Source organism: Hemitrygon akajei, chromosome 8 (genome assembly GCF_048418815.1).
Source record: "Hemitrygon akajei chromosome 8, sHemAka1.3, whole genome shotgun sequence".
Lineage (NCBI taxonomy): Eukaryota > Metazoa > Chordata > Chondrichthyes > Myliobatiformes > Dasyatidae > Hemitrygon > Hemitrygon akajei.
In genome coordinates, this window is record NC_133131.1 from 68,956,955 (window position 1) to 69,501,789 (window position 544,835).

Consider the following 544,835-nt stretch of genomic DNA (forward strand, 5'->3'; position numbering starts at 1 on the left):
AATCCCTCCCGATTCTCCCATTGATTCCCCAATCTCATCAAATCCCCAATCCCTACCCATCCCCCATTCATTCCACAATCCCTCCCAATTTCCCCATTCATTCCCCAATCTCATCAAATCCCCAATCAATCCCCATTCCCCCATTCATTCCCCAATCGCTCCCCATTCCCCCATTCATTCCCCAATCTCATCAAATCCCCACTCCCCCATATCCCCATTCATTCCCCAAACTCATCAAATCCCCAATCCCTCCCCATTCTCCCATTAATTCCCCAATCTCATCAAATCCCCAATATTTCCGCATTCCCCCATTCATTCCCCAATCCCTCCCCATTCCCCCATTCATTCCGCAATCTCTTCAAATCCCCACTCCCCCACTTCCCCATTCATTCCCCAATCTCATCAAATCCCCAATCCCTCACCATTCTCCCATTAATTCCCCCAATCTCATCAAATCCCCAATCCCTCCCCATTCCCCCATTCATTCCCCAATCCCACCCCCATTCCCCCATTCATTCCCCAATCTCATTAAATCCCCACTCCCCCATTTCCCCATTCATTCCCCAATCTCATCAAATCCCCAATCCCTCCCCATTCTCCCATTAATTCCCCAATCTCATCAAATCCCCAATCCCTCCCCATTCCCCCATTCATTCCCCAATCCCACCCCATTCCCCCATTCATTCCCCAATCTCATCAAATCCCCAATCCCTCCCCATTCCCCCATTCATTCCCAAATCTCATCAAATCCCCAATCCATCCCAATCCCCCATTGATTCACCAATCTCGTCAAATCCCCAATCCCTCCCCATTCCCCCATTCATTCCCCAATCTCATGAAATCCCCACTCCCCCATTGCCCCATTCATTCCCCAATCTCATTAAATCCCCACTCCCCCATTTACTCATTCATTCCCCAAACTCATCAAATCCCCCAATCCCTCCCCATTCTCCCATAAATTCCCCAATCTCATCAAATCCCCAATCCCTCCGCATTCCCCCATTCATTCCCCAATCCCTCCCCATTCCCCCATTCATTCCCCAATCTCATCAAATCCCCACTCCCCCCATTTCCACATTCATTCCCCAATCTCATCAAATCCCCAATCCCTCCCCATTCCCCCATTCATTCCCCAATCCCACCCCATTCCCCCATTCATTCCCCAATCTCATCAAATCCCCACTCCCCCATTTCCCCATTCATTCCCCAATCTCATCAAATCCCCAATCCCTCCCCATTTCCGCATTCATTCCCAAATCTCATCAAATCCCCAATCCATCCCCATCCCCCATTGATTCACCAATCTCGTCAAATCCCCAATCCCTCCAAATTCCCCCTTTAATTCCCCAATCTCATCAAATCCCCAATCAATCCCCATTCCCCCATTCATTCCCCAATCGCTCCCCATTCCCCCATTCATTCCCCAATCTCATCAAATCCCCAACCCCTCCCCATCCCCCTATTCATTCCCGAATCCCTCCACATTCTCCCATTGATTCCCCAATCTCATCAAATCCCCAAACCCTCCCCATCCCCCATTTGTTCCACAATCCCTCCCAATTTCCCCATTCATTCCCCAATCTCATCAAATCCCCAATCAATCCCCATTCCCCCATTCATTCCCCAATCGCTCCCCATTCCCCCATTCATTCCCCAATCTCATCAAATCCCCACTCCCCCATATCCCCATTCATTCCCCAAACTCATCAAATCCCCAATCCCTCCCCATTCTCCCATTAATTCCCCAATCTCATCAAATCCCCAATCCCTCCCCATTCCCCCATTCATTCCCCAATCCCACCCCAATCCCCCATTCATTCCCCAATCTCATCAAATCGCCACTCCCCCATTTCCCCATTCATTCCCCAATCTCATCAAATCCCCAATCCCTCCCCATTCCCCCATTCATTCCCAAATGTCATCAAATCCCCAATCCATCCCAATCCCCCATTGATTCACCAATCTCGTCAAATCCCCAATCCCTCCACATTCCCCCTTTCATTCCCCAATCTCATCAAATCCCCAATCCCTCCCCATTCCCCCATTCATTCCCCAATCTCATCAAATCCCCACTCCCCCATTTCCACATTCATTCCCCAATCTCATCAAATCCCCAATCCCTCCCCATTCTCCCATTAATTCCCCAATCTCATCAAATCCCCAATCCCTCCCCATTCCCCCATTCATTCCCCAATCCCACCCCATTCCCCCCATTCATTCCCCAATCTCATCAAATACCCACTCCCCCATTTCCCCATTCATTCCCCAATCTCATCAAATCCCCAATCCCTCCCCATTCTCCCATTAATTCCCCAATCTCATCAAATCCGCAATCCCTCCCCATTCCCCCATTCATTCCCAAATCTCATCAAATCCCCAATCCCTACCCATTCCCCCTTTCATTCCCCAATCTCATCAAATCCCCAATCCCTCCCCATTCCCCCATTCATTCCCCAATCCCTCCCCATTCCTCCATTGATTTCCCAATCTCATCAAATCCCCAATCCCTCCCCATCCCCCATTCATTCCATAATCCCTCCCCATTCCCCCATACATTCCCCAATCCCTCCGCATTCCCGCATTCATTCCCCAATCTCATCAAATCCCCACTCCCCCCATGTCCCCATTTATTCCCCAATCTCATCAAATCCCCAATCCCTCCACATTCTCCCATTAATTCCCCAAACTCAATAAATCCCCAATCCCTCCCCAGTCCCGCATTCATTCCGCAAACTCATCAAATCCCCACTCCCCCATTTCCCCATTCATTCCCCAATCTCATCAAATCCCATCCCTCCCCATTTTCCCATTCATTCCCCAATCTCATCAAATACCCAATCACTCCCAATTCCCCCATTCATTCTACATTCTCATCAAATCCCCAGTCCCTCCCCATCGCTGCATTCATTCCCCAATCCCTCCCCATTTCCCCATTCGTTCCCCAATCTCATCAAATCACCAACCCCTCCCCATTCCCCCATTCATTCCCGAATCCCTCCCCATCCCCCATTCATTCCCCAATCACTCCCAATTTCCCCATTCATTCCCCAATCTCATCAAATCCCTAATCCTTCCCCATTCCCCCATTCATACCACAATCCCTCCCCATTCCCCCATTCATTCCCCAATCTCATCAAATACCCACTCCCCCATTTCCCCATTCATTCCCCAATCTCATCAAATCCCCAATCCTTCCCCATTCTCCCAATAATTCCCCAATCTCATCAAATCCGCAATCCCTCCCCATTCCCCTATTCATTCCCCAATCTCATCAAATACCCACTCCCCCATTTCCCCATTCATTCCCCAATCTCATCAAATCCCCATTCGCTCCCCATTTTCCCTTTCATTCCCCAATCTCATCAATTCCCCAATCCCTCCACACCCCCCATTCATTCCACAATCTCATCAAATCCATAATCCCACCCCATCCCCCAATTCATTCCCCAATCCCTCCCCATTTTCTCATTCATTCCAAATCTCATCAAATCCCCAATCCTTCCCCATTCCCCATTCATACCCTAATCCCTCCCCATCCCCCATTCATTCCGCAATCTCATCAAATCCCCAAACCCTCTCCAATACCGCATTCATTCCCCAATCCCTCCCCAATCAACCATTCATTCCCCAATCTCATCAATTCCCTGATCCCTCCCCATCCCCCATTCATTCCCAAATCTCATCAAATCCCCAATTCCTCCCCATTCCCCCATTCATTCCGCAATCCCTCCCCATTCCCCCATTCATTCCCCAATCTAATCAAATCCCCACTCCCCCCATTGCCCCATACATTCCCCAACCTCATCAAATCCCCAATCCCTCCCCATTCCCCCATTCATTCCCCAATCCCTCCCCATTCCCCCATTGATTCCCCAATCTCATCAAATCCCCAAACCCTCCCCATCCCCCATTCATTCCCCAATCCCTCCCCCATTCCCCCATTCATTCCCCAATATCATCAAATCCCCAATCCTTCCCCATTCCCCCATTCATTCCCCCAATCCCTCTGCATTCCCCCCATTCATTCCCCAATCTCATCAAATCCCCAATCCCTCCCCATTCTCCCATTAATTACCCAATCTCATCAAATCCCCAATCCCTCCCCATTCCCCCATTAATTCTCCAATCTCATCAAATCCCCACTCCCCCATTTCCCCATTCATTACCCAAACTCATCAAATCCCCAATCCCTCCCCATTCTCCCATAAATTCCCCCAATCTCATCAAATCCCAAATTCCTCCCCCATTCCCCCATTGATTCCCCAATCCCTCCCCATTCCCCCATTCATTCCCCCAATCTCATCAAATCCCCACTCCCTCATTTCCATATTCATTCCCCAATCTCATCAAATCCCCAATCCCTCCCCATTCTCCCATTAATTCCCCAATCAATCAAATCCCCAATACCTCCCCATTCCCCCATTCATTCCCCAATCACACTCCATTCCCCCATTCATTCCCCAATCTCATCAAATCCCCACTCCCCCATTTTCCCATTCATTCCCCAATCTCATCAAATCCCCAATCCCTCCCCATTCTCCCATTAATTCCCCAATCTCATCAAATCCCCAATTCCTCCCCATTCCCCCATTGATTCCCCATCCCTCCCCATTCCCCCATTCATTCCCCAATCTCATCAAATCCCCAGTCCCACATTTCCCCAATTCATTCCCCAATCCCTCCCCATTTTCTCATTCATTCCAAATCTCATCAAATCCCCAATCCTTCCCCATTCCCCCATTCATACCCTAATCCCTCCCCATCCCCCATTCATTCCACAATCTCATCAAATCCCCAAACCCTCTCCAATACCGCATTCATTCCCCAATCCCTCCCCAATCAACCATTCATTCCCCAATCTCATCAATTCCCTGATCCCATCCCCATCCCCCATTCATTCCCAAATCTCATCAAATCCCCAATTCCTCCCCATTCCCCCATTCATTCCCCAATCCCTCCCCATTCCCCCATTCATTCCCCCAATCTAATCAAATCCCCACTCCCCCATTGCCCCATACATTCCCCAATCTCATCAAAATCCCCAATCCCTCCCCATTCCCCCATTCATTCCCCAATCCCTCCCCATTCCCCCATTGATTCCCCAATCTCATCAAATCCCCAAACCCTCCCCATCCCCCATTCATTCCCCAATCCCTCCCCATTCCCCCATTCATTCCCCAATATCATCAAATCCCCAATCCTTCCCCATTCCCCCATTCATTCCCCAATCCCTCTGCATTCCCCCATTCATTCCCCAATCTCATCAAATCCCCCACTCCCACATTTCCCCATTTATTCCCCAATCTCAACAAATCCCCAATCCCTCCCCATTCTCCCATTAATTACCCAATCTCATCAAATCCCCAATCCCTCCCCATTCCCCCATTAATTCTCCAATCTCATCAAATCCCCACTCCCCCATTTCCCATTCATTACCCAAACTCATCAAATCCCCAATCCCTCCCCATTCTCCCATAAATTCCCCAATCTCATCAAATCCCCAATTCCTCCCCATTCCCCCATTGATTCCCCAATCCCCTCCCCATTCCCCCTTTCATTCCCCAATCTCATCAAATCCCCACTCCCTCATTTCCATATTCATTCCCCAATCTCATCAAATCCCCAATCCCTCCCCATTCTCCCATAAATTCCCCAATCAATCAAATCCCCAATACCTCCCCATTCCCCCCATTCATTCCCCAATCACACTCCATTCCCCCCATTCATTCCCCAATCTCATCAAATCCCCACTCCCCCATTTTCCCATTCATTCCCCAATCTCATCAAATCCCCAATCCCTCCCCATTCTCCCATTAATTCCCCAATCTCATCAAATCCCCAATTCCTCCCCATTCCCCCATAGATTCCCCAATCCCTCCCCATTCCCCCATTCATTCCCCAATCTCATCAAATCCCCAGTCCCACATTTCCCCATTCATTCCCCAATCTCATCAAATTCCCAATCCCTCCCCCATTCCCCCATTGATTCCCCAATCTCATCAAATCCCCAATCCCTCCCCAACCCCATTCATTCCCTAATCCCTCCCCATTCCCCCATTCATTCCCAAATCTCATCAAATACCCAATCCTTCCACATTCCCCCATTCATTCCCCAATCCCTCCGCATTCCCGCATTCATTCCCCAATCTCATCAAATCCCCACTCCCCCCATTTCCCCCATTTATTCCCCAATCTCATCAAATCCCCAATCCCTCCCCATTCTCCCCATTAATTCCCGAATCTCATCAAATCCCCAATCCCTCCCCATTCCCCCATTCATTCCGCAAACTCATCAAATCCCCACTCCCCCATTTCCCCATTCATTCCCCAATCTCATCAAATCCCCAATCACTCCCCATTTTCCCATTCATTCCCCAATCTCATCAAATCCCCAATCACTCCCCATTCCCCCATTCATTCTACATTCTCATCAAATCCCCAGTCCCTCCCCATCGCCGCATTCATTCCCCCAATCCCTCCCCATTTCCCCATTCGTTCCCCAATCTCATCAAATCACCAACCCCTCCCCATTTCCCCATTCATTCCCGAATCCCTCCCCATTCTCCCATTGATTCCCTAATCTCATCAAATCCCCAATCGTTCCCCATTCCCCCATTCATACCACAATCCTCCCCATTCCCCCATTCATTCCCCAATCCCTCCGTATTCCCCCATTCATTCCCCAATCTCATCAAATACCCACTCCCCCATTTCCCCCATTCATTCCCCAATCTCATCAAATCCGCAATCCCTCCCCATTCCCCTATTCCTTCCCCAATCTCATCAACACCAGCACACCCCCATTTCCCCATTCATTCCCCAATCTCATCAAATCCCCAATCGCTCCCCATTTTCCCTTTCATTCCCCAATCTCATCAATTTCCCAATCCCTCCACATCCCCCATTCATTCCACAATCTCATCAAATCCCCAATCCCACCCCATCCCCCAATTCATTCCCCAATCCCTCCCCATTTTCTCATTCATTCCAAATCTCATCAAATCCCCAATCCTTCCGCATTCCCCCATTCATACCCTAATCCCTCCCCATCCCCCCATTCATTCCCCAATCTTATCAAATCCCCAAACCCTCTCCAATACCCCATTCATTCCCCAATCCCTCCCTATTCAACCATTCATTCCCCAATCTCATCAATTCCCTGATCCCTCCCCATCCCCCATTCATTCCCCAATCTCATCAAATCCCCAATCCTTCCCCATTCTCCGATTAATTCCCCAATCTCATCAAATCCCCAATCCCTCCCCATTCCCCCATTCATTCCCCAATCCCTCCACATTCCCCCATTCATTCCCCAATCTCATCAAATCCCACTCACCCCATTTCCCCATTCATTCCCCAATCTCATCAAATCCCCAATCCCTCCCAATTCTCCCATTAATTCCCCAATCTCTTCAAATCCCCAATCCCTCCCCATTCCCCCATTCATTCCCCAATCCCTCCCCATTCCCCCATTCATTCCCCAATCTCATCAAATCCCCACTCCCCCAATTTCCCCATTCATTCCCCAATCTCATCAAAATCACCAATCCCTCCCCATTTTCCCATCATTCCCCAATCTCATCAAATCCCCAATCCCTCCCCATTCCCCCATTCTTCTACATTCTCATCAAATCCCCAGTCCCTCCCCATCGCCGCATTCATTCCCCAATCCCTCCCCATTTCCCCATTCGTTCCCCAATCTCATCAAATCACCAACCCCTCCCCATTCCCCCATTCATTCCCGAATCCCTCCCCATTCTCCCATTGATTCGCCAATCTCATCAAATCCCCAATCCCTCCCCATCCCCCATTCATTCCCCAATCACTCCCAATTTCCCCATTCATTCCCCAATCTCATCAAATCCCCAATCCTTCCCCATTCCCCCATTCATACCACAATCCCTCCCCATTCCCCCATTCATTCCCCAATCCCTCCGCATTCCCCCCATTCATTCCCCCAATCTCATCAAATCCCCAATCCCTCCCCATTCCTCCCAATAATTCCCCAATCTCATCAAATCCGCAATTCCTCCCCATTCCCCTATTCATTCCCCAATCGCATCAAATCCGCACTCCCCCATTTCCCCATTCATTCCCCAATCTCATCAAATCCCCAATCGCTCCCCATTTTCCCTTTCATTCCCCAATCTCATCAATTCCCCAATCCCTCCACATCCCCCATTCATTCCACAATCTCATCAAATCCCCAATCCCACCCCATCCCCCCATTCATACCCTAATCTCATCAAATCCCCCAAACCGTCTCCAATACCCCATTCATTCCCCAATCCCTCCCATTCAACCATTCATTCCCCAATCTCATCAATTCCCTGATCCCTCCCCCATCCCCCATTCATTCCCCAATCTCATAAAATCCACAATCCCTCCCCATTCCCCCCATTCATTCCCCAATCTCATCAATTCCCCAATTCCTCCCCATCCCCCCATTCATTCCCCCAGTCCCTGCCCATTCCCACATTCATTCGCAAATCTCATCAATCCCCAATCCATCCCCATCCCCCATTGATTCCCCAAACCCTCCCCATTTCCCCATTCATTCCCCAATCTCATCAATCCCAACCCCTCCCCATCCCCCCATTCATTCCCGTATCCCTCCCCATTTTCCCATTGATTCCCCAATCTCATCAAATCCCCAATCCCTCCCCCATCCCCCATTCATTCCCCAATCTCATCAAATCCCCAGTACCTCCCCATCGCCGCATTCATTCCCCAATCCCTCCCCATTTCCCCATTCGTTCCCCAATCTCATCAAATCACCAACCCCCTCCCCATTCCCCCATTCATTCCCGAATCCCTCCCCATTCTCCCATTGATTCGCCAATCTCATCAAATCCCCAATCCCTCCCCATCCCCCATTCATTCCCCAATCACTCCCAATTTCCCCATTCATTCCCCAATCTCATCAAATCCCCAATCCTTCCCCATTCCCCCATTCATACCACAATCCCTCCCCATTCCCCCATTCATTTCCCAATCCCTCCGCATTCCCCCATTCATTCCCCAATCTCATCAAATCCCCAATCCCTCCCCATTCTCCCAATAATTCCCCAATCTCATCAAATCCGCAATCCCTCCCCATTCCCCTATTCATTCCCCAATCTCATCAAATCCGCACTCCCCCATTTCCCCATTCATTCCCCAATCTCATCAAATCCCCAATCGCTCCCCATTTTCCCTTTCATTCCCCAATCTCATCAATTCCCCAATCCCTCCACATCCCCCATTCATTCCACAATCTCATCAAATCCCCAATCCCACCCCATCCCCCCATTCATACCCTAATCTCATCAAATCCCCAAACCCTCTCCAATACCCCATTCATTCCCCCAATCCCTCCCCATTCAACCATTCATTCCCCAATCTCATCAATTCCCCGATCCCTCCCCATCCCCCATTCATTCCCCAATCTCATAAAATCCCCAATCCCTCCCCATTCCCCCATTCATTCCCCAATCTCATCAATTCCCCAATTCCTCCCCATCCCCCATCATTCCCCCAATCCCATCCCATCCCCCATTCAATCTCAATCTCATCAAATCCCCAATCCTTCGCCATTCTCCATTCATTCCCCAATTCCTCCCCATTCATTCCCTAATCCCTCCACAGTCACCCATTCATCCCCAATCTCATCAAATCTCCAATCCCTCCCCATTCCCCCATTCATTCCCCATTCTCAACAAATCCCCAGTCCCTCCCCATCGCCGCATTCAATCCCAATCCCTCCCCATTCTCCCCATTCATTCCCCAAACTCATCAAATCCCAACTCCCCCTTTTCCCCATTCATTCCCCAATCTCATCAAATCCCCAATCCCTCCCCATTCTCCCCATTAATTCCCCAATCTCATCAAATCCCCAATCCCTCCCCATTCTCCCATTAATTCCCCAATCTCATCAAATCCCCACTCCCCCCATTTTCCCATTCATTCCCCAATCTCATCAAATTCCCAATTCCTCCCCATTCTCCCATTAATTCCCCAATCTCATCAAATCCCCAATCACTCCCCATTCCCCCATTCATTCCCAAATCTCATCGAATCCCCAATCCATCCCCACCCCCCATTGATTCCCGAATCTCATCAAATCCCCAATCCCTCCCCATTCCCCCTTTCACTCACCAATCTCATCAATCCCCAATCCCTCCCCATTCCCCCCATTCATTCCCCAATCCCTCCCCATTCCCCCATTCATTCCCCAATCGCTCCCCATTTCCCCATTCATTTCCCAATCTCATCAAATCCCCACTCCCCCATTTCCCCATTCATTCCCCAAACTCATCAAATCCCCAATCCCTCCCCATTCTCCCATTAATTCCCCCAATCTCATCAATTCCCCAATCCCTCCGCATTCCGCCATTCATACCCAATCCCTCCCCATTCCCCCATTCATTCCTCAATCTCATCAATCCCCACTCCCCCATTTCCACATTCATTCCCCAATCTCATCTAATGCCCAATCCCTCCCCATTCTCCCATTAATTCCCCATCTCATCAAATCCCCAATCCCTCCCCATTCCCCCATTCATTCCCCAATCCCTTCCCCCATTCCCCCATTCATTCCCCAATCACCTCAAACCCCAAAACCTCCCCATCCCCCCATTCATTCCCCAATCCCTCCCCACCCCCCATTGATTCCCCAATCTCATCAAATCCCCCATCCCTCCCCCATTCCCCCTTTCACTCACCAATCTCCTCAAATCCCCAATCCCTCCCCATTCCCCCCATTCATTCCCCAATCCTCCCCATTCCCCCATTCATTCCCCAATCTCATCAAACCCCACTCCCCCCATTTCCCCATTCATTCCCCAATCTCATCAAATCCCAATCCCTCCCCATTCTCCCATTAATTCCCCAATCACATCAAATCCCCAATCCCTCCCCATTCCCCCAATCATTCCCCAATCCTCCCCATCCCCATAATTCCCCAATCTCATCAAAACCCCAATCCCTCTCCATTCTCCCCATTAATTCCCCAATCTCATCAATCCCCAATCCCTCCCCATTCCCCCATTCATTCCCCAATACCTACCAATTTCCCCCATTCATTCCCCAATCTCATCAAATCCCCACTCCACCATTTCCCATTATTCCCCAATCTCATCAAATCCCCAATCCCTCCCCATTCCCCCATTCATTCCCAATCTCATCAAATCCCCAATACCTCCCCATTCTCCCATTAATTCCCCAATCTCTTCAAATCCCCAATCCCTCCCTATTCCCCCATTCATTCCCCAATCACTCCCCATTCCCCCATCATTCCCCAATCTCATCAAATCCCCCACTCCCCCATTTCCCCATTCAGTCCCCAATCTCATCAAATCCCCAATCACTCCCCATTTCTCGTCTTTCCCAATCTCATCAATCCCCAATCCCTCCCCATTCCCCCATTCATTCCCCATTCTCATCAAATCCCCAGTCCCTCCCCATCGCTGCATTCATTCCCAATCCCTCCCCATTTCCCCATTCGTTCCCCAATCTCATCAAATCCCCAACCCCTCCCCATCCCCCATCATTCCCGAATAACTCCCCATTCTCCCATGATTCCGCAATCTCATCAAATCCCCAATCCCTCCCCCATCCCCCCATTCATTCCACAATCCCTCCCAATTTCCCCATTCATTCCCAATCCATCAAATCCCCAATCCTTCTCCATTCCCCCATTCATTCCCCAATCGCTCCCCATTTCCCATTCATTCCCAATCTCATCAAATCCCCACTCCCCCCATTTCCCCCATTCATTCCCCAACTCATCAAATCCCCAATCCCTCCCCATTCTCCCATTAATTCCCCAGTCTCATCAAATCCCCAATCCCTCCCCATTCCCCCCATTCATTCCCCAATCGCTCCCCATTTCCCCATTCATTTCCCAATCTCATCAAATCCCCACTCCCCCCATTTCCCCATTCATTCCCCAAACCATCAATCCCCAATCCCTCCCCATTCTCCCCATAATTCCCCAATCTCATCAATTCCCCAATCCCTCCGCATTCCGCCATTCATTACCCAATCCCTCCCCATTCCCCCATTCATTCCTCAATCTCATCAAATCCCCACTCCCCCATTTCCACATTCATTCCCCAATCTCATCTAATGCCAACCCTCCCCATTCTCCCATTAATTCCCCAATCTCATCAAATCCCCATCCCCCCATTCCCCCATTCATTCCCCAATCCTTCCCCATTCCCCCATTCATTCCCCAATCTCCTCAAATCCCCAATACCTCCCCATTCCCCCCATTCATTCCCCAATCCCTCCCACCCCCCATTGATTCCCCAATCTCATCAAATCCCCAATCCCTCCCCATTCCCCCTTTCCACTCACCAATCTCCTCAAATCCCCAATCCCTCCCCATTCCCCCCATTCATTCCCCAATCCCTCCCCATTCCCCCATTCATTCCCCAATCTCATCAAACCCCACTCCCCCATTTCCCCATTCATTCCCCAATCTCACAAATCCCAATCCCTCCCCATTCTCCCATTAATCTCCCCCCAATCTCATCAAATCCCCAATCCCTCCCCATTCCCCCAATCATTCCCCAATCCCCTCCCCATTCCCCCATTAATTCCCCATCTCATCAAATCCCCAATCCCTCTCCATTCTCCCATTAATTCCCCCAATCTCATCAAATCCCCAATCCCTCCCCATTCCCCCATTCATTCCCCAATACCTACCAATTTCCCCATTCATTCCCCAATCTCATCAATCCCCACTCCAACCATTTCCCCATTAATTCCCCAATCTCATCAAATCCCCAATCCCTCCCCATTCCCCCCCATTCATTCCCCAATCTCATCAAATCCCCAATACCTCCCCCATTCCTCCATTAATTCCCCCAATCTCTTCAAATCCCCAATCCCTCCCTATTCCCCCATTCATTCCCCAATCACTCCCCATTCCCCCATTCATTCCCCAATCTCATCAAATCCCCACTCCCCCATTTCCCCCATTCAGTCCCCCAATCTCATCAAATCCCCAATCACTCCCCATTTTCTCGTTCTTTCCCCAATCTCATCAAATCCCCAATCCCTCCCCATTCCCCCATTCATTCCCCATTCTCATCAAATCCCCAGTCCCTCCCCATCGCTGCATTCATTCCCCAATCCCTCCCCATTTCCCCATTCGTTCCCCAATCTCATCAAATCCCCAACCCCTCCCCATCCCCCATTCATTCCCGAATAACTCCCCATTCTCCCATTGATTCCGCAATCTCATCAAATCCCCAATCCCTCCCCATCCCCCATTCATTCCACAATCCCTCCCAATTTCCCCATTCATTTCCCAATCTCATCAAATCCCCAATCCTTCTCCATTCCCCCATTCATTCCCCAATCGCTCCCCATTTCCCCATTCATTTCCCAATCTCATCAAATCCCCACTCCCCCATTTCCCCATTCATTCCCCAAACTCATCAAATCCCCAATCCCTCCCCATTCTCCCATTAATTCCCCAATCTCATCAAATCCCCAATCCCTCCGCATTCCCCCATTCATTCCCCAATCCCTCCCCATTCCCCCTTTCACTCACCAATCTCATCAAATCCCCAATCCCTCCCCATTCCCCCCATTCATTCCCCAATCCCTCCGCATTCCCCCATTCATTACCCAATCCCTCCCCATTCCCCCATTCATTCCTCAATCTCATCAAATCCCCACTCCACCATTTCCACATTCATTCCCCAATCTCATCAAATGCCCAATCCCTCCCCATTCTCCCATTAATTCCCCAATCTCATCAAATCCCCAATCCCTCCCCATTCCCCCATTCATTCCCCAATCCTTCCCCATTCCCCCATTCATTCCCCAATCTCCTCAAATCCCCAATACCTCCCCATTCCCCCCATTCATTCCCCAATCCCTCCCCACCCCCCATTGATTCCCCAATCTCATCAAATCCCCAATCCCTCCCCATTCCCCCTTTCACTCACCATTCTCCTCAAATCCCCAATCCCTCCCCATTCCCCCCCATTTCATTCCCCAATCCCTCCCCATTCCCCCATTCATTCCCCAATCTCATCAAACCCCACTCCCCCATTTCCCCATTCATTCCCCAATCTCATCAAATCCCCAATCCCTCCCCATTCTCCCATTAATTCCCCAATCTCATCAAATCCCCAATCCCTCCCCATTCCCGCAATCATTCCCCAATCCCTCCCCATTCCCCCATTAATTCCCCAATCTCATCAAATCCCCAATCCCTCCCCATTCTCCCATTAATTCCCCAATCTCATCAAATCCCCAATCCCTCCCCATTCCCCCATTCATTCCCCAATACCTACCAATTTCCCCATTCATTCCCCAATCTCATCAAATCCCCACTCCACCATTTCCCCATTAATTCCCCAATCTCATCAAATCCCCAATCCCTCCCCATTCCCCCATTCATTCCCCAATCTCATCAAATCCCCAATACCTCCCCATTCTCCCATTAATTCCCCAATCTCTTCAAATCCCCAATCCCACCCCCATTCCCCCATTCATTCCCCAATCACTCCCCATTCCCCCATTCATTCCCCAATCTCATCAAATCCCCACTCCCCCATTTCCCCATTCAGTCCCCAATCTCATCAAATCCCCAATCACTCCCCATTTTCTCGTTCTTTCCCCAATCTCATCAAATCCCCAACCACTCCCCATCCCCCCATTCATTCCCGAATAACTCCCCATTCTCCCATTGATTCCGCAATCTCATCAAATCCCCAATCCCTCCCCATCCCCCATTCATTCCACAATCCCTCCCAATTTCCCCATTCATTTCCCAATCTCATCAAATCCCCAATCCTTCTCCATTCCCCCATTCATTCCCCAATCGCTCCCCATTTCCCCATTCATTTCCCAATCTCATCAAATCCCCACTCCCCCATTTCCCCATTCATTCCCCAAACTCATCAAATCCCCAATCCCTCCCCATTCTCCCATTAATTCCCCAATCTCATCAAATCCCCAATCCCTCCCCATTCCCCCATTCATTCCCCAATCCCACCCCATTCCCCCATTCATTCCCCAATCTCATCAAATCCCCACTCCCACATTTCCCCATTCATTCCCCAATCTCATCAAATCCACCATCCTTCCCCATTCTCCCATTTATTCCCCAATCTCATCAAATCACCAATCCCTCCCCATTCCCCCATTCATTCACCAATCCCTCCCCATTCCCCCATTCATTCCCCAATCTCATCAAATCCCCAATCCCTCCCCATTCTCCCATTAATTCCCCAGTCTCATCAAATCCCCAATCCCTCCCCATTCCCCCATTCATTCCCCGATCCCTCCACATTCCCCCATTGATTCCCCAATCTCATCAAATCCCCAATCCCTCCCCATCCCCCATTCATTCCCCAATCCCTCCCCATTCCCTCATTCATTCCCCAATCTCATCAAATCCCCAATCCTTCCCCATTCCCCCATTCATTCCCCAATCCCTCCGCATTCCCCCATTCATTCCCCAATCTCATCAAATCCCCACTCCCCCATTTCCCCATTTATTCCCCAATCTCATCAAATTCCCAATCCCTCACCATTCTCCCATTAATTCCCAATCTCATCAAATCCCCAATCCCCTCCCCATTCCCCCATTCATTCCCCAATCTCATCAAATCCCCACTCCCCAATTTCCCATTCATTCCCCAAACTAATCAAATCCGCAATCTCTCCCCATTCTCCTATAAATTCCCCAATCTCATCAATTCCCCAATCCCCCCGCATTCCCCCCATTCATTCCGCAATCCCTCCCCATTCCCTCATTCATTCCCCAATCTATTCAAATCCCCCACTCCCCCATTTCCCCATTCATTCCCCAATTTCATCAAATCCCCAATCCCTCCCCATTCTCCCATTAATCCCCAATCTCATCAAATCCCCAATCCCTCCCCATTCACCCATTCATTCCCCAATCCCTCCCCATCTCCCCATTCATTCCCCAATCTCATCAAGTCCCCAATCCCTCCCCATTCATTCCCAAATCTCATCAAATCAACAACCACTTCCCATCCCCCATTCATTCCCCAATCCCTCCCAATCCCCCCCATTCATTCCCCGAATCCCTCCCCATTCCCCCATTCCCAAATCTCATCAAATCACCAATCCCCTCCCCATTCGCCCATTCATTCACCAATCTCATCAAATCCCCAATCCCTCCCCATTCCCCATTCATTCCCCAATCTCATCAAATCCCCAATCCCTCCCCATCCCCCATTTATTCCACAATCTCATCAAGTCCCCGGTCCCTCCCCGCCCCCCCCATTCATTCCCCAATCCCTCCCCATTCCCACATTCATTCCCGAATCTCATCAAATCCCCAATCCATCCACCTCCCCCCATTGTTTCCCCAGTCCCTCCCCATTTCCCCATTCATCCCCAATTTCATCAAATCCCCAATTCCTCCACATCCCCCATTCATTCCACAATCTCATCAAATCCCCAATCCCTCTCCATTCCCCCTTTCACTCACCAATCTCCTCAAATCCCCAATCCCTCCCCATTCCCCCCATTCATTCCCCAATCCCTCCCCATTCCCCCATTCATTCCCCAATCTCATCAAACCCCACTCCCCCATTTCCCCATTCATTCCCCAATCTCATCAAATCCCCAATCCCTCCCCATTCTCCCATTAATTCCCCAATCTCATCAAATCCCCAATCCCTCCCCATTCCCCCAATCATTCCCCAATCCCTCCCCATTCCCCCATTAATTCCCCAATCTCATCAAATCCCCAATCCCTCCCCATTCTCCCCATTAATTCCCCAATCTCATCAAATCCCCAATCCCTCCACATTCCCCCATTCATTCCCCAATCCCTCCCCATTCCCCCATTCATTCCCCAATCTCATCAAATCCCCAATACCTCCCCATTCTCCCATTAATTCCCCAATCTCTTCAAATCCCCAATCCCTCCCCATTCCCCCATTCATTCCCCAATCACTCCCCATTCCCCCATTCATTCCCCAATCTCTTCAAATCCCCACTCCCCCATTTCCCCATTCAGTCCCCAATCTCATCAAATCCCCAATCACTCCCCATTTTCTCGTTCTTTCCCCAATCTCATCAAATCCCCCAATCCCTCCCCATTCCCCCATTCATTCCCCATTCTCATCAAATCCCCAGTCCCTCCCCATCGCTGCATTCATTCCCCAATCCCTCCCCATTTCCCCATTCGTTCCCCAATCTCATCAAATCCCCAACCCCTCCCCATCCCCCCATTCATTCCCGAATAACTCCCCATCTCCCATTGATTCCGCAATCTCATCAAATCCCCAATCCCTCCCCATCCCCCATTCATTCCACAATCCCTCCCAATTTCCCCATTCATTTCCAATCTCATCAAATCCCCAATCCTTCTCCATTCCCCCATTCATTCCCCAATCGCTCCCCATTTCCCCATTCATTTCCCAATCTCATCAAATCCCCCACTCCCCCATTTCCCCATTCATTCCCCAAACTCATCAAATCCCCAATCCCTCCCCCATTCTCCCATTAATTCCCCAATCTCATCAAATCCCCAATCCCTCCGCATTCCCCCCATTCATCCCCAATCCCTCCCCATTCCCCCATTCATTCCTCAATCCATCAAATCCCCACTCCCCCCATTTCCCCATTCATCCCCAATCTCATCAAATCCCCAACCCCTCCCCCATTCTCCAATTAATTCCCCATCTCATCAAATCCCCAACCCTCCCCATTCCCCCATTCATTCCCCAATCCCACCCCATTCCCCCATTCATTCCCCAATCTCATCAAATCCCCACTCCCACATTTCCCCATTCATTCCCCAATCTCATCAAATCCACCATCCTTCCCCATTCTCCCATTTATTCCCCAATCTCATCAAATCACCAATCCCTCCCCATTCCCCCATTCATTCACCAATCCCTCCCCATTCCCCCATTCATTCCCCAATCTCATCAAATCCCCATCCCTCCCCATTCTCCCATTAATTCCCAGTCTCATCAAATCCCCCAATCCCTCCCCATTCCCCCATTCATTCCCCGATCCCCACATTCTCCATTGATTCCCCAATCTCATCAAATCCCCAATCCCTCCCCATCCCCCATTCATTCCCCAATCCCTCCCCCATCCCTCATTCATTCCCCAATCTCATCAAATCCCCAATCCTTCCCCATTCCCCCATTCATTTCCCCAATCCCTCGCATTCCCCCATTCATTCCCCCCAATCTCATCAAATCCCCACTCCCCCATTTCCCAATTATACCCCAATCTCATCAAATTCCCCAATCCCTCACCATTCTCCCATTAATTCCCCAATCACCATCAAATCCCCAATCCCACCCCATTCCCCCATTCATTCCCCCAATCTCATCAAATCCCCACTCCCCAATTTCCCAATTCATTCCCCAAACTAATCAAATCCGCAATCTCTCCCCATTCTCCTATAAATTCCCCCAATCTCATCAATTCCCCAATCCCCCCGCATTCCCCCCCATTCATTCCCCAATCCCTCCCCATTCCCTCATTCATTCCCCAATCTATTCAAATCCCCACCTCCCCCATTTCCCCATTCATTCCCCAATTTCATCAAATCCCCAATCCCTCCCCATTCTCCCATTAATTCCCCAATCTCATCAAATCCCCCAATCCCTCCCATTCCCCCATTCATTCCCCAATCCCTCCCCATCTCCCCATTCATTCCCCAATCTCATCAAATCCCAATCCCTCCCCATTCATTCCAATCTCATCAAATCAACAACCACTTCCCATCCCCCATTCATTCCCCAATCCCTCCCCATCCCCCCATTCATTCCCGAATCCCTCCCCATTCCCCCATTCCCAAATCTCATCAAATCACCAATCCCTCCCCATTCCCCCATTCATTCCCCAATCTCATCAAATCCCCAATCCCTCCCCATCCCCCATTTACTCCACAATCTCATCAAGTCCCCCGGTCCCTCCCCGCCACCCCCATTCATTCCCCAATCCATCCCCATCCCCCCATTGTTTCCCAGTCCCTCCCCATTTCCCCATTCATTCCCCAATTTCATCAAATCCCCATTCCTCCACATCCCCCATTCATTCCACAATCTCATCAATCCCCAATCCCACCCCATCCCCCCATTCATTCCCCAATCCTTCCCCATTTTCCCATTCATTCCCAATCTCATCAAATCCCCAATCCTTCTCCATTCCCCCATTCATTCCCTAATCCCTCCCCATCCCCCATTCATTCCCCAATCTCATCAAATCCCCAATCCCTCCCCATTCCCTTATTCATTCCCCATTCTCATCAAATCCGCAGTCCCTCCCCATTCCCCCATTCATTCCCAATCCCTCCCCATTTCCCCATTCATTCCCCAATCTCATCAAATCCCCAATCCTTCACCATTGCAGCATTCATTCCCCAATCCCTCCCCATTCCCCCATTCATTCCCCAATCTCATCAATTCCCCAATCCCTCCCCATCCCCCATTCATTCCCCAATCTCATCAAATCCCCAATCCATCCCCATCCCCCATTGATTCCCCAATCCCTCCCCATTTCCCCTTTCATTCCCCAATTTCATCAAATCCCCAATCCCTCCCCATCCCCCATTTATTCCACAATCTCATCAAATCTCCAATCCCACCCCAACCCCCCATTCATTCCCCAATCTCATCAAATCCCCAATCCCTCCCCATCCCCGCATTCATTCCCCAATACCTCCACATTTCCCCATTCGTTCCCCAATCTCATCAAATCCCCAACCCCTCCCCATCCCCCAATTCATTCCCGAATCCCTCCCCATCCCCCATTCCCAAATCTCATCAAATCACCAATCCCTCCCCATTCTCCCATTCATTCCCCAATCTCATCAAATCCCCAATCCCTCCCCATTCCCCCATTCATTCCCCAATCTCATCAATTCCCCAATTCCTCCCCATCCCCCATTCATTCCCCCAATCCCTGCCCATTCCCACATTCATTCGCAAATCTCATCAAATCCCCAATCCATCCCCATCCCCCATTGATTCCCCAAACCCTCCCCATTTCCCCATTCATTCCCCAATCTCATCAAATCCCCAATCCCACCCCATCCCCCATTCAATCCCCAATCTCATCAAATCCCCAATCCTTCGCCATTCTCCCATTCATTCCCCAATCCCTCCCCATTTTCCCATTCATTCCCAATCTCATCGAATCCCCAATCTTTCCCCATTCCCCCATTCATTCCCTAATCCCTCCACAGTCACCCATTCATTCCCCAATCTCATCAAATCTCCAATCCCTCCCCATTCCCCCATTCATTCCCCATTCTCAACAAATCCCCAGTCCCTCCCCATCGCCGCATTCAATCCCCAATCCCTCCCCATTCTCCCATTCATTCCCCAAACTCATCAAATCCCAACTCCCCCATTTCCCCATTCATTCCCCAATCTCATCAAATCCCCAATCCCTCCCCATTCTCCCATTAATTCCCCAATCTCATCAAATTCCCAATCCCTCCCCATTCTCCCATTAATTCCCCAATCTCATCAAATCCCCACTCCCCCATTTTCCCATTCATTCCCCAATCTCATCAAATTCCCAATTCCTCCCCATTCGCCCATTAATTCCCCAATCTCATCAAATCCCCAATCACTCCCCATTCCCCCATTCATTCCCAAATCTCATCGAATCCCCAATCCATCCCCACCCCCCATTGATTCCCGAATCTCATCAAATCCCCAATCCCTCCCCATTCCCCCTTTCACTCACCAATCTCATCAAATCCCCAATCCCTCCCCATTCCCCCCATTCATTCCCCAATCCCTCCCCATTCCCCCATTCATTCCCCAATCGCTCCCCATTTCCCCATTCATTTCCCAATCTCATCAAATCCCCACTCCCCCATTTCCCCATTCATTCCCCAAACTCATCAAATCCCCAATCCCTCCCCATTCTCCCAATTAATTCCCCAATCTCATCAATTCCCCAATCCCTCCGCATTCCCCCATTCATTACCCAATCCCTCCCCATTCCCCCATTCATTCCTCAATCTCATCAAATCCCCACTCCCCCATTTCCACATTCATTCCCCCAATCCTTCCCCATTCCCCCATTCATTCCCCAATCTCCTCAAATCCCCAATACCTCCCCATTCCCCCCATTCATTCCCCAATCCCTCCCCACCCCCCATTGATTCCCCAATCTCATCAAATCCCCAATCCCTCCCCATTCCCCCTTTCACTCACCAATCTCCTCAAATCCCCAATCCCTCCCCATTCCCCCCATTCATTCCCCAATCCCTCCCCATTCCCCCATTCATTCCCCAATCTCATCAAATCCCCACTCCCCCATTTCCCCATTCATTCCCCAATCTTATCAAATCCCCAATCCCTCCCCATTCTCCCATTAATTCCCCAATCTCATCAAATCCCCAATCCCTCCCCATTCCCCCAATCATTCCCCAATCCCTCCCCATTCCCCCATTGATTCCCCAATCTCATCAAATCCCCAATCCCTCCCCATTCTCCCATTAATTCCCCAATCTCATCAAATCCCCAATCCCTCCCCATTCCCCCATTCATTCCCCAATACCTACCAATTTCCCCATTCATTCCCCAATCTCATCAAATCCCCACTCCACCATTTCCCCATTAATTCCCCAATCTCATCAAATCCCCAATCCCTCCCCATTCCCCCATTCATTCCCCAATCTCATCAAATCCCCAATACCTCCCCATTCTCCCATTAATTCCCCAATCTCTTCAAATCCCCAATCCCTCCCCATTCCCCCATTCATTCCCCAATCACTCCCCATTCCCCCATTCATTCCCCAATCTCATCAAATCCCCACTCCCCCATTTCCCCATTCAGTCCCCAATCTCATCAAATCCCCAATCACTCCCCATTTTCCTCGTTCTTTCCCCAATCTCATCAAATCCCCAATCCCTCCCCATTCCTCCATTCATTCCCCATTCTCATCAAATCCCCAGTCCCTCCCCATCGCTGCATTCATTCCCCAATCCCTCCCCATTTCCCCATTCGTTCCCCAATCTCATCAAATCCCCAACCCCTCCCCATCCCCCCATTCATTCCCGAATAACTCCCCATTCTCCCATTGATTCCGCAATCTCATCAAATCCCCAATCCCTCCCCATCCCCCATTCATTCCACAATCCCTCCCCATTCCCCCATTGATTCCCCAATCTCATCAAATCCCCAATCCCTCCCCATTCTCCCATTAATTCCCCAATCTCATCAAATCCCCAATCCCTCCCCATTCCCCCATTCATTCCCCAATACCTACCAATTTCCCCATTCATTCCCCAATCTCATCAAATCCCCACTCCACCATTTCCCCATTAATTCCCCAATCTCATCAAATCCCCAATCCCTCCCCATTCCCCCATTCATTCCCCAATCTCATCAAATCCCCAATACCTCCCCATTCTCCCATTAATTCCCCAATCTCTTCAAATCCCCAATCCCTCCCCATTCCCCCATTCATTCCCCAATCACTCCCCATTCCCCCATTCATTCCCCAATCTCATCAAATCCCCACTCCCCCATTTCCCCATTCAGTCCCCAATCTCATCAAATCCCCAATCACTCCCCATTTTCTCGTTCTTTCCCCAATCTCATCAAATCCCCAATCCCTCCCCATTCCTCCATTCATTCCCCATTCTCATCAAATCCCCAGTCCCTCCCCATCGCTGCATTCATTCCCCAATCCCTCCCCATTTCCCCATTCGTTCCCCAATCTCATCAAATCCCCAACCCCTCCCCATCCCCCCATTCATTCCCGAATAACTCCCCATTCTCCCATTGATTCCGCAATCTCATCAAATCCCCAATCCCTCCCCATCCCCCATTCATTCCACAATCCCTCCCAATTTCCCCATTCATTTCCCAATCTCATCAAATCCCCAATCCTTCTCCATTCCCCCATTCATTCCCCAATCGCTCCCCATTTCCCCATTCATTTCCCAATCTCATCAAATCCCCACTCCCCCATTTCCCCATTCATTCCCCAAACTCATCAAATCCCCAATCCCTCCCCATTCTCCCATTAATTCCCCAATCTCATCAAATCCCCAATCCCTCCGCATTCCCCCATTCATTCCCCAATCCCTCCCCATTCCCCCATTCATTCCTCAATCTCATCAAATCCCCACTCCCCCATTTCCCCATTCATTCCCCAATCTCATCAAATCCCCAATCCCTCCCCATTCCCCCATTCATTCCCCAATCCCACCCCATTCCCCCATTCATTCCCCAATCTCATCAAATCCCCACTCCCACATTTCCCCATTCATTCCCCAATCTCATCAAATCCACCATCCTTCCCCATTCTCCCATTTATTCCCCAATCTCATCAAATCACCAATCCCTCCCCATTCCCCCATTCATTCACCAATCCCTCCCCATTCCCCCATTCATTCCCCAATCTCATCAAATCCCCAATCCCTCCCCATTCTCCCATTAATTCCCCAGTCTCATCAAATCCCCAATCCCTCCCCATTCCCCCATTCATTCCCCGATCCCTCCACATTCCCCCATTGATTCCCCAATCTCATCAAATCCCCAATCCCTCCCCATTCCCCCATTCATTCCCCAATCCCTCCGCATTCCCCCATTCATTCCCCAATCTCATCAAATCCCCACTCCCCCATTTCCCCATTTATTCCCCAATCTCATCAAATTCCCAATCCCTCACCATTCTCCCATTAATTCCCCAATCTCATCAAATCCCCAATCCCTCCCCATTCCCCCATTCATTCCCCAATCTCATCAAATCCCCACTCCCCAATTTCCCAATTCATTCCCCAAACTAATCAAATCCCCAATCCCTCCCCATTCCCCCATTCATTCCCCAATCCCTCCCCATCTCCCCATTCATTCCCCAATCTCATCAAATCCCCAATCCCTCCCCATTCATTCCCAAATCTCATCAAATCAACAACCACTTCCCATCCCCCATTCATTCCCCAATCCCTCCCCATCCCCCCATTCATTCCCGAATCCCTCCCCATTCCCCCATTCCCAAATCTCATCAAATCACCAATCCCTCCCCATTCGCCCATTCATTCACCAATCTCATCAAATCCCCAATCCCTCCCCATTCCCCCATTCATTCCCCAATCTCATCAAATCCCCAATCCCTCCCCATGCCCCATTCATTTACCAATCTCATCAAATCCCCAATCCCTCCCCATCCCCCATTTATTCCACAATCTCATCAAGTCCCCGGTCCCTCCCCGCCCCCCCATTCATTCCCCAATCCCTCCCCATTCCCACATTCATTCCCGAATCTCATCAAATCCCCAATCCATCCCCATCCCCCCATTGTTTCCCAGTCCCTCCCCATTTCCCCATTCATTCCCCAATTTCATCAAATCCCCAATTCCTCCACATCCCCCATTCATTCCACAATCTCATCAATTCCCCAATCCCCCCGCATTCCCCCATTCATTCCCCAATCCCTCCCCATTCCCTCATTCATTCCCCAATCCGTCCCCATTCATTCCCCAATCCCTCCCCATTTCCCCATTCATTTCCCAATCTCATCAAATCCCCATTCCTTCCACATTCCCCCATTCATTCCCCAATCCCTCCCCATCCCCCATTCATTCCCCAATCCCTCCCAATTTCCCCGTTCATTCGCCAATCTCATCAAATCCCCAATCCTTCCCAATTCCCCCATTCATTCCCCAATCTAATCAAATCCCCAATTCTTCCCCATTCCCCCATTCATTCCCCAATCCCTCCCCATTCTCCCATTCATTCCCCAATCCCTCCCCATTCTCCCATTCATTCCCCAATCTAATCAAATCCCCAATTCTTCCCCATTCCCCCATTCATTCCGCAATCCCTCCCCATTCCCCCATTCATTCCCCAATCCCTCCCCATTCCCCCATTCATTCCCCAATCCCTCCCCATTTCCCCATTCATTCCCCAATCTCATCAACTCCCCAATCCTTCCCCATTCCCCCATTCATTCTCCAATCCCTCCCCATTCCCCCATTCATTCCCCAATTTCATCAAATCCCTAATCCCTCCCTATTTCCCCATTCATCTCACAATCTCATCAATTCCCCAATCCCTCCTCATCCCCCATTCATTCCCCAATGTCATCAAATCCCCAATCCCTCCCCATCCCCGCATTCATTCCGCAATCCCTCCCCATTTCCCCATTCATCTCCCAATGTCATCAAATCCCCAATGCTTCCTCTTTCTCCCATTCATTCCCCAATCCCTCCCTATTCCCCCATTCATTCCCCAATCTCATCAAATCCCCAACCCCTGTCCTACTGCAATATCCCCATTCCCCTTTACATTTGCTCATTGACACAGTTGGGCCAATTCAGAGCCACCAACCCCCTTATCTTTGAAACATCAGAGGGAAGGACATCGCTGTTGTGCCCAGCACAATATTTCCAGCACAGGCGACTTGGGTTTATTTCCCCCTGCTGTTCATAAGGAGTGTGTACCTTCTCCCCGTGTTTCCTCTGGGCTCTCCAGTTTCCTCCCACCGTCCAAAGGCCTACTGTTTGGGACTGTTGTTGGCCACTGTAAACTGTCCTGTGATTAGGCCAGGGTTAAATTAGGAGTTGCTGTCTCAAAGTGCCACTGTCTCTCAATCAATAAAATCACATAAAAAAGTCAGGAACCCATGGTGCTGTAGGAAGAACGTGGAGCCTCCACACAAACAGCATCAGAAGTGAGGGTTGAACCCAGGTCACCAGTCATACCATCAGCACCGGTCTGTCAGCCAAAGTGCCTCAAATTTGCGGTAAAATTTGAAGACACAACCAAATTACGCAGAGAAACATTCTACACACACATTGTAGTAATTCCACTTAGGTGCTGTTAATTGTGCGATAAATATGGACCAATACACAGGGAAGAATAGTCCAGTCCTTCTTTGAATGGGACCAATGGATATAGTCACACTGGTCTGAGATTATAGTTAGGGTTTGGGCTCACTTCCAATCAGGAATCCCCTTGATAAGACAATGGGGTGTCAAATGGATAACATGCTGAAGTCTCATAGTAAACTAGCTAAAGAAAGGGAACTGACCTAGCCACATCTTTATATTTAACTCCAGAACTGAGGGTGGAGGGGTGGGGATGCTTTTTGAGGTTGTTGAGAGTTGTTAAATCCACATACCAATTGCATGACACATTGAATTGCAAGTACATATAATTTGTTCTGAACTGTTCTGTACCTTAAAGTGGTAAGGATGTGGTTTTCCGCACAGCACGCTTTGCATTTGAAAGTGATGCGATTGAGGCAATGAACCAGTTCCCCTTGAGCTACGGTTAGGAACATTGTGTGAGACTGGCGGGCCGCTGTCACGTATCTGTGAGCAGACAGCGAAGGAGCAGCGTTGGCAGAGAATGGGGAAGAAGCTGCTTTGCTACTTCATAAGTAAAACCCCATCGATGCATTGAGCACTAGGGAGGGAGTGGCCACAAACCAAGCCAAGCTGGGCTGGAAGAACTATGTTGCCTGGGATAGACCTGTGTGTGTGGCTGTGAGAATCTGAGCCAGGAGCCAGGCACAGTGGCACAGCTGGGAGAACTCAAGCTAAATTGAACTGAACTTAACTAAAGATAAAATTCCTAGATTTTTTCAATGACTCTGTGGTTTTGTGTTGTATAGTCTGTGTCCTTTACTCATTTTTTGCTGTTGGGTGATTTATTCTCTTTTTTTTTGTATGTTTGATGCATTCTTCAAATGGGTTCCATGGTGTTTCTGGCTGTCTGTGGGAAGATGAATGTCAGGGTTACATACCGCATACAATCTTCGATGCACACAGTTCCAGCGATTTGGGTTCAAATCCTGACTGTCTGTGTGAAGTTTATGTGCTCTTCCTCTGATTCCACACTTGTCTCCCAGGTGCGCTTGCTTCCACCCACACCCCAGTTGTGCAGGTTGGTGGGTTAACTGGCCACAGTAAGTGGGTGAGCAGTAGAAACTGCAAAGAGATTATGGGAATGTGGGGAGAATAACCCAGATTAATGTAGGATTAGCGTAAGTAAGCACTTGATGGTCAGCAGAGACTTGGTGTGCCAGAGGGATCGTTTTCATACTCTAAGACAGGGATTCCCAACCTGGGCTCCCACAACCCCTTGGTTAATGGTATGGGTTCATGACATAACAAAAGGTTGGTAACCCTAAGACATCCTAGTAAAATCAAAGGAGTGTTGAAATGTAAAAATTAAGCATCTTAGTCTGTAGCTAGAAAGCTGTCAGAAACAGCAGTTTTGATTATAAACCTATCACTTGTTGAGTGACGAAAGCTGCCCAAGGTGCTGGGTTAGTTCTTCAACTTTAAGCGCCGGTGCCAAGCAATCTTTTGTGTCCAACTGAGAGAACAGTCTGTATGTCAACAATTCTGACACTGAAGAGTCCTTTAGTGCTGTACTGGTGTCAGATTAGACTCATCTGAACTATTCTCATTTACATTTACTTTGCTGCAATTGACAATCGACCTCCTAGCCCAGAGGGAGGAACAATGAGCACAGCTTAACATGTTAGCTGTTTCCAGCCACCAACAAGTCCAAAACTTATAAAAAAAACTGCAAGTGTAAGTGCTACACCTGTCCCTACACCTCCTCTCTTACCACCATTCAGGGCCCCAAACAGACCTTCCAGGTGAGGCAGCACTTCACTTGTGAGTCTGTTGGGGTCATCTATTGCATCCGGTGCTCCCGGTGCAGCCTCCTCTATATCGGTGAGACCCGACGCAGATTGGGGGACTGCTTTGTCGAGCACCTACGCTCCGTCCGCCACAACAGACAGGATCTCCCGGTTGCCACTCACTTCAACTCTCCTTCACATTCCCATTCGGATATGTCCATACATGGCCTCTTCTACTGTCATGATGAGGCCAAACTCCGGTTGGAGGAGCAACACCTCATATACCGTCTGAGTAGTCTCCAACCCCTTGGTATGAACATCGAATTCTCCAACTTCCGGTAATTTCCTCCCTCTCCCTTCCCCCATCCCACTTTCACTCTGCCTCCTCTTCTGGCTGCCTATCACCTCTCTCATGATTTTGCCTTCTTCTACTACCCACAGTGCTTTCCCCTTAGATTCCTTCTTCACCTCTCCTGCCTATCCCCCTCCCTTCTTCCCCTCCCCCACCCCTTGATCTTTCCTCTGGTTGGTTTTTCACCTGGCACATTCCACCCTCCCCCCACCTTTATAGGGGCCCTGCCCCCTCCTTCTTCAGTCCTGACGAAGGGTCTTGACCCAAAATGTTGACTGCTCGTTTCAACGGATGCTGACCGACCTGCTGAGTTCCTTCAGCTTGTTTGTACGTGTTGATTTGACCACAGCATCTGCAGTGTACTTTGTGTTTAGTCCAAAGCTTAATACTGCTGAAGCATGCACAACTGTAGAGTTTGGTTCTGAAAGGCTATAACTGATGCAGGTTATGATTGTGCTGTATGTCATAATGTGCACTGGGAATAACTGAACCCAGCTCTGGAGGAACAACAGACTCCCATGTAGAGACAGACATTCCAACAGAACATTGAAGGCTCAACCGAGCAACACTGTGAGATGAATCATTCTCAAAACAAGGACCCTGCAATAAGTGCTAATCGGGAGTCCACTTTAAATAACAGCAGTACACAGAAAACCCGTGCCAGTCAAAATAAACTTGACAAGATGAAGCAGAAAGCACAAGCACTTAACGACTCTAGTTAAGACAACAATTAACAAGCACAGGTACTCTAAAGACCTCGAGCCCAAAGTTCTGCGCTTGCTGCACAGGCCCACAGGGCTCATGACATTGTATGGCAAATTAACTTAACTTATTGCCTGTTTTGCCCCGGGCGTTTAGGGCAGCAATGAAGGTCCTCTATCTCAGGGATTCCATCATCATGTCAGTAGTTCAGTTTTCACTACTGTCAGCCATGCAAGTCCTGGGTGAAGACTCAGAAATACAGTAACACTCAGATGTAGAAGGATTCTTTACCAGGTAGACTTGTTATCCCTGAGCTGAACCTCTGAACCTAGAGGACTGGTGGACATTTCTGACATTCTTTTAGTCCGGCCGCTATCCCCTGACCTGTTTGGCGTGGGTGACCTACCAAGAGCCAAAGCAGAAAGAACTTACTCCAGCCAACCTGGCTGTCCAGGTCACTGAGGTATGCAAGCCTCCAAACTACCACAAGGTTGTGGTCCTCTTGGAAGACATTATATGACAGTGATCAGGATTATTTGCCAATACTTTTTAGTTTGGATTGTGATTCCCTCATTTCATGACATATGCCGGTGATATTAAAGTGGATTCTGATTTTAATTCTGATGTACATTTCACCAGATCAGTGTAGAGATGAAATTCCTCTCTTTCTAATATGCTTGGTCTGTGTATAAATTGCCTATGTAGATCTATGTAAGTAAAAGTAAGCCTTTTATTTTTTGAGTATTTGAGATGAATGGATAATATGATGAATTAGTTGAGACAGCCATTAATGAGTGACCACAGCAAAGTGTAATATCTTTAACATTTGTAGCTAGTTGATTTAAAATTGAAACCTGGGATTAGAAAAAGGAAACTCAGCATATTAAAGGAATTTAGAATAAAAATATGGTATCATTAAAGGTGACCAATCAGTTTTTAGTCCCAGTGGGAAAGAAAATTGAATTCTCACCTATTCTGGTTTACATGTAACCACAGCAAATCCTTTACCTACTCTCTGAAATAGCCTCCTGCCCAGGGAAAATCACTGAAGGATGATAAATGCTGTTCTTGATTCAAGCAAAATCAACTAATGGGATAAGAATGATAATCTAGAATTACAATATCACTTTACTGGAGCCTAAAATGGGTAGGGGGGGAGGAATCTTGAAATTAAATACATGAAAAAGTCTCTTTGCTTGCAGTAGTTTGTGTAAACAGTTCTCTCTGTACATATTATTTGACAAAAATGTGAAACATTAGTGAACATAATACAATGAATGCTAACTCCTTATCCAAATTCTGATGAACTGCACATTGATATAAAAGGGGTCAGATTAGGTAATATGATTCTATGTCAATAATAGTGAGTCAGCCATAAACTGTATGGACAGAAGCCACTCTTCCCTTTCCTGAAATCTGTTTACATCATCTTCCTGTTTGGTGTTTATCTCTTTGTGCCAATGTGGAAATGGTATAAGAACAATAAGAAACTGTGTTTAAAAGTTCTGCTGGCAATTCTTGCATTATATTTTCCTTTGGATTTTTTTCTGTGTGCTCTTCTGGGTGAAAGACACTTTTGTCTGGGAAGATGAAGTTGGGCATTCCTCAACATCAGGACATTCCAAGCACTTTAGAACCAGTGAAGTTTTTTCTGATTTGAAAGCATAAAATGTTGAAAATAGCAGAGAAAGAAGTGAATGGGAGCAATTCGGGAGTGGGGGCATAGACAAAAGAATGTAGAAGTTACAAACTGAAGAGCAGGAAGACGTGCATGGAGAAAGGCTCAGTTTGCTTCCTAATTTTCCTTTTCCTTCCTCTGTAAGTGAAGGATGTGCCCAGCCTGACCTGCTGGGCACACCTTCCTTCCCTGGTTTCTGCAGCTCCCATGCTCTTTTGTCTGTTTCTTTTTTAATTGTCTTTGTTCTCGCTCGCTAACTGCTCTCATTTGTTCAGTGATCAGATAAACTTGCTTACAGCGTATTCCCATTGGCCACCCCCAGTTTCACCCTCTCTCTCCCACCCTCCCTGCAAATGGATGTGATTCTATTCTCTCCTTCCCAGTTCTGACAAAATCCTCAGACCTGAAACATAACCTGTTTTTCTTCCCCCGATGCAGCCTGACCTGATGGGTGCTTTTAGATCTCCAGCATCAGCAGTTATTTTTGATTGTCAAGTAGTTTTGAAGATCTGTTCTATTTACCACAGAGAGAAAAAAAACCAGAAGCCAAATTTGCATAGAACAAGATTTCGACAAATGTCAATAAGATAATGATGAAATAACTACTTGTGGGTGTTGGTTGAGGGTAAAGCACTGGCCCCTGGGCTATGTTCCCTCTAAACTGCACATGTGTGCATGCACACATGTTTTTCAACCAGCACACAAAGGAAATTAATGTGCGCACAAAAGGTTAGTTACCTAAAATAATCTAGTAATTAATAATTGTACTTATTGAAAATAATCTTTTGGCTAAATGTTTCTGTTAACTAGTTAGTCAGTTTTTCAAATACCACAATGCACGGTCACTAATTTACGTCACTTCACTTTTCCTGTTCTGGTTTGTACAGCTGCATCATGGCGGCAGCCATCTTTGGCAGATAGTGTTCATATCGTAAAGTTTACAAAGATCCGTTTCAAATCCTGTAGATAGCTTACTAAGTTTTTATTGAAAAAATATTGATTCTCTATGTTGAATTCAAAAGAAGCGAAGGGCGTGAAGTGCAAAAGAACTGCAAATTTGTTCAAAGTTGAATGGCTTAACAAAATAGTAGAAACTGCTACACCGAAAGCTCATGAGGTCATGAACGTTCAGCTACGAGCAATATTTATGTATGATTCGGAAAATGGAGTTATCTGTCTGTATTGTTGAGATGAGAAAGTTGCTGGAGAATTTGCTAGTGGAAAGAAGTGGGATGATATTTGGAAACTTGACTTTTTGAAGCGTCATTTGGCAAGTAAATCGCATTTGGACGGTGTACAAAATGAATCAACTCAAAAACAAGCTGAGAAACCTCACCACACTCACCACTCTCTACGTAAAAAACTTACCCCTGACATCTCTGTACCTTCTTCCAAGCTCCTTAAAACTGTGCCCTCTCGTGCTAGCCATTTCAGACCTGGGAAAAAACCTCTGACTACCCACAAGATCAATGCCTCTGATCATATTATACACCTCTATCAGGTCACCTCTCATCCCCTGTTGCTCCAAGGAGAAAAGGTCGAGTTCACTCAACCTATTCTCATAAGGCATGCTCCCCAATCCAGGCAACATCCTTGTAAATCTCCTCTGCACCCTTTCTATGGCTTCCACATCCTTCCTGTAGTGAGGCAACCAGAACCGAGCACAGTACTCCAAGTGGGGTCTGACCAGGGTCCTATATAGCTGCAACATTACCTCTCGGCTCTTAAACTCAATCCCAGGATTGATGAAGACCAATACACCGTATGCCTTCTTAACCACAGAGTCAACTGCATAGCAGCTTTGAGAACCTTCACAGTTCTGAATTAAATCTGATCATTCCTTCGAGATCAAGGAATGAACAAGAAGAAAGAATAAGAAGAAAGTTCTGTTTCCTTTCCTCTTTTCCATCCTTAGCTTACACCTGGACTCGATCAATGTTGATGATCGCAATTCACATCCTGGGTGGGTTAAACAAGTGCATGCATTTTCTTATCCGCCAGAGAGTTCTTTAAGCAGTGTGTATTCTTGCAATTCATACAAACATGTTTTGCTCATAGACAGTCCCAAAACACTCTTGTTTTTTTGTTTAAATTCTGCTTTCCACAGTGGAATAATTACAATGGCAGATTTCACAGGGCTGTGTCAGCATTCTGCAGTTCTTATTGAAACTGACGGAGTATGGATCTTGTGACCTTTCTTCAATGTGCTCTTTGCTCTGTAGTTCCCCGTATCATTATCCAGACAGGGTGACCTCCAAAAGCCTAGTGGGGCACTTGACATCTCATCTTCAGGGACATAATGTACTTAAATTATGTAAGACCTGAACCCAGAACCCTTGGACACTGAGCGTATGACAGTTGAGCCACTGATACCACTGAAAAATACCAAAGGTCTCCCCCTCAGAATCCCAGCCTCAATGTTCCTCCAAGCCTCAGAATGATAGGAAAGGAAGTTTGATGAAAGAAGAGCTAAGATATGAAGTTGGACCTGGAATTGGTTTACTATTGCCGATACAGTGAAAAGCCTACCTTGTGTTCTGTGCATGCTCACCCCTGCCACACAGGAGTGACAAACATGCCACTCCTGCAGTTGTCTTTCCCAATGTCTTGACTGTCTTAGACCGTTTGCAGGTAACTAAATGAGTATTCAGATGAAAGCTGACAGCACAGCTGGACTACCCTGTTGGGTTTAGCTTTAACTCGAGGACTGCTCTCACCAAGAAAGGAAATCAATAAACATTTGTAAAAATTAAGTTAATGCTTCACATTTGTAATGTGTTACCAAATGGGGAACTTACTCAACATTCCACACTGCGACCAACTCAATAACTCCGCACTTTGCTTTGCCAGCAAAGGAAGTATCATGTGAAAGGTCTTCAATTTGACTGAAGAGGTTATTGCACAAATTGGACATAATGTACCGAGAACCATCCTGATTCCGGAGGCGATGGCAATGCTTGCCCTACGTTCTGAAATGGTTCTGAAATTCATTCTCGGCTCAGTTGCACTTTGTTCTCTACATTGTAACCCGCATTGGAATCTCTTTTCATTGACTTCAATGAAACTCATCTTCAAGCATGGAGTGAAACACACTAATGCTGCCGTATTGCTTGTTCAGTGCTTCTGCTCTGAGGATGATTTTCTAGAGACAGTCCTCCTTCAGAGTTTTTTTTAAAGCAAGGCAGCTCTGTTCTCTGTAGTAATTCTTCAACCACGTGTCCCCTTTAATGCAGTAAGCTGTTCCATCACACTTTGCAGAAATGTTACCAGAACAAAACTTGACGCAGTGTCACATAAACACAAGAGATTCTGCAGATTCTGGAAATCCAGAGTAGCACACAATAAATGCTGGAGGAACTCAGCAGGTCAGGCAGCGTCCAAGGAAGGGAATAAACTGTCAACGTTTTGGGTTGAGACCCTTCTTCAGAACTGGAAAGGAAAGGGGAAGATGCCAGATTAAAAAGATGATAGGAAGGGAAAGAGGACTAGCTAGAAGGTGGTCAGTGAAGCCAGGTAAAGGGCTGAAGAAGAAGCAATCTGATAGGAGAGGTGAGTGGACCATGGGAGAAACAGGAGGAGGGGTACCAGAGAGAAGTGATAGGCTGGCAAAGAGAACAGGTAAGAGGACAGAATAGGGAATAGAAGAGGGAAGGGGGAGGGAAAAGAAGTTTTTACTGGAAGGAGAAATTGATGTTCATACCATCAGGTTGGAGGCTACCCAGAGGGAATATGAGGTGTTACTCCTCCACCTTGAGAATGGCCTCGTCATGGCAAAAGAGAAGGCCGTGGACCAACATGTCAAATTGGGAATGAGGGTAGTCACTGGGAATTTCCATTTTTGGCAGATGGGAGGTGCTCAACAAAGAAGCCCCTCCCATTTATGCTGGGTGACACAGTTTGGATAGAAAGGCCAGTGAGATAGTTTGGAGGAGGATGGAGAAGTAAGAGGTAGTCCTGATTAGGGAATCAAATTCACAGAGGAAAATTTCAAGAGCAGGTGAGTTGAGAAATACCAGCAGTTCACTTTTGCCAATTTCTGGAGTGATACAGGCTGGTAGTGTGAAAATGTAGATGGAATTCAGTGTGCAAACAAGTATCATACCAAGGATGGAGATGATGTTGTTCAGAGCCAGTCATTTGCCATGGAGATGGAGAGGGTTTTGGAGCTTGGAGACTCGTAGCTTAAGGCATGGCCACCGAGGATCAAACCATTAAAATCAGAAAAATTCTTCAGGATTCTGATAGAATGAGTGCATATGTACGGGAGGGTTAAAGGGTTGGAGGAGATTCCATAGGCATGGAGGTGAGTAACATAGATAAGGTCTTCAAAACTAAGGGTTTGATTAACCAAGTTGGTGAGGGTCTGAGAGAACTGGTGAATGAGACTTGGTGCAAAGTTGGCAGAGACAAGACTGCCTTCGATTTCACGGAGGGGACAATGATGAAACCAGAACAACACGTTGTATTGGAACAGTCCACCTATGGAATTGATGTGTGGGAGAAGGTTTCAGCCGTGGGTGTGTTGAGACGGCCCTGATCTTTCTGCTGAATGAAAACAGTATCCCTTTGTTTACTTTGTCTAGATACTTTATGATGTAGAATAATTCTACAAAAACAAGTGGCCTTCTGGCTGTCAGGAATGTAAACCCAGCTTCAAAAACACTCGTCCTTCTGGCTGTAAGAAGTATAAAGACAACTTCCTTCAAATGACGAAAATCAAACTGACAATCTGGTGCCACTGGAATTCTGATAGGGCCAAACTAGCAGATTGTCCAAACTATTGAAGTAACAAACACACTTTTCTTACATTTTACAAAGTAGTGTCACACATGGTCCTGTGATCCTGCTGAGTTTAAGGAGAATGAAAAACATATGACGCTCTATATCCCAGCTCACAGTCATGAGGAGAACATGCAAACTCCTTATAGACAGGACCAGGGGTCAGAATCAAACCTGGACTCTGGAGCAATGGGGTATCGGTGCTCTGTCATTGTGCAACTGCTCCACTTCACTCTTTCCTGCAATGAATATTACCTAACGTGTCCATCCTCTCTGCCAGTGTATCTATCTACTTAGCTTTTAAAACTATCTTTTTTGCTTGCCCCACTTCCATCTTTTGTGTCATATGTAAATTATGAAATAGTATTTTGTATATTCAAAATACAAGGAGCTTAAAGAATAGAGGGCTATGCAGTAGGGAAGTTCCAGGGAGTTTCTAAAGTAGATTATATGGTCGGCACAACATGGAGGGCGGAAGGGCCTGTAATGTGCTGTAGATTTCTATGTTCTGTATAAGTTCAGAAAAGCAACAAACCAAAACGCTGAGCTGCATGGACCCATAATGAAACACGTTGGCATTCCTTGGAGCACTGGGTATTGAAGTGGGTCTAGAGTTGCTCTTTCACCCCTGGTATCTGGGCTCCAACCTGCTCGGAACCTCCTATAAACATTCTGTACGATTGAAATGAATGCGGGTGATCTCGCAGGTGTGGCAATTGGTGCAAAGCAGGACAAATGACTGGTATAGTGAACGGAGCAGTGGGTTCTGCTCATTTGGGATTCAGGCTGAAGAGTAATGGTAGGATTGAGTAAAGGAAACTTTGGTCTTCTTTCCAGGCTGAGGAAGGCTTAATTCTGTCATTTGGTACCCAAAATTATGCCCATGACGTCCACCACCCTCTACTCACTACCAAGACTGCTAATGCTTGAAGAATTTACATTCTTAAAAGGCCTCATAAAATCTCTCTACTATTCACTTTGACGTTAAAAAGATTCCATTTTTATAAAACAGTTGAAAAGTATTTGTGCACTGGATCAGTTGAGAAAACCCAGCTGTGCTTTCGTCTATCCCACAGAGGAGGTTATGAGTTAGTGAACCACTCTCTGGATTCTAGCTGAGGTTGGAACCAATGTTTTGTCTTCTCTCAAAGCTGTCAATAATTTTCATATTTTTCAACCATCTCTGACATTTCAGAGATAATTTAAAACATTGTAAAAATTGAAATAACTAAAAACCTCAAATGGTTAAGAATAAAAGTTACTTAGAAATGAATGAAAATATGAAACCAAAGTAAAATGAATTGCTTTCTTTTGTCTCCTAAATGAATGTTTTGATGCCCTGGACTAAAATTACAGAGGCTCTGTACAAGAAGGGACAGAGCCGACTGTACTTCCCGAGGAGGATCCGGTCATTCAGTCCTATGCTGCAGATGCTCTACAACTCAGTGATGGCCAGCATTCTATTCTATTCTGCAGTCTGCTGGGGCAGCAGGACGAGAGCAGCTGACGCCAAGAAGGTCGATAAGCTCGTCAGGAAGGCTGGTTCTGCTTTGGGGGTGGAACCACAATCCCTGGTGGTTGTGTCTGAGGGGAGGATGCTGGAGAAACTACAGAGCGTTAAGGACAATCCGTCTCACCCCCTCCATGACATACTGGACAGAGGGGCACGTTTAGTAACAGACTGATTCCACAGAGGTGCTCCACTGAACGCCAGCAGGTTCATTGATTTTGTGACTAATTCATGATTACCATGGCTAGGGTTGGGATAGGGCATGGTGCAAGACTTCTATAAACTGGCAGACTAAATTTCCTGCCCAGTTCTCATTGGGATTTTCTATGGCATCTCCAAAACCCAACCGAAGAATTGGAATGGATGACATTTTTTTGGATGCATTATTTACAGCGGAATGGTAATTATAGAGTCATAGAGCCCTCCAGTACAGAAACAGACCCTTTGGCCCATCTAGTTATTCTGCTATCCCATTGACCAGCACGTGGACCATACCCTTCCCATACATGTACTTAACCAAACTTCTCTTAAATATTACAGTCAAATCTGCACCCACCACTTCCACCGGCAGCTTGTTCCACACTCACACCACCCTCTGAGTGAAGAAACTCCCTTCAGGTTCCCCTTAAACCTTTCATCTTTCTCCCATAACCACCAACCTCTAAGTTCTAGTCTCACCTAACCTCAGTGGAAAAAGCCTGCTCACCCTATCTATACCCCTCATAATTTTGTGCACCTTTATCACATCTCCCTTTATTCTCCTGCGCTCTGGGGAATAAAGCTGCAACCTGTTCAACCCTTCACTATAACTCAGCGAGAAGAGCCACTAATTCATAGCACCAGTGACCCAGGTTCAACCCAGAATCAGGCCATTTGGCCCATCAAATCTGCTCTGCTATTCCATCATGAGTGATTTATTATTCTTCTCAACCCCATTCTCCTGCCTTCTCTCCATAACCTCTGACACTCTGACTAACTAAGAATCTATCAACCTCTACTTTATATACACCCAATGGCTTGGCCTCTACAGCCATCTGAGGCAATGAATTCCACAGATTCGCCATCCTCTGGCCAAAGGAATTCCTTCTCATCCCTGTTCTAGCTTGTACTCGGGTACTTGTGCCCTCGGGTCTAGACTCCACCATTAGAGGAAACATCTTCCCCACATTTACTCTGCCTAGACCTTTCAATGTTCAATAGGTTTCAATGAAATCCTCCCTCATTCTTCTAAACTCCAGCGAGTACAGGCCCAGAGCCATCAGATGCTTCCTATATGTTAACACTTTCATTCCCGGGATCATTCTCGTGAACTTCCTCTGGACCCTCTCCAATGCCAGCACATATTTTCTTAGATAAAGGGCCCGTAATTGTTCACAATACTCCAAGTATGTCTGACCAATGGCTTAGCATTACATCCTTGCTTTTAGATTCCAGTGCTCTCAAATTGAATGCTAACATTGTATTTGCTGTCCGTACGAGGACTCAACCTGTAAATTAACCACACTCCCCGTGAGAATGTGGGGTAGCTAAAAAATATAGAGTTTGCGTAAATGGATGATTGATGGTCAAGGTGAATTCAGTGGACCTCTCTCAATTATCCTTCATTTCATAGATGTCCAACAGATGACAGGTACGTTTATTAAATCTGAATGCAGAAGCAAATTGAGTTAAAAGATTGCATCTGAGCTCAGATCAACTCCTGAGTGTCTCAGTATCTTTCTTTCATTCTCATAGTCAGAAACTGGATAATAGGAAGTTATTAAAACCAACAAAGTATTTCATTAAATGAAAGAACTCTGAGAGAGACAAGTAGCATTTTTTTTACTTCTATTCCAGGCAGACAGCTGCACATTATACAGTGCTTCTACTGATCTGAGATGAATTCAGTATTCATTGAAGGCTGAAAAAAAAATCCCCAAGTACTTCAACAAAAATTTGACAGACTTTCATACAAGGTGACGTTAGTACAGGTGATTAACATTTAAACTAAGAGCAATGTTTTAAAACTGTCTCAAAGAAGGCAGCAACAGGGTGGAGAGGTTGAGGGAATTCCCGAGTTTAAACCTCTCCCAGCTGAGGCACAGTTACCAATGCTAAGGCGAAGGGAGTGCAGAGATCTCACATTCTAAACAGTGTTCTGGTTCTCCCCTGAGGTGTGAATACACCCTTTATCCCCTTCGCCTACAATTCTACACGTTCTTGTGCTGCTGTCTGGTTACAGCCCTCTGAGGTTAGCATTTCATCAATGCTAGTTCGGGTTGGGACTAAGCCAGGAGTGTTCAGAACAAAATGGGTGCTAAGAACAACAAGGCACAAGAACTAGAGGAAAACACCCTCCCATGACGTTTGAGAATTTTTAAACATTACAGCATGTTCTTGGATTACTACTGTCCTGCTCACCAGAATAACTAAACCTAGGGTACAGAGTAAAATGCTTTCTGAAGGAGCTCATTAGCATTCGTTTCACAACAGTTGGTTTCAAGGACCATCTTGAGAATGCTCAAGAAAATCTTTGCCCAAAACTGGGCAGTCTAGTTTCTGTGTCTGTGCCACAATGCCAGGCTCCTTGCAAGTGGAGGCTTTTTCCGTGCGTGTCCAACAACAGATTCCAAAGTGCTTTCATGCCAGAGGTTTGTCGTGTGGATGAAGAGAAAGATTCAAGAATGCGCTTGTAGTCTCCTTGAAAAAAATCCAACAACGCCACTGAGAGTCACTGGCCCATGATAGTTGGTAGTGGAGAAGAAGCATTCAAGCTGGCAGGGAGGCCCTCGAGTCCATTTGTGAGGAGACGCAGCAATGTAAATGGTGGAGGGAGCAAACAAGCTCCAACACTATTCATCCATCTTGTCTCACCACAGACATTGAAGAACTAACGAGGACGCACGTCATCTTTTACTTCAAAGGATGTCCCCAAGTAGAGGAGAAGAAAGTTAGAACCCTGTCACCTGAATTGATGCTCTCAATTGCAGCATCGTGAAGGACATAAACATTTTCCCAGGGTCAAGGAGTCTAAATTAAGACCATAAGATATAGCAGCAGAATTAGGCCATTTGACGCATCGAATCTGCAACACCATTTCATCATGGCTGATCCAATTTCCCTCTCAGCCCCAATCTCCTGCCTTCTCCCCGTATCTCTTCATGCCCTGACCAGTCAAGAATCTATCAACCTCTGCCTTAAATATACATAAAGACTTGGTCTCCACAGCTGCCTGTGGCAATGAGTTCCACAGATTTACCAGCCTCTTGGATAAAGAAATCCCTCCTCATCACTGTTCTAAAAGGTCACCCCTCTATTCTGAGACTGTGTCTTCTGGTCTGGGACTCTCTCACCATAGGAAACATCCTCTCCACATCCACTGCATCAGCCTTTCACCATTCAATAGGTTTCAATAAGATCACACCTCATTCTTCTGAATTCTAGTGTATACAGGCCCAGAGCCAATCAACGCTCTTCATATGACAAGCCATTCAATCCTGGAGTCATTTCCGTGAACCTCCTTTGAACCCTCTCCAGTTTCAGCACATCCTTTCTAAAATAAACCTGCTCACAATACTCCAAGTGAGGCCTCACCAGTGCTTTATAAAGTCTCAGCATCATGTCCTTGCTTTTATATTCTAGTCCCCTTGAAATGAATGCTAACATTGCATTTACCTTCCTCACCACAGACTCATCCTGCAAATTAACCTTTAGGGAATCCTGCACAAGGGCTCTCAAGTCCCTTTCCTCCTCAGTTTTTGCATTTCCTCTCCATTTAGAAAATAATCAACCATTTCATTTCTTCTACTAAAATGCATGACCCTACACTTCCTGACACTGTATTCCATCTCTCATTTCTTTACCCATTCTCCTAATCTTTTTAAGTCCTTCTATAGCCTCCCTACATCATCAAAACTACCTGCCCCTCCACCTATTTTCATATCATCTGCAAACATTGCAACACAGCCATCAATTCCATCATCCAAATCATTGACATATAACATAAAAAGAATTGGTCCCAACGCAGACCCCTATGGAACCTCTCTAGTTACTGGCAGCCAACCAGAAAAGGCTCCCATTAAAGGGCACGGGTTTAAGCTGAGAGAAGAGAGTTTAAAAGGGATATTAAAGGGACAATGTTTTCACAGAGAGGAAGGAGCTGCCAGAGGAAGTGGTAGTAGTAGGTACAATAATAACATTTAAAATATATCAGGGGTGATTGATAAGTTTATGGCCTAAGATAGAAGGAGTCAATTTTAGAAAACCTAGCACATCTATTTTTCAATATAGTCCCTCCTACATGTACACACTTAGTCCAGCGGTCGTGGGGCATACGGATCCCTTCTTTGTAGAAGTGGTCCACGGCAGGGGTGATTGATAAGTTTGTGGCCTAAGGTAGAAGGAGATGAGTTATACAGGTCTCGTTACCTGCACGTGCAGTTCAACTGTTTGAGTAAAAATGCAGAAAGTTTGAAGTTAATAACTCATTTCCTTCTACCTTAGGCCATGAACTTATCAATCACCCCATGCTGTGGGCTACTCCCGGAGGTCCAAGACGCCGACTTCCACAAAGAAGGGATCTGTATGCTCCATGACCGCTGGACTAAGTGTGTAAATGTAGGAGGGGACTATGTTGAAAAATAAATGTGCTAGGTTTTCTAGAGTTGACTCCTTCTACCTTGGGCCTCGAACTTATCAATCACGCCTCGTACTTAGGCAGGTGCATGGGTAGGAAAGACTTTGCATCATATTTATCAGATGTACATAGGACCATAGAGTGGTGCGGCATTTCCATTAAACCAACACAAGCTGGGGATGTGCTGGGGGGTAGGCCCACTGGTGTCACCACACACTCTGGTGCTAACATAGCATCAGCAGAACAGCACAGGCAACAACAACCACCACCACAACCAAACAAAATCACAACAGCTAGACCAACCCCTTTCACTCCCCCCCCCACTCCAATCCATCCGCCGCTCACGTACACAGACAGGCCTTCAACCCTAGAAAGGGCTTCCTCCTGGCCTCCGACCACCAGTTCTTGGCTCTGGGCTCTCAGGCTCGCTGGCAATGGGCCTCTCTGGCCTGAAGCCACGGACACGCAGACATCAGGCCTCTGACTTCCAGATGCGTTGACCCAGGGGCTTTGGCGCTTTGGGCCTCAGCCCCAGGACTCGCCGTTCATGGGACTCTGAACTCTGGGCCTTGGCCTCTGGACTTGTATAGACCTCCAACTTGGGGTGGTGGGGTTACTGGCCGTTGAGCCTGGCACACTCCTCATACTATGCCAAAACCATCCCCATGAAGCTAAACAACAACCAGGTCTGAGCCACGACTTTGACTGACGTTGCAGAGGGATATGGGCTTCTAAACATGGGGAAAAGGGACTGGCTCAAGAAGATAACAGGTAGAATGGACAATTTAGGCAGAAGAGCTTGTTTCTATGCTGTACTGTCCAATCATAGAGGCCAGGACGAGCAGATCTGCAATTGGTTCTTCGACCCAACCGTGCAACCCAGCACTCTCTGCCCATTCACTTCCTCGAAAGCTACCCAAGTAGGTGGCCTGAAAAGAGCCTCTTGGGGTGTTGGCAGGCCACTGTAATTCATTGGGAACCAACTCTGAGGACAAATTGGCCCTTCCTGCCACCGCTGGCTGAGAAACACAGGCCTCATGATGGTGTCAGTTGCAGCAGTATACTCTGACACATCCCACAATCTGAGAGTGAGTCAGTAGGCAAACAAGCCATCCAGGCCGCCACTTCTACACCTAACAGCACGTGGCCCACAGCCTCTTAGGTGATATAAGTGCTTGTTTCAACAACCCAGCTTTTAGTGCTCTCAAAGAATGACACCCCGCTGCATTATCACACATTGAGAATCCAACGCAAATTGTGATCAGTATATTGATACTTTGGTATGCACTGAATTCATGTGATTCAATCTTGGATCGTGCTGCTGAGCGATCCAGATCTTTGTTACGTGGTCCAGCCACACGATTGGGACCTAATGCACTCACTGACTGATGCACCATCAATAACTCTCCGAGACGTGAGGCGAGATATTGGCTTTTATTGACTGGAAGAAAGAACAAGCAGCAAATGACCACCATGCTACATCCGGGAGACTGAGAGGCAGGGCTCAGGCCCCAATCGCCTTTATACCGGGGTCTGTGGGAGGAGCCACGGTCAGTGGGAGGAGCCACAGGAGCAGTCAGCAGGGGGGGTGTGTCCAGACAGGTATATGTAGTTCACCACATTCACCCCCCCTTTGTTTTAAAAGAGAGTCCCCATGGGGCGAAGTTTCTGACAAGTACATTTACAGGTTAAGTCTATCAGGTGGTCGAATCTGTCGCTGCGATCTACGTAGCACCGGCTGTGATTGCACAGATGCCGGAGGTGGTGATTGCACAGGTGCCGGTGGTGGTGATTGCACAGATGCCGGAGGTGGTGATTTCACAGGTGCTGGAGGTGGTGATTGCACAGGTGCCGGTGGTGGTGATTGCACAGGTGCCGGTGGTGGTGATTGCACAGATGCCGGAGGTGGTGATTTCACAGGTGCCGGAGGTGGTGATTGCACAGGTGCCGGTGGTGGTGATTGCACAGGTGCCGGTGGTGGTGATTGCACAGGTGCTGGAGGTGGTGATTGCACAGATGCCGGTGGTGGTGATTGCACAGATGCCGGTGGTGGTGATTGCACAGGTGCCGGTGGTGGGGATTGCACAGATGCCGGAGGTGGTGATTGCACAGGTGCCGGTGGTGGTGATTGCACAGGTGCCGGTGGTGATGATTGCACAGATGCCGGTGGTGGTGATTGCACAGGTGCCGGTGGTGGTGATTTCACAGGTGCCGGAGGTGGTGATTGCACAGGTGCTGGTGGTGGTGATTGCACAGGTGCCGGTGGTGGTGATTGCACAGGTGCCGGTGGTGGTGATTGCACAGGTGCTGGAGGTGGTGATTGCACAGATGCCGGTGGTGGTGATTGCACAGATGCCGGTGGTGGTGATTGCACAGGTGCCGGTGGTGGGGATTGCACAGATGCCGGAGGTGGTGATTGCACAGGTGCCGGTGGTGATGATTGCACAGGTGCCGGTGGTGGTGATTGCACAGATGCCGGAGGTGGTGATTGCACAGGTGCCGGTGGTGATGATTGCACAGATGCCGGAGGTGGTGATTGCACAGATGCCGGAGGTGGTGATTGCACAGGTGCCGGTGGTGATGATTGCACAGGTGCCGGTGGTGGTGATTGCACAGGTGCCGGTGGTGGTGATTGCACAGGTGCCGGTGGTGATTGCACAGGTGCCGGTGGTGATTGCACAGATGCCGGTGGTGGTGATTGCACAGGTGCCGGTGGTGATTGCACAGGTGCCGGTGGTGGTGATTGCACAGGTGCCGGTGGTGATTGCACAGGCGCCGGTGGTGGTGATTGCACAGGTGCCGGTGGTGATTGCACAGATGCCGGTGGTGGTGATTGCACAGGTGCCGGTGGTGATTGCACAGGTGCTAGTGGTGGTGATTGCACAGATGCCGGTGGTGGTGATTGCACAGGTGCCGGTGGTGGTGATTGCACAGGTGCCGGTGGTGATTGCACAGGTGCCGGTGGTGGTGATTGCACCGATGCCGGTGGTGATTGCACAGGTGCCGGTGGTGGTGATTGCACTGATGCCGGTGGTGGTGATTGCACAGGCGCCGGTGGTGATGATTGCACAGATGCCGGAGGTGGTGATTGCACAGATGCCGGAGGTGGTGATTGCACAGGTGCCGGTGGTGATGATTGCACAGATGCCGGAGGTGGTGATTGCACAGGTGCCGGTGGTGATGATTGCACAGATGCCGGAGGTGGTGATTGCACAGATGCCGGAGGTGGTGATTGCACAGGTCCCGGTGGTGATGATTGCACAGGTGCCGGTGGTGGTGATTGCACAGGTGCCGGTGGTGGTGATTGCACAGGTGCCGGTGGTGATTGCACAGGTGCCGGTGGTGGTGATTGCACAGGCGCCGGTGGTGGTGATTGCACAGGTGCCGGTGGTGATTGCACAGATGCCGGTGGTGGTGATTGCACAGGTGCCGGTGGTGATTGCACAGGTGCTGGTGGTGGTGATTGCACAGATGCCGGTGGTGGTGATTGCACAGGTGCCGGTGGTGGTGATTGCACAGGTGCCGGTGGTGATTGCACAGTTGCCGGTGGTGGTGATTGCACCGATGCCGGTGGTGATTGCACAGGTGCCGGTGGTGGTGATTGCACAGATGCCGGTGGTGGTGATTGCACAGGTGCCGGTGGTGATTGCACAGGTGCCAGTGGTGATTGCACAGATGCTGGTGGTGGTGATTGCACAGATGCCGGTGGTGGTGATTGCACAGGTGCCGGTGGTGATTGCACAGATGCCGGTGGTGGTGATTGCACAGGTGCCGGTGGTGGTGATTGCACAGGTGCCGGTGGTGATTGCACAGATGCCGGTGGTGGTGATTGCACAGGTGCCGGTGGTGGTGATTGCACAGGTGCCGGTGGTGATTGCACAGGTGCCGGTGGTGGTGATTGCACAGATGCCGGTGGTGATGATTGCACAGGTGTCGGTGGTGGTGATTGCACAGGTGCCGGTGGTGGTGATTGCACAGATGCCGGTGGTGGTGATTGCACAGGTGCCGGTGGTGGTGATTGCACAGGTGCCGGTGGTTGTGATTGCACAGATGCCGGTGGTGATGATTGCACAGGTGCCGGTGGTGGTGATTGCACAGATGCCGGTGGTGATGATTGCACAGGTGCCGGAGGTGGTGATTGCACAGGTGCCGGTGGTGGTGATTGCACAGGTGCCGGTGGTGGTGATTGTACAGATGCCGGTGGTGATTGCACAGATGCCGGAGGTGGTGATTGCACAGATGCCGGTGGTTGTGATTGCACAGGTGCCGGTGGTTGTGATTGCACCGATGCCGGTGGTGGTGATTGCACAGATGCCGGTGGTGATTGCACAGATGCCGGAGGTGGTGATTGCACAGATGCCGGTGGTGGTGATTGCACAGGTGCCGGTGGTGGTGATTACACCGATGCCGGTGGTGGTGATTGCACAGGTGCCGGTGGTGATGATTGCACAGGTGCCGGTGGTGGTGATTGCACAGATGCCGGTGGTTGTGATTGCACAGGTGCCGGTGGTTGTGATTGCACCGATGCCGGTGGTGGTGATTGCACAGATGCCGGTGGTGATTGCACAGATGCCGGAGGTGGTGATTGCACAGATGCCGGTGGTGGTGATTGCACAGGTGCCGGTGGTGGTGATTACACCGATGCCGGTGGTGGTGATTGCACAGGTGCCGGTGGTTGTGATTGCACAGGTGCCGGTGGTTGTGATTGCACCGATGCCGGTGGTGGTGATTGCACAGATGCCGGTGGTGATTGCACAGATGCCGGAGGTGGTGATTGCACAGATGCCGGTGGTGGTGATTGCACAGGTGCCGGTGGTGGTGATTACACCGATGCCGGTGGTGGTGATTGCACAGGTGCCGGTGGTGATGATTGCACAGGTGCCGGTGGTGATGATTGCACAGATGCCGGTGGTGGTGATTGCACAGGTGCCGGTGGTGATGATTGCACAGGTGCCGGTGGTGGTGATTGCACAGGTGCCGGTGGTGATTGCACAGGTGCCGGTGGTGGGGATTGCACAGATGCCGGAGGTGGTGATTGCACAGGTGCCGGTGGTGGTGATTGCACAGGTGCCGGTGGTTGTGATTGCACAGATGCCAGTGGTGGTGATTGCACAGGTGCCGGTGGTGGGGATTGCACAGATGCCGGTGGTGGTGATTGCACAGGTGCCGGTGGTTGTGATTGCACAGATGCCGGTGGTGATGATTGCACAGATGCCGGTGGTGGTGATTGCACAGGTGCTGGAGGTGGTGATTGCACAGGTGCCGGTGGTTGTGATTGCACAGATGCCGGTGGTGATGATTGCACAGGTGCCGGTGGTGGTGATTGCACAGATGCCGGTGGTGGTGATTGCACAGATGCCGGAGGTGGTGATTGCACAGATGCCAGTGGTGGTGATTGCACAGGTGCCGGTGGTTGTGATTGCACAGATGCCGGTGGTGATGATTGCACAGGTGCCGGTGGTGATGATTGCACAGGTGCCGGTGGTGGTGATTGCACCGATGCCGGTGGTGGTGATTGCACAGGTGCCGGTGGTGATGATTGCACAGGTGCCGGAGGTGGTGATTGCACCGATGCCGGTGGTGGTGATTGCACAGATGCCGGTGGTGATGATTGCACAGGTGCCGGTGATGATTGCACAGGTGCCGGTGGTGGGGATTGCACAGATGCCGGAGGTGGTGATTGCACAGATGTCGGAGGTGGTGATTGCACAGGTGCCGGTGGTGGGGATTGCACAGATGCCGGTGGTGGTGATTGCACAGATGCCGGTGGTGGGGATTGCACAGATGCCGGAGGTGATGATTGCACAGGTGCCGGTGGTGATGATTGCACAGGTGCCGGTGGTGATGATTGCACAGGTGCCGGTGGTGGGGATTGCACAGGTGCCGGTGGTGGTGATTGCACCGATGCCGGTGGTGGTGATTGCACAGGTGCCGGTGGTGATGATTGCACAGGTGCCGGTGGTGATGATTGCACAGGTGCCGGTGGTGGGGATTGCACAGATGCCGGAGGTGGTGATTGCACAGATGTCGGAGGTGGTGATTGCACAGGTGCCGGTGGTGGTGATTGCACAGGTGCCGGTGGTTGTGATTGCACAGATGCCGGTGGTGATGATTGCACAGGTGCCGGTGGTGGTGATTGCACAGATGCCGGTGGTGATGATTGCACAGGTGCCGGAGGTGGTGATTGCACAGGTGCCGGTGGTGGTGATTGCACAGGTGCCGGTGGTGGTGATTGCACAGATGCCGGTGGTGATTGCACAGATGCCGGAGGTGGTGATTGCACAGATGCCGGTGGTGGTGATTGCACAGGTGCCGGTGGTTGTGATTGCACCGATGCCGGTGGTGGTGATTGCACAGATGCCGGTGGTGATTGCACAGATGCCGGAGGTGGTGATTGCAAAGATGCCGGTGGTGGTGATTGCACAGGTGCCGGTGGTGGTGATTACACCGATGCCGGTGGTGGTGATTGCACAGGTGCCGGTGGTGATGATTGCACAGGTGCCGGTGGTGGTGATTGCACAGGTGCCGGTGGTGATGATTGCACAGGTGCCGGTGGTGGTGATTGCACAGGTGCCGGTGGTGATTGCACAGGTGCCGGTGGTGGGGATTGCACAGATGCCGGAGGTGGTGATTGCACAGGTGCCGGTGGTGGTGATTGCACAGGTGCCGGTGGTTGTGATTGCACAGATGCCGGTGGTGGTGATTGCACAGGTGCCGGTGGTGGGGATTGCACAGATGCCGGTGGTGGTGATTGCACAGGTGCCGGTGGTTGTGATTGCACAGATGCCGGTGGTGATGATTGCACAGGTGCCGGTGGTGGTGATTGCACAGATGCCGGTGGTGGTGATTGCACAGGTGCTGGAGGTGGTGATTGCACAGGTGCCGGTGGTTGTGATTGCACAGATGCCGGTGGTGATGATTGCACAGGTGCCGGTGGTGGTGATTGCACAGATGCCGGTGGTGGTGATTGCACAGATGCCGGAGGTGGTGATTGCACAGATGCCAGTGGTGGTGATTGCACAGGTGCCGGTGGTTGTGATTGCACAGATGCCGGTGGTGATGATTGCACAGGTGCCGGTGGTGATGATTGCACAGGTGCCGGTGGTGGTGATTGCACCGATGCCGGTGGTGGTGATTGCACAGGTGCCGGTGGTGATGATTGCACAGGTGCCGGAGGTGGTGATTGCACCGATGCCGGTGGTGGTGATTGCACAGATGCCGGTGGTGATGATTGCACAGGTGCCGGTGATGATTGCACAGGTGCCGGTGGTGGGGATTGCACAGATGCCGGAGGTGGTGATTGCACAGATGTCGGAGGTGGTGATTGCACAGGTGCCGGTGGTGGGAATTGCACAGATGCCGGTGGTGGTGATTGCACAGATGCCGGTGGTGGGGATTGCACAGATGCCGGAGGTGATGATTGCACAGGTGCCGGTGGTGATGATTGCACAGGTGCCGGTGGTGATGATTGCACAGGTGCCGGTGGTGGGGATTGCACAGGTGCCGGTGGTGGTGATTGCACCGATGCCGGTGGTGGTGATTGCACAGGTGCCGGTGGTGATGATTGCACAGGTGCCGGTGGTGATGATTGCACAGGTGCCGGTGGTGGTGATTGCACCGATGCCAGTGGTGGTGATTGCACAGGTGCTGGTGGTGGTGATTGCACCGATGCCGGTGGTGATTGCACAGATGCCGGTGGTGGTGATTGCACAGGTGCCGGTGGTGATGATTGCACAGATGCCGGAGGTGGTGATTGCACCGATGCCGGTGGTGGTGATTGCACAGGTGCTGGTGGTGGTGATTGCACCGATGCCGGTGGTGATGATTGCACAGGTGCCGGTGGTGGTGATTGCACAGGTGCCGGTGGTGATTGCACCGGAGACGGTGGTGGTGATTGCACAGGTGCCGGTGGTGGGGATTGCACAGATGCCGGAGGTGGTGATTGCACAGGTGCCGGTGGTGGTGATTGCACAGATGCCGGTGGTGGGGATTGCACAGATGCCGGTGGTGGTGATTGCACAGATGCCGGTGGTGGGGATTGCACAGATGCCGGTGGTGGTGATTGCACAGATGCCGGTGGTGGGGATTGCACAGATGCCGGTGGTGGGGATTGCACAGATGCCGGTGGTGGTGATTGCACAGATGCCGGTGGTGGGGATTGCACAGATGCCGGAGGTGATGATTGCACAGGTGCCGGTGGTGATGATTGCACAGGTGCCGGTGGTGATGATTGCACAGGTGCCGGTGGTGGGGATTGCACAGGTGCCGGTGGTGGTGATTGCACCGGAGACGGAGGTTGTGCTGGTTCCGGCCTAACTGGAGGTGTCAGCCCACTAGGCATCAGTGATCCCTCATGCGTGTGCGAGGTGCCCGGTATAGGAGTGTCATGAGGAGCTGTGTAGGGCTTGGTGTGCGCGGTGTCACCTCGGGTACAGGGTTCATAGTTACCGTGGAGTGTTCGGGGTAGTGGTCTGCTGCTCCTGCGGGCGCCAGGTCGCGGACGGAGACCGTGTCCTCCCGCCCATCAGGTAAGACCACGTAGGCATACGGGGGTTCGCATGTAGAAGGTGAACCCTCTCGACCAGCGGGGAGTATTTATTGCTCCTCACATGTTTCCGGAGCAGCACTGGCCCCGGGGACGTCAGCCAAACTGGTAGGGTGGTCCCAGTGACAGACTTCCTGGGAAAAGAGAATAGGTGCTCGTGAGGTGTGGCATTGGTGGACGTACATAACAGGGAGCGGATAGAGTGGAGTGCCTCAGGGAGGACCTCCTGCCATCGAGAGACCGGCAACCCTTTTGACTTAAGGGCTAAAAGTGTGGCCTTCCACACTGTGGCATTCTCCCTCTCCACCTGTCCATTCCCCCGGGGATTATAACTCGTGGTCCGACTAGTAGCAATGCCCTAGCTAGCAGGTACCGGCGCAGCTCGTCACTCATAAAGGAGGACCCTCTATCACTGTGGATATAGCAGGGATATCCGAACAGAGTGAAGAGCTGGCGCAGGGCTTTTATGATGGATGTGGCAGTGGTGTCGGGGCAAGGGATGGCAAAGGGGAACCGCGAGTACTCGTCGATAATGTTGAGAAAGTAGACATTGCGGTCGGTGGAGGGAAGGGGCCCTTAAAGTCAACACTCAGTCGCTCAAAGGGGCGGGTGGCCTTGATAAGTTGTGCCTTTTCAGGACGGTAGAAGTGCGGTTTGCACTCAGCGCAGACTTGGCAGTCCCTGGTCATCGTCCTGATGTCCTCAAGGGAGTACGGCAGGTTCCGGGCTTTCACGAAATGGTAAATTCGGGTGACCCCCGGGTGGCAAAGATGTGCATGGAGGGTGTATAGCTGGTCGAGCTGTGCGCTGACACACGCTCCCCGGGATAAGCCATCAGGGGGCTCATTGAGCCTTCCAGGCCGGTACAGGATATCATAGTTGTAGGTGGAGAGTTTTATTCTCCACCGCAAAATTTTATCATTTTTGATTTTGCCCCGCTGTTGGTTGCTGAACATGAACACAACTGAGCGCTGGTCGGTCAGCAAGGTGAACCTTTTGCTGGCGAGATAGTGCCTCCAGTGCCTAATAGCTTCCACTATGGCCTGGGCTTCTTTCTCCACCGCGGAGTGCCGAATTTCAGAGCCTTGAAGGGTACGAGAAAAGAATGCTACTGGTCTGCCTTCCTGATTGAGGGTAGCGGCAAGCACGAAATCGGAGGCGTCACTCTCTACTTGGAAGGGAATGGTCTCATCCACCGCATGCATCGTTGCTTTGGCAGTGTCCCCTTTAATGTAGCTGAAGGCCGCGCAGGCCTCGACAGAGAGGGGAAAAGTGGTAGACTTGACCGGGGGCGGGCCTTGTCTGCGTAATGGGGGACTCATTGGGCGTAATAGGAAAAAAAACCCAGGCACCGTCTGAGGGCTTTGAGAGTGGTGGGAAGAGGGAGTTCTAACAGGGGGCGCATACGGTCCAGATCAGGGCCAATGACCCCATTTTCCACAACATACCCAAGGATAGTGAGTCGGGTGGTTCCGAACACACACTTGTCCCTGTTATAAATAAGGTTCAGGGCTTTGGCCACTTGGAAAAATCGTTGGAGGTTGGCATCGTGATCCGACCAGTCGTGACCACAGATGGTGATATTTTCCAGATAGGGAAATGTGGCCTTCAGTTGGCACTGGTCCACCATCCGATCCATTTCCCTCTGGAAGACAGAGACACCATTTGTGACACCGAAGGGGACGCACAGGAAGTGATAGAGCCTGCCGCCCGCCTCGAAGGCAGTGTAGGGGCGGTCCTCTGGGTGGATGGGGAGCTGGTGATAAGCGGATTTCAGATCTATGGTCGAGTACACCTTGTACTGAGCTATCTGATTGACCATATCCGCGATGCGGGATAGGGGGTACGCATCAAGCTGCGTGAATCTATTGATGGTCTGGCTATAGTCCACGACCATCCTATTTTTCTGCCCGGTCTGAACAACAACCATCTGGGCCCTCCAAGGACTTGTGCTTGGCTCGATGATCCCCTCCCTGAGCAGCCGCTGCACCTCTGACTGAATGAAGGCCCTATCCCCCGCGCTGCACCTCCTGCTTTTAGTTGCCACAGGTTTACAGTCGGGGGTCAGGTTGGCGAACAGCGGTGGGGGAGGGATCTTGAAGGTGGAGAGGCTGCAAGTGGTGTCAGTAGCACAGCTGTCGGCATGGTGCTGGGTCGGATGTGTGGGTGAGTGTGTGTGTGTGGTCAGTAGCAGGGTATATGATGAAGCCCCACAAAACTGAGGATTCCTGACAGTGAGTGGTAGGAGGGGCCCGTCATATGCCATAGTCACACTTTCGAGGTGGCTCTGGAAGTCCAGCCCCAATAGCACAGGTTCGCACAGTTGAGGCGTGACCAGTAGTGCAAAATTCCGATATTCTGTGCCCTGCACCACCAATGTCGCTACACAACCCACCCTGATGTCTGTGGAATGCGACCCAGAAGCCATGGTGACTGTCTGGCTTACTGGCCGTGTCACGAGTCCGCAGCGTTGCACCGTGTCCAGGTGAATAAAACTCTCAGTGCTGCCCGTGTCAAACAGGCAGCTAGTCCTGTGCCCCTGCACCAGGATGTCCATCATTGACCTTGCAAGCTGGTGTGGGGCGCTTTGGTCGAGGGTTACGGAGTCCAGAGTTGAATTGCCGTCTTGGTGCCCGGTAAGCACCCATGGGTCGGAGGTGGGGCGAGGTGGCACCGACAAAGATGGCCGCCCCCATCCGGGCAGGCAAGATGGCGGCGACCGAGATGGTGGCCCCCATGCCTCACATGCAGCGCTGCCCGACACCGCTCATGGTTCAGACTTACAGACCTTAGCAAAATGGCCCTTCTTCCCGCAGCTGGAGCAGGTCGCTTCTCGGGCCGGGCAGCGTTTTCGGGGGTGCTTTTCGAGTCCACAGAAGTAACACTGCGCGGACTTGCGACTGGCAGCAGCTGTGGTCGGTTTCGGGGAGTTCGTGGACTCGTGACTGGCAGCGGCGGCGGTGAATTTGCTCGCGGGTGGCAGGGTCTGAGTTGTCCACGGGACCGGCGGGGGATCGCGCGGCTGGACAGCGTCAGCGTTGTGCAGAGCAGCCTCCAGCGTGTCAGCCGTCTCGATTGCCGAGCGTAAGGTAAGATCGGCATTTTCCAGCAGCCGCTGGCGCACGTACACTGACCTGATCCCCGTAACGAAGGCGTCCCGTACCAGGAGCTCCGAATGCTGCTCCGACATCAGTCCTCTGCAGTCACAAGTTCGCACGAGTGTCTGTAGGGCTCGGAAAAACTGCCTGCTCGACTCATCGGGTCGCTGCCGCCGCGTCGCTAAGCGATGTCTTGCGTAGACGGTGTTCACCGGCCGCAGATACTGCCTTTTGAGGGTGTCCAGTGCCCCTTCATAGGTTGGCAGGTCCCTGATAAGTGAGTAAACTTTCGGGGTGACCCTCGAGAGGAGAATTCTGTGCATAATAGCGGGCTCAGTCACACGAACCTCCTCCAAGTATGATTGGAAGCATGCAAGCCAGAGTTCAAAGGCAAGAGCTGCTTCTGAGTTTTGAGGGTCCAAGTCTAATTTTTCCGGACGTAAAATACTTTCCATGTTTTAAAACTTCCAGTCAATAAAATTGATGCACCATCAATAACTCTCGGAGGCGCGAGGCGAGATATTGGCTTTTATTGACTGGAAGAAAGAACAAGCAGCAATTGACCACCATGCTACATCCTGGAGAATGAGGCCGGGCTCAGGCCCCAATCACCTTTATACTGGGGTCTGTGGGAGGGGCCACAGGAGCAGTCAGCGGGGGGGGGGGGGGGGCGTGTCCAGACAGGTATATGTAGTTCACCACACTGACAAAGCAGAACCACTAAGTTATTATCAGAGCCGCCTGCAGAATGGCAAAAGATAAAAATAGATAAGAGATTGCATGTGAGGCTCTGTGCTGAATGAATGGGTTCCAGTGGGTGGGCAAAGGGGAGCTGAAGGGAGTTCCTTTACTTGAATTAGGCTGAGAACAACGTCCTGCCAAAGTTACTGACTAGAACAGTAAAAAGAGCAAAACGATAGGGCTTGAAATTGCCTGGTCCATCTTTCTCTGTTCTGGCAAATCTTGTGGATTGGTATGTTTTGAATCTGTAGTTTAGATCTGAACTGATTGATTAATTCTAACTAATATCTAAATAAAATTTAAAATTAACCACAATCTGTGCTAATCTGTAACCAATTTACCTACCACTGCAATTTTAGTGATCATAAGATCACTATAAGCAGCACTGGGGCCTCACAGGGGACGGTATTGGCTCCCTTCCTGTTTACCCTGTATACCTCTGATTTCAGATACAACACTGAGTCGTGTCATCTGCAGAAATTCTCTGACGACTCAGCAGTAGTTGGGTTTATAAAGGGAGGACGGGAGGATGAATACAGGGCACTGTTGGAGGACTTTGTCAAGTGGTGCAGGCTGAATCATCTGCAGCTCATCATCAGTAAGACAAAGGAGATGGTGATGGACTTTAGGAAGACTAAGCCTGCACTGCTCCCTGTTCCCTGATGGTGAGGACGTGGATGTGGTGAGAACCTACAAGTACCCGGGGGTGCACCTGGATGACAGACTTGAGTGGGGCGCCAACACAGAGACTGTGTACAAAAAGGGCCAGAGTCACCACTACTTCCTGAGGAGACTGAGGTCCTTTGGAGTGTGCAGGCCTCTCCTTCACATGTTCTACCAGTCTGTTGTCACCAGTACAATCTTCTATGCGGTGGTGGGCTGGGGCAATGGCATCAACACGGGTGATGCTGACAGGCTCAGTAAACTGATTAGGAAGGCTGACTCTGTTATCGGAGTCAAACTGGACACACTGGAGGCTGTGGCAGAACAGAGGACCCAACAAAAAATCCTGGAAATTCTGGACAATGTTTCTCACCCTCTGCATGCCACTTTTGCTGAACAGAGGAGCACTTTCAGTAATAGACTGAGACAACTATGTTGCACCAAAGAGCGCTATATGAGGTCATTCTTACCCTTGGCCATAATGAGTGAACCTATAGTCAGGGAAGTGATGGCCACCTCCTGTTAGACTGTTTGAGGTGACTTATTTTTCATTCTTTCTTATTCTCTTCTAATATTTGTATATTTGTGTATCTGTGCACTTGTAATGCTACTGAGGCACTGTAATTGCCTTTGGGATTGGTAAAGTACCTATCTATCTATCATAAAACATAGGAGCAGAATCAAGTCTCCTCTGCAATTCAACCTTGGCTGATTTATTTTCCCTCTCAACTTTATTCTCCTGCCTCCTCCCCATAACATTTGATGCCCTTTCTAATCAAAAACCTATCAACCTCTGCTTCAGGTATACCCAGTGATTTGGCCTCCACAGCTGTCTGTGGCAATGAATTCCTCAGATTCATCACCTTCTGGCTGAAGAAATTCCTGCTCATCTCTGTTTTAAAGGGATGTCCTTTCTGAGGCCGTCCCCTGCTCTAGACTCTCCCACTATTGGAAAAGCCCTCTTAATACCCATTCTACCTAGACATAACAATATTTGGCAGTTTTCAATGAGATACCCCATTCATTCTTCTAAATCCCAGCTAGTGCGGGTCCAGAGATATCAAAAGCTCCTCATTCATTAGCCTTTTCAATCTTCTGATCATTCTCTTAAACCTTTCCTGGACCCTTTCCATTGCCAGCACATCTTTTCTTAGATAATGGGGTCCAAAACCACTCACAATATTGCAAATGCTGCCTGACAAGGCCTCAGCATTACATCCTTGCTTTTGTATTCTAGTCCTTTCAAAATGAATACTAACATTGCATTTGCTTTCCTTACAACCAACTCAGCCTGCAAGTTAACATCTAGGGATTCCTGCATGAGGACTCCCAAAGCCACATGCACCTCCAAATTCTGCATTTGTTCCCCATTTAGAAAATAGCCCATGTCTTAGTTCCTTCTACCAAAGTGCATGACCATACAATACACGATACTGTATTCCACCTGCCGCTTGTTTGTCCATTGTCCCAATCTTTCCAAGTACTTCTGCAGACTCCCTGATTCCTCAACACTACCTGCCCCTATCTCTGTATCACCTGCAAACTTGGTCACAAAGCCATAAATTCCTTCATCCAGATCATTAACACGCACTATGAAAAGTAGCAGACAATGCTGACCCCTGCGGAACACCACCAACTGTACAACTACACCAACCCCAACCGCAAAACACCCCCTTTATTCCCACTCTTTACCTCCTGCCAGTCAGCCAACCTTCTATCTACGCTGGCATCTTTCCTGTAGTACCATTTTGTCAAAGGCCTTCTGAAAATCCAGTTAAACAACATCCACTGACTTGTCTCTTTTCTATCCTGCCTGTTGCTCCCTCAAAGAATTCCAACAGATTGGTCAGGTAAGATCTCTCCTTAAAGAAACCATGCTGACCTTTTTTTAAATTCTGTGTGTCCAAATACTTTGAAACCTCATCCTTAAAACTGGGCTCTAACATCTTGCCAACTGTTGAAGCCAGACTAACTGGCCTATAAGTTCCTGTCTTTTGCCTCTTAAAGAGTACAGTGTCATTTCCAATTTTCCTTCCAGAATCTTATGATTCTTGACAGATCATTACTAATGCCTCCACAATCTCTTCTACTACCTCTTTCAGAACCCCGGGGTGTAGTCCATCTGACTTTTCAGCTTCCCGAGTACACTCACCTTCCCCTGCCCACGACAGTCTTGGCATTCTGCTAGTGTCTTCTACAGTGAAGACTGAAGCAAATATTTGTTGTTTGTCTGCCACTTCTTTGTCCCATCCCAACAATACTGCCTCTCCACCACCATTTTCCAGCAGTTTGATGTCGACTCTTACCTCTCTTTTACTTTATATCTCTGAATAAAACTTTTGGTATCCTCTTTTACATTATTGGTTAGCTTACCTTCATATTTCATCTTTTCTCTCCTTATTGCTTTTTAGTTGTCTTCTGTTCATTTTTAAGTTTCCCAATACTCTAACTTCCACCTAATTTTTGCTATATTGTATGTCTTCTCTTATACTTTCACACTGTCCTCGATTTTACTTGTTAACCACAGCTGCCTCATTCTCCTTTTAGAATTCTCCATCTTCGATATTAACCCATTCTGTGTCTTCTGAATTAGCCCCAGAAACTCAAGCCATTGCTGCTCTTCCATCATCCCTGTTAATGCCCCTTTCCAATCAACTTTGGGCAGCTCCTCTCTCATACCTCTGTAACTCCACTCTAATACTGATACATTGGATTTTAGCTTCTCTCTCTCAAGCTGCAGTGTGAATTCTATCTTATTATGATCAATACCTCCTAACAGTTCCTGTACCTTAATCAGAATCAGAATCAGGTTTATTATCACCAGCATGTGTTGTGAAATTTGTTAACTTAGCAGCAGCAGTTCAATGCAATACATAATATAGAATAATAATAATAATAAGTAAATCAATTACAGTATATGTATATTAAATAGATTAAAAATCATGCAAAAACAGAAATAATATATATTTAAAAAGTGAGGTAGTGTTCATGGGTTCAATGTCCATTTAGGAATCGGATGGTAGAGGGGAAGAAGCTGTTCCTGAATCACTGAGTGTATGCCTTCAGGCTTCTGTACCTCCTACCTGACAGTAACACTGAGAAAAGGGCTTTCCCTGTGTGCTGGGGGTCCTTAATAATGGACACTGCCTTTCTGAGACACCACTCCTTGAAAATGTCCTGGGTACTTTGTAGACTAGTACCCAAGATGGAGCTGACTAAATTTACACCCTTTGCAGCTTCTTTCGGTCCTGTGCAGTAGCCCCTCCATACCAGACAGTGACGCAGCCTGTCAGAATGCTCTCCATGGTACACCTATAGATGTTTTTGAGTGTATTTGTTGACGTACAAAATCTTTTCAATCTCCTAATGAAGTATAGACCCTGTCTTGCCTTAAGCATCCTAATCAAATCTAGTTCTTTACACAAGTAGCTCCAAACAACCATCTCGTAGACATTCCATAAATTCCTTCCCTTAGAATCCAGCACCAACTCGATTTTCCCAATCTACCTGCATATTGAAATCCCCCATGACTATTGTAACATTGCCCTTTTGACATGCATTTTCCAACCCCCATTGCAGTTTGTACCCCATGTCATGGCCTCTGTTCAGAGGCCTATATACAACTCTCATCAGGGTACCTACTCACAAGGATTCTACATCTGATGATCCCATGCAACTTCTTTTTAAGGATTTGATTTCATTTTTTACCTGCAGTGCCACTCTATCCCTCTGGCCAGCTGCCTGTCCTCTTGATACGATGTGTTTCCTTGGATCTTAAGCTCCCTGCTGTGATTTTCTTTCAACCATGACTACAGTGCCAACAATGTCACACCTGTCAATCTCCAACTGCACTGCAAAGCCATCTAACTTCTATCATATAGTGCGTGTATTCAAATATAACACCTTCTGTCCTGTATTCACCATCCTTCTTTTCAATTTTGTCTCCAGGTTGCCTGAAATTCAATTCTTATCCCTTTCTAACTACTTTTATCATTGCCATCAGTGCTTTCTACAGGGGCATGATTGAGAGCATCCTGACTAGCTGCATCGCAGCCTGGTATGGGAACTGTACCTGCCTTAATGGCTTCCTTCACCAGGCAGTCCCCATCTTCCCTATATTTCCACAGTTTATGGACGTATCACCAGGTTCCTGAAGAAACACTGGATTACTACCATCCACAACATGTAAGGTAGCTCAAGTCACAGCTTCTGTGGACCAGAGATGACATGGCACTCAGGACAGCTGGTGTTTACAGGGTTCTCTGTGAATGTGGAGCAGCCTATATTGGCCAGACGGGATGCACAGCGGAAACCTGCATCTTGGAGCACAGGAGGTGTATCCATTTGGTTACCTGGAGGAATTGGTGGTAGCAGATCCTTGCTTTTGCAATAGCCATAGGATTGACATCGACGGCACAAACCTACTGTACCGCACCAGTGGCTTTGGGACCATCTGGTGAAGGAAACCATTGAGATAGAACGAGAGGAAAAGACTTTTAACAAAGACAGAGGTCTCGCTCTTATTAAGAACTGGAATTCAATTGTAAACAAGGTGGGAGAGCAGAAGCCCGACTGGATTAGGACTAACCAGTCAGGAGGGACAGACTACAGGGGTATAAATACCACTAGACTAGACATGCCCAGACATCATCCGCGATGAAGATGGCAGAGCTTGTCATCGAAACCGATACCTGTACCCAGGAAGAGTTTGTTTATTTGTTGGTTGATTGAGATGCAGTGCAGAGCAGAATAGGCCCTTCTGGCCCTTTGAGCAGTGCCACATAGCAATCTCCTAATTTAATCCCAGCTTAATCACGGGACAATTTACCATGACCAATTAACCTACCAATCGGTATGTCTTTGGACTGTGGGAGGAAACCGGAGCAATTGGATGAAACCCACATGGGCACATGGAGAACATACAAAGTCCTTACAGGCAGTGGTGGGAATTTAACCCCGGGTTGCCTGTACTGTAAAGCATGCTAACTACTACCTTGCCGCCCACTTACAAAATATATGTATTCCTTCCGAGGGTAATAAGTAACATGAAATATAGTCCAGCCATAGAAGTTAAACACTGAATTAGATCAAAGGAAAATAATATTTCCAAAAAGGCGGTAAATCATAAGGATCGCAGGGGTCTGCAGAGGGCTGTAGACTCAGCCAGCTCCACCATGGACACAACCCTCTCCACCAGAGGACATCTTCAAGAGGCAATGCCTCAAGAAGGTAACACCCTCACTATCTGAGACAGGCCCTCTTCTTGTTCCTATTATCAAGGAGGAGGTCAGGACACTGAAAGCCCCACTCAGCAATTCAGAAATATTTTCTTCCCCTTAACCATCATATTTCTGAAAGGTCCATGAACATAATTCCTTTATGTTGCACCATTTACTTACACTCCGTGGCCACTTTATTAGGTACCTCTTGTAAAGTAGCCACTGAATGTATGTTCCTGGTCTTCTGATGCTGTAGTCCAAGTTGTACATTCAGAGATTCTCTTCTACACACACACTTCTGTAACAAGTGTTTAAGTGTCTTCCTGTCAGCACGAGAGCCAGTCTGGCATTCTATTCTGTCCTCTCTCATTAACAAGGTATCTTCACCCGCTAGATGTTTTTTTTTTGCCCCATTCTCTGTAAACTCTAGAGACTGTTGTGTGTGAAAATCCCAGGGGAACAGATGTTTCTGAGATACTCAAACCACCCCGTCTGGCACCAACAATCATTCCACCATCAAAGTCACTTAGATCACATTTCTTCCCCATTGTGATGCTTGGTCTGAACAACAACTGAACCCTTTGAATGCTGAAATCTATTATTCAGCAAGTGATAACCAAGTACTTGGAAAATAATAATAAGGTTGAACTGAGTCAACATAGAAATTTGGAAAGGAAATCACATTTGACAAATCTATGTGTTTTTGAGACTGTAACCAGCAGAATGGAGAATGATTAAAGAGTGAATTTGGTCTAATTAGACTTCACTGAGATGCCACACAATGATACAGAGAATGCGGTTTTGAAGGTAGTATACTGGTCTGTATAGTAACGGACAGATTCAAAGAGGAGTAATAAGCAGGCCACTATCGTGTTGACTAACGGGTTGCTGCAGTAATCGGTCATTCACAGCCTCTCTGAAGAATTTTGTTGAGAAGATGAAGTGACAGACTGCACATCCAAGTTTGATGCTGTTACAAAGCCAAGAGGAAGTGTGGGATATGAGAAGGACGCAGAAATGCTTCAGGGGATTTAGCCAGGTTTGGTGAATGGGAAAAGACATGGGAATTAAATATAATTTGGAATATTGAGTCCGGTTTTGGTTGCACTTGCTATCAGATTGAGTTGTGGAGACATTTTGAGCAGGTTCAGACTTCTTTCATCAGAGCAAAGGGGAATGAGGGTGAACTGAGAGAGACGTGTATAATCATGAGGGTCATAGATATGGTCAACATGGTCCTTCTTCCATGGCTCCCAGACTTGGGGTATCAAAAACCATTCAGTATAGGTGGGAAGAAATGTAATGGGAATCTGCAGGCCAACTTTTTCACACAGAGGCTGGTGCATATGTGGAATGAGCTGCCAGAGGAAGTGGATGATTCAGGTGCATGAACAGCATTCAAAAGTGCTTGAACAGGTTTAGAGGGATATTAGCCAAAAATGGTCTATGGCTCCTGACGGCTCAGCAGCTGTGTCCTGCAGCCGCAGGGCTCCTGAGCAAGTTGCAGTTGCCTCTGGGCTGAACTGGCGACGTGGCTGTGGAGCCACCTTCAGGGACTCTGCACTTTGTGTTCTGGCTATCACTGGCTTACTTTTTATATTGCTTGCACGATTTGTTCTTTCTTCGCACATTAGGTTTTTTTTGTCTTTGCTGTGTCAGGTTTTTCTTGAATTCTATTGCATTCCTTTGCTTTGTGGAAGATGAATCTTGAGGTTGTATATGGAGTACACACAGTATTTTGATGATAAATATAGTTTGAACTTTGAAATGGGACTAGCATTGATGGGAATCTTGGTCAGCATGGACACCTGGTTCCGTGCTAAATGACCCCATGATATGTGGAAAAATGTGAGGCTGTCCACATTCCTAGAAAACGTAGAAGTGCTGAGCACATTCTAAATGACAGGAGACTGAAAGGTCTGGTGTTCAGGGGCAGGGTGGGGGGGGGGGATTGTGAATCCAGATATCCTTGTATACAACTCACTAAAAAATAACAACGAGATCCTGAATGCAGTTAGGAAGACAAGCATTCACTGCAAGTGGAGCTGAATATTGGAGATATCTTTCCCCAGCTATGTAACACCCTGGTGAAACATCTACAATATTGTGTGTAACTGTAGGAAGAGCAGGGTTGATTATAAGGGGAAGCTATATGATAGGGTATCTGTGCACATGAGGTGAGAGAAATTAAGATGGAAGAATGCATTTTTCTGCATAAATACCAGCTCTGGAGATATCAGATAGCATTGCAGTCACCGGACCTGTAATCCAGAAGCATGGACTGATAAATCACTGTTGGTGTTGGAAATCTAAAATTTTAAAAAATGTAGAACGCTGGAAATATTCAGCAGGTCAGGCCGCATCTGTTGGAGGAGAAACAGAGCTTCAGGACAAAGGGAATTTGCCAGAATTGGGAAGCAGACAAAAATTCTTGTTAAGCTGCAGGGTGGATGAGGGAGAGGGGGAGCCACTGACGGGGAAGAGCAGTGGTGAACTTGAGGAGAAGCTATACACAAGACCATCTGGTCAATGCATGGATGGGAGCAGTTGGAAAATGAGGACATGGCAGAAGAGCGTAGACAAAGGAATGTAGGAGAGCAAAACACAGAGTAGGAGGACATGCCTGGCAGATCAGGATGGGTGTGGTCCCCTCCCAGAGATAAAAAAGAGTACAATAACACATTGACTACAGAAAGCTGCAGTGTGCCCAGGTTCCACAATGTTGAAGTGTTGTATTGGGCACGTTAAGACAGTGCAGGAGCCCAGACCAGTAGGTCAGAGTGGCACTAGGATGGAGAATTAAAGCGGCAGGCAACGGGAAGCTTGGAGTAGTCCCACCATACTGAATGCATGGCTTCCACAAAGTAGTCAGCCGATCAGTGTTTGGTTTCTCCAGTGTAAAGGTCTTCTCTCCATAGTCATCCTTGTTTTATGCTATTAAAGATATCTACCCCACTCACCAGCTTCTCCTTCCCAGCTCTGAGGAAAGGTCTCCCATTTGAAGCCTTGATCTTAGTCTTTCTCCTCCCCAAAGTGGCTTGAGCTGTTGAGTAATTCCTGCATCTTCACTTCAACTGGCACTAATGATCCAGCGGCAAGACTCTAATCTCACCACAGCAGCCGTGGAATTTGCAATAATTTAATAATTAGGAATTTCAAAAAGAAGGGCTAGTCTTAGCAACAATAACCTCAAAACTACTGGATTATTGTAAAATCTATCTAGTTCGCTAATATTATTCAGGAAAGCAATTTGTCTTCCTGATCTGCAAATTCTCATTAACAATTAGCAGTTGTCATCACATGTGACAACACCATCATTATGTGCTATGTTGTATTGATATGGGTGATCATGGTCTTTCCATGACCATGAATGGCAAATTTTCCTACAGATGTGGTTTGCCATTGCCTTCTTCTGGACAATGTCTTTACAAGATGGGTGACCCCAACCATTATCAATACTCTTCAGAGATTGTCTGCCTGGTGTCAGTGGTCACATAACCAGGACTTGTGATCTGCACCAGCTGCTCCTGTGTTTTCTCATGACCCCAACAGGGGGCTAAGCCGGTGCTACACCTAGTCCAAGGGTGACCTGCAGGCCAGCAGAGGGAAGGAACACCTTACACCTCCTTTGGTAGAGAAGTATCTCCACCCGTCCGCCCAGCATGTAACATCAAAGCTATCAAAGTGCGGCTTACTCTTAAATGTCCCATGAAACATTCTAAGGGTAATGCAGTTCATGGGCCATCAATCTTACTGACAGATGTCCCAATTAGGAACTACCTAGCCCCAGCCCCAGACATTTTGTACTAAACAGAATGCTTCAGTTCTGTGAATTTATTTTAAGTTGGGTGACATTTCAGATCTCTACACCTATATATAGAAAATAATTCTGAAAACAGTTTCCTCGCATTTGCATAACACAAACTTTGCATTAACAAGTGTCCACAGCCTTATGGGTGCAGGACAAGGAAACTATCGGCGGGATCTTGGCTAACTATACTGAATAGTATACTATACTATACTATACTAACTATGGGGGACTCTACTGAATGATGCCTGGTGGAGCTCATTTACTTCTTATCTGTCCCTCCTGAGTTCTGCATCACCTATCAAGAAAAGGCCCCACACTCACATTGAAACTTTCAGGGTCAACAGAGTGGATGCAATGTGCATGTTTTCCCTTGGCCGAGGAGCCTTGCACCTGGGGCATAGTTTCAGAATAACAGGAAGGTAATTTAAGATTTAACTGAGAATTTTGCTTTATTCTGAGACACACTATTGTGGAAAGCTCCGCAGGCTCAGTCACTGACAGGCCTCAACAGGTTTCCAGATATTTGGGGAATTAAGGGAGAGTGCAAAGGTGCGATGAATGGAGCTAAGATGGAAGAACAGCCAAGGTCTTAAAGAAGGGTCAGAAATAAAAGCTAGCAGCTCTCTGAATTATCCGCTCTGGTTTCCTGAACCTGACACAATGATCAATGAATTATTGTCCCTCTTTAAATAACTCCTTTCACCAACTTCACCCGACCTTCCCAACACCTGGAAACTTCTTCGAAACTATCCCTTGCTCACAACATCTGTTTTTTTACAGGTTAACGTTTCATTCATCCCTACCTCCTTAAACATTAGAACCTTCAGCCTTAATATTCATCTCGAAGTTCGACAGCTTGTCACCTCTCCCCCTTCTTTCAAAAATAACAGATTTAATTGGGATTTGACCTAAGTTCTTCTGCAAAGTCTGTTTCTCCCTTGTAGATCGCTGCCTCTGCAGGTTGTATGTGAAATACCAAGGCCAGTAATCTCTATACTGTATTACTGAGTCTGTTCATCGTCTCATTGTGTTGAATTGCATTGTAGAGTGAGGAAGTGTGACTTTGCATTTCAGGGTAACACCTATCTACCATCATACTCCTTCGGTTGTGCTCCTCAGCCACAGGGAGAAAGACACAGAGAATTCCACTCTGCAATATTGGGATCTGGTGGCTTTTCCAGAGTACAACCAATATCCATTCCCTACTAAAGTATTTCCCATACAGGTCTACATCTCCCTTCCCAGTTCAACACAGAGTGTGTTTGATCCCCTTGTCATTGGAAGATACTTTATTTTGCAAAACCTTTACCAACCCTTGTTTTCACCACTTAATAAGTTGAATTGTTCTATGTAATTTTAGTAATCAGATTAAAGTTTTATCTTTTAAGATAAATATAGTTTTCCTTCTTGTAAACTATACATCCCATAGGCCAAGTTGCACTTCATCCTCAAACTGGCAGGCAAGTGATAGCCCCAGACAAACACATATGTTTCGAAAAGTAACCTGCTCCAAATGACAAGCCTCAACAAATACCTTGTATAAACTTTGTAATAACTTGTGCTGATCACTGCTCACTTAATACAGGTGAACTGCAAATACATATTAACAATTGACGGATAATGTAGGTAATAAAAAGTGTTGAATAATGTAAGTGATCATGACCATGTTTATTCTTGGCAAACTTTTCTACAGAAGTGGTTTGCCATTGCCTTCTTCTGGGCAGTGTCTTTACAAAAGGGATGATCCCAGTCATTATCAATACTCTTCAGAGATTGTCTGCCTGGCGTCAGTGGTCACATAACCAGGACTTGTGATCCCCAGCAGCTGCTCATACGACCATCCACCACCTGCTCCCATGACTTCATGTGACCCTGATCAAGGGGCTAAATTGGTGCTGCACCTTGCCCAAGGTCGACCTGCAAGCAAAATAGAGGGAAGGAGCAATTTACACTTCTTTTGGTAGAGAGACATATCTCAAATTCAAGTTTAATTATTGTTCAACCATACATGAATACAGTGTTCCTCTGGGGCCAAGGTGCTAAACATACACTGCACATTCAAGATGCAGTTATGCAAAAAAACACCCCCCTTACACCACATGGAAGTAAAAATGTTGTGGATGCTGGAGTTCTGAAAATGTTGGACATACCTGGCAAATCAGGCAGCATCTGTGGAAAGTGAAATAGTTAATGTTCTTCCAGGAGTACGAAGTAAAAGGAGTTTGGATTTAGAGAACGAGAGAAGAGAGGACATAACTAAAGGAAAAGTGGTTGATAGAGAAGAGATGAGCAGATTAAATTACAAATGATACAGAGTTTCAGGGAACTTGGTAAATTGGTTTATTATTGTCAGATGTATTGAAGCACAGTGAAATCCCTTACTTTTCATGTCACCTGTACAGATCATTCCATAACGTCAGTACAGCAAGGAAAGACAAAGGAAAAGCAAAGCAGAAGGCAGGCTGCAGTGTTACAAAGAAGGTTCACCAGATTGATTCCTGGGATGGCAGGACTTTCATATGAAGAAAGACTGGATCAACTAGGCTTATACTCACTGGAATTTAGAAGATTGGGGGGGATCTTATTGAAACGTATAAAATTCTAAAGGGATTGGACAGGCTAGATGCAGGAAGATTGTTTCTGATGTTGGGGAAGTCCAGAACGAGGGGTCACAGTTTAAGGATAAAGGGGAAGCCTTTTAGGACCGAGATGAGGAAAAACTTCTTCCCACAGAGAGTGATGAATCTGTGGAATTCTCTGCCACAGGAAACAGATGAGGCCAGTTCATTGGCTATATTTAAGAGGAAGTTAGATATGGCCCTTGTGGTTAAAGGGATCAGAGGGTATGGAGAGAAAGCAGGTACAGGGTTCTGAGTTGGATGATCAGCCATGATCATACTGAATGGCGGTGCAGGCTCGAAGGGCCGAATGGCCTACTCCTGCACCTATTTTCTATGTTTCTATATTACAGTTACGGAACAGTGCAGTGTCAGCAGACTGTCAGACCAACAGCTCAGCTTCTCATACAAGAAGTTTATTTGCTAGGCTTCTATATGTGGGACAGAAGCCGTCATTGAGCCTGGTGGTATGTGCTTTCTAGTTTTTATATTTTCAGGGGGGGGAGGCGAGAGAGTTGTAACCGAGCACATAAACGAAACAAGACACATCAAGAGGAGGTAAAAATTACAACGACAAGATCAGATAAAGTCTGAAAATAATGCAATAGTCAACACTGTTTCTCTGGAGGTGGGGGAGAATATAATAATTGACTAATGATCTTTCTCTGAAATACAGTCGGCAGCAGGCAATGTGGGGCTTCACTCTGCCTTGTGTTCAATAAGATCATGGCTGAGCAGCATTGCCTTCACTCACTGATCATGTATCTCTCAATTTCCTCAATGGCTGAGAGCCCAGCTTCAGATTTCACCTTTAGTGACCAAAATGAAATTGCTGAAGCAAGGAGTCGCCGCTGGAGGATGTGGAAGGCGGAAGCTGGCAGTGTTGATGAGCATCTCCATTTCAGGCTGAGATGCCCAACGTGCTAGAAGAGGAGGCGAGGAAGTGGAACTGAAGCTGTGCAAATCCCATTGAGAGCTTAGTGAGGATCCATACCGATTCTCATCCAAACAGCTTCTACTCTGAAGAAGTAAGCGCAGTCAAAGAAACAATTGTTCAATGTGTGAATGTTTAGCCTGGCAATGGAATGTTTTATTGCAGATATCTAGTACATGCCAAAGTTTGCTCAAGTGTAATTGAAGGATTGAATGTTGAATCCAGAATATTGAACCCAGAAGACCTTAGGTAAATGATTATTTGATGTTCCTTGACCTCACACCAAATACCATAGTAATTGTGTAGAAGGTGTTCCCTGGTTGGAGATTAATTGTATTTGTCTGTTACTTGGCAACCTATAAACTTTTGTCTAATTGGCCTGAATGCATATTGAATAGTTAATTCATAAAGTAATTGCACATTGTGTAATCATTATGTAACATCTCTGCCTCTGAGGGAAAGTAGTTGGATTAATGACACTGCCCTGAGGACCTAGTTCTGCCTTGGGAGTGAGATGATTGACTTCTGTAATATGTAGAATGAATGATTCCAAGAAGGGGAATGTTTCCTTCTTGATGTTTGATAACCTCAATTCTACCAGGGTCAAATACTGCTTAAGCAGACACCTACGGCCCACCATTGGAATTCAGCTCTATGGCTCATATTCCAACTACGATTTTTGGAACCAAGTGTGACTGACAAAACTAATCACACAGTGGCTTATTGATGAGAAAATGCAGTTTGACCTTCCATCACTGCAGATAATCAGTAGTAGACTGATTCGGCAGGTCTGGCTGGATTTTTCCGCCTGCTGTTGACAGGACATACCTAGGCAATTTTCCACATTGTCAGAAGATGCCTAGTTGTTAGTGTACCAGAATAAATTAACTGGAGGTGCAGACAGTTCTGAAGCAAAAGTTTTCAGAATTACAGCTGCTCATTACCTTTTCTGGATCCAGTGTGTCAGCCATTTGTTCATATCAGATGCAGTGAATCAAGCTGGCTGAAGCCCAGCTTCTGAGTTGGTTTGCACCTCAGGAGGGAGTGGGAGGAAACTGCTTAGCCCTCCAGAATGAAACTGGTTGGTCCTTGCTTGCTTGACTTCACTATCATGAAGTATGGGTCTGTTCTTGGAGCCTAGTCCTCCTGTCCTCTTGTCAGCTACTTAATTGTTCTTCACCATTCAGAACTGGGACGTGGAAAAACTGCAGAGCTTCCAACTGCTCTGTTGGTTGTGGGATTGTCTAATTCCGTCTGTCAAACACTTTTTTTTCTGCTCAACGTGAACATAGTTCTGTACTACAGCTTGGGTAAACTGACATCTCAGTTCAGGAGACACAAGAGGCAGCAGATGCTGGAATCTAGATCATAAAACCAAGCACTGGAGGAATTCAGTAGGTCAAATAACATCTGTAGGGGGAAGTGTGTGGTCAATGTTTTGGGTCGAGATACTTCAACAGAATCGCAATCAGGTTTATTATAACTGAAATGTGTCATGAAATGTAAAATATAAAAATTACTCTGTTAGAAAAATAAATGAATTCTGCAAAAGATCTTGGATTGATGATGGTGGGGAAGAAGCTGTTCCTTAAAAATTAAAATCAATGTTAAAATATCAAAGTATATACTGTCTGCCACTATATACGACCCTGAGATTCATTTTCTTACGGCATACTCAGTAATTCCAAGAAACATAGCAGAATCAATGACAGAGAGGTCAGACAAACAACCGATGACAGAGAGGACAGGCAAACAACCGATGACACAGCACAGACAAACAACCGATGACAGACAGGACAGGCAAACAACCGATGACAGACAGGACAGGCAAACAACCGATGACACAGTACAGACAGGACAGGCAAACAACCGATGACAGACAGCACAGACAAACAACTGATGACAGACAGGACAGGCAAACAACCGATGACAGACAGGACAGGCAAACAACCGACGACAGACAGGACAGGCAAACAACCGATGACAGACAGGACAGGCAAACAACCGATGACACAGTACAGACAGGACAGGCAAACAACCGATGACAGACAGCACAGACAAACAACCGATGACAGACAGGACAGACAAATAACCGATGACAGACAGGACAGGCAAACAACCGATGACAGACAGGACAGGCAAACAACCGATGACAGACAGGACAGGCAAACAACCGACGACAGACAGGACAGGCAAACAACCGATGACACAGTACAGAAAGGACAGGCAAACAACCGATGACAGACAGCACAGACAAACAACCGATGACAGACAGGACAGACAAACAACCGATGACAGACAGGACAGGCAAACAACCGATGACAGACAGGACAGGCAAACAACCGAAGACAGACAGGACAGGCAAACAACCGATGACACAGTACAGACAGGACAGGCAAACAACCGATGACAGACAGCACAGACAAACAACCGATGACAGACAGGACAGGCAAACAACCGATGACAGACAGCACAGACAAACAACCAACGACAGACAGGACAGGCAAACAACCGACGACAGACAGGACAGGCAAACAACCGATGACAGACAGGACAGACAAACAACCGATGACAGACAGGACAGACAAACAACCGATGACAGACAGCACAGACAAACAACCGATGACAGACAGGACAGACAAACAACCGATGACAGACAGCACAGACAAACTACCAATGACAGACAGGACAGGCAAACAACCGATGACAGACAGGGCAGACAAACAACCGATGACAGACAGCACAGACAAACTACCGATGACAGACAGCACAGACAAACAACTGATGACAGACAGCACAGACAAACAACTGATGTGCAGAGGAAAACAAACCATTGTGCAAATGCAAAAAAAAAAATGCGATTCTGTGGACGCAAGAAAGAAACTTGAATGGTAGTTTGCCTCCCAGGTGCCAGGGTCCGGGATGTTTCAGACTGTGTCCAAGATATCCTGTGGTGGGAGGGACAACAGCCAGAGGTTGTGGTACATATTGGTACCAATGACATAGGTAGGAAAAGGGAAGAGGTCCTGAAAAAAGACTACAGGGAGTTAGGAAGGAATTTGAGAAGCAGGACCACAAAGGTAGTAATCTTGGGATTACTGCCTGGGCCATGTGACAGTGAGAATAGGAATAGAATGAGGTGGAGGATAAATGCGTGGCTGAAGGATTGGAGCAGGGGGCAGGGATTCATATTTCTGGATCACTGGGACCTCTTTTGGGGCAGGTGTGACCTGTACAAAAAGGAAAGGTTGCACTTGAATCTTAGGGGGACCAACATCCTGGTGGGGAGGTTTGATAAGGCTACTGGGGAGAGTTTTAACTAGAATTGTTGGGGTTTGGAACCAAACTGAAGAGACTGGGGAAGAGGAGGTTGGCTCACAAATAGAGAAAGCTTGGAGACAGTGTGTGAGGGAGGATAGGCAGGTGATAGAGAAGGGATGTGCTCAGACTGAAGGTTTGAGATGTGTCTATTTTAACACAAGGAGTGTTGTGCACAAAGCGGATGAGCTTAGAGCGTGGATCAGCACTTGGAGCTATGATGTTGTGGCCATTACAGAGACCTGGATGGCTCAGGGACAGGAATGGTTACTTCAGGTGCCAGGTTTTAGATGTTTCGGAAAGGACAGGGAGGGAGGGAGGCAAAAGAGGTGGGAACGTGGCACTGTTGATAAGAGGTAGTGTCACAGATGCAGAAAAGGTGGACACCATGGAGGGATTGTCTATGGAGTCTCTGTGGGTGTAGATTAGGAACAGGAAGGGGTCAATAACTTTACTGGGTGTTCTTTATAGGCTACCCAATAGTAACAGGGATATTGAGGAGCAGATAGCGAAACAGATCCTAGAGAGGCGTAATAATAAGTGTTGTCATGATGGGAGATTTTAATTTCCCAGATATCGATTGGCATCTCCCTAGAGCAAGGGGTTTAGATGGGGTGGAGTTTGTTAGGTGTGTTCAGGAAGGTTTCTTGACACAATATGTAGATAAGCCTAGAGGAGAAGCTGTACTTGATTTGGTATTGGGAAATGAACCTGGTCAGGTATCAGATCTCTCAGTGGGAGAGCATTTTGCAGATAGTGATCACAATTCTATCTCCTTTACAATAGCATTGGAGAGAGATAGGAACAGTCAAGTTAGAAAAATGTTTAATTTAAGTAAGGGGAATTATGAAGCTATCAGACAGGAACTTGGAAGCTTAAATTGGAAACAGATGTTCTCAGGGAAAAGTATGGACGAAATGTGGCAAATGTTCAGGGGATATTTGTGTGGAATTCTTCTCAGGTACGTTCCAATGAGACAGGGAAGTTACGGTAGGGTACAGGAACGGTGGTGTACAAAGGCTGTAATAAATCTAGTCAAGAGGAAAAGAAAAGCTTACAAAAGGTTCAGAGAGCTAGGTAATGTTAGAGATCTAGAAGAGTATAAAGCTAACTGGATGGAGCTTAAGAAAGAAATTGGGAGAGCCAGAAGGGGCCATGAGAAGGCCTTGACAGGATTAAGGAAAACCCTAAGGCATTCTACAAGAATGTGAAGAGCAAGAGGATAGGACGTGAGAGAATAGGACCAATCAAGTGTGACAGCAGAAAAAGTGTGTATGGAACCGGAGGAGATAGCAGAGGTACTAAATGAGTACTTTGCTTCAGTGTGCACTATGGAAAAGGATCTTGATGATAGTAGTGATGACTTGCAGCAGACTAAAGAGCCTGAGCATGTAGATTTTAAGAAAGAGGAAATGCTGGAGCTTTTGGAAAGCATCAAGTTGGATAAGTCACCAGGACCAGATGAGATGTACCCCAGGCTACTGTGAGAGGCAAGGGACGAGATTGCTGAGCCTCTGGCAATGATCTTTGCATCATCAATGGGGACGGGAGAGGTTCCAGAGGATTGGAGGATTGTGGATGTTGTTCCTTTATTCAAGAATGGGAGTAGAGATAGCCCAGGAAATTATAGACCAGTGAGTCTTACTTCAGTGGTTGCTAAGTTGATGGAGAAGACCCTGAGAGGCAGGATTTATGGACATTTGGAGAGGTATAATATGATTAGGAATAGTCAGCATTGCTTTGTCAAGGGCAGGTCGTGCCTTATGAGCTTGATAGAATTTTCTGAGGATGTGACTAGACCCAGTGAAGAAGGAAGAACAGTAGATGTAGTGTATATGGATTTCAGCAAGGCATTTGATAAGGTACCCCATGCAAGGCTTATTGAGAAAGCAAAGGGGCATGGGATCCAAGGTACATTGCTTTGTGGATCCAGAACTGGCTTGCCCGCAGAAGGCAAAGAGTGGTTGTAGATGGGTCATATTCTGCATGGAGATCAGTGACCACTGGTATGCCTCAGGGATCTGTTCTGGGACCCTTACCCTTCGTGATTTTTTATAAATGACCTGGATGAGGAAGTGGAGTGACGGGTTAGTAAGTTTGCTGATGACACAAAGGTTGGGGGGTGTTGTGGATAGTGTGGAAGGCTGTCAGAGGTTACAGTGGGACATCGATAGATGCAAAACTGGGCTGAGAAGTGGCAGATGGAGTTCAACACAGAAAAGTGTTAAGTGGTTCATTTTGGTAGGTCAAATATGATGGCAGAATATAGTATTAATGGTAAGACTCTTGGCAGTGTGGAGGATCAGAGGGATCTTAGGTTCTAAGTCCATAGGACGTTCAAAGCTGTTGCACAAGTTGACTCTGTGGTTAAGAAGGCGTATGGTGTATTGGCCTTCATCAACCCTGAGATTAAGTTTAGGAGCAGAGATATACAGGATCCTGGTCAGAACCCACTTGGAGTACTGTGCTCAGTTCTGGTCGCCTCACTACAGGAAGGATGTGGAAGCCATAGAAAGGGTGAAGAGGAGATTTACAAGGATGTTGCCTGGATTGGGGAGCATGCCTTATGAGAATAGGTTGAGTGAACTTGGCCTTTTCTCCTTGGAGCAATGGAGGATGAGAGGTGACCTGACAGAGGTGTATAAGATGATGAGAGGCTTTTCCCAGGGCTGAAGTGGCTGCCACAAGAGGACGAAGGTTTAAAGGTGCTGGGGAGTAGGTACAGAGATGTCAGGGATAAGTTTTTTACTGAGAGAGTGGTGAATGCGTGGAATGGGCTGCCGGCAAAGGTGGTGGAGGCTGATTTGATAGGGTATTTTAAGAGACTTTTGGATAGGTACATGGAGCTTAGAAAAATAGAGGGCTATGGGTAAGCCTAGTAATTTCTAAGGTAGGGACATGTTCGGCACAACTTTGTGGGCCGAAGGGCCTGTATTATGCTGTAGGTTTTCTATGTTTCTATGTAAAAAACAAATAAGCAATAAATATTGAGAACTTGAGATGTAGAGTTCTTGAAAGTGAATCCACAGGTTGTGGGAACAGTTCAGTGATGGGTTAAGTGAAGTTGTGATGTTATCCTCACTGGTTGAAGAGCCAGGTGGTTGAGGGGTAATAACTGTGCTGAATCTGGTGATGTGGGACCTGATGCTCTTGCACCTTCTTTCTGATGGTGGTAGTGAGAAGGGGTCATGGCCTGGATGGTGGGGGTCCTTGATGATGAATGCTGCTGCTTTCCCGTGAAAGTGCTTTGTGTTGATATGGTCAATGGTTTGGAGGGCTTTACCCGTGCTGGACTGGACTGTAGGATTTTCTGTTGAAGGGCATTGGTGTTTCCATACCAGGCTGTGTTGCAACCAGTCAATATACTCTCCAGCACACATCTGTACAATCTTGTCAAAGTTTTAGATGTCATGTCAAATCTTTGCAAACTTCTAAGGAAATAGAGGCACTGCCATGCTTTCTCTGTAATTGCACTTACATGCTGGGCCCAGGATAGGTCGTCTGAAATGATATCACAGAGGAATTTAAAGTTGCTGACCCTCTCTCATCTCCTGTATCTCCTCCCAATGAGAAGGAGGCATGACTCAGTCAGAGAGGGTCCTTGGAGGAGACAGCTAGTTTAAGGAGGTGAAATGAAGGGGTCATGAAAGACCTGGCAGGTGAAAGTTGGACACTGGTGAGAAGAGGTGACAGGTAGAAGGAGCAGCAGAGACTGGGAGGTGACTGGTGCTGGCGGCATATGACAGAATCTGAAAGAAAAACAGAGCTGGGAACCAAGGATGATCACCTGTGCTGACAACAATGGCAGAATGGAGGACACGTCCTCATGTTGGAGATTACAATGGAGCAGCTTGAAAATATAAGGGCAGTATTGTTTCCAAGTACAGTGCTCCTATTACTTGAGTCGATTTCTCTGCACTTGCCCCTCCACCCAAGCTGGGCGGAAGGAGAGACTGTTTCTGAGTGTGTGGGTAGATGGGAGTGTGTGTCAGCCTGTCTCCGACGGTGAGGTGACCTGCGAGTGTGTGAGGCTGTGAGTTTCTCTCCGAGCTCCCTGACTAACGTGCTGAAAGTGTTCTGGCAAGTGTCACACCACGCAGTTGTTTTTGACACCACTTCCTGTCAGCCTCCAGGGACGATGACGTGTGGAGACCTCTGGTTCCCCTTGCCATACAATGCCTCCCTTTTGAAGTGAAACCATTGTCCTGACTCCGAGGCCAAAGTCAGACAAATGGGCCCTCCGCCCTTTCTCTGAGTCATAATCCTGTTCCCCTCACCTAGAGACCTGGACCATTATAAGTGTGCAGTCCTAATGCTCATGTACCTGCATCAACTACGCAGCCCCTTTTACACAGCAGATAAAAACACCACTGTTTCTCTATAATTATGAAATGATTACCTTGTCTTTGGGATGCCTGGCCAGTGCATGTTAGAAGCTTTCCAACTGATAACTTCATATTTTCCTTTATCCTTAACCTTAACAGTTTATATTTCTAAGAACCACTGCAGACAGAGTATTGGAATGAAACTATTGTGTTTCCTTTCTGAGCAATCCCATGCAGCTGTCAGTTGTTAACCCTTGAAAAGCTTTCCCCAGCATTTAAAACAAACAGGCTAAAAGCCTAACATGGGCAAAACGAAGCAGTTTTGTCAAGTCATCACCCCTACATTCCACCCCCAATAAATTGACATTTTGGGACGAAAAGATTGATCAAGAATATGAAACATTGACTATTCTTTTCTTCCAGCCGATGCTGCTTGACTTGTTGAGTTCTTCTAACGGATTGCTGCAATAAATGAATTTATTTCCTCAAGGATCATTAATATCAAACACGGACTTAGTCTCATTCTTTGATCTATGGATTGTAAACACACAACTACATTTGTTTCGTCATTTGCTACGACTTGTCCCATTTCCAGAAAGGAAAAATGCACTTATGATTCAACATTGGCAAAACAGCAATTCTATCCACACTTACAACACAGAAAAGTACAGCACATGGAAAGGTCCTTAAGCCGACCATATACAGTATATTCCAGAATCAGAATCAGACTTTAATCGCCAAGTACCTATGCACATACAAGGAATTTACTTCCGGCAGATGTTGTCTCTCTGCTCATAACAATAATAATGATAAATATAAATGAAAATATAGATTATACATACAGGTAGTGCAATCCAAGTAATAGTTAGCTGACAGTTAACTGTTCAGCAATGTGACCGCAGTAGGGAAAAAACTTCTCCAGTGCCTATTAAACTAATCCTATCTGCCTGCACGTATCCTGCATTTCTCCATTCCCTGCCTGTTCATGTGTCTGTCTAAATGCTTTGCTATCATATCTGCTTTCACCACGTCCCCTAGAAGTGCTGTCCGGGCAGCTGCTGCCCTCTGTGGAAAAACCTTGCCTCGTAAGTGTCCTTTAAACTTTCCACCCCTCACCTTCAACCACAGCCTTCTAGTATTTGACATTTCCATCCTAGGAAAAAGTCTCGATCTACTTTATCAATGCCTCGCATCATTTTATATACTTCTATCAGGATGCTCTCGGCTTCAGGCATTTGAGAGAAAACAATCCAAATCTATCCAACCTCTGCTTATAACTAGTGCCCTTCAATCTGGGTAGCATCCTAGTGAACTTCTGCAGCCGCTCCAAAGCCTCCCTCATATCCTTTCCACAGTGTGGTGATCAGAACTGTAGACAATACTCCAAATGCGACTTAACGAGAGCTGCAACACGACTTCCAAGTTGATCAACTCAATGCCCTGGCTGATGACAGGAAGGCTTCTTCTTATGCCTCCTTCATGACTTGACCCACTTCTGTTGTCAGCGAGTCCGATGTCGCTCACTGTACTTGGACTCATAAAACGCAGCAGCTAGCACTTAATGGTGAGTTGTCCTTCTCTTCATTGGCACACTTCATCCTATTCCAACCTCCTCCTTTCCCATTATCGTACTCCTCATTCTGTCATCAAATAGTGTTTTGGACAGAGGCAAGATCTGGTGCAGGCACAGATCTATGTCTCTCTAGCCTTTATCGGGAGGAAATGCTCATATCAACTGTTTAGGTACAGGGCAGGAGTATTGGATCAGCCTGACTTGAATTACCTAGAGCTAGTACAGGCTGATGGGCCGAATAGAAGTGCTGCAACTCTTCTGCATTCTCTATCCTCCATCTGAGACTAGAAACTCTTATTCTTTGCTTCTGACAAAATAAAATATTCCTCCTTCCAAAACATGTACTTCCCTCATACTGAGTCCATTTCACATGTTCTAGAATCGCGTTTGATCTGATGTTAAACAAAGTTCCCTTTTCTGTCTATTGCCAAGACCACTTCAGCCTGCATCCATAACATTGTCTGTCTTCTCTGACTTTATCCCCACTGACACCAGATCACTATTGTGGCATGTTTGTCCTCACCTGCAGTCACCCATACCCTCAAGGACATATGCCTTTCACCCCAAAGCGGACCAAATCATAGTTCCCAAATGCAGATTGGTAATTCTAATTATAATTTTACTCCATATTCCAAGGAATCCTGAATTCCCTTCCACATTCTCAGGTTTCTACATGCTTTTTCCCCTTGTCTCTGCCTAGAGTGTTTCTCCTGTGGCAACACACACAAAATGCTGGAGGAACTCAGCAGGTCAGGCAGCATCTGTGGAAATGGATGAACAGCCGATGTTTTGGGCCGACCCTTCATCAGGACTGCAGAGAAAAGGGGGAAGATGCTGGAGTAAGAGGGCGGGCGAGGGGAAGGAGGACAAGCTAGGTGGCCGGTGGAAATGAATGAACAGTTGAAGTTTCAGGCTGAGACCCTTCTTCAGCATCTGAAGAGTCCTCCAGCGTTTTGTGTGCATGGCTCCAAAGCTTTCATTTCTCTTCTTTGCAGACCTCCCAGTTTTGTCCCATTCTCCCTTCACCCCACTGCCCCTAGCTTCCTATCACCGGTCTTCACCCAACTCCCACCTCTGGTTCCACCCACCCACAAGCCCCCACCTTCCTACCCAGCTCCCCCTCCCCTTCTCCAATTCTAGTTCCATCCACCGCTTGTCTCAAGTAGTTCCCATTGTCCATCACCTTTACTTATCGGACTCCATCATTGGAGCAGTCCTTTGTGTTCCTGCTTAACTTTCCTACCTGCCTCCACGCTCCCAACCCCCAGCTCGCTCCATTTGCCTCAATTGTTCTTGTCTACTTCCATTATCACCATCTCCCAACACTACCCTGTTCCTCTCCCTTCCCTGTCATCTTTTACCCTTCCTCAGTCCAGCCATAACCTGGGGTTTCCGTCCCACCACTCGCCTTCCCCTCTTTATACTGGCCGTCTCCCCTCTCCGCTCTCAATCCTAGTCACAGGGTTCCTGCCCCACCGACACTTCAGAGGGTGGTGTATGTGTGGAACGAGCTGCCAGCAGAAGTGGTTCCATTGTAACAGAAGTGTCGATAGGTGCGTGGATGGAAGGGGTACGGAGAGATATGGTACGGATACAAGAAGATGGGACGAGCCGGAAGATCAGATCAACATGGACTAGATGGGCCTTAGAGCCTGACTCTGTTCTGCAAGACTCAGTAACTCCTTTCCGTCACAAGTTGCTGCTCAGCCTGCTGAGTTCCCGATAGTTGGGCGTTCCAGGTTCCAGCATCCTGTGTTTGCTTGCCCCCTCTCGCCTCTGTCTCTCACTTCCACCCTTCCTGCTCTCCTGGTTGACTCCATCTGCCTCAACCTAAGTCAGGACGGACATAGGGCTTGTCCAGGCTGACCAAGTGCCCGCCCAAATTAGTCCCATTTGCCCACGTGTGGCCCGTATCCCTCCAAAGCTGCCTTCCCCATACACTTATACGTCGTCAGTAGACCCATTTTCTGCAGGACTTATCTCACCCCTCGGCCTATCTTCAGTCCTCATTCCACTCTCAATCCTGATACAGGAGTTTCTCGCAGATAGTTCCTCCTTCCCCCTCCCCCCCACCCACCCCACGCCGCCTCTCGCTGCCCGGCCGACTATGTTGCCCCAGCAGTTGTTACCCCATTCTCTCATTGTCTACATGAACGCAGCCCTCTTTCTAACAGCCTCTTCCCTGGGTTCTGCCCCCCACCGGCCCCTTACCCAGTGCCCGCTGCACAGACCGTCCTGCTCGGATATCGTAACCCTTAACACTCGCCCCCTGATACGTCACACACCGATCGTCCAATTAGAAACCCCGCCTTCTCAGCGCTGTCTCTTCGAATTCAGCAGCTGTAGCAGGAATAGGCCGCTTTCATTCGCGCTAGGAATACTGGGACGGCGTCTGTTCCATATCTTTCGGAGCGCAGTGAAAGGCGGGTGAGAAGAGAATAGGAGGTTTGTGAGGGAAACAGAATATCCAGGAAGAGAAGTCGGAGAAAACAGGAAAGAAAGAGCTCTGGAAGCATCAAGCGAGCAGTTTGACCTGCGAGGGTGATTGGGTGAAGTGGTGCTGCTAGGAGATTTAACGATAATATTTGATCTTGCACGTCTATTCAGAGCCGACCCGCGACGTTAAAGTTACGGTGTATTCAAGGAAAGTTGAGGGCGTCAACGGGAGAATCAACGGGTAAGCGAAAGTGAAGAGAGAAAAGGAAACAATATCTTATGGTGGAGAAAGGTCAAAAGTCGACCGTGGATCTCCGCTGTGAAATGACCACTGGTCAGGGGCGCAGATCACCGGCGAAGGAAGGCGAGATTACAGAACTGGAGCCGGGGGTAGAGGATCTGACACCCAACCGAGACAGAGGGGTGCTGAAGGTAACGTGCACTGCACTTCAATTTGTCCTCCAACAGACGCACAAACACATATTTGGACTGTTGGTAAATGTTTGACCCCCACTTAAATGATAACATTTAGTAATCGGACCGAGCTCACCCACAAAATACATACTTTTCTCGTAATAGAACATGAGTTTGCGAAGACGGTCTCTCATTCGCCCGGGAAATTTCCATGAATGTAGCACTGATATTTCTCCCCCAAATGTTTATACCGTTTGGTATTTTGCGCGCTTCGGTACATTGGGAAAGCATTTGTGCAGAATTCCCTGTACAGTACTTGACTGGTCATGTGTTTACGTTGTACATAATTTACATGTTAACTTACAGGAGTCTTCACGTCAAAATGCGGATAAAATGGAATTCTCGCAACGCGTTTTAAATGATAATTTTCAGATGAATTGATAGGCGTCCCTGTTTAGTTCTGTGTGGGTCACCCACACGCGAAGATCCCGTCACTAACCATCGCCGCGAACTTGCACCGTGTTGTTGTTTTTGCAGCGTAACACGTGCATGTTGGTCGGCTAACTCTATCGCCAGCTACCACCGGTGTTTGGAACCGTCTCCGGAGCGCTTTCGTTCATTTTCCGGCGAGCCCTCTGCCGCCGCTCCCACTCAGTGGCTGCTCTCTGCCCGACTTCAGAAGAGACCGGACCAGAGGTCAGGTCTCGTCAGTGGAGACTCTGCAATAAGCTCTTCAAACGCACCACAACGAATAAAAGTTTCAGTTTAAGGTTGCTTGACAACTGCCCTCACAGAGGCACCTGGGCACACATTCTGACTTTAAATCTTGTTGCTGGATTTGCTCTCAGGAGGCGACAATGATTTTAAATCAGAAAGGCATATGACGCTCGCGGATAAACCGCCATTCTCTGTCGGGATCAAGCTCAGACTGCCTCACTCGTACAAGTCATTTTAATCAGTTTGAACCGCAGGCACGGCGGATTGCCGCAGGGCCAGAGATCATTCCGGCGAGGGTGTGATTGCCGACGTTCCTAGAGCAGGGCGAAGCTCAGTCAGTCCAGTAGCACCAGTTACTGGTGTTATCCCCGAAAGATTCTCCGTGGCCGGGTCGTCACTGCAGCCGCTCTTGCTTCTTGTAACTATAGGCATCCGTTAGTCTCGGGAGACCATGGATTTGCACCTTGGAAAGTTTCCGGGGCGCAGGCCAGGGTTGTATGGGAGACCGGCAGTTGTCCAAGGGAAGGGCAAGGGCCGATACAGCTTGGCACCGGTGTTGTCGCAGAGCAATGTGTGGTTAAGTGCCTTGCTCAAGGACACAACTCATCGCCTTAGCTGCGGCTCGAACTAGCGACCTTCCGACTAACGCCTTAACCACTTGGCCATTCTTGTAACTGGATCACAGTTATTGCCGCCGACTTACAGGGGTCCACAGACCCCCTCGGTTAATGGTAGGAGACGATGGCATACAAAGGCTGGGATGATGTTCAGTTTGTTGTTTTGCAGTACAGTGCCAGACATAAGATTACCATAAATGACAAAATAAATAGTACCAAAAAAAATAAGGTGGTGTGCATGGACCATTCGAAAATCTGCTGGTGGGGGGTAAGGAGCCTCTGAGTGTGGTTCTTCAGGCTCCTGTACCTTCTCCCTGGTGGGAGTAGCCAGCAAGGAGCATGATCCATGCTCATTGGTGATGGATGCCATCTTATTGAGGCACCGCCTCTTGACAATGGCTGTCTCTGTGATGGAGCTGGCTGTATCTATAATCCCCTGCGTCCTCTTGCGATCCTGGGCAGTGGATATGCCGCACCGGGCTGTGATGCAACCAGTCAGGTACTGTCCGCCATATCAATATCTATAGGAATTTGCAAGAGCGTTTGGTGAAGTATCAAATCTCCTCCAACTCCTCATGAAGTAAAGCTCCTGGCAAACTTCCTTGGCGTTCTGTCAACGTGTTTGCACCAGATAGGTCCTCCGTGATGCTGATGTCCGGGAGCCTTTCTGCAGCTGACTCCCTGCTGTGGGTCCTATAACACTGGTACCGTGAAAGAAAACAGATTGGAACCCAGTACCCTGCCAGGGCAGACCAAATAAATCTGTTCAGTATGGCATCTGGCTTGTGAGGTACTGCGTTTGTCAATGCAGGGTTACGTGCCCCAACCAGGTGGACACTTTGGTTCCCAGCTTCTGATTGGGCTGTCCCTTAGGATGTCATTCGAACTTAGTGCTTGACCTTTTTATCCGGGCCAACAGCTGAAAGAAGTTTCCCTTACAGTATGTCACAGCCTGATCTAGCTGAGGATGTCCCAAAGCACATTACATGCCGTACAGGATTGCAGTCACTCGTGGGAATCCTGTTTGTTAACTGCGCATGAGGATCAGAATCTTTCTACGGTCACATTTCCGAATGGTCCATGAACCCTACCTCATTATTCCTTTTCTAATGCACTATTTACTTATTCTGTGATTTATAGTAATTTTATGTCTTGGTTCTGCACTGCTGCTGAAAGACAACAAATTTCATGTCAGCTGACACTGGACAACAAAGATTTTGCTTCCTGAATACTTTTAGGTGTATCTTATGAATTTTTGACTACTGATCATGAAAATCACCATGAAATTTCCCTAACACACACCATTCTTAATAAACTTATGCTTATTATTTCAATTCATAATTCAAGTCAATTAAAATGTTACCTACAATGTAAGCTGGAAAGTTTCCTATCTTGTCCAGGCATGTTTGGGCGTGCTTAGGTAGTGCGGCTGCTACATGGCAGGACAGGTTTTAGTAATAATTATTGGGTTCAGGACTGTAAGGGTGGAATTTGCTATCACCAGCCACAAAAATTTCTATGAAGGATTTTGATATTTGAGACAGATTTTTCCCAGAATAACTGATGCCAAGGTTAAGGAAAGTATTTTTGTTGGTCCACAAATCAAACAGGTCATCAATGACAGGCAATTTGAAGAATGTCTAGTGGGACCGGAGAAAAACACATGGAAGGCATTCAAGGAAGTTGTTGAAATTTTTCTCGGCATCTACAGAGCACCAAACTACATGCAGCTGGTTGAAAGCAAGCTTCAAGCATATAAAACCATGAAATCCAACATATCACTAAAGATTCATTTTCTGCATTCCCATTTAGACTTCTTCCCTGCAAATCTTGGTGCTGTTAGTGACGAGCACAATGAAAGGTTTCACCAGGACATTGCGATCATGGAGAAAAGATACCAGGGCAACTGGAATCCATCAACGCTGGCAAATTATTGTTGGGCTCTTAAGCGAGAAGCCTCAGACACTGAGTACAAATGAAAATCATTAACAAAATATTTTTAACTTAGTTGAACTATTGCAAAACTTCAGCACCATTATGCAATTAAACACATTCAATGGAAGTTAATTTGTTGTTTCTCCAAATTCCTACATGATACAAGTATTCTGAAATTATATTTATGTTCATCTTCAAGCAGTCTATCATAAACAAAAAAAATTCTGAGGAAGCAACACTTCTGAAAATATTTGTTGTCCTGTGTTGTAAACCTGATTCTGATTAATAGGGGATTGTCCTCTAGCTCCCTATTGACGCACTGTTGGGTCCTCCATCAAATCATCATAATCATTACGTGCTGTGTTGTATGACGTGGGCGATCATGGTCTTTCCAAAACCATGATTATTCTTGGTAAATTTTTCTACAGAACTGATTTGTCATTACCTTCTTCTGGGCGGTGTCTTCACAAGATGGGTGACTCCAGCCATTTTCAATACTCTTCGGAGATCATCTGCCCGGCGTCAATGGTCGCATAACCTGGATTTGTGATATGTTCCAGTTGCTCATACGACCATCCATCACCTGTTTCCATGGCTTCACATGACCCTGACTGGGGGCTAAGCAGGTGCCTTGCCGTGTCCAAGTGTGGCCTGCCGGCTAGCAGAGGGAAGGAGCGCTTATGCCTCCTTTGGTAAGGACATACCTCCGCCCTGCCACTCCATGTAATACCTTGTTCAGAACGTACATAGCTCTGAAAGTGCAGCAGACCCCGTTATCACCCCTGAGGTATTAGTTTGTACTTGCGTCTATGTAGTGAAGCAAGACAAGCAGGTTTGGAGATGGGGGTGCTACCAAAGGAGACAATGAATGTTTCAGAACAGATTTCACAACAAGCAGCTGCAATACTTGCAGTACAAGAATGTGTGTCTACTCTGCTAGAGAAATAACTTCCTGTTGGCAGTTTAATTTCGGGATATGCTTTGTTCCTGTTGTACATTTCAGATTGAATAGGCAGTTACCAACATTTGTGGCAAGAGAAAAGAAACTTGTGGAGGAACTCAGCAGGTCAGTCAGCATCTATGGAGGGGGGTGGAGAGTGGATGAAGGGTCTTAAAGCTGCTGACCCTCTGACTTCCTCCAGTGTTTTTAAACATTTTTTGCTGCAGATTCCATCTGGGGTCACAAATGTCTTGACTCTTCTACTAATTTGTGGGTTGTTTGGAAATTGCCTTAGAGTTCTAAAACATGGGGGAAGGCCCTTCAGCCCACTGCATCATGCTGGCCCATCAGTCACCCAGTACACTAATTGCATTTCATTCTCCTACATTCCCCTCAACTATCCCACCCCGTTCCCCATTCAGATTCTATAACTCACCTACACATTTGGGGGAGGGGCGCGAGGCAACTTTGTGGCCAATTAACACACTGAATAGCACACCTTCGTAATACATGCAGAAATTAGGACACCTGGGGTAGTTCTATGGAGAATGCACAAATTCCATAACTTCAGCTCCAGATTTAAACTGAGTCACTGGATCTGTGGGACAGCAGCTCTCTACCTGCATTAAATTCCTTCTGCCCTCTTTCCACCCAGATTTCTTGACTTCCAGTAAGATTAAAAGCCCTCCAGAGTTACCCATTGCCTCAGTCACTAAAGCAACTTTGTATCTAGTTTCCAAAACACTTTGAATCCCATGTGGTCTAACTTTTCAAACAGCCTATCATACAGTTCCCTGTCAAAAGCCTTGTTAAATTCCATGTAAACCACATCTATACCACGGTCTTTAGTAATTTTCTTCATAAACTCCTCAAAAAACTCAGATTTGTGAGGCAGGATTTCCTATGCACAAAACCATACTTGTTATCCCTAATCAGTCCCTGCCTTTCTATGTGATCATGGCACCATGTCCAGAAGGCTTTAAGATACTGAGACAGAAGATGAGGTGAATTCCACATGCCTCATTGGAATAGTGTAGGAGTACAAGGACACAGAAGACAAACAGACATAAAAAAAACTTTAAAATACGCAGGTCTATCCCATCAGCGAGTTGCTCGTTGGTGGAGAAACTGAAGGAGCTGGACTTGGTGTGGACCATGTTGCCACCAGAGTCGGAGAGGAGGCAATGGTGCGCGAAGGTGGTGTGCAGTCTAACAGTGAGTGATCATCTTAGTCACTGCTCTTGTGATCGCAAGATCCTGCTGGACATTGTTGGTGTGGAATGCTGCAAGTCCAATTCATTAATTTATTGGTGAGTGGCGGGGGAGCTGTGTGGCCTTGGTTGTAGCGAAGACTAGACCTCAAAGCAGGGTGTTACCTGTTTGCAACTGCCCAGGGGGAGGTGTTGGAGTGGGGTGTGCTATTGAAGTACTGGAGGTGGTGTGGCATGGTGTCTGTGCTGGAATAAGTGCTCCCCCTGTGTTCACTCAACAGAAGACAAGGCACATTGTGTCTGACTGCAGCTTGCTGCAGCATTCATGGCCTCAGGGACTTGGACTATATATTTTTTGTGTGACCGTAATTTACCGCTATCTTACATGTGCAATATGAGCCTTGTGCTGTTTGTGGCTGTTGACACTGTGTTCTACTCCTTGACCCCAGAGTAACGCTGTTTCAGTTGGCTGCATTCATGGGAGCTTGTGACAATTAAAGTTGATCTTGAACTTGAATTTAATTTGGAGTAAAATTTTGAACTAATCTGGACACGAGGTTACCAGGTTATCTTTGTGTTAGTTATCTAAAAGTAAGTGGAATGGTCACATTAAATGCACAGTTGACACAAGAATTAATGTTATTTAACGATTCCAATGTTGGTGATACAAATCAAATGGGCACTACTTGGAAAATTCATCACCTGTTTGTGTTCACAACTTTTACAATAAAGGAGTATTGCCTGATTTTGATATGTTGTAATCAACTATATATAGCAAGTTATAATGAAAGGGAAATGTTCTAGAAAAACACAACAGGGCAGAAGAACACGGAAGTGAAGAAATCAAAAGTTGTTATTTGCCAAGCGAACAGCAACCCAGATAACTTAGATTTCTCTCCATCTCTGACCAGTTTGGTGTGATCTCCATCTTGTCACGCTCCTCTTTCCGATATTTCTCCTTTGCAAATTTGCAAGTAAAGGACCATTAATCAGAAAAAAGAACGCAGAACTCTACAGCACAGGAACTGCCCTTCAACACTAATTGTCTGTCCTGAGCACGATGTCAGTTAAGAATAATCCCACTTGTATGGTTTAAGTCTGTCAGATGGCAGCCTACATGCCTCTGTTTGTATCTACTGCAACTGCTTCTCTTGCAGCAGTACCTCCTCTCTATTTTCAGTGGGAAGTTTATGCAAAATGATTATTTTAAATATAAACAAATCCAGGAACAGAAGGTACAAGGAGTACATGCAGACCTTTCAGTCTGTCCTGCTCTGCAGTTAGGCCAAGGTTTGAATCCATCACCCATCTGAGAACCATGTTTCTTGATGCCTTCATCAAATATTGAAAAAGTTTTCAGGCAGACAATTTTGGGGAGTAGTACCTTTCCTACCATTCTTCGTGTGGAACTGTCTCTGCTCGCAATCCTGAATACCTGTCAGCTATTTGTCTTGATAAAGCTACTTAATAGCTTTAAAGAGTGAAAATTGTATAGTTTGGATTAAAGCAGAATAGAGGAAAGGTATGACATTGGCTGCAAAACAGCCAGGACTTTTCATGTGAAGGGAGTTTGTAGGCATGGGAACCACTTCTTTGGATCGTTAGTCTTTACATTTTAGATTAATGGTCTTTGTTACTTGAGCTTTCAAAACAGGCACGTCTCAGAACTCTGATAATTCCAGTTCCCCTATTTTTTTCCCAGTGCCATATCATGACACCATTTTGCATGTCACAGTTGCCAATGAGATACTGGAATACATAGAAGGAGAGTGAGTTTAAAAGAAGTGAGCAGGATTAGTCAGCACAATTTTGCACACCACAGTTCCAGAGGAGACATTGGATTGCTTAAGGGAGAGAGAGTTTAAAAGAAGGTTTCAAAGGTACAATTTAATGTCAGAGAAAAGTATACAATATGCCTCCTGAAGTGGTTTTTCTTCGCAACCATCCGTGAGAACAGAGGAGTGCCCCAAAGAATGAACGACAGTTGAATGTTAGAACCCCAAAGTCTCCCCCAACTCCCCTCCCTCCTGCGTGTAAGCGGCAACAAGCAGCGATTCCCCCTCTTGCCCCCACCAGCAAGCGAAAAGTATCAGCACCTGCCACCGAGCACTCAAGCGTACAGCAAAGACACAAACTTGCAGAATTGCAAAGACTACTTGTTCACCCGGTATTCGACATACCACAGGCTCTGTCTCGCTCCCTAATAAGAGAGAAAGAGGTGCCTCCATTTCACAGCGAGAGGGGAGACATAACAAACAACTCTCTGGTTTACAATGTTGTGTCACTTTTTCCGAGCTCTGTGCCCAAAGATCTCAGGTCTCTGGGCACACAGCCAAAGATCGTCCGACTCCCACAACACACCAGTCTGTTGGGACACCAACCCTTGATCCACCCGTCTCCAGAGCCCTGAGATCCTAGACCTTCAAAGACAAGCTGGGCTCTTAGGCTGCACCCTCGGCGTGCTGAGTAACGGCCAGTCGTGAAAACCTGAGAGCAGGTCCCATTCCCGCAAAGAACCGAAGTCAGCGTGTAACTCCAGGTCAGGGTCTTCAAAAGAACCCTGAAAGGGAAAAATAGAGACATTAGAGATAGAAATAGAGCTGTTTCTGAAGATGCAAGCAAAGGAGTCGCCGTTTAGGGCCATCTTTTTTTTTATATTGCGTTTTCAAGTAATTACAGAAATAAAAGTATATGAAAAAAATTTAAGTATTACCCATCCCCCCTCCCCCCTAACATCCCTATAGAAAAAAAAGAAGAAAGAAAGAAAGGAAAAAAAAGAAAGAGTGCCTGGATATTGGAAGATCCCCACATGCTCCATGGAGTTCGTAATAACTTTAGTATATATATTTATTTCTTTCCCCAAATAACCAATTATTTCATCTTCGGAGCACCTATATATTTAATCCTGTCTTTTGTAAATAAGGGCGCCAAATTTTCAAAAATGTTTCATATTTATCTCTTAAATTATAAGTAATTTTTTCAAGTGGAATACAGCCATAAATTTCTTTCTTCCAACGATCTATACTTAAATATGTATCCGATTTCCAAGTAACTGCAATAGCCTTTTTGGTTACTGCCAGTGCAATTTTTATGAATTCTTTCTGATATTTATTCAATTTGGGTTTCGGTTTTATCCCTTCAATATCGCCTAGTAAAAATAATATTGGATTCGGTGGAAGTTGTGTTTCGATAATTTGTTCCAATAAAACTCTTAAATTTGTCCAAAAAGGTTGAATTTTAGAACAAGACCAAGTAGAATGTAAAAAAGTACCAATTTCTTGGTTACATCGGAAACACTGATCAGATAAATTTGGGTTTAATTTATTTATTTTTTGTGGTGTAATATATAATTGATGTAAAAAATTGTATTGCACTAATCTTAACCGGACATTTATTGTATTTGTCATACTATCAAGACATAGTCTTGACCAATTTGTTTCTTCAATTTTAATATTCAAGTCACTTTCCAATTTTTGTCTTGACTTATGGGCTCCTTGTTTAATTGCCTGTTTTTGAATCAAGTTATACATACAAGAGATACATTTTTTAATCTTTCCTTTTTGAATTAAAGTTTCTATTTCATTAGATTTCGGCAATAACATTGTTTGACCTAATTTTTCTCTTAAATAAGCCCTTAGTTGGAAGTAACAAAAAAGAGTGTTGTTTGATACTTTATATTTATTCTTTAATTGATCAAGTGACATTAATATACCTCCTTCAAAACAATCTCCTATATATCTAATCCCTTTTTGAAACCATGTTTAGGGCCATCTAAAACGAGCAGAGGCAGCAGTTGACACATTTTACACACCGCCATTCCTGATGAGACATTCGATTGCACATAATTAGTCATTTGGCAAGGTCTAGTAAGTGGGGTTTGAGTGGCCGTTGTGGGAGCGGTCACTGTGTGAGTGGGCCAATGTTAGTGTGGGGAGTTGAGGCTTTGGCGAGGAAAGGGATAGACTGTAGGTGGACTTTTCTTGTTATTTATTCTTTCTTGCTTTCTTATTGCACATTTAGAGCAGTGGGGGTGCTGGACAGGATAGTGGAATGCTCCTCTTGTGGATGTGAGGAAACAGGATGTCCCCGGTGACTGCACCTGCAGGAAGTTCATCTATCTGCAGCTTCTAACAGACTGTGGTAATGCTTTAGAGCTGGCAATGGATGAACACTGGATCATTCAGGAGGCTGAGGGGCTGATAGACAGAGCATGCAAGGAGGTAGTTACACTCAAGGTGCAGGACACAGGTAATTGGGTGACCATTAGGATGGGGAAAGAGGATGCCAGTGCAGAATACCCCTGTGGCTGTTCCCCTCAGCAACAGCGCTACCACTTTGGATATTGTTGGGGGGGAGATGACCTAGAAGAGGAAATCCACAGCAGTCAGGTCTCTGCCACTAAGTCTAGCTCCATGGTTCAGAAGGGAAGAGGGGAGAAAAGGAAAACAGACAAGCAGTTTGGTGGACGAGAGTGAGGTTCCTGAATGGTATGTTGCCTCCTGAGTGCCAGGGTCAGGGAATCTTGGACAGGGTCCACAGCATTCTTAATTGGGAGGGTGAGCAGCCAAAGGTCATAGCCCAAGTAGGTACGTTTGGCATTAGGAGTGACGAGGTCCCACAGAGTGAGTTCAGGGAGTTGGGTGCTAAAGCACAGGACCTCTCGGGTTCTGATCTCAGGGCTGCTACTTGTGCCATGTGCTAGTGAGCCCTCAAATAGGAAAATCATACAGTTTAACACGTGGCTAGGGAGTTGGTGCAGAAGGGAGGGCTGCTGGTTTTTCAATCATTGGGCTCTCTTCCAGGGAAGGTGGGACCTGTACAGAAGAGATATTTGGATCTGAATTGGAGGGGGACTACTATTTGAGCGGGAAGGTTTGCTAGTGCTGCATGGGTCATTTAAACTAGAGTTGCAAAGGGATAGGAACAAGAGTGCCAAAACGGATAGTGGAGAGGTTGTGGAGAAAGATGTTGTAATAACCTCAGACAAAGTCAGGAATCAAAAAGTTGAGCATGGTGGGACTAACGTCTTGAGCTGTGTACTTTTCAATGCAAGGAGTATCGCAGGAAAGGCAGATGATCATGGATCGGGATGTGGATCAACACCTGGAGTTATAACATTGTAGCTATTAGTGAGCCTTGATTGCAGGAGAGTCAGGTCCAGCAGCTCAATATTCTGGGGTTCCGTTGTTTTAGACGTAATAGAACGGGAGGGATTAGGTCCCATTACTTCTCAGGGAAATTGTCAGAGCATTGCTCAGTAGGACAGACTGGAGAGCTTGTCTAGTGAGGCTTTACAGATAGAACTGAGGAATAAGAAAGATACGTCCACGTTAATGAGATTATACTATAGACCACCCAACAGTCTGTGGGACTTAGAGGTGCAAATCTGTAGATAGATCACAGACTGTTGCAAGAAACATAAGGTTGTGATAGCAGGTGATTTTAAATTTCCTCATATTGACTGGAAATGCCATAGTGTAAAAGGACTGGATAAGGTAGGGTTTGACAAATGTGTTCAGAAAAGTTTTATTAATCAGTACATAGAAGTCCCAACTAGAGAGAGTGCAATACTAGATCTCTTATTATGGAAGGAGACAGGGCAGGTGACAGAAGATTAGCTCCTGGTAGGAGAACACCATAATGAGATCGTAATGCCATTAATTTCGATGTAATTATGGGTAAGGATAGGTCTGGTCCTCAGGTTGTGATTCTAAATTGGAGAAAGGCCAATTTTGATGGTTTCGGGAAGGACCTGGCCAGTGTGGGTTGGACAGATCGTTTTCTGGCAAAGCTGCACCTGGTAAGTGGGAGGCCTTCACAAGTGAAATTTTGGGAATACAGAGTTTGTATGTTCCTGTCAGAATAAAAGACAAGTATAACAGTTTTATGGAACCTTGGTTTTCAAGAGATTTTGATGCCTTGGTTAAGAAACAGAAGGAGGAGCATAGAAGTATACGGTAGGTACGAATTAGCAAATGAGGTACTTGCAGAGAATAGGCAATGTAAGAGAACACCGCAGAGGGAAATCGGGAGAGCTAAAAGGAGTCTTGAAGTTGCCCTAGCAGACAAGGTGAAGGAGAATCGTTAAGAGCAAAATGATTTCAAGGGACAAAGTTTGTCCTCTGGGAGATCAGAGTGGTAATCTATGCCGGGAGTCGAAAGAGATGGGAGAGATGTTAAATGGGATTTTTGCATCTGTATTTACTCAGTAGACAGATGTCAGTGTTATTAAAGCTGATTCTGATTCCGATGGTAGTTGAATAAATTGAGAAAGTCATTTTTACAAAGGCACAATTCTTGTACTTAAGGTACAAGAACAGTGCGTGAAGACAAATATCTGTTTAAGGCTTAGTAAATCAATGAATGGATCTCAGCAGGAGGAGCATGTCATGGAGTTATACAGCATGGGAACAGGCCCTTCAGCCCCTCAGAAATGCTGCCCAAATTGTTTTCTTGTGGTAGTCCCATTTTCCCTAGGTTTATAGCTGCCTATTTCTGTGTATCAGAAACAATTAAATAACAATGTTCAACAGAGGATTTCATAAATACTTAAAAAGGGTAGAAGGTAAAGGATTGAAGAGAAAGAGCAAGGGAAAGGGATTAATTGGATCAATATCAAGGTGTACGTGGACGTGAAGAGTATGGTGAATAGCTTTCTATTCATCGTAATTATGTTGTTTTAAGATTTTGCCCTCTTGTCTGGGGAAATAGAATCTCCACAGCAATGTGTCAGAGATTAGGCTGTGCTGAGTTGTAATACCCAACTGGATAGAGGAGATCCTGTTGGGTAATTCTCCACACAAGAGGCTGTGGATGTCCAGTGCATCTTTACATTCACAGGTGATGTCAGAATTGTATTGTACTTGTAGGGAATCAGCAAGGAAATGGACTTGAGTACAAGATCAGCGATGGTTCATTGAAGGGTGAAGAGAATTGAGGGGGTGATGTGGTTTTTTGTTTTTGTAATAACATTTCATGGAGTTATTGGCCAGTGCTCACTTCTATGGAGCATCTGCCCAATGGAGGATATGTGTGAAGCAGTTTGCCAATGGAAGGCACCATGGAAGTAGTTGATCACTGGTGCACTCTCATGCAGTATTTCAAACAAAATAGGTGGCCATTTGTCCTATCAAGTCAGCTGCAACATAACTTTCTGACCCTTGAGCTCAATGCCCTGCCTAATAAAGCAAGCATGCCATATGACCTCTTTGCAGTCCTATCAAATTGTGCAGCCATTTCTGGAGAGATCTTAAAGATCTTAAGTAACTTGTCTTGATCAGATGACGTTTGGGCAACTGTGATAAATGTCATCTCCATTTCACAAATTGTATATTGAGAGTGAGTGTAGAAAAGTTTTATAATAACTTAACCAGTGTAAGAACTGACTGGGCTTTTTTGTGTCTGTTTGAAAAGATCTCTTATAGAGGTCTTAAGGAATAAAGATGCAGAGGATGTTTTCACATAGAAAGCGTGGAGCAGAAAGAGGGTACACATAAAGGGAACTTGAGACAGATTTCTTCACATAGAAAATATGAAACTGCTGAAACAGATGATGTTTATGCAGTTAATGGGGAGGATTGATACATGCCAGAGTTTTGGGAACTGCAGGATATTAGCACAGACAGCAAAAAAGAGTTTGAGTGTGTATTATGACAAATAAATACCAGTCTGGAGCAGTGGGTAGATTGGAATCTTACTTGATTATTTCTGTGATATTACATTTAAAACCCAGCTGAGAAGCTGTTTGCCTCCCAAATCCTGCAGTAAGCAGAATAACTTGTGGTTTCCTGTGTGCACACTGCACTGTCCGTTGCCTGTTCACTATATATCTTCCAGTTGGGGCTGCTGTCTGCCCAGAGTAAAGCTGTACCCTGGCAGTTGCTATTGGCCATTACCAGTACATGACCTGCTGAGCTGGACAGCTGGGGGCAAAGGTTTCCCCAGCTGCCTTGCTTGTAGAAAAATGCTTTCAAGTAGAAGATGAAGCTGTTAGAATGTACTTTATTATTGTCATACGTGGATAAAGACTTTCTTATTTTAGTTATCTTACTTAGAGATACAGCCATTCCAGCTCTCTGAGCCACACTGGCCAGCAACCCTGATTTAACCCCAGCCCCATCATGGGACAGTTTACAATGACCACTAACCTCTCAGGAAAGCCTCGTACTGTGGGAGGAAACCAGAGCACTGGGTGAAAGCTCACGCAGAGAGGAGGTACAGAGGATGCTGGGATCAAGCTCTGAACTCTAACACCCCAAGCTGCAACAGCGACGTGCTAACTGCAACGCTACCATGGTTTGCATACCATCCAGACAGATCATTTCATTGTCATTGAGGTAGCGCAGGGCGTGGGGAACAGAATGCTGAATGAAATACTAAAGCACAGGGAATGTGCAGTGCAGGTCAACAATAAGGTGCAAGATCGTAAACGGAGGTCAGTTGTCCACCTCATTATACCGAGAGTCTGTTTAATAGTCCGCTAGCAGCAGGATGGAAGCTGACTTTAGGCCTTCTGGCACATGCTTTGCCCAGAGGGCACTGGAAAAGAGAGGATGTTTAAGGTGATTTCCATCTTTATGTTGGCTGTTTTACTGAGGCAGGGAAGGCTGGTTGCCATAATCTGCTGAGCTACCTGCAGTTCTTTGGAGTCATAGAGTCATAGAAAAGTACAGCACAGAAACAGGTCCTTCGGCCCATCTGGTCCATGCTGAACCATAGTTCCAATGCCCTGTGCTGGGGTCATAGCCCACCATACCCCTATCATCCATGTACCTATCCAGACTTTGCTTAAATGTTGAAATTGAGCTGCACTGGCAGATCATTCCACATTCTCACCACCCTCTGAGTAAAGAAATTTATTGTCGGGTCCCCCTTAATCTTTTCAACTCTCACCCTTAACTTATGAACTCTAGTTGTAGTCCTACCTAACCTCAGTAGAAAAAATCTGCTTGCATTTATCCTATCTATACACCTCATATCTTTGTTTACCTCCAATAAATCTCCCCTCAATCTTCTATGTTTCAAGGAATAAAGTCCTAACCTATTCAATCTTTCCTTATAATTCAGGTTCTCCAGACCTGGTAATGTCCTTGTAACATTTTCTCTATATTCTTTCACCTTATTGACATCTTTCCTGTAGGAAGGTGACCATAACTGCAGACAATACTCCAAATTAGGCCTCACCAACATCTTATACAACTTCAACATAACATCCCAAATCCAGTACTCAGTACTTAGATTTATGAAGGCCTATGTGCCAAAAGCTTTCTTTATGACCCTATCTACTTGTAACTCTACTTTCATTGAATTATGGACCTGTATTCCCAGATCCTCAGTGCCCTACCATTCACTGTGTAAGACCTATCCTGGTTGGTTCTACCAAAATGCAACACCTCACACCTGACTGCATTAAATTCCATCAACCCATTTTTCCTGCTGGTTCAGATCCCACTGCAAGTTCTGATAGTGTCCTTACTGTCCACTGTACCCCCAATCTTACTGTCATCCACAAACTTGCTGATCCAGTTAACCACATTATCATCCAGATCATTGATATAGATGACAAACAACAATGGATCCAGCACTAGTCCCGGCTGGACTCCACTAGTCACAGGCATCCAGTCAGAGAGGCAACCATCTACTACCACTCTCTGGCTTCTCCCTCAAAGCCATTGTCTAATCCAATTTACAAACTCAACTTGAATGCCAAGCAACTGTACCTTCCTGACCAACCTCCCATGCAGGACCTTGTCAAATGCTTTGTTAAAATCAACACAGACAACAGCCACTGCCTTGCTTTCAGCAATTTTCCTGGTATCTTCCTCAAAAAACTCTATAAGATTGGTTAGACACAATCCAACATGCACAAAACCATGCTGACCATCTCTAATCAGTCAATGTCTATCTAAATACAGTAGTCATATATCCAGCCCTTTTAGAACACCTTTCAGTAACTTTTCCCATTACTGATGTCAGGCTCACTGGCCTGTAATTTCCTGGTTTATTTTAAACAGCGGAACAATATTGGCTATCCTCCAGTCTCTCACCCATATTTAAGGATGATTTAAATACTCTGCTACAGCCCTTGCAATTTCTGCACTTGTCTCCCGCAGGGTCTGAGGGAACACCTTATCAGTCCCTGAGGGTTTATCCACCTGAGTTGCCTCAGGGCAGCAAACACCTCCTCCTGTGTAGGGTCCACCACCTTCCTGCTGCATTGCCTCACTTCTATAGACTCTGTGTCCATCTCCTGAGTAAATTCAGATACAAAAACATCCGTTTAAGATTTTCCCCCATCTCTTTTGGCCCCACACACGGATTACCATCCTGATCTTCCAGAGGACCAGTTTTGTCCCTTGCAATCCTTTTGCTCTTAATGTATCTGTAGAATTGCTTAGGATTCTCCTTCACCTTGTCTGCTAAGGCAACCTCATGCCCTCCTGATTTCTTTCTTAAGTGTCCTCTGCATTTTTGTACTCCATAAGCACCTCATGTGTTCCTATCCACCTATACCTACTGTGCGCCTCCTTATTTTTTCTTAACCAGGACCTCAATATCTCTTGTAAACCAAGGTTCTCTAAACCTATTATCTGACAGGACCATATAAACTCTGTACTCTCAAAATTTCACTTTTGAACGCCTCCCACTTACCAAGTGCACATTTGTTGGAAAACAACCTGTCACAATCCACACTTGCCATTTCATTTCTGATACCATCAAAATTGACCTTTCTCCAGTTTAGTATCTCAGCCTGTGGACCAGACCTATCTTTTTCCATATTTATTTTGAATCTAATGGCATTATGATCACCAGATGCAAGGTGTTCCCCTGCACAAACTTCTGTCACCTACCCTGTCTCATTTCCTAATAACAGGTCCAGTATTGCACGCTCTCTCATTGGGACTTCTATGTACTGCTGAAGTAAACTTTCCTGAATACATTTGACAAGCTCTATCTCATCTAGTCCTTTAAAATTATGGGAGTCCAAGTCAATAAGGGGAAAGTTAAAACCTCCTACTATAACAGCCTTGGCTTCTTGCCACAGTCTGTTCTCTCTACAAATTTGCTCCTTCTAAATCCTGTGGACTGTTGGGTTGTCTGTAATATTGCCCCATTAAAGTGGTCATATCTTTCTTATTTCTCAGTTCAATCCGTAACATCCTACAAGATGAATTTCCCAATCTGTCCTGACTGAGCACTGCCGTGACATTTTCCCTGACTAGTAACACCACCCTTCCTCCTTTAATCCCTCCCTCTCTGTCACGTCTAAAACAACGGGAGCCCGGAATACTGAACTGCCAGTCCTGCCTCTCTGCAACCATCTCACTAATGGCTACAATATCTTAATTCCAGGTTTTGTTCCATGCCCTGAGCTCATCTGCCTTCCCTGCAGTACGTCTTGCATTGAAATATCGGCAGCTCAGGACATTAATTGCATCATGCTCAACCTTTTGATTCTTGACTTTGTCTGATGTCTTACCAACATCCTGTCTCCACAACCTCTCCACTATCTGTTCTGGTACTCTTGCTCCCATCCTCCAGCAACCCCAGTTTAACCCCCTCCCTCCCAATCCCCTGTGCAGCACTAGCAAGCCTTCCCTCTAGGATATTAGATCCCTGCAGCTCCGTACAAATCGTCCCTTCTGTGCGGGTGTCACCTCCCCTGGAAGAGAGCCCAATGATCCAAAAATCTAATGCCCTCCTTGCCACACCAAGTCCCAAACCACATGTTAAACTGCATGATCTTCCTAGTTCTGGTCTCATTAGCACGTGGCACGGGTAGCAATCCTGTGATCTCAACCCTGGAGGTTCTGCCCTTTAACTCAGCACCTAAATCCCCAAACTTACTTAGCAGAACCTCATCACTCTTCTTAACTATGTCATTGGTACCTACGTGGACAACGACCTCTGGTTTTCACCCTCCTGCTTCAGAATGCTGAGGACTCAATCTGAGCCGTTCAGGACCCTGGTACCCAAGAGGCACGATACCATGAGGGAATCTCGTTCAGATCCTTTCTGTTCTCCTAATTAATGAATCCCCTATCACTACAGCTCACCTCTTCTTCCTCCTTCCCTTCTGCGTCACAGAGCCAGAGAGCTGGTCATGGGCAGAGAGTTGCACCAGTCATTCTGCTGGGTCTTTTCTAAATGTACTATTACAATAACGTAAAAGTTACGTCACTGGACAAGTACCCATGACCTGGATAAAGAACCCGCAGAAGAGTCTTGCAGAAAGCAATATTGAAATTTGGAATTAGTTTTAAAAAATTGGAAATAGAATAAACGCAAATGTGAATCAGGGCCCATGAAAGTGAGAAGTTGATGTAGATCCCCTCAAATACATTAACAAATGTCCTTTATTGACAGGAGCTGAATGCACATTGTCCTAGGTAGTTAATGGACAAAAAGCATTTGCAACCTTTCCGCATTAATTTCTAATGGACAAGAGTGAGGCAGTGTGAGTACTGAAAACTAATTCCTATCCTAACTGATGAAAAGGGTAATCCTCATCTTGCCTTTCCTTTGTGACCCTGATTACCCCTTGCACATAAATCAGATCAAATAGAGCACACAGTGCCAGTCTGAAACCCCACTGTGTTCCTTTATAATAAACAGTTTTGTTACCCTAGGACACTCCAATAGTTAGCCATTACTGAATCAGGTGAACATCAAGGATTATTACCTTCTGAGACATCTCTGCTGCAGTTTGTGGACAACGCAAAAAAAAATGAGAGCACCCTTTAGCAGGAAACTTACTCCCATCTCTTCTCAAGGAAGTGTCTCTTAATAGGGCCAATCTTCACTCAGCCCATAGCCATCTATCTAAAGTGCTTATTAAAAGGGCACTTCTCTCTTCTGTTGGTGAGAAGAGTGATTAAGCAACAAAGTATTTGCTGATAGGAATTCTGAAATACTGGTCTATTTTCAATAGTGATCCTATGCTTGTTAACCAGGGACAAACAGGAAGCTTACACCATTGTCATATATTAACATTTAAAACAGTATTTATGGCTCAGCGGTAAGGCACTTAGAATATAGAATGTTACAGTACACTTCATGCCCTTTGGCCCACAATGTTGTGCCATACTTTTAACCAAGACCAAGGAGATGGTGGTGGACTTTAGGAGATCTAGGCCTCATATGGAGCCAGTGATCATTAATGGAGAATGTGTGGAGCAGGTTAAGACCTACAAGTATCTGGGAGTACAGTTAGACGAGAAGCTAGACTGGACTGCCAACACAGATGCCTTGTGCAGGAAGGCACAGAGTCGACTGTACTTCCTTAGAAGGTTGGCGTCATTCAATGTCTGTAGTGAGATGCTGAAGATGTTCTATAGGTCAGTTGTGGAGAGCGCCCTCTTCTTCGTGGTGGCGTGTTGGGGAGGAAGCATTAAGAAGAGGGACGCCTCACGTCTTAATAAGCTGGTAAGGAAGGCGGGCTCTGTCGTGGGCAAAGTACTGGAGAGTTTAACATCGGTAGCTGAGCGAAGGGCGCTGAGTAGGCTATGGTCAATATTGTATGTAATTAGTTTTGCTACAACAAGTGTATGGGACATTGGAAAAAAAGTTGAATTTCCCCATGGGGATGAATAAAGTATCTATCTATCTATCTATCTATCTATCTATCTATCTACTCAAAGATCAATCTACCCCTTACCTCCTACATTTTCCTATCACCCATGTACCTATCTAAGAGTTTCTTCAATGTCCCCAATGTATCTGTCTCTACCACCACCTGTGGCAGGGTGTTCTATGAACCAACTTCTCTCTGTATAAAGAACATCTCACCTATACTCTCCTCCAGTCACCTTAAAATTATGTCCATAAAGAAACTTCCTCAACTACCAAGCCTGTTTCAGGAGATATCAGTAGTCTTTAGCTGTCATACCTGTCAAAAACGTTTGGATATGGCCCAAGAGTGGAGATAGAGCCAGAGACAATGAAGTATGTTGACAGTTCACTGACTTTAATGAGAACTGTTACAAAATTTGAAGGAAGAAAAAAACAATAAACGCTAGGCCAAAAGGACCATTAACTAAAACTCTCAAACTGAAAGTTAAATGCAAACACTGCGGCTGGAAGCAATAACCAAATACTAAATGAATACCGCTCCTTTACAGCCTCAGTTGAAACGGTGCTGTTCTTTCCCAGGCAAGGCCGGGGGTAAGTAGGGAGTGTAAATGTTGCTGTGCTTTTGGTTAAGTCTCAACAAAGGAGCCAACCGTCAAAACTTCAAACATGCTCAGCATGCCATGCCATTGAAGTGATCGCAGGAACAAAAGAGAGTTCCGCTTGGTTTGTCTGAGCTGGTGCTGTCCTCTAGACTGAGGATAAATTTGCTTTCTATCTGCTAAGTGTCCTAATTCAAAGCACCTGATCTGTTCCGTTCATTCCATACAATCCAACTGAATTACAGAATTACTAGTCTATTCGCCTCTGGATTGGGTCCATTGCATGGATGGAGATCAATTTTGATCAATGCCAAGTCATGAGCAACATCTTACTCTGATATCCTGGAGTGACTGAGACGTGAGTCATTAATGAATTGTTTGCCTTCCAGCTGTGTTGATTTCATATATTTAGGACCAGTTCATTTAGCAAATAACTCTTGAATGTTTTCACTAATTTACTTTTCATAAAGCATTGTTACACCCAGAAAGGATGGTCTGGGAATCTTCTGCTGAATTGGTTGGAAAATTACCACCGAATGAAATTTCTTGGATGCTTTGAATTTACCAGTTGGTGGGTGGAGAAATAGGAATAAGGATATAATACAGCGGATAGATAGGCTACTGCCTTCCATTTGCATTTATTTATCAAACCACTAATTGATGAACAGAAACTTCAACAGAATCAAACGAATATTTGTGGGATATATCTGAGTAATGGGGGGCTGCTCACTAAATGAGCATAGAGATAAGGTTTCACTTCATTAACAAGGGCCATCCTCCAACCCTCTGGTACCTCACCATGGCTAAGGATGTTTTAAATATTTCTGCTAGGGTCTCTGCAATTTCAGCATCAGCCTCCCCTAGGAACAGGCCCTGTGGATTTATCTGTCCTAATTTGCCTCAAGGTAGCAAACACCTCCTCCTCTGTAATCTTCAGAGAGTCAATGGCCTTGCTGTGGCATTGTCCCACATCTATAGATTCTGTGTCCATCTCCAAGTAAATACAAATGCGAAGAATCCATTTGACATCTCTTTCAGCTCCAGGCAGACATTACCTCTCTGATCTTCCAGAGGGCCAGTTTTCTTCCTCACTTTCCTTTCGTTCTTAACATATCTGTAGAAACCATAACAATTCCCCTCACCTGGTTTGCACGTCTTCTTTTAGCCCTCTTGATTTCCATCTTAAGTGTTTGCTTGCATTTCTTGTACTCCCCAAGTAACTCATTACTTCCTTTCTGGTACGATTAAAATCGTCCTTTCTCCCATTTAGAATCTCAACCAGAGGACCTATCCTTTTCCATAATTACCTTGAAACTAATGGCATTGTGATCACCAGATGCAAAGTGTTCCCCTACACAAACCTCTGTCACCTGCCCTGTCTCGTTCCCTGATGGGAGATCTAGGATTGTATTCTCTGTGGTCGGGTCTACAATGTACTGATCAAGGAAACTTTCCTGTAGACATTTGACAAACTGTTTGCCATCCTTCCATTTTACAGTATGGGAGTCCCAGTCAATATGTGGAAAGTTTAAAATCACCTGCTATGACCTCTTTATATTTCTTACAAGTCTGCAAGTTTCCTTCTAAATCCCGCGGACTGTTGCGTGGTCTATAATATAGCCCCATTAATGTGGTCATACCTTTCTTATTCCACAGTTCTACTCTAAAAGCCTCAGTAGACAAACCCTCCAGTCTGCCCTGACTGAGCACTGCCATGACTTAGTATGGCACTCCTCCCTATTAATCCCTCCTGCTCTACTACATCTAAAATAATAGAGTATTAAGCTGCCCCTCCTGCGACCAAGTCTCACTCATGGCTGCAATGTCATAATTCTACTTGTTGATCCATGCCCTAAGCTCATCTGCCTTTCCTAAAATACCCCTTGCATTGAAATATATGCAGCTCGGAACATTCGTCCCACCATGCTTGAGTTTTTGATTCCTAACTTTGTATGTAGGCTGAGCAACATCTTTGCTCACAAGCACTCCACTATCTGTTCTGGCACTTTGGTTCCCATCCCCCTGCAAGTCTCATTTAACCAAACCCATCCCCACCCAATGCAGCACTAGCAAACCTTCCCACTAGGATATTAGTCAACCCCCCCCCCCCCCACCCCCAGATCAAGTGCAAACCATCCCTTCTGTTCTACCTTCCCTGGAAGAAAGTCCTGGGATCCAAAAATCTGTTGCCCTCCCCCACACCAATTCCTTAGCACATGTTAAACTGCACAATCTTCCTATTTCTGACCTCACTAGCATGTGGCACTGGTAGCAATCCTGAGATCACAACCCTGAAAATCCTATCCTTTACCTTAACATCTAACTTCCTGAGCTCACTTTGCAGGACCTCGTCACCCCTCCTGCCCGTGTGTACCGTGAGCTCTGGCTGCTCACCCTCCCACTGTGTCCAAAGCGGTATGCTTGTTGCTGAGGGGTACCCTGCCCACCCCCCTTCTCCTGACAGTCACCCAGTTACCTTGGGTGTAACCACCTCCCTGTATGCCCTGTCTATCAATACCTCAGGCTCCTGGTGGTCTCCCTGCATTCCCCATCCCACAAGAGGAATGTTCCACTATCTTGTCCGGCATCCCACTACTCTAAATGTGCAACAATGAAGGAAGAACGAATAAATTACAAAAAGGACCTCATTCTTCTCTGAACACCTCAAGTAACAAATATCCCACTCCAGATCGAGAGTTTGAGATGGAAACTGAGGTGCTCTATTACACTGCTCAACCGCTTTGAGCGCTCTGCAGTGCAATTTCCTGAACCCAGTGACCGAGTGTGATTGGGAGCTTGGTGTATCAGTGCATACAATGCTGAATTGAATGTGGTTTCTCTTTGCATGCGCACGGAGGCTGCTGAGTGAGCATTTACGGCGATCGTAACTGACGTGTCATTTTCCTTTGATGATTCACCTGTGGAAAACTGAACCATGTTCATGAGGCCACAACCTGCACAAATTGGAAACCTGCTTTGGTGGCTTTTGAACAACCTAGCCTTAATTGGGCTAATGACAGGATTCTGTAATATTTTCCTTCTCTCAATCTTGTCCTCCTTTAAGTTTTCCTTTTATAGATGATTGCAATCTCCTCCTGATCATCTCCTAAGGCAACCAACTACTATAACCCCACCCTCATCTGACTGACACCCCCCCCCCTTATCATTGTGACCTAGTCTCACCAATTTTGTCCCTTGCCCCGTTATCTCCCAACTTCCGAATGACTCCAGGGATTTTCTTCCTTAACATTCTACCCAGTCCCCACTTTACCATCCCCACCCCGATAACTATTCCCAGCCTCACTCTCCACAATGACAGGAGGTCCTGGAGTCCCATCCCATCCTTACACAAGACAAATCTTTTGCAAGCAACTCAGTGAGTCTGATATGTGACTGATTGTTGCTACCTGGAACCCTGCACTGAACCACCATGGCCCCACTTTAATGTGGCTTATCAGATTTACCTGATTAACTATTTCCAAGCTGGAGATGGTTCAACCATGAGGGAAAGAGGAATTACCCAAGTATCTGTTCTGATGCAGTATTCCAACTCGAAATGTCAACAATTCCTCTCCCCAGAGATACAACCGAATGCAATGAGTTCTTCCTGCTGGGTGTTTGCTGCTCCAGATTCCAGTGTGGAGTCTCTTTTGTTTCCTCAGTTTAGTCTGAACCTCAGTTACAACTTGTGACAAGATACAAAATCGGAACGGAGCTGATGAATTATGCAACAACTGATATGGAATCACAGATATCTCTGCTGTCTACCAACCAGATACAGTATGATATTGTGGCTGCAGCAATTCCATTAAAGAGGAGGGCATGAGAGATCACTCGTAAACAGAATCAAGGTAGCAACTGACAGCAATCTTGGAAGGATATTGGAGAGAAACAGACTGTCCAATTGTTTAGGTCAGCGGTTTCCAAACATTTTCATGTTATTGCGCCCTTGGCTCCAAAACCACATGCCCAGTGCCCCCTCTCCCTTTCCAGCCATTACATAAAAACTATAAAGAATTTTGATTTATGATGCACAGTGAAAGAAAATAAGAACTGCAAATTCAAGTTAGTGACAGATAATTGCAAAAATTATTCATGTCTATTTACTATAAATAAAATTATTTCTTCATTTAATTATAATAAACCAATTTACATGAACAATTTTAGAGTGTAGATTAGTAGCCCAATTATTCCGTATTTCGTTGCTTTTTCACCTTTGCAGAGATATCAGCTTCTCAACTGATTGTCACTCAGAAGGAGTGTCAGATCCTCACTTTGGTAGTTTGCAGTCTGTTTCCTGCTTCAAAAGAAGTTGCGTGAATCACTAAAACCACACTCTATTAAATATGACGTTGGAACGGTCCCAGTATACCTGAAGACCATTATCCGGTATTCTTTCTTCTGTTCCATCTCAGGGAGGCTCGGAAATTGGAAAAGATTCTGATGGCCAAGGTTGCACTCAAATAGGGTTAACTTAGACAGAAGTGTGGGGAAGACTGGTTTGATCTTGATAAGATTCACATCATTTTCCTGCAATTGAAAATTGATTTAATTAAAATTTGTGAATAATTCTGGCAAATATGCAATGGCTAATATTCTTGGGTTGATTACTGAATGAAGCATTAGAGTCTTCAAAGAAATTTATCACAGTTTCAAAAAGCACATAGAATTGTTTCAGGGAGTTTCCTTTTGAGAGCCATCCGACTTCTGTGTTCAACAGCAAGCGTTCAAACTGCTCATCATTCCCAATACAAAGCTCTTGAAATAGTCAGGAACTGAGAACTTGGGACAATTTTATTTAGCACTGTGATAACAGTACTTAATGATTTGTGCAGACGATAACTTAGTTTTTTTGTGACAAGATGTCTGTGCATTTCACAGGGAATGGTAAATATGTTAGGTACAACTTTTTTCGAGAAAGTAGTAACTCCATGGTGGCGTCCTGTCATTGATGGTTGCACAAGCAAGAGTAAGAATGTTGGTCAGTCACCTATTATTTAAGTCCAGCTTCAATAAAGGGGAAAGTTATACTGTCCTCATAGCTCAGACAAAACCTGACTCTCTGCTTGAAGGTAACTGAAGTGAGGCAGCAATATCTCGCTTGGCCTGTGGGTTAGAGAAATGTGGACAAGACCATTCAAAAGGGCAGACTCTAAACTTTACCCCATTGAATGCCATATGCCATATCACAGGAATTTTGTCATTGCTACTAGCTAACACTGTGCTACAGTAATGAACAGTAATATTGCGCAGGGCGGACCTGGAAATTACACTATTTCTTCAGTCCGGATTTCTCATGATGTGCCAAATACAGGAGGGCCACATTGCTTTCCAAACCCTACAGTGCTCTTTCAGCAAAGTCTAAGAGAATGGTGGGTTAGCAAGAGATGAGGTGGCTATGTGATCATTGTAATCAATTATGAAACATTCACAATCAAATGCTTATAATAAGTATTTATTTTCTTAAATTAAACCTGTAATCCCTCAGCTTCTCCCCTTGCTACCAAGATCCCCCAATGTCGCCTTTATCTTTTTCGCCTCCTCAACCTCTGGGGGAGATATCACCCAAACTGGGAGCCACTGATTTAAATCAACAACAAAGTAAAATTCATACACTTGACCACAAACTACCAGGACTTAAATTGATGAACAAAACTCAAGGATAATAATCTCTCAATTACACTGGACAACAAAGATTTTACTTCCTGAATACTTCTGTGTGTACCTTATGGATTTTAGGCTGCTGATCTTGAAAATCACCACAAAACTTTCTTATCACACACCATTTTAAAAAAATTGTCTATACTTGTTATTTCAATTCATAATTCAGGTCAGAATAACTCATGCCAAGAAGCATATTTGTTAGTCCACCAATGAAACAGGTCATCAATCACAGGCGATTCAAAGAACCTCTAGTGGGACGAGAGAAAATCGCATGGAATGCGATGGAATACAACATTCAAGGATGTTGTTGAAAATTTTCTTGGCAACTACAGAGCACTGAACTATGTACAGCTGGATAGCAACATGCTTCAAGCATACAAAACCCTGAAGTCCAACATGTCACTAAAGATTCATTTTCTATATTCCCATTTAGTCTTCCCTGCAAATCTTGGTGCTGTTAGTGACGAGCACGGTGAAATGTTTCACTAGGATATTGTGGTCATGGAGAAATGGTATCAGGGCAAATGGAATCCATCAATGCTGGCTGATCATTGTTGGACACTTAAAGCGAGAAGCCTCAGACACTGAGTCAAATGAAAATCATCAACAAAACATTTTTAGCTCAGTTAAACTATTACAAAGCACCAGCTCTGTTATGCAATTAAACATCATATTCAATAACAGTTAATTTCTTCCTTCTTCAAATTCCTGCATGATACAAGTAGTCCGCTTCAAGTGGTCTATCATAAACAAAAAAAAACTGAGGAAGCAACACTTATGGAAAAAAAAATTGTTATCCAGTGTTACTACCCTAGGTGCTTACAAAGTAGTCTGTATATAAGATTGTAAATGCAGGAAAAGATGTACTATGTAAGGAGTTTGTACATCCTCCCCATGACTGGGTGGGTTTCCTCATGGTGCTCTGGTTTCCTCCCACACTCCAAAGACAGGTTAGTAGGTTAATTGGTCACATGTGTGTATTTGGGCTCACTGGCCAGGAAGGGCTGGTAACTGTGCTGTATCTATAAATGAAAAGAAGTGGGTTGTGTTCAGGGAGAAAATGGTACTTTAAGCCCCCTGAGATGGTCCCTCAGGATTTGGTAGTCCAATTGATAGTTCTAAAACTGTAAGGGAAAAGACAGTTGTGTTTTAGGTTCTAAAAGTTAAGCTGTAAAAGATTTATAGTAATTAACACAAAGAAAGAGAGAAATAAGAAAAGTGTGAGTAATGGGTCAGGGCAAAAAGAACAGCCAAGGAAAGAGCAAAAGGGCAGTTAAGGACAACAGGAGCAAAGCCTGCATGGAGGCAGAAGGTAGAGGTTTCCCTGAAAGAAAACTTTTCATCAGTAGTCACGAAAGAGATGAAATTTGTAGTTGTAGTGAAAGGGGAAGGTAAAATTCCAGTGCAAATCTCCATAAATGAATAGGAAGTACTTAGATTCCTAGCATCACTAATAGTGGATAAACCCCCATGGCTGTATGAGCTGTACCCCAGACTGCTGCAGGAGGCAAGTGGAGAGATTGTTGGGGCTCTGGCTGACATTTTTATATATCTTTGCTGGCCAGAACTGAGGTACCAGATGACTGCAGAATGGCAGATTTCCCTTTTTAAAAAGGGCAGCAATGTAAAAACCTGGCAATTACAATTACATTGTAAGGGACTGGATTAATGGTTCCTTCGAAATTGGGGTCTAATCAGAGATAGGCAAAAGTGTTTTGTCAATGACAGGTCCTGGTAGGTCTATCCAGCTGGCTTTCTTGTGGGGTGCATTGATAAGGGCTGTATATGTGGCTTAAATGGACTTCAATAAGGCCTCTGCCTTATTGGCAGATAGAAGGCTGCTCTAAATGCGGCCCAAGTTGGTAAACTAGATCCAAAATTGGCTTGGCGAAAAGAGACAGATGGTGGAGGTGGAGGATTGCTTTTGTGACTGAATGCCAATGACTGGTTCTGCTTCCCAGTATCAGTGGCAGGAACCTGACAGCTCGTATTGTATTGTAGGTGAGTGATGTCAGAGATATGATCTGTAAACCCATATTTCACTGTGTGGAGAGCAGGGCGATACTGATGAGCTGATGATATGGGCTGAGGAATGGCAGATGGAGTTTAACCCCTGATGCAGCTTGAGAGTATTAATAAAGCTAGGACACAGACTATGAATGGTGAGGTCCTCGGGATTATTGAGGAACAGAGGAACCTCAATCCCAAGCTCCTTGAAAGGTGGCAGCGCAGTTAGATGATGAGGTTAAGAAGGTTTTATGATGGAATTCAGGATGTCGAATACCAGAACAGGGAGATCATTGCTCTATTATTATACCAAGATTGGTCAGTCGTCGGCTGGGATACCGCGTGCAGCACTGGTCACCATGTTATAGGAAGGATTTTGTAACCCTCAGGTTCCAGCTGCATAAGTCCAGGGAAGACAATCTCCGGCCCCGTCAAACGTGTGAGATTGAGGTGCAAAGCCACCTGTTTGTGTGGATGCTGTGTGATGTGTCACCCTGTTACAAATCAGTACCATGAAATAACAGACAGTACACCGTATGCAATTACACGATTCAGCTTTATAATTCTTCTTTTGACTAGAGGGTTAGTAAAGTAAAACAACAAGAAAAGGGCCCATTTTAATGCAACAGTCGAATGTGCACAATTTGGAACTTCCACTCGTTCTCCATCGATTTCCCCGGGCTTCATTGACTCCCGGCCCCACTCCAAGTCCACTCCTTTCTAGTGTCTACAACCTCTCTGTTCTGGCATCTTCTCTCTCCATCTTCCACCGAACAAAAGACCCAGATCACCTCGGTGTCAGGCAGACAACAAGAAAAAAACACTCCCTTCATTCAGCGCAAAGCCCCCGTTATCTCTAGCCATAACGCAAACACTGCTGCTACACAGAAACCATTACATTACATTAGCAGTGAAACATTTCCCAGTGCGTTGCACTCTCCCCCCGCACCAAAATGAGATAAATTGCCAAACCTTCGTGCAAAGCACAAATTGCAACCCAGGTGTAAAAGGCAGTGACTTAGCTTCCCAAAGCGGTACGGGTCACACTCTACTCCTCTGATACCACATCGGCCAGCCTATCCAGCGGTCTCCTGATTCTCTGCAACCTCCATACCCTCTCATCTACTTCTTCATATTCCAACACTACTGAGAATACTTCTGGTCTATCTGGTGAAGCCTCTCACTCTCTATCACTCGTGCCCTCGGACCCCTCTGTCCCTGGATGAAGGCATGACCACTTCATCCCATGTAAGGTCCCGTGGAAACCCAGGCTGTCCACAGATAGCACCGCCCCACCCCGCCCGCCGATTTCACCTGATTCAGTGTGAGAAGGGTTGGGAGTCTCTTCCTCAGTCAGTGGGGACTTAGCAAAAGGCAGCATATGCCACATTTCCTCATCATCCGAATCAGTATCCCATTCAGGGGCAGAGGGCAGTCTAATCTCCCCTGCTGTTGGTCCTTTAGTGGACCTGCATTGCCGCAGAGTCCTCTTACTAGGTGTATGCTCCAGGTGGAGCTCTTTGTCAACCTGAACCTCTTGTCCAAGGGGCAGAAGGAGAATCTTGACTGGCCCATTCCCATACTCTGCACTAGAGAGATTCAAAGTTCAAAATAAATTTTATTATAAAACTCTATCACTATATAAAAACCTGGTAGCTGAGCGAAGGGCGCTGAGTAGGCTACGGTCAATTATGGATAACTCTGAACATCCTCTACATAGCACCATCCAGAGACAGAGAAGCAGTTTCAGCGACAGGTTACTATCGATACAATGCTCCTCAGACAGGATGAAGAGGTCAATACTCCCCAATGCCATTAGGCTTTACAATTCTACCGCCAGGACTTAAGAACTTTTTAAAAGCTATTATTAATGCTTTTTGAGATAGTGATTTAGATGCATATCATATTTTTTACTGAGTTAAGTATTGTATGTAATTAGTTTTGCTACAACAAGTGTATGGGACATTGGAAAAAAGTTGAATTTCCCCATGGGGATGAATAAAGTATCTATCTATCTATCTATCTATCTAAAGCCTTAAAATAATAACCATAACAGAATCAATGAAATATTGACCATCTAGGCATCCAACCAGAAAGCAGAAGACAACAAAACTGTGCAAATGCTAAAAGAAGAAAAATAATAGATAATTAAGCAATAACTATCGAGAATATAAGATGAAGAGTTCTTGAAAGTGAGTTCATAGGTTGTGGGGAACATTTCAAAGATGGGGTGAGTGAAATTACCCCCTTTGGTTCAAGAGCCAGATGATTGCGGGCTAATGACTGTTCCTGAACCTGGTGGTGTGGGTCTGACAGTTGAGGGGTAATTACTGTTCCTCAACCTGGTGGTGTGGGTCTGATGTTGAGGGGTAATGACTGTTCCTGAACCTGGTGGTGTGGGTCTGACAGATGAGGGGTAATGACTGTTCCTGAACCCGGTGGTGTGGGTCTGACAGTTGAGGGGTAATGACTGTTCCTGAACCTGGTGGTGTGGGTCTGACAGTTGAGGGGTAATGACTGTTCCTGAACCTGGTGGTGTGGGTCTGATGTTGAAGGGTAATGACTGTTCCTGAATCTGCTGGTGTGGGTCTGACTTTGAGGGGCAATGACTGTTCCTGAACCTGGTGGTGTGGGTCAGATGTTCAGGGGTAATGATTGTTCCTGAACCTGGTGGTGTGGGTCTGACAGTTGAGGGGTAATGACTGTTCCTGAACCTGGTGGTGTGGGTCTGACAGTTGAGGGGTAATGACTGTTCCTGAACCTGGTGGTGTGAGGCTGACAGTTGAGTGGTAATGACTGTTCCTGAACCTGGTGGTGTGAGTCTGACAGTTGAGGGGTAATGACTGTTCATGAACCTGGTGGTATGAGTCTGACAGTTGAGGGGTAATGACTGTTCCTGAACCCGGTGGTGTGGGTCTGATGTTGAGGGGCAATGACTGTTCCTGAACCTGGTGGTGTGAGTCTGACAGTTGAGTGGTAATGACTGTTCCTGAACCTGGTGCTGTGGGTCTGATGTTCAGGGGTAATGACTGTTCCTGAACCTGGAGATGTGGGTCTGATGTTGAGGGGTAATGACTGTTCCTGAACCTGGTGATGTGAGGCTGACAGTTGAGTGGTAATGACTGTTCCTGAACCTGGTGGAGTGGGTTTGATGTTGAGGGGTAATGACTGTTCCTGAACCTGGTGGAGTGGGTTTGATGTTGAGGGGTAATGACTGTTCCTGAACCTGGTGGTGTGAGGCTGACAGTTGAGGGGTATTGACTGTTCCTGAACCTGGTGGTGTCAGTCTGACAGTTGAGTGGTAATGACTGTTCCTGAACTTGGTGGTGTGGGTTTGATGTTGAGGGGTAATGACAGTTCCTGAACCAGGTAGTCTGTGTCTGACAGTTGAGTGGTAATGACTGTTCCTGAACCAGTTGGTGTGGGTTTGCTGTTGAGGGGTAAAGACTGTTCCTGAATCTGCTGGTGTGAGTCTGACGGTTGAGGGGTAATGACTGTTCCTGAACCAGGTAGTTTGAGTCTGACAGTTGAGGGCTAATGACTGTTCCTAAACCTGGTGGTGTGGGTTTGATGTTGAGGGGCATTGACTGTTCCTGAACCTGGTGGAGTGGGTCTGATGTTGAAGTCTAATAATTGTTCCTGAATCTGCTGGTGTGGGTCTGATGTTGAGGGGCAATGACTGTTCATAAACCTGGTGGTGTGGGTCTGGTGTTGAGGGGTAATGACTGTTCCTGTATCTACTGGTGTGGGTCTGATGTTGAGGGGCAATGACTGTTCCTGAACCTGGCGGTGTGAGTCTAACAGTTGAGGGGAAATGACTGTCCCTGAACCTGGTGGTGTGAGACTGACGTTTGAGGGGTAATGACTGTTCCTGATCCTGGTGGTGTGAGTCTGACTGTTGAGGGGTAATGACTGTTCCTGAACCAGGTAGTTTGAGTCTGACAGTTGAGGGGTAATGACTGTTCCTGAATCTGCTGGTGTGGGTCTGATATTGAGGGGTAATGAGTGTTCCTGAACCTGGTGGTGTGGGTCTGGTGTTCTGGGGTAATCACTGTTCCTGAACCTGGTGGTGTGGGTCTGATGTTGAGGGGTAATAACTGTTCCTGAACCTGGTGGTGTGGTCTGGTGTTCTGGGGTAATGACTGTTCCTGAATCTGGTGATGTGGGTCTGGTGTTCCGGGGTAATGACTGTTCCTGAACCTGCTGGAGTGGGTCTGATGTTGAGGGGCATTGACAGTTCCAGAATCTGCTGTTGTGGGTCTGATGTTGAGGGGCAATGACTGTTCCTAAACCTGGTGATGTGGGTCTGATGTTGAGGGCTAATGACTGTTCATGAACCTGGTGGTGTGGGTCTAGTGTTGAGGGGTAATGACTGTTCCTGAACCTGGTGGTGTGAGTCTGACAGTTGAGGGGTAATGACTGTTCATGAACCTAGTGGTATGAGTCTGACAGTTGAGGGGTATTGACTGTTCCTGAACCTGGTGGTGTGAGTCTGACAGTTGAGTGGTAATGACTGTTCCTGAACCTGGTGCTGTGGGTCTGATGTTCAGGGGTAATGACTGTTCCTGAACCTGGTGATGTGGGTCTGATGTTGAGGGGTAATGACTGTTCCTGAACCTGGTGGTGTGGGTTTGATGTTGAGGGGTAATGACTGTTCCTGAACCTGGTGATGTGAGGCTGACAGTTGAGTGGTAATGACTGTTCCTGAACCTGGTGGAGTGGGTTTGATGTTGAGGGGTAATGACTGTTCCTGAACCTGGTGGTGTGAGGCTGACAGTTGAGTGGTAATGACTGTTCCTGAACCTGGTGGAGTGGGTTTGATGTTGAGGGGTAATGACTGTTCCTGAACCTGGTGGTGTGAGGCTGACAGTTGAGTGGTAATGACTGTTCCTGAACCTGGTGGAGTGGGTTTGATGTTGAGGGGTAATGACTGTTCCTGAACCTGGTGATGTGAGGCTGACAGTTGAGTGGTAATGACTGTTCCTGAACCTGGTGGAGTGGGTTTGATGTTGAGGGGTATTGACTGTTCCTGAACCTGGTGGTGTGAGGCTGACAGTTGAGGGGTATTGACTGTTCCTGAACCTGGTGGTGTGAGTCTGACAGTTGAGGGGTAATGACTCTTCCTGAACCTGGTGGTGTCAGTCTGACAGTTGAGTGGTAATGACTGTTCCTGAACTTGGTGGTGTGGGTTTGATGTTGAGGGGTAATGACAGTTCCTGAACCAGGTAGTCTGTGTCTGACAGTTGAGTGGTAATGACTGTTCCTGAACCAGTTGGTGTGGGTTTGCTGTTGAGGGGTAAAGACTGTTCCTGAATCTGCTGGTGTGAGTCTGACGGTTGAGGGGTAAAGACTGTTCCTGAATCTGCTGGTGTGGGTTTGATGTTGAGGGGCATTGACTGTTCCTGAACCTGGTGGAGTGGGTCTGATGTTGAAGTCTAATAATTGTTCCTGAATCTGCTGGTGTGGGTCTGATGTTGAGGGGCAATGACTGTTCATAAACCTGGTGGTGTGGGTCTGGTGTTGAGGGGTAATGACTGTTCCTGTATCTACTGGTGTGGGTCTGATGTTGAGGGGCAATGACTGTTCCTGAACCTGGCGGTGTGAGTCTAACAGTTGAGGGGAAATGACTGTCCCTGAACCTGGTGGTGTGAGACTGACGTTTGAGGGGTAATGACTGTTCCTGATCCTGGTGGTGTGAGTCTGACTGTTGAGGGGTAATGACTGTTCCTGAACCAGGTAGTTTGAGTCTGACAGTTGAGGGGTAATGACTGTTCCTGAATCTGCTGGTGTGGGTCTGATGTTGAGGGGAAATGAGTGTTCCTGAACCTGGTGGTGTGGGTCTGGTGTTCTGGGGTAATCACTGTTCCTGAACCTGGTGGTGTGGTCTGGTGTTCTGGGGTAATGACTGTTCCTGAATCTGGTGATGTGGGTCTGGTGTTCCGGGGTAATGACTGTTCCTGAACCTGCTGGAGTGGGTCTGATGTTGAGGGGCATTGACAGTTCCAGAATCTGCTGTTGTGGGTCTGATGTTGAGGGGCAATGACTGTTCCTAAACCTGGTGATGTGGGTCTGATGTTGAGGGCTAATGACTGTTCATGAACCTGGTGGTGTGGGTCTAGTGTTGAGGGGTAATGACTGTTCCTGAACCTGGTGGTGTGAGACTGACAGTTGAGGGGCAATGACTGTTCCTGAACCTGGTGGTGTGGGTCTGATGTTGAGGGGTAATGACTGTTCCTGAATCTGCTGGTGTGGGTCCGGTGTTGCGGGGTAATGACTGTTCCTGAACCTGGTGGTGCGGGTCTGACAGTTGAGGGGCAATGAGTGTTCCTGAACCTGGTGGAGTGGGTCTGATGTTGAGGGGTAATGACTGATCCTGAACCTGGTGGTGTGGGTCTGGTGTTGCGGGGTAATGACTGTTCATAAACCTGGTGGTGTGGGTCTGGTGTTGAGGGGTAATGACTGTTCCTGTATCTACTGGTGTGGGTCTGATGTTGAGGGGCAATGACTGTTCCTGAACCTGGCGGTGTGAGTCTAACAGTTGAGGGGAAATGACTGTCCCTGAACCTGGTGGTGTGAGACTGACGTTTGAGGGGTAATGACTGTTCCTGATCCTGGTGGTGTGAGTCTGACTGTTGAGGGGTAATGACTGTTCCTGAACCAGGTAGTTTGAGTCTGACAGTTGAGGGGTAATGACTGTTCCTGAATCTGCTGGTGTGGGTCTGATGTTGAGGGGAAATGAGTGTTCCTGAACCTGGTGGTGTGGGTCTGGTGTTCTGGGGTAATCACTGTTCCTGAACCTGGTGGTGTGGTCTGGTGTTCTGGGGTAATGACTGTTCCTGAATCTGGTGATGTGGGTCTGGTGTTCCGGGGTAATGACTGTTCCTGAACCTGCTGGAGTGGGTCTGATGTTGAGGGGCATTGACAGTTCCAGAATCTGCTGTTGTGGGTCTGATGTTGAGGGGCAATGACTGTTCCTAAACCTGGTGATGTGGGTCTGATGTTGAGGGCTAATGACTGTTCATGAACCTGGTGGTGTGGGTCTAGTGTTGAGGGGTAATGACTGTTCCTGAACCTGGTGGTGTGAGACTGACAGTTGAGGGGCAATGACTGTTCCTGAACCTGGTGGTGTGGGTCTGATGTTGAGGGGTAATGACTGTTCCTGAATCTGCTGGTGTGGGTCCGGTGTTGCGGGGTAATGACTGTTCCTGAACCTGGTGGTGCGGGTCTGACAGTTGAGGGGCAATGAGTGTTCCTGAACCTGGTGGAGTGGGTCTGATGTTGAGGGGTAATGACTGATCCTGAACCTGGTGGTGTGGGTCTGGTGTTGCGGGGTAATGACTGTTCCAGTAGCTACTGGTGTGGGTCTGATGTTGAGGGGCAATGACTGTTCCTGAATCTGCTGGTGTGGGTCTGACAGTTGAGGGGTAATGACTGTTCCTGATCCTGGTGGTATGATTCTGACACTTGAGAGGCAATGCCTGTTCCTGAACCTGGTTGTGTGGGTTCGAAGATTGCGGGGTCAGGTCTGTTCCTGAACCTGGTGGTGAGGGTCTGACAGTTGAGGGGTAAAGACTGTTCCTGAACCTGGTGATGTAGGTTTGATGTTGAGGGGTAATGACTGTTCCTGAACCTGTTGGTGTGGGTCTCGTGTTGAGGGGTAATGACTGATCCTGAAACTGGTGTTGTGGGTCTGATGTTGTGGGGTAATGACTGTTCCTGAACCTGGTGGTGTGGGTCTGATGTTGAGGGGCAATGACTGTTCCTAAACCTGGTGATGTGGGTCTGATGTTGAGGGCTAATGACTGTTCATGAACCTGGTGGTGTGGGTCTAGTGTTGAGGGGTAATGAGTGTTCCTGAACCTGGTGGTGTGGGTCTGGTGTTCTGGGGTAATCACTGTTCCTGAACCTGGTGGTGTGGGTCTGATGTTGAGGGGTAATAACTGTTCCTGAACCTGGTGGTGTGGTCTGGTGTTCTGGGGTAATGACTGTTCCTGAATCTGGTGATGTGGGTCTGGTGTTCCGGGGTAATGACTGTTCCTGAACCAGGTGATGTGGGTCTGATGTTGAGGGGCAATGCCTGTTCCTGAACCAGGCAGTTTGAGTCTGACAGTTGAGGGCTAATGACTGTTCCTGAACCTGGTGATGTGGGTCTGATGATGAGGGGTAATGACTGTTCCTGAACCCGGTGGTGTGGGTCTGACAGTTGAGGGGTAATGACTGTTCCTGAACCTGGTGGTGTGGGTCTGACAGTTGAGGGGTAATGACTGTTCCTGAACATGGTGGTGTGGGTCTGACGTTGAGTGGTAATGACAGTTCCTGAACCTGGTGGTGTGGGTCTGATGTTGAAGGGTAATGACTGTTCCTGAATCTGCTGGTGTGGGTCTGACTTTGAGGGGCAATGACTGTTCCTGAACCTGGTGGTGTGGGTCAGATGTTCAGGGGTAATGATTGTTCCTGAACCTGGTGGTGTGGGTCTGACAGTTGAGTGGTAATCACTGTTCCTGAACCTGGTGGTGTGGGTCTGATGTTGAGGGGTAATAACTGTTCCTGAACCTGGTGGTGTGGTCTGGTGTTCTGGGGTAATGACTGTTCCTGAATCTGGTGATGTGGGTCTGGTGTTCCGGGGTAATGACTGTTCCTGAACCTGCTGGAGTGGGTCTGATGTTGAGGGGCATTGACAGTTCCAGAATCTGCTGTTGTGGGTCTGATGTTGAGGGGCAATGACTGTTCCTAAACCTGGTGATGTGGGTCTGATGTTGAGGGCTAATGACTGTTCATGAACCTGGTGGTGTGGGTCTAGTGTTGAGGGGTAATGACTGTTCCTGAACCTGGTGGTGTGAGTCTGACAGTTGAGGGGTAATGACTGTTCATGAACCTAGTGGTATGAGTCTGACAGTTGAGGGGTATTGACTGTTCCTGAACCTGGTGGTGTGAGTCTGACAGTTGAGTGGTAATGACTGTTCCTGAACCTGGTGCTGTGGGTCTGATGTTCAGGGGTAATGACTGTTCCTGAACCTGGTGATGTGGGTCTGATGTTGAGGGGTAATGACTGTTCCTGAACCTGGTGGTGTGGGTTTGATGTTGAGGGGTAATGACTGTTCCTGAACCTGGTGATGTGAGGCTGACAGTTGAGTGGTAATGACTGTTCCTGAACCTGGTGGAGTGGGTTTGATGTTGAGGGGTAATGACTGTTCCTGAACCTGGTGGAGTGGGTTTGATGTTGAGGGATAATGACTGTTCCTGAACCTGGTGGTGTGAGGCTGACAGTTGAGTGGTAATGACTGTTCCTGAACCTGGTGGAGTTTGTTTGATGTTGAGGGGTAATGACTGTTCCTGAACCTGGTGATGTGAGGCTGACAGTTGAGTGGTAATGACTGTTCCTGAACCTGGTGGAGTGGGTTTGATGTTGAGGGGTAATGACTGTTCCTGAACCTGGTGGTGTGAGGCTGACAGTTGAGGGGTATTGACTGTTCCTGAACCTGGTGGTGTGAGTCTGACAGTTGAGGGGTAATGACTCTTCCTGAACCTGGTGGTGTCAGTCTGACAGTTGAGTGGTAATGACTGTTCCTGAACTTGGTGGTGTGGGTTTGATGTTGAGGGGTAATGACAGTTCCTGAACCAGGTAGTCTGTGTCTGACAGTTGAGTGGTAATGACTGTTCCTGAACCAGTTGGTGTGGGTTTGCTGTTGAGGGGTAAAGACTGTTCCTGAATCTGCTGGTGTGAGTCTGACGGTTGAGGGGTAAAGACTGTTCCTGAATCTGCTGGTGTGGGTTTGATGTTGAGGGGCATTGACTGTTCCTGAACCTGGTGGAGTGGGTCTGATGTTGAAGTCTAATAATTGTTCCTGAATCTGCTGGTGTGGGTCTGATGTTGAGGGGCAATGACTGTTCATAAACCTGGTGGTGTGGGTCTGGTGTTGAGGGGTAATGACTGTTCCTGTATCTACTGGTGTGGGTCTGATGTTGAGGGGCAATGACTGTTCCTGAACCTGGCGGTGTGAGTCTAACAGTTGAGGGGAAATGACTGTCCCTGAACCTGGTGGTGTGAGACTGACGTTTGAGGGGTAATGACTGTTCCTGATCCTGGTGGTGTGAGTCTGACTGTTGAGGGGTAATGACTGTTCCTGAACCAGGTAGTTTGAGTCTGACAGTTGAGGGGTAATGACTGTTCCTGAATCTGCTGGTGTGGGTCTGATGTTGAGGGGTAATGAGTGTTCCTGAACCTGGTGGTGTGGGTCTGGTGTTCTGGGGTAATCACTGTTCCTGAACCTGGTGGTGTGGTCTGGTGTTCTGGGGTAATGACTGTTCCTGAATCTGGTGATGTGGGTCTGGTGTTCCGGGGTAATGACTGTTCCTGAACCTGCTGGAGTGGGTCTGATGTTGAGGGGCATTGACAGTTCCAGAATCTGCTGTTGTGGGTCTGATGTTGAGGGGCAATGACTGTTCCTAAACCTGGTGATGTGGGTCTGATGTTGAGGGCTAATGACTGTTCATGAACCTGGTGGTGTGGGTCTAGTGTTGAGGGGTAATGACTGTTCCTGAACCTGGTGGTGTGAGACTGACAGTTGAGGGGCAATGACTGTTCCTGAACCTGGTGGTGTGGGTCTGATGTTGAGGGGTAATGACTGTTCCTGAATCTGCTGGTGTGGGTCCGGTGTTGCGGGGTAATGACTGTTCCTGAACCTGGTGGTGCGGGTCTGACAGTTGAGGGGCAATGAGTGTTCCTGAACCTGGTGGAGTGGGTCTGATGTTGAGGGGTAATGACTGATCCTGAACCTGGTGGTGTGGGTCTGGTGTTGCGGGGTAATGACTGTTCATAAACCTGGTGGTGTGGGTCTGGTGTTGAGGGGTAATGACTGTTCCTGTATCTACTGGTGTGGGTCTGATGTTGAGGGGCAATGACTGTTCCTGAACCTGGCGGTGTGAGTCTAACAGTTGAGGGGAAATGACTGTCCCTGAACCTGGTGGTGTGAGACTGACGTTTGAGGGGTAATGACTGTTCCTGATCCTGGTGGTGTGAGTCTGACTGTTGAGGGGTAATGACTGTTCCTGAACCAGGTAGTTTGAGTCTGACAGTTGAGGGGTAATGACTGTTCCTGAATCTGCTGGTGTGGGTCTGATGTTGAGGGGAAATGAGTGTTCCTGAACCTGGTGGTGTGGGTCTGGTGTTCTGGGGTAATCACTGTTCCTGAACCTGGTGGTGTGGTCTGGTGTTCTGGGGTAATGACTGTTCCTGAATCTGGTGATGTGGGTCTGGTGTTCCGGGGTAATGACTGTTCCTGAACCTGCTGGAGTGGGTCTGATGTTGAGGGGCATTGACAGTTCCAGAATCTGCTGTTGTGGGTCTGATGTTGAGGGGCAATGACTGTTCCTAAACCTGGTGATGTGGGTCTGATGTTGAGGGCTAATGACTGTTCATGAACCTGGTGGTGTGGGTCTAGTGTTGAGGGGTAATGACTGTTCCTGAACCTGGTGGTGTGAGACTGACAGTTGAGGGGCAATGACTGTTCCTGAACCTGGTGGTGTGGGTCTGATGTTGAGGGGTAATGACTGTTCCTGAATCTGCTGGTGTGGGTCCGGTGTTGCGGGGTAATGACTGTTCCTGAACCTGGTGGTGCGGGTCTGACAGTTGAGGGGCAATGAGTGTTCCTGAACCTGGTGGAGTGGGTCTGATGTTGAGGGGTAATGACTGATCCTGAACCTGGTGGTGTGGGTCTGGTGTTGCGGGGTAATGACTGTTCCAGTAGCTACTGGTGTGGGTCTGATGTTGAGGGGCAATGACTGTTCCTGAATCTGCTGGTGTGGGTCTGACAGTTGAGGGGTAATGACTGTTCCTGATCCTGGTGGTATGATTCTGACACTTGAGAGGCAATGCCTGTTCCTGAACCTGGTTGTGTGGGTTCGAAGATTGCGGGGTCAGGTCTGTTCCTGAACCTGGTGGTGAGGGTCTGACAGTTGAGGGGTAAAGACTGTTCCTGAACCTGGTGATGTAGGTTTGATGTTGAGGGGTAATGACTGTTCCTGAACCTGTTGGTGTGGGTCTCGTGTTGAGGGGTAATGACTGATCCTGAAACTGGTGTTGTGGGTCTGATGTTGTGGGGTAATGACTGTTCCTGAACCTGGTGGTGTGGGTCTGATGTTGAGGGGCAATGACTGTTCCTAAACCTGGAGATGTGGGTCTGATGTTGAGGGCTAATGACTGTTCATGAACCTGGTGGTGTGGGTCTAGTGTTGAGGGGTAATGAGTGTTCCTGAACCTGGTGGTGTGGGTCTGGTGTTCTGGGGTAATCACTGTTCCTGAACCTGGTGGTGTGGGTCTGATGTTGAGGGGTAATAACTGTTCCTGAACCTGGTGGTGTGGTCTGGTGTTCTGGGGTAATGACTGTTCCTGAATCTGGTGATGTGGGTCTGGTGTTCCGGGGTAATGACTGTTCCTGAACCAGGTGATGTGGGTCTGATGTTGAGGGGCAATGCCTGTTCCTGAACCAGGCAGTTTGAGTCTGACAGTTGAGGGCTAATGACTGTTCCTGAACCTGGTGATGTGGGTCTGATGATGAGGGGTAATGACTGTTCCTGAACCCGGTGGTGTGGGTCTGACAGTTGAGGGGTAATGACTGTTCCTGAACCTGGTGGTGTGGGTCTGACAGTTGAGGGGTAATGACTGTTCCTGAACATGGTGGTGTGGGTCTGACGTTGAGTGGTAATGACAGTTCCTGAACCTGGTGGTGTGGGTCTGATGTTGAAGGGTAATGACTGTTCCTGAATCTGCTGGTGTGGGTCTGACTTTGAGGGGCAATGACTGTTCCTGAACCTGGTGGTGTGGGTCAGATGTTCAGGGGTAATGATTGTTCCTGAACCTGGTGGTGTGGGTCTGACAGTTGAGTGGTAATCACTGTTCCTGAACCTGGTGGTGTGGGTCTGATGTTGAGGGGTAATAACTGTTCCTGAACCTGGTGGTGTGGTCTGGTGTTCTGGGGTAATGACTGTTCCTGAATCTGGTGATGTGGGTCTGGTGTTCCGGGGTAATGACTGTTCCTGAACCTGCTGGAGTGGGTCTGATGTTGAGGGGCATTGACAGTTCCAGAATCTGCTGTTGTGGGTCTGATGTTGAGGGGCAATGACTGTTCCTAAACCTGGTGATGTGGGTCTGATGTTGAGGGCTAATGACTGTTCATGAACCTGGTGGTGTGGGTCTAGTGTTGAGGGGTAATGACTGTTCCTGAACCTGGTGGTGTGAGTCTGACAGTTGAGGGGTAATGACTGTTCATGAACCTAGTGGTATGAGTCTGACAGTTGAGGGGTATTGACTGTTCCTGAACCTGGTGGTGTGAGTCTGACAGTTGAGTGGTAATGACTGTTCCTGAACCTGGTGCTGTGGGTCTGATGTTCAGGGGTAATGACTGTTCCTGAACCTGGTGATGTGGGTCTGATGTTGAGGGGTAATGACTGTTCCTGAACCTGGTGGTGTGGGTTTGATGTTGAGGGGTAATGACTGTTCCTGAACCTGGTGATGTGAGGCTGACAGTTGAGTGGTAATGACTGTTCCTGAACCTGGTGGAGTGGGTTTGATGTTGAGGGGTAATGACTGTTCCTGAACCTGGTGGAGTGGGTTTGATGTTGAGGGATAATGACTGTTCCTGAACCTGGTGGTGTGAGGCTGACAGTTGAGTGGTAATGACTGTTCCTGAACCTGGTGGAGTTTGTTTGATGTTGAGGGGTAATGACTGTTCCTGAACCTGGTGATGTGAGGCTGACAGTTGAGTGGTAATGACTGTTCCTGAACCTGGTGGAGTGGGTTTGATGTTGAGGGGTAATGACTGTTCCTGAACCTGGTGGTGTGAGGCTGACAGTTGAGGGGTATTGACTGTTCCTGAACCTGGTGGTGTGAGTCTGACAGTTGAGGGGTAATGACTCTTCCTGAACCTGGTGGTGTCAGTCTGACAGTTGAGTGGTAATGACTGTTCCTGAACTTGGTGGTGTGGGTTTGATGTTGAGGGGTAATGACAGTTCCTGAACCAGGTAGTCTGTGTCTGACAGTTGAGTGGTAATGACTGTTCCTGAACCAGTTGGTGTGGGTTTGCTGTTGAGGGGTAAAGACTGTTCCTGAATCTGCTGGTGTGAGTCTGACGGTTGAGGGGTAAAGACTGTTCCTGAATCTGCTGGTGTGGGTTTGATGTTGAGGGGCATTGACTGTTCCTGAACCTGGTGGAGTGGGTCTGATGTTGAAGTCTAATAATTGTTCCTGAATCTGCTGGTGTGGGTCTGATGTTGAGGGGCAATGACTGTTCATAAACCTGGTGGTGTGGGTCTGGTGTTGAGGGGTAATGACTGTTCCTGTATCTACTGGTGTGGGTCTGATGTTGAGGGGCAATGACTGTTCCTGAACCTGGCGGTGTGAGTCTAACAGTTGAGGGGAAATGACTGTCCCTGAACCTGGTGGTGTGAGACTGACGTTTGAGGGGTAATGACTGTTCCTGATCCTGGTGGTGTGAGTCTGACTGTTGAGGGGTAATGACTGTTCCTGAACCAGGTAGTTTGAGTCTGACAGTTGAGGGGTAATGACTGTTCCTGAATCTGCTGGTGTGGGTCTGATGTTGAGGGGTAATGAGTGTTCCTGAACCTGGTGGTGTGGGTCTGGTGTTCTGGGGTAATCACTGTTCCTGAACCTGGTGGTGTGGTCTGGTGTTCTGGGGTAATGACTGTTCCTGAATCTGGTGATGTGGGTCTGGTGTTCCGGGGTAATGACTGTTCCTGAACCTGCTGGAGTGGGTCTGATGTTGAGGGGCATTGACAGTTCCAGAATCTGCTGTTGTGGGTCTGATGTTGAGGGGCAATGACTGTTCCTAAACCTGGTGATGTGGGTCTGATGTTGAGGGCTAATGACTGTTCATGAACCTGGTGGTGTGGGTCTAGTGTTGAGGGGTAATGACTGTTCCTGAACCTGGTGGTGTGAGACTGACAGTTGAGGGGCAATGACTGTTCCTGAACCTGGTGGTGTGGGTCTGATGTTGAGGGGTAATAACTGTTCCTGAATCTGCTGGTGTGGGTCCAGTGTTGCGGGGTAATGACTGTTCCTGAACCTGGTGGTGCGGGTCTGACAGTTGAGGGGCAATGAGTGTTCCTGAACCTGGTGGAGTGGGTCTGATGTTGAGGGGTAATGACTGATCCTGAACCTGGTGGTGTGGGTCTGGTGTTGCGGGGTAATGACTGTTCCAGTAGCTACTGGTGTGGGTCTGATGTTGAGGGGCAATGACTGTTCCTGAATCTGCTGGTGTGGGTCTGACAGTTGAGGGGTAATGACTGTTCCTGATCCTGGTGGTATGATTCTGACACTTGAGAGGCAATGCCTGTTCCTGAACCTGGTTGTGTGGGTTCGAAGATTGCGGGGTCAGGTCTGTTCCTGAACCTGGTGGTGAGGGTCTGACAGTTGAGGGGTAAAGACTGTTCCTGAACCTGGTGATGTAGGTTTGATGTTGAGGGGTAATGACTGTTCCTGAACCTGTTGGTGTGGGTCTCGTGTTGAGGGGTAATGACTGATCCTGAAACTGGTGTTGTGGGTCTGATGTTGTGGGGTAATGACTGTTCCTGAACCTGGTGGTGTGGGTCTGATGTTGAGGGGCAATGACTGTTCCTAAACCTGGTGATGTGGGTCTGATGTTGAGGGCTAATGACTGTTCATGAACCTGGTGGTGTGGGTCTAGTGTTGAGGGGTAATGAGTGTTCCTGAACCTGGTGGTGTGGGTCTGGTGTTCTGGGGTAATCACTGTTCCTGAACCTGGTGGTGTGGGTCTGATGTTGAGGGGTAATAACTGTTCCTGAACCTGGTGGTGTGGTCTGGTGTTCTGGGGTAATGACTGTTCCTGAATCTGGTGATGTGGGTCTGGTGTTCCGGGGTAATGACTGTTCCTGAACCAGGTGATGTGGGTCTGATGTTGAGGGGCAATGCCTGTTCCTGAACCAGGCAGTTTGAGTCTGACAGTTGAGGGCTAATGACTGTTCCTGAACCTGGTGATGTGGGTCTGATGATCAGGGGTAATGACTGTTCCTGAACCCGGTGGTGTGGGTCTGACAGTTGAGGGGTAATGACTGTTCCTGAACCTGGTGGTGTGGGTCTGACAGTTGAGGGGTAATGACTGTTCCTGAACCTGGTGGTGTGGGTCTGACGTTGAGTGGTAATGACAGTTCCTGAACCTGGTGGTGTGGGTCTGATGTTGAAGGGTAATGACTGTTCCTGAATCTGCTGGTGTGGGTCTGACTTTGAGGGGCAATGACTGTTCCTGAACCTGGTGGTGTGGGTCAGATGTTCAGGGGTAATGATTGTTCCTGAACCTGGTGGTGTGGGTCTGACAGTTGAGTGGTAATGACTGTTCCTGAACCTGGTGGTGTGGGTCTGACAGTTGAGGGGTAATGACTGTTCCTGAACCTGGTGGTGTGAGGCTGACAGTTGAGTGGTAATGACTGTTCCTGAACCTGGTGGTGTGAGTCTGACAGTTGAGGGGTAATGACTGTTCATGAACCTGGTGGTATGAGTCTGACAGTTGAGGGGTATTGACTGTTCCTGAACCTGGTGGTGTGAGTCTGACAGTTGAGTGGTAATGACTGTTCCTGAACCTGGTGCTGTGGGTCTGATGTTCAGGGGTAATGACTGTTCCTGAACCTGGTGATGTGGGTCTGATGTTGAGGGGTAATGACTGTTCCTGAACCTGGTGGTGTGGGTTTGATGTTGAGGGGTAATGACTGTTCCTGAACCTGGTGATGTGAGGCTGACAGTTGAGTGGTAATGACTGTTCCTGAACCTGGTGGAGTGGGTTTGATGTTGAGGGGTAATGACTGTTCCTGAACCTGGTGATGTGAGGCTGACAGTTGAGTGGTAATGACTGTTCCTGAACCTGGTGGAGTGGGTTTGATGTTGAGGGGTAATGACTGTTCCTGAACCTGGTGGAGTGGGTTTGATGTTGAGGGGTAATGACTGTTCCTGAACCTGGTGGTGTGAGGCTGACAGTTGAGGGGTATTGACTGTTCCTGAACCTGGTGGTGTCAGTCTGACAGTTGAGTGGTAATGACTGTTCCTGAACTTGGTGGTGTGGGTTTGATGTTGAGGGGTAATGACAGTTCCTGAACCAGGTAGTCTGTGTCTGACAGTTGAGTGGTAATGACTGTTCCTGAACCAGTTGGTGTGGGTTTGCTGTTGAGGGGTAAAGACTGTTCCTGAATCTGCTGGTGTGAGTCTGACGGTTGAGGGGTAATGACTGTTCCTGAACCAGGTAGTTTGAGTCTGACAGTTGAGGGCTAATGACTGTTCCTAAACCTGGTGGTGTGGGTTTGATGTTGAGGGGCATTGACTGTTCCTGAACCTGGTGGAGTGGGTCTGATGTTGAAGTCTAATAATTGTTCCTGAATCTGCTGGTGTGGGTCTGATGTTGAGGGGCAATGACTGTTCATAAACCTGGTGGTGTGGGTCTGGTGTTGAGGGGTAATGACTGTTCCTGTATCTACTGGTGTTGGTCTGATGTTGAGGGGCAATGACTGTTCCTGAACCTGGCGGTGTGAGTCTAACAGTTGAGGGGAAATGACTGTCCCTGAACCTGGTGGTGTGAGACTGACGTTTGAGGGGTAATGACTGTTCCTGATCCTGGTGGTGTGAGTCTGACTGTTGAGGGGTAATGACTGTTCCTGAACCAGGTAGTTTGAGTCTGACAGTTGAGGGGTAATGACTGTTCCTGAATCTGCTGGTGTGGGTCTGATGTTGAGGGGTAATGAGTGTTCCTGAACCTGGTGGTGTGGGTCTGGTGTTCTGGGGTAATCACTGTTCCTGAACCTGGTGGTGTGGGTCTGATGTTGAGGGGTAATAACTGTTCCTGAACCTGGTGGTGTGGTCTGGTGTTCTGGGGTAATGACTGTTCCTGAATCTGGTGATGTGGGTCTGGTGTTCCGGGGTAATGACTGTTCCTGAACCTGCTGGAGTGGGTCTGATGTTGAGGGGCATTGACAGTTCCAGAATCTGCTGTTGTGGGTCTGATGTTGAGGGGCAATGACTGTTCCTAAACCTGGTGATGTGGGTCTGATGTTGAGGGCTAATGACTGTTCATGAACCTGGTGGTGTGGGTCTAGTGTTGAGGGGTAATGACTGTTCCTGAACTTGGTGGTGTGAGTCTGACAGTTGAGGGGTAATGACTGTTCATGAACCTAGTGGTATGAGTCTGACAGTTGAGGGGTATTGACTGTTCCTGAACCTGGTGGTGTGAGTCTGACAGTTGAGTGGTAATGACTGTTCCTGAACCTGGTGCTGTGGGTCTGATGTTCAGGGGTAATGACTGTTCCTGAACCTGGTGATGTGGGTCTGATGTTGAGGGGTAATGACTGTTCCTGAACCTGGTGGTGTGGGTTTGATGTTGAGGGGTAATGACTGTTCCTGAACCTGGTGATGTGAGGCTGACAGTTGAGTGGTAATGACTGTTCCTGAACCTGGTGGAGTGGGTTTGATGTTGAGGGGTAATGACTGTTCCTGAACCTGGTGGTGTGAGGCTGACAGTTGAGTGGTAATGACTGTTCCTGAACCTGGTGGAGTGGGTTTGATGTTGAGGGGTAATGACTGTTCCTGAACCTGGTGGTGTGAGGCTGACAGTTGAGTGGTAATGACTGTTCCTGAACCTGGTGGAGTGGGTTTGATGTTGAGGGGTAATGACTGTTCCTGAACCTGGTGATGTGAGGCTGACAGTTGAGTGGTAATGACTGTTCCTGAACCTGGTGGAGTGGGTTTGATGTTGAGGGGTAATGACTGTTCCTGAACCTGGTGGTGTGAGGCTGACAGTTGAGGGGTATTGACTGTTCCTGAACCTGGTGGTGTGAGTCTGACAGTTGAGGGGTAATGACTCTTCCTGAACCTGGTGGTGTCAGTCTGACAGTTGAGTGGTAATGACTGTTCCTGAACTTGGTGGTGTGGGTTTGATGTTGAGGGGTAATGACAGTTCCTGAACCAGGTAGTCTGTGTCTGACAGTTGAGTGGTAATGACTGTTCCTGAACCAGTTGGTGTGGGTTTGCTGTTGAGGGGTAAAGACTGTTCCTGAATCTGCTGGTGTGGGTTTGATGTTGAGGGGCATTGACTGTTCCTGAATCTGGTGGAGTGGGTCTGATGTTGAAGTCTAATAATTGTTCCTGAATCTGCTGGTGTGGGTCTGATGTTGAGGGGCAATGACTGTTCATAAACCTGGTGGTGTGGGTCTGGTGTTGAGGGGTAATGACTGTTCCTGTATCTACTGGTGTGGGTCTGATGTTGAGGGGCAATGACTGTTCCTGAACCTGGCGGTGTGAGTCTAACAGTTGAGGGGAAATTACTGTCCCTGAACCTGGTGGTGTGAGACTGACGTTTGAGGGGTAATGACTGTTCCTGATCCTGGTGGTGTGAGTCTGACTGTTGAGGGGTAATGACTGTTCCTGAATCTGCTGGTGTGGGTCTGATGTTGAGGGGTAATGAGTGTTCCTGAACCTGGTGGTGTGGGTCTGGTGTTCTGGGGTAATCACTGTTCCTGAACCTGGTGGTGTGGTCTGGTGTTCTGGGGTAATGACTGTTCCTGAATCTGGTGATGTGGGTCTGGTGTTCCGGGGTAATGACTGTTCCTGAACCTGCTGGAGTGGGTCTGATGTTGAGGGGCATTGACAGTTCCAGAATCTGCTGTTGTGGGTCTGATGTTGAGGGGCAATGACTGTTCCTAAACCTGGTGATGTGGGTCTGATGTTGAGGGCTAATGACTGTTCATGAACCTGGTGGTGTGGGTCTAGTGTTGAGGGGTAATGACTGTTCCTGAACCTGGTGGTGTGAGACTGACAGTTGAGGGGCAATGACTGTTCCTGAACCTGGTGGTGTGGGTCTGATGTTGAGGGGTAATGACTGTTCCTGAATCTGCTGGTGTGGGTCCGGTGTTGCGGGGTAATGACTGTTCCTGAACCTGGTGGTGCGGGTCTGACAGTTGAGGGGCAATGAGTGTTCCTGAACCTGGTGGAGTGGGTCTGATGTTGAGGGGTAATGACTGATCCTGAACCTGGTGGTGTGGGTCTGGTGTTGCGGGGTAATGACTGTTCCAGTAGCTACTGGTGTGGGTCTGATGTTGAGGGGCAATGACTGTTCCTGAATCTGCTGGTGTGGGTCTGACAGTTGAGGGGTAATGACTGTTCCTGATCCTGGTGGTATGATTCTGACACTTGAGAGGCAATGCCTGTTCCTGAACCTGGTTGTGTGGGTTCGAAGATTGCGGGGTCAGGTCTGTTCCTGAACCTGGTGGTGAGGGTCTGACAGTTGAGGGGTAAAGACTGTTCCTGAACCTGGTGATGTAGGTTTGATGTTGAGGGGTAATGACTGTTCCTGAACCTGTTGGTGTGGGTCTCGTGTTGAGGGGTAATGACTGTTCCTGAACCTGGTGGTGTGGGTCTGATGTTGAGGGGCAATGACTGTTCCTAAACCTGGTGATGTGGGTCTGATGTTGAGGGCTAATGACTGTTCATGAACCTGGTGGTGTGGGTCTAGTGTTGAGGGGTAATGAGTGTTCCTGAACCTGGTGGTGTGGGTCTGGTGTTCTGGGGTAATCACTGTTCCTGAACCTGGTGGTGTGGGTCTGATGTTGAGGGGTAATAACTGTTCCTGAACCTGGTGGTGTGGTCTGGTGTTCTGGGGTAATGACTGTTCCTGAATCTGGTGATGTGGGTCTGGTGTTCCGGGGTAATGACTGTTCCTGAACCAGGTGATGTGGGTCTGATGTTGAGGGGCAATGCCTGTTCCTGAACCAGGCAGTTTGAGTCTGACAGTTGAGGGCTAATGACTGTTCCTGAACCTGGTGATGTGGGTCTGATGATGAGGGGTAATGACTGTTCCTAAACCTGGTGATGTGGGTCTGATGTTGAGGGGCAATGACTGTTCCTGAACCGGGTGATGTGGGTCTGATGTTGAGGGGCAATGCCTGTTCCTGAACCAGGCAGTTTGAGTCTGACAGTTGAGGGCTAATGACTGTTCCTGAACCTGGTGATGTGGGTCTGATGATGAGGGGTAATGAATGTTCCTGAATCTGGTGATGTGGGTCTGGTGTTCCGGGGAAATGACTGTTCCTGAATCTGCTGGTGTGGGTCTGATGTTGAGGGGTAATGACTGTTCCTGAACCTGTTGGTGTGGGTCTGATGTTGAAGGGTAATGAGTGTTCCTGAACCTGGTGGTTTGAGTCTGACGGTTGAGTGGTAAAGACTGTTCCTGAACCTGGTGGTGTGGGTCTGATGTTCTGGGGTAATAACTGTTCCTGAATCTGGTGATGTGGGTCTGGTGTACTGGGGTAATGACTGTTCCTGAACCTGGTGATGTGGGTCTGATGTTGAGAGGTAATGACTGGGTCTGATGTTGAGGGGTAATGACTGTTCCTGAACCTGGCGGTGTGAGTCTGACAGTTAAGGGGAAATGACTGTCCCTGAACCTGGCGGTGTGAGTCTGATAGTTAAGGGGAAATGACTGTCCCTGAACCTGGTGGTGTGAGACTGACGTTTGAGGGGTAATGACTGTTCCTGAACCAGGTAGTTTGAGTCTGACAGTTGAGGGATAATGACTGTTCCTGAACCTGGTGATGTGGGTCTGATGATGAGGGGTAATGAATGTTCATGAATCTGGTGATGTGGGTCTGGTGTTCCGGGGTAATGACTGTTCCTGAATCTGCTGGTGTGGGTCTGATGTTGAGGGGCAATGACTGTTCATAAACCTGGTGGTGTGGGTCTGGTGTTGAGGGGTAATGACTGTTCCTGAACCTGGCGGTGTGAGTCTGACGGTTAAGGGGAAATGACTGTCCCTGAACCTGGTGGTGTGAGACTGATGTTTGAGGGGTAATGACTGTTCCTGATCCTGGTGGTGTGAGTCTGACTGTTGAGGGGTAATGACTGTTCCTGAACCAGGCAGTTTGAGTCTGACAGTTGAGGGCTAATGACTGTTCCTGAACATGGTGATGTGGGTCTGATGATGAGGGGTAATGAATGTTCCTGAATCTGGTGATGTGGGTCTGGTGTTCCGGGGTAATGACTGTTCCTGAATCTGCTGGTGTGGGTCTGATGTTGAGGGGTAATGACTGTTCCTGAATCTGCTGGTGTGGGTGTGATGTTGAGGGGTAATGACTGTTCCTGAACCTGTTGGTGTGGGTCTGATGTTGAGGGGTAATGACTGTTCCTGAACCTGTTGGTGTGGGTCTGACTGTTGAGGGGTAATGACTGTTCCTGAACCAGGTAGTTTGAGTCTGACAGTTGAGGGCTAATGACTGTTCCTGAACCTGGTGATGTGGGTCTGATGATGAGGGGTAATGAATGTTCCTGAATCTGGTGATGTGGGTCTGGTGTTCCGGGGTAATGACTGTTCCTAAATCTGCTGGTGTGAGTCTGATGTTGAGGGGCAATGACTGTTCATAAACCTGGTGGTGTGGGTCTGGTGTTGAGGGGTAATGACTGATCCTGTATCTACTGGTGTGGGTCTGATGTTGAGGGGCAATGACTGTTCCTGAACCTGGCGGTATGAGTCTAACAGTTGAGGGGAAATGACTGTCCCTGAACCTGGTGGTGTGAGACTGACGTTTGAGGGGTAATGACTGTTCCTGAACCAGGTAGTTTGAGTCTGACAGTTGAGGGCTAATGACTGTTCCTGAACCTGGTGGTGTGGTCTGGTGTTGAGGGGCATTGACTGTTCCTGAACCTGGTGGAGTGGGTCTGATGTTGAGGGGCATTGACAGTTCCAGAATCTGCTGTTGTGGGTCTGATGTTGAGGGGCAATGACTGTTCCTAAACCTGGTGATGTGGGTCTGATGTTGAGGGCTAATGACTGTTCATGAACCTGGTGGTGTGGTTCTGGTGTTGAGGGGTAATGACTGTTCCTGAACCTGGTGGTGTGAGACTGACAGTTGAGGGGTAATGACTGTTCCTGAACCTGGTGGTGTGGGTCTGATGTTGAGGGGTAATGACTGTTCCTGAATCTGCTGGTGTGGGTCCGGTGTTGCGGGGTAATGACTGTTCCTGAACCTGGTGGTGCGGGTCTGACAGTTGAGGGGCAATGAGTGTTCCTGAATCTGCTGGAGTGTGTATGATGTTGAGCGGCAATGACTGTTCCTGATCCTGGTGGTATGATTCTGACACTTGAGAGGCAATGCCTGTTCCTGAACCTGGTTGTGTGGGTTCGAAGATTGCGGGGTCAGGTCTGTTCCTGAACCTGGTGGTGAGGGTCTGACAGTTGAGGGGTAAAGACTGTTCCTGAACCTGGTGATGTAGGTTTGATGTTGAGGGGTAATGACTGTTCCTGAACCTGTTGGTGTGGGTCTCGTGTTGAGGGGTAATGACTGTTCCTGAAACTGGTGTTGTGGGTCTGATGTTGTGGGGTAATGACTGTTCCTGAACCTGGTGGTGTGGGTCTGATGTTCAGGGGTAATGACTGTTCCTGAACCTGGTGGTGTGGGTCTGATGTTGAGGGGTAATGACTGTTCCTGAACCTGGTGGTGTGGGTCTGATGTTGTGGGGTAATGACTGTTCCTGAATCTGCTGGTGTGGGTCTGGTGTTCCGGGGTAATGACTGTTCCTGAACCAGGTGATGTGGGTCTGATGTTGAGGGGCAATGCCTGTTCCTGAACCAGGCAGTTTGAGTCTGACAGTTGAGGGCTAATGACTGTTCCTGAACCTGGTGATGTGGGTCTGATGATGAGGGGTAATGAATGTTCCTGAATCTGGTGATGTGGGTCTGGTGTTCCGGGGAAATGACTGTTCCTGAATCTGCTGGTGTGGGTCTGATGTTGAGGGGTAATGACTGTTCCTGAACCTGTTGGTGTGGGTCTGATTTTTAAGGGTAATGAGTGTTCCTGAACCTGGTGGTGTGGGTCTGGTGTTCTGGGGTAATCACTGTTCCTGAACCTGGTGGTGTGGGCCTGATGTTCTGGGGTAATGACTGTTCCTGAACCTGGTGGTGTGGGTCTGATGTTGAGGGGTAATGACTGTTCCTGAACCTGGTGGTGTGGTCTGGTGTTCTGGGGTAATCACTGTTCCTGAACCTGGTGGTGTGGGCCTGATGTTCTGGGGTAATGACTGTTCCTGAACCTGGTGATGTGGGTCTGATGTTGAGGGGTAATGACTGTTCTTGAACCTGGTGGTGTGAGTCTGATAGTTGAGGGGTAATGACTCTTCCTGAACCTGGTGGTGTCAGTCTGACAGTTGAGTGGTAATGACTGTTCCTGAACTTGGTGGTGTGGGTTTGATGTTGAGGGGTAATGACAGTTCCTGAACCAGGTAGTCTGTGTCTGACAGTTGAGTGGTAATGACTGTTCCTGAACCAGTTGGTGTGGGTTTGCTGTTGAGGGGTAAAGACTGTTCCTGAACCTGGTGGTGTGGGTCTGATGTTCTGGGGCAATAACTGTTCCTGAATCTGGTGATGTGGGTCTGGTGTACTGGGGTAATGACTGTTCCTGAATCTGGTGATGTGGGTCTGGTGTTCCGGGGTAATGACTGTTCCTGAACCGGGTGATGTGGGTCTGATGTTGAGGGGCAATGCCTGTTCCTGAACCAAGCAGTTTGAGTCTGACAGTTGAGGGCTAATGACTGTTCCTGAACCTGGTGATGTGGGTCTGATGATGAGGGGTAATGAATGTTCCTGAATCTGGTGATGTGGGTCTGGTGTTGAGGGGTAATGACTGTTCCTGAATCTGCTGGTGTGGGTTTGATGTTGAGGGGTAATGACTGTTCCTGAACCTGTTGGTGTGGGTCTGATGTTGAAGGGTAATGAGTGTTCCTGAACCTGGTGGTGTGGGTCTGGTGTTCTGGGGTAATCACTGTTCCTGAACCTGGTGGTGTGGGCCTGATGTTCCGGGGTAATGACAGTTCCTGAATCTGCTGTTGTGGGTCTGATGTTGAGGGGCAATGACTGTTCCTGAACCTGGTAGTGTAGGTCTGATGTTGAGGGGTATTGACTGTTCCTGAACCTGGTGGAGTGGGTCTGATGTTGAGGGGCAATGACTGTTCCTGAACCTGGTAGTGTAGGTCTGATGTTGAGGGGTATTGACTGTTCCTGAACCTGGTGGAGTGGGTCTGATGTTGAGGGGTAATGACAGTTCAAGAATCTGCTGTTGTGAGTCTGACAGTTGAGGGGCAATGACTGTTCCTAAACCTGGTGATATGGGTCTGATGTTGAGCGGCAATGACTGTTCCTAAACCTGGTGATATGGGTCTGATGTTGAGGGGTAATGACTGTTCCTGAACCTGGTGGTGCGGGTCTGACAGTTGAGTGGCAATGACTGTTCCTGAACCTGGTGATGTGGGTCTGGTGTTGCGGGGTAATGACTGTTGCTGAATCTGGTGGTGTGGGTCTGATGTTGAGGGGTAATGACTGTTCCTGAACCTGGTGGTGTGAGTCTCATGTTGAGGGGTAATGACTGTTCCAGTAGCTACTGGTGTGGGTCTGATGTTGAGGGGCAATGACTGTTGCTGAATCTGGTGGTGTGGGTCTGATGTTGAGGGGTAATGACTGTTCCTGAACCTGGTGGTGTGAGTCTCATGTTGAGGGGTAATGACTGTTCCAGTAGCTACTGGTGTGGGTCTGATGTTGAGGGGCAATGACTGTTCCTGAATCTGCTGGTGTGGGTCTGACAGTTGAGGGGTAATGACTGTTCCTGATCCTGGTGGTGTGATTCTGACACTTGAGAGGCAATGCCTGTTCCTGAACCTGGTTGTGTGGGTTTGAAGATTGCGGGGTCAGGTCTGTTCCTGAACCTGTTGGTGTGGGTCTCGTGTTGAGGGGTAATGACTGTTCCTGAATCTGCTGGTGTGGGTCTGACAGTTGAGGGGTAAAGACTGTTCCAGTAGCTACTGGTGTGAGTCTCATGTTGAGGGGTAATGACTTTTCCTGAATCTGCTGGTGTGGGTCTGACAGTTGAGGGGTAATGACTGTTCCTGAACCTGGTGGAGTGGGTCTGATGTTGAGGGGCATTGACTGTCCCTAAACCTGGTGATATGGGTCTGATTTTGAGGGGTAATGACTGTTCATGAACCTGGTCGTGTGGGTCTGATGTTGAGGGGTAATGACTGATCCTGAACCTGGTGGTGTGGGTCTGGTGTTGCGGGGTAATGACTGTTCCTGAACCTGGTGGTGCGGGTCTGACAGTTGAGTGGCAATGAGTGTTCCTGAAACTGGTGGTGTGGGTCTGGTGTTGAGGGGCAATGACTGTTGCTGAATCTGGTGGTGTGGGTCTGATGTTGAGGGGTAATGACTGTTCCTGAACCTGGTGGTGTGGGTCTGATGTTGAGTGGTAATGACTGTTCCTGAACCTGGTGGTGTGAGTCTCATGTTGAGGGGTAATGACTGTTCCAGTAGCTACTGGTGTGGGTCTGATGTTGAGGGTCAATGACTGTTCCTGAATCTGCTGGTGTGGGTCTGACAGTTGAGGGGTAAAGACTGTTCCAGTAGCTACTGGTGTGAGTCCCATGTTGAGGGGTAATGACTGTTCCTGAATCTGTTGGTGTGTGTCTGACAGTTGAGGGGTAAAGACTGGTCCTGAACCTGTTGGTGTGGGTCTGATGTTGAGTGGTAATGACTGTTCCTGAACCTGCTGGTGTAGGTCTGATGTTTAGGGGCAATGACTGTTCCTAAACCTGGTGATGTGGGTCTGATGTTGAGGGGCAATGACTGTTCCTAATCCTGGTGATGTGGGTCTGATGTTGAGAGGTAATGACTGTTCCTGAACCTAGTGATGTGGGTCTGATGTTGAGTGGTAATGACTGTTCCTAAACCTGGTGGTGTGGGTTTGATGTTGAGGGGTAATGACTGTCCCTGAACCTGGTGATGTGGGTTTGATGTTGAGGGGTAATGACTGTTCCTGAACCTGGTGGTGTGGGTCTGATGTTGAAGGGTAATGACTGTTCCTGAATCTGCTGGTGTGGGTCTGATGTTGAGTGGTAATGACTGTCCCTGAACCTGGTGGTGTGGGTCTGGTGTTGAGGGGTAATGACTGTTCCTGAACCTGGTGGAGTGGGTCGGATGTTGAAGGGCAATGACTGTTCCTGAATCTGCTGGTGGGGGTCTGATGTTGAGGGGTAATGACTGATCCTGAACCTGGTGGTGTGGGTCTGATGTAGAGGGGTAATGACTGATCCTGAACCTGGTGGAGTGGGTCTGATGTTGAAGGGCAATGACTGTTCCTGAATCTGCTGGTGTGGGTCTGATGTTGAGGGGTAATGACTGATCCTGAACCTGGTGGTGTGGGTCTGATGTTGAGGGGTAATGACTGATTCTGAACCTGGTGGTGTGGGTCTGATGTTGAGCGGCAATGACTGTTCCTGAACCTGGTGGTGTGGGTCTGATGTTGAGGGGTAATGACTGATCCTGAACCTGGTGGTGTGGGTCTGATGTTGAGGGGTAATGACTGTTCCTGAACCTGGTGGTGTGGGTCTGATGTTGAGCGGCAATGACTGTTCCTGAACCTGGTGGAGTGGGTCTGATGTTGAGGGGTAATGACTGTTCCTGAACCTGGTGATGTGTGTCTGATGTTGAGGGGTAATGACTGTTCCTGAAGGTGGTGGAGTGGGTCTGATGTTGAGGGGTAATGACTTTTACTGAACCTGGTGGTGTGCGTCTGATGTTGAGGGGCAATGACTGTTCCTGAACCTGGTGATGTGTGTCTGATGTTGAGGGGCAATGACTGTTGCTGAATCTGGTGGTGTGTGTCTGGTGTTGCGGGGTAATGACTGTTCCAGTAGCTACTGGTGTGAGTCTCATGTTGAGGGGTAATGACTGTTCCTGAACCTGCTGGTGTAGGTCTGATGTTTAGGGGCAATGAATGTTCCTAAACCTGGTGATGTGGGTCTGATGTTGAAGGGTAATGACTGCTCCTGAACCTGGTAATGTGGGTCTGATGTTGATGTCTAATAATTGTTCCTGAATCTGCTGGTGTGGGTCTGCTGTTGAGGGGCAATGACTGTTGCTGAACCTGGTGTTGTGGGTCTGATGTTGAAGGGTAATGACTGTGCCTGAACCTGGTGGAGTGGGTCTGATGTTGAGGGGTAATGACTGTTACTGAACCTGGTGATGTGGGTCTGGTGTTGAGGGGTATTATCTGTTCCAATAGCTACTGGTGTGGGTCTGATGTTGAGGGGCAATGATTGTTCCTGAATCTGCTGGTGTAGGTCTGATGTTGAGGGGCAATGACTGTTACTGACTCTGCTGTTGTGGGTCTGATGTTGAGGGGTAATGACTGTTCCTGAACCTGGTGGAGTGCGTCTGATGTTGAGAGGCAATGACTGTTCGTAAACCTGGTGATGTGGGTCTGATGTTGAGGGGTAATGACTGTTCCTGAACCTGGTGATGTGGGTCTGATGTTGAGGGGTAATGACTGTTCCTGAACCTGGTGGTGTGGGTTTGATGTTGAGGGGTAATGACTGTTCCTGAACCTGGTGATGTGAGGCTGACAGTTGAGTGGTAATGACTGTTCCTGAACCTGGTGGAGTGGGTTTGATGTTGAGGGGTAATGACTGTTCCTGAACCTGGTGGTGTGAGGCTGACAGTTGAGTGGTAATGACTGTTCCTGATCCTGGTGGTATGATTCTGACACTTGAGAGGCAATGCCTGTTCCTGAACCTGGTTGTGTGGGTTCGAAGATTGCGGGGTCAGGTCTGTTCCTGAACCTGGTGGTGAGGGTCTGACAGTTGAGGGGTAAAGACTGTTCCTGAACCTGGTGATGTAGGTTTGATGTTGAGGGGTAATGACTGTTCCTGAACCTGTTGGTGTGGGTCTCGTGTTGAGGGGTAATGACTGTTCCTGAAACTGGTGTTGTGGGTCTGATGTTGTGGGGTAATGACTGTTCCTGAACCTGGTGGTGTGGGTCTGATGTTCAGGGGTAATGACTGTTCCTGAACCTGGTGGTGTGGGTCTGATGTTGAGGGGTAATGACTGTTCCTGAACCTGGTGGTGTGGGTCTGATGTTGTGGGGTAATGACTGTTCCTGAATCTGCTGGTGTGGGTCTGGTGTTCCGGGGTAATGACTGTTCCTGAACCAGGTGATGTGGGTCTGATGTTGAGGGGCAATGCCTGTTCCTGAACCAGGCAGTTTGAGTCTGACAGTTGAGGGCTAATGACTGTTCCTGAACCTGGTGATGTGGGTCTGATGATGAGGGGTAATGAATGTTCCTGAATCTGGTGATGTGGGTCTGGTGTTCCGGGGAAATGACTGTTCCTGAATCTGCTGGTGTGGGTCTGATGTTGAGGGGTAATGACTGTTCCTGAACCTGTTGGTGTGGGTCTGATTTTTAAGGGTAATGAGTGTTCCTGAACCTGGTGGTGTGGGTCTGGTGTTCTGGGGTAATCACTGTTCCTGAACCTGGTGGTGTGGGCCTGATGTTCTGGGGTAATGACTGTTCCTGAACCTGGTGGTGTGGGTCTGATGTTGAGGGGTAATGACTGTTCCTGAACCTGGTGGTGTGGTCTGGTGTTCTGGGGTAATCACTGTTCCTGAACCTGGTGGTGTGGGCCTGATGTTCTGGGGTAATGACTGTTCCTGAACCTGGTGATGTGGGTCTGATGTTGAGGGGTAATGACTGTTCTTGAACCTGGTGGTGTGAGTCTGATAGTTGAGGGGTAATGACTCTTCCTGAACCTGGTGGTGTCAGTCTGACAGTTGAGTGGTAATGACTGTTCCTGAACTTGGTGGTGTGGGTTTGATGTTGAGGGGTAATGACAGTTCCTGAACCAGGTAGTCTGTGTCTGACAGTTGAGTGGTAATGACTGTTCCTGAACCAGTTGGTGTGGGTTTGCTGTTGAGGGGTAAAGACTGTTCCTGAACCTGGTGGTGTGGGTCTGATGTTCTGGGGCAATAACTGTTCCTGAATCTGGTGATGTGGGTCTGGTGTACTGGGGTAATGACTGTTCCTGAATCTGGTGATGTGGGTCTGGTGTTCCGGGGTAATGACTGTTCCTGAACCGGGTGATGTGGGTCTGATGTTGAGGGGCAATGCCTGTTCCTGAACCAAGCAGTTTGAGTCTGACAGTTGAGGGCTAATGACTGTTCCTGAACCTGGTGATGTGGGTCTGATGATGAGGGGTAATGAATGTTCCTGAATCTGGTGATGTGGGTCTGGTGTTGAGGGGTAATGACTGTTCCTGAATCTGCTGGTGTGGGTTTGATGTTGAGGGGTAATGACTGTTCCTGAACCTGTTGGTGTGGGTCTGATGTTGAAGGGTAATGAGTGTTCCTGAACCTGGTGGTGTGGGTCTGGTGTTCTGGGGTAATCACTGTTCCTGAACCTGGTGGTGTGGGCCTGATGTTCCGGGGTAATGACAGTTCCTGAATCTGCTGTTGTGGGTCTGATGTTGAGGGGCAATGACTGTTCCTGAACCTGGTAGTGTAGGTCTGATGTTGAGGGGTATTGACTGTTCCTGAACCTGGTGGAGTGGGTCTGATGTTGAGGGGCAATGACTGTTCCTGAACCTGGTAGTGTAGGTCTGATGTTGAGGGGTATTGACTGTTCCTGAACCTGGTGGAGTGGGTCTGATGTTGAGGGGTAATGACAGTTCAAGAATCTGCTGTTGTGAGTCTGACAGTTGAGGGGCAATGACTGTTCCTAAACCTGGTGATATGGGTCTGATGTTGAGCGGCAATGACTGTTCCTAAACCTGGTGATATGGGTCTGATGTTGAGGGGTAATGACTGTTCCTGAACCTGGTGGTGCGGGTCTGACAGTTGAGTGGCAATGACTGTTCCTGAACCTGGTGATGTGGGTCTGGTGTTGCGGGGTAATGACTGTTGCTGAATCTGGTGGTGTGGGTCTGATGTTGAGGGGTAATGACTGTTCCTGAACCTGGTGGTGTGAGTCTCATGTTGAGGGGTAATGACTGTTCCAGTAGCTACTGGTGTGGGTCTGATGTTGAGGGGCAATGACTGTTGCTGAATCTGGTGGTGTGGGTCTGATGTTGAGGGGTAATGACTGTTCCTGAACCTGGTGGTGTGAGTCTCATGTTGAGGGGTAATGACTGTTCCAGTAGCTACTGGTGTGGGTCTGATGTTGAGGGGCAATGACTGTTCCTGAATCTGCTGGTGTGGGTCTGACAGTTGAGGGGTAATGACTGTTCCTGATCCTGGTGGTGTGATTCTGACACTTGAGAGGCAATGCCTGTTCCTGAACCTGGTTGTGTGGGTTTGAAGATTGCGGGGTCAGGTCTGTTCCTGAACCTGTTGGTGTGGGTCTCGTGTTGAGGGGTAATGACTGTTCCTGAATCTGCTGGTGTGGGTCTGACAGTTGAGGGGTAAAGACTGTTCCAGTAGCTACTGGTGTGAGTCTCATGTTGAGGGGTAATGACTTTTCCTGAATCTGCTGGTGTGGGTCTGACAGTTGAGGGGTAATGACTGTTCCTGAACCTGGTGGAGTGGGTCTGATGTTGAGGGGCATTGACTGTCCCTAAACCTGGTGATATGGGTCTGATTTTGAGGGGTAATGACTGTTCATGAACCTGGTCGTGTGGGTCTGATGTTGAGGGGTAATGACTGATCCTGAACCTGGTGGTGTGGGTCTGGTGTTGCGGGGTAATGACTGTTCCTGAACCTGGTGGTGCGGGTCTGACAGTTGAGTGGCAATGAGTGTTCCTGAAACTGGTGGTGTGGGTCTGGTGTTGAGGGGCAATGACTGTTGCTGAATCTGGTGGTGTGGGTCTGATGTTGAGGGGTAATGACTGTTCCTGAACCTGGTGGTGTGGGTCTGATGTTGAGTGGTAATGACTGTTCCTGAACCTGGTGGTGTGAGTCTCATGTTGAGGGGTAATGACTGTTCCAGTAGCTACTGGTGTGGGTCTGATGTTGAGGGTCAATGACTGTTCCTGAATCTGCTGGTGTGGGTCTGACAGTTGAGGGGTAAAGACTGTTCCAGTAGCTACTGGTGTGAGTCCCATGTTGAGGGGTAATGACTGTTCCTGAATCTGTTGGTGTGTGTCTGACAGTTGAGGGGTAAAGACTGGTCCTGAACCTGTTGGTGTGGGTCTGATGTTGAGTGGTAATGACTGTTCCTGAACCTGCTGGTGTAGGTCTGATGTTTAGGGGCAATGACTGTTCCTAAACCTGGTGATGTGGGTCTGATGTTGAGGGGCAATGACTGTTCCTAATCCTGGTGATGTGGGTCTGATGTTGAGAGGTAATGACTGTTCCTGAACCTAGTGATGTGGGTCTGATGTTGAGTGGTAATGACTGTTCCTAAACCTGGTGGTGTGGGTTTGATGTTGAGGGGTAATGACTGTCCCTGAACCTGGTGATGTGGGTTTGATGTTGAGGGGTAATGACTGTTCCTGAACCTGGTGGTGTGGGTCTGATGTTGAAGGGTAATGACTGTTCCTGAATCTGCTGGTGTGGGTCTGATGTTGAGTGGTAATGACTGTCCCTGAACCTGGTGGTGTGGGTCTGGTGTTGAGGGGTAATGACTGTTCCTGAACCTGGTGGAGTGGGTCGGATGTTGAAGGGCAATGACTGTTCCTGAATCTGCTGGTGGGGGTCTGATGTTGAGGGGTAATGACTGATCCTGAACCTGGTGGTGTGGGTCTGATGTAGAGGGGTAATGACTGATCCTGAACCTGGTGGAGTGGGTCTGATGTTGAAGGGCAATGACTGTTCCTGAATCTGCTGGTGTGGGTCTGATGTTGAGGGGTAATGACTGATCCTGAACCTGGTGGTGTGGGTCTGATGTTGAGGGGTAATGACTGATTCTGAACCTGGTGGTGTGGGTCTGATGTTGAGCGGCAATGACTGTTCCTGAACCTGGTGGTGTGGGTCTGATGTTGAGGGGTAATGACTGATCCTGAACCTGGTGGTGTGGGTCTGATGTTGAGGGGTAATGACTGTTCCTGAACCTGGTGGTGTGGGTCTGATGTTGAGCGGCAATGACTGTTCCTGAACCTGGTGGAGTGGGTCTGATGTTGAGGGGTAATGACTGTTCCTGAACCTGGTGATGTGTGTCTGATGTTGAGGGGTAATGACTGTTCCTGAAGGTGGTGGAGTGGGTCTGATGTTGAGGGGTAATGACTTTTACTGAACCTGGTGGAGAGGGTCTGATGTTGAGGGGTAATGACTTTTACTGAACCTGGTGGTGTGCGTCTGATGTTGAGGGGCAATGACTGTTCCTGAACCTGGTGATGTGTGTCTGATGTTGAGGGGCAATGACTGTTGCTGAATCTGGTGGTGTGTGTCTGGTGTTGCGGGGTAATGACTGTTCCAGTAGCTACTGGTGTGAGTCTCATGTTGAGGGGTAATGACTGTTCCTGAACCTGCTGGTGTAGGTCTGATGTTTAGGGGCAATGAATGTTCCTAAACCTGGTGATGTGGGTCTGATGTTGAAGGGTAATGACTGCTCCTGAACCTGGTAATGTGGGTCTGATGTTGATGTCTAATAATTGTTCCTGAATCTGCTGGTGTGGGTCTGCTGTTGAGGGGCAATGACTGTTGCTGAACCTGGTGTTGTGGGTCTGATGTTGAAGGGTAATGACTGTGCCTGAACCTGGTGGAGTGGGTCTGATGTTGAGGGGTAATGACTGTTACTGAACCTGGTGATGTGGGTCTGGTGTTGAGGGGTATTATCTGTTCCAATAGCTACTGGTGTGGGTCTGATGTTGAGGGGCAATGATTGTTCCTGAATCTGCTGGTGTAGGTCTGATGTTGAGGGGCAATGACTGTTACTGACTCTGCTGTTGTGGGTCTGATGTTGAGGGGTAATGACTGTTCCTGAACCTGGTGGAGTGCGTCTGATGTTGAGAGGCAATGACTGTTCGTAAACCTGGTGATGTGGGTCTGATGTTGAGGGGTAATGACTGTTCCTGAACCTGGTGATGTGGGTCTGATGTTGAGGGGTAATGACTGTTCCTGAACCTGGTGGTGTGGGTTTGATGTTGAGGGGTAATGACTGTTCCTGAACCTGGTGATGTGAGGCTGACAGTTGAGTGGTAATGACTGTTCCTGAACCTGGTGGAGTGGGTTTGATGTTGAGGGGTAATGACTGTTCCTGAACCTGGTGGTGTGAGGCTGACAGTTGAGTGGTAATGACTGTTCCTGATCCTGGTGGTATGATTCTGACACTTGAGAGGCAATGCCTGTTCCTGAACCTGGTTGTGTGGGTTCGAAGATTGCGGGGTCAGGTCTGTTCCTGAACCTGGTGGTGAGGGTCTGACAGTTGAGGGGTAAAGACTGTTCCTGAACCTGGTGATGTAGGTTTGATGTTGAGGGGTAATGACTGTTCCTGAACCTGTTGGTGTGGGTCTCGTGTTGAGGGGTAATGACTGTTCCTGAAACTGGTGTTGTGGGTCTGATGTTGTGGGGTAATGACTGTTCCTGAACCTGGTGGTGTGGGTCTGATGTTCAGGGGTAATGACTGTTCCTGAACCTGGTGGTGTGGGTCTGATGTTGAGGGGTAATGACTGTTCCTGAACCTGGTGGTGTGGGTCTGATGTTGTGGGGTAATGACTGTTCCTGAATCTGCTGGTGTGGGTCTGGTGTTCCGGGGTAATGACTGTTCCTGAACCAGGTGATGTGGGTCTGATGTTGAGGGGCAATGCCTGTTCCTGAACCAGGCAGTTTGAGTCTGACAGTTGAGGGCTAATGACTGTTCCTGAACCTGGTGATGTGGGTCTGATGATGAGGGGTAATGAATGTTCCTGAATCTGGTGATGTGGGTCTGGTGTTCCGGGGAAATGACTGTTCCTGAATCTGCTGGTGTGGGTCTGATGTTGAGGGGTAATGACTGTTCCTGAACCTGTTGGTGTGGGTCTGATTTTTAAGGGTAATGAGTGTTCCTGAACCTGGTGGTGTGGGTCTGGTGTTCTGGGGTAATCACTGTTCCTGAACCTGGTGGTGTGGGCCTGATGTTCTGGGGTAATGACTGTTCCTGAACCTGGTGGTGTGGGTCTGATGTTGAGGGGTAATGACTGTTCCTGAACCTGGTGGTGTGGTCTGGTGTTCTGGGGTAATCACTGTTCCTGAACCTGGTGGTGTGGGCCTGATGTTCTGGGGTAATGACTGTTCCTGAACCTGGTGATGTGGGTCTGATGTTGAGGGGTAATGACTGTTCTTGAACCTGGTGGTGTGAGTCTGATAGTTGAGGGGTAATGACTCTTCCTGAACCTGGTGGTGTCAGTCTGACAGTTGAGTGGTAATGACTGTTCCTGAACTTGGTGGTGTGGGTTTGATGTTGAGGGGTAATGACAGTTCCTGAACCAGGTAGTCTGTGTCTGACAGTTGAGTGGTAATGACTGTTCCTGAACCAGTTGGTGTGGGTTTGCTGTTGAGGGGTAAAGACTGTTCCTGAACCTGGTGGTGTGGGTCTGATGTTCTGGGGCAATAACTGTTCCTGAATCTGGTGATGTGGGTCTGGTGTACTGGGGTAATGACTGTTCCTGAATCTGGTGATGTGGGTCTGGTGTTCCGGGGTAATGACTGTTCCTGAACCGGGTGATGTGGGTCTGATGTTGAGGGGCAATGCCTGTTCCTGAACCAAGCAGTTTGAGTCTGACAGTTGAGGGCTAATGACTGTTCCTGAACCTGGTGATGTGGGTCTGATGATGAGGGGTAATGAATGTTCCTGAATCTGGTGATGTGGGTCTGGTGTTGAGGGGTAATGACTGTTCCTGAATCTGCTGGTGTGGGTTTGATGTTGAGGGGTAATGACTGTTCCTGAACCTGTTGGTGTGGGTCTGATGTTGAAGGGTAATGAGTGTTCCTGAACCTGGTGGTGTGGGTCTGGTGTTCTGGGGTAATCACTGTTCCTGAACCTGGTGGTGTGGGCCTGATGTTCCGGGGTAATGACAGTTCCTGAATCTGCTGTTGTGGGTCTGATGTTGAGGGGCAATGACTGTTCCTGAACCTGGTAGTGTAGGTCTGATGTTGAGGGGTATTGACTGTTCCTGAACCTGGTGGAGTGGGTCTGATGTTGAGGGGCAATGACTGTTCCTGAACCTGGTAGTGTAGGTCTGATGTTGAGGGGTATTGACTGTTCCTGAACCTGGTGGAGTGGGTCTGATGTTGAGGGGTAATGACAGTTCAAGAATCTGCTGTTGTGAGTCTGACAGTTGAGGGGCAATGACTGTTCCTAAACCTGGTGATATGGGTCTGATGTTGAGCGGCAATGACTGTTCCTAAACCTGGTGATATGGGTCTGATGTTGAGGGGTAATGACTGTTCCTGAACCTGGTGGTGCGGGTCTGACAGTTGAGTGGCAATGACTGTTCCTGAACCTGGTGATGTGGGTCTGGTGTTGCGGGGTAATGACTGTTGCTGAATCTGGTGGTGTGGGTCTGATGTTGAGGGGTAATGACTGTTCCTGAACCTGGTGGTGTGAGTCTCATGTTGAGGGGTAATGACTGTTCCAGTAGCTACTGGTGTGGGTCTGATGTTGAGGGGCAATGACTGTTGCTGAATCTGGTGGTGTGGGTCTGATGTTGAGGGGTAATGACTGTTCCTGAACCTGGTGGTGTGAGTCTCATGTTGAGGGGTAATGACTGTTCCAGTAGCTACTGGTGTGGGTCTGATGTTGAGGGGCAATGACTGTTCCTGAATCTGCTGGTGTGGGTCTGACAGTTGAGGGGTAATGACTGTTCCTGATCCTGGTGGTGTGATTCTGACACTTGAGAGGCAATGCCTGTTCCTGAACCTGGTTGTGTGGGTTTGAAGATTGCGGGGTCAGGTCTGTTCCTGAACCTGTTGGTGTGGGTCTCGTGTTGAGGGGTAATGACTGTTCCTGAATCTGCTGGTGTGGGTCTGACAGTTGAGGGGTAAAGACTGTTCCAGTAGCTACTGGTGTGAGTCTCATGTTGAGGGGTAATGACTTTTCCTGAATCTGCTGGTGTGGGTCTGACAGTTGAGGGGTAATGACTGTTCCTGAACCTGGTGGAGTGGGTCTGATGTTGAGGGGCATTGACTGTCCCTAAACCTGGTGATATGGGTCTGATTTTGAGGGGTAATGACTGTTCATGAACCTGGTCGTGTGGGTCTGATGTTGAGGGGTAATGACTGATCCTGAACCTGGTGGTGTGGGTCTGGTGTTGCGGGGTAATGACTGTTCCTGAACCTGGTGGTGCGGGTCTGACAGTTGAGTGGCAATGAGTGTTCCTGAAACTGGTGGTGTGGGTCTGGTGTTGAGGGGCAATGACTGTTGCTGAATCTGGTGGTGTGGGTCTGATGTTGAGGGGTAATGACTGTTCCTGAACCTGGTGGTGTGGGTCTGATGTTGAGTGGTAATGACTGTTCCTGAACCTGGTGGTGTGAGTCTCATGTTGAGGGGTAATGACTGTTCCAGTAGCTACTGGTGTGGGTCTGATGTTGAGGGTCAATGACTGTTCCTGAATCTGCTGGTGTGGGTCTGACAGTTGAGGGGTAAAGACTGTTCCAGTAGCTACTGGTGTGAGTCCCATGTTGAGGGGTAATGACTGTTCCTGAATCTGTTGGTGTGTGTCTGACAGTTGAGGGGTAAAGACTGGTCCTGAACCTGTTGGTGTGGGTCTGATGTTGAGTGGTAATGACTGTTCCTGAACCTGCTGGTGTAGGTCTGATGTTTAGGGGCAATGACTGTTCCTAAACCTGGTGATGTGGGTCTGATGTTGAGGGGCAATGACTGTTCCTAATCCTGGTGATGTGGGTCTGATGTTGAGAGGTAATGACTGTTCCTGAACCTAGTGATGTGGGTCTGATGTTGAGTGGTAATGACTGTTCCTAAACCTGGTGGTGTGGGTTTGATGTTGAGGGGTAATGACTGTCCCTGAACCTGGTGATGTGGGTTTGATGTTGAGGGGTAATGACTGTTCCTGAACCTGGTGGTGTGGGTCTGATGTTGAAGGGTAATGACTGTTCCTGAATCTGCTGGTGTGGGTCTGATGTTGAGTGGTAATGACTGTCCCTGAACCTGGTGGTGTGGGTCTGGTGTTGAGGGGTAATGACTGTTCCTGAACCTGGTGGAGTGGGTCGGATGTTGAAGGGCAATGACTGTTCCTGAATCTGCTGGTGGGGGTCTGATGTTGAGGGGTAATGACTGATCCTGAACCTGGTGGTGTGGGTCTGATGTAGAGGGGTAATGACTGATCCTGAACCTGGTGGAGTGGGTCTGATGTTGAAGGGCAATGACTGTTCCTGAATCTGCTGGTGTGGGTCTGATGTTGAGGGGTAATGACTGATCCTGAACCTGGTGGTGTGGGTCTGATGTTGAGGGGTAATGACTGATTCTGAACCTGGTGGTGTGGGTCTGATGTTGAGCGGCAATGACTGTTCCTGAACCTGGTGGTGTGGGTCTGATGTTGAGGGGTAATGACTGATCCTGAACCTGGTGGTGTGGGTCTGATGTTGAGGGGTAATGACTGTTCCTGAACCTGGTGGTGTGGGTCTGATGTTGAGCGGCAATGACTGTTCCTGAACCTGGTGGAGTGGGTCTGATGTTGAGGGGTAATGACTGTTCCTGAACCTGGTGATGTGTGTCTGATGTTGAGGGGTAATGACTGTTCCTGAAGGTGGTGGAGTGGGTCTGATGTTGAGGGGTAATGACTTTTACTGAACCTGGTGGAGAGGGTCTGATGTTGAGGGGTAATGACTTTTACTGAACCTGGTGGTGTGCGTCTGATGTTGAGGGGCAATGACTGTTCCTGAACCTGGTGATGTGTGTCTGATGTTGAGGGGCAATGACTGTTGCTGAATCTGGTGGTGTGTGTCTGGTGTTGCGGGGTAATGACTGTTCCAGTAGCTACTGGTGTGAGTCTCATGTTGAGGGGTAATGACTGTTCCTGAACCTGCTGGTGTAGGTCTGATGTTTAGGGGCAATGAATGTTCCTAAACCTGGTGATGTGGGTCTGATGTTGAAGGGTAATGACTGCTCCTGAACCTGGTAATGTGGGTCTGATGTTGATGTCTAATAATTGTTCCTGAATCTGCTGGTGTGGGTCTGCTGTTGAGGGGCAATGACTGTTGCTGAACCTGGTGTTGTGGGTCTGATGTTGAAGGGTAATGACTGTGCCTGAACCTGGTGGAGTGGGTCTGATGTTGAGGGGTAATGACTGTTACTGAACCTGGTGATGTGGGTCTGGTGTTGAGGGGTATTATCTGTTCCAATAGCTACTGGTGTGGGTCTGATGTTGAGGGGCAATGATTGTTCCTGAATCTGCTGGTGTAGGTCTGATGTTGAGGGGCAATGACTGTTACTGACTCTGCTGTTGTGGGTCTGATGTTGAGGGGTAATGACTGTTCCTGAACCTGGTGGAGTGCGTCTGATGTTGAGAGGCAATGACTGTTCGTAAACCTGGTGATGTGGGTCTGATGTTGAGGGGTAATGACTGTTCCTGAACCTGGTGATGTGGGTCTGATGTTGAGGGGTAATGACTGTTCCTGAACCTAGTGATGTGGGTCTGATGTTGAGCGGCAATGACTGTTCCTAAACCTGGTGATGTGGGTCTGATGTTGAGGGGTAATGACTGTTCCTGAATCTGCTTGTGTGTGTCTGATGTTGAGCGGTAATGAATGTTTCTGAATCTGCTTGGGTGGGTTTGATGTTGAGGGGCAATGAGTGTTCCTGAATCTGCTGGTGTGGGTCTGATGTTGAGGGGTAATGACTGTTCCTGAATCTGCTGGTGTGGGTCTGATGTTGAGGGGTAATGACTGTTCCTGAACCTGGTGGAGTGGTCTGATGTTGAGGGGCAATGACTGTTCCTGAATCTGGTGGTGTGGGTCTGATGTTGAGGGGTAATGTCTGTTCCTGAACCTGGTGGAGTGGGTCTGATGTTGAGGGGTAATGACTGTTCCTGAACATGGTGGAGTGGGTCTGATGTTGAGCGGCAATGACTGTTCCTAAACCTGGTGGTGTGGGTTTGATGTTGAGGGGTAATGACTGTTCCTGAACCTAGTGATGTGGGTCTGATGTTGAGGGGTAATGACTGTTCCTGAACATGGTGAAGTGGGTCTGATGTTGTGCGGCAATGACTGTTCCTAAACCTAGTGATGTGGGTCTGATGTTGAGAGGCAATGACTGTTCCTAAACCTGGTGATGTGGGTCTGATGTTGAGGGGTAATGACTGTTCCTGAACCTAGTGATGTGGGTCTGATGTTGAGCGGCAATGACTGTTCCTAAACCTGGTGGTGTGGGTTTGATATTGAGGGGCATTGACTGTTCCTGAACCTGGTGGAGTGGGTCTGATGTTGAAGTCTAATAATTGTTCCTGAATCTGCTGGTGTGGGTCTGATGTTGAGGGGCAATGATTGTTCCTGAATCTGCTGGTGTGGGTCTGATGTTGAAGGGTAATGACTGTGCCTGAACCTGGTGGAGTGGGTCTGATGTTGAGGGGTAATGACTGTTCGTAAACCTGGTGATGTGGGTCTGGTGTTGAGGGGTATTATCTGTTCCAATAGCTACTGGTGTGGGTCTGATGTTGAGGGGCAATGACTGTTCGTAAACCTGGTGATGTGGGTCTAATGTTGAGGGGTAATGACTGTTCCTGAACCTGGTGATGTGGGTCTGATGTTGAGGGGTAATGACTATTCCTGAACCTAGTTATGTGGGTCTGATGTTGAGCGGCAATGACTGTTCCTAAACCTGGTGGTGTGGGTTTGATGTTGAGGGGTAATGACTGTTCCTGAACCTGGTGGAGTGGGTCTGATGTTGAGGGGAAATGACTGTTCCTAAACCTAGTGATGTGGGTCTGATGTTGAGGGGCAATGACTGTTCCTAAACCTGGTGATGTGGGTCTGATGTTGAGGGGTAATGACTGTTCCTGAATCTGCTTGTGTGGGTCTGATGTTGAGGGGTAATGACTGTTTCTGAATCTGCTTGGGTGGGTTTGATGTTGAGGGGCAATGAGTGTTCCTGAATCTGCTGGTGTGGGTCTGATGTTGAGGGGTAATGACTGTTCCTGAACCTCGTGGAGTGGTCTGATGTTGAGGGGCAATGACTGTTCCTGAACCTGGTGGAGTGGGTCTGATGTTGAGGGGTAATGACTGTTCCTGAACCTGGTGGTGTGGGTCTGATGTTGAGGGGTAATGACTGTTCCTGAACCTTGTGGAGTGGGTCTGATGTTGAGGGGTAATGACTGTTCCTAAACCTGGTGATGTGGGTCTGATGTTGAGGGGTAATGACTGTTCCTAAACCTGGTGATGTGGGTCTGATGTTGAGGGGTAATGACTGTTCCTAAACCTGGTGATGTGGGTCTGATGTTGAGGGGTAATGACTGTTCCTGAACCTGGTGATGTGGGTCTGATGTTGAGGGGTAATGACTATTCCTGAACCTAGTTATGTGGGTCTGATGTTGAGCGGCAATGACTGTTCCTAAACCTGGTGGTGTGGGTTTGATGTTGAGGGGTAATGACTGTTCCTAAACCAGGTGGTGTGGGTTTGATGTTGAGGGGCAATGACTGTTCCTGAACCTGGTGGTGTGGGTTTGATGTTGAGGGGTAATGACTGTTCCTGAATCTGCTGGTGTGGGTCTGATGTTGAGGGGCAATGACTGTTCCTGAATCTGCTGGTGTGGGTCTGAAGTTGAGGGGTAATGAGTGTTCCTGAACCTGGGGGTGTGGGTCTGATGTTGAGGGGTAATGACTGTTCCTGAACCTGGTGGTGTGGGTCTGATGTTGAGGGGTAATGACTGTTCCTGAACCTGGTGGTGTGGGTCTGATGTTGAGCGGCAATGACTGTTCCTGAACCTGGTGGTGTGGGTCTGATGTTGAGCGGCAATGACTGTTCCTGAACCTGGTGGAGTGGGTCTGATGTTGAGGGGTAATGACTGTTCCTGAACCTGGTGGAGTGGGTCTGATGTTGAGGGGTAATGACTTTTACAGAACCTGGTGATGTGGGTCTGATGTTGAGGGGTAATGACTGTTCCTGAACCTGGTGATGTGTGTCTGATGTTGAGGGGTAATGACTGTTCCTGAACCTGGTGGATTGGGTCTGATGTTGAGGGGTAATGACTTTTACTGAACATGGTGGTGTGGGTCTGGTGTTGAGCGGTATTATCTGTTCCAATAGCTACTGGTGTGGGTCTGATGATGAGGGGCAATGACTGTTCCTGAATCTGCTGGTGTGGGTCTGATGTTGAGGGGTAATGACTGTTCCTGAACCTGGTAATGTGGGTCTGATTTTGAAGGCTAATGACTGTTCCTGAATCTGCTGGTGTGGGTCTGGTGTTGAGGGGTATTATCTGTTCCAATAGCTACTGGTGTGGGTCTGATGTTGAGGGGCAATGATTGTTCCTGAATCTGCTGGTGTAGGTCTGATGTTGAGGGGCAATGACAGTTCCTGACTCTGCTGTTGTGCGTCTGATGTTGAGGGGTAATGACTTCCTGAACCTGGTGGAGTGGGTCTGATGTTGAGGGGAAATGACTGTTCCTAAACCTAGTGATGTGGGTCTGATGTTGAGGGGCAATGACTGTTCCTAAACCTGGTGATGTGGGTCTGATGTTGAGGGGTAATGACTGTTCCTGAATCTGCTTGTGTGGGTCTGATGTTGAGGGGTAATGACTGTTCCTGAATCTGCTGGTGTGGGTCTGATGTTGAGGGGTAATGACTGTTCCTGAATCTGCTGGTGTGGGTCTGATGTTGAAGGGCAATGACTGTTCCTAAACCTGGTGATGTGGGTCTGATGTTGAGGGGTAATGACTGTTCCTGAATCTGCTGGTGTGGGTCTGATGTTGAGGGGTAATGACTGTTCCTGAATCTGCTGGTGTGGGTCTGATGTTGAAGGGCAATGACTGTTCCTAAACCTGGTGATGTGGGTCTGATGTTGAGGGGTAATGACTGTTCCTGAACCTGGTGGTGTGGGTCTGATGTTGAGGGGCAATGACTGTTCCTAAAACTGGTGATGTGGGTCTGATGTTGAGGGGTAATGACTGTTCCTGAATCTGGTGGTGTGTGTCTGATGTTGAGGGGTAATGACTGTTCCTGAATCTGGTGGTGTGTGTCTGATGTTGAGGGGTAATGACTGTTCCTGAACCTGGTGGTGTGGGTCTGATGTTGAGCGGCAATGACTGTTCCTGAACCTGGTGGAGTGGGTCTGATGTTGAGGGGTAATGACTGTTCCTGAACCTGGTGATGTGTGTCTGATGTTCAGGGGTAATGACTGTTCCTGAAGCTGGTGGAGTGGGTCTGATGTTGAGGGGTAATGACTTTTACTGAACCTGGTGGAGTGGGTCTGATGTTGAGGGGTAATGACTTTTACTGAACCTGGTGGTGTGCGTCTGATGTTGAGGGGCAATGACTGTTCCTGAACCTGGTGATGTGTGTCTGATGTTGAGGGGTAATGACTGTTCCTGAACCTGGTGGTGAGGGTCTGATGTTGAGGGGTAATGACTGTTCCTGAACCTGGTGGTGTGGGTCTGATGTTGAGGGGTAATGACTGTTCCTGAACCTGGTGGAGTGGGTCTGATGTTGAGGGGTAATGACTGTTCCTGAACCTGGTGGAGTGGGTCTGATGTTGAGGGGCAATGACTGTTGCTGAATCTGGTGGTGTGTGTCTGGTGTTGCGGGGTAATGACTGTTCCAGTAGCTACTGGTGTGAGTCTCATGTTGAGGGGTAATGACTGTTCCTGAACCTGCTGGTGTAGGTCTGATGTTTAGGGGCAATGAATGTTCCTAAACCTGGTGATGTGGGTCTGATGTTGAGGGGTAATGACTGCTCCTGAACCTGGTAATGTGGGTCTGATGTTGATGTCTAATAATTGTTCCTGAATCTGCTGGTGTGGGTCCGATGTTGAGGGGCAATGATTGTTCCTGAATCTGCTGGTGTGGGTCTGATGTTGAGGGGCAATGACTGTTGCTGAACCTGGTGATGTGGGTCTGGTGTTGAGGGGTATTATCTGTTCCAATAGCTACTGGTGTGGGTCTGATGTTGAGGGGCAATGATTGTTCCTGAATCTGCTGGTGTAGGTCTGATGTTGAGGGGCAATGACTGTTACTGACTCTGCTGTTGTGCGTCTGATGTTGAGCGGCAATGACTCTTCGTAAACCTGGTGATGTGGGTCTGATGTTGAGGGGTAATGACTGTTCCTGAACCTAGTGATGTGGGTCTGATGTTGAGGGGCAATGACTGTTCCTAAACCTGTTGATGTGGGTTTGATATTGAGGGGTAATGACTGTTCCTGAATCTGCTGGAGTGGGTCCGATGTTGAGGGGTAATGAATGTTTCTGAATCTGCTTGGGTGGGTTTGATGTTGAGGGGCAATGAGTATTCCTGAATCTGCTGGTGTGGGTCTGATGTTGAGGGGTAATGACTGTTCCTGAACCTGGTGGAGTGGGTCTGATGTTGAGGGGTAATGACTGTTCCTGAATCTGGTGGTGTGGGTCTGATGTTGAGGGGTAATGTCTGTTCCTGAAACTGGTGGAGTGGGTCTGATGTTGAGCGGCAATGACTGTTCCTAAACCTGGTGGTGTGGGTTTGATGTTGAGGGGTAATGACTGTTCCTGAACATGGTGGAGTGGGTCTGATGTTGAGCGGCAATGACTGTTCCTAAACCTGGTGGTGTGGGTTTGATGTTGAGGGGTAATGACTGTTCCTGAACCTAGTGATGTGGGTCTGATGTTGAGGGGTAATGACTGTTCCTGAACATGGTGGAGTGGGTCTGATGTTGAGCGGCAATGACTGTTCCTAAACCTAGTGATGTGGGTCTGATGTTGAGAGGCAATGACTGTTCCTAAACCTGGTGATGTGGGTCTGATGTTGAGGGGTAATGACTGTTCCTAAACCGAGTGATGTGGGTCTGATGTTGAGAGGCAATGTCTGTTCCTAAACCTGGTGATGTGGGTCTGATGTTGAGGGGCAATGACTGTTCCTGAACCTGGTGCTGTGGGTCTGATGTTGAGGGGTAATGACTGTTCCTGAACATGGTGGAGTGGGTCTGATGTTGAGCGGCAATGACTGTTCCTAAACCTAGTGGTGTGGGTTTGATGTTGAGGGGTAATGACTGTTCCTGAACCTAGTGATGTGGGTCTGATGTTGAGGGGTAATGACTGTTCCTGAACATGGTGGAGTGGGTCTGATGTTGAGAGGCAATGACTGTTCCTAAACCTGGTGATGTGGGTCTGATGTTGAGGGGTAATGACTGTTCCTGAACCTAGTGATGTGGGTCTGATGTTGAGCGGCAATGACTGTTCCTAAACCTGGTGGTGTGGGTTTGATGTTGAGGGGCATTGACTGTTCCTGAACCTGGTGGAGTGGGTCTGATGTTGAAGTCTAATAATTGTTCCTGAATCTGCTGGTGTGGGTCTGATGTTGAGGGGCAATGATTGTTCCTGAATCTGCTGGTGTGGGTCTGATGTTGAAGGGTAATGACTGTGCCTGAACCTGGTGGAGTGGGTCTGATGTTGAGGGGTAATGACTGTTCGTAAACCTGGTGATGTGGGTCTGGTGTTGAGGGGTATTATCTGTTCCAATAGCTACTGGTGTGGGTCTGATGTTGAGGGGCAATGACTGTTCGTAAACCTGGTGATGTTGGTCTAATGTTGAGGGGTAATGACTGTTCCTGAACCTAGTGATGTGGGTCTGATGTTGAGCGGCAATGACTGTTCCTAAACCTGGTGGTGTGGGTTTGATATTGAGGGGCAATGACTGTTCCTAAACCTGGTGATGTGGGTCTGATGTTGAGGGGCAATGACTGTTCCTAAACCTGGTGATGTGGGTCTGATGTTGAGGGGTAATGACTGTTCCTGAATCTGCTGGAGCGGGTCTGATGTTGAGGGACAATGACTGTTCCTAAACCTGGTGATGTGGGTCTGATGTTAAGGGGCAATGACTGTTCCTAAACCTGGTGATGTGGGTCTGATGTTGAGGGGTAATGACTGTTCCTGAATCTGCTGGAGAGGGTCTGATGTTGAGGGGCAATGACTGTTCCTGAATCTGCTTGTGTGGGTCTGATGTTGAGGGGTAATGACTGTTTCTGAATCTGCTTGGGTGGGTTTGATGTTGAGGGGCAATGAGTGTTCCTGAATCTGCTGGTGTGGGTCTGATGTTGAGGGGTAATGACTGTTCCTGAACCTCGTGGAGTGGTCTGATGTTGAGGGGTAATGACTGTTCCTGAATCTGGTGGTGTGGGTCTGATGTTGAGGGGTAATGACTGTTCCTGAACCTGGTGGAGTGGGTCTGATGTTGAGGGGTAATGACTGTTCCTGAACCTAGTGATGTGGGTCTGATGTTGAGCGGCAATGACTGTTCCTAAACCTGGTGGTGTGGGTTTGATATTGAGGGGCAATGACTGTTCCTAAACCTGGTGATGTGGGTCTGATGTTGAGGGGTAATGACTGTTCCTGAATCTGCTGGAGCGGGTCTGATGTTGAGGGGCAATGACTGTTCCTGAATCTGCTTGTGTGGGTCTGATGTTGAGGGGTAATGACTGTTTCTGAATCTGCTTGGGTGGGGTTGATGTTGAGGGGCAATGAGTGTTCCTGAATCTGCTGGTGTGGGTCTGATGTTGAGGGGTAATGACTGTTCCTGTACCTCGTGGAGTGGTCTGATGTTGAGGGGTAATGACTGTTCCTGAATCTGGTGGTGTGGGTCTGATGTTGAGGGGTAATGACTGTTCCTGAACCTGGTGGAGTGGGTCTGATGTTGAGGGGTAATGACTGTTCCTGAACCTGGTGGTGTGGGTCTGATGTTGAGGGGTAATGACTGTTCCTGAACCTTGTGGAGTGGGTCTGATGTTGAGGGGTAATGACTGTTCCTAAACCTGGTGATGTGGGTCTGATGTTGAGGGGTAATGACTGTTCCTAAACCTGGTGATGTGGGTCTGATGTTGAGGGGTAATGACTGTTCCTAAACCTGTTGATGTGGGTCTGATGTTGAGGGGTAATGACTGTTCCTGAACCTGGTGATGTGGGTCTGATGTTGAGGGGTAATGACTATTCCTGAACCTAGTTATGTGGGTCTGATGTTGAGCGGCAATGACTGTTCCTAAACCTGGTGGTGTGGGTTGGATGTTGAGGGGTAATGACTGTTCCTAAACCAGGTGGTGTGGGTTTGATGTTGAGGGGCAATGACTGTTCCTGAACCTGGTGGTGTGGGTTTGATGTTGAGGGGTAATGACTGTTCCTGAACCTGGTGGTGTGGGTTTGATGTTGAGGGGTAATGACTGTTCCTGAATCTGCTGGTGTGGGTCTGATGTTGAGGGGCAATGACTGTTCCTGAATCTGCTGGTGTGAGTCTGAAGTTGAGGGGTAATGAGTGTTCCTGAACCTGGGGGTGTGGGTCTGATGTTGAGGGGTAATGACTGTTCCTGAACCTGGTGGTGAGGGTCTGATGTTGAGGGGTAATGACTGTTCCTGAACCTGGTGGTGTGGGTCTGATGTTGAGCGGCAATGACTGTTCCTGAACCTGGTGGTGTGGGTCTGATGTTGAGCGGCAATGACTGTTCCTGAACCTGGTGGAGTGGGTCTGATGTTGAGGGGTAATGACTGTTCCTGAACCTGGTGGAGTGGGTCTGATGTTGAGGGGTAATGTCTTTTACAGAACCTGGTGATGTGGGTCTGATGTTGAGGGGTAATGACTGTTCCTGAACCTGGTGATGTGTGTCTGATGTTGAGGGGCAATGACTGTTCCTAAACCTGGTGATGTGGGTCTGATGTTGAGGGGTAATGACTGTTCCTGAATCTGCTGGAGTGGGTCTGATGTTGAGGGGTAATGAATGTTACTGAATCTGCTTGGTTGGGTTTGATGTTGAGGGGCAATGAGTATTCCTGAATCTGCTGGTGTGGGTCTGATGTTGAGGGGTAATGACTGTTCCTGAACCTGGTGGAGTGGTCTGATGTTGAGGGGCAATGACTGTTCCTGAATCTGGTGGTGTGGGTCTGATGTTGAGGGGTAATGTCTGTTCCTGAACCTGGTGGAGTGGGTCTGATGTTGAGGGGTAATGACTGTTCCTGAACATGGTGGAGTGGGTCTGATGTTGAGCGGCAATGACTGTTCCTAAACCTGGTGATGTGGGTCTGATGTTGAGGGGTAATGACTGTTCCTGAACCTAGTGATGTGGGTCTGATGTTGAGCGGCAATGACTGTTCCTAAACCTGGTGGTGTGGGTTTGATGTTGAGGGGCAATGACTGTTCCTGAACCTGGTGGAGTGGGTCTGATGTTGAAGTCTAATAATTGTTCCTGAATCTGCTGGTGTGGGTCTGATGTTGAGGGGCAATGATTGTTCCTGAATCTGCTGGTGTGGGTCTGATGTTGAAGGGTAATGACTGTGCCTGAACCTGGTGGAGTGGGTCTGATGTTGAGGGGTAATGACTGTTCGTAAACCTGGTGATGTGGGTCTGGTGTTGAGGGGTATTATCTGTTCCAATAGCTACTGGTGTGGGTCTGATGTTGAGGAGCAATGACTGTTCGTAAACCTGGTGATGTGGGTCTAATGTTGAGGGGTAATGACTGTTCCTGAACCTAGTGATGTGGGTCTGATGTTGAGCGGCAATGACTGTTCCTAAACCTGGTGATGTGGGTCTGATGTTGAGGGGCAATGACTGTTCCTAAACCTGGTGATGTGGGTCTGATGTTGAGGGGTAATGACCGTTTCTGAATCTGCTTGGGTGGGTTTGATGTTGAGGGGCAATGAGTGTTCCTGAATCTGCTGGTGTGGGTCTGATGTTGAGGGGTAATGACTGTTCCTGAACCTGGTGGAGTGGTCTGATGTTGAGGGGTAATGACTGTTCCTGAATCTGGTGGTGTGGGTCTGATGTTGAGGGGTAATGACTGTTCCTGAACCTGGTGGAGTGGGTCTGATGTTGAGGGGTAATGACTGTTCCTGAACCTAGTGATGTGGGTCTGATGTTGAGCGGCAATGACTGTTCCTAAACCTGGTGGTGTGGGTTTGATATTGAGGGGCAATGACTGTTCCTAAACCTGGTGATGTGGGTCTGATGTTGAGGGGTAATGACTGTTCCTGAATCTGCTGGAGCGGGTCTGATGTTGAGGGGCAATGACTGTTCCTGAATCTGCTTGTGTGGGTCTGATGTTGAGGGGTAATGACTGTTTCTGAATCTGCTTGGGTGGGGTTGATGTTGAGGGGCAATGAGTGTTCCTGAATCTGCTGGTGTGGGTCTGATGTTGAGGGGTAATGACTGTTCCTGTACCTCGTGGAGTGGTCTGATGTTGAGGGGTAATGACTGTTCCTGAATCTGGTGGTGTGGGTCTGATGTTGAGGGGTAATGACTGTTCCTGAACCTGGTGGAGTGGGTCTGATGTTGAGGGGTAATGACTGTTCCTGAACCTGGTGGTGTGGGTCTGATGTTGAGGGGTAATGACTGTTCCTGAACCTTGTGGAGTGGGTCTGATGTTGAGGGGTAATGACTGTTCCTAAACCTGGTGATGTGGGTCTGATGTTGAGGGGTAATGACTGTTCCTAAACCTGGTGATGTGGGTCTGATGTTGAGGGGTAATGACTGTTCCTAAACCTGTTGATGTGGGTCTGATGTTGAGGGGTAATGACTGTTCCTGAACCTGGTGATGTGGGTCTGATGTTGAGGGGTAATGACTATTCCTGAACCTAGTTATGTGGGTCTGATGTTGAGCGGCAATGACTGTTCCTAAACCTGGTGGTGTGGGTTGGATGTTGAGGGGTAATGACTGTTCCTAAACCAGGTGGTGTGGGTTTGATGTTGAGGGGCAATGACTGTTCCTGAACCTGGTGGTGTGGGTTTGATGTTGAGGGGTAATGACTGTTCCTGAATCTGCTGGTGTGGGTCTGATGTTGAGGGGCAATGACTGTTCCTGAATCTGCTGGTGTGAGTCTGAAGTTGAGGGGTAATGAGTGTTCCTGAACCTGGGGGTGTGGGTCTGATGTTGAGGGGTAATGACTGTTCCTGAACCTGGTGGTGAGGGTCTGATGTTGAGGGGTAATGACTGTTCCTGAACCTGGTGGTGTGGGTCTGATGTTGAGCGGCAATGACTGTTCCTGAACCTGGTGGTGTGGGTCTGATGTTGAGCGGCAATGACTGTTCCTGAACCTGGTGGAGTGGGTCTGATGTTGAGGGGTAATGACTGTTCCTGAACCTGGTGGAGTGGGTCTGATGTTGAGGGGTAATGTCTTTTACAGAACCTGGTGATGTGGGTCTGATGTTGAGGGGTAATGACTGTTCCTGAACCTGGTGATGTGTGTCTGATGTTGAGGGGCAATGACTGTTCCTAAACCTGGTGATGTGGGTCTGATGTTGAGGGGTAATGACTGTTCCTGAATCTGCTGGAGTGGGTCTGATGTTGAGGGGTAATGAATGTTACTGAATCTGCTTGGTTGGGTTTGATGTTGAGGGGCAATGAGTATTCCTGAATCTGCTGGTGTGGGTCTGATGTTGAGGGGTAATGACTGTTCCTGAACCTGGTGGAGTGGTCTGATGTTGAGGGGCAATGACTGTTCCTGAATCTGGTGGTGTGGGTCTGATGTTGAGGGGTAATGTCTGTTCCTGAACCTGGTGGAGTGGGTCTGATGTTGAGGGGTAATGACTGTTCCTGAACATGGTGGAGTGGGTCTGATGTTGAGCGGCAATGACTGTTCCTAAACCTGGTGATGTGGGTCTGATGTTGAGGGGTAATGACTGTTCCTGAACCTAGTGATGTGGGTCTGATGTTGAGCGGCAATGACTGTTCCTAAACCTGGTGGTGTGGGTTTGATGTTGAGGGGCAATGACTGTTCCTGAACCTGGTGGAATGGGTCTGATGTTGAAGTCTAATAATTGTTCCTGAATCTGCTGGTGTGGGTCTGATGTTGAGGGGCAATGATTGTTCCTGAATCTGCTGGTGTGGGTCTGATGTTGAAGGGTAATGACTGTGCCTGAACCTGGTGGAGTGGGTCTGATGTTGAGGGGTAATGACTGTTCGTAAACCTGGTGATGTGGGTCTGGTGTTGAGGGGTATTATCTGTTCCAATAGCTACTGGTGTGGGTCTGATGTTGAGGAGCAATGACTGTTCGTAAACCTGGTGATGTGGGTCTAATGTTGAGGGGTAATGACTGTTCCTGAACCTAGTGATGTGGGTCTGATGTTGAGCGGCAATGACTGTTCCTAAACCTGGTGATGTGGGTCTGATGTTGAGGGGCAATGACTGTTCCTAAACCTGGTGATGTGGGTCTGATGTTGAGGGGTAATGACCGTTTCTGAATCTGCTTGGGTGGGTTTGATGTTGAGGGGCAATGAGTGTTCCTGAATCTGCTGGTGTGGGTCTGATGTTGAGGGGTAATGACTGTTCCTGAACCTGGTGGAGTGGTCTGATGTTGAGGGGTAATGACTGTTCCTGAATCTGGTGGTGTGGGTCTGATGTTCAGGGGTAATGACTGTTCCTGAACCTGGTGGAGTGGGTCTGATGTTGAGGGGTAATGACTGTTCCTGAACCTAGTGATGTGTGTCTGATGTTGAGGGGTAATGACAGTTCCTAAACCTGGTGGTTTGGGTTTGATATTGAGGGGCAATGACTGTTCCTATACCTGGTGATGTGGGTCTGAAGTTGAGGGGTAATGACTGTTCCTGAATCTGCTGGAGTGGGTCTGATGTTGAGGGGCAATGACTGTTCCTGAATCTGCTTGTGTGGGTCTGATGTTGAGGGGTAATGACTGTTTCTGAATCTGCTTGGGTGGGTTTGATGTTGAGGGGCAATGAGTGTTCCTGAATCTGCTGGTGTGGGTCTGATGTTGAGGGGTAATGACTGTTCCTGAACGTCGGGGAGTGGTCTGATGTTGAGGGGTAATGACTGTTCCTGAATCTGGTGGTGTGGGTCTGATGTTGAGGGGTAATGACTGTTCCTGAACCTGGTGGAGTGGGTCTGATGTTGAGGGGTAATGACTGTTCCTGAACCTGGTGATGTGGGTCTGATGTTGAGCGGCAATGACTGTTCCTAAACCAGGTGGTGTGGGTTTGATGTTGAGGGGCAATGACTGTTCCTGAACCTGGTGGTGTGGGTCTGATGTTGAGGGGTAATGACTGTTCCTGAACCTGGTGGTGTGGGTCTGATGTTGAGCGGCAATGACTGTTCCTGAACCTGGTGGTATGGGTCTGATGTTGATCGGCAATGACTGTTCCTGAACCTGGTGGAGTGGGTCTGATGTTGAGGGGTAATGACTGTTCCTGAACCTGGTGGAGTGGGTCTGATGTTGAGGGGTAATGACTTTTACAGAACCTGGTGATGTGGGTCTGATGTTGAGGGGTAATGACTGTTCCTGAACCTGGTGATGTGTGTCTGATGTTGAGGGGCAATGACTGTTCCGAAACCTGGTGATGTGGGTCTGATGTTGAGGGGTAATGACTGTTCCTGAATCTGCTGGAGTGGGTCTGATGTTGAGGGGTAATGAATGTTTCTGAATCTGCTTGGGTGGGTTTGATGTTGAGGGGCAATGAGTATTCCTGAATCTGCTGGTGTGGGTCTGATGTTGAGGGGTAATGACTGTTCCTGAACCTGGTGGAGTGGTCTGATGTTGAGGGGCAATGACTGTTCCTGAATCTGGTGGTGTGGGTCTGATGTTGAGGGGTAATGTCTGTTCCTGAACCTGGTGAAGTGGGTCTGATGTTGAGGGGTAATGACTGTTCCTGAACATGGTGGAGTGGGTCTGATATTGAGCGGCAATGACTGTTCCTAAACCTGGTGGTGTGGGTTTGATGTTGAGGGGTAATGACTGTTCCTGAACCTAGTGATGTGGGTCTGATGTTGAGGGGTAATGACTGTTCCTGAACATGTTGGAGTGGGTCTGATGTTGAGCGGCAATGACTGTTCCTAAACCTAGTGATGTGGGTCTGATGTTGAGAGGCAATGACTGTTCCTAAACCTGGTGATGTGGGTCTGATGTTGAGGGGTAATGACTGTTCCTGAACCTAGTGATGTGGGTCTGATGTTGAGCGGCAATGACTGTTCCTGAACCTGGTGGAGTGGGTCTGATGTTGAAGTCTAATAATTGTTCCTGAATCTGCTGGTGTGGGTCTGATGTTGAGGGGCAATGATTGTTCCTGAATCTGCTGGTGTGGGTCTGATGTTGAAGGGTAATGACTGTGCCTGAACCTGGTGGAGTGGGTCTGATGTTGAGGGGTAATGACTGTTCGTAAACCTGGTGATGTGGGTCTGGTGTTGAGGGGTATTATCTGTTCCAATGGCTACTGGTGTGGGTCTGATGCTGAGGGGCAATGACTGTTCGTAAACCTGGTGATGTGGGTCTAATGTTGAGGGGTAATGACTGTTCCTGAACCTGGTGGTGTGGTTTTGATATTGAGGGGCAATGACTGTTCCTGAACCTAGTGATGTGGGTCTGATGTTGAGCGGCAATGACTGTTCCTGAACCTGGTGGTGTGGGTTTGATATTGAGGGGCAATGACTGTTCCTGAACCTGGTGATATGGGTCTGATGTTGAGGGGCAATGACTGTTCCTAAACCTGGTGATGTGGGTCTGATGTTGAGGGGTAATGACTGTTCCTGAATCTGCTGGAGTGGGTCTGATGTTGAGGGGCAATGACTGTTCCTGAATCTGCTTGTGTGGGTCTGATGTTGAGGGGTAATGACTGTTTCTGAATCTGCTTGGGTGGGTTTGATGTTGAGGGGCAATGAGTGTTCCTGAATCTGCTGGTGTGGGTCTGATGTTGAGGGGTAATGACTGTTCCTGAACCTCGTGGAGTGGTCTGATGTTGAGGGGTAATGACTGTTCCTGAATCTGGTGGTGTGGGTCTGATGTTGAGGGGTAATGACTGTTCCTGAACCTGGTGGAGTGGGTCTGATGTTGAGGGGTAATGACTGTTCCTGAACCTAGTGATGTGGGTCTGATGTTGAGCGGCAATGACTGTTCCTAAACCTGGTGGTGTGGGTTTGATATTGAGGGGCAATGACTGTTCCTAAACCTGGTGATGTGGGTCTGATGTTGAGGGGCAATGACTGTTCCTAAACCTGGTGATGTGGGTCTGATGTTGAGGGGTAATGACTGTTCCTGAATCTGCTGGAGTGGGTCTGATGTTGAGGGGCAATGACTGTTCCTGAATCTGCTTGTGTGGGTCTGATGTTGAGGGGTAATGAATGTTTCTGAATCTGCTTGGGTGGGTTTGATGTTGAGCGGCAATGAGTGTTCCTGAATCTGCTGGTGTGGGTCTGATGTTGAGGGGTAATGACTGTTCCTGAACCTCGTGGAGTGGTCTGATGTTGAGGGGTAATGACTGTTCCTGAATCTGGTGGTGTGGGTCTGATGTTGAGGGGTAATGACTGTTCCTGAACCTGGTGGTGTGGGTCTGATGTTGAGGGGTAATGACTGTTCCTGAACCTTGTGGAGTGGGTCTGATGTTGAGGGGTAATGACTGTTCCTAAACCTGGTGATGTGGGTCTGATGTTGAGGGGTAATGACTGTTCCTAAACCTGGTGATGTGGGTCTGATGTTGAGGGGTAATGACTGTTCCTAAACCTGGTGATGTGGGTCTGATGTTGAGGGGTAATGACTGTTCCTGAACCTGGTGATGTGGGTCTGATGTTGAGGGGTAATGACTATTCCTGAACCTAGTTATGTGGGTCTGATGTTGAGCGGCAATGACTGTTCCTAAACCTGGTGGTGTGGGTTTGATGTTGAGGGGTAATGACTGTTCCTAAACCAGGTGGTGTGGGTTTGATGTTGAGCGGCAATGACTGTTCCTGAACCTGGTGGTGTGGGTTTGATGTTGAGGGGTAATGACTGTTCCTGAATCTGCTGGTGTGGGTCTGATGTTGAGCGGCAATGACTGTTCCTGAACCTGGTGGTGTGGGTCTGATGTTGAGGGGTAATGACTGTTCCTGAACCTGGTGGTGTGGGTCTGATGTTGAGCGGCAATGACTGTTCCTGAACCTGGTGGTGTGGGTCTGATGTTGAGCAGCAATGACTGTTCCTGAACCTGGTGGAGTGGGTCTGATGTTGAGGGGTAATGACTGTTCCTGAACCTGGTGGAGTGGGTCTGATGTTGAGGGGTAATGTCTTTTACAGAACCTGGTGATGTGGGTCTGATGTTGAGGGGTAATGACTGTTCCTGAACCTGGTGATGTGTGTCTGATGTTGAGGGGTAATGACTGTTCCTGAACCTGGTGGAGTGGGTCTGATGTTGAGGGGTAATGACTGTTCCTGAACCTGGTGGTGTGGGTCTGGTGTTGAGCCGTATTATCTGTTCCAATAGCTACTGATGTGTGTCTGATGTTGAGGGGTAATGACTGTTCCTAAACCTGGTGGTGTGGGTTTGATGTTGAGGGGTAATGACTGTTCCTAAACCAGGTGGTGTGGGTTTGATGTTGAGGGGCAATGACTGTTCCTGAACCTGGTGGTGTGTGTTTGATGTTGAGGGGCAATGACTGTTCCTGAACCTGGTGGTGTGGGTTTGATGTTGAGGGGCAATGACTGTTCCTGAACCTGGTGATGTGGGTCTGATGTTAAGGGGTAATGACTGTTCCTGAACCTGGTGGTGTGGGTTTGATGTTGAGGGGTAATGACTGTTCCTGAATCTGCTGGAGCGGGTCTGATGTTGAGGGACAATGACTGTTCCTAAACCTGGTGATGTGGGTCTGATGTTAAGGGGCAATGACTGTTCCTAAACCTGGTGATGTGGGTCTGATGTTGAGGGGTAATGACTGTTCCTGAATCTGCTGGAGAGGGTCTGATGTTGAGGGGCAATGACTGTTCCTGAATCTGCTTGTGTGGGTCTGATGTTGAGGGGTAATGACTGTTTCTGAATCTGCTTGGGTGGGTTTGATGTTGAGGGGCAATGAGTGTTCCTGAATCTGCTGGTGTGGGTCTGATGTTGAGGGGTAATGACTGTTCCTGAACCTCGTGGAGTGGTCTGATGTTGAGGGGTAATGACTGTTCCTGAATCTGGTGGTGTGGGTCTGATGTTGAGGGGTAATGACTGTTCCTGAACCTGGTGGAGTGGGTCTGATGTTGAGGGGTAATGACTGTTCCTGAACCTAGTGATGTGGGTCTGATGTTGAGCGGCAATGACTGTTCCTAAACCTGGTGGTGTGGGTTTGATATTGAGGGGCAATGACTGTTCCTAAACCTGGTGATGTGGGTCTGATGTTGAGGGGTAATGACTGTTCCTGAATCTGCTGGAGTGGGTCTGATGTTGAGGGGCAATGACTGTTCCTGAATCTGCTTGTGTGGGTCTGATGTTGAGGGGTAATGACTGTTTCTGAATCTGCTTGGGTGGGGTTGATGTTGAGGGGCAATGAGTGTTCCTGAATCTGCTGGTGTGGGTCTGATGTTGAGGGGTAATGACTGTTCCTGTACCTCGTGGAGTGGTCTGATGTTGAGGGGTAATGACTGTTCCTGAATCTGGTGGTGTGGGTCTGATGTTGAGGGGTAATGACTGTTCCTGAACCTGGTGGAGTGGGTCTGATGTTGAGGGGTAATGACTGTTCCTGAACCTGGTGGTGTGGGTCTGATGTTGAGGGGTAATGACTGTTCCTGAACCTTGTGGAGTGGGTCTGATGTTGAGGGGTAATGACTGTTCCTAAACCTGGTGATGTGGGTCTGATGTTGAGGGGTAATGACTGTTCCTAAACCTGGTGATGTGGGTCTGATGTTGAGGGGTAATGACTGTTCCTAAACCTGTTGATGTGGGTCTGATGTTGAGGGGTAATGACTGTTCCTGAACCTGGTGATGTGGGTCTGATGTTGAGGGGTAATGACTATTCCTGAACCTAGTTATGTGGGTCTGATGTTGAGCGGCAATGACTGTTCCTAAACCTGGTGGTGTGGGTTGGATGTTGAGGGGTAATGACTGTTCCTAAACCAGGTGGTGTGGGTTTGTTGTTGAGGGGCAATGACTGTTCCTGAACCTGGTGGTGTGGGTTTGATGTTGAGGGGTAATGACTGTTCCTGAATCTGCTGGTGTGGGTCTGATGTTGAGGGGCAATGACTGTTCCTGAATCTGCTGGTGTGAGTCTGACGTTGAGGGGTAATGAGTATTCCTGAACCTGGGGGTGTGGGTCTGATGTTGAGGGGTAATGACTGTTCCTGAACCTGGTGGTGAGGGTCTGATGTTGAGGGGTAATGACTGTTCCTGAACCTGGTGGTGTGGGTCTGATGTTGAGCGGCAATGACTGTTCCTGAACCTGGTGGTGTGGGTCTGATGTTGAGCGGCAATGACTGTTCCTGAACCTGGTGGAGTGGGTCTGATGTTGAGGGGTAATGACTGTTCCTGAACCTGGTGGAGTGGGTCTGATGTTGAGGGGTAATGTCTTTTACAGAACCTGGTGATGTGGGTCTGATGTTGAGGGGTAATGACTGTTCCTGAACCTGGTGATGTGTGTCTGATGTTGAGGGGCAATGACTGTTCCTAAACCTGGTGATGTGGGTCTGATGTTGAGGGGTAATGACTGTTCCTGAATCTGCTGGAGTGGGTCTGATGTTGAGGGGTAATGAATGTTACTGAATCTGCTTGGTTGGGTTTGATGTTGAGGGGCAATGAGTATTCCTGAATCTGCTGGTGTGGGTCTGATGTTGAGGGGTAATGACTGTTCCTGAACCTGGTGGAGTGGTCTGATGTTGAGGGGCAATGACTGTTCCTGAATCTGGTGGTGTGGGTCTGATGTTGAGGGGTAATGTCTGTTCCTGAACCTGGTGGAGTGGGTCTGATGTTGAGGGGTAATGACTGTTCCTGAACATGGTGGAGTGGGTCTGATGTTGAGCGGCAATGACTGTTCCTAAACCTGGTGATGTGGGTCTGATGTTGAGGGGTAATGACTGTTCCTGAACCTAGTGATGTGGGTCTGATGTTGAGCGGCAATGACTGTTCCTAAACCTGGTGGTGTGGGTTTGATGTTGAGGGGCAATGACTGTTCCTGAACCTGGTGGAGTGGGTCTGATGTTGAAGTCTAATAATTGTTCCTGAATCTGCTGGTGTGGGTCTGATGTTGAGGGGCAATGATTGTTCCTGAATCTGCTGGTGTGGGTCTGATGTTGAAGGGTAATGACTGTGCCTGAACCTGGTGGAGTGGGTCTGATGTTGAGGGGTAATGACTGTTCGTAAACCTGGTGATGTGGGTCTGGTGTTGAGGGGTATTATCTGTTCCAATAGCTACTGGTGTGGGTCTGATGTTGAGGAGCAATGACTGTTCGTAAACCTGGTGATGTGGGTCTAATGTTGAGGGGTAATGACTGTTCCTGAACCTAGTGATGTGGGTCTGATGTTGAGCGGCAATGACTGTTCCTAAACCTGGTGATGTGGGTCTGATGTTGAGGGGCAATGACTGTTCCTAAACCTGGTGATGTGGGTCTGATGTTGAGGGGTAATGACCGTTTCTGAATCTGCTTGGGTGGGTTTGATGTTGAGGGGCAATGAGTGTTCCTGAATCTGCTGGTGTGGGTCTGATGTTGAGGGGTAATGACTGTTCCTGAACCTGGTGGAGTGGTCTGATGTTGAGGGGTAATGACTGTTCCTGAATCTGGTGGTGTGGGTCTGATGTTCAGGGGTAATGACTGTTCCTGAACCTGGTGGAGTGGGTCTGATGTTGAGGGGTAATGACTGTTCCTGAACCTAGTGATGTGTGTCTGATGTTGAGGGGTAATGACTGTTCCTAAACCTGGTGGTTTGGGTTTGATATTGAGGGGCAATGACTGTTCCTATACCTGGTGATGTGGGTCTGAAGTTGAGGGGTAATGACTGTTCCTGAATCTGCTGGAGTGGGTCTGATGTTGAGGGGCAATGACTGTTCCTGAATCTGCTTGTGTGGGTCTGATGTTGAGGGGTAATGACTGTTTCTGAATCTGCTTGGGTGGGTTTGATGTTGAGGGGCAATGAGTGTTCCTGAATCTGCTGGTGTGGGTCTGATGTTGAGGGGTAATGACTGTTCCTGAACCTCGGGGAGTGGTCTGATGTTGAGGGGTAATGACTGTTCCTGAATCTGGTGGTGTGGGTCTGATGTTGAGGGGTAATGACTGTTCCTGAACCTGGTGGAGTGGGTCTGATGTTGAGGGGTAATGACTGTTCCTGAACCTGGTGATGTGGGTCTGATGTTGAGCGGCAATGACTGTTCCTAAACCAGGTGGTGTGGGTTTGATGTTGAGGGGCAATGACTGTTCCTGAACCTGGTGGTGTGGGTCTGATGTTGAGGGGTAATGACTGTTCCTGAACCTGGTGGTGTGGGTCTGATGTTGAGCGGCAATGACTGTTCCTGAACCTGGTGGTATGGGTCTGATGTTGATCGGCAATGACTGTTCCTGAACCTGGTGGAGTGGGTCTGATGTTGAGGGGTAATGACTGTTCCTGAACCTGGTGGAGTGGGTCTGATGTTGAGGGGTAATGACTTTTACAGAACCTGGTGATGTGGGTCTGATGTTGAGGGGTAATGACTGTTCCTGAACCTGGTGATGTGTGTCTGATGTTGAGGGGCAATGACTGTTCCGAAACCTGGTGATGTGGGTCTGATGTTGAGGGGTAATGACTGTTCCTGAATCTGCTGGAGTGGGTCTGATGTTGAGGGGTAATGAATGTTTCTGAATCTGCTTGGGTGGGTTTGATGTTGAGGGGCAATGAGTATTCCTGAATCTGCTCGTGTGGGTCTGATGTTGAGGGGTAATGACTGTTCCTGAACCTGGTGGAGTGGTCTGATGTTGAGGGGCAATGACTGTTCCTGAATCTGGTGGTGTGGGTCTGATGTTGAGGGGTAATGTCTGTTCCTGAACCTGGTGAAGTGGGTCTGATGTTGAGGGGTAATGACTGTTCCTGAACATGGTGGAGTGGGTCTGATATTGAGCGGCAATGACTGTTCCTAAACCTGGTGGTGTGGGTTTGATGTTGAGGGGTAATGACTGTTCCTGAACCTAGTGATGTGGGTCTGATGTTGAGGGGTAATGACTGTTCCTGAACATGGTGGAGTGGGTCTGATGTTGAGCGGCAATGACTGTTCCTAAACCTAGTGATGTGGGTCTGATGTTGAGAGGCAATGACTGTTCCTAAACCTGGTGATGTGGGTCTGATGTTGAGGGGTAATGACTGTTCCTGAACCTAGTGATGTGGGTCTGATGTTGAGCGGCAATGACTGTTCCTGAACCTGGTGGAGTGGGTCTGATGTTGAAGTCTAATAATTGTTCCTGAATCTGCTGGTGTGGGTCTGATGTTGAGGGGCAATGATTGTTCCTGAATCTGCTGGTGTGGGTCTGATGTTGAAGGGTAATGACTGTGCCTGAACCTGGTGGAGTGGGTCTGATGTTGAGGGGTAATGACTGTTCGTAAACCTGGTGATGTGGGTCTGGTGTTGAGGGGTATTATCTGTTCCAATGGCTACTGGTGTGGGTCTGATGCTGAGGGGCAATGACTGTTCGTAAACCTGGTGATGTGGGTCTAATGTTGAGGGGTAATGACTGTTCCTGAACCTGGTGGTGTGGTTTTGATATTGAGGGGCAATGACTGTTCCTGAACCTAGTGATGTGGGTCAGATGTTGAGCGGCAATGACTGTTCCTGAACCTGGTGGTGTGGGTTTGATATTGAGGGGCAATGACTGTTCCTGAACCTGGTGATGTGGGTCTGATGTTGAGGGGCAATGACTGTTCCTAAACCTGGTGATGTGGGTCTGATGTTGAGGGGTAATGACTGTTCCTGAATCTGCTGGAGTGGGTCTGATGTTGAGGGGCAATGACTGTTCCTGAATCTGCTTGTGTGGGTCTGATGTTGAGGGGTAATGACTGTTTCTGAATCTGCTTGGGTGGGTTTGATGTTGAGGGGCAATGAGTGTTCCTGAATCTGCTGGTGTGGGTCTGATGTTGAGGGGTAATGACTGTTCCTGAACCTCGTGGAGTGGTCTGATGTTGAGGGGTAATGACTGTTCCTGAATCTGGTGGTGTGGGTCTGATGTTGAGGGGTAATGACTGTTCCTGAACCTGGTGGAGTGGGTCTGATGTTGAGGGGTAATGACTGTTCCTGAACCTAGTGATGTGGGTCTGATGTTGAGCGGCAATGACTGTTCCTAAACCTGGTGGTGTGGGTTTGATATTGAGGGGCAATGACTGTTCCTAAACCTGGTGATGTGGGTCTGATGTTGAGGGGCAATGACTGTTCCTAAACCTGGTGATGTGGGTCTGATGTTGAGGGGTAATGACTGTTCCTGAATCTGCTGGAGTGGGTCTGATGTTGAGGGGCAATGACTGTTCCTGAATCTGCTTGTGTGGGTCTGATGTTGAGGGGTAATGAATGTTTCTGAATCTGCTTGGGTGGGTTTGATGTTGAGCGGCAATGAGTGTTCCTGAATCTGCTGGTGTGGGTCTGATGTTGAGGGGTAATGACTGTTCCTGAACCTCGTGGAGTGGTCTGATGTTGAGGGGTAATGACTGTTCCTGAATCTGGTGGTGTGGGTCTGATGTTGAGGGGTAATGACTGTTCCTGAACCTGGTGGTATGGGTCTGATGTTGAGGGGTAATGACTGTTCCTGAACCTTGTGGAGTGGGTCTGATGTTGAGGGGTAATGACTGTTCCTAAACCTGGTGATGTGGGTCTGATGTTGAGGGGTAATGACTATTCCTAAACCTGGTGATGTGGGTCTGATGTTGAGGGGTAATGACTGTTCCTAAACCTGGTGATGTGGGTCTGATGTTGAGGGGTAATGACTGTTCCTGAACCTGGTGATGTGGGTCTGATGTTGAGGGGTAATGACTATTCCTGAACCTAGTTATGTGGGTCTGATGTTGAGCGGCAATGACTGTTCCTAAACCTGGTGGTGTGGGTTTGATGTTGAGGGGTAATGACTGTTCCTAAACCAGGTGGTGTGGGTTTGATGTTGAGCGGCAATGACTGTTCCTGAACCTGGTGGTGTGGGTTTGATGTTGAGGGGTAATGACTGTTCCTGAATCTGCTGGTGTGGGTCTGATGTTGAGCGGCAATGACTGTTCCTGAACCTGGTGGTGTGGGTCTGATGTTGAGGGGTAATGACTGTTCCTGAACCTGGTGGTGTGGGTCTGATGTTGAGCGGCAATGACTGTTCCTGAACCTGGTGGTGTGGGTCTGATGTTGAGCAGCAATGACTGTTCCTGAACCTGGTGGAGTGGGTCTGATGTTGAGGGGTAATGACTGTTCCTGAACCTGGTGGAGTGGGTCTGATGTTGAGGGGTAATGTCTTTTACAGAACCTGGTGATGTGGGTCTGATGTTGAGGGGTAATGACTGTTCCTGAACCTGGTGATGTGTGTCTGATGTTGAGGGGTAATGACTGTTCCTGAACCTGGTGGAGTGGGTCTGATGTTGAGGGGTAATGACTGTTCCTGAACCTGGTGGTGTGGGTCTGGTGTTGAGCCGTATTATCTGTTCCAATAGCTACTGATGTGTGTCTGATGTTGAGGGGTAATGACTGTTCCTAAACCTGGTGGTGTGGGTTTGATGTTGAGGGGTAATGACTGTTCCTAAACCAGGTGGTGTGGGTTTGCTGTTGAGGGGCAATGACTGTTCCTGAACCTGGTGGTGTGTGTTTGATGTTGAGGGGCAATGACTGTTCCTGAACCTGGTGGTGTGGGTTTGATGTTGAGGGGCAATGACTGTTCCTGAACCTGGTGATGTGGGTCTGATGTTAAGGGGTAATGACTGTTCCTGAACCTGGTGGTGTGGGTTTGATGTTGAGGGGTAATGACTGTTGCTGAACCTGGTGGAGTGGGTCTGATGTTGATGTCTAATAATTGTTCCTGAATCTGCTGGTGTGGGTCTGCTGTTGAGGGGCAATGACTGTTGCTGAACCTGGTGTTGTGGGTCTGATGTTGAAGGGTAATGACTGTTCCTGAACCTGGTGGTGTGGGTTTGATGTTGAGGGGTAATGACTGTTGCTGAACCTGGTGGAGTGGGTCTGATGTTGATGTCTAATAATTGTTCCTGAATCTGCTGGTGTGGGTCTGCTGTTGAGGGGCAATGACTGTTCCTGAACCTGGTGGTGTGAGTCTGACAGTTGAGTGGTAATGACTGTTCCTGAACCTGGTGCTGTGGGTCTGATGTTCAGGGGTAATGACTGTTCCTGAACCTGGTGATGTGGGTCTGATGTTGAGGGGTAATGACTGTTCCTGAACCTGGTGGTGTGGGTTTGATGTTGAGGGGTAATGACTGTTCCTGAACCTGGTGATGTGGGTCTGATGTTGAGGGGTAATGACTGTTCCTGAATCTGCTGGTGTGGGTCTGATGTTGAGGGGTAATGACTGTTCCTGAACCTGGTGGAGTGGGTCTGATGTTGAGGGGCAATGACTGTTCCTGAATCTGGTGGTGTGGGTCTGATGTTGAGGGGTAATGTCTATTCCTGAACCTGGTGGAGTGGGTCTGATGTTGAGGGGTAATGACTGTTCCTGAACATGGTGGAGTGGGTCTGATGTTGAGCGGCAATGACTGTTCCTAAACCTGGTGGTGTGGGTTTGATATTGAGGGGCAATGACTGTTCCTAAACCTGGTGATGTGGGTCTGATGTTGAGCGACAATGACTGTTCCTGAACCTAGTGATGTGTGTCTGATGTTGAGGGGCAATGACTGTTCCTAAACCTGGTGGTGTGGGTTTGATATTGAGGGGCAATGACTGTTCCTAAACCTGGTGATGTGGGTCTGATGTTGAGGGGCAATGACTGTTCCTAAACCTGGCGTTGTGGCTCTGATGTTGAGCGGCAATGACTATTCCTAAACCTGGTGATGTGGCTCTGATGTTGAGGGGTAATGACTGTTCCTGAATCTGCTGGAGTGGGTCTGATGTTGAGGGGCAATGACTGTTCCTGAATCTGCTTGTGTGGGTCTGATGTTGAGGGGTAATGACTGTTTCTGAATCTGCTTGGGTGGGTTTGATGTTGAGGGGCAATGAGTGTTCCTGAATCTGCTGGTGTGGGTCTGATGTTGAGGGGTAATGACTGTTCCTGAACCTGGTGGAGTGGTCTGATGTTGAGGGGCAATGACTGTTCCTGAATCTGGTGGTGTGGGTCTGATGTTGAGGGGTAATGTCTGTTCCTGAACCTGGTGGAGTGGGTCTGATGTTGAGGGGTAATGACTGTTCCTGAACATGGTGGAGTGGGTCTGATGTTGAGCGGCAATGACTGTTCCTAAACCTGGTGGTGTGGGTTTGATGTTGAGGGGTAATGACTGTTCCTGAACCTAGTGATGTGGGTCTGATGTTGAGGGGTAATGACTGTTCCTGAACATGGTGGAGTGGGTCTGATGTTGAGCGGCAATGACTGTTCCTAAACCTAGTGATGTGGGTCTGATGTTGAGAGGCAATGACTGTTCCTAAACCTGGTGATGTGGGTCTGATGTTGAGGGGTAATGACTGTTCCTGAACATGGTGGAGTGGGTCTGATGTTGAGCGGCAATGACTGTTCCTAAACCTAGTGATGTGGGTCTGATGTTGAGAGGCAATGACTGTTCCTAAACCTGGTGATGTGGGTCTGATGTTGAGGGGTAATGACTGTTCCTGAACCTAGTGATGTGGGTCTGATGTTGAGCGGCAATGACTGTTCCTGAATCTGCTGGTGTGGGTCTGATGTTGAGGGGCAATGATTGTTCCTGAATCTGCTGGTGTGGGTCTGATGTTGAAGGGTAATGACTGTGCCTGAACCTGGTGGAGTGGGTCTGATGTTGAGGGGTAATGACTGTTCGTAAACCTGGTGATGTGGGTCTGGTGTTGAGGGGTATTATCTGTTCCAATAGCTACTGGTGTGGGTCTGATGTTGAGGGGCAATGACTGTTCGTAAACCTGGTGATGTGGGTCTAATGTTGAGGGGTAATGACTGTTCCTGAACCTGGTGGTGTGGGTTTGATAGTGAGGGGCAATGACTGTTCCTGAACCTAGTGATGTGGGTCTGATGTTGAGCGGCAATGACTGTTCCTGAACCTGGTGGTGTGGTTTTGATATTGAGGGGCAATGACTGTTCCTGAACCTGGTGATGTGGGTCTGATGTTGAGGGGCAATGACTGTTCCTAAACCTGGTGATGTGGGTCTGATGTTGAGGGGTAATGACTGTTCCTGAATCTGCTGGAGTGGGTCTGATGTTGAGGGGCAATGACTGTTCCTGAATCTGCTTGTGTGGGTCTGATGTTGAGGGGTAATGACTGTTTCTGAATCTGCTTGGGTGGGTTTGATGTTGAGGGGCAATGAGTGTTCCTGAATCTGCTGGTGTGGGTCTGATGTTGAGGGGTAATGACTGTTCCTGAACCTCGTGGAGTGGTCTGATGTTGAGGGGTAATGACTGTTCCTAAACCTGGTGGTGTGGGTCTGATGTTGAGGGGTAATGACTGTTCCTGAACCTAGTGATGTGGGTCTGATGTTGAGGGGTAATGACTGTTCCTGAACATGGTGGAGTGGCTCTGATGTTGAGCGGCAATGACTGTTCCTAAACCTAGTGATGTGGGTCTGATGTTGAGAGGCAATGACTCTTCCTAAACCTGGTGATGTGGGTCTGATGTTGAGGGGTAATGACTGTTCCTGAACATGGTGGAGTGGGTCTGATGTTGAGCGGCAATGACTGTTCCTAAACCTAGTGATGTGGGTCTGATGTTGAGAGGCAATGACTGTTCCTAAACCTGGTGATGTGGGTCTGATGTTGAGGGGTAATGACTGTTCCTGAACCTAGTGATGTGGGTCTGATGTTGAGCGGCAATGACTGTTCCTGAATCTGCTGGTGTGGGTCTGATGTTGAGGGGCAATGATTGTTCCTGAATCTGCTGGTGTGGGTCTGATGTTGAAGGGTAATGACTGTGCCTGAACCTGGTGGAGTGGGTCTGATGTTGAGGGGTAATGACTGTTCGTAAACCTGGTGATGTGGGTCTGGTGTTGAGGGGTATTATCTGTTCCAATAGCTACTGGTGTGGGTCTGATGTTGAGGGGCAATGACTGTTCGTAAACCTGGTGATGTGGGTCTAATGTTGAGGGGTAATGACTGTTCCTGAACCTGGTGGTGTGGGTTTGATATTGAGGGGCAATGACTGTTCCTGAACCTAGTGATGTGGGTCTGATGTTGAGCGGCAATGACTGTTCCTGAACCTGGTGGTGTGGTTTTGATATTGAGGGGCAATGACTGTTCCTGAACCTGGTGATGTGGGTCTGATGTTGAGGGGCAATGACTGTTCCTAAACCTGGTGATGTGGGTCTGATGTTGAGGGGTAATGACTGTTCCTGAATCTGCTGGAGTGGGTCTGATGTTGAGGGGCAATGACTGTTCCTGAATCTGCTTGTGTGGGTCTGATGTTGAGGGGTAATGACTGTTTCTGAATCTGCTTGGGTGGGTTTGATGTTGAGGGGCAATGAGTGTTCCTGAATCTGCTGGTGTGGGTCTGATGTTGAGGGGTAATGACTGTTCCTGAACCTCGTGGAGTGGTCTGATGTTGAGGGGTAATGACTGTTCCTGAATCTGGTGGTGTGGGTCTGATGTTGAGGGGTAATGACTGTTCCTGAACCTGGTGGAGTGGGTCTGATGTTGAGGGGTAATGACTGTTCCTGAACCTAGTGATGTGGGTCTGATGTTGAGCGGCAATGACTGTTCCTAAACCTGGTGGTGTGGGTTTGATATTGAGGGGCAATGACTGTTCCTAAACCTGGTGATGTGGGTCTGATGTTCAGGGGCAATGACTGTTCCTAAACCTGTTGATGTGGGTCTGATGTTGAGGGTTAATGACTGTTCCTGAATCTGCTGGAGTGGGTCTGATGTTGAGGGGTAATGAATGTTTCTGAATCTGCTTGGGTGGGTTTGATGTTGAGGGGCAATGAGTGTTCCTGAATCTGCTGGTGTGGGTCTGATGTTGAGGGGTAATGTCTATTCCTGAACCTGGTGGAGTGGGTCTGATGTTGAGGGGTAATGACTGTTCCTGAACATGGTGGAGTGGGTCTGATGTTGAGCGGCAATGACTGTTCCTAAACCTGGTGGTGTGGGTATGATATTGAGGGGCAATGACTGTTCCTAAACCTGGTGATGTGGGTCTGATGTTGAGCGGCAATGACTGTTCCTGAACCTAGTGATGTGTGTCTGATGTTGAGGGGCAATGACTGTTCCTAAACCTGGTGGTGTGGGTTTGATATTGAGGGGCAATGACTGTTCCTAAACCTGGTGATGTGGGTCTGATGTTGAGGGGCAATGACTGTTCCTAAACCTGGTGTTGTGGGTCTGATGTTGAGGGGTAATGACTTCCTGAACCTGGTGGAGTGGGTCTGATGTTGAGCAGCAATGACTGTTCCTAAACCTGGTGATGTGGCTCTGATGTTGAGGGGTAATGAATGTTCCTGAATCTGCTGGAGTGGGTCTGATGTTGAAGGGCAATGACTGTTCCTGAATCTGCTTGTGTGGGTCTGATGTTGAGGGGTAATGACTGTTTCTGAATCTGCTTGGGTGGGTTTGATGTTGAGGGGCAATGAGTGTTCATGAATCTGCTGGTGTGGGTCTGATGTTGAGGGGTAATGACTGTTCCTGAACCTGGTGGAGTGGTCTGATGTTGAGGGGCAATGACTGTTCCTGAATCTGGTGGTGTGGGTCTGATGTTGAGGGGTAATGTCTGTTCCTGAACCTGGTGGAGTGGGTCTGATGTTGAGGGGTAATGACTGTTCCTGAACATGGTGGAGTGGGTCTGATGTTGAGCGGCAATGACTGTTCCTAAACCTGGTGGTGTGGGTTTGATGTTGAGGGGTAATGACTGTTCCTGAACCTAGTGATGTGGGTCTGATGTTGAGGGGTAATGACTGTTCCTGAACATGGTGGAGTGTGTCTGATGTTGAGCGGCAATGACTGTTCCTGAACCTAGTGATGTGTGTCTGATGTTGAGGGGCAATGACAGTTCCTAAACCTGGTGGTGTGGGTTTGATATTGAGGGGCAATGACTGTTCCTAAACCTGGTGATGTGGGTCTGATGTTGAGGGGCAATGACTGTTCCTAAACCTGGTGTTGTGGGTCTGATGTTGAGGGGTAATGACTTCCTGAATCTGCTGGAGTGGGTCTGATGTTGAGGGGCAATGACTGTTCCTGAATCTGCTTGTGTGGGTCTGATGTTGAGGGGTAATGACTGTTTCTGAATCTGCTTGGGTGGGTTTGATGTTGAGGGGCAATGAGTGTTCCTGAATCTGCTGGTGTGGGTCTGATGTTGAGGGGTAATGACTGTTCCTGAACCTGGTGGAGTGGTCTGATGTTGAGGGGCAATGACTGTTCCTGAATCTGGTGGTGTGGGTCTGATGTTGAGGGGTAATGTCTGTTCCTGAACCTGGTGATGTGGGTCTGATGTTGAGGGGTAATGACTGTTCCTGAACCTAGTGATGTGGGTCTGATGTTGAGGGGTAATGACTGTTCCTGAACCTAGTGATGTGGGTCTGATGTTGAGGGGTAATGACTGTTCCTGAACTAGTGATGTGGGTCTGATGTTGAGGGGTAATGACTGTTCCTGAACATGGTGGAGTGGGTCTGATGTTGAGCGGCAATGACTGTTCCTAAACCTAGTGATGTGGGTCTGATGTTGAGAGGCAATGACTGTTCCTAAACCTGGTGATGTGGGTCTGATGTTGAGGGGTAATGATTGTTCCTGAACCTAGTGATGTGGGTCTGATGTTGAGCGGCAATGACTGTTCCTGAACCTGGTGGAGTGGGTCTGATGTTGAAGTCTAATAATTGTTCCTGAATCTGCTGGTGTGGGTCTGATGTTGAGGGGCAATGATTGTTCCTGAATCTGCTGGTGTGGGTCTGATGTTGAAGGGTAATGACTGTGCCTGAACCTGGTGGAGTGGGTCTGATGTTGAGGGGTAATGACTGTTCGTAAACCTGGTGATGTGGGTCTGGTGTTGAGGGGTATTATCTGTTCCAATAGCTACTGGTGTGGGTCTGATGTTGAGGGGCAATGACTGTTCGTAAACCTGGTGATGTGGGTCTAATGTTGAGGGGTAATGACTGTTCCTGAACCTGGTGGTGTGGGTTTGATATTGAGGGGCAATGACTGTTCCTGAACCTGGTGGTGTGGGTTTGATATTGAGGGGCAATGACTGTTCCTGAACCTAGTGATGTGGGTCTGATGTTGAGGGGCAATGACTGTTCCTGAACCTGGTGGTGTGGGTTTGATATTGAGGGGCAATGACTGTTCCTGAACCTGGTGATGTGGGTCTGATGTTGAGGGGCAATGACTGTTCCTAAACCTGGTGATGTGGGTCTGATGTTGAGGGGTAATGACTGTTCCTGAATCTGCTGGAGTGGGTCTGATGTTGAGGGGCAATGACTGTTCCTTAATCTGCTTGTGTGGGTCTGATGTTGAGGGGTAATGACTGTTTCTGAATCTGCTGGAGTGGGTCTGATGTTGAGGGGCAATGACTGTTCCTGAATCTGCTTGTGTGGGTCTGATGTTGAGGGGTAATGACTGTTTCTGAATCTGCTTGGGTGGGTTTGATGTTGAGGGGCAATGAGTGTTCCTGAATCTGCTGGTGTGGGTCTGATGTTGAGGGGTAATGACTGTTCCTGAACCTCGTGGAGTGGTCTGATGTTGAGGGGTAATGACTGTTCCTGAATCTGGTGGTGTGGGTCTGATGTTGAGGGGTAATGACTGTTCCTAAACCTGGTGATGTGGGTCTGATGTTGAGGGGTAATGACTGTTCCTGAACCTAGTGATGTGGGTCTGATGTTGAGGGGTAATGACTCTTCCTGAACCTAGTGATGTGGGTCTGATGTTGAGGGGTAATGACTGTTCCTGAACATGGTGGAGTGGGTCTGATGTTGAGCGGCAATGACTGTTCCTAAACCTAGTGATGTGGGTCTGATGTTGAGAGGCAATGACTGTTCCTAAACCTGGTGATGTGGGTCTGATGTTGAGGGGCAATGACTGTTCCTAAACCTGGTGGGTGGGTTTGATATTGAGGGGGAATGACTGTTCCTGAACCTAGTGATGTGGGTCTGATGTTGAGCGGCAATGACTGTTCCTAAACCTGGTGGTGTGGGTTTGATGTTGAGGGGCATTGACTGTTCCTGAACCTGTTGGGTGGGTCTGATGTTGAAGTCTAATAATTGTTCCTGAATCTGCTGGTGTGGGTCTGATGTTGAGGGGCAATGATTGTTCCTGAATCTGCTGGTGTGGGTCTGATGTTGAAGGGTAATGACTGTGCCTGAACCTGGTGGAGTGGGTCTGATGTTGAGGGGTAATGACTGTTCGTAAACCTGGTGATGTGGGTCTGGTGTTGAGGGGTGTTATCTGTTCCAATAGCTACTGGTGTGGGTCTGATGTTGAGGGGCAATGACTGTTCGTAAACCTGGTGATGTGGGTCTAATGTTGAGGGGCAATGACTGTTCGTAAACCTGGTGATGTGGGTCTAATGTTGAGGGGTAATGACTGTTCCTGAACCTAGTGATGTGTGTCTGATGTTGAGGGGCAATGACTGTTCCTAAACCTGGTGGTGTGGGTTTGATATTGAGGGGCAATGACTGTTCCTAAACCTGGTGTTGTGGGTCTGATGTTGAGGGGTAATGACTGTTCCTGAATCTGCTGGAGTGGGTCTGATGTTGAGGGGCAATGACTGTTCCTGAATCTGCTTGTGTGGGTCTGATGTTGAGGGGTAATGACTGTTCCTGAATCTGGTGGTGTGGATCTGATGTTGATGGGTAATGACTGTTCCTGAACCTGGTGGAGTGGGTCTGATGTTGAGGGGTAATGACTGTTCCTGAACCTGGTGGTGTGGGTCTGATGTTGATGGGTAATGACTGTTCCTGAACCTGGTGGAGTTGGTCTGATGTTGAGGTGTAATGACTGTTCCTAAACCTGGTGATGTGGGTCTGATGTTGAGGGGTAATGATTGTTCCTGAACCTGGTGATGTGGGTCTGATGTTGAGGGGTAATGACTATTCCTGAACCTAGTTATGTGGGTCTGATGTTGAGCGGCAATGACTGTTCCTAAACCTGGTGGTGTGGGTTTGATGTTGAGGGGTAATGACTGTTCCTGAATCTGCTGGAGTGGGTCTGATGTTGAGGGGCAATGACTGTTCCTGAATCTGCTTGTGTGGGTCTGATGTTGAGGGGTAATGACTGTTTCTGAATCTGCTTGGGTGGGTTTGATGTTGAGGGGCAATGAGTGTTCCTGAATCTGCTGGTGTGGGTCTGATGTTGAGGGGTAATGACTGTTCCTGAACCTCGTGGAGTGGTCTGATGTTGAGGGGTAATGACTGTTCCTGAATCTGGTGGTGTGGGTCTGATGTTGAGTGGTAATGACTGTTCCTGAACCTGGTGGAGTCGGTCTGATGTTGAGGGGTAATGACTGTTCCTGAACCTAGTGATGTGGGTCTGATGTTGAGCGGCAATGACTGTTCCTAAACCTGGTGGTGTGGGTTTGATTTTGAGGGGCAATGACTGTTCCTAAACCTGGTGATGTGGGTCTGATGTTGAGGGGTAATGACTGTTCCTGAATCTGCTGGAGTGGGTCTGATGTCGAGGGGCAATGACTGTTCCTGAATCTGCTTGTGTGGGTCTGATGTTGAGGGGTAATGAATGTTTCTGAATCTGCTTGGGTGGGTTTGATGTTGAGGGGCAATGAGTGTTCCTGAATCTGCTGGTGTGGGTCTGATGTTGAGGGGTAATGACTGTTCCTGAACCTCGTGGAGTGGTCTGATGTTGAGGGGTAATGACTGTTCCTGAATCTGGTGGTGTGGGTCTGATGTTGAGGGGTAATGACTGTTCCTGAACCTGGTGGTGTGGGTCTGATGTTGAGGGGTAATGACTGTTCCTGAACCTTGTGGAGTGGGTCTGATGTTGAGGGGTAATGACTGTTCCTAAACCTGGTGATGTGGGTCTGATGTTGAGGGGTAATGACTGTTCCTAAACCTGGTGATGTGGGTCTGATGTTGAGGGGTAATGACAGTTCCTAAACCTGGTGATGTGGGTCTGATGTTGAGGGGTAATGACTGTTCCTGAACCTGGTAATGTGGGTCTGATGTTGAAGGCTAATGACTGTTCCTGAATCTGCTGGTGTGGGTCTGGTGTTGAGGGGTATTATCTGTTCCAATAGCTACTGGTGTGGGTCTGATGTTGAGGGGCAATGATTGTTCCTGAATCTGCTGGTGTAGGTCTGATGTTGAGGGGCAATGACTGTTCCTGACTCTGCTGTTGTGCGTCTGATGTTGAGGGGTAATGACTTCCTGAACCTGGTGGTGTGGGTCTGATATTGAGGGGCAATGACTGTTCCTGAACCTGGTGATGTGGGTCTGATGTTGAGGGGCAATGACTGTTCCTAAACCTGGTGATGTGGGTCTGATGTTGAGGGGTAATGATTGTTCCTGAATCTGCTTGTGTGGGTCTGATGTTGAGGGGTAATGACTGTTCCTGAACCTGGTGGTGTGGGTCTGATGTTGAGGGGCAATGACTGTTCCTAAACCAGGTGGAGTGGGTCTGATGTTGAGGGGTAATGACTGTTCCTGAATCTGGTGGTGTGTGTCTGATGTTGAGGGGTAATGACTGTTCCTGAACCTGGTGATGTGGGTCTGATGTTGAGGGGTAATGACTGTTCCTGAACCTGGTGATGTGGGTTTGATGTTGAGGGGCAATGACTGTTCCTGAACCTAGTGATGTGTGTCTGATGTTGAGGGGTAATGACTGTTCCTAAACCTGGTGGTGTGGGTTTGATGTTGAGGGGCAATGACTGTTCCTGAACCTGGTGATGTGTGTCTGATGTTGAGGGGTAATGACTGTTCCTAAACCTGGTGGTGTGGGTTTGATGTTGAGGGGTAATGACTGTTCCTAAACCAGGTGGTGTGGGTTTGATGTTGAGGGGCAATGACTGTTCCTGAACCTGGTGATGTGTGTCTGATGTTGAGGGGTAATGACTGTTCCTGAACCTGGTGGTGTGGGTTTGATGTTGAGGGGCAATGACTGTTCCTGAACCTGGTGGTGTGGGTTTGATGTTGAGGGGCAATGACTGTTCCTGAACCTGGTGATGTGTGTCTGATGTTGAGGGGTAATGACTGTTCCTGAACCTGGTGGAGTGCGTCTGATGTTGATGTCTAATAATTGTTCCTGAATCTGCTGGTGTGGGTCTGCTGTTGAGGGGCAATGACTGTTGCGGAACCTGGTGTTGTGGGTCTGATGTTGAAGGGTAATGACTGTGCCTGAACCTGGTGGAGTGGGTCTGATGTTGAGGGGTAATGACTGTTACTGAACCTGGTGATGTGGGTCTGGTGTTGAGGGGTATTATCTGTTCCAATAGCTACTGGTGTGGGTCTGATGTTGAGGGGCAATGACTGTTCGTAAATCTGGTGGTGTGGGTCTGATGTTGATGGGTAATGACTGTTCCTAAACCTAGTGATGTGGGTCTGATGTTGAGGGGCAATGACTGTTCCTGAACCTGGTGATGTGGGTCTGATGTTGAGGGGCAATGACTGTTCCTGAATCTGGTGATGTGGGTCTGATGTTGAGGGGCAATGACTGTTCCTGAATCTGCTTGTGTGGGTCTGATGTTGAGGGGCAATGACTGTTCCTGAATCTGGTGATGTGGGTCTGATGTTGAGGGGCAATGACTGTTCCTGAATCTTCTTGTGTGGGTCTGATGTTGAGGGGCAATGACTGTTCCTGAATCTGGTGATGTGGGTCTGATGTTGAGGGGCAATGACTGTTCCTGAATCTGCTTGTGTGGGTCTGATGTTGAGGGGTAATGACTGTTTCTGAATCTGCTTGGGTGGGTTTGATGTTGAGGGGCAATGAGTGTTCCTGAATCTGCTGGTGTGGGTCTGATGTTGAGGGGTAATGACTGTTCCTGAACCTGGTGGAGTGGTCTGATGTTGAGGGGTAATGTCTATTCCTGAACCTGGTGGAGTGGGTCTGATGTTGATGGGTAATGACTGTTCCTGAACATGGTGGAGTGGGTCTGACAGTTGAGGGGTATTGACTGTTCCTGTACCTGGTGGTGTGAGTCTGACAGTTGAGTGGTAATGACTGTTCCTGAACCTGGTGCTGTGGGTCTGATGTTCAGGGGTAATGATTGTTCCTGAACCTGGTGATGTGGGTCTGATGTTGAGGGGTAATGACTGTTCCTGAACCTGGTGGTGTGGGTTTGATGTTGAGGGGTAATGACTGTTCCTGAACCTGGTGATGTGGGTCTGATGTTGAGGGGTAATGACTGTTCCTGAATCTGCTGGTGTGGGTCTGATGTTGAGGGGTAATGTCTATTCCTGAACCTGGTGGAGTGGGTCTGATGTTGAGGGGTAATGACTGTTCCTGAACATGGTGGAGTGGGTCTGATGTTGAGCTGCAATGACTGTTCCTAAACCTAGTGATGTGGGTCTGATGTTGAGGGGTAATGACTGTTCCTGAACCTTGTGGAGTGGGTCTGATGTTGAGCGGCAATGACTGTTCCTGAACCTAGTGATGTGGGTCTGATGTTGAGAGGCAATGACTGTTCCTAAACCTGGTGATGTGGGTCTGATGTTGAGGGGTAATGACTGTTCCTGAACCTAGTGATGTGGGTCTGATGTTGAGCGGCAATGACTGTTCCTAAACCTGGTGGTGTGGGTTTGATGTTGAGGGGCATTGACTGTTCCTGAACCTGGTGGAGTGGGTCTGATGTTGAAGTCTAATAATTGTTCCTGAATCTGCTGGTGTGTGTCTGATGTTGAGGGGCAATGATTGTTCCTGAACCTGGTGGAGTGGGTCTGATGTTGAGGGGTAATGACTGTTCGTAAACCTGGTGATGTGGGTCTGGTGTTGAGGGGTATTATCTTTTCCAATAGCTACTGGTGTGGGTCTGATGTTGAGGGGCAATGACTGTTCGTAAACCTGGTGATGTGGGTCTAATGTTGAGGGGTAATGACTGTTCCTGAACCTAGTGATGTGTGTCTGATGTTGAGGGGCAATGACTGTTCCTAAACCTGGTGGTGTGGGTTTGATATTGAGGGGCAATGACTGTTCCTAAACCTGGTGATGTGGGTCTGATGTTGAGCGGCAATGACTGTTCCTGAACCTAGTGATGTGTGTCTGATGTTGAGGGGCAATGACTGTTCCTAAACCTGGTGGTGTGGGTTTGATATTGAGGGGCAATGACTGTTCCTAAACCTGGTGATGTGGGTCTGATGTTGAGGGGCAATGACTGTTCCTAAACCTGGTGTTGTGGCTCTGATGTTGAGCGGCAATGACTTTTCCTAAACCTGGTGATGTGGCTCTGATGTTGAGGGGTAATGACTGTTCCTGAATCTGCTGGAGTGGGTCTGATGTTGAGGGGCAATGACTGTTCCTGAATCTGCTTGTGTGGGTCTGATGTTGAGGGGTAATGACTGTTTCTGAATCTGCTTGGGTGGGTTTGATGTTGAGGGGCAATGAGTGTTCCTGAATCTGCTGGTGTGGGTCTGATGTTGAGGGGTAATGACTGTTCCTGAACCTGGTGGAGTGGTCTGATGTTGAGGGGCAATGACTGTTCCTGAATCTGGTGGTGTGGGTCTGATGTTGAGGGGTAATGTCTGTTCCTGAACCTGGTGGAGTGGGTCTGATGTTGAGGGGTAATGACTGTTCCTGAACATGGTGGAGTGGGTCTGATGTTGAGCGGCAATGACTATTCCTAAACCTGGTGGTGTGGGTTTGATGTTGTGGGGTAATGACTGTTCCTGAACCTAGTGATGTGGGTCTGATGTTGAGGGGTAATGACTGTTCCTGCACATTGTGGAGTGGGTCTGATGTTGAGCGGCAATGACTGTTCCTAAACCTAGTGATGTGGGTCTGATGTTGAGGGGTAATGACTGTTCCTGAACCTTGTGGAGTGGGTCTGATGTTGAGCGGCAATGACTGTTCCTGAACCTAGTGATGTGGGTCTGATGTTGAGAGGCAATGACTGTTCCTAAACCTGGTGATGTGGGTCTGATGTTGAGGGGTAATGACTGTTCCTGAACCTAGTGATGTGGGTCTGATGTTGAGCGGCAATGACTGTTCCTAAACCTGGTGGTGTGGGTTTGATGTTGAGGGGCATTGACTGTTCCTGAACCTGGTGGAGTGGGTCTGATGTTGAAGTCTAATAATTGTTCCTGAATCTGCTGGTGTGTGTCTGATGTTGAGGGGCAATGATTGTTCCTGAACCTGGTGGAGTGGGTCTGATGTTGAGGGGTAATGACTGTTCGTAAACCTGGTGATGTGGGTCTGGTGTTGAGGGGTATTATCTTTTCCAATAGCTACTGGTGTGGGTCTGATGTTGAGGGGCAATGACTGTTCGTAAACCTGGTGATGTGGGTCTAATGTTGAGGGGTAATGACTGTTCCTGAACCTAGTGATGTGTGTCTGATGTTGAGGGGCAATGACTGTTCCTAAACCTGGTGGTGTGGGTTTGATATTGAGGGGCAATGACTGTTCCTAAACCTGGTGATGTGGGTCTGATGTTGAGGGGCAATGACTGTTCCTAAACCTGGTGTTGTGGCTCTGATGTTGAGCGGCAATGACTGTTCCTAAACCTGGTGATGTGGCTCTGATGTTGAGGGGTAATGACTGTTCCTGAATCTGCTGGAGTGGGTCTGATGTTGAGGGGCAATGACTGTTCCTGAATCTGCTTGTGTGGGTCTGATGTTGAGGGGTAATGACTGTTTCTGAATCTGCTTGGGTGGGTTTGATGTTGAGGGGCAATGAGTGTTCCTGAATCTGCTGGTGTGGGTCTGATGTTGAGGGGTAATGACTGTTCCTGAACCTGGTGGAGTGGTCTGATGTTGAGGGGCAATGACTGTTCCTGAATCTGGTGGTGTGGGTCTGATGTTGAGGGGTAATGTCTGTTCCTGAACCTGGTGGAGTGGGTCTGATGTTGAGGGGTAATGACTGTTCCTGAACATGGTGGAGTGGGTCTGATGTTGAGCGGCAATGACTGTTCCTAAACCTGGTGGTGTGGGTTTGATGTTGAGGGGTAATGACTGTTCCTGAACCTAGTGATGTGGGTCTGATGTTCAGGGGTAATGATTGTTCCTGAACCTGGTGATGTGGGTCTGATGTTGAGGGGTAATGACTGTTCCTGAACCTGGTGGTGTGGGTTTGATGTTGAGGGGTAATGACTGTTCCTGAACCTGGTGATGTGGGTCTGATGTTGAGGGGTAATGACTGTTCCTGAATCTGCTGGTGTGGGTCTGATGTTGAGGGGTAATGTCTATTCCTGAACCTGGTGGAGTGGGTCTGATGTTGAGGGGTAATGACTGTTCCTGAACATGGTGGAGTGGGTCTGATGTTGAGCTGCAATGACTGTTCCTAAACCTAGTGATGTGGGTCTGATGTTGAGGGGTAATGACTGTTCCTGAACCTTGTGGAGTGGGTCTGATGTTGAGCGGCAATGACTGTTCCTGAACCTAGTGATGTGGGTCTGATGTTGAGAGGCAATGACTGTTCCTAAACCTGGTGATGTGGGTCTGATGTTGAGGGGTAATGACTGTTCCTGAACCTAGTGATGTGGGTCTGATGTTGAGCGGCAATGACTGTTCCTAAACCTGGTGGTGTGGGTTTGATGTTGAGGGGCATTGACTGTTCCTGAACCTGGTGGAGTGGGTCTGATGTTGAAGTCTAATAATTGTTCCTGAATCTGCTGGTGTGTGTCTGATGTTGAGGGGCAATGATTGTTCCTGAACCTGGTGGAGTGGGTCTGATGTTGAGGGGTAATGACTGTTCGTAAACCTGGTGATGTGGGTCTGGTGTTGAGGGGTATTATCTTTTCCAATAGCTACTGGTGTGGGTCTGATGTTGAGGGGCAATGACTGTTCGTAAACCTGGTGATGTGGGTCTAATGTTGAGGGGTAATGACTGTTCCTGAACCTAGTGATGTGTGTCTGATGTTGAGGGGCAATGACTGTTCCTAAACCTGGTGGTGTGGGTTTGATATTGAGGGGCAATGACTGTTCCTAAACCTGGTGATGTGGGTCTGATGTTGAGCGGCAATGACTGTTCCTGAACCTAGTGATGTGTGTCTGATGTTGAGGGGCAATGACTGTTCCTAAACCTGGTGGTGTGGGTTTGATATTGAGGGGCAATGACTGTTCCTAAACCTGGTGATGTGGGTCTGATGTTGAGGGGCAATGACTGTTCCTAAACCTGGTGTTGTGGCTCTGATGTTGAGCGGCAATGACTGTTCCTAAACCTGGTGATGTGGCTCTGATGTTGAGGGGTAATGACTGTTCCTGAATCTGCTGGAGTGGGTCTGATGTTGAGGGGCAATGACTGTTCCTGAATCTGCTTGTGTGGGTCTGATGTTGAGGGGTAATGACTGTTTCTGAATCTGCTTGGGTGGGTTTGATGTTGAGGGGCAATGAGTGTTCCTGAATCTGCTGGTGTGGGTCTGATGTTGAGGGGTAATGACTGTTCCTGAACCTGGTGGAGTGGTCTGATGTTGAGGGGCAATGACTGTTCCTGAATCTGGTGGTGTGGGTCTGATGTTGAGGGGTAATGTCTGTTCCTGAACCTGGTGGAGTGGGTCTGATGTTGAGGGGTAATGACTGTTCCTGAACATGGTGGAGTGGGTCTGATGTTGAGCGGCAATGACTATTCCTAAACCTGGTGGTGTGGGTTTGATGTTGTGGGGTAATGACTGTTCCTGAACCTAGTGATGTGGGTCTGATGTTGAGGGGTAATGACTGTTCCTGCACATTGTGGAGTGGGTCTGATGTTGAGCGGCAATGACTGTTCCTAAACCTAGTGATGTGGGTCTGATGTTGAGGGGTAATGACTGTTCCTGAACCTTGTGGAGTGGGTCTGATGTTGAGCGGCAATGACTGTTCCTGAACCTAGTGATGTGGGTCTGATGTTGAGAGGCAATGACTGTTCCTAAACCTGGTGATGTGGGTCTGATGTTGAGGGGTAATGACTGTTCCTGAACCTAGTGATGTGGGTCTGATGTTGAGCGGCAATGACTGTTCCTAAACCTGGTGGTGTGGGTTTGATGTTGAGGGGCATTGACTGTTCCTGAACCTGGTGGAGTGGGTCTGATGTTGAAGTCTAATAATTGTTCCTGAATCTGCTGGTGTGTGTCTGATGTTGAGGGGCAATGATTGTTCCTGAACCTGGTGGAGTGGGTCTGATGTTGAGGGGTAATGACTGTTCGTAAACCTGGTGATGTGGGTCTGGTGTTGAGGGGTATTATCTTTTCCAATAGCTACTGGTGTGGGTCTGATGTTGAGGGGCAATGACTGTTCGTAAACCTGGTGATGTGGGTCTAATGTTGAGGGGTAATGACTGTTCCTGAACCTAGTGATGTGTGTCTGATGTTGAGGGGCAATGACTGTTCCTAAACCTGGTGGTGTGGGTTTGATATTGAGGGGCAATGACTGTTCCTAAACCTGGTGATGTGGGTCTGATGTTGAGGGGCAATGACTGTTCCTAAACCTGGTGTTGTGGCTCTGATGTTGAGCGGCAATGACTGTTCCTAAACCTGGTGATGTGGCTCTGATGTTGAGGGGTAATGACTGTTCCTGAATCTGCTGGAGTGGGTCTGATGTTGAGGGGCAATGACTGTTCCTGAATCTGCTTGTGTGGGTCTGATGTTGAGGGGTAATGACTGTTTCTGAATCTGCTTGGGTGGGTTTGATGTTGAGGGGCAATGAGTGTTCCTGAATCTGCTGGTGTGGGTCTGATGTTGAGGGGTAATGACTGTTCCTGAACCTGGTGGAGTGGTCTGATGTTGAGGGGCAATGACTGTTCCTGAATCTGGTGGTGTGGGTCTGATGTTGAGGGGTAATGTCTGTTCCTGAACCTGGTGGAGTGGGTCTGATGTTGAGGGGTAATGACTGTTCCTGAACATGGTGGAGTGGGTCTGATGTTGAGCGGCAATGACTGTTCCTAAACCTGGTGGTGTGGGTTTGATGTTGAGGGGTAATGACTGTTCCTGAACCTAGTGATGTGGGTCTGATGTTGAGGGGTAATGACTGTTCCTGCACATTGTGGAGTGGGTCTGATGTTGAGCGGCAATGACTGTTCCTAAACCTAGTGATGTGGGTCTGATGTTGAGGGGTAATGACTGTTCCTGAACCTTGTGGAGTGGGTCTGATGTTGAGGGGTAATGACTGTTCCTGAACATGGTGGAGTGGGTCTGATGTTGAGCGGCAATGACTGTTCCTAAACCTGGTGGTGTGGGTTTGATGTTGAGGGGTAATGACTGTTCCTGAACCTAGTGATGTGGGTCTGATGTTGAGCGGCAATGACTGTTCCTAAACCTAGTGATGTGGGTCTGATGTTGAGAGGCAATGACTGTTCCTAAACCTGGTGATGTGGGTCTGATGTTGAGGGGTAATGACTGTTCCTGAACCTAGTGATGTGGGTCTGATGTTGAGCGGCAATGACTGTTCCTAAACCTGGTGGTGTGGGTTTGATGTTGAGGGGCATTGACTGTTCCTGAACCTGGTGGAGTGGGTCTGATGTTGAAGTCTAATAATTGTTCCTGAATCTGCTGGTGTGGGTCTGATGTTGAGGGGCAATGATTGTTCCTGAATCTGCTGGTGTGGGTCTGATGTTGAAGGGTAATGACTGTGTCTGAACCTGGTGGAGTGGGTCTGATGCTGAGGGGTAATGACTGTTCGTAAACCTGGTGATGTGGGTCTGCTGTTGAGGGGTATTATCTGTTCCAATAGCTACTGGTGTGGGTCTGATGTTGAGGGGCAATGACTGTTCGTAAACCTGGTGATGTGGGTCTAATGTTGAGGGGTAATGACTGTTCCTGAACCTAGTGATGTGGGTCTGATGTTGAGCGGCAATGACTGTTCCTAAACCTGGTGGTGTGGGTTTGATATTGAGGGGCAATGACTGTTCCTAAACCTGGTGATGTGGGTCTGATGTTGAGGGGCAATGACTGTTCCTAAACCTGGTGTTGTGGGTCTGATGTTGATGGGTAATGACTGTTCCTGAATCTGCTGGAGTGGGTCTGATGTTGAGGGGCAATGACTGTTCCTGAATCTGCTTGTGTGGGTCTGATGTTGAGGGGTAATGACTGTTCCTGAATCTGGTGGTGTGGATCTGATGTTGATGGGTAATGACTGTTCCTGAACCTGGTGGAGTGGGTCTGATGTTGAGGGGTAATGACTGTTCCTGAACCTGGTGGTGTGGGTCTGATGTTGATGGGTAATGACTGTTCCTGAACCTGGTGGAGTTGGTCTGATGTTGAGGTGTAATGACTGTTCCTAAACCTGGTGATGTGGGTCTGATGTTGAGGGGTAATGACTGTTCCTAAACCTGGTGATGTGGGTCTGATGTTGAGGGGTAATGACTGTTCCTAAACCTGGTGATGTGGGTCTGATGTTGAGGGGTAATGACTGTTCCTGAACCTGGTGATGTGGGTCTGATGTTGAGGGGTAATGACTATTCCTGAACCTAGTTATGTGGGTCTGATGTTGAGCGGCAATGACTGTTCCTAAACCAGGTGGTGTGGGTTTGATGTTGAGGGGCAATGACTGTTCCTGAACCTGGTGGTGTGGGTCTGATGTTGAGGGGCAATGACTGTTCCTGAATCTGCTGGTGTGGGTCTGATGTTGAGGGGTAATGAGTGTTCCTGAACCTGGGGGTGTGGGTCTGATGTTGAGGGGTAATGACTGTTCCTGAACCTGGTGGTGTGTGTCTGATGTTGAGCGGCAATGACTGTTCCTGAACCTGGTGGTGTGGGTCTGATGTTGAGCGGCAATGACTGTTCCTGAACCTGGTGGAGTGGGTCTGATGTTGAGGGGTAATGACTGTTTTTGAACCTGGTGGAGTGGGTCTGATGTTGAGGGGTAATGACTTTTACTGAACCTGGTGATGTGGGTCTGATGTTGAGGGGTAATGACTGTTCCTGAACCTGGTGATGTGTGTCTGATGTTGAGGGGTAATGACTGTTCCTGAACCTGGTGGAGTGGGTCTGATGTTGAGGGGTAATGACTTTTACTGAACCTGGTGGTGTGGGTCTGGTGTTGAGGGGCAATGACTGTTCCTGAATCTGCTGGTGTGGGTCTGATGTTGAGGGGTAATGACTGTTCCTGAATCTGCTGGTGTGGGTCTGGTGTTGAGGGGTATTATCTGTTCCAGTAGCTACTGGTGTGGGTCTGATGTTGAGGGGCAATGATTGTTCCTGAATCTGCTGGTGTAGGTCTGATGTTGAGGGGCAATGACTGTTCCTGACTCTGCTGTTGTGCGTCTGATGTTGAGGGGCAATGACTGTTCCTGAATCTGGTGATGTGGGTCTGATGTTGAGGGGCAATGACTGTTCCTGAATCTGCTTGTGTGGGTCTGATGTTGAGGGGTAATGACTGTTCCTGAATCTGCTTGTGTGGGTCTGATGTTGAGGGGCAATGACTGTTCCTGAATCTGCTTGTGTGGGTCTGATGTTGAGGGGTAATGACTGTTTCTGAATCTGCTTGGGTGGGTTTGATGTTGAGGGGCAATGAGTGTTCCTGAATCTGCTGGTGTGGGTCTGATGTTGAGGGGTAATGACTGTTCCTGAACCTGGTGGAGGGGTCTGATGTTGAGGGGTAATGTCTATTCCTGAACCTGGTGGAGTGGGTCTGATGTTGATGGGTAATGACTGTTCCTGAACATGGTGGAGTGGGTCTGACAGTTGAGGGGTATTGACTGTTCCTGAACCTGGTGGTGTGAGTCTGACAGTTGAGTGGTAATGACTGTTTCTGAACCTGGTGCTGTGGGTCTGATGTTCAGGGGTAATGACTGTTTCTGAATCTGCTTGGGTGGGTTTGATGTTGAGGGGCAATGACTGTTCCTGAACCTGGTGATGTGGGTCTGATGTTGAGGGGTAATGACTGTTCCTGAATCTGCTGCTGTGGGTCTGATGTTGAAGGGCAATGACTGTTCCTGAACCTGGTGGTGTGGGTCTGATGTTGAGGGGCAATGACTGTTCCTAAACCTGGTGATGTGGGTCTGATGTTGAGGGGTAATGACTGTTCCTGAACCTGTTTGTGTGGGTCTGATGTTGAGGGGTAATGACTGTTCCTAAACCTGGTGGTGTGGGTTTGATGTTGAGGGGCAATGACTGTTCCTAAACCTGGTGGAGTGGGTCTGATGTTGAGGGGTAATGACTTTTACTGAACCTGGTGGTGTGGGTCTGGTGTTGAGCGGTATTATCTGTTCCAATAGCTACTGGTGTGGGTCTGATGATGAGGGGCAATGACTGTTCCTGAATCTGCTGGTGTGGGTCTGATGTTGAGGGGTAATGACTGTTCCTGAATCTGCTGGTGTGGGTCTGGTGTTGAGGGGTATTATCTGTTCCAGTAGCTACTGGTGTGGGTCTGATGTTGAGGGGCAATGATTGTTCCTGAATCTGCTGGTGTAGGTCTGATGTTGAGGGGCAATGACTGTTCCTGAATCTGCTTGTGTGGGTCTGATGTTGAGGGGTAATGACTGTTCCTGAATCTGCTTGTGTGGGTCTGATGTTGAGGGGCAATGACTGTTCCTGAATCTGCTTGTGTGGGTCTGATGTTGAGGGGTAATGACTGTTTCTGAATCTGCTTGGGTGGGTTTGATGTTGAGGGGCAATGAGTGTTCCTGAATCTGCTGGTGTGGGTCTGATGTTGAGGGGTAATGACTGTTCCTGAACCTGGTGGAGGGGTCTGATGTTGAGGGGTAATGTCTATTCCTGAACCTGGTGGAGTGGGTCTGATGTTGATGGGTAATGACTGTTCCTGAACATGGTGGAGTGGGTCTGACAGTTGAGGGGTATTGACTGTTCCTGAACCTGGTGGTGTGAGTCTGACAGTTGAGTGGTAATGACTGTTTCTGAACCTGGTGCTGTGGGTCTGATGTTCAGGGGTAATGACTGTTCCTGAACCTGGTGATGTGGGTCTGATGTTGAGGGGTAATGACTGTTCCTGAACCTGGTGGTGTGGGTTTGATGTAGAGGGGTAATGACTGTTCCTGAACCTGGTGATGTGGGTCTGATGTTGAGGGGTAATGACTGTTCCTGAATCTGCTGGTGTGGGTCTGATGTTGAGGGGTAATGACTGTTCCTGAACCTGGTGGAGTGGGTCTGATGTTGAGGGGCAATGACTGTTCCTGAATCTGGTGGTGTGGGTCTGATGTTGAGGGGTAATGTCTATTCCTGAACCTGGTGGAGTGGGTCTGATGTTGAGGGGTAATGACTGTTCCTGAACCTGGTGGAGTGGGTCTGATGTTGAGGGGCAATGACTGATCCTAAACCTGGTGATGTGGGTCTGATGTTGAGGGGTAATGACTGCTCCTGAACTTGCTGGTGTGGGTCTGATGTTGAGGGGCAATGACTGTTCTTAAACCTGGTAATGTGGGTCTGATGTTGAGGGGTAATGACTGTTCCTGAACCTGGTGATGTGGGTCTGATGTTGCGGGGTAATGACTGTTCCTGAAACTGGTGGAGTGGGTCTGATGTTGAGGGGTAATGACTGCTCCTGAACCTGGTGATGTGGGTCTGGTGTTGAGGGGAATTATCTGTTCCAGTAGCTACTGGTGTGGGTCTGATGTTGAGGGGCAATGATTGTTCCTGAATCTGCTGGTGTAGGTCTGATGTTGAGGGGCAATGAGAGTTCCTGAATCTGCTGGTGTGGGTCTGATGTTGAGGGGTAATGACTGTTCCTGAACCTAGTGATGTGGGTCTGATGTTGAGCGGCAATGACTGTTCCTAAACCTGGTGGTGTGGGTTTGATATTGAGGGGTAATGAGTGTTCCTAAACCTGGTGATGTGGGTCTGATGTTGAGGGGTAATGACTGTTCCTAAACCTAGTGATGTGTGTCTGATGTTGAGGGGCAATGACTGTTCCTAAACCTGGTGATGTGGGTCTGATGTTGAGGGGTAATGACTGTTCCTGAATCTGCTGGAGTTAGTCCGATGTTGAGGGGCAATGACTGTTCCTGAATCTGCTTGGGTGGGTTTGATGTTGAGGGGCAATGAGAGTTCCTGAATCTGCTGGTGTGGGTCTGATGTTGAGGGGTAATGACTGTTCCTGAACCTGGTGGAGTGGGTCTGATGTTGAGGGGCAATGACTGTTCCTGAATCTGGTGGTGTGGGTCTGATGTTGAGTGGTAATGACTGTTCCTGAACATGGTGGAGTGGGTCTGATGTTGAGCGGCAATGACTGTTCTTAAACCTGGTGGTGTGGGTTTGATGTTGAGGGGTAATGACTGTTCCTGAACCTAGTGATGTGGGTCTGATGTTGAGGGGTAATGACTGTTCCTGAACATGGTGGAGTGGGTCTGATGTTGAGCGGCAATGACTGTTCCTAAACCTGGTGATGTGGGTCTGATGTTGAGGGGTAATGACTGTTCCTGAATCTGGTGATGTGGGTCTGATGTTGAGAGGCAATGACTGTTCCTAAACCTGGTGGTGTGGGTCTGATGTTGAGGGGTAATGACTGTTCCTGAACCTAGTGATGTGGGTCTGATGTTGAGAGGCAATGACTGTTCCTAAACCTGGTGATGTGGGTCTGATGTTGAGGGGTAATGACTGTTCCTGAACCTCGTGATGTGGGTCTGATGTTGAGCGGCAATGACTGTTCCTAAACCTGGTGGTGTGGGTTTGATGTTGAGGGGCATTGACTGTTCCTGAACCTGGTGGAGTGGGTCTGATGTTGAAGTCTAATAATTGTTCCTGAATCTGCTGGTGTGGGTCTGATGTTGAGGGGCAATGATTGTTCCTGAATCTGCTGGTGTGGGTCTGATGTTGAAGGGTAATGACTGTTCGTAAACCTGGTGATGTGGGTCTGGTGTTGAGGGGTATTATCTGTTCCAATAGCTACTGGTGTGGGTCTGATGTTGAGGGGCAATGACTGTTCGTAAACCTGGTGATGTGGGTCTAATGTTGAGGGGTAATGACTGTTCCTGAACCTGGTGATGTGGCTCTGATGTTGAGGGGCAATGACTGTTACTAAACCTGGTGTTGTGGGTCTGATGTTGAGGGGTAATGACTGTTCCTGAACCTGGTGGAGTGGGTCTGATGTTGAGGGGTAATGACTGTTCCTGAATCTGCTGGTGTGGGTCTGATGTTGAGGTGTAATGAGTGTTCCTGAACCTGGTGGTGTGGGTCTGATGTTGAGGGTAATGACTGTTCCTAAACCAGGTGATGTGGGTCTGATGTTGAGGGGTAATGACTGTTCCTGAACCTGGTGGTGTGGGTCTGATGTTGAGGGGTAATGACTGTTCCTAAACCTGGTGGTGTGGGTCTGATGTTGAGGGGTAATGACTGTTCCTGAACCTGGTGGAGTGGGTCTGATGTTGAGGGGTAATGAGTGTTCCTGAACCTGGTGGTGTGGGTCTGATGTTGAGGGGTAATGACTGTTCCTAAACCAGGTGATGTGGGTCTGATGTTGAGGTGTAATGAGTGTTCCTGAACCTGGAGGAGTGGGTCTGATGTTGAGGGGTAATGACTGTTACTGAACCTGGTGATGTGGGTCTGGTGTTGAGGGGTATTATCTGTTCCAGTAGCTACTGGTGTGGGTCTGATGTTGAGGGGCAATGATTGTTCCTGAATCTGCTGGTGTAGGTCTGATGTTGAGGGGCAATGACTGTTCCTGAATCTGCTGTTGTGCGTCTGATGTTGAGGGGCAATGACTGTTCCTACCCCTGGTGATGTGGGTCTGATGTTGAGGGGTAATGAGTGTTCCTGAACCTGGTGGTATGGGTCTGATGTTGAGTGGTAATGACTGTTCCTGAAACTGCTGGTGTGGGTCTGGTGTTGAGGGGTAATGACTGTTCCTGAACCTGCTGGTGTGGGTCTGGTGTTGAGGGGTAATGACTGTTCCTGAACCTGGTGGAGTGGGTCTGATGTTGAGGGGTAATGACTTCCTGAACCTGGTGGAGTGGGTCTGATGTTGAGGGGCAATGACTTTTCCTAAACCTAGTGATCTGGGTCTGATGTTGAGGGGCAATGACTGTTCCTAAACCTGGTGGAGTGGGTCTGATGTTGAGGGGTAATGACTGTTCCTGAACCTGGTGGTGTGGGTTTGATGTTGAGGGGTAATGACTGTTCCTGAACCTGGTGGTTTGGGACTGATGTTGAGGGGCAATGACTGTTCCTGAATCTGCTGTTGTGCGTCTGATGTTGAGGGGCATTGACTGTTCCAAAACCTGGTGGTGTGAGGCTGATGTTGAAGGGTAATGACTTTTCCTGAACCTGGTGATGTGGGTCTGATGTTGAGGGGTAATGACTATTACTGACCCTGGTGGTGTTGGTCTCGTGTTTAGGGGTAATGACTGTTACTGACCCTGGAGGTGTGGGTCTGGTGTTGAGGGGTAATATCTGTTCCAATAGCTACTGGTGTGGGTCTGATGTTGAGGGGCAATGATTGTTCCTGAATCTGCTGGTGTAGGTCTGATGTTGAGGGGTAATGACTGTTCCTGAATCTGGTGGTGTGAGTCTGCTGTTGAGGGGCAATGACTGTTCCAGTAGCTACTGGTGTGGGTCTGATGTTGAGGGGCAATGATTGTTCCTGTATCTGCTGGTGTAGGTCTGATGTTGAGGGGTAATGACTGTTCCTGAATCTGCTGGTGTAGGTCTGATGTTGAGGGGTAATGACTGTTCGTAAACCTGGTGATGTGGGTCTAATGTTGAGGGGTAATGACTGTTCCTGAACCTAGTGATGTGGGTCTGATGTTGAGCGGCAATGACTGTTCCTAAACCTGGTGGTGTGGGTTTGATATTGAGGGGCAATGACTGTTCCTAAACCTGGTGATGTGGGTCTGATGTTGAGGGGCAATGACTGTTCCTAAACCTGGTGTTGTGGGTCTGATGTTGAGGGGTAATGACTGTTCCTGAATCTGCTGGAGTGGGTCTGATGTTGAGGGGCAATGACTGTTCCTGAATCTGCTTGTGTGGGTCTGATGTTGAGGGGTAATGACTGTTCCTGAATCTGGTGGTGTGGATCTGATGTTGATGGGTAATGACTGTTCCTGAACCTGGTGGAGTGGGTCTGATGTTGAGGGGTAATGACTGTTCCTGAACCTGGTGGTGTGGGTCTGATGTTGATGGGTAATGACTGTTCCTGAACCTGGTGGAGTTGGTCTGATGTTGAGGTGTAATGACTGTTCCTAAACCTGGTGATGTGGGTCTGATGTTGAGGGGTAATGACTGTTCCTAAACCTGGTGATGTGGGTCTGATGTTGAGGGGTAATGACTGTTCCTAAACCTGGTGATGTGGGTCTGATGTTGAGGGGTAATGACTGTTCCTGAACCTGGTGATGTGGGTCTGATGTTGAGGGGTAATGACTATTCCTGAACCTAGTTATGTGGGTCTGATGTTGAGCGGCAATGACTGTTCCTAAACCAGGTGGTGTGGGTTTGATGTTGAGGGGCAATGACTGTTCCTGAACCTGGTGGTGTGGGTCTGATGTTGAGGGGCAATGACTGTTCCTGAATCTGCTGGTGTGGGTCTGATGTTGAGGGGTAATGAGTGTTCCTGAACCTGGGGGTGTGGGTCTGATGTTGAGGGGTAATGACTGTTCCTGAACCTGGTGGTGTGTGTCTGATGTTGAGCGGCAATGACTGTTCCTGAACCTGGTGGTGTGGGTCTGATGTTGAGCGGCAATGACTGTTCCTGAACCTGGTGGAGTGGGTCTGATGTTGAGGGGTAATGACTGTTTTTGAACCTGGTGGAGTGGGTCTGATGTTGAGGGGTAATGACTTTTACTGAACCTGGTGATGTGGGTCTGATGTTGAGGGGTAATGACTGTTCCTGAACCTGGTGATGTGTGTCTGATGTTGAGGGGTAATGACTGTTCCTGAACCTGGTGGAGTGGGTCTGATGTTGAGGGGTAATGACTTTTACTGAACCTGGTGGTGTGGGTCTGGTGTTGAGCGGTATTATCTGTTCCAATAGCTACTGGTGTGGGTCTGATGATGAGGGGCAATGACTGTTCCTGAATCTGCTGGTGTGGGTCTGATGTTGAGGGGTAATGACTGTTCCTGAATCTGCTGGTGTGGGTCTGGTGTTGAGGGGTATTATCTGTTCCAGTAGCTACTGGTGTGGGTCTGATGTTGAGGGGCAATGATTGTTCCTGAATCTGCTGGTGTAGGTCTGATGTTGAGGGGCAATGACTGTTCCTGACTCTGCTGTTGTGCGTCTGATGTTGAGGGGCAATGACTGTTCCTGAATCTGGTGATGTGGGTCTGATGTTGAGGGGCAATGACTGTTCCTGAATCTGCTTGTGTGGGTCTGATGTTGAGGGGTAATGACTGTTCCTGAATCTGCTTGTGTGGGTCTGATGTTGAGGGGCAATGACTGTTCCTGAATCTGCTTGTGTGGGTCTGATGTTGAGGGGTAATGACTGTTTCTGAATCTGCTTGGGTGGGTTTGATGTTGAGGGGCAATGAGTGTTCCTGAATCTGCTGGTGTGGGTCTGATGTTGAGGGGTAATGACTGTTCCTGAACCTGGTGGAGGGGTCTGATGTTGAGGGGTAATGTCTATTCCTGAACCTGGTGGAGTGGGTCTGATGTTGATGGGTAATGACTGTTCCTGAACATGGTGGAGTGGGTCTGACAGTTGAGGGGTATTGACTGTTCCTGAACCTGGTGGTGTGAGTCTGACAGTTGAGTGGTAATGACTGTTTCTGAACCTGGTGCTGTGGGTCTGATGTTCAGGGGTAATGACTGTTTCTGAATCTGCTTGGGTGGGTTTGATGTTGAGGGGCAATGACTGTTCCTGAACCTGGTGATGTGGGTCTGATGTTGAGGGGTAATGACTGTTCCTGAATCTGCTGCTGTGGGTCTGATGTTGAAGGGCAATGACTGTTCCTGAACCTGGTGGTGTGGGTCTGATGTTGAGGGGCAATGACTGTTCCTAAACCTGGTGATGTGGGTCTGATGTTGAGGGGTAATGACTGTTCCTGAACCTGTTTGTGTGGGTCTGATGTTGAGGGGTAATGACTGTTCCTAAACCTGGTGGTGTGGGTTTGATGTTGAGGGGCAATGACTGTTCCTAAACCTGGTGGAGTGGGTCTGATGTTGAGGGGTAATGACTTTTACTGAACCTGGTGGTGTGGGTCTGGCGTTGAGCGGTATTATCTGTTCCAATAGCTACTGGTGTGGGTCTGATGATGAGGGGCAATGACTGTTCCTGAATCTGCTGGTGTGGGTCTGATGTTGAGGGGTAATGACTGTTCCTGAATCTGCTGGTGTGGGTCTGGTGTTGAGGGGTATTATCTGTTCCAGTAGCTACTGGTGTGGGTCTGATGTTGAGGGGCAATGATTGTTCCTGAATCTGCTGGTGTAGGTCTGATGTTGAGGGGCAATGACTGTTCCTGACTCTGCTGTTGTGCGTCTGATGTTGAGGGGCAATGACTGTTCCTGAATCTGGTGATGTGGGTCTGATGTTGAGGGGCAATGACTGTTCCTGAATCTGCTTGTGTGGGTCTGATGTTGAGGGGTAATGACTGTTCCTGAATCTGCTTGTGTGGGTCTGATGTTGAGGGGCAATGACTGTTCCTGAATCTGCTTGTGTGGGTCTGATGTTGAGGGGTAATGACTGTTTCTGAATCTGCTTGGGTGGGTTTGATGTTGAGGGGCAATGAGTGTTCCTGAATCTGCTGGTGTGGGTCTGATGTTGAGGGGTAATGACTGTTCCTGAACCTGGTGGAGGGGTCTGATGTTGAGGGGTAATGTCTATTCCTGAACCTGGTGGAGTGGGTCTGATGTTGATGGGTAATGACTGTTCCTGAACATGGTGGAGTGGGTCTGACAGTTGAGGGGTATTGACTGTTCCTGAACCTGGTGGTGTGAGTCTGACAGTTGAGTGGTAATGACTGTTTCTGAACCTGGTGCTGTGGGTCTGATGTTCAGGGGTAATGACTGTTCCTGAACCTGGTGATGTGGGTCTGATGTTGAGGGGTAATGACTGTTCCTGAACCTGGTGGTGTGGGTTTGATGTTGAGGGGTAATGACTGTTCCTGAACCTGGTGATGTGGGTCTGATGTTGAGGGGTAATGACTGTTCCTGAATCTGCTGGTGTGGGTCTGATGTTGAGGGGTAATGACTGTTCCTGAACCTGGTGGAGTGGGTCTGATGTTGAGGGGCAATGACTGTTCCTGAATCTGGTGGTGTGGGTCTGATGTTGAGGGGTAATGTCTATTCCTGAACCTGGTGGAGTGGGTCTGATGTTGAGGGGTAATGACTGTTCCTGAACATGGTGGAGTGGGTCTGATGTTGAGCGGCAATGACTGTTCCTAAACCTGGTGGTGTGGGTTTGATGTTGAGGGGTAATGACTGTTCCTGAACCTAGTGATGTGGGTCTGATGTTGAGGGGTAATGACTGTTCCTGCACATTGTGGAGTGGGTCTGATGTTGAGCGGCAATGACTGTTCCTAAACCTAGTGATGTGGGTCTGATGTTGAGGGGTAATGACAGTTCCTGAACCTTGTGGAGTGGGTCTGATGTTGAGCGGCAATGACTGTTCCTGAACCTAGTGATGTGGGTCTGATGTTGAGAGGCCATGACTGTTCCTAAACCTGGTGATGTGGGTCTGATGTTGAGGGGTAATGACTGTTCCTGAACCTAGTGATGTGGGTCTGATGTTGAGCGGCAATGACTGTTCCTAAACCTGGTGGTGTGGGTTTGATGTTGAGGGGCATTGACTGTTCCTGAACCTGGTGGAGTGGGTCTGATGTTGAAGTCTAATAATTGTTCCTGAATCTGCTGGTGTGTGTCTGATGTTGAGGGGCAATGATTGTTCCTGAACCTGGTGGAGTGGGTCTGATGTTGAGGGGTAATGACTGTTCGTAAACCTGGTGATGTGGGTCTGGTGTTGAGGGGTATTATCTGTTCCAATAGCTACTGGTGTGGGTCTGATGTTGAGGGGCAATGACTGTTCGTAAACCTGGTGATGTGGGTCTAATGTTGAGGGGTAATGACTGTTCCTGAACCTAGTGATGTGGGTCTGATTTTGAGCGGCAATGACTGTTCCTGAACCTTGTGGAGTGGGTCTGATGTTGAGCGGCAATGACTGTTCCTGAACCTAGTGATGTGGGTCTGATGTTGAGAGGCCATGACTGTTCCTAAACCTGGTGATGTGGGTCTGATGTTGAGGGGTAATGACTGTTCCTGAACCTAGTGATGTGGGTCTGATGTTGAGCGGCAATGACTGTTCCTAAACCTGGTGGTGTGGGTTTGATGTTGAGGGGCATTGACTGTTCCTGAACCTGGTGGAGTGGGTCTGATGTTGAAGTCTAATAATTGTTCCTGAATCTGCTGGTGTGTGTCTGATGTTGAGGGGCAATGATTGTTCCTGAACCTGGTGGAGTGGGTCTGATGTTGAGGGGTAATGACTGTTCGTAAACCTGGTGATGTGGGTCTGGTGTTGAGGGGTATTATCTGTTCCAATAGCTACTGGTGTGGGTCTGATGTTGAGGGGCAATGACTGTTCGTAAACCTGGTGATGTGGGTCTAATGTTGAGGGGTAATGACTGTTCCTGAACCTAGTGATGTGGGTCTGATTTTGAGCGGCAATGACTGTTCCTAAACCTGGTGGTGTGGGTTTGATATTGAGGGGCAATGACTGTTCCTAAACCTGGTGATGTGGGTCTGATGTTGAGGGGCAATGACTGTTCCTAAACCTGGTGTTGTGGGTCTGATGTTGAGGGGTAATGACTGTTCCTGAATCTGCTGGAGTGGGTCTGATGTTGAGGGGCAATGACTGTTCCTGAATCTGCTTGTGTGGGTTTGATGTTGAGGGGTAATGACTGTTCCTGAATCTGGTGGTGTGGATCTGATGTTGATGGGTAATGACTGTTCCTGAACCTGGTGGAGTGGGTCTGATGTTGAGGGGTAATGACTGTTCCTGAACCTGGTGGTGTGGGTCTGATGTTGATGGGTAATGACTGTTCCTGAACCTGGTGGAGTTGGTCTGATGTTGAGGTGTAATGACTGTTCCTAAACCTGGTGATGTGGGTCTGATGTTGAGGGGTAATGACTGTTCCTAAACCTGGTGATGTGGGTCTGATGTTGAGGGGTAATGACTGTTCCTAAACCTGGTGATGTGGGTCTGATGTTGAGGGGTAATGACTGTTCCTGAACCTGGTGATGTGGGTCTGATGTTGAGGGGTAATGACTATTCCTGAACCTAGTTATGTGGGTCTGATGTTGAGCGGCAATGACTGTTCCTAAACCAGGTGGTGTGGGTTTGATGTTGAGGGGCAATGACTGTTCCTGAACCTGGTGGTGTGGGTCTAATGTTGAGGGGCAATGACTGTTCCTGAATCTGCTTGTGTGGGTCTGATGTTGAGGGGTAATGAGTGTTCCTGAACCTGGGGGTGTGGGTCAGATGTTGAGGGGTAATGACTGTTCCTGAACCTGGTGGTGTGTGTCTGATGTTGAGCGGCAATGACTGTTCCTGAACCTGGTGGTGTGGGTCTGATGTTGAGCGGCAATGACTGTTCCTGAACCTGGTGGAGTGGGTCTGATGTTGAGGGGTAATGACTGTTTTTGAACCTTGTGGAGTGGGTCTGATGTTGAGGGGTAATGACTTTTACTGAACCTGGTGATGTGGGTCTGATGTTGAGGGGTAATGACTGTTCCTGAACCTGGTGATGTGTGTCTGATGTTGAGGGGTAATGACTGTTCCTGAACCTGGTGGAGTCGGTCTGATGTTGAGGGGTAATGACTTTTACTGAACCTGGTGGTGTGGGTCTGGTGTTGAGCGGTATTATCTGTTCCAATAGCTACTGGTGTGGGTCTGATGATGAGGGGCAATGACTGTTCCTGAATCTGCTGGTGTGGGTCTGATGTTGAGGGGTAATGACTGTTCCTGAACCTGGTGGAGTGGGTCTGGTGTTGAGGGGTATTATCTGTTCCAATAGCTACTGGTGTGGGTCTGATGTTGAGGGGCAATGATTGTTCCTGAATCTGCTGGTGTAGGTCTGATGTTGAGGGGCAATGACTGTTCCTGACTCTGCTGTTGTGCGTCTGATGTTGAGTGGTAATGACTTTTCCTAAACCTAGTGATGTGGGTCTGATGTTGAGGTGTAATGACTGTTCCTGAATCTGCTTGTGTGGGTCTGATGTTGAGGGGTAATGACTGTTTCTGAATCTGCTTGGGTGGGTTTGATGTTGAGGGGCAATGACTGTTCCTGAACCTGGTGATGTGGGTCTGATGTTGAGGGGTAATGACTGTTCCTGAATCTGCTGCTGTGGGTCTGATGTTGAAGGGCAATGACTGTTCCTGAACCTGGTGGTGTGGGTCTGATGTTGAGGGGCAATGACTGTTCCTAAACCTGGTGATGTGGGTCTGATGTTGAGGGGTAATGACTGTTCCTGAACCTGTTTGTGTGGGTCTGATGTTGAGGGGTAATGACTGTTCCTAAACCTGGTGGTGTGGGTTTGATGTTGAGGGGCAATGACTGTTCCTAAACCTGGTGGTGTGGGTTTGATGTTGAGGGGCAATGACTGTTCCTAAACCAGGTGGTGTGGGTTTGATGTTGAGGGGCAATGACTGTTCCTGAACCTGGTGGTGTGGGTTTGATGTTGAGGGGTAATGACTGTTCCTGAACCTGGTGGAGTGGGTCTGATGTTGATGTCTAATAATTGTTCCTGAATCTGCTGGAGTGGTCTGATGTTGAGGGGCAATGATTGTTCCCGAATCTGCTGGTGTGGGTCTGCTGTTGAGGGGCAATGACTGTTCCTAAACCTGGTGGTGTGGGTCTGCTGTTGAGGGGCAATGACTGTTGCTGAACCTGGTGGAGTGGGTCTGATGTTGAGGGGTAATGACTGTTGCTGAACCTGGTGATGTGGGTCTGCTGTTGAAGGGTAATGACTGTGCCTGAACCTGGTGGTGTGGGTCTGATGTTCAGGGGTAATGACTGTTCCTGAATCTGGTGGTGTGGGTCTGATGTTCAGGGGTAATGACTGTTCCTGAACCTGGTGGAGTGGGTCTGATGTTGAGGGGTAATGACTGTTACTGAACCTGGTGATGTGGGTCTGGTGCTGAGGGGTAATGACTGCTCCTGAACCTGGTGGAGTGGGTCTGATGTTGAGGGGTAATGACTGCTCCTGAACCTGGTCGTGTGGGTCTGATGTTGAAGGGTAATGACTGTTCCTGAATCTGCTGGTGTGGGTCTGATGTTGAGTTGTAATGACTGTTCCTGAACCTGGTTGTGTGGGTCTGATGTTGAGGGGTAATGACAGTTCCTGAACCCGATGTTGTGGGTCTGATGTTGAGGGGTAATGACTGTTCCTGAACCCGGTGGTGTGGGTCTGATGTTGAGGGATAATGACTGTCCCTGAACCTGGTGTTGTGGGTCTGATGTTGAGGGGTAATGACTGTTCCTGAACCTGGTGGAGTGGGTCTGATGTTGAGGGGCAATGACTGATCCTAAACCTGGTGATGTGGGTCTGATGTTGAGGGGTAATGACTGCTCCTGAACTTGCTGGTGTGGGTCTGATGTTGAGGGGCAATGACTGTTCTTAAACCTGGTAATGTGGGTCTGATGTTGAGGGGTAATGACTGTTCCTGAACCTGGTGATGTGGGTCTGATGTTGCGGGGTAATGACTGTTCCTGAAACTGGTGGAGTGGGTCTGATGTTGAGGGGTAATGACTGCTCCTGAACCTGGTGATGTGGGTCTGGTGTTGAGGGGAATTATCTGTTCCAGTAGCTACTGGTGTGGGTCTGATGTTGAGGGGCAATGATTGTTCCTGAATCTGCTGGTGTAGGTCTGATGTTGAGGGGCAATGAGAGTTCCTGAATCTGCTGGTGTGGGTCTGATGTTGAGGGGTAATGACTGTTCCTGAACCTAGTGATGTGGGTCTGATGTTGAGCGGCAATGACTGTTCCTAAACCTGGTGGTGTGGGTTTGATATTGAGGGGTAATGACTGTTCCTAAACCTGGTGATGTGGGTCTGATGTTGAGGGGTAATGACTGTTCCTAAACCTAGTGATGTGTGTCTGATGTTGAGGGGCAATGACTGTTCCTAAACCTGGTGATGTGGGTCTGATGTTGAGGGGTAATGACTGTTCCTGAATCTGCTGGAGTTAGTCCGATGTTGAGGGGCAATGACTGTTCCTGAATCTGCTTGGGTGGGTTTGATGTTGAGGGGCAATGAGAGTTCCTGAATCTGCTGGTGTGGGTCTGATGTTCAGGGGTAATGACTGTTCCTGAACCTGGTGGAGTGGGTCTGATGTTGAGGGGCAATGACTGTTCCTGAATCTGGTGGTGTGGGTCTGATGTTGAGTGGTAATGACTGTTCCTGAACATGGTGGAGTGGGTCTGATGTTGAGCGGCAATGACTGTTCTTAAACCTGGTGGTGTGGGTTTGATGTTGAGGGGTAATGACTGTTCCTGAACCTAGTGATGTGGGTCTGATGTTGAGGGGTAATGACTGTTCCTGAACATGGTGGAGTGGGTCTGATGTTGAGCGGCAATGACTGTTCCTAAACCTGGTGATGTGGGTCTGATGTTGAGGGGTAATGACTGTTCCTGAATCTGGTGATGTGGGTCTGATGTTGAGAGGCAATGACTGTTCCTAAACCTGGTGGTGTGGGTCTGATGTTGAGGGGTAATGACTGTTCCTGAACCTAGTGATGTGGGTCTGATGTTGAGAGGCAATGACTGTTCCTAAACCTGGTGATGTGGGTCTGATGTTGAGGGGTAATGACTGTTCCTGAACCTCGTGATGTGGGTCTGATGTTGAGCGGCAATGACTGTTCCTAAACCTGGTGGTGTGGGTTTGATGTTGAGGGGCATTGACTGTTCCTGAACCTGGTGGAGTGGGTCTGATGTTGAAGTCTAATAATTGTTCCTGAATCTGCTGGTGTGGGTCTGATGTTGAGGGGCAATGATTGTTCCTGAATCTGCTGGTGTGGGTCTGATGTTGAAGGGTAATGACTGTTCGTAAACCTGGTGATGTGGGTCTGGTGTTGAGGGGTATTATCTGTTCCAATAGCTACTGGTGTGGGTCTGATGTTGAGGGGCAATGACTGTTCGTAAACCTGGTGATGTGGGTCTAATGTTGAGGGGTAATGACTGTTCCTGAACCTGGTGATGTGGCTCTGATGTTGAGGGGCAATGACTGTTACTAAACCTGGTGTTGTGGGTCTGATGTTGAGGGGTAATGACTGTTCCTGAACCTGGTGGAGTGGGTCTGATGTTGAGGGGTAATGACTGTTCCTGAATCTGCTGGTGTGGGTCTGATGTTGAGGTGTAATGAGTGTTCCTGAACCTGGTGGTGTGGGTCTGATGTTGAGGGGTAATGACTGTTCCTAAACCAGGTGATGTGGGTCTGATGTTGAGGGGTAATGACTGTTCCTGAACCTGGTGGTGTGGGTCTGATGTTGAGGGGTAATGACTGTTCCTAAACCTGGTGGTGTGGGTCTGATGTTGAGGGGTAATGACTGTTCCTGAACCTGGTGGAGTGGGTCTGATGTTGAGGGGTAATGAGTGTTCCTGAACCTGGTGGTGTGGGTCTGATGTTGAGGGGTAATGACTGTTCCTAAACCAGGTGATGTGGGTCTGATGTTGAGGTGTAATGAGTGTTCCTGAACCTGGAGGAGTGGGTCTGATGTTGAGGGGTAATGACTGTTACTGAACCTGGTGATGTGGGTCTGGTGTTGAGGGGTATTATCTGTTCCAGTAGCTACTGGTGTGGGTCTGATGTTGAGGGGCAATGATTGTTCCTGAATCTGCTGGTGTAGGTCTGATGTTGAGGGGCAATGACTGTTCCTGAATCTGCTGTTGTGCGTCTGATGTTGAGGGGCAATGACTGTTCCTACCCCTGGTGATTTGGGTCTGATGTTGAGGGGTAATGAGTGTTCCTGAACCTGGTGGTATGGGTCTGATGTTGAGTGGTAATGACTGTTCCTGAAACTGCTGGTGTGGGTCTGGTGTTGAGGGGTAATGACTGTTCCTGAACCTGCTGGTGTGGGTCTGGTGTTGAGGGGTAATGACTGTTCCTGAACCTGGTGGAGTGGGTCTGATGTTGAGGGGTAATGACTTCCTGAACCTGGTGGAGTGGGTCTGATGTTGAGGGGCAATGACTTTTCCTAAACCTAGTGATCTGGGTCTGATGTTGAGGGGCAATGACTGTTCCTAAACCTGGTGGAGTGGGTCTGATGTTGAAGGGCAATGACTGTTCCTGAACCTGGTGGTGTGGGTTTGATGTTGAGGGGTAATGACTGTTCCTGAACCTGGTGGTTTGGGACTGATGTTGAGGGGCAATGACTGTTCCTGAATCTGCTGTTGTGCGTCTGATGTTGAGGGGCATTGACTGTTCCAAAACCTGGTGGTGTGAGGCTGATGTTGAAGGGTAATGACTTTTCCTGAACCTGGTGATGTGGGTCTGATGTTGAGGGGTAATGACTATTACTGACCCTGGTGGTGTTGGTCTCGTGTTTAGGGGTAATGACTGTTACTGACCCTGGAGGTGTGGGTCTGGTGTTGAGGGGTAATATCTGTTCCAATAGCTACTGGTGTGGGTCTGATGTTGAGGGGCAATGATTGTTCCTGAATCTGCTGGTGTAGGTCTGATGTTGAGGGGTAATGACTGTTCCTGAATCTGGTGGTGTGAGTCTGCTGTTGAGGGGCAATGACTGTTCCAGTAGCTACTGGTGTGGGTCTGATGTTGAGGGGCAATGATTGTTCCTGTATCTGCTGGTGTAGGTCTGATGTTGAGGGGTAATGACTGTTCCTAAACCTGGTGGTGTAGGTCTGATGTTGAGGGGTAATGACTGTTCCTGAATCTGGTGGTGTGAGTCTGCTGTTGAGGGGCAATGACTGTTCCAGTAGCTACTGGTGTGGGTCTGATGTTGAGGGGCAATGATTGTTCCTGTATCTGCTGGTGTGAGTCTGCTGTTGAGGGGCAATGACTGTTTCTGAATCTGCTTGTGTGGGTCTGATGTTGAGGGGTAATGACTGTTTCTGAATCTGCTTGGGTGGGTTTGATGTTGTGGGGCAATGAGTGTTCCTGAATCTGCTGGAGTGGGTCTGATGTTGAGGGGAATGACTGTTCCTGAACCTGCTGGTGTGTGTCTGATGTTGACGGGCAATGACTGTTCCTGAACCTGGTGATGTGGGTCTGATGTTGAGGGGTAATGACTGTTCCTGAATCTGGTGGTGTGAGTCTGCTGTTGAGGGGCAATGACTGTTCCAGTAGCTACTGGAGTTGGTCTGATGTTGAGGGGCAATGACTGTTCCTGAATCTGCTGGAGTTGGTCTGATGTTGAGGGGCAATGACTGTTCCTGAATCTGCATTTGTGGGTCTGATGTTGAGGGGTAATGACTGTTCCTAAACCTGGTGGTGTGGGTCTGATGTTGAGGGGTAATGACTGTTCCTGAACCTGGTGGAGTGGGTCTGATGTTGAGGGGTAATGACTGTTCCTGAATCTGCTGGTGTGGGTCTGATGTTGAGGTGTAATGAGTGTTCCTGAACCTGGTGGTGTGGGTCTGATGTTGAGGGGTAATGACTGTTCCTGAACCTTCTGGTGTTGGTCTGGTGTTGAGGGCCAATGCCTGTTCCTGAACCTGGTGATGTGGGTCTAATGTTGAGGGGTAATGACTGTTCCTGAACCTGGTGGAGTGGGTCTGATGTTGAGCGTCAATGACTGTTCCTGAATCTGCTGGTGTGGGTCTGATGTTGAGGGGTAATGACTGCTCCTGAACCTGGTGATGTGTGTCTGATGTTGAGGGGTAATGACTGTTCCTGAACCTGGTGGAGTGGGTCTGATGTTGAGCGGCAATGACTGTTCCTGAATCTGCTGTTGTGGGTCTGATGTTGAGGGGCAATGACTGTTCCTAAACCTGGTGATGTGGGTCTGATGTTGAGGGGCAATGACTGTTCCTAAACCTGGTGATGTGGGTCTGATGTTGAGGGGTAATGACTGTTCCTGAATCTGCTGGAGTGGGTCTGATGTTGAGGGGTAATGAGTGTTCCTGAACCTGGTGGTGTGGGTTTGATGTTGAGGGGTAATGACTGTTCCTGAACCTGGTGGTGTGGGTTTGATGTTGAGGGGTAATGACTGTTCCTGATGCTGGTGGTGTGGGTTTGATGTTGAGGGGTAATGACTGTTCCTGAACCTGGTGGTGTGGGTTTGATGTTGAGGGGCAATGACTGTTCCTAAACCTGGTGATGTGGGTCTGATGTTGAGGGGTAATGACTGTTCCTGAACCTGGTGGTGTGGGTTTGATGTTGAGGGGTAATGACTGTTCCTGAACCTGGTGGTGTGCGTTTGATGTTGAGGGGTAATGACTGTTCCTGAATCTGCTGGTGTGGGTCTGATGTTTAGGGGCAATGACTGTTCCTGAACCTGGTGGTGTGGGTTTGATGTTGAGGGGTAAAGACTGTTCCTGAACCTGGTGATGTGGGTCTGATGTTGAGGGGTAATGACTATTACTGACCCTGGTGGTGTGGGTCTGGTGTTGAGGGGTAATGACTGTTACTGACCCTGGAGGTGTGGGTCTGGTGTTGAGGGGTAATATCTGTTCCAGTAGCTACTGGTGTGGGTCTGATATTGAAGGGCAATGAGTGTTCCTGAATCTGCTGGTGTGGGTCTGATGTTGAAGGGTAATGACTGTGCCTGAACCTGGTGGAGTGGGTCTGATGTTGAGGGGTAATGACTGTTCGTAAACCTGGTGATGTGGGTCTGGTGTTGAGGGGTATTATCTGTTCCAATAGCTACTGGTGTGGGTCTGATGTTGAGGGGCAATGACTGTTCGTAAACCTGGTGATGTGGGTCTAATGTTGAGGGGTAATGACTGTTCCTGAACCTGGTGATGTGGGTCTGATGTTGAGGGGCAATGACTGTTACTAAACCTGGTGTTGTGGGTCTGATGTTGAGGGGTAATGACTGTTCCTGAACCTGGTGGAGTGGGTCTGATGTTGAGGGGTAATGACTGTTCCTGAATCTGCTGGTGTGGGTCTGATGTTGAGGTGTAATGAGTGTTCCTGAACCTGGTGGTGTGGGTCTGATGTTGAGGGGTAATGACTGTTCCTAAACCAGGTGATGTGGGTCTGATGTTGAGGGGTAATGACTGTTCCTGAACCTGGTGGTGTGGGTCTGATGTTGAGGGGTAATGACTGTTCCTAAACCTGGTGGTGTGGGTCTGATGTTGAGGGGTAATGACTGTTCCTGAACCTGGTGGTGTGGGTCTGATGTTGAGGGGTAATGAGTGTTCCTGAACCTGGTGGTGTGGGTCTGATGTTGAGGGGTAATGACTGTTCCTAAACCAGGTGATGTGGGTCTGATGTTGAGGTGTAATGAGTGTTCCTGAACCTGGAGGAGTGGGTCTGATGTTGAGGGGTAATGACTGTTACTAAACCTGGTGATGTGGGTCTGGTGTTGAGGGGTATTATCTGTTCCAGTAGCTACTGGTGTGGGTCTGATGTTGAGGGGCAATGATTGTTCCTGAATATGCTGGTGTAGGTCTGATGTTGAGGGGCAATGACTGTTCCTGAATCTGCTGTTGTGCGTCTGATGTTGAGGGGCAATGACTGTTCCTACCCCTGGTGATGTGGGTCTGATGTTGAGGGGTAATGAGTGTTCCTGAACCTGGTGGTATGGGTCTGGTGTTGAGGGGTAATGACTGTTCTTGAACCTGCTGGTGTGGGTCTGGTGTTGAGGGGTAATGACTGTTCCTGAACCTGGTGGAGTGGGTCTGATGTTGAGGGGTAATGACTTCCTGAACCTGGTGGAGTGGGTCTGATGTTGAGGGGCAATGACTTTTCCTAAACCTAGTGATCTGGGTCTGATGTTGAGGGGCAATGACTGTTCCTAAACCTGGTGGAGTGGGTCTGATGTTGAGGGGTAATGACTGTTCCTGAACCTGGTGGTGTGGGTTTGATGTTGAGGGGTAATGACTGTTCCTGAACCTGGTGGTTTGGGACTGATGTTGAGGGGCAATGACTGTTCCTGAATCTGCTGTTGTGCGTCTGATGGTGAGGGGCATTGACTGTTCCAAAACCTGGTGGTGTGAGGCTGATGTTGAAGGGTAATGACTTTTCCTGAACCTGGTGATGTGGGTCTGATGTTGAGGGGTAATGACTATTACTGACCCTGGTGGTGTTGGTCTCGTGTTTAGGGGTAATGACTGTTACTGACCCTGGAGGTGTGGGTCTGGTGTTGAGGGGTAATATCTGTTCCAATAGCTACTGGTGTGGGTCTGATGTTGAGGGGCAATGATTGTTCCTGAATCTGCTGGTGTAGGTCTGATGTTGAGGGGTAATGACTGTTCCTGAATCTGGTGGTGTGAGTCTGCTGTTGAGGGGCAATGACTGTTCCAGTAGCTACTGGTGTGGGTCTGATGTTGAGGGGCAATGATTGTTCCTGTATCTGCTGGTGTGAGTCTGCTGTTGAGGGGCAATGACTGTTTCTGAATCTGCTTGTGTGGGTCTGATGTTGAGGGGTAATGACTGTTTCTGAATCTGCTTGGGTGGGTTTGATGTTGTGGGGCAATGAGTGTTCCTGAATCTGCTGGAGTGGGTCTGATGTTGAGGGGAATGACTGTTCCTGAACTTGCTGGTGTGTGTCTGATGTTGACGGGCAATGACTGTTCCTGAACCTGGTGATGTGGGTCTGATGTTGAGGGGTAATGACTGTTCCTGAATCTGGTGGTGTGAGTCTGCTGTTGAGGGGCAATGACTGTTCCAGTAGCTACTGGAGTTGGTCTGATGTTGAGGGGCAATGACTGTTCCTGAATCTGCTGGAGTTGGTCTGATGTTGAGGGGCAATGACTGTTCCTGAATCTGCATTTGTGGGTCTGATGTTGAGGGGTAATGACTGTTCCTAAACCTGGTGGTGTGGGTCTGATGTTGAGGGGTAATGACTGTTCCTGAACCTGGTGGAGTGGGTCTGATGTTGAGGGGTAATGACTGTTCCTGAATCTGCTGGTGTGGGTCTGATGTTGAGGTGTAATGAGTGTTCCTGAACCTGGTGGTGTGGGTCTGATGTTGAGGGGTAATGACTGTTCCTGAACCTTCTGGTGTTGGTCTGGTGTTGAGGGCCAATGCCTGTTCCTGAACCTGGTGATGTGGGTCTAATGTTGAGGGGTAATGACTGTTCCTGAACCTGGTGGAGTGGGTCTGATGTTGAGCGTCAATGACTGTTCCTGAATCTGCTGGTGTGGGTCTGATGTTGAGGGGTAATGACTGCTCCTGAACCTGGTGATGTGTGTCTGATGTTGAGGGGTAATGACTGTTCCTGAACCTGGTGGAGTGGGTCTGATGTTGAGCGGCAATGACTGTTCCTGAATCTGCTGTTGTGGGTCTGATGTTGAGGGGCAATGACTGTTCCTAAACCTGGTGATGTGGGTCTGATGTTGAGGGGCAATGACTGTTCCTAAACCTGGTGATGTGGGTCTGATGTTGAGGGGTAATGACTGTTCCTGAATCTGCTGGAGTGGGTCTGATGTTGAGGGGTAATGAGTGTTCCTGAACCTGGTGGTGTGGGTTTGATGTTGAGGGGTAATGACTGTTCCTGAACCTGGTGGTGTGGGTTTGATGTTGAGGGGTAATGACTGTTCCTGATGCTGGTGGTGTGGGTTTGATGTTGAGGGGTAATGACTGTTCCTGAACCTGGTGGTGTGGGTTTGATGTTGAGGGGCAATGACTGTTCCTAAACCTGGTGATGTGGGTCTGATGTTGAGGGGTAATGACTGTTCCTGAACCTGGTGGTGTGGGTTTGATGTTGAGGGGTAATGACTGTTCCTGAACCTGGTGGTGTGCGTTTGATGTTGAGGGGTAATGACTGTTCCTGAATCTGCTGGTGTGGGTCTGATGTTTAGGGGCAATGACTGTTCCTGAACCTGGTGGTGTGGGTTTGATGTTGAGGGGTAAAGACTGTTCCTGAACCTGGTGATGTGGGTCTGATGTTGAGGGGTAATGACTATTACTGACCCTGGTGGTGTGGGTCTGGTGTTGAGGGGTAATGACTGTTACTGACCCTGGAGGTGTGGGTCTGGTGTTGAGGGGTAATATCTGTTCCAGTAGCTACTGGTGTGGGTCTGATATTGAGGGGCAATGAGTGTTCCTGAATCTGCTGGTGTGGGTCTGATGTTGAGGGGTAATGACTGTTTCTGAATCTGCTTGGGTGGGTTTGATGTTGACGGGCAATGGGTGTTCCTGAATCTGCTGGTGTGGGTCTGATGTTGAGGGGCAATGTGTGTTCCTGAATCTGCTGGTGTGGGTCTGATGTTGAGGGGTAATGACTGTTTCTGAATCTGCTTGGGTTTGTTTGATGTTGAGGGGCAGTGAGTGTTCCTGAATCTGCTGGTGTGGGTCTGATGTTGAGGGGAATGACTGTTCCTGAACCTGCTGGTTTGGGTCTGATGTTGAGGGGAATGACTGTTCCTGAACCTGCTGGTGTGGGTCTGATTTTGACGGGCAATGACTGTTCCTGAACCTGGTGGAGTGGGTCTGATGTTGAGGGGTAATATCTGTTCCAATAGCTACTGGTGTGGGTCTGATGTTGAGGGGCAATGATTGTTCCTGAATCTGCTGGTGTAGGTCTGATGTTGAGGGGTAATGACTGTTCCTGAATCTGGTGGTGTGAGTCTGCTGTTGAGGGGCAATGACTGTTCCAGTAGCTACTGGTGTGGGTCTGATGTTGAGGGGCAATGATTGTTCCTGTATCTGCTGGTGTGAGTCTGCTGTTGAGGGGCAATGACTGTTTCTGAATCTGCTTGTGTGGGTCTGATGTTGAGGGGTAATGACTGTTTCTGAATCTGCTTGGGTGGGTTTGATGTTGTGGGGCAATGAGTGTTCCTGAATCTGCTGGAGTGGGTCTGATGTTGAGGGGAATGACTGTTCCTGAACCTGCTGGTGTGTGTCTGATGTTGACGGGCAATGACTGTTCCTGAACCTGGTGATGTGGGTCTGATGTTGAGGGGTAATGACTGTTCCTGAATCTGGTGGTGTGAGTCTGCTGTTGAGGGGCAATGACTGTTCCAGTAGCTACTGGAGTTGGTCTGATGTTGAGGGGCAATGACTGTTCCTGAATCTGCTGGAGTTGGTCTGATGTTGAGGGGCAATGACTGTTCCTGAATCTGCATTTGTGGGTCTGATGTTGAGGGGTAATGACTGTTCCTAAACCTGGTGGTGTGGGTCTGATGTTGAGGGGTAATGACTGTTCCTGAACCTGGTGGAGTGGGTCTGATGTTGAGGGGTAATGACTGTTCCTGAATCTGCTGGTGTGGGTCTGATGTTGAGGTGTAATGAGTGTTCCTGAACCTGGTGGTGTGGGTCTGATGTTGAGGGGTAATGACTGTTCCTGAACCTTCTGGTGTTGGTCTGGTGTTGAGGGCCAATGCCTGTTCCTGAACCTGGTGATGTGGGTCTAATGTTGAGGGGTAATGACTGTTCCTGAACCTGGTGGAGTGGGTCTGATGTTGAGCGTCAATGACTGTTCCTGAATCTGCTGGTGTGGGTCTGATGTTGAGGGGTAATGACTGCTCCTGAACCTGGTGATGTGTGTCTGATGTTGAGGGGTAATGACTGTTCCTGAACCTGGTGGAGTGGGTCTGATGTTGAGCGGCAATGACTGTTCCTGAATCTGCTGTTGTGGGTCTGATGTTGAGGGGCAATGACTGTTCCTAAACCTGGTGATGTGGGTCTGATGTTGAGGGGCAATGACTGTTCCTAAACCTGGTGATGTGGGTCTGATGTTGAGGGGTAATGACTGTTCCTGAATCTGCTGGAGTGGGTCTGATGTTGAGGGGTAATGAGTGTTCCTGAACCTGGTGGTGTGGGTTTGATGTTGAGGGGTAATGACTGTTCCTGAACCTGGTGGTGTGGGTTTGATGTTGAGGGGTAATGACTGTTCCTGATGCTGGTGGTGTGGGTTTGATGTTGAGGGGTAATGACTGTTCCTGAACCTGGTGGTGTGGGTTTGATGTTGAGGGGCAATGACTGTTCCTAAACCTGGTGATGTGGGTCTGATGTTGAGGGGTAATGACTGTTCCTGAACCTGGTGGTGTGGGTTTGATGTTGAGGGGTAATGACTGTTCCTGAACCTGGTGGTGTGCGTTTGATGTTGAGGGGTAATGACTGTTCCTGAATCTGCTGGTGTGGGTCTGATGTTTAGGGGCAATGACTGTTCCTGAACCTGGTGGTGTGGGTTTGATGTTGAGGGGTAAAGACTGTTCCTGAACCTGGTGATGTGGGTCTGATGTTGAGGGGTAATGACTATTACTGACCCTGGTGGTGTGGGTCTGGTGTTGAGGGGTAATGACTGTTACTGACCCTGGAGGTGTGGGTCTGGTGTTGAGGGGTAATATCTGTTCCAGTAGCTACTGGTGTGGGTCTGATATTGAGGGGCAATGAGTGTTCCTGAATCTGCTGGTGTGGGTCTGATGTTGAGGGGTAATGACTGTTTCTGAATCTGCTTGGGTGGGTTTGATGTTGACGGGCAATGGGTGTTCCTGAATCTGCTGGTGTGGGTCTGATGTTGAGGGGCAATGTGTGTTCCTGAATCTGCTGGTGTGGGTCTGATGTTGAGGGGTAATGACTGTTTCTGAATCTGCTTGGGTTTGTTTGATGTTGAGGGGCAGTGAGTGTTCCTGAATCTGCTGGTGTGGGTCTGATGTTGAGGGGAATGACTGTTCCTGAACCTGCTGGTTTGGGTCTGATGTTGAGGGGAATGACTGTTCCTGAACCTGCTGGTGTGGGTCTGATTTTGACGGGCAATGACTGTTCCTGAACCTGGTGGAGTGGGTCTGATGTTGAGGGGCAATGACTGTTCCTGAACCTGGTGGTGTGGGTCTGATGTTGAGGTGTATTGACTGTTCCTGAACCTGGTGGTGTGCGTCTGATGTTTGAGGGGCAATGACTGTTCCTGAACCTGGTGTTGTGGGTCCAATGGTTGAGGGGTAATGACTGTTCCTGAACCTGGTGGTGTGGGTCTGATGTTGAGGGGTAATGGCTGTTCCTGAACCTGGTGGTGTGGGTCTGATTTTGAGGGGTAATGAGTGTTCCTGAACCTGGTGGAGTGGGTCTGATGTTGAGGGGTAATGACTGTTCCTGAACCTGGTGGTGTGCGTCTGATGTTGAGGGGCAATGACTGTTCCTGAACCTGATGATGTGAGTCCTGAGGCTCCTGTGCCTCCTTCAAGATTGTCCATGATGTTCCCTGGGATGGAGCATTTCCCTGAGTTTGCGGTGGATCATACTGGAGGATTCAGATTTGGGATAAGGTGGAAGCGATTTGCAGTGGATCTGTGGGGTTCGTTTTTACTGAGAAAATGTCAGGTACACAGCTTTAGGACGTAGCAGTAATGTCACCAACATCATTTTGAGTTGTTTATACATGACCATTTCAATCACATTGTCATGAGGAGCTATGTGATTAATGTCGATATGTGCCTTCTAGTCTGCATTGACTTGATGGGATGAATGGCCTGCTGCATCACTCTATAACCCCAAAATATTATAGCTGGTTGTGTTATGAATGTGAACTAAATATGCCAACAAATTGAGTGTTTACTGAAGGAACTGTGGGCACACATTCAGATTGGACTGTGTGGTTATGGTGTCCAGCACTTAGCTGTAGCTGCACAATGGACTGAATTGGGATTTAACAATATCAGGTCATGAAAGATGTTACAGTTGTAAGATATAGCAGATTAATGTAAGTAACTTCTTGATGGTTGGTGCTGTTTTGGTGGGACCAAAGTGCATGTTTCTGTGCTGTAGGAATCTATGAATGCTAGAGCCAAAGGCAGGGACCAGATGAGCCTGTTTACAATTGTCCTAAGGGGATTAAGGACCCAGTTGGCCAATGCATATTCAAGGAGTTTGATGAAAGGCTGGTGGGCCAGCACCTTAGAGTCTACATGGCTTGACATAAAGAGAGCAATGAGGAACTCACTATATTTTGCTTCAAGCCCAGCAAAAGGAAAGATGTTATACCTAGTAATGACAATGAATCTGATTTAGGTAATTTCTCGGTTATTGGATTTACTGAGTAGGCCAGCAAGAAAATGAATCTCACGGTTGTAAATGGTGACATATATATACTTTGATTATAAACTTACTTTGAACTTGAACTTATTCTATAGACATCATGATATAATCATTCCAATATAGAAACTGAAACTGAAATAGAAAGAATAATCCTGAGATTGTAGAATTAATTCTTCCTTCCATGTGATGATACAAAGACTCTCTATGGTCATCAGGGTAATATAGAGCCAATTTATTCCCTGAAAGGACTCGGATTCTGCAACGAAAAATCAAAGTGACAAGGTCATGTTACGTTTTGTAACTTTAAAACATTAAACTAATTCAAAAGATGACGTGGGAGTCTGAAATGTGAGTCTAACTTTGTGATTATTTTAAGCGAGGCACACATATTTTGAGGTAGTGTGATGACATATACAATTCACATTTATATGCATATAACTCATAATGAATTATTTAGACAAACAAGAATGTTTAATCAATCAGTATATGTACAGGACATTACTCAAATATTGCTGAAATATTAAATACACAACACGCCAGGAACTTTGCCAATCAGCTGCCTAGACTTTAGAGATGGAATCAATGGCATCTGTTTGGGGTTGTTGGAAGGGAAAGAGGGTAAAGAGAGGAAAAGGGTCAGGGAGGAATTGGCCGTGTATTAGATGAGCTTTGAAAGATACTTTGCGGTGGGGCTGAAGGGAAAATTGAATGACAATCAGTTGAAGGAACGTGGGTTGTTGGAACAGGGAGTTCTGGAAAGGATCAGAAATGGTTGCAGTGGGCAGGAGTTCGTAATACAAATATTTTTTACTTCTACTCTGTGTTCCATAGACAGTGATGTTTTGTTACTGTCTGTCCTTCTGAATTCCCTGGTCACACAGAATGATTGAACGGTCTCTTGTTTTTAACAAGGAGAATTTTAGGTTCATTTGAATTTATTTGGATGACCTCACTGTGATCAGCCCATTGCTTGACATTGTTTTTGAGCGATTGTCATCAGGTCAACAAACACTTTCTCCTCTCAATGTACTTGGTTCATTTCTTTTCAGCAACTAATAACTTAGTGTTATTGTCTGCCTATGTTTCCATTAATCTCCCTGAACAAATATATGCAGCCGAGGAGCATTAACCAACCAGAACAGAAGGAACCCAGGGAACAATTAGCAAAACGATGTGACCTCTGAGCTCATCGAATGTCCATCTGATTGCATGTCAGAGTCAGTGTGCTGGGCCTCTTCGACCTGCATGGAAAATGAAGGAGTTTGCAAATGAAAATTCTTTCATTTAAGACTCATTTAGAAAGGCACTTCAAAAAGGCAGAGGATGAAGAGATATCGACCATGTGCAGGCAGATGTGCAATTTGAATTGACATCACGGTTGGCATATGTCTGGCTGGCTGAAGGGCATGTTCCTGTCTTCTCTATTCACTGTGGTCTTCAAATATTCAATGATCACATCTCTGGAAAAGGCTTCATGCTTCATTTTACAGTCCAAGTGGCATGTGCAGAAACTCAAGGAAGGCAGACGAGGTTGTCGCAGCCATTTTGGGAATGTCCTCTGAGCACACAGGCACCTGATGGTAGCCCCTAACAAGATCAACTTTGGAAAAAATTAACTTTGTGGCTAATTGTGCAAAAAAAATCTTGAACATGTGGAACTGGGTGATAAACTGCTGCAGTTCCTTGTGTAGATGTGCTCCCACAGTGGTGTTGAAGTTCCAGGAATTAGACCTGGTGAGGATGAAGGAATGCGGAAACAACTCCCTATCAGGGAGGAAGGGAACCTGCAAGCAGTGGTGAACCAGCTATCCTTGCTCTTCTTGATGGTAGACTCTTTAGGTTTGGGACATACCTTTGGAGGAGGCGGGGAGTGCCAACCAAGCAGACTGTCTTGTGCTTTGCTTTTTTTCGTTTTCTTCACTTGTATGTTGTAGATGACGGAGGTGCTTGAAGGAGTCCAGAGATGATATGCCCACCCAGTTTCTAATCTTATTTATATGGTTGCATTTCCTGCTGTGACTCTGGACAAGTTGAGAATGAGAGTTTCTGCTTGTAATGAGACTGCCTGGTAGTTTCTTTCATTAGAGCTGGTTTTTGTGTTCTGCAACCCAAATATTTAAGTGCCTCTTTTCATTGCGTGCCTGAACTTTGTGAGTGGAATTGAGCATTGTGCAATCCCATTTTGTCCTTGTAGAGTCATAGCGTGGTATAGTGTAGAAAGAGGCCCTTTGCACCAACTGACATTCAACCTATGCTAATCACATTTTATTCTTCCCATGTTGCTATCAATTCTCCCAAGAGTTAAACCGACCCATTAACCTTCCAACCTACAGATCTTGAAGAAGCGGGAGGGAACTAGAAGACCCAAAGGAAACGCAGAGAGCCAGTGAAGGCGTGGAAACTCCATATGGACAGTATAGGAGGTCAGGGTTGGTCGTGCATCTCTGGAACCGTGAAGCTGCATTTCCACTAACTGCCACTGTCCATTTTGTGCCGTGTTGTATGACATGGGCGATCATGGTCTTTCCATGACCATGATTGTTCTTGGCAAGTTTTTCTACAGAAGTGATTTGTCATTGCCTTCTTCTGGGCAGTGTCTTTACAAGACGGGTGGCCCCAGCCATTACCAATATTCTTCAGAAATGGCTGCTTGGTGTCAGTGGTCACATAACCAGGACTTGTGATAGGCACCGGCTGTTCATACGACCATCCACCACCTGCTCCCATGACTTGATGTGACCCTAATCATGGGGCTAAGCAGGTGCTACACCTTGCTCCAGGCTGACCTGCAAGCTCATGGAGGGAAGGAGCCCCTTTAACCTCCTTTATTAGAGACATATCTCCACCCCACTACTGTCATAGAGGGTGCCACTCTGCTGCGCTCTACAACAGATGGAAGATCACCAATGGATCATGGGAAATCTCTGTACTGAGTGGTGTCACGTCTTGTACAAAGATGGTTATAGTTGTTGGAGATCAGCTAGCTTGTCTCCAGGACCACTATACTAATCTTTGTACAAGGTGTGATTCCAATGGAGAGATTCCATTTGATCCAGTTGCAAAGGGAGGTATTGACTCCTGGGTCTTGGAGTTCGGTGATAAGTTAGCTTGGAATGATAGTATTGAAGGTGGAGCTGTAATCAATGAAGAATAGTCAAACATAGGTATCTTTATGGTCCACATGCTCCAGAGAGAGGGCCTGGGAGAATGCATCCTCTATAAATTGGTTTCAGCTGTAGGTAAATTACTGTGGGTTGGGTGTCTGGCAGACTGGACTAAATATATGCCTTGACTAACACCTGGAAGCACTTCACAATGAATTGGACAGTAGTCATTAAGGCATGCTACCTTGTGTTTTTTAGGTACTGACATGATAGTCGTCTCCTTAAAGCGGGTGGGAACCTCAGATAGAAGCAGAGAGAGGTTATAAATGTCTGTAAATACCCCTGTCAGTGGATCTACACAGGGCCTAAGGACATGGTGAGGGACACCATCTGAGCCAGCTATTCTTTGCAGGTTCTCTCCCAGGAAGATCGATCCTATGTCTACAGCAGTTGCAATGGGTTCATTGGAGACAGTTAGGGTTGATGGTAACGTTCCAAACTCTTGCTGTTCAAAACATGCATAGAATGGATTAAGATAATCTCAACTGGATTGGATTTGTCCTGTCTTTTGTGAGCAGGACGTACCCAATCAATTTTTCACATTGCCTACAACATCATAGTATTGGAATGACTTAGCTGAAGGCATAGCTAGTTCTGGAGCAGTGCACAAAGGTGCTGGAGGTGTTACGTACCCCATAACTGGGTGTCAGACCAGCAGAGATAGAAGTATCCATTGGAGTCTTGTGGGACCAAAACTAAGGGTGTTTATTAGTAAACTACACAATACAGTATTAAAAATGCAAATATACATATAAAACAAGTTAGCAATAATAAACCTAAAAGTGTAGGAATAATAATAAGCAATAATAAACAAGCTCTATCGATGTCTAGGGGTAAATGAATTGTCATAGAAAAGTATAAAGTTCAGTTCATGCGTGCTGAGGTAGTTATGGCTGTTGTGTTGTAATCGTTGGAGAGAGAGAGAGAGAGAGAGAGAGAGAGAGCGAGCGAGATGTAACAGCTGCAGCAGCCAAACCTTCTGTTGCTTTCTTATTCCGTAGTATCATGTGGTCATTCAGCTATGACCCCTCTGTTCTTCAGCTAGACCGTTTGTCTGTGGTGGACTCGTCACTCTGGCATGAGTGGACACACACACAAGTCCCCATCGGCCCTGTGGTCACACTGTGAGCTTTACTGATCGATCTCCTGATTCGGTCTCCGAAGCCCCCCACCTTTCTGTGGGTTCACAACACTCAGTCAGTGTCCCCTGGTGTGACTCCCCAGACCTGTCTTTTATCCCTACTAATGGGGTCTCAGCTATCCATCAACTCTGAATGACTGTGTCCATCAAATTAGGCCACTCCTGCTGTCTCCTGAGGAATGTTAACGAGCAAAGTAAAGTCCTTGTAGTGGAAGGTAAATAATCCAGGAAGAGTCAAAATACAATAAATCAACAGTCTTTCTCTCCTTCTTATCTGTAGCAGATGTTCCTGCCTCTATGCTTCATCCCTCTCTCTCATTAGCAGCATAGCAACAGCAATAGTTCGTAGTTCTCGGGGGGGGGAATGGTTAACTCTGCACCCCATTTTCCATCAGGTCTGTTCATCACTCATAACAGAGGAAAGCATCTGCAGCTATAGAGGGAAATAAACAGTCGATGTTTTGGGTCCAGACCCTTCACCTGCTCTCAATGCAAAATATTGACTGTCCATGTCTGACTGATTTACTGAGTTGCTCCAGCGCCTTTGTATTGGTCCAGATTTACACTATCTGCATCTCCCTTGTCTCAGTAATTTTGGAGTCCAGGTCTTCAGTACTACAGATGGCATAGGGCTTGAACCCTTCTCCTTTGCTATCTGCCAGTTATTTATATCATTCAATTGAATTATCTCAAGACTGGCTTCTATGGTGGGGACATGAAGAGGAAGTCAGAATGGATCATCTCCCTGGCACTTCTGCCCAAGCAAGACTATTGTTTATATTTGGGACTTGCACACTGATCTCCACTACCATTCAATGAGGGAGTGTCCTGGAATCCTGCCCCTTCTATCACAATCGAAATGAGCTAGATGGAGTCAGCATGGATCAGTTGGGCAAAAGGGTCAGTGTCTGTGCTGTATGGCCCTGAGTCCTGAGAGGGCAGGTCTGCAATCCCAATGCGTTGTTGCTGTGTTCCGGCTATTAAATGTTGATTTTACTAGTTCACACCCATGGTGAATGGTTCACACCCATGGTGAATGGTTCACACCCATGGTGAATGGTTCACACCAATGGTGAATGGTTCACACCCATGGTGAATGGTTCACACCCATGGTGAATGGTTCACATTGCCTCATGGATGGCCAGTTTTTGAATCTATTCTGAAACTAGACTGTTCAAATGCACTGAGGATCAGCAGAGGAAGGGTAAGTAGTGGTAATAACTAGGATGTCTCCTTACCTGTAGGTTATCTGATCCCATGAGATTTCATGGGCTTTGGTGACAATGGCAACACAGTCACTTCTCCCCATCTCTTTACCATTGAGTCATTGTGGCTGCTGCCTGTCGTGCTGTGTGGACAGGTATAGCCAGAGATTATGAGAAGGGAGTCTGGTATGTTCTGTGACAACAACCATGTATGCCTCTGTTGACTTGATATGTGGAAGAGCTTTCCAATTGGGGCACCAGGCCCTGATTTTTGAGTTCCTTCTGAATGCAGTATCCAGTTTAACTTTCTTTGTTAGTTTGCGTGGCAGTTTGATAACTAAGCTTTTACTGAAGGGTAGCCATCTTGGTCTGGTATGGGGTCACATGACGTGCTACCTCGAGAAGACGACATCCATCATCAAAGATCTGGGTCATGCCATCTTCATCCAGTTACCATTGGGCAGGAGGTGCCAAAGCCTGGTCTCACACCACCAAGCTGAAGAACAGTTACTTCCTTTCAGTCATTCAGTTCTTGAAGCAAGATGCACAACTCTAGTCACTATCTCAGTATAGCAACTCTACGGCTACTTTGCACTGCAATAAAATTTGGTTTTCGTTCTAATTGCATTCTATCTTGTACAATTTATGTCTAGATTATGTTTTCTTGTGAATGTATGTAGCTGATGCTGGGTGCCTGTGAGTAAGCTTTTCATTACAATAATCTGAACTTTTGATTCTTTCTGATATGAATCTGACTGGGTTAACTGATAGATTTTTAATGACACTCCAATATCTTTATGGGTCACTATTAATGAGACAACCATTATAAAAAAAATGTCCTATTCAAATTAAATATATGTTCTCCAGTAACCTTGCGGGGATTTGAACTAATCTCTGGATTACTGCTCGAAAGACGAGCCCGTTTGAAGCAATGCTGCAACCAGGTGGTTTCTGGAGAAAATCCATGTCCTTTGCTGATCACACATGGTGCAGAGTTCCCCGTCTTTGTTATCTGGGCAATGTGGTGACAGACTATTTTGTTTGCACAGAGAGGTTTTATTTTGAGTTCATGGTGTCATTGCTGTCCTTGTCACCGGGCCTTGCCAGCTGCTGAAGGACAGGAACAGAAGCTTCATCTGGCTTATCATTATCATGCAGCATGTACGTTCCCCTGAATCCAAGGTTAAGCCACTGAAACGGGGGATGTTTGTCTTTGGACAGAAGTGCTTTGTCCTGTTACACAGTGAAAACAATCTGCCTGAATTGTGAGCATTCAAAAGCAAGGGTAGGATATAAACTGGAGATATCTTTCAGCCCTTACCTGGGTTCCGGATGAGTTAGACTGTGTGCCAAACTGCTTTGTTCCTGGTCCACATGATTGTGCCCACCTAGAGAGAAAATGATCAGTACCTCTGGATCAAGGGTTCCCAACCTGGGGTCCACAGACCCCTCAGTTAATATTTGGACTCCATGGCATACAATAAACTGAGAGCCCCTGCTCTAGATTAATCTGGCTGTCCAGAAGGATCAAATGCACTTTATGTCGGTCTTCCAATATTAATACCAATCTCTGCATACCTAATCTGTATTGAACCCTTTAGTCAATGAAGGCTTTGTGGTGTCATCACCAGAGGGAGCGTGCACAATGCCTGTTGGAGACAGATTCATTTATGAATGTGGATGTAGGGATTTATAATGGACACGAGTAAAAATACTATTGTGAAATAGAATCTGACAGGCCCATGTATGTTTATCACACTTAATTTAACACTACCCTTAGCATTGTACTCCAGCAAATCAGCATATGGATAACTGCCTGAATATTTAACACCTAGAAGTGTTCACACCTTAAGTACAAGTGCCACACTTCAATTTATTGTGTTTGCACACGATCTGTGTACATTGTGCATGGATCGAGGAATTCTTCTTGTCAGAATTGTGTGGCTTGCTGAAACAGAACTCTTGTGAGAAGTTAGAGAAAGTGAAGATCTTCTGCTAATGTTAGGACCTAGTAATGTTTTTGTTAATCTGAAATATAATATTATTATTTTTTTAATATCAGTTAGAATATTTAATTGAATAACAAAATTGGAAACAAAAGAAATATAATATTATTGTTTTAAAATATTGAATCAGTTGATGATAGCTGTTTCTGACTCAATGTAAAATAAAAACAAATACAGAGATATTCAACAGATAAGACAATAACAATACAAAGAGAAACAGCGTTAGCTGATTGGCTCAATGACCTTTGAACTGAACGTCTATTGCGAGGTCTACCTGGGTCCATCTGCCCATCATCCTTCACCCATAGCCAGTCCACCAATCACCTACCGACCCTTGCAACACCCCTCCTCATCTTCTCTTTATACTCTCTATCTTCCCTCGCTTCCAGGCAAGGATGCAAGGTTTTCACCAGCGATATGAAAGATCCCTGTAGCAAGTTGTCTGTTGCTCCAGGTTCAGTCTCTTGTACCTCTGTCATCAAATATTTAATTTGAAAACAGAGACGCAGCTGCTGCCTGGTCTGCTGAGCATTTCCACCAGTAACAGCTTTTCCACTGGATGTCTTTCTTTCCCGCACAGAAGTTTGGTCTTGTGCTGTGTATTGTGTCTGGATATCGACTGACTTTCTGTAACCTGTTTCTGAAAGATATACGCAAGGGAAAGTTCAAAATCTATGTTCACAGAGCAGAGCAAAACTAATAAATGAAAGTCAAGAAACTATCAAGTCTGATATAAAAACACAATGCTCAAAATACTCTGCAGATCAGGCAACTTCTGTAGAAAAGAGAAACAGAGTTAACTTTACTCATTTGTGCATTTTTGATTGGTGATTGTTAAGCCATTATTTATTTATTCAAGTTTACTGCCATAGACATACGTACCCAGGGAATCAATGGCATGAAGATTAACGTTTTGCAGTATGGATTAGATCCTCTTGTTTCAGTTAGAAAACCCTAGGTCAAAATGGGGAAGAAGAAGAAACATCAAATTAATTTTAAATCACAGAGGATGGCTATGCCAACAATTATCTCTGATAACGTGAGGCCAGGGTTGTCCGAAGGATTAGCTATAGATGAAGTCATCCAGTGAATAGAAATGAGAAAGAAAGACTGCTACACAATAAATGAAAAAGCTATGTAGTTAGAAAAAGAGAAGATTCATGAAAGAAATGTATCAGTTTGAATCAGTGGAAGGTATACTGACTGGCTGCATCACAGCCTGGTATGGAAACAGCAATACCCTTGAACGGAAAATCCTACAAAAAGTAGTGGATATGGCCCAGTCCACCATGGGTAAAGCTCTCCCCACCAGTGAACACATCTTCACAAAACGTTGTTGTAGGAAAGTAGCATCCATCATCAGGGATCCTGCCACCCTTGTCATGCTCTGTGGTGAACTACATATACCAGAGTGGTTTGCTCCCAACAGACCCCTGCTGACTGCTCTTGTGGCTCCTCCCACAAACCCCTGTATAAAGGCGAATGAGGCCTGAGGCCGGCCCTCATTCTCCAGGATGTAGTGTTGTTCATTCTTCCAGTCAATAAAAGCTGATATCTCACTTCTTACGTCTCAGAGTGAGTTATTGATGGTGCATCATGCTCTCTTCTCATTGCTGCCATCAAGAAGGTGGTACAGAAGAATCAGGGCTCTCACCACCAGGTTCAGGAACAGTTATTCCCCCTCTGCCATCAGGCTCTTGAACCACAGGGGATAATTTCACCCAACTTTACTTGCCCCATCATTGAAATGTTCCCACAACCAAAGGACACTCTTTCAAGGACTCATCTCATGTTCTTGATATTTATTGCTTATTATTTAATATTTGTTTTTTCTTTTTGTATTTGCACAGTTTGTTGTCATTTGCACACTGGTTGAATGCCAAGTTGGTGCAGCCTTTTGTTAATTTATCGATTCTACTATGCTTACGACTCTATGATGGATTTGTTGAGTATGCCCACAAGAAAATTAATCTCAGGGTTGGGTATATGTGCTTTGATAACAAACTTAGTAGGAAATTTTGAACTTTGAAACAGGGCTGATAAGAGTTGGGTTTTGACGTGGTGAGAGAATACCATCCCAAATTCTGACCTCTCCCTGGTCAGGAGAAGTTACAGGAGACTTTGAGAACATCCTTAAAGTGTTCCCTCAGTTTTCCCTTGTTGTCACAGAGCATGGAACAAAGTGTCTACTTGGGAGACCGGCATTGCATGCTCCAACAGGCCACTCAGTAGCCTTGGAGAAGCTAATGTAGTCGCTTTTATCCTAACTTATTGCGAACTTAGAGGGTTTTGTGCAGGTTACATGCTTCCAGGGTTTCAATGTGTGTTCAGTGAGTAGTCCATGATCAGGCCAAGGATAAATAGATGGATTGTGAACTTTGACAGAGCTCTTGAGCTTCAAACACTCTACCTCAAAGGGCCAGAAGCTGTGCAGGTGCACTGAAGGATATGGTGAATTTCATCATCGATATTGCTGGCAGGAGGCTTCTGAGATATAGGAGGTGGTCCACGTTTTCCAGGGTCACATCGAGGATGTCTGGCGTGATGGGGGCAGTGTGGTGCAGGTTGGTTGAGGACCTTAGTCCTGCAAATGTTGAGTGCGAGGCCTTTTATTTCATGTAGTTGACTGAACGAGTTGATGACAACATGGAGCACAACCTCCGATCACATCCATATGCAAATGTCACCTGTTTGCTGAAAGAAATTGGGGTTCTAAAGTGGGGGTGATGTGGAGAGGAGAGATGGCCAATATAATGAGCAGTGGGCAGTGGTGACTCCATCTATTATCCACTTGCCACTGTCTCCCAACTACACTCCCCTCAATGCCCCTTCACTTCTCCTTGGCCCACCAATCACCTCGAACTCCTGTCTCAACTCTTCTCCTCTCTCCTTTATGCTGACTGTCTCATCTCTTCACTCTCAGTCCTGATGCAGGGTTCTGACCCGATCTATCCACAATGGCCTTCCCTCCACAGATGCTGCTCAGCCCACTGAGTACACCCAGCAGATTGTCTGCTGTAAGGAGACTGATCTGACAACAGGGGAATCTCTCTGCTGCCCGCCACAGGGAAAATCACCGCTGGGTTCCTCCACGGAGGGCTACTCTGTGAATTGCAGTTGGATTTCATCCACCTGGGGGCACAGTGGGTTGTGTTTAGAAAGGGAATTCCATAATTAGGAGGACAGATACTGTTCTTTGCATTTTGGAACAAGATAAGGCAAAGAATGATTGTAACACTACACCATATTTGATAAGCTGGTCTCTCAACATTAAGGGGATATCAAGATGGAATCACTCCCCAAATGTTTCTGCCCTTCTAACAATGTGACCTGGAAACTCGAGTGTATGCACTATGTGACAGAAGTGGGAAAACCAACAGGAAATGTTCCAAGTGTGCAGAGCACACAATGTGAAATTGGCTCGTTCTCAGCCAGACAAACAAACTCAAGCTGGCATGCGGGGATACACTCCATCATATTGACATGAGGACACTGGCAGGAGAGGCTTGAGTTTTGACTAGGGAGAAGAAAAGAGACCTCAGAGAGCGGCCTGCTTGAACGACAGGTGATGGGATAGCACTTACCTGAAGTAAAAGCAGAAAATGCAGAAAGATAGTGGCAGCATTAACATGTCAGGATAATTAGAGGCCATAAGGAGAGTTTGGGCAAGCTATGGTTGTTTGCTCTGAAGGCTAAGGGCAGACCTGGTAGAGGTTTATAAGGCTATGAGAGCCATAGATAGGGTAGACAGCCTTTTGCCCGGGGCTGAGAAGTCCACTACTGGAGGACATGAGAGGAGGAAAGTTCAAAGGAGAAGAATTTTACACAGAGAGTAGTGGCTGTCTGGAACAGACTGTCAGGAGCGGTGGCACTGACAAATGTAAAAGGACTGTTTGAGAAGTTCCGAGATGAGAATGTGAACATACAGACAAAAGAAGGTATGGCAGAAGGGATTAATTTAATGAGTTGTCGTTAACATAATTAATTTGGTGTGACATCACAGGCCGTAAGGCCTGTTCCTGTGCTGTACTGTTTTATCTTCTACGTCAGGTTGAAGACTCCATATCAGTTCTGCCCACCCTTTCTGACAAATAGTCTCCCATCTTGTTACAAGGATTACTCCTTAGAAACAATGATCATTTAGGTACAGAGAGATCTGTATTTGCTGACAAGCACCTTTATTGTCTCAAATAAAAATTTACCCAACCAATCACCTACATGTTTCCCTGACCCCCCATGACCGAAGAATAGGAAAGGTAATACCCGGGGAAGGAGTCCATGCTCCGACGTGGGTGCTCCATTTCCATGATGGTTGCTGTCCACGGAGTTGTAGCTGCTTCACATTCAAAGCCTCTCAGTTTATACACTTCCCTTACAAGTTCAAATGTTGCATTTCAATCTTGTTGGCTTGGGGGTCAGTATAAATTACTATAGTAATTTAGTGGATCACACTGTAAATCTGCTGTTGCAAAGAAAAATTCATGACATGTGAGTGATGAGAAACCTGATATAGGTTTCTAATGAGGACTGAGAGTGGGAAGGGGCAGGGAGAGGGGGATCATGTTTGGGAAAAGGAGAAGGGAGAGGGGAGGGAGTGGGAAACACCAGAGAGACGTTCTGTAATGATCAATAAATCACATTGTTTGGAATCAAGTAACTTTATCTGGTGTCTCAGGGCTGGGTGTGTCTGCCCCGCATTCCTTCTCTGCCACCTGCCTCACACCCCTCTGCGACATTCCACCCTCGCCATTCCCAACATCATTTGCTCCTGCCAGATTTACAAACTCGCTCTCTCCTCTGTGTTGACAAATACAATACTGTGCAAAAGTCTTATGCGCCCTACCTATATATACTGTGTGAGATTAAGACTTTTGCACAGTACTGTAAATGCCAGGAACAATCAAATACTTGACACCCTAAAAACAAGCTGAAAGCACATACTACTCTGCCCAAGGACAGCTTGTGTCCTGCTGTTACAAGGCTCCTGAATGGTCACCGTGTAGACTGGACTCCTGATTTCCCAGTCTCCCTCACTCTCATTGTCTGCCGACACTGGACTTGGACTGTAACTGTAACACCTCATTCTGCATTCCATTACCTTGTTCTCCTCTGCTACAGATGTGAGGAAATCACCTGTACGGCTGGCATGCAACACTGAGCTTTTCACTCTCTCTCAGTACGTGCAGCAACAATAAACCAGTTTACCAGTTTTATCTCTTGTGTTACTTTAGCACCTTGTCGTAAGGTGTGTAAAGAAAAACAATAACCTGGGAATAATGTGCCAGAACACTTGGTTCTCATTTATCAGAATCAAGATTAATAACACTGGAATATGTCATGTAATTTCTGTTCTGCAGCAGCAGTACCAAACAATATATACTAATAAAAACTGTAAATTACTGTAGATGTTATATATATATATATATATATGTTAAATTAAATGTCATGCAAAAAATAAGTAGGGAGGTAGTGTTTTGTGTTCAATGCCCATTCAGAAATCTGATGGTGGAGGGAAAGAAGCTGTTCCTGAATTGTTCAGTGTGTGTCTTCAGGCTCTGATGGTAGCAATGAGAAGAGGGCGTGTCCTGGGTGACGAGGGTTCTTAATGATGGGTGTCCTCAATGATGGATGCTGCCTTTTTTGAGGCAATGCTTCTTGAAGACGTCCTGGATGCTGGGGAGACTGGTGCCTGTGATGAAGCTGACTGAGTTTACAACCTTCTGCAGCTTATTTCCATCCCGTGCAGTGCCCCCCCAACACACACACACACACACACATACCAGATGGTGATGCAGCCAGACAGAATGCTCAACACCATACATCTGCAGAAGTTTGTGAGTATCTTTGATGACTTGCCAAATCTCCTCAAACTCCTCCGACTCAGCAACACGATGTAACTCGATTAAATTTCCCGGACAGGAAGATTTACAGAGATGGAGGTATCTTTGATTGGGTTGGTGATCATGAGGGGCCACGCGGTCTCATTTTGAGCCAGCTTTTGCCATCCACTCATCGTTGGTGATATTGTATGACGAGCATGTTGCTGCTAGTGACTGTGGGAAGGAGCAGAACGTGATAAGTTCTCTGCAACCTGCTGCCTATTTGGAATCAGTGTGCAGAATAACACCTTGTTTTCACAGAACACCTTGTACTTCAGCTTGTGCAAAACTCTTATGAGGCAAAAATTTTAACGTCATCAAAACAAATCGCAGGACAATCGCGACTCTGGAACCTGAGACCAAACAGAGCACTGCTGGTATGAACTCAGCGGGTCAGGCAGCGCTTGTGGACATAAAGGTCACGACCCTTCATCAGGAATGGTGCAGCCAGTCAGGTCCATGCTAGCTGTCAGAACCATCGCATCCCTCCCATCCCTCACTGTATCCCTGCAACCCCACCTCAAATCTCGGTGACATATCGTGCAAAGTTGTAGATAGGACAGAGCACACGGCCGCGAGTGCATGGGGAGGAACGTAAGGTGCCGAGGATGCCACCTTTTGGGGAAAGCTAACACAGTTAAAGGGAGAAGCATGCAAAGCCCTGCTGAGGTCAGGATCCAAGCTGGTCACTCGAGTTGTGAGGCAGTAGGTCTGCCAGCCGTGCTACCATGTTACCGCTTTGTAGAGTTGGTAGATAAGCTTCCTGCAGGCTTGAAGAAGCTTTATCCCTCCTTCATCCCCACCTACCTGGTTAGACCCCAGCAGAACCACTAAAGTGAGTTGAGGGTTCTGTAATTTGGACCTTGGTTGGAGATGGAACAGGGATCCACCAGCAACTGGACAGCAGAGTTCAGTGGGTTATATTATTAGGAGAGCTTACATAAATCCAACTTCCTTTCCTTTGATTATAAGATGACTAATTAAGTCAATTAATATTTGAGAAGATTTTGTACAGAACAATGGAGCAATTATTTCCTCTGGTGGTGGAACTAACAATGGAGAACTGTCATAACAACAACATCCAACCTACTGCAACAGGGTACAGGCATAACATTCAAAGTGAGTACCCTACAAGAAGTATTGGATACAGCCTAGTCTGTCATGTGGGTAAAGCCCTCCCAACCATTGAGCACATCTACACAGACTGGTGTCGCAGGAAAGCAGCGTCCACCACCCAGGTCATGCTCTCATTTCACTCCTGCCATCAGGAAGAAGGTACAGGAGCCTCAGAACCCACACCACCAGGTTCAGGAACAGTTATTACTCCTCAACTTACCCCCATCATTAAAATGTTCCCACAACCAATGGATTCACTTTCAGGGACTCTCCATCTCATGTTCTCGATAGTTATTCCTTATTTATTTATTTTTTATTATTATTTCTCCTTTCAGTGTTAGCACAGTTTGTTGTCTTCTGCACTCTGGTTGAACCCCGAGTTGGACAGCCCTTTATTGATTCTGTTATAGTTATTATTCTATAGGTTTATCGTGTATGCACAAGAAAATGAATCTCAGGGTTGTATACGGTGATATATGTGTACTTTGATAATAAACTTACTTTGAGCTTTGAAACCAGAAAGCCATCCTTCAGACAAAGCATGGTAAAAATCCACAGCTCTGGAGTTTGGATCCTGAGGAACAAATGAGTATCTTCATGGTTAACACCAAGAGAACTTTTTAACTTATCAAGGCATTTGGACCAAAGGCAGGAAAATGAGGTCAACATCTGTTAGGTTCTCATTGGATGGTTTAAGAGGCTCAAGGGCTTGAAAGGTTCCCTTCTTCCTTTGTATTAGTTATCATTATTTATTCATTTATTGAGAAACAGCACAGAATAGGCTCTTCTGGACTTTCCACTACGCTACCGTGCTGGCCGTGTTCATTACAATGAACATTGTATTCCAGGAATATCACGCTGGCAGCCTGGGAGGAGGAGAGAGATAGTGACGAGCCAGCTCTTCTAGGGAAATGCTCGGTCATTTTGCTGAGCAAAGTAAACCTTCATCCTGCTCTCCACACAATGGTTCTTATCAAAATGTGCCACATCTTACCATAAAGAACATTTAAATTATTCAAATATTGACCTGTGGTGTGGATTATTGACAACTCTGTTGGCCTGCCTTTGATATGAAGGTGGCAAATGTGATGAATGCAGTGGATTCAAAAATAGTACGGTAATAAATAGAATAAATGGCAAAAATACTAAGAAGCTGGGCTCTGAGTCAAGTATTCAGGAGCCTTCCGCTCCCGCTCTGGTGATTTTTATTGTGTAGGTAGTTCACTCAACATCCTTTAGAAGAGCGGACCGGACAGGAGGCTGCCCCTTGAGTTTGCCTCCTTATGAGGTCACGACAACAGATTGAACACAGAGCATGTAACTTATCCTGTCTCCTTCAGTAATGTGCAGGAGATCAGACTGCAGGTGCGGAGTAATCTTGTCAAGGCTCCTGAATACTTGACTCAGAGCCCAGCTTCTTAGTATTTTTGCCATTTATTCTATTTGCAGGACTTCCTTGTAATTTCTAAGTAAAAGACATTACTTAGTGTGGGGCCCTAGCTCCTGCACCCCTAATGGTCACCACCATCTCCGAAGACAAGCTACAAAGCGTGTGATGCCTGCTGGGGATCACCTCTTACAGGCCCCTCCAAAGCCCCTGGCATGGCTTTATATAACTGAGCCACAGAAGTTCTCCCTCTTTGAGAAGAGGTGCGGGAGTTTCATCATCCAGTAGCTACAACTCACTGGTGCTGAGGGCCAATTTCACCCTCACACGTCCCCTCAGCACGCTGTCAGAGTACCAAGTCTGACGGGCAGCTAACACAGATGAACGGGTGGCGGTAATATTGTGGTCAGCGCGATGCTGTTACAGCGCCTGCAGTCCGGCTTCACTCCTGCCGCTGTCTATGTCCTCCCCGTGACCGTGTGCATGTTTTCTGGTCGCACCGATTTCCTTCCACGGTCTGAAGATGTACGAATTAGTAGGCTGATTGGTCACATGGCTGTAATTGGGTGACCCAGGCTTGTTGGGTTGGAAGGTCCTGGACATTACGGAAAAAATTTAGCTCTGAATCCTTGCCAGAAGGGTTTAGTAGCCACCATTTATAATGTGATCATGAAAATACAGCCAGAAGTATCAGAAAAAATTAAGAAGGAATGGGAAAAAGAACTTCATTGTCTTATACCCACTGAGCAGTGGGAGAAAATTTTTACAATTAATCAATTCCTCTTCTATTTGTGCTAAACATGACCTAATACAATTTAAGGTTGTACATAGAGCTCACATGTCCAAGGATAAACTTGCTCGATTTTACTCTCATGTTAATCCAACCTGTGACAGATGTTATTCTGAAGTTGCTTCATTGACCCACATGTTTTGGTCTTGCCCTTGTTTGCAAAATTATTGGAAAGATATTTTCGGTACTATTTCAACAGTTCTGAATATCAATTTGCAATCGCATCCTATTACTGCAATTTTCGGTTTACCAAAGGTGGATAATATTTGTTTATCCCCCTCAGCTTGACGGATGATTGCACTTGTTACATTAATGGCTAGAAGATCTATCCTATTGAATTGGAAAGAAATTAATCCTCCAACTATATTTCAGTGGTTTTCTCAAACTATCTCTTGTTTGAGTTTAGAAAAAATTAGAAGTATTGTCTTTGATTCTTCAGCTAAATTTGAAGAAACTTGGAGACCATTTATCCAACATTTTCATATCAGTTAAACTGACTTTTCCTAAACCCTGCTTCTATTATCCTTAATTATTTGGATGGAGGTGCGGAGTTATTGACGCTACTGTGTATATTTGACATAATGCAATGGCCCATGTTGGTTAGGTTTTTTTTTCTTCTCTTTTCTTTTTTGGGGATTTTTTTTCCTTCTTCTTATTTACTCCCTTTTTCCACAATTATTGTGAGCTTGGGAGGTTATTATCTATGGATTATCATCTATATGAATGTATATTTAACCTATTAATTACGTGCTTTCAAACTCTCTGTATTCATGTTTCATTTATGTTTGTTTAAAATTAATAAAAAGATTTAAAAAGGAAAGAAAGGAAGGTCCTGTTACCATGCTGCTTCTCTAAATAAAACAAAAACAGAGTTCTTGCCCTAAAGGCAAAACATTCTGCTTTGAGCTTTGGAATTCTGGAAGAATTGTTGGTGTTTTCGACTAGGGAGAACATGAAGATGGCACTAATATGAAATTTTGGGGTAAAACAGGTTTTGTGGTTAGGTTACTGGACCAGAGGCTCAGACTGATGACCCAGAAGTATTGGTTCAAATGCACTGTGACCTCTGGGAATCAAATACCTATGTGATTCAAAAACTATCTAACCTTAAAGATAATACTGGTCAGGGAGGCAAAGTGTGTTCTCGATATTATCTGGGGATGGGGGCCAATTGGGAGAGCCGCCCATTGAATAGTCAAGCACACAATGACGTCCATCAGTCAGGAGTGATTGGAGTGTGGTGTGTCACACAGCTCTAGCAATGAAAGAGGCAGTCTGATATTGAATTTCGTGTGTGCAGTTTGGGCACTGACTGAAAAAGATGCTGCATGCACTGTGCAGGATTAGCCTCCATCTTTTGTTTTGGTAATCTCATCCACAAAAATTTATGGTGGCCATGATATCACTATCCTTCAGGTTTTGTAGATAAAATAACAGATGCGTTTTAGGTTTAAGGGAAACCATATCAACTCCTTTATTGTCAACCAAGCACAGAACATAAAATGTGGTTTAAAAAAAACTTCACTTCATTATGTCATCACATCAGACCAGCCTCTTAAAGTGAGCCCCAACTCAATGTCGGTGGTTGTGAATTATGCATATGTTTCCAACCCTTACATTTCTAGAATGTCTACGAGATGGCTTTTTAGAGCAGCTGGTGGTTGAGCCCACTAGGGGATCAGCTATTCTGGATTGGGTGTTGAGCAATGAACCAGAATTGATCAGAGAGCTTAAGGTAAAAGAACCCTGAGGGGCCAGTGATCATAATATGATCAAATTCACCTTGAAATGTGAGAGGGAGAAGCTAAAGCCAGATATATCAGTATTACAGTGGAGTACAGGGGATTGCAGAGGCATGAGAGAGGAGTTGGTCAGAATTGATTGGAAAAGAACACTGGCAGGGATGATGGCAGAACAGCAACAGCTGGAATTTCTGGAAGCAATTCAGAAGGTACAGCGTATATACATCCCAAAGAGGAAGAAGTATTCTAAAGGCAAGATGATAGCACCATGGATAACAAGAGAAGTCACAGCCAACATAAAAGACAAGGAAAGAGCATATAATGCAGTAAAAATTAGTGGGAAGTTAGAGGATTGGGAAGCTTTTAAAAACCAATTGAAGGCAACTAAAAAGAGTCATTAAGAAGGTAAAGATGGAATATGAAAGTAAACTAGCCAATAATATTAAAGAGGATACCAGAAGCTTCTTCAGATACATAAAGTGTACAAGAGAGGCGAGAGTGGATATCGGACCACTGGAAAACAATACTGGAGAGGTGGTAATAGGGTGAAATCTAAGTGGCTGATGAACTAACTAAGTATTTTGTATCAGTGGAAGACTAACAGAATGGTGGAAATTCCAGATGTCAGCGGTCATAAACTGCGTGAAGTTACCATAACTAGAGGAAAGGTTCTTGCAAAGGTCTGAAGGTAAAATTAGTCACCTGGACCAGACAGACTACACCCCAGGGTTCTGAAAGAGGTGGTTGAAGAGATCATGTAGGTATTAGTGATGATCTTTCAAGAATCACTAGATCTTGGAATGGTTCCGGAAGACTGGAAAATTACAAATGTCACACCACTCTTCAAGAAGGGGGAGAGGAAGAAAAAAGGAAATTATAGTCCAGTTAGTCTGACCTCAGAGGTTGGGAAGATACTGGAGTCGATTATTAAGGATGAGATCTCAGGGTACTTGGAGGCATATGATAAAATAGGCCATAGACAGCATGGATTCCTCAAGGGAAAATCTTGTCTGACTAATCTGTTGGAATTACTTGAAGAAATAACAAGGAGGATAGACAAAGGAGAATTGGGGGATGTTGTTTACTTAGATTTTCAAAAGGCCTTTGACAAGGTGCCACACATGAGGCTGCTTAACAAGTTATGAGCCCATGGTCTTACTGGGAAGATCCTAACATGGATAAAGCAGTGGCTGATTGGCATGAGGCAAAGAGTGGGAATAAAGGGAGCCTTTTCTGGTTAGCTGCAGGTGAGTAGTGGTGTTCTACAGGAGTCTGTGTTGGGACCAATTCATTTTACATTATGTATCAATGATTTGGATGATGGAATTGATGGCTTTGTTGCAAAGTTTGCAGATGATATGAAGATAGGTGGAGGGAAAGGTAGTTTTAAGGAAGTAGAGAAGCTACAGGAGGACTTGGATAGATAGGAGAATCAGCAGAGAAATTGCAGATGGTATACTGTGTCGGGAAGTGTATGGCATGGACTTTGGTAGAAGAAATGAAAGGGTTGACTATTTTCTAAATGGAGAGAAAATACAAAAAACTGAGGCACAAAGGGACTTGGGAGTTCTTGCACAGGATTCCCTCAAGATTAATTTGCAGGTTGAGTCTGTGGTGAGGAAGGCAAATGTGATGTTAGCATTCATATCAAGAGGACTAGGATATAAAAGCAAGAATATAATGTTGAGGCTTTATATAGCACTGGTGAGATCTCACTTGGAGTATTGTGAGCAGGTTTGGGCCTCTCATCGTAAGGGGTATGCTGAAACTGGAGGGGGTACAAAGGAGGCTCACGAAAATGATTCTAGGATTGAATGGCTTGTCATGTGAAGAGTGTTTGATGGCTCTGGGCCTGTATTCACTGGAATTCAGAAGGATGAGAGGTGATCTCATTGCAACCTATTGAATAGTGAAAGGACTTGATAGAGTGGATGTGGAGAGGATATTTTCTATGGTGGGAGAGTCTAAAACCAGAGGACACAGCCTAAGAATAGAGGGGTGTCCTTTTAGGATGGAGATGAGGAGGAATTTCTTTAGCCAGAGAGTGGTGAATCTGTGGAATATGCCACAGACAGCTGTGGACGCCAAGCCTTTATGAAGATTTAAGGCAGAGGTTGATTCTTAATTGGTCAGGGCATGAATGGATACGGGGAGGGCAGGAGATTATAGACAATAGACAATAGGTGCAGAAGTAGACCATTCGGCCCTTCGAGCCTGCACCGCCATTTTGAGATCATGGCTGATCAACTACTATCAATACCCGGTTCCTGCCTTGTCCCCATATCCCTTGATTCCCCTATCCATAAGATACCTATCTAGCTCCTTCTTGAAAGCATCCAGAGAATTGGCCTCCACTGCCTTCTGAGGCAGTGCATTCCAGACCCCCACAACTCTCTGGGAGAAGAAGTTTTTCCTTAACTCTGTCCTAAATGACCTACCCCTTATTCTCAAACCATGCCCTCTGGTACTGGACTCTCCCAGCATCTGGAACATATTTCCTGCCTCTATCTTGTCCAATCCCTTAATAATCTTATATGTTGCAATCTGATCCCCTCTCAATCTCCTTAATTCCAGCGTGTACAAGCCCAGTCTCTCTAACCTCACTGCGTAAGACAGTCCTGACATCCCAGGAATTAACCTTGTGAATCTACGCTGCACTTCCTCTACAGCCAGGATGTCCTTCCTTAACCCTGGAGACCAAAACTGTACACAATACTCCAGGTGTGGTCTCACCAGGGCCCTGTACAAATGCAAGAGGATTTCCTTCCTCTTGTACTCAATTCCCTTTGTAATAAAGGCCAACATTCCATTAGCCTTCTTCACAGCCTGCTGCACTTGTTCATTCACCTTCAGTGACTGATGAACAAGGACTCTTAGATCTCTTTGTATTTCTCCCTTACCTAACATTACACCATTCAGATAATAATCTGCCTTCCTGTTCTTACTCCCAAAGTGGATAACCTCACACTTATTCACATTAAACGTCATCTGCCAAGTATCTGCCCACTCACCCAGCCTATCCAAGTCACCCTGAATTCTCCTAACATCCTCATCACATGTCACACTGCCACCCAGCTTAGTATCATCAGCAAACTTGCTGATGTTATTCTCAATGCCTTCATCTAAATCGTTGATGTAAATCGTAAACAGCTGTGGTCCCAATACCGAGCCCCGTGGCACCCCACTAGTCACCACCTGCCATTCCGAGAAACACCCATTCACCGCTACCCTTTGCTTTCTATCTGCCAACCAGTTTTCTATCCATGTCAATGTCTTCCCCCCGATGCCATGAGCTTTGATTTTACCCACCAATCTTCTATGTGGGACCTTATCAAATGCCTTCTGAAAATCGAGGTACACTACATCCACTGGATCTCCCCCGTCTAACTTCCTGGTTACATCCTCAAAAAACTCCAATAGATTAGTCAAGCATGATTTACCCTTGGTAAATCCATGCTGGCTCGGCCCAATCCTATCACTGCTATCTAGATATGCCACTATTTCATCTTTAATAATGGACTCTAGCATCTTCCCCACTACTGATGTTAGGCCGACAGGTTGATAGTTCTCTGTCTTCTCCCTCCCTCCTTTCTTAAAAAGTGGGATAACATTAGCCATTCTCCAATCCTCAGGAACTGATCCTGAATCTAAGGAACATTGGAAAATGATTACCAATGCATCCGCAATTTCCAGGGCCACCTCCTTTAGTACCCTAGGATGCAGACCATCTGGACCTGGGGATTTGTCAGCCTTCAGTCCCATCAGTCTACTCATCACTGTTTCCTTCCTAATGTCAATCTGTTTCATTTCCTCTGTTACCCTACGTCCCTGGCCCATCCATACATCTGGGAGATTGCTTGTGTCTTCCTTAGTGAAAACAGATCTAAAGTACTCATTAAATTCTTCTGCCATTTCTCTGTTTCCCATAACAATTTCACCCAATTCATTCTTCAAAGGCCCAACATTGTTCTTAACTATCTTCTTTCTCTTCACATACCTAAAAAAGCTTTTGCTATCCTCCTTTATATTCCTGGCTAGCTTGCGTTCGTACCTCATTTTTTCTCCCCGTATTGCCTTTTTAGTTAAGTTCTGTTGTTCCTTAAAAATTTCCCAATCATCTGTCCTCCCACTCACCTTAGCTCTGTCATACTTCCTTTTTTTTAATGCTATGCAATCTCTGACTTCCTTTGTCATCCACTGTGGCCCCTTTCCCCCCTTTGAATCCTTCCTGCTCCGGGGGATGAACTGATTTTGCACCTTGTGCATTATTCCCAAGAATATCTGCCATTGCTGTTCCACTGTCTTTTCTGCTAGGATATCCATCCAGTTAACTTTGGCCAGCTCCTCCCTCATGGCTCCATAATCTCCTTTGTTCAACTGCAACACTGACACCTCCGAGCTGCCCTTATCCTTCTCAAATTGGGATTGAAAGGAAAATTGGATCAGCCTTGATGGAATGACAGAGCAGACGATGGGCCAAATGGCCTAATCTGGCCCTATATCTTATGGTTTAATGGGCTTATTACTTGACAATCCTATAAGTGTGTGTGCTCTGTTTTATCACAATTTTGTGAGTACTATCATCACCTGGCACTAGCTAATATGGAGGAGATAGTTACCATTTTGAAAGGGACGTACATTTACTCGACAACCAGAGCCAGGAAAAACTTTAACACATTTTGCAAGCTTAGTTGAATGGGCAAGCACCATCCAAGTGTGGCTAGCGATGCGGGAGACATCGCTTACAGAGGCCTGAGAAGCGTTGAGGGATGTTCCGAGTGTCAAGGCTATAAGCTTGCAGACTGCTGAAGCTGGACACAACAGCTCCACTTGCTGAGGCACTGTGTCATTCCTCCATTCAGACCCGGAGGATGAAAGATCCAGAAATATTTCAGAACCTGGCCAGTTTTTTCCCTGGAGGGAAAATCTACCGGTAGTAAGAAAGCAGAAAATGTTACTCGAGCATTTTCAGAGAACTCTTGGTGAGCTGGCATACACGCTGTGGAGCAAAGGAATGCTTAATCTGTCGAGCAAATGGCAATCAGAGGGGGTAATTTGTCCTTGGTGAAGTCAAATTTCTCAAGTGGTTCTGGATTGCAGGCGGGAATGGAAGTTTCTACACTACTTTAGCAGCATTCCAGGCTCTCTTCCCAGAACTCTGCTGCACTGTTATCAAAGGCAAAGAGAGCCAACAAAGTTGGAAAGTGAAATGGGAAGACATGATTCCGAAAGGAAGTAAGTTTAAATGAATGCAAATGAGGTAGATCAACCCCAGGGTAGGTGAGTGGTAAAGGAACTGGTGGGGAAGGAGGGGGGAAAAGCTGGTGAGCATCTGGGAGAGGTTATATCAGAAGGAAGTAAGTAGAGGAGTGGAAATGATGGGATGCTCTGGGTGTCCGTGGGCTAATTAGCCTCCCTCTATGGAAAAGATATGAGGCAATCGTTGTTATGGGGCATTTAGTAATGACTTGTTGCTGTGTTTGCTAGCCTCTCATGTTTCCCTTTGCCTTCCCAGATTGTCAAGAAGGCAGGAATCGATGCCGAGTCTCCTATGATTGGAGATAAAGTGTTTGTCCACTACACCGGGACCCTGCAGAATGGAAGCAAGTTTGATTCGAGTAGAGACAGAAATGAGCAATTTGTCTTTGATCTGGGGAAAGGTAAGTGACTTCCAGCAAATGAGCCCCTGCTGGAAAAGCTAAATGTAGATATGAAGGTGAAAGCATTATTTAATATGTGAAATCTGTAGTCAGATGAAAACAAAGTTTGTATCTGTCCACCTTCACCCTTAAACATTAGAAATGCAGAACCATCAAATCACAGCTCCACAATCAGTAGCAATGATCTCTCTTCCAGTTTTCTCTGATACTTCCAGGAATTTATCCTTGGTCTCCTTACCAGTGTACCCCATAAAATCATCACATCAGATTCACCACGAATACTGACTGCATTCACCTGTCCTCAGAAACTCCTTCTGATAGGCACAGCATTTGTCTCAGATCTAGAACTGAATGAGTAGAGAACGCCTTCAGCTGAATGAAGCCAAACTGTACCCCACAGTCTGTGTTCCCCATCAGCCCCAGTTTTCCTGGCGTCTGTCCGAAGATGAACCAAACCCTTCATCACTGTGTATGTGGTCATGAAGACGAACCTCCATCCCATACCTACTCTATCAGCAGTACTTCCACTTCCAAAACGTTCCCTATCGTTCTTTCTACCTGAGTTATCTGGTAGTGCAACCTAACTCAATTCAATCAGACTTAACACCACAGTTCTCTTTGCTGTGTGTGTGTGTGTGTGTGGTGAATTCTGAGGAATGAAAGCACTAAGATGTGTCATTATTGCTTTACATCATTGTCTTATGTACAGTTTTGTGCAAAAGTTTTAGGTACACACCCCCCCCCGGGGCCTAAGACTTTTGCACAGTACTGTAGTAATTTCATGTATTGCACTGTACTGCTGCCACCAAACAAGACACGCTCCATGACATATGTGAGTGATGGTAAACCTGATTCTGATGTGGATCTCCATAGTGAACTGAGAGTGGGAAGGAGACAGGGAGAGGGAAATCATGTTTGGGAAAAGAGGAAAGGAGAGGGGAGGGAGCGGGAAGCACCAGAGAGACATTCTGTTATGATCAATAAAGGAATTGTTGGAATCAAATGACCTTGCCTGGTGTCTCAGGGCTGGGTATGTCTGCACACAACGCCTCCCCCCAAACTGGGCACTCCTTCTCTGTCACCTGTCCCACACACTCCACCCTCACCATTCCCAACATCAACTCCTGTAACAATCAATGAAGTCAACATCAAAGTAAAATTATTATCAAAGTACCGTCTACCACCTGAGATTCATTTCCCTGTAAGCATTTACAAGGAAATAAGACACGCATCACCAACGACCAATGTTGAAAAGAAGACAAGTGGTGCAAGTAAAGAAGTAATATCGAGAATGTGAGCCGTGGAGCCCTTAGAAGTGAGTCCATAGGTTATGGAATCAGTTTGGAGTTGTGCTGAGTGAAGGTATCCACTCCAGTCTAGGAGCCCGATGGCTGTAGGGAAATAACTGTTCCAGAAACTGGTGGTATAGGACTTAAGGCTCCTACACTTCCTGTTCGGTGTGTTACGACTGTGCCCCAACTCTGAGGGGACGAAGGGTACAAAGTAGCCCCCTCCTTTTTGAGAATTGCAAGATCGCTATTAATTCAGGTCAGGAGACCCAGGAAATGAGAGAGAGACGTTTGGAATGTGCCCTGGCCTCCGCGATACAAAGCCACGGATAACGGCCATTGTCTCTTGGAGACGGAATTGTGTATTGAGTACTGTACTATTCATTGAAGTCCTCAGGGGATGATCAGAGGGGGCTGGTTGAGGGATTACATCATCCCAACCTGATTGACATCTGAGACCCCGTGAGTAAGGATAAAAGAGGGTCTGGGGAACAACCCCTTTAGACGCACCAGGAGAGACACTGGAAGTCCCGTGACAGCGTTTGGTAGCGACAGCCGGTGGGAGGCTCGCGTGCGTCCTTCCCCTTTGCCGGGATTGGGGGCCTTACCACGGAAGACGGTTTAGCTAAGAAGAAACCACCACCAACGAAATTTCGAAGGATCGACATCATAAAAAGGAAACGCTGGCAAGTTAAAAAATCTCTCTCTTGACTCCAACCAAAGGCTGCAGCCTGCATGAACTTGAGTGACTTTTATATTTCCATCGGACAATACATTATCCCCTAGACAACGATAGAGCTATTTCTTATTGATTATTATTATACCCACGCTTTTAGATTTAGTATTGACGACGTATATTATCTGTATGTTTGCATTGATATTAATTTTGTGTATTTTTATCAATAAATACTGTTAAAGATAGTACCATCAGACTTCAACGGACCTCTCTATCTTTGCTGGTAAGTGACCCAGTTATGGGGTACGTAACAACTTGGGGTTCTCGTCTCGGGATTTGATACCAAATTGGGGAGCCAGTGAATCGGGCTTGTAAGTCCAAACTTGGATCTGGTTACACGGGTAGCCAGACGGGAAACCAGCAAAGATGGACATGGATGAATTTATAGAAAACCCGACTCTGGAGGCGCTAGAGGCGGCCAACAAGTCAGAATTAATAAATAGTGCGAAAAGACTAAGCCTCGCAGAGGTGAGGTTGTCGATGAAAAAGCGGGAGGTGCGGAGGGCCATAACTCAGTATTATATTGTGAAGGATGTGTTTTCAGCTGAGGTATTGGAAAATATCCCTGAAAAGGCACCAGCTAGTGGGACGGCTCAGTTAGAGTTGGAGAAATTAAGGTTGGAACATGAAATTAAATTAAAGCAGCTGGAAGCAGCTGAAAAGGAAAAAGAGCAGCAAAGAGCCAAAAAGCAATGGGAGCATGCGCTCCAGCTAAAGGAGTTGGAGCAGGACAGAGCTGAGAAACAAAAGGAGCATGAAATTCAGTTAAAGCAGCTGGAAGCAGCTGAAAAAGAGAGGGAGAGAGCGGAGAAAGAAAAGGAAAGAGCCGAGAAGGAGAGGGAGGCAAAGAAACAGAGGCAACGTGATTTGGATATGGAGAAGTTAAGGCAAGAGTGAAGAGCTCAAGGGTCAGACCAAGAGGAGCGGTATAATGTTAGTCGGGAGTTGAGGGTAGTACCTCCGTTCGAGGAGACGGATGTTGATAGTTATTTCATGCTTTTTGAAAAGGTGGCAGTGAATCAGAAGTGGCCCAAAGATCAGTGGGTGGCGTTGTTACAAAGTGTGTTAAAAGGGAAGGCACAACGGGCATTTGCGGCATTGTCCATGGAGGAGGAAGAGGCGGAGAGTTATGCCAAAGTAAAGGAGGCAATTCTCCAGTCCTATGAATTGGTACCTGAAGCGTATAGACAAAAGTTCAGAAATTTAAAGAAAGGGTGGAATCAGACGTATACCAAGTTTGCCTATGAGAAGGGTGTGCTCTTGGATCATTGGTGTACAGCAGAAACAGTGGAAGAGGATTTTTGGCGTCTCAGGGAGTTAATTATGATTGAGAAATTTAAAGGTTGTGTTTCGGAGGATATCCGGATGTATTTGAATGAGAAGCCAAATAAGTCCATCTCCGAATTTGCTAGGTTCGCAGATGAATATGCCCTAACCCACAAGACAAAGTTTTCCTCGAATAAAAGTTACCAGAGAGACCGTGGGAACGATAGAGAAAGCCCGTCGGCTGAGGCAGAGGTCCCGCCGGGAGCTTGTGGTAAGATTGAGAAGGAGAGGCAAGACGGCAGGAGAGTTCCGGGCTTGACCTGTTTTAATTGTGGAAAGGGGGGACATATTGCATCTCGGTGCTTTGCTCCGAGGAAAGAGACAGGAAAAGGGAAAGCAGCAGTCCCTATAGGATGTGCCGTGGTGATCAGTAAATCGACAAGAGAACCCCGGGTAGACAAGAGTACGAGAAGGGTCTGAGACTTGTATGTCAAACGGAACTGTGTCTGTGAGAGAGGGAGACCCACCAGTTCCTGTGCGGATCTGGAGAGACACGGGAGCTGAACTGTCATTGATTAGCAGTAAGGTACTGGATTTTGGTCGCAAGACGGGAATGGTAGCTTTGAAAGGAATAGGAAAAGGGACAGAAACGGTGCCCTTGCATAGGATCATTATGAATTGTGAGCTGGTATCTGGACCAGTTGAAATGGGGGTGCGATCAGAATTCCCGAGAACTGACGCGGATGTCCTTCTGGGTAATGATTTAGCCGGTGGTAAGGTTTGGTCAGCAATGAAGCTGATGAGACAGCCGGTGGAGGTCCCGCCCCTAGATTCCAAGATCTATCCCGCATGCGCGATCACTCGCAGCATGTCGAGAAAGGCAGCTGAGAACGAGAGCAGTTTAAATCCGGCCAGTATCGATTTGGCCGAGACGTTTTTACCAACCCTGTACCACGAGGGTTTAGAGGGTGGTAAAACGAAGAGTAGTAAAGTGAAAGAGAGTAAGGGAGAGGAGGTAGACCTGCCCTTAGTGAGGAGAAAAGTTTTAGAGGCACGAAATAAAGATGAGAAACAGATAAAGCTGTTAAAAGGTCCAGAATTAGACATGGATGATCTGTCTGGTTTGGCAGAACTGTTTGAAGAAGTTGAAAATTCTAAAGGTGTTCCCGATAATGAAATGAGGGCAGTCCTAGATGAAAAGGATGCCATTACCTTGAAGAAGTCTGCTGGGCTGGCAGATGAGGTTGTTTCAGCCCGCAGGATTGAGGTTGAGTTTACCCAGAGTTGCCCAGAGAGTAGCTGGGAGGAGCAAGGGAATTTGGAATTTGAAAAGGGTACGGGTATTGAAAGCCTGGAAGAGGCAAATGTCCCATTTGAGTGTGTTCAAGATGTGGATGCACGTGGTACTGAACCTAGTAATGGAGCTCAGAAAAAGTCTGAGGTATTTGATTCAGTTGAAAAGGAATGCAGTCCTTGTGGGTCAGATGGACTTGGTTCAGTGAAGAAAGGGTTAACCTTGGTAATAGTGGGAAGTGAGAGTTCCCAGTTGATTGTGCTCGAAGGTGTGTTAAAAGTTAGTGAGGAGATAAAAGGTGGTGAGGTGAATATTATGATTGAAGGAAAAGGGAAAAGTGTAGTTTCCAAATTGAATGAAGAAAATTTAAAGTCTGGATTGATGTCAGAAGCAGCAACCAGGCTGCAGAGACAATGGCTTGGTACCGCGGTGCCTGTGAATCAATTACAGGTTGAGTTGGAAGGTAAAGGGGCCCCACACGCTATTGTTATTCCAGAGTGTAGTGTGAAACCGCAGAATTCGAAATGCTGTTTGAACAAAGAGGGATCGCTGGCATTGAGAACTAATAGCCTGAAGGGTCCTAAAGAGAAAACTAGCAACTTGCATAAAATTAAAGAATTGTGTGGAAATTCGGAAAATGGTCTAAGTTTGGAACACATTGTTGATAAAATAACTCCTATGAAAGGAGCGGGCGAAAGCCTATTTCGCCAGGGTGCACAAGCTCACCACATGGAAGTTAACTGGAAAAGAGGCGAGGGTTAATGGGACGCCATTTTTAAATAGCAGAAGCCGGTTTTAAGGGATTTCGACAAAGCATGTGAATAATAAAGACAACCCCCATGGAAGACTGACTGTTAAGTTTGAAAGTAACATAAAGATTCGTATTTGCATGAACTTTTGTAGTATACACGTAAGCTAAGATCACAACTCTTTAGTTTTTGTTTGCTGAAGGAAAGAAATAAAAATAGGTAGTTATTAAATTGAAGTCTGATGCTACAAGACTTTAGTAAGGTACAAGATGTTAAGATATTAAAGGAAGTGACAATGTAATCGTTAACTGTTTAGATGCTGAATTGAATGTTTCACTGTATTACTCTGTAGTGAAAAAAAAAAACTTTTGTATTGTGTTAGATTCTAAAATCCTGTAAGACTCTGTATTACTTTGTTTTTACCGATGGTAAAAACGCGTTGAAGAAAGGGGGTGTTACGCCTGTGCCCCAACTCTGTGGGGCTGAAGGGTACAAAGTAGCCCCCTCCTTTTTGAGAATCGCAAGATTGCTATTAATTCAGGTCAGGAGACCCAGGAAATGAGAGAGAGACGTTTGGAATGTGTCCTGGCCTCCGCGATACAAAGCCACGGATAACGGCCATTGTCTCTTGGAGACGGAATTGTGTATTGAGTACTGTACTATTCATGGAAGCCCTCAGGGAATGGTTAGAGAGGGCTGGTTGAGGGATTGCATCATCCCAACCTGATTGACATCTGAGACCCCGTGAGTAAGGATAAAAGAGGGTCTGAGGAACAACCCCTTTAGACGCACCAGGAGAGATGCTGGAAGTCCCATGACAGCGTTTGGTAGCGACAGCCGGTGGGAGGCTCGCGTGTGTCCTTTCCCTTTGCCGGGATTGGGGGCCTTACCACGGAAGACGGTTTAGCTAAGAAGAAACCACCACCAATGAAATTTCGAAGGATCGACATCATAAAAAGGAAATGCTGGCAAGTTCAAAAATCTCTCTCTTGACTCCAACCAAAGGCTGCAGCCTGCATGAACTTGAGTGACTTTTATATTTCCATCAGACAATACATTATCCCCTAGACAACGATAGAGCTATTTCTTATTGATTATTATTATACCCGCGCTTTTAGATTTAGTATTGACGAAGTATATTATCTGTATGTTTGCATTGATATTATTTTTGTGTATTTTTACCAATAAATACTGTTAAAGATAGTACCATCAGACTTCAACGGACCTCTCTATCTTTGCTGGTAAGTGACCCAGTTACGGGGTACGTAACAGGTGGTAGTAGTAAGAAGAAAGTATGGGCTGGATGGTAGGGGGTCCTTGAATTTGGATGGTAGGGGGTCCTTGAATTTGGAAGGTAGGGGGTCCTTGAATTTGGATGCTGCTTTCTTACAGAAACCCTCCCTGTAAGCGTGCTGACTGGCGGAGTGGAGTTGCTCCCTGTGAGAGCTGCAGTTGGGTGGCCGTGTTGATGTCAGCAAGAGGAGCTGTGACACACTCAACATGGTTCCTCTCAGGGAGCCCCTGCCCACTGAGCCGTGGGGGCAATTCATTTCTGCTCATGAACATTTGAGTTGCGCTGACACCCAGCTTCTATGGGATCCTTCCCGGCTGCTGTCTGCCTGTGTTACATCTCACAGTCGCTGGTCACTGCTGCTTCACACTGTACTCAAAGAGCACTGCCCACATGAAGGCAATGACAAACCACTTCTGTAGAAAGATTGGTCAAGAACAATCACGATCATGGAAGGACCATGGTCGCCTATGACATGAGACATGGTAGTCTACGCAAAACCGCCACCACAACCCATCTTTCTTCCTGACCGACACTGCTGGGCTGCCATTGGGCTGTCGGAGGGCTCACTGATGCCAGCCGCTACCATCACGTCAATCCGCTGCTCTGCTACCGGCATTTAGCGAGGGCCAGGTGATGGTCTGGGCATCCCCGGTGTTAATGTGGTGTTGGACCAGCGCCGTGCATCTGCAGTATTCGTCCCTGGCTGCGTGATGTCAAGGTGCTGGCCCACGCCGGCCCTCGCTGCCCCGCTGTCACGGCTCTCGCATGTCTGCAGGATCTCGCTGGAGGGCACTGCGGTAGTTCTGCCAACGTCGTCGCACTGTGCCGATGCGGTTGCTGATCACAGGGGTGTGTTGGGCCACTCTGGGGTGTCTGGTGGTAGTCCCTGCCTGGTCCACTTCCCGGAGCTGCCCTGCCCAAGAGCCATGGCTTCAGCACCAAGGTAGAACATTTTGCCCCCAGCGCTTCCACACGGGGCCCCCGGTGGGACTGCAGCTCCAGGCCAGTGATGCAGGACTCCCGGATGCCAGCTAGCCACCCCCCAATCTCCACTGTGTTTCTCGGCACTGTGATACACAGTCCCCTCTTCCCCCGTATCGCTGCACAGTCACCGGTGACTGTAGTCAGCTGGACTGCCGGCGTTGTCCACCCAGGCGAGCCGGCTGGTCCGTCTTGGGGAGAACATCGAGATGGATGATAGTGACGGTCGACCCCGTGTCCACCAACGCACGGCATCTGATGCTCCCCACCACGCAGTCCACGTAGAAGCCTTGCTCCTCACCCAAACAGCCCACCCGGAGGGGCGAAAATGGAGGTATTCTGCTGGAGGTCTCGAGCAGCGCTTCCCTCGCTCAGCATTTCCCGATGGCTGGGCTGGGCTGTGGCGCAGTGCTGGTGCGGGTGGCCTCACTACACTGGCAACGGGAGGCTCCCAGGAACGGTCCTCTGGGTCATCAGCTCGCACTAAGTTCTGTCGGGTCTGAGGAATGGTGAGAGCAGTCCAACAATGTGTGCAGGCGTGTGAGGTGAGCACCCAGGACAATGAGACCCGCACCCAACCTCAAGGGCTCCTTCACCCTCTACCTATTCCGAAAAGACCACTGGCACACATCTCCATGGAATTTGTCACGGGTCTTCGCCTTCCTGTCATGGTGGTAACAGTAGATCAATTTTCAAAGGCCTGTAAATTCATTGCCTTGGACAAACTTTCATCTGTCATGGAGACAGCCGAGATTGCCCTGCTCCAGGTCTTCAGGGTCCACAGACTTCCAGTGGACATTGTGTCAGATTTCAGTCCTCAATTCATGTCATTTTTGGAGGGCATTCTGTACGCTGACTGGGGCAACAGCAAGTCTTTCCTCTGGGTTTCACCCGCAGTCCAGAGGCCAGATAGAGCGGGTCAACCAGAACATGGAACAAACCCTAAGATGCCTGGCCTCTGAAAAGCCAGATGAGTGGTGCGACCATTTGTCACCGACAGCACTCTACAGCATTCTGCCCATCGGATGTTCCCATTCAAGTGCCAGTGTGGGTATTCTCCACCACTCTCCCCTGAGCAGGAAACCGAGGTTGGGGTTCCTATGGCCCAAGATCTCATCTGAAGCCGCTGGGAAAAATGGACTAAGGCAAGGGAGGTTTTGTTGGCCTCTACCCGGAAGGCTGAAATGAAGACTAACTGCAAGAGAAGACAAGGACCAGTTTTGCAGCCTGGGCAACGGGTCTGGCTGTCTACTCAGGTGGAGTCTAGGAAGTTGGTGCCCAAGTTATTGGAGAAAGTAAACCCAGTTACTTACCCGTTGCAGCTCCCCAAGATTCACAAGATCAATTCCACCTTCCACATTTCCCAATTAAAACCTGTAAGCACCAGTCCTTCAGTCTCACAACCATCTCTTCCACAACCACCCAGGTTTGTCGATGGGGAACAGGTCTTCACCTTAAAGAGAATTCTTGATTCACGAACAGTTCGGGGAGTTTGACACTTTCTAGTGGACAGGGAGGGATTTGGGCCTGAGCAATGGTGCTGGGTTCCTGAAAGGGACATCTTGGGTCTGGCCCTCATCCATGATGACCATCATCATCTCCTTGAGCAGCCAGGGTCATCACAAGTTGGCCATAGGGTAGGGGTCCTGTTGTGACACACACCCAACCACATGAGTCTCCAGGGTATACTCTCCGGAATATGGAGAGCTGGTGCAGCATCTTTAAAGATTGAGGCCCATCCTGCTAAATGGTGGCCATTTGTTGGCTCCAGGATTTTAGTATATAAAGAGCACCTGAATTAACGTTCAGCACTTAATCGTCAGCTCAACTCGAATTTTCGTCTAGCATCTAGTTCAATGGTTCAATGTATCAGCGATTCCATTTAATATCAGAGAATGTATACAGAATACAACCTGAAATTCTTACTCTCCACAGACATCCACAAAACAGAAGAAAACCTTCAGAATGAATGATAGAAAACTTGTCAGAACTCCCATCCCCTGCCCCCTCCCATACACAAGCAGCATCAACCCTCCCCCTCGCATAAAGAATCAGCATTCCCACCGCCCACCTTACAAGCAGCAGAAATCCCAAAGAGAGACCATAGTCTACAGTACATCAAAGACTAACTGTTCCCCCCACAGTCTCTCTCTCTCTCTGTCTCTCTCACTAACAAGCAGCAGAAAAACCCCAAAGAGAGACCATAGTCTACAGTACATCAAAGACTAACTGTTCCCCCCACAGTCTCTCTCTCTCTCTGTCTCTCTCACTAACAAGCAGCAGAAAAACCCCAAAGAGAGACCATAGTCTACAGTACATCAAAGACTAACTGTTCCCCCCACTTTCCAACACAGTGGGAGGGAGGTCTTTTCTAGCCAAGCAGGGCTTACACTTGCTTCTTTTCAGTCTCCGGCTAAACATCTACAATTAGTACATTAACCATGTCAATCATTTAGTAAGTTAGAAATTATCTTTAGCAAGGTAATTTTTGTTGTGTTCTTACACAACACCTTTCTGTTAGAGAAAGGAGAAACTTTTCTTGCCATTGCCCCTCCCTGTTACTCTTCCAGTTACTACAATCCTGCATTGTTGTCAGGACGAGTTGTAATGGGCTCTGTCAGCCACAACAGTGGTTCAGAAGGAAGGGAGCGAAGCTGGAAATCTGGGGCAGATTTAGCTGAGTTTAGAAGGCAGAAGATTACAAGAAGCTGGGGGCGTAGGGGTAGTAGACAGCAAGGAAGGTTACCAAAGCTCGCAGCGGGATCGGAACCAGCTTGAAAAGTAGCAGATGGAATTTAATGCAGACAAGTGTGAGTTATTGTACTTTGGGAGGACCAACCAGGGGAGGATTTGTGTGGCAAATGGTAGGATACTGAGGAGTGTGGTAGAACAGAGAGATCTGCAAATGCAGATCCATAATTCCTCGAGAGTTGTGTCACAGGTAGGAAGGTTCGTAAAGAGAGCTTTTGGCACCTTAGCCTTCGTAAATCAAAGTATTGAGTACAGGAGTTGGCATGTTATGTTGAAGTTGTATAAGACATTGAAGGGGTCTGGTTTGGAGTATTCTGATCGTCTACCTACAGGAAAGATATAAATAAACTTGAAACAGCACAGAGAAGACTTACAGGGATATTGCTGGGACTCGAGGATCTGAGTTATAGGGAAAGTATGAATAGGCTAGTACTTTATTCCAGGAGCATAGGAGAATGAGGGGAGATTTGATATACAAAATTATGAGAGGTAACTTTGAATTGGATTTTACTTTTTCTGTGCTGTAGTGTTCTATGACTCTATGGCTATGACAAAGATTGGAAAGCAAGGACTTCGTAAATGTTAAAACAAGGAGTGTTATAAAGAACCTGGTGAGCTGAGGGTAGAGATAGACATATGGAAATATGACTCCATTATTATTAAATCATGACTTAAAAATAATTGGTAGAAATTCAACTCAACTTTTTGGCATAGCTTTTAAATGGGTTGGGGTGTGTTAAAAACAAAACAGGAAAGAGTTATAACGTTGGACAAGGAAACAATTATGTTTGTGAAAGAAGAGTATGACCAGGGTCATTCTGGCTGAATTTAGCAACAGAAAAGGACCAATCACACATTTGAGAAAGAACTACAAAACCAGTAAATGAAGAAAAACAAGAGCAGACAAGCAGGCAAACTTGTGAGAATTGCAGAAAATGGTATAACAACTGTATATTCCAAATTCCTCGGACAGTGACTGGAATAGGATCCGTTTAACAATATGTGAGGTGCAAATTCTTAAAATGAATTCAGGAAATCTTTTACCTTGCCAGCATGTCACAAGGGTTTCAGTGATACTGATTGTTATGTTTCATAACTCCAAAACACAAAACCTAATTGAATGGAAAACACGAGAGACAGGAAACAACTCATGTCCAGTTTCATTTTTACTTCAAGTGAGGGGTGTACATAACATGTGGTAGCATCTTGACACATGCAATTCACTTATTTTTACATAAAATGCATAATAAATTATTTAAACAACAAAGAATGCTCAATCAAACAATATATACAATATTACTCAAATTTTAAACACACAACAGTGTTCTCCCAGATTTGACAGAATATGAAGAAGGACAAGGATTGAGTAGGAATAAGAGTTCCCATTGGTGGAAAGACCAGCTTTGTGAAGCTGATTTTGTAACTTAGTGAGAATCACTTAGAAATTTCTACTTAAAGGTAACTCTTCATCAGAAAAGTGGAAGGCGTTCAAAAGTTGCTCAGAGCAAAAATGGATACACAAATTTCAAACTTTCTGGATGTCAAGTCACATAGGGGATTGGTCATGGAAAAGGAGGGTAAATATTTATTTAAGCAAATTGTTTTCCATTATTTTGCATACAGCCAAATATTGGAACAAGCCAGTGATCTCAATCTCTTTCTAGTTTAAGACCCAGCATTCTCAAAGTCAAGGTTATTGTTATATGCACAAGTACATGCAGGTTGGTTTCCAACTCCAGGAGGGAGAATTTCTAGAGTGCCTGCAAGACTGCTTTTTAGAGCAGCTCGTGGTTGAGTCCACTAGGGGATCAGCTATTCTGGATTGGGTATTGTGTAATGAACTAGAATTGATTAGAAATCTTAAGGTAAAAGAACCCTTATGGCCAGTGATCATAATATGATCGAATTTACACTTAAATTTGAGAAGGAGATGCTAAAGTCAGATGTATCAATATTACAGTGAAGGAAAAGGAATTACAGAGTAATTAGAGAGAATTGATTCAAAAAGAACGCTGGCAGGGGTGATGACAGAGCAGGAATGGCTGGAAATTCTGGAAGCAATTCAGAAGGCACAGGATATCTACATCCCAAAGAGGAAGAAGGAAGTATTCTAAAGGAAAGATGATATGACTGTGGCTAACAAGAGAAGTCAAATCCAACATAACAGCCAAAGAGAAGGCCTATAATAGAGCAAAAAATAATGGAAAGTTGAAGGATTGGAAAGCTTTTAAAAGCCACCAGAAAGCAACTAAAAAATTCATTAAGAAGATATAGATGGAATATGAAAGTAAGTTAGCCAATAATATTAAAGAGGATACCAAAAGTTTCTTCCGATACATGAAGTGTAAAAGAGAATTGGGAGTGGGTATCGGACCACTGGAAAACAATGCTGGGGAGGTAGTAATGGGGGACAAGGAAACAGCGGATGAAATGAATAAGTATTTTGCATCAGTCTCTCTGTGGAAGAAGCTGGCAATATGTGAAAATTCCAGGTTTCAGGTGGCATGAAGTGCATGAAGTTACCATTAATAGAAAGAAATTTCTTGGGAAACTCAAAGGTCTGAAGGTAGATAAATCATCTGGACCAGATGGTGTACATCCCAGGGTTCTGAAAGAGTGTCTGAAGAGACTGCGGAGGCATTAGTAATGATCTTTCAAGAATCACTAGATTCTGGAATGGTTCCTGAAGACTGGAAGATTGCAAATGTCACCTGACTCTTCAAGAAGGGAGAGATGCAGAAGAAAGGAAACTTTTCTTCTTTGTCGGACCTCAGTGGTTGGGAGGATGTTGGAGTTGTTTATTAAGGATGAGGTCTCTGGGTACTTGGAGGCACTTGAAAAATAAGTGGTAGTCAACATGGTTTCCTGAAGGGAAAATCTTGCCTGACAAATCTGTTGGAATTCTTTGAAGAAATAACAAGCAGGATAGACAAAGAAAAATCAGTTGGTGTTGTGTACTTGGATTTTCAGAAGGCCTTTGACAAGGTGCCACAAGACTGCTTAACAAGTATGAGCCCATGGTATTACAGGAAAGATACTAGCATGGATAAAGCAGTGGCTGATTGGCAGGAGGCAAAGACTGGGAACAAAGGGAGACTTTTCTGGTTGGCTGCAGGTCATGTCTGGAGTGAGGAAGGCAAATGCAATGTTAGTATTCATTTCAAGAGGTCTAGAATATAAAAGTAAGGATGGAATGTTGAGACTTTATAAAGCTCTGGTGAGGCCTCACTTGGAGTATTGTGAGCAGTTTTGGGCCCCTTATCTTAGAAAGGATGTGCTGAAATTGGAGAGGGTTTAAAGGAGGCTCACGAAAATGATTCCAGGATTGAATGGCTTGTCACATGAAGAGTGTCTGATGGGTCTGTGCTTGTATTCACCGGAATTCAGAAGAATGAGGGCTCATTGAAACCTTACGAATGATGAAAGGCTTTGATAGAGTGGATGTGGAGAGAATGTTTCCTTTGGTGGAAGAGTCTAAGACCAGGGGACACAGCCTCAGAATAGAGGAGCCTCCTTTTAGAACAGAGATGAGGAGCAACTTCTTTAGATTGATGAATCTGTGGAATTCTTCACCACAGACAGCTGCAGAAGCCAAGTCATTATGTACATTTGAGGCAAAGGTTGATAGATTCTTGATGGGTCAGGGCATGACGTGATACTGGGAGAAGGCAGGAGATTGGGACTGAGAGGAAAATTGAATCAGCCATCATGAAATGGCTGAGCAGACTCGATGGGCCCAATGGTCCAATGTGCTCCTATATCTTATGGTCTTGTGGAGACATGTATGTACTTTAATAATAAATTTACTTTGAACTTTAAACAAATCCCTGGTTATAGTTCTGTAGACCAAAAGATTCAGTCCAGAAAATGCTGCCCTTGTAATCAGGGAGCCCACATACAAAAAAACAAGAATGTGGAATGTTTCTCCTGACCACAAAGCACAGAGAAAGAAATTCCATTCTGGACAATAGCCAGCACTCCTCTCCCAATGGTACACAAACAAGTAAAATAATATAGTGTCATCAGTAATACCGCAAAAGAGGAGATTACCAATAATGGCATTAAAATTACCAATTCACTGGTGCTCGATTTGGATTCCACAGGGAACATTCAGCTCCTGACCTCATCACAACCTGGTCAAAGCATGAAGCAAGGGCCTGAATTATGAAGTTGATGAGGTGAGACTGGTTGTTAGAAAACCAGAGGTTATAGAGTAGCAAGCGCAGAACCTGGGCCCACCATGCCCATCTTCATGAACCCTATTTGCTTGCCATTGGAACCACATCCTTGTAAGACTTGATATCTAAAATTTGATATCAGGTCAGTAAGTATTAAAGTCCATGGGAATCTTGACAAAAACTCTTACTTTATTTGCTTTTTGCATTGCACAAAGGAAGATGGTTGCATTTATGGGGGAAAGTCACTTCAACCTCAGAACATTGGTTTGGGAGTACTTCAGGGCAGAGTTTTAGCTATCTCCATCCTCTTCATCAAAGACCCTCCCTCCTCTATTCCTGGATGATAGAGTAGTGTTCAGTTCAACTGACAGTATTCCCCAGATAACATGCATGATCCCCGAGTGAGACTTGAACCCACAACATTTTACCTCAGGCAAGGGATGCTCCTTCAAGACACATAGCTGATTTAAGAGTTGTGTGTTTGACCACTTACGTAAATAATAGTTAAGAGACTGCTATTTTTCAATAAAAGGACAAGATTATTCTTGACAGTTTATTTCTCTGAGGAATGTTCTTGAAAATGTTAGCTTGGAAAGACCTGTTGAAGAACATGGAGCAACATTGTAAAGGAAAATAAAGGAGAGGCCTTCTTATGTTTCATTCTCAACCAAAAGTTATGTTCAAGGCTGGGGCGGAGAATTGGGCTAACTGCTTGTCACTGGGATTCTGACCAATGTTCCCTTTAACTAATTGCTGAGGGAAAATGTGAAATAAAAACAGATATTCACATTCCAATATGTCTATCCATGCCCTCCTCCACTGTCATGTTGAGGTCACACTCAGTTTGGAGGAACAACACTCTATATGCCATCTGGGTAGCCTCCAACCTGATGGAACTTCTGGTAATGCCCCCACCCCTCTCTTGCTTTCCTCTCTCACCTCATCTCCTCACCTGCCTACCACCTCCCTCTGGTGGTCCTCCTCCCTTAATTTTCTTCCATGGCCTTCTCTTATTGGAGTTCCCTTTCTCCAGCCCTGTATCTCTTTCACCAATCAACTTCCCAGCTCTTTGTTTCATCCCTCCCCCTTCTAGTTTCACCTATCACCTTGTGATTCTCCCTCCGCTCCCCCCACCTTTTAAATCTACTCCTCATCTTTTTCTCAGCAGTCCTACCGAAGGGTCTTGGCCCGAAATGTCAGCGGTACTTTTTTCTGTTGATGCTGCCTGGCCTGCTGAGCTCCTCCAGCTCTGTGTGTGTGTGTTGCCTGAGTGTTTCCAATATTGTCTTTTTCATTTGACATTCCTCCATCTGCAGTTTATTTAGGTTTTACTTCATGTTGGGAAATAATTGTCTTTCAGTAATTGACATCAAAGTCCACCCCTGTCAAATTCCAGTTCACCCTATCAGCATACGTTCCGGTTACTTCTTGCCGTTAGCGACCCAGTAAATGCCTCTGTGTTAGCTGCTTCAAACGTTGTTTGTGATCAGGAGTTCGTATTCAAGACATCCTCTGGGGATGAATTTTCACATGAATTGCTGATTGGTTCTGGCAGCTAATTTTAGATGGTTATGAGGGCCTCTCAGAATCTTTTAAAGTCTCGGCCAATTTGATGCTTAGAGCACAAATGGAGGGATGGGTCAATCAATCCCCAACCCCTTCAAATCCCCAAACCTGTCCCACCATCTAACATGATCGTGGCAGATCCTCCCCAGTCCTCATCTCCTCTTATGTGCCAGTTCTCTTATATTTAATGGTGGCACAGTAGCATAGTGTTGAGCACAATGCTTTACAGTACCACTGACCTGGGTTCAATTCCCGCCACGGTCTGTAAGGAGTTTATGTGTTCCCCCGTAACCGCGTGGGTTTCCTCTGGGTGCTCCGGTTTCCTCCCACATTCCAAAGAAGTATCAGTTAGTAGGTTAACTGGTCATTGTAAACTGTCCTCCGATTAGGCTAGGGTTAAATCGGGGGTTGCTGGGCAGCGTGGCTCGAAGGGCCAGAAGGGCCTGCTTTGTGCTGTATCTTAATAAATATTTATTTTTTTAAATGTTACCTTCTCCTTCCCCTTAAATAAAGTATTAAACAAGAAGTGAATATTACCACTGGCCACCAAGATCCAGCAAACCCTGAGACTCACACCAAAATGTGGCCTCGATGATACGGTCTCCACAACCCTTCAAGGCAGAGAATCCTAAATTTCATCACCCTCGGGGAGAAGAAACTGCAGTGCACCTCAGATTTGAACAATTACCCCCAGCAACCACTTTTCCCTTTCTCTAAATTACTTGGCTTTCTCTCTTGCCGGAGAAGTGAGCCCATTGCTCTGATATTTTTAAATACTGTACCTGCAGAAACGTATATTTCCTTTTATAGGCCAAGTGTTAAAAGCATGGGACCTGGGAGTGGCTTCAATGAAGAAGGGGGAGATCTGTCAGTTGATCTGTAAGCCAAACTATGCCTATGGGACTGCTGGAAGCCCACCTGAAGTCCCTTCAAACTCTACGTTGCTCTTTGAGGTAGGTGTGCCTTATTTTTCTGGCTCTTACAATGTCAACCTTGATGTCCAATCACTAGAGAACAAGCGTTCCCAATCTGGGGTCCACGGACCCCTTGCTTGACGGTGTTGGTCTATGGCACAGCAAAGGTTGGGATCCCCTTCCACAGTGCGTTACAGTCAGAAAGGTCAAGCGGCAGCATGTCAGCACACAGCAAGGAAACGGCTGTGACAAGATGCCAACCATCAGCACCCAGTCACACTCAATCTGCTCCAGTATCTCAGTCAGGCTTATTTTCACTGACATCTCGTGAAAGTTGTTGATTTGTGGCAGCAGTACAGTGCAAGCCATAAAGATTATCATAAGTTATAAATATGCAGAAATAAATAATGCAAAAGAGGAGTAGTGACATAATGTTCATGGGTTTATGGACCATTCAGAAGTCTGATGGCAGAAGGGATTAAAATGTTCCCAGAATACCGACTGTGTGTCTCCAGGCTCCTGAACTCCCTTGCTGATAATAGTACTCCTCCCCTTGTTCCCATCAGCTCCCCCTAGATTCAGACATTCATCGGCAGACTGGGAAACGATTTCCCCTGGCCAGTTAACCAATGCATGTGTTTCAGATGCTGCTGCAAATCAGAGAATAGAAACATAGAACCATAGAAAACCTGCAGCACATTACATGCCCTTCGGCCCACAAATTTGTACCGAACATGTCCCTACCTGAGAAATTACTAGGCTTACCTATAGCCCTCCATTTTTCTAAGCTCCATGTACCTATCCAAAAGTCTCTTAAAAGACCTTACCATATCTGCCTTCACCATCGTTGCCGGCAGCACATTCCATGCACTCACCACTCTCTGTGTAAAAAAACTTACCCCCAGCATCTTAAAACTGTGTCCTCTGGTGGCAACCATTTCAGCCCCGAGAAAAAGCCTCTGACTATCCACACAATCAATGCCTCTCATTATCTTGCATACCTCGATCAGGTCACCTCTCATCCTCTGTTGATCCAAGGAGAAAAGGCCGAGTTCACTCAACCTATTCTCATAAGGCATGCTCCCAATCCAGGCAACACCTTGTAAATCTCCTCTGCACCCTTTCTATGGCTTCCACATCCTTCCTGTAGTGAGGCAACCAGAACCGAGCACAGTACTCCAAGTGGAGTCTGACCAGGGTCCTATATAGCTGCAACATTACATCTCGGCTCCAAAATTCAATTCCACAATTGATGAAGGCCGAAACACCATATGCTTCTAAACCACAGAGTCAACCTGCGCAGCAGCTTTGAGGGTCCCGTGGACTCAGACCCCAAGATCCCACTGATCCTCCACACTGCCAAGAGTCTTACCATTAATACCATCTGCCATCATATTTGACTTACCAAAATGAACAATTTCACACTTATCTGGGTTGAATTCCATCTGCCACTTCTCAGCCCAGTTCTGCATCCTATCAATGTCCCACTGTAACCTCTGACAGCCCACCACACTATTCACAACACCCCCAATCTTTGTGTCATCAGCAAACTTACTAACCAGTCCCTCTACTTTCTCATCCAGGTCATTTATAAAAATCACGAAGTGTAAGGGTCCCAGAACAGATCCCTGAGGCACACCACTGGTCACCAATCTCCATGCAGAATATGACCCATCTACAACCACTCATTGCCTTCTGTGGGCAAGGCAGTTCTGGATCCACAAAGCAATGTCCCCTTTGATCACATGCCTCCTTACTTTCTCTATAAGCCTTGCATGGGGTACCTCGTCAAATGCCTTGCTGAAATTCATATACACTACATCTACTGCTCTTCCTTCATCAATGTGTTTAGTCATATCCTCAAAAAATTCAATCAGGCTCGTAAGGCACGACCTGCCCTTGACAAAGCCATGCTGACTATTCCTAATCATATTATACCTCTCCAAATGTTCATAAATCCTGCCTCTCAGGAACTTCTCCATCAACTTACCAACCACTGAGGTAAGACTCACTGGTCTATAATTGCCTGGGCTATCTCTACTCCCTTTCTTGAATAAAGGAACAACATCTGCAACCCTCCAATCCTCCAGCACCTCCCCCATCCCCGTTGATGATCCAAAGATCATCACCAGAGGCTCAGCAATCTCCTCCCTTGCTTCCCACAGTAGCCTGGGGTACATCTCATCTGGTCCTGGCAACTTATCCAACTTGATGCTTTCCAAAAGCTCCAGCACATCCTCTTTCTTAATAGCTACATGCTCAAGCTTTTCAATCTGCTGCAAGTCATCACTACAATCACCAAGATCCTTTTCCATAATGAATACTGAAGTAAAGTATTCATTAAGTATCCCTGCTATTTCCTTGGGTTCCATACGCACTTTCCCACTGTCACACTTGATAGGTCCTATTCTTTCACATCTTATCCTCTTGCTCTTCACATACTTGTAGAATGCCTTGGGGTTTTCCTTAATCCTGCCCGCCAAGGCTTTCTCATGTCCCCTTCTGGTTCTCCTAATTTCCTTCTTAATCTCCTTTCTATTAGCCTTAGAATCTTCTAGATCTCTAACATCCTCTACATAGCACCATCCAGAGACAGAGAAGCAGTTTCAGCAACAGGTTGCTATCGATGCAATGCTCCTCAGACAGGATGAAGAGATCAATACTCCCCAATGCCATTCGGCTTTACAATTCAACCGCCAGGAGTAAGATATGTTAAAGTGCCGGGGTTAGGACTCAATGTATTTAAGTAAACTACTTAAGAACTTTTTAAAAGCTATTATTAATGCTTTTTGAGAGGGTGATTTTAGATGCATATCATATTTTTACTGAGTTAAGTATTGTATGTAATTAGTTTTGCTACAATAAGTGTATGGGACATTGGAAAAAATGTTGAATTTCCCCATGGGGATGAATAAAGTATCTATCTATCTATCTATCTATTACCTAGCTCTCTGAACCTTTTGTAAGCTTTTCTTTTTGACTAGATTTATTACAGCCTTTGTACACCACAGTTCCTGTACCCTACCATAATTTCCCTGTCTCATTGGAACGTACCTGTGCACAAATATCCCCTGAACATTTGCCTGACATGGTCCTGTCTGGCAATTCCCCATTACCTCTTTAATTGAGCCTTAAATCCCCTTGCCTGATTTCCAATCGTTCCCAATTCAGCTAATTACACACACCTGCTTCCCATCAGTAAATGCAGGATAAAAACCCTGGAATCACAACAAGGAACTGCCAGTTTGTTGGTCAACTCTTGTGTGCGTAACCTTGTTTCATGGTTATTTAGGACTGGTCTAAGTTCTGCATCATCTCCCGGATTCTCTATGTGAACCTGGTCTCTGTATAAAGACTCTCCTGGATACCGGTTCTCCGTTTGCAGTGGTGCTAATGCCTGATGACTCTGCCTCAGTGCCTGTGTCCTGCACCTGGGCCACATCCTTGCAACAGAAAGAACTGGCCAAGAATGAACCCAGCGGTCATGGACTCCGTGCAACAGGCCCTTGCCAGCCAGGGCTACTTACTGGGCACCCACGACTAAGATTCAAGGCGGTCAGGGAAAACCTTCGTATGCTATCCATGAATGTGAGGAAGGTCAGTGAACAAGTGGACCAGGTGTCTGCTTCTCTTATGCTGTTCCCTCCAAGAACCCCGACTCACCAAACTGCACAGCCAGGGATAGCTATGCCCCTGGGATCGACAACACAATCCCCTCAAGAGCTGTATGTACCCGAACCGGAACCCTACGCTGGGGACCTAGGGAGGTGCTGGGCCTTCTTATTACAATGCTCTTTGGTCTTTGAGCTACAGCCATGTACGTACACTTCAGATAGATCAAAGATTGCGTATGTCATGGGGCTGTAACAAGCGGTTGCCTTGGCATGGACCACCGCAATATGGGATAACCGACTCCTTCCCCTCCTGTGTCTCTGAAATGCGGAAGGTCTTCAAACAGCCCATTTGTGGTAAGGATGCCGCAAGGCGCTTGCTGACTCTTTGTCAGGGTTCGCAGAGTGTAGTGAAGTGGAGTTTCAAACCTTAGCGGCTGACTCAGGGTGGAATGTCAAGGCCCTACGGGAGGTGTTCCAATAGGGCCTCTCAGATAAGATAAGATAAGATAAAAGATGAACCGGCAGCGAGGAATGACACAGACAGTCTGGACTCTGATCTCTCTAGATAATCAACCTCGGGAGTGTCTGAGAGAAGAGACTAGCTCCTCAGGTCAGTCCACGTCCCATCTTACCATCTTCAACCAGCCCTAACCTCACTCTCCCTTCCGTTCCTCACAGAGCTCCCGCTCCTGCTGTTCTGGTGAGTCAGACGACACTCCCTTCTGTTACCCAAACCCAGATAGATAGATAGATAGATAGATAGATACTTTATTCATCCCCATGGGGAAATTCAACTTTTTTTCCAATGTCCCATACACTTGTTGTAGCAAAACTAATTACACACAATACTTAACTTAGAAAGAATATGATATGCATCTAAATCACTATCTCAAAAAGCATTAATAATAGCTTTTAAAAAGTTCTTAAGTCCTGGCGGTTGAATTGTAAAGCCTAATGGCATTGGGGAGTATTGACCTCTTCATCCTGTCTGAGGAGCATTGCATCGATAGTAACCTGTCGCTGAAACTGCTTCTCTGTCTCTGGATGGTGCTATGTAGAGGATGTTCAGAGTTATCCATAATTGACCGTAGCCTACTCAGCGCCCTTCGCTCAGATACCGATGTTAAACTCTCCAGTACTTTGCCCACCTGGCTACTGTGTATTATCAACAACAGTCCCTGTCCCTACCCACCTTGGTGGATTCCGGTGCCAAGGGCAACCTGCTGGACAAGGACATAGCCTCCCAGGCCAGAATACCTCAGGAGCCATTAAATACCCCTCTGGAGGCCCGGGCACTGGATGGAAAACTGCTGGCTCAGGTGACCCACAGTACACTGCCCCGACCTTGTTTTTCTCTGGAAACCATCAGGAGGAGGTACAGTTCAATCTCATCCATATGCCTCAAGCCCCTGTAGTCCTAGGATACCCATGGCTGAACCGCCACGATCCTCACATCGACTGGCCTACCGGGAAGATAGCCAGCTGGAGCCCATTTTGCCACGCCAACTGTCTGCAATCAGCCCCATCTCCCAGGGAGACTAAAGCGACCCTGCCTGCCCCGGAACCCCTCAACTTGTCCAGAGTCCCCACAGAATACCATGACCTGGGACAGGTATTCCGCAAACAACAGACTCTTACCCTGCCTCCCCTCCTCCATCGACCTCCTCCCCGGGGCCTCACTACCCATCAGTCTTTATAACCTATCCTGACCGGAGAGGGAGGCTATGGAAAAATATATCAGCGAGTCTCTCACGGCGGGCATTATTAGACCTTCATCCTTCCCGGTAGGTGCCAGTTTCTTCTTTGTAGAAAAGAAGGATGGGTCACTTAGTCCTTGATTACTGGGCCTCAACAATATAACAGTTAAAAATAAGTACCCACTACCCCTCATCAATTCGTCATTTGAACCACTTCACAGAGTCACCATCTTCTCGAAGTTGGACCTTCGTAACGCATATCACCTAGCCAGGATGAGGGAGGGGGACGAGTGGAAGACGGCCTTTAATACAGCTCCGGGCCACTTTGAATACTTAGTCATGCCGTTTGGCCTCACCAATGCTCCCGCTGTTTTTCAAGCCCTAATCTATGATGTACTGAGGACCTCTATCAACCGCTTCGAATTCGTTTACCTGATGTTATCTTAATATTTTCTAGCAGCCCCCAGGAACCCATTCACCATGTCCGTCTAGTCCTCCACAGACTGTGGGAAAACCAGTTATTTGTGAAGGCGGAAAAATGTGAGTTCCACGTCCCTTTGGTCAGCTTCCTGGGCTATATCATTGATAGCGGGCAGGTGAGGGCAGATCCCAAGAAGATCTGGGCAGTGGAAGAATGGCACTTCAGCAGTTCCTGGGGTTTGTGAACTTCTACCACTGACTTATCAGGGTCTACAGTCGAGTGGCACACATCTGGGTTCGTCTGCCACCCTGGGAGTGATCAGACCCTGGATCTCCTGAACAGACACTTTTGGTGGCCTTCCAAGGAGGCAGATACCCGTTCCTATGTCTCTGCATGTTCCGTCTGCGCCCGTGGAAAAAGCCTCCCATCGGCCACCTGCGGGATTACTTTGTCCTCTACCTGTCCCTGGTCATCCCTGGTCACACATTGCCCTAGACTTTATCACCGGTCTACCCCCTTCCTGTGGAAACACCACTGTCCTCACCATGGTAGACTGGTTCTCCAAGACGGTGCACTTTGTAGCCCTCCCAAAATTGCCTTCTGCTCAGGAAACCACAGACCACTTTGCCCGCCAAGTCTTCCACCTCCACAGAATCCCTGTGGACATCGTCTGCGATCGAGGTCCCCAGTTCGTCTCGCAAGTATGGAAGGCCTTCTGTCAAGCCTTAGGTGCATCAGCCAGCCTGTCATCTGGCTTCCACCCCCAGACGAACGGGCAGACGAAACAGGTCAACCAGGACTTGGAGGCAACACTACGTTGTGTAACAGCAAACAACCCATCGACCTGGAGTCACCACCTCCTGTCAGCTGAATACGCCCACAACTCTCTGGTGAGTTCTGCCATTGGGAGGTCTCCCTTCAAGAGCTCCCTTGGGTACCAACCCGCACTGTTCCCCACGCAAAAGAGGAGATTGCGGTGCCGTCTGTTCAGGACCAAATCGATCGGTGCCTTATGGTTTGTGAGGAGACTCACACGGCCCTACTCAGACCAGCAAATCGCAATAAGAAAACTGCCAACTGACAGCAGACTCCAGCGCCTGAGTATCAACCTGGGCAGATGGTGTGGCTTTCATCCAAGGACATCCCACTCAGAAACGAGCCTAGGAAACTCTCCCCTCACTTCATGGGACCATTCAAGGTCGAAAATACCATCAATCCCACAGCAATCTGGCTTAAACTCCCGAAGTCTATGCACATCCACCCTACATTTCACATCTCTCAAGTAAACCAGTTTCCGTCAGCCCCTTGTGTCCTCCGACCAAAACCCCTCCACCCATCTGGATCATCGACAACCGTCCGGCAGCTACTAGATGTGCGCCGTTAGGGCAGGGGCCTCCAATACCTAGTCAACTGGGAAGGGTACAGCCCAGAAGAGCTTTCCTGGACCCCTCCCTCATCCAAGATTTCCATCGGGAGGATCTGGACAAGCCTGCAGGATCGCCTAGAGGCTCCTGTTGATGGGGGGGGGGGGTACTGACATGGTCCTGTCTGGCAATTCCCCATTACCTCTTTAATTGAGCCTTAAATCCCCTTGCCTGATTTCCAATCGTTCCCAATTCAGCTAATTACACACACCTGCTTCCCATCAGTAAATGCAGGATAAAAACCCTGGAATCACAACAAGGAATTGCCAGTTTGTTGGTCAACTCTGGTGTGCGTAACCTCGTTTCATGGTTATTTAGGACTGGTCTAAGTTCTGCATCATCTCCCGGATTCTCTATGTGAACCTTGTCTCCGTATAAAGACTCTCCTGGATGCCGGCTCTTCATTCGCAGTGGTGCTAATGCCTGATGACTCTGCCTCAGCGCCTGTGTCCTGCACCTGGGTTTGTCCCCAGCCACACCCTTGCAACATTTGCCACATTTCTTCCATTTTTCCCTGAGAACATTTGTTTCCAATTTAAACTCCAATTTCCTGCCTGTTAGCCTCATAATTCCCATTACTCTAATCAAACACTTTTCTAACTTGTCTGTTCCTATCTCTCTCCAATGGTATTGTAAAGGAGACAGAATTACGATCACTATCTCCAAAATGTTCTCCCACTGAGAGATCTGACGCCTGACCAGGTTCATTTCCCAATTCTAAATCAAGTACAGCCTCTCTTGTAGGTTTATCTACATACTGTGTCAAGACACCTTCCTGAACATACCTAACAAACTCTACCCCATCTAAACCCCTTACTCTACGGAGATGCCAATTGATATTTGGGAAATTAAAATCTTCCATCACGGCAACTCTGTTATTATTATTACACCTTTCCAGGATCTGTTTCCCTATCTGCTCCTCGATATCCCTGTAACTATTGGGCAGCCTATTCAAAATAAAACACCCAGTAAAGTTATTGACCCCTTCCCGTTCCTAACCACCACCCACAGAGACTCTGTAGACAATCCCTCCATGGCGTCCACCTTTTCTGCAGCCGTGACATTATATCTGAACAACAGTGCCACACCCCCACCTCTTTTGCCTCCCTCCCTGTCCTTTCTGAAACATCTAAAACCCAGCACTTGAAGTAACCATTCCTGTCCCTGAGCCATCCAGGTCTCTGTAATGGCCACAACATCATAGCTCCAAGTACTGATCCACGCTCTAAGCTCATCCGCTTTGTGCACAACACTCCTTGCATTAAAATATACACATCTCAAACCATCGGTCTGAGCGCATCCCTTCTCTATCACCTGCCTATCCTCCCTCACACACTGTCTCCAAGCTTTCTCTATTTGTGAACCAACTGCCTCTTCCTCCGTCTCTTCCATTCGGTTCCCACCCCCCAACAATTCTAGTTTAAACCCTCCACAGTAGCCTTAGCAAACCTCCCCACCAGGATATTGGTCCCCCTGGGATTCAAGTGCAATCCATCCTTTTTGTACAGGTCACATCTGTCCCAAAAGAGGTCCCAAAGATCCAGAAATCTGAATCCCTGCCCCCTGCTCCGATCCCTCAGCCACTCATTTATCCTCCACCTCATTCTATTCCTATTCTCACTGTCACATGGCCCAGGCAGTAATCCCGAGATTACTACCTTTGTGGTCCTGTTTCTCAACTTCCTTCCTAACTCCCTGTAGTCTGTTTTCAGGACCTCTTCCATTTTCCTACCTATGTCATTGGTACCAATGTCATTGGACCTCTGGCTGTTCTCCCTGCCACCGCAGGATATCTTGGACGCAATGTGAAACATCCCAGACCCTGGCACCTGTGAGGCAAACTACCATCCGAGTTTCTTTCCTGTGTCCACAGAATTGCCTGTCTGACCCCCTGACTATAGAGTCCCCTATCACTAATACCATCCTCTTCCTTTCCCTCCCCTTCTGAGCCACAGGGCTGGACTCTGTGCCAGAGGCACGGCCACTGTTGCTTCCCCAAGGTAGGCCGTCCCCCCCCCGAACAGTACTCAAACAGGAGTACTTATTGTCAAGAGGTACAGCCAGTGGGGTACTCTCTAGTACCTGACTCTTCCCCTCCCCCCCCCCGCCCCCCGTCTGTGACCCACTTGTCTGTCACCCGAGGCCCCGGTGTGACCACTCCTCTCTGTCACCTCCTCACCCTCCCTGACCAGACGAAGGTCATCCAGCTGCATCTCCAGTTCCCTAACTCCGTCCCTCAAGAGCTGCAGCTCAATACACCTGGTGCAAATGTGGACGTCTGGGAGGCTGGGAGCCTCCAGGACCTCCCACATCTGACAATGAGCACAGAACACAGGCCTCACACACATTACTTCCTTTCCGCAACTGGTAGACCTACCTCACCTCGTCCCATTACCATCTAAGCCCGTTGAGCCAAAGCTCTGTCACTCTGCTGCCCGCTCCGAATGGGGCCCGCTGGATATGGCAGTCTTCTTTTTAATCCTTTCACACTCTGCTGGCTGACGTCACGTGCCCGTGCAGTCTTGCCTCTCTTTTACCCCGAGTAGTAAAACTGCCTTCGCTCCGGAAATCAACCAGAACCTGAGGGGAAAGCAATGCCATCCCAGAGGGAGTGTGTGGGCTCCACACAGACATCATCAGAGATCAGGGCTGACGAAAATGATTCTGGGATTGAAGGACTTGTCATATGAAGAGCATTTGATGGTCTGGGCTTGTACTCGCAGACGAATGAGGGGTGACCTCATTGAAACCTGTCGAATGTTGATAGACTTTGATAGACTGGATATGCAGAGTGTTTCCTGTCATAGAGGAGTCTAAGGCCAGAGGAATAGAACATAGAAAACAAACAGCACAATACAGGCCCTTCAGCCCACAAAGCTGTGCCGAATATGTCCTTACCTTAAAAATTACCCAGGGTTACCGATAGCTCTCTATTTTTCTAAGCTCCATGCACCTGTCCAGGAGTCTTTTAAAAGACCCTATCGTGTTCACCTCCAGCACCATCGCCGGCAGCCCATTCCACTGACACTGAACAGAAGGACTCAGCATAGAGGGATGTCCATTTAGAACAGAGATGAGGAGGAATTTCTTTAGCCAGAGAGTGATGAATCAGTGGAACTCATTGTCACTGGTGGCTGTTGAGGCCAAGTCAATGGGTATATTTAAGGAAGAGTGATACTTTCTTGATCAGTCAGGGCAGGAAGGGATACGGGGAGAAGGCAGGAAATCAGGGCTGAGAGGGAAAATGGATCAGCCTAATTTTGCTCCAATATCTTATGGTCTTATGGTTTACATTGTTGGAACTGTGAGGCAGGGTTCTAGCTGTTACATCACTGAACAACCCACCTTACTTGTTCAGTATAGTGCATTTATCCCAGTTATCACCTACCCATTTACCTCCCGTGTAACTTTCTGCGATTTATAAACATGCATTCTAAGACCTCTGTTTCTCAATACTTCCCAGTAATTTTCCATTTATCATGTGTGTCCTAGCTGTGTTTGACATTGTCCCGCCTATTCACCAGTGCATTACAACCTTGTTAGAGGCAGCCAATTTCTTCCTCAGTAACAAGTACACAGCCATTTCGTTTTTCTAAATATAGCACACAGAATTATGTCATTGACAAACGAATATCCTGAACACCTAGCACTAGAATTCATTGTGAACATCCCACACACACTTAAAGTACTTATTGATTATTATTTATGTCTTGCGTCTAAGTTAATATAGGATCAGATCTTCCACTCTCCCTTGGACTTTATGTTCTTGTTTAGTGTTGGCTAGGGTGATATCTGGGACATGTCAAAAGCGAATCTCAGATATCACCCAAGATACCCAAAGTATCAAACAGCCTCCAGTCCTGTTGACTTAGACCATCAGACTATAAGACATAGGTGCATAATTAGGCCATTCAGCCCATTGGGTCTGCTCTACCATTTTATCATGGCTGATCCTTTTCCTTCTTAACCCCATTCTCGTTCCTTCTCCCCATAACCTTTCATGCCCTGACTAATCAAGAATCTATCAACCTCCTCCTTAAATACATACAATGACCTTGCCTCCATAGCCACCTGTGGCAATGATTCCACTCTCTGGCTAGCTCCGACTCTGTTGTACGCCGAATAGACGAGGACAACTTGGCTGCTCCAAAGAGCACTATGTGAGGTCATTTCTACCCTTGGCCATTAGACGGGCAGACTATTATTTAACTGGGGAGAGAATTCAAAGCTCTGAGATGCAACGGGACTTGGGAGTCCTCGTGCAGGATACCCTTAAGGTTAACCTCCAGGTTGAGTCGGTGGTGAAGAAGGTGAATGCAATGTTGGCATTCATTTCTAGAGGAATAGAGTATAGGACCAGGGATGTGATGTTGAGGCTCTATAAGGCACTGGTAAGACCTCACTTGGAGTATTGTCTGTAGTTTTGGGCTCCTTATTTAAGAAAGGATCTGCTGACATTGGAGAGGGTTCAGAGAAGATTCACTAGAATGATTCCGGGAATGAGAGGGTTAACATATGAGGACCGTTTGACCGCTCTTGGACTGTACTCCTTGGAGTTTAGAAGAATGAGGGGGACCTCATAGAAACATTTCGAATGTTGAAAGGCATGGACAGAGTGGATGTGGCAACGTTGTTTCCCATGGTGGGGGACTCTAGTACGAGAAGACATGACTTGAGGATTGCAGGGCGCCCATTCAGAACAGAGATGCAAAAACATTTTTTTTAGCCAGAGGGTGGTGAATCTGTGGAATTTGTTGCCATGGGCGGCAGTGGAGGCCGGGTCATTGGGTGTATTTAAGGCAGAGGTTGATGGGGATCTGAGTAGTCAGGGCATCAAAGGTTATGGTGAGAAGGCGGGGGAATGGGACTAAAGGGGAGATTGGATCAGCTGATGATGAAATGGCGGAGCAGACTCAATGGGCCGAATGGTCGACTTCTGATCCATTGTCTTATGGCTCTATAATGAGTCATCCTATAGCTGGGGAAGTGACAACCCCCTTCTGTTAGACTACTTGAGGTAACTTTTTTTTATTTTTTCCTACTTCTCTTCTAATATTTGTATATCTGTGTGCTTGTAATGCTACTGTGACACTGTAATTTTCTTTGGGATCAATAAAGTATCTCTCTATCTGAAGAAATTCCTCCTCATCTCTATTCTAAATGGATGCCCCTCTATTCTGAGGCAGTGCCCTCAACTTGACTTCTCTAGTCAAATTTTAGAAATACCAACTGGATCTCAGCCCTAAACCCACTTTGTGTTGGTTAGGTAAACCTCGCACACGATTGTCCAAGGCTAGACTAGTCTGTGCCAATCTGCCTCAACCAAGTTACTGCTATTTTACGTTGTTAAAAGTATTGTGTACGTGCAGCTAACTATTGTTGAAAGCATAAACAAACAAAATGAATAAGAGAAAGAAAGACAGGAGGAAGGCAGCAAGAAGGAGGAAAGGAAAAGGATGAAGGGGAAGAATAAGGGAGAAATGGGATGTTAACAGGGACGTGCTGGAGACAAAGAGCAAAGCAGCCGAGTCATGAGGAAATGGCTGAATGTAAGCAGAAAACGTTGTACCTGAAATACTGACGCCGCTCCTCTCTCCACAAGTGCTGCCTGCACTGTTTTTGTTTCTTTTTTACAGTACCTGAAGTTTTTTTCCCAGTTTCACAAGAGGGCAAGGGAAGAGCGATAAGGGATTTCCTGGTAAGGGGAATAGACAGGAGCTACTGTGGCCGCGAGCAGGACTCACGGCTGGGTGTGTTGCCTCCCTGGTGTCAGAGCGGCTGCAGCACATTGTGGGAGAGGGAGTGAACCACCAGTTGTGGGTGTCATTGTAAGCACCAACAATGTAGGGAAAAATGCAGCAGCAAGTAACCAAATTTAGGCAACTCGGAGATAAATTTAAAAGTAGCACCTCGAAAATAATAATCTCAGTATTGCTTTCTGCGCCATGTGCGAGTCAGGAAAAGCAAAATAGGACAAAGGTGTGCTTGATCACTGGTACAGTAGGGAAGGTTCAGATTCTTAGGGGAATTGGAATTGGTCCTAGGGTGGGTGGGTCCAGAACAAATTGAACAGTCTACACCTGGGGTGGCAGGATGGAGATATGTCTCTACCAAAGACAATAAGGTGCTCTTTCCATCTACTAGCCTGCAGATCACCCTGGGGCAAGGTATAGCACCTGCTATCCCTCTGATCAGAGTCACGTGAAGCCATGGGAGCAGGTGGTGGATGGTCGTATGAGCAGCCAGTGCAGATCATAAGTCCTGGTTATGAAACCACTGATGCCAGGCAGGCATTCTCTGAAGAGTATTGATTATGGCTGAGGTCACCATCTTGTAAAGACACTGCCCAGAAGAACAAGCATGATCATGGAAAAGACCATGATTGCCCATGTCATACAAGATGGCACATAACAAACAAACAGCTGGGCAGGACTGGGATCGATGTCAGTGGGGGATTGTTTGCTAGTGCTGTTGGGAAGAGGAATATGCCAAAGCATGGGAATCCAGACAGAGGGGTAATGCAGAACCAAAAGCAAAAGTTAGAAAAAAGTCAGCGCAGAGTCCAAACAGCAAGTTCAAACAGAAAGTACACCAAATTACTAAATTCTACAATGATAACGAGTGTAAAGGTGTAAGAGTGTAATTTATCTGAATTCCGGTAGTGCTCAGAACAAGGTCAGTGAATTCATGACATAAATCAGTACAAGGGGTATGATCTGATGGCCAATACATAAGTGTGTTTGCAAGGTGGAGGTGAGGGGTTGGTCTTTGAGGAGAGGTGGAATTGCCTGGGACTATACTCATTGGAATTCAGAAGAATGAGAGGAGATCTTATAGAAACAGAAAATTATGAAAAGGATTGATGATTTGGAGGCAGGAAAGTTGTCTGCACTGGTAAGGAAGAGTAGAACCAGGAGAGATAGCCTGACAATTCAGAGGAATAGGTTCATGAGAGAGATAAGGAAAAATTGCTTTTCCCAGAGAACAATGAATCTGTGGAATTTTCTGCATAGCAGGGGAATTAGGAGTTATGGGGAAAAGGCAGGTAGGTGGAGAAGAGTCCATGGGCAGATCAGCCATGATCTTATTGAGTGGTGGAGGAGGCTCGATGGGCCAGATGGCCTACTCCTCCTCCTATTTCTTGTGTTCTTGTGTTTATTTAACATTGAACTGGAGACTCTGATAAGCTGGAGAAAAATCTTACTCTATCTGCTAACTAGACGGGATCAAAAGTTTCTGCAGTGCACTTAGAGGTAATTTATTGAGGAATCCTGCCCTTCACATGAACATACATCAGATTCATTTTATTCTGTTTCTGCCTTTTCCTTAGATCACACAAACCACTAATGTATACTGTTACACCCATTAGCTGTAGATTTCTATCTTAACATCTGGGACCAAAGTCAACAGTTTCTTTGAAAGTCTGACTTTTTCCACGTCTTGTGCCAATATTTAAGTCTTTTTGGTTTGGTCAGCCTCCTTTTTAGAGACTGTGCCTTTCAGCTTGGAGACTGTTGCATGAGCTTTTGGGAATTTGGCACGGGCCTCACAAGGGGCATTGTCTGCAGGAACTGCTTTGACATCTGACATTTAACTCAACACCAGCAAACCGTCACAGAAAACATTCCGTCCCTGAAATTATCAGAGAAAAAATAATCAGAAGAATTAGCCTTCTACTTTGATGCACTCCTTTTGGAAACAAGATTGGTGAACATCAGGCTTCAGGCATGTGTCATGCTTACAGCAGACCCTGGTGAGCTGGCAGTGGTCATGAGATATGCTGCTGTGTTGTACCTTTGGTATTTTTCTACTTCTCCTCAACTCCTCCAGGGGCCACTTTCCACCCACCCGCTTCTTTCCTGCATGAATCATCTTAGAAAGCTCCATCTCTACCGAATCAGTACTAAAATGCCCCACTGGGTGAAACAGGAGACAATGTTTACACTGAGAACTCTGTGCTCAATCTACTGATGCAAAGCCATCTTTGGATTAAATAAAAGCAGATGGTCCTGGGAAAAAATCAGCAGCTCAGGCAGCATCTGTGAAAAGAGAAACTGTTAAAATTTCAGGTTTTAAAAACTACTGTTGCAATTTCATTTTACATAAAATTTATATAAAAATTTCAGAAAGGGTAAGATGATGGAACAGATACCAGTCCTCATAAAGGGATCAGCAGTGGAAAGGGTGAGCAGTTTCAAGTTCTTGGGTGTCAGCGTCTCTGACGATCTAATCTAGGCCCAACAAACCAATGCAGCTACAAAGAAGGCAAAATAGCAGCTATATTTGATTGAGAGTTTAAGGAGATTTGGTACATCACCGAAGACACTCACAGACTTTTACAGTGGAGGGCATTCTAACAGGCTTCATCACCATCTGGTATGGAGGGTGGGGGGAGCTACTGCACAGGATGAAATAAGCTGCAGAAGGTTGTAGACTCAGTCAGCTCCATCTTGCTCTCTAGCCTCCCCAGCATCCTGCTCATCTTCAAGGAGTGATGCCTCAGAAAGGCGGCATCCATCACTAAGGAACCCCATCACCCAGGACATGCCCTTTTCTCATTGCTACCATCAGAGAGAATTTACAGGAGCCTGAAGACACCCTCTCAATGATTCAGGAATAGCTTCTTTCCCTCTGCCATCCAAAATCTGAATGGACGTTGAACCTCATTAGTCTTTTTTTTCACTTATTGCACTGCTTATTTAATTTAACTTTAAAAATATATATATACTTCTGAGCATAAGTTACAGGTTTTATTATTATGTATCACAATTCACTGCTGCCACATAACAACAAAGTTAATGGCCTATGCCAGTCTGATTCGGATTCCTCTATCTCTCCATCAAACTGAGAAGAAGCTCAGCCTTGTCCCACCAGCTCACATTCCAATAACGTGAAGAGAATTCTGGACATGTGCATGGATAATAGGGCAATGCGGGGCTATGGTTGATGAGAGTAGGCAGTTTAAATGGTTTAGGCATGGACTAAATGGGCCAAAGGGCCTGTTTCTGTGATGTACTTCTCCATGACTGAATAAGTTAACTGCTTCTTGCCACCTAACCTGCCAAGTGTCTGTCTATTTTGGAATTCCAGCATCTGGTGTTTTTCTTTTCATAGTCCTGTACTCCTACTGATTAAAACAGACTCATGGGTTTTGATGAAAGGATCTTGAGCTACTGAATTTGTTGGCATACATGTAATGAAAAAAAAACTGGGACTGTTGACACACAATGCAAAGACAAAAAGAGGTCCGTGGAGAGAGATGGACAGTCAATATTTTGGGACCCTTCTTCTAGACCAGTTTCCACGTCTTGTGCCAATATTTAAGTCAGAAGCGGGAATCTGTGAAGCAAGTTTTTGGCCAGTGGGAGTATTATAGATGTGTTTCATGGGAGAGGCCAATAGCTGTTGGGGCAGGTGACTTGAGTCACTGCATTCTATTGGATCAGGGCCAAGTCACCTCCAGGGGTAGTGACAGGCAACTCAGGGCTACGGGGATACCGCTGGAGAATGGCACAGATATCAAAGAACAGCCAAGCCCCTGGGGTCATAGTGATGTCAATTAAAGAGCTGCTGACCCAAGGCTCCAGTGCCCTGACCACCCCATTTCCATGTGCAGCCCCACCCCTCACCCCCTTTACATCCCCCAGGACTGACCGTGTGGAGTTTTCATGCTCTCCTGTAGGTTGCATGGGATGTTCTGGTTTCCTCCCACATTGCAAGAAGGTGCAATTTGGTTGGTTAATTCACACCTGTAAATTATTTTGCATAACATGGGAGTCCTTGGCAGTGTCTAAAGAGCAGATAAGGTGGGAATCTGGGTAGAATGAAGTGGCCGAGGGTAGGACTGGTGTAAATGGGTGTGAATGGTCAGTATGTATTGAGTGTGAATGGTCAGTGTGGATTGGTGTGAATGGTCAATGTGGATTGGGTGTGAAAGGTCAGTGTGGATTGGGTGTGAACGGTCAGTGTGGATTGGGCGTGAGTGGTGAGTGTGGATTGGGGTGAATGGCCAGTGTGGATTGTGTGTGAATGGTCAGTGTGGATTGGGTGTGAGTGGTCAGTGTGGATTGGGTGTGAATGGTCATTGTGGATTGGGTGTGAGTGGTGAGTGTGGATTGGGTGTGAATGGTCAGTGTGGATTGGGTTTGAATGGTCAGTGTGGATTGGGTGTGAGTGGTGAGTGTGGATTGGGTGTCAGTGGTGAGTATGGATTGGGTGTGAATGGTCAGTGTGGATTGGGCGTGAGTGGTGAGTGTGGATTGGGTGTGAATGGTCAATGTGGATTGGGTGTGAGTGGTGAGTATGGATTGGGCGTGAGTGGTGAGTGTGGATTGGGTGTGAATGGTCAGTGTGGATTGGGTGTGAGTGGTGAGTGTGGATTGGGTGTGAGTGGTGAGTATGGATTGGGTGTGAAAGGTCAGTGTGGATTGTGTGTGAGTGGTGAGTGTGGATTGGGTGTGAGTGGTGAGTGTGGATTGGGTGTGAGTGGTGAGTATGGATTGGGTGTGAATGGTCAGTGTGGATTGGGTTTGAATGGTCAGTGTGGATTGGGCGTGAGTGGTGAGTGTGGATTGGGTGTGAGTGGTGAGTATGGATTGGGTGTGAATGGTCAGTATGTATTGAGTGTGAGTGGTCAGTGTGGATTGTGTGTGAGTGGTGAGTGTGGATTGGGTGTGAATGGTCAGTGTGGATTGGGTGTGAATGGTCAGTGTGGATTGTGTGTGAGTGGTCAGTATGTATTGAGTGTGAGTGGTCAGTGTGGATTGTGTGTGAGTGGTGAGTATGGATTGGGTGTGAATGGTCAGTGTGGATTGGGTTTGAATGGTCAGTGTGGATTGGGTTTGAATGGTCAGTGTGGATTGGGCGTGAGTGGTGAGTGTGGATTGGGTGTGAGTGGTGAGTACGGATTGGGTGTGAATGGTCAGTGTGGATTGGGCGTGAATGGTCAGTGTGGATTGGGCATGAATGGTCAGTGGATTGGGTGTGAGTGGTGAGTGTGGATTGGGCGTGAATGGTCAGTGTGGATTGGGCGTGAGTGGTGAGTGTGGATTGGGCGTGAATGGTTAGTGGATTGGGTGTGAATGGTCAGTGTGGATTGGGTGTGAGTGGTCAGTGTGGATTGTGTGTGAATGGTCAGTATGGATTGGGTGTGAGTGGTGAGTGTGGATTGGGTGTGAATGGTGAGTGTGGATTGGGTGTGAATGGTCAGTGTGGATTGGGTGTGAATGGTCATTGTGGATTGGGTGTGAATGGTCAGTGTGGATTGGGGGTGAACGGTCAGTGTGTATTGGGTGTGAGTGGTGAGTGTGGATTGGGTGTGAATGGTCATTGTGGATTGGGGGTGAACGGTCAGTGTGTATTGGGTGTGAGTGGTCAGTGTGTATTGGGTGTGAGTGGTCAGTGTGGATTGGGTGTGAATGGTCAGTGTGGATTGGGTGTGAATGGTCATTGTGGATTGGGTGTGAACGGTCAGTGTGGATTGGGTGTGAGTGGTCAGTGTGGATTGGGTGTGAATGGTCATTGTGGATTGGGGGTGAACGGTCAGTGTGTATTGGGTGTGAGTGGTCAGTGTGGATTGGGTGTGAATGGTCAGTGTGGATTGGGTGTGAACAGTCAGTGTGGATTGGGTGTGAGTGGTCAGTGTGGATTGGGTGTGAACGGTCAGTGTGTATTGGGTGTGAGTGGTCAGTGTGGATTGGGTGTGAGTGGTCAGTGTGGATTGGGTGTGAATGGTCAGTGTGGATTGGGTGTGAATGGTCAGTGTGGATTGGGGGTGAACGGTCAGTGTGTATTGGGTGTGAGTGGTGAGTGTGGATTGGGTGTGAATGGTCATTGTGGATTGGGTGTGAATGGTCAGTGTGGATTGGGTGTGAATGGTCATTGTGGATTGGGTGTGAATGGTCAGTGTGGATTGGGTGTGAATGGTCATTGTGGATTGGGGGTGAACGGTCAGTGTGTATTGGGTGTGAGTGGTCAGTGTGGATTGGGTGTGAATGGTCAGTGTGGATTGGGTGTGAATGGTCATTGTGGATTGGGTGTGAACGGTCAGTGTGGATTGGGTGTGAATGATCAGTGTGGATTGGGTGTGAACGGTCAGTGTGGATTGGGTGTGAGTGGTCAGTGTGGATCGGACTTTTCTTGGGGATTCAGGGTGAGAGTATTACATGAAGGTGAATGGAAGATTGGGTCAATAGACCGTAGAGGAAGGGTGACAGTTTGGATTTACGTCTCTGCCAAAGCAGATGTAAGCTGCTCCTCCTTGCCTCCGCTTACCTGCAGGTCACCGTTGGGTATGGTGTAGCACCTGGCTATCCCCCCCCCCATCATGGTCACATGATTCTGTGGGGGCAGATAGTGGATGGTAGCTGGTGCATATCAGAAGTCCTGGTAATGCAACCACTGACACTCGGCTGATCAGTATTGATAATGGCTGGGGTCACCCGTCTTGTAAAGGCACCATCCAGAAAAGGGGAATGGTAAATGACTGCTGTAGAATAACCATGATCACTTATGTCATACAACACGACACATAATGAACGAGCGAGTAAACTTTGAAGCCAGTTATCAGAATGTTCACAGCTGCTGACCAGCTGCCAAATACTGGTGTGTTTCATCTTTAACAGAGATTTCTTTAAATCCAGATTGAACTGTTGGATTTCAAGGGAGAAGATTTAACAGATTGTGAAGACAGAGGCATCATCCGTAGGATTAAGAAGAAAGGGCAGGGTTATTCCTGCCCCAATGAAGGAGCTACGGTGGAAGGTAGATTCTGCAACACCGTGCTGAGCGGGAAAGTTTGTCCTTTCCAATCCTGAGTACACTTCACATTACACGACTCACACTTCACAAAGGTCAAGGTTCAGATCAGTAAATGGAGGTGGGGCAGAAGGGGCAGCTGATGCTGGGATGTGGAGCAGCAAACTGGGAGCAGAGGGAGCCCTGCGTCGCCACCGGAAGTGGAAAGGGGAGGTGCAGGGCGGAAAGGGTAGAAGGCAAGTGATAAGACAGGGCTCTGAGGTGGTTGGTGGGTTTAGGAGGAATGCAAGACGAATAGTCAGCCTTTCTTCACTGTTCATAAGGACTGAATTCTAGCTCTGCATTTAAACTTTCAGTAGGTTTCAAAGGTACGTTTAATGTCAGATAAATACATCCTAAAACTCTTCTTCCCAAACATCCACGAAAACAGAGGAGTGCCCCAAAGGATGAATGGCCGTTAAATGTTAGAACCCCAAAGCTCCCCCCACAACTCCCCCACCTTCGCATAAATAGTAGCAAAGAAACAACTCCACCCCTGCCACAGCAAAAATCATCGGCACCCCTGCCCACCGAGCACTCAATCGTGCAGCAAAGCATCAACAAAGACACGGACTTGCAGAACCCCAAAGACTACTCGTTCACTCGGTAATTCGACATACCACAGGCTCTCTCTCTCTCTCTCTCTCTCTCCCTCATAAGGGAAAAAGAAGCGTCTTCATTTTCACAGTGACAGGGGAGACATGACAAACAACTCGTTGATTTATGGTATTAAAAGTCTGTTGCTTGACTTTTTCCGAGCTCTGTGCCTAAAGGTCTCGGGTCTCTGGGCACACAGCCAGCTCACTGCTTACAATCTTCCATTTCCCACGGCCCATCAGTCAGTGACAGCACCACCAGCCTTGAATCCAACCACCTCCAGAGCCACCAAAATCCGGCACCCTGAAGGCGCCGTAGTCATCCAGGCCACATCCTTGGCATATCGAAAAGCCGCCGGTCGTGAGGCCCTGAAAGCGGGTCCCATTTCCACAAGGAACCAAAGTCAGAGTGTAACTCCAGGTCAGGGTCTTCAAAAGAGCCCTGAAAGGAGAAAAAAGAGAGATCAAGGATGGAAATAAAGCTGTTCCCGAAGATGCAAGCAAAGGAGTTGCCATTAGGCGCCATCATACCAAGCTCCGCCCCATCGGAGAATTTATTATAATACCATGGAAAACCTGAAACGTGTGGTTTAACATCCAATAATCCGGAAAATCAACCAGTGGGACCACAGGTGGCCCCTGTGTGCCAGATCAGAGTCAGGTTTACTCTCACTGGCATTTCATGGAATTTGTTGTTATGCAGAAGGAAAACAAAATAATAAAAACTGTAAATCACAGTGATCGCAACGTGATTGAATTCACGCTGGAATTTGAGAGGGAGAAGCATAACTCACGTGTATCAGTATAGCAGTGGACTGAAGGGAATTCCAGAGGCATGAGAGGGGAGCTTGCCCAGGTGGATTGGAGGAGGGTACTGGCAGGGATGACGGCAGAGCAGAGATGGTTGAAGTTTCTGGGGATGGCTCACAAGGTGCAGGATAGATATATCCCACAGAGGAAGAAGTTCTCAAATGGCAGGGGTACCCCACCGTGGCTGACAAGGGAAGTTAAGGACTGCATAAAAGCCAAGGAAAGGGCATATAAGGTAGCAAAAGTGAGTGGGAAGCTGGATGATTGGGAAGCTTTTAAAATTCAATAAAAGGCAACAAAAATACAGCTCTAAGAAGGGAAAAGATGAAATATGAGAGCAAACTAGCCAATAATATAAAGCAGGATACCAAAAGTTTTCTCAGTTATATAAAGAGTAAGAGGAAGGTGTGAGTTGATATTGGACCACTGGAAAATGATGCTGGTGAGGTAGTAATGGGGGACAAAGAAATGGCAGATGAGCTTAATGGGTACTTTGTGTCTGTCTTCACTGTGGAGGACACTAGCAGTGTGCCAGAGGCCTGTGAGTGTCAGGGAGCAGGGGTGAGTGCCATTGCTAATACAAAGCGAAAAATGCTCGACAAACTCAAAGGTCTTAAGGTGGACAAATCACCTGGGCCAGAGGGACTACATCCCAGAGTCCTGAGAGAGGCTGCTAAATAGATAATGGATACATTGGACATATTCTTTGAGGAATCACTTGATTCTGGCATGGTCCTGGAAGACTGGAAGATTGCAAATGTCTCTCTAATCTTTAAGAAGGGAGGGTGGCAGAAGAAAGGAAATTACAGGCTAGTTAGCCTAACCTCAGTGGTTGGGAAAGTGTTGGAGTCAATTATTAAGGATGAGGTTTCGGGGTATGTGGAAACTAATGATAAAATAAGTCAAAGTCAGCATGGTTTCTGCAAAGGGAAATCTTGCCTGATAGATCTGTTCGAGTTCTTTGAGGAAGTAACAAGCTGGGTGGATGAAGGAAAGGCAGTAGATGTCATTTATTTGGATTTTCAGAAGGCATTTGATAAGGTGCCACACATGAGGCTGCTTAGCAAGATAAAATCCTGTGGTGTTACAGGAAAGATACTGGCATGGATAGAGGAATGGCTGACAGGCAGGAGGCAGCAAGTAGGAATAAAGGGGCCCTTTTCTGGTTGGCTGCCAGTGTCTAATGGTGTTCTTCAGGGGTCAGTACTGGGATCACTACTTTTCAGATTGTTTGTCAGTGATTTAGATAATGGAATTGATGGCTTTGTGGCAAAGTTTGCAGATGATACGAAGATAGGTGGAGGGGTAGACAGTGCTGAGGAAGCAATGGGATTGCAGTAGGACTTAGACAAATTTGGAAGAATGGACCAAAAAGTGGCAGATGGAGTACAGTGTTGGGAAATGTATGATGGTGCATTTTGATAAAAGGAACAATAGTGCAGACTATTATCTAAATGGGGAGAAGGTTCAAACATCAGAGGTGCAGAGGGACCTCGTGCAAGACTGGAAGAAGGTTAAGTTACAGGTTGAGTCTGTGGTAAAGAAGGCAAATGTAAAGTTGACATTTATTTCAAGGAGAATAGAATATAAAAGCAAGGAGATAATGCTGAGACTTTATAAGACACTAGTCAGGACACATTTGGAATATTGTCAACAGTTTTGGGCTCCATATCTTAGAAAGGATGTGTTGTCATTGGAGAGAGTCCAGGGGAGGTTCACAAGGATAATTCCAGGAATTAAGGGGTTAACATATGAAGAGCGTTTGGCACCTTTGGGCCTGTACTCACTGGGGTTTAGAAGAATGTCGGGGGATCTCATTGAAACCTACAGACTGTCGAAAGGACTAGATACAGTGGATCTGGAAAGTATGTTTCCTGTGGTGGGGGTATCCAGAACTAGAGGGCGCAGCCTCAAAATTAAGGGGCAACCCTTTAGGACAGAGGTAAGGAGGAATTTTTTCAGCCAGAGAGTAGTGAATCTGTGGAATGCTCTGCCACAGACTGCGGTGGAGGCCAAGTCCATGGGTATATTTAAGGTGGAAGTTGATCGTTTCCTGATCAGTCAGGGCATCAAAGGATATGGCGAGAAGGCAGGTGTATGGGGTTGAGTGGGATCCTGGATCAGTCATGATGGAATGGGGGAGCAAACTCAATGGGCTGAATGGCCTAATTCTGCTCCTATATCTTATGGTCTAAGTGATTTCTGAATTGTGTGCCTTCAGGCTCATGTACCTCCTCTCTGACAGTAGTAATGGGAAGATAATACAGTTGTACTATCAGAGGAACAGAAGAGGAGGATGCTGGGGCCTTTGAAGGTTCTATGTAAATTATTCGGATGTGGGTGCAGGAGACGTGCAAGCTCACAGATGACATGAAGATTGGTGGAGTTGTTGACAGTGTAGAGGGCAGCCTTAGACTCCAGGGTGATATCGATGGGTTGATTACATAGGCGGAGAAATGAGTGAGGAAGTTTAATCCTGAGATTCGTTTTGGGTGCACTAATGCAGCTGGGACGTAGAGCATGATATTTAAAAGGTAGGGTTGCAGGAAGTTTATGAAGTGCACAGAGACCTCAGTGTGCAGGTCCAAAGATCTTTGAAGGTAGAAGTGCAAGGAGATAATGTGGCTAAGAAGGCCTGTGAGATATTGGCCATCGTTAGTTAGAGCATTGAGTCAGGAGCAGGGAGGTTGTGCTCCATCTTTATAAAACATTGGGGTACTGCATGCAATTCTAGTCACCCTGTGAGGAAGGATGTGACAGTGCTGGAGAAGGTACAGAGGAGATTCACCATGATATTGCCTGAGAAAGAATCTGAGGAGAAATGGGGATGCTAGGTCTGTTTTCTCCAGAATGGAGGAAGTTGAGAGTGGGCATAGCTGTGATACATAAGTTATGAGGGACACAGCTAGAGGAAAAAGTTCCCCTTATCCGATGGGAATAAGACTAGAGAACGTGGATTCAGAGTACACTGTTAAAGATTTAGAGGGCGTGGGAGAGCAAAAAGTACCTGCAACAGACCGCCAGAGGGAGTGATGGAAGCAGAGTCACTCAGTAAAATAGCACAGCCCACAAGCCAGGAGATGGAGTTAGTACCGATGGGTGCCCGCTGGTCAGCATGGATGTGTTGGGCTGCCTGGCCTGTTTCCGTGCTCGTTGACTTCGACTATAACCCTGTTCAATAGACAAGAAAAACAGTTTCTGATGGTACGTGACTGAGCTATTGAGAATTATTTTACCAGTGCACACTAGCGTATGAATTATTTTACCAGTGCACACTAGCGTATGAAGTATTTTACCAGTGCACACAGGCGTATGAATTATTTTACCAGTGCACACTAGCGTATGAATTATTTTACCAGTGCACACTAGCATATGAAGTATTTTACAAGTGCACACTGGCGTATGAATTACTTCACCAGTGCACACAGGCATATGAAGTATTTTACCAGTGCACACTGGCATATGAATTATTTTACCAGTGCATACAGGCGTATGAATTATTTTACCAGTGCACACTGGCGTATGAATTACTTCACCAGTGCACACAGGCATATGAAGTATTTTACCAGTGCACACTGTCGTATGAATTATTTTACCAGTGCACACAGGCCTATGAATTATTTTACCAGTGCACACTGGCGTATGAATTACTTCACCAGTGCACACAGGCATATGAAGTATTTTACCAGTGCACACTGGCGTATGAATTATTTTACCAGTGCACACAGGCCTATGAATTATTTTACCAGTGCACACTGGCGTATGAATTACTTCACCAGTGCACACAGGCATATGAAGTATTTTACCAGTGCACACTGGCGTATGAATTATTTTACCAGTGCACACAGGCCTATGAATTATTTTACCAGTGCACACTGGCGTATGAATTACTTCACCAGTGCACACAGGCATATGAAGTATTTTACCAGTGCACACTGGCGTATGAATTATTTTACCAGTGCACACAGGCCTATGAATTATTTTACCAGTGCACACTGGCGTATGAATTACTTCACCAGTGCACACAGGCATATGAATTATTTTACCAGTGCACACTGGCGTATGAATTATTTTACCAGTGCACACAGGCCTGTGAATTATTTTACCAGTGCACACTGGCATATGAATTACTTCACCAGTGCACACAGGCATATGAAGTATTTTACCAGTGCACACTGGCGTATGAATTATTTTACCAGTGCACACTGGCGTATGAATTCCTTCACCAGTGCACACAGGCATATGAAGTATTTTACCAGTGCACACTGGCGTATGAATTATTTTACCGGTGCACACAGGCCTATGAATTATTTTACCAGTGCACACTGGCGTATGAATTACTTCACCAGTGCACACAGGCATATGAAGTATTTTACCAGTGCACACTGGCATATGAATTATTTTACCAGTGCATACAGGCGTATGAATTATTTTACCAGTGCACACTGGCGTATGAATTACTTCACCAGTGCACACAGGCATATGAAGTATTTTACCAGTGCACACTGGCGTATGAATTATTTTACCAGTGCACACAGGCCTATGAATTATTTTACCAGTGCACACTGGCGTATGAATTACTTCACCAGTGCACACATGCATATGAAGTATTTTACCAGTGCACACTGGCGTATGAATTATTTTACCAGTGCATACAGGCGTATGAATTATTTTACCAGTGCACGCTAGCGTATGAATTATTTTACCAGTGCACACAGGCATATGAAGTATTTTACCAGTGCACACTAGCGTATGAATTATTTTACCAGTGCACACTGGCGTATGAATTATTTTACCAGTGCACACTGGCGTATGAATTATTTTACCAGTGCACACAGGCGTATGAATTATTTTACCAGTGCACACTAGCGTATGAAGTATTTTACCAGTGCACACAGGCATATGAATTATTTTACCAGTGCACACTAGCGTATGAATTATTTTACCAGTGCACACTGGCGTATGAATTATTTTACCAGTGCACACTAGCGTATGAATTATTTTACCAGTGCACACTGGCGTATGAATTATTTTACCAGTGCACACTGGCGTATGAAGTATTTTACCAGTGCACACAGGCGTATGAATTATTTTACCAGTGCACACTAGCGTATGAATTACTTTACCAGTGCACACTAGCGTATGAATTATTTTACCAGTGCACACTGGTGTATGAATTATTTTACCAGTGCACACGGGCGTATGAATTATTTTACCAGTGCACACTAGCGTATGAATTACTTTACCAGTGCACACAGGTGTATGAATTATTTTACCAGTGCATGCTAGCGTATGAATTATTTTACCAGTGCACACAGGCATATGAATTACTTTACCAGTGCACACAGGCGTATGAATACTGTGTGTCATTCAGCCCCTCGAGTGTGTCCACCATCAATTAGACCACAGGTTTTTTTCTTGAAGCCTTGGCCTAGCAATCCCTTGCCACAAAAAGCAGTGCTGCACAGTTGCAAAAGGAACTAAAGGGGTAAAGGTGTGCTCACTTCCAGGTCTTTTAATCCTTGGTGAAATTCTATTAATATCTATTTATCTGTCTATTCTTTTATTTATTTATCACAATCCTCAGATTTAATCCTAGCCTAATCATGGGACAATTCATCACGGGCCTCCTTCATCTTTCAACAACTTTCCGCACTTAAAACAGACTTCTAATAGGAATTTACCTACACATACTGTCACAACCATGGATTCGGCAGTAGATACGGCAATTCAGTCATAAATATGCATGTGTCAGTGAATTATTATTTCATTGTGACGGTATTTAACTCCATTCATTCCATCATAGTATTTATAGAGACTTGGACACAGCAACGCTTCGCTGTCTGTTTGCTTTCTGCCTTGCCTGAGAAACTGGACTGTCAAGTCAACTGAATCTGAAGATGAGCGGTATTTGTTTTACTCTTAGTTGTTCTTTTCAGTTGCAGTGTCGGCTTCGTTTTCCATCTGAGTTTTAGTTAACGGCCCTGTCTGGCCCAGCGTTTGTTGTTTTCTTTCCCTTTGACACTGTTTGTATTAAAGTCTGTGAACCATCGACATGCTTCAGTGTCTCTCCCTCTGCACTTGGGCCATATCCAGGTGACACATACCTATCATATTAGGACTACAGATATTGAGGGCATCACAGTCATTGGGGGACTATTTCAGAGGAGGCATAGAACACCCAAACACTCATGCTCATAACCAGACCTCTCCAAGGAGCATTGAATCTGCAGGTAATGATTGCAGTCCGTGAAGTTGTATCCAGCTCACATAAAGTCTGACGTAAAGGCCAGCTTCACTCTCAGCACCTGAACTTCAAAATAATTCCAGAGTATGGATGATGATCTATGGAGCTTGTTGCTTGCTGTTATATACCTTGCCAATGGTCCATACACAAGAAAGGATGGCTTCACTTACATGCTCTTCAAGAGCAGATGGGGTTCATCATCTGTGATTGGCAGCTCATCTAGGAGAAGGAAAACACTAATCTCCGCTGCCTTGCGGCTATTCCTGCTCATGGGGAAGCTTTGGGATTAAACCCTGAGGAAAACCCCGGAGCTGGAGTCCCATAAGGCAGTCCTATATTGAGTTCAACGCTGACTGGCGACTCCAGAGACACCGCCAGTGCCAAACGTTATCGGTCTCTGCCAGTCCTTTGGATTCATCACCTGCGTGGAGAGGGGGAGCCTGCTGTTTGGGCAACAGCTTGCTCTCCACATCACACTGCCCTGGCGCGCGAGTCATATAGACAGTTGGGATGCAACATCCATGCTCAACCCAACAGAGGGCCTCAACAAGAACAGTAAAGATTGTCAGTGGAGAATTGGTGTCAAACACCAGATATCTATAGACTAAACTCACCTGGTATTATTCCTTACAGGTACCTCCGTGGGAACCTTGTGCCAGGAGCTCCTAGCAGGACTTCTGGCATATCACCATAGCCCGTTATGTGAAGAACATCCCTTGTGTAGACCTTGGTGCCCACCAACGTGCCCAGATTCCTCCCTGGGACATTGACAGCTCTCTCGTTCCCGCCTCTACCATCACTGTAGTAGCTGGTTTTGGTGTAGTAACAGGTGGCTGTACTTTGTTCCTTGTATGCTGCATGTGCAACATGATTTGGCCTTTAGATGCACACTTGGATATGCAGTAAATGGAGGGATTTTGAGCACATGTCGTTGACATAAAGGTTAGAGGTGTTGTGGACAGTGTGGAGGGCTGTCTGAGGTTACAGCAGGACATTGATAGGATGCAAAACTGGGCTGAGAAGTGGCGGATGGAGTTCAACCCAGATAAGTGAGAGGTGGTGCATTTTAGTAGGTCAAAAATGATGGCAGAATATAGTATTAATGGTAAGACTCTTGGCAGTGTGGAGGATCAGAGGCATGTTGGGGACCGAGTCCATAGGACACTCTCAGCTGCTGCACAGGTTGACTCTGTGGTTAAGAAGGCATACGGTGTATTGGCCTTCATCAACCATGGGATTGAGTTTAAGAGCCGAGAGGTAATGTTGCAGCTATATAGGACTCTGGTCAGACCCTTCTCGGAGTACTGTGCTCAGTTCTGGTCACCTCACTACAGGGAGGAAGTGGAAACCATAGAAAGGGTGCAGAGGAGATTTACAAGGATGTTGTCTAGATTGGGGAGCATGCCTTATGACAATAGCTTGAGTGAACTCGGCCTTTTCTCCTTGGAGTGATGGAGGATGAGATGTGAGCTGATAGAGATGTATAAGATGATGAGAGGCATTGATCATATGGATAGTCAGAGGCTTTTTCCCAGGGCTGAAATGGCTAACATGAGAGGGCACAGGTCTAAGACACTGGGGAGTAGGTACAGAGGAGATGTCAGGGGTAAGTTTTTTTTACGCAGAGAGTGGTGAGTGTGTGGAATGGGCTGCTGGCGACAGTAGTGGAGGAGGATACGATAGGGTCTTTTAAGAGACTCCTCGACAGGTACATGGAGCTTAGAAAAATAGAGGGCTATGGGTAACCCTAGGTAATTTCTAAGGTAAGGACATGTACAGCACAGCTTTGTGGGCCGAAGGGCCTGCATTGTGCTGTAGGTTTTCTAGGTTTCTATGTGTTGAACAAGCGAGTTAATTTAATCTCAGCCAGCACCGATATTGCGGGCTGAAGGGCCTGTTACTGTGATGTACTGCTCCATGTTGTCTGTTGAATTCAAGGCCAATTTGTGATGTCACAATGGAAGAGGTTTCCTGCTATCATCGTCTTACCTGAGCCGACTCTCACCTTCCCTTCTCCCTGCCCCCTCCTCCTCAACACTCATCGACCTCCTCCCCAGCAAAACAGTTTAATTCTCAGTGTGAGGTGGTGCCTGTTTGGTTTGCGATTCAATTTCCCGCCGAGATCTTGACTAGCTCTTACAACTGGGTGAGTGGGAGGAGAACAAGGAGCAGCCAAGCGATATGACTCATGACACTTTGTTTTACAGGGAGATCATGTTTGTGTTGCCTGAAAGCTGAGAAAGTCTCGGTGTGAGAATGGGTGAACGTGGTATGCCATTAACAAATTCCTCCCTAGCACCAATCATCCTCGTCCGTGTCCAGTTGCATGATTACATAACCGAAGTCCTGCTGAAAGAGATTCCCTTGTGAAACACAAGGCTCGCAATAGGCCTGAGCCAGTGGAATGACTGATAATTTGTTTTTAAATTAAGATTAAACAGTATAAACAATGGAAGCTAATACAGGACTTCTGTTGTTTCTTTGATGGATATTATTTTGCTTACTCCACAGGAGTGGGTGATTTAAGTCAGAATGTACAGAATGTTCTGTTTAGGAGCTTTATTCCAGACTCCCTGGCAATCTCCCTCAGTACAGTGTGTTCCGGCCAAGCAAGTACCTCCAGGCAAACTTAAACTTGCTAAAATGAGGATTAGAGAACTTGTACAAATAAAAGCTGTGTTCTACTTTCTTCGTTGCTACATTCAGCTTTGTTGTAGGAAGAGGTGATCTGTTGAGTGTGCAGTAATGCTCTGTTCCCTGACGCTCAAACTACTGAAACTTACTACATAAAATACCCATTAAAATTGTTCACCCCCCCCCCCCGGAAGTTTTCATGTTTTATTGTTTTACAGCATTGAATCACAGTCCATTTAATTTGGTTTCTTTTGACACTGATCAACAGAAAAAGACTCTTTTGTGACTAAATGAAATCAGATTTCTACAGTGATCTAAACTAATTACAAATATAAAACACAAAATAATTAATAGCATAAGTATTCACCCCCTTTGAGTCAGTATTTGTAAATGTACCTTTGGTAGCAATTACAGACTTGAGTCTGTGTGGATAGGTCTCTATCAGCTTTACACATCTGGACACTACAGATTCTCACCATTCTTCTTTACAAAGCTGCTCAAGCTCTGTCAGATTGCATGGGGATTGTGAGTGAACAGCCCTTTTCAAGTCCAACCACAATCCAATCAAATTGTCAATTGGATTGAGGTCTGGACTTTGACTTGGCCACTCCAGGACATGAACTTTGTTGTTCTTAAGCCATTCCTGTGTAGCTTTGGCATTATGCTTGGGGTCATTGTCTTGCTGGAAAACAAATTTTCTCCCAAGTCACAGTTCTCTTGCAGACTGCATCAGGTTTTCCTCCAGAATTTCCCTGTATTTTACTGCATTTACCCTCCACCTTCACAAGCCTTCCAGGGCCTGCTGCAGTGAAGGTGATCTCCATTTAACTAATTAAGTGACTTTGAAAACCAATTGGCTGCAGCAGTGATGTTTTGGTGTGTCATATCAAAGGGGGGAAGTTGAATACTTATGCAATCAATTATTTGGTGTTTTATATTTGTAATTAATTTAGATCACTTCGTAGAGATCACTATGACACAAAAGAGTCTTTTTTTCTGTTGATCAATGCCACAAACACCAAATTAAATCCATTGTGATTCAATATTATAAAACAATAAAACATGAAAAATTCCAAGGGGGGTGAATGGAGAGGGTTCAGAGAAGATTCACGAGAATGATTCCAGGGATGAAAGGGTTACCGTATGAGGAACGTCTGGCAGCTCCTGGGCTGTATTCCTTGGAGTTCAGGAATCTCATAGAAACATTCCGAATGTTAAAAGGCCTGAACAGATTAGATATGGCAAAGTTATTTCTCATGGTAGGGGATTCTAGGACAAGAGGGCATGACTTCAGGATTTTAGAACTGAGATGAGAAATTACTTTAGTCAGAGGGTGGTAAATCTGTGGAATTTGTTGCCACGAGCAGCTGTGGAGGCCAAGTCATTGGGTGTATTTAAGGCAGAGATAGATAGGTTCTTGATCAGCCAGGGCATCAAAGGGTATGGGGAGAAGGCAGGGTAGTGGGAATGACTGGAAGAATTGGATCAGCCCATGATTGAATGGTGGAGCAGACTCAATGGGCTGAATAGCCTACTTCTGCTCCTATAGCTTATGGTCTTACGGTCTAATACTTTTTATAGGTGCTGTACCTTAGAACATAGAAGACTGAGAGGAAATTTGACAGAGGTATATAAAATTATGAGGGGTATAAATCAGGTAAATGTAAAGAGGATTTTTCCACTGAGGTTGGGTGGAAGTACAACCAGAGGTCATGGGTTAAGGGTGAAAGGTGAAGAGTTTAAGGGAACATGAGGGGAAACCTCTTCACTCAGAGAGCTGTGATAGTGTGGAATGAGCTGCCAACACAAGTAGTGTATGTGAGCTCGATTTCAGTATTTAAGCAAAGTTTGAATAGGTACATGGATAGCAGGATTATGGGGGGCTATGGTTGGCAGTTTAAATGGTTTTAGCATGGACTAGATGGGCCAAAGGGTCAGTTTTTGTGCTGTACTCCTCTGTGACTCAATGGCTCAAAGTATTTTGTTTGACCAAGCAGGACCCCTCTCCCAACACACCAATGGAACCCCTCCTCCACATCCCACTATCTGACGTCTTCACCCTCACTCGTGGGAAAGGACCTTCCAGATTTGGTCTTCCAGCAATGGCTTCCTGTTGAAGGGAACAGTGCCCATCTCATCATCACTGAAAGTGGCATAGGCAGACAAGAACTTTAATGAATACTTGCCTTAATACAGCTGCACTTTTCACCATGTTTTATAGGCAGTCTCGGGGTTACAACGTTGCGTTCTTGAGAACTCATCGTAAGGTGAGCTCTTCTTCGGTCAAAATGAGAGAGGATCACAGAACTTGACTCGACAAAGGATGCTCGGCAGTCGTGGCAGGGTTTGAACACCATCCCCTCTTACAGAGTTAAATCAAGCGACAAAGTCAACAGCGGGGCTTCGCTTCCAGATGGGCTCAACACCTTCCATGCTCACTTTTACCATCAAAGCATAGAGGGACCATCACAAACCCCCACGTCCCTTTCAACCATCAGCTCTTGAACCAAAGGGGGCAACTTTACAAAACTTCACTTGCCTCATTGCTGAAATGTTCCCACAACCTTTGGGCTCACTTTCAAAAACTCTTCATCTCATGTTCTCGATATGCATTCCTTACTTACTTATTATTATTATTATTTCCTCTTTTATTTGTATTCACACAGTTTGTAGTCATCTGCACGCCAGTTGAATGCTCAAGTTGGGCAGTCTTTCCTTAATTCTGCTATGGTTATTATTTTACAGATGTATTGAGTATGTCCAGAATATCAGGGTTGTATATGGTGACATATATGTACCTTGATAATAAATTTACTTTGAACTTTGAAATTGCTGACACCAGTGAGTGAGCAGCTGCGGAATGAACCGCTATAAATGCACTCACTGACTCAGTGAGTCTTCTCGACATTCCTGACTCTGTTTGACCAAACTCAAGCAAAAAAGCATCGGCACCCTCCACCGAGCACTCAATCGTGCAGCAAAGCACCAACAAAGACACGGACTTGCAGAACCCCAAAGACTACTCGTTCACTCGGTAATTCGACATACCACAGGCTCTCTCTCTCCCTAATAAGGGGGAAAGAGGTGTCTCCGTTTCACAGTGAGAGGGGGGACATAACAAACAACTCACTGATTTACGATGTTAAAAGTCTGTTGCTTCGCTTTTTCCAAGCTCTGAGCTCAAAGAGTCGGCACCAGAAAGGTGCAGCCCCCTGGATGCACTACATACAGTACTAGCCCGCTGTTCCTGATGTTGCGTCACTTCAGTCAGGGGCACCGGCCTTGAATCAGCCCGTCTCCAGAGCCATGAAAATCTGGAACCCTGAAGGTGCACTAGTCCTCCAGCCGTGTCCTTGACATATCAAAAAGTGGCCGGTCGTGAGGCCCCGAGAGCGGGTCCCATTCCCACAAAGGATCGAAGTCAGAGTGTAACTCCAGGTCAGGGTCTTCAACAGAACCTTGAAAAGGAAAAAAAGGATCTCAAAAATAGAAATAGAGCTGTTTCCAAAGATGCAAGCAGTCACCGTTTAGCACAATCTTAACTTCACTCCACCCCTCCGTCTGCACCCACACCCTCCTGACCCGTCCAAGGTTCGAATTTCTGTCCTTCCTCCCAGATGCTGTTGGAGTCTGTGAGCACTGGCCCTCATTCCTGACTGACACCGTGTCAACGCATAGTCTCAGGGCATCTTGCAACTCAGAAACAGGCCACTTGGCCCAGCCTCTCCATTCTGACCTTTGCACTTCTCCACTCGTCCAATTTTTGCCCATCGCCTTCCCTGCTTTGATGATTCACGTGCTGAAGTTGGTGTGTTTTCATGCAGACTCCCAAATGCTCACAGCAAAGTATGCAAGAGGACACCTTAAAAGGGATTAGCTTCAGTTGCCACATGTACATCAAAATGTTGCAACATACTGTGAAATATATGGTTTGTGTCAAATCAAATCAGCGAGGATTGTGTTGGGAGCTACCCCCAGGCATCACCACACTTCCAGCACCAACGTAGCGTGTCCACACTAACCTGGATGTCGTTGGAATGTGAGAGGACACTGGAGTGCCCAGAGGAAACCCGTGCGGTCACTGGGAGAGGGTACAGGCTCCTCACAGGCAGCGGCAGGAGCTGAGCTTTGATCCCTGATTACAGGTGGAGTAGGTGACTGTACGAACCATTACACCTCTTTTCATGTTGTGGTGTTCGCCGAGCTCGGCAGTTAGATTGCAGGTATTTCATCACTATCCGAGGTGACATCCTCAGTGCCGAGTTTTTGGTGTTTCTCTCTGGGAGTGCTCATGTGCTCGCTTGCCTCCATCCTGATTGGCTACCCCTTCATTGACCTTGAATTCTATTGGCTTGCATTTCTTTGGCTCTTAGGGGTTCGTAGATGGCGTCTATTTCGATATGTTTGTTTACGGAGTTATCAGAAGATAGACACGCTTCTAAAAATTCTCGTGCCTGCTTCATGTTGGCCTGTGCCAGAACCGCTGACATGCCCCAGTTAAAGCGATGTCCACCTTGGTCTTTGTGTACGGAGATCGGTGACAACGGATCATGTCTCCGTGCCACCAGTTTGCACCGCTGTAAATGAGTTGAGAGTTTATGTCCTGTCTGGCCGACGTGGTTCTTGTTGTAATTTCTGCAGGTGATCCCGCGCACCACATTGCTTCTGTCGGTTGTCTTTACTGGTACCTCGGTCCTTGAGACGAGCTTCCTGAAAGTCGGCATTGGTTTGTGAGCGATTGTGATGCCGTGAGGCTCTAGAAGTCGAGCTGTCAGTTCTGAGATAACCTTGATGTAGGCCGAGGTCGCGCACTTCAAATGCCTCAGCCTGAGCTAACAATATCAGCGGCGTCCGTCCCAGTACCTGTTGTCTGAATCATGTGCTCTGCCTTAGTGGCCATCAGAAGGACCTCCCAGCTGTCACTAGAGTAGCTGAAGAATTAATTTTAAAGCCTTAATAAAAGTTTATATATTGATCTTGAGAGGAAATCTGGGAGTCCACAGGATCTGCTAATCCACATGAAAGGGCTAAAAGATTCTGCAATTCTATTTATGACTTTTCTTACAATCCCATGCATCGAGTGGCACCTCTGCCATGGCAGAGACCCTCAGTACTACATGGAGTCTTGGCCTGGTTGTTCATGTCCTTGGCTTTGGCATTGGACTACTGGTTAGAGTGCTGCCCATGGTTGGGAAGTGCCTAGTTAGTCACTGCAGTTACGGGACAGATGTTCCCACTTGAGGAGATCCCATTGGCAGGATATTCTGAAGCAGCCAGAATGTAAAAAAAAACATGCTTTTTCTTCCAACTTTTTCTGACCTCAGTTTATTTTCCTATATTCATGCCAAAGTTGTTGGCTGTATCACTCTCAGATGGCGTAACTTAAACTTGGACTCCCTCTGAGAATGCATTTACATTGGTGAAGTATAGGTCAACTGCACAAGGACCTGGAGATGTGTCAAGGAAGGTGGGGAAGTGGCAGGGTGTTAATGCGTTGCAGTTACCCTCACACTTCTGTTAGTTTTCAGGGTTTTTTTTATATGCCATACTACATTTGAATCCACAGCTTTCTAAGATGCTGTATCTGTGGAATCAGTCTGCAGGACAAACTGATTGTCTACAATTGAAATGAAGGGATGTGGTCCATACATTTCCTCTAGCCAGTTCTGCCATTTACTGTCTTCATGGCTGATCTGTAAACTTCCACCCACAACATCATGAAGAGTTTTGTGGGCTGGAGGACTCAGTGTTTTTCCTTACGAGATGCTGAGAACTTGAAGGGGTTATTGTCTAAGCTTTGTTGCACACTCCGGATCTTCAGCTCCCTGGTGTGGGAGAGGTGGAGAGGTGGTTGCCTGAGGAATCTCCTCCACTTGGCTCTGGATATTCAGAGGTCCAGGTCCAAGCTCATCGCAATGTTCTGTTTCTGGAGAGAGGCCAGGCTTTGTCTACTGCTCTGCTTGATGCCTTCTGTGACAAGTGGGCACTGTGGACTGATGTGCATCCGTGTTGGTGGGAACAGCCTTCTAGGTTGTGTTTTCTCTCATGATAAAGAACAGAAGCAAAACAAACGTACAAAAAATGTGCTACGTAGAAAGAAGAACTTCACTCGTGCCTGAGTCCAGAAATTCTTAATTCATTCAATGGATATGGACTTTGTAAGCTGAGCTCATCCTAGTTACTCAGAGAAGGTGGTGGTGAACTGCCTTCGTCGACCAGTGCAGGTTTTCAGGTGTGGGTCACCAATGGTGCTCTTAGAGATGAGATTCCAGGACCCTGACACGGTGACAGTGAAGGAACGCAGTGTATTTCCAAGTGAAGATTTGGTGTGGCTTGGAGGGTGACTTCTAGTTGGTGGTGTTCCCCTGGTTTTGCTGTCCTTATCCTTTCAGCTGGTAGAGATAGTGGGTTTGGGAGGTGCTCCCTAAGGAGTCTTGGTGGGTTGCTGCACAGCTTTCATGCAGATGGGACAAACTGCCCTTGAAATCTGCTCCAGCAGTCACTAAGGTAGTGGCTGATGGTAATCTCAACTCTACAGACTGATCGAACTGCTCCAGCAGTCACTAAGATAGTGGCTGATGGTAATCTCAACTCTACAGACTGATCGAACTGCTCCAGCAGTCACTAAGATCGTGGCTGATGGTAATCTCAACTCTACAGACTGATCGAACTGCTCCAGCAGTCACTAAGATCATGGCTGATGGTAATCTCAACTCTACAGACTGATCGAACTGCTCCAGCAGTCACTAAGATCGTGGCTGATGGTAATCTCAACTCTACAGACTGATCGAACTTCTCCAGCAGTCACTAAGATCGTGGCTGATGGTAATCTCAACTCTACAGACTGATCGAACTGCTCCAGCAGTCACTAAGATCGTGGCTGATGGTAATCTCAACTCTACAGACTGATCGAACTGCTCCAGCAGTCACTAAGATCGTGGCTGATGGTAATCTCAACTCTACAGACTGATCGAACTGCTCCAGCAGTCACTAAGATCGTGGCTGATGGTAATCTCAACTCTACAGACTGATCGAACTTCTCCAGCAGTCACTAAGATCGTGGCTGATGGTAATCTCAACTCTACAGACTGATCGAACTGCTCCAGCAGTCACTAAGATCGTGGCTGATGGTAATCTCAACTCTACAGACTGATCGAACTGCTCCAGCAGTCACTAAGATCGTGGCTGATGGTAATCTCAACTCTACAGACTGATCGAACTGCTCCAGCAGTCACTAAGATCGTGGCTGATGGTAATCTCAACTCTACAGACTGATCGAACTGCTCCAGCAGTCACTAAGATCGTGGCTGATGGTAATCTCAACTCTACAGACTGATCGAACTGCTCCAGCAGTCACTAAGATCGTGGCTGATTGCAACCTCAACTCTAGACTGGTCTAACTGTGGTGTCCCTGAACTCCACTGCTTATCTAGTGTCCCTCTACTTCTGCCTTAAAATATTCAAGAACTTTAAAATATTCCACCATCCTTTGAAGAAGAAAGAGCTAATGAATCTCGCTGCTGCCATTAGGAAGAAGGTACAGGAGCCTGAGGATTTACACTGTCAGGTTCAGGAGAAGTTATTAATCCTTCAGCCATCAGGTTCCTGAATCAAAGGAGATTACTTCACTCGCCCCATCGTTGAAATGTTCTTACAACCTACGGACTCACTTTCAAGATTCTTCATCTCATGTTCTTGATATTTATTGATTATTTACTTATTATATAATAATAAAATAATATAATTAGATATTATAATTATTTCTTGCCTTTTGCACACTGGCAGAGCATCCAAGTTGGTGTGGTGTTCTATTGATTCTATTATGATTATGGATTTATTGAGTATGCCTGCAAGAAAATGAATCTCTGGGTTGTATACGGTGACATATGTGTACTTTGAAAATAAATTTGCTCTCACCTTACTTCCTTCCTGCTCACTACATTGCTGGGGTTTAGGGCAGCAATGAAGGTCTTCCATTTCTTACAGTGGTCAGGGCTTCCTTCATTATGTCAGCAGCTTCCTGTCAGTCATGCAAGTCCCCAGCTGGAGACTCAGGAATACCGTCACGTTCAGATAGAGGAGGAGTCTTCATTGCTGTTTCTGTGACAATTTTTTTTTGAGCAGTCAGGTTGTTAGCCCTGAGCTGAACCCCTGAACCCGAAGGACCATTGGACCACTGACCTCTACCCTTTGACCTGTTTGACAAGGGTGACCCTACCAAGAGCCAAAACATAAAGCCCTGACTCCAGCTAACACAGCTCTCCAGGTCATTGAAACACAACAAACCTCTAAACCATGACAAAGTTGTGGTCCTCCTGGAGGATCTGCTCCCAAGACCTAACATTAACTCCAAACCTGACCTGACCCGACCCAAAAACTGCACTAAAGCAGAGGGAAAGACTATCTTAGCAGCACACGTGTAGGACAGACCATGATTAAACATATTGAGTTGTGCTGAGCCAAGCTAGTGTGGCCTAGACTGTCCCAACCCTGAATATTCTATCAGAAAATACACCTGACCCCCCCCCCCCCCCCACAGTAGTTTGGGTCCTGATCAGCTCGCCTAGATTCCAGCCTAGACTTCGAGGACTGGCTCTGTTGTGGGTCAGAGTGCAGATTGTGATTTGGCAGAAGATGTGGTTGTTCAGGATGACTGAGAGACAGCTGCCATGAGAATGTTATTTTGGAATATCCCTTCATGTTTCAGAACAACAGAGTTCATGCTCTTCAGGCAAACTTGTTCTTTCAGGAATAGCCCATGCCCTCTGCAGAAGGACACCATCCTGCCTTTCCAGGCACCGTTCTACATTAAAAACACATTCACACAGAGCAAATGGAAGGGAAATTGCCCAACACAGTAAGAACTTGATCTTTGTTGTTGACAAAATGCAATTCCATTGAGCGGCACACATAAACTCTACATGAGGCAGCAGAATTTCCAAGCTAATGCGCTGGCTCCTAACTCTATACAGATTATTTCGGCATAACAATAATGACAACGCCACAAAAGAGATCCTTTGCACTTTGAAAGACTCTGGTGTTCTGAGGGGTGATTTTAGGTGTGGGGAAGGGGACTTTTGTCTAGCTCTGGACATTTTTTTTGAGGAAGTGCCCTGAATGTCTGGCTGTGGTTCATTGTGTACTTAATACAAACTCATTTTCCACCAGTTAAAACAGTGCCATCTGCCAGCACTCTTGGGCAAGCCCTTGGTCACACAATATATTTGTTGACTTTTACTTATCTAATTTTATTTATTTAGAGATTGAGGTACAGAATTGTAGAATCAAGAATTCTTTAAGTTATAAGTGGATATCAACTCCATTTCCAAAATTCTCTTCTATCACCAGTCCATAACTTATCAGTGAGTTTCCTTCGTTGCAATCTAGATCGTGCAATCTAAATTGAGTATCAACTCTGAATCACTGCACAGGGAGGCACGCTACAAACTTACTGCTGTCTCAGCTCACTTTTGACTTACTTTAGCCATTCTGAGGTCTCACAACTTGTAAACCAAATTTGCAGTCTCTGTTTTGTGCTCAGAATGAGTAGGTTCTGAAGACAACCCAGATTAAAGTTTTTTTTTAAACTGTAAAATCCTGTCCGAGGAAATCCCCACAACGTGTCTAACTCAGCTTTGGGATTCACCCACAGGAGATGGTATTTTAAATGGATAGTGAATGAGTGAATGTGGCACTGAGAGTATGGGTAGGTCTGCGTTAATGCTTGTTCCATAATGTGAATGGTGGATTAGAGAATGATATTTGCATTACTTGGACCCCACATTGGTTATAGTTAATTGCAAATGGAAAAACCTGTTAAAATCGGTACTTTGAAACCAATTATAACCTGTTGTGCTATAACATTGACAACTATCACGGCAGAGCGGATCTATGCTCACTGATTCCCAGGAATGTCTAGCCCATGACCAATCAAAATGCAGATGAAGCTGGGGGTAGCATGAGAACCCAGAGTCCTTGCACTGGGAGTATTAGCTCTGCGTGAGCAGAACGAGCAGTGAGTCACTTCTCAAACCACGCCATCACACAGCTGAGGATGAGTCTGCAGTTCACACTGTTGGATCCTGATACGTTTGGGATCCAAAGGTTCCTCAGAAGTCAAGAATGGGACATAAAACTTGTTGCTTATGGCTGTTTTATTAAACGTTGAAAGAACGGGGAACGAGAGAGCTGAGAGAAGAAAAGGACAAAAAGCAGTCATGGTCATCTTATACTGAGGCTAGAAATTACGAGAGTTCTAGTGATTACAATGAAGAAATAAAATAACTGGATTCAAATGGCATGACCCCTGCTACTGAAAACTGTGAAGTTTCTAGAAAAATACAGAAGCAACTGTATTATGATTACTGGAAAATCTGCTGCACAATTACATGTATAGAACTGATTAGATACAAGCAAGTACAGGAAAGTTAAACTGCAAGGTAAGTAACTATTCGACACCCAACACCATATTTATGTCACTAGCCACAGCAGAAGCTATGAAACCAGAATGAAGGATGTGAACCTTGATCCTAAAGCAGGGCATATAAGAAAGCAGGATTTGTGTCACTGTGGTTGTGCTGACCTGTACGGGTGTGTTGTGAGTGTCATTGCTGTACATATAGTGTGTATAGCAAACCTGGGTGCTAATTATCAACATCTGAATTAGTCTATGCAGGTTAATAGTTTTTCCAAAGTAGCACTGGACAGCAAAGATTTTACTTCCTGAATACTTTTGGGTGTATATTATTGATTTTGGGCTGAAATCACCATGAAATTTCCCTATCATGCACCATTCAATTCATAATTTAATAAAAATTGATGCTGATGTTAAAGAAGACATTTTTGTTGGTCCACAAATCAAACTGGTCGTCAATGTCAGCCAATTCAAAGAACTTCTAGATGGATTGGAGAAAATTGTGTGGAAGGTATTCAAGGACATTGTTGAAAATTTTCTTGGCAACTACTTATCACCAAAGTGTGTGCGGCATACAATGTTTTAAGCATACAAAACCATGAATTGAAACAAGTCACCGAAGATTCATTTTCTGCATTTGAATTGAATTGAAAGATCTTTATTGCCATTATACATAGATACAATGAAACTTTGTTTGGCTTCCTCTCAGGCAATCAAACAAAGCGGTAGATAAAAACAAGACAGTGATAGAAAAACAGTATTAGATAAATAAGTAACAGAAAATAAGTTGCAGCATCACCAGAATATCACAGTAATGCACAAAGTGCCATTAGTGCAAGTATTTGAGTCCTTGTGTGTGCTCACAGTTTCAGTCATTGTTCTGTGGGAGTGGTGTGGTGGAGGCCACAGCTCTGGGGTAGAAGCTGTTCCTCAGTCTATTTGTTCTGGCTTTTAGTGTCCTGAACCTTTTGCTGGACGGCAGCGGGTCAAACAGGGAGTGGCCGGGGTGTGCGGTGTCTCTGGTTATGCTGATCGCTTTCCTCCGGAGTCTGCTGGAATAGATGTGTCCAGTCCTGGGAGCTCCATCCTCCATCCTGACAATTTGCATTCCCATTAAGACTTCTTCCCTGCAAATCTTGGTACTGTCAGTGACAAAATTGGTGAAATGTTTCACCAGGACATTGTGATCATGGAGAATTGGTATCAGGGCAAATGGAATCCATCAATGCTGGCTGATTATTGTTGGAGACTAAAACAAGAAGCCTCAGACACTGAGTTAAATGAAAATCATCAACAAAACGTATTTAGCTCAGTTAAACTATTCCAAAGCATCAGCACTGTTGTACAATTAAACACATTATATTCAATAAAAGTTAATTTCTTGTTTCTCCAAATTCCTATGTGATACAAGAAAGCTGAGTTATATTGATATTCACCTTCCATCTGTCTATCATAACCACAGAAAAATTCTGAAGAAGCAATATTTTTGAAAAAAATTGTTGTCTAATATATTTTTTCTGAAGGTATTAGGTGTCTGTAAGCTTGTTTCATTTACAATGATCTATTTAACTCTTTTATTTATTTGTTTTGGAGGATATGTCAGCATTTAGTGTCCATCCATAATTGGCCTTGAGCTAGAGGTTGTGAGCCACCTTGGAAGTGTTGCTGTTGGGGAGGGAGAATCCAGATTTAGACCCAGCAAGAACAAAAGAAATGTGGTGAATAGTGAAGGTCAGGAATATCTGTGACTCGGAGGGGAATCTACAGGTGGTAGTGGTTGCTGAATTTTGCATCATAACTTTCAAACCTTTTTGTTGAATCGTATCCCCGATTGCTTGGCTTAAATAACTTCCAGCTCACTTTCTCCCCTGCAAGGAGATTAGAGAGTTGTTACAGATTATAAAGCTGTCCTTTCAAAACTCAGACAAATAAAACTGGTAATGCTAAAACTCCATAATAAACACAGATTCTGGAAATTCTTGGGCACAGGGAAAGGGAAAGGAATCGGATGTTTGAAATCAATAAAGATTTGTTAGGACTAAAAAATTTATTTTCATCCTTCAGCTTAGCTTTAACTGTCCAACCCTAAGCAGGCTGATCCACAACATCCCTGTGGAATTAAATAAAAACTACACAGCAACCTGTGTTGAATGTAATGACAATTTTTTATCATGAAGAATTCTCAAGAAGAAACAGATGCAACGTTATTTCTACAATCTATTCTTTTGCTCCCTGCAGTTTATGTGGAAGGATGGTGTGATGGTGCCTTGTTTGACCAGCGTGAGGTTAAATTTGTGGTCGGAGAAGGGGAAGATCACGATATTCCCATAGGAGTGGACAAAGCCATGGAGAAAATGCAGAGAGGAGAGCATTGCATTCTTCACCTGAACCCAAAGTAAGTGCACAGCATACTAATTGGAAAATCATAGACATAAGGGTATACAGCTCAGAAACAGCCCCCTCAAACCACTGTGTCCTACTTTAATCCATTGTGGTTCCTGTCATCGGGTCCAATGATGACAGGATATCTGTGCGGGCGAGTTTTTAAAGTGGAAAAGCCGTTGCATTGGGTGATTCTACTCTCTCAACCTCAGAAGTCTGGGTCCAGTGGTGTGAGTAGTCTTCCTTAGATGCAGTGGATGACCATGACATCTCCTGTGCCTTGTCGTGCCCTTCACTGTCCACGGGCGTTACAGAACCGCCTTCCTGGCCAATGGATCTCACTGCACACCTCACCTGCCCAGTCTGCATTATAGATAAGGATTAATCAATTATTTTCCTCATACCCCCATCATCTTCCACCAAATTGTACCACTTGCCCGTACACCAGTGGCAGCGGACAGTGGCCAATGAACCTGCACATCTTTTGGATGTGGGAGGAAACCGGAGCACCTGGAGCAAGGGCTCCCAATCTGGGGTCCACAAACTCCTCGGTTAATGGTAGGGTATAAAAACTCCCACTCTCGAGGAAATCCATGTGATCATGGGGCGAATGTATAAGTTCTACGCAGACTGATCCCAAGGTCAGGATCGAACCCTGGTTTCTGGAGCTGAGGGGCAGAAAGACACAGCATAGTTCCATCTCTCTGTTGTCATGCCCCTTCGAAATGTCTTTGTCTTGTTTTCCCATGAGGAAGCCAAAACCTTTGAAAACATCTGAAAACAAGTCCCATTGATATGGCCTTTGTTAAAACCCTGCAATTGTAAGTGTAGCATTTATGAATCACCAACAAGAAGCAATGAATTAATTTAGCACTTTCTCAACTGAGGGAAGTTGACTAGAGACCCCAACTTTCTGCTCTTCAAATGCATCTGAAAAAACGCATGGACCTGTTCCCCATCCTCATCCAAAGGCCAAGTCCACATGTACACTGGACTGGAGTCAGTGCAATGTCAATGTGGTCAAGTCTCTGAGCTCAGACAGAAGAGCATGGTAAATGGGATGTACTGACAATGACAACAATACTCCATTATATTATGTCTTTTAACGTAAAGCGTCCCTGAACACTTCACAATTTTTAACTATCAAAAGAGAGAGGTATAAACACTAAAAGCTTAACTAAAGACAAACATGAGAAAATCTACAGTTGCTGGAAATCCAAGCAACACACAGAAAATGCTGGAGGAACTCAGCAGACCAGGCAACATCTATGGAAAAGAGTACAAACAACATTTTAGGCCGAGACCTTTCATCAGCACTGGTGGGAAAAAAGATGAGGAGTCAGAGTAAGAAGGTGAGGGGAGGGGAGGAAGAAACACAAGGTGATAACTGAAGTAAAAGTTGGGAAGTCAATTAGTGAAAGAGATACAGGACTGGAGAAGGGGGAAGCTGAAAGGAGAGGACAAAAGGCCAAGGAAGAAAGAAAAGGGGGAGGAACCCAGAAGCAGGTGATGGGCAGGTAAGGAGAAAAGGTGAGAGAGGTAAAAAGGATGGGGAAGCATCATGCTATGAGCAGGTTCAGCAGAAATAGAGGAATTGAGAGAAGGGGATGGCATTTTCACAAGTAACAGGGTGGGAAGAGGTATAGTCCAGGTAGCTGTGAGAGTCATTGGGTCCATAACAGACATCAGTAGACAAGTTGTCTTCAGAGATAGAGACAGTCAGATTGAGGAAGGGAAGGGAGGTGTCAGAAATGGACCAGGTGAATTTGAGGGCAAGGTGGCAGTTGGAGGCAAAGTCGACAAGTTCAGCACGAGTGCAGGAAGCCATTGTTTAGGAACAGTGTGAGACGGTCACCAGTGTAGGCTTAGAGCGTAGACTGTTCCATGTAGCCAACAAACAGGCAGCCATAGCTGGGACCCATGTGGGTGCCCTTGGCTACCACTTTTGTCTGAAGGAAGTGGGAGGAGCTGAAGGAGAAGTTATTGAGAGTGAGAACAAGTTCTGCCAGATCAAGGAGAGTGCTAGTGGAGGGGAACTGGTTGGGTCTGGTGTCCAGAAAGAAACAGAGAGCTTTGAGACCTTCCTGGTGGGGAATGGAAGTGTATAGGGGCTGGACATCCATAGTGCAAATAAAATTATCTGCACCAGGGAAGTTGAAGCCATTTTAAAATGTGTGTGAAGTTATAAACCAGCCTGTCCAGGTAACCCCACTGTTTCCGCTTGTTCCTGCCCCACTGAACTCATATCAGCACAACTCGACTCTGTTTTATCCCCCCGGTTCAGTCCCTTCCTACATGCATCCCTGACACTTCACACACTCTTGATCTGGCCACTCCACCAGGGGTAGGTACCCCTGTCCTCACCTACCACCCCACCAGCCTCCGTGTTCAGCACATAATTCTCCATAACATCTACCATCATCAATGGGATCCCACCACCAAGCACATCTTTCCTCCCCACCCAACCTACTGCTTTCCGCAGGGATTCCCCACTGATCTCCCTCCATTACTCATTCCCTACTGATCTCCCTCCATTGTCCATTCCACACTGATCTCCCTCCATTGCTCATTCCCCACTGATCTCCCTCCATTGTCCATTCATCACTGATCTCCCTCCATTGCTCATTCCCCACTGATCTCCCTCCATTGTCCATTCCACACTGATCTCCCTCCATTGTCCATTCCCCACTGATCTCCCTCCATTGTCCATTCCACACTGATCTCCCTCCATTGTCCATTCCCCACTGATCTCCCTCCATTGTCCATTCCACACTGCTCTCCCTCCATTGTCCATTCCACACTGATCTCCCTCCATTGTCCATTCCCCACTGATCTCCCTCCATTGTCCATTCCACACTGCTCTCCCTCCATTGTCCATTCCCCACTGATCTCACTCCATTACTCATTCACCACTGATCTCCCTCCATCATCCATTCCACACTGATCTCCCTCCATCGTCCATTCCACACTGATCTCCCTCCATTGCTCATTCCCCACTGATCTCCCTACATTGTCCATTCCCCACTGATCTCCCTCCATTGTCCATTCCCCACTGATCTCCCTCCATTGTCCATTCCCCACTGATCTCCCTCCATTGCTCATTCCTCACTGATCTCCCTCCATTGTCCATTCCCCACTGATCTCCCTCTATTGTCCATTCCACACTGCTCTCCCTCCATTGTCCATTCCATACTGATCTCCCTCCATTGCTCATTCCCCACTGATCTCCCTCCATTGTCCATTCCCCACTGTTCTCCCTCCATTGTCCATTCCACACTGATCTCCCTCCATTGTCCATTCCCCACTGATCTCCCACCATTGTCCATTCCCCACTGATCTCCCTCCATCGTCCATTCCCCACTGATCTCCCTCCATCGTCCATTCCACACTGATCTCCCTCCATCGTCCATTCCACACTGATCTCCCTCCATTGCTCATTCCCCACTGATCTCCCTACATTGTCCATTCCCCACTGATCTCCCTCCATTGTCCATTCCCCACTGATCTCCCTCCATTGTCCATTCCCCACTGATCTCCCTCCATTGCTCATTCCCCACTGATCTCCCTCCATTGTCCATTCCCCACTGATCTCCCTCCATTGTCCATTCCACACTGCTCTCCCTCCATTGTCCATTCCATACTGATCTCCCTCCATTGCTCATTCCCCACTGATCTCTCTCCAATGTCCATTCCACACTGATCTCCCTCCATTGTCCATTCCCCACTGATCTCCCTCCATTGCTCATTCCCCACTGATCTCCCTCCATTGCTCATTCCCCACTGAACTCCCTCCATTGTCCATTCCCCACTGATCTCCCTCCATTATCCATTCCACACTGATCTCCCTCCATTGTCCATTCCCCACTGATCTCCCTCCATTGCTCATTCCACACTGATCTCCCTCCATTGTCCATTCCCCACTGATCTCCCTCCATTGCTCATTCCCCACTGATCTCCCTCCATTGTCCATTCCCCACTGTTCTCCCTCCATTGTCCATTCCCCACTGATCTCCCTCCATTGCTCATTCCCCACTGATCTCATTCCATTGTCCATTCCCCACTGATCTCCCTCCATTGTCCATTCCACACTGATCTCCCTCCATTGCTCATTCCACACTGATCTCCCTCCATTGTCCATTCCCCACTGATCTCCCTCCATTGCCCATTCCACACTGATCTCCCTCCATTGCTCATTCCACACTGATCTCCCACCACTGTCCATTCCACACTGATCTCCCTCCATTGTCCATTCCCCACTGATCTCCCTCCATTGTCCATTCCACACTGATCTCACTCCATTGCTCATTCCCCACTGATCTCCCTCCATTGTCCATTCCACACTGATCTCCCTCCATTGTCCATTCCCCACTGATCTCCCTCCATTGCTCATTCCACACTGATCTCCCTCCATTGTCCATTCCCCACTGATCTCCGTCCATTGTCCATTCCACACTGAACTCCCTCCATTGTCCATTCCCCACTGATCTCTCTCCATTGGCCATTCCACACTGATCTCCCTCCATTGTCCATTCCCCACTGATCTCCCTCCATTGTCAATTCCACACTGATCTCACTCCATTGCTCATTCCCCACTGATCTCCCTCCATTGTCCATTCCACACTGATCTCCCTCCATTGTCCATTCCCCACTGTTCTCCCTCCATTGTCCATTCCACACTGATCTCCCTCCATTGTCCATTCCCCACTGATCTCCCTCCATTGTCCATTCCCCACTGAACTCCCTCCATTGCTCATTCCCCACTGATCTCTCTCCATTGTCCATTCCCCACTGATCTCCTTCCATTGCTCATTCCCCACTGATCTCCCTCCATTGCTCATTCCCCACTGATCTCCCTCCATTGTCCATTCCCCACTGATCTCCCTCCATTGCTCATTCCCCACTGATTTCCCTCCATTGTCCATTCCCCACTGATCTCCCTCCATTGCTCATTCCCCACTGATCTCCCTCCATTGTCCATTCCCCACTGTTCTCCCTCCATTGAAAATTCCCCACTGATCTCCCTCCATTGCTCATTCCCCACTGATCTCCCTCCATTGTCCATTCCCCACTGATCTCCCTCCATTGCTCATTCCACACTGATCTCCCTCCATTGTCCATTCCCCACTGATCTCCCTCCATTGCTCATTCCACACTGATCTCCCTCCATTGTCCATTCCCCACTGATCTCCTTCCATTGCTCATTCCCCACTGATCTCCCTCCATTGCTCATTCCCCACTGATCACCCTCCATTGTCCATTCCACACTGATCTCCCTCCATTGTCCATTCCCCACTGATCTCCCTCCATTGCTCATTCCCCACTGATCTCCCTCCATTGCTCATTCCCCACTGATCTCTCTCCATTGTCCATTCCCCACTGATCTCTCTCCATTGTCCATTCCACACTGATCTCCCTCCATTGTCCATTCCCCACTGATCTCTCTCCATTGTCCATTCCCCACTGATCTCCCTCCATTGCTCATTCCACACTGATCTCCCTCCATTGTCCATTCCCCACTGATCTCCCTCCATTGTCAATTCCACACTGATCTCACTCCATTGCTCATTCCCCCACTGATCTCCCTCCATTGTCCATTCCACACTGATCTCCCTCCATTGTCCATTCCCCACTGATCTCCCTCCATTTTCCATTCCATACTGATCTCCCTCCATTGCTCATTCCCCACTGATCTCCCTCCATTGTCCATTCCACACTGATCTCCCTCCATTGTCCATTCCCCACTGATCTCCCTCCATTGTCCATTCCCCACTGATCTCCCTCCATTGCTCATTCCCCACTGATCTCTCTCCATTGTCCATTTCCCACTGATCTCTCTCCATTGTCCATTCCACACTGAACTCCCTCCATTGTCCATTCCCCACTGATCTCTCTCCATTGTCCATTCCCCACTGATCTCCCTCCATTGTCCATACCCCACTGATCTCCCTCCATTGTCCATTCCATACTGATCTCCCTCCATTGCTCATTCCCCACTGATCTCCCTCCATTGTCCATTCCCCACCGTTCTCCCTCCATTGTCCATTCCACACTGATCTCTCTCCATTGTCCATTCCCCACTGATCTCCCTCCATTGTCCATTCCCCACTGATCTCCCTCCATTGCTCATTCCCCACTGATCTCTCTCCATTCTCCATTCCCCACTGATCTCTCTCCATTGTCCATTCCACACTGATCTCCCTCCATTGTCCATTCCGCACTGATCTCCCTCCATTGTCCATTCCACACTGATCTCCCTCCATTGTCCATTCCCCACTGATCCTCCATTGCTCATTCCCCACTGATCTCCCTCCATTGCTCATTCCCCACTGATCTCTCTCCATTGTCCATTCCCCGCTGATCTCTCGCCATTGTCCATTCCACACTGATCTCCCTCCATTGTCCATTCCCCACTGATCTCACTCCATTGTCCATTCCCCACTGATCTCCCTCCATTGTCCATTCCACACTGATCTCCCTCCATTGTCCATTCCCCAATGATCTCCCTCCATTGTCCATTCCCCAATGATCTCCCTCCATTGCTCATTCCCCACTGATCTCTCTCCATTGTCCATTTCCCACTGATCTCTCTCCATTGTCCATTCCCCACTGATCTCCCTCCATTGCTCATTCCCCACTGATCTCCCTCCATTGTCCATTCCACACTGATCTCCCTCCATTGCTCATTCCCCACTGATCTCCCTCCATTGTCCATTCCCCACTGATCTCTCTCCATTGTCCATTCCACACTGATCTCCCTCCATTGTCCATTCCCCACTGATCTCCCTCCATTGTCCATTCCCCACTGATCTCCCTCCATTGCTCATTCTCCACTGATCTCCCTCCATTGTCCATTCCCCACTGATCTCCCTCCATTGTCCATTCCACACTGATCTCCCTCCATTGCTCATTCCCCACTGATCTCTCTCCATTGCTCATTCCCCACTGATCTCACTCCATTGTCCATTCCCCACTGATCTCCCTCCATTGTCCATTCCACACTGATCTCCCTCCATTGTCCATTCCCCACTGATCTCTCTCCATTGTCCATTCCCCACTGATCTCTCTCCATTGTCCATTCCACACTGATCTCCCTCCATTGTCCATTCCCCACTGATCTCTCTCCATTGTCCATTCCCCACTGATCTCCCTCCATTGCTCATTCCACACTGATCTCCCTCCATTGTCCATTCCCCACTGATCTCCCTCCATTGTCCATTCCCCACTGATCTCCCTCCATTGCTCATTCTCCACTGATCTCCCTCCATTGTCCATTCCCCACTGATCTCCCTCCATTGTCCATTCCACACTGATCTCCCTCCATTGCTCATTCCCCACTGATCTCTCTCCATTGCTCATTCCCCACTGATCTCACTCCATTGTCCATTCCCCACTGATCTCCCTCCATTGTCCATTCCACACTGATCTCCCTCCATTGTCCATTCCCCACTGATCTCCCTCCATTGTCCATTCCATACTGATCTCCCTCCATTGCTCATTCCCCACTGATCTCCCTCCATTGTCCATTCCACACTGATCTCCCTCCATTGTCCATTCCCCACTGATCTCCCTCCATTGCTCATTCCCCACTGATCTCTCTCCATTGTCCATTTCCCACTGATCTCTCTCCATTGTCCATTCCACACTGAACTCCCTCCATTGTCCATTCCCCACTGATCTCTCTCCATTGTCCATTCCCCACTGATCTCCCTCCATTGCTCATTCCACACTGATCTCCCTCCATTGTCCATTCCACACTGAACTCCCTCCATTGTCCATTCCCCACTGATCTCTCTCCATTGTCCATTCCCCACTGATCTCCCTCCATTGCTCATTCCACACTGATCTCCCTCCATTGTCCATTCCCCACTGATCTCCCTCCATTGCTCATTCCCCACTGATCTCCCTCCATTGCTCATTCCCCACTGATCTCCCTCCATTGTCCATTCCCCACTGATCTCCGTCCATTGTCCATTCCACACTGATCTCCCTCCATTGTCCATTCCCCACTGATCTCCCTCCATTGCACATTCCCCTCTGATCTCCCTCCATTGTCCATTCCCCACTGATCTCCCTCCATTGTCCATTCCCCACTGTTCTCCTTCCATTGTCCATTCCCCACTGATCTCCCTCCATTGCTCATTCCACACTGATCTCCCTCCATTGCTCATTCCCCACTGATCTCCCTCCATTGCACATTCCCCTCTGATCTCCCTCCATTGTCCATTCCCCACTGATCTCCCTCCATTGTCCATTCCCCACTGTTCTCCTTCCATTGTCCATTCCCCACTGATCTCCCTCCATTGCTCATTCCCCACTGATCTCCCTCCATTGTCCATTCCCCACTGATCTCCGTCCATTGTCCATTCCACACTGATCTCCCTCCATTGTCCATTCCCCACTGATCTCCCTCCATTGCACATTCCCCTCTGATCTCCCTCCATTGTCCATTCCCCTCTGATCTCCCTCCATTGTCCATTCCCCACTGTTCTCCTTCCATTGTCCATTCCCCACTGATCTCCCTCCATTGCTCATTCCACACTGATCTCCCTCCATTGCTCATTCCCCACTGATCTCCCTCCATTGTCCATTCCCCACTGATCTCTCTCCATTGTCCATTCCACACTGATCTCCCTCCATTGTCCAGTCCCCACTGATCTCCCTCCATTGTCCATTCCCCACTGATCTCCCTCCATTGCTCATTCTCCACTGACCTCCCTCCATTGTCCATTCCCCACTGATCTCTCTCCATTGTCCATTCCACACTGATCTCCCTCCATTGTCCAGTCCCCACTGATCTCCCTCCATTGTCCATTCCCCACTGATCTCCCTCCATTGCTCATTCTCCACTGACCTCTCTCCATTGTCCATTCCACACTGATCTCCCTCCATTGTCCATTCCACACTGATCTCCCTCCGTTGCTCATTCCACACTGATCTCCCTCCATTGTTCATTCCCCACTGATCTCCCTGCATTGTCCATTCCACACTGATCTCCCTCCATTGTCCATTCCCCACTGATCTCCCTCCATTGCTCATTCCCCACTGATCTCCCTCCATTGTCCATTCCCCACTGTTCTCCCTCCATTGTCCATTCCCCACTGATCTCCCTCCATTGCTCATTCCCCACTGATCTCCCTCCATTGTCCATTCCCCACTGATCTCCCTCCATTGCTCATTCCACACTGATCTCCCTCCATTGCTCATTCCCCACTGATCTCCCTCCATTGTCCATTCGCCACTGATCTCTCACCATTGTCCATTCCACACTGATCTCCCTCCATTGTCCATTCCCCACTGATCTCCCTCCATTGTCCATTCCCCACTGATCTCCCTCCATTGCTCATTCTCCACTGATCTCCCTCCATTGTCCATTCCCCACTGATCTCCCTCCATTGTCCATTCCACACTGATCTCCCTCCATTGCTCATTCCCCACTGATCTCCCTCCATTGTCCATTCAACACTGATCTCCCTCCATTGTCCATTCCCCACTGATCTCCCTCCATTGTCCATTTCACACTGATCTCACTCCATTGTCCATTCCACACTGATCTCCCTCCATTGTCCATTCCCCACTGATCTCCCTCCATTGCCCATTCCACACTGATCTCCCTCCATTGTCCATTCCCCACTGATCTCCCTTCATTGTCAATTCCACACTGATCTCACTCCATTGCTCATTCCCCACTGATCTCCCTCCATTGTCCATTCCACACTGATCTCCCTCCATTGTCCATTCCCCACTGTTCTCCCTCCATTGTCCATTCCACACTGATCTCCCTCCATTGTCCATTCCCCACTGAACTCCCTCCATTGCTCATTCCCCACTGATATCTCTCCATTGTCCATTCCCCACTGATCTCCTTCCATTGCTCATTCCCCACTGATCTCCCTCCATTGCTCATTCCCCACTGATCTCCCTCCATTGTCCATTCCCCACTGATCTCCCTCCATTGCTCATTCCCCACTGATCTCCCTCCATTGTCCATTCCCCACTGATCTCCCTCCATTGTCCATTCCCCACTGATCTCCCTCCATTGCTCATTCCCCACTGATCTCCCTCCATTGTCCATTCCCCACTGTTCTCCCTCCATTGAAAATTCCCCACTGATCTCCCTCCATTGCTCATTCCCCACTGATCTCCCTGCATTGTCCATTCCCCACTGATCTCCCTCCATTGCTCATTCCACACTGATCTCCCTCCATTGTCCATTCCCCACTGATCTCCTGCCATTGCTCATTCCCCACTGATCGCCCTCCATTGCTCATTCCACACTGATCACCCTCCATTGTCCATTCCACACTGATCTCCCTCCATTGTCCATTCCCCACTGATCTCCCTCCATTGCTCATTCCCCACTGATCTCCCTCCATTGTCCATTCCCCACTGTTCTCCCTCCATTGAAAATTCCCCACTGATCTCCCTCCATTGCTCATTCCCCACTGATCTCACTCCATTGTCCATTCCCCACTGATCTCCCTCCATTGCTCATTCCACACTGATCTCCCTCCATTGTCCATTCCCCACTGATCTCCTTCCATTGCTCATTCCCCACTGATCGCCCTCCATTGCTCATTCCACACTGATCACCCTCCATTGTCCATTCCACACTGATCTCCCTCCATTGTCCATTCCCCACTGATCTCCCTCCATTGCTCATTCCCCACTGATCTCCCTCCATTGTCCATTCCCCACTGTTCTCCCTCCATTGAAAATTCCCCACTGATCTCCCTCCATTGCTCATTCCCCACTGATCTCCCTCCATTGTCCATTCCCCACTGATCTCCCTCCATTGCTCATTCCACACTGATCTCCCTCCATTGTCCATTCCCCACTGATCTCCTTCCATTGCTCATTCCCCACTGATCTCCCTCCATTGCTCATTCCCCACTGATCACCCTCCATTGTCCATTCCACACTGATCTCCCTCCATTGTCCATTCCCCACTGATCTCCTTCCATTGCTCATTCCCCACTGATCTCCCTCCATTGTCCATTCCCCACTGATCACCCTCCATTGTCCATTCCACACTGATCTCCCTCCATTGTCCATTCCCCACTGATCTCCCTCCATTGCTCATTCCCCACTGATCTCTCTCCATTGTCCATTCCCCACTGATCTCCCTCCATTGCTCATTCCCCACTGATCTCCCTCCATTGTCCATTCCCCACTGATCTCCTTCCATTGCTCATTCCCCACTGATCTCCCTCCATTGCTCATTCCCCACTGATCTCCCTCCATTGTACATTCCCCACTGATCTCCCTCCATTGTCCATTCCACACTGATCTCCCTCCATTGTCCATTCCCCACTGATCTCCCTCCATTGCTCATTCCCCACTGATCTCCCTCCATTGTCCATTCCCCACTGATCTCTCTCCATTGTCCATTCCACACTGATCTCCCTACATTGTCCATTCCCCACTGATCTCCCTCCATTGTCCATTCCCCACTGATCTCCCTCCATTGCTCATTCCCCACTGATCTCCCTCCATTGCTCATTCCCCACTGATCTCTCTCCATTGTCCATTCCCCACTGATCTCTCTCCATTGTCCATTCCACACTGATCTCCCTCCATTGTCCATTCCCCACTGATCTCTCTCCATTGTCCATTCCCCACTGATCTCCCTCCATTGCTCATTCCACACTGATCTCCCTCCATTGTCCATTCCCCACTGATCTCCCTCCATTGTCAATTCCACACTGATCTCACTCCATTGCTCATTCCCCCACTGATCTCCCTCCATTGTCCATTCCACACTGATCTCCCTCCATTGTCCATTCCCCACTGATCTCCCTCCATTTTCCATTCCATACTGATCTCCCTCCATTGCTCATTCCCCACTGATCTCCCTCCATTGTCCATTCCACACTGATCTCCCTCCATTGTCCATTCCCCACTGATCTCCCTCCATTGTCCATTCCCCACTGATCTCCCTCCATTGCTCATTCCCCACTGATCTCTCTCCATTGTCCATTTCCCACTGATCTCTCTCCATTGTCCATTCCACACTGAACTCCCTCCATTGTCCATTCCCCACTGATCTCTCTCCATTGTCCATTCCCCACTGATCTCCCTCCATTGTCAATTCCCCACTGAACTCCCTCCATTGTCCATTCCCCACTGATCTCTCTCCATTGTCCATTCCCCACTGATCTCCCTCCATTGTCCATTCCCCACTGATCTCTCTCCATTGTCCATTCCCCACTGATCTCCCTCCATTGTCCATTCCCCACTGATCTCCCTCCATTGCTCATTCCCCACTGATCTCTCTCCATTGTCCATTTCCCACTGATCTCTCTCCATTGTCCATTCCACACTGAACTCCCTCCATTGTCCATTCCCCACTGATCTCTCTCCATTGTCCATTCCCCACTGATCTCCCTCCATTGTCAATTCCCCACTGAACTCCCTCCATTGTCCATTCCCCACTGATCTCTCTCCATTGTCCATTCCCCACTGATCTCCCTCCATTGTCCATTCCCCACTGATCTCTCTCCATTGTCCATTCCCCACTGATCTCCCTCCATTGTCAATTCCCCACTGATCTCCCTCCATTGTCCATTCCCCACTGATCTCCTTCCATTGCTCATTCCCCACTGATCGCCCTCCATTGCTCATTCCACACTGATCACCCTCCATTGTCCATTCCACACTGATCTCCCTCCATTGTCCATTCCCCACTGATCTCCCTCCATTGCTCATTCCCCACTGATCTCCCTCCATTGTCCATTCCCCACTGTTCTCCCTCCATTGAAAATTCCCCACTGATCTCCCTCCATTGCTCATTCCCCACTGATCTCCCTCCATTGTCCATTCCCCACTGATCTCCCTCCATTGCTCATTCCACACTGATCTCCCTCCATTGTCCATTCCCCACTGATCTCCTTCCATTGCTCATTCCCCACTGATCTCCCTCCATTGCTCATTCCCCACTGATCACCCTCCATTGTCCATTCCACACTGATCTCCCTCCATTGTCCATTCCCCACTGATCTCCTTCCATTGCTCATTCCCCACTGATCTCCCTCCATTGTCCATTCCCCACTGATCACCCTCCATTGTCCATTCCACACTGATCTCCCTCCATTGTCCATTCCCCACTGATCTCCCTCCATTGCTCATTCCCCACTGATCTCTCTCCATTGTCCATTCCCCACTGATCTCCCTCCATTGCTCATTCCCCACTGATCTCCCTCCATTGTCCATTCCCCACTGATCTCCTTCCATTGCTCATTCCCCACTGATCTCCCTCCATTGCTCATTCCCCACTGATCTCCCTCCATTGTACATTCCCCACTGATCTCCCTCCATTGTCCATTCCACACTGATCTCCCTCCATTGTCCATTCCCCACTGATCTCCCTCCATTGCTCATTCCCCACTGATCTCCCTCCATTGTCCATTCCCCACTGATCTCTCTCCATTGTCCATTCCACACTGATCTCCCTACATTGTCCATTCCCCACTGATCTCCCTCCATTGTCCATTCCCCACTGATCTCCCTCCATTGCTCATTCCCCACTGATCTCCCTCCATTGCTCATTCCCCACTGATCTCTCTCCATTGTCCATTCCCCACTGATCTCTCTCCATTGTCCATTCCACACTGATCTCCCTCCATTGTCCATTCCCCACTGATCTCTCTCCATTGTCCATTCCCCACTGATCTCCCTCCATTGCTCATTCCACACTGATCTCCCTCCATTGTCCATTCCCCACTGATCTCCCTCCATTGTCAATTCCACACTGATCTCACTTCATTGCTCATTCCCCCACTGATCTCCCTCCATTGTCCATTCCACACTGATCTCCCTCCATTGTCCATTCCCCACTGATCTCCCTCCATTTTCCATTCCATACTGATCTCCCTCCATTGCTCATTCCCCACTGATCTCCCTCCATTGTCCATTCCACACTGATCTCCCTCCATTGTCCATTCCCCACTGATCTCCCTCCATTGTCCATTCCCCACTGATCTCCCTCCATTGCTCATTCCCCACTGATCTCTCTCCATTGTCCATTTCCCACTGATCTCTCTCCATTGTCCATTCCACACTGAACTCCCTCCATTGTCCATTCCCCACTGATCTCTCTCCATTGTCCATTCCCCACTGATCTCCCTCCATTGTCAATTCCCCACTGATCTCCCTCCATTGTCCATTCCATACTGATCTCCCTCCATTGCTCATTCCCCACTGATCTCCCTCCATTGTCCATTCCCCACTGTTCTCCCTCCATTGTCCATTCCACACTGATCTCTCTCCATTGTCCATTCCCCACTGATCTCCCTCCATTGTCCATTCCCCACTGATCTCCCTCCATTGCTCATTCCCCACTGATCTCTCTCCATTGTCCATTCCCCACTGATCTCTCTCCATTGTCCATTCCACACTGATCTCCCTCCATTGTCCATTCCGCACTGATCTCCCTCCATTGTCCATTCCACACTGATCTCCCTCCATTGTCCATTCCCCACTGATCTCCCTCCATTGCTCATTCCCCACTGATCTCCCTCCATTGCTCATTCCCCACTGATCTCTCTCCATTGTCCATTCCCCGCTGATCTCTCTCCATTGTCCATTCCACACTGATCTCCCTCCATTGTCCATTCCCCACTGATCTCTCTCCATTGTCCATTCCCCACTGATCTCCCTCCATTGCTCATTCCACACTGATCTCCCTCCATTGTCCATTCCCCACTGATCTCCCTCCATTGTCAATTCCACACTGATCTCACTCCATTGCTCATTCCCCCACTGATCTCACTCCATTGCTCATTCCCCACTGATCTCCCTCCATTGTCCATTCCACACTGATCTCCCTCCATTGTCCATTCCCCAATGATCTCCCTCCATTGCTCATTCCCCACTGATCTCCCTCCATTGTCCATTCCACACTGATCTCCCTCCATTGTCCATTCCCCAATGATCTCCCTCCATTGTCCATTCCCCAATGATCTCCCTCCATTGCTCATTCCCCACTGATCTCTCTCCATTGTCCATTTCCCACTGATCTCTCTCCATTGTCCATTCCACACTGAACTCCCTCCATTGTCCATTCCCCACTGATCTCTCTCCATTGTCCATTCCCTACTGATCTCCCTCCATTGCTCATTCCACACTGATCTCCCTCCATTGTCCATTCCCCACTGATCTCCCTCCATTGCTCATTCCCCACTGATCTCCCTCCATTGCTCATTCCCCACTGATCTCCCTCCATTGTCCATTCCCCACTGACCTCCGTCCATTGTCCATTCCACACTGATCTCCCTCCATTGTCCATTCCCCACTGATCTCCCTCCATTGCTCATTCCCCTCTGATCTCCCTCCATTGTCCATTCCCCACTGTTCTCCTTCCATTGTCCATTCCCCACTGATCTCCCTCCATTGCTCATTCCACACTGATCTCCCTCCATTGCTCATTCCCCACTGATCTCCCTCCATTGTCCATTCCCCACTGATCTCTCTCCATTGTCCATTCCACACTGATCTCCCTCCATTGTCCATTCCCCACTGATCTCCCTCCATTGTCCATTCCCCACTGATCTCCCTCCATTGCTCATTCTCCACTGATCTCCCTCCATTGTCCATTCCCCACTGATCTCCCTCCATTGTCCATTCCACACTGATCTCCCTCCATTGCTCATTCCCCACTGATCTCTCTCCATTGCTCATTCCCCACTGATCTCACTCCATTGTCCATTCCCCACTGATCTCCCTCCATTGTCCATTCCACACTGATCTCCCTCCATTGTCCATTCCCCACTGATCTCTCTCCATTGTCCATTCCCCACTGATCTCTCTCCATTGTCCATTCCACACTGATCTCCCTCCATTGTCCATTCCCCACTGATCTCTCTCCATTGTCCATTCCCCACTGATCTCCCTCCATTGCTCATTCCACACTGATCTCCCTCAATTGTCCATTCCCCACTGATCTCCCTCCATTGCTCATTCCCCACTGATCTCTCTCCATTGTCCATTTCCCACTGATCTCTCTCCATTGTCCATTCCACACTGAACTCCCTCCATTGTCCATTCCCCACTGATCTCTCTCCATTGTCCATTCCCCACTGATCTCCCTCCATTGCTCATTCCACACTGATCTCCCTCCATTGTCCATTCCCCACTGATCTCCCTCCATTGCTCATTCCCCACTGATCTCCCTCCATTGCTCATTCCCCACTGATCTCTCTCCATTGTCCATTCCCCACTGATCTCCCTCCATTGCTCATTCCACACTGATCTCTCTCCATTGTCCATTCCCCACTGATCTCCCTCCATTGCTCATTCCACACTGATCTCCCTCCATTGTCCATTCCCCACTGATCTCCCTCCATTGCTCATTCCCCACTGATCTCCCTCCATTGCTCATTCCCCACTGATCTCTCTCCATTGTCCATTCCCCACTGATCTCCCTCCATTGCTCATTCCACACTGATCTCCCTCCATTGTCCATTCCCCACTGATCTCCCTCCATTGCTCATTCCACACTGATCTCCCTCCATTGTCCATTCCCCACTGATCTCCCTCCATTGCTCATTCCCCACTGATCTCCCTCCATTGCTCATTCCCCACTGATCTCTCTCCATTGTCCATTCCCCACTGATCTCCCTCCATTGCTCATTCCACACTGATCTCCCTCCATTGTCCATTCCCCACTGATCTCCCTCCATTGCTCATTCCCCACTGATCTCCCTCCATTGCTCATTCCCCACTGATCTCTCTCCATTGTCCATTTCCCACTGATCTCTCTCCATTGTCCATTCCACACTGAACTCCCTCCATTGTCCATTCCCCACTGATCTCTCTCCATTGTCCATTCCCCACTGATCTCCCTCCATTGCTCATTCCACACTGATCTCCCTCCATTGTCCATTCCCCATTGATCTCCCTCCATTGCTCATTCCCCACTGAACTCCCTCCATTGCTCATTCCCCACTGATCTCCCTCCATTGTCCATTCCCCACTGATCTCCGTCCATTGTCCATTCCACACTGATCTCCCTCCATTGTCCATTCCCCACTGTTCTCCCTCCATTGTCCATTTCACACTGATCTCACTCCATTGCTCTTTCCCCACTGATCTCCCTCCATTGTCCATTCCACACTGATCTCCCTCCATTGTCCATTCCCCACTGATCTCCCTCCATTGTCCATTCCACACTGATCTCCCTCCATTGTCCATTCCCCACTGATCTCCCTCCATTGTCCATTCCACACTGATCTCCCTCCATTGTCCATTCCCCACTGATCTCCCTCCATGGTCCATTCCCCACTGATCTCCCTCCATTGCTCATTCCCCACTGATCTCTCTCCATTGTCCATTCCCCACTGATCTCTCTCCATTGTCCATTCCACACTGATCTCCCTCCATTGTCCATTCCCCACTGATCTCTCTCCATTGTCCATTCCCCACTGATCTCCCTCCATTGCTCATTCCACACTGATCTCCCTCCATTGTCCATTCCCCACTGATCTCCCTCCATTGTCCATTCCACACTGATCTCCCTCCATTGTCCATTCCCCACTGATCTCCCTCCATTGTCCATTCCATACTGATCTCCCTCCATTGCTCATTCCCCACTGATCTCCCTCCATTGTCCATTCCCCACTGTTCTCCCTCCATTGTCCATTCCACACTGATCTCCCTCCATTGTCCATTCCCCACTGATCTCCCTCCATTGTCCATTCCCCACTGATCTCCCTCCATTGCTCATTCCCCACTGATCTCTCTCCATTGTCCATTTCCCACTGATCTCTCTCCATTGTCCATTCCACACTGAACTCCCTCCATTGTCCATTCCCCACTGATCTCTCTCCATTGTCCATTCCCCACTGATCTCCCTCCATTGCTCATTCCACACTGATCTCCCCCCATTGTCCATTCCCCACTGATCTCCCTCCATTGCTCATTCCCCACTGATCTCCCTCCATTGCTCATTCCCCACTGATCTCCCTCCATTGTCCATTCCCCACATATCCGTCCATTGTCCATTCCACACTGATCTCCCTCCATTGTCCATTCCCCACTGATCTCCCTCCATTGCTCATTCCCCTCTGATCTCCCTCCATTGTCCATTCCCCACTGTTCTCCTTCCATTGTCCATTCCCCACTGATCTCCCTCCATTGCTCATTCCCCACTAATCTCCCTCCATTGTCCATTCCCCACTGATCTCCCTCCATTGCTCATTCCACACTGATCTCCCTCCATTGCTCATTCCCCACTGATCTCTCTCCATTGTCCATTCCACACTGATCTCCCTCCATTGTCCATTCCCCACTGATCTCCCTCCATTGCTCATTCCCCTCTGATCTCCCTCCATTGTCCATTCCCCACTGTTCTCCTTCCATTGTCCATTCCCCACTGATCTCCTTCCATTGTCCATTCCCCACTGATCTCCCTCCATTGCTCATTCCCCACTAATCTCCCTCCATTGTCCATTCCCCACTGATCTCCCTCCATTGCTCATTCCACACTGATCTCCCTCCATTGCTCATTCCCCACTGATCTCTCTCCATTGTCCATTCCACACTGATCTCCCTCCATTGTCCATTCCCCACTGATCTCCCTCCATTGTCCATTCCCCACTGATCTCCCTCCATTGCTCATTCTCCACTGATCTCCCTCCATTGTCCATTCCCCACTGATCTCCCTCCATTGTCCATTCCACACTAATCTCCCTCCATTGCTCATTCCCCACTGATCTCTCTCCATTGCTCATTCCCCACTGATCTCACTCCATTGTCCATTCCCCACTGATCTCCCTCCATTGTCCATTCCACACTGATCTCCCTCCATTGTCCATTCCCCACTGATCTCCCTCCATTGCTCATTCCCCACTGATCTCCCTCCATTGTCCATTCCCCACTGATCTCTCTCCATTGGCCATTCCACACTGATCTCCCTCCATTGTCCAATCCACACTGATCTCCCTCCATTGCTCATTCCACACTGATCTCCCTCCATTGTCCATTCCCCACTGATCTCCCTCCATTGTCCATTCCACACTGATCTCCCTCCATTGCTCATTTCCCACTGATCTCCCTCCATTGTCCATTCAACACTGATCTCCCTCCATTGTCCATTCCCCACTGATCTCCCTCCATTGTCCATTTCACACTGATCTCACTCCATTGCTCATTCCCCACTGATCTCCCTCCATTGTCAATTCCACACTGATCTCACTCCATTGCTTATTCCCCACTGATCTCCCTCCATTGTCCATTCCACACTGATCTCCCTCCATTGTCCATTCCCCACTGATCTCCCTCCATTGTCCATTCCATACTGATCTCCCTCCATTGCTCATTCCCCACTGATCTCCCTCCATTGTCCATTCCCCACTGTTCTCACTCCATTGTCCATTCCACACTGATCTCCCTCCATTGTCCATTCCCCACTGATCTCTCTCCATTGTCCATTCCCCACTGATCTCCCTCCATTGCTCATTCCACACTGATCTCCCTCCATTGTCCATTCCCCACTGATCTCCCTCCATTGCTCATTCCCCACTGATCTCCCTCCATTGTCCATTCCCCACTGATCTCCCTCCATTGTCCATTCCACACTGATCTCCCTCCATTGTCCATTCCCCACTGATCTCCCTCCATTGCTCATTCCCCACTGATCTCCCTCCATTGTCCATTCCCCACTGTTCTCCCTCCATTGTCCATTCCCCACTGATCTCCCTCCATTGCTCATTCCCCACTGATCTCCCTCCATTGTCCATTCCCCACTGATCTCCCTCCATTGCTCATTCCACACTGATCTCCCTCCATTGCTCATTCCCCACTGATCTCCCTCCATTGTCCATTCCCCACTGATCTCTCTCCATTGTCCATTCCACACTGATCTCCCTCCATTGTCCATTCCCCACTGATCTCCCTCCATTGTCCATTCCCCACTGATCTCCCTCCATTGCTCATTCTCCACTGATCTCCCTCCATTGTCCATTCCCCACTGATCTCCCTCCATTGTCCATTCCACACTGATCTCCCTCCATTGTCCATTCCCCACTGATCTCCCTCCATTGCTCATTCCCCACTGATCTCCCTCCATTGTCCATTCCCCACTGATCTCCGTCCATTGTCCATTCCACACTGATCTCCCTCCATTGTCCATTCCCCACTGATCTCCCTCCATTGCTCATTCCCCACTGATCTCCCTCCATTGTCCATTCCACACTGATCTCTCTCCATTGTCCATTCCCCACTGATCTCCCTCCATTGTCCATTTCACACTGATCTCACTCCATTGCTCATTCCCCACTGATCTCCCTCCATTGTCCATTCCACACTGATATCCCTCCATTGTCCATTCCCCACTGATCTCCCTCCATTGTCCATTCCACACTGATCTCCCTCCATTGTCCATTCCCCACTGATCTCTCTCCATTGTCCATTCCCCACTGATCTCCCTCCATTGTCCATTCCCCACTGATCTCCCTCCATTGCTCATTCTCCACTGATCTCCCTCCATTGTCCATTCCCCACTGATCTCCCTCCATTGTCCATTCCACACTGATCTCCCTCCATTGTCCATTCCCCACTGATCTCCCTCCATTGCTCATTCCCCACTGATCTCCCTCCATTGTCCATTCCCCACTGATCTCCGTCCATTGTCCATTCCACACTGATCTCCCTCCATTGTCCATTCCCCACTGATCTCCCTCCATTGCTCATTCCCCACTGATCTCCCTCCATTGTCCATTCCACACTGATCTCTCTCCATTGTCCATTCCCCACTGATCTCCCTCCATTGTCCATTTCACACTGATCTCACTCCATTGCTCATTCCCCACTGATCTCCCTCCATTGTCCATTCCACACTGATATCCCTCCATTGTCCATTCCCCACTGATCTCCCTCCATTGTCCATTCCACACTGATCTCCCTCCATTGTCCATTCCCCACTGATCTCCCTCCATTGCTCATTCCCCACTGATCTCCCTCCATTGTCCATTCCCCACTGATCTCCGTCCATTGTCCATTCCCCACTGATCTCCCTCCATTGCTCATTCCCCACTGATCTCCCTCCATTGCTCATTCCCCACTGATCTCCCTCCTGGCACTTAATCCTAGCAAACGGAACAAGTACTACACCTGTCCCTGCACCTCCTCCCTTACTGCAATTCAGGGCCCCAATCTGTTCTTCCAGGTGAGGCAACACTTCACCTGTGAGTCTGTTGGGGTCATCTACTCTGTCTGGTGTTTACAGTGTGGCCTCCCTTATATCGGTGAGACCCGGCACAGATTGGTAGGCGGCTTCGCCAAGCACCTACACTCCTTCTGCCAGAAAAAGTGGGATCTCCATTTTAATTCCACTTCCCATTCCTATTCCGACATGTCAGTCCATGATCTCCTCTACTGTCGCGATAAGGCCACACTCAGTTTGAAAGAGCAACACCTTATATTCCATCTCGGTAGCCTCCAACCTGATGGCATGAACATTGATTTCTCTAACTTCCGGTAATGCACCCTCCCATTCACCATTTCCCATTCCTCTCCCTCACCTTGTCTCCTTGCCTGCTCAACACTTCCCTCTATTGCTCCTTCCCCTTGTTTTCTTCCATGGCCTTCTGTCCTCTCCTATCAGGTTCCCTCTTCTCCAACCCTGTATCTCTTTCATCTATCAACTTTTCAGCTCTTTAATTCCCCTCTTCCCCATCTGGGTTTCACCCATCACCTTGTGTTTCTTCCTCTCCTCCCCTCACTTTGTTACTCTGAGTCCTCATCATTTTTCTCTCCAGTCCTGCCAAAGGATTTTTGCTCAAAACATTGACTGTACTCTTTTCTATAGTTACTGCCTGGCCTGCTGAGTTCCTCCAGCGTTTTGTGTGTGAAGCTTAACTAAGCTTGGGCTTTGAGGAGTGTTTTCATTAACGTGTAAATCCAGTGTTCAGGAAGGCAGTTCAATGGTCAGACTTGACATTTGTACTGCATACCTGAGCCATCAATGTCAATTTCAAGGTTCGATGTTGAAAGTTCAAAGTTCAAACTTCTATATCTTAGCCTGACTGTGTACTAACCTCAGCAAAACTGCTGCTGAGGACCGCATTTTTCATCTTCCATCACCTCGAATTCACCCAGGACCCTTCTCCTTCTATTCTTTTTGGCATCTGGCGTCCATCTCCTCTTGTTGGACAACACTGGCTCCTAATGAAGTAAATGTCTTTGTTTTCACTGGTCCATAGTCATTGGATTGTACTCCTCCTCTAAGTCTGTACAATCTTCCTCAGCCCCTATATCTCTCTGGGATCTCTTCTAATCATGGATTCTTGTTCACTACAACAAAGTTTATTTTTAATTCCCTCACTAAACCTCCCGGCCTCTTTACTCCTGCTTCAGTGAGCAAGCTGTTTACTCCCTGCCCTGTACCTCTCCTTACTGAAGTTTGTGTAATGTTGCTGGTAATAGCACTTTGGGAGTTCAAAGTGACTCCATGACTATGACTATGTCAATGGAAATCGTTTAGAATCTATATATATAACTCCAACCACAATTAGCAATCTTAAATGTGAATGAGCTAGTGTTGGAGTGAATTTTGGGGTTTAGATCATTCTCGCTTAGCAAATGGCTTTGGCAATCAGTCTTCTATTCTTTGACAAAGTACTGTGGATTGAGTTCATAACAATGCATTTCCTAAAAGCTGTGAACCCAGTTCATTTGTAACCATGCTGTTCCTAAAAGCTGTGAACCCAGTTCATTCGTAACCATGCTGTTCCTAAAAGCTGTGAACCCAGTTCATTCGTAACAATGCTGTTCCTAAAAGCTGTGAACCCAGTTCATTCGTAACCATGCTGTTCCTAAAAGCTGTGAACCCAGTTCATTCGTACAATGCTGTTCCTAAAAGCTGTGAACCCAGTTCATTCGTAACCATGCTGTTCCTAAAAGCTGTGAACCCAGTTCATTCGTAACAATGCTGTTCCTAAAAGCTGTGAACCCAGTTCATTCGTAACCATGCTGTTCCTAAAAGCTGTGAACCCAGTTCATTCGTAACCATGCTGTTCCTAAAAGCTGTGAACCCAGTTCATTCGTAACCATGCTGTTCCTAAAAGCTGTGAACCCAGTTCATTCGTAACAATGCTGTTCCTAAAAGCTGTGAACCCAGTTCATTCGTAACAATGCTGTTCCTAAAAGCTGTGAACCCAGTTCATTCGTAACCATGCTGTTCCTAAAAGCTGTGAACCCAGTTCATTCGTAACCATGCTGTTCCTAAAAGCTGTGAACCCAGTTCATTCGTAACCATGCTGTTCCTAAAAGCTGTGAACCCAGTTCATTCGTAACCATGCTGTTCCTAAAAGTTGTGAACCCAGTTCATTCGTAACCATGCTGTTCCTAAAAGCTGTGAACCCAGTTCATTCGTAACCATGCTGTTCCTAAAAGCTGTGAACCCAGTTCATTCGTAACCATGCTGTTCCTAAAAGCTGTGAACCCAGTTCATTCGTAACCATGCTGTTCCTAAAAGCTGTGAACCCAGTTCATTCGTAACCATGCTGTTCCTAAAAGCTGTGAATACTGGAATACTAGCCCAGATGCTGTGGATGGAAGTGTGAAGTTTACAGGTGGTTTCGAAGACAGCATTATCTATACTTTGTAAATATGAATTGTCCTCTATGTTAGCACGTAAAATTCCATATTGTCAGAAACGTGCCACGCTCCCGAATAATGGCTTCAAGACAAATTCAAGGAAACAAAGTTTATTAACAGTTCTGCAGAGCTGGGCCCCTTCAGAGAAGGGAACCCTGAACCTTACAGGGCAGCAGGTTTTATCCTTCTTCCTTACCGCCCCTCCTCCCTGACTCGGGAGGTACATAGTCTTATCCCATTCCATATTTGGAGTTGTTTTTTTACACGTTTCTGTAAAACAATAGTCCATATCTCAGGACTTCAATGATTCCACAAACAGTTAATTTTGTCAAGGCTTCTGCATTCATAATTAGATCACACTTGTTTACAGACTTTAACCCAGACATAATTAAATCACAGTTGTCCCTAAACATTATTAAATCATACTTGTCCCTAGACTTTAACCCGGACCTGTCAGAAACGCACATCTTAATTTTGAATCTTACAATAAATACCACCCTTTTTCTTTTTAAGATGTGCGTTTCAGCTAGCATTTCTCTCACTCCCAGGGGGCCCACCTTCTTCTTTAATAGCATAAGTTTTAGCTCGTTTGTCCCATGATGGGATATCGCTACTGCCTGGAGCTGGAATATACTGCGCCTGATCAGTGTTCGTATACAAGGAATCAAACACGGCAAAAGTAAGAGAATCATTAGACCCCCGCCTGCTACGAGGAGAGCGGTACGCCACCAGCTCCCTCCTAGTAGCCCGTCTAGCCAACTCATGTTCCCCAGGGATCTCCAGGTTTGTACTGGCACGTGGGCCAGCTTCCGAATTTTGTCGGATATTTTTAACACGGCCTTTCCACTGTCTTCTATCTTAAGGCAACAGTTTGTAAGATTGAACTTCCCACATACCCCGCCTTCAGAGGCCAATAGGTAATCCACAGCCAGCCTGTTCAGGTATATTGCTGTTCGCATCTGACTCTGCTGTTTTGCCAACAGCTCCAATGCCAGTGCCGTTTGATTGGTTATCACTTCCACCACCGCCTGCAGTCTAATAATTCGGTTTAACATGTAGACAGGAGTGCGATACCCCCACGACCCATCCTGGGCCCAGGTCACTGGCCCATAGTATTCAATGATGCGAGCCGGTGGCCACTCATCACCCCACTCGCCCACCTTTATCTCCCGTGTTTCTCTCCTTAATGAATCAAACAGCTTAATTCCCAGCTTCCGGTCACCCTCCTGAGGCAGGAGGAAGAACTCCGGTCTTATGAGACCCAGGAAGCAAACACCCGCCCAGTCCCACAGTAGTTTGGTATACGCCTGATTACCGCAGACCCAGAATAACCCCTCCGGGGCAAATCCTCCTTTCTTTGCTTCCTTCCATACTTCCCTGACGCTGGGGACCCCTTCGTACGGATTCGTTCCGCTGCACTTCCAGAATTTAGAGCCGTTTCCTACGGCCTCGCAACTGCCATTCGGTTCTCTGGTTATGTACCATGCTGGCTCCTCTGGCCACCAGGTAACATTACCTTCCCTCTGCTAATTTAATGCTTCGGCAGGGACTTTCTCCCACCTTTACTTTCCCCTTCCTTTCAACACATACTTGTCCCTCCGGGTAATTGGTCAATTTCCACCTTTGCTTCTTCCGGTCTGGGACATTTGTCCAATTGTGCGCAAGCAATTCCCACGCACTCAAGCTCTCACCCCTCCACGGCCACTGTTCACTCATGTGCGGTCCTCCACAGACCCAACAACCACTCACATTTAGGCTCGTGGCAATCCGAGTCGCTAAGTCTATAAAGAGGTTCTCTTTAACATCGGGGAGGACTATATCTCTCTCTATCTCCTGATATATAGACGTGTCCTTGGAGACCACTGCCGCCTTCCTTTGCTCGCGCTCTTCCGCCTCCTTTTTCTTCTCATCCTGTATTATAATCTCCTTTACCTTATCTGCATGTTCCTTAACCAGTGTAGATGGGATGTCCCACTGCCCTCCCTTGTTTATACACAACCACCGGTCTTTCCTGGGACAGTTGAGACTTCTCATGGTCCCCCCCTGTCCCATGTATCCTTTATTATAGACTTGGTAATAAGGTTTACTATTCTCCCAACATGTTTCTCTCTTGCTTAGATCATAGCATTGATCATTCACATGCGAGTGGGACACAAATGATCCTGGGAACACCCTCTGCCCCACTCGTACCACGGTTCTGCACGTCACATTTCCCTTCAATTTCCCCGACATATAGAATCAAATATATTACAGTCAATAATGTTACAGTCACACATAGAGTTCATTTTTGCTGCCTTTTTAGCCTCACCACCATCGGTTCTTCACCGGGAACACAGGTCCACTCAGTGCGGCTTTCGGGCTTCACCGGTCCTTTTACCCTGGATGCGTGTGTCCACCCTTTTTCTTTTGTCCGTACAGCCGCCTCTGTTGTTAGCAGGACCTGGAAAGGGCCTTCCCACTGTGGCTGTAACTTCTCCGGCTTCCAGGTCCTTACCAGAACCCAATCTCCAGGCACGATCTGATGTAAAGCAAAGTCGAGCGGCGGAGTCTGGGCCAAGAGACCCTTTTTCCGTAGTTCTGCAAAGGAACGGGACAAGGCCAGTAAATTGTTCTTTACAAATAAATCACCCCCCTGTAGTGTGGGATACCCCTCTATTTTATTCCAATATGGCAGTCCAAAGAGCATCTCATAAGGAGATATTCCTATATCCTTGCGGGGTGCAGTTCGTATTCTCAGGAGAACGATCGGCAAACACTTGGTCCATGATAGCTTGGTTTCCAACATCAACTTGGTTAGCTGTGCCTTCAGGGTGCTGTTCATTCGTTCTACTCTTCCCGAACTCTGGGGATGCCACGGGGTATGGTACTTCCATTCGAAATCAAGTGCATCGCAAATTAACTGGTGCGTATCTCCTTCTTGGTACGTGGTAGTGACATTCCCGTTATTCCAGCTATCCTTTCTGGGGTAATGCATCGCTGTCCTTTACTGACCCGGTGTCCCAGGTACCTTACTTCCTTTTCTACAAATTGTAACTTTTTCTTTGAGACACGTAGCCCCTGCTTCCCCAGGAAGTTCAGTAGTCTGATGGTGTCTTCCTGCACCCCTTCCTGTGTTGGCCCGGATAGTAATAGATCGTCCACATACTGTAGCAGTTGGCTCTCTGGAGCACATTGGAATTCTGCTAGTACTTGCTCCGAGACCTGCCCAAATAGGTTAGGTGATTCGGTGAACCCCTGTGGCAGGACCGTCCACCGGAGTTGTCTTTTCCGCCCCGTCGTAGGATTTTCCCATTCGAACGCAAACATGTCACGACTGCTCTCTTCTAGCGGGCAACTCCAGAAGGCGTCTTTTAGATCTATTACACTGAACCATTCATGGTCAGGGGAGATCTTACTCATCAGTGTGTAAGGGTTGGGCACTACCGGGTATCGGGTTTGGACTACTGCATTTAGGCCCTGCAGGTCTTGTACCATCAGATAAGTCCCATCTGGCTTGCGCACCGGGAGTATTGGGGTATTATACGGTGACATACATTCCTCCAGTAGTCCGTCAGGTATCAATCCCTCAATCACCGGCTGCAGCCCTTTTCTTCCTTCCATTGCAATAGGGTACTGTTTTCTCCGTACTGGCGAACTGTTAGGTAATAGTGAGATTTGCAAGGGGGGACGTTCAAACCCCCCCGGTTCCCTTCCTGGTACCATACCTCCGGGCTTATTTTCCTATCGTCTTCTTCCCTGAGGGCAAACAGCTGTACCATTATCTTCCCGTTCCTGGGCACAGTCCCGATGCCTAGCCTGACTTGCAGATCCCGCCCGAGCAGGTTGAATCTCGCAGAGGGTAACAAAAGTAGGTCCTGTCCCGTTACCCTATCCTCATGTTCAATTTTCACGTTTTCTATAACAGGTACTTATATTATTTTGCCTCCAATACCGGATACTCCCATTACCTTTGTTCCGGTTCGGGTGCCGGGAGGTATCTGGATTACGCTAGATCTTTCGGCACCCGAATCTACCATAAAGGTTGTATCTGACCCTTGGGGACCTACTTTTAAATTTACCAGGGGTTCCTGCCGATAATTCATCCCCAAGGGGTGGAACCCCCGACCTCCCTAGTCTTCATCTTCCATCATAGCGTACGAGCGCACTTCCCGTCGGTATCTGGGGCACTCGCGCCTGAAGTGTCCTTCTTCGTTGCAGTGAAAACATCTTAAAGCCTTCCTTAGCCCTCCTCCTTGCTCCTGGCTACTACCTCGATCCAACCATGGTCCCTGTCTCTCTCTCTACTATCTGCGGTTACTTGTCGCACTGTCTGGACCATTATCCTTGCCGTCTTCTTTTGTTTCTCTTCATCCCTTCTTACAAACACTTTCTGTGCCTCCCTAAGTAGTTCACTTAAGGGTTTAGTATTCCAATCTTCTAGTTTTTCCAGTTTTTTTTTTTCTGGCCATGCTTTCGATACAAATTCAACACGAATCAGCTGTTGGCCAACCTCCGTCTCAGGGTCTTCGATTTGCGGAGCGGTAGGGGGCACATATGGGGCGGCAGGTGGTCGAGCACCTCCCATGTATTCTTTTTCTGTCCCCCTTCATTTATCGTTTTCAATTTATAACTATTTGTCGTTGGTAACCAGCATAGGGCATAATCACTTTCTTCGGGTTTAACGTTAGGTTTTGAATTCACGTACAGATTAAAGGCTTGTTGTACCCAATCCTCGCTAGACCCGAACTTAGGCCATCACACAGCCGACCCTTGGATCGGCTGGCGGGACCAGAATTCACAGTACTGTATCATTTTTTCTTTGACTTCCCTTTTCGCCTCCCATAATCCCAATTTTCTAACATCCGTCCCAACGGACTATCAGGGGGTACCCCAGGGTATTTTTCATCATTGGCGCCTGGATTTCCTTTACCCTTGTCTCTCTTAGACCCCTTATTCCCCATCTCGAGGACTTGCCCGGTTCCAATCCACCCGCAGGCACCCCGTAATTCCACAATTCTCGTGCACTACGTCTCTGCAGGAATTTAATTTGAATGTGACCCACCTAGCTCGGTCACTCCTGTCCAATTCCGGAACCTGTATTACCGCGATCGCCCAGGAATTCACCTGCAGGCACCCCGCAGTTCCACAATTCTCGTGTACTACGTCTCTACAGGAAGAAATCACCTGCAGGCACCCCGCAGTTCCACGATTCTCGTGCACTACGTCTCTACAGGAGAAATCACCTGCAGGAACCCCGCAGTTCCACAATTCTCGTGTACTACGTCTCTACAGGAAGAAATCACCTGCAGGCACCCCGCAGTTCCACGATTCTCGTGCACTACGTCTCTACAGGAATTTAATTTCTTACCTGGGTCCTGTGCACAGAAATTACTCGATCGCTCACTGTCTCAACTGCCTTGACAACCCCTCTTTGTTTCCTTGAGTCCGCCGGATATCACTCGCTCAAGCCGCGCAGGGCGACAAGCAAGGAATCAGGGACTGCCGAACTCAGCAGGGTGCACCTTCTCCGATGTCCTCCCTTGCCCCCCTCACGGCCGGAGTGTGGATCCCGGACGAGCCCCCAAGTTGTCAGAAACGTGCCACGCTCCCGAATAATGGCTTCAAGACAAATTCAAGGAAACAAAGTTTATTAACAGTTCTGCAGAGCTGGGCCCCTTCAGAGAAGGGAACCCTGAACCTTACAGGGCAGCAGGTTTTATCCTTCTTCCTTACCCCTCCCCTCCCTGACTCCATTCCATATTTGGAGTTGTTTTTTTACACGTTTCTGTAAAACAATAGTCCATATCTCAGGACTTCAATGATTCCACAAACAGTTAATTTTGTCAAGGCTTCTGCATTCATAATTAGATTACACTTGTTTACAGACTTTAACCCAGACATAATTAAATCACAGTTGTCCCTAAACATAATTAAATCATACTTGTCCCTAGACTTTAACCCTGACCTGTCAGAAACGCACATCTTAATTTTGAATCTTACAATATTGTGGATTTAACTTGCATTCCTAAAGGCTGTGAGTACCAGCCGAGCCATGTTGGCGTCGGGAGGAAAGGATGAAGTTAGAAGGTGTGATGTTTTGTGTGTAGTTCAAAAGGAAGTATTGTCTATACTTGTAAATATGAATTGTCCTTTGTGTTTAGCAAATAAGTATGAGCCCACATTGGGCCAGCAGACCTTTCCACCGAAAGCGTCTCCGTCCTTATGATGCCTGCTGGATCTTGTGTTGTCAAATAAAGAAGCTGTTTTGTACCTACCAGTGACTCTCTCTCTCCTGTGATTTCATTCACGTTACAACACTAGCGTGCTGGTACTGTTGAATGAACAGGATGTGCTGTTTGAGAGAACACCATCTTGTTGTTGACCACAATCTTTCCAACTGCATTTACATCTGTGAACAATAGTGACAGCTTCCAGATATAAAATTGGCAGCTGGAACATTTTGCCAGCAAGACGATCATATACAAACGGAGCACGGTATTGGGCTTTTTCTGGATCTGGTCCAATCTCTTTATCACTTTATCACCAGGTATACAGTTTCTTGATCGAACTTACTAATGGAGCCCAGGAGAAGCTTTGCTCTGGAGTGCCCTGCCCAACACCACCACCTGAGACATCGTGCATCAGGCAGTTTATTGATTTAGTGACACAGTGCAGTTTAGGCTTTTCTGGTCCTTTGAGCCCTGCTGCCCCAGCAACCCCTGACAACCCCGATTAACCCTGAACTAACCACAGGATAACTTACAATGGCTAACCTAGCCGGTACGCCTTTGGACTGTGAGAGGAAACCGCAGCGTCAGAGGAAATCCCACTCATTCCGTGGGGAGCGTGTACAGAACAGCCCCGGAAAGGAAATCTGATCTCCACAACCATCGTGCTAATCGCTACAACTAAATACCAACAACTTTGTCACTGGGGCATGGAGTTGGTTGTTTCTTGTCACGTGAACAGAGCACAGAGTCCTCATTTTACCAGCTGCGAGAGATTGTTTTGTTACACTCTGGACAAGAGAGAGAGAGCCCAACATTCTGTGCACAATAGACCACAAAACAAAGGAGCAGAAGTAGGCCACTCGGCCCATCGAGTCTGCTCCGCATTAGGTCACGTGAACCCTTCCTCTCTGACCCAGCTATTTAATACACTGATCTACATCCTGCAATAATGAGAAACCAGTCCATAGAACATCCAGAGCATCCAGCTAGAGAAATGCTCGAATATCAGACTCAGTGAGAAATATGACACTCAGTGAGATTAAACTAGAGAAATGCTCGAATATCAGACTCAGTGAGAAATATGACACTCAGTGAGATTAAACTAGAGAAATGCTCGAATATCAGACTCAGTGAGAAATATGACACTCAGTGAGATTAAACTAGAGGAATGCTCGAATATCAGACTCGGGGCAGAGCTGGGAGGACCATTGGGCAATTGTCTCATTCCTTTTACAAATTCAACAAAAAGGCTGAAATTATTTTGTTTCAGATATGGATTTGGAGATGATGGAAAACCAGGCTTCAATATTCCACCGAACTCGCAGCTCGATTATGAGGTCTTGCTGAAGAACTTTGTAAAGGTGAGTGGATATGGCAGACGGTCAGAAAGCTAGAGCGAGAGGAATCATGAGTGAGTTACCTTGAGTGTGCTGGTACTGTTGAATGAACAGGATGTGCTGTTTGAGAGAACTCTATCTTATTGTTGACACAATGTCTCCAACTGGATTTACTTCTGTGAACAATAGTGACAGCTTCCAGATATAAAAATTGGCAGCTGGAACATTTTGCCAGCAATATGATCATACACAAACAGAGTACAGTATTTGATACTTTTCTGGACCTTGTCCAATCCCTTTATCACTTTATCACCAGATATACAGTACCAGGGTTCAAAATTCAAGGGACTACAAGCAGATTTTGTGAACTGGTGTCCAACCTTTACCCTTTAGACCCCAGCATTATTCAGCTTTGGTTTTCTTTGACAAATGCATGTGGTGCACCAGATGGGGTCTGATCAAAAGACATATGAAGGGTTTATGAAGATTTATAAATCTTCACCTTTTTCAGCTCTTTAAGTCTTAATTGCCTGAGAGAAAGGCCAATGTTTCATTAGCCCACTAGGCTGAGGTTCTGCATGGATGTTCAGAACAGGGCACGTGGCTAAGCTAGAAGTCTGAACTAACTGTCTAGAGACAAAGTTCTAACCTGGTGGAATTTAGAATCTGTTAGCGCTAAAATAAGACAAGTGGGGGGTGGTGGAGATACTCAACAAAACTTACTAATGGTGACCATGAAACATGTAATAATGCATCTGGTTCAGGGAAGGAGATCTGCCATCTCTCCCCAGCCTGGCTTACCCATGATTCCAGCCCTCCTTCATCTGCTCGACCTTCAAACGCCGTCTGAAGTTTTGTAGCAAACTTAACCAGTTGTGCCATTACCCTATGTACTATGGCTCATTTTGTGTCATCTATGAGTGATGATAAACCTAATTCGGAGAAGGGTCTCACACGGTAATAGACGTTGGGAATGGCAAGGCTGGAGAGCTGCAGGAGGATGTGGGACAGGTGGCAGAGAATGAGTGCCAGGGGCAGGGGGTGGCACATGTACAGACAAACCCAACCCTGAGACACCAGGCAAGGTCATTTGATTCCAAACAATTAGTACATTGATCATTACAGAATATCTCTCTGGTGCTTCCTGCTCCCTCCCCTCTCCCTTCCCTTTTCCCAACCATGATTCCCCTCTCCCTGCTGCCTTCAGTCCACAATAGAGAGCCATTCCAAACAACTATTACTCCCACCAGAATTGCAAACTCACTCTCTGCTCCATGCTGACAAATATAGCACTGTGCAAAAGTCTTCGCACCCGAGCTAAGACTATCCGTGCCCAAGACTTGTGCACGGTACTGTATGTCATTCCAATCTTGCGCTGCTGTACACTAATTTTACCTGGCAAATCCCATTGTGCATCTCTTGGCTTGCACAGATTTGACTCTAGAATCACAGGCCTTCTGCCATCAAGACTGCTGAGCCTGGTCACAGTCTCTGACCCTTTCCTGTGCTCTGTACTGCCTCTGCCAGTGGCAGAGGTGTGGGGGGTGGAGGTAGGCAGTAGAAGTGTGACATTCCTCTTCACCGTGGATCGATGCTGGGGTTATGGCACATGTCTGTGTTTGTCTTAACAATGTAGATTGCTCCATTTTGCCAAACAGGCTAAAGAATCCTGGGAAATGGATACACGTGAGAAGTTAGAGCAAGCAGCTATTGTCAAGGAGAAAGGAACGTCCTATTTTAAGGTATTTGTGAAAACTAGTTATCTCTAACGTACACGTGAGCTGAATTCACCAAAGAGCAGCTCTGCTTAATTGCCTTCACTAACAACACCCTCCTTCCCTCTATCCACAAATTATCTGTGGCGTGCTCCAGATTGGAACAGGGACGGAAGGTATTGCAGCATCCGAGCTCTGACCATGCCTTGCCTTCCTGCTGGTTTCAGATCTCACCCATGCTCAATGAACCCAAGTGGATGACCAGCATTTGAAGAGTGCAAGGTATTAAGCGAACAAGAGCGAGAACGCTGCCAGGACATGGGCCTGAATTATAGAAAGAGGTTGGGCAGGTTAGAGCTTCACTCCCTGGAACAGTGGAGCTTGAGAGGGTGACCTTATATAAAATTGTGAGGGGCTTAGACCATAAGACATAGGAGCAGAATCAGGCCATTTGGCCCATCGAGTCTGCTCCGCATCGACAGGGTGAATGCACATAATTTTTATCCAAAGAAAAGGGAAAGAAAAACTAAAGAGCATGGATTTAAAGTGAGAGGGGAAAGGCTTAACATGGGCCTGAGAGACCATTCAGCCCCTCAAGTTTGCTCCGAATAGACAGGGTGAATACACATAATTTTTATCCAAAGGAAAGTGAATCAAAAATTAAGGTGAAAGATTAGAGGGGAAAGGTTTAGAGTGGACCTGAGAGGCAACATCTTCACACTGTGGGTTGTAGGTGTATGGAAGGAGCTGCCAGAGGAAGTGGTTGAGTTGGGTACAATAACAACATTTAAAATATGCTTGGATTAGGAAAGGGTTAAAAGGATACTGAACAATGCATGCAAATGGGACAGGCTTAGAGAGGCCTCCTGGCTGGCCAAGATGAGTTGGGCAATTACTAAATAGCTCTGGATACTCATACTCCCACGGCTTCTGGAGTCCAACGTTGACATCTCCTCCTCATATCCCCAAGAACATTGTACAGCATATGCATGAAAGAAAAGTCAAATTATGTTCCAGAAGTGGTACTGAGTTAAAGAAAGCTTCCCATGAACAAATTTCAGGCATGTCCAGAAAGCTCCACTGGATGATAACAAAATGCTTCTAAAAACTGTTATTTTGGTAGCTTATTAATACCTTTGGGTTGGTAGATGCCTTTTGTGTTGACAGATACCAAAAGAATCAGAGACTATCTATTTATAGAATTTTATGTTTTGTTTGAAGTTTTCAGTAATGATCAAAACTGTTTTCAGCTTATTTGGCTCTGATTTGCACTAGTTACTAATCGGTTGGTTGACACTGACCAGCGGAAAAAGTAATTGCCTTGAAATTGAACCTGTCAGGTGGGCCTATGACACCACAATTGTAGGCCGTATCTCGTGTAATGATGAGTTTGAGTACAGAGAGGAAATTAAAAACTTGGTGGCATGGTACAAAGACAATAACTTATCCTTCAACGTCAGCAAGACAAAGGAATTGGTTGATGACTTCAGAAGGAGTAGCGGACCGCACGACCCCATCTACATTGGTGGTGTGCAGGTAGAACAGGTCAAAAGCTTTAAGTTCCTCGGGGTCAATATTACAAATGACCTGACTTGGTCTAACCAAGCAGAGTCCACTGCCAAGAAGGCCCACCATCGCCTTTACTTCCTGAGAAAGCTGAAGAAATTTGGCCTGTCCCCTAAAACCCTCACTAATTTTTATAGATGCACCGTAGAAAGCATTCTTCTAGGGTGCATCACAACCTGGTATGGAAGTTGTCCTGTCCAAGACCGGAAGAAGCTGCAGAAGATCGTGAACCTAGCCCAGCACATCACACAAACCAATCTTCCATCCTTGGACTCACTTTACACCACACGCTGTCGGAGCAGTGCTACCAGGATAATCAAGGACACGACCCACCCAGCCAACACACTTTTTGTCCCTCTTCCCTCCGGGAGAAGGCTCAGGAGCTTGAAGATTCGTACAGCCAGATTTGGGAACAGCTTCTTTCCAACTGTGATAAGACTGCTGAATGGATCCTGACCCGGATCTGGGCCGTACCTTCCAAATATCCGGACCTGTCTCTCAGTTTTTTTAAATTTTTTTGAAATTTTTATTATATTTACTATCTATTTGTACTCCAGGGAGTGTGAAGCGCAGAATCAAATATCGCTGTGATGATTGTACGCTCTAGTATCAATTGTTTGGCGACAATAAAGTAACCATCAACACATGCAGAGTTAGCGGTAGTTCAGGAGCTCCTTATTTATTGTCTATTGTCTATTGTGCTACGCCATCACCAGATCCATTGAGAGAAGGAATACTTCCTTTGAAAGCACATTTTCCCTGCCTCAGAAGATGCGGTTACACACTGTGCATTCCCTTCAGGAGCTGCTGTCATGTGGGGGGGGGGCGTTGGGAACGGACCCGAATGCAAGACACTGAAGTACCAGGAACTGGACTGGACTAGGCTTAGGGACGGGACAGGACACAGACTAGGAGCTGGGATGGGTACACAGACTTGGGCTAGGAGGGCAGGACCAGGACAGAGAACTGGGAACTAGGAGCCTGGGCTTGGACTCCAAGCCAGAGACTGGACAAGGACCCAGAACCTGGGTCTTGACTCGGGCTCGGACCCCGGAACTAGGCGAGGGCATGACGTGGCTACAGGACTGGATGAGGCTTAGATTCTTTGAGGCTTTCTTGGGCAGGACGAGGTACTCCTTCTTGGAACACAGGGCCGGGACCCTTCCTAGGATGCAGGGCTGGGATGACTGTCGAGGTAAACCAGGGAGGAAACTGTCAGGGGTTCAGATGGGGAGGGGAAGGGAACAGACCAGCCTCAGGGTAACAGCAAAGACAGCCTGACTTACCCAACGGAGGCAACGACAGGAAGGGACAGATCCAACGGCAGGGTAACAGCAAAGACAGCCTGACTTACCCAACGGAGACAACGACAGGAAGGGACAGATCCAACTGCAGGGTAACAGCAAAGACAGCCTGGCTTACCCAACGGAGGCAACGACAGGAAGGGACAGATCCAACCGCAGGGTAACAGCAAAGACAGCCTGACTTACCCAACGGAGGCAACGACAGGAAGGGAACAGACCAGCCTCAGGGTAACAGCAAAGACAGCCTGGCTTACCCAACGGAGGCAACGACAGGAAGGGAACAGACCAGCCTCAGGGTAACAGCAAAGACAGCCTGACTTACCCAACGGAGGCAACGACAGGAAGGGAACAGACCAGCCTCAGGGTAACAGCAAAGACAGCCTGACTTACCCAACGGAGGTGAGGACAGGAAGGGACAGATCTAACCGCAGGGTAACAGCAAAGACAGCCTGACTTACCCAACGGAGGTGAGGATAGGAAGGGAGCTCAATTCGGGGCGGCTCCGAGTCTCGGGGCGGCCGGCAACCTTGGCTGGCTACGGAAACGGCCGAATCCATGTCTAGCTCGGAGTGGCAGACGGCCACTCAGCTGGTCCCAGAAACGGCTGAATCCATACCCCGATGACTGCTCCAACTAGAGACAACAAGGCTCCATGAAGCAGGGGTCCTCCAACCAGGCCTAGAGATCACGAATGGCTGCTCTAGCCTTCCACCGGCAGGTTGTTCCAAAGGGATATTGACAAGACAAACCAGCCCCCACACTCAACCCCAGGGCCACTTATATTCCCAGCCCCAAGACGAGGATCAGGTGCCCATGATTAAACCCAACTGAAACAAGGGACAGCCGGAAGACATGGATTCCAGAGTCCATGGACCGGACCATGAACCGGAATGCAGATTTCACAGACCGGACCATGAACCGGAATGCAGATTTCACAGACCGGACCATGAACCGGAATGCAGATTTCACAGACCGGACCATGGACCGGAATGCAGATTTCACAGACCGGACCATGGACCGGAATGCAGCCATGCACAGTAGCTGCCACGGTGGTTGAGGAAAATGCAGGGGAACGGCGACGATGGAGTCCCCTGCTGCGTTCAGCTCCGTGTACCGGGAGGTGCAGGATGTCACTTCGTGAACCTGGGCAGGTAACATGTAAATGCTGTGGTCATTAATCAGCAGTCCCTTTGCAGACACCTCGATCCTTGCCAACAACTGTTGGCTGGAGCGACACGTGATAAACTGATATCCATAAGACGCAGGAACAGAATTAGGGCATTCAGACCATCATGGCTGACTTATTATCCCTCTCAGCTCCATTCTCCTGCCTTCCCCCCGTAACCCCTGACATCCTGACTAATCAAGAACCTATCAGCCTCTGCCTCTGACCCGGCCTCCACAGCCATCCATGGCAATGAATTCCACAGATTCACCACACTCTGGCTGAAGAAATTCCTCCTCATTTCTGTTATAAAGGGACATGCTTCTTGTCTCAGGCTGTGCCCCCTAGTCCTAGAGTCCTCCACTACAGGAAACATCCTCCCCATGTTCACTCGGTCTTGCCCTCTCAATATTCGATAGGTTTCAACAAGGTCCCACCCCACAGCCCCCATTCTTCTGAAGTGGATGTCAGGTAGGGGATCTTTTAATTCAGGTCACTTTGGCCAAGTCCAGTCGGCCTTGGTCTTGGATTTTTCATGGAGCCAAAGTGACAGCATAGGATTCAGGCCCTTTGACCCACTGACCACACATGTCCGAACCCATTTTCTATTAAATTCCTCCTTCCCAGACCACACAACACCTGCACGCTACAGGAGAATTTATGGTTACCAATCAGTCTACCAACATTCACACAGAGAATGTGCAAACTCCACACAGACAGCATGGCAGGTTGGGGAAAGAGAAGATGAAGACTGAAGAACAGTGAGGTAGTGGTCCTGTGAGCTGTGCTGCTCGAGTTGGATGCGATTCTTCTCTCCACACTGAGTGCCCATTTCACCCAGCAGAGGAGTGAAAGGTACGATGCAGAATCCCGTGAGTTTGAAGCGGACTCCGCTGAAGTTCGCGGATGCTGGTGTAAGCCCTGACCAGAAGTCTTCAGTTATCAGCAAGTAGATTATTGCATGATTTGTGAGCAAAAAGCAAGGTTAACCAAACCAATTTCAAGGCTATTCCTTTTTCACTAAAACAGGAAAACTAGCACTAGTTATAAATTTTTGTTTGGGATTTTCAACTTCAGCCACAGAAACACTTTCTTACTGTCTGAACCATAAAAGAATTGAACTGAAAATTGGATTTCAACAAGGGAAGTAAAACAGAATTACATAGGGAGAGTGGTCCTGATTAAATAGACTTAAAACATTCTGAACTTCAATAATTGTGTTCATCTGAGGCAGCTCACAGTAAAACACTGGAATGCTAGAGTGAAGATTATTTATCGATACAGAATTCCTCATTGAGTTCCTCAGGCAGATTGTTTTCTGCTCCAGATTCCAGCAGCTGCAATCTCTTGCATTCCGTTGTGTGTCTATCAGTCAATGCATTGTGAGGAAGAGACATCCAGTCCATTTGGTCTGTCCCGCATGATAGCAATGTCACCTTAAGAAGGACATCTTACCTGAAACCTGAGAAGGGTCCTGCTGAAGGGTCTCAGCCCGAAATATCGACTGTGTACTGTTTTCCATAGATGTTGCCTGACCTGCTGAGTTCCTCCAACATTTTGGGTGTGTTTCTTAGCTGAAACAATGTGATCTCCTGAAAGAAGCGAACAAAAAAGTTCAGACTGGTTTGGAAACAATTAAAATTTGTAAAAATTCCTCTAGAATTCTTTACTACAGATGAAATTGATTCAGGATCTTGACTCTGATCGTATGACATCAGTTTCCCTAGAGCTGATTCTAATTCTAGTTCTAAACGTGTCCCATTCTCTGGATATTTTTCTTTTCCATGCTCAGCGTGGTAAATATGAGCAGGCTCAGATCCAGTACAGGAAGATCGTGGCATGGCTGGACCAGCATTACGGCCTATCAGAGGAGGACAGTTGGAGTGCTAAGGCCCTTGTTCTAGCGGCTCATCTCAACATGGCAATGTGCTGTCTGAAACTGAATGACTACCTGAAGGCTGTCAAGAGCTGTGACAAGGTGAGGAGTGGGGCAACTTTTTTTTTGCCACGAATGGAGTGGTTGACTCAAATAAACGCCCAGTGAAGCTGTGTCTCGATGTGGAAGTGTCCAGGTTGTAGGTTTACAGTTTGAGCACTGGGATCAGCACCCAGGCCCAGCTGGTAGAGCTGCAGCCTCACAGCCTCCAGAGAGACAAGTTCAATCCTCGCACTGGGTTCTCCCTGTGACAGCAAAGCTCCAAATCCTGCCACGTTCCAAAGACGTGCAGATTGGTAGGTTGAGTGACCGCTGTAAACATTCCTTAATGTGTAGCTGAGGGGGAGAATCCATGGGGAATTTGATGGGAATGTGGGGCGAGTAGAAATAAAAGGTGGAATTTGTGTTGGATTCCTGTAAATGGGTGGGTGATGGACAGCAGCTTCGGTCCTGTGTAAATCAATGATCCTCTCTGTACTTAGTACTAAGTAACACCTCTGTGCTTAATTTCAACGGTGATCACTTTCAAAGGAGGCCATTGGAGAAGTATCTGCACGATCTGCTTTAATCATCTGAGGATTGTTTCGACAGACTTCTATAGATGTGTGGTGGAGAGTATGCTGACTGGTATGGCAACACCAATGCCCTTGAATGGAAAATCCTACAAAAAGTAGTGAATACGCACAGCTCAGTCCATCACAGGTACAGTCCTCCCCACCACTGAGCACCAGCAGAATTATCCTCAAGGAACAACTGAATCCTAGGATGACAAGGTGCATTGAAAAGAACAGCTGAATATGTTTCTAAAAAGTTGATGCAGAATATGGCACATTGCGTAGAACAGTACGGCACAGGAAAAGGCCCTTCAGTCCATGATGCTGTGCTGAACTAATTAAACTAGCCCCAACTGCCTGCACGTGGCCCCCTGCCCTCCATTCACTTCATATTCAAGCAGTGGAATACTGAGTGCCTTTTCTTAATGCAGGTGAGATGTGCTGGCCAGACTCTGGCAAGATTAAGTGAGTAAGCAGATATTTATGCTACTTATCCAGTTTGTTGTCCACTGTCACGCACCCCTCCACCAGGTGATGCAAAACCTCCACCTCCACACCTCCTGGTGGGTGAGTCCCAGGGGTCCTTTGGCTCAGGCTGTGATTTGCGGCAGATAATTTGATGTAATGGGCAGTTTGTTACTCACCTGCTTGAACACCTGTCCCACTGTCGGAGATGAGCCTCCTTGACTCACTAATGCCCTAACTTGTACCACGGCTTTTACCAAGAGTCCTGCAACTCTAACTGTCTCTATGCCGCAGCCATGGTTTGCAAAACATTGAAGAGGAGAGAAATGATCTCTAACCTGCCCCGAGAGGGTCTGATGGGAGAGTGTCATATAAAATCCACATTGTACTTGCCCCAAGAGGGTCTGATGGGAGAGTGTCGTATAAAATCCACGTTGTACCTGCCCCGAGAGGGTCTGATGGGACAGTGTCGTATAAAATCCACATTGTACCTGCCCCGAGAGGGTCTGATGGGACAGTGTCCTATAAAATCCACATTGTACCTGCCCCGAGAGGGTCTGATGGGACAGTGTCGTATAAAATCCACATTGTACCTGCCCCGAGAGGGTCTGATGGGACAGTGTCGTATAAAATCCACATTGTACCTGCCCCGAGAGGGTCTGATGGGACAGTGTCCTATAAAATCCACATTGTACCTGCCCCGAGAGGGTCTGATGGGAGAGTGTCGTATAAAATCCACATTGTACCTGCCCCGAGAGGGTCTGATGGGACAGTGTCGTATAAAATCCACATTGTACCTGCCCCGAGAGGGTCTGTTGGGACAGTGTCATATAAAATCCACATTGTACTTGCCCCAAGAGGGTCTGATGGGAGAGTGTCGTATAAAATCCACGTTGTACCTGCCCCGAGAGGGTCTGATGGGAGAGTGTCCTATAAAATCCACGTTGTACCTGCCCCGAGAGGGTCTGATGGGACAGTGTCGTATAAAATCCACATTGTACCTGCCCCGAGAGGGTCTGATGGGACAGTGTCGTATAAAATCCACATTGTACCTGCCCCGAGAGGGTCTGTTGGGACAGTGTCATATAAAATCCACATTGTACTTGCCCCAAGAGGGTCTGATGGGAGAGTGTCGTATAAAATCCACGTTGTACCTGCCCCGAGAGGGTCTGATGGGATAGTGTCCTATAAAATCCACGTTGTACCTGCCCCGAGAGGGTCTGATGGGACAGTGTCGTATAAAATCCACATTGTACCTGCCCCGAGAGGGTCTGATGGGAGAGTGTCGTATAAAATCCACATTGTACCTGCCCCGAGAGGGTCTGATGGGAGAGTGTCGTATAAAATCCACATTGTACCTGCCCCGAGAGGGTCTGATGGGACAGTGTCGTATAAAATCCACATTGTACCTGCCCCGAGAGGGTCTGATGGGACAGTGTCGTATAAAATCCACATTGTACCTGCCCCGAGAGGGTCTGATGGGAGAGTGTCGTATAAAATCCACATTGTACCTGCCCCGAGAGGGTCTGATGGGACAGTGTCGTATAAAATCCACATTGTACCTGCCCCGAGAGGGTCTGATGGGACAGTGTCGTATAAAATCCACATTGTACCTGCCCCGAGAGGGTCTGATGGGACAGTGTCGTATAAAATCCACATTGTACCTGCCCCGAGAGGGTCTGATGGGACAGTGTCCTATAAAATCCACATTGTACCTGCCCCGAGAGGGTCTGATGGGAGAGTGTCGTATAAAATCCACATTGTACCTGCCCCGAGAGGGTCTGATGGGACAGTGTCCTATAAAATCCACATTGTACCTGCCCCGAGAGGGTCTGATGGGAGAGTGTCGTATAAAATCCACATTGTACCTGCCCCGAGAGGGTCTGATGGGACAGTGTCGTATAAAATCCACATTGTACCTGCCCCGAGAGGGTCTGATGGGACAGTGTCGTATAAAATCCACATTGTACCTGCCCCGAGAGGGTCTGATGGGAGAGTGTCGTATAAAATCCACATTGTACCTGCCCCGAGAGGGTCTGATGGGACAGTGTCGTATAAAATCCACATTGTACCTGCCCCGAGAGGGTCTGATGGGACAGTGTCGTATAAAATCCACATTGTACCTGCCCCGAGAGGGTCTGATGGGACAGTGTCGTATAAAATCCACGTTGTACCTGCCCCGAGAGGGTCTGATGGGACAGTGTCATATAAAATCCACATTGTACCTGCCCCGAGAGGGTCTGATGGGACAGTGTCATATAAAATCCACATTGTACCTGCCCCGAGAGGGTCTGATGGGACAGTGTCCTATAAAATCCACATTGTACCTGCCCCGAGAGGGTCTGATGGGACAGTGTCCTATAAAATCCACATTGTACCTGCCCCGAGAGGGTCTGATGGGACAGTGTCGTATAAAATCCACATTGTACCTGCCCCGAGAGGGTCTGATGGGACAGTGTCCTATAAAATCCACATTGTACCTGCCCCGAGAGGGTCTGATGGGAGAGTGTCGTATAAAATCCACATTGTACCTGCCCCGAGAGGGTCTGATGGGACAGTGTCCTATAAAATCCACATTGTACCTGCCCCGAGAGGGTCTGATGGGAGAGTGTCGTATAAAATCCACATTGTACCTGCCCCGAGAGGGTCTGATGGGAGAGTGTCGTATAAAATCCACATTGTACCTGCCCCGAGAAGGTCTGATGGGACAGTGTCGTATAAAATCCACATTGTACCTGCCCCGAGAGGGTCTGATGGGACAGTGTCCTATAAAATCCACATTGTACCTGCCCCGAGAGGGTCTGATGGGACAGTGTCCTATAAAATCCACATTGTACCTGCCCCGAGAGGGTCTGATGGGAGAGTGTCGTATAAAATCCACATTGTACCTGCCCCGAGAGGGTCTGATGGGAGAGTGTCGTATAAAATCCACATTGTACCTGCCCCGAGAGGGTCTGATGGGAGAGTGTCGTATAAAATCCACATTGTACCTGCCCCGAGAGGGTCTGATGGGACAGTGTCCTATAAAATCCACATTGTACCTGCCCCGAGAGGGTCTGATGGGACAGTGTCGTATAAAATCCACATTGTACCTGCCCCGAGAGGGTCTGATGGGAGAGTGTCGTATAAAATCCACATTGTACCTGCCCCGAGAGGGTCTGATGGGACAGTGTCCTATAAAATCCAGATTGTACCTGCCCCGAGAGGGTCTGATGGGACAGTGTCCTATAAAATCCAGATTGTACCTGCCCCGAGAGGGTCTGATGGGACAGTGTCGTATAAAATCCACATTGTACCTGCCCCGAGAGGGTCTGATGGGACAGTGTCGTATAAAATCCACATTGTACCTGCCCCGAGAGGGTCTGATGGGACAGTGTTGTATAAAATCCACATTGTACCTTCCCCGAGAGGGTCTGATGGGACAGTGTCGTATAAAATCCACATTGTACCTGCCCCGAGAGGATCTGATGGGATAGTGTCGTATAAAATCCAGATTGTACCTGTGTTTTCCGGAAGGAAGGAATTTACTCCTATCTGGTACTGAAACACAGATGTATTCGTCCCTGTGACTACAGTGCCTGGCGGGTAAAAGGAAACTGCATCCTGTGGAAGGGTTTCAACCTGAAACACGTAATATCCCCCCCCCTCCAGATGTTGCTGAAACCCATGAACCCCCCCCCCCCCACCAGACTTCTGTGCTGCTCCTAATTCCAGCACCTGCAGCGTCTCCTGTATCTGCAATCCACACAGCGGGACTGTTGTACAAGCAGAAAGAGTGAACTCGAGTCCATTGCTCAGGCTGTAGGAGTCTATCCAGGCTCTTCAAGAACATACCCAAGTAGATGCTTTTTAAATGTGTGAAGTTTTATTATCTCTGCCACTCCTCCGGGCAGTGAATTCCAGATCACTACTACCTTCTGGTTCGTGATTTTAGAAACACTGTGTTCAGTAACAAGACTTACTTTTAGTGTGGCAATCTGGGGAAGAAGGTGTAGCCAGAGCCTGCCATACAAGAAAGAATTTGGGATAATTAGGACATGCTAAAGCGGAGTTGGCAATACAGACCTCTCATGAAAAGCCGTTGATTATAGCTGAATGAATAATTTTAATGTGAAATCAATTAATGTTTGTCTGACCTTTGGGGGAAAGGTAGGTGGATGGAGTTATGCCACTCGTCACTCATTGTCATGTTCAAAAGTTCAAAGCACATTCATTATCAGAGTATGTATACATTCCACAACCTTGAGATTTGTCTCCTAACAGGCAGCCACAAAATGCAGAAACCCAACAGAACCATTAAAAAGGAAGATAGTCAAACACCCAGTGTACAGAGAGGAAAAAAAACAATAAGCACAAGCAAATAGCATCCGAACTGAAGGCCACAAAGAGAGTCTGTCCACAGACCCTTAGTTCAGCGCAGAACGGAGCAGCAAACTAAATCGGCCTGACCCTTGCCTTGTGCCCTAACAGACAGATCTTTTCAATCTGGCCCTGTGTCTAAATTGTTGTCCAAATATTGGGCTCAGTCGCCTGGACACTATCGCTTTGATTCAGCCTGTACCCAACCATTCCAATTCAGCCCAGCAGTTAAATCATTGTCCAGATGGGCCAAATAGCCTAATTCTCCTCCTCCATCTCATGGTCTTATGGTCAAATATCAAGTTCAGTCACTTTGATACTGTCAGGGGCCTGGGTCCCGTCACCTCGATTCAGCCTGTACCTGACCTTTCCAATTTAACTCAGCAGTTCAATCGATCGAATCTGGGGTCTTCCTTGCTCTAGGCTCCAGGCCTGCTCCCTCGCCTTGTCTCACTTCTGCCACATCGAATTGCCTCAAGTTCAAGTCCAAAGGGAAGTTATGTTGAAATAAACTTGAGGGGATGAATGAGAAACTCTTGTCTGGGTTTCCACGCAGCACCCAGCCTTGAACTGAAATCATGGAACGCCTGACCTAAAATAGGGAGTACTTTCAAAGAAGGAGCAGATGTGTTCAACAAAAGGACCCATCAACAACTTCTGAAGGCCAACTAAAAGTACACAGTAAAAACCACTCATTTTAATGGCATTTACATCCTTATTCCTAAGCAAAGGTTCTCTGGACAGCAGTGTGACAGAGAATCTCCAGACTTTGGAGCAGGTTTTAAGCACTGGGCAGATTTAGATAGAATAGTGTCCTATGAGAGAGGGGAATTGTTATGACTGTTAGTAATGTGTTTTTATTTAAGATTTCTTTTGCATTCCATTCCTTCTTGAAATGCAATCAGCCCACGAATTAAAAGATAATAACAACTGCAAGGTTTAAAAATCAAGCTTCATATCATTCCCATGCAGGCATTAGAGATCGACAGACTGAACGAGAAGGCCCTGTACAGACGTGGAGAGGCAAGACTCTCTGTGAATGAGTTTGACCTGGCGAAGGCGGATTTCCAGAAGGTTCTTCAGGTCAACCCTGACAACAAGGCAGCAAGGGCCCAGCTTCTCATGTGCCAGAGGAGGATAAAGGAGCACCACGAGAAGAACAAGAAGATCTATGCTAATATGTTCCAAAAGTTTGCAGACAGGGACTTAAAGGTGTGTGTGAAATGGGGGCAGTTTAAATGATCAAAGAAAGATCTGTATTTGTCAATTAACTGCTACTTGCCAGAATCAAAATCAAAATTGACTTTATTGCCATCTGCACAAGTTACATGTGTAAACTTAATTGCAGCCGCGTTACAGTCACATAGAATCATACAAGTAGCTTTCAGAAGAAAACGATAAATTATCTCAAGATTGTTCACGAAGCACAATTAGAAGAAAAAAATTACAGGGAGAGTGTGCAAATTCCATGAAGCACGGGGTTTGAAGCAGATTATTGGAACAGGAAGGCAGTAACACTAACAGCCGCCTCACTGTACTGACAGATCTCAGCTCCAGCCATTTGACCACACAGCCTGGAGCACTGAGAGAATGCTGAACCATCAGAGGAGAACTTAAACCACCCTCTATTTGCCCTTAGCTTGTTATTAAGTAACATGCAATAATACTTGAGGGTAAATTTACATTCTTATTTGAATAAATACCACCAAAATAGAATATATGACAATATTTCATTACTGCATATGGTACCATGCAGTGCCGTTTCAGAAGTAGTTCACGAGTAGTGAAATGCTTTGGGATGTCTGAGGACTTGAAAAGTAAATATACCTCTACTATAACTGAGTATACGGGGAGATGCGTCTCTACCATAGGAGGTAGAAGATGCTCCTTCCCTACACTAGTCTGCAGGTCACCCTTGGGCAAGGTGTAGCACCTGTTTAGCCCCCCCGATCAGTGTCATGTGAAGCCATGGGAGTAGGTGGTAGATGGTCGTATGAGCAGCCGGTTCATAAAACAAGCCTGGGTTGTGAGACCACAGATGCCAGGCAGACAATCTCTGAAGAGTACTGATAATGGCTGGGGGGAGTATCACCCGTCTTGTAAAGATGTTGCCCAAAAGAAGGCAATGGTAAACCAATTCTGTAAGAAAATTTGTCAAGAACAATCATGATCAGGGTATCATGATCACCCATGTCACATGACTCGGCACATAATGATGATGTCACTTGACATGGCACATACTGACGATGATGATGACGACAAAAGAAAACAAATATATAAACCGAGCAGACTTACTAAATCCAAGTACAGACTATAGATAGCAAGTTTGTTCCATTGGTCGATGAATGGCTGTTTGTCAGGTAGAAATTACTATGGTTTGCAAAACAGAAAAAGTATGTTTGACGCAACATCTTACCCAGGACTACAGGAAATGAACAGGCAACAAAATTCTGGTCTAACAAAGAACTGTCAGTGACACATGAGGATGAATGTATCCTTCCATGCTTCAAAGTTCTATAGTTGTAATTATTTTCTTTAACGGGATGCATATATCTGACCTCCATGTCATTTAGATGACCCCTGTTTCCCCCAACCTTCACTGCCCCAGCCTATCCCTCTGATTCTCTCCTTATCTGTAAGAACATGCACTGAGCTTCAGTCTCCACAATGGAAGCATAAGCTTTTGCATCACGGTACTGCCAGATGATGTCTCAGCTCCAGAAACAGCTAACATGTTTGGGGAATCTAATTGCTTCCTTCTGACGCCTAGTCTATTTTGCAGGGAAGAAGCGGCAAATCTTCAAGGGAGAAAGGGAGCAATATACTTAAAGAGGTGGAGGAGGATTCGCCTGAAGAAAAAAAACCCAGAGAGACAGCATGAAGGGGGAATGCCCCTGTCAGAAGAACAAAGTGGCTGGTATCTAAGTTGGCCCTAAATGGCACCTCAGCAACCCTGTACTGAACAATGTCCCATTTTAAGGTGCAAGGAGCTGTTTTCTGCCGATAAAAGGGAACAAAAGAATTGTTATAGCTGGAGATCTCGAGAAGTACATTGACAGCTGCTGGTTGCAGACTCCACCGAAAGCCATGGCAGATCTTTATAAACCCGAGTGAAAGTATTTCTGAGCATTCCAGAATCAAGCACAAATAAACATAATACCGTAATCGTCCTCCTCTGGTTTTGGATATTTGTCCTTGAATGCGGTGAATAGACAGTCATGTGAGTAGGTTCTGTTAGGGTGTAACTTTCTGCATCAACCCTGCAAAGAATTCAGTCTCAAGATGAGCTTCCAGAGAGTAAAGGAACAACCTTCTAATTCAGCTGAATTGCCTTTCCCTTGCCTGTAAGAACATGCACTGAGTTCCCTCGTTCTACTATAGAGAAGCAGGCTTCTCAAAGGCTTTCTCCGTCACTGCCCCCAGCTGTGTCGGAGGTACACTTCTCACTGCTGTGTCACGGCAGGACCCTGGTCTGTGGTCATTCCCCACAGAGCCTCTGCAGTGTTTCAATGAGCTTCAGTGTTTCTGTCTCCATTGTCCTCATTGACAGAGCCAACGGCAATCCAAGGAGTAACTGTTTGTGGTGGAATACCTGAGCAACTTCTGTCTTTAACATTTAGGTTTCTCAATAAAAAGCTTGTTTCATACTGAAAGCTGTCAGGAACATTATCAGAAAGCACTTCTATCAGATGATTCCCCTGCAACATGGCCCAGCTCGTGCAGTGGATGCCACTATTCTGGGTGCAAAGTGAACTCTAGGAACACGGGATAGTCGAAGCAACAAGCAGCCTGCTGGAGGAACTCAGTAGCTTGAGTGTGCAGAGCGGGTGGGAAGTGTAGATGTTGTGGGTCAAAGCACTGGATCAGGACTGAGAATGGAGAGGGAAGATAACCAGTAGAAAGAGGAGGAGTGGTCGAATGGGAGCCAAAGGTGACCGGAGGAGGGGTGCAGTATTACAGTCAGATTAGGCCAAGCTGTCGAGGGGTAGAGGTGGAGTTAAGAGGCAAAGAAAGGTGGATGATCAGTAGGGGCAAAGAGGCACATGAAGCCCAGAGAGTGGGGGGATGGTGAAGGTGAAGACAGTTCAAGAGCAGGAACACAAGGGACACCAGTGCTGGAATATGATCAAAGTGAAATGGGAACCATTGAAGAGACGGTGAGGAGGGAGGGGGGAAGATGATGGGGAGAGATTGGGGAGAGAGAGAGGGGTTTGAGAATGAGAGGGTGGGGGTGAGGGAGGGGAGATAGGGGAGAGTGAAGAGAGGGAAGAGAACTGGAACTGAATAACAGAGGGAGGGGAAGAGCAGGAGAGTGAAGTGGGTGGGTAGCCAGTGGATGGAAGCAGGAGGGGAAGGGGGAGGGGGGAAAGGGGTCAAAAACTGGAAGTCTGGAAGTTTGGTGGAGGGGAGTGGGTTGTTGGTGAAAGAGGATACACTGGAAGTAAGGGTTATCGGAAATCAGAAAATTCAGTGTTCATACCATTGGGTTGGCAACTACTCAGGTGTTGTTTCCCTAGTTTGCAATCGGACTCATCCCGGCAGAGGAGGAGGTGGCTGAGGATGGCTTTTGTGTTTCCAATAGTCGGTTGGCTTTGCATTTACTGGCTGATGTCCAGCTGTGCACCAATGAAAATTGCAGTTTGCTAAGCTAACCAGCAGTCCATCCATTCATTCAGGATCACTGCATTCCCTATGAACCGTTAACCAGCAGTCCATCCATTCATTCAGGGTCACTGCATTCCCTATGAACCGTTAACCAGCAGTCCATCCATTCGTTCAGAGTCACTGCATTCCCTATGAACTGTTTTTCCACACAGATATACTTGTGTCTTATATTTATAATGTAGTATCAACAGTAAAGACAAATGGTCTACTCTTGTTGGATTAGCAGCTGAAGACCTCCCTTTCCAATGCTCCACCCCACTAATGTTTCATCTGTCTGCATTGCCTCAGTGAAGCTTCTGAGATGCTGTTACAAGGATCAATTCACTCTGAATTGTGGTCCCTTCCCAAAGCCTTTCTGGTGGCTGCCCCAAACCTCAGCATACTCCCAGCAGGTACCTTGGACGTGGCTCGTGGGCATCTCCCCACACTGGAAGAACAGGTTTTGGCAGGCCAAAGTGCACCTTACACTGAGTTAAAGATCTTTCCGTAGCAGTCCATGTTTGTCTTAGTACAGATCCGTATCTTCAGGAACATGTCAGAGCACAGAGCTCTGAGTTAAGCTGCTGCTTGGGACAAACCTCAGTAAAGACCACTGCATCCTTTTATAGAAGCTCTTCTCAAACACGCATTCTGCAAATGGGCAGAGGACTGTTTGATGGACACTTTAGCCTCCTGGAGAGCAACACCCAGTGAATTGCTCTAGAAATTTGTGCGTCTGGTATTCTTTTTCCAAATCTTTAAGCAAACTTAAGAAAGGAAGAATGTTAATATAAAGCCTTACAGCGGTTCCCAATCTGGATCCACAGACCCTTTGTTTAATGATGTTGGCTTGTGGCGTAAAAAAGTTTAGGAACACCTGCTTTAATATAACAACACATCCCAAGGGACTTTACAGGCAAGAATCGTCATTGTTCCTGGCAAAATTAAATGTGTTCAAACACACTCAAAATAAAAAGCTGCAGATGCTGGAAATCTGATTAAAAATAGAAAATGTTGGCAGCTCTCAGCAGGCCAAGCAGTATCTGTGGACAGAATGGATAAAGAGTTAACATTTTTCAAGAACTTTCATCAAAGCCCTGAGCAACTTCATGAGATCCTATCTTTATGCCAAACACCAGTAATGATAGAGGATTGGCTGACTGGCAGGGGGCAAAAGGGGCCTTTTCTGATGGCTGTTGGCGACTAGTAGTGTTTGCAGGGGGCAGTGTTGGAAACCACTTCCTCTCACAAGATATGTCAGTGATCTGGATGATGGAATGGATGGTTTTGTGGCCAAGTTTGCAGATGATATAAAGATATGTGGAGGGGCAGGTGGCATGGAGGAAGCTGAGAGTCTGCAGAAGGAATTAGACAGGTTATCAATATGGGCAAAAAAAAAGCGGCCGATGGAATACAGTGTAGGCAGTGTACGGCCATGCACTTTGGTAGAAGGAATAAAAATGTAGACTTTTCTAAACAGGGAGAAAATTCAGAAATCAGATATGCAAGGGCACTTGGGAGTCATAGTTCTATGAAACGGGCCTTTCAGCCCATCTAGTCTCTGCTGAACTATCAAAATGCTCAGTGTCATCGACCTGCACCCAGACCATAGCCCTTCATACCCCTCCCATCGTGTACCTATCCAAATTTCTCTTAAATCTTGAAATTGACCCCACATCTACCACTTGCACTGGCAGCTCGTTCCACACTCTCACTACCCTTTGAGTGAAGAAGTGTCCCCTCTTGTTCGTCTTAACCATGTCATCTATCACCCTTAACTCATGACCTATAGTTCTAGTCTCATCCAACCATATTGGAAAAAGCCTGATTTCATTTACTCTCTCTTTACTCTTCATAATTTTGTACATCTCTATCAAAGGTCCCCTCAGTCTTATACATTCTAGGGAATAAAGCCCTCTCCCATTCAAACATTCCTAGTAACTTACTGTAGGTCCTCGAGTCCCAGCAACATCCTTGTAAACTTTCTCTGCATTCTTTCAATCTTATTTACACCTTTCCTGTAGGTAGGTGACCAAAACTGCACATAATTCCCCAAATTAGGCCTTGCTACCATCCTATACAATTTCAGCATAACATCCCAACTCTTGTACACTATAGTTAGATTTATGAAGGCCAATGTGCCAAAAGCTTTCTTTACGGCCCTATCTATATGTGACGTCACTTTCAAGTAATTATAGATCTGTATTCTCAGATCCCTCTGTTCTACTGCACTCCCCAATTTCTATATCAGTCACAGTGTAAGACTTAGTCTAGTTGGTGCTCCCAAAATGCAATACATCACATATGTCTGCATTAAATTCCAGCCACCATTCCTCAGCTATTCCAGATCCCACTGCAATCTTTGCCAGTCTTCTGCACCATCCACTACACCCCCAATCATAGTGTTACCTGCAACTTTGCTGATACAATTAATCACATTATCATCCAAATCATTGATATAGATGACAAACAACAATGGACCTAGCACTGATCCCTGTGGCACTCCACTAGTCACAGACCTGCAGTCAGAGAGGCAACCATCTACTATCACTTTCTGGCTTCTTCTGCAAAGCCAATGTCTAATCCAATTTACTACCTCATCTTGAATGCGAAGCAACTGAACCTTCTTGACCAACCTCCCATGCAGGACCTTGTCAAAGACCTTGTTAAAGTCCATGCAGATAACATCCACAACCTTGCCTTCATCAGCCTTCTCAGTAAATTCCTCAAAAAACTCTATAAAATTACTTAAACGTGACTTGCCAAGCACAAAGCCATGTTGACCATAAGTCCCTGTCTCTATAAAAACTTTTATATTGGTACCTTCCAGTAACTTTCCACTTGTGATATCAGCCTCAATGGCCTATAATTTCCTGGTTTATTCTTAAGGCCAGCAGAACACCATTAGCTATCCTCCAATTCTCCACTACGTCAGCCGTGGCTGAGGATGTTTTAAATATCTCTGCTCGGGCCCCTGCAATCTCTGCACTAGCCTCCCATTCGGTCCGAGGGAACACCTTGTCAAGCCCCGGGCATTTATCCACCCTAATCTGCCTTAAAACAGCAAACTCATCCTCCAGTGTAATTCATATAGGGTCTATGACCTCATTGCTGTGTTGCCTCAAATCTAAAGAGTCTTCACCAATCTCCCGAGTAAATACAGATGCAAAAATTCCATTTAAGATCTCCCCCATCTCTTCTGGCTCCACTAGGATCTTCCAGAGGAACAATTTTGTCCTTTGCTTTCCTTTTGCTCTTAATATGTTCATAGAAGCCATTAGGATTCTCCTTCACCTTTGTCTGCAAGAGCAACCTCATGTCTTTCTTTAGCCCTCTTGATTTCCTTCTTAAATGTTGCTTTGCATTTCCTATCATCCTCAAGTACCTTACTTATTGCTGCCTGCCGATACCTGCTATGCACCTCCTTTTATATCATAACCAGAGCCTCAATAATGCTCGGAAACCAAGTTCCCTAAACCCAAACCTTGCCCTTTATTCTGACAGGAACATGCAAACTCTTTGCTCTCGAAATTTCACTTGTGAAGGCCTCCCACTTACCTAATACACCTTTGCCAGAAAACAACCTGTCCCAATCCACGCTTGCCAGATAATTTCTGATACCATCAAGATTAGCCTTTCTCCAACTGAGAATGTCAACCCAAGGACCAGACCTATCCTTTTCCACAATCATCTTGAAACTAATGGCATTATGATCACTAGATGCAAAGTGTTCCCCTACACAAACCTCTGTCACCTGCCCTGTCCCACTACCTTATAGGAGATCAAGTATTACACACTCTCCCTCCTCTGGGGGAGCCTAGGACCAGAAGGCACAGCCACAGAATACAAGAACATTCTTTTAAAAGAGAGATGATAAGGAATCTCTTCAGCCAGGGGTGGTGAAAATGTGGAATTCATTGCCATGAACAGAGGCCACCTGGAGGCCAAGTCATTGGGCATATGTAAAGCAGAGGCTGATTGATTGTTGATTAGCAAGGGTGTTAAAGGTTATAGGAGAAGACAGTAGAATGGGGTTGAAGGGATAGTAAGTCAGCCATGATGGAATTACAGCACAAACTTGATGGTCTAATTCTGCTCCAACGTCTTATGGTCTTATGCACGTTTTCAATCTCTCCCTGCAACATCACCAATTCAATCTGTCTCAGTTCCATCCGGGTCCACGGTTCCAACTTTAGTCTCTGCTGCCCAAGACTATCTTTTATCAATAGTTCAATAATTCAATACTTCCATTTAATATCAGAGAATGTATACAATATACAACCTGAAATTCTCACACTCCACAGAGATCCTCAAACAGAAGAGAACTCCCAATGAATGAATGACAAGAACCCCAAAGCCCCCCGACTCCTTCCCATGCACAAGCTGTATCAACCCTCCCCCTCCCCTCTTATTCTCGCATAAGGCATCAGCATTCCCACCACCCACCACGCCAACAACAGTAGAGCCTCCAAAGAGAGACCATGGTCTACAGTACATCAAAAACTATCTGTTCACTCCAATACTTCAACATCCCACAGGCTCTCTCTCTCACTAATAAGGGAGGCAAAAACAAAGGAGCTGGTTGTGGACTACAGGAGGAATGGAGACAGGCTAACCCTTATTGACATCAATGAATCTGGGAGTGAAAGGGTGAACAGCTTTAAGCTCCTTGGTATAAACATCACCGAGGATCTCATGTGGTCTGCACATACCAGCTATGTGGTGAAAAAGGCACAACAGCACCTCTTTCACCTCAGATGATTGAAGAAGTTTGGTATGGGCCCCTAATCCTAAGAACTTTCTACAGGGGCACAACTGAGAGCATCCTGATTGGCTGTATGACTGCCTAGTATGGGAACTGTACTTCCCTCAATCACAGGGCTCTGCAGAGAGTGGTGCGGACAGCCCAGCACATCTGTAGATGTGAACTTCCCATTATTCAGGAAATTTACAAAGACAGGTGTGTAAAAAGGACCTAAAGGATCATTGGGGACTGAGTCACCCCAACTACAAACTGTTCCAGCTGCTACCATCAGGGAAATGGTACCGCAGCATAAGAGCCAGAGATAACAGGCTCTGGGACAGCTTCTTCCACCAGGCCATCAGACTGATTAACTCATGCTGACACAACTGTATTTCTATGTTACATTGACTGTCCTGTTGTACACACTATTTATTATAACTTGCTATAAATTGCACATTGCACATTTAGATGGAGACATAACGTAAAGATTTTTACTCCTCATGTTTATGAAGGATATGAGTAATAAAGTCAATTCAATTCAATTCAAGGCACCCGACTTCAGGCTGAGCCTGGACATACTAAAACAAGGCCAATCAGTGAGCTTCAAGAACGGGAATACTCTTTTGAGCCGAACCACAGTTTTGATTGCTGCTGTAGATCAGTGATCCTGATAGGACCCCAGCCACCCTGAAAAGGAAAATAGAGACATTGGAAGAGGAGAATTTGACTGCTTAGCTGATGAGCTGGGAAAAGTCACCCTCTGGTGCCATCTTTAGCTCTGCCTGATTTCTTCAATATCCTTTTATTTGTCAAAGATCACAAGCATCAACAGACCTTGAATTCCAATACCCCTCCTGAATATTTTACCCTTTCTTTTCTTCTGACCCCATCTCTTCACTCCTTTCCTCTTCCACTCTCTATCATGTTTTCAGCATCTCCTCTGACATCCCCCTTCTCTGATACTGAACAAATCCTACACCTCAGCCCTCAATGCCCTCTCTACAGGACTTAATTAACATGTAGTGACCCAAGTAAAGTTTCTTTCTGGATCTGAAGGGTAAATTTAATTGTTCTGAGTATTTCAGAATCAGAATCAGAATCAGGTTTATTATCACCGGCATGTGACGTGAAATTAACTTGGCAGCAGCAGTTCAATGCAATACATAATCTAGCAGAGACAGAAAAAATAATCATAAATAAAATAAAACATAATGATAAATAAACAAGTAAGTCAATTACATATATTGAATAGATTTTTTTTAATGTGCAAGGACAGAAATACTGTATATTAAAAAAAGTGAGGTAGTGTCCAAAGCTTCAAAGTCCATTCAGGAATCAGATGGCAGAGGGGAAGAAGCTGTTCCTGAATCACTGAGTGTGTGCCTTCAGGCTTCTGTACCTCCTACCTGATGGTAACAGTGAGAAAAGGGCATGCCCTGGGTGCTGGAGGTCCTTAATAATGGATACTGCCTTTCTGAGACACCGCTCCTTGAAAATGTCCTGGGTACTTTGTAGGCTAGTGCCCAAGATGGAGCTGACTAGATTTACAACCTTCTGCAGCTTCTTTCAGTCCTGTGCAATAGCCCCTCCCTACCAGACAGTGATGCAGCCTGTCAGAATGTTCTCCATGGTACAACTATAGATGTTTTTGAGTGTATTTGTTGACATTTTGAGAGTTTATTATTTGATAAAAGTACTTAGTAAACACAAAACTCAAATCTAGATTTATACACAAATAATTGATATTGGGACTTGGAGTAATCATTGGAAACATTGCCTTGTTGTAATTATAAACCTTTCACATCTGCATTTATTTTCCTTCCCCTTGTTCCCTGACTGAAACTGACATCTGCTGAATTACAGATTTTAATCACATTAATTTGAAGCGTGCTCAGTGGAATAAGTGCTTCCATATGAAGGAACCAAAATTAGGAGATATGACCCTAACAAGCCTTAGAGCTACACCAGTAGGAACTTAGGAACAAGTAGTTTGTTTGCCAAATAGTCCTGACTATGATGTGAAGGCTGATGGTATTGGCAAAGGAAAAATAGATAGATAGATAGATAGATACTTTATTCATCCCCATGGGGAAATTCCAACTTTTTTCCAATGTCCCATACACTTGTTGTAGCAAAACTAATTACATACAATACTTAACTCAGTAAAAAAAATATGATATGCATCTAAATCACTATCTCAAAGCATTAATAATAGCTTTTAAAAAGTTCTTAAGTCCTGGCGGTAGAATTGTAAAGCCTAATGGCATTGGGGAGTATTGACCTCTTCATCCTGTCTGAGGAGCATTGCATCGATAGTAACCTGTCGCTGAAACTGCTTCTCTGTCTCTGGATGGTGCTATGTAGAGGATGTTCAGAGTTATCCATAAGTGACCGTAGCCTACTCAGCGCCCTTCGCTCAGCTACCGATGTTAAACTCTCCAGTACTTTGCCCACGACAGAGCCCGCCTTCCTTACCAGCTTATTAAGACGTGAGACGTCCCTCTTCTTAATGCTTCCTCCCCAACACGCCACCACAAAGAAGAGGGCGCTCTCCACAACTGACCTATAGAACATCTTCAGCATCTCACCACAGACATTGAATGACGCCAACCTTCTTAGGAAGTACAGTCGCCTCTGTGCCTTCCTGCACAAGGCATCTGTGTTGGCAGTCCAGTCTAGCTTCTCGTCTAACTGTACTCCCAGATACTTGTAGGTCTTAACCTGCTCCACACATTCTCCATTAATGATCACTGGCTCCATATGAGGCCTAGATCTCCTAAAGTCCACCACCATCTCCTTGGTCTTGGTGATATTGAGACGCAGGTAGTTTGAGTTGCACCATATCACAAAGTCCTGTATCAGTTTCCTATACTCCTCCTCCTGTCCATTCCTGACACACCCCACTATAGCCGTGTCATCAGCGAACTTCTGCACATGGCAGGACTCCGAGTTATATTGGAAGTCTGATGTGTACAGGGTGAACAGGACCGGAGAGAGTACGGTTCCCTGCGGCGCCCCTGTGCTGCTGACCACCGTGTCAGACCTACAGTCTCCCAACCGCACATACTGAGGTCTATCTGTCAAGTAGTCCACTATCCAATCCACCATGTGAGAGTCTACTCCCATCTCCGTTAGTTTGTGCCTTAAGATCTTGGGCTGGATGGTGTTAAAGGCACTAGAGAAGTCAAGGAATGTAATCCTCACAGCACAACTGACCCCCTCTAGGTGAGAGAGTGATTTGTGCAGCAAATACGTGATAGCATCCTCCACTCCCACCTTCTCCTTATACGCAAACTGAAGAGGATCCTGGGCGTGCCTGGTTTGTGGCCTCAGATTCTGTATTATCAGCCGCTCCATGGTCTTCATCACGTGCGACGTCAAGGCAACAGGTCTGAAGTCATTCAACTCCTTTGGTTGTGGTTTCTTCGGTACCGGGACAATACAGGATGTTTTCCACTGTCTGGGTACTCTTCTCTGCTCCAGGCTCATGTTGAAATTGCCATGGAGAGTTAAGAATAGGAAATGTATTTATGTACAGTATTTATTGAGATTCAGCACAGAATAGGCCCTTCCAGCCCTTCGAACTGCGCTGTCCAGCAATTCCGGATTTAACCCTAGCCCAATCACGGGACAATTTACAATGACCAATTAACCTACCACCTGGTACATCTTTGGATTGTGGGAGGAAACGGGTGAGTCCGGTTGCCTCCGGTATGCAAGTGAGTGAATGGAGAAAGTTTACAGAAGTTTGGGCATGATAACAATCACGTAGATTAAAGTAACATGGTGGTTAATGGTCAGCAAGGAGCTGGTTGCCATGTTGTATCTCAATGACTCTGAGGTCCCTAAATTAGCAAGCTCACAAGTAGATTTGGCAGCGACACCAGGACTATAGAGATTCAAAGAGACTCTGGAAGCTCGAAAGCCCATCTAAATGCATGCTCAGAGAGCCTTGTGCATGGGAACTGCAAGTTTTCTTTAATGCAATGGGACACAATCTATTCACCTGTGACATGCTACAATTTCTATGTGCGAGCATCTCAAATCCTTAGCACATTTACGGCTGCCAACCATAAGCAATTTAGAAATCTGCGAGAATCTGTAAATACAATCTCTTGCCCCAGTAGAAGCTCCTAACATGAACGGTCTTGGTAGTGGCCACCTCTACAGTGATGGGTTAGGTTCCAGTTTCTGTCATTAGGAGCATGAGTACAGGCACAGGAATCATTGGTGTATCATCAACAAAAATGAACAATTAATTCAGTACATTTAGTGTCTCTCCCATCAAACCCAATGAGACCTGAATGTCTTCTTTCTGACAGTGATGCATCTTTTTCTTGGAGAGAATTCCATGTCCATGACCTGGAATTCCTGGCAAAAGAACAACAGAAGAGTGCTTAGAGTCCTGATGAAAGGTCTCAGTCTGAAACATTGACTGTTTACTCTTTTCCTAGATGCTGCCCGCCCTGCTGAGTCCCCCAGCATTTTGTGTGTCTTGCCTGGATTTCCGGCATCTGCAGATTTTCTCTTGTTTGTGAAAGAAGTGCCCCTTTTAGACCTGGAATTAGTCTATTTGATTAGATGAGATGAAGACACTGGACCAAGGGGATTCTCAGCCTGCTCCCATAGCAGAGCGGGTTTGATAAGATGTGTCCATGTACACGATGTGGTCATTCCCTATCTCCTCCAACACTGAGTGTACTTGAGGTTGCAGATTCTTCCCTGTACATAGTCAGTCAGCTGTAAAGACTGGGTTAGTATAGTAGAAGGCCATTCATCCCATTGAGTCTGTCCTGGCTTTCATAGCTGAATCCCATCACCCAACTGCTCCTCAGCAGCCCCAATGTCTCTCATCTCCCCCATTCCTGCTGTCACTCACCTGCATTAGGGGAAACTGGCCATTGACCAAACTACCAAGACGTGGGAGGAAAGCACATCTTGGGTCACAGGGAGCAACTAGAGTTATCAGGTGGACCGTGCCGATCAGCCAGCCAGAGGGATATTCATCAGCCAGGGTGCCTGTAGAGAGAGCATCCGTGTGAAGTAGGATCACTCTATACCTCCGAGAGGAGTTGTTTTGTAGTTGAACAAAATTGTGAAAGATTAATTGCACTGTTTTGAACTGTAAGGAGAACCAGACCCAGGAGGTTTAAATTACTGCTCTGGAAGTACGATGCAGGACACAGGGAACAGGAGAGGTGTGGTCTATCCACACAGAACCCTCAAACCCACAGTCCCAGGCATCTGCACAACTGAAGGCCATGGGGCGATGGGCACAATTCAATGAACCTGCCTAGCAGTCAAGGTCAATGACAAGTCTTTGATTGTCATGTCCCATCAACAACAGCCCTCTCCTGAGACAGCAGTGAACTGACCACGAACTCAGCACCAGTCTCAGACCATTTGAGGGTTTGCCTTGCACGGACAACTTAACCCACCACCATCCTCACAGACACGAATTACACGTTGCAGCCACAGCATTGGTACACATGCTGCAGCTCCTGATGAGAAATGGGGGGAAGCAGTAGTCAGCTGGGACCAGATCCAGCTGAAGGACCACATGAGTACTGGCCATGACCAGGGGTCACTGCTGAGGACATGTGGCTCGGACAAAAGGTAACAGTATGCTCATATCCCACTTCCTCCTGTAGTGAGTAGTTCTGGCCTGTGGAGAACATAGGGTTCCGAGGCTTTGAGAGTCACTGAATTGGTTTACTGTTGTTTAACACAGTCACTAATCATTTAGAGTATATTTATTTATTTATTTAGTGATACAATGTGGAGAAGGCCCTTCCAGCTCTTTGAGCTATGCAGCCCAACAGCCCACAACCCCACTTAATGTTAACATTGCCACAGGGCAACTTACAATGACCAATTAACCTACCTGGTACATCTTTGGACTGTGAGGGGAAACCAGCACACCCAGGGAAAACCGATGCATTCCACAGGCAAGACGTACAAAATCTCCTTACATCTATACAAGATCTTACATCTTACATCTATACAAGATGTTTATATAGAACTCCGAACTGCAGAATGCACCGAGCTATAATAGCGTTGTGCTAACTGCAATGCTACCAAATTTCAGCATGTCAGCCAACTGCCAGAGTCCCACATGAAGTCCAGCAAAGACATGGGCTTCCAGTTCTGTCAGTATTTACTAGACCTCTGTGATTAACATTACACTTGTGAAAGCACAGGTTTATCAAATTTAAACTGATGAATCCTATTAGTTCTGTTTGAAACCACTGGCATAAACCAGTGACATCCCAGAATTTCTATGACATCTATACAAAACCATCATGATTTTGTACAGTGCTATCTAACCTCCTTTTAAACCTTTTTCTGCTCAAGACAAAACCAAATTTTCTAGGCTCTCTTTTTGTTATTAAATTCCTTGTGTTTTTCTCAACCAGCTCATTCTTTGTCATGCATTTTCCTGGTGTTTTCTGTTTAAGCTTGTTAAGTTTATTTTGATTGGCTCAGGGATTCCATGTTACTTGTATTATTTAAGCGGATGCCTGGTTAGTACTAATCGCGGGGTCCTAGTTTTAAGAATGTTACTTTTCATGGTGTCACTCGGCTGAGTCACTGATGTTCTACTGGAATTATGAATAAACTCTAGTTGCCGTCTCTACATTGGAGATTGGCTTTCCTTTGCACTTGAGTTCCAATATTGCCAGCATACACTGCGACACCCCCTCACCCTACTGTATGTTGGATTTACAAATTGCACAAGATTCTTCTTATTTTCCCCTCCACACAGCAGCCTTCCCCCACCCACCCACCAATTAACTTTTCTCCAGATCCTGAAAGTCTTTGATTTGAAAAAGAAATCAAATCAGGCTGTGATATATCTTAGCAACTTCACTGGGAAACATATGCAAGAAAAGGCATTCTGTATCACAAGCAAACAAAGTGGTTGGTCAGCTAAGTGCTCCCTGCTTGTTGTCAAGTTAGCTTGAAATTTAAACAATGCTGTCGCTAAGTACTTGGGGATATTCTGCAGGACACCCTTGTAACGTGGGCAATTACAAGTCTGTAATAATGTCTCAGAGATACCGGGAGCTTCAACCAAAATTTTGGTGTAATACAAAACCACTGGGGAAATTCAGCAGGTGAGGCAGCTGGATTTGAGGGAAATGGATAGCTGATGGTTTGGGTTCGTCTGGTGAGGGATCTGAACTCTAAACACATCCCATCATTAGGTGCTGCCTCACCCTTCCTCCAGTGCTTTCTTGTGTTGGTCTAGACTCAAGCATCTGCCATCTGTGACTCCAGAAAACAGGTGTACTCTATTGTAGATGAGCAATAATTAAAGATGTGCTCACATCACACATTGTAGTACTGGGCAAAGCTTTTAGCTACATATATAGCTAGGTGTCTAAGTCATTCCTGATGCGATAGTGAAGTGCAAACTCCAGCTCCAGTCGAAGGAGCCCAATGCACGGAAGCCAGTTGGGCAGCTGCTGCAACATCGCCCTGGCTGTCGTTTCAGATGGAACGAAAGGTAGGGGTACCACTTGCCTAAATTGGCAGTGGTACATTCTTATTTATGCAGCAAAAAACATCTTCAAAACAGAAATGACACCAATAGAACCCATTTTCCGAATCTAATCCTCCCAGAAGGAACGAGCAGTTCCTTTGACCATGTGAGCCGTTGCTGAATATCTTTTGTTTATAATTCTGGTTTTGTTGACATTAGTAGCAGCTGTTCCAAATCAGTGAACACAAGACTATTTTGTTACAGCGTGTGTAGAATTTTGTTCAAGTACGTACATTTTCAAATACCCGATCAACAGAGCTCAACTTGAATGAAAAGTCCCGGCAACTAATTGGCTGCATATATTGGTGTCCTTGTTTTCACTGTTTATCATTCTGAAGAGACATCTAGAACAGTCTGTACTGACACCTTGAATGTGGAAAAGATGACTAATGAACGCAGAACAAAGTGCTGCTGCAGACCTTCAGTAAGCTTCCATGATCCCCTCCCCCATCCTTGGAGTAAATGTTAGGTTTTGACTGAAAAAAGCAGCCCAGAGTTGGAGCAATCAGCTTGAACCCAGAGTTTAAATGACAATGGAAACACATTGAATAGTGATTTTACAACTGAAGTTGGACCTGTGTTTAAAAAGGAAAATATTTGTAGGTTTGGGGGGAAAAATGACGAGAGGTGAGGATTAATTGGATAGCTCTGTTCAAAATTGATTTATTATTTGTTTAATGTGTGAATTAGGAGCATTTGTGGGTGACGGGATGGAGATACGTCTCTACCAAAGGAGATGTAAGGAGCTCCTTCCCTCCGCTACCCTGCAGGTTACCCTTGGGCAAGGGGTAGCACCTGCCTAGCCCCCCGATGAGGGTCATGTGAAGTCATGGGAACAGGTGGTGGATGGTCGTATGAGCAGCCGGTGCAGATCACAAGTCCTGGTTATGCGACCACTGATGGCAGGAAGACAGTCTCTGAAGAGTGTTGATTATGGCTGGGGTCACCCATCTTGTAAAGACACTGCCCAGAAGAAGGCAATGGCAAACCACTTTGGTAGAATAAATTGCCAAGAACAATCCTGGTCATGGAATGACCATGATTGCTCACATTCTACAACATGGCACATAATGACGACGACGATGATGATTTGGGCCAATTGGCTTTTGATCGCTTCAGTATTTCTGCAAAATGATGTCTGATCAGAGTGTAAACTTAGTTCTGCATTCTTGCCTACTTGTAGGGCCTTCTCAACTGCCCTGCTTATTTATCTATCTCTTTCTAAAAATATGCAGACGCTGCTTACACTGGAAAAAAAAGGCCTCATCTTTGCCTTAAATGGGCAAGCCCACATTTTAAACGCCTACTGTGGTTACGGATTCCAGATTCTACACCCACAGGAGATCTTTTCACTATCAGCACCCCTCAGTATCAGTTAAATATTTCTCTCGTTGCCCCTTACTCTAACTTCAACCAGCTACAAACCTAACCTGTCCTTCCTTTCCTTACAAGATAACCTACACTTTTAGGTACTGCCTGGTAAAATGTTTTCCTGAATCACTTCCAATGTTTTAATATCATCTCTTAAGTAAGACCAATTTTGCACATAGCACAACAGATATAGTCTCACCCCAGCTATGAATGATGACATTCTTTTGGCTCTTCTAACCAATTTCTTAACCTACAAATTAACTTTTTGCAAATTATAGATGGGGGGACCTAGATCACTTTGTCTCTCAGAGCTCGACATCTCTCACTATTTAGGTAAAATACCTTTTTTTTTAAAGAAGTTCCTTGCCAAATTGGACAATTTCATATTTTACCTCATTATATGTCATTAACTTTACCTTTGCCAAGTGAATTTACCTCCTGCCCATGGGTTACTAGCAAGTTTAGGACCATCACATCTGGTTCATTTCTAGGGATGTGAGTGATTTACATTTCTGTAAATGGTTTATGATCTCTCCATGCACTCTCTGTCTCTGTGAGGGCAACCAGCAGTTCTTGATTGTGTTGATTTTTCCAGCTTGGGAAAAATTATCCTCCCTGAAGTAAGATGACCAAAAGTGGGCTGTTCATTTCTCACATGAAACTTCACAGGACTTTTTTTAAAGCATCTAGTCTGAATCACTTCAGGTTCTCTTCCTCATTTTCAATTTAATTCACATAAATTGTCATTCAACCATACATGAATACCTATAGATATAGCCAAACGAGACAGCGTTACTCTGGGACCAAGCTGCAAAACACAATACCAACAGTCACACAGCACAAGGCACACATAATACATACAAGATAGTGAGCACATAAAGGTACAGTCACACAAAAAGTCCAGACCTGGGCCACAAATGCCACAGACATCTGCAGTTGACCACATTACAGCCTGTTTTCTGCTGAGGGGCAGCAACAATTCCAGCCGAGACATACATATATATACACATACATGTATATATACACACGCACACCACACACACATATATATATGAGAGAGACAAAACAAACTGAGAAACCAGAAAATAGCACTGTCAATTGCCTGAAGCTCAGTATCCACAACGCCTTTTTGGCGCTTCAGCCGAGTTTGTTTCAATGTATTGGCTACATCCACATCTCTGCCTGCATTGAAATTAATCTTTACACTGTACACCTGCATCCTCAACCATTCCCTGCAACTCCACTGCTATTCAATGAAGGGCTAAACTGTAAGATGTCTGATGGAGTTTCTGAGCAATATTCTCCTGTAAGCACATCATTCAAGCTCCAGAACCCCAAGATAATTTTCCCTAACATCTCCATGTTTCACTCTGATGGGGCAGGAACTGGCTCAGATGGGTGTCATACCGCAGGAAATGAGGCATTCTTTCAAAGCTTCGTAGAGCTCAATCTCTGCTTCACGCTCTTCAGTTTGAGCACCATATGTATTTCTTTCCCTTGGCCCGCTAACATTCCTAGCCAGGCTTGGGTGATGAATTCAAAACTTTAGATGTCTGTATTCAAATTGTTTGGGGTCAACAAGTCTCAAGCATTCCCTCTGCTGGACTCCTAAATGTCAAAAATAATCTGACCTCTAATGTGAGAGCCTCCAAATTGACAAAGTGGCATTGATCTACCGGCACCCTTTATTGACGGGAGTTTCAAAGCATCCTTTAAAACATTAAACTCATTCACCGGAGTCCGGGAATGGGTTCTAACTTCGTGTTTGCAAGGTGCATACTCGTCACGTGGTCATGTCATGGCATATGCAATTCATGTATTTATAAACAGTAATGAATGCTCAAACAATGTAATTACAATATTATTCAGGTATTACAGAATCATTAAATACACAACACTTCCCACCTCTGTTTACTTTTCTTGAACTGGTAGCAATGAACTTTCAGTTCTGGGTGGGGTGCAGTATGATGTTAATGCATCTATTTCATTCTCCAGGTCCCATCTGAGAGTTTCATGGCTTGCTGCAAATTTCTCCTCTTTTAATGAAGATGCAATAATGTCTTCACTTGTCTGCACTGCTGACTCCACATATGATGCAAACCCCTTTTCCTTACTTTAAGTCATAACTTCCCCTGTAATCCAGGAGCTCGGGTACGCTTGTTCCATCACGTACCCTCTCAAATGAATCTCACAATCCACTGTCAGACACGAGGTTCTCTCTTATCTGTAATTCCAGCTCAGGAATCATTCCCAGTTGATTCAACCGGCATTCTGATAATATCCCTTATTCAATCATAAAGATGTTAAGAGGAAAAGATTAGCTTTGTCTGTTACACGTATATTGAAAGGGCAGAATGTACAGTGAAGTGCGCTGTTTGCATCGACGACCAACACAGTCTGAGGGCAGTCCGCAAGTGTAGCCATGTTCCGGATGCCAACGTAGCATGCCCACAACGCTAACTTGTACATCTTTGGAATGAGGGAGGCAACTGAAGCTCCTGGAGGAAACTTGGGCAGTCAAGGGGAGAACGTGCAAACTCCTCACAGACAGCATCAGGAATTGAAGCCCATTCTTGCAGCAGGAACTAGAATGAGAATCGGACTTAGAATGATTGGATGTTCACTTCTGGCAGATGGAGCGGAATACTTGACAAAGCGGCCCCCCCGTTTGCAGTGGGAACCACCAGTGCAGAGGAAACTGCGTCAGACACAACACGGTACTTTACCGATTTATTTTACTGAGTCTTACAAGCAGACAAACGTTCTACACTTAGCAAGCAGTTAGTCATACGATAGATCCTCAGGGTGTGGCAGCATGTTGCAATGTGCTGATCTATGTCAATGTTCTGATGCAAAGTACATGAAAATGTCATTGCAAGCAAGATATACTACTCGGGTAAGTATTGTCCCCAGTCACATTCTACTCTTCCCAGTACAGGTCTGGAATAACCTGTGGCACCACTCTGCTGTGACAATAGTTTGGGGCAAAGTCTGTTCAATTAATTCAGGAAACAATCAATGCTCTCACATCCTTTCTCCTGCTCCACAGATCAGGCAACAGCAAATGCATCCATACCTGCTCAGTTTTAGTCCATGGAATCACTTCTCATTGAAAAAAGTTCTCACTGCTAATGGCAAAATCTCCTAACTTTATTAGGGTAAGTGACAAGGTGATAGACAGGAGCTACAGGGAGGTAGTTATCCCTAGGCTACAGGGGTCAGAAAACTGGGTGACTGTCAGGAGAGGGAAGGGAAATGCCCGGATAGTGGAGAGCACCCCTGTGGCTGCCCCCCTCAGCAACAAGTATATCGTTTTGGATGCTGTTGAGGGGGATGACCTGACAGGGGACGGCCACGGTGACCGGGTCTCTGGCACTGAGCCTGGCGCTATTGTTCAGGAGGGAAGGAGGGAGAAGAGGAACGCGGTAGCCATAGGGGATTCCATAGTCAGGGGAACAGACAGGAGATTCTGTGAGCCTGATAGAGATACCCACATGGTGTGTTGTCTCCCAGGTGCCAGGGTACGGGATGTCTCAGATCGGGTCCAGAATATTCTGAAGGGAGAGGGCGAGCAGCCAGCTGTCTTGGTACATGTTGGTAACAATGACATAGATAGGAAAAGGGAGGAGGTCTTGAAGAGAGATTTCTGGGAGTTAGGAAGGAAGCTGAGAAGTAGAACCTCCAGGGTAGTAATCTCAGGATTGCTACCTGGGCCACGTGCTAGCGAGGGCAAGAATAGTAGGATCAGGCAGATGAATGCGTGGCTGAGCAACTGGTGCAGGTGGCAGGGCTTCAGATTTTTGGATCATTGGGATCTCTTCTGGGGGAAGTATGACCTGTTCAAAATGGACAGGTTACACCTGAACCCGAAGGGGACCAATATTCTGGCGGGAAGGTTTAATAGAGCCGTTAGGGAGGGTTTAAACTAATTTGGCAGGGGGATGGGAACCGGAATGATTGAGTGGAGGAGGGGGAAAGCAGAAATATATCTAAGATAGTGAGCAGTAAAGATGTCAGGAAGGACAAGCAGGTGATGGGGCAAATTTGCAGCCAATGGGATGAGTTGCAGTGCAATCAAAGCAAAAAGTACCAAATACTGGACTTAAGGTGTTATACTTAAATGCATGCAGCATAAGGAATAAGGTGGATGATCTTGTCATACAGCTACAGATTGGCAGGTATGATATTGTGGCCATCACTGAGACGTGGCTAAAGGATGCATGTCTCTGGGAGCTGAACGTCCAAGGATACACGGTGTATCGGAAGGATAGGCAGCTAGGCGGAGGGGGCGGCATGGCTTTATTGGTAAGAAATTATATTAAATCATTAGAAAGAGGTGACATAGGATCAGAAGGTGCAGAATCTTTATGGGTTGAGCTAAGAAATCGCAGGGGTAAAAGGACCCTGATGGCAATTATATACAGGCCTCCTAACAGCTGCAGTGATGTGGACTACAAATTACAACAGGAAATAGAAAAGGCTTGCCAAAAGGGCAGTGTTATGATAATTGTAGGGGACTTTAACATGCGAGTGGATTGGGAAAATCAGGTCAGCACTGGATCACAAAAGAGAGAATTTGTAGAATGTCTACGAGATGGCTTTTTAGAACAGCTTGTTGTTGAGCCCACTAGGGGATCGGTTGTACTGGATTGGGTATTGTGTAATGAACCAGAGGAGATTAGAGAGATTGAGGTGAAGGAATCCTTAGGAGGCAGTGATCATAACATGATTGAGTTCACTGTGAAATTTAAGAAAGAGAAGCCAAAATCCGATGTGTCGGTATTTCAGTGAAGTAAATGAAATTACAGTGGCATGAGAGAGGAACTGGCCAAGGTTGACTGGAAAGGGACACTAGCGGGAGGACGGCAGAGCAGCAGTGGCTGGAGTTTATGCGAGAAGTGAGGAATGTGCAAGACAGATATATTCCAAGAAAGAAGAAATTTTCAAATGGAAAAAGGATGCAACCGTGATGGACAAGAGAAGTCAAAGCCAAAGTAAAAGCAAAGGAGAGGGCATACATGGAAGCAAAAATTCATGGGAAGGCAGAGGATTGGGAAGTTTTTAAAAGCTTACGAAAGGAAACTAAGAAGGTCATTAAGAGGGAAAAGATGAACTATGAAAGGAAGCTAGCGAATAATATCAAAGAGGATACTAAAAGCTTTTTCAAGTACATGTATATAAAGAGTAAAAGACAGGTGACAGTAGATATAGGACCGATAGAAAATGATGCTGGAGAAATTGTAATGGGAGATAAGGAGATGCACTTAAGGGTGTCAGGGAAGAGAAGTGTGCACAGTCACAATTACGACAAAGAAAGTACTCAGGAAGCTGAATAGTCTAAGGATAGATAAATCTCCCGGACCAGATGGAATGCACCCTCGTGTTCTGAAGGAAGTAGCTGTGGAGATCGCAGAGGCATTAGCAATGATCTTTCAAAAGTCAATAGATTCTGGCATGGTTCCGGAGGACTGGAAGATTGCAAATGTCACTCTGCTATTTAAGAAGGGGGCAAAGAAGCAAAAAGGAAATTATGGACCTGTTAGCTTGACATTGGTGGTTGGGAAGTTGTTGGAGTCGATTGTCAAGGATGAGGTTACGGAGTACCTGGAGGCATATAACAAGATAGGCAGAACTCAGCATGGTTTCCTTAAAGGAAAATCCTGCCTGGCAAACCTAGTGCAATTTTTTGAGGAAATTACAAGTAGGCTAAACAAGGGAGATGCAGTGGATGTTGTGTATTTGGATTTTCAGAAGGCCTTTGACAAGGTGCCACACATGAGGCTGCTTAACAGGGTAAGAGCCCATGGAATTATGGGAAAGTTACATACGTGGATAGAGCGTTGGCTGATTGGCAGGAAACAGGGTGGGAATAAAGTGATCCCATTCTGGTTGGCTGCCGGTTACCAGTGGTGTTCCACAGCTGTGTTGGGGCCACTTCTTTTTATGTTGCATATCAACGATTTGGATTATGGAATAGATGGCTTTGTGGCTAAGTTTGCTGATGATACAAAGATAGGTGGAGAGGCCAGTAGTGCTGAGGAAACAGAGTCTACAGAGAGACTTGGATAGATTGGGAGAATGGTCAAAGAAGTGGCAAATGAAATACAATGTTGGAAAGTCATGCACTTTGGTAGAAGAAATAAATGGGCAGACTATTATTTAAATGGGGAGAGAATTCAAAGTTCTGAGATGCAATGGGACTTGGGAGTCCTCGTGCAGGATACCCTTAAGGTTAACCTTCAGGCTGAGTCGGTGGTGAAGAAGGCGAATGCAATGTTGGCATTCATTTCTAGAGGAATAGAGTATAGGAGCAGGGATGTGATGTTGAGGCTCTAAAAGGCACTGGTAAGACCTCACTTGGAGTACTGTGTGCAGTTTTGGGCTCCTTATTTAAGAAAGGATGTGCTGACATTGGAGAGAGTTCAGAGAAGATTCACTAGAATGATTCTAGGAATGAGAGGGTTAACTTATGAGGAATGTTTGACCGCTCTTGGACTGTACTCCTTGGAGTTTAGAAGAATGAAGGGGAACCTCATAGAAACATTTTAAATGTTGAAAGGCATGGACAGAGTGGATGTGGCAAAGTTGTTTCCCATGGTGGGGGAGTCTAGTACGAGAGGACTTGACTTGAGGATTGCAGGGCACCCATTCAGAACACAGACACGAAGAAATTTTTTTAGCCAGAGGGTGGTGAATCTATGGAATTTGTTGCCACAGGCGGCAGTGGAGGCCGGGTCACTGGGTGTATTTAAGGCAGAGATTGATAAGTATCTGAGTAGCCAGGGCATCAAAGGTTATGGTGAGAAGGCAGGGGAATGGGACTAAAGGGGAGATTGGATCAGCTCATGATGAAATGGCGGAGCAGATGCAATGGGCCGAATGGACGACTTCTGCTCCTTTGTCTTGTGATCTTTATGCACAAGATCAACTTACTTCTTGTCATAGAGACAGAGTCATAAAGCACAGAAGCAGGCCCTTTGGCCCAGCTAGTCTGTGTCAGACTATTATTCTGCCAGTCCCGTCCATCTGCCCCATACCCCTCCCATCCTTGTACCTATCCAAACTTCTGGTAGATGTTGAAATGCAACCGTATACAACCTGAGAAAATGAACCTCGGGGCTGTGAATGGTGACATACAAGCACTTTGCCACTTTGCCACTTTGCCATCCTCCACTTCCACTGGCGTGCCTTTCCTGATAAATCACTACAGCAACTAGTTGTAATCAGTATGTGACTGCCACAGTGGATTTTAACAACGTTGGTTGCACAGATCAGCGTGTTGATAAAGCAATTAGTAGTATTACAAAGTCCTTACTGTCTTCAACATCACATTACAGGAACAAGTATCTACCACTGGCCTTGAACATGTCACGTGATTCTCAAAATCTACCTCTCTGAGCAGGGATGTCTTTCATTATCTTAGTGTTGAATTTTGTCAGATACTGTTCCTTTGAAGCAACTTGAAATACTTTACTACTAGAAATAAGTTTTTGGTTGGTGTTGTGTTGGTTGTAGGTCTGCATTGCCGATACACAACCGCAGTGCACTGGGAGGGAAGGAGCTGGCCATGGAGCACAAGAAGCTGTTTGTCACACGAGGCAGCCCTAATCTCACAGCTGGACAAATAATGGAAAACTTACTGATCATTTCAAAATTAATGCACTTTAATCACATCAGACAGAGAGAGTTCAGGTGACATGAGGATCAATCCTTCCAACTGTGTTCAATCAGAAGCAGTTTGACACTTAGAATTGGTTGGATACTGGCCAAGTTAGGTCCTCGCAGCAAACACCAAAAGGCTTTGAACGGATTTATTCCCCATTCCTGTGTGTCTCTCTCTCACCTTATGCCCTTACCTGCCCATCTGGTGCTCCTTCCCCTTCCATGGTCTTCTATCCTCTCCTATCAGATTGTATCTCTTTCACTGATCAACTTCCCAGCACTTAACTTTACCCCTCCCCATCTCCTGGTTTCACCTATCACCTGCCACCTTGTACTTCCCACCACCTTCTTTCTCCGACTTCTCCCCTTCCTCTCCAGTCCTGAAGAAGGGTCTCGGCCCGAAATGTTGACTGTTTAGTCTTTTCCAGGCCAGCTGAGTTCCTCCAGCATTTCATGTGTGTGTTGCTCTGGAGAATTTCATGCTTTTGAAACCTTTAATCTTTGCTGTTTTTAAACCCTCTCTCTGCAAGGGCAGCATGCTGACTTGCTGCAGTTTACAATAAAATCCTTTTTTCAACATCTGCCTACTCAAAACATTTTACCTTTAGGATTCGCTGACATTTCCTACACTGTGGAGTCAACGTCAGTTCTCAGCAGAATCTCTCTTCAACAGGCTCACAGTTGCACTTCTCTGTAGCTGCAGGCAAAACTCAGGTTATCAGTTTTATAATAGGCCACATGGAGTCACAGAGTCAAAGAAAATTACAGCACAAAAACTGGCCCTTCAGCCCATCTAGGCCATGCTGAGCCACTTAAACTGCCTACTCCCATCAAACTGCACCAGCACCATAACCCTCCACACCCCTGCCATCCGTGTATCTGTCCAAACTTCTCTTAAACATTGAAATTGAGCTCCTATGCACCACGTGCATTGGCTGCTCACTCCACACTCCCACAACCCTCTGAGTGAAGAAGTTTCCTCTCATATTCCCCTTGAACTTTTCACCTTTCACCCTTAATTCATGACCTCTGGTTGTAGTCCCACTCAACCTCAGCGGAAAAATCCTCTTTGCATTTACCCTATCTGTACCCCTCATAATTTTGTACATCTCTATCAAATCTTGTCCCAATCTTCTACATTCCAAGGAATAAAGTCCTATCCTATTCAATCCTTCCTCATAACTCAGGTCCTCCAGACCCTGCAATATCCTTGTAAATTTTCCCTGTACTGCACTCTTTCAACCTTACTTACATCTTTCCTGTAGGTAGATGACCAAAACTGCACACAGTTCTCCATATATGACCTCACCAACATCTTAATCACTTTCAACATAACATCCCCTCTCCTGTACATCTTCAGGTTACTGCAGAATGGTGCTCAGTTGACCCTCTGACCTCTTTACAGTGTGCCAAAGAATCCTCCTAATTTGTAGAGAGGTATACAGAGCGCCCCATTCAGCCGCTCAATGTATGTCCACAAAGTCAAGTGCAAAGGAATAGGCTCACTGGCAACACAGCAGTAGCTGAGAAGAAAGCCCTCTTGCCTTCTCGAGGGCAATTAGGGGTGGACAATAGCCAAGTCAAGTCAAGTTTAGTTTGAGTCAAGTACCTCAAGGCACCTGCTGGTACAGCTCTATATTCTTGTGGATGCAGAAGGATTGACAGTGTAGAGGCATTGCAGGGAATCCTTGTCTGGCCAGTCAGCCACAGATTCAGGTTCAGATTAGTTTATTATCATAAATCCAGATGTCAATGAAATTTCTTCCTCATGTGAAACTCACAGAGTAAACAGCATTGTTCACTCATTCATTCATCAGGTGCTGTGCTGTATCATCATTATGTGCCATGTCATATGACATCATCATTGTGTGCTGTGTCATATGACATGGACAACCATGGGCTTTCCACGACCATGATTGTTCTTGGCAATTTTTTCTACAGAAGTCATTTACCATTGCCTTCTTCTGGGCAGTGTCTTTGCAAGACGGGTAACCCCAGCCTTTATCAATACTCTTCAGAGATTGTCTGCCTGGTGTCAATGATCACAGAACCAGGGCTTGTGATCTGCACCAGTTGCTCATACGACCATCCACCACCTGCTCTCGTGGCTTCACGATCGGGGGCTAAGCAGGTACCACACCTTGCCCGAGGGTGACCTGCAGGCTCGTGGAGGGAAGGAGTTCCTTACACCTCCTCTGCTAGAGAGGCATCTCATCCTCGCCACCCAGTAAACAGCACACATGGTAATAATGAATACAACAATAGACGAGCACTGTCAAAAACAACAGAACGGTGTAAACCAAGCTAATGCAAAAAGACATGCCAAAGTTCCAATGACAGAAGAGATAGGATGGAGAGTCCGAGAATGAGTCAGCACCACCAGCAAAGGCGTGTGAAGTAGATGATTGGTTCAGAGGCCTGTTAGCAGTGGGGAGGAAGCCATATTCTGGAGTTTGGTCATTGGTCATAGGGCTTTCATGCTCCTACGAGGCAAGAGAGATAGAAGAGATTGGCGGTTCATCAGATTGTGACTTCAATAGTCCCATTACATGCAAATAACTTCAAGATTGAGGGCATAGTGAACAGACTAATACTTTGCCATGGAGCAGATGGGCCTATTGGCCTCTTTCTGTGCTGTAGTGTTCTATGAGTATAACTTTATAATACACATTGAATTGATAGGACAGGAAGTAGGCAGAGCATCAGGTGGTTCCATCGCTAAAAACAAAATCCTTACAAAGAGCTGACATAGGATTGAAAGATTTAGAATCTTTGTGAGTAGAGTTGAGAAACTGCAAGGGTAAGACATCCCTGATGGGAGTTACATACGGACCTCCAGACAACAGCCAGGATGCGGGGTACAATTTACAACAGGAGACAGGAAAAAGAGACAATATTACAGTAACCATAGGCAATTTCAAAATGCATGTAGATTGGGAAAATCAGGATGTTGCTGGATTTCAAGAGGAGGAACTTGTAGAATAACTATAAGCAGGCTTTTTAGAGCAGCTTGTGGTTGAGCCCACTAGGAAAATCTGTTGGACTTGTTTGAGAAATTAACAGGCAGGATAGACAAAGGAGAGTCAGAGGATGGTGTTTATTTGGATTTTCAGAAAGCCCTTGAGAAGGTGCAGGACATGAGGCTTCTAAACGAGATAAGAGCCCATGGTATTACAGGAAAGATATTAGCGTGGATATAAGGTTTGATGACTGGCAGGAGGCAAAGAGTGGGAATAAAGGGGAAATTATCTGTCTGGTTACCGGTGACTAGTGGCATGCCGCAGGGTTGGATTAACTAGTTAGTTACTGCCTGTTATGCCGCTGGTGTTTAAGGCAGCAAAGGGGTCGGATTAGGGACCACGTCATTTTGCATTATATGTCAATAATTTGGATGATGGAATTGATGGCTTTATGGCCAAGTTTGCAGATGATTTGAAGGTAGGTAGAGGGGGAGGCAGTGTTGAGCAAGCAGGGAGTCTGCAGAAGGGCTTCGATTAGGAGAATGGGCAAAGAAGTGGGATCTGGAGAGTGTATATATATATATAAAACTCTGAGATTCAGTCATATACATCTTCTTCTTCTTCTCCAGACAGCCATGAAACAAAGAAAGAGCATAAAAGTCACTCAGAAAGAATCAATTTCACCACCCCCCCCCCCCCATACTGGCTGCCCTTTTCCATCCTGACAGTCACCCGATTACCTACATCCTGCACCTGAGATGTAACTACCTCAATCAACCCCTCAGCCTCCTGTCTGATCCGACTCCAGTTCCCTAACACATTCTGGCAGCTGGATACACTTCTTGCAGGTATAGTCATCAGGGACACTGGATGTCTCCCTGCCTTCCCACAACCTGCAAGTGGAGCATTCCACTATCCTGGAATTCCCACTGCTCTTGGATATTAAGCTCCCAGCTGCGATCTTCTTTCAGCCACCACTCAGTGATGCCCACAACATCATACCTGTATGACCCTAACTGTGCTGCAAGATCATCGACTGATTCCATATACTGCATACATTCAAATACAAATCCTTCAGATGAGAGAAAATGCTGGAAATCCGAGCAACACACACAAAATGCTGGAGGAACTCAGCAGGCCAGGCAGCATCTATGGAAAAAAGTACAGTTGACATTTCAAGGCAAGACCCTTCGGCTGGTCTGGAGAAAAACAGGTGGGGAGTAGATTTTAAAGGTGGGGGAGGGGAGAGAGAACCATCAAGTGGGGGGAGGTGAAACCTGGAGGGGGAGGGATGAAGTAAAGAGCTGGGAAGGTAATTGGTGAGATTAGGTGAGAGAGAGGAAGGGGGATGGGAAATGTTGAAGGAGGGGAGTGGGAGGCATTGCTGGAAGTTTGAGAAATCGATGTTCATGACATCAGATTGGAGCTACCCAAACAGAATTTGAGGTGTTGTTCCTCCAATCTAAGTGTGGCCTCATCATGACAGTAGAGGAGGCCAGGGATGGACATATCGGAATGGGAATGGGAAGTGGAATTAAAATGGGTGGCCACTGGGAGACTTGATCTGGCAGACAGAGCGTAGATGCTCAGCAAAGCGATCTCCCAATCTGAGTCGGATCTCACCGATGTACAGGAGGCCACACCGGGAGCACAGTAAAGGACCCCAGCAGACTCACAGGTGTGTCGTTCAGTCCTGTATTCATCAGCTTCAGTTTTGCCTCCATGTTACTGGAAGTTACATTCTCATCCCTTTCTTAGCTTTTTATCTTATTATTTATTCCAGAGACTTTCAAACCTCTCCTGCACTCTCCAAACTCTTGAACCCACCCAAAGGTCTGCAACCCATCCTACTAACCCCAATTTTTCACCATCAACTGCCTGCCCTGCATCGCAGTCCCACTACACGCTTCATCTACTTGTATACCAACTAACCCATCCTCAGCACTATCCCATCCCCCTGCCAGATTAGTTTAAACCCTCCCCAACAGCTCTTGCAAACCTGCCCTCACAAGCTGAACAAAGCATCCCTATGCTACGGGAGAGCCCAACCCCATCTACTGTGTCTTCCGCGGTGTGTTTTTGCCCTTGGCCCACATTCCAGATCAAGAAGAGATTTCTGAGAAGAGAGAATATAGATGCAGGGGTCTGGAAAGGTGCCTATTTCAACCTGAACCCATCAAACACATTATGACTGACTGATGTAATGGAAGCACAGTTACCTGCACTTAATACACTTGCCAAATAACAACCATCAGATTCAGTGTTATATGTTTCACATTATGCACAGCCTCATTTGTATTTAAATGGGGGAGTGGAGATTTCCATTGGAAAGTGCTCTCTGATACCTTGGCAAGTCCAGGACAAGGCTCAGTTTTAGCTGGGGGGTTTTTGGGTTCAAGCTATGGTTTTAGGGACAGCAAGGTGGGGCAATTAGACAGGCTAGAATCTTCAGTCTTAAGCCTTGGCTCCACGTTTGAAGGGCATTGATGTGGACGTGGGACATTTGTGGACTGAGCTGAGATGTCTGGCTGACAGACCAATGTGGACGAAGGCTGGTGGCTCCCCTAGTGTCAGCAAGTGTTCAGTGGGTTCTGGATTTGGGGTTCCACACGGGCAGGAGGATTGAGGTATAATGACCACGTGTTCGTGAATCACCAAGACTGGAGTTCCAGGCACAGTGTTTGGGGTCCCTTCATTCAGGGAGTCTAGGACAAGAGGGCACGGCCTCAGAATAGAGGCATATCACTTTAGAATGCAGATTAGGAAGAATTTCTTTAGCCAGATGGTTGTGAATCTGTGGAATTCATTGCCACAGGTGGCTGTGGAGGCCAAGTCATTGGGTTTATTTAAGGCAGAGTTTGATTGGTTCTTGATTAGTCAAAGCATAAAAGGTTATGGGGAGAAGGCAGGAGAATGGGGTTGAGAGGGAAATGGATCAGCCATGATGAAATGGTGGAGCAGATACGATGGGCCGAATGGCCTAATTCTGCTCCTATGTCTTATAGTCTTGTGGTCATCAGCAAGTCTGGGAGTTTGAGACCTGGTCATTGGCAAGTCCTGTGGTCGATGCCGATGATCAAGGCTCAAGGGTCAAAAGGGAAGTCTGAAGGTTTAAGGCCCATTGGCTGGTGCCCTAGGTCTTCGAATCTGTGCGAGTCGAAGGCTCAATGTCTGCGTCCATATCTGAGTCCGCTGGAGGATGGAAGCTGAAGATTAGGGACTGTCTTCGGGTTAGAGGATTGTGTGTGTGCGTGGGTGTGAGGGAGGAACTGGGCTTGTTTTGTCAGAAACGGGAGAGTCAGATCACAATCAGTCTGGTCTTCCCACCAAACGGAAGATGTACCAGTAGCAGACAAAATGCAAGAAAGGTCTAGCTGATTGATTCCTGGGATGCGTTTCTCTTGGTGAGAAAGTGTTAAGCAGACTGGGCCTATAATTTGTAAAGTTTAGAAGAATGAGAGGCACTCTCATTGACAGATGAAGGACTTGATGCAGAAGATTCTTGTTTCTCCCCCCACCTCCTTTTCCAGTACTGATGATGGGTCTTGGCCCAAAATGGCAACCATTTATGCATTTCCATATTTCCTGCCTGACCTGCCAAGTTCCTCTAGCATTTTGTGTGCGTTGCTCTAGATTTCCAACAGCATGTCTTGTTTTTATACTTGGCTGATGTTTCCAGGAGTCACAGACACAAAATGTTATTCGCACAGAAAGGAGATGAGAAGAAATTGCCTTTGCCCATAGAGCTATGGAGGTCCTGCATATTCAACTTGGAGACTGATTGATTTGCGGACACTAGGGACTACAGGGATATGGGATTAGTGCAGGAAAGTGGCTTGAGGTAAAAGCAACACACACAAAGTGCAAGAGAAACTCAGTAGGTCAGGCAGGAAATTAATTAGGAAATTAATAAATAAAAGATCACCTTTATCATCTCAGAGAACAAACAAGACGACGAACGGACTACCCCGTGTCTGTTTTTAAATGTTTACATGCCAGCCTTGGTTTTCAATATTCAAGTAATTAGCCTTGCATCTGCTGTCCATACCAATAATTAACCCTTTCAACTGAGAAGGTAATTAGGCAGCAACCACTTTGGATGGACACAAATGCCTACTTACTATTATTGAGACCAGATGTCCTATTATTTTTGGTTAATACTACATTAGCATCCTAATTAGATTTTCCTGCTGAATCAAGGCTGTATCCATTCCAAGGACGATATGTCTCTCTTCCACAGAAAAGAAACTGGTACAACACGTGTAGTCCAAATCTAATCTGAATTCTAATAGTCTAAGTTCCTCACTGTTCTGTTCCAGCTCCAGTGAAATAAAAGCCAGGATGCAATTTGCGTTTCTTTTTTGTTGTCATTCTGTTCGTCCAAAGATTTGACTTTCATGCAACTTAGAAAACACTCTGATCTATCTTTCTAAGTGTAACACTCAGGCTCAATTAACTCCCGTTTGTCTAGGGAAAGCTGCCGTCTGCCCCTTCAAACGGTGTGTGGATGCTGTGTAATGCACTGCAGTACAACCCACAATCAGACAGTACACAATATGAATAAATGATTACACTTTATAACTCTGACTTTGGCTAAAGGATTAACAGAGAAACAGAATATAAAAGGAAAAGAGAAAGAACAAGGTGCCACTTTTAATAAAACATGTTGTGCACAAATAAATCGTGGGGCTCACGCAGCAGGGGTTCCTCCACCGAACAACCTCCTCCAAACTCCTCGACCCTCGGCCTGGGACCAATGACGGAGGTCTACCAGAGCGCTTCCCGCATGTCCTTCCTCTTCGCTTCTCCTCCCGAATCTCCCGCGCACCATCCCCGGTTCCCACACATACAGATAGAATAACATGACTTCCATTGGTTAGTTCCCCCAAGAAACATTACCTCATCAGTTAACATTACAGAGAAGCCATTTTATTATTAGCAGACAACATTACAGTTAATATCACTGAGAACCTTACATAAGTCCAAAATAGTTGACCTCATTTATTTCCACACTGAATACTATCTGCCACAGGTCTGAGGAGTCCATTGCCTTGCAGTTCCAGTAACACCGGTTCGATCTTGTGTGGATCTTTTTATACTCTCCCTAATACCCACGTGGGTTTCCTCTGGGTACCTCCCATGTGCCAAACATATGTGGCTTGGCAGGTCAACTTGTGTTGATGAGTAATAAATCCTGGGGAGCCACTGGAGATGTGTGGAGAATGAAATGAGATGAGAGTGAGATTCATGTATTTAGGAGAGAGGAGCGAGGGAAGATGACACCGATGGCCATCAAAGACCAGGTGACTTCTTCCAGTTCATCCATGAAACAGCTTTTTCTTCTTTTCTGATGTCTTTCTTTCTTTTCAAGGTGGTTGGGGTTCTGTTGGAGTCTGTGATCTACAGTTCTCGGCAGGAAGTGGGTTTTCGGACCAACTGTGCGGCCTAGCGCTTCGCTGTATACAGGAATGACCTGGAAAATGTGCAGCCTTGGGGAGCAGCCCTGTGGATGACCCAGTTCCTCACCAGTTTTCCTGACCGAAGTGCCATGGGAGACTGAAAAATTGAGACAGCGGGCAGTGTGTTCTCGAGTCAGAGGGCTTGGAGAAGCAACGTGAAAGATTGTAAATTCAGAACAGCGAGTTGCTCTTGTTGGAGGGGCGACCTCCCTCTCCCTCGATGGAAAGAGAGAGAGCCTGTCTGAGGCAGCGAAGTGCTAGGTTCTGGACTGTAGTTCTGATGGACTCTGGATCAAGGTCTCTCGATGGGTGGGGGGTGTCAGCAGCTTTTGCTGTTGCTTGCATGTCGGGGGGAAGAGTCAATTCTTTTGCAAAGGGGGGCTTCAGGGCTTTGATGTTTCTATTATTCATTCTACGGGGTTTCTTGCTTTGTGGATGTCTGCGGAGAGTAGGAATTTCAGGCTGTGTACTCCATACATTCTCTGACAAAGTATTAAAATGAAGCTTTGAACCTTTGATAATGCTGGTTGACGTGGACACTGTGGATTGGAGATCCTGTCACAAGCCGAAGGGAATCTGTAATCCCCCCGAGCTACTCACAGAACATCGAACAATGCTGCACAGGAACAGGCTTTCAGCCCGTGATATCATACTCCACTAATTAAAGTAGAAATTAAGTGCTTTACTGAACTAGTCCCTTCTGCCTACTCAAGTCCATATCCCTCCATTCTCTGCACATTCAAGTGCCTGTGTAAGAGCCTTTTAAGCACTGTTAACATATCTACCTCCATGACCACTCCTACCAGTGCATTCCAAGCACCCATCACTGTGTATGTATATAACTATCTCTGCATATCCCCTTTGAAATTACCCCACTCACCTTAAATACATGCTCTCTAGTCATTCCTTTTTCTGGCAAGGAGCCCATAAAACCATTTGACTTTATCCTGCTGTTAATGACATTCCGGAAATGCTAAGGGCCTGTTGTTGAACCACATTTCAGACAAATGTGTCAAATATGAAAAGGGATCTCAGGACAGCAGGATGAACTACCATGACACTTGCGACAGCTCTCCTAGTCTTCACCACATACTCCTGAAGATTACTCCATCGTGTCTCCCTCTTTTTCCCACTCAGCGTATTCTAACTACTCTCTGCACAGATACACACTCATCCTCAGGTTCAAGGACAGCTTCTATCACACCGTTGTAAGACTCTTGAATGGGCCTCTTGCAGATGATGCAAAGATTAGTAATGCTGTGGCTGGTATAGAACATTTCCAAAGGATACATCAGGATATAGATCCTCTGCAATTCTGGTTGGATAAATTCCTGTTTAATCTAGACAAGTGTGAGGCGATGCACATTGGGAGCTTGAACATAAAGGGAGACCACACAGTTAATGGCTTTTAATTAGTCAGGGCATAAACTTCAAGAGGAAGGAAGTTACATTTCTGTACAAAAGTCCTAGGCACGTGTAAAGAAATTCTGTAAAATGAAGATGCTTTCAAAAATAATGAAAAGAAAAGTTTCTACATAACAAAAAAAATTATGATAAACAGCAGTAAACAGTAAAAAACTAAATCTAATCAATATTTGGTGTGACTGCATTTTGCCTTTAAAACTGCATCAAGTTCTCTTGGGTACACTGTCGTACAGTTTTATAAGAAAATCGGCTGATGGGTTCTTCCAAGCATCTTAGAAAGCTTGCCGTAGATCCTCTGTGGCTGTCTTGCTTGTTTCTGTCTTTCCAGTTAATCCCAGACAGCCTCGATGATGTTCAAATCAGGGCTTTGTGGAGGCCATTCCATCTGAAACCATACATATATTAAAAAGATCTAGGGTGCCTAAGACTTTTGCAGAGTACTGTAGATGAACTCTTAGTCTCTCAATCTACCTCAACTTGGCCCTTGCACTTTGTCTTCCTCCACTGCACTCTCCCTATAACAGTAACATGATCTTCTGCATTAGTTTTGTACTACCTCAAACTGGTCATGCTTGGAATGACCTGTACGTATTACAGTTAAAGCAACGTCTCTCACTGTATCTTGTACATGTGACAATAATAAACCAATCATTAATTGCCATTTAGAAAACTTTCATTCGGCCCTTGCTGTTTTGCCAATTGCCTTCCAGCTATGGCAATTCCTCGTGTCACTTACATGAGGGGTGATTAATAAGTTCCTGGCCTAAGATAGAAGGATTCAATTTTAGAAAGCCTAGCACATTTATTTTTCAACATAGTCCCCTCCTACATTTACACACTTAGTCCAGCGGTCATGGAGCATACGGATCTTGGACCTCCAGAAAGTGTCCACAGCAAGGGAGATTGATAAGTTCGTGGCCTGAGGAAGGGGAAGAGTTATACAGTTCTCGTTACATGCACATGCAGGACAACTGAGTGATTATGCAGAAAGATTGAAGTTAATAACTCATCTCCTTCTACCTTTGATTAGATTCAACTTTATTGTCAATGTGCTCAGTACAGATACAAAGCCAAATGAAATGCAGTTAGCATCTAACCAGAAATGCAAAGAATAGTGTTATTTACAAAATAACTGCGAATAAAAAGTAAGTGCTACAGCAGACAATTATAAAAGTACTGAGACAGTACAATATGGGTGCAATACTGCTTAGCGCTGTGATGTGAGATTCAACAGGGTCACAGCCTCAGGGAAGAAGCTCTTCCTGTGCCTGCTGGTGTGGGAGCAGAGGCTCCTGTAGCGCCTACCGGATGGGAGGAGAGTAATAAGCCCATGGTTAGGGTGAGATGCATCCTTGATATGCTTTTCACCCTGCCCAGGTAGCGTTTATGGTAAATGTTCTCAATGGCGGGCAATTGGATGCCGATAATCCACTAAGCCATGAACTTATCAATCACCCTTGCTGTGGACACTTTTTGGAGGTCCAAGATCCATATGCTCCATGACCACTGGATTAAGTGTGTAAATGTAGGAGGGGACTATGTTGAAAAATAAATGTGCTAGGTTTTCTAAAGTTGACTCCTTCTACCTTAGGCTACGAACTTATCAATCACCCCCGTAGTGTTGTCAATGGAAACAATTTCTGCATTCTAAACTACCAGAATATATAATTTTGACCTTTTCTATTAAAACTGTCCTTAACCCTTCATGGTCTGTGGAGAACAAACCCACTCCTCTTGTCTCCCAACATACATGAACCTATGCATTTGGGTCAGGAGTTAGTAGTCTCAGCTGACAAAGAACTACAGGCAAAGAAAACCTGCTCTTTGGGTGAACTTCACATCTTTCTCCCTCCTCAATTGTCATATTCACTCCCCTTTCCCTCCTTGGGATCCACCATAAACAAATGAGAGGAACTGCCATTTCTCAGAGCGCATTTCAATATGACATTCAAGTTATTGTACTCGAGCATTTGAGCAAATCAGTGCCAATCCAAGTAACATACCAAATATTTCTAACCTTGTCTGTTCCGAGTTACTCCTCTTAATCTGAACGTTCAGTGTAGTGGGGAGTGTGTGGCACAGTGGTTAAGCAAAAGAATAAATTTTGTTACTTCTTTCAGCAATTAAGGTCACCTTTCCACGGAAGGATGTGGATACCATAGAGAGAGAGCGCAGAGGAGATTTACAAGGATGGTGGCTGGATTGGAGAGCATGGCTTATGAGAATAGGTTGAGTGAACTTGGCCTTGGAGCGACGGAGGATAAGAGGTATCCTGTAATGTGCTGTAGAATTCCATGTTCTATGATCTCTACACAGCTGACATATTCACATAGAGTCATGGAAAAGTACAGAACAGAAATAGGCCTTTTGGCCCATCTCTCACATGCCAAGCCATCTAACCTACCTACTCCCATCGACCTGCAGCTGGACCGGAACCCTCCGTACCCCTATCATCCATGTACCTATCCAAGCATCTCTTAAACATCGAAATTGAGCTCGTGTACACCACTTGCACTGGCGGATCGTCCACACTCTCACCTCCCTTTAAACTTTTCACGTTTCACTCTTAACTCGTGATACTCGCTGTAGTCACACCAAGCCTCAGTGGAAAAAAGCCTCCTTGCAATTATCCTATCTCTACCCCTCTTAATTTAGTATTCCTCCATCAAATCTCCTCTCAACCTTCCATGTTCCAAGGAATAATGTACTGACCTATTCAATCTTTCCTTGTAACTCAGATCCTTCAGACACAGCAATATAAATTTTGGACCATAAGATATAGAAGCAGGATTAGGTTCATTTGGCCCATCTAGTCTGTTCTGTCATTTCATCATGGCTGATCCAATTTACCTCTCAGCCCCAATCCCCTGCCTTCTCCCTGCATCCCTTCACACACTGACCAATCAAGAATTTATCAACCTTTGCCTTAAATCTACATGAAGACTTGGCCTCCACAGCTGCCTATGATAAAGAATACCACAGATTCACCAGCCTCTGGCTAAAGAAACTCCTCCTCATCTCTGCTCTAAAAGGACATCCCTCTATGCTGAGGCTGTGTCCTCTGGTCTTAGACTCTTCCACCATAAGAAACAACATCTCCACATCCACTCTATCAAAGCCTTTCATCACTTGATAGGTCACCCCTCATTCTTTTGAATTCTGGTGAATACAAGCCCAGGGTCATCAAACGCACTTCATATGACAAGCCATTCAATTCTGGAATCATTTCCGTGAACCTTCTTTGAACCCTCTCCAGTTTTAACACATTCTTTCTGAGATAAGGGGCTCAAAACTGCTCACAATACTCCAAGTGAGGCCTCGCCAGTGCTTTATAAAGTCTCAACATTACATCCTTGCTTTAATATTCTAGTCCTCTTGAAATGAATGCCAACATTGCATTTGCCTTTCAGACCACAAACTCAACCTGCAACTTAAACTTCAGAGAATCCTGCACAAGGGCTCCCAAGTTCCTTTACATCTCAATTTTTGCATTTCATCTCCATTTAGAAAATAGTCAACTCTTTCATTTCTTCTACCAAAGTGCATGACCATACACTTCCCAACACTGTATTCCATTTGCCATTTCTTTGCCCATTCTCCTCATCTGTCTAAATCCTTCTGTAGCCTCTCTACTCCCTCAAAAACTACCTGCCTCTCCAACTATCTTCATATCATCTGCAAACTTTGCAACAAAGCCATCAATTCCATCATCCAAATCATTGACATGCAACATAAAAGAATCATCCCAACACAGACCCCTTGGTACTCTTCCAACCTTATTTACATAATTCCTGTAGGTAGCTGACCGAAACTGTACACAGTTCTCCAAATTAGGCCTCATCAATGTGTTATACAACTTCATAACATCCCATCTCCTGTACTCAGTACTTTAATTTATGAAGGCCAATGTGCCAAAACCTTTCTTTCCAACCCTATCAACGATATCAATGAGTTATGGACCTATATTCCCAGATCCCTTTGTTCTACCACACTCCTCAGTGCCCTGCTGTTCACTGTGTAAGGCCTACCCTGGTTGATCCTCCCAAAGTGCAACATCGCGCACTTGTCTACATTAAATTCCATCTGCCATTTTTCAACCCATTTTTCCAGCTGATCCAGATCTCACTGCATGTCATGGTAGTCTTCCTTGTTGTCCCCAGTCTTGGTGTCATACGCAAATTTGCTGATCCAGTTAACCACATCATCCAGATCATTGATATAGATGACAAACAACAATGGACCCAGAACTGATCTCTGCGGCAAACCACTAGTCACAGGCCTCCAGTCAGAGAGGCAACCTCCGGCTTCTTCCACAAAACAAATGACTAATCCAATTTACTACCTCGTCTTGAATGCCGAGCGACTGGACCTTCTTGACCAGCCTCCCATGCAGGACCTTGTCAAATGCCTTGCTAAAGTCAATGTAGACAACAGCCACTGCCTTGCCCTCATCAACTTTCCTGGTAACTTCCTCGAAAAGCTATAAGGTTGGCTAGACATGACCTACAATGCATGAAGCCATGCGGACTATCCTTAATCAGACCGTGTCTATCCAAGTATTCACATCCGGTCCCTTAGAATACCTTCCAATAACTTTCCCACATCTGATGTCAGGCTCACCGGCCTGTAATTTCATGCTTCATTTTTAGGGTCTTTCACCATTGGCTATCCACAATCTTCTGGTACCTCACCTGTCTCTAAGGATGATTTAAATACCTCTTCTAGGGCCTGGCAATTTCTGCACTTCCCTCCCCCAGGGTACAAGGGAACACCTCGTCAGGCCCTGGGGATTTATCCACCATAATTTGCCTCAAGACAGCAAACCACTCTTCCTCTGTAATCTGTACTGTGTAGAGTCTGTGAAGCTGATGCTGATTTGCCTCACTTCTATCGACTGTCTCTTTAGTAAATACAGATTCCAAAAAATGCATTTAAGATCTCCCCATCTCTTTTGGCTCAATATATAGATTACGATTCTTATCTTCCAAAAAAACAATTTTGTCCATTGCAATCCTTTTGTTCTTAACATATTTGTGGAATCCCTTAGGATTCTCCTTCACCTTGTCTCCAAAGGCAACCTCATATTTATGTAGCGTTCCTGATTTCTTTCAAGTGTTCTCTTGCATTTCTTATACTCCATAAACACCTCATTCATTCTAACCTGCTTATACCTGCAATACACCTCCATTTCTACTCTTAAAAAGGGCCTCAATATCTCTTGAAAGCCAAGGATCCCTACAGCTGTTATCTTTACCTTTTATTCTTACAGGCACATACAAGCTTTGTACTCTCAAAATTTCACTTTTGAAGGCCTCCCATTTACCAAGTACACCTTTGCCAGAAAACAACCACACTTTCCAGATCCTTTCTGATCCATCAAAATTGGTCTTTATCCAGTTTAGAATCTCAACCCGTGGACCAGACCTATCTTTTTGCATATTTATTTTGAAACTAATGGCATTGTAATTACTCGATGCAAACTTCACAAACTTCTGTCACCTGCCCTGTCCTATCCCCTTGAAACAGGTCAAGTATCCTGCTCTCTCATTGGGATTTCTATGTACTGATGAAGGAAACTTCCCTGAACACATTTGACAAACTTTATCTCATCTAGTCCTTTTATAGGTTGGGAAACCCAGGAAATACGTGGCAAGTTAAAATCACTTACTATAACAATCTTATATTTCTTGCAACAGTCTGCGATCTCTCTACAAATTTGTTCCTCTAAATCACTCAGACTGTTGGATGTTGGTAATATAGCTCCATTAACATAGTCATATCTTCCTCATTAGTCAGTTCCACCCACAACTCCTCACTGGATGAGTTCTCCAGTCTGCCATGGCTGAGCAGTGCTGTAACATTGTCCCTGACCAGTAAAATCACTCCTCCTCCTTTAATCCCCCCACCCTGTCACCGGCATATCGATCTGGCAGTCCTGCCTCTCCTGCAACCAGGTCTTGCTATGGCTTCAATATCATAATTCCAGGTGTTGATCCATGCCCTGAGCTCATCCCCCTTTCCCATGTTACTTCTTGCACTGAAATATACGCAGCACCAGCAATGAGTCACACCATACTCAACATTTTGATTCCGGACTTTGTGTGAGCTTTGTGCAACAACCCCTCCACTATCTGTTCTGGCACACTGGTTTCCATACCCCTGTACTTCTAGTTTACCCCCCCCCACCCCCGTGCAACACTAGCAAAGCTTTCCACCAGGAATTCCCCTGTAATTCTAGTTTACCCCCCCCCCACCCCCGTGCAACACTAGCAAAGCTTTCTGCCAAGATATTAGAACCCCCTCTGGTTCAGGTTCAGGTGCAAACCGTCTCGTCTGTACAGGTCCCACTTTCCCTGGAAGAGAGGCCCCAGAAACCATATGCCCTCCCTCCTACACCAACTTCTTAGCCATGTGTTAAACTGTACTATCCTCCCATTTCTGCTCTCACTAGCACATGGCATTGGTAGCAACCCTGAGATCACAATCCTGGAGGTCCTGTCCTTTAACTTAGCACCTAACTCCCTGAAATCACTTTGCACAACCTCGCTCTTTCTAACTATGTCAATGATACCGACATGAATCACAATATTTGTCTGTTCACACTCCCACATAAGAATGCAGAGGACTTGATCCGAGATATCAAGGACCCTGGCACTTGGGAGGAAACATATCATCCAGAAATATCGTTCTTGCCCAAAGAACCTCCCTCCCTTCTGTTCTCCTAACTAATCAATACAGATCACCTTGTCCACCCGCTTTCCCATCTGAGTCGCAAAGCCAGACTCAGAGCCAGAGACCTGAATGCTGTAGCTTTCCTCTGCTAGGTCATAACCCCCCAAACAGTATCCAAGGTGATATACCTGTTATTGAGGGGGTTGGCCACAGGGGCACTCTGCACTGGCTGTTTGCTTTGATCTACTCAAAGGATTGCAAATGTTTGAAATATTGTAGAATATTGCTAGCTCGGGTTAGCTATTTGGAAGTCAACTGCACTCTGATAATGGCTTCTCGACTGGGGCTGAAACATCTGCAAACGGTTTGCTAGGCTGGCGATCAACCCAACTTCCAATTCGTAAAACGCAGTTACCTAGGCACAGATGTAAGATGGTGTGGTTACATAGCTGGACAAGTAATGCTTGAATATCTTTACATGCTGAACCTTTGAGGATTGAATTCAGTCTGTGACAAAATCCACATATTTAAGCCGGTAAATAGTCGAAGTGACTGCAATGCAGTTGGATCATCCATGAATGTGACTGGTTCAGTAAAACCCTTTGGGAAAGAAATCTGCCAATGTTACACAGACAGGTCCACGTAAACCTATGGTCCACGTGGCTTAGCAAAGCTTTCAGTTGTCTGAAACTGTTATCCCAGTTTGAAAGGACGTCACAATGCCGTCTCTACAGCTCAGCTCAGTTTTACATCTGGAAAATAGGAAACTTGCCACACATTTTGCATGCAGGATGAGACAGAATGCAACGGGATGAGTTATAATCTGTGTTTGTTGGTTTGTTTGAAGAATGCTGGCAGGATGTTGGGAGAACTCCTTGTTCCTCTTTGAAGAGTTCCATAGGCTCCTCAGTATCACCCATGCCACCCAGGTAGGCAGACAGCTTGGGTTAATCATGAGGGCCCCACTCAAAGGCCTCAGAGCCCTGGCTGAGATTACAGGCACAAACCTCAGCTGCGATGTTCAGTCATACAACCTCCTGACCCCAGGGGGAGAGAAAAGCTCTTTGAGCCAAGACAACACAGTCTTCCGGATGATCCACTGAAGACTCTGGGCAATGAAGGGCTGTGTCGGCTAGTCCAAATTCTGTTGCAGTTACAGAGCAGAGTCTGAAGGGTTTTCTGCGAAATTCTGCCAACACACTGAAGAAAGTTCCCTCACTTTAGAAACTGGACTTTGTGTAAGGCCTCAATATGAAGTTTGCGTGTACTCCCTGTGACCAGCTGGGCTCTAGTTGGGCATTTGGTTTCCACCAACATCCCAGAGATAAGCCAGCGGGGCAGTTAGTCACTGCAAATTACCCTTTACTACACATTAGTGGTGATGGAATCAAGAGTGTTTATGAAAAGTGTGAGAGACTGCAGGGAAATAACGGACATTTACACTACACGCTGCATCCACAAAGGAAATACCATTATGAAGGACCCCATGCACCCCTCATACAATCTCTTCTCCCTCCTGCCATCTGGGAAGATGCTCTGAAGCATTCGGGCTCTCACGACCAGACTATGTAACAGTTTCTTCCCCCAAGCTATCAGACTCCTCAATACCCAGAGCCTGGACTGACACCTTGCCCTATTGTCCTGTTTATTATTTATTGTAATGCCTGCACTGTTTTTGTGCATTTTATGCAGTCCTGTGTAGGTCTGTAGTCTAATGTAGCTTTCTCTGTATTTTTTTTAATGTAATTCAGTCCAGTTTTTGTACTGTGTCATGAAATCACCATTTCATTCCCTTTACAACGTGCTTCTGAACTGACTTAATGACCTACAGATTTCACGATCTTCTGAAGGATGTGGCAGATCTAACTGTCAAGCTAGCAGGTGTGGCAGAGATTAGTGGACAAAAGCTCATTACCTTAGCTAGAAGCCATTTCAGCCCTGGGAAAAAGCCTCTGACTATCCTCTCATTATCTTATACACCTCTATCAGGTCACCTCTCATCCTCTGTTGCTCCAAGGAGAAAAGGCCGAGTTCACTCAACCTATTCTCATAAGGCATGCTCCCCAATCCAGGCAACATCCTTGTAAATCTCCTCTGCACCCTTTCTATGGTTTCCACATCCTTCCTGTAGTGAGGTGACCAGAACTGAGCACAGTACTCCAAGTGGGGTCTGACCAATGTCCTAGATAACTGCAACATTACCTCTCAGCTCTTAAATTCAATCCCACGATTGATGAAAGCCAATACACCGTATGCCTTCTTAACCATAGAGTCAACCTGCGCAGCAGCTTTGAGCATCCTATGCACTCGAACCCCAAGGTCCCTCTGATTCTCCACACTGCCAAGAGAATTACCATTCATACTATACTTTGCCATTATATTTGACCGACCAAAATGAAGCACCTCACACTTACCTGGGTTGATCTCCATCTGCCACTCCTCAGCCAAGTTTTGCATCTTATCAATGTCCCACTGTAAACTTTGACAGCCCTCCACACTATCCACAACACCCCCAACTTTTGTGTCATCAGCAAACTTACTAACCCATCCCTCCACTTCCTCATCCAGGTCATTTATAAAAATCATGAAGAGTAAGGGTCCCAGAACAGATCCCTCAGGCACACCACTGGTGACCAAACTCCATGCAGAATATGACCCGTCTACAACCACTCTTTGCTTTCTGTGGGCAAGCCAGTTCTGGATACACAAGGCAATGTCCCCTTGGATCCTATACCTCCTTACTTTCTTAATAAGCCTTGCATGGGGTACCTTATCAAATGCCTTGCTGAAATCCATATACACTACATCTACTGCTCTACCTTCATCAATGTGTTTAGTCACATCCTCAAAAAATTCAATCAGGCTCGTAAGGCACGACCTGTCTTTGACAAAGCCATGCTGACTATTCCTAATCATATTATGTCTCTCCAAATGTTCATAAATCCTGCCTCCCAGGATCTTCTCCATCAACTTAGCAACCACTGAAGTAAGACTCACTGGCCTTTAATTTCCTGGGCTATCTCTACTCCCTTTCTTCAATAATGAAACAACATCCACAACCCTCCAATCCTCTGGAACCTCTCCTGTTCCCATTGATGATCCAAAGATCATCACCAGAGGCTCAGCAATCTCATCCCTCGCCTCCCACAGTAGCCTGGGGTACATCCCATCCGGCCACAGCAACTTATTCAACTTGATGCTTTCCAAAAGCTCAGCACATCCCCTTTCTTAATATCTACATGCTCAAGCTTTTCAGTTCACTGTAAGTCATCCCTACAAACACCAAGATACATTTCCGTAGTGAATACAGAATATCTCCTCCAGTTCCATACACTCTTTTCCACTGTCATACTTAATCGGTCCCATTCTCTCATGTCTTATCCTCTTGCTCTTCACATACTTGTAGAATGCCTTGGGGTTTTCCTTAATCCAAGGCCTTCTCATGGCCCCTTCTGGCTCTCCTAATTGCATAAGCTCCTTCCTTCTAGCCTTATAATCTTCTCGATCTCTATCATTACCTAGTTTTTTTGAACTTTTCATCAGCTCTTCTTTTCTTCTTGACTAGATTTACAACAGCCCTTGTACACCATGGTTCCTGAACCCTACCATCCTTTCTCTGTCTCATTAGAACGTACCAATGCAGAACCCCATGCAAATATCCCAATCATTTTGGTGCAGCATTTTGTTTCTACTTGAACAAGCCTAGCTGGCCAGTTCAGGTCTCAACATTTTAAAATAAACTATTTGTACAAATCTAGTTGGCCAGGTAGATCTCAGCACTTTACCATTAACTACTTATGGCCCAGACCAAGGAACTTAATGGGCAGGTGACTAACTACTGCAAATAAACCTTTTTGACTCATCCTATCACAGACAATCCCTTTGTTCTACGCATTTGCCCTTCACCTTCTCTCTTACAGTAAACGGACTTGCAGCTCTCTCTCTCCTAACTTAGATACGAAGCATCGAATGTTCCGTTTTTCACGGATACTACTTGCGTATCCTCATTATTTTCTGTTTTTTGCAGACTCGTTTATCTATATGAATGGATCGCACTGTGCCATATACAATTGAAACCAAGTATTAGATAGGTAGGTCAACAGCAGTTGCTATATGTTTGAGTAACCAGGTCTGATAGGCCGCACTTGATCCCAGTAGCAGGAAGAGAGGAAATGTTCTGGGTCACTGCAAGCATTCCACTTTAACCTTAATTCTACAAAAACAAAACTTGCCTTTGGACTGCGCTGTCTGAGAAGCTCTCTGCTGTAACAATAATATTCAATTTGAAAATATAGATGACTCTATAAGCATTTATTTGCAAATATCTAAAATTCATCTGAACGATGTGTGCGTCATTGTAAGGATGATAATGTATATTGGCCCGAGTACGGAAAGGAGAACAGATGGCTTTAGGGTTCTGATCCAAGATCAGAAAATGCTGACATCATTCAGCAGGCCAGGCAGTAGCTGTGACAAGGGTCAGATCGATGACTTTCATCAGAGCACCTCCTGTGGATGAATTCATTTATCTCCAGCTGTTCAGGAAGACAAGAGGAATAAGACATCGGAGCAGAATTAGGCCGCTCGAGTCTGCCCCACCACTTCCACATGGCTGATTGAAATGGAATGACAGAAAGGCGTCACTTGTAGGCAAAAGGAAGGAACAGGATGGATGGAAAAGGACAGGAGGGGGGCGCAATGGCGAGGGGGAGGGAACAGAAGGAAAGGGAAGAGGAAAATAGGAGAGAAAAGGGGCAAACAAAACTGTAGGGAAAGGAGAGGAAGGGAAGGGGTTGGGGAGAAAGAAGAGAAAAGGACAGAGGGGAAAGAGAAAAGAAATGAGGGAGAGGGGAGATTTGGGGAGGTGTAAGACGTGAAGACTTATTAAAAGGCAGCTTTCACAACAGCAGGCTATCAGAGAGCTTTGCAGCCAAAGGGCTCTTGACTTGTCGCTAGCATTATACTGTTCGACTCAGACATGTGTGAAGCGCACTCTGCTGGCCGTGACAGAGAATGGCGGATTATTACATTGATTTCTATTTCTCTACTTAAATACCAATGCAAATGAACTCTTTTACTTGTTTATTTCCTCTATCTTTCAGGCTCTTTAACAGATTCTGTTGCATTCTTCTTGCGTGCTACATTATGGACAAATAGATACAGATACACAGCAGACAGGTGAGAAATTCTGCAGACGCTGGAGCTCCAGAGGAACAAACACAGCTGCTGGAGGAACTCAGCAGGTCAGGTAACATCTGTGGAAAATGTACACAGTTAACTGGGATTGCGATGGGGCCTTTAGATGGGGGAATGTGACAGCTCTCAGGGAAGCAGGAACTGTGCTTTCCCGCTCCATCAAGGCGACGAAACGGGAGCATTCTCAGAAAATTTACAGTCATTTCTGAGATAACAGAGACGCGAGGCGCATGTGGCAGGGAGTTCAGAGGATTACGGACTACAAGTCTAACCCACAAGTCAGTGACCAGAATGCTTCACTCCCTAAGAGGTTGAGCGTCTCTACCCCTGGTTTGATGGGCAGAACAATGTGCTGGCGAGGAGACACTCTGTCTGGCTAAAGACCCTGGCCAGAGTCAACCCACGCATGTGGAGTTCGATAATATACCACATCGGGTTCTGAAAGACTGCGCAGTCCAGCTGATGGATATACTCAACATCTCTCTGGAACAATCCATCGCCCCTCAGTACTCAAGGCAACAACCAGCATTCCAGTGCCAAAGAATGCAACAGAAACCTGTGTAAATGACTATCGTCCGGTGGCATTAACATCAACCATTGTGAAACTCCTTGAGCGGCTGGTCATGGAACACATTTTCCCAGATACACTGGACCCTTTCCAGTTCGCTTATCAGTCAAATCAATTCACTGACGATGCAGTAGCCTCTGTACTCCACTCTGTCCAGTCCCACCTGGAAAATGGGGTCTCATGTGCCAGACTGTTGTGTATAGGCTTCAGTTCGGCATTCAACAGCATCGTACCCCAGCAACAGGTGGGGAAACTGTCCTCAATGAGTCTCAACACCTCCCTCTGCAATTGGATACTGGTCTTCTTAACGGTAAGGCCACAGTCAGTCCGTGTGAGCAGCAACATCCCGTCCCATTACGCTGAGCACTGGCGCTCCCCAAGGCTGTGTGCTCAGCCCACTGCCGTTCACACTGCGGACGCACGACTGTCGCAGGATCCAGCTCAAACCGTCTCTCCAGTGTGCAGATGACTTCACAGAGGTTGGCCTTATCAAGGACGATGACGAGACGGAGTATAGAGAGGAAGTGGATTGGTGTGAGAAGAACAACATAAGCCTGAATGTGGAGAAGATGAAGGAAATTATTGTGGGCATCGTGGACGTCAGGAAGGTGCAGACACACCATCCCTTTCTGCGAATACACAGCTCCTCCGTAGAGAGAGTTAAGTGCACCAAGTTCTGGGAATTCACATCACAGGTGACCTCACTTGGTCACTTACTATCACCTCCCTGAACAAGAAGGCACAGCAGCACCTCCACTTCCTACAAAGATTGAGGCAAGCAAGGCTGCTACCGCCCACCCCCCACCCCCATCTTAACTGCGTTTTACAGGAGCATTATTGAGAGCATCTTGACAAGTCGCATCTCCATCTGATATGGGAGCAGTCAAGCATCGGACCAGAAGTCCCTACTAAAGGATGTGAGAACAGCTGAGAGGATCGTAGGGGTTTCGCTACCATCCATTGGGGGAAATTTATCAGGAGCACTGTGTACACAGGGCCCTTAGTATTGGTAATAATCCCACCCGTCCATCGGAACATTTCTCAGGAGCGCTGTGTACACAGGGCCCTTAGTATTGGTAATAATCCCACCCGTCCATCGGAACATTTCTCAGGAGCGCTGTGTACACAGGGCCCTTAGTATTGTTAATAATCCCACCCGTACATCGGGACATTTATCAGGAGCGCTGTGTACACAGGGTCCTTAGTATTGTTAATAATCCCACCCGTCCATCGGGACATTTATCAGGAGCGCTGTGTACACAGGGCCCTTAGTATTGTTAATAATCCCACCCGTCCATCGGGACATTTCTCAGGAGCGCTGTGTACACAGGGTCCTTAGTATTGTTAATAATCCCACCCGTCCATCGGGACATTTATCAGGAGCGCTGTGTACACAGGGCCCTTAGTATTGTTAATAATCCCACCCGTCCATCGGGACATTTCTCAGGAGCGCTGTGTACACAGGGTCCTTAGTATTGTTAATAATCCCACCCGTCCATCGGGACATTTATCAGGAGCGCTGTGTACACAGGGCCCTTAGTAATGTTAATAATCCCACCCGTCCATCGGGACATTTCTCAGGAGCGCTGTGTACACAGGGTCCTTAGTATTGTTAATAATCCCACCCGTCCATTGGGACATTTATCAGGAGCGCTGTGTACACAGGGCCCTTAGTATTGTTAATAATCCCACCCGTCCATCGGGACATTTCTCAGGAGCGCTGTGTACACAGGGTCCTTAGTATTGTTAATAATCCCACCCGTCCATTGGGACATTTATCAGGAGCGCTGTGTACACAGGGTCCTTAGTATTGTTAATAATCCCACCCGTCCATCGGGACATTTATCAGGAGCGCTGTGTACACAGGACCCTTAGTAATGTTAATAATCCCACCCGTCCATCGGGACATTTCTCAGGAGCGCTGTGTACACAGGGTCCTTAGTGTTGTTAATAATCCCACCCGTCAATCGTGACATTTCTCAGGAGCACTGTGTACACAGGGCCCTTAGTATTGTTAATAATCCCACCCGTCCATCGGGACATTTATCAGCAGCGCTGTGTACACAGGGCCCTTAGTATTGTTAATAATCCCACCCGTCCATCGGGACATTTATCAGGAGCGCTGTGTACACAGGGCCCTTGGTATTGTTAATAATCCCACCCGTCCATCGGGACATTTCTCAGGAGCACTGTGTACACAGGGCCCTTAGTATTGTTAATAATCCCACCCGTCCATCGGGACATTTATCAGGAGCACTGTGTACACAGGGCCCTTGGTATTGTTAATAATCCCACCCGTCCATCGGGACATTTATCAGGAGCACTGTGTACACAGGGCCCTTGGTATTGTTAATAATCCCACCCGTCCATTGGGACATTTATCAGGAGCGCTGTGTACACAGGGCCCTTAGTATTGTTAATAATCCCACCCGTCCATCGGGACATTTATCAGGAGCGCTGTGTACACAGGGCCCTTGGTATTGTTAATAATCCCACCCGTCCATCGGGACATTTCTCAGGAGCACTGTGTACACAGGGCCCTTAGTATTGTTAATAATCCCACCCGTCCATCGGGACATTTATCAGGAGCACTGTGTACACAGGGCCCTTGGTATTGTTAATAATCCCACCCGTCCATCGGGACATTTATCAGGAGCACTGTGTACACAGGGCCCTTAGTATTGTTAATAATCCCACCCGTCCATCGGGACATTTCTCAGGAGCGCTGTGTACACAGGGCCCTTTGTATTGTTAATAATCCCACCCGTCCATCGGGACATTTCTCAGGAGCACTGTGTACACAGGGCCCTTAGTATTGTTAATAATCCCACCCGTCCATCGGGACATTTCTCAGGAGCACTGTGTACACAGGGCCCTTAGTATTGTTAATAATCCCACCCGTCAATCGTGACATTTCTCAGGAGCACTGTGTACACAGAGCCCTTAGTATTGTTAATAATCCCACCCGTCCATCGGGACATTTCTCAGGAGCACTGTGTACACAGGGCCCTTAGTGTTGTTAATAATCCCACCCGTCCATCGGGACATTTATCAGGAGCGCTATGTACACAGGGCCCTTAGTGTTGTTAATAATCCCACCCGTCCATCGGGACATTTATCAGCAGCGCTGTGTACACAGGGCCCTTTGTATTGTTAATAATCCCACCCGTCCATCGGGACATTTATCAGGAGCGCTGTGTACACAGGGCCCTTAGTATTGTTAATAATCCCACCCGTCCATCGGGACATTTCTCAGGAGCGCTGTGTACACAGGGCCCTTGGTATTGTTAATAATCCCACCCGTCCATCGGGACATTTCTCAGGAGCACTGTGTACACAGGGCCCTTAGTATTGTTAATAATCCCACCCGTCCATCGGGACATTTATCAGGAGCACTGTGTACACAGGGCCCTTGGTATTGTTAATAATCCCACCCGTCCATCGGGACATTTATCAGGAGCACTGTGTACACAGGGCCCTTGGTATTGTTAATAATCCCACCCGTCCATCGGGACATTTATCAGGAGCGCTGTGTACACAGGGCCCTTAGTATTGTTAATAATCCCACCCGTCCATCGGGACATTTCTCAGGAGCGCTGTGTACACAGGGCCCTTAGTGTTGTTAATAATCCCACCCGTCCATCGGGACATTTCTCAGGAGCGCTGTGTACACAGGGCCCTTGGTATTGTTAATAATCCCACCCGTCCATCGGGACATTTCTCAGGAGCGCTGTGTACACAGGGCCCTTAGTATTGATAATAATCCCACCCGTCCATCGGGACATTTATCAGCAGCGCTGTGCACACAGGGCCCTTAGTATTGTTAAGGATCCCATCCATCCATCCAGTATTCTCTTTGACTTTCTACCATCAAGCAGGAGACGACGATGCATAAAAACAAGGACGGTCAGGATGAGAAACAGTTTCTTCCCCCAGGCCATTAAGCTTCTGAACTTCCAGCCGCATCATCACTGGTTAATCTGTTCCGTACCTTACATTATTTAAATAACAAACTAAAGTGCATTAATATTATGTGCGATTCATCTGTAGATTTTATTCTTAACTTCACAAGTTATTATGTGTTATATATATTACTGTTCTTTACACCTTGGTTCAGAGAAACAGGCCAGGCCAAAGAGCATCAAATGGTACTCACAGTGGCCCTCGAGGTGTTGACAGCCGTCTTCCACTCATCCCCCTCCCTCATTCGAACCAGACTGTAAGCATTGCGCGCATCAATTTTGGATGATATGGTTGCTCCCTGGAGATGTTCAAACGCAGATGCCTGCAGGGGAAGAGGGTAACAATTCTTCAGTGATGTTGTTCAGGGCCAATAATTGATGCAGGGACGGAGCTTGCCGTTTTTGTTGCTCACAGGAAAAGAAGCCCGCTCCTGCCTGAGAGGTTAACCCGCATGGCCAATGCCTCTGATGTATTCATCCTTGGCCACCGTTTCAGGACGAGAGAGGGGAAGGAGCCGGCCCCGGGGAGGACTAGTGCCAGGTAGGAGGTCTATGACACAGTGGTACGGCTGGTGCCGTAGGACTCAAGGAGATCCACATACTGAACCGGAATCCCAGACTGGTCCTCATCCTTTGCTGACGCAGGACGGGATTCATTGAACAGAGTTTGAGCTGGACCCAGACAGGTAGACAGCCATGCCGCTCCCCACTCTTGGAGTGTTTTCAGAGACCAATCAATCCGTGGGTTATGTCGGGTTAACCAATGGAGACCAAGCACCAGATGCAGTGTATGTGAATACAGGAGAGTTCTTCCCTATAGTTGCCTTCAATCTCAAGTTTGAGGGGTTGGGTGGATCTGGCCAGTGCCAGAGGTCGACTGTCCAGGGCCTTGATGTTGGTCCTTTCCTCAATTCCCGAGTGGGAACTCCCCATCTTTGAGCTGGAGAGATGCCCATTAGACCCCGGGCTGCGCCAGAGTTGATAAATGCTTTAAGTTCATGGGTCGAGATGCCCACAACAAGGAAACTGTGAGCAGAACACAACTAGGTGAAGAGAAACAACCCGTCAAGACCCCCCCCCACCCCTCCCTCCCTGCTGACGGGGATCCTCTTTTACCGGACGCTTGGGATGTGCCGCCCGGAAATGGCCTGGATCACCACAATAGCGGCAGGAACCTGTCGCCTGCGGCGCTCTCTCTCCTGCTGAGTCAGGCGCATGCGTCCCACTAGCATGGTCTCCGTGGATTGGGTGCTGGGTGATTAGACAGCACCAGGAAGCCTGTGACATTCTTGCCCTGCTCCATTCAGTTAGCCAGATTAATCAGGTCATCCAGACTATCCTGTTCGTCACGGACAGCGATCTCTTTCCGGCTTTTGCCCACGGTCGCTCTCACCAATTGAATTGCCGCCTTCGGAAGTGGTGTCACCTTGGTGTTGCTCTTGAGTCTGAACGTGCAGGAGGAGACAACAAAGGATATGAAGAGTGAGCCACCAGAGGTGATCCTCTCCCTCAGTCCATACTTAACAACTGCACAGGGAGAAAATGCTGCTGTCAATGAAGTCTTGATGTTCATGGCCATGGGAAGAGAAGAGATGGGAATCTGCGAGGACCCTGATGATGAGAAATATTAGCAAAGCACTTGACGGAGGCGGTAGCTCTGGCCCAGCTGGCTGATGAGTGTGACAATAGTGCAAGGGGACGTGAAAGTGAAAGCACCCTCTCTTCTCACTTGCTTTCTGTACATTGATATTCCTTGCAACAAATAACTGGTGCCTCAGGCTTAAGCCTGGATGCATTGTGGTGCATCGGTCTTCATCAATTGTGGGATTGAGTTCAGGAGCTGAGAGGTAATGTTGCAGCTATATAGGACCCTGGTCGGACCCCACTTGGAGTACTGTGCTCAGTTCTGGTCGCCTCACTACAGGAAGGATGTGGAAACTATAGAAAGGGTGCAGAGGAGATTTACAAGGATGTTGCCTGGATTGGGGAGCATGCCTTATGAGAATAGGTTGAGTGAACTCGGCCTTTTCTCCTTGGAGCGACGGAGGATGAGAGGTGACCTGATTGAGATGTATAAGGTGATGAGAGGCATTGATCGTGTGGATAGTCAGAGGCTTTTTCCCAGGGCTGAAATAGCTAGCACAAGAGGGCACAGTCTTAAGGTGTTTAGAAGTAGGTACAGAGGAGAAGTCAGGGGTAAGTTTTTTACCCAGAGTGGTGAGTGTGTGGAATGGGCTGCCGGTGACGGTGGTGGAGGCGGATACAATAGGGTCTTTTAAGAGGCTCCTGGACAGGTACATGGAGCTTAGAAAAATAGAGGGTATGGGTAACCCTAGGTAATTTCTCATGTAAGGACATGTTAGACATAGCATTGTAGTCTGAAGGGCCTGTATTGTACTATAGGTTTTCTATGTTTCTAGCATTTTCCCATTTTATACGACGAGCATGTCACCGTCTGTCAGTACATGTTCAAAGGTTCATTTTATTGTCACAGTATATATGCTGAATACAACTCTGAGATTTGTCTTCTCCAGGTAGCCATGTGACAACACTGAAACAATTTCAATTCCACCCGTGTATATATTTCCATAATCTAACTATTTGCAACATTGGAAATTCAACACAAACACACAATTTGCTCCTATACTCTGGCCCTAACATCTAGAGGTGTATTTGCTTTAGATGGGCTTGTTATTTTTCATTCGATGTTTGCTGAGAGGCTGTAATCTACGCCGAGGAGGCCCATTAATGGAAAAGGCACAATGCAGTTGGCTGGGTTACTTGTGGTATTCAACAACTGCTGACTCGGGCAATCATATTGTTGCCACTAACCCACAAGGCTGCAAGGTTAAACGTTCTTCTGGGAAGTTATGCATAAAAGGAAGAGAAGAGATCCTGTTGCAAAGAAGAATATTGTCCAATATCTGGAAAATATGAAAACTATTTATTCCTTATTAAACAGAACTAAAAACATATTACATTGGTTATTGGAGACAGAGCAAATGCAGATGCTGGATTCAGGAGCAATAAACTATTTGCTTGGAGGAACTCAGTGGGTTGAGCAGTATCTGTTGGGAGGGGAAAAGTTGTTGATGTGTTGGGTTGAGACCCTGCATCAGGATTGAGAGTAGAGGGGGAAGGAGGTCCACAAGTACTGTGCAATAGACTTAGTCACATATATACAGTATACAGCTACAGCAGGGTTCCTGAGATTTTTGCACAGTACTGTAGGCCACCTTCCCTCTCTTCTCTCAATCCTATTGCAGGGTCTCAACCCAAAAAATAACCCAAGTGTTTGGAATCAAATAACCTTGCCTGGTGTATCAGGGCTGGGTGTGTCTGCATCCGCACCACCCCCTACCCCAGCACTTCTTCTCTACCTCCTATCCAACACACCTCTCAGAGCGCTCTACCCTCATCATTCCCAACATCCTTTGCTCCCATCACATTTACAAACTTGCTTTCCTCCCTACATTGACAAATACAGACAAGTACTGTGCAAAAGTCCTAGTCACATATGTCCAGTAGGATACCTAAGACTGGGTGTAGCACGCAGTTCCTCGTTTCTGCTCATCTTCCTTCTTAGGAGGAACTTGCACCCTCTCAAAAGCAGCTCTGAGCACGGGGTGAATGGGCTAGGTTTTCAAAACGTTCTCTCCATTTCTCGCCTTCCATGCTCCCACGAGCCTTCTCACAATGGCAGTATTTGTCACCACAGCTCTACAATTTTCAACTGGATCCAAGCAGACTAACACTGGTGTGTCAATGGTCTCAGTTACTCCAACATCTGCTTGGGAAAACTCCAGTTTCAATGACAAGTAACCATTGTACAGGTACTCATCAGTACTAAGCCCCTGAATCTCAAGGGTACTGAGTGGCGTCAATGGTAAATGCGTCAAATACTGGTTGTAAAAGGATTTATAAAGCAAAGTAACATGAGAACCTGTGTCAAGTATGGCTCTAGCATAAACACCTTCAATGTGTGTGGATACTTCAAAACTTGGTCCCACTAAACCTTCAGAATAGCGTTTTATACTTTAGTATTTCCCTTGATATCTTGATATCTTCTCCGAAACGTCAGGCTGTTCCTTTACTGGGTCCCTTCGTAATTTTACCTCTTTTCTTCTCTGTTTGAGTTACCGCCATTTTACTTTTCGAAGATTTTCCTGTCCTTCACACTCCTGCTTGAAATGTCCATATTCTGCACAGTTGTAACAGAAAACACCGATCACTTCCCTGGTCAACCGCAGCCCTCAGTCTGGCACATCCCTCCAGTGGGTCAGGCTTCCTGTCGGCCTTGTCACGCCTGATGATGCACCAGCCAATGTCATCCAAAATACCTCGGCCCTCTGATCTTCCATGACCATCCTGCAAATACCCCCGCTTGAGGGGCATCAGAGGTGGCTTCAGCAACAGTGGCTACTACTGAGGACCTGCCCTGCTGACGGAGGCCTCCCGCTCCTCCACCACGTTTTTCTCTTCTCTAACTTCTCTGAGTAACTTGGTAAAAGATGGAGGTGGGCGCATCTCGAGGTCATTGGAATATGTTGAGCAATCACGTCCTGTGACAGCATGCCCTTCACAACCTGCTCCATCCTCAACTGTTTCTCTCAGACAGTTGAATGCCCCCTTTGTGGCACAAACTGTGCAGTAGCTTCTCCAACCTGAAAATGTAGGCAGACAGCTTCTCTCTTTCCTCTTGGAATGGATGCCAAAACTTCATCCTAAGATCGGCTACACTTCCAGTAGTGCCAAAAGCACCTTCCAGAGATGGCAGGTAATTAGCTGATGTGGCTAATGGGTTCTCTGCCTTGAGGAACCACACTGTATCAGTCGCCAGCTCCTTTAAACTCTCAACCAGGTCTCGGGTTTTCCTTCATGTTATCCGAGAACTGCCTTTCATCCTGTGACTGAGATGTCTGCTCAGCAGAAACCTCATATTCTTCTTTCCCATTGGGTATGGGCTTGTCCCCAGAGAACACTCCCAGCCTCCAATAGCTTCAGCTCTCCACATTTATCTACATCTTTGCCCCCCGTTTGGTCAAACTGCCGTTCCGTGATCGTAACTTTCACCAATACTGGAAACGAACTTAAAATTCGAATCAGCAGTTCCTCTGGGCAATGGATATCCAGCCCGCTCAGATCACAAGCCTTAGTTACAGGCAATCTCTCTGAATCGCACCAACGCTTAATCCCTGCGGTGTCCATAATCATGTATCTTAATCACTTCCCCAGACACTAATTTAAACCACAGGCTTAAACACGTCGCCCACTTGATCAATTCTTGCATCAAATACACAGTATTCAGGGAATCAAATCCCAGACAAGCCCCCACAATGAACCCCATTGTTACCGGGCATCTATAGAAACAGGGCTCGTTCGCCCTTCGCTAACAGCCAATGGGCTCAACTGTTAAAAAAAAACACCTTTCTCAAACTCCATGTGTTTAGGGTTGGTATGACTTGGATCCCACCAAAACCAGGAATTTAGGATGCTTCGACCACCAAACCCCAATCTGTGCAAAACTGTAAATACTGCCCCCATGTAATTAGCCGTCAGCAAGAAATAACAGATCATACACTTCATTCAATTATAAAGGAAGTATATTTATAAATTTCAGCTTTATTGAACAGTGAGTAGGAAAAGGAAAAGCAAAAAAATAAAAGGGTCCATTCCAGTTATCCATTGCCCAGCCCATATGTGCACAGAAGTTGGAGCTCATCTTGAAGTTGTCTTTAGTTCAGGTGCTGCACCCGCGGTCGGCATGGAAGCACACACCGTCTTCCGAACCTTGCCCAAAATGCAACTGGGACAAAATGGACTCCCCCACGGGAGTACTGGCCCTTTCTTCTTCACCTGCGCGAAGCACCTTGTGCAGCCGGGAGGGCATCCCAGCCATCTTCCCTCCTGACCTCCCCCAGCTCCCACCAAAAGGACCTCAACCCCGAACAGTGTCTATCACAAAAACCTCTCTGCCCAGCATCCTCCTGAACCTTCTCCCAGTTCCACCATCCTGACTGGCTGACCCAACCTTCCTAAACTGTACATCACAACCCTTTGTCTCCAAACAATCAGCAGAACACACTGTTTATACAGAAATACCCTGCAGCATTGCCAGTAAAATCTTAACCAGGGCATTAATGTAAGTTTGGAGAACAAAAAGCAACAAGAGATGAGGATTACGTAATTGGATAACTCTGTTCAAGAGTTAGCCAGTCTATTATTCACTTAATATGAACATGCGAATTAGGAGCAGGTATTGGGCAAAATTGTGTGTTGGTGTGGAGATACATCTCAACCAAAGGAGGTGTAAGGCACTTCTTCCCACCACTAACCTGCAAGGTCACCCTTGGGCAAGGTGTAGCACCTGCTTAGTCATGTGAAGCCATGGAAGCAGGTGGTGGATGGTCATATGAGCAGCCATTGCAGATCACAAGTCCTGGTTTTGTGACCACTGACACCAAGTGGACTGATAATGACTGGGGTCACCCGTCTTGTAAAGACACTGCCTAGAAGAAAGCAATATCAAACCACTTCTGTAGAAAAATTTGCCAAGAGCAATCATTGTGATTGAAAGACCATGGATGTCCATGTCATATGACAAGGCCCATAATGATGATGTCATATGACAAGGCACATGATGATGATGATGATGATGATGGTGGTTGTTGGCTACACAGGCTATACACTACCTATGAGGTGTTGTTCCTCTAGTTTGTGCTGGGCTTCATACTGGCAGTGGAGAAGACCGATTAAAAAATACGTAAGTTTGGGAATGGGAAGTGGAATTGAAATGGCATGTAACTGGGAGCCTGGTGGCCATTGATAACCAAGCATAGACAGTCTGCAACCAGTCGTTCAGTCTACGCTTTGTCTCACTGATGGAGAGGAGGCCATATTGGGAGCGCTGAATGCTGTAAATGAGGCTAGAGGAAGTGTGCATGAATCTTTGCCTCATCTGGAAGGAGTGTTTAGGTCTCTGGATGATGGTGAGGGAGGAGATCTAGGGACAAATGTTGCACCTACTGTAGTTACAAGAAAAAGCGCCCAAGGTCAGGGAGGGCTGGCTGGTGAGGGATGAGTGGGCCAAGTATCACAGAAGGAATGGTTGCTGATGAAGTTGGAAAGAGGTGGAGAGGAGAAGATGTTGCTTGTAGTGGGATCTCATTGCAGATTTTGGAAATGACAAAGGATATGGAGACAGGTGTGTTGAAAGGTGACCCTGTCTCTGTTCTGCGTGGATGTGGGTGTAATGGGTGACATCAGAAGACTGGGAAGTGGAGAAAAGAAGGCTTCATGAGCAGCAGTAGAAGGAAAGCCATGTCTTGAAAGAGGTCATTTCAGATGTCCTGGACTTGAAGGCCTTATCCTGAGAGATGATGTGGAAGAGATATAGATACAGCGAGAAAGGAAAAGCACCTTTACAAGAGACATGGTGGGAAGAGGTGTAGTCCAGCTGGCTGTGTGGGTTTAGGGTAAATGTCAGTGGATGATTTGACTCCTGAGATGGAGATAGATAGGTCCAGAAAATAGAAGAGGAGAGCTAGAAATGATTCAAGTAAACTTGAGAATGGTGTGATAGTTCGTGGCATAAAATTGACAAATTCCAGGTGGGTTCAGGAAGCTGCACTAATATAGTCATCAAAATGTTAAGATTTCTACTGTTACGCTGTACGTATTTCATCTAGCAGTTCTGTAAGAGCAGTCTGTTCTGCTTTCAGCCTGCTTGGGTTTAAGCTGGGATAGGAGGCTTTGTTGGTCGACTTGGGAATGTGCTGTCAGCCAATCAGGATGATAGAGTTGGGAGAGGCTTCTGGAGAACGCTGGGTCGAGGTCTTTTTTGGCAGGAGGGAGGATGGCTGAGGATGCCGTCCCTGTTGCACAAGGTGCTTCCTGCAGATGAACGGGTTCCAGGAGGAAGAACCAACACTCCCGTGGGAGACCCATTTGTTCAAAGTTGACGTTGAGCGACATGTGCTTTCACGGAGACTGAGGGTCCAGCGCGAGAGTAACAGACAAGTGCAAGATGAACTCCAACTGAAGTGCACATTTGACTGTTTAAGAATAATGGGCCCTTTTTGTTTTTTGCCCTCTTTCCTTTAATAACTGCTGTTAACATTCTTAAATATACTTCTTTATAATTGTATGCAGTGTACAACCTGATATTTCTTGCCGGGGGCAGTAAATCGCACAAAGCGGGGTTTGGGTGGGTGAGACATCCCAACCTCGGGGGTCTGGTGGGACCAAAGTCGTACACACCCTCGACGTTTCTCACCACAGAGTCCAGTGGCTGTTAGCGAGAGGCTAGTGAGCCGCATTTCCAGAGATGCCCAGTAAAAAGATGTAATAGTGAAAGGGTTGGGAAGTGGCACCAATGAAGATTTAGAGCAAGGAGTGCGCCACACAGCCAACACAGCTGTGCTCATGTGAGTGCCCACGACTGCACCTTCAGTTTGCAGGATGTGAAAGGAATCAAAAGGGAACTTGTTCATTGTAAGAACAAGTTCTGCCAGGCAAATGACAATGTTGGTAGAGGGGAACTGGTTGGCCAATTTTTGCACATAGTATTGACGAGCTTGATGGAGGTGTATAAAGACTAAGGATGGCACAAGGAATCAGAGAGTTCTAAAATGGTCAAGGGTATGCAGAGTATTGCAGACGTAAGTGAGTAGGGACTCGACATAAGGAGTCAGGATAGAGTCGAGGCATGAGGAGATCAGTTCAGTGGGAGGAAAGAAGGGGTCTACCAGAACAGCAGGAGTATTGGCCCTTCCACCTTGAAGTCTTTCGTCTGCACAAAGCTCCCTATACAACCGGGACAGCATCCTTGGCTGTCACTCTTGTCTTCCTCCAGCTCCCGCCAGAAAGACCACGATCCACAGCTGCGTCCATCACAAAAACCTCTCCGCCCAGCTTCCTCTAGAACCTTCTCCCCATTCCACCATCCTGACTGGCTGCCACCACATTCCTAAGTTGAACATCACAAATCCTCATCTCTAAATGAAACCCAACAACTATCAGAACACACTACAGCATAGCAGTAAAATCCCAACCAGGGCATTACAGTGAGATTGGAGAACAAAAAGCGACAGGAGGTGAGGATTAATTGGATAGCTCTGTTCAAAAGTTAGCCAGTCTATTATTCATTTAATACGAACATGTGAAATAGACATGGGAAGTGTGGGCGTCTGCCACTGTCAGTTTGGAGAGCAAGGGGGTTGGGGGAGATCTCCAAATGTGACAAGCTCTGTGTCAGTACAGGAGACGGTGACATGGTGTTTGTTGTTGGGACCATGGTCCAGGTGTAGGCACCAAGTGGTATCTGGGAGCTGCTGCCTGGTCTCAACAACGTTATTGTTTAGTTGTAGGCTCGTTTGTGGTATAGATCGGTTACTGTGCTTCCTACACTGCAGCAATAACTATACTTAAAAATATTTCACCAATGGTTCAGAATTCTGAGATATCCTCCAGTCCTGAAATATGAATCTCTCTCCCTCAACCTCTCTTCATCTGGTCTGTCTGTTTCACTGTCTTTTCCTCTCTTTTCCACTGTCAGTCTCTGTGGGTCTCATGACTCGTTCCTTCTCTGTCCCCTTCTCTCTCCTTCTCTCTCTCTCTTTTCTCTCTCTCTCCCCCTCTCCCCCTCCCTCTCTCTCTCCCTCTCTCTTTGCTCCCACCCTGGCCCCACTTTCTCACTCTCTCTTGTTCTCCCTCTCTTTCTCTTCCTCTAGTTCACCTTTACCCTTTTGATATTTGCCAGACAAATTGGAAAGGCAAGGAGATTCCTGTTGCTACCATGATGAATGGTCCATTATTGTTCAATACAATTCCTATGGTCCTTTCAGTTGGCAATTATTCAAACATTGGTCTTTGGATCTTTTCCAAGGTGACATATTACGCACCATATGGAAACACCAAGGACAAGAAAGGAACTCCAGATGTTGCTTTAGTAATAACCAGAATGGTCAAAATGCTGTTCGTTGATTTATACTGACTGAAATATTAATAAAACCTCTGCTAGAAATACTTTACAGTTGTCAGTGTATAGTAACACTGAATTTTTCTTTCTCACACTCTTTCAGTATTGTTCTGTGAAATAATTGGTTCTTATTTTCACTGTATCAATACACATCACTTTATAACAGGAGTTCTTAACCTGGGGTCCACGACCCCTCCATGGATAGATTCCAGGGGGTCTGTGAACTTGGATGGGGAAAAAAAATTACACCATTGTGTTCACTAACCTCTAACTGAAATTCAGCATTTCCTTCAATTATGAATGTAAACAACAACTCACAGTGGTATTAACAGAATCTCTTCTTTTTCTTCTTGTTTTACGGCGGCTGGCACCCAGCTTAATGGTGCATTACCGCCACCTTCTGCTCTGGAGTGTGGATCAGACGATAGACTTACATTTCTAAATCCCTTCACCCATTCACACACACACATACCCTAATCTACACTTTATCCTTTCTTCTTTGGCCTTCCTAGTACCCTATTCCTGCTTATCCATCATATCCTATAAAAAACCCCTGTACCCCTTAAGAAAGCTAAAAATACCCTGACCTGTGCTCTCTTACCCATGCCCAGCAACCCTTTTAATGTGAATTCCTGCACCCCCAATTCCCTTAGATTAATTCTCATCATCTCTCTCTGTATCCCGTACTTCCTGCAATTCAGAATTACTGACTTTGTCACCAAATCACAGATACTTTCATATCACATTACAGTTGTTTCAAATATCTGAAAATATCTTTCAAGGCATCCTCATTGCTACTTTGAAATTACAGTAGATATTAGACCTACCACTAGATCAAACATGATCACAGTCTTCCTGTCTGCAGTCACATGTATGATGTAGCCTGCCAATGATCGGGCAGCCTTGCGACTGGACGTCCAACGTGACATGTGTGTTGCTTTGTCAAAGACCACCCCGCAGATCAATGTTTTTATTCAAACTAAGCAACAGTGGCGTTCCCACTGATATGTCAGCTTGCCTACATTTTAAATGTAGAGTCGTGTTATTTAATGTGTTAATAAAGAAGTACACATATCACAAATTAGTTTTTTATATATTATGATTTCAATATAATTGGTTTCTTTTGTAATCCTATGTATTTTATTTTATATACTTAAACAAGCTTCACCAGACTGACGAAGGAGCCCATGGCATAAAAATGATTAAGAGTGCTGCTGTATATTTATCTAGGTGAGATTCCATTTGCTAATGAGAGTCCACACTTACATTTAAATTTGGCGGCTTTGATTGCACATGACAACCGTGGTATAGATTTTGGTGTGGCCTGCAGACTCAGACTCTCATTGCAATGAAGTATCTCATTTTGTTTCACTTTGGTCCCTTTACTATCAGAGGATGTATATGACCTGTGATCTGAGATTCGTACTCTTCACGGACATCCACGAATCAAGAGAGCCCACACAACATCGATGCCCTGAAACCCACCCCCCCACCCTCCACACTAGCAGCAGCAAAAGCATCAACTTCCTCTCCCCCATTCATGCCAGCAGAAGCACAACCCCCACCATTTGAGCGACAGCAAAAGCCACCAAAGAGACATCGATCTAGAGCCCATCAAAACTGCCGTCTATAACCCAGCGCCAGTGTCTCAGTCAGGCTCCCTCTCTCCAGTGAGGGTGCTCCAGCAACAACGAGAGCCGAGACCAGCACCTCACCGTCCGATGTTACCATCTTCCGTGTTGCTTCTCCAAGCCCACTGTCTCGAGCACAAGCATCAAAAGAGAGAGGTGGGGGGGGCGGGGGAATCGGGACCTTCTTCCAACTGCAGCTGGTGATTAGCAAACACACCACCTGCTATCTTGAAACTTCAGTCTCCCACGACACATCAGGCAGCAAAATCTGCCGGGGTAAGCTCAATGGGTTGAGCAGAAACTGTGGGGGAAATCAACTGTTAACTTTCTGGGCCAAAACCCATGATGCAGGCTTTGACCTGAAATGTTGACAATTCCTCTCCTCCCACAGATGCTGGTTGACCCACCTAGTTCCTCCAGTAGATTGTCTGTGGCTCCACATTCCGACATCTGCAGTCTCTGATTTCTCCTGACACTCTGCCTCGGCCTCCAATAAAGAGGACCAGTCTTGCAATGCATGAGCAACACTTCCACTCTCTAGGACGTTTTATCTAGTTCTAGTTCCTCATCTAACACCCCATTTTGCTGCTAACTCCTTCAAACTACATTTTATACAGGTGTTCGCCCCTCCCTTTACAAAGGTAGAGCGTTCCTATGAAACCTTTCTTAAGCTGAAATGGCGTAAAGCGAAGAACCATTCATTTATATGGGAAAATTTTCATAAAAGCGAAAATCCTCTTTGTAATGCAAAAACAGGTTGCTAATGCAGGTCTTTTGTGAAAACGAAGTGATGTAAAGCAAACATTCGTAAACAGTGAAAAGCCTGTAGTGCATTTGCAGAATGTAAGTATTATTGGCATTGGACATGATTTAATGACTGTCCCCAAATGTCCCATTTGCAGAATGTAAGCACTACTGTATTGGCATGGGACAGAATTTAATGACTATCCCTAAATGCCATTGAGAAGTTGATTGTCAGCATGAAATTTCCGAACCACCCCAATCCATTCCGTGAGTGGGTACTGGCAATGAGCTGCTGAGTGGGGTCCAGCACTTAGAAGCAGCTGTCCTGAAGTAAACAGCCATGTATATTAACATCCAGATAATGTATGACTTTGAGGGTAACTTGCAGGTTATTGGATTCTCAAGTGAGCTGCCCACAAAGCATCACCATATACCATCAGTGCCATCTTTGAATGCCCTATCCAGGTGGCAAGTGATGCGAGTTTGAGATTTATTATCAATATAGGCACAGTGTGTTATGCAGTATATCTTATAGGTGATGTATACAGCTGTCATGTTGCACTGGTAGTAACAGAACTCAGTGTTTAATGTGAATACAGTACTGGATGCCAGTCAGTTGAGTAGCTTTGTCCTGCTGGAGCCAACTACAAGCCCACAAGCTCATCATCCTGATACGTTCATCGTTACGGAGAGCTACTTTCATTGCCATCAGCTTGTCAGGTATCTGAAGGTATCAGATATTCTTTGCCCCCATTAAACAGCCCATCCACCATGGGGCACAGGAAGTGAAAACATCCCTGTGATCACATGGGTTTCCCCCAAATACCAAGGGTGTGTGTTGTTAAGCAATGGCTACTGTCAATGGACCCTGGTGTGGCTGTGTGGTAGGATCTTGGAGGAGCTGGTGGACATGTGGGGAGAATGAAATGGGATTGGTGTAAATGGATGTTTGATGGCAGCCATGGACTTGTTGGACTGTAGAGCTGAATTGTTCTACAGCACTGACAGCTACAGGTAGGTTTAGAACCACCAAACTCCTGATTGGATCTATTGCAATTGACTTTCCCATTCCTAGGCCTCTCAGTTTTGAACCGGAAATTCTAAAAAATAGTTAGAAATGATTGAATTACCAGAGTTCATACGTGACCCGAGGGCATTAACTGGTAAGAGATAGTATGGGTGGCCTCAGATTCTTGATGCTTAGGAAGATCTACCATGGTACGGAGAGCAAAGCTGCCTGTAAGTCAAAGTGCCTTTGCACATGATTCCACAACATGCACAGACTATGGAAAATGTACCCTTGCAAGTTTAGCCGCATCATGCTTCTGGAAAAAGGACTTTATAATTAGCTGATACTGTCTTAATAGCTAGAGTTAAACCACAATAGTTTGGACAGTGAAGTTCCCTAACAGAGCCAGTAACATCCTTCGAAGTAACTGAATGTACTTGATTGTTCGTGGTATTTAATCATTAAATATCATGTTCGTGATCATTAACTAGATTTATAAAGTGCTGGAGTAACAGAGTTTGCCCCACTCAGTTTAGGAAAAATGTAAATTTGCCAATAACAACAAAGAGCCACCTTAAAACCAATCACCAGGGAATGGAGAAAGTGGTTTTACTTTATATGAGAGAGAGGAGTACTTACACCCAAAGTAGAAGGGACCTCCAAGAGGATCAGAACTTTGTCATGGAGTTTGGAGGCTTGTGTGCCTCAATGATAGAGAACTACGCTGGCTAGAGTCAGGGCCTTGATACAATCACCCAAACCAAACAAGTCAAAGGGTAGAGGTTAGACTAGGAGTGGTCCACCAGTCCTGTAGATATGTGGGATCAGCTCAGGGCTAGCAACTCGGACTGGTCAAAAAAAAATTGTTACAGAAACAGCAATGAAGATTCCTTCAATGTGGCCAAGGGCAGAGACAGATGATGGACCTTCATTGCTGCCCTAAATGCCGGTGACATAAAGGACAATTAATTAATAATAATAATGTATGAGTGGTGGGGGAATTTATAGAATTGAAAGAGAAATTCTTGACCAGTGAGGTCAAGAAGAATTTGGATTTGGCACCTTGTGTCAATTGTGCAGTAAAGACTTAGCTCCTGTTACAGTCATTCCTAATTCTCAATTCCCACTGAACTCAATGGAAGTATATTGCACCAGTTACACTTCCATCCAGTGTAAAAATATTTCCCCCCTCTTTTCCACAATTTCCCACAATTTAGGGGAAAAATCTGAATTTGGGAAAAACTCTAAATTTGGAATGCTGAGTAGATGTTCAAGTTTAGGAACCCAGCCGATGTGGAAACCTCTTTAACAGCTAGTGACAATCAAGTGAAGAAGGTTTGAAGGTAGAGATAAAATAAAAGTCATTGGGGTCCCAAGGTGAATTTGAGCAATAGTGAGAGCTAGTTACATTTTATTTGTATTCTGGCCAACGTTTATAGATAAAGCTAAAATTAGTACTCTTTCAACATGCTGGTAAAATAGAATTAATATTGTACGTACAGAAGGGATCTAATCTTATGTAGCCTTTACTGAGGATGTTTATCCTGTGATTAGTTGAGCCCACATGACGCGGAGCTTACAGTGCACAATGAACCAGCAGATTTAAGCGCCTGTCCGTTACTGGTATTTATCAGGTACTTGATGTACTCCTCAAATTTATGATGAAATGAATCAAATTCGCAAGGGTATTTCATCAAAATTATGACAGGCCAAAAATCTAACTACTTTTCATACGTTTAGCAAGATGTTACTGCACTTGCATTTGTGGAGTTCAGTCCTGCAATTCTTAGTGAATGGGGAGAGCAGGAAAGAAGTAACAGGAGAGAGAAAGGGAGAGGTGGGACAAACAAAGCAAAAACTAAACAGTAACAGAGGAAACATCAGAAGTTTTACTGAAGTAACTGAGTGTCAGGAAGCAGAATATAGACAGTAGCAGAGAATCGTAAACCAGAGTGGTGCTGGAAATCCATAGCAACACACAAAACGCTGGAGGAACACAGCAGGTCAGGCAGCATCTATGGAGATGAATGAACAGTCGATGTTTCAGACTGAGACCCTTCTTCAGGACTGGAAAGGAAGGGGGAAGAAGCCAGAATAAAGAAGGAGGATAGCTAGAAGGTGATAGGTGAAGCCAGATGGGTAGGACCGATAAAGAGCTGGAGAAGAAAGAATCGATAGGAGAGGAGAGTGGACCATAGGAGAAAGGGAAGGAGGAGGTGATAAGCAAGTAAGAAGAGGTAAGAGCCAGAGTGAAGTACAGAAGAAGAGGGAGATGGAGGGATTTTTTTTTAGCAGAAGGAGATATAGACCATCATGAGTGTCAGAGATTAGAAAGAGGGTAACACTAAAAGGGGATCAGATTATGGACACAGATCAATTGGGAAGGAAAAAGTATCTGAGCAAGGAAGAGGCAAGGAAAAGAGAGAGAGTAGAACAGAGGGGGAGAAAGAAAGGGATATTTCCACTGAAACACTGGCTGTGTCATAGGAAAAGTGTTTATTATAACTGGTTAAAGTCTAAGTGAGGGTTCCTTTACTCCTTTAGCCTCCCTACAACAGGACACCGCCTCAGATTAAATGATGAATGCAACAGCCCTTGCTTGAAATATCGATATATCCTTCCACAGATATTGCAATCTTATTCTACAGAAAATAAAGAAAGCTGGAACCTGCATGGTCAGGTGTGAAGCTTGGTGCACGAAGAATATCGATATCAAGGCAAAAACTTGGTAACACCCCTTGATCTTTATAGACTGCAGAAAGCTGGCTTACATAAAAGAGAGCGCTCGGGATAAAAGCACAGCTTTGACAGCTAATTTCTAGTTCAAGCAAATGCCTTCAAGTTGCAGGTGAATCTGAATCACACAGCACCGGAAACTATCTGCTCTTTATCCATAGCCCTGAACATTCTTTCCTTTTCAATCACTTATTTAATACCCATTGAAACACCTTCCATCACCCCTCCGGCTGTTGCTCTCCTGACTACAGCTGCTCACGCTATAATAAATTCCTTTGACCACATCTCTGGATCTGAACCCACTTTCTTCCTCTCTTGGCTTCTTTTCTGACCATCGCCTTCAAAGATTACCAAGGAGAAGATCAGATGGACAGATCAAAACGAGCACTTGCCGGGAAATGAGTCGTAAGAACGAATCTTCTTGGTAAAGAGTGTATTTGCCCTTTGTGGACTGACTCAAGCCATGGTGTGCATGTTGCGCTGAGTTACAGAGAAGCTGATATGAATGTGCGGGGAATAAAGAAATTGGATTGCTGTAGGGTAGGTTCGATGTTCACCACAGACGTGATGTCCAGGGGCCAGTTCCTTTGCTATTGCCATAACCCGATGACGAGTTTTTATCTTCTTGTGACCACCCTTCACAACCTTGGATTATTCACTCCAGTTATAGACAATAGACAATAGGTGCAGAAGTAGACCATTCGGCCCTTCGAGCCTGCACCGCCATTCTGAGATCATGGCTGATCATCTACTATCATTGCTTGGATGCTGACCCCAGAACCAATGGCGCTTAGATCCACGTGGAGTCACCTATTAATTTACCACTTCAGTGACCCTGTGGCTTTCTAGATTAAAGCCATAGGATCGTATAGTTTGGATACAGGGCTGTCACCCCAGCTGGTCCATGCTGACCCAGGCAGTCCCATTCACCTGTGTTTGGCCCATATCCCTCTAAACCAGGGGCTCCCCCACAGATCTCTCGACTAATGGTAAGGGTCCCTGGCATAAAAAAGGTTGGAAGCCCCTGCTCTAAGCCTTTCCTACTCATGCCCTGTCCAAATATCTTTTAAATGTACCTGCCTCAACCACTCCCTCTGGCAGCTCATTCCATATACTGACTACCTTCTACATGAAGATGTTGTCCTCAGGTCTCCTTTAAATCCTTCTCCTCTTGCTTCAAAAACTATGCCCTCTAGTTCCTGATTCCCACAATGCTTAAAAAAGACTGTTCACATTCACCCATCAATGTTCTTCGTGATTTTATATACCTCTGTGAGATTCACCCAAGCTCCATTGCAAAAACTCCCAAATGCTCCGCCTCTCTCCATACCCCAGTCCCTCAAGTCACAGCAGCACCCTCTGCAACCTTTCCCATTGTGTGGTGACCAAAACCGGATGCAATATTCTAACTGCGGCCATTCCAGCTTCTACACTCAAGGCTCTGACTGACAAAGAAGACCGGCTCTCCGATCACCGATGCTGCTCAGTCTACTGAGCTCCTCCAGGAGATTGTGTGTTGCTCCAGGTTGTGGGCTCTTGTGTTTGCCAAAAGCTTCTTTCACCTCTATGTGACGCCTCTTGCAGAGAACCATGGATTTGTACTGCTAGGTGCCCCATTTGTACAATGCTTTCCTGGGCCCCTCCACCCACAATGAAAGACTTCCCAAACTGAATACCTCACACCTATCCAACTTGAACTCATTTGCCATTCGTGGGCCCGCTTACCGAGCTGAAAAAGATCTTTCTGTATATCGTGAAAAAACTCGACAGTATCACCTGTAATTATCATCTGCAAACTTACTGACCTATTTACTGATTTGCCTCTCCTTAGTGCTCAGGCTGCCTCCCCAGGAAAACAATGCTGAAAAAGAGTTCATAGTTTTATATGTAAGGATGAACTGTGCCAGGTGCCTGTGTAAAACCCTCCCTCCCCATTGCTGCGTGCAGCTGTAGCCGATAGCAAGCTAACCTGTAACAAAATGGTTTAAAGTGTTGGCATAGCTCGGAGTGCAGAGAGACGAAATAAAACAAACTGATAGGATTAACTACCAACCAGAAATATATTAGCACTGCAGCTCATCCAGTTAATCCTGTACAAAACACATTCATCAATGCAGTGAGGGTAATCTGTCCAGACGAAGGTTGTGTGCCAGAATAGTGTTGCTGTCTCTTGTACCTTCAATGAGGGTGAAAGCTGTATTTCACTAACAGTTGTAGACAACTGCATTGGAGATTCCCATTTACACATCTTCTGACCCTTTGAGGGCATAATCTGAATGGACACTTCAGATATTGAGGAAATTTGCTGTATACTGGACCTTACTGTGCACAAACGAAATTACTTGGTGCCATTGGAAAGGACACTGAACAAAGCTAGAACTTTAGGAACTTCCAGAAGTTTGGAGTGTAAACTATTTCGAATGTGAATTTGTTGTTACTCCCTCTCACTCTCTAGTGGAGTGGCTGGGTAATAGCAGCTGCAGACAAGAGCCACTCTACACTGATTTAATGGACAGAAGAGAGAAAAAGTAATAAATAAAATAATAATAATAAATAAATTACAGTATAAGTATATTAAATCGATTTTAAAATGTGCAAAAATCAGAAATACTGTATATTAAAAAGTGAGGTAGTGTCCAAAGATTCAATGTCCATATAGGAATCGGATGGCAGAGGGGAAGAAGCTGTTCCTGAGTCACTGAGTGTGTGTCTTCAGGCTTCTGTACCTCCTACTGATGGTAACAGTGAGAAAAGGGCATGCCCTGGGTGCTGGAGGTCCTTAATAATGGAACTGTCTCAGTATTTTTATATTTGTGTGCTGTAGCACTTACTTCTTATTCACAGTTATTTTGTAAATAACACTATTCTTTGCATTTCTGGTTAGATGCTAACTGCATTTCATTTGGCTTTGTATCTGTACTCTGCACAATGACAATAAAGTTGAATCTAATCTAATCTAATAATTGTTGCCTTTTTGAAGCAAGTGGAAACTTCTGCCCGTAGTAGTGAGAGATTGAAAATGTCCTTGAATATTCCTGCTAGTTGGTTGGCACAGGTTTTCAGAACCTTATCAGCTACTCCATCGGGACCTTCTGTCTTGCAAAGATTCACTCTCTTTAAAGACAGTCTAATATCAGCCTCTGACACGGAATCACAGGGTCATCAGGGATCTTCATAGCCAGGTATCATTCCACAGTATCGTTCAGCTCAGCCGAGGAGATTGCCTGTGAATGTTTTGTCATGTGAGAAGAAGATGGACTGTGACCTTGGATCCTACAATTTATAGTTATCATCCCATCTTTAAAACAGTTTTAAACTCAAATAGCCAAAAGGAAATTCTCTAAATTGCAATTGCACCCAGCAGGAAAATCCCCCCTTACTTCTTATTAGACCACAGGAGGTTAGTCAGCCCATCAGGATGATGCTAGCTCCCACAAGTGTGATCCCATCCATTGTATTCTTGCTCGCCTTATTTCCTTGGATCCTGCAACTAATTTCCAGTAGCTCTCCCTTGATTCTTCTGCCGTTTACACTTTGTGATCGCCAATTAAATACCGGCAGATCTTTGGGATGTGAGGAGAAACCAGAGATCCACGTGGTCACAGGAACATTCCACACTAGGGGCAGGATCTGACGCCAGCCCGAAATCCACACTCAAAACTGAATGTAAATATAACAAACTGTGACAGGAGAGTATTGTGGTGCTGGAATAGCATTACCGCACCTGCTGACTTCCTCAGCATTTTATGTGTGTCGCTTTGGATTTCCAGCACTGCAGAATTCCTTGTGTTTATCATATTCCTATGTTGGCCTCTTTTCACAGAGTTTAGAGGAATGAGAGGTATTCTCATTCAAACATGCAAAGTTTTGACAGGGCTGGACAGGTTGAATGTAGGAATAGTCTTTTCCCTGGCTGGGGGCTGGAGATCAGAAACGAGGGGTCGCAGTCTGAGATAGACTGTAGAGGGAAAGGTTAGATTGATCGTAGATTAGGTTAAAAGGTTGGCACAACATCACTGGCCAAAGGACCAGTACTGTGCTATAGTGTTCTATGTTTGAAGCAAGGCACTGAGAACTGAGATGAGGAAAAATTTCTTTACTCAAGAGGAAAAAAAATTGTAGAGGTCAAATTGATGAATATATTTAAGGAAGAGAAATATTTCTAAACACAAAAGAGGGCATCTCTGATTGAGATAGAGGATTAAGCATGATTGTAGTGAATGATGGAAGAGCTGGAAAAGCAAAGACTCCCCACAGTGTGTGGTATTTTTCTAATTTCATCTTTCTATGATTTCAAACTCCATGATGATTCTGGTTTTGAGCTATAACTGTCATAACCCCTTCAAACTAGCGAGGGGCAGCAAAGGTAGCAGCATGTGTTGTAAGACCTGAATGTCATTCATTTGTGTTTATTAGAGATGTTTAATGACCATGGTTATCACTATGCTGTCACTCTGTTTCTTCCTGACGCTCATTGTGTGAATATGGTTTCCTTATGCTTCTTGTTCTCAAGTAATTAGTGTCTGATATTCCATTTAAGGTTAATCTGCAGCAGTGTTCATTGGGTCTGAGTTCTGTGTGAACTATCATTCCTGTGTGCGCTCTCAGTTTGATTAGTCCTTGCATCATTCTCCAAACGAATCCTTGTCGTTAATTTCCGCTATCGAGTCCTGAGTTTACTTCCCACCGGGCTCCTCTCGTCTGAAGGTCGTTACAATAAGTATGGAAAGATATCAGTGATGATTTTTATCTGAACAGCTCCACCAGCAGACTGGAGCAAAGCCCATTCTGGGGGGTGAAGAACATCACTGGACAGAGAGAAAGAATGAAGATATGGCTGTGAGTCATCTATTTATTTAGATACAGTGTGGAATTGCCCTTCGAGACGTGCTGTCCAGCACTCTCGATTTAACTCTAGCCTAATCACAGGACAATTTACAATGACCAATTAACCTACGAACCTTCCACCTGCTCAACAGCAGCAGATTGGGTCTCTCCTCTGCTGGGATCGCAGCCCTTGTGAAGGCAGTTCTGAGCTGCTCTCGGGATGGTGAATATGCTCTGTGTTATACAAGGAAACGCTTTGTAGAGTGGGTTGGGTCCTGAAGGGGAACATGAAACTGGTGGTGCTTCCATGTGCTTTCTGCCTTTTTCCTTCCAGACAGGCTTGAGAAGTTCATATAAGAAATCAGGCTGAGTGGTGCCATAGCAATAACCTCTTACTCCATGTCCAAGGCCAAGGAGCTGATTATTGACTTCAGGAGGAGGAGGCCAGAAGTCATGAGACAGTTCTCATCAGAGAGTCAGAGTTGCAGAGGATCAGCAACTTTAAATTCCTTGATATTATAATTTTGGGAGTGTTGGCACATGGCCTGGTGGATAAGGCATCGGACTAGTGATCTGAAGGTCACTGGTTCGAGCCTCAGCTGAGGCAGTGTGTTGTGTCCTTGAGCAAAGTGCTTAACCACACATTGTTCTGCGATGTCACCGGTGCCAAGCTGCGTGGGTCCTAGTGCCCTTCCCTTGGACAACATCGGTGACGTGGAGAGGGGAAGGCTTGCAGGTTGGGCAACTGCCGGTCTCCCATACAACCCTGCCCAGGCCGGCACCCTGGAAACCTTCCAAGGTGCAAATCCATGGTCTCACGAGACTAACGGATACCCATAATTATTTTGGGCCAGTATGCAAGGGCAATTATAAAGAAAGCATGGCAGCACCTCTACTTAGGAGTCTGAGAAGATTCGGCATGACATCTAAAACTTTGACAAACTGCTATAGATGTGTAGTGGGCAGTATATTGATTGGCTACTTTGCAGCCACTGGAAACACCAATGCATTGAATGAAAAATCCTACAAAAAGCAGTGGATATGCCCAGTCCATCACAGGTAAAACCTTTCCCATCATTGAACACATCAACCTGAAGTGTTGTCGCAGGAAAGCAGCATCCACCATCAGGTACCCTCACTGCCCAGGTCACGCTCTCGTCTCACTGCTGCCATTAGGAAGAAGGTACAGGAACCTCAGGACTCACACCTCCAAGTTCAGAAACAATTATTACCCCTCAACCATCAGACTCTTGAACCAATGGGAATAACTTCACTCAACTTCACTTGCCCCATCATTGAAGTGATCTCACAGCCTATGGGCTCACTTTCAAGGACTCTTCATCTCACGTTCTCAATATTTATTGCTTATTTATCATGATTTATTTTTGAACTTGCACAGTTTGTTCTCTGTTGAACACCAGTTGGAAGTCCAAGTTGATGCAGTTTTTCAATTATATAGTGAATTTATTGTGTAAAGAAAATGAATCTCAGGGTTTTGTAAGGTGACATGTATGTACTTTGAAGCATTTTTGTAACTCATTTTATGGGTAGTATACTGTTATCCCCAACTTCATTCTTATTCCTAGCTATAGCATCCACAGCTGGAACAATTTCTGCACAGAAAATCAACATCAATATTTGGAGGTTTCAAAATTCAAAGCCCAGGTATCTAGGTAAAATAATTTCTGCTGATTTCAAGTAAATACAACACTTATTCAATTGCATTCAGTTTTGGTAGCCGTGTTATAGCAGAAATGTCACAAACAAGATAAATCTGCAGATGCCGGAAATGAAAGTGCTGGAGGAATTCAGTAGATCGGGCTGCATCTATGGAAAAGAGTAAACAATTGACATTTTGGGCTGTGACCCTTCATCAGAGAGGATGTGGAGGCTTTGGAAAGAGTGTAGAGAGGTTTATGAGGATACTGCCTGGATTAGAGGGCAAATGCTGTGAGTAGAAGTTGGACAAACCTGGGTTGTCTCCTCTGGCTGATGGGAAACCTGAAAGAAGGTTATAAAATTAGGAGAGCTGTAAGCAGCCTGTACGCGATTGTGTGATCTAAATGCCTAACACTAAACACCACACTTTTAAGGTTGGGGGGGTGGCAGTTGGGATAGAGGTACTGAAGAGACTTGTAGATAGGTACAAGAACATGCAAAGAATGGAGCGACGTGGATTACAGGCTGGCAGAGGCATTAGTTTAATTACTTCAGCACAACATCGTGGGCTGAAGGGCCTGTTCAACAGCTGCACTGATCCAAGTTCAATGCTCGGTTTAATCCTGCTACTCCATCTCCAACTGGGCAGGAAGCATGGATCAAACAACTGAACAAGATGTAAGCAAGCGTTGCAGATTCTTCATGCAGCAATAACCCGTCAGCGGCATTTACAATCAGTGGCGACTTTATAAAGTGGCTGTTGATGGCACGCCCGTGGTCTCTGCTGCTATAGCCCATCCACTTCAAGCTTTGATGTGTTATGCGTTCAGAGGCACTCTTCTGCACACCACCGTCATAATGCATGGTTATTTGAGTTGCTGTCACCTCCCTGTCAGCTTGAACCAGTCTGGCCATTCTCCTCCAACCTCTCTCATTAACAAAGCATTTTTGCCCACAGAACTGCCACTCACTGGATGTTGTTTTTTTGTTTTCTGTTCCATTCTTTGTAAACACTAGACGTGCAGGGGTTCCCAAACTGGGATCCACGGACTCCTTGCTTATTGTCCATGGCAAAAAAGAAGTTGGGAATCCCTGCAGTAGAGACAGTTGTGTGTGAACTTCAGGAGATCATCAATATTTGAGATAATTACCGTAATCAGTTTTTGAGATATTTAGCCTATCCTGTCCGGCACGAACAATCATTCCAGTCAAAGTCACTTGCATTGATCACATCTGTTGCCCATTCTGATGCTTGGTTTGAACAATAACTGAGCCATGTCTGCACACTTTCATGCATTGAGGTGCTGCAACATGATTGGCTGATTAGATATTTGTATCAATGAGCATTATTCGCATTATAAGACCATAAGATATAAGAGCAGAAATAGGCCATTTGGCCCATCAAGTCTGGTTGATCCTTTTCTCCCCCCACCTCAATCCCACTCCCCAGCCTCCTCGCTGTAACGCTGTACCTATCAATCTCTGCCTTAAGTTTACCAATGACCTGGTCTCCACAGCTGCCTGTGGTAACAAATTCACCACTCTCTGGCTAAAGAGATTTCTCCACGTCTCTGTTTTAAATGGATGACCCTCTATCCTGAGGCTGTGCTCTCTTGTCCTAGATGCCCCCACATGGGAAACATCCTTTCCACATCTACTCTGTCTAGGCCTTTCAACATTAGAAAGTTTGGATTTGATCTCCCCTCATCCTTCTAAATTCCAGCAAGTTCAGATCCAGAGTCATCAAATGCTCCTTGTACGGTGACCCTTTCATTCCCAAAATCATCTTTGTGAGCCTCCTCTGAACCCTCTCCAATGCCACCACCTCCTTTCTTAGATGAGGAGCCCAAATCTGTTCACAATACTCAAGGTGAGGCCTCACCAGTGTCTCATAAAGCCTCAGCATCACATCCCTACTCTTGTATTCAAGACCTCTTGAAACAAATGCTAACATTGCATTTGCCTTCCTCACCACCAACTCAACCTGTAGGTTAACCTTTAGGATGTTCTGCACAGGGACTCCCAAGTCCCTTTGTATCTCAGATTTTTGGATTTTCTCCCCACGTAGGAAATAGTCCACACATTTATTTCTACTACCAAAGTGTATGACCGTGCATTTTCCAACATTATATTTCATTTGCCACTTTCTTGCCCATTCTCCTAATCTCTCTAAGTACTTCTGCATCCTACATGTTTCCTCAACACTACCTGCCTCTCCTCCAGTCTTTGTATCATCTGTAAACTAGGCAACAAAGCCATCTGTTTCACCATCTAAATCATTGACATACAGCATAAAAAGAAGTGGTCCCAACACCAACACCTGTGGAACACCACTAGTCACTGGCAGCCAACCAGAAAAGGATCCTTTCATTCCCGATCACTGCCTCCTACCAATCAACCATTGCTCTAACCATACCAGTAACTTTCCTGTAATCTCATAGGCTCATAACTTGGTAAGCAGTCTCATGTGTGGTACCTTGTCAAAGGCCTTCTGAAAGTCCAAATATACAACATCCACTGCATCCCCTTTATCTATCCTACTTGTAATCTCCTCAAAGAATTCCAACAGGTTTGCCAGGCAAGATTTTCCCTAAAGAAAACCATTCTGACATTGTCCTATCTTGTCCTGTGTCACCAAGTACTCCATAACCTCATCCTTAACAATTGACTCCAACATCTTCCCAACCACTGAGGTCATGCTAACTGGTCTATAATTTCCTTTATGCAGCCTTCCTCCTTTCTTGCAATTCTCCAGTCCTCTGGCACCATGCCAGAGTCCAATGATTTTTGAAAGATTATTTCTAATGCCTCCCCAATTTCTAACGCTATCTCTTTCAGAACCCTAGGGTGCAGTACATCTAGTCCGGGTGATATAAGTACCCTTAGGTCTTTCAGCTTTTTGAGTATCTTCTCCGTTGTACTAGTAACTGCACTCAGTTCTCATCCCTCACACTCTTCAGCATCTGGCACTCTGCTAGTGTCTTCCACAGTGACAACTGATGCTTTCATATTTCATCTTTGCCCTTCTAATGATTCTTTTATTTGCTCCCTATAGGTTTTTAAAAGCTTCCCAATCCTCTATCTTCCCAATATTTTTTTGCTTTGTTATAAGCCCTCTTTTGCTTTTACATTAGCTTTGACTTCCCTTGTCAGCCACAATCTGTAATACTGTAACAAGATCATTCATCTTATTTCTTATACTTAGAGTGCTGTATTTGCATCCCTAATGCACTGGTACTGCCCTGCTGGCTACAACTTTGTCCTATCGCCTGCCTGCCCTTCCTGACACTATCTTTGTTTTTTTACCATCCATCCTATCCTGAGTCTCCTCACTCTGGTTCCCTCACCCCTGCCAAATTAGTTTAAACCCTCCCCAACAGCTCCAACAAACCTGCCGCACGAGAATATTGGTCCCCCTCAGGTTCAGGTGCAACTCACCCTCTTATACAAGTCATACCTCCCCAAGAAGAAGTCCCAATGATCCAAGAACTTGAAGCCCTGCCTCCTGCACCAGCTTCTCAGCCACTCACTTATCTGCCAAATCATCCTGTTTCTACCCTCACTAGCGCATGGTACAGACAGCAATCCAGAAATTACTACTCAGGAAGTCCTGCTCCTCAGCTTTCTGCCTAGCTCTCTAAATTCTCTTCTCAGGACCTCTTTGCTTTTCCTTCCTATGTCATTGGTACCAATATGTACCAAGACATCTGGCTGCTCTCCCTCCCCCATCCAAAATTCTGTCGACGCGATCCGGGATGTCCCTGACCATGGCACCTGGGAGGCAACATTCACGCCCATTCTCATCTCTGTTCACATCTACAGAATCTCCTGTCAATTCCTATTGAGTCCCTTATCACTACCGCTCCCCTTTTCTCCCTCTTTCCCTTCTGCTACATAGACCCATGCTCAGTGCCAGTAGCCTGGTCTCCATGGTCATCCTCCACAACAGTATACTTATTATTGGAAGGAATGGCCACGGGGGTGCTCAGCGCTAACTGTCTATTCACATTTCCATTTCTCCTGACAGTCACCCAGCTACTTGCCTCCTGCAACTTGAAGGTAACTACTTCCCTGTAACTGATCGATTATCTCCTCACTCTCCCGTACAAGCCGAAGGTCATCCAGCTGCTGCTCCAGATCCTTAACATGGTCTTCAAGGAGCTGCAGCTGGATGCACTTCACCCAGATAAAGCATATCTCAGCAGAGGACAGAGATACACTACACCGAGCAAGAGTGCTCATCTTGTACATCTTGATGACAGAGGAGCAGCATGCAATGAAAATGGGAGAGACCCCAACCTGAGGGCTCATACCTAAAACCAACAGTAAATTAAAATAAAAAATCACTGTAGATACTAGAAATCCAAAATTAAAACAGAAAAAACTGGAAGAACTTAGCAAATCAGCACATCTGTGGACAGCAAAGTGGTTAAATGAATCCGGTTTTAGCTCTCAGACAAAACTGAGAAAGGGATTTAAAAGTACTGTCGTTCTAAGTTGCAGAGAAGACAGCAGGAGGACAGAGGGAATATTTGTGATAGGATGGGTCCTATCAGCAACTGGAGTGCCAGAGGTGAGTTTGTAGATGGCATCTGAACTGCTTAGAAATGTAGTGATGATTGCTGAGAGAGTAGAGCAGCAAGCCAAGTACACTGTACACCCTTAAAACACAACTTGTTGGTTAATGGGCATTAAATGGTTTAGTGGGGCAGTTTGATGACTGTGCCCCTTTGTCTGTGTTATCTGTTGTTGATGAAGGGCTGTGGGATGTGCCCAACAGGTCAGGTGGTTCCATTGGGGAGAGGAAACCTGAGCCAAAATCACAGATGAATTCTTACAATAGAAGCTTCCAGTTCTGATACAAACAAGGAAGCTAAGGCACCTGAAGTGGGAGCATTCGATATTGGGGAAGCAGTGTCCAGATGGCAGAAAAGGAGTTGTTCCACAAGCATGCGTTGGGCATCATTGTAACATTGCAGAGGGTCACAGACAGAAGAGTCGGAGTGGGAGCTGATAGAGAGTGTAAGTGGTGAGTAACTGAACCGTCACCCAGTCTGTGTTTATTTCCCCCGTGCAGGAGATACCACTTAGTGAACACCAAATGAGAAACACTCGATTGGAAGGTTTGCACATGATGAAGGGTCTTTGACATGAAAAGTTAATGCTGTTTTGCTTTCACAGATGCTGCCTGACCTGCTGAGTGTTAACGGAGTGTTGTGTAGAAAATATTTGAGTAATGTTGTAAATATATTGTTTGATTGACCAATCTGTTTGTTTACAGAATTTATTAGAGGTTACATGTAAAAAGTATGTGAATGGCATACGTTATTAAGCCATCATGTCACATGTGAACGCCTCACTACAAAAAACTAAGTAGACCAGTATCCTGACCATTGTGTGTTTCTTTTGATTAGTTTCAAGAGTTACGAAACATAACAGTAGCAACGAGTGAATTTTAAAATAAACCTGAGATGACTACCTACCTGTTGAGTCGCAGCATGTTTTTAGACAAATGGGAAAAAGATATTTGAGTTAAAACAAAAGGCAGAGAACGGACAGAATTAGCAAGCAACAAGTACGGCCATAGGTTCACAAACAATGAGTAGCAAGTGATATAATAATAAATAAATAAACAAGAAATGGCTGGCTATATGGGAAAGATAGACACATCCAATTGCACAACTTGATTGGAGATTCATCTGCCAGTTGCATACCCATCCCCTGATGCAGAGTCAGCTGAAAGTGAATTAAGAAAGGTACTGGGTGATGCCACAGCAGTGTTCAAGGATGACAGTGGAAAACTCAAACATATCGAGGGTAAAATAGTGTTAAATGAAAATGCCATACCCAAGTTTTACAAAGCCTGTCTGATTCCTTATCACATTCATGATAAAAGTAGCCGGTGAGTTAGATCACATGGAAGCTGAAAGAATTCCTTCCCAGGTTGAGTGAAGCTCAGGAGCAAGGCCAAATGGTCTCAGTCATCAAGGATGGGTCTGTCAGGATCTGTGGTGATTGTAAGGTCACCATCAACCAGTACTGAAAGTAGATCAATACCCTCTGCCCAGGATAGAGGATATCTTTGCAAACCTTTCTGGAGGAAAACACTTCAGCAAAGTGGATTTATCTGAGGCCTACCTACAGATGGAGATGGAAGAAGAGTCCAAAGTGTTTCTCACCATAAACACTCACAAAGGGCTTTATTGCTATGATAGGCTTATTTTTGTAGTAACATTTACACCTGCACTCTGGCAGAAAGCTCTGGACCAGCTGAGCGAAGGGCGCTGAGTAGGCTACGGTCAATTATGGAAAACTCTGAACATCCTCTACATAGCACCATCCAGAGACAGAGAAGCAGTTTCAGCGACAGGTTACTATCGATGCAATGCTCCTCAGACAGGATGAAGAGGTCAATACTCCCCAATGCCATTAGGCTTTACAATTCAACCGCCAGGACTTAAGAACTTTTTAAAAGCTATTATTAATGCTTTTTGAGATAGTGATTTAGATGCATATCATATTTTTTACTGAGTTAAGTATTGTATGTAATTAGTTTTGCTACAACAAGTGTATGGGACATTGGAAAAAAAAGTTGAATTTCCCCATGGGGATGAATAAAGTATCTATCTATCTATCTATCTATCTATCTATCTATCTATCTATCTATCTATCTATCTATCTATCTATCTATCTATCTATCTAGGTGCGTCAAAGCTGCCCAGGGACTTAGTGTTGCCTGGATAACTTCATTGTTTCTGGTGAGGATGACAAGGAACATCTCCAAAATCTCAGGACCATGTTAAAAGCATTAGAAGATTATAGGCTCAGAACACAATGCAACAGTGTGAAATGTTTCAAACTAAGCATCACTTACTGCAGTCACACCATTGACACACAAGAATTACACAAGTATGCTGAGAAAATTCAGGCAATAGTGGATGCCTGGAGGCCAAAGGATATGTCACAGTGGCAGTCCATTTTTGGATTTGTCCTTTACAATAACAGATACCTGCCAAACCTGGCTACTGGGCTCCACCTCTTGGACTCATTACCACAGATTGGGAAGAAATGGCAATGGACAAAGCAGTGTGAAGTACTATAAAAAAGGTAAAGCAAATGATGATGTTAGACACTGTACTCAAACATTATGATCTACACTGTCCAGTGAAGCTTGCTTGTGATGCCTCGCCTCATGATACAGGTGCAGTCATGTTACACGTTCTGAGTGATGGAAGTGAACAATCCATAGCCTTTGCATCATGCTCCCTTTCTGCTGCAGAGACAAATTATGCACCGACTGATAGGCTTTGAGTCTGGTTTGGGTGTACTTGTAAGGCAGAGAGATTACCCTCATAGCTGATCATCGACCACTATGTCCATTTTCAATCCACGGAAGGGTGTTTCACTAACAGCAGCAGCACAAATACAGACGGCTCTGTTTCTTGGAGGACACAATTACAAGACTGAATTCAAGAGGACAACTAATCATGGAAAAGGAAATAACTGAAAAATTGACCTCTTGACGAATTTTCCCTATTCCGGCAGAGATGATCCAATGGAAACCAGAAAAGACCCCACACGGTCTCAGGTCTGCATGAAAATCCAGAATGACTGGAATATGCAGTGGAAATTCCACTTCCATTTTTACCAGTGCTGGGATGAACTTGCCTTTAATGGAAGTTGCCTTATGTGGGGATCGAGTGTTGTCGGTTGTTGTATCATCCAAACTGTGAGCTAAGGTATTAGAGGAACTACTATACATGTCAGTGATCTAGGCATGGTCAAAATGAAAGTGTTGGCTTGAATCTTTGTCTGGTGGCCAGAGATGGATCAGCTGATCGAGCAGCTCTGTTTGGGATGCCATCACATCCACAAAATGCCAAGAGCAATGCCTCTCCGTCCCTGGGAATGGCCTGTATTGCCTGGCGGAGAATTCATGTGGATTTTGCTGGACCATTCATGGGCACAAATTTCCTGCTAGTGGTGAATGCAGTTACAGAGTGGCCAGAAGTGTTCCCAATAGCCTTGGCACGCTGTTGATGAGTTGAGAAGCCATTTCTCAAGGACTGGTGCTCCAGAATGCTTTGTCAGTGACAATGGATCACAGTTTACTACTGAGCAGTTTCAGTCATTCCTGAAAATGAATGGAATAAGACCAGTTACATATGCATTGTACCACGCAGCTACACATGGTTTGGCAGAAAGGTTTGTACAGAGACCAAAGAAGTAACATTGGCAGAATACACTATACCGACACTGAACCAGAAACTTGACCATTTCCTCCTTGCATATTGCAATGCAGCCACTCCAGGAGCAACAACTCACCAGCTGTGCTCTCCCTGGGTTGCCCAGTGCTCTTACACTTGGATCTCCTCAAACCCAATTTCAGAAGGAACTTTCAGGACAAACAGATGAGATAAACTGAGTTCTCCTCAAGCAAGGGCATCGTGTTAGAGAGAGCCTGTGTTACGTCAAATGCTGGGTGAATGAGCAGTCTCCGGGGTAACTGCAAGTCGTGTCTTTGCTGTTGCTTTGCTCACGCTTGAGTGCTTGGTGGCGGGTGCTGATGATTTTTTTTTTGCCGGTGGGGAAAGGGGGGTATTGTTGTTTGCTGCCGCTTACGCGCAGGAGGGAGGGGAGCTGGGGGGTACTTTGGGGTTCTAACATTTAACTGTCATTCATTCTTTGGGGGCACTCCTCTGTTTTTGTGGATGGTTGCAAAGAAAAAGCATTTCAGGATGTATATTGTATACATTTCTCAGACGTTAAATTGCACCTTTGAAACCTCTGATATTTCACTCCTGGAGAAGCAGTCCTGGTGAGGGACCTCAGAGGTGACCAAAACTGGGTACAGAACTGGTTAAGGACAGTATTAATCATGATTAAGGACAGAAATGGACCCCACCCCTACACAGTGGAAGTTCTGTTTGATCTCATCGGGGGACGACAGCATCGATCAGTTGAGGATGGCAAAGTTAGAGAAGAAAGGTGTTCAGAGCTGTCAGAACCACTTCCTGCAGTCCCAGAGTCAACTCCTACAACCACCACGGAGGAGGCCCCAAAACATGAAGTTGGTTCAAGTCTCACCGGCCAAGACTTGTCAGGAAAGACGTTATCCCACAAGAGTACGAAATTCTCCACAGTGATTAAATCTTTAGGACTGAATGGGATAGTATAAAATTTTCTCTCCTTGGATTTCCATATGGTAGTTGTACTATATAGTAATCCGTGTGTAAAAGAGGACTGGACAGCAATGTGTTATATATTTCTGTTGAGATGCATTCCATGTTGAGTTGGAGTTTATTGCTAAGCAGGTAAGTGTGTAGGGTATTTAATATTTCAGTAACGTGTGAGTAATATTGTAAATATATTGCTTGTGTAACGCGCTGTAAGGTTTCACTGTTAATGTAATGGTTTCTCGGTAGCATAAATGTTTGGGTTACGACTAGAGATAACGGGCTTTGGAATGTGGGCTATCCAATGAGAAGGCGGTTGTTCTTTCTCGTGGGTCTGGGAGCAGGGATTGCGGTCTTTTGCCAGGGAGAGATGAGGAGAGAAGACATGAATAGAGAGAGCTGGTAGACCGCCAGACAGAGTGGACTTGGAGCGAGGGTCCGAGGGTCGGCTATGCTCAGAGGAGGTCGACGGGAAACCGGTGGACTGAACCGTCAGACTGTTCCATGAGAATGGGCCCTTTTCTTTTTTTTGTTTCTTTACTAACCCTATAGTCAAATTAAGAAATATAAAGCTCACTCGTTTAACCGCATATTGTGTACTGTTTGTTATTTCAGGGTACTGATTTGTAACAGGACACATCACACAGCATCCACCCAAACGAGCTTTGTCTGTCTTCCCCTAGATTAAACCGCTAGCTGAAGCAAGAGCTTTACACTTGATTAAGCTTTCTTTATTTATGTACATAATTCATTATGGGTTGTACGTAAGGAGTACGTGAATGGCATACATCATTATACCATCGTGTCATATGTCTGCACCTCACTAAAAACAACGAAGTAGACCAGTATCCCGACTTCTGTGTTTTCCTTTTGATTTGCTTCCGGAGTTCAAAACATAACATCTGACCTGCTGAATGCAAACAGCAGCTTCTGTTCTTACGTCTAAAATCTTCCAGAGGAAGGTAAGCAGACAGAAGTTGTGACATAAGCAGGGAGGGAGACCAGGTCCTGCCAAGTGAGATCAGAGGGCTAGGTGCGAAGTTAAAAGACAGGACCTCCAGGATGGTGGTCTCAGGATTGTTACCCATACCATGTGCTAGTGAAGTGAGAAGATAGTGTAGTTTTGCAAGTGGCTAAGGGGAAGGTTCAGGACAGATATTGTAAATGCGGGTTCAATTGTAACATTTCAGAGAAATTTGGACAGGTTTGTGGTTGAGAGAGGTTTGGAGGAGTATGGTATTGATGCAGGTAGATGAACTAGAGGGGCTGAAGGGCCTGTTCCTGTGCAGTAATACTCTCCGATTCTATCATAGGAGTCTACTCTAATCAGTCCTCTCACCTGTCTGAATGAAGCATCCCTAAAGACTCCTCTTGGGACAATGTGGAGAATACTGGTGGAGAGATCCTGGCTTCTGTTCTGTATACCAATCCATTGCACTCCTCTGAATGCAAGTGTCAGAGCTGAAATCTTTACTGCAATTTCACCCAGAGATCTTCAACAGTTGCAAAACCATTGCGCTCTGCCCAGACCGGACAGATGGACATACTGTCAGCTTCTGCCAGCCCACTGGTCATCTACAGTCAATTTGCTAATGAAATCTTATTAATAGTTGGCCTGCTAATCGGATCCCTCCATCTGCTTTCTGGTGTCAAAGTCTGGGTCTGAGTGCCACACAGTCCCTGAGCGATGCCTCTTCAATCAGACACACTGCACGAAGTCTGGGCATCAGAACCGTGAGTCCCTACTTTTAATAATTTCCAGTGAATTAGTGTGCAAATCTCTGGCAGATGTAAACAAGTCCAAAGTCACCTGCTTTAGACATAAAATAAATGGAAGCATTCGTAAACAGGGAGAAGGCAGGGGTCATGGAAAGTCACAAAGCTGGTCAAAAGGAGCAAGGGGAATGAGAGAGGCTAATGCAATGGTTCAGCCGTTCCAGTGAGATAAAGATGCTTCAATTGTGTTGAATTGTCTTCATACCCCACTCTGAGTCCCACATTCAAAACTTAGGTCATTCCAGGTCAGGATCCTGGAACAGATTCACAGCAACAAACCCAGCACCTAGAGGGTCAAATGAAAAGGGCAAGTGTCAGAACGTTGTTAATCGAAACATAAAGGACTTTATGGAAGGAAGGGTTAGATGAACTGCATGCTCTAGTAGGTCAGAACAAGGGGACTTAATGTATGTTTCCTTGGCCAAATGCAGAGGCAACAATCTGGTCCCAATACCTTGCTTAATGATATTGGTCTGGCATCAAAAAGCTTAGGGACCCCTGGTCAGCTGAAGACCCAGAATGAAGTGTGAAAATGGTGAAAGGCTGCACCAGATTTGGCAGGATTCCAAGCTTTTATCTGATCAAAAGGTGTGGGACCATTTAGTTTGTTTTGTGGTCCATTTAGCATGGTGAGTTCACTCCTGACTTAGGGATTGGGCAGAATTTACATCTTCTCCCTGTGAGAAGATGGTGACTTGGCGGGTTTCTGCTGTGTTCTCCAGTTTTCTCCCACATCCCTACGTTGTGCAGGTAGGTTAAAAGGCCACTGTTAATAACTCCTTGGCATTAACATCATCTTTATGTGCATGGTTGACGTGGGTGATGATGGTTTATCCTGACCATGATTATTCTTGGTAAAATTTTCTAAAGAAGTGGTTTGCCATTGTCTCTTCTGGGCAGCATCTTTACAAGATGGGTGACCCCACCCATTATCAATACTCTTCTGAGGTTGCCTGCCTGGCATCAGAGGTCGAATAACCAGGACTTGCGATCTGCACCAGCTACTCGTACAACCATCCACTACCTGATCCCATGGCTTCACGTGACCCTGATCAGGGGGCTATGCAGGTGCTACACCTTGTCCCATGGTGCCCTGCAGACTTGTGGAGTGAAGGAGCACCTTCTATCTCCTTTGGCAGATGTGAACCTCTACCCTGATAGTATAAGGAGAATCAAATGCTTATTGATGGCTATGTACAAGAATTTTTTTTAGCATTTTTAACTGGTTTAGTATTGTCAGGTGTAGCAAGGTACTGTGAAAAATGTGCCTTGCATACCATCCATACAGGTCAGTTCATTACAACAGTGCATTGAGGTGGTACAAGGAAAAACATTAGCAGAGTGTTGAACAGTGTTGCAGTCACAGAGGAAGTGCAGTGCAGGAAGACAGTGAGCTGTACGGGAATAACAATGTTGACTGTCAGATCAGGAGACCATATTATTATACTTGAGAACTATTCAATGGACGTTTAACAGTGGGATACGTGTTCCTGAGCCTGCTGGTGCGTGCTTTCCAGTTTTCGTATCTTCTGCCCAATGGGAGGGGGGACAGGAGAGAATGGCCGTGGCGGGTGCAGTTTTTGATGAAGTTGGCTGCTTTACTGAGGCGGTGAAAAGTGTAGATAGTGGAGTCCTGGAATAAAGGCGACCTTTTCTGGTTGGCTGCCAGTGACTAGTGGTGTTCCGCAGGGGTCAGTGTTGGGACCACTTTTCACATTATATGGTATGTCAATGATTTTGATGACGGGATTGATGGCTTTCTGCCCAAGTTTGTGGATGATATAAAGATAGGTGGAGAGGCAAATAGTGTTGAAGATGTCTGCAGAAGGACTGACAGATTAGGAGAATGGGCTAAGAAGTGGCCGATGGAATACAGTGTGGGAAAGTGTACGGTCATGTATTTTGGTATAAAGGTGTGGGCTATTTTCGAAACGGGGAGAAATTCAGAAATCAGAGGTGCAAAGGGATTTGGGAGTCCTCATGCAGAATTCCCTGAAAGTTAACCTGCAGGTTGGGTTGGTGGCAAGGAAGGCAAATGCAGTGTTAGCATTCATTCTGAGAGGAATAGAATATGAGAGTAACAATGCAATGCTGAGTTTTTATAAGGGATTGATCAGAACACACTTGGAGTATTTTGAACACGAGGAAATCTGCAGATGCAGGAAATTCAATCAACACACACAAAACGCTAGTGGAATGCAACAGGGCAGATGCTGCCTGGCCTGCTGCATTCCACCAGCATTTTATGGAATATTGTGAGCAGTTTTGGGCCCCATATCTAAGAAAAGATGGGTTGGCATTGGAGAGGGTCCACAGGAGGTTCACAAGAATTATTCCGGGAATGAAAGGGTTAATTATGAGATGTGATTGATGGCTCTGGGCCTATACTTACTAGAATTTAGAAGAATGAGGAGGATCTCATTGAATCCTGTTAAATATTGAAAAGCCTGGATAGAGTGGATGAGTTGAGCCTATTTCTATGCTGTGTGACTTTATGGCCCTCTATCCTCCTATAATTCTTCATCTCACTTTTCAATATATCCTCTATTTCTTTTTCACTTAGCTGTCTTCTGCCAAAATGCTTTTACACTTCACTATGAATGCTCCATTGTTGGCAGAATCTCAGATGGAGATGAGAGGGTGTACAGGAGCTAGATATACCAGCTAGTTGAGTGGTGTCACAGCAACAACCTTGCACTCAGCATCAGCAAGACCAAAGGGCTGATTGTGGACGTCAGGAAGGGCAAGACAAGGGAACACACACCAATCCTCATAGAGGGATCAGAAGTGGAGAGAGTGAGCAATATCAAGTACTTGGGTGTCAAGATCTCTGAGGATCTAACCTGGTCCCAACATATCGAAGCAGCTATAAAGAATGTCAAGACAGCAGCTATAGTTCATTAGGAGTTTGAGAAGAATTGGTTTGTCGCCTCGAAAACTTCTACAGATGTACTGTAGAGAGCTGTCTGACAGGCTGCATCACTGTCTGGAATGGGGTGGGGGAGGGAGGCTGCTCAACATGATCATAAGAAGCTACAGAAAGTTATAAAATTAGCCAGCTCCATCATGGGTACTAGCCTCCATAGTATCCAAGACATTTTCAAGGAGCGTTCAGAAAGGCAGCGTCCATTATTAAGGACTCTATCACACAGGACATGCCCTCTTCTCATTGTTACCATCAGGTAGGAGGTACAGAAGCCTGAAGGCACACACTCAGAGATTCAAGACCAGCTTCTTGCCCTCTGCCATCGGATTTCTAAAAGGACATTGAACCCATGAATACCTACTTTTTCTCTGTTTTTGCACTATTTTAACTATTTTAAATATATATATACTTACTGTAATTGATTTTTTTCTTCTATATTATCATGTATCGCACTGTGCTGCTGCCGCTAAGTTAACAAATTTCACGACATTTGCTGGTGACATTAAACCTGATTCTGGTTCCGTGTGGTAGTAGTGAGTCCTGAATCGTGTCCCTCCTGCGTTACCCGTTAAAGCCAGCAATAACTTCTCGGCCAAGTTTTCTGCCTTTTTATTTTAATTAGGAGATACAGCCCAGTAACGGGCCCTTCTGGCTCAGTGAGTCCATGCAGCCCCATTACACCCATGTGACCAGTTAACCTGCTAGTCCTTTGTTACATGGGAAGAAACCCAAACACCGGGAGGAAACCGCAGGGTCACGGGCAGAACATACAAACCGCTTACAGGCAGCAGCGGGAATTGAACTCACATTGCTGGCGCTGGAAAGAGTTGCGCCAACCACTACGCTACCCATTGACTAGTTTGTTGACTAGACAAGGTTATTCTCATGCAACAAACTATCCACTGAAGACACTTAGCGGGTGGAGTAGCCTTGGAGGGGACAGAGGAACTGTTGATGTTTCAGGTCAGAACCCTGCATCGTCCTTCTGGGAGTGGAGAGGGGTGGCCAGAATTAAATGGGGAGAGCAAGGGGTATGTCAGGGGCCTGTAGGTGATTGGTGGACCAATGTGGGGTGAAAGGTGACAGGCAGGTGGAACCAGGGAGGGGAGGGGTGGAGTTGGGAGACAGAGGTAGGAGGGTGATTGGTGGAAACAGATATTTGTAAACCTTCATGGGGAGATTTTTGTACTGGAGGGATAGATAATATTCTCTCCACTGTGAGTGCAGACATCTCTTCTCAAACAGTAGAGCATTCAAAAGCCAGTCGCCAAACTGAAACATTAACTGTGTCACTGTCTCTGCTGACCTGTTGAGCATTTCCAATATTTCCTGTTTCTATTTAAGGAACAATTCCTCGGCTCCTGCGTTATCCTATATTGTGCGGCTGGGTACCTGCCATTGTGGGAGAAACTATAGATGCTGGAATCTGGAGCAACACACGTTGTACTGGTAGAGGAACTCAATGGATCTGCTGGCATTCATAGAGAGAAATGGTTGAGACCTTTCACCTGGAGTAGAAAAAAGAGGAGAGATAGCCAGTATAAAAAGGTGGGAAAAGGGGGTGGAGCAAGAGCTGAAAGGTGGATCCAGGTGAGGGGTGGGCTGATAGACTGAAAAGGGAGAGGGGAAGAGTGGGAATGAGATTAGGAATATCGATTTCTCCTTCCAGTTATCAAAAGTTCCCTCCCCCTCCCCTCTTCTTCTAATCTCCGCTCTGGCCTCTTCTTCTCACCTGCCTATCACCTCCTCCTTCCCTTTCTCCCATGGTCCACTCTCCTCTCCTATCAAATTCCTTCCTCTCCATCCACTTGGCTTCACCTACCACCTTCCAGCAATCCTCTTTCCCTCGAACCCCCCCACCTTCATATTCTGACATCTTGCCCTTCCTTTCCAGTCCTGAAGAAGGGCTTTGACCCAAAACGTTGTCTGTTTATTCATTGCCTGACCTGCTGAGCTCCCTCAGCATTCCGTGTGTGTTGCTTTGCATTCCCAGCATCTTGTGTTGACTGCTGTCAGAAGCTAGGAGCTGGCAGGCAGGAGTGACGAAGAGCTGGAGAAGATTGAATCTGACAGGAGAGGATGGTGGAACATGGAACATAGAGAAAGAGGTTGGGAGGAGATGAAGACACATTTAACTGACAGTAAACAGCAAATGGGATTCAATTTGAGTGCTAAATCTACATTTTAAACCAGGCCAATTTCATCAGTGTCTGTTTTTAACCATTGGGATGTGATGAACAAATGGTTACAAAAAAGCACGTGACGTTTTTGCTCTTACTGACAGAGGAACAGAATACAAAGCATGACATTATTCCAAATCTTTAAGAATTACTTTATGTTCATTTCTAGCTCTGCACTTCAGGAAGACCTTAATCAAGATGCAGGGAAGGTCTATCAGAATGGCTTAGGGTTGATGGCCTTTAGTGGCCTTTTCCTCTACAGAACAGAGCAGGTTAAGAAAAGTCTTGTGGAAATGTTCAAAATTATCAACTGCTTTGAAAAAACAGAGGGAAGAAAGACCATTCCCTTGGGTAAAAGTTTCAGCAACCAAAAGCGACAAAAGGGCAGAAACTATATGACAGTGCAAAAGCCTGAACAAGTGAGTTTGCCCCATATAGATTACAATGCTATTATTGTCTTTAATTAACACCCAACAGCACAGATGGCCAATTAATATTTCAAGAGAAGAGTAATTACCTTTCTGGTTATCAGGCCCTGCGGTGGAAAAAGGGGGAATTCACTGTAACATTGGTGGCCTACTGCTTCCTCAGTGATATCTCTTTACTCCCCGCAGTGGATCAGACGTCCTTTCAGGAAAAATCAGCTCCATAAAGATTCAAAGTACAGTTATTATCAAAGTACGTATGCAGTATTCAACTCTGAGATCTGTCTTCCCCACAGACAGTCACGAAACGAAGAAAACAATGGAACTCATGCAATGAAAAACATCAAACCTCCCACGCCAACACAAAAAAAAATCAAATTACACAAACAGCATCAAAACAATTGAGTGCAAAACCCGGAATATAAAAGACAAAGTTGAAAAGAGCCCAGGCGTATTCAGTTCAGCTCAGTGTTTGTTATCTGCAGGCCACCCCGATTCAATATCACCCAACATAGCAACAAAAAAAGGGGCCAGGCACAGATTGTAATGTGAACGACAGAGTCCAATCAACAAATTGCATCAATTAAACCCTGCCCGAGACCCAGAACTCTGCAACCTTTCTGCAGCAGTGGTTAGGGAGACATAGGCCATTCAAATGCAGACACCTTCCTTCAGGAGCAGCGAGCAAGAGGGGGAGAGAGAGGCTGTCCCACTCTGCCACCTTTCTCCAGCAGCGGTGAGGGAGAGGCTGCTAGACAGTGCTGGCCACCCGCTCGCTTCCGCTCTCCTGCTCAACGATTTTTCAATCTTCCTCGGTGCACTAATTGGTGAGAAATGGAGTTGCTCATGGGCTCACTCCCCTCTCCAGGCTTCTTGGCCTCGAAGGCCCACACGTCACTTGAAGTCTTACGGAACATCTTCGGAGGCAGCAAAGTGCCAGACCTTTCAGTTAGGCCAAAAATACACCACCAAAATGTAGATCACAAGCTCCAGCAGAAAAAAGAAGATGTAAAATAAGGGAAAGAAGTAGTTTTGTGAACCACCTGGGGGCCATTATCCCTGGCTGTGTTCACCATGTTTTCTTCTTCCAGAAGATCATGAGGCTCTTTCACTTCTCCTTGCTGGCTGCTCAAATAGGAGAATCAAATTCAGTGCATTGAACCGCAGAGGGTCAGATACAGCCATCTTCCGCTTCCAAAGTGGCTTAAAACATTGAGCGCTTATTCATTTTCATAGATGCTGCCTGACTTGCTGTGTTCTTCCAGCATTTTGTGTGTGTTGCTCTGTATTTCCAGCATCTGCAGAGTTTCTTCTGTTTATTAATTGTTAATTAATTTGTTACTGTCACGTGTACTGAGGGATAGTGAAAATCTTAGCTTTGCATACCTTTCATGTAGATCACTTCATCACTTCAGTGCCTCTAGGTAACACAAGGAAAAAGCAATAACAGAATGCGGAATGTGTTGTACTGTGACAGAACGCATGCAGTCTAAACAAACAGGAAGGTGAAGGCCATGATGAGTCAAGAGCCCATCCAAAGTATGATGCTAGATGACTCACGGAGCCATACAGCACAGAACAGGCCTTTTGGCCTATGACAATAGGATACCAATTGAATTATGGATTATCCCATTTTCCTCCCATATTCCCATCAGCTTTCCCAGATTCTACGCAATCTGCTGGTTAGTAGGAGCGACCTACAATGGCCAATGAACCTACCAAGTCAGATACTTTTGGGAGGTGGGAGGAAATCCACACAGTCGCAGGGAGTTGTCCGTGTGAAGCTGGTGTGAGGCAGCAGCTTGTGCAGTCTGCCTGTTGGACAACAGCGACGTGTAACCTGCCCTGCTCTGTGTCTGGAAACTCAGGTACCCAGCTACACTCCAGAGGCACGAGCACGAGATCTCAGCAAACGTATCAGCGCAGTACTGGGGCGTGGAATGTTTATGGAGTGAGTGAGAAGCCAAAGAGAAGTCTGCCCTCCTTCCTCAAATGGAAACACTTCATTCCTCGTTGTCCTAGCCTCTGTTCTAGAGCTAAAGGGTCTGAAGCAGTGTGGCCAAATTGGCTGCCATGCTCCCTACATGAGAACAAGACTGAGCCTTAATACATTTTGTGTTTAGGACTTTGAGGAGCACGAAATTTGCTTTATTAATCTAAGTCCTCAAAGTTCATTTATCATCAAAGTGTGTATGCTACCTTGGGATTCGTCTCCTTACCAGTAGCCTTTAAACAGAGAAACACAGTAGAACCATTAAAAATGACCGTCAAACACCTGATGTGCAGGGGAAAAAACAAATCATGCAAACATAAAAGTAAGCAAATAATGTTCAGAACTAAAGTTTAGGAAAGTGGGTTCACAGTAAGAAGCCAGTCACCGGCGATCAAGGAGTCCATTAGTTGCCTCAGTTCCGTGCTGAGATGAGTAAACCTCGTGAAGCAGTGAGCTGCACACTGTCCTGTCCCTCTCCTCTGGTCTCAACACCCTGGCCTTTACGATTTGGCTTGGCACATAAATTGGCCAAACATTGGGTTATCCCTCTCTCTTAAGCCTGGGCCTCGCCACCTCAACACACTGTTGGGCACAGCCTTTCTAATCTGCCCTGGCAATTAAACTGGTCAAACAGTGGGTCAGTCCTCGCTCCTGGGCCCAGGCCAGTTCGACCCTTCCTCGCCTCGATTCAACCGCTTTGAATCACCCCCAAATCCGCTCCAGCAATGGCTCATTCCCTGCTCTCGGGCCTAGGCCCCACCGCTTGATTTGGCTCGTACCTGCCATGTTGCAACCATCCTGTACCTTTGAGAATCCAGATCGCACTGCAAAATTGCCAGGGCGTACTGGCGGTTCAAAAGCTCAACTCCAAAAGTCTGCAGTGATTGCTTCCGAGAAAAAGTGAGATTACTTAGTTGTGACAATCGCACGTTGAATTCAAGCTAGCCTTCAAAGGAGGCTACTTGTTTGCCTCTGGTAGCATAAGACCATAAAGTATGGGAGCAGAATTAAGCCAATTGCCCCACCAATCAATCATGCCCAGCTATTTTTCAACCCCATTCTTCCGCTTTCTCTCCACGACCCTTAATCCCCCTTTCTAATTAAGAACCTGTTAATCTCTGCCCAAGGACTTGGCCCCCACAGCCCTCTGAGGAAACAGATTCCTCAGATTTGTTATCCCCTGGCTGAAGAAGTGCCTCCTTATCTCAGTTTTCAAAGGATGTCCCTATGTTCTGAGGCTGTGCCCTTGGATCCCAGTGCAAAGCTTAAACTCCTCATTCTAATAAAGGCCACTTCAGCTTTAAAAAGGGTCAGATTTCTATGAAAGGGTTAAAGTTTTGAGTTTCAGATTTATGAACAGGAAGCAAGACTGCTGCCCAGCAACATGAATATCTTAGAAAGCAAACGGGTGTCATATTCTGCTGAATTCCCACCGGATCGGATGAACTGCCATACCATTGCCCGTTGTCCCATATTCTCTCGCTGTCAGTGTTAGGTGGTGCTGATGTGAGCCACCAGCAGTTCTGCCCAGTGTCATGGCTGGAGCCCTGGCAGAGTATACCATCTTCTGGGCGAATTTCGTGGAGAATCCAAAGTCAGTAATTCATGTTTTGGATGAACCATATTGTTGTCGGAGCAACATGCTCGTCAATAACAGGGGGTAAGGAACTACAAGCACGCAAAAGGATAATCTGTTGTAATCAATAGGCACTAATTGATTGCTTACAGACAGTGTTAATTTATCACTAGTTATGTTAGCCAATGTTTAATGGAACTAACCAATTGTGCTCAATTATCTAATGATCACTCAGTTTTAGTCACTTACACTAATCCTACCTGATCAATAATCATTGAATGATTAGATTTATTAATTAACTGAAGGTTACCGGATGATAACATACATTTAAACCCGTTTCTGCACTAAGGTACTAAAAGAGGAATGGAATGTTCTCCACCCTGATGAGATTAGGAGGGAGGAAATGTTCCTGCACTTGATTGCTTTTGGGTAACGCTTTCCCCGAATGTATTGAGAGCAATGGACTCGGCTGCCTGACTGAAACACTCACAGTGTGGTGTCGCACAGAAAGAGTGACTAGAGAGGACAGGAAAACGTAGGAAAACTGCACAATGAGCTGCAATGCAAATTGGAGCATCGTGTGTAGTCCTGGACGGCCCATACAGGAGAGATGTGGAAGCTTTGGTAAAGGTGTAGAAGAGGTTTACAAGGAGTAGAGGCTATGGGTTATAAGGGGGAGGTGGAGTATCAGGGGCTGACAGAGTTTATAAAATTATGAAAGGTGTAGGCAGGCTTAGTCAGTCTGAACTGTTTTCACAAAGTAGAAATGTCAAGGACTGGAGGGCACATGCATTTAAGATAAGATAGAGAACATTTGAAAGAGATGTACGAGGCAGGTATTTTACACAGAAAGTATTACCCACTTGGACTGGGTAGTGGTGGAAGGTGATATAATGATAGTGTTGAAGAGGTTGTTAGACAGACACAAGAACATGCAGAGAATTAGAAGATAAACAGGCAGAAGAGCTTTAGTTTGATTTGGTATCATGTCTAACTTGGCCATAGGGGGCCTAAGGATCTGCTCCTTGTGCGGTTGGTTCTATGTTCTGTGTTCTAAGTATGGTGCGAGGGGGAAAGCGGCTAACCAGAGAGCGCACAATGGGACCGGTTACATGGCTGAGCATTAGAACGGAGATAGGCAGTGACTGTGGAAAGAGAGCTGTCAGGTCCAGGAGTTTCAACTTTGCTCCACTTTAACCCTGCAACTGAACTCTCTTGACCTGCCACTTCTAGTAATTTTTGCGCTGACATATCAGGACATATACTCCCCACCTACAGAACTTTTACATCTGTTCCAATTCATCTATCATTGCTTTTCTGTCAACTTCACACATCTCTGACCTAAACAGCATCAGGCACTGGCCTGTCAGTCTCCTTGACATCTATTCGCAGTTTAACACCAACACTTCACTATTGACCACATATCTAGTTTTGTGTCATCTGCAGACTTCGAAATCTTACCCTATATACTCACATCCAGCTCATTAGTCTTTGTAACATGAAAAAAGCAGTGCTCTCTATTTGTACAGTACTTGTGCAAAGTCTTAGGCGCATGCATATATATGGCTAGGGTGCACAGAACTGTATTTGTCAATGCGGAGTGGAGAGCGAGTTTGTAAATCCGGTGGGTGCAAAGTATATTGGGAATGGCGAAGGTAGAGCGCCCTGAGTGGGGTGTGAGACAGGTGGCAGAGAAGGAGTGCCAGGGTGGGGGTTGTCATATTTGCAGACACACCGAACTCTGAGACACAAGATAAGGTCAGTTGACTCCAAACAATTGGTTTACTGATCACTGCTGAATGTCTTTCTGGTGCTTCCCACCCCCTTCCCTTTTCCCAACCATGATTCCCCTCTCCCTGCCCCCTTCCCATTCTCAACCCACAACAGAGACCCATATCAGAATCAGGTTTATCATCACCCACACATGTCACGATTTTTTTTTTGCAACTGCAGTACAATGCAGTACAGAAAATTACTACAGAACTGTGCAAGAAGGCTTAGGCACTCTGGCTACGTATATATGCCTAAGACTTTTGCACAGTACTGTAGGTTCTCACATGGTCACAAGGTACTGAGTAAAACCGTGCTGTGGTTTTATCTGGGATTATGATGTTTTGTATATTGAAACATTTACTGGACCATCAGTCATTGCTTATTTGGACACTTGTGGTGCCTGCAGCTTAGTCCGAGCTGGAAAGCCCTTCCTCAGAGTAACCCATCCTCAGAGTAACACCTCCAGATCAGCTCATTAGCTGGATTCATAGCCAACAGTTTGATCTTTATTAACAGGGTTTACTCTTTATAACTAAATACAACCAAACTTGAATACATCTGCAGAATCCCTCATGGCTGAAAGAAGGTAGTTTTAGCCAATAAGTGTGGACAAACATCGTCAATGTACCTTCTTGGCCACTCATGGTACTGCCTCTGGTACGGTGTTAATTGGCTAGGAGAGTATAAGAAGAAGTTACTTGCTGCTGTAGTAAGTTATTCTGCCTCTTTACCACCCCAGTGCGATAGATTGTAACTGATGGTATTTGTTCTTCTTTGTAGAGTTCTTGTTAATGAAGCGGAGAGTCCCCAGAGGAGACTGGAGCAACAGGTATCTCAGTCTTTCAATGTGTTCTTCAGCAATCACATAAAAATGCAACAACTGACAGGAGTTGCCTCTTTTAAAAAAATGTCCATCTCTGCTTTGTTTGACAAGTGATTTAAATCTTTAACAACACACACACAAAATGCTGGAGGACCTCAGCAGGTGAGACAGCACCTATGGAAATGATCAAACAGTTGCCACTTTGAGCCAAGACCCTTCTTTAGGACTGGAAAAGGACTGGAAGGAGGAGGATGCCAGTGCAGAAAAGTGAGGAGAGGTGAAGGAAGATAACTAGGAGGTGATAGGTGCGGCCAGGTGGGTAGGAAATATAAAATACTGGAGAGGAAGGAATTTGATAGGAGAGGAGGGTGGACCATAGTAGGAGAAGGAGGAGAGGACGGGGAGGAAGTGATAGGCCGGTGATAAGAGGGAAGATACCAGATAGGGGAATAGAAGAAGAGGGGAGGGAGAAGAAATTTTTTTTTACCAGAAGGAAAAATCAATATTCATGCCATCAGGTTGGAGGCTATGCAAATGGAATACAAGGTGTTGCTCCTCCACCCTGAGGGTGGCCTCATCTTGGCACAAGAGGGGGCCGAGCTCCAACATGTCGGAACGGGAATGGGAATATGAATGAAAATGTTTGGCCACCAGTAAGTTCCGCTTGTGGCGGATGGAGTGGAGGTGCTCAACGAAGCGGTCCCCCAATTTACAACAGGACTCTGCTTCAGGAGCACTGGATACAGGAGACGACCCCAGCAGATTCACAGGTGAAGTGTTGCCTCACCTGGAAGGACTGTTTGCAGCCCTGAATGGAGCTGAGGGAGAAGCTGGTGGCCAGCTGTAGCATTTAGGCCACCTGCAGATAAGAGCCTGGAGGGGAATTAGTGGGGAGGGCCGAATGGAAAAGGGAATCACAGAGCGGGCAATCCATGCGGAAAGTAGAGGAGGGAAGGTGAAAACATGCTTGGTGGTGGGATCTCTTTGGAGATGGCGGAGGTAGCAGAGAATGATGTGTTGGATGAGGAGGCTCATGGGCTGGTAGCTAAGAACAAGAGGGTCTCTATCGCTGTTAAAGCAGCAGGAAGATGGGGAGAGTGCAGATGTATGGGAAATGGAGGAGATGCGGGTGTGGGCAGCATCAATGGTGGAGGGAGGGAAACGTGTTCTTTGAAGGAGGAGGACATCTCTGATGTCCTGGAAAGGAAAGTCACACCTGGGACAGATGCGACGGAGGAGAAGAAACTGAGACAAGGGAATGGCATTTTAAATTTAAATTTAAATCTTTGTCTTCTGTTTTGTGACCTTCCTCATTTAAACCTGACATGAGTTAGCACTGTATCTCTTCATTTATCAACTCCCCTGTTACATTGCCCTTTAGCATTCTGTACTCTAATATGATTTCTGGACAATCTCGTGCTGAATGATGCTTTTTTTTATTAATACAGCATACCGAGCTTTAACTGAAGGATAGCACAATATAATCAATGGAAAACCATACATAAACAGAGACAGATAAACAATCATTGTGCAAAAATCATAAATTGTGCAAATACAAATAGACAAACAAAATATAAATAACAGACAGATTAGGATCTAGTGAGAACTTGTGTTGTAAATTTCTGGAAGGCAGATCCATAGTATGTGGAATCAGTTCAATGTTGGGCTGAGTAAAGTTTTCCACTTTGGTTTGATCCTGGACTTTATGGTGTGGGACAAGGCTCCCGTACCTCCTTGCTAATGGCAGAGGTGAGATGGAAGCAAGAAAGAATGGGCTGGGCTGGGTGATGGGAGTCCTTAATAATAGATGCTGTTTTCCGGTGCTGGCGCTCCGTGTAAATGCACTCAGTGGTGGGAAGGGCTTTATCTTGATCCCTATCCCGCTGTGAAACAACCAGTCAGGGTACTCTCCACTCTGCATTTATAGAAACTTGTCAAAGTTTTTGATGATATCCTGAATCTTCACAAACTTCTAACTAAGTAGAGGCAATGTATGCCTTCTCCATAATGGCACTTATGTCCTGGACTCAGGATGGAACCTTTGAAATGATATCATTGAGAAATTTAAAGTTACTTATCCTCTCCATTTCCGACCCCTAATGAGGACTGGCTCACAGACCTCCAGGGTCCTCCTTCTACGGTCAATAATCAGCTCTTTAGTTTTGTTGATGTTGAGTAGGAGGCTGTTGTTGTGGCACCAATCAGCCAGATCTTCAGTCTCCTTCCTCCTATATGCTGATCTGTCACCACCTTTGATTCAGCCAACAACAGAAAGAGAAAGAAGATCTCTGTGGAATGCCACCTAGTCATGGACATCCAGCTGGAGTAAGTCTGCTGAGCACTGAATATGACACTGGAGCCGTGCTTAGCCACACAGTCGTAAGTATAAAGTGGGTGGAGCAGAGGGCTAAGCACACAGCCTGTGGTGCACCTGTGCTGATGGTGATTGTGGAGGAGATGTTGTTGCCTGTCTGAAATAACTGGGATCTACAGGTAGGAAATTGAGGATCCATTTGCACAAGGGGGCTTTGAGGCAGAGGTCGTGGAGCTTATTGATGAGTTTTGAGGGGATGATACTGTTGAATGCAGAGCTGTAGTCAATGGAGAGCATCCTGATGCATGCATCTTCATTGTCCACATGTTCGAAGGCTGTGTGAAGACCCAGTGAAGTGGCATCTGCTCTTGACCTACTGTGGTGGTAGGTAAATTAGAGTGGATCCAAATTCCTCCTCACACAGGAGTTGATAATTTAATCACCAACCTTGGAAAGCACTTTATAACAGTGTATATGAGTGCTACTGGATGATAATCATTGAGACAGGTTACCACATTCTTCTTGGGTACCAGTATAATTGAAGCCTGCTTGAAGCAGGTGGGTGTCTCACTGCTGAAATGAGTGGTTGAAGATATCAGCAAATTCTCCAGCCAGTTGATTAGCACAAATCTTCAGTACCCAGCAGAATGCTTTCTGTGTGTTCACCCTCCTGAAGGGTCCTGTCACCTCAGCCTCAGAGACTGAAATTACTGGGTCGTCGGGGGCTGTGGGAGTTCATGAAGCTGCTCCCATGTTCTGCTGGTCAAAGTGAGCATAAGAGGCATTGGGCTCACCAGGGAGTGAAACCGTGTTCTTGGTTTTATTTTGCAAGAGGTGACGGCATTCAAGCTGTTGACCATCCTCCTGTGATTCAAGTTGGATCCGGAATTGCCATTGTGCACGTGAGATGCTTCCCAGAGGTCATACCTGGACCTCTTGTAGTTTCCTTGGTCACCAGACCTGAGTGGCACTGAGATGGCCCTCAGCAGATTGTAAATCTCTCGATTCATCCAGAACTTCCGGGCGGAGAATACACTGAATGATTTTGTGGGGACACACTGGTCCACAAGTGTCTTTATAAAGTCTATGATGGCCCTGCTGCATTCATTCATATCCTTGGACAAGTCCTTGAACACGACCCAGTGCACTGACTCAAAGCAATCCTGTAGCCACCCATCATCCTTTCACAACCACCTCTTCATTGTCCTTGTATCTGGTCCCTTGCTCTTTAGCCTCTGTCTATACTCAGATAGGCGGAAAACAGCCAGGTGATCAGATTTCCCTAAATCTGCTGTCTCTACACCCATGGCTGTGTGACTAGGCACATCTCAAATGCCATCTATAAATTTGCTGATGATGCAGCTATTGCTGTCAGAATTTTAGAGGGTGATGTGAGGATGTACAGGAGTGAGATATACCAGCTAGTTGAGTGATGAAGCAGCAACAACCTTGCACTCAGTGTCAGTAAGACCAAAGAACTGTGTGTGGACTTCAGGAAGGGTAAGATGAGGGAACACACACCAGTCCTCACAGAGAGTTCAGAGGTGGAGAGAATCAGCAGTTCAAGTTCTTGGGTGTCAAGATCTCTGAGGATCTATCCTGGGCCCAGCATATTGATACAGTTACAAAGGAAGCGTGACAGCAGCTATATTTCATTTGAGGAGATCTGGTTTGTCACTAAAGATGCTCGCAAATTTTACAGATATACTGTGGAGAACATTCTAACTGACTGCATCATCGTCTGGTTTGGGGTGTGGGGAGGGGGACTACTGCACAGGACTGAAATAGGCTACAGAGGATGTAAACTTAGTCAGCTCCATCATGGGCACTAGCTTCCTTAGCATCGCCTCAGAAAGGCAGCATCCATCATTATGGATCTCCATCAGATCATGCCTTGTTCTCAGTGCTACCATCATGGAGGAGGTACAGAAGCCTGAAGGCACACACTCAATGATCCAGGAACAGCTTCTTCCCATCTGCCATCCGATTTCTGAATGGACATTGAACCCATGAACACTACCTCACTACTTCTTTGCTTCTATTTTGCACTACTTACTTAACTATTTAATACATATATACTTACTGCAATTTTTACAGCTTTTTTCTATTATTATGTATTGCAATAGATTGCTGCAACAAAGACAACAAATCTCACGGCACATGCCGGTGATATTAAACCTGATTCTGATTCAGATGCCCCAGTTTCAACCTAGTGGCCTGAGAGTGACTTCCTTTTGCAATCACAGTCGAGGAACTAACCCAAGAAAAGCATCTGCCTCGTGTTACTAATAATCAGCCCAGAGGAAATGACTTAATCAAGCATATCAGTTCAGACTGGAGGGTGACTGTAGACCTCAAGGGATCTGTGTCCATTACATCAAGGGTGAAAGGCTTTCTAGTTAACCTTGTGGCTGACTTTCGTCTGTGGAAGCTGCTGGGACTGACCTTGGGGTGCTGAATCATTCAGACTCCATTCCTGAAGATCAGTGTAGTTTAATTGGTGATTCCAGTTGCAATTGACAGAGTTCTTGACTGCCTCATCTACAAATATAATATTCAAGTCCAATCCTCTCAAGACTACATGGAATCAAGTCACTACTCCTTCTTCTAAGCACCAGATGACACAAGACAAGTCTGTTCATTTTCCTGAAGTGACAACCCACACATCAGTCAAGTAAATTTCTCTAAAGTAGTGTTGATCAAGCCTCCAGATAACTATGGATCAAGATTATGACCCATGGACAAATGTTGCTGGGACACAAGCTGGGGCCTGATCACCCCTGGCTGGGTTGCCTGGGTGAGGGTACCTGGAAGACCCAAAACACCCAATGACCCCAGGTTACATCACTGACGATGTGTCCCAGCGCATTCTAGTACGTATCTCAGCATCATAAGATATTTATAGCCTTCCTTAAATCAGGGTGGCAAGGTGGAAGTAGGTCTCTACCAAAGGAGGTGTAAAACACTCCTTCCCTCCACTAGCCACAGGCCACCCTTGGGCAAGGTGTAGCACCCGCTTAGACCCCAGTCAGGGTCACATGAAGCCATGGGAGCAGGTGGTGGATGGTCGTATGAGCAGCCAGAGCAAATCATATGTCTTGGTTATGTGAGCATTGACCCCAGACAGACAATCTCTGAAGAGTATTGATAAAGGCTCTGCCCAGAAGAAGGCAATGGTAAACCACTTCCGTAAAAAACTTTGCCAAGATCATAGACCACGATCGCCTATGTCATACAACATGGCACATAATGAGTGATTAATGAACAGACCTTAAGCAAGGGAACCAATACTATCTGCAGTATTCCAGATGGGACCCCTCTACTCCGTATAACTAAAGCAGAACTCCCAACATTTGTATTCAATTCCACTGGTAATAAATTATCACATTTAATGAGTATTCTTAATCACTTCTTATATTTGCATTTGGGTCTTCTGTAAATTTTGATACTGAGGTACACAGATCCTGCTGCATCTCAGATTTTTGCCAAAGGTAGGCTGGCCTGGAAGGTCAGAGCCCATGGTATTCAAGGCAGGCTAGCAAATTTGATTGGTAACAGAAGGAGAGGATGACGGAGGGGGTTTGTTTTTCTGATCTGAAGTCTGTGACCAGTGGGATATCAGAAGGGTCCATGCTCGATGCTCAGGATACACTTTACTGTGAATGTCAGGCGCAAGACAGGATAGTGAGGAAGTTTGTCTAAGACTGCAGTATGGGAAGTTGGGCAATGGAGGTGATGCGGTTTGGGAGGGCAAGTGAGCGTAGGTCACACATGGTAACTGGGAATACTGATGAACATTGGAGTACAGGTCCATGGATCAGAGTGGAGGCAATGGTGGATGCATTGGTAAGGAAGGCACGTGGGATGCCAGCCTTCACTAATCATGATGTAGAATATAAGGGCTGGGATGTCATGTTAAAAGGTTCTAGAACATAGGTTATAGAACCTGTAGTACTGTGTGTTGTCCTGGTTGCCACACTATAAGAAGGATGCCCTTGCACTGGATTTGGTTTATTATTGTCAAATGTACTGAGATACATTGAGAAGCTTGTCTTGCACACTGTTCATACAGATCAGATCAGTACACAGTGTGCTGAGGTAGAACAAGGTCAAACAATTACAATGCAGAATAAAGTCTAACAGGAAAAGAGAAAGTGCAGTGCAGGCAAACATTAAAGTGTGAGGTCATAACAAGAGTCCATCTTATGGTACCATGGAACCATTCTGGGTGCACAGGAGATACACTAGAACCTTTCCTGGGTTGGTTTCTTTTTATATTTAAAGGGAGACTGGATAGGCTGCGCAGAGGGAGCTGACAGGTGTCCTGACTGAGATATGTAAAACTATGAGGGGGATATCATTGAGATCATCATCTGCCAGGTCGTGACATGGGCGATCGTGGTCTTTCCATGACCACGATTGTTCTTGGCAAATTTTCCAACACAAGTGGTTTGCCATTGCCTTCTTCTGGGCAGTGTCTTTACAAAAGGGATGATCCCAGTCATTATCAATACTCTTCAGAGATTGTCTGCCTGGCGTCAGTGGTCGCATAACCAGGACTTGTGATCTGCACCGGCTGCTCATACGACCATCCACCACCTATTCCCTAGGCTTCATATGACCCTGATCGGGGGGCTAAGCGGGTGCTACCCCTTGCCCAAGGGTGACCTGCAGGCTAGTGGAGGGAAGGAGCACCTTATGACTCTTTTGGTAGAGACATATCTACACCCCGCCACCCAACGATGGGGCCAGATAGGGTAAAATATTATTTTCCCCTTACTGGGAGTGCCTAAGACAAGAAGGCACTTTAAAGAAGGGGGTCCCAACCTTTTTTATGAAATGGAGCCTTTACCATTAACCAAGGGGTCTGTGGGCCCCAGGTTGGGAACCCCTGCTTTAAGGTGAGATGTAGAAAACCGGAGGAGGGATATTTTCACTCGGTGGGTAGTTGCCTGAGGTGAAGGTGGAGGCAACATCTGAAAAGCATCTAGAATAACAGTATAATTGCCAAGGCCTAGGAAGCTTTGGATCTTCAAAACAAAAGTTCAAAAGTACATTTATATAAAAGGCAACACGAGTGAATCTGCAGATGCTAGAAATAAATAAAAAACACAAAATGCTGGCAGAACTCAGCAGGCCAGTCAGCATCTATGGGAGGAGGTAATGATGATGTTTCATCCTCCTGATGAAGGGTTTTGGCCCGAAACGTCGTTATTACCTCCTCCCATAGATGCTGTCTGGCCTGCTGAGTTCTGCCAGCATTTTGTGTTTTTTATTTATATAAAAGTATGTATACTATATACAACCTTGAGATTTGTCTGATTACAGGGAGCTCAAGAGAAAGATACCCAATGTTCTCATTGAAAAAGAAAGTCATCAAACACCCAGCGTGCAGAAAAAAACTGAATCATGCAAACAAAAAAAATTAAACAAATAACATTCAGAACTGAAGCTCATGAAAGTGAGTAGACAGCCACGAAAACAGTCATCACTGAAGTTGGTTTAGGAGCCTGTTAGGTGCAGGCCACTGCCTCGGTTCAGTGCAGAGGCAAGAAAACAATGTCAAGCAGCGAGCTGAACACCGACCCATCCTTCTCCTCCAGTCCCAACGCCATGACCTTCAATGTGGCCTGGCACTTAAACTGCCCAAACATTGGCTCGTTCCCTGCACTCAGACCTGGGCCCTGCTGCTTCAATATGCTCTCAGGCCTGGGCCCCACTACCTTAATTCAGCCCATACCCAACCTTTTCAACCTGGCCCGGTCATTCCTCACTCTGGGACCCAGACCTCGACTCTGCCTCGCCTCCAAGTACCCTCCAACAATGACAAAACTTATGCATATAAATGGGGTTAGAAACATAGAAACACAGAAACATAGAAAACCTACAGCACAATACAGGCCCTTTGGCCCACAAAGTTGTGCCAAACATGTCCCTACCTTTGAAATTACTAGGCTTACCCATAGCCCTCTATTTTACTAAGCTCCATGTACCTATCCAAAAGTCTCTTAAAAGACCCTATCGTATCCACCTCCACCACCATCGCCGGCAGCCTATTCCACGCACTCACCACTCTCTGAGTAAAAAATTTACCCCTCACATCTCCTCTGTACCTACTCCCAGCACCTTAAACCTGTGTCCTCTTGTGGCAACCATTTCAGCCCTGGGAAAAAACCTCTGACTATCCATATAATTAATGCCTCTCATCATCTTATACTTCTCTATCAGGTCACCTCTCATCCTCCGTTGCTCCAAGGAGAAAAGGCCGAGTTCACTCAACCTATCCTCATAAGGCATGCTCCCTAATCCAGGCAACGTCCTTGTCAATCTTCTCCGCACGCTTTCTATGACTTCCACATCCTTCCTGTAGTGAGGTGACCAGAACTCAGCACAATACTCCAAGTGGGGTCTGACCAGGGTCCCATATAGCTGCAACATTACCTCTCGGCTCCTAAATTCAATTCCACAATTGATGAAGGCCAATACACCACACGCCTTCTTAACCACAGTCAACCTGCACAGCTGCTTTGAGCGCCCTATGCACTCGGACCCCAGGATCCCTCTGATCCTCCACACTGCCAAGAGTCTTACCATTAATACTATATTCTGCCATCATATTTGACCTACCAAAATGAACCACTTCACACTTATCTGGGTTGAACTCCATCTGCCACTTCTCAGCCAAGTTTTGCATCCTATCAATGTCCCGGTGCAACCTCTGACAGCCCCTATCCACAACACATCCAACCTTTGTGTGATCAGCAAACATATTAACCCATCCCTCCACTTCCTCATCCAGGTAATTTATAAAAATCACGAAGAGTAGGGGTCCCAGAACAGATCCCTGAGGCACACCACTGGTCACCAACCTCCATGCAGAATATGACCCGTCTACAGCCACTCTTTGCCTTCTGTGGGCAAGCCAGTTCTGGATCCACAAAGCAATGTCCCCTTGGACCCCATGCTTCCTTACTTTCTCAATAAGCATTGCACGGGGTACCTTATCAAATGCCTTACTGAAATCCATATACACTACATCTACTGCTCTTCCTTCATCAATGTGTTTAGTCACATCCTCAAAAAATTCAGTCAGGCTCATAAGGCATGACCTGCCCTTGACAAAGCCATGCTGACTACTCCTAATCATATTATCTCTCTCCAAATGTTCATAAATCCTGCCTCTCAAGATCTTCTCCATCAACTTACCAACCACTGAGGTAAGACTCACTGGTCTATAATTTCCTGAGCTTTCTCTACTTCCTTTCTTAAATAAAGGAACAACATCTGCAACCCTCCAATCTTCCGGAACCTCTCCCGTCCCCATTGATGATGCAAAGATCATCACCAGAGGCTCAGCAATCTCCTCCCTCGCCTCCCATAGTAGGCTGGGGTACATTTCGTCCATTCCTGGTGACTTAACCAACTTGATGCTTTCCAAAATCTCCAGCACATCCTCTTTCTTACTATGTACGTGCTCAAGCTTTTCAGTCTGCTGCAAGTCATCATTACAATTACTAAGATCCTTTTCCATAGTGAATACTGAAGCAAAGTATTCATTTAGTACCTCTGCTATCTCCTCCGGTTCCTTACACACTTTCCGACTGTCACACTTCATTGGTCCTATTCCCTCACATCTTATCCTCTTGCTCTTCACATACTTGTAGAATGCCTTGGGGTTTTCCTTAATCCTGTCTGCCAAGGCCTTCTCATGGCCCCTTCTGGCTCTCCTAATTTCCTTCTTAAGCTCCTTCCTAGTAGCCTTATAATCTTCTAGATCTCTAACATTACCTAGCTCACTGAACCTTTTGTAAGGGTTAGAAAAGTTAGGTGCAATGAGGCATGTGGCTATTATGGCTGAAGGGACTGATTCTGGGCAGAATTATTTTAAGGTTGTATGTCTCCTCTGCCTTCACACACTTGTACAGTTAGGTTTCTGACTCCTCCCCACCGCTAAATAATAACTCCTACTTTGTCAGCTGTTCCATTTGGTTTGGTTCCCCCTTGAAGAATCACAGCAGAACAGGCAGCATCTATGAAAAAGAGTAAACAGTTGACATTTTAGGCTGAGACTCTTCATCATAACTGGAGTATAAAGATGAGAAGTCAGGGTAAGTAGCTGGGGGGAGGGGAGGAAGAAGTGCAAGGTAGCAGGTGATGGGTGAAACGGGGACGGGGGAGGGATGAAGTAAAGAGCTGGGAAGTCGATTGGTAGAAGAGGTTCAGGGCTGGAGAAGGGAGAATTGGATAGAAGAGGAAAAATCCATGGAAGAACCAGAAAAGGAGGAACACCAGAGGTAGGTGTTGGCCAGGTAAGGAGAGAAGGTGAAAGAGGGTAACAGGAATGGGGAATGGTGAAGGGGGGGCATTATTGGAAGTTTGAGAAATCGATGTTCATGCCATCAGGTTGGAGGCTATCCAGACAGAATATAAGGTGTTACTCCTTCAACCTGAGTGTGGCTTCATCATGGTGATAGAGGAGTTTGTGGACTGACATGTCGGAATGGGAATGCGAAGTAGAATTAAAAGGCATAGCCACTGGGAGATTCCGCTTTTTCCGGCTGACGCAGCGTAGATGCTCAGCGAAGCGGTCTCCCAATCCATGTTGGGTCTCACTGACATACAGAAGGCCACAACGGGATCACTGAATGCAGTAAATAACCCCAACAGACTCACAGGTGAAGTGTCGCCTCACCTGGAAGGACTGTTTAGGGCCCTGGATGGTAGTGAGGGGGGAGGTGTAGGGGCAGGTGTAGCACTTGTTCTGCTTGCAAGGATAAATGCCAGGAGGGAGATCAGTGGGAAGGGAATGAATGAACACCCTACCCTCAAGCTTACCTGGTCCATTTCCGACACCTCCCTCCCCTTTCTCAATCACTCTGTCTCTATCTCTGGAGACAGTTTATCTATTGTTGTCTAGAATAAACCCATGGACTCTCACAGCTAGCTGGACTATGCCTTGTCCCACCCTACTACTCGTAAAAACACTATCCCCTTCTCTCAATTCCTTCGTCTCTGCCACACCCGCTCTCAGGATGAGGCTTTTCATTCCAGGACAAAGGAAATGTCTTCCTTCTTCAAAGAAAGGGTTTCCTTTTCTCCATCAACCGCATCTCTTCTATTTCCCAGACATCTGCCCTCACCCCATCCTCCTGCCAGCCCACCAGGGATTGGGTTCCTTTCATCCTCACCTACCACCCCACTAGCCTCCACGTCCAGCACGTAATTCTCCGTAACTTCCGCCGTCCCCAATGGGATCCTACCACCAAGCACATATTTCCCTTCCTGTTCACTTTCTGCTTTCCGCAGGGATCCCTTGTCCATTCGTCCCTCTCCACTGATCTCCTTCCTTGCAAGCGGAACAGCTGCTACACATACACCTACATCTCCTCCCTCATCAGCATTCAGGGCCCTAAACAGTCCTTCCAGGTGTGGAGACACTTCACCTGTGGGTCTTTTGGGGTCATTTACTGTGTTCGGTGCTCCCGGTGTGGCCTCCTGTACATTAATGAGACCAGACCTGGATTGGGAGACCACTTTGCTGAGCCCTTTGCTGGTCCACCAGACCAATTGGGAGCTCCCCATGGCCACCCATTTAAATTCCACCTCCCATTGTCATTCCAAGGTCTCCTCCACTGCCACGATGAAACCACGCTCAGGTTGGAGGGGCAACATCTTATATTTTCACCGGAGATTTTAACCACACGAACCTCAAGTCAGTGCTCCACAAATTCCATCAGTATGTGGACTTCGCAACGAGGGAGGAGAATGTGTTGGACCTGGTTTACACAAACATTCCCGACGCGTACCGGGCAGAGCCCCACCCCCACCTCGGTTACTCAGACCACGTCTCTGTTATGCTAATCCCAGCATACAGACCGCTCGTCAGGCGCTCCTGACCAGTTCAGAAGCAGGTGAAAACCTGGCCAGCAGGAGCCATCTCTGCTTTTCAAGATTACTTTGAGCACACTGACTGGCACATGTTCAGGGAGGCTGCAACCGATGGCGACTCTACCAACTTAGAGGAGTACATGGTATCACTGACCAGCTACATCAGCAAGTGCATCGACGATGTCACTGTGTCCAAGACCATCACTACACACACTAACCAGAAGCCATGGATGATAGCGGAGGTGCGTGCGCTGCTGAGGACCCGTGACTCCGCCTTCAGAGCAGGCAACAAGGCAGCTTTAACAACAGCGAGGACCAAACTGTCCCGGGTCATCAGAGGGGCAAAGTGTGCACATGCCCAGTGAATCCACAGCCACTTCCAGGACAGCTTTGACACGCAGTGCTTGTGGAAGGGCATCCAGGACATCACCAATTACAGGACAACATCACCGGACTGTTCGGGTGATGCCTCCCTCCCAGATGCGCTGAATAACTTCTACACTCATTTTGAAGTGGAAAATGACGTAGCAGCGAGGAAGTCCACCCCTCCTCCAAATGACCAGGTGCTGTGTCTCACCATGGCTGAAGTGAGGAGAACCCTGTGCAGGGTCAACCCATGGAAGGCTGCTGGACCAGACAATATTCCTGCTAGAGTGCTTAGAGGATGTGCAGACCAGCTAGCAGATGTTCTCACTGACATCTTCAACATCCCCCTGAGCAGCACCATCACTCCAACGTGCTTCAAGGTCGCCACCATCGTCCCCGTGCCGAAGAAGTCTGCAATGTCCTGCCTAAATGACTACCACATCCATTGTCATGATGTGTTTCGAGAGGCTCGTCATGAGGCACATCAAGACCCTGCTGCCCCCCTCACTGGACCCCCTGCAGTTCACGTACCGTCCCAACCATTCAACAGATGACACCATCATCACGACCCTCCACCTGGCCCTAACCCACCTGGACAAAAAAGACACATACGTTCGAATGCTGTTCATAGACTTCAGTTCAGCATTCAACACAATCATCCCTCAGAAACTGATTGGAAAGCTGAGCCTACTGGGTCTGAACACCTCCCTCTGCGACTGGATCCTAGACTTCCTGACTGGGAGACCTCAGTCAGTCCGGATCGGGAGCAGCATCTCCAACACCATCACACTGAGCACGGGGGCTCCCCAGGGCTGTGTGCTCAGTCCACTGCTGTTCACTCTGCTGACCCACGACTGTGCTGCAACACACAACTCGAACCATATCATCAAGTTCACCGATGACATGACCATGGTGGTCTCATCAGCAAGAACGATGAGTCAGCTTACAGAGAGGAGGTGCAGCAGCTAACGGACTGGCGCAGAGCCAACAACCTGTCTCTGAATGTGAGCAAAACAAAAGAGATGGTTGTTGACTTCAGGAGGGCACAGAGTGACCACTCCCCGCTGAACATCGACGGCTCCTCGGTAGAGATTGTTTAGAGCACCAAATTTCTTGCGGTTTACTTGGCAGACAATCTCACCTGGTCCCTCAACACCAGCTCCATAGCAAAGAAAGCCCAGCAGCATCTCTACTTTCTGTGAAGGCTGAGAAAAGTCCATCTCCCACCACCCATCCTCATCACATTCTACAGGGGTTGTATTGAGAGCATCCTGAGCAGCTGCATCACTGCCTGGTTCGGAAATTGCACCATCTCGGATCGCAAGACCCTGCAGCGGATAGTGAGGTCAGCTGAGAAGATCATCGGGGTCTCTCTTCCTGCCATCACGGACATTTACACTACACGCTGCATCTGCAAAGGAAACAGCATTATGAAGGACCCCACACACCCCTCATACAATCTCTTCTCCCTCCTACCGTCTGGGAAAAGGCTCCGAAGCTTTCGGGCTCTCACGACCAGACTATGTAACAGTTTCTTACCCCAAGCTATCAGAATCTTCAATAACCAGAGTCTGGACTGACACCAACTTACTGCCCTTTACAATGCCTATTGCCTTGTTTATTATTTATTGTAATGCCTGCACTGTTTTGTGCACTTTATGCAGTCCTGGGTAGGTCTGTAGTCTAGTGTAGTTCTTTTTTCTGTGTTGTTTTTACATAGTTCAGTGTAGTTTTTGTACTGTTTCATGTAACACCATTGTCTCATTTTTACTGTGTCCTGTACCAGCAGTTATGGTCGAAATGACAATAAAAAGTGACTTGACTTGACTTGATATTCCGTCTGGGTAGCCTCAAACTTGATGCATAAACATCAATTTCTGAAACTTCCAGTAATGCCCCCACTCCTCCTTCACCAGTCCTCATTCCCATTTCTCTCTCTTACCTCACCTCCTTACCTACCCATCACCTCCCTCTGGTGCTCCTCCTCCTTCCCTTTTTTCCGTGGTCTTCTACCCTCTCCTATCAGATTCTCCCTTCTCCAGCCCTTTATCTCTTTCACCAATAGACTTTCCAGTTCTTTACTTCAACCCTCCCCGTATTCCAGTTTCACTTATCACCCACCACCTGGACTGCTTCCTGCCCTTCCCCCACCTTTTTACCCTGACTACTTCATCTTTCTTCTCCAGTCCTGATGAAGGGTGTCGGCCCAAAACGTCGACTGTTTACTCTTTTCCACAGATGCTGCCTGGCCCACGCAATTCCTCCAGCATTTTATGTGTGTCACTTGGACTTCCAGCATCTGCAGATTTTCTCTTGTTTGCACTTTGAAGTGTGATTCTTCTTGTTAAAGCTGCCACACAAATACAAATAGAGTTGTAACACACACAAAATGCTGGTGGAACACACCAGGCCAGGCAACAACTATAGGAAGAAGCACTGTCGACGTTTCAGGCCGAGACCCTTCGTCAGGATTAACTGAAAGGAAAGATAGTAAGAGATTTGAAAGTAGGAGGGGGAGGGGGAAATGCGAAATGATAGGAGAAGACCGGAGGGGGTGGGATGAAGCTAAGAGCTGGAAAGGTGATTGGAAAAAGGGATACAGAGCTGGAGAAGGGAAAGGATCATGGGACGGGAGGCCTCGGGAGAAATAAAGGGGGAGGGGAGCACCAGAGGGAGATGGAGAACACAGAGAGAAAAAAAGAAGGGGGGGAAATAAATAAATTAGGGATGGGGTAAGAAGGGGAGGAGGGCATTAACAGAAGTTAGAGAAATAAATGTCCATGCCATCAGGTTGGAGGCTACCTAGATGGAATATAAGGTGTTGTTCCTCCAACCTGAGTGTGGCTTCATCTTGATGGTAGAGGAGGCCGTGGATAGACATATCAGAATAGGAATGGGACATGGAATTAAAATGTGTGGCCACTGGGAGATCCTGCTTTCTCTGGCGGACTGAGCGTAGGTGTTCAGCAAAACGGTCTCCCAGTCTGTGTCGGGTCTCACCAATATATAAAAGGCCACACCGGGAGCACCTGACTCAGCATACCACACCAGCCGATTCACAGGTGAAGTGTCGCCTCACCTGGAAGGACTGTCTGGGGCCCTGAATGGTGGTGAGGGAGGAAGTGTAAGGGCAGGTGTAGCACTTGTTCCGTTTATAAGGATAAGTGCCAGGAGGGAGATCGGTGGGAAGGGACAATGGTTTTTGCTCCTTACAATAGAAAGTAGAAACTTCACTTTAAAAACTAAACTGCGTCCTGAGACGAATATGCAGCAAAACTAACTAACAAACTACCCCTGAACTAACTGTGTCACAGCAGGGGCTTCCCCTTATATACCTGTTGGAACATAACATCATGTGACCACACACCGGCGGGAAAATTACATCACCCCACCATCACAAGACGATTACATCATGCTCACAAGATACTCAATTACATCATGGGGTACGTAACAAATGTGATTAACTGGATTAACTGCAGATGACACCAAGATTGGGGGTGTAGTGGACAGCGAGGAAGTCTACTGTGGCTTGCACAATTGATCTGCATCAGCTGGAAAAATGGCAGTGTGAGGTGTAGCACGTCGGGAGGACCAACCAGGATAGGTCTTACACAGTGAGTGGTAGGGCACCGAGGAGTGAGGTAGATCTGTGATTACAGGTCCAAAATTCATTGGAAGTGACTTCACAGGTTGATAGTTTTGTAGAGAAAGTTATTGTTACGTTGGTCTTCATAAATCAATGTATAGAGTACAGGAGATGGGATGTTATGTTGAAGTTGTATAAGATGCTGGTGAGGCCTAATTTGGAGTATTATGTGCAGCTTTGGTCACCTACCTACAGGAAAGATGTAAATGAGGTTGAAAGAGTACAGAGAGTACAAGATTGTTGCTGGGTCTGGAGGACCTGAGTTATAAGCAAAGATTGAATAGATTAGGACTGTACTCTTTAGAACGTAGAAAATTGAGAGGAGATTTGATAAAGGTATACAAAATTAAGAGGGGTTTAGCAAGGGTAAATACAAGCAGGCTTTTCCCACTGAGGCTGGGTGAGACTACAACTAGAGATAATGGGTTAAGGGCAAAAGATGAAAAGTTTAAGAAGGGGAACTTCTTCAGTCAGATGCTGGTGAGAGTGCAGAAAGAGCTGCCAGATCAAATAGCGCATGCCAGCTTGATTTCAACATTTAAGAGAAGTTTGGCTATGGTCCCAGAGTAGGTCGATGGGAGTAGGAGTTTAAATAGTTTTGGCATGGACTAGATGGGCTGAAGGGCCTGTTCCTGTGCCGTACTTGCCTATGACTCTATGACACATGGTCTTTGGGATTTGATATGAATTCCACGTCAAGTAAAGCATTAATCCTCTGTCCCCAGAGATGCAATGCACCACCAAACCAGATTAATTCCCTGGAGTTCACTTACTGAAAACTAAGGTCAGATGGTGGGGTGGAGATACATCTCTACCAAACAAGATGTAAGGAACTCCTTCCCTCCGCTAACCTGCAGGTCACCCTTGGGCAAGGTGTGGCACCTGCTTGAGCCCCCCCCACCCCACCAGTTAGGGTCACATGAAACCATGGGAGCAGGTGATGATGGATGGTCGCATGAGAAGCTGGTGCATATCACAAGTCCTGGTTGTACGACCACTGACGCCAGGCTCTGAGGAGTATTGATAATGGCTGGGGTCACATGTCTTACAAAGACACTGTCCAGAAGAAGGCAATGGCAAACCACTTCTGGAGAAAAATTTGCCAAGAACAATCATGGTCATGAGACCATTATTGCCCACGTCACATGATGCAGATGCTGATGATCTGCCAAATGCCCAAACCCGTTACCACCAATAAAGTCGCATTCCCAGATAGGGTAGCTTTCAAAATTCTGATTGCACTAAATTATTGGTGATTCATGGACTGCACCAGAACTGGGCCTGTCGCTGGGCAAATAGTTCTGAGGAAATAGAGAGGCCAAACAGATTAGGAGAATGGGCAAAGAAGTGGCAGATGGAATACAGTGTCAGGAAGTGTACGGTCATGCACTCTGGTAGAAGAAATGAAAGGGTCGACTATTTTCTAAATGGAGAGAGAATTCTAAAATCAGAGGTGCAAAGGGATTTGGGAGTTCCTGTGCAGGATTCCCTAAAGGCTAATCTGCTGGTTGAGTCAGTGGTGAAGAAGGCAAATGCACGGTTAGCATTCATTTCGAGAGGACTAGAATATAAAAGCAAGGGTATAATGCTGAGACTTTATAAACCACTGGTGAGGCTTCACTTGGAGTATTGTGAACAGGTTTGAGCTCCTTACCTTGGAAAGGATGCGTTGAAACTGGAAAGGGTTCAAAGTAGGTTCACGAAAATGATTCCAAGATTGATTGGCTTGTCACATGAAGAGCACCTGATGGCTCTGGGCCTGTGTTCACTGGAATTCAGAAGAATGAGGGGTGACCTCATTGAAATCTATAGAATGGTGAAAGGCCTTGATAGAGTGGATGTGGAGAGGATGTTTCCTGTGGTTGGAGAGCCTAAGAGCAGAGGACACAGCCTCAGAACAGAGGGATGTTCTTTCAGTATGGAGATAAGGAGGAATTTCTTTTGGCCCGGGGTGGTGAATCTGTGGAACTCATTGCCACTGGCAGCTGTGAAGGCCAAGTCCTTATGTATATTTAAGGCAGAGGTTGATAGATTCATGATTGATCAGGCCATGAAGGATACAGAGAGAAAACAGGAGATAGGCCTGAGAGGAAAAATAGATCAGCCATGATGAAATGACAGAGTAGACTCGATGGGCCAAATGGCCCAACTCTGCTCCTATGTCTTATGGTAACCCCATGTTGTCATGGAGAAGTATCTGGGTGATAATTGCTATTGGACAAATCAGATAGTCTCCTCCTGACCCTTCTCCCTTCCCATTTTCCCTTCTACTGACTTCACTAAGAATTAAAATCAATCTGATATTGACCAGTCTGCACCGTTAATTTACCTGCTACATCTCACTCAGGCTGTTATTTGCTGCCACTGACATCACTGGGGGCTGAAAATTACTTCAGGACCCCCTCCTGCATGGCATCTGAGGGTGGGAGGGGGGCAGGGGGAGTGGAGGAACTACTCAAGGACACGCCTGTCAATCTAGCACCATTAACTTAAAGAGTTAAGACACTGGGGAGGGTGGAGTCTATCCAATGCGCAGTTTAATCCGCTTTACCCGCCCCCACTCCCCGCACGCGGCTCTACTGCAGCATCATGCTGGTGGGTCTTATGTGAGGAGATTTCCCTCAGCAGGCTATTAGGTCCTGAGTGATTGGTGACACAGCTACCCAGCACTGGGCTCATGCAGTCTGCTGAACTCTTGGGTTTAGCTCATTACCTGCCGAGAGTCTGCTAATTTCCCACTTATCATTTTCCCTTTGCAATGGAACAGCTTTTCTGAGGAACTGACTGAACCCTAAGGACCTGGGTCTGACAGGGTTGCCCATCACCGTCTTTGCCAATGATGTCTGGAGAGAAGGTGAGATACTAAAAGACAGTTGGGGCTCTAGCAATCCATGCAGAGTTGAAAGAGAAATGATAACAATGTTTTTTATGAGAAGGAGAAGCGGTTTCTTATTTAGAGGAGCACCTTGCCGACAGTTAGGAATGATAATAATATTACTGTGTGTCAGATCTGAAGGATTTATCTTTCCTTGTCTTCTAAGAGGATTGAGATTTAGTATGTGGTGATTATTAACTCTTAAGCTACTAATGACCTTGCCTTTATGAAGCGTTTGTCTCAACACAGTTCCTTTCAGATTTAATGTGAATTAAATCAACAGCATGAAGGATTTATACTCTACGGTGCCATTAACAAAGTAAAATATGTCAAGGTGATTTGCTGGAGAGTTATCAAAGTTTGGCGGCAGCAGACAATCTGCTGGAGGAACTCAGCAGCTTGAGCAGCACCTGAGGGACGAGAGGATTTGTCAACGTTCTGACCCAAAACATCGACAGCTCACCTCCTCCTTCAGGTGCTGTTGGATCTGCTGAGTTCCTCCAGCAGATTACCTGTGGCTCCAAGTTCCAGCATCTGCTGTTCCTTGTGCCTCTAAAGTTTGGCAGAAAACTGCACCTAATGATGTGTAGACAAATGTTTAAAAACATGGCAGAAATGTAAATTTTGAAGTTCAAGGTATGTTTATTGTAACAGTACATATACATTATACAACCTTGAGATTTGTCTCCTTACAGGCAGCCACGAAACAAAGAACCCCAATAGAACCCATTAAAAAACCGTCAAACACCCAACGTGCAGGGGAAAAAAATAAAAGTAGGCTAATAACATTCAGAACTGAAATCCACACAAGTGAGTTCACAGCCACGAAGCCAATCCAGGAGCACGTGTCTTAACGGAGGGGAAAAGAGATGGGAGAGCCTCAGAAACTTCTGGGCTTAGGCTGCTGATGCCGGAACGATAAAAATCAGAGAGGTGAGAATTAGAGGAATAATCTTAGAGCAAGGTTCCACAGACCCCTCAGTTCATGGCAGGGGTCCGTAGTGTAAAAAGGGCTGGGAACCCCTGTGGGAAGAGATTGTTCAGAGGGGAGGGGCATGACTTTGTTCTGAAACCAAGAAGGAGCATTTTAAGATCACGGCATTGCTCATTTGGGACTGAGTGTGGTCGATGGGCCGTGATATGAGTGTGAGTAGGAGCTGGTGTAGTTGAGATGGGAACAGTAGTGTTTTGGGTAAGCATGGTTGGGAGTTCAGATGGTTTTATTTAGTTAGTTAGTTTATTGAGAGATACAGTGCCTTCCAGCCTTTCAAACCACGCCATCCAGCAACCCCCCGATTTAAACCAATAATGGGACAATTTACATTGCCCAATAACATACTAACCAATACGTCATTGGACTGTGGGAGGAAATCTGAACACCCAGAGTAAACCCACACGTTCCGTGGGGAGGATGTACAGACTCCTTATAGAGTATGCCGGCATTGAACTCTGAACTCCGGCGCCCCGAGCTGTAAGAGCTTAAAACCAGCCACTATGCTACCATACAGACAGGGCCATATTCAGATGGAGAACTGTGGATGAACACAGGTGATCTTTACAATGCCATAGATGCTCAGTTGGAAGTTCTTCTCAAGGTCAATACAACACGGCAAGGTAGCGTAGTGGTGAACACAGCGCTTTACAATGCCAGGTACCCTGGTTTAGTTCCTGCTGCGGCCTGGAAGGAGTCTGTACGGTCTCCTCGTGACTGCATGGATTTCCTCCAAGTGCACCGGTTTCCTCCCACAGTCCAAAGACTGGTTGGTAGGTTAGTTGGTACTGGTTGGTAGGTTAGTTGATCGATGCAAATTGCCCCATGATTAGGCTAGGGTTAAGTTGGGTGTAGCTGGGCAGTGTAGCTTGAAGGGCTGGAACGGCCTGTTCCACACTGTACCTCGATAAATAAATGATTCACAGTCGCTTACAGTTTGTTTAAGAGAGAAGGGGGAAGGGTGGGGGATGGAATCAATGGCTGGTTGTGGCAGGGTCTGAAGTCAATGGCTTCCCCTGTTTCGTTTGAGGAAATATCCCCTCATTCTGTGCTGCATGTAATTAGAGGAGTCGGCAATGTAGAACTAAGCAACACGGTGGCACATGCTGAAGCCGAGCTTCATTCTCGGATAATGTTGGAGAAGGACAGAGTGTCGTTCAGAGACGGGGGAGCAGAATCCCAATAGGCATAGAGGATTGGGGCATGGTGAGCAAAGACTGCTTGGAAGAGAGCTTGATTTCAGGCTGCATTTTCACAGTGGTAAATCTGAAAACCTTTGCTCCTGGAGATGACTAAAATCTAAATTTTGCTTAAATATTCAAATGCCAAATTTTAAGACCCAGAAACATTATATCATTTTTTGACTTTCTCCTTGCATCAGCATATCTTCCTAACTTGCCATAGTGAAGAGATTGAGTTTTAGAGGAGGTTACCAATGAAGATAGAGCTGTGGACGTTGTCTATGTGGGTTTTAGTAAGGAATATGTCTAGGCCCCTGATGGTAAGCCCATCAAGACAATTAAGATGCATGGGACCATGGTGACTTGAAGTTTGGATTCAGAATTAACTTGTGTTCTCTCTTCTCTCTGCCTCTGTCATTCTCTCTCTCATTTCCCCTCTCCCACTCTCTCATTTTGTCTCTTCCCCCTCTCTTCCCCCTCTCTTCCCCTTCCCCCTTCCCCACCTCTTCCCTTTCTCTTCCTCTCTTACCCCTCTCTCCCCCACTCGCTCTCTTCCCCCTTTCCCCCTTCCCCCACACCTCTTCCCTCCTGGCTCTCTTCCCCATCCCCTCTCTTCCCCCTTCCCTCTCTTTCCCCATCTCCCCCCTCTCTCTCCCCCTCTTTCCCCCCTCTCTTTCCCACCCCCCTCTTTCCCCCCTCTCTTCCCCACACCCTCTATTCACCCCTCTCTTCCCCACACCCTCTATTCACCCTTGTCTTCCCCACCCCCTCTTTCCCCTCCCCCACCTCTCTTCCCCACCCCCTCTTTCCCCTCCCCCACCTCTCTCTCTTCTATATTTAAGAGTCACTGGGTTAACGCTAATGTTACTGGGTTAATAGCAGTAGTTAATGGCATCACTCTGAGGTACTGAGGGATCTTGGGTTTCAAGTCCACAGCCCCAGGAAGTGGCCACACAAGTTGATAAAGTGATAAAGAAGACATATATTAGGCTTGCCTGATTAGCCACAGCATTTGGTTCAATCCTCAAGGAGTTGTGTGGCAGCTTTATAAAACACGATTGAGGCTGATTTCAGAATATTGCTGGCTTTCCTGGCCATCCCATTATAGGAAGGTTGTGGAGTCAGAAGTGTTTTGCCAGGATGCTGCCTGGATTAGAGGGCATGTGTGAGTGGAGCTGGACTCTGTTTCCTCTGGGGCATCAGAGCTGAGGAGACAGATACCTGATAGAAGTATTTGAAACAGGTATAGCAGACAGCCGGTATCTTCCCCCCAGGGTCAAAATCAAAGTGTCTAATACCTGAGGGGAAGGTTCAAAGGAGACACGCGGGAAAGTGGGGGTGTTCTGGAATGTGCTGACGGGTGGTGGTGCAAGCAGATACAACAGGGGCATTTAAAATAGGCTCATGGATGTGTAGATGGAGGAATATGGAGCATATGCAGGCAGATGGGATTACGTGGCATCAATTACATCCGCACAGCATCGTAGACCGAGTGGCCTGCTCCTGTGCTGTACTGTTCTGAGCTCTACATTATACATTCTACCTTCCATGTTCTATCTGCTACTAACATTTACATAATTTCTTCAGTAAACCTGTAGCATTACGCCACTCACCTCTGCTTCTCCTCACATTCTCAGAGCCTTGATCTGCCTTACAAAACTTCCTTGTATCATAGCAATGGTCTCTGACCTGTGACCTCAAAATGGTTGAAGCTTAGGATCATTGTACTACCAAGGGATGGCACATGGTGGCGCTACCTTCCTGATCGCTGTCCGATTGACTTACAGGCATTCTTACTAACTCAACCAAGACACCATTCACTGGTGTCCCAATTATGCTAAATAAGCTTACATGCATTAGCGCCTATGTGATTTAAGTTGCTGAGACTTCATTGTAAAATTTTTAAATGTTTCCCGTTCGAAACAAATCCAGATCTGTCGCAAGTGACATGGAAGTTTGTGGTGTTTCGGGTAGAGGGTTGTCGTAGGCCACAGCAGGACATTGATAGAATCAGAGCTGGGCTGAGAAGTGTCAGTTACAGACTTCAGTCTGGAGAAGTGTGAAGTGATTCACTTTGAAAGGTGGAACTTGAAGGCAGAGTACAGGTTAATGGCAGGATTCGTAGCAGTGTGGAGAAACAGAAAGATCTTGGGATCCACGTCCTTAGGTCCCTCAAAGTTGCCATGCAAGTTGAGAGGGTGGCTGAGTGAGTGTGTGGTGTGATTGCCTCCTTTAATTGGGGGATTCATTTCCCGAGCAGTGAGGTAACGTTGCAGCTCTGTAAAACTCCGGTTAGACCACACTTGGAGTATTGCGTTCAGTTCTGGTTGCAACAACACAGGAAGGATGTGGAAGCTTTAGAGGGGGTGCAGAGTAGATATACCAGGATGCCAGCTGGATTAGACAACATCTTATCAGGATAGGTTGTATGAGATGGGATTTTTCTCTTTGGAGTGAAGGAGGATGAGAAGTGACTAGATAGAGGTGTACAAGATGATAAGGGCCATAGACTGAATGGATGGCCAGTGCCTTTTCCCAGGGTAGAAATGGCTAATACAAGGAGTCATCATTTTTAAGCGATTGGAGGGAAGTATAAAGGTAGATTTTTTTTTTAGACAATGTTACGATAGGGCAACAATGAATAAAGAATTGAGACTGGTTTTATAAACAAATAAAACATTTATTAAACACTGCTCAATAAAAATGAAAAGTAACCAAATGACTAACTTAACCAGAAGCTAACTGCTATACAGCAACTCGAACAGTTCTTAAAGCAATAAATGCGAACACAGTTCTTAAGGTGGTAAATGCAAAAGTCCAAATGATTTATACAGCCAATTAGGAGAGACTTTCCTGAAGTAACAAATTCCTCAATGACGTGATGTTACTGCTGATCCCAGCCAAAATATGCCTTGCCCGAAGGATTTACGACGAAGGAAATAAAACTGCTTAAAGGCACTGACCTTTCCTTGGTCCAGCTCTTTCTGCTTTCACAATGCAGGAGCTATATCGGATGCAGGCCACTACCCTCTGAATGAGGATTCAATAAGGTCAACCCTGTATTACCGCTGACGACACCAACTTTACTTGATCCTTCGGTTTTCCATACTTCAATAAATTCTTCACTCTCCGACTGGACTAAACTGGCAGAGGTTTTAAAAACTGCTGGCTATAACCTTTGAGACTCAAGGCAGAAAGTAAAACTTCACTTTAAAACAAAACTGCATCATGAGACAAACACGCAGCATAATGGAGTCACTGACGAATTAAACCACGAACTGACCAGTGTCACAGCAAGGCTTTCCCCTTTTATACCTGTTGAAGGAGGCCATCACATGACCTCTCACTGGTGGGAAATTACATCACCCCACCATCACAAGACCAGTACATCATGCTCACCAGATACTCAATTACATCGTGGTCATAAGACAGTCACAAGATACCCACAGAGTATGTAACAACAGAAAATGGTAGCTGCGTGGGAAATGCTGCCAAAAGTCTTGGTAGAGGCAAATACCTTAGGGACATTTAAGAGATGCTTAGATAGGTGCATGAATGAAAGAAAAATGGAGGGAGGGAAGGGTTAGATTGATCTTGGAGTAGGTTAAAAGGTCAGCACAACATCACGGGCTGATTGGCCTGTACTGGTTTATGTTCTATGTTTACACCTTACTCCGTTATAAAGTCCTCATGATGTTAAAATCGGGGGATCGACGATTCAAAGTGAATATATTATCGAAATATGTATGCAGTATTACAACCCTGAGATTTGTCTTTCTACAAACAGCCACAAAACAAAGAAACACAGTGGAATCCGTTCAAGGAAAGCATCAAACACCCAAAGCAAGGAAGAAAAAGAACAAACTGCACAAACAGCAAAAAATCTGAGCGGGGAACACAGAGTATAAAGTGTCAAACCACGGTCTCACTTTAGTTCAGTTCAGTTCAATTTAAAGCTGTGTTGGTGGTTGACTGCAGGCCACAGAGTCAGTCCGCCCCGATCAAAGTCACACACAAGCAATATAGAAGTAATCAGAAACCAGAAACACATCCATAACATGAACTGCAGAGTCCGATCCACAAACCGCATCGAATAAACCTTGCCCAAAGCCCAAGGCACTAGCAGCGTTGAGTGAGAGAGAGAGAGAGGGAGAGAGAGAGAGGTGGAGAGAGAGAGAGAGAGAGAGAGAGAGAGAGAGAGAGAGAGAGAGAGAGAGAGAGAGAGAGAGAGAGAGAGAGAGAGAGAGAGAGAGAGAGAGAGAGAGAGAGAGAGAGAGGGGAGAGAGAGAGAGACCAGTCAAACGTAGACACCTTCCCTCCTGGGTTGAGGTTCCTTGTGGTTTGGTTGAGATGCTGTGTACGATCTGTAGTACAATCTAAAACTTCCTCAGGTGGCACCCATTCCTGGGGTGCCACCTTCCTCAGTCTTCCCACCTGTGCTTGATTTTGTCTTATTCACTAGTTGACGTGGCTGGGTCCTACCGAGAGTCCCTGCTTTAAGCACTGACATCTCCTCAGTTGTCCTGGCAGGACGTTTGCCATTTCTCTCCTCCCTCCCTCTGTCTGTTTCCTTCAGGATGGAACTTTCGGGTCACATTGCATCATAACTTGCTAGAAGAATGTGCAGGCTTGGGAAGTTAATTTCTGTTCTTTGAGGGCATAGGTCTGCAAACAGAAAGATCAATCAAGATGATGTTTGTCAAGATAAGGCCCCTGCTGGCTTGGAAGAGAACAGCCAGCAAATGTATGTACTAAACTGTATATATAACCACACAGCTCAATCACGTTGCTGCGCTTTGGCAACTTAGCAGCTGATGCAATGTTATTCTGGTTCTGTGCTTCTGATGTCTGGGGGGAGAAAATCAAAAGGTTGCAAATGCCAGAACTTTAAAAAAAACATAAAATGTTAAAAGCACTCAGCCCATCAGACTGCAACCAAGGAAGGAGAAAGAGTTTATATTTTGAGTCTGGGGCACTTTGTCAGAATTGAGTTTGGGCTGGGCTGGAAAGGAACATGGTAATTTGTTTTTCTCTGAAATCTTTTGGCTGTCCTTACTGCATTCTTTGTCTTTTCACTCTATCATGGGTGTGTACTGTTGATGGTTGAATCTACCGTCATCGTTGATGATTGATGGTTAATTTCACTTACCCCACCATGGAGATGTTCCCACAGCCTATGGACTCACGTTCACTGACTTCATCTCATGTTCTCAATTTTTATTGAGCTTCTTTTTCTTTTGTATTTGCACAGGTTGTTGTCTTTTGCACACTGGCTGAACATCCAAGTCGGGCAGTCTTTCATTGACTCTGGTACGGTTATTATTCTATAGATTTATTGAGTATGCCCGCAAGAAAATGAATCTCAGGGTTGTATATGATGACATACATTACTTTGATAATAAATTCACTTTGAATTACCACTGTGCTCCCACAACATACTTATCTCCTCCTGTGTCTCAGCCGCTGCTCTCTGGATATGGTCCACAAAGACTCTCAGCGTTCTAGTTTAATACCTCCCTGCCTTTGCCTACGTTTGTTTAAATTCTGCAGGCGTGTGCTGTCATCAAAAGGCAGGCCCCGTCTCCAGCATTTCCCAAAAGGTGCACGGAAGTCATTGGATGGAAGCTCTGCATCCCAGCGTCCACCCTTAGTTGAGGCTGCTTTTGCATGCTCAGATGTAGTGTGGTACAGTCTTCCACGGACAATGGTTCCTCTCCACTAGAGACTCAAGGGACTGTAGATGCTGGAACTTGAAGCAACACACAAAGTACTGGAGGAACTAGGTAGAAATTGACAACCAGACTCTTAGATGAAGGGTCTTGACCCAAGATCTTGACTGTCCTGTTCTCTCTATAGGTGCTGCCTGATCTGCTAAGTTCCTTCAGAGATTTTGTGTTCCTCTTCAGTGACCTATTCAGATCATGTTCATCCAAATCACTGTTCAGCTTTCTTGGATTCCCTGCACATATCCAGATATATCTCCTGGCTTCATCAGTCTTTCAAGCTCAGCTTTGTCACGACAGCTCTGGGATTGCGACTCTGTATGTATGACAACACCAAACAAGCACCACTTACTGGTAACACTCCAGAAGGAAGCTTTGCCCTCCATCAGTTTCCTGCAAGTTCATCTCACAGCTGCTTCTTGTTGGACATAGAGCATACACCAGCAGTGTCCAGCACTCTTCTTCTCCCAATCTACCTCATGGTGAGCCTTTGTCTTCCTGCACCGTGCTTTCTCTGTAACGACAGCACTGTCTGCATTCTGTCTTCTCTTAGCTACTTCGATGTAGTTATGATCTGCTTGGATGACACGCACAGTGAAAGCTTTTCACTGTAGGTCAGGTCATGTGACAGTAACACACTGATCCAATCACACTGCTGTTCTCAGTTCCATTTGTCGGTGGCACGGTTATTAAGGGACTGGCACCCAGTTTTCCCAGTAGCAAACGTTTCTTTCTACTTCTTAAGGTTCTTTGAAGTTTTTTTGTTTTCAGCTTGAGCTTGACCAATTGTCATCCAGCACTACAGATGTACGTTGTTGGTAGTTGTCTTGCCTGTTCCAGGATCCTTACAAAGCCCCTAGGTATTGTATATGGTTCCCTAAGCTTATCCTAGCTGGGGGTGGTAATGGGGACAAGCTCTCGCTACCTATTAAATGCCCCCAGTGGCATCCACCTCAAATAGCCTCTGAAAACCAAGGCCAGCTCCTGTTCCTGCTCAAGTGTGGCTTTGCTGCTAAGCCGGGTGGAACCGTTCTAGTCACAGGAAAAGGGGCAAAGGCAGATTACTGGTGCCTTAAAACCAGTTGCTTCGGACAGATGGGGCTCGTCAGCTGTGGTGGCAACTTCTCTAGAAGAAGGAAAACTCTGATTGTCAAACATCTGCTGCCTTGCGGCTGTTCCCACTCAAGGGGACGGTTTCGAGAGTAAACCCCAAGGGAAAAATCCGGAGCTGGAGTCTCTAAGGCAGTCCTACATTGAGTTCAATGCAACTCCTGCAATGCTGATGGTGCCAAACTGTATCGGTCTCTGGTTCCTTTGGGTTTGTCAGGTGTGTAGAGAGGGGGAGCTCGCTACATGGGCAGCCCTTCCTACCGAAGGGTTTCAGCCCAAAATGTCGACTGCATTTTGTCCACAGATCTGCCTGACCTGCTGAGTTCTTCCAGCATTTTGTGTGTGTTACCTGGGCAACAGTTTGCTCTCCATATTGTACTGCCCAGGCTTGCGTATCTAGACAGCTAGGACGTGACATCTACGGTCGACCCTGACTGAGGGAGGCCTCACACTATTGTCTATCTTAAAATCTTCTTCATTGAGAAGGCATGTTCCATATCCAAGTGATGGCAATCCCCAGACCAGGTCTTCCTTCACTCATTTCTGACGTGAGCACATAAGTGTGCAAGTGGAAGGATCAGTGTGTGCAAATTTTGAGTGTTCCTGCTTGTGCAACCATGTACGTGACACAACACGACACCCAAGATGGCAGGACGAGATGTCAAAGAGCTTTGAACGTTCACATCAGTTAACACCAAGCCAGGTCTCCGCTGAAAACGAAAGCTCTTTATTTGTACTGTACAGCATATGAGGTCCAAAGGAGAGTGAACAAATAGCACAAAAAAGCAGCATAGTAGTGGTAATTTTCCTCAAGATCGTACTGGTTTCCTAACATGTCAGATACCCAAGGCACAATCTATTAATTTTCCTTCCTTTCTTCTCATCAGTTAATTTTTTTCCTTCATTATTCCTCTAGCTTGATCTAGCTAACTCTTCTCTATTATTTCCTTACTCTCGTTTTATTACTGCACAGGTGTGTAAGTAATCTGTCTTGCATTTATTGCAGATTAAACTTTGATATCAACTCACTCTTCAGGGCACAAGTCGGTTTAGAAGGTGGCCTTAGAGTCTTGCGGTCAGATGCTCAGTCTAGCCCACAGTCTGAATCCTATAAAATGCCTATCTAAATGCCTCTTAAACATTAATCTACTTCTAGTGCCTCTTTTGGCAATGTGCTCTAGGCACCTACCATGCACAGTGTGAAAAATCAACCTGTGCCCTTCTGTGTCGAACATTTCACCCTGGGAAAAAGACTACCTACTCTGTCTACCTGGCAGGGTGGAGGTACGTCTCTACCAAAGGAGGTGTAAGGTGCTCCTTCCCTCCGCTAGCCTGCAAGTCACCCTTGGGCAAGGTGTAGCACCTGCTTAGCCCCCGATGAAGTCACGGGATCAGGTGGGAGATGGTCGTATGAGCAGCTGCTGGGGATCACAAGTCCTGGTTATGTGACCACTGACGCCAGGCAGACAATCTCTGAAGAGTATTGATAATGGCTGAGGTCACCCGTCTTGTAAAGACACTGACCAGAGGAAAGCAATGGCAAACTACTTCTGTAGAAAATTTGCCAAGAACAATCATAGTTATGAACCATGAATACCTGCGTCATACAATGAAGATGATAATTACTCTATCTACACCTCTCATGATTTTATATACTGTTACGTACCCCGTAACTGGGTCACTTACCAGCAAAGATAGAGAGGTCCGTTGAAGTCTGATGGTACTATTTTTAAAAGTTTTTATTTATAAAGGGGCACAAAAATAAGGTTAATACAAACATTCAGATAATATACGTCGCCAATACTCAATCTAAAGCGCGGGTATAGTAATAATCATCACTAAGAAAGAGCTCTATCTTTTGTCTAGGGGATAATATATTGTCCGTTGGAAATATAAGAGTCACTCAGTTCCTGCAGGCGTCTGGTTTTTGGGGACCGCTGGGTTTTCACTTGTTGGAGAGAGAGAGAGATTTGTGAGAAAAAGAAACTTGCCCGGGGCTTTTGATGAGGCCAATCCGTTGGGTTGGGGGAATTGGTTCCCCGTTGTTAGTTCAAGAAAATCGTTTCTGTGATACCCGCCACCGGTTCCCAGGCAAGGGAACTGAACACATGTGGCTTCCTTCAAATGGCTGCCCGCTATTACGGGATCGCTAGCGTCTCTTCTGGTGTGTCTGAGGGGCCGTCTCTACAGCCCCTCTTTTATCTGGACTCACGGGGTCTCAGATGTCAATCAGGTTGGTGGATGATGCAATCTCTCCCTGTCACCCAGCCCACGTTGCCCTGAGGGCTTGCACGTAGCCCAGTCCCCAATCCACAAAGGTGTCTCCAAGAGACAATGGCCGTTATCCGTGGCTTTGTCTTGCTGAGGGGCCAGGACACATTCCAAAACCTTGAGGATTCTCTCTCATTTCCTGGGTCCAAGACCCGAATTAATAGCGATCTTGCGATTCTCATGAAGGAGGGGGCTGCGGTCATAACAATACCAATCATGTCACCCCTCAGGTCCCCAGTGCTCCAGAAAAGACGATCTAAGTTTGTCCAACCTCTCCTTATAGCTGCTGTCTATTTAAGCCAACATCCTGGTGAACCTCTCCTGCACTGTCTCTAAAGTCTCCATATCCTTCCCGTAATGCGGGGAGCAGAACTGCAGACAATACTCCAGATATCATCTAACGAAAGTTTTACACACCTGCACATTAGAGTGTGTTTCATCAGTGTCTCAGTGTGACTTGCTTACTCGCCCTTGATTCCCAATCAAAATATCATACCTATAACCTGTTGAAAGAAAGAATACAGAGTTTCAATGTACTAGTTTGTCGCTGGCTTTTTCAGTGTTACACAGCATATGCAAAGTTCCCTGTGTAAGAACAATGGTTTTCCAGGCTTTTTTTGCAAAACTTCAGAAATTTGTCCAGGTTCTTCCCAATGAAACCCCTTCTTGTATCATGGAGTCATTTCCTACATTGGGAATGAATGTAATAATGTTTTTCCTCATGAAAGGATCCCTTCATTGCTCAAATCAAATCAAACCAAATCAAATCAAATCAAGTTTAATTATCATTCAGACCAGACCATACATGGGGCCAAGGTGCATAACATACATTCAAAATAGTTAGAGAGGAAAAAAAACAGGCATTGTTACGCAAGAGAACACACGTATAGTCGTCAAGGTCCCTGAGCGACATGCAAATTGAGTGGCAATTCAGCCTGTCATTCCACTGGTTGAACGCTGGAGGACAGGACTGACAGCAGAGGCCAGTTCCCAACCGAGCACAGACTCCACGCTACACTGCCTCCAGCATCATCTCATCTGGACTGCAGCAGCAGGCAAGACTGTGGCTTGAGGCCTAGTTTTCACTACAACCAAGGACATGCTGCTGCCTCATCACTGTCTCACCACCAAACAGGGAAACAAACCAACACACATAAAATGCTAAAGGAATTCTGCAGGCCAAACAGCATCTAGGAAAAGAGTACAGTCGACATTTCAGGCTGAGACGTTGACGGTACTCTTTCCCTAGTTGCTGCCTGGCCTGCTTAGCTCCTCCAGCATTTTGTGTGTGTTGCTCAGATTTCCAGCATCTGCAGATTTTCTCTTGTTTGTGATGGGAAACAGGCCTGTGGCATCTCACATTATCAATGTCAAACAGGGTCTTGCAATCGCCAAGAGAAATGTCCAAGATAATCACTCACAGTTACATTGCACGCTGCTTTTGCATCTTGGTGTCTTCGAGTAGCAGGCAGCAATACGGTCTGCAACCAGGTCAGATCCTCAAAACTTCCTCCCAGCTTCCCCTTCTCTGAGCTGGCTGCCGGCTCCTCCTTCTCAGAGCTGAGCGCTAGATTCCTCTTCTCCTTCTCCGAACGCCAGCTTCTCCTTCTCCGAACGGTACATCAGCTTCCACCCATCGGCTTTCCATTCTCCTGGCCCAGTGCCGGATTCTCCTTCTCTGGCCCATCTGCAGGCTTTCATCTTCTCCAACCCGAGCGCCGGCTTCACCCTTTCCAACTTGGCCTCTCTTTCTCCGAGCCAAGCACTGGCTCCTTCTTCTCTGACAAGTCCTCTGGCTCCTTCAACACCCCAGCTGGTGGCTCCGAACAACGAACAGATCACTGATGCGGTAGGCCTGTTGTACCCGTTGTTCTTGGAGTCCAGTGTAGTCTTACGATCATAAAAAACACATTTTAAAAAGAAAAGTGCACCTTTGTTTGGCTCCCAAGGGCTGCTGCCTTCGAATGCGCCCCCATCTTACCAGAAGTGCTGACCGTAACACTTCCATGCAGGAGGATTAATTTGATTGTCAGACGCAGCAGGGTGCCATGGTGTTCCTTGTCCACGTGAAGCTCTCAGAATTAGCAGCATACATGGTAATAATAGAGACAACTGTAAATGCAAAGATTTATGTAAAGTGGCAGAATGGAACAAAGATCTGAAGCAGTACAAAAGAAATAGTAAAGGGCCAATAACGGAGTAACTGAGGGAGGTAGAGTGGGAAGGGGTTGTGAAAGAGATGACTGGTTCAGGACTCTGATGGTATTGGGAAAAATGTGTCCTTAACCCTGGATGGCCGGGCTTGGAGGGGGGGGCTGACAAGGTACTTGATTCACTGTGTCAGGGAGCCAATAGCTTCATTTCCAATGCAGCCTTCTCTCTATTTCTCTCTGGTGCTACCGATTCGGCCTACTCTACATTGGTGAGACCTGACATAAATTAGGGGACAGCTTTGTCGAGCTCCTCCAATCCATCTGCCAAAAGCGGAATTTCCCGGGGCAATCATTTTAACTTCTATCCATATTCCCATTCCAACATGTCAGTCCACGACCTCCTCTTTTGCCACGATGAGGGCACTCTCAGGGTGGAGAAGCAGCGCCTCATATTCTGTCTGGGTAGTCTCCAGCCCAATGGCATGAACATCGATTTCTCCTTGCAGTGGAAAAAAAAATCCCTCCCCATTTCCTGCTCTTACACTCCCCACACTGACCTCTTACCGCTGCTCCTCACCTGCCTATCATCTCCCTCTGATGCCCCTCCTTCTTCCCCTTCTCCTGTTGTCCTCCCTCCTCTCCTATCAGATCCCTTCCTCTCCAGCCCTTTACCTTTCCCACCCACCTGGCTTCACCTCTCATCTTCTTGGTATCCTCCTTCCCCCCCCCACCTTCTTATTCTGGCACCCTCCCCCTTCCTTTCCAGTCCTGACGAAGGCTCTGGGCCCCAAAACGTTGACTGATCGTTCTTCTCCACAGATGCTGCCTGACCTGCTGAGTTCCTCCAGCATTTTGTGTGTGTGGATTCATTTGGCTTCCCGCTGCTGCCTGTAAGGAGTTTGTATGTTCTCCCCGTGACCATGAGGGTTTCCTCCGGGTGCTCCGGTTTCCTCCCATGGTCCAAAGATGTACTGGGTAGTGGGGTAATTGTTCATTGCAAATTGTCCCATGATTAGGCTGGGATTGAGTCGGAGGATTAGAGAACGGTACTGCTCAAAGGACTGGAAAGGCCTATTCCACGCTGGATCTCAATAAATAAATGTCCTGTTACTGCACTCTGTCCCACCTGTTCGCATTGCCCTTACTGTCCACGCTCACTAACGATCATGGGAACAGCAGCTTGAGCTGTGTTTAACCAATGAAGCCAGCTCTTGCACTGGATGATGGCTCTCATCCCGCGGTGATCTACTTTTGAAGGGTCATCGCCCCTCTGTTGTCAGAAACACTGCAGCCATCTTGTGAAGAGCAAGTCCCACAAGATGTTACAGTGATGATTATCAGACACCATTTTGGTAATTTACTGCTGAGAACTGAGCCCCTCTTTTTCACAGCACTCTGAGGTATTTTACAACTACCTGATAGAATAAACAGGGCCATGATTCATCCCAGGGATTTTCCCCAACACCACGCTGGAACATCAACCCAGATTACTTTCTTGAACATTGTGCTTGGACTCAGTCATCTTTTAAATTAGAAGGTGCTACATCATAGCTATAGCTGACATCTGGGCAATATTAAATTGTCTGAATCTGGTGATATGCTACAATAGCACATGGCTGGAGAATCTTGTAACAACGGACTTAGTGAAAATGTAGTGTGGAATTTCTCAATTCTAAAAAGCATCTGGAATACGGAACTGAACAGGAACTGATCTGAGCCCACAGATGTTACATAATGAAGCAATTCATTGTGCCGAGTGAGGTGCAGCTTTGTTGCATTACATCGTCCAGTGAATCCATATGTCAAACCTGCTTCATGACTGAAAATAAATGTCCCTGTTTGCTCTGTGAATCCCAATGACCATTCAACAGAGCACGGAGTATCTCTCCACCATCTGATACTGGCAACGCGAGAATGGCCGGCAACACCTCACCTGTGAACCCACTGCTGTTATCTGCTGTGTCCGGTGCTCCCAATGTGGCCTCCTCTGCACTGGCAAACTGAGGAACCGCTTTGTCGAGCACCTCTGCTCCATCCACCAACAAGAGGCCACCCTCAGGGTGGAGAAGCAAAACCTTATGCTCCATCTGGGTAGCCCCCAACCCGATGGCATGAATATCAATCTCACCTTCTAGTTAAAAAAATTCCTACCTCCCCCCCTCCTTCCTCGATTCCTCACCCCGGCCTCTTACCTCTTCTCACATATCACTTCCTCCTGGGTCCCCTCCTCCTTCCCTTCTCCTATGGTCCACTCTCCTCTCCTATCAGATTCCTTCCTCTCCATCCCTTTACCTTTCCCACCCACCTGGCTTCACCTCTCACCTTCTAGATAATCTCCTTCCCCTCTCTCCACCTTTTATTCTAGCACCCTCCCCCTTCCTTTCCAGTCCTGAAGAAGGGTCTTGGACCGAAACATAGACTCTTTATTCATTTTTCCACAGATGCTGTTTGACCTGCTGAGTTCCTCCAGCATTGTGTGTGTGTTGCTACACTTTAAATCTGTTTACCCACTAGCTTTGGGCATTCATGCTTAGTTCAAAGCTCTGCACTTGTCCTCTGTCTTCAGAGTCAGAACATCCATTTTCCTCTCTGTTGTTGTGAGTGTCCAGTAATCACATTGGTTTGCAAAACTGAGAGCTTTGAAATGGTGACAGAGCAAGCTGAATTGCAACTTTATCTGATACGACCCAATCATTTTCATTACGGGTGAAGGAAACCAGAGAGAATGCATCCAGCATATCCCTCTGTATTCACCACTTGGATCCCAAAATCAGATATCATTGGCTGAGATGACACTGTCCTGTGATAGTCTAACCTCAGTACTGTGGAACTCTCCATTATACTTGTTTTGCAGTTCTATGTTTTTGGAAGGTACGAGGGTGACTTGTTGATACATTCTCCGTCATTCTTACCCTGTAGTGCTACTTGAAATGATCATAGATCTGCACTCTCTGTATCGCTCTCTCCTTCAGTCATTTTCCCAAGGATTGTGTGGCCTTATTCCTCCCACTACAATGCACTTCGCCTTTACTGAAATCAGTTTCCCATTCACTCGGTATTTGGTCAATACATCAACTTGGTGCCTTCGCTAAGTATTGATACTGAATGTTATTTTGCCAGTTGTGTAAACAGTGAATAATGTCGATGGCACCCCCTCCCCCCCCCCGCTCTTCCCACCATTCTTCTTTCACTCTTTCCTCCATTTACTTCAGTATCCAGCTATTCTATCATGTGACCCCCCCCCCCCCCAGCTCAGTGTAATTCATTTATTTATTGAGATTCAGCACAGAACAGGCCCTTCTGTCCTTCTGAGCCATGCTGCCCAGCAACCCCCGATTTAACCCTAGGCTAATCACGAGACCAACTGGTACGTCTTTGGACTGTGGGAGGGAACTGGAGCACCCAGAGGAAGCCCACATGGTCGTGGGAGTAGGTCCAAACTGCTTAGAGACAGCAGCAAGTATTGAACCCAGGTTGGTCGTTAGCACTGTAAAGCATTGCGCTAACTGATACACTACCATGACGCCCCACATGTCTGACCTTTGTAAGGGTCGTTGGAACCTCAACATTGTTTCGTCAATGAGCACGAGGAAGAATAGGCCCTGGAATCAACTGAGTCTGCCTTGCCATCCAATGCTGTCCCGGACTTTATTTTCCTGTCTGATCCCTTTAGCCACCATTACCCATAAAACTATCCGTTGCATTCTTAAATATACCTGGGCTGATTGTGGACGTACCTTGTGCTCGGTAATGTGAATCTATGCCTGTTGAAAGTTGCCTCCTGTCCACACAGCGTGCACGGCTGGAGCAGAAACAGAAAAAGAAACGCCAGCAGCCTCAGATGGTTCACTCCAACGGCGACGACAAGAAGCCGAAGAAGATCCGGACAAAACACACTGATGAACCGACCCCACTGGCCGAAGCGAAGCCTGTGAACCAGAGTAAGATGCATTGGTCACTGCTCAATGGCTTGTAAGGGGGATTCATTAGCAGATCTGTATTGTGTCTCCTGGCACTGCTTCTTTTGAGTTCTCTGAGGGAGGTGTTAATCGCCCGTTTCCTTTCTTCTCTCCCATCAAGGCAGAAAGGAGTTTGCTTTAAAGCCACAGACAGACACTATTTAAGAAAGAAGGAATGAAACTGATCACTAGAAATAGTTTTGACAACTGAACACTCACTATAAGACCCTGGCACCACGAGCTTTCCTGAGGTTGAGAAGCATTCACAGAAGCCGTGTCATCAGACTGGGAAAAGGCCCTCCTTACCAATTTTCCCTGTGTTACTCCGTATATTTTCTTAGGCTACCTCAATTCACTGTTGCAGGTAAAACAGGCAACCTCCCCGGCAACAAAATGTTGCTGACATCGTGGAGCTGTGGCAATTGGATGTGACTAGGCATCTTAAATGACCATTTCCATTGGTTCTTAAACGATTGTGTGTTGACCTCCTCCAAAAAATAGGAACAGGAAAGAATGGGTTACACAGGGTGCCTTTCCTCATGTGGGCTCGTCTCCTGTGCTCTTGGATGGGAAAAGGCAGAGGTAATGAGCCCATTGTACAGCTGGCCACCTAGAGAGTACTTCTGCTCCATGAATAGAAATATCAGAAGCATGTCTATCAAACAGACGTCCAGCTAAATCTAAAGCAAATGCTGGATTTACGCTGAAGAAGAAAGCACATGAGAATCTCTTGTGTGCACAGCCCGGAAGTGTTGCAAAAGCAGATTCAAAAGGGAGATAGGTAAATTCAGACAGTCCCCAGTTATACAAGCGTTCTGTTCTTGAACACTATCCACAAGCCAATTTCCCCTTAAGTCAGAAATGTCCCTTTTCTGTATAACCAATATCTTATCACTTTACATACACACAGTGATTCTTTCATTTCATGAATATTTACCCTTAAGTGACCCAGAATTATAATAGTGGAATATGTCTTGTTTCTAACTAGTAATGATTATCAAGAAACGCTTCATTATTCGTATCTGTTCTTGAAAAAGGCTTTAAATATGTAAGAATTGGTGTAAAGTTGGATATCTATAAGTCAGGGCATTTCATGGCAGGATAAGCAAATGGAAAACTCTCTCAATGGACTGGCATTTGGCCAGTTCTTGAGTTTGAAATAGTGTGACAGTGCACATGTGAATGAGGAGCATCAGATAGACAGTTAAGGAGAAGAAATTATTGTGCTCTGTGAATGTTGTCATTTTCATTCGCTCCACTCGTCTTTTACAGTGAGTGAAACAAAAGCATGGAATAAAAATTCTAAAAACACCTTAAAATCCCTTAAAAGGTTGAAGTTTGAGAATACAATGGACTTAAGCAGATTACAGTCTGTTTAAACCCGACTGGTGAATGAGTGCTGGAAGAACTAGCAAGTACGCTACTGTTACTGTCATTCAGAATCGAAAGGGAAATTTAGTAAAAATTAGTAGGAAACAAGGATAAAATAGCCTGGGGAAAATACATAAACTGCATTAAAGGAAAGTACAAACAGAAAATACTGGAAATTCTCAGCAGGTCAGGCAGAATCTGTGTGGAAAGAGGAACAGTTACTCTTTCTCTTTGTAGGATCTTTGACCCAAATTATTAACATTTTTCTCTTCCCACAGATGCTGTCTGACCTGCTGCCTATTTCAGGATTTCTCTGTTTTTATTTCAGATTTGCGGTTTTTTCTTTTGATTGTCATTAAAGTAAGTTAGTACTTTGATCGATCAGCAAACTATTTGACAAAGGAGAGCACATCACCTCTTCAACGGCACTTGGTTTGGTTTTAGTTGAAGGTTAGCATTCAATGGAAGTACTGTGTGTGGGGCTCACTGAGGCTATGTGTGTAATGCCTAATGAAACAGCCTCTTTAGAGTATCTCTTACGTTGTCCTTTGTCATAAAATGCATTCTTTATCAAACTGTTTCAAGTGTTGCCTTTTCTAAAACAGAGAGGGAGGACATTAGGCACACCGACTCCATGCCACTTCATGGAACAATGGCAGAATCTCCTCCTGTCTAATTTTCCCCTTCATGTTCTCCACATTGCTACTAACTCCCGCTCTGATTCCGGCACTCACCCGCAAACTCGGAGCAATTTACAGCTGATCGGAATGCCTTTGGGTTAAAGGGGGAAACCCCACACCTTACACAAGCCCCTCGCAGGCAGCACCAGAGCTCAGGACTGAATCCGGGCTACTGAGGCAGCTGCACCCATTTTCCTTCAGCTTCTGTGCACTGGGTGCTTCTGATCGCCAGCCACGCTGGCAGCGGAACAGACCCTCAGTTGTCCTCCCGCTTAGAGATTAGTGGCACCTTGCTGAGTGGTGCATTCTATGTTGCTCTGCAAACCTCTCACCCTTGGCCTTGCTTGCTCCCCCACTTCCTGATGCATGTGCACGCCACCTACAAAAAGAAGTTGCAGAAAAGAAGCCAAGGAAGAAGGAACCAAGGGCGGAAGCAAAGGACCCTGAGCCTGAGAAAGATCCCTATGCCAAGTTCATTAAGGACCCCAGGAAGAAAAAGGAGAACCCAGCATCCTATTTCACTGTTGGAAAAACATACAAAAAGCAGCAGCAAGGTATGTTGCTCTCGGCCAGTTCTGGAGCCCTGCACTCTATATTCTTTGATATAAAATCATATAGGAACAAAAACTCAATATCAGTGCCCCAGAGAGCAAAAGAAAGCTATGAGACAGGTGAACTCGTGAACTCAGACCCTCTTAGTTTATTGTCAATGAAGTGCCATTGAAACATTGAAGTTCAGTCTGCATTTGTTCCCACTTGTAGCAATATCGTAACAGCCAGCAAATCTGTACTGGTGACATCAGATAAGGGATAAATACCGAGAGAAGAGCTGCCTTGTTCTTCTTTAAAAAAAGGTGCCATGGCATCTTATACATTTTCCTGAGACCAGTTTAACATCACACCCAGCGATGCCCCCCAAAAAGGCCAGCTCTCCCTTAGTATTTTGCCAGAATGCCCATAATAATCTGTGATTGTCCGCCTCTCACCGCCGAGTGGTGTGCTTGTGAAGCAAGGAGCCCAGTGTAGAAGTATTGGAGGGTAAGGCCAAGAGTTTATTGGCCCTCACGCTTCACAATTGGCCTGATTGTCATGTTGCGACCACTCCTCTTGAAAGCAGAGGTTGCAAAGTGCCCAATCCTGAGTGTGATTGTTTGATCTTGGGGTTTATTCTTTGAATAGCAAGTTGTCTATCAATGTTGTTGGGAGGTGAAGCTTGCCTTCTGGCACCAGATTTGGACGCCCTTGCATTTTCCTAAATTCAATCATTTATTTTCAATGCATTGTTTACTAAAATACCAGCATGAAATGCATCAAGGAAATTCTGCAGACAGCAGATACATTATAGGACCATCACACCATAAGACATAGGAGCAGAATTCGGCCATTTGGCCCATCAAGTCTACATTGCCATTTCACCGTGTCTGCTCCAATTTTCCTCTCAGCCCCAGTCTCTGGCCTTCTCCCGTATCCCTTCCTGCCCTAACCAGTCAAGAATCTGTCAATCTCTACCTTAAATATACATAAAGACTTGCCTTCACAACTGCCTGCTCTCTAGCTAAAGAAATTCCTCCTCACCTCGGTTCTAAAACAACATCCCTCTATTCCGAGGCTGTGTCTTCTCGTCCTAGACTCTCCCAAAATAGGAAACATCCTCACCACATCCACTCTACCAAGGCTTTTCACTATTCTATTGGTTTCATTGAGGTCATCCCTCATTAATTTGAATTCGAGTGAATACAGGCCCAAAGCCATGAAATGACAAGCCATTCAATCCTGCAGTCATTTCCATGAACCTCCTTTGAACCCTCTCCCATTTGAACACATCCGTTCTAAGATAAGCGGCCCAAAAACTGCTCACAATACTCCAAGTGAGGCCTCACCAGTGCTTTCTAAAGTTTCAGCATTACATCCTTGCTTTTATATTCTAGTCCTCTTGAAATGAACGTGAACATTGCATTTGCCTTCCTCACCAACCTGCAAATTAACCTTTAGGGAATCCTGCAAGAGGACTCCAAATCCCTTTGCACCTCAAGTTTTTGTATTTTCTCTCCATTTAGAAAATAATCAACCATTTCATTTCTTCTACCAGAGTACATGACCATACACTTCCAGACTGTGTATTCCTTCTGCTATGCCCATGCTCCTAATCCTTCTGTAGCTTCTCTACTTCCTCAAAACTACCTGTCCCTCCACCTATCTTCCAATCGTCTGCAAACTTTGCAACAAAGCCATCAATTCCATCACCCAAATCATTGATATATAATGTAAAAAGAATCGGTCCCAGTACAGACCCCTGTGGAACCACCAGCCAGTCAGAAAAGGCCCCTTTTATTCCCACTCGTTGCCTCCTACTAATCAGCCACTGCTTTATCCATGTTAGAAACTTTCCTATAATACCATGAAGCTTGTTAACCAGCTTCATGTGCGGCACCTAGTCAAAGGCCTTCTGAAATCCAAGTATACAACATGAACCGATTCTCCCTTGTAGCTCCTGCTTGTAGCTTCTTCAAAGAATTCCAACAGATTTGTCAAGCAAGATTCTCCCTTGAGGAAACCATGCTGACTATGGCCTATTTTATCATTTGCCTCCAAGTAGCCTGAGATCTCATCCTTAATAATCGACTCCAACATTGTCCCAACCTCTGAGGTCAGACTAACTGGCCTATAGTTTCCCTTTTTCTGTCTCTCTCCCTTCTTGAAGAATGGAGTGAAATTTGCAATTTTCCAGTCTTCCAGAACCATTCCAACATCTAGTCATTCTTTAAAGAGCATTACTAATGTCTCCACAATCTCTTCAGCCACCTCTTTCAGAACCCTGGGGTGTGCACCATCTGGTCCAGGTGATTTATCTACCCTCAGACCTTTCAGTTTCTCAAGAATCTTCTCTCTAGTAATGGTAACTTCACACACTTCTTGCCCCCGACACTTGGAACTTTCAGCTTACCGCTAGTGTCTTCCACAGTGATGCAAAATACTTATTCAGTTGTTGTTGTCTCCCATTACTGCCTCTCCAGCATCATTTTCCAATGGTCTGATATCCATTCTCGCCTCTCTTTTACACTTTATGCAACTGAAGAAACTTTTGGTACCCTTTTTAATATTATTGGCTAGTTTACTTTCATATTCCATCTTTACCTTCCTAATGACTTTTCTAGTTGCCTTCTGTTGGTTTTTAAAAGCTTCCCAATCCTCAAACTTCCTTCTAATTTTTGCTGTATTATATGGCCTCTCTTTGTCTTTTTTATTGACTTTGACTTCTCTTTGTAGCCATGGTTGTATCATCTTACCTTTAGAATACATTTTCCTCTTTGGAATGTGCATATCCTGTGCTTTCCGAATTGGTTCCAGAAATTCCAGCTATTGATGCTCTGCCATCATCCCTGCCAGTGTTCTTTTCCAATCAATTTTGGCCAACTCCTCTCATGCCTCTGTAATTCCCTTTACTGCACTGTAATACTGATACATCTCACCTTAGCTTCTCCTTCTCAAATTTCAGGGTGAATTTGATCATATTATGATGACCTGCCCCAAGGTAAGGTTATTTTACCTTACACTCACTAATCAATTCTGGTCCATTGCACAAATCTCAATCATGATAGGGAACCAATCAGAAAACACTCCAAAGTTATACCTCAACAGCCCTGGTTGTACCCTTGTTACCCCTCATAAAGAGCTCTTCGTCCCCACTCACTCATCACCGTGGGAAGCCCTACGTCTGTCTTCAATTTCTGCCCATTATTTATCTTCTGAGGAATGGATGGAGGTTTATCCCTCTGCAAAACCACCAAGTAGTTCTCGGTAGCAACACAACCAAACCTCTGCTCTATTCTTGAGTTGGGACAAAATGTCTGGAGGAATCCTGAGGAATTTGGGAATTATATTCACATATACCTTAGCTGAATTGCCCCTCAATAAAGCTCACACATTAGCACCTGTACCCAATGCATTTCCAACAACATCAGGTTAACGCCAGTGTCAATTACACACATTTGAATATTTTCACTATCTCGATCACACTTGTGTGAAGCTCCCACATCCTGCCTTCCGCTTTTGCAGACTGGATGGACTGGAAGTCACAGCGCAGTGCTTTATTGTGCCCAGTATAGGATGGGTCAACCTAATAACCGATTCACACTAAACTAAACAAAGGAGTTAAATTCAAGTGAAATATCATCATGAATTTAACTTAGCATCATGTTGTTTCTAAACCCTGACTCATTTCTTATCACAAAAATACTACTGGGATCTCAGACTATTATGAAAGCCACAGCAGCCTGACATCCAAAAAGCATCTCAAAGTTCAAAGTTCATCACCATGTACAACCCTGAGATTCATTTTCTTACAGGCATGCTCAATCAATTCATAATAGAATCAATGAAAGACTGCTCCAACTTAGGGGTTCAATTAGTGTGTAAAAGACAACAAACTGTGCAAATGCAAAAATAAAGAAATTATAATAATAAATGAATAAGCAATAAATATTGAGAACATGAGATGGAGTCCTTGAAAGTGAGTCCATCAGTTGTGGGAACATTTCAATGATGGGGCAAGTGAAGTTGAGTGAAGTTATGCTCTTTGATTCAAGAGCCTGGTGGTTGAGGGGTAATAACTGTTCCTGAACTCTCCCCATACCAGCTCAGGTTGTAATCTCTCTTTAGTGATTTTCCCACATAAATGTGGTGGCAAGAACTCATCCCACAGGCTCTTGACTGAAGGTCAATCCGTCCTGAGTGCTAGAGTCACTGACCAAGACATTAGTTCCCCTTTCAGGGAGGAAAGGTCCATATTTCATACATTCTTCCATACGTCCTTATGACATAGAAATAGGCTGTTGGACCCATTGAGACCATACTTGGTCACAAAATAGCCCAATTCTCCCTCTGAGTTTTTTCTATAATCTATTCTTCCCAGGTTCCCATCTAGCTGCTAGGTTCCTAGCTGTGTCTCTGATATGAAACAAGTGAAGCCATAGGTTGGTTTGAAAGTTATATCTTTCCCAAAGGAGAATGTAACTCACGCAGTACCGTGCACGCATGTATATAGCCAGGCTTTTGCATCGTGCTGTATTTGTCCATGTGGAGCAGAGAGTGCAGACACACACAGTTCTGAGACACCAGGCAAGGTCATTTGATTCCAAACATTTGGCTTATTGTTCATTACAGAACGTCTCTCTGGTGCTTCCCAATCCCTCCCCTCTCCCTTCTCCTTTTCCCAACCATTATTCCCTTCTTCCTGCCCCCTTCCCACTCTCAGCCCACAATGGAGACCCATATCAGAACCAGGTTTATCATCACTCACATATGTCATGAAATTTGTTTTCAGCAGCAGTACAGTGCAATACGTAAAATTACTACAGTACTGTGCAAAAGTCTTCGGCACTCCAGCTATATATATGTACCTAAGATTTTTGCACAAAGTACATTTGCAAGCATCTCCTGGAAGAAGGATTCCCTGTTACGATCAGCTGAACATACTGTTGCTTATGTTCAGGCAGAAACCAAAAGCTGCTCTCCCAGTGATGGGGAACAGCAACTTCATTATAGAGGAGTGATGTCACTGAGGCTGAGTGATAAAGAAGGTGTCACACCTGAGAATAAACATGCTGCTGAATTCAACCATACCTCCTTCATGGGGCCATTGTGCGTTGCTGTAGGGTATTGAAGGACTGAGCTTTTGCCCACGCACCACAGTAACGTGTCTCCCACCTGCTGCTTGCACAGTGAATAATGGCATTGCCCAGATCTTGCTAACCCTGCTTATTTGTGCAAAAGATGCCTCGATTTATTTCTTTCATTTAATGGAACTTCATTGCCGAAGGGTCTGTGGTTGAGGATGAGGAAGACGAGAACGAGGAGGAGGAAGAGGTGTTAGAGGTGACCACAAATCGTGCTAAAAAGAAATCGCCAAGGGAGAAAAAAGCTAAACAGAAAGGTCAGGCATTCAACTGGCATTATGTTTAAAGTGTGTGTTTGTCCATCTGTCTGTGTATATCTATCGTCGTATGTGGCTTGTATGGAAGCATGCTGTATGTGTAAGTGTGAGCAATGTGAGGGATTTACCTGGCAGGTTTACAGATGGGAGCTCAAGTTAAGCTAATATCAGTGTGACTGCATATGTCATTTGGCCAACGTGTAAACCTGAGTGTGCTGTTTACTTGCTCAGTGAAATCCTTAGCTGGTGGATCACGTAGTGTAGAACCACTTGGGCACAATGGTTTCAGCTGGTGAATCTGGTGTCAAGACTGACAAGACTGTGTCCTGTGGGATGTGAGGCTTGGCAATCCTGACTGCACTCAGAAGTCCTGATAAGGAGAGGCACGCATGAATTGTGTGAACATGCTAACTACACATTCTGATCAACATCTATTGAATGTGGTTGAACCTTCTAAGTTCAACCTTGGTGATATTATCATTTTTAAATCCGAAATATGAAAGAAGAAAGCAAAGCAAGAAACTACACATTTGGTGTCCAAATCCAACAGCAAAGCTGTTCATCCCTCCTCAGCAGCTGTCACATGGTGAAAATTAGTCTTCATTGGAATAAATTTCAGAACCACATACCAATGTTACGGAAGCAGGGGATGCATTTCCGGCAAACTTATTTGAATGGAGAATTTAACCTGCATCACGCATCACTTAACCAATTCTAGATCCAGCACAAAGGGTCACGTGTACTCTTGCATGCACACAGATATTTAAATAGACACTGAGGCATGGAAAAATGTAGACACTTACACGAATCGACAGATATTCTCGCTGTGCACACTGACACAGCACAGATCCATGGCAGACACCATCTACACTACACTGATCTTCACGAAGAAGGGCAGTTTATATTGACCAAGGCTACCTTCCTAACTTGGTGTCTACATCAGACCCTGAACAACTGATGCCAGGTCTTAATCAGAAGCTTTGCGTGGCTTTTTGTTCCAGATTTTCTTGTTTTTCAACCTGTTTATTTTTCCAAGCTTTCTCTTGTAATTATCCTGAGAAATCTGACAAAAGCAGTTCTAACAATTTGTAATTGTGCTAATAATTTGCAGATCTGATTCCATCTTTATCCACATTATTTACTATGAAAGGATTAAGAAAAAACCCTATTTCTTCTCAGATTCTTTGAGTCCAAAATCTATTACTTCAGTTTGGTAATGAGGGAGCACTGAATTACCTGAAGTCCAAAGTTTTGAATTTAAGCAAGGCTCTTGGGTAAAATTAAAAGGGTTCCATGACACTATTTTAAAGAAAAACAGAAAGGGAGTTTTCCAGTGCCCTGGGTATCCTTCAATTAGGATCCACTAAAACAAATTATGTGATGATCGACTTATAGTTGATGCCTCCCTGTGCAGATTTCCCATTTAGGCAACTTACTTACATGAAAACAACACCAAAATGTAAGTGCTTCAAGAAGAAAATTCTACATTTGTCCATTAGTTGCCTCTCTCTTTTCTTTTATCATGGTGACTATTTTTTGTTGCTTGAAAGGATGTGAAGCTGATACATTGCAAATGTTTGTATTGATGCTACATTTCCTGTCTCAGAGACACTTTCCTGAGTCCCGTGCAAGTATCTGTTCTTTTCTTGTCCTGTCCTGTTTGAAGCAACGAGAGATGATACCACTGAAATACATAAAACTAATGGCTGCAGCAGGTTGAGATCTGAGGCCTCAAGCAGCTGAGATCTTTGTCTTTGAACCAGGGTATCAATCATTGGGATAGAGGGTAGAAAAAAGTTTTCTTCACCCAGAGGATGAATCTTCAGAAACCTTTACCCAAGAGGGCAGTGCATACTCAGAGTATATTCAGGACAGAGATTAATAGAATAAGTGATGAGAAATTGTTTTTTTGGCAACATTCAGAGACTAGTGAGGAAATCGAGGGACATGGGAAGAGGTGCTGGGTAAAATGTTAGCCACAATTTTGTTGAACATGAGTACAATCACGCGAGGTTAGATAGCTTACACCTGCTTCTACCTGTTATGTTCTGATATTCTATTTCTCTGTCTCACTGGCTTCACTTCATTACGCTTCCTCCGAATGCATCCCTCACCAACTACCACTCAGAGCCAGACAAAGATGAGCCTGAGTCCAAGACCAGAGCAAAATCCAGCAAAACCCCAAGAAAGGATCCAACTTTAACGTTTCAGGCAGGTGCTGAGAAGAAAGCTAGAAGCAAAAAGAAAGGTCAGCTTCATTTCCCCTGTCAATCTTTCTTCCATTCAATATCAGATCATTCTTATGCTGCTGTCTGAGGTTGCAATTGGTATGACACTCACCGTGTGGCTGGGAGTAGGGGATGGTGTTGGATTTGGGGAGAGAGGGAAGAGGGTTGGTGGGCAATCAGAGGTTATGATAGAATTAACAATGAGAAATCATTTTAATCAGCATCAGATTTAGGAACTATAGAGCTTAGATTTAGGATAACTGGCAATAGAGAGATTAAGATAAATTTAGTCAAAGGTCAACTGGTTAACCCATCAGTAAAGGAAACTGGTGCGTTCTATCTCTATCACCATCTGCCCTAAGTACAGGGTGCATATCAGGGCTACTAACATTCCACTTGAGAAAGAGTTCAGGAAGCAGAATGAACTCAGAACGATTATGATCAGGGTCCCAACCTGGGGTCCATGGGCCCCTTGGATAATGGCGTTACAAAGGTTGGGAACCCCTGTATTAGGTCGTTTTAACTCTGGATGGTCAGTATAACATCACTAGGTTTTAATTAGGCAGTGCAATCAATGTTGCTCAGAATTTCCTGATGTATCTAAATAATCTTTAGGCCCTGAATGATTTATATGCCTCCATCTTTTGATTCATTCTTTTAATCTTTCCCTTCTTTCCTTCTGTGTCTTCTGTCCTTCCACTGCCCAGAGTCGCAGTCAGAACAGTTTGACAGTGAGGATTCAGAACGCAATCCAAAAGTCACGAAGGTGAAGAAGAAGAAGAAGAACACGGCCAGCATGTTCCAGGCTGGAGGAGTTGCTAACAAGGAGAAAAAGAGCAAGAAGAAAGGTTGCACCATGTTCAGTCGCTCCAGCCCCTCGCTTCATGAAATATCACTAGCCTCCCCTCGACATCCTCCTCCCTTCCCTCAGCACCACGCTCCCATAATAGGTTAGGTTGTCTCAGTGTTAGAGGCACAGACTGGACAAATTCCTAGGAATACTGGTCCATATGTGTGTCAGGCATAACGTGACCTCTCATAGCATCGTCCTGTGGTGGGGGTGACAGGTGCTGGGGTGTAGCTTTCGGTTGTTTCAGTGATGGTGAATCGAGGAAAGAAGCAGGCGGCGTGGGGATGTGTGCAATTGGAATTCAGGATCAGAATCGGGTTTATTATCACTGACATTCAGTATGCCATAATATCTGTTGATGTGTGGTAGCAGTATAGCGCAAGACACCACCATTGTCATTGTGTCATATAATGCGAGCAATCGTGGTAGTGGTCTGCCATTGCCTTCTTCTGGACGGTGTCATTACAAGACAGGTGACTCCCGCCATTATCAATACTCCTTAGAGATAGTCTGCCTGGTGTCAGTGGTCACAAAACCAGGACTTGAGATTTGCACCAGCTGCTCATACAACCCTCCACCACCTAGTGAAAGACATAAAAATTACCGTACTATAAATTACAGTAAAAAATATATAGATAGATAAATAGAGAGAGAGAAGTGCAAAGAGAGAGCAAAGATGATGAGGTTCATGGAGCATTCAGAAATCTGATACCAGAGGGGAAGAGGTTATTTCTGAAATGTTGAGTGCCGTGCCTCCAGTTTCCTGTATCTCCTTGCTGATAGTAATAATGTAAAGAGGGCATGTCCTGGAAGGTGAGGGTCCTTCTCTAGTTTCTGCTTCATTCTTCATTCCTGGCCAATAGCAGCAAGTCGATCTTGACAGCTTTTGCTTGAACAGGCGTGAAACATTTGCAATTGCCTGCATTAGAACTGTACTCTTCCATGCCTTTGCCAAAAGTGTCTGTCTAAAAGCCTTTTAAACATCATAATTGTATCTGATTCCACCTCTTCCTCTGACAGCTAGTTCCAGATTTCAGTTCCTCTCTGTGTAAAAATAAGTTGTGTAAAATTTTCCTTCAAAACTCCTACCTGTAGTTTTTGATCCCACTGCAATAGGACAAAGGTCCTGCCTATCTCCCTAATCTATAGTACTGTGTAAAAGTCTTAGGTGAGATAAGTATCCAGCAAGTTTCTTCTTCCTCTTTATTTTTTTATTCTTTGTCTGTTGGGGCTCAGTTAACACAGTGACAGAGGCTCCAGGGGCTGTGATTTGTTCTGTGTGTGAGACCCCCGGCCTCCCGCACCAGGTGCCCCGACTGCAGCTCCTCAGAGAACGTGTTAAAGAACTGGAGCTGCAACTCGACGACCTTCAGCTCATACGGGAGAGTGGGGAAGTGACGGGAGACACAGGGAGGTAGTTGCAGGAGGCAGGTAACTGGGTGGCCGTCAGGAGAAGGAAGGGAAATGGGAAGGCAGTGCAGAGTGCCCCTGTGGCCATTGCCCTCAGTAATATCTATAGCACTTTGGATTCTGTTGAGGGGGTGACCTGCCAAGGGAGAGCCACAGCAACCAGGTCTCTGACACTGAGTCTGACACCGTTGCTCGGGAGAGCAGAGAGGTGAGGAGGCTCCATGCTCAGAGGAACGGAGATGAGATACTGTGGACATGATAGGGACACCTGGCTGGTATGCTGCCTCGCAGGTGCCAGGGTCAGGGATGTCTACGGCATTCTAACGGGGGCATTAGAAGTCTTGGTACATAATGTAGGTAGGAAAGATGAAGAGGTCCGGAAGAGAGATTTTGGGGAACTCAGTAGAAAGCTGATATACAGAACCTCCAGGCCCATGTGATATGCCAGTGAGGGTAAAAACAGGGTGATCTGGCTGAGGAACTGGTGCAGGGGGCAGGAGTTCTGGATCATTGGGATCTCTTCTAGGGAAGGTATGACCTGTACAAAAGGGACGGGTTACACCTGAACCCGAGGGGACCAATATGCTTGTGGACAAGTTTGCTTGACAAGGATTTAAACTAACTCGGCACGGGGGTGGGAACCGGAATGATAGTGCTGAGGATAAGGTAGTTGGTTTACAAACGAAGGCAATGTGTAGTGAGACTTCTCAAAAGGAGAGGCCTATGATGGGGCAAAATTGTTTCAACAGGATGAGTTGCAATGTAAGGCAAAATCAAAAAGGGTGATGAATGCAGGACTGAAGGTGTTATATTTGAATGCACACAGTGAATGGAATAAGGTAGATGAACTTGCAGCGCAGCTCCAAATTGGCATGTATGACATTGTGGGCATCACTGAATCATGGCTGAGAAAAGATTATAACTGGGAGCCTAACCATATAACAATTACAGCACGGAAACAGGCCATCTCGGCCCTTCTAGTCCGTGCCGAACGCTTACTCTCACCTAGTCCCACCAACCTGCACTCAGCCCATAACCCTCCATTCCTTTCCTGTCCACATACCTATCCAATTTTACTTTAAATGACAATACCAAACCTGCCTCTACCAATTCTACTGGAAGCTCGTTCCACACAGCTACCACTCTCTGAGTAAAGAAATTCACCCTCATGTTACCCCTAAACTTTTGCCCCCTAACACTCAAATCATGTCCTCTTGTTTGAATCTCCCCTACTCTCAATGGAAAAAGCCTATCCACGTCAACTCTACCTATCCCCCTCTTAATTTTAAATACCTCTATCAAGTCCCCCCTCAACCTTCTACTCTCCAAAGAATAAAGACCTAACTTGTTCAACCTTTCCCTGTAACTTAGGTGCTGAAACCCAGCTAACATTCTAGTAAATCTCCTCTGTACTCTCTCTATTTTGTTGACATCTTTCCTATAATTTGGTGACCAGAACTGTACACAATACTCCAAATTCAGCCTCACCAATGCCTTGTACAACTTTAATATTACATCCCAACTCCTACAATCAATGCACTGATTTATAAAGGCCAGCATACCAAAAGCTTTCTTCACCACCCTACCCACATGAGATTCCACCTTCAGGGAACTATGCACCATTATTCCTAGATCACTCTGTTCTACTGCATTCTTCAATGTCCTACCATTTACCATGTATGTCCTATTTGGATTATTCCTACCAAAATGTAGCACCTCACACTTATCAGCATTAAACTCCATCTGCCATCGTTCAGCCCACTCTTCTAACTGGCCTAAATCTCTCTGCAAGCTTTGAAAACCTACTTCATTATCCACAACGCCACCCATCTTAGTACCATTTGCCAAAAGATACACATTGTCTTGAAAGGACAGACAGGAAGGCAGAGGGGGTGGGGTGATTCTGATGGTAAAAAATGAAATCATACCATTAAAAAGGAAGGTGTTGAATCATTATGGGTAGAGCTAAAGAACTGCAAGGGTAAAAAGACCCTGATGAGGATTATACACAGACCAACAAACAGTAGTAAAGACGTGGTCTACAAATTACAATGGAAGATAGAAAATGCATGCTAAAATGGCAATGTCACAATAGTCACAAGGGTCTTTAATATGCAACTAGATTGGAAAAATCAGGTTGCTGTGGGATCCCAAGAGGGGGAGCTTCTGGAGTTTCTAGTGTGCCCATGAGATGGCTATTTAGAGCAGCTGGTGGTTGAGCCCACTAAGGGATCAGCTATTTTGGACTGGGTGTTGAGCAATGAACCAGAATTGATCAGAGAGCTTAAGGTAAGGGAACCCTTAGGGGAAGTGATCATGATATGATTGAATCCACCCTGAAAATTGAGAAGCTAAAGTAAGATATATCAGTATTGCAGTGTAGTAAAGGGAATTGCAGAGGTATGAGTGAGGAGTTGGCCAGAATTGATTGGGAAAGAACATTGGCAGGGATGACAGGAGAATAGTAATGGCTGGAATTTCTGGAATCAACATCACAAAGAGGAAGGGAGTATTCTAAAGGCAGGATGACACAACCGTGGCTGACAAGAGAAGTCAAAGTCAGTATAAAAGCCAAAGAGAGGGCATATAATAGAGCAAAAATGAGTGGGAAGTTTGAAAATTAGGAAGCTTTTAAAAACCAACAGAAAGCTACTAGAAAAGTCATTAAGATGGTTAAGATGGAATACTAAAGAAAGCTAGCCAATAATATTAAAGAGGACACCAAAAGTTTCTTCAGATACATAAAAAGTAAAAGAAAGTCGAGAGTAGATATTTGTAATCAGGGACAAGGAAGTGGTGGACAAATTGAATAAGTATTTTGCATCAGTCTTCACTGTGATGGACACTAGCAGTATTGCCTGATGTTCAAGAACGTAAGGGAGCAGAAATGTGTGAAGTTGTCATTACTAGGAAGAAGGTTCTTGGGAAACTGAAAGGTCTGAAGATTAATAAGTCAGATGGTGTACACCCCAAGGTTCTGAAAGAGGTGGCTGAAGAGATTGTGAAACCATTAGTAATGATCTTTCAAGAATCAATTGATTCTGCAATGGCTCCAGAGAACTGGAAAATTGTAAATGTCACTCCACTCTTCAAGAAGGGAGAGAGGCAGAAGAAAGGAAATTATAGGCCAGTTAGGCTGACCTTAGTGGTTGAGATGATGTTGGAGTCAATTGTTAAGGATGTGGTTTCAGGGTACTTCGAGGCACATGATAAAATAGGCTGTAGTCAGCATCGTTTCCTTAAGGGGAAATCTCGCCTGACAAATCTGTTGGAATTCTTTGAAGAAGTAGCAAGCAGGATGGACAAAGGAGAATTGGTGGATGTTGTGTACTTGGATTTTCAGAAGGGCTTTTGACAAGCTGCCACATAAGTTAAGAGCCCATGGAATTACAGGAAAGTTACTAGCATGGATAAAGATTTGGACAATTGGCAGGAGGCAAACAATGGGAATAAAGGGAGCTTTTTCTGGTTGGTTCCATAGGTGTTGGGACCGATTCTTTTTACATTGCATGTTAATGATTTGGATGACGTAATAGATGGTTTTGTGACCAGGTTTCTGTACGGTATGAAGATAGGTGGAGGGGCAGGTAGTTTTGATAAAACAGACAGGCTAAAGAAGAACTTGAACAGATTGGGAGAATAGGCAAAGAAGTGGTAGATGGAATACAGTGTTGGGAAGTGTATGGTCACGCACATTGGTGGAAGAAATAAAAGGGTACACTATTTTCTAAAATCTGAGGTGCAAAGGGACTTGGGAGTCCTCATGAAGGATTCCCTAAAGGTTAATTTGCAGGTTGAGTTGGTGGTGAGGATGTTAGCATTCATTTTGAGAGGACTAGAATATAAAAGCAAGGTTGAAATGTTGAGGTTTTATGTAACTTATTTGGGATACTGTGAGCAGTTTTGGGCCACCTATCTAAGAAACAATGTGTTGACATTGGAGAGGCTCAAAGGAAGTTCATGAAAATGATTCCAGGATTGTAAGGCTTGTCATATATGGTTCCGGACCCCTACTCACTGGAATTCAGAAGATTGAGGGGTGACCTCATTGAAACCTATCAAATGTTTAAAAGCCCCGAAAGAGTGGATGTGGTGAGGATGTTTCCTATGGTGGGGAGTCTAAGACCAGAGGACACAGCCTCACAATAGAGGAATGTCTTTTTAGAATGGAGATGAGGAATTTATTTAGCCAGAAAGTGGTGAATCTGTGGAATTTGTTGCCACAAGTGGCTATGGAGGCCAAGTCATTGGGCATATTTAAGGCAGAGGTTGATAGGTTCTTGATTAGTTAGGATATGAAGGAATACAGGGGAAGGCAGGAGGGAAAATGAATCAGACTTGATGGGCCAAATGGCCATATTCTGCTCCTATACTTTATGGTCTTGAGGTCTTGTTATGGGTGCCACCATCTGAGGCATTGTTTTTGGAAGGTGACTTCGATGGTGGGGAGGTTAGTGCCCATTGTGGACCTGGCTGAGTTTACAACGCTCTACAGCTTTTTCCAATCCAGTGCGCTGGCGACTCCTTACTAAATTGTACATCTATAGAAATTTACCAGAGTCTTCGGTGACATACCAGATCTTCTCAAACTCTGAATGAAGTTTTGTCACTGTCATGCCTTCTTTGTAATTGTATCAATATGTTAGGCCCAGGGTAGATCCTCAGAGATGTTGACACCCAGGAGCTTGAAACTGCTCACCCCTTTCCATTGCTGATCCCTCAATGAGGACTGCTGTACATTCCCTTGATGTCCCCTTCCTGAAGCCCACAATCAATTGCTTGTTCTTACTGATGTTGAGTGCAAGGTTGTTTTTGTGACACCACTCAACCAGCTGATTGATCTCACTCCTGTACACCTCCTCATCACTATCTAAAATTCTGCCGACAATGGCTGTGTCATCGACAAATTTATCGATGCTGTTTATGCTGTGCCAAGCCAGTCATAGGTGTACAGAGAGTAGAGCAGTGAGCTAAGCACACATCCTTGAGGTGCACCAGTGTTGACTGTCAGCAAGGAGATTTTATTTACGATCTCCACTGTCTGTAGGCAGTCAGGGCCAGTTGCAGATGAAGGTACAGAGGTCCAGATATTGAAGCTTACTGGTTAGTACTGGTTAAATTCTGAGCTGTAATCAATAAACAGCAGCCTTATGTAGGTATTGCTGTTGTCTGGGTGGTGCAAGGCCAAATGGAGAGCCAGAAATTGTATCCACCGTAGACCTGTTGTGGCACTAAGGAAGTGACAGCAGGTCGAGGTCCTTGCTTAGGCAGATGTTGATTCTAGCCATGACCAGCCTCCAAAAGCATTTCATCGCAGTAGATGTGAATACTATCAGCCAATAATCGATGCCTTCTGGTAAAGTAGTTCTTCCGGTAAAAAAAATTCCCTTTCCCTCCCTCCTTCTTCTATTCCCCAAACTGGCCAGTTAACTCTTCTCAATTGCCTATCACCACATCCTGGGTCCCCTCCTTCTTCCCTTTATCTTGTGGTCCTGTCTCCTCTCCTATCAGATTCATTCCTTTCTCGCCCTTTACCTTTCCCACCAACTTGGCTTCACCTATCACCTTCACGCTGTCCTCCTTCCCACCCCCCACCTTTTTATTCTGGCATCTGCCCCCCCCCCCCACCACTCCCAGACCTAAAGAAGGGTCTCGGCCTGAAATGTCGACAGTTTATTCATTTCCATAGCTGCTCCACCAGTACTTTGTGTATTTTGCTTCAGATCTCCAGTATCTGCAGAAATTCTCCTGTTTAGACTAGTCGTTGAGACAGCCCACCCCACTGGTATGATTCTTCCACTTTTGAAGCTGGTAGAAACCTCAGGCCACAACAGTGAGACTTTGAAGATGTCCTTAAACTTTCCAGCCAGTTGGTTGGCGCAGGTTTTCAGTGCCCTACAAGGTACACCATTAAGCCCTGACCCTTCTGAAAAGATGTTCTGGCGTCAGCCTCCAAGACAGAGATGACAGGGTCAGCAGATGATGCACTGATTCACACAGGGGAAGTTTTATTCTCTCTTTCAAAACTTGCATAAATGGCATTGAGCTCATCTGGGAGTGAAGCATCACAGCCAATAATGATGTCTGCGTAAGGGATTGTGTGATGGATAGTCAAGGAAAGGCAGGTGTGGAAATTCACAAAGCAAGCAAAATCAAGTTCCCTAAGAAGTAATACAGGTGTCCCCCTCTTCACAAAGGTAGAGCGTTCCTATGGAACCTTTCTTAAGCCAAAATGACGTAAAGCGAAGAGCCGTTAATTTATATGGGAAAAATTTTCGCAAAAGCGAAAATCCTCTTTGTAATGCAAAAACAAGTTACTAATGTAGGTCTTTTGTAGAAGTGAAGTGGTGTAAAGCGAACATTTGTAAAGCGGGGGATACCTGTATCACACATGATTTACTGTGGCAGACAGCTCAATAATGATCATTAGTTCGCAGGAATGTAACCATAGTAACCTGAGGTCTGCCTGTCTGCTAACCTACCGCTATTGCTGCAGTGTTAAGTTGTTCCAAGCCAGACAATGTTACAACTATGAAGTCCCCAGTCCTGTATATTAATCCCTCCATGGTCTCAATCATCTCTTTTTCTGCACCACTCCTATGGCACTGTAATGTGCCCAGTCACTTCACTCTGAGTCCAAACTCCTTTGCTGCTGAGATCTCATGTTCTGGACTCTGTCCCTCAGTCTTCCACTTCCATAGTGCAAATCCTACAAAGATCTTAGTGTCAATGTCCAAGTTCCTTCTGATTAACAACTGCAGCAGCACGACAGGGTTTTAGCAGAATCAGGTTTAATATCAATAGCATCTGTCATGAAACTTCTTGCTATGTGGCAGCAGTGCATTGCAATACATAATAATAAAAACTAAATTACAATAACATTTATAGATATTAAAAAGTTAAATTAATTAAGTAGTGCAAAAAGAGAGAGAAAAGTAGTGAAGTAGCATTTATGGAAAATAGTACAGTCGACATTTTGGGCTGAGACCCTCCGTCCTGCCGAAGGGTCTTGGCCTGAAACGTCGACTTTTTCTTCCATAGATGCTGCCCGGCCTGCTGATTTCCTCCAGCATTTTGTGCGTGTTGCTCGGATTTCCAGCATCTGTGGACTTCCTCTTGCTAATGAGGTAGTGTTCATGGGTTCAATGTCCATTCAGAAATCTGATGGCAGAGAGAAAGAAGCTGTTCCTGAATCATTGAGTGTGCGTCTTCGGGCTTCTGTTCCTCCTCCCGGATGATAGTCATGAGAAGAGGGCATGTCCTTCATACCAGGGGGGCTGGTGCCCACGATAGAGCTGACTGCGTTTGCAGCTTTCTGTAGCTTTTCTCATCCTATGAGAGGTATCCACCCCTCATACCACGTGGTGATACAGACATTTAGAATGCTCTCCATGGTACATTCGCGAGTGTCATTGATTAAAGGTAGAACTAATGTCATTATTATGGGCCATAAATTACTTTTCTTTAACCAGTTGTTCTGTGGAAAGCTGCCGTCTAACTGTAACAAAGTAAGTGACCTGTTCCTGTCTCCTGTGCTTGCAGTTTCCAGAAACTAGGCTTCCATTTCTTGGAATAATGAAAGATAATGAGGTCATTTGATTGCTTTGTAGGATATTGTGAAGGATAGGTGATGTAATTAGAGACCTTCCTGGCATGAGAGCCTAAACTAAGATTAAACATTAGAGGGAAACTTATCAGCAGTAAAGTTAAGAAATATTTCCATCTGCAAAGCATGGCAGAGTTAGGGAACTCTCTTCCAATAAAAAAACTTTCTGATTGGTCAATTGTCAACTTTGATTTCAACTTAGATTAACTTGTGGTAATTGGGTGTATGGTGTAATCCACAGAACATCATTGGATGGTAGAACAGATTTGAGGGGCAGAGTGGTCTCCTCCTATCCCCAAATGCCCAGATCAGTACTGCTGTACACAACACAAGCACCTGGTTGAATTGCTTTCTGCTTGTGAATAACTATACATGTTTGCTCCAACAGAATCTGAAGATGAAGAAAACGAAATCTCCCAAAGGAACAGCAACAGAAAGGGAAAATATGCAAAGAAGAAATTCAGTTCTGTAAGTTTACTTTACTGCAGTCCAGGCACTGTCCATCATGTGGTAATCTAATTTCCAAGTCACTGGATGACAACTGGCGATAGATTGAATGTGGAACTGGTACTGTTGCCAGAGACACGGTCTGAGGCCAAGCCATGTGGGAGATAGGAAATGGAAGAAGATGAGAATGTGTGTCAATGTAAAATTGGACTACAATAGATGGGAATGCCTACAAAACATCCTGGGATGGAAAAGAATTAAGGAAAGGAACAGGCTGTTGTTGCATCAGAGCTTATCTATCAGGTATCATTCAAAAGCCCCTGACAAGGAGTTTGATGTTGAGAAAGGACACGAGTTGAGATGTAGCACTGGACATTAGGATTGAGTATTACCTTGATATCAGGTAGATAGATAGATAGATAGATAGATAGATAGATAGATACTTTATTCATCCCCATGGGGAAATTCCAACTTTTTTCCAATGTCCCATACACTTGTTGTAGCAAAACTAATTACATACAATACTTAACTCAGTAAAAAAAATATGATATGCATCTAAATCACTATCTCAAAGCATTAATAATAGCTTTTAAAAAGTTCTTAAGTCCTGGCGGTAGAATTGTAAAGCCTAATGGCATTGGGGAGTATTGACCTCTTCATCCTGTCTGAGGAGCATTGCATCGATAGTAACCTGTCGCTGAAACTGCTTCTCTGTCTCTGGATGGTGCTATGTAGAGGATGTTCAGAGTTATCCATAATTGACCGTAGCCTACTCAGCGCCCTTCGCTCAGCTACCGATGTTAAACTCTCCAGTACTTTGCCCACGACAGAGCCCGCCTTCCTTACCAGCTTATTAAGACGTGAGGCGTCCCTCTTCTTAATGCTTCCTCCCCAACACGCCACCACAAAGAAGAGGGCGCTCTCCACAACTGACCTATAGAACATCTTCAGCATCTCACCACAGACATTGAATGATGCCAACCTTCTTAGGAAGTACAGTCGCCTCTGTGCCTTCCTGCACAAGGCATCTGTGTTGGCAGTCCAGTCTAGCTTCTCGTCTAACTGTACTCCCAGATACTTGTAGGTCTTAACCTGCTCCACACATTCTCCATTAATGATCACTGGCTCCATATGAGGCCTAGATCTCCTAAAGTCCACCACCATCTCCTTGGTCTTGGTGATATTGAGACGCAGGTAGTTTGAGTTGCACCATATCACAAAGTCTTGTATCAGTTTCCTATACTCCTCCTCCTGTCCATTCCTGACACACCCCACTATGGCCGTGTCATCAGCGAACTTCTGCACATGGCAGGACTCCGAGTTATATTGGAAGTCTGATGTGTACAGGGTGAACAGGACCGGAGAGAGTACGGTTCCCTGCGGCGCCCCTGTGTTGCTGACCACCATGTTCTGTGATCTATATGCTTCCACTTTGATTTGCTGTGGGCAGTTTACAAGGGAAGCATAAATCTTTTCCAGACAGAAACAATTAAGGATAGGCAAATAAAATGGAGCAGATTAGTTATCCACACCGTCCCTTACATATCAAAGCCTGTAAAGATCTCTTTGGACCGGTGCAAGGAACTGGGGAGCATTGGGCTCTGAGGTTTTTAGAGTATCAGAGTTGGTTAATTGTTTAATAACAGTTACTAATTGTTTAGAGGCCCTTGTGTTTTTCTCTGGCAATTCACTCTTTCGAATGCAGCCTCCTGGTGCCTTTTGTTTAGGCTGGTTAAGTTTGTTTTGATAGGCTCAGGGATTCTGTGTTGCTTGTATTACTTCAGCGGAGGTCTGATTAGTGCTAATCACCGGGTCCTAGATTTGAGAGTGTTACGTCTCGTGGTGTTGCTCAGCTGAGCCATCAATCTTCTGTTGGAATTTTTACGAATAAACCCTCATCATTGTCTCTTCATCACAGTCTGACATTCATCTGCATTTGGGTTCCAATATTGCTAGCACACATCATGACAAAGTCCTCATAAAGCAATTAATTAGCAGTGCACCCACTCTGCGGCGAGTAATCAAATATAAAACTTTGCCTTGTGAAACACAGCAGCTGGTAGATTCATGAAGGAAGAAATACTTTATAAAATGACAATGGAATTAAAAGTTCCTGTTTTGGATCACTAAGGTAAGCTGACAAGAGTTAGGGTGGATGTTGAGACAGTTCACCGAGTGAAAGGGTCCTGCACAAGGAACAGTGACACAACAGCACTGCTAGCTTACAGAACAGATAACAGTGGTTGTTGCCCCTCCTCCCCCGATAATGAGGGTCTCCTCCAGGTGCCCCAGCTTCCTGCTGCATCCCAAAGATGTGTGAGTTGATTGGACACTGTAAGTCATCCCTAATGCTTGGATGAGTGGTAGGATGTGGAGGAGTTAATTGGAATGAGTGCAGGATTGGTGTAAACCAGAGGTTCCCAACCTTTTTTTATGCCATGGACCAATATCATTTAAGCAAGGAGCCCCACACCCCAGGTTAGAAACCCATGGAATGGAGAGTGAAAGACCCATCTCCTTGCTGCATGAACTAAGGTAGGGGGGTTGATGATTATTTAAAACTGAATTACACAGGACTTTCTTCTTGTGGAGAATTTGAAATCTCTGGAATTCTCTAACCCAGAATGCTGTGGAGTCTATGGAGGCATTTAAAGATGAGGAAGACAAGATTTTTGAAGGATCAGGTCATTGAGAACTATGGGGAACAGGTACATCCAAAGAATTGGGGCCTGAGGTAGATCAGACAAGATCACATTGAATGACAGGGCAGGTGGGGGTGAGCAGGGGGAGGTGGGGAGAGAAGGGGGACATAGTCTTGCCCCAGTGATCTTTCATTTTGTGTTCTTTCTGTGTCACAATATCTGGAACAACTTGGGTGGCGTAGTGCTAGAGCCCCCTCCCAGAGCAGAAAATATTCTGACTGGGAATCATTCATCTTCTGTTTGCAGGACAGTGTCACAACAAGGGTTGAGTCTCCGACTGTGGAAATCGATGACCTTGAGAAGTTTGTGTTGCAGCCTGCACCCCAGGGCACTACCATCAAATGCAGAGTCACCAGAGACAAAAAGGGCATGGACCGGGGCCTATATCCCACCTACTACCTGCATCTGGACACTGACGAGAACAAAAAGGTAGTGACCAAAGCTGGGAGTTGGAAGCTGCTGGCCGAACGAGATAGATCACAAAATCCAGTTTATGGTGGAAAGGTTTGTGCCTTTACCTCACTGACCTCGAGGATTGTTATCGGTCCATAGCCTCAGCTTTCTACAGTGTCAACATTTCTTTGTCTGCTGAAGAAAGTTGCTTTAGTGCAGACATGTGACATTTAGCAGAGCAAAGTGGAGGAGCTGGGCTATGCTGTGAGTGAGGAAAAGCCAAATTCAGTTTGCAGTCAGACATGACCTGTAAATAAATATATTTACATTCAGCCCATCAATTCTGCTCCACCATTCAATCATGGGCTGATCCAATTCTTCCAGTCATCCCCACTTTCCTGCCTTCTCCCCATACCTCTTGAAGTCCTGGCTAATCAAGAACCTATCCATCTCTGCCTTAAATGCACCCAATGACTTTGCCTCCACAGCCGCTTGTGGCAACAAATCCCACAGATTTACCACCCTCTGACTAAAGTAATTTCTCCGCAACTCTGTTCTAAGTAGATGTCCTTCAATCCTGAGGTCTTGCCCTCTTGTCCTAGACTCCCCTACCATGGGAAATAATTTCACCATATCTAATCTGTTCAGGCCTTTTAACATTTAGAATGTTTCTATGAACTCCAGTGAATCCAGCCCAAAAGCTGCCAGATGTTCCTCATACGGTAACCCTTTCATTCCTAGAATCATTCTCGTGAATTTTCTCTGAACCCTCTCTAATGTTAGTATATCCTTTCTGAAATAAGGAGCCCAAAACTGCACACAATACTCCATGTGTGGTCTCACGAGTGCCTTATAGAGCCTCAACATCACATCCCTGCTCTTATATTCTATACCTCTAGAAATGAATGCCGGCGTTGCATTCACCTTCTTCACCACTGACACAACCTGGTGGTTAACCTTTAGGGAATCCTGCAACAAGGACTCCCAAGTCCCTTTGCATCTCTGCATTTTGAATTCTCTCTCCATCTAAATAATAGTCTGCCCGTTTATTTCTTCCACCAAAGTGCATGACCACACACTTTCCAACATTGTATTTCATTTGCCACTTCTTTGCCCATTTCCCTAAACTATCTAAGCCTCTCTGCAGGCTCTCTGTTTCCTCAACACTACCCGTTCCTCCACCTGTCTTTGTATCATCAGCAAATTTAGCCACAAATCCATTAATCCCATAGTCCAAATCATTGATATACATCGTAAAAAGCAGCGGTCCCAACACCAACCCCTGTGGAACTCCACTGGTAACCAGCAGTCAGCCTGAATAGGATCCCTTTATTCCCACTCTCTGTTTTCTGCCAACCAGCCAATGCTCCACCGTTGGTTCCACTGCTACAAAAATAAATTTAAAGGAATCAATCACAAACGAAGAAGGTTCTAAAAAGTGGCCCAGATTTCCAAGCAGACCCTCGGCTCCTCAGCACAGAGCTTCAGACTGAGCCTCCAGCAAGGAGCTCCACATGGAGGATCACATCGGAGCTCCATGCACAGTCTCAGCACAGAGCTTACACTGAGCCTCCAGCATGGAGCTCCACATGGAGGATCACATCGGAGCTCCATGCACAGTCTCAGCACAGAGCTTACACTGAGTCTCCAGCAAGGAGCTCCACATGGAGGATCACATCGGAGCTCCATGCACAGTCTCAGCACAGAGCTTACACTGAGTCTCCAGCAAGGAGCTCCACATGGAGGATCACATCGGAGCTCCATGCACAGTCTCAGCACAGAGCTTACACTGAGTCTCCAGCAAGGAGCTCCAAACTGAGCATTACCTCAAGTACCCTCACCACAGAGCTCCACACATCTCCTCAACAGGTAACTCCACACATCTCCTCAACAGGTAACTCCACACAGAACTCCACACATCTCCTCAACCGGTAACTCCACACAGAACTCCACACATCTCAACCGGTAACTCCACACAGAACTCCACACATCTCCTCAACAGGTAACTCCACACAGAACTCCACACTTCTCAACCGGTAACTCCACACAGAACTCCACACATCTCCTCAACAGGTAACTCCACACAGAACTCCACACTTCTCAACCGGTAACTCCACACAGAACTCCACACTTCTCAACAGGTAACTCCACACATCTCCTCAAAGGTAACTCCACACATCTTCTCAACAGGTACCTTCACACAGAGCTCCACACTTCTCCTCAAAAGGTAACTCCACTGTGGAATGAGAAAGGTATGACCATGTTAATGGGATTTTATTATAGACCACCCAAGAGTCTGTGGATTTAGAGGAGCAAATTTGTAGAGACATCACAGAGTGGTGCAAGAAACCCAAGACTGTGATAGTAGGTGATTATAACTTTCCACATATTGACAGAGACACTCATACTGTAAAACAATTAGATGGGATAGAGTTTGTCAAATATGTTCAGGAAAGTTTCCTTAATCAGTACATAGAGGTCCCAACTAGAGAGAGTGTGATACTGGATCTCCTATTAGGGAATGAGACAGCAGGTGACAGGTTTGTGTAGGGGAACATTTTACATTTAGTGATCTTTATGTCATTAGTTTCAAGTTAATTGTGGAAAAGAATAGGTCTGGTCCTTGGGTTGACATTCTAAAGTGGAGAAATGGCCTCAGAAGGTAACTGGGAAGTGTGGTTTGGGACAGGCAGTTCTCTGGCAAAGGGGTACTCAGTAAGTGGGAGGCCTACAAGAGTACAGAGTTTGTATGCTCCTGTCAGAATAAAAATCAAGGATAACAGGTTTATGAAACCTGAGAGATATTGAGGCCCTTCTTTAGAAAAGGGAGGTGCATGACAGGTACAGGCAAAGCTGGAACAAATGAGGTACTTGAGGAGTAGGAGAAATGCAGGAGAACACTGAGGAAAGAAGTCAGGAAGGCTGAGAAATGTCACGGGGTTGCTCTGACTGACAAGGTGAAGGAAAATCTTAAGGGATTCTATAGATATGTTAAGAAGAAAAGGATAGCAAGGGACAAAATTAGTCCTCTTGAAGACCAGAGTGGTCATCTATGCAAGAAGCTGTAAGAGATGGGGGAGACCTTCAATGGGTTTATTGCATCTGTATTTACTCAGAAGACAAGGCACAGTCTACAGATGTGAGGCAATGTAGCAGTGAGGTCATGGACCCGATACAGATTACAGAGGAGGAGGTGCTTGCTGCCTTGAAGCAAATTAGGGTGGAAAAATCCCCAGGGCCTGACAGGATGTTCCTTCGGACCCTGTGGGAAGCTGGTACAGCAATTGCTGGGGCCCTAGAAGAGTTATTTAAAACATCCTTAGTAATAAGTGAGGTGCCAGAGGATTGGAGGATAGCTAATGTTGTTCTGTTGTTTAAGAAAGTCTCTCAGAATAAGCCAGGAAATTATAGACCAGTGAGCCTGACATCAGCAGTGGGAAACGTATTGGAAGGTATTCTCAGAGACCGGATATACAGTTTAAGTATTTGGATAGAAAGGGACATTAGGGATAGTCAACATGTCTTGCTGCGTGGTAGATCGTGTCTCACCAGTCTTTTACAGTTTTTTGAGGAAGTTACCAGGAAAATTGATAAAGACAAGGCAGTGGATGTTGCCTACATGGATTTTAACAAGGCCTTTAACAAAGTCTGACATGGGAGATTGGTCAAGAAGTTCAAGATGAAGTAATAAATTGGATTATACATTGGTTTCATGGGAGAAGCCAGAGAGTGGGAGTAGAGGGTTGCCTCTCTGACTGGAGGCCTGTGACGAGTGGTGTGCCACAGAGATCAGTGCTGAGTCCATTACTGTTTGCCATCTATTTCAATGATCTGGATGATTATTTGGTAAACGGGATTGGCAAATTTGCGATTGACACCAAGATTGGGAGTGTAGTGGACAACAAAGAAAACTATCAAAGCTTCCAGTGGAATCCGGTCTACAGGAAGAATGGGCTGAACAACAGCAGGTGGTGTTTAATGCAGACAAGTGTGAGGTGTTGCACTTTGGGAGGACCACACAGGGTAGCTCTCACGTGGTGAGCAGCAGGGTGCTGAGGAATGTGGTAGAACAGAGAGATCTGGGAATACAGATCCATAATTCCTTGAAAGTGGTGTCATAGATAGCTGGATTGTAAAGAAAGCTTTTGTCACATTGGCCTTCATAAATCAATGTACTGAGTACAGGAGATGGGATGTCATGTTGAAATTATACAAGACATTGCTGAGGCCTAATTTGGAGTATTGTGTGCAGTTTTGGTCACCTACCTACAGGAAAGATGTCAATAAGATTGAAAGAATACAGAAAAGATTTACAAGGATGTTACCAGGACTCAAGGACCTGAGTTATAGGGAAAGGTCGAATAGGTGAGGGCTTAATTCCCTAGAGCGTAGGAGATTGAGGGCAGATTTGATAAAGGTATACAAAATTATGAGGGGTATAGATGGGTAAATGCAAGTAGGTTTTTTTCCACTGAGATTGGGTGAGTCTAGAACTAGAGAACATGGGTTAAGGGTGAAAGGTGAAATGTTTAAGAGGAACATGAAGGAGAACTTCACTCAGAGGGTAGTGAGAGTGTGGAACAAGCTGCCAATGCAAGTGCTGTATGCAGGGTTGATTGCAATACTTAAGAGAAATTTTGATAGGTACACAGCTGAGAGGAGCATAGAGGGCTATGGTCCGGGTCAGGCCAATGGGGTTAGGCAGATATGTGATGGGCTGAAGGGCCTGTTTTGATGCTATAGTATCCTATGACTCTGATTCCATACAGAACCCCAGAAAGTATCACCATGGCTGTCCACGCAAAAACTCAGAGCAGTTCTCCACGTAGAGTTCCAAACAGAGTTGAAGGCAATACTTCACAAAACATCACAAACCTCACAGAAATCAGCACAGGTCTCCATTCTCCCTGACTCAGCTCCAAAGCTCTCTCCTACTCGCTGAGGAGCAGGCCCCACAATAAGCCACTGGGCGCATCACTGGACTATAACTGATTGTAGTCGCGTCAGCATTATACATTACTTGAAGAGGATGCCCATTCGGCTTGTTGAGTTCTACCAAAAGTCACCCAGCTGATCCCACTCCCTTGTCCTCTCCCCAGCGCCGTGTAAAATCTTTCCTGTTATCAGTACTAGTGTGGCAGTAAATGTGCTTCTGCAGTGAAGACAGGTAACACTCAGAGCTCTCCGAAATGAAAATAGCAGTAAGCTTATCATTTGCTAATATCTTCCCCCAAATCTGCCTAAAAATGATGAGAAGCCACAAGTGGGGATAGATGAAATGGAGTGGTGGACCCATGGCGTTACTTTAGCAGTGGAGTTAGCCAGCAGGCCACAGCACATTCCCTGTAGGCTACAGCGTGAATGGCTCCGCAGTCTCCTCGCTGGGTCACTATGTACATTACAGTTGGATGTTTCTCTGTGCTGAAACCTGTGTTGAAGAGACTGGGCTTTTGAATCAGACATGATGCCATTGGCTGATCCCGTTTTTATCCGTGTTATTCTTTCATCGCAGGTTTTCTTACTAGCTGGAAGGAAGCGGAAAAAGAGCAAGACTTCCAACTACCTCATCTCAATAGATCCGACTGATCTATCCCGAGGGGGAGAAAACTTCATCGGGAAGCTCAGGTTGTGTCTCTTTCTGTTTGTCCTTCTCTGACTGCCAGTTGCACTGGTGTGGTGGATCACTGGGTGTGGCAGTTATCTGTTTTTCATAAGAAAGCTGGGACAAAAGGAAGCCAATTTGCCCCTTGTGCCTGTTCAGTCAGAACATGGTTTAAACCCACACCTCGTAACAGTTTTTGCTGTCTGACATCATTTAGTCCAAAGTTCCATGTTAACAACTGCCATCAGTGCAAAAGTTTCAGATATCTACCATGCTCAATGAAGAAGTGTTCCCCAGCTCTTCTCCTGAAAGGCATTGTCATCACCCTGGATTCAGAGCTAACAGGAACAGTTCCTCTGTCAACACCTTCCGTTCCTAAGTCACGCCTTAGCTTTGTAAATTTCAGGTAACATGACCTAATGCTCCACGATAATTTCTTGCAAGATATCCATTGGAGAGTAAGCCTCAATGTAATGGACACAAGCTGCTGATGCCACCATTTCCCATTCAATATTTCTTATGTTTGTCAAACAGGGTGTGTTGTTCAAATATTGAGTCACAGACGAGGGGAGATGTTAACTGAAAGCATGTAGACAGGAAATTCACTTCAATCGCTGTATAGATGACATGATTTTCAGATGAAGATGGAACTGAGGTAGTTGAAACATCAGCTAAAGGTAAAAACGTCCCAGGATATCCTAGTGGTGAATGACCTGCCCTCACTGCTTGCCTGTCAACCAAGGGTGTTCCTGCCTCCAGCAGATCCCCAGTGGGAATGAAGCCAGCTCCGGACTGATAGAACACTGCAGCACAAGAACAAGCTGTTTGGCCCATCTAGTCCATGCCAAACCGTTAATCTGCCTAATCCCATCGAGCTGCACACGGCCCTCCAACTCCTGCCATCCGCGTACCTATCCAAATGTCTCTTAAGTGTTGACATCAAACCCACATCCACCGCAATTGCTGGCAGCTCATTGCACCCTCTCATCACCCTCTGAGTGAAGAGGTTTCCCTTCGTCTTCCCTTAACCCATGACCTCTAGTTCTAGTCTCACTCAATCTCAGTGGCAAAAGCCGACTTATATGTGGTACATATCTAAACCTGTAAAACATCTGCCCCCAATTTTCTATGTTCTAGGAAATAAAGTCCTCACCTGTTCAACCTTTCCATATAACTCAGGTCTTGTTAACATCGTAGAACATAGAACATAGAAATCTACAGCACATTACAGGCCCTTCAGCCCACAATGCTGTGCTGACAATGTAACCTACTCTAGAAACTGCCTAGAATTACCCTACTGCAGAGCCCTGTAGCTTTCTAAGCTCCATGTACCTACCTAAGAGTCACTTAAAAGACCCTATTGTATCCACCTCTACCACCTTCGTGGCTGTGCATTCCACATACCCACCACTCTCTGTGTGAAAAACTTACCTCTGACATCCCCTCTGTACCTGCTTCCAAGTGCCTTAAAACTATACTCCCTTATGTTAGCCATTTTAACCCTGGGAAAAAGCCTCTGGCTATCCACACGATCAATGCCTCAAATCTTCGGCAAGATTTTAAAAAGGCTGAATACAGCTTCATGCATTCTTCTTGGAATTGTCATGATGTTAAGATCACCGCATTTCTAGATGGTTGGACTCCACACTGATTGAGAGAGCAGCACTTTTGGCCACAGAGTAGAAGCTGTTAAGATGAATCCTGGTAATGGCTTTCCCTATAGTGGTCCCCTCCTTGTAAATTTTCTTTACACTCTTTCATTTCTATTGAAATCTTTCTGGTAGGTAGGTGATCAAAACTGCACACAATACTCCAGTTAGGCTATACAAATGGCAATATAAAATCCCAACTCCGGTACTCGATACTTTGATTGATGAAGTGCAAAGTGCCAAAAGCTTTCTTTATGACCCTGACAACCTGAGATGTCACCTTCAAGAAATTATGGATCTACATGCCCAGATCTTTCTGCCCTTCCATGCTCCTCAGCGCCCTACCACGCGCAGACTAAGTCCTACCCTGGTCTGTTGTAGCGAAGTGCAACACTTCACACTTGTCTGTATTAAATTCCATCTGCCATTTTTAGCCCATTTTTCCAGATCCACTGCATGCTTTGATAGCCTTAATTACTGTCCAGTACACCACAAATCTTGGTGTCATATATTTGCTGAGTTTACCACATTATCATCCAGATCATTGATATGGATGACCAACAACAATGGACACAGCACTGACCGCTGGACACAGCACTGACCACTAGTCACAGGCCTCCAGCCCAAGAGGCAAACCTCCACTACCACTCTCTGGCTTCTCCCGCAAAGAGCCAATATTTAATCCAATTTACTACCTTATCTTGAATTGCAAGTGACTGAACCTTTTTGACCACTGCCTTGCCTTCGTTAGCTTTCCTGGTAACTTCCTCGAAAAGCTCTGTAAGTTTGGCTAGCCAAGGCCTACCATGCACAAAGCCATGTTGACTATCCCTAATAGGTCCCTGTCTTATGAATCCAGTCTCTTAGAATACCTTCCAATTATTTGCCCACTACCGATGACAGGATCACTGTCTTATCATTTCCTGGCTTATTCTTAGACACTTTCTTCAACAGTGGAACAACTTCAGCTATCCTCCAATCCTCCGCACCTCAGTTTTGAACTTTTTAAACACCTCTACAAGAACCCTACAGCTTCTACACTGGCATCCCGCAGAGTCTGAGTGAACAGCTTGCCAGGTCCTGGGGATTTATCCACCCTAATTTGCCACAAGACAGCAAAAACCTCCTCGTCTGTAATCTATATTGTCTCACTTTGCTGAATAGCCTGCATTTTTCCCTATATCAATGCTTTGCCTCACTTCTATAGTCTCTTTGCCAATCTCCAGAGTAGACACAGAAGCAAAAAATCTCCCCATCTCTTTTGGCTCCATGAAAAGATGACCACTCTGATCTTCAACAAGACCAATTTTATCCCTTGCTTGTTTGCTGTTAATGTATCTGTAGAAGCCTCAGAGTTCTTCTTCACCTTGTCTGTAAGGGCAACCTCACGCCTTCCTTTAGTTTTCCTGATTCCCTCCTTAAGTGTTCTCTAGCATTTCCTATACTCCACAAGAACCTCACTTGTTCCTACCTGGCCATACCTACTATGCACCTCCTTTTTTTCTTAACCAGGGCTTCAATATCTGTTGAAAACCAAGGATCCCTAAACCTGTCATCTTTACCTCTTATTCTGACAGGCATGTATAAGCTTTGTACTCTCAAAATTTCACCTTTGAAGGCCTCCCACTTACCAAGTACCCCTTTTCCAGAAAACAGCCTGTCCCAATCCACACTTGCCGGATACTTTCTGTTACCATCAAAATTGGCCTTTCTTCAGCTTAGAATCTCAGCACAAGGACCAGACCCAACCTTTTCCATAATTACCTTGAAACTAATGGCATTACGATCACTAGATGCAAAGTGTAAACCTACACGAACTGCTGTCACCTGCCGTCTCATTCCCTGATATGAGATTTAGTTCCCCTCACTCTCTAGTTAAAACCTCTAATTAAGGAAATTTTCCTGATCACATTTGACAAACTCTATCCTATCCATCCTTGTACAATACGGGAGGTAGAAAGTTAAAGCCACCTATTATTACAACTTTGTGTTTCTTACACCTCTCTTCAAATTTGCTGCACTAAATCCCACCAACTGATGGGTGGTCTATGGTATAATCCATTTAATGGGGTCTTCCCTTTCTTACTCGTCAGTTCTAGCCTCCCTAGGTGAGCTCCCCAGTCTGTCCAGTCCGTGACATTTTCTATGACTGGTAGTGCGATCCTCCCCCATGATGAGCAAGGTGCTTGCTTTTCTACCTGAAAATCCCACAGGAGTAGTTTAACAGTTGGTCAGATCATGCTCCAGGGCTGAACTGGCTGTGAACATTTTCCAGGGCTACTTCAGGCTGCACTGTAACCTTGGTTAAAAGATGGAGGTGAATTCCAGAGATGAAAGTGGCGTCTCATGACAGTAAGGCAGCTTTTGATTGAGACCTGGAAAAACTAAAATTGATGGGAATTAGAGGGGAAACAATGGCTGACACCAATAGTTGTTGTAGGTCAATCAGCCTAGACCCTGGGAATTCACTGCAGTAGCCTGCCAGCCAGGTCTGAGGCCCTGCCACCTTCAGTTCTTACATCAGTTACCTTCCCACCAGAAGAGGGAGCGTTCACCGATCGTCGCGCAGTGTTCTATTCATGGTTCATCAGCACCCCTTGCCAGAGTGCAGCAAAACCGTAACGACATTCAGGCACCGGCTAGTAAGTGGCAGGAAAGATTTATGCCACCAACACAACAGGTTATGATCATCTCCAAAAAGGCTAATTGGTTCCCTTGACACTCACCAGTATCACAAAGGCCGAGTCCCTCATCATCAGAATCCCACTGATCGAAACTCAACTGGATCAATGCGTAAGTAACATGGCTGCAAGAGCAGGTCAAAGACTGAATACTCCTGCAGAGAGCCACTCACTTCCTGACACCCAAAGCCTTTCCGCCTGGCAAAACTCGGCAGTGTGATGGAAAACTCTCCACATGCCTGGATAAGTGCAGCTCCAATGACATCCATGAAGGTTGACATCACCCAGGATAAAGCAGTCCACTTGACTGACATCCCATTCACTGCCCTAAACACTCACTCCCTCCACTACTGGTACACAGTGTCTACAGTGGGACAAGATGAACTGCAGTTATCCCGTCCTCTGCCACCAAGGACAAAGGCAGCTTGGTGTAAGAGGGAAAACCACCACCTGTGGGTTCCCCTCCATATCTCATGCCATCCTGATTCGGAAATGAATCACTGGTCCTATGTTGTCACCTGTTGGATTCCGTACCTTCCTCAGATAGCAGCTCACCATCAATTCCTCAAGAATGTTTAGGGATTGGGGAATCAATTCTGGTTTTGCCAATATAGCCAGATACTAAAAAAATGAAAAAGCAAGTAGAAAGGCTGAGCATGCAACAGGAGAAATTAATGGTGCCTAAACCATAGTTAACAGTTTATTAGTTGCTGCTGGAATATTTTTTATCAGCTGCTATGTTTCTACATTTGTTGGTGCTTTCTAACGTTGCCAATCACAAGAGTTCACAAGATTTCAGTATAAAGATATAGTTTTCAGGTATGAGTACATTAGTGAGCGTTTCACTTGGAGTACAGCCTGTTTGTGAGAACATGCAGTGAGTGTAAGGAGTAGGACAGTGTTATATAAGATAGAAAAGGAAAGGTCTCGTAACAGAAAGCCATAACTGCCCAGGAAATTGAGGGAACCTGGGGCCTGGCAAAGAGAAGTGCCTGAGGTACTTGTACTTCAGAGAGGATGGCCTGATGGAGTTTTGCACCTGCTCCAGTCTCGGCTCTGATCTCAGAGCAAGTTGCGGATCTCAACACCAGCATCCGTTCTAGCTGTCTCTGCACTAGCTTCCCTGGAGATTAGAGTTGAAGTTGTTTGTGGTGCCTCACTGTTGGACCCTCCTAGTGTTGCAGAGGGCTGGCTGTCTTTCATTCTTTCTTGCCAGAGGGCAGCAAGGTAAGACAGCACCCAGCTTCACAAGGACTGTGGGTACAGTGAAATGTGTACTGAGACCAAAAGGGACTCCACTTATTCCGCATTTGAATGGGCACCTGAAACCCTGGAGAGGAGATTGCTGGCAAGATGTACACAACCATTCTGCAGCCTGGACTCTCCTTCAGTAACTGGTAGAGTGGGTATGAAGAGTTGTCATGTTCCACTGCCTACTGCCTCACTTAGACTTAACCACAGAAGACAGGTACATGGTTGTGGAGGAGGACAGCCAGGATGAAGAGGAGTTCTCTGTTGCCTGGGAACCACACAATTGAGTGAAACACCATAACCCCAGTTCCCCATTCAGCAATCTGCATCTTCCTGACCAAAGTGTGAACATATAAGCCAATGCAAAATAAACGTACCAAGTGTGACAAGTTGTGCAGAAGCACAGAGTCTATGGCTCTATGCATTCCCTCCGTTCACTGCCTGCTTCATTCCAGTCCTGCAGCTGCAACAGGGATATCGAAGGTGGAAGCTGCAGTTGCCTTTACCAGCTCTGGGGCTGGAAGAGCTGCTGCAGATTGCATCTTCTTGTCGAGCAGCAGCAGTCTAGGCTTGTGGGCAGAAATGACTGGGAAACATATACTGTCATCCCGAGAGAGGACAGTGGATTCCTGTTTCATCCCACTTCCTAGCCTTGTGATCCACTGGAGGAGCAGATGCTGAACTGTGATGTGCTTCAAGCCGCTTTGAGCACCAAAGACAGGAATTCAAGCTTCCCCTAGCTTCAAGCATCAGTGGCTTTACCTGTGCTGCAAAGGACAAACAGGCAGCATCTCCCAGAGAGGCTGCCGCATGGTCAGTGGTACTGACGTGCTAATGGAGTTGGACATGGCTTTCAAGCTGGAAAGTGTGGGCATCCAATTTGCACCAAGCCCTGTGTGAAAATGGTGCTTTATCTGAGATGTCCTGGAGTCTGAGAGCTACTGCATCGGCTTCAGGGGAGCTGTCCCTGGTTCTGGAAAGGACACCACCTGTCCCCAGGACGGAGGTAGGAGAAACTGCAGGAAGCGGAATCTGGAAGAAAAGACAAACTGTTGGCAGAGCTCGGTGGGGTGAGCAGCATCTGTGGAGACAATGAGATGATCAATATGGCTGCTTGAGACCCTGTATCTAACTTTACCTAACCCTAATCAGTATGAATGGTGGCATTGAGACAAGACAATCTCTCATAGCTTTAAATAACATTGTCTAATGCAATCCCAGCAAACTAGACACTCAGACCTATTAATCTGTCTTTAGTCTTTTTAATAAAATTATATTTCCTAATTAATGACAAGGGAATCTGAGATTTTAGATTGGGGATTGACAGTCACCATTCCTATTCCTTGCATTTGAAAACCATCATTCATGCGATTGGGAAGGTTGAGATTAACACAATCTCTAATAGTCCTGTCTAACTTGACAAGGGCATTTTGACAGGACACGTTCAGAATTAAAGAGCACTAAAGTGAAAGAGTGGAATAGATTTTAAATATTTCTATATTTGGTACAATGCTGGTGCTATGATATTTTTCTCACTTACTCGGGTTAGTAACAGTAATCTTACTTTTGCTGATAAGTGGAGTTAAAAATGAGAGTACAGAGAGTGTAGAGGGATGGTGGCCAGACAGAAGTGAGAGACAAGGGTGAAACAGAAGCTGGGAGGTGATAGATAGAACCCAGATGATGAGACGGAGAAGTGACAGGCAGATGGAACCAAGCAGGAGAGGGGTTGGAGGAGTGATGAGGCTGGTAGATGATGGGTGAAAATATGGAGAAATAAAATTAGGCAGACGGACCCAGGAGGGAGAGGGTAATGGGAAGTGCAGAAACAGAGGTTGATAGGTGACAGGTGGAATCAGATAAGACAGGGATGATAGGCAGGTAGAACCAGATACGAGTTGTGAGCCAAGAAAGAAGGAACCAATAGGAATATGCATGATGGATAGATGGAGTCAGGATGGAAAGGGTGATGTATCTCTGCCTATCATCTCTTCTCTTTTTCTCCCCATCTGTTTTCTCCACAGCCACTCTCTCCATGACTGCCTAGTCTGTCCATCACTTTCCACCCAACCCTTCCCATTAACACGTACATAAGCTGGATGAACTCAGCAGATTGGGCAGCATCCATTGATTGCTCGTTTCAACAGATGCTGCCCGACCTGCTGAGCTCATCCAGCTTATGTACGTGTTGATTTGACCACAGCATCTGCAGTGTACTTTGTGTTTAAAGATGGGGACTGAAATATAGAATGGTCATATTTGACCTGATTGGGCAATGTGGAATTCTATTAAAGAGTGTTCTCAGAACCCTGATAAATTTGAACCTCACACAAAGGGTTAATTGTTCATTGACCCCGGGTTAAATTATTACAAAATTAAAAAGAAGTTATAATATTCAAAACATTAGGAACCAGTAGATGTACATTGTTAGTTCACTAAGGAACTTTTCTCCTTTACAGTCATGGAAAGATAATGTGACAAAGGGCCCACATAACCCCAAGTCTCAGTATTAACATGCCCAACACTGACTAAAGTTCACCCCACATTCCCATTAACCTCCACCCCTGGTATTACCACTCATCTGCACACTTAAACAATTTACTGTGGCCAGTTAATCTGGTGGGATGTGGGAGAAGACCAGAGCACCTGCAGGACATCGACACAGTCACAGGGAGTGTGTGCAAATAGGCACAGATTGTACCAGAGGTCAGGTTTCAACTCAGCTTACTGGAGCTATGAGGCAGCAACTCGATTTAGCTGAGCCTCTACAAGCCAGATCTGATTCATGGCTTGATTCCTTTCCCAGAAAGCTTTTGGCCTCCCGATTTGTCTAGCACCTCATTCAATGGACAATTGTTCGACTCTTTCCAGAAAAATAACTTAATCTACTCTGGAGTGAACCACCCAGGAAAAAAGGTCACCACAATGTCAAAATAATAAAGTTAAGTAAAAAGAAGTGTGTTTCTGGGCTAGTTTTCATTGACTCCCGTAGGTTGGAGGGAACCTTGCCAGACTCTTCCTGTCAAACTTTTCAAGATCTTTTTCCTGAGTAATACACACAAGATGCTGGGGTAACTCAACAGATCTATGGAAGGAAATGAACAGTTGATGTTTCAGGCCAAGACACTTCATTACGACTGATCTTTTTCCCTTTATCTTTCACCCCTCTTGGCAGGTCTTGAGGTCCAGATCCTGGATTAAGCCACTGTGTCCAAGAAAGCTGTCGATATTTCAGCCCAGCATTACCTTCCTGCACTAATCCCTTGATTGTATTAATATCTATCAGTTTCTTACCTGGCTAACATTGGATACAGTGTGCACACTGTGCATCAGGTTGAATGACAGGGTCATTCTCCCAACACTCTCCTCCCTCCCTATTCATTTACTTTGATGGTGCTAACTATCATTTCCTCCTATGAGAACATCAACCTTATGTTATTCTATTTGGACTTTCCAAGGTCAAACCTGATGGGGACCAAGTTCACGGTGTTTGACAATGGACTTAACCCCGATCGGGGTAGGGCTGACCGTTCCAATGTTCGTCAGGAGCTTTCTGCTATCACTTACGTGAGTATCAGTAGCCAAGGAGTGAGCTTGTCTCGGCTAATCACCGCTGACAGCATTTGCTTTGTGTCATGTTAGAAATGCAGAAGGAATCACACTTATTCTGAGCCTTTCATAGCCTTGGAACATCCAAATCCACCACAGGAATTCAACCTTTTTGAAACGTAATCACAGCAGCAAAGAGCGACTGTCCAGATTACACCTTAATGAGAGGTGCTTCCAGCACTACTACCAGTTCTGATCAGAGGGGGTTTGATGCAATGCATCACTATACATTCTTTCAATCAGTTCAGCCTAAACTGAATCCTAAATCTGCCTTACCAAGGATCACCTCCTGCCTAATCTGGCCTTCCTTCTTAGTCACCTTAATGATAGGAATCAGCGAAACGATATCCTCCTCTTTGAGTTGGAGCAGGATCGATGAACTGATTGGCCTAAGTCTGCTCCTTATGGTCCTCAATGAGGCTGGGCTCTTGGGTAGCACGTTCAAGGTTCTGCAATACCTGCTCGAACTTCAGATCTCCTACTATTTGGTTCTTATGGTCCTGCCCAAAACCTGATGCTTCCTGCCCTTAATGTGGAACCCCTTGCATCCTTTGAGATGTAGGGTGACAGGATATCAATACAAGTACAGACATGGCCAACAGTGTAAGAAAATGACAGAGTGGGACTGACCTGCTATTCCATTCCATCAGCTCCATTTCTCACAAGAGAAATGGAAGTGTAAATTGTACACAACTTTGACAAAAACGTAACTAACATAATTTTTAAAAATCCATTTTCATGCAATATGGTCCATGCATTTGTGATTATGGTTGTGCAGAAGTAAGTGATTGAAGGGAAGGAGTTGTTCTTGAACCTGGTTGTGTGGGACTTCAGGTCTGAGTCCTGGCTTCAGTTGTCCCATCAAAGACCTTCCTTCAAGAAGGTCAGAGTTGGAGATTTAACTCTGTTCAACTCCTCTGAAAAAATGAAGTGTCAATAGTCCCATGTGGTGAGACCAAGAGGCAAGGAGCTGATTGGTGACATTCATGCCGTGCAAGTCTCCTTCAATGACAATGGATTGATAGATAGATAGATAGATACTTTATTCATCCCCATGGGGAAATTCAAATTTTTTTCCAATGTCCCATACACTTGTTGTAGCAAAACTAATTACATACAATACTTAACTCAGTAAAAAATATGATATGCATCTAAATCACTATCTCAAAAAGCATTAATAATAGCTTTTAAAAAGTTCTTAAGTCCTGGCGGTTGAATTGTAAAGCCTAATGGCATTGGGGAGTATTGACCTCTTCATCCTGTCTGAGGAGCATTGCATCAATAGTAACCTGTCGCTGAAACTGCTTCTCTGTCTCTGGATGGTGCTATGTAGAGGATGTTCAGAGTTTTCCATAATTGACCGTAGCCTACTCAGCGCCCTTCGCTCAGCTACCGATGTTAAACTCTCCAGTACTTTGCCCATGACAGAGCCCGCCTTCCTTACCAGCTTATTAAGACGTGAGGCGTCCCTCTTCTTAATGCTTCCTCCCCAACACGCCACCACAAAGAAGAGGGCGCTCTCCACAACTGACCTATAGAACATCTTCAGCATCTCACTACAGACATTGAATGACGCCAACCTTCTAAGGAAGTACAGTCGACTCTGTGCCTTCCTGCACAAGGCATCTGTGTTGGCAGTCCAGTCTAGCTTCTCATCTAACTGTACTCCCAGATACTTGTAGGTCTTAACCTGCTCCACACATTCTCCATTAATGATCACTGGCTCCATATGAGGCCTAGATCTCCTAAAGTCCACCACCATCTCCTTGGTCTTGGTGATATTGAGATGCAGGTAGTTTGAGTTGCACCATATCACAAAGTCCTGTATCAGTTTCCTATACTCCTCCTCCTGTCCATTCCTGACACACCCCACTATGGCCGTGTCATCAGCGAACTTCTGCACATGGCAGGACTCCGAGTTATATTGGAAGTCTGATGTGTACAGGGTGAACAGGACCGGAGAGAGTATGGTTCCCTGCGGCGCTCCTGTGCTGCTGACCACCGTGTCAGTCCTACAGTCTCCCAACCGCACATACTGATATTCCAAGACATTACCATTGCCGAGGGATCAGCATCACCAGTGACCTAAAGTCAATTGGACAAGAATATCAGTAACTAGAGGCTGGTGTTCTCGGGCAAGTGACTCATCTCCTGACTCCCCGCAACCATGCCAACACTTACAAGGTTCAAGTGAAAAGTGTGATGGAAAATTGTTTTCCAGCATCTCCAGTGACACCCAGGACAGCTTGCCAATCACCAAGCTCAAATCAGCCCATCTAACTCTGGGTCTCTACCTCTCATGCACTCTCTCCACTATCAAGACTGCAGAGAAGGCAGCCTGGGAAACGCACTCTGACAACACCTCTCAAACCTGTGAGCTTGCCAACCAAGGACAGGGGCAGCAAGGGCGCATCACCAGTTGCAGATTCCCCTCCCATTCACACACTATTCTGGCTGGGCCACATCATTGAGTGTAGACTGATGAACGCCTAACCTAGGAGCACCACTGGTGGACTCCGATTGGGAGAGTAGCAGTTTAAAGGAGACACGTCAGAGTGGAAGTGATGGTTGTCCATGTTACCGATACTTTTGTCTGATTGATGGTTATTCAGAAAGGTTTCTGCATATGTAATGGGGTTAAATGCAAATTGTTACAGGAAACAAATGTGCTTGGATTCAGAGGCCCCAGGAGGATGACAGTGATTATCCCAGCGATGGACGAGAAGCAGGAACGTATCCCCTTCCGGCCTCGTAACGTGAGTTGGATTGAAACATTAAAAGTATCTGTTCTTGTAACCTTCAACATAATGGTTTCATTCAATGCTCAGTCGACAATGCTCTGAGATAGCATAAAATCCTGTAAATACCCAGATGATCAGAACATAAGAACCACCTTTAACCTGAAGCATTAACTCCGTTTCCCTCTCCACAAATGCTGATTGTCCTGTTGAGTGTTTCAAGTCTTTCATTAATAGATTTCCAACATCTGACGTTCTTTGATCTTTGTTTGCTTTTATTGCTGGAAACTCTCCACTACTCTAAACTATCAACCTCCCCTTGTTCTCCCCAGAGTGTATTTCTTGTAATCTCAATATGAATGCCCCTGCCCAACCACAAGTGTAAGCCTCTTCAGAGTGAAAGCCCCTGACTAAACAAGAGTAAACAACCCATCTAAGGGTAAACTGGCTCTTCACCTTAAATTCCTCCCCTTCATGCTAGGGGAAATGCCTCTCCCCATTCTGAGTGTAAATTAACCCATCACTGCAATAATCCCACCACCACGCTAAACAGAGTAAGTGATGTAACACAGTCCTTCACAGAGCAGACCCCAGTCCTAGCATAACGGGAGAATACCCTGCCCAGTCAGACTGACATTCACCTGCCACTTCCCACACAAGTAAACAGTTCCTCCCACTGTCCCACAGCCCTGCAGAGGGAATGAACTGTGTCCAATTCCCAGCACATCCCTGACCACCTGAACAACACTGGCGATGGAAATTCCGAGCAGTCAAAGCAACTTAAAAGTCTCAGAATGCCTGGCCTGGGTCCTAAGCGCAAGATTCACATCCCATAAGGCTGTAGAGGGCTTGGCAAGAATAGTGTGGCAATGTTCTCCGCTGACTGGACAAACCTGGGGTTCCTTCTAGGATAAGGACGGCCTGCTGGCCAGGTGGCAAAACAACAACACAGAGAACGTAATTGAGTTGCACAACAAGACCCCAGTGTGGAATGATGAGACGCAGTCCTATGTGTTGAACTTCCATGGGAGAGTGACTCACGCCTCGGTGAAGAACTTCCAGATTGTCCACGAGAATGACTGTGAGTTGTATTCCTGTTCTGAATGGTGAAATACATAAAGCTTTGTCAATTGGGACCACTTAACTGCCTCGTTACCCAGGTTTAAGTATTTTTCCCTCTTAAAGTCAAAGCAGGGTGTGTTTCCCTCTTTGCTTTGATTTGTCCCTCCATAAGCAGTCCTTATTAGACCATAAACTGTGGAAGCAGAATTAGGCCATTTGGCCCATTGAGGCTGCTCCATCATCCAATCATCAATCATACCTCATCTCCAAGTGCCATTTCCTATTTAACCTACGCTATCTCCAAATAGCCTTTCACCTTTTCTATCTCCAAGTACCATTCACCAAGACACTTTCCTTCTCTGCATGTAAAACTACCCACATTCTCTTCCCCATCTCCATAGGGAAAGGCCCATGATCCTTTTCCTAACTCCATATACCATTGTCTCTGTTTCCTTCCCCATCTCTGTGTACATCCCACATGTTTCTGCCCCCATTTTCATGTACAACTCCCCACAAACGTTCCCTAACTCAATATACCATTCTCTCTTTCCTTCCCTACCTCTGTCTATATTCCATATGTCGAAAATAATACACACAGCTCCTTCATCTCATTCAAAGTTCAAAGTAAATTTATTATCAAAATACACATACATCACCACATACAACACTGAGACTCATTTTCTTGCGGGCATACTCAATAGATCCATAATAGAATAATAGCCATAATAGAATCAGTGAAAGACACTCCAGCTTGGGTGTGCAGTCGTTCATTGATTAATACAGATTGTGATTGCCTGGATCTGAGAAATGAGACACCCTATCAACTACTGCTCGCCAATTTGAAAATTGCCTTTTTATCTCTAGCCTTTGTCTTCTGTCAGTTGCTCTATCCTCAATTCTTACTAACTTGCCACAATGCCACAGTGGAAAGTGAGTTTATTGCACAGCTCCAGTAACTGGGGTGGGTCCTGACCTCCGGTGCTGTCTGTGGGAGGTTTACGCATCCACTCTGTGGCTGCTGCTCTTCCCCCGGATCTCCAGTTTCTTCCCACATCTTACAGGCACACTGATGAGTTAGTTGCTACTGTATGTGCCACCTGGGATAGTGAGGGAATAGTTCAGAGGAATCTAATTGAGGGAATGCTCTGATGGGAATCTTCTGAGACTCAATGGACCATATTTCTTAAGTAAATACGATAATATGCTGCATTCACGTCAAAGAATCTCTCTATTATGTCCTGACTTCATTTGTGATACCTAGTCAAATTTTGTTTGAAAATCCAAGACATTATGTCCATTTTACCTTTTCTGCAAGTTGCATCCTCAAGGAATTCTAATTAACTTGAGAAATTTTGTTCCCCTTTGGTAAAACCAAATCACCTTTGCCTGGTTCTTTGCTAAGTGCTCTATCTCTTTGGAAAATGGATTCTGATAGTCTCCTGAACAGAGATATTAGTTCCCAGTGTTCTACCTTCCTACTTTCAATGACTAAAGTTGCCACATCTACTGTTTTCCAATCCATTGAAACTTTTCCATAGCCTAGGGAATTCTGGAAGATGACAAAGTTTCAGATGTGGGCCATCAGGCCCAGGTTTGTCTGTATTTATTCCCATCATTTTGTCCAATACTTTTTCTTTGATGATATTAATTCCTTTAAATTCCTTGCCTGAGTTTCCCACCATGTTCAAGATGTTTCAGTTTCTTCAAGCGTGAAGATAAAAGAAAATAATTGACATCTTCCCTATTTCCATTCCCCATTATTTATTCCCCTGTCTTAGCTTCTATGGGACCAACATTTACTTCTGCTATAGTTTTCCTCCCTGTATTTCTTGTTAGCTTATGGCCAAGATTTACTTTCATTTCTTCCAAAGTTCCAGATGACCTGGTGAAAATAGTGGTCAGACAGAGTGCAGTATTACTCTGGGTCAAAACTCACTCCTCACTGGATTATATCCCATCTCATATTACTTCACAAAGCTAAGGGCACAAGGTGACCCCCAACCACCAACTCAATTCTCTTTCACTTGTCTTTAACTTGTGAAATTAGTCAGATGATCCAAGGTCCTATTTGAGTCCCACATAGCTTTACATTCTCCCCATATTTAAATCAGTTTAGCTTGAAGATGGAATAGAATGGGGAGATATACTGGATGTTATCAGAATCCGTTCTGTGATCCAGCCAGATGGGACCTCTGCAACTGGCTTGGGAAAGGGGACGGCATGGAGGAGAGGGAGAGGTCGGAGGTCGATGCAGTCTCAGCTAGGGGATATGCTCCCAGATTATGTCCCCAAGTACATCTTTATCACAGGAGGGTGTACTGGACTGATTTGATGTTGCTTCTCATGGTCAAGTATTGTACTCAAAGATGTACAATACTGGACTATGACCACTTGGGGCTGAACATAACCATCCACAGTAACCTCTGTAAACATCAGTTATGGACAAGACATCCACAGTCAGCATTTGACCCTTCCTTTATGGATAGGACAGGCTGCCAGCCACAGAGTCAGAGAGTGATACGACATGGCAACCGGCCCTTCGGCCCAACTGGTCCATGCTGACTACAGCATCCACCCTGCTAGTCCCAATTGCCCAACCTCCAAAGCCCCTCCCCTTCATGATCCTATCTAAATGTTGTAATTGTACCCACCTCAACATCTTCCCCTGGTGGCTCATTCCAGGAACTCACTACCCTATGTGTAAGTTGCCTCTTAGGTTTCTATTAAACCTCTCCCCTCTGATCTTGTCTCTGGTCCTCTAGTTTTGGACTCCCCAGACCTGGAAGAAAAACTATGACCATCCAACTTATCCACAGCCCTGATGATTCTCTAATTCTGTGAGGTCACCCCCTCATTGTTCTTTGTGGATGGTAATGCCTTGTGAAATGCATGGGCTGCAGTGTACATTTCTGTTGTGGTATCAGGGCTTACAAGGAATGAAAGGGAAGAAGATTGGGTGAATAAGCCCTGCTTGGACACGTTGCTGTAGGCTCACTATCTCTCACCCCACCCCCAGCCCTTCCAACACCTCCCTCTTTCCAGAACACTGCCTTCCAAAACCAAGCTTGACCAGGGTTATAGTTCATAAATAAGTGTTCAAATATGTAAAAGGAATACTCAAATGAAAGCAATAGATGATGATGTCTATGTTAGTCCATTAGAAGTACAGATCTCCGGATAAGTAACTGAGATTCAAATCACACTATGATGTGTACAAGGTGTCAATACATTGAATTAATTTTAGAATAAATGGTCATGTGGGAGTCACCATCACTGAACTGTGGTGAGACTCCATCTGCTTCACAGACGTGCCTCAGGGAAGCAAATCTGCTGTCTCTGCCTGGCTTGGCCTGAACGTGAGACTCGACTCACATTTGATTCGTAACTGCTGTCTGGGATAGTGTAGTAAGCTGTTTCCATCCAGCCCAATAAATGCTGGCTGTGTCAAAGAGAGCAACCTGCCAAGAGTGAATGAAACAGATCTTCTCATGACTTTTGTGACTTTCTAAAAATCCCCAGAATACTGCTAGCAGAACAATACAGGAAATGAACACTTACTTCCTGTAAACCCTGGAAGCTGTGCTGGCCCAAGAAGGAGAGTGAAAGGGGAAAGAGACAAGGAATACATATTTTTTTTATATTTTCCTCCTTAAGGAGTGGTGGTGGCATTGATTTTAAAGGTGAGGGACTAAATTAAGTATCGGGTGATTTAAAACAGGCCCCTCTTTCTGTATTTCTCATAGCTGACTACATAGTGATGCAGTTTGGACGTGTGGCTGACGATGCATTCACCATGGATTACAATTACCCGATGTGTGCAGTCCAAGCGTTTGCCATCGCTCTCTCCAGCTTTGATGGGAAACTAGCATGCGAATGATCAAAGACCTACTGCTGTGCCACCAGTGCGGAGCTGGGAACTGAAGTGTGCTTTATTTAATCTGCAAAACTAGTGTTAGACTAACGTACACCTGGTAAACTTGTGCGGGTTTTCCTGAAGATGCACCAGAACTATAGAAACACTTGACCCTGTGTAGCAACCACCTACGAAGCTGTGAAACCCTGCGTCGAAAATGGAGAGAATATGTTCGGAGTGGAGGAAGGCAGCGTCAAGTAGTGAAGTCATGTGAACACGCTGGGATCAGAGAAATAATGACATCTGTAGTTAATAGCACTATTTCCAGTTTTCCTGTCTGCAAAAGAATGTGATAAAGATGGCTCTGATTATGTCAGGCTCACGTATGTTTTATGCTGGGGCAATGATTTTCTTACTCGGAAGGCTGAAAGTCTGAGGGGATATTCAGCCAAGATCGGGGCAGTCATGGAGAGATCCTTCATGCTCTGTTGTGACCTAGCACTGCACAGTCCGATGTATCATCACCACAGTTCCACACCACCCCCAGCATCCTGACCCCTTCAATACACGGAGCATTCCTGACATTTCCCTCCACAGATGCTGCCCCACTTGCTGACCAATGCTTTCTGCTCTTAAGCAAAAATAAAATATATGCTGCATTTTATAGAGCAAGACACACAAAATCCTGGAGGAATTTTGCATGCCAGTCAGCATCTATGGAGCAGAATAGATAGTCAACATTTTGGGTCGAGACCCTTCGTCAGGACTCTGAGGAAGTGTGATTAGCTCAGAGTGTTACTCTGCATTTCCAGTGTCTGCAGATTCTCTTGTGTTACATATTTTATGGATTACTGATCTTCCCTGTCCCACGGACCTAGAAACTTGAAAAATTTATTGTTGACCAACATCACATTTCTGGCAACACTGGAGACCCCTTCAAAGTAAGAAAGAAAAGCTGGCACTGAAAAGTTGACCCATTTTGGGAGAATTGGTAAGAATGGGACATACATGGTGAATGGGAGGAGCCCAGGGAGTAGGAACCTCAGTGTAAGTGTACAAGTTCAAGGATGTCTGAAGGTGATGGCATGGGTAGATAGGATGATAAAGAAAGGTTACTGGACACATGCCTTCATTAGTTGAAAAAAAGAAAGAAAGAGCTGGCAAATTATGGAAAAACTTTACAAAGTATTGTATAGGTCAGTTAACATTTCAAGGCAATAACTTCTGCCCCATTCTGTTTAAGACATCCCTCCTAAAGTTCACGTGAGATTGAGTTTAAGCCACTGCACCAATTGACCATTTTGAGCTACACAGTAGGGAGAACCTGATGAAGGTTTCCCAGTAGGGGCAGATAATTATGTTCAGCTTCAATATTTCCCTGCAGTTCTGACTAATGCTCCTTTACCCAGACATATTGTTCTCCATTCCATCTGTAAAGGAAGGCAGGCAGTGCACACGCAACTGCTAGAGCTGGTTCATTTTACCAAGTGATCTGGGTCACCTTTCGCAGCCACTTGCAGGAATCCCGCCTCTCAAGAGTGGCATCAGAAAGATAGTAAAAACAAATCAGACAGGACAGAGTACAAAGAAGGGAATTATTTTCACATTGTAGATCATACATAGCAGTTGCCAGAATAACAGGGAGGCTATGATATCAATCAGATTGTTTTGTAATCATGAGTTCTGTTGCAGTGACACGTTATAAGTGAAAAGCACCTCTCACTTTGTGCAGCAATTAAGGTTTTCCTTAAGTGCGTAAACAATGAAATACATATTCATAATCTTGCTAGCCATTACATTGCAGTGTAGACAGCAATGCTAGCAGCTGCCACACAACTGAGACTTACCTCTGCACAATGAAGAATATTGCATGCTGACTGAGAAAGTCCTACACAATACAATAGTGTCACGTATAGCTAAAGAAAGTCATATAGGTTGAGTACCCCTTATCTGAAACGCTTAGGGCCAAAAGTGTTTCCGATTTTGGACCTCTTCAGAGTTTGGAATATATAATAACATAGCTTGGGATCATCATAATTTCAAGCTCTGAATTTATGTGCTCCTGGTAAGCAGTCTGTCTCCACTTGTTCATCACACATATTGAAGAATAACACACAATGGCAGACTTTCAGACTCCACCTACGATGCCATGTTTTGATTAAAAGGTTACAGTATTTGTATTTTTTAAGGTTTATGTAAGATATGAAAACAATCAGCTTTGTAGACTTGTTCTGGTGTTAGATTTTCATCAGCGACGACCTTGGCAAACTCATCAATGAATTCCTCTGCTGCTTCGTGATCTGCAGACACTTTAAAAATTTCATGCTATACTTTTTCTTAATTTTCTGCAAGCAGCCTGCAGAATATTTACCGTTACCTTCAAATTTCAGTTTGTCCTGAGTGGTCTTTGCTTGTGTCAAGATCAGTATATCATTAAGTAGCATATGTTCACTACAAAACTGACAAATCCACTCTTTCGATACACGACCGAGGTCTTCATTTTCTGTGTTATGCAGTTTTTCTATTTTTCATTAACTTCTGTTTATTGTGTATGTGAGGTCATTTCTCAGAGCTGTCTGAGGTACACAGAGACATGTGCATCACCTGGGAACCTTCCCAGCGCCTTGTGGAATTCTCCATTTCTAATGTCAGGTCAGCACTTTTCAGGTGTCGGAGGTTTATGGATTTTGGACTTTTGGAAAAGGATTGCTCAAACTGTATAAGTAAACACAAAATGAGTAAATGTTATTAAAGGAGCCGGCTTTTAGGACAGTTTTTCTTTTTTTTTTATTAAATTAGTTTTTCAAAACATTTTACAAAATTAAAAACCCCAAATCCCAATGAGGAGCATTAATACAGAGCAAGGTTAAGCATACAATAACAATATGCTACACAGGAAGAGAATTTAACAAAAAAGCACCTAAATTAAAGACAAGTGAGCTTAGTGTCCTCCCCAAGCCCCACAACACAAGAAAAAAAAACAATTCCAGACCAACCACCACACAATATAGAGAGTATAAGTCCGGACAGTCAAACTCCCAGACTGTAAATACACTTAGCAACAGAGGATAATAAAGCCTACTACCAGAAAAAAAAAGGGAGCTGAAAGCAAGGGACTGAAAAGAAAAAAATACCCTAGTCAAGAGGAAGGTTATGAAAGTACTCGATAAAAGGCCCCCAGATCTTATGGAACTTTAAATCCGAATTGAGAACTGAATAATGAATTTTTTCGAGGTCCAAGCAGGCCATAATGTCGTTAAGCCATTGCGCATGAGTGGGCGGGGCAACATCTCTCCATCTAAGGAGGATCAAGCGTCTCGCCAGGAGAGAGGCAAAGGATAGTATTCGGCATTTGGTCGGACCCAGACATAAATCTGTCTCGCCCCAAAAACCGAACAGAGCAATCAAGATGCTGATTCAGATTACCTGATAGTGTAGTGAAGACATCTTTCCAGAATTTCTCCAAGCTAGGACAGAGCCAGTACATATGAATGAGAGAGGCCACGCCCCTCTTGCATTTATCACAGAGCGGACTAATGCCAGGGTAGAATCGAAATAGTTTAGATTTAGACATATGGGCTCTATGAACAATCTTAAACTGTAAGATACAATGGCGAGCACAAAGAGAGGTTGAGTTAACCGATTTGAGAACTGAGTCCCAGCTCTCCTCGGATAAGGAGATATTTAAATCCTGCTCCCAGGCCATTTTAATTTTATCCACAGGGGCCTGTCGTAAGGCTGCTAGTTTATCTTGGATAATTGAAATTAAACCTTTACCTAGTGGATTAATGGAGAGAAATAGGTCCATAGCATTTTTTCCAGGCATTTCAGGAAAGTTAGGAATTAAAGGAGCAGTAAAGTGTCGGATTTGGAGATATCTGAAAAAGTGAGCGTTAGGCAGGTTGAACTTAACAGAGAGCTGTTGAAAAGAAGCGAAGCGGTTATCAATGAAGAGATCTTCAAAATGTCTAATGCCCTTCCTGTACCAAACATGGAATGCTGAATCGAACGTAGTAGGTAAAAAAAGGTGATTATGTGCGACAGGGCTAGAAATGGAAAACCCCTGGAAACCATAGCATTTCCTGAACTGAGCCCATATACGCAAAGTGTGTCTAACCAGAGGATTAGCTATTGATCTGGGCAGACTGCTAGGGAGTGCAGAGATAGATAATTCTTTAGTGGAGCTCAACTCCATTGCCACCCAGTTAGGGCACTCAGGTTGACCATGGAAGAAAGACCAGAAGGCAGCACAACGTATATTAGCTGCCCAGTAATATAAGCGAAAGTTAGGTAAAGCCATGCCACCCTCTTTTTTAGATTTTTGGAGGTGGATTTTATTAATTCTAGAGCGCTTATTCTGCCACAGATATGACAAAATAATAGAGTCTAAGGAATCAAAAAAAGATTTAGGAATAAAAATTGGGATAGATTGAAATAAGTATAAGAATTTGGGGAGAACATACATTTTGACAACATTGATACGACCTACCAAGGACATAGATAGAGGTGACCATTGTACCAGACTCTGTTTTGTAGCATATGAAAGATTGACAAAGTTTTCACGAAAGAGATCTTTAAACTTCCTTGTGACTGTAATTCCAAGATAAGTAAATTGATTATGGACTACTTTAAAAGGGAGATCTCGAAATATTAGTTCTTGTGCTTCTTTATTAATTGGGAAAAGTTCACTCTTATGTAAGTTGAGTTTATAGCCAGAGATCTGGCTAAACTGGTCAAGAAGTGAAAACATTAGAGGTAAGGATGTAGACGGATATGAGAGAAAGAGTAGTAAGTCATCAGCATAGAGAGAGACTTTATGTTCAACACCCCCTCTCCAAATCCCAGTCAGTTCAGGACATTTTCGAAATGCTATCGCCAGAGGTTCTATAGCCAAATCAAAGAGAAAGGGACTTAAGGGGCATCCCTGACGGGTGCCAAGTTTGAGATTGAATACTTGGGATTTCTGAAAGTTAGTTAGAACAGAAGCAGTAGGACACAGGTACAGCAATTGGATCCAAGAGATGAAACTTTGGCCGAGGTCAAATTTTTCTAAGACTGCAAAAAGGTAGTTCCACTCTATACGATCAAATGCTTTCTCCGCATCAAGGGAGATAACACATTCTGGAGTCCCAGTTGGAACTGAGTATAAAATATTAAATAGACGCCGAATGTTAAAAAAAGGGAGACAGTTTTTAATAAAGCCTGTTTGGTCATCAGAGATAATGGAGGGAATAACGGTTTCTAATCTATGAGCCAACACTTTAGCTAAGATCTTTACATCAACATTGAGCAGAGAGATCGGCCTATACGAGGAACACTCTGTTGGGTCTTTGCCCTTTTTTAAAAGAAGAATAATAGATGCCTCATTGAAAGAGGGTGGCAATTTGCTGTAGTTAAACGAATCAGATAATACTGAAAGTAACTGAGGAGAAAGAAGTGAGGAGAATGATTTATAAAATTCCACAGGGAACCCATCAGGTCCAGGAGATTTCCCTGAGAACAGTGCAGAAATTGCAAAAGATATTTCTTCTAGTGATATAGGTGCATTAAGTTTGGCTTTGAAATCAGATGAAAGTGAGGGGATATTCAGATTCTGTAAAAATTGATCCACAGAGATATTGTCATTCAGGGATTCAGAGGAATAAAGCCGAGAATAAAAATTTTTAAATGCGTCATTAATTTCTAAATGATCCGATGTAAAGTCTCCGTTCTCCTTCCGGATCTTTGTAATACGTTGTTTGGCTTTAGAACGCCTCAGCTGCTTGGCTAGGAATTTACCAGACTTATCCCCATGAATGTAAAAGTGGCTCTTGCTTTCGAGAAGTTGGCGTTCGACAGGTTGAGTGGACAGAAGGTTAAATTTAGTTTGGAGTTCAACGCGCTTCTTGTATAATTCAGGGTTCTTAGTTTGGGCATATAATTGATCCACATCTTTAATCTGGTTAATGAGGTCTGCTCGATCTGCACGGGATCTTCTATTGAGATTTGCTGTGTAAGAGATTATTTGACCCCTCAAATATGCTTTCATGGCATCCCAGACAATCTGGGATGGCACTTCAGGTGATGTATTAGTGTTAAAATAGAAGGTTATCTGGTCTTTAATAAATTTTACGAAATCATCATCCGATAATAAAGTTGAATCGAACAGCCAGTGTTTGTTCCTCTGAGGGAGACCGGGAAAGTTCAGAGAGAGGGTAATTGGGGCATGGTCAGAAATCAGTATACTCTGATAGTCACAAGTGTGGGCAAATGGGATAAGTTGGTTATCGAGTAGGAAATAGTCAATTCTAGTGAAGGTATGGTGAACATGTGAGAAAAAGGAATAATCTCTCTCCGTAGGATGGAGGAAACACCATATATCAGAGATACCAAAATTAGAGAGAAACGACTGAATAGCTAAGGCAGATTTGGTAGGTGATCTGGTAACAGAGGACGATCGGTCCAGTTTAGGATCCAACCAACAGTTAAAGTCACCACCCAATTTAAGAGAGAATGAGTTTAAGTCTGGTAGTGAGGAAAAAAACCGTTCAAAAAAGTTAACATCATCAAAGTTGGGGGCATACAGGTTTGCTAGTGCAACTTTAGTGTTATATAGTTTACCAGAAACAATAATAAAACGGCCATTGGTGTTCGATATTTTATTATGGCGTTCAAAAGGAATATTTGAGTTAATAAGAATGGAGACTCCCCTAGCTTTAGCGGCAAAGGATGAATGAAAATGCTGACCTGCCCACTTGGACAGAAGCCGGGAGTTATCGAAACAACGAATGTGAGTTTCTTGGAGGAAAGCAATGTCAGCTTTGAGTTGTTTGATATGTGAGAATACCTTCCTCCTTTTAACAGGGTGGTTCAGTCCCTTTACATTCCAGCTCACGAATTTAAGTGCACTAGCCATTATCAATTACTAATGCATAAAAGGCAGCAGGCATATAAAAAATCAAGCGGTACAATAGCAGTCTGGGAGCAGAGATGTAAACATAGATTCGTAAGGTCAAAATATAAACATGTCCTAAACAATAAAGAAATGTTGGAACTGGAAAATCCACCCCACCCACACAACCCAAAACCAGACGGCTACCAAAACAAGTAGCTAGCTCTACCAGAAAAATTAACCCAAATACAACCTCCAGATCTGTTGTATTGACAGCAGTTCCGTATAAATGCTATAACAAACAGTAACTAGTTTATGCACTAGAAAACATAACTACAGATTAGAACACCTTCTGCCGAGATATACAACTTAATACAGAGCGAATCGGAAGAAAACCAAAACTAACCTACCCGCGAAATATTATAGAAGAATAAAGTAAGAGAAAGGGGAAAAAAAAGGTAAGAAGGAAAAAGAAAAAAAAGAGGAAGGGGAAAATTATAAATTCAAGACGAGTATTTATCAACCGTTTACCGAGAAGGGAGAAAAAAACATTCAGAGAATGGAAAAAAAAGGGGATGAAGAAAAGAAAAAGATAAAATAAATAAGTATTTAAAACAGAGGAAAAATAAATCAGCAGTTGAACTGTGAACCGACAAACAGGGAGGCCTTCACTAAAGACTTCAAACCTCCAAAACAAGTTAGATTTAGTTGTAGAACTCTGTAGGTAAAGTTATACAGAGGTAAAAATAGATTACACACACACCAAATCCCGGGAGAGATTGTCAACAGCCTTTAGAGTTTCAGTGAATAATGTCTGAGTGATTCAAGTGAATTCCGAGTCCAGAGAAAGTAATTTTACTACCAGGAGTACTTATCCACCATTTTAGGAGGTCCGATCAGATTCCGAAGATGACTGGATAGCCAGAAGACTTGCCACAAACGCTTCAGCTTCCCTCGCTGATTTGAACCACTTGAATTCCCCGGTATTAAACTTGATTCTTAGGTCAGCAAGATTACGAAAGGAAGGTTTGAAACCACGATCAAAAAGTACTTTCATTACGCCTTTATACTCAGCGCGCATCTTTAAGGTCTGGGGTGCAAAATCTTCCACAAAGCGAATGGTTGTATCCTGGAAAGAAAAAGAGCCTCTGCGACGTGCCTCCACAATTAGACTGTGTTTTACCTGGTATTGATGGAAACACAAGATTACTGGTCGCGGACGGGTGCCCAGAATTCCGGGGGGGACGTTAACTCTGTGTGCCCGTTCCAGCTCGGGCGGGTTTGGAAGCAGATCCTTCCCGAATATCTCACAGAGAAATTCGGCGAAAAACTTCACGGTTGACCCCTTCTCAGTTGCCTCTGGTAATCCCAGAATTCTGATGTTGCAGCGTCTGCTGCGATTTTCGAGATCTACCATTTTGGAAAGAAGTTTATTAGATTTTTCCTCTAAGCTGGAACAGAGAGTCTCCAAGTATCGAACCCGACTTTCTAAAGCTTCAGAAGTCGAATCGATGCGAGATAAGTGTTCAGCATGTTTGTCCACTTTATCGTTGATCCGATCCAGTTTCTCTTCTAACTGTTTGAAAGCGGTTTTAATTTGCTTTAAGATTTCGTCTCGGAGATTTTCAAGCGCCTCCATCGTCACGTCCGACGAGGTCGTAGTTTCTTTTCTCCCGGATTTAGAACTCTTGCTAGACATTGTAGGTTAGATATATTCACAGGCAAGTAAGAGATACCGAAATAATTCCTAACTAAGCTTTATAAAATGGAGACATTTAGTGCAAAGGTAGCGACAGTAACGGAACAAAAGTTCGGAGCAGCTAAGCGATCGCCATCTTACCGGAAGTCTTTAGGACAGTTTTGATGTCTGGTTCTATATCAGGATGGTGGTCTCTCTTTAATTGGAGTCCAACTACTTGAAGAACACTCACTGTCATTTTGAATCCGCCTAGATGTTCCCTAATACCCAGGAGATGTTTGTGTTCAGATTCAAACTGCTGCTTGGACCCAGTTGACAGTACCTGAAGGTTGTGGTAGGAAGTCAGTTGGTCCCCATGAAATGGAGAGGGGCAGGGAGGAGGAGGGAGCTATCATTGGCTGAGGAGTGAGTGCTAGTAAATTAAATATGTACATGATGATCAGCAGAGACATGGTGAACAGGAGGGCCTCTTTCTGTAGTGGATTTCTATAGTACCCAATTTCCCTCGGGATCAATAAAGTATGTCTGTCTGTCTGTCTGGATGACTCTTGGACTCTAGCACTCACTGTGCTTAATCTGCACGGCAGAACCATTTCCCAGGACAGGCGATGATGTGACTACTTGGTGACACACAGATTGCTCTCTCATTGGTTCAACCTCCAGTCTTGGAGCTGAGCCAACACACAGAACCCGAATCACTGGAGTCTAATAGCATCATGGGGTTATTGTGTTACGATACGTTCCCGACCACGCCAGCCTCCAGGGTTTAGATGCTCCAGTTCTCTGGAATATGAATAGCTGGCATGGCCCCTTTCATTGGCAGCCATGTCGTGGCGCCAAGATTTGGATATTTAAAGAGCACCTGAATTCAGGCTCAGAGCTCATTCACCAGCTCAACTTTGGTTTAGTCCGCAATCGCGCTAAGGATTTCTGTCTGGTTTGGATTCTCATCTAGTCTCAATCATGTTCACGTCTAGCATCTAGTCAAGAAGCCTGTTCTTGTCTCAGAGTCTCTGATACTCCAACACCTGGATTCCTGCCATCGTCACCTCGGTCTCCCATCACACATTGAGACGTGAGCACAGAGACAAGCCCCTTAGTCCATCACATCCACGCCAAGAACCTTGCTGTCTACACGAATCCCATTTGCCCAAACAGTCATTCCACCATCACCTCCTGATGTCAATCACTATCTATGTAAACAAAAACTTTAAGCTATTCCTCAAGCTAAGCCACTTGTTCATTTAGAATATTTTTCCCAATGCACAATCTCCTAAGACCTCAAATTTCTTAAATCATTTGACATCAAGACAGAAAGTAAAAAAAATGAAACTGGCCACCTGAGTTTGCAAAATGACCAATTACAAATGCATTTTGATGTAGGGTGAGAAATTTAAGCTAAGGACGCACACTAGCTGGTCCGTGTTGGCTGTTCTCTACTCCTCAGGGTTAGTGCCCGGCACAGTCTGAGGACTCTGCTCACAACGGTGTGAGTGAGGGGAAGCTGGGTGGAAGGGCGTCCGTACATATCACAGCACTGAGAACAACCTGCTGGTGTGTGCGTCTCTCTGCTCAGATACTGAAGCTATGTACTGAGACACTGCATCTCTCTGTTCCCAGATAACAACTGACTTGCGTCAGTAGATCCACAGGTCACACCCTGTGTGCACTCAGATCAACAACGTAGTCTCACTGCTCCTTGAGCAAGGTAATCAGAGCTGCTTCCTCGTGGCATTTCACTGTTCCCGGGGAGCTTCACGAGCTCATTCCACCCCATCACACATGTTCCCACCCAAAACCACAAGAAATCACAGAATTGGAACACAGCCCTGTCTATCATGAAACCCAGGATTCCTTCTACCGACTCCATCTAAATTTACTGCTGACTCAGGAGAACAGTCACCATAATCCAGGACTCCTCTCAGCCCCAACATTCTCTCTTCTCACTTCTTCCATTAGGCAGAGATACAAAAGCTTAAGTGCATGTACCACCAGGCTCAAGGACTGCTTCCATCCCACTGTATTCAGACTTTTGAACAGACCTCTCGTTCACTAAATGATGAACTCTTGCATTCTTGATCTACTTTCTAGTGGCCCTTGTAACCTATTTGCCTAGCTGCACTGCGCTTTCTCCGTAATTCGAAAGGCTTCGATAGAGTGGATGTGGATAGCATGTTTTCCATGGTGGGGGAGCCTGAGGACAGAGGATACAACTTCAGAATAGAGGGATGTCCATTTAGACCAGAGATGAGGAGGACTTTCTTTAGCCAGAGGGTGGTGAATCTGTGGAATTCATTGCCACAGATGGCTGTGAAGGCCAAGTCAATTGGGTATACTTAAGGCAGAGGTTGATAGATTCTTGATTAGTCAGGCATGAAGGGGTTCAGGGAGAGATTGGGGCTGAGAGGGAAATGGATCAGCCATGATGAAATGGCAGAGCAAGCTCGATGGGCCAAATGGCCTAATTCCACTCCAATATGTGATTGTCTTATCAAGTCAAGTCAAGTCATTTTTATTGTCATTTCGACCATAACTGCTGGTACAGTACACAGTAAAAATGAGACAACGTTTTTCAGGATCATGGTGTTACATGACACAGTACAAAAACTAGACTGAACTACGTAAAAAAACAACACAGAGAAAGCTACACTAGACTACAGACCTACACAGGACTGCATAAAGTGCACAAAAACAGTGCAGGCATTACAATAAATAATAAACAGGACAATAGGGCAAGGTGTCAGCCCAGGCTCTGGGTATTGAGGAGTCTGATAGCTTGGGGTAAGAAACGGTTACATAGTCTGGTCGTGAGAGCCCGAAAGCTTCAGAGCCTTTTCCCAGATGGCAGGAGGGAGAAGAGTTTGTATGAGGGGTGCGTGGGGTCCTTCATAATACTGTTTGCTTTGCTGATGCAGCGTGTAGTGTAAATGTCTGTGATGGCGGGAAGAAAGACCCCGATGATCTTCTGGGCTTTCTTTGCTATGGAGCTGGTGTTGAGGGACCAGGTGAGATTCTCCACCAGGTGAACACCAAGAAATTTTGTGCTCTTTACGATCTCTACCGAGGAGCCGTCGATGTTCAGCAGGGAGTGGTCACTCTGTGCCCTCCTGAAGTCAAAAACCATCTCTTTTGTTTCGTTCACATTCAGAGACAGGTTGTTGGCTCTGCACCAGTCCGTTAGCCACTGCACCTCCTCTCTGTAAGATGACTCATCGTTCTTGCTGATGAGACCCACCACGGTCGTGTCATCGGCGAACTTGATGATGTGGTTTGAGCTGTGTGTTTCAGCACAGTCGTGGGTCAGCAGAGTGAACAGCAGTGGACTGAGCACACAGCCCTGGGGAGCCCCCGTGCTCAGTGTGATGGTGTTGGAGATGCTGCTCCCGATCCGGACTGACTGAGGTCTCCCAGTCAGGAAGTCTAGGATCCAGTTGCAGAGGGAGGTGTTCAGTCCCAGTAGGCTCAGCTTTCCAGTCAGTTTCTGAGGGATGATTGTGTTGAACGATGAACTGAAGTCTATGAACAACATCCGAACATATGTGTCTTTTTTGTCCAGGTGGGTTAGGGCCAGGTGGAGGGTGGTGGCAATGGCGTCATCTGTTGAGCGGTTGGGACGGTACGCAGACTGCAGGGGGTCCAGAGAGGGGGGCAGCAGGGTCTTGATATGCATCATGACGACCCGCTCGAAACATTTCAAGATGATGGATGTGAGTGCAACGGGACGGTGGTCATTTAGGCAGGACACTGAAGACTTCTTCGGCACGGGGACAATGGTGGTGGCCTTGAAGCACGATGGAACTGTGGCGCTGCTCAGGGAGATGTTGAAGATGTCAGTGAGAACATCTGCTAGCTGGTCTGCACAACCTCTGAGCACTCTACCAGGGATGTTGTCTGGTCCAGCAGCCTTCCGTGGGTTGACCCTGCACAGGGTTCTCCTCACATCGGCCACGGTGAGACACAGCACCTGGTCATTTGTAGGAGGGGTGGACTTCCTCGCCGCGACGTCATTATGTAACAGCAACACAGTATTCTGCATTTACAAAAGCTTTTCACCATCTCTCAGTATATGAGACAAGGGCACTTTATAACTCATGCTCTCAATATTATTTTTTATTTGCACAGTTTGTCTTCTTTTGCACGTTGGTTGTCAGTCCTTGCCTGTTTACTTTCGTAGTTGTTTCTTTCTTGTAAACGTCAGTGAGAAAATGAATCTGGGGATTGTATATGGTAACATTTACATACTACGAACTTTAAAAGCAATATCAACACCCTCCAGCTAATTTTGCTCATCCCTCCCGGTGCCTGTTTCGAATAGGCATTCAAACTTGTCACTGTTGTCATTATCACCACTCTTATCTTCCCGCCACACGGCACGTAGCGGTTCGCACAATAGCTTTACAGCACCAGCTGCAAGATCGGGATCCAACTCACGCCACTGACCACAAGGGGTTTGTACATTCTCCCCGTGACTGCATGGGTTACCTCCCACGTACTGGTCGGGGTTAGTGAGTTGTGGGCAAGGAAGCACAGTGACTCTTGTGGGCTGCCCAGCACAATCCTTGCAGATTTGATTTGACTGTAAGTTTCAATGTACTTGTGACGAATCAAGCTAATCTTTCTTTCCTCCTCACCCTCCCACTCCTTCATTTCCTTACACTCCACTTGCTCTTCCAACCTAGTAGCCTAGGAGCACAGCAGTGAGCCTCTTCCTACTGTTACGAACCCCGTAACTGGGTCACTTACCAGCAAAGAGAGAGAGGTCCGCTGAAGTCTGATGGTACTATTTTTAAACATTTTTATTTATGAAGGGGCACAAAAGTAAGGTTAATACAAACATTCAGATAATATACGTCGTCACTACTCAATCTAAAGCGCGGGTATAGTAATAAGCAACAATAAGAAGTAGCTCTATCGTTTGTCTAGGGGTAAAACTATTGTCCGATGGAAATATCAAAGTCTCTGGAGTTCATGCAGGCTTTTAGCCTTTCGGGGACCACTGGGGTCTCACGTGTTGGAGAGAGAAAAATAAACTTGCCAGCCTTTTGGACTCAAATCGTTGAATCGGGAACGTGGGTTCCCCGTTGTCAGTTCGAAGTCCTTTTCGGTGTTATCAGCCACTCGTTCCCCAAGCTAGGGGAACCAAACCACACGTGGCTCCCGAACAGCTTCCCGTCCTCACGGGAGCGATGAGCGATGGTCTCCTTCTGGTGCGTCGCTGGGGTCCTGCCTCCTGCAGTCCCCTTTTTATCGTGACCGGCAGATTTGTAGATGTCAATCAAGGTAGGGTGATACAATCCCCAGCCCACATTGCCCGAAGGTGTCCATGTCCCTGATAGCTGGCATGTAGTATAAAGTTGCAATTCACACAGCTGTCTCTAAGAACAATGGTCAAATCCGTTGCATTGTCTCTCATTTCCTGGGTCCAAGACCCGAATTAATAGCGATCTTGCGATTCTCCGGAAGGAGGGGGCTGGTCCCGCACCCATCGGCCCCTCAGAGCTGTGGTACATTCATAACACAACGCACTGCAATAGTAGTTGCAATCTGCTACTATTGGGGCCTTATTTAATTGGGAGGCTGGCAGCACGGGGATGAATGGTGGATGGGCATGGGACGAGCCGGGAAGGGCAGCAGAATTTTGACTGGCAGTTTTCCAAAGCAAAATTCCATTTGAATGGGTCAATCTAGAGGCTGTGGAGGGCACAGTGAGTGTTCCAGCAGCAAGTTCACAGTACGTTGTCTCTGTTCTGATTTACACTATCACTCTGTGCGGTCAATGAACCTGTCTCTGTGCTGATTTACACTATCACTCTGTGTGGTCAATGGACCTGTCTCTGTGCTGATTTAGACTATCACCCTGTGTGACGAATGGGCCTGTCTCTGTGCTGATTTACACTATCACCCTGTGTGGTCAATGGGCCTGTCTCTGTGCTGATTTACACTATCACCCTGTGTGGTCAATGGACCTGTCTCTGTGCTGATTTACACTATCACTCTGTGTGGTCAATGGGCCTGTTTCTGTGCTGATTTACACTATCACTCTGTGTGGTCAATGGGCCTGTCTCTGTGCTGATTTACACTATCACCCTGTGTGGTCAATGGACCTGTCTCTGTGCTGATTTACACTATCACTCTGTGTGGTCAATGGGCCTGTTTCTGTGCTGATTTACACTATCACTCTGTGTGGTCAATGGGCCTGTTTCTGTGCTGATTTACACTATCACTCTGTGTGGTCAATGGGCCTGTCTCTGTGCTGATTTACACTATCACCCTGTGTGACGAATGGGCCTGTCTCTGTGCTGATTTACACTATCATTCTGTGTGGTCAATGGACCTGTCTCAGTGCTGATTTACACTATCACCCTGTGTGGTCAATGGACCTGTCTCTGTGCTGATTTACACTATCACCCTGTGTGACGAATGGACCTGTCTCTGTGCTGATTTACACTATCACCCTGTGTGGTCAATGGGTCTGTTTCTGTGCTGATTTACACTATCACTCTGTGTGACGAATGGGCCTGTCTCTGTGCTGATTTACACTATCACCCTGTGTGGTCAATGGGCCTGTCTCTGTGCTGATTTACACTATCACCCTGTGTGGTCAATGGGTCTGTTTCTGTGCTGATTTACACTATCACTCTGTGTGACGAATGGGCCTGTCTCTGTGCTGATTTACACTATCACCCTGTGTGGTCAATGGGCCTGTCTCTGTGCTGATTTACACTATCACCCTGTGTGACGAATGGGCCTGTCTCTGTGCTGATTTACACTATCACCCTGTGTGGTCAATGGGCCTGTCTCTGTGCTGATTTACACTATCACTCTGTGTGGTCAATGGACCTGTCTCTGTGCTGATTTACACTATCACCCTGTGTGACGAATGGGCCTGTCTCTGTGCTGATTTACACTATCACCCTGTGTGGTCAATGGACCTGTCTCTGTGCTGATTTACACTATCACCCTGTGTGGTCAATGGGCCTGTCTCTGTGCTGATTTACACTATCACCCTGTGTGGTCAATGGGCCAGTTTCTGTGCTGATTTACACTATCACCCTGTGTGGTCAATGGGCCTGTTTCTGTGCTGATTTACACTATCACCCTGTGTGGTCAATGGGCCTGTCTCTGTGCTGATTTACACTATCACCCTGTGTGGTCAATGGACCTGTCTCTGTGCTGATTTACACTATCACTCTGTGTGGTCAATGGGCCTGTTTCTGTGCTGATTTACACTATCACTCTGTGTGGTCAATGGGCCTGTCTCTGTGCTGATTTACACTATCACCCTGTGCGGTCAATGGACCTGTCTCTGTGCTGATTTACACTATCACCCTGTGTGGTCAATGGGCCTGTCTCTGTGCTGATTTACACTATCACCCTGTGTGACGAATGGGCCTGTCTCTGTGCTGATTTACACTATCATTCTGTGTGGTCAATGGACCTGTCTCAGTGCTGATTTACACTATCACCCTGTGTGGTCAATGGACCTGTCTCTGTGCTGATTTACACTATCACCCTGTGTGACGAATGGACCTGTCTCTGTGCTGATTTACACTATCACCCTGTGTGGTCAATGGGCCTGTCTCTGTGCTGATTTACACTATCACTCTGTGTGGTCAATGGGCCTGTTTCTGTGCTGATTTACACTATCACTCTGTGTGGTCAATGGGCCTGTCTCTGTGCTGATTTACACTATCACCCTGTGTGACGAATGGACCTGTCTCTGTGCTGATTTACACTATCACTCTGTGTGGTCAATGGGCCTGTTTCTGTGCTGATTTACACTACCACTCTGTGTGGTCAATGGGCCTGTCTCTGTGCTGATTTACACTATCACCCTGTGTGACGAATGGACCTGTCTCTGTGCTGATTTACACTATCACTCTGTGTGGTCAATGGGCCTGTTTCTGTGCTGATTTACACTATCACTCTGTGTGGTCAATGGGCCTGTCTCTGTGCTGATTTACACTATCACCCTGTGTGACGAATGGACCTGTCTCTGTGCTGATTTACACTATCACTCTGTGTGGTCAATGGGCCTGTTTCTGTGCTGATTTACAATATCACTCTGTGTGGTCAATGGGCCTGTCTCTGTGCTGATTTACACTATCACCCTGTGTGACGAATGGGCCTGTCTCTGTGCTGATTTACACTATCACCCTGTGCGGTCAATGGACCTGTCTCTGTGCTGATTTACACTATCACCCTGTGCGGTCAATGGACCTGTCTCTGTGCTGATTTACACTATCACCCTGTGTGGTCAATGGGTCTGTTTCTGTGCTGATTTACACTATCACTCTGTGTGACGAATGGGCCTGTCTCTGTGCTGATTTACACTATCACCCTGTGTGGTCAATGGGCCTGTCTCTGTGCTGATTTACACTATCACCCTGTGTGGTCAATGGGCCTGTCTCTGTGCTGATTTACACTATCACCCTGTGTGGTCAATGGACCTGTCTCTGTGCTGATTTACACTATCACCCTGTGTGGTCAATGGGCCTGTCTCTGTGCTGATTTACACTATCACCCTGTGTGACGAATGGGCCTGTCTCTGTGCTGATTTACACTATCACCCTGTGTGGTCAATGGGCCTGTCTCTGTGCTGATTTACACTATCACCCTGTGTGGTCAATGGGCCTGTCTCTGTGCTGATTTACACTATCACTCTGTGTGACGAATGGGCCTGTCTCTGTGCTGATTTACACTATCACCCTGTGTGGTCAATGGGCCTGTCTCTGTGCTGATTTACACTATCACCCTGTGTGGTCAATGGGCCTGTCTCTGTGCTGATTTACACTATCACCCTGTGTGGTCAATGGACCTGTCTCTGTGCTGATTTACACTATCACCCTGTGTGGTCAATGGGCCTGTCTCTGTGCTGATTTACACTATCACCCTGTGTGGTCAATGGGCCTGTCTCTGTGCTGATTTACACTATCACCCTGTGTGACGAATGGGCCTGTCTCTGTGCTGATTTACACTATCACCCTGTGTGACGAATGGACCTGTCTCTGTGCTGATTTACACTATCACCCTGTGTGGTCAATGGGCCTGTCTCTGTGCTGATTTACACTATCACCCTGTGTGACGAATGGACCTGTCTCTGTGCTGATTTACACTATCACTCTGTGTGGTCAATGGGCCTGTTTCTGTGCTGATTTACACTATCACTCTGTGTGGTCAATGGGCCTGTCTCTGTGCTGATTTACACTATCACCCTGGGTGACGAATGGGCCTGTCTCTGTGCTGATTTACACTATCACCCTGTGCGGTCAATGGACCTGTCTCTGTGCTGATTTACACTATCACCCTGTGCGGTCAATGGACCTGTCTCTGTGCTGATTTACACTATCACCCTGTGTGGTCAATGGGTCTGTTTCTGTGCTGATTTACACTATCACTCTGTGTGACGAATGGGCCTGTCTCTGTGCTGATTTACACTATCACCCTGTGTGGTCAATGGGCCTGTCTCTGTGCTGATTTACACTATCACCCTGTGTGGTCAATGGGCCTGTCTCTGTGCTGATTTACACTATCACCCTGTGTGGTCAATGGACCTGTCTCTGTGCTGATTTACACTATCACCCTGTGTGGTCAATGGGCCTGTCTCTGTGCTGATTTACACTATCACCCTGTGTGACGAATGGACCTGTCTCTGTGCTGATTTACACTATCACCCTGTGTGACGAATGGACCTGTCTCTGTGCTGATTTACACTATCACCCTGTGTGGTCAATGGGCCTGTCTCTGTGCTGATTTACACTATCACCCTGTGTGACGAATGGGCCTGTCTCTGTGCTGATTTACACTATCACCCTGTGTGGTCAATGGACCTGTCTCTGTGCTGATTTACACTATCACCCTGTGTGACGAATGGGCCTGTCTCTGTGCTGATTTACACTATCACCCTGTGTGGTCAATGGACCTGTCTCTGTGCTGATTTACACTATCACCCTGTGTGGTCAATGGGCCAGTTTCTGTGCTGATTTACACTATCACCCTGTGTGGTCAATGGGCCTGTTTCTGTGCTGATTTACACTATCACCCTGTGTGGTCAATGGGCCTGTCTCTGTGCTGATTTACACTATCACCCTGTGTGGTCAATGGGCCTGTCTCTGTGCTGATTTACACTATCACCCAGTGTGGTCAATGGGCCTGTCTCTGTTCTGATTTACACTATCACCCTGTGTGACGAATGGACCTGTCTCTGTGCTGATTTACACTATCACCCTGTGTGACGAATGGACCTGACTCTGTGCTGATTTACACTATCACTCTGTGTGGTCAATGGGCCTGTCTCTGTTCTGATTTACACTATCACCCTGTGTGACGAATGGACCTGACTCTGTGCTGATTTACACTATCACCCTGTGTGGTCAATGGGCCTGTCTCAGTGCTGATTTACACTATCACCCTGTGTGACGAATGGGCCTGTCTCTGTGCTGATTTACACTATCACCCTATGCGGTCAATGGACCTGTCTCTGTGCTGATTTACACTATCACCCTGTGTGGTCAATGGGCCTGTTTCTGTGCTGATTTACACTATCACTCTGTGTGGTCAATGGGCCTGACTCTGTTCTGATTTACACTATCACTCTGTGTGGTCAATGGGCCTGTTTCTGTGCTGATTTACACTATCACTCTGTGTGGTCAATGGGCCTGTCTCTGTTCTGATTTACAATATCACCCTGTGTGGTCAATGGGCCTGTTTCTGTGCTGATTTACACTATCACTCTGTGTGGTCAATGGGCCTGTCTCTGTGCTGATTTACACTATCACCCTGTGTGGTCAATGGGCCTGTCTCTGTGCTGATTTACACTATCACCCTGTGTGGTCAATGGGCCTGTCTCTGTGCTGATTTACACTATCACCCTGTGTGGTCAATGGGCCTGTCTCTGTGCTGATTTACACTATCACCCTGTGTGGTCAATGGGCCTGTTTCTGTGCTGATTTACACTATCACTCTGTGTGGTCAATGGGCCTGTCTCTGTGCTGATTTACACTATCACCCTGTGTGGTCAATGGACCTGTCTCTGTGCTGATTTACACTATCACCCTGTGTGGTCAATGGGCCTGTCTCTGTGCTGATTTACACTATCACCCTGTGTGGTCAATGGGCCTGTTTCTGTGCTGATTTACACTATCACTCTGTGTGGTCAATGGGCCTGTCTCTGTGCTGATTTACACTATCACCCTGTGTGGTCAATGGGCCTGTCTCTGTGCTGATTTACACTATCACACTGTGCGGTCAATGGGCCTGTCTCTGTGCTGATTTACACTATCACTCTGTGTGGTCAATGGGCCTGTCTCTGTGCTGATTTACACTATCACTCTGTGTGGTCAATGGGCCTGTTTCTGTGCTGATTTACACTATCACTCTGTGTGGTCAATGGGCCTGTCTCTGTGCTGATTTACACTATCACCCTGTGTGGTCAATGGGCCTGTCTCTGTGCTGATTTACACTATCACTCTGTGTGGTCAATGGGCCTGTTTCTGTGCTGATTTACACTATCACTCTGTGTGGTCAATGGGCCTGTCTCTGTGCTGATTTACACTATCACCCTGTGTGGTCAATGGGCCTGTTTCTGTGCTGATTTACACTATCACTCTGTGTGGTCAATGGGCCTGTCTCTGTGCTGATTTACACTATCACTCTGTGTGGTCAATGGGCCTGTCTCTGTGCTGATTTACACTATCACCCTGTGTGGTCAATGGGCCTGTTTCTGTGCTGATTTACACTATCACTCTGTGTGGTCAATGGGCCTGTCTCTGTGCTGATTTACACTATCACCCTGTGTGGTCAATGGGCCTGTTTCTGTGCTGATTTACACTATCACTCTGTGTGGTCAATGGGCCTGTCTCTGTGCTGATTTACACTATCACCCTGTGTGGTCAATGGGCCTGTTTCTGTGCTGATTTACACTATCACTCTGTGTGGTCAATGGGCCTGACTCTGTTCTGATTTACACTATCACTCTGTGTGGTCAATGGGCCTGTTTCTGTGCTGATTTACACTATCACTCTGTGTGGTCAATGGGCCTGTCTCTGTGCTGATTTACACTATCACCCTGTGCGGTCAATGGACCTGTCTCTGTTCTGATTTACACTATCACTCTGTGTGGTCAATGGGCCTGTCTCTGTGCTGATTTACACTATCACTCTGTGTGGTCAATGGGCCTGTCTCTGTGCTGATTTACACTATCACCCTGTGTGACGAATGGGCCTGTCTCTGTGCTGATTTACACTATCACTCTGTGTGGTCAATGGGCCTGTCTCTGTGCTGATTTACACTATCACCCTGTGTGGTCAATGGGCCTGTTTCTGTGCTGATTTACACTATCACCCTGTGTGGTCAATGGGCCTGTCTCTGTTCTGATTTACACTATCACTCTGTGTGGTCAATGGGCCTGTCTCTGTGCTGATTTACACTATCACCCTGTGTGACGAATGGGCCTGTCTCTGTGCTGATTTACACTATCACTCTGTGTGGTCAATGGGCCTGTCTCTGTGCTGATTTACACTATCACCCTGTGTGGTCAATGGGCCTGTTTCTGTGCTGATTTACACTATCACTCTGTGTGGCGAATGGACCTGTCTCTGTGCTGATTTACACTATCACCCTGTGTGGTCAATGGGCCTGTCTCTGTGCTGATTTACACTATCACCCTGTGTGGTCAATGGGCCTGTCTCTGTGCTGATTTACACTATCACCCTGTGTGACGAATGGGCCTGTCTCTGTGCTGATTTACACTATCACTCTGTGTGGCGAATGGACCTGTCTCTGTGCTGATTTACACTATCACCCTGTGTGACGAATGGGCCTGTCTCTGTGCTGATTTACACTATCACCCTGTGTGACGAATGGACCTGTCTCTGTGCTGATTTACACTATCACCCTGTGTGGTCAATGGACCTGTCTCTGTGCTGATTTACACTATCACTCTGTGTGGTCAATGGACCTGTCTCTGTGCTGATTTACACTATCACTCTGTGTGGTCAATGGGCCTGTTTCTGTGCTGATTTACACTATCACTCTGTGTGGTCAATGGGCCTGTCTCTGTGCTGATTTACACTATCACCCTGTGTGGTCAATGGGCCTGTCTCTGTGCTGATTTACACTATCACTCTGTGTGGTCAATGGGCCTGTCTCTGTGCTGATTTACACTATCACTCTGTGTGGTCAATGGGCCTGTCTCTGTGCTGATTTACACTATCACCCTGTGTGGTCAATGGGCCTGTCTCTGTGCTGATTTACACTATCACTCTGTGTGGTCAATGGGCCTGTCTCTGTGCTGATTTACACTAACACTCTGTGTGGTCAATGAGCCTGTCTCTGTGCTGATTTACACTATCACTCTGTGTGGTCAATGGGCCTGTCTCTGTGCTGATTTACACTATCACTCTGTGTGGTCAATGGACCTGTCTCTGTGCTGATTTACACTATCACCCTGTGTGGTCAATGGGCCTGTCTCTGTGCTGATTTACACTATCACCCTGTGTGACGAATGGACCTGTCTCTGTGCTGATTTACACTATCACCCTGTGTGGTCAATGGACCTGTCTCTGTGCTGAATTACACTATCACTCTGTGTGGTCAATGGGCCTGTCTCTGTGCTGATTTACACTATCACCCTGTGTGGTCAATGGGCCTGTCTCTGTGCTGATTTACACTATCACTCTGTGTGGTCAATGGGCCTGTCTCTGTGCTGATTTACACTATCACCCTGTGTGGTCAATGGGCCTGTCTCTGTGCTGATTTACACTATCACCCTGTGTGGTCAATGGACCTGTCTCTGTGCTGATTTACACTATCACTCTGTGTGGTCAATGGGCCTGTCTCTGTGCTGATTTACACTATCACTCTGTGTGGTCAATGGGCCTGTCTCTGTGCTGATTTACACTATCACTCTGTGTGGTCAATGGGCCTGTCTCTGTGCTGATTTACACTATCACTCTGTGTGGTCAATGGGCCTGTCTCTGTGCTGATTTACACTATCACCCTGTGTGGTCAATGGGCCTGTCTCTGTGCTGATTTACACTATCACTCTGTGTGGTCAATGGGCCTGTCTCTGTGCTGATTTACACTATCACTCTGTGTGGTCAATGGGCCTGTCTCTGTGCTGAT

The 544,835-nt window shown here is 46.5% G+C and overlaps 2 protein-coding genes and 2 long non-coding RNA genes across 8 annotated transcripts; 2 read left to right on the top strand and 2 right to left on the bottom strand.

Annotated features, from left to right (window-relative positions):
- Positions 1 to 64,945: 64,945 nt before the first annotated feature.
- LOC140731961 (uncharacterized) lies at positions 64,946 to 77,114 on the bottom strand. Its single transcript, XR_012099953.1, has 2 exons — positions 75,328 to 77,114; positions 64,946 to 65,207 (listed from the first exon to the last, which is right to left on the bottom strand). It is a non-coding gene; the product is annotated as an uncharacterized lncRNA (long non-coding RNA).
- Positions 77,115 to 78,381: 1,267 nt separating this feature from the next.
- LOC140731960 (peptidyl-prolyl cis-trans isomerase FKBP5-like) lies at positions 78,382 to 345,328 on the top strand. The gene is made up of 10 exons (XM_073053970.1): positions 78,382 to 78,926; positions 237,760 to 237,904; positions 254,819 to 254,961; positions 274,720 to 274,840; positions 297,813 to 297,969; positions 329,028 to 329,118; positions 330,753 to 330,836; positions 336,637 to 336,822; positions 343,131 to 343,370; positions 344,941 to 345,328. The coding sequence occupies exons 1-10, from the start codon at positions 78,774 to 78,776 to the stop codon at positions 345,037 to 345,039; spliced, it is 1,419 nt and encodes a 472-aa protein (XP_072910071.1). The 5' UTR covers positions 78,382 to 78,773; the 3' UTR covers positions 345,040 to 345,328.
- On the bottom strand, positions 325,880 to 326,807 carry LOC140731959 (uncharacterized). The gene is made up of 2 exons (XR_012099952.1): positions 326,712 to 326,807; positions 325,880 to 326,651 (listed from the first exon to the last, which is right to left on the bottom strand). It is a non-coding gene; the product is annotated as an uncharacterized lncRNA (long non-coding RNA).
- An 82,472-nt stretch (positions 345,329 to 427,800) lies between the features above and the next one.
- On the top strand, positions 427,801 to 522,512 carry LOC140731962 (tubby-related protein 3-like). 5 transcript variants are annotated; one of them, XM_073053971.1, is made up of 14 exons: positions 427,801 to 427,862; positions 439,558 to 439,606; positions 475,912 to 476,059; positions 478,518 to 478,682; positions 483,947 to 484,060; positions 486,189 to 486,308; positions 486,996 to 487,136; positions 496,543 to 496,622; positions 499,550 to 499,732; positions 505,209 to 505,321; positions 514,338 to 514,446; positions 517,146 to 517,244; positions 518,136 to 518,307; positions 522,032 to 522,512. In XM_073053971.1, the coding sequence occupies exons 1-14, from the start codon at positions 427,816 to 427,818 to the stop codon at positions 522,163 to 522,165; spliced, it is 1,674 nt and encodes a 557-aa protein (XP_072910072.1). In that variant the 5' UTR covers positions 427,801 to 427,815; the 3' UTR covers positions 522,166 to 522,512. The 5 variants fall into 5 exon arrangements, with proteins under 5 accessions (XP_072910072.1, XP_072910074.1, XP_072910077.1 ...); XM_073053974.1 differs by lacking the exons at positions 427,801 to 427,862; positions 439,558 to 439,606 and adding exons at positions 458,410 to 458,668; positions 466,113 to 466,171; XM_073053973.1 differs by lacking the exon at positions 486,189 to 486,308.
- The last annotated feature ends 22,323 nt before the right edge of the window (positions 522,513 to 544,835 follow it).

Coding starts and splice junctions, on each gene's coding strand:
- LOC140731960 (XM_073053970.1), top strand. CDS start 78,774: ATGGTGGAGAAAGGTCAAAAGTCGACCGTGGATCTCCGCTGTGAAATG. Junction 78,927..237,759: donor GAGACAGAGGGGTGCTGAAG/GTAACGTGCACT, acceptor TTGCCTTCCCAG/ATTGTCAAGAAGGCAGGAAT. Junction 237,905..254,818: donor TGTCTTTGATCTGGGGAAAG/GTAAGTGACTTC, acceptor TTCCTTTTATAG/GCCAAGTGTTAAAAGCATGG.
- LOC140731962 (XM_073053971.1), top strand. CDS start 427,816: ATGCCTCTTCAATCAGACACACTGCACGAAGTCTGGGCATCAGAACC. Junction 478,683..483,946: donor ATACAAAAAGCAGCAGCAAG/GTATGTTGCTCT, acceptor TCATTGCCGAAG/GGTCTGTGGTTGAGGATGAG. Junction 496,623..499,549: donor CAAAGAAGAAATTCAGTTCT/GTAAGTTTACTT, acceptor TTCTGTTTGCAG/GACAGTGTCACAACAAGGGT.